Source organism: Ustilaginoidea virens, chromosome 5 (genome assembly GCF_000687475.1).
Source record: "Ustilaginoidea virens chromosome 5, complete sequence".
Taxonomy (NCBI): domain Eukaryota; kingdom Fungi; phylum Ascomycota; class Sordariomycetes; order Hypocreales; family Clavicipitaceae; genus Ustilaginoidea; species Ustilaginoidea virens.
The window spans coordinates 561981-1099425 of record NC_057320.1 but is presented as its reverse complement, the minus strand read 5'-3'; the positions used below and the strand labels follow the sequence as shown (position 1 = coordinate 1099425).

The window sequence follows — 537445 nt, the reverse complement described above, 5'->3', positions numbered from 1 at the left end:
CGCACCCGCGCGCGCTACAAGCTGTTACTTGGGAACCGACCGACTAACACGCCGAATGCACACAAGGGGGTTATACCGCACTCGCGACCAAGGGCGTCTCTTCCATGTTATCCTCCACCCTATGGATGGCGTTTGCGACTCCGGTAACGTATGTGCTCCTCGTTATTCTTCTCGGTACGGCCATCATGCAGGTTCGCTACGTCAACCGGGCTCTTCAATGGTTTGACTCGACCCAAGTCATTCCTGTGCAGTTTGTCCTCTTCACGCTCTGCGTTATCCTTGGGAGCGCCATACTGTATCGGGACTTTGAAAAGACCACGCCCAACCAGGCAGCATGTTTTGTGGGCGGATGCCTGCTCACGTTCTTTGGCGTTTTCCTCATCACTAGCGGCCGTCGGCAAAAGGAGCAAGATGGCCAAGATGCACTGTCAGAGATCCACGGAATTGAGGAGACTATCGGCTTGGCCAGCAACGGAGAAGGACTCGGTGCCCCGGCATTACGGTGCCATGAAACCCCAATGCCCAAATCTCGTCGATCTAGCATATTGTCGAGGGTCAGTTTTGCTGACACGGCCGGAGACGAACTCGGAGACAAGCTCGATGCTGCTGCTGCTACTACTACTGCCTTGCCGCAACAAGCTGGGTCGGCCGGTGCTCCTCCACCCCTGATTGCAATAGGATCAGATGGCCTGGTGCCTGAGAATCCTTGGCGAGAGTCATGGTCTAGCAATGCCTCTCCTCGTAGTGACTGTGGAGCAGTCTCGGCTGACTCGGTGGCAACGAGCTCCGCCTTAATTCCAAACCCAGGCAATTGGACAGTCACTCCATCTACGGGCGATGCGGCTACTCCTCCTTGGTACCCAACAGACCAGGCTGTCACGGCCCGGCATAGCTTAGGATCTGCCTACCGTGCCGGCAGCCATCACGGTCCCGAAACCTTCATCTCGCCGTCACCACTTTCCTCGACGGTCACGACAGTGGTGAAGGACGCGTTTCTGCGAGAGAATGCCAGTTTGGCAGCACGGCAGTCCTCGCCGCGACGAATAAGGTCCAGCATCCGAGCCAGCCTCTTCTTCAAGGACGGGGACGCAGAACCGTCGCGGCCGTCGGAACCTCGTTTCGCCACATGCCAAAGGGGCGCTGAAGACGGAAGCGCCGATGCAGACGCCGCAACGCGAAGACGGGCCCGAAGCCTCAGCGATGCCATAGGGGACTTCTTCCGCTCGAGGCGGAAATAAAAAGTTGGACTGCTGTTTTGCCGGACAGGACAGTCTGGGGGGTGGTGACTGCCCAGCCGCGGAGCAGGACTGCAGCTGCGTGCGGCTGGCGATTGAACGGGCCGAACGGGCAAAGGATGTAACTTTGCCGAGATAGCAAGAGTCGATGTGGATAAATGCGTTGCGTTTTGTTCTGCCAACCGTATTGGAGGCCGGGTTGGGGTTTACTCTCTATTCTTACTCATCGTCATGAAGAGCTCTTGAGCGTGGCGCAGCCGTGTTATTTTTTCCCCCCCTTCGATACTAACGTAATACCAGCACGCCGCTTCGCATGGCATTAGAGGTCAAATACCTAATTGGATTCTTGTTCTTGCTTGGTTTCTGCTCGCGCGTTATGTGGGGGGGGGGTGCTCCGGCTTGACGTGACGTGTGAACTCCGCAGCCGCGGGCATGGTATTATTATTGCCTCGCGTCATCGCGTGGATGCGCATTCAGCAGTCCTTATCGCGTATGCAGGTTGGATGCGCAGCGCAGACTCTCTTTCCTTTGCACACCGTCGCAGTTGAGCTGAGCTGAGCTGCTCAGCAGTCAGCAGCACAAGACGCGTGCGTGCCACATGTACATATCTCGGAGACACATGTCATCAGCGTGCTGCAAAGTTTGTGCTGCAAAGTTACCCCGTAACGTAGGGGAGTAGATAGATGGGGGGATGCGTGAAGACAGGGGGGGGGAAATGTGCAGTATGTTGTTTGCCCCGCAAGCCGCTGACCCCGTGCGCCTTTTCCAGCAGCCCGTCCCGTCCCTCCCTACCAGACCAGACCAGACCAGACCCTTATGGGGAAAGCAGAGCGAACTTTCAGACCCTGGAAGCAGCGAGTACGAATGGAGTACGGCGGGGCTGGCCACTGACCCAGGCCACTGCCCCCCCCCGCAAGCCTTCAATGCCACATGCAGCAAGCAGTTGACATGTTGACCCAATCAGCTCATTCAGTATCCAGCCATGCAAAATTTTCGCCCGCCTCCTTGCAGATTCCTACTGATTGTTACCCAGCATCACATGTTGTCCCTCCCAATGCCGCATCATCACAACACCGACCGGGGGTAGGCACCTCATCCCCACCTTCCTCGTGTCAGCGGAAGCCCGCTTCGCTGCCTAACGTATGTATCTTGTTTTGGACAGAAAAAAGAAACCCTGGCAACTAACTACCTAATGTAATAACCGAGCGGGGCGAAAGAAGGGAGGGGGCATGGGAGACGCCGTCTTACGAGGCGATCCGAACCGCGTTTCACGCCAAACATCCGAGCGTCCTTTGCACGGCGAAAGCAGAACCAAGCTCTGATAGGCAAGGAGACGACAGCATCGGACGGCAGATGTTTCACAAGACGGCGAAATGACAACGAGCGTGCGTCGAGGATGTGCCCGTTCGGTCCGGGGCTCCGCCTCGTCGGGGGGGGGGAGGAAACAGCCGGCGCTTGTCATGTCATGTCATGTCGTCGTGTGCAGGCTGCTCGCGGGTGCGGGCATCAAATCAACAACTGACTAGGCTACCAGTAGATCGCGCCCCGTACGGCTACGGGGTAGATTCCGGCCGGGGAATCTGGAAGCCATGGCGGATTGTCAGCCGCGACGCCAGAGCCCGTGGGCCCCGAGGAAAAGCGAGGCCAGGGCCATCTGCATCGTGCAGTGCAGTGCAGTGCGGGCGGCGCGGCAGCAGCAAGCAGCAGCAGCAGCAGCAGCAGCAGCTAAACCCGGGATGCCTCGAGCCCCTGGAAGGCTGGACGAGGCGGATGCATCCCCCGCTGGTGAGATGCGGTGCATGAATTTGCCTCGCTTCGCTTCTTGACCGCAACTCGCGACAGCGCAGCTTGGCAGCCCGGCGCGCCTTGCTGTCGCCGCCTGCTGGGTTTGCTTTTGACGCCATGCAGCAAGTAATACGGGAGAGCAAGGCTCCAGTATGCATCAACTGCTGCTGTACCATTCGTCATGGCATCCATCATATCCTTGGCGGCACGGTGCCTAGCTGATACGACGGATCGGCCCTTTGGGGGACCCTCAGGACACATCTTCTTCTTTCAGGACGATGCAGTCGTCGCATTTGCCCAGATGACTCTGCAAATGCCCAGAGTCCGATACAGAGGGCCTCCCTACAAAAGCATATGGAAGTTGGGGGGGGGGAGGAGCGTGGGAAAAGTCGCGACACCGCGTAGGTTACACTGATGAAAGCGGCGGCAGGCTTCCTCATGCTGTAATGGACGGTTGGGGCCAGAACCTGTGGAAAGACGTGGAATCATTGGATTCAGGTGGGCGGGCGGGTGCCCGATTGCCTGCTGCGCGTATAGTAAGCTTTTCTGGCACGGGGGAAAGCGATGATCTTTGACCGTGATTTCGTGGTTTCGTGATTTCGTGATTTCGTGATTTCGCAAGGCTCCGAGCAGCCCAGGCGGGAAACTGGCTATACGCATGCAGCCCTACGTACTATTCTCACGAGAGCAAGCGTTGCAGCGGGAAACAAGGCGTCAATGACAGTCACGTTGGCAAACAGCGACCAGCGACTTGGATGTATTGCCGGATTGCCGGACAAATCAAGTCGTTGTTGATCGCCTAGGTGCAGATGTAGCCCCCAGCAGCCCCCAGCAGCCCCCAGCAGCCCAGGTTATCTTTTCGGCAGTGCTCCCACATCACATCCCCTTTGATTCCAAGTTTTCAACCCGCCGCCGGGGTGAAGGCCCCTGGCTACTCTAGTCATGTGGCGACGTCGCTCTGCTGCAGAGGGCAACCCCAAACGCCCTCCTTGCACAGCTTTCGTGCCAACACTGGGCCCAGAACTGATTTGCAGCTGGCCATGCCAATCGCCAGGTCGTTACTTGACCCTGGGTTCAGAGGCCGGGGGAGGCTTTTCGTCATTCGTCGGAAACACGATTCAACTTTGGATGGGGTGAGTGGCCCCGTGTGTGTGTCTGTCCCATCACTAGGTAGGTGCTTGCCCACAACCTGGACCTGGAATCCGCAGGGGTTGAGTGAGGCAAAAGGCTATTGATTGACGCCAATCCTGGACGCAAAGGCGGGAGCTCCCGTGCGACGAATCCATCGTATAGTAGAGCCCATTGCTCTGGGTAATCCACGCCGACTCGGAGTCCCAAGAGGGCCCAGTTGCATCAGGTAGTCAGTCAAGCGTCATTGCTGGTCGGTAGACGGTGGCTAACAGCATGTCAGCCAATGTACTCCGACGAACGTCGGTATGCTTGCAGGGTTTGGTTATTCCCAGAAAGAATCCCCAGCCATGACTTGCTACATACATGGCGAAAGGCCTTGGCATCGGCTTGTTTTGATGCAAGGGAAAGACTTTGTCGAGGCCTTGCCCCGTCCCCAAAGCGAACCCCGGCTGAGCGCTCGCTCTGTAGCCCCGAGGGCCCAGATTCGCCGCTACGAGTTCGTCGCGGCCGCGGCGGCCGTGCAAGAATCGGAGCCCCTGTATCCCAGCGCCGCCGCGCGGCTTGCCGTCAAGAGGAGATGTCGTCCGTGGGGCCGAGAAGAGCGCGTTGGCAGCTAACGAAATAGTACAGAGTGTCTGGTGCTTCCGTACCAGGTGTATAGGGGTAGGTAGTCTTGCGCGGGAAAGGATCAACAGGCCTACGTGATGCGTCCATCCACTGCATCTTGTACAGAGGGGTAGAGTACTGTACTATGCGGCCTGGATACGCCTGGCTCCTTCCACCAGACCTTTAGGGCACTCGCCCGAACAATCCGGTTGACGTACGGGCTCTTGTCACTTGAGCAGCAAGCGCTGGCCTAAAACAATTGTACCAAGGTAGTTAGGTACCTTAGTTTTCCCTAGAATTTCCCGGCGGGCAGTGTTGAGCGACGCGCCCGCTCTTTAATTCCTTCTTATCTCTATGTACCTACATACATACCTCCTATCACAATAGCACACTGTGGCATTTTGTACCAGCAGTAACATATCACAGCATCAGGTAGCGTAAAGTTTTAAACCAGACTTGTACAGAGTACTGGTATACATCTAGATCCGGGGACGCTCGTCGGTTCGTCTCAACCATAGAAACAGGTCATAATTATGAAACGCCGGTTAGCTATGTGATTGATGCTTAGTCTGCCTTGTGAAAGCTCTTCCGAGCCCGTGACTGTCTTGAGTCTCAACTCTCCGGGATTCTGGTTGGCTCGGGATGATATAATGGGCAAATAGTTTCGCACGTCAACAAGGCCACCCTGCCGAGAGTCTAGCAACAGTCAAACACCCACCACCACCACCAACCTCTGCGTGCAAAGGAAATAACTGATAGACAGCAGACTTATCCTCTCCCGGCAACAACCCTGGGGTTTAACCCCCTGGACGCTGGACGGTGTAAGTGGGCAAAAAAAAAAAAAAAAATAAGAAGTGGAGATTCGGTGGGGCTATGGCCCAAGGCCTTTCTGAGCCTTGAGCCTTGAGGTACCTGACTAGAGGCCTGGTGGTACCTTGGGTAAGGCCCAACAACTGTCTGTCAGGGCAGTGCCTTGTCGCCAAGTCGAAGCGTATGAACAACTTTCAAGCCGATGCCGCGCATCATGTGTTGATGGCGCATATTCTATTTGTATTCTAGAGGTAAGCCATGTTCTCGTACGTGAGTACTCTACTGTATTCCATCCGCCTGGGCGCATATTGCTCCAATGTACGGAGTACAGGCTCCCAGCTTGGCATGTATAAGGTTTGGCGGTCATCATGTCCCAGGGAGTTGACCTGTGCCGTACTTGGCTCTTGCACAAAGGATTGTACCTACTGTCTGGTAGTACATAGTACCTGCATTGGGGGCTTGGGGCCTTGGGACTGACTCTGAGCCTGTTTGGTTTCGAGACGTTTCGGCAAGAGTCAGCCATGAGCCCGTGATGCTCTCGAGTGGCCCTGTGTGACCTGTGAATGCAGGCCAGAGAGGCCATCACTGATTGATAAACGGCAGTAGGGCATATGGCTTCAAACAGCCAAGCTGGCAGCTTTTTCGACTTCACCCAGGACCGCCAGTCGGCGGGCACGGGCTTGGAAAATGACGGCGGCGATGGGTAAAACGCCTCTTGTCTTAGTACAATTTATGGGAGACTTGGCCACACAGGTTATCCCCCCCCTCCCCCCCACTTTTCTTTTTTCTTATTCATTCATTCATTTATTGTTCTTATTGTATTTTTGTTTTTTTCCCTGCACTTTGATGACTAATTTTACGACAACGACCCAAGGCCAAGATTGACGCGGGCATGGGTTAGAAGGCTATTTTGATTGTATATCGCGACGTACGTGGTGTCATGTCGCCTGCGCGAGGCCATTCGCTCATTACGTGAGGCGATGACAGCGTGTCACGTCGTTTACTTGTCGTTTACTTTGTTCGAGGCGAGTTGAACGAGCCGACGGGTCGGTGGCCGTAGGGCGATGCGACGCAGCATGCAACGCAGCATGCCTGGCTCAACCCGTCCAAGCAGAAGCAGCCCTGATTGGCCGACAGGCAGCCTGCGGCCCCCCTCCCCCTACTTATCCCCCCAACCCCTCCCGCATCCAAGCTTCAAATCCCATGAATCCAGAGATGAATCCATTGAATGCCTTCGCAGCACCAAGGCTACCGCCAGCCACCCGCCCCCCCCCCCCCCCCCCCCTTCCCTTCCCCCCACTTGCTCCTGGCCAAGGTCCTGGACTTCTTGGTTGCATCAAATTGATCCTTGCCTCGCGAGCCTTCACCACACCCCCCGTTTAATATCAAGCCGGCTCCAGCCAGACCCAAATTGACGCAAAGCCCTCTGCAAAGTCCCTTCCGTCGACCGAGCTCCTATATCAGCTCCGGGCTTGTCACCCAACCCCCACAAATCTCCAAAGTCTGCCTCTGCAAAGGAATTGCTGCCTTCTGCCTTCGTTGACTCCATGGGACCTGGCTTCTCATCTTTTACACTTCCTCCCCCCCCCCCCCCCCTCCCCGGGCGCGCCCATGGCTTATAGTGCAAAGCCAGGTTCATAGCCGGAGCTCTATCTGCATCTCCTTTCGTGGGTACGAGACGTCATTTGTCATTTGACAAGGCCGAGGACCACGCACGACCTGTCGCTGAAAAAGCCAAACATGTTTAGTCTTGGAGCAATTGGTCTGTACGCCAGGTCCCACGATGCCATACCTGCCCAGGCCTCGAAAAAAGACATCAAGATGACAAGACCGTCGACTTCTTCTTCAAAACATCAGTCTCCCGACGATTCTCTACCCATGGACCGGCTTTCGACGGCAAGCATTCCCGACTTCTTGGCTCCTGCTCTAGACAGACCCCCTTCTTCCCAGAAACTGAGGCAACTCAGCAAGCAGATGAAGCGGGCGTCACACTTGCAACGTCATTTCGGCCACAAGGCTGCTTCGTCCGAATCGTCCTCCGTCTCGTCCATGGCCGCTTCTGATCGACTGCCTTGGGATTTGGATCTGGACAACCTAACCCTCGTCCGCAAATCCTCCGTTCGATCCACTGAGAGCAGTGTCCCATCTCGGAGTCGCCCGGAAAGCCAGCACTTTGCAAAGGGACTCTTCCATCGCCGGGGAAAGTCGAAACGCGACAGCAGCGCTCAAAGCTCCTCCGGGAGTTCCATCTACTCTGTAGATGTCTCGACTGAGAAAACCCCCGTGGCTGGACTGAAGGACGGCATCATGCCCCTCCTGTTCTCGAGGAGAAAGCCACGTCGCGATCATCTTGAACAGAAGCGTCTCCAGATCTCCAGTCCTTTCAACTTTCAACATGTTACTCATACGCAAAGGGGCCCTCCGATCGATGAGACATCACCGCCGAATCAGTTGCAGCCAATGGATGGCTGGTCAAGCTTCGACTTGGTCGACAAGTCACAGCGTCAAACGTCCAGTGTCGTTCCAGCCGCCGCCATGGCCGACGTCAAGGACCATCATTTCGCCCGGCACCACGATGGCTACCCCGATGTACCTAGCCACACGCCTCCAGTGCCGGGAACCCGACGGCTTTTCAAGCATGCATGGTCGCAAGAGCAGACACAAAAGGATGCTTCCTCACAGCCTCCTCCCCGCCCTCCCAGATCCCCAACGCAGGCCAACTATTTCTTCCCTTTAGCTCCCGACCCCGCTTGCCGCATCTCCAGTCCTCTAGTTAGAGGCCAGGACAATGCAGATAGGGTCGTTGATTCATGTGCCATCAGGGAGCATACCACAGACGAAGCCCTCGTGCAGGATCGTGGTCGCTTCTCCCCGCAGCAGCGCCCTCTGTCTCAGGAGAAGCGCTACTCTCGGTTCGTGTCGAACGCTCGCGATTCAACGCGGTCACTGGCGATTTTATCGCCGCCGACATGTGACACAGCTTTACCGGATGTACCAGAAGAGGAAGAGCACCATGGAGTATCCAGGCAATCTAGACTCAGCCTCTCCAGCATTACCTCTTCTCTACGTGGCAGCCAGTCGGTCCCAATGTTGCGATCTCTGGCCGAATCTCAGAGACCCACCAGCTGTACATCGGAAACGTTGGGTGGTCTGGGAATCACGGGATCGAATCCCGCCGCCCACCAAGACACTCACAGCCCTATCCATGCCGGAATGCCGGCCAGAGAAAGCTGGGAAGACCTGATCGACTACTGCTATGAGCACGAAGCCGAAGCCGATTGCGATTATCAATGGGAGCGACCATCACAAGAGATGGCCCGTGATAGTATGACGCTGCCTGTGAATGGTCTGGCCCTTTGCGATGGTCTTCAACCTGACTCTGACGCAACATTGCGCCCCGGCCAAACCCCGGTTCCTTCACTCGGACTAGACGTTCCATCGCTCAGCCCAGCCAGCCAAGGCTCGTCCAGGGCAGTTTCCGAGGCCACGACTCCCAACTCTGCTTTTCCGGACAACTTTTCGCTGCCTAGGAACGACGGAAGGAGCCTGCAGCCTTTGAACCTCCTAGGCGCAAGCCGGGCTTCGGCAATTTCGAGGATATCGCAAGATTTCGTCTTCACGCCTTCCCTCCTGCTTCCCTGCGACTACCAAAAGCAGACACTTGTACGGGACAACGAGTGGCACGGTGAGGCGGATAAGGAATTTATGTTTGGATATTGCCATCAGTCTGCCTTTCACGATGACGTGATGCTGTCTGTGGCCCATAGCAAGGACCCTCTGCGGACGGATCATCGTTTCAGCACCTCCACAACCGATACCAACTCAACCTCACGATCAAACTCTACAGGACGACGGGTTCAATCTACAAACTCGTCCCGGACGACGCTCACCTGCCATACCACCAGCAGCACTTCGCTGAACAAGATGGCTGGAGCATCGGCCGCCGAGAAACTGCCCGAGACAGGCTCCGACGACGGCGAGTGGTCTTGTCGAACCCTTGTGGTTCCGGACCTGGCACCAGACAAGAAGATGCCTTTGCCGCAACCAACGGGACTGAATCGATATCATCACAGGAGCCATGCAAGCGAAAACCAAGTCCGCGACAAAGCGGCACTATCCTTCCCGATGGAAAGTGCGAGGCCACTGAGACCACGAGCCAGGACAACGAGCATGAGCACGCAACCTCCCCCACCAGTTGGACAGTACGCTTCGTTTTCACGAAGGCAACAAGTCCCGATGAACGGAGGCCAAATCTAGGACCCGTTTTGCTGCCTGGCAAAAGTATTTTCTCCAGGGAAAGTTGGGTGTTTTGTTTTAAAATCCTTTCGTGATGGTCCTCGACCTGAGCGGGGGGGGGGGGTTGTTGTTTTTCATGCCAGATTATGACTTGTGTTTTTTTCTAGAGCTTCTTTCGTCACATCCCTCTTGTCTTTTGTTGACGCCGATTTAGAAGATTGCGCCACGCTGGATCTTTTTTATTTCTGTGTCGAGGCCGTGGAAAGGATACGGAGGCGTATGTTGACGCATTTCCAGTCGACCAAGATGTGGCGTAGGCCTAAATGTATGAACCGGGGGGGGGGGGCTTTTCTGCTTCAGCCGCATGTGCTCTCTCTCTCCCTTCTCTCTTGGTGTTTCTTTTCTATTCTTTTTTTCGTTTTGCGTTACAGCCGGTATATATGCATGCATACGAGGGCTTGCCAAAAAGTTTTCCTTGTAAGTTGGGTGTGCTTGGGGCACCGAGATGAAAAGAAAAGCTAAAAAAAACTAAAACTGCAATTATAAATACACACTCATAGACATATTTCACCACGTTGCCCTTTTCCCGTCACCAGAATCAGACATGGCACGGCGCATGGCACCCAGCGTACGGGGTGGTCGTCTTGTTGGACTTGTTGGACGACCCCTCGGCATTTGATGCTTGCCTTGTGCTGAATAGTCCGTCACTGCACTGCAGCGCTCCTGTCCGGGGAACTACGTAAAGCAAGACTCGACACGTATAAAGAAACAAACAAACGCCAGCAATGATGGTGGTAGATGGACAGACAGAAGCCAGGATACACCTGTGTGATCTTTTCCCCCCGCCGTTCCCTTTCTTCAACTTTTCTTTTTTTAGCTTTTCGACCTTTTTTTTTTCCCCCCCCCAAACCCGAAGGGGGCCAGCAGCTCGACGACGCGTCGACGCAGAAACAGAAGAATCACTGGGAAAACAAGAAACACGGCGGAGATTTTCAGCCAGTCTTTTTCTTCTTCTTCGGCCTCCCTTCGTCTTCGTCTTCGTCTTCCTTTTCGTCCTCGTCGTCCTCGTCGTCGACGCCGCTCTCTGCGTCGCTGTCGCTCCCCGAGCCCGAGCTGTCGTGCGCGCTGTCGTACTCTTCGGCCACGTCGCTGTCGCTGTCGGCGTGGAAATCCTCGTCGACGCTCTCCTCGTCCTCGTCGGCCGAGCCACGGTCGGCCTTGCCGGCCACGATCTCGTCATCCGACTCGTCCATGTCCTGCTCCCGCAGGGCGGCGGCGAGCATGTTGGCGTCCTCGTCAATCTCGTTCTTGACGCGCAGGCCCTTGAGCTTGAAGAAGGCCTCGAGGGCTTTGAGGTCCTCGCGGTTGATGTTGCTGAACTGCGACGAGCCGGCGCCGCCCTTCATCAGGACGGTGATGTCGAAGGTGGAGAGCGTCGAGACGGCTCCGCCGACGCGCGAGAATGTGACGGATTGGGTCTGCTCGTACGCAATGTAGGTGGCGGGCTTGGGGACGAACATGAATGCCTTTTCCAGGCAGTACAGGAAGCCTTCGCTGGCCTTGATGGAGCACTTGATGCCGTACTGGCTTCGGTGGCTGGTGGGCGGGGAAGAGAGAGAAAGAAAGAGAGAGAGAGAGAGAGAGAGAGGAGTTAGTGACTCTGCGACAATGTAATGTATCAAAAACAAGGTGGGCGAGGAATGCCAACTTCCACGTACGTGATAAAGTCCTTGGCGGGCGAGGAGATTTTCTTGTTTGCCAGGCCGCGGAAGATCTTGGCCACGACGTGATGCAGCGGCTCTTCGTAGTGCGGTTCTAATCTGTCCTTGTACTTGGTCTGGAGCTCGGATACCTCGAGGTTCAGGTCGATGGTGACCTCCTCGTCCTTCTTGAACTGCATCACCACGAACGGGTATCTGGTCTGGCCTTGGCGCAGGGGGGGATCCAGGCCGATACACAGCATGCAGTGCATCTCGTCTGGTTTGGGGAGAACCATGAACTTTTTGATGGCGTCGTATTGGATCTTGTAGTCGTACGTCTTTCCGCGGAGTCGGAAAGATGCCTCGTACATGTCGATGTCGAAACGGCCCCTGTGTCGAGGTTTTTTGGGACACAAAAAGAGGTTAGCATAAAAGCTGCGCGCCGTGCGTGCGTGCGTGCATCGGGGAAAACGGGGGGGGGGAAACGCGGCGGCGGCGCCCTTCGTACCTCGGGGTGAGATGGAGCACATCGAGAAATGTGGCAATGGTGTCGCCGGCCGTCTCCCCAATCTCGGCCTTTTCGATGAGCGTCTCGTAAAACAGGGTGGCGGCATTCTTCTCGGCCCCCTCCTCATCCTCGGCGTCGTCGCCGCCGCCGCCGTCGCCCTCGCCCTCGCGCCTCAGGGTGGTGGTGCCCGGGATGTAGAAGCGCATCTCGACCAGCTGGTCCCTGCCGGCGCCGGCCTTCCTGCCCTTGCCGCGGGCGCCGCCGAGCCGGTCCTCGGCGCCGGTGTCGCTGGCGTCCTGGGCGAGCGACATCTCGACGGCGACTTCGTTGCGGCCGGCCAGGTTGGTGTTGCCGATCTCCGAGTAGGGCAGCTCAAAGGCCGGCTTGTTCTGCACGCTGAAGGTGAGCTCGGCCTTGGCGAGCTCGGCCTTGCCCCAGTTCCAGCCGCGCAGGGCGTGCTCCTTGTTCTCCAGCGCGGTGCTGTACCAGTTCTTGAAGACCTTGCTGAGGCGGTCGTAGTCCTCGTGCTGGAAGCCGTCGAGCTGGATGATGCCCGAGTTGCGCTGCAGGATGCGGATCTCGTAGCCCTTGGCGGCGCGGCTCCATTGCGCGCCGCCGATGTTGCTCTGGTCGAGGGTGAAGGTGTCGCCGCCGTTGGACGGCTTCCACCCGAAGCCCGTCTCGGCGAACCTGCACTTGCCGCTCTCCTTGGAGAGGTCGAGGTATATGCTGTCGAAGCTCTCACTGCGAAAACAAAGGAAAGCCGTGGCGTGGCGACTGTCAGCTTTTTGCAGTTGGCCGTTTTTGCACCCGACATCTTGCCTGAGGAATGCGCGACGGTTCTGCGACGGCCTGCGACGACCAAGTCCGATTGATTCGTCTGGCCTGCTGGAGCAAAAGAACTGGCAGTGGCGGAGAGTACTCACATGGCAGTCATCTTGACAACATGTGCGCGAAGAAGAAGAAGAAGAAGGAAAAGGGAGGGGATGGGAGGGGGGGATATGGATCGAGAGGCAATCCGGGCGACCGCGATAGGTTTATGCCTCGTGCTGTTTTGGCTCGTCAAGGCTTTTGCTTGCTTGCTGGTTTTTGCGAAGCTTACAATACAATGTACGCGACCTGACGACGGCACGGGGCTGCCCGGATTGGCTGGCCAGACGACGCGCACTGGCACCTGCCGCCTGCTGCCTGCCGCCTGCTGCCTGCCGCCTGCTGCCTGCCGCCTGCTACCTGCTATGTACCTATGTACCGGAACATGCACCTTGGAAAATGAAAAAGTTGGGAAGACGCCCGGCGCGCCAGCCGACCTGACCTGCTAGGGCCATCTCTTGCTTGTCGGGGTCAACGGGTGGGAAAATGCAAAAACTTTGCTCCTATTCTGAACTTCTGGCACGAATTTACTACTGCAGCTTTTGGTTCTCGTCGCGCGCGCTCAGGAGAGCAAATTCGTTGTCCCTGGAACACCTCGCCTGCTGAGCTCGCGTAGCGTACAGAGTATGGAGTACGGAGTATACAAAGCCAGATTATATGAACCTATTAGGTACAAAGCAACTGAGGAGGCACTTGTACTGGACATCCCCCCCCCTGTTGCACAACAGCAGCCGCTTGTTTGCACTGTGCACTTCGCGTTTGTCGTAAAGTAAGGTAAGTAGAAGTACTCGGTACGTTTGCTGGCCGTGATTTTACCCGCGTATTGCATTTGAGAGGGGTGTCAATCCCACCACTAGACCCCTTCCCCTCCCCGGCTGGCTGGGTCTCACGTGCCAAGAAGGGTGGACCTGGCCCACAGCGAGGTCACCGAGGCTTCTTCTGCCAGAAAGTGCTGGCAGCTGCCCCAACAAGTTGCAGCTGTTGGTTGCTGTGACGCGTTCAATATGATGAGTACAGGTACCTGCTGCCAGCGGTCCCCCCAAGGCCCTGTGTGTGGTGTCTGGTGGAACTCGGGTACCTACATCAACATGTAGCCTTCATCTGCCGACCACGACAGGGTCCACAGTGACAACATCGCCGTTCCAACCTCGCTCAAGTTGCCACTCACTCGTTCCATCTGCTTCTCCGACTTCAACTCCGACTTCAACTCCGCGCCCCGGCCTATCTGATGACTGATATCTAGCCCGCATCCATTTCTCGAGCGCTGGCTGTTCTTGGGTGTAGTAAACTTGCAGCATTAGAGAGACAGACGCCCGCGCATGGTTCTGACATCCTTGGGGCCTGTACACACCGGCCTGTTATCATGGGGTTCGCTCTGAAACCTCCCGCCTCCGCCAGCAGGGCCACCTCGGCCTCGCTTCTATCCTCTATTGCTGTTGCCGCTCTGGCGTACGCGGCTCGGGCTGCAGCTGCGCATCATCAAGGAGCCGCGGTAGGACAAGACGTCCTACTTCCCCCCACAATCATCATTCCGCCGGTCCCGGAACCGCCGCAACCGGCAGACCACACCTTTACTCTCCGCCATATTTATCATCACGGCACCGACCGGCATCCCCGACTACACCGACGCCTCGACATTGAGCAGCCTTCGTCCTCGCGTGTCTTTCTCGCTGCCGAGGAGGGCCACGGTGAACATGAGCTGCCGCATCTCAAAGCCAGAAGCCGCGCGACAAAGATTCAGCGCCTCGTCGATCGCCGTCCCAGCACGGTAGATCCTCTCGTTGCTCGTGCTCGTCAGCAAGGCCTCGTCGCCGTTCTCGATGCGTCGGCTTGGGCCATCCAGGACGTCCCCTCGCCGGAAATCACCGACAAGGGGACAGTTCTCAGCTTGGCCTACATGTCGGCCGACGCCTACGTCGAATTGGGCTCGAGTCCCGACTGGCTCGAGGTCGGCGATCCCTTTGATCCAAGCGCCGACTTCGGCTGGCAGAGCGATGGATTGCGGGGCCACATCTGGGCTGACGACGATAATTCCACCGTAGTCATCGGGCTCAAGGGGACGTCCCCGGCTGTCTTTGACGGCGACGGCACAACAACAAACGACAAGGTTAACGATAATTTGTTCTTTAGCTGTTGCTGCGCCCAGCAAGGGCAGTGGACTTGGCATCAGGTTTGCGACTGTGCCACAGGGACGTACTCGTGCAACAACACCTGCGTCACCGAAGCGTTGAGGGAGGAGAATCGATATTACGGTGCTGCCCGAGAGCTGTACTCAAACGTGACCGAACGGTATCCCGACTCCACCATCTGGGTGGTCGGGCACTCGCTGGGTGGCGCTGTCAGCTCCTTGCTGGGCCTTACGTACGGCCTGCCAGTGGTGACCTTTGAGGCTGTTCCGGAAGCTCTTGCCGCCACCCGCCTGGGTCTACCCATCCCTCCCGGGTCTGATGCCCAGGCCCCTCAGACGAGAGAGAACACTGGCGCTTTCCACTTTGGCCACACGGCTGACCCCATCTACATCGGTTCCTGCAACGGCGCCACCGCGTCTTGTTCCTTTGCCGGCTATGCTCTAGAGACGTCGTGCCACACGGGCCGCGAATGTGTCTACGATGTCGTTGCTGACAAGGGCTGGCGTGTGGGAATCGGGACGCACAAAATCCGGGCCGTCATAGCCGACGTCATACTCAAATATGACCAGGTGCCCGAGTGTATGGCGACGCCGGAATGCCGCGACTGCGCGCTATGGAAGATGTACGAGAGCAACGGCACGGACACGACAACGACGTCAGCATCGTCAACATCGACTCGTACACGAACACGCACCACGACCTGCGAAACCCCAGGCTGGTGGGGCTGCCTCGACCCGACGACGACGACGACGACGACGACGACAGCTGTTTCCGCCACCTCTACCGACTCTCTCCCCACCACCACTTCCACGTCGGTTTCCACGACTTGTCACACACCGGGCTGGTTTGGGTGCAAAGACAAGACGACCACGGCCGCTGAATCAACATCAACTACGAGCTGGAGCAGCCTGCCGACGGCAACCACGTGCGAGACGCCAGGCTGGTTTGGGTGTAAAGATGCGACAAGCACGACCTGGAGCAGCGCCCCCCCGGCAACGACCACCTGCCAGACGCCAGGCTGGTTTGGGGGCTGTCGGGATGATGAGACAAGCACGATGAGCTCAAGCACCCGCCAAGCACCTCCAGCAAGCGTCGGACGGCCTACGCTCACAAGCACCCCTACTTCGACGGCTTCGACGGCTTCGACGGCTTCGACGGCTTCGACGGCGCCGACGGCGCCTCCCACGACGGTTCCGTCGAGGGGCAAATGTCTGCAACGCAACTGGATCGGGCTGTGCAAAGGGTGGGAAGGCGATGAATCAGACAGTGATTTCGTTTACGAAGAAATGTAGCTTTTTTTTCAAACGCTCGTGTATCTGGCTGTGGCTTCTTGGCTATCGCACTGGAGGGTCGAGGAGATTATGGTCTTTGTTTATTCGAGGCTGGTGGCGGTGCGCGCATTCTGGATGCAAATCAACATTGCGATAGCGGAAGCGCCCGAGGATGGAGAAGACTGGACATGACGACGGGCAGCAAGCTACTCTGCTGCCGGCGGAGTTGCTGCTCTCTGTCGACGGCGCCTGCGCGTGTTGATGTTTCCGGGTCTGGCCAGCGCATGAAACCAGCGTCTTTTGTTTTCTGATTTTAGGTTGTTTCTTCCTCCAGAATTTTCAGTATGGCAATTGTTTTTTTTTATTTTTTTATTTTTTTTTTTTACCCCTTTTTCGTGTTTCTCTTTTTCTGGCTAGCGAAAGGCGTTGATCACAGGGCACATGCGCTATCTTTTTTCTGCATTCATAGGATTCTCCATAGTTGCCATGGCATTCGCCAGATATTTACAAGTTACCACTGAGGCTGCTGCTTCTTGCATCATGTGCTTCCGGGACACCGTCGACGCACCCAAGACATGGGAGACGGGAGCTTTATAGATGCACCATGATGTCGGGTGTTGCGCATCATGGCATGACTGTCGCGGTCGGTCGGTCGGTCGGTCATTGGTTGCCTCGAGTCCCCACTGCGCACCACAGTACCACTCATACTGTGCAACCCCGTCCATCTCGCCTGGCTCCTTCGAGTCAAAGTCATCATCAATCGCCAACAAATCAACCCAACCGCCGCCAAACACATGAATCCTCGTCTGGCCCCCAGGACCGACGCGTCATGGAGGCCGACCTGAAAACGTCAGACCGCGACACCTCGCAGCTGTCCGACCCCCCCAGCGACCTTGACAGCTCCTCGGACGGCGCCTCCCCGGCCCAGCAGACGGAATGGCTCGCCACGACGCGCACGCGCCGCTCGACTGCCGGCAACCGCATGAAGTCGATGCTCGCCAGCCAAGACCCCGACTCTGACCTGGAGCTGCTGTTTGCCGAGGACGAAAACGACCAGGGCTTCTCTGACGCCGGCTCCGACGGCTCCGACGTGCAGATGGAATCTTCGTCGGACGACGACGCCGACGCCGACGCCGACGCCGACGACCTCGACGGCGAAAAGGAGCTGGAGCGGCAGGCCCGAGAGCAGCGGGCTGCGCGACGCAAGAGAAGCGCGCGCGAAGCCATCCCCGCCCGGTTCAGGAAACGCCCCGCGCAGGCCGGCCCGGCGACGGCGGCGACGGCGGCGGCGGAGGCGGCGCCAGCACCGGCCCCGCGGCCCAAGAAGAAGAAGAAGAAGAAGAAGAAGTCGGAGCGGACGTCGTGGCTGCCGTCGCCGGCGGACCTGCCCACGCGCGCGTCGGCGCGGAAGACGACGCGCATCTCCAAGGAGCAGCTGCACCAGCAGATGGCGGAGCGCGAGGCCCGCAGGCTGCGGCAGCTGGCGCAGATGGCCAAGAAGGCGGCGCGGCTCGAGGCCACGAGGAAGCCGCCCATGACGCAGGAGCAGCGGCTGGCCGAGGCGGCCGTCGTGGAGACGCGCAACAGCAGGAGCCTCAACCGGTGGGAGGAGGCGGAGAAGCAGCGCGAGGAGGAGCGGAGGGCCCGGCTGGCCGCGCTGAGCCGGCGCACCCTCAGGGGGCCCGTCATCACGTTCTGGAGCGGCAGGGGCCGGTGGGCCGACGCGGACCTGCGCGCGCTGCGCCCGTTTGCGACGGAGGTGGAGGAGCGGCCCAGGAAGAAGCGCGACAAGGCGGCCGACAGGGGGGCCGCCAAGGGCGCAAAACAAGCCAAGCTTGTATCGGGGGCCGGCGGGAACCAGGCCAAGGACGACGACGCGGCAGCGGCGGCGGGCCGAGGCGGTGCCGGTTGCACAGAAGAGAACCCGTCGCTTCTCGTCCCGGCGCAAGGAAGCGTTCCTTTGGGGGCCACGGCGTCGACGGGCCCGTCGTCACGCAGCAGAGAATCGTCAGACGGCGACGGTGGAGCAGCAAGAGAGAGGAAGGCTGTCGAGGCGGCGAAAGCACGTCCAGCCCCCGAGCGCGACGCGGACGCGGACTCGGACTCGGACCCGGACCCGGACCCGGACTCTTGGACGGCAACCTCGCCGCCGCCGCCGCCGCCGCCGCGCGAACCAGCCGCCCGGGTGCTCGCTCCGCCGCGCGGGATCGCAACCAACGCCGCCTCCTCCTCCTCCTGGCCGCCTGCGCCGACGCCCATGTCGAGCATCCTGGCCCCGCCCCCCATCAGCATCAGCATCAGCACCACCATCAGCCTGGCAGACGCGACGCCCTCGCAGCCAAGCGCCTCTCCTCCGCCCGCAGCCCCCACGCCAGTAGACCTCGACCGAAACCCGGCCTCCACGCACCAGCAGCACCAGCAGCCCGTTGCGGCCGAGCCGACCAGCCCGCCCCGGCCCAGCCAAGCCGGCACCCACGCGCCCGAACCCGACGCCCAGGCCACCCGCAACGCCGTCATCCTGCACAACTTCAACGACGCCGCGCTGCGCGACAAGACCGTCCAGACGCAGATCCTGTTTGGGCGCAAAATGGCAAAACTACCCAGTAAGCAAAGCCACCAATAAAACCCCACCCCCCCCCTTCTGATCCAAAAGCCCCGGGGTGTCCGGGGGAGCTGACTCGGTCGGCGCGGTTGCTTTCCAGAGCCAGCCCCGGCGCCCGTCTGCGTCATCACAAACCACCCCGCGCGGTACCGGGACCCGCGAACCGGCCTCCCGTTCTACAACATGCACGCCTACAAGGAGCTGCAGCGCCTGCGGCGCGGCGAGTACAGCTGGAGCGGGCTGCTGGGCGCCTGGGTCGGCGACACGACGCAAGCTGCGCGGGGGGTGCCCGAGCGGTTTGCTGCCAGCCACCCCCGGGGTTAAGCAGACCAGCTGGGGGCGCGAGGGCGTGACGAGGCGCACGCGAGAAGCTGCGGAGCAAGGAGAGAGCAAGAAGAGAGCTAGGGGAGATCAAGGAGAGAGCAAGGGGAGAGCCAGGGGAGAGCAGCAGCACACCACACCCCCCCCTGTGCGGCATGTCGTCCCGGTCGGGGCCTGGCATGCCGGAAGACGACGTCATCCAGACGGAAACTTTAGTACATTCACCATCCGGATGCGCCAGCCAAGACGCAACTATCCAGATGCCGCCGAGGCACATTCGCCGGCGTGCGCGTGGTGACTAGGACAATGATGTATCGACTGTCTTGCCCTATGCGAATACATATAGATGGCTCCCTCCATGCCGGGCGTACCCCGGCAGGCTTGAAATGAAATGTACGATAGAGAAAGCATTTGTTGACCACAGCCCAACTCGCTGTATAAAAAGAACTTTGCTCTTTTCTTTTCCCTTTAGAGCCCGTTTGTCTGAAAATAGGGGGTATCACAAGGCGCCCATGACCGACGTGCGGCCAATACCAACGCCGAAATGAGAAGAAACCGACGAAAAGAAAAAATAAAAGCACCCGGCAACTCCTGCAACACTGTAGATGAAACCACCACATTGTCCAACCTATCAAATTTCAAACTTCACAAAAAAGAAAAAAAAAGGGGGGGGGGGGGCATTGGCGTTTAGTGCATCTCGCTCCCAATAAGCTTCACCATCAAGCCGAGTTCGCTGGCAAAATCGTCTAGACCATTGTCAATGGGCCCTCCGAGAAAACCTGAGCCACCCGTCGTTGCGGGGTCGCATCCACTGACAAGCAATGCTGTGTCCAGGTCGTTCAGCCGACGACCGGCAGAGCCCGGGGTTTTGTCCGCCTCGTTGTGGCGCGGCAGACTGTAACCTCTGAATGGTCCCGCTGTCGGCTGCTCCAGCTTGGAGTAGTAGGGCACGCGGTCGCTCTCGGTATTTGATAGCATGTCGTCATCGTCGTTTGAATCGTACAAGGAACATAGCCCTTCTGTTAGGGACTGCGGAGACGTCGAGGTGGTGAATGTGCTCGTGGACATTGCTGGAGACCACTCGCAAGGCCCAGTATCCATGACCGTGGAACTGAGAGGCTGGCGTAGTTGCTCTTGTTCGCACAATCTAGCCCTCTCCTCAACTTTGGCCCTGCTGTGCTGGATTGTCGACATTGAGGAGCTGATGTCGGAAGCAGCGGCAGGTACTTCTGAAGGTATGCCAAGTGAGGGTTGAAGTGGAGGCGAAGAGGGGCGAGTTTCGGAAATCTGAGCTTCTGAGGCGGCAGATGCGGCGGATGCGGCGGATGCGGCGAGGTTTTCCTCTTGTAGTCTTCCAGCAACTTCGGCCGCCGAGTTTGGAGGTGGGAGCTGCGTCATAAAGGGGTCCGGCGGCAGAGGTGCCTCGTCCTCCCGGAATCCTCGCAGCGGTTCGGGCGAGACGTCTCTTGTACCTCGACGCTCCGCCGGAGACGGCGGCCCGCTATTGCGCAACGGCCATGCAAAGAGCGACGCAAAAGCGTCCACGTCGCGCCAACGCGTGGCCGATTTCTCCGACTCCCTGCTCACTGCCGCCTTTCTGCGGGACAGTCGTTTCCAACCCCATCCTGCGGATCCGGAGCGGCCAGAGAGGAGGCATGAAGCAGATCCCGGACGTCCAGGTGCACCATTGGCAAAGCGGGCTGGTTTCGGTATCGGGGTGACGTAGCGAGCTTCGGGGTCCAACGTCATGAACGATTCCTTGTGGAGGGAGCTGACTGAAGCGCTGCGGTTCCTCCAAGTCTGCTCGACGGGTACATCCAAGGTGTTTACAGTCTGGCCGGGCAGATAGGGGCATGCATTGGTAGAGGGCTGAGCGGGATCGTATATCTCTGTTGAACCATCTACTTCATACTTGGGAGGCAAAAAGATCAGCATACGAAGCATGCACGTGGATAAGCTCATATGCAAAGTATAAAGCCGTATCAAGGTCAAGATGAAGACCCCAAAAAGTCTTACATAGTAGTAGTATGTGCCGCCCATCGTCAGGCCACCATGTCTGGCGGGTTGGTGAGAAGAAGACTGGTTGAGGGGGGTAGTGCATTTAAGAGAATGACAGCCTCTCCATTGACCTCGCCCGCGTCGCGTGTCCGGCTTCATGCTGTACCATGTGGAAAAGTTATCCCACGAGCCAATCAGCTGGACCGACCTGACGGCTGGATCTGTTTCACTGTGGAAGCATGTCAGCGCTATTTGGCTTCCAAAGTGGTCCGATGCAGGATTGATTCGGCCAGGCCAAGAAATCGAGGGATTTTCAGCCAAAGTCGACTTGGCGAACTCGGGCAATGCATCAATAGCCACACGCCTGGTCACGAATGAGGCAGACGATAGTCTAATAAGATCCCAAGATAAAGAAGTGGTACTTACAGCAAAAAGGTAACTAGAGTCGTTGAGGGGTCCATGATAAAGAAGCTACATGCGTCGCCGACGACTTGGGTTGGATGGATTTATGCAGGGCCGAGCCCAGCATGTAAGTATTGTTTTGCTGGTGTGCTGGTGTGCTGGTGTGCTGGTGTGCTGGTGTGCTGGTGTGCTGGTGTGCTGGTGTGCTGGTGTGCTGGTTGTGCCTACGGCTATCGGAATAAGGATTCTTGGCTACGTCCCAGCTTCCCTTACTTCCCACGAAGAGTCCGAGAATACTGAAACGAGGGGCGACGGTTGCATGATTGATGGCTCCAAAGGGCGCTGAACCACCCCAAGGGGCCTCGTACCTGGCGTGTGGAAGGAAAGACGTCGGTTTCGAGACGGTATACGGAGTACCAAGCAAGCAGGCAAGCAAGCAAGCAGAGGAGGACGCGTGGGCGGTATCAAATAATGAATGGGCTAATCTTGGCGGACGACGGCCTTGATGAGCAAGGGTGTTTTGCGGAGGTGTTTTTGGCGCGGGCGTTTGAGAAAATCCGGGACCAGGACGTTCTAGGCGCTGTGAGGCTTGAGCTGAATCAGAGGTCCAATGTCGGCCAAAGCGGAGGCACAGCGCAATAGTCGCCGCACGGAAACCAACCACACTTCCTAGTCTCGCGGGGTCTCGAAGGTGAATGCAGCCGAGTCAACGGTCAACGGTCAACGGGCGGCGGAAAACCCGTCTTGCGACGGGGCCAGCAAGGTTGCTCTTGCCAGGCAAAAATTCAAGGCGGCGCTCGGTGTACGGAACCCAGGTGAAGTCGGCAAGACGAGTGGAATGGAATATCTCTCGTCCAGGTCATCCGTTTCAGCGCCGCCGATGGAGAGAAATGCACAGGACAACTGGCTGGATGGGGGCTCGGGGACCTGAGGGTGGTCCAGCCGACCGAGACGGGCCCAGGAAGTGGGCGGGTTCGTGGCGGGATTCAAATAAGCCCCGTCTCATGAGAGTGCTCTGCGCCGGCCAACCCAACAATCAACATGCATGCTGCGAGCGCTGATAAGGCGGTGGTGGTATGTATGTATGTATGTATTGTGGTATTGTTGCGAGCCTACTCCGTAGTCAACTGGGTATCCCATCAGTGTGACGCCACATGGCTGCAGAGTAGCACTGACTGACTCCCGTGCTTCCAGTGCTTCCGGGCTGAAGAGCGTGTACGCTACGCGGCAGGGCGTATGCACTTCGTACAGTACCTGTGCAGCAGATCAAGCTGCGTGCAACCAAAACCAAAACCAAAACCAAAACCAAACCAGGGCGCGGATGCGGACGCGAGCTGAAAGCTGACGGTGAAGACTGACGTTGGAAGACTGACGTTGAAAAACTGGCGTTGAAAACTGACGGTGAAAACGGACCGTAAAAACGGACCGCAAAAACGAGCTTTGTCACCGCATTTGGCCAACCCGCGTCGTCTTGTCAAGCAAAAACTTGACGGATTACAGATCCCGGAAGGCAGGTGCAGCCCGCGTTGCGGGAAGGAGCGCTGCAGCTGGCAGGAGTCAGTCAACCTGGATTACGGAGTACTCCGCACATAACCTTCCTTGGCGCGCTAGGACACCCCCCGTCACCCGTCCAGCCAATCAAGCTGGCCCCCAGTGGCCCCTGGGGACGTTGGATTTCGCGGCACTCTGCTAGTACTTCCGAAACGGGAAACGGCTTGCGCCACCTCGTCGCCACCAATAATCTATAACGTCAACAATAACCTGCGGCCTCCTGCCCCACCCACCCCCTACCCCCTACCCCCTACCCCCCTACTTACTAGCTCCCAAGTTTCGACCCGAGGGTGGCGGAATCGGAACCGCTGGTTGGTCAGAGAGGCTAGAGTCCCACTCGCTTAGGGGACGCCGCCGCAGAAACAGCAGGAGACGTGCGTCCCGTGCCTTGCGTCAGTGGCCCGTCATTCCAGACTGAAGACTTGTGATGAGAAATGAGCGTGATGCTGAGCTGGGACGGGCCAACCAGGGGCGGCAGCAATTGAGCCAACAAGATTGTTTGTGCCAGTTGCGAGGCCGTGGGAAAATTGGCAACGGCTCGGCTCAGCTCAGCTCAGCTCAGCTCAGCTTTGAACATGTATATGGCTAGGAACAAACTCCCTAGGTACCAAGGCATGAAATGGTTGGCCCCGCACAGCCTGCCGTGAGCCTTGCTTGCGTTGAAACCAATTTATACTATCCGCAATCGCCAATGCGCACGTCGTACGGCATTACTACTCCGTACAGGGTATGGAGTAACGTGGTATTGCCATCAGGACTCTGTGATTTCTCAAATGGAACCCGAGCCGCTCTGTGACTTGCGCACGATGCAAGAGGGGATGTACTCCGTAAAAGGGCTTGATTAAGCTAAGCAAAGTGTGTAACCTCCTATGTAGCTAGCATCATGTGACACCCTCCTCCTATGTGTGTCCATTCTTCTCACGAAACTCACATGCAGGCAGGCTGTACCAGGACGTGGTGCAAGCTGAAAACTGCAGCGAGCCACTTCAGAAATACATAGCACCACCTCCCAAACGCCTCTCACTCGCGCCCTACCTAACCCTACCCAAGCAGAGCGAGTGGCCATTTGCCGTGTCATTGTCCCAAATACCATGACCAAAATTCGGTCAACGCATCATCAAAACTCCCAAGTTGGTCGCCAAGAGACGCTCCATCGCCGCCGCTCGACGGGGAAGCTGTGCCACCCGCAAAATGCCGACGACCTGTGCCCAACACCGCGGGTTGCGACATGGCTTTTGCTGGACGACCTGCCGCAGACTCGATGGCGTCGGTGAAACGAGCGAGCCATGTTCCCCCCCCCCCCCCTCCCCCCCCCCCCCCCGCAAGGGATTCGATCCGCATAGCATTGTGCCCTTGGCAGCGCTTTGCACAAGGATGGATTCTGACACCACGCTGCGATGGGGGTTTCTGCAACAGCAGCCTGACCCGTGAGACATGGGCATGCGTGACAAAGGCAGGATGCAGTGCCATTGTCGGCATCAGTCCCCGGTTGCGAAAGCTTCCCATGACGGGGGCGAGTTGTAACTCGTAAGCGGCGGCCTATTCGAGGCACACGGGGTTCAACAAGTTCAAGATGGAAAAGGACATTCAGTTTCAGTCTCATTCTCCTTCGTCTTCCTCGGACAAGTCCCTGCGAGGACCACTCCAACACTGCTCCCCCCACCCTAATTCACCAATCTCTGGTTCCCTTGGTCCCGCGCAGTTGTCGGCTAATCGTACAGAAACATTCCATTACTCAAGTACATCAATCGTGCTGACTGACCAAAGTACAATGGTAAGCTAGTGGGACGAATACTGCAGGATCACAGACAACCATCCATGCTGTGCTTTGTAGGACGACACTGTTTTGTTTGCCAAACATTTGACCCTGCCACACGGGGAAGCGGGAGCGAGTATCCCCAGTGGCTCTCCCGTCCACACATGAAGCATGAAGCGTGCGTGGAGAGCTGCACAAGACCTGGCCACACGGGTCCATCCAGTACACCCCGGCGGCCCTGCATGGAAACCGCAAAGTCCATCGTGAGCGAGGGTGAGCGAGACGACGCCTATCCCTCATGACCACAACACAGCCCCCCTCTCTTCTCCTCTGGCATCCTTGCTGCACGTCAAGCCACTAAAAGATATGGATAAAGATGGGACTAAAATGGAAAAAGATAAAAAGATGCGTGGGGGAGGGGGGGGGGGAGTCCCAGAGCTCCTTATCGGTGGAGAATGCTGCCCAAGTTGAAGCAAGCTCGCTCCCAGTCTCCTTGTCACCCCGGCGACAGCGACATGATGTCGTCTAGGTCTTCTTCTTCATCGTGCGTTTCTTATCAGCGAGTCTGTCGGCCCTGGGGCCCTTGTACATTGTGCCTAAAATAGAATCCCAAAAGGTGAAAAATGGCTGGGAGAAGTTGGATTTGATGCCCCAATGTTGGTGGTGGATGTCGTGGTATGCGGCATTGTTGGAAGTAATGAGCTGCAGAGGATCGAGTGGGAAGGCGTAACCGCAGTGATCGTCTACCGTCTTGATAGTCGAAAAGGTGAAGAAGCAGGTGCCTTGTCGTACTGTCATGCCAGTCAACTTGAACGCAATGCTGGCGCCGAGCGTATCTAGCACAAAGCCTTCCAACGGGTGGTTGAACAAAGAACCGTAAGCGTACGGCACGTAGAGCCGGTGATGGCGCGAGTGAAAAGTAGCTTTTGAACGACGGGTGTCAGCTCAAGTTTGCACGAGTAAAGCCGATTGAATGTCACATGACGGGACCAGGTGATTTTTTTTTTCCCTGAAAAGAAAGGGGGGAAAAAAAGAGAGAAAAGAAGAAAATGAAAAGAAAATAAAAAAGAATAAAAAGAAGAAGACTCACTGTACAGCCATCGGTTCATATGCATCATGCGATGCAGGAAATACTGCCATGAATCAAGGAAGAAGGCGGCGGCGAAAAACTGAAGGCTGGGAACAAGAAAGTGGTAGATTGTCTTGGCAATTGTCAGCTCCCAGGGAGCAAAGGACGGCCCTGCAGACTCGGTACCGGAGAGAGACGGGTAGTAGCCTCCAGCAAAAGCACCGGCTAGCAAGGGGTGTGACGTCGACAAGTTTTCCGAAATAACCGCGGCGTTGAGGCCGACCAAGTTCAGCAAACCTGGGAGTGCTCGTTGCGCAAGACGAAGCCTTGTCGCCCACACAGCCACGTCGTGCTCGGCTTTTCCAACCATTTCGGGAGGTTCGGACAGGGTGAACAAGGCACCTGTAGCCATCTGGAGGATTTGTTGCAAGACGACGTCCCGGGCAACCTCTAACCGAGAGGCGTGGTTTCGTTTGAGGATCTCGTCGGGGGTATGGAGTCGATACTGGGGGAAGAGGTCGAGAACGTCAATGAGGTGGAAGAAGAGCGAAAAGATCCAGTAGACGACGACGGGTAGGATGAGGGACAGCGCGACGTCCGAGATCCAGGGAAACATGTCGTCCCTGGGCTGGAGGGTATGAGACGGCAGAGCGGGCAGGGTCGCGTCGAAGGCGTTGTCGGCCATGGCGAACAGCTTGGGCGTGTTGGTACCGTTGACCATGACGGCCATCTCCTTTGCTCTGCTGAGCAACGGCGGGTTTGCGGATTTCAAAACTGGCAACGACGGGTGCCAGGTGCCGACAGCAACAGCAACAGCAGCAGCAGCAGCAGCAGCAACAGTCGCGCGTGAGGCAAGATGGCAAAAGCGGCAGTCCCGGCGAGTCTGCCGCTTTTTTACATAATATGGTTGGAGCAGGGGTTAGTCGACGATGGAAGGGGGGGGGGGGGGGGGGGAGGTTGGTGGTGGTTGGCAATCGAAAGGAGAGCACGGGTGCCGGCTGCCTATTTGTGTAGGCCTATTTGTGTAGGCCTATTTGTGTAGGAGGATGTCTTGCAGTCTCGTGGCAAAGTGCAGCCTGGCACATATGTATATATAGGTACAGATGTAATTGATGTAAAGTCGCGAAGCGGTGGCCTGATGTGCGAGAAAAGGAGCGATGGGCCAAAGGGGCGAGGACGAGGACGAGGACGAGGACGAGCGAGGACGGGACAAGGGTTGAAGGTTAGTTTTGCTCGTTAGGTTGGAGGCATAAAAGCGTAGAGTACGGAGTACGGAGTACATGTACGGACGTAAGCAGCCAGCCAACCTTTGGCTTGTGTCTGTCTGGGTGCAAACGCGACATGGAGTGGAGACTTGGCAAATGGCTGGGGGCGTCGACGACTTGAGCCTTGAGCCTTGAGCCTTGAGCCTTGAGCCTTGAGCCGTGGCCGCACGCAGGCCACCACCACGGCTTTAGCAGTGCGGGAGTACAATAATGCACGGTGCTGGATCCGGCTGCGGCCTGGTAGGCTGGTAGGTAGCCTGGAGCCAGGGGCCAGTAGCCGTGCATACATACTATTACTGAGTTTGGCGCATGGTCTGTCAGGCGAGGACTCTGCGTGCGTTGAGTCAAGGGTTTGATTGAGGTTTCCAAGTGGCCGGCATAGATGCACCTGTCGCTGGGTGTCGGGGCGTCCAGAAACATTTTATTGCCGGGATGTGTGGTGTTGTTCACCGCCGAGGCGGAAGCGAGACGGTTTCATTGACGCGCCCTCCAGCATAATGAATTGCTGTATTTTACTTTGGCTTGGCCGTGCGTTTGTTCCGAATGCAGGGACGGGTCGAGATGGGCGTTGAATGCGCACGCGCACGCGCACGCGGACGACAATCGACTTTCTCCAGGCGTATGTATGTACATATGTATGCATGACTGGGCCAGGAGCATCATCATGAGAAACAGTGGGGTCGGTCACTTTGGCAGCTTCAACTGTGCCTCTGCAGCCTACGGCCTTGCAGGCTACGGGCCTTGTAGGCTACGGGCCTTGCTGGCTACGGCCTGCTGGCTACGCGGGGCCTACGGGTATATAAATCCTGAAAATGCCTGGCAGAAGTCGGCCCTCCATCAATGTCAGAACGCCGTCTCCGGGGCCGTACGCTGTGACTTGCGGTACAGGGAAGGAAAATAGGCCAAGGGGGACGCCGGCCCAAAAAAAAAAAAGGAAAAAAAAAAGGAGAGGGGAAAAAAAGATGAAAAAAAAGAGGGAAAAAAAAGAGATGGAAAAAAAGAGGGAAAAAAAAAAAGAGGAAAAACCCCGCAAGGCCAAAGCCTAATCCACCCCGCCAACTACAGCGTAGCCTGGCTCCCCCAAAGGCATCAGACAGCAAGCAACATGAACATACAGTAGTCAAAACTGCCCCTCTTCTCTCCCTCCCTTCATATTGACGTTACTCTAACATCTCCACTTCCGGTTTCCCGACCTTTTTTTTTTTTTTTTTTTTTTTTCCCCGTCTCTCTTGTCGTTCGATTTCCTTCACGCTTCATCAAATCTGTCGCAGGCATCGAAACCTTGAATACGCGCCGTCATCATGCTTATTTTCAAGGTTCGCTCGTTTTCCCCTTTCTTCGCCCTGCCATCTCGGGCATCAAACTTTCCAGCCTTATTTCCTCCCTACCCCGCCATTTCCCCTTCCATCCCACCACCAATCCTTCGCGCCGCCACCGCAATCCGTTGTGCTAACCCTGTGAAATCGCACAGGATATCCTCACCGATGACGAGATCATCTCCGACTCCTACGACCTGAAGGAGGTCGACGGCATCGTCTACGAAGCAGACTGTGCCATGATCACCGAGGAGGCCGTCAATGTCGGTACGTACGTTGGCCAACTGACTCCTGGGCCGTCCCTCCCCCTCCTCGTCCCTCGTTATGCATGCCAATGCCGCTGCCGAGGTGTAACCCTCCGCACCCTCAAACTCGAACTCCCTCATCCTGAGCGACCGTTCGCCGGCGGCTTGTGAGGGATTTTGGCTCCCACGAGCCTGAGACTCGTCAAACCACTGGTGATACCGACCAAGCCGTCGGTGTCGCGCCCCACGCATTCTAGCTTTGAAACACCCGCGCCTTTAGTTTCCTGCGCTGTGAGCATAATTGAAACAATCTCAATCTGACCGACTTGTTCTGAAAGACACCGGTGCCAACGCTTCCGCCGAAGAGGCTGGCGAGTCTCTCGAGGACACCGCCATCAAGGTCAACAACATTGTCCACTCCTTCCGTCTCCAGTCCACCTCATTCGACAAGAAGGGTTATCTCACCTACCTGAAAGGTACGTGTCCCCCCAAGAGCATAGCAACAGACTTGGATGGGGCTCAGTGTAGGGTTTGGCTTTTTTTTTTCCCCGACTGACTTTGCTTTCTTCTTCTATATTTCCAGGTTATATGAAGGCTGTTAAAGCTGCCCTCCAGGAGCAAGGTGCCCCTGCGGAAACCATCACCGCCTTCGAGAAGGGTGCTCAGACCTATGTCAAAGAAAAGCTCCTGCCCAATTTCAAGGACTTGGAGTTCTATACTGGCGAATCCATGAATCCCGATGGCATGTACGTGTCTGGTTGTTGAACGGCTCCCCTCTCGCCCTCAACACCCCTCCCCCCCCCCCCCCCCCCTTTTTTTTTTCCGTGTCTGCTTCCATGGTCTCGGCTGACGTGCGTCTGGCCAGCGTCGTTCTCCTCAACTACCGCGAGGATGGTACTACTCCCTACGTCATTGTTTGGAAGCACGGCCTCAAGGAAATGAAGGTTTGAGCGAGTTGAATCTGATGATAATCTGCATACGAGACATTGGTGTATGAAGGCAATGATGTACGGAAGAGGAAGATTTAAAGAAAAAAAAAAGACAACGACAAAGAGTATCGCGTGTTCCTTTTAGCGACTGCCGTACTTGGCCATTTCCGAGGCAGGCATCACTGATGACTCCTCCTCGTATAGCTTATATGTGCAACTCAAGCGAATTCTCTTTCATACCTTGATATGTAGCCACATTCCTACTTCGTCAATGGGAAACGCCGTCTATGATGCTCGCAAGAAACAAGAAGAACCGTCAAACCCTGCGAGCGCGGGTCATCTTGTCCCTCAAAAGGCCGGCCTCGTCGATAGTGGCACGGGTGGAGGCTCATCTCCGTGTGACGGTAGAGGGTGCTTCAGAGGAGCGGTGGAAAGACCTGGCTTCTTTTTGGGGGGCGGAGGAGGTCGTTTCTTTCCCGTCTGCTCCAACGCCGCAGCTGTGGTGTCGCTGTTTACATGGTCAGTGCATGGCCGCACTGTGCCTTGCGAAGGCGGCGGCGACGATGACGATTGAAATTGTGGTTTGGGTTTTGGTTTCGGCGAGCTGTTGTTGTAGGCTCCGGTCTCGTCCATGACACCATATCTCTGCTTCAAGCCATTGGCCATTTTGATCCCTGAAGCAACCTGGTCTCCGTGACGCTGTCGAAAGTTGTTGGCAGTGCTAGCTGCGAGCTTAGCGTCTGCCAAGGATAAGGACGACGGATCTTTGTGAAAATCGGACGCGGTTTTGAGAGCTGCCCGTTTCTGTGCCCAGCTTGTGCCCTCGGCAGGCGGTTTAGCGTCCGTGGAGCTTGCTGACGGAGTGCCCATTCCTGCGTATCTTGCTTGCAGCTGGTTGACCTGGGCTCCCAGGCTCGCAGAGCCAGAGGAAGGCTGCGCTGGTGCAGAGGGGCTAGGGATGCCGTGGTTGTTTGTGGAGCCCTCACGACCGATGCCCAAAGCCGGGACATTCACACCCGCGGCGCCAAGGCCACTGACGGCGTTCTGGTTCAGCCAAGTCTGACCTGCAGCCCTGTCTGAGTCGCTCCTGGCATTTGCGCACGGGGAACTGGCGGCGGTGGTGAAGGTGTTGCCCCTGGGCGGTAATCGCGGAGGCAGGCTGGGCGGGAGGGCCGTTGCCGCGGGAGGGTTCCGGATCGCCTCATCGCAGGGTGGGGCCGGGCTCCTCCCATCAGCTCCGTCCCTCCTGCCCGGCGGCTTTGGCAGATTACGCGTCGCCGAAGAGCCGGTAGTGCTTCCGCTGCACGGCCTCGGCGACGACCTTGATTCCTCGCCGTGGGCCGGCGGCTCGGCGGCAGGCTCGGCGCGGGGGTCCAGGTATTTCGAGGGGCTGGTGACCACCTGGCGCTTCGTCGACACGGGAGGAGGAGCAGGCGCGAGGCCAGAGCCGGTACGCTTCGGGGGCGGGGCGAAGGTTGCCGGGTCTTTGAGCTGGGAGAGAGGGCGGGCGACGCGGCTGGGCGTCTCTGACGAGGAAGGCGAGTCTTTGTTGCGACCCATCAGCCCTGACTGGAACGCTTTGTTAAAAGCCGCAGCCGCACAGGATGTGATGTCCCGCGTCTTTTTTCCGCAGGAGGAGAAGAGGACGAGAGGGGGGGGGGAGGAGGAGGAGGAGGAGCCACGGAAGCCGGGAAAGGGTGTTACCCACGACTGAGCCTCTGATGGAGGAGCCTGACTTTTCGGGGTGCCATCCGTTCTTGACGATGTCCTTGAACCCGGACATGGCGGTGACGGCGATGGCGCGCGGATGCGAGCAGGGAAAGCGTGCGGGGGCTTGCGTAAACTTGTAGACGTCGACTTGTCTGGAGGGGTGACAGGCATGTATGTTGGTTTGCCTGCCGGCTGCCCGCCTCGCGATGGAGGAGAGAAAAGCGGCTGGTGGGGCAGGCAGGGCCTCGGTCCTTGGCTTGGCAGCAAGAAGCAGAAGAGGGGCAGGGGCCCTTGCTCGCCCATGCCCGTACGTAGTACAAGGTACCTAGGTACCTAGGCACCTAAGGCACCCACCAGGCACCCCACCTAGGTACCTAAGGTGGCAGGTACGCCACAGTGCGCAGTGCGCACAGTGATGGATGGTTCCTGGTGCAAGTCCCCCAACATGCTTATGCTCCCTTCAGCAAACCATTGCCACACATACGTCTGTCTATACGAAAGAAACCCATCTGTCCCAGGGGGCCACGATGCACCCCCTGTTGATTTACAAACATCACAAGCCAACCTGACTGACTGCTCGTCCACCCAGCCGACCAGCGTGCGCGACGCGTCCAAGCCGCTCGCGACGTCATGGCTACTACCCCCCCCGCGGTATCAGACTATGAGCTCCTCACCGAGCACTTTGGCTACTCCCCGGTGGTAAGTCATGCCTCTCGCTCCCCTCCCCCTCGAACCGCACGCAAGGCGCTTGCTCTTAGACCCTGGCCTGACCTTTCCCTCCAGGCTCTCCTCGACGACATTATCAACACGGTAAACGTGCTCGCCGACCGCGCCCTCGACTCCGTCGAGCGCCTCCTGCTCTCCATCCCGCCCTCCAACCTGGGCTTCAAACCCCCCAAGACCAGCGGCGGCGACGACGACGACGACGCCGCCGCCGCTGCTGCTTCTGCCGCCGCCGCCGCCGCCAGGCACGAGATCGAGCACGGCACGCACCAGCTCGAAACGCTCCTCAACGCCGCCATCGACAAGAACTTTGACATTTTCGAGCTCTACACCATGCAGAACATCCTGACCGTCAAGGCCGCCGACGAGCCCTTCATCCGGCTGTCCCACTACGACGGACTGGACCTGTCCGCGCAGCCCGCCCTGGACAAGGTGGCAGACCTGCGGGGCCGGCTGCGCGCCAGCCAGAAGCTGCACGTGGCGCTGGAGGCGGAGAGGGCGCGCAACGACGCCCTGCTGGGCAGGCTGAAGGCGGCCCTGCTGGCGCGAGCCGGCGACGACGAGGAGCCTGGCGCCGGGGGCGCCCAGCACGCCGGCCCGCTGGCCTTCTTGCGCGACAGCGGAAGCCTGGCGCAGGGGGGCGCCGACGCGCCCATCACCACGACCGCCGAGTTCGCCCTGTCGCAGCTGCAGCCTCTGCGGGAGCTGTCCTCGGCGCTGCGGACGCTGCTGCCCGAGCTGGCGGCCGAGACGGATCCCCAGGCGGACCACGGGTCGTGGCGGCGACAAAGATCAGAGTACGTCGAGAGCGCGACGCGCAAGTACCTCGAGCGGACGGGCGGCCTGGACCTCGGGCCTTCTGGCGAGGTGCGCGACGGGGAGTGGCAGGGCGGAGGGCCGTCTCTGACCAGGAGCGACGTCGAAAGCTTGGAGAAGGCTGCCTCGATGCTCCAGTCCAGCACGGCCAAGGGGCCAGGGCCACAAGGGCCCGCGGACGACGGAGAACAAGGTCGTGCGTCCACGACCCCGTGAGCGCATGTACGAGCGCCATGGAGCTGCCCGCCGTCGATGTCGAGTGCTCGCTACTGCCTCTCATCAGTTTTAGGGTAAATAAGGGGCTGCTCCCATGATTTATCTGGTACGCATCCCCGAGTGGCAAGGGGCCTGGACACGCCGGGCCACGAAAACAAGAACGGATTGTAATGCAATGCAATCAATGCACGCTCCCACGACTTTGCTTTAGAAGACGCAAACATGCGGCTAGAACTATCAACCCCCCCCCCCCCCCCCAACAACCCATAGAAACAAACGTAGCCTCTTGTCCCCTCTTGCCATGCTGGCCTGCCTGCACTGCGTTGCGATACAACATTGCGACAATTTTTTTTTTTTTTAACAAAACCCCCCCTTCTGCTCACTACGAACAGTCACCACCCCCCCCCCCCCCCCCAAATCAGGACCGCAGTCCCTGCAACCTGGCTCGTAGCGCGGGCGGCGCCTTTTCCCGCTCAACCAGGCCATTCTCCAGGGCCAGGAACCAGAAGTGGTGGCGCCAGTACCGAGCATCCGGCGCAAGCACCTCTGGTTCCGTCACCGCCATGTCCAGCTTGTGGCTCAGCACCACGCCCACCACGTGCCTCGCGTCCGCGACGGCCTTGGCGTCCCCGCGGGCGAGGAGTGCCTCGACGAGGTCCGTCAGGCAGGGGAGCGAGGTGACGGTTCGCCCGGCGCGGGCCAGCTGGTCAAAGACGTCCATGGCGGCGGCGACGTCGCCGGTGACGGCGTGGGCGCTCATGACGCGCTCCCACAGCGTCTGGTCGCCCTGGCCGATGCTGGTCAGGTTGTGGCGGCGGAGGAGGTCGCGTATGGCGGCGCCTGCGTCGGGCGCGGCTGGGCCGGCAGGGCCGACAGGGCCGAGGCCCCGGCCCCGGCCCCGGCCCCGTGCGAGAGCCCGCTCGACCAGGATGGTGACCATGTGCGGCGTGGCCGACAGCCCGGCCGCCTGCATGTGCTGCTGCACCGCGAGGACGGCCTCTTCGGCTCCGCCGTCGGGAAGCGACGCCACTGCGTAGAGCATCTTGCCGTACGTCTCGAGGTTGGCCCGCAGCCCGGCCTTTTCCATGTCCGACAGCAGCTGCTCCACCGCCTGGACCTGCTCCGCCGCCGAGGCGTCTTCCATGCCGCCCAGGACTTGCTGCAGGATGATGGTGAAGGTGGCCTCGTTGGGCTCCACCTTTTGCTTCTTCATGGTTTCCAGCAGAGCTGCGGTTTGCTCCGACGACGTCGCGCACCGCAGGCTCTCTCCCAGCATGATGTTGAACGTGCGGATGTTGGGCTCGATCCCCTCGCGGCTGGCCCAGGCGAGCACTTCCATGGCTGCGCGGCGGTCCAGCGCGATGAGGCCCTTGACGGCGGCGTTGACCACCTCGACGGTGGGCTGCACCGCTGCCGCCCCCGCCCCCGCCGCCCCCGCCGCCGCGGCGTCGCCTTCCGAAAGGACGGCCTTTTTCCACAAGGCTTGCATTTCGGCGAGCGCTTGGATCCCCGCCCGCGGTCTGTTGGCCTCGATGAGACCCGAGATGCGTTCGGTCCAGATGACCGAGTCGAGCTTCAACCCCGACTCCACCAGCTTGTCCCAGAGGGCTTCGATGCGCCCGCCATCCTTGCATGTTTTCCAGCCGTGTATCATGCTCGTGTAGGATCGGACCGTGAGCTGGACGCCGATTTGCTTCATGACATCGAGCGTCTCCTGCAGTCTGCCGGGTCGGCGCACGGCACACCAGACGAAGATGCAATAGTCGAGAAACTCGGGTTCCTCGCGCATTTGCCGGCCCAGGTCCGGGTTCTCGGCCAGGTTCATCCTGAGATGCTGCCAGACGGACTCGGCGCCGGCCGTGTCGCGGGATCGGTACGCGGCGCGGAGCTTCCTGTCAAAGACGGACAGGCTGGACGGCGTGTTCGGCACGGGGGAGAGCGAGCTCTGCGGCAGGGCATGGCCCGGGTACCAGCTTGGTCTTTTCTTGAGGACCATGGCCGATGCCTGCGGCCACTGCGCCGCGACGTATGACTGCAGCTCGTCTAATTTGGAAGGAGGGAATCGGATGTTGTTGGTGAAGATGCGCTTGGTGAAGACGTGGTCGACGAAAGTCGGCTCCACGGGGTGCTGCTCAAAGACGTGGCGAACTAGATTCAGCAGGGGCGCGGCATCGATCTTGTTGCCCTCGCGCGTTAAACGAGGGTCGGAAAGCACGGCCAGGGTGGCCACGAGGCCGGGAATAAGCCAGAAAGCCTGCCCCAACGGGTACTGGATGAAAATGCTCGCCAGAGCTTGGCTGGCCAACTGCATGGTTAGGGACGGGTCGCTAACCGGTGCGCCATATGCATGCATCTTTGCCAGAATCTCCAGATTCTCCGTGCCCATATTGATTTCGTCGGCCGAGGGCAGCACGAAGCGAAGACCTTGCTGATGCGCTTGGCTCCCGCGTTTCAGCTGAGAAAGGTGCTTCCACATATCCACAAGCTCCTTCATCAGCGCGTTGCGCGCCGCCGCCGAGCGCCTTTGGCTGATTAGAATATGGCACAGGTTCAGAACAAGCTCGTTTCTTATGTCGAGATCCCACTTGCCAATCGTGGCACACATCTTCGAAAGGGCCAAGCTCGTACCGGCAAGGCCCTGCTCGGCGACGGAGTCGCAGGTCTCGAAGAGAAACTTGGTGGACGACATGTAGAGATGCTTGGGGACGCGGCCGCGGACGCTCTTGACAAACGGCCAGACCTCGTCTTGAAACCGCCGCAGCTTCTCCTGCGGGCCCGAGGGACTTTTCGAGATTTCCTGCGTCTTGGCAACCATCTCCCATTCCTTCGACGTAATCGGCCACGGGTTCTCGCCAGGAGGAGCGGAAAATGCGGCCCCGGGTCCTGCCCCTTGGACCACGTCGTCGGAGCGAGCCTCGCCAGACCACCGCGGCGAGGGGCTTCCCCGCCGGCTCTTGGACGCAATGGCGGCAAGGAGAGCCTTCGATCCACCAGTAGGCTGCTGCTGTTCGTGGTCACTGGACTCTAGATTTCGTCCCCTTTTGGAGCTGCTGCCGGATGGGGATGCCGAGTCGGGGATCGAGGCGATCGGGTGCGCAGCTTCGTCTGAAGCAGCGGACGAAAACCAGGCCACAGCCCCGTGCCTTGGTGATGGCGCCAACGCCGAGCGCATGCGCGAGGCACATTGCAGACAGCTGGGTCTCGACCTCGATGAGTACATGACATGAGGCAAGTCCTAGGTGGCGGCTACACGTGTGTGCGCACAGTGGCTCGTAAAGCGCATGGGATGGATATCCGCCGTCGGGAGCCAACGTTTTGATTTCTCGAGAAGTGACTTGAAGGAGTAAATGGAAGTTTCAGCAGGTAGGAGTGGGCTGCACAGTGTGGACAGTGTGGACATAGTTCGGGGGTGGTGTCCGGGACTTGGCCAATCATCGGGCGCGGGCCCTGTTGGACATGGACGACGAGAAGAAATTCGTTTTCCGTGTCAAGAAGGTAAGGACTTGTCTCACAGAACTTCCATCTCATCTAATAGGACTACGGACTCTCGTACAACACCTCCAACCAGGCAATCGCCTTTCCTTCCCCCTTTATGCGATTATAGAGGCGAGACCATCCTTTTCATCAGCATAGCTTCTTGAAGCGTCGCGCAAGGCACCATCATGTCCAGTCCTCTTGTCGCCAGAGCCCAGATCCTAGGACGCGTGGCCTCTACAGGGAAGACTCGTACTTTCCGTCGATAGCCTCGACCTTTTCCACACTCCTCCTGTATCCAGGCTCGGCCTCCAGAAGCTCCACATACTCCCTCACCCTGGGAAACTCGTTGCGCCAGGACCCGTCCTTCCACGTCCCCAGCTCGTCGAACCTCGCCGAGCCAGCAATCAAGGGGAAACTCATCAGGATGTCCGCGGCGCTGAGCTTGTCCCCGCACAGGTACTTGCCCCCCGAGGTGGCAAGCTGGCCGTCGATGAAGGCCAGGTGCTTCTTGACGTTTGGGTAGACGAACATGGCCGTGATGCGATTCGCAATGACGGAGGTGATGGGACGCACCAGGAAGGGAACCTGGGGAGATTTCAGGCCTGCAGTAGTGTCCGCGCTCCCGTTCTTAGTGACTTTCGGAAGCGAGCAGTGGGGGAGGGGAACTGGCAGAGACGACAAATCAGTCATCATGCTGCGTCACTTACGCGAAACCACCAGGGCAAAGACCAGGTACGGCATCAGGCTCCCCTCGGCGTAGTGCATGTAGTATGCGTGCCGCAGCCAGGCCTCCGTTTCGCCGCCAACGGTGTTCTCCTTGCCGTCCTGCCACCGCTCCGGGACCAGCTTCTTCCCCTCGGGGAAATGATCCACGAGGTACTGCGTAATGAAGCCGCTTTCGGCGAGAATGACGGGTTTTGCAACGCCAGCGTCGCCGGGATGCGTGATGGAGATGACGGGAGACTTGCCGAGGGGATGGATATCCTCGAGCTCCCGAGGGGCGAGGAGGGTTTCCTTGTCGCGGTGGTACACTTGAATGTCGTAGGGGACGTTGAGCTCTTCAAGGAGCCAGACGATGCGTTGGGAGCGGGACTGGTTCAGCCTGTTGACGGGATGGATGAGCTTGGGGGGGGGGAGGGAAGGGGGGAGATGACACGGCAACGGTAGGATTGCCGATTTTGAGCATCAGAAATGGAGAGTGAAGGAGTGAAAAACGTACCAGTGCAGCTTTATCTGTGCTTGCTGCGCGGAAGGCATGTTGGCCGATTGTGCTCGGGGATTTGCCAAAGGAAATGTATCAAGCAACAACCAGTTGGGTTGTTGGCCTTTGCCTACCGCAGGACCAAGGACGGGACCAGATGAGCTTGAGCTTTGATGCAGGACCAAGGACGCGGATTAGAAGAGCTTGAGCTTTGAAGCAGAACCAAGGACGCAGACCAGATGAGCTTGAGTTTTGAAGCAGAACCAAGGACGCAGACTAGAAGAGCTTGAGCTTTGAAGCAGAACCAAGGACGCAGACCAGATGAGCTTGAGCTTTAAAGCACAACCAAGGACGCAGACCAGAAACCTCCCTCCACCGCGAACCTTGGATGCGATGCGCAAGCGAACCGACAAGTCTCGGAACTCTGTAAACCTAATTTGAAGCTTCCAGCCTTTCTTTGCCTCGTCGGCTTGCGAATGACGTAGGCAGGCAGCAGCAGGGCGGTCAGTGCGTAGTGGGTACAGTACGTACATGTAGGCTTCATTGGTCCTCGGTTTAGTTTGGGCCTCGGTTGATCAAATAGGCCAGACTTCTACGGAGTACGGAGTACGGAGGACGGAGTACCGAGTAGGTACCTTATGGCGCAAGTACATTTTGCCATGCCCCCAGATCCAGATCCTGACCCTCTCTAATCGAGGCGGCGTCATTATCCTGCCCTGCTTCTCCTTCTCTAACCCAACCCACAATATCTGCCTCTATTCGGCCAAGTGCGCACATCTCTTCCCAAAACACCAGACTCATTCTATGCATCCTTTTTTATATTCCCCATGAATAACTTGTGCGTCAAGCGCCCGACTCCGCCCTTCTTTCGCCTGTGTAAAGTCTCCCCACCGCTTGTCCACCGCCGAAAGGAGGGAAAAAAAAGAAAGGAAAAAAAAAGAAGGAGAGAGAGAGAGAAAGAGAGAGAGGGAGGGAAAAAAAGGGCCGACAGAAGATAAATAAAAAGGGAAAATCCTTCAACGCCATGTATACCTTCACCATTATAGCTCGCATCTCCCCGGGTCTCCTTGTTGAGCTGGGTATCCCCGTCCTTCTCAACCAGCCAAGAGCTGCCATTTTGTAAGACGCATGATACCTTTAACCTCGTCGTCGGGTTTTCGGTGCTCCACGGCTGGATGCATCGGCGTCTGCTTCTGCCTCTCGTTTCTTGGTTTGCTTCCTGACCCTGGGCGGCGGTGGGGGCTTGGAGTGCAAATGACCCAAGTCTTCCAGAGCCATCGTATTCACCCACTGTTGGCAACGATAACTCGGCGGTTCTGGCGTCTTGTCCCGAATTCGCGAGCTACTCCGCTTCATCGTGTGCTCATCCGTCTTGTCCTTGTCTTGGCCCTTGTCAAGATACGCCTTTCTGTTCTCCATGTGTTGCGCGATGCGGTCCTTGTAATTGACCAGTTCTTTCCGCAGCTTCGTCTCGTTACAGCCTCGATGATCCAGCCACTTGATTAGCGCAATCACATCCTCGGGTTCCGAGATGTAGCCCCATTGTCTGGCTGTGAAGACGCTTGTTCCGTTTTCTTCCTTGGCCTTGCGCTCCGCGACTGTCATTTGAAACTTTGCCTTGAATTCGTTCTGCAGGCTCGCCGGACCGTCAATGTAGCCTTCGCGCTCCATATCGTCGGGTCCCTGAACCCAAATGCAGCCATTGGCGTACTCGGCGAATGCTGTCGAGCTGGTAGGAAGGCCGCCATAAGGCATGCCGTTCCTCTCGAACCAGTAGTATCGGTTCCAGAACCGGTCCTTGCCCAGAACCCTGGTCCGTGGACAATCGGCCTCGCGCAAATCGTTCTCGATTATAGCCACCTCCTCCTCGCATTCTTTGATAATGTCTTCTTGCTTTTGAATTTCCTTGAGAATTTTGTTGTACTGCTTTTGTAGCTGGGGTGTCAGTTTCACAGCTTCCCTTCGCGGTTTCTGCTTATCCTTGTCGACTGCCTTCTGCTCTTTCCCTACTTCTGCATCCTTCCTTTTCTTTTCTAGCGGCGGCCGGCCTCTCCTTTTGCCCTTTGTTCGACTCGCTTCATTCTCGCTGCCATTCTCGCCGTCTCCTCGGTCAATTTGAGATTCATTCATGTCCAGCATTTCAACATTTTCTTCTTTGTGGATAGTTGCATCGGCATCCTCGGCTGGTTCTGGATCCGGAACCAGCTCCCGACGTTGCTCATGCAACTGACGTAGTTCCTCTGTTCTGTTGACAAAATCATAATCAGTCGGCGCTCCTCATATTTTCTCGGATCAAACTTTTCTTTTTTTTTATTCTTTTTTCTTTTTTTATCTCCTCGGCTACGGCTCGGGTGCCAGACTTACGCTTGCTTCTTCTGCCGTTGCCACTCAATTCTGTCCTTGCGATACTTTGTCATTGTCTCACTGCAATCTTCCATGTAGCCGCGGACCGCTCTGGTCTGCATCGTCAGTAAACATATGATCTGTAGCGCCTTGACTCGGTGGTCGACGTCAAGCTCGGCATAGTTGCGCTGAGCAGCTTCTCTTGTAGGTTCCGTGTCGGGAGGCACAAGGTGTTCAAGTAGCTCCTCGCAAGCGTCTTTCTGTCGGTCGTCTTTCGAAAGCTGATGAATCAAACCAATCATTATACGCTCCCACCCGCCGTTGGAAAAGTCTCGCTTGCGGAGGTGATCTATCCAGTCAAACTCTCTCATCAACTCTTCGGCCCGACTACGGGATTCCTGCTCGGCGCGGATTTCTTCTTCCTCGGCAGCAGCCACAGCTGCAGCTAGCCTTTCAGCCTCAAGCTTAGCTAGGCTGCTTCGTGTAGCACGACCCTTTGGCTTCTCCTCTGGCTCAGGAGATTGTTCTTCTTCATGCTCCTTCTCCTCATCGCCGTCACCTTGCCCGTCGTCTTCGTCTTCATCGCTTTCCTCGTCTTCCAACTCTGGCAGTGTGATGCGCACTTTCCCCCCGTCCTTCTCAGAGTCGACTAAAACCTTGAGTACTGAACAATGAATTTCGTCGAATAGTTGGACGGGCACACGCTCAGAAGCCACGGCCATGGCTTCCACAAAGTCGTCAAACGTGAAAGAATCGAGCTTGAAAATCTCGCAGTATACGTTCAAGGTATCCCAGGTCTCTAGAAAGGCGCCCACGGTTGCCATGTCGATTCTGTCGCGGAAAGGTTGGGATTCGTCAACGATTCCTTCAGCCTCCACGGGAGGATTTCGGCACATGAATTTTAAGCGAGGGCGGAAACTTCCTTCTCTTGGTGGCAAGGCCAAGTCTTCGATGGGATACTTTGTTGGAGGCGGAGGCGGAGGCGGAGTTGGCTCACGCGCTGGCTGCTCATGTGTTCCTGACCCGTGCACGCCATTTACTGATTCAACAAGAGGCCATTTGAGTTCCTTGCAAAGTTGCGCCTGTTTTGCCTTGGGAATCTTGGTGGCTGGCTTCAGCTCCGGCAGGCGCAATAGGCCGCAGTTTGCGAGTCCGGTCGGTTCATGAAAGTGTCCTCGTTTTTGAGCCTGGAGCTGCTTCCTCTCGAGCAACTTTGTGTCGTAGCGAAGATGAGGTGGGACTCTTGTGTCGATATGGTACATATTGGCGTAGTCATGCTTCACGAGCCACGGCGCTCCTGTCCATGCTTCTCGGGTGACGGTCTTTTTAATAAAGGAGCGAAGCATGGCCTTGGTGAAGACGCCTCGGTCCCGACAGATGCGCTGGTCCGTCACCATTGTCTCCTCATCAGTATCTTTAATATTGACCAAGTATCGAGTGACTGGTAAAGTTCGTGACCCATCTGGTAAATTTCTTGGTCCAAAGGTGGTCTTGTCCCTGACCAGGCCATGAATCCGATCTGCTCCGTCTATCGAAACTGTCACCTCCTCACCCGGATAATAATCAAGCCTGAACTCGTCAAATATTGAATCGACAAGATTATCCAAACGGGAGATGGTCTGAAACTGAACTCTGCGGAGAATAGGCCCTTTGAGGGCTTCTGGAAATGAGGCTTCAACTTCGCGACCTCCAGTAAGCTGTGCGAGATGAGAAATCGTGAGCGGCAACTCTTTTTTCAGGTCAAGAGGAAAGAGGCAAGGGTTGATCCACACCTCGCTTTTGAAGGCTTCAAAGAAGCTAAGCCCCGAGTGTCCAGTGATTTGGTCATTGAAACGACGCTGGAGTCATAGCTGTGAGTAATCGCGAACAACTTCTGAGAACAAACACATGCATTGTGCCTGATTACCTGCTTGTAAAATTCCATGCTTTGAAACATATCAAAGTCAGCATGTCCTGCTTGCCATTCGTTGCGGTCTGGCCTGGTCTGGCCTGATACCAAGGCAGGGGAGTGCCAGTCAGCGTGAAGAGGCGGGAAGAACAAACTCACCGACTCAAGTAATCCTCGTATGTGGCAAATATCTCTCCTGTCTGGGGTATATGCCACACCTGAAAAAGCTCCAAGTCAGTTTCGGAACGGTTGAGATGGTTCTGGCCAGATCCAGGGTGGGAGAAAAAAAAAGACAAAAAGGAAAAAAAAAAAAAAAAAAGGAAGAGAGTCATGTGTCGCATACCTCGTCATTCTCGTCTTGTATTTCTGCCGGTGGCAGGAACTGCACCGGTTTCCGTTTGTAAAGAACCTGCAAAAAAAAAAAAAGTCTCAGTATGGGGACTACCTCTGGCAAGGCAGCGCCAACAGTTCCAAGAGGGAGTCTTGGGGCGGCAAATTTACCATGGTGAGAGTATAAAGGGAGAGCCGGGGTCAGGCGGTCGGTACTGATTTGGACACCAGAGCAAAGGCTACCAAGCAAGACGCTTCCTGCTACAGGTCATAATCAAGATGAAGCAATACGGAAGGGACCATTGAGTTATTGAAGCAACTGTTGACGTGGGCGCGCAGGTCCTGTGTTAAAAACGATGCAATCGAGAGGCTGGCGGCAAAAGCCTACTCTGCGCTGCAAAGGGGTGGAAGCGAGGCAATCGGCGAAGTTGTCGTCGACTTACACGACAAAGCGGTGGCGGGCGCGCCCAAGGATGGGATTATACAAGTCAATGGGAAATAAAATGATATCGATCAAGAAGCCGAGGGGATGGCGCGTATCAAGGTTGGGTTGGGCGGCGGGCGATAACCCATGAGTCCAGAAGGGAGAAGAGGGAGGAGGAAGAAGAAGAGGAGGAGGAGGAGGAGGAGGAGGAGGAGGACGGCTGCAAAAGAAAAGCGCGCGAGCTTGTTGACGTGCAACGCAGGAGGAAGGGAAAAAGCGTTAAGTGAGCAAAGAGCCGGCGGGAGGTGAATGGAGCCAAGGAGGAACAGGGTTCAGGCAAACTGTGGGGAGCGGGTAGAAGAGGAATAAAGTCACACATGCAGTCTTGCATTGAAGTTTCTTGCAGCCGCGCAGCCGTGCAGCCGTGCAGCAGCCGTCAATGCTGGCGGCCAACTGAACGAAACGAGCGAGCACCAGACTGACTGATTGACGGTTTCAAGGAAATAAGAACCGGTACCTACCTTAGGTACCTACCTCCTAGCCAAGTGCAGGGCAGGGCAGGGCAAGGTCTGGCCGGTACTTTGCGTACATATGTACAACACGTTGCTGCTCGGATGAAGGAAGGGGACCAGCATAAACATTGATTGAAGCTTTGGGCGACACCAAGAAAACACTAGCGCGGTGACGGCCAGAGCAAGTACACCGCGCGGAGGGCGCAGATGCGGACAAGGTCCCTTCCCGGGTGCGCCCACAGCACAGCGGTACCTGGACGTGGATTGGGGCACACCGCGGGGGTACCTGCGCTGCCCGAACCTCCCCGACGCTACGGCAAGCAGGAACCAGGGTGCACACATCACACACCTTATTACATGTACTTACCTACCTACCTCTTACCTACCTACCCACTCACTGCACTGCACGACTGCAGGCGTGATGCGCCGGATTGTCCACTCAGCGTCGTCACTGATCACGACCGCCCATCTTTGCAAATCGAGCTCAGCAACAAGAGACACAATGCCCGCATGTCTCTTGCGGACGGGCAGGGGCCGCGCATCATCATCATCATCATCATCACCATCATCATCATCATCACGCTCCAGCGTCAACCCTCGGCGGGGAAGCTGTTCCCGACTTTACCTCTACCTAACGGAGTACGTATACGTCGGCCCCCCGATCCATCTCGCGCAGCAGCCGCGCTTACGCGCTTACACGCTCTGCATCCCGTCAATGTCTTGCTGCCTCTCGCGTGGTAGACAAGACCATGAGAATGGGGCTATTGTTATTGTGCCTGGCATCTCCATCTCTTTCTCAGGAGCAAGATGGGAGGCACGCCCACCCGTAGAGGAACAGTACAAGTGAAGGTCGGGACTTGGGTCTGCTTCCTTCCACTCAGAGTCGCCGGAAGGGGCCGCCACCTGCGCCTGCCTTCAGTCCTCAGTCGCGCAAAGCACCCAGGTTCCCCGTGCCCACTCCCTTCGCTGCCAGCTGCTAGCTGCCTGCTGCCAGCTGCCTGCTCAACACGCACGCCACTTCACACGCCCCGGGTCGCAGCCCGGCGTTGTAACTTTTGGTCCAGAGTCTCCTCCCCTCCTCGCCTCCTCCTCGGTCCGGCAGCCACTCGATCGCCTTGAAATCATTACAAGTAAATCACCGCGTCGCTCTCCTGTCCATGCCACCCACTTTGTCGGGCTCATTTTGCTCGTCTGCTGCATGCGAATCGATTGGATCCGTGAAAGCCGTAGGTAGGGCTGAACATGCGCAAGCCCTTCCGAAATGAAGCGGCGGCGCGACTCGCCAGGCTTTCAAGAGGGGGTTTGCCTCGTTCGGAAATTCCCAAGTCGCATCCCCGAGGTCCTGACAATCTTCCCGTGGGTTGCTGTGGATTTTGCCCACGTTTGCCCTCCACGCTTACAAACTTGTAGCTATGTAGCTACCATAAAAATAAAATCAGGGCTAGAGACGGGGTATTCTCGCAGCATTTTTTTTTCGCTTCCATACTGTTGAAATTCATGTCGTTAGATTTATAAATTGTACGCCCCTACCGGTAGGCTCCGATTGAAACAACCTCTTGCCATGCATTCACCTGATGCCGGGCGGCAGACACCCTGCATCAACCGGCTCGGCCCCCATAACCCAGGTATATCTGCTGTCTTCGAGATCCCACGTTCGTCTTTTTTTTATAACATCAGCATGTTGTTTTCTGTGAGCCTCCTGCCATCTCGTGGCGGACAACCGGTCGACGACTGGAACGTTTGTTGGGCTTCCATCCACAAAGCCAACGCAAGTCGTCTCAAGAAAGCAGGTACCTACTAATGTGCCTCAGGTACCTAATCTGAGCCCAAGAGGTACGGAGTACGTACTCCCTCCGGAGTGCTCCGCATGTGGACCCGAAGTACAGTAGTTCAACTGGTTGGTTCCACATAAACCTCTCGCTCAGTGCTTTGGGCCTCTGACCCAAACTTTGTGACGCCAGACTGCCTCGTAGGAAAGGAAAAACATCGAGGATAGGGAGGCTGGTAAGAGACAGTTAAAGTGATTTTTGGTACTTTTTTTTTTTTGTGTTTTTCATTCTTGGCTTCTTCCGCGCACGATGTCGGGCTTTGCATGGCTCTTGCCAGTCACTCACACGGCATCAACATACGCACGTCAATGTACCCAGGCGTCAAACGTTCGGGCTGATGGGCACAATCATCATGACATTTCAAAGGTCAAAGACTTTTTTTTGTCTTTTAGAAACGTTGCCATCCCTAGGCATTTTGTTGAAGCTTCGCTGCTGCATGCCGGTCATCAACTCCGCTTCTTTTGCTTCCTCATGAAGTACAGTACACAACCATGTATCCCACCCAGCTGCCGACGACTCCTATCGCGGCATAGGAGCTGGTCAACATCAGTGGCAGAAACTCGTACGTCTTTCCAAAAGCAATGTGATGAAGCAGAGCCGTGTATACGATCAGCGGAAGGCTCACCGCGATGTACGCCGTGCTGAACCGGTCCAGCAAGAACACCCTTGGTTTGGTGGATGCCGGCGCCAGCCTGTCAAAGGCCATGAGGAACAAAACCAGCCAGAATACTGTATATATGGTTTTTACGGGGAATTCCGCCGGGGTGAAAAGCAAGGGGAACAGGGACACATGGCCTGCGACCGCCAACGGTCGAAAGCTGCCCAGATGTCGCCGGTCCCGCAAGGCGATCAAGCTAAAGGGTACGATGACCAGTAAGACGGCTTTTTCATGCACATGCCAACCGAATAGGAATGAGGCGTATCCGCAGAGAGTGGCAGCCCCGATAAAGCCTTCCCATGTCGGGGGAGAAGAGGAGAAGAAGAGCTTCAGGAGCGGTATAGCCTGGAAGACGAGGGTCAAGATGAAACATGTCTTGGGCGAGATTTCCGGCAGCACTGCAAAGCTAGTATCGCCCACAAGCCCTCTGGTGACACTTTGCAGGGCTTCGGGCTTGACCGTCAATCGCAACACCGGGGCAACTAGCACAAATCACCCACGTTAGTTGGCTAGCTACCTACCACCAGACCAGAGTCTTGCACACGTGCCGCGACCAACTCACAATGGATCAAAACCCGATCGGCCAGCGAGTAGAGTGCCCACACATTGGGTGCCCAGTAGGCATGGCACAGCCCGCGAGAGAAGGGGAAAAGTCGACGCAGAAGCTGCGGAAGCTGTCCCATAAGAGCAAAGGGGCCGAATGCTGCGGCAAAAACGGAGACTATTCCCAAGCCCAGCTTGACGCAGTTCCAGTACCTGAGCTGGAAGATCGACCTTGGCGAGAGACAGTAGGTTCGCAGGAGGAAAACGAAATAGGCGGGGGCGAGGTAAAGGTGAATGTGCTTGAAGCATAAAAGAGCCGCAAACACCAAGCCGCTGGGCAGCAGCGTGGATTTGCCTCGAGCCAGCACAAGAGACCAAACCAGTATGCCGTACATGAAGCCATTGTACTGGAAGTGAACGTGGTCGATGATGAGCAGTCCGGGGGAGAGGAATGCGGACAGTGCAGCGACCTGAGCAGCTCGCTTCGACGGCGCCGGGGCCGAGTCGACGAAAAGTTGGAGGGCATATGCCAAGACCAGCTCCGATAGCATGACAGTCGCTCGCTGGAAGTATACGGTTCGCCAGCTCTCGTAGTTGAGATTGTGCAGCCTGACCATGGCAGGGTCGACCAGTCGTGCCAAATGGGCGAGTGCCCATTCGAAATAGGCAAAGAAGGGAGGGTAGTCCAGAGTCCACTCTGAGGTCGTTTCGTAATACCACTGCGATACTGGCAGACTGTGGGTGATGGCGAGCCAATTGCGATGAACCTCGAAATCTGTCGATTTACTGCAGGCTGATGATTAGTTTTCGCCTCGTCCGAAGCAGCAATGAAGCAAGCAGTCAAACGAACGGGGAGATGGGTGCTGGCGAATGGTGACGAGGCAGACGCAACATACTACGCGGGAAACAAGAGAACTTTGAACGCGGTTGCGACGATGGCGCACTGCGTCAAAGTTGGGTACGACTCTGCCATGGTGCCAAGGGGCGAGGAGGGAAGAGTGCGGGATGCTTGAGGTGACTTGGCGGCGACTTCATGGCAGTCAAGATGGCATGCGATCTTTTCGTCCGGCGGACGCTCTCGCGCTCTCGTCTTCTCGTGCTCTCGTGTCGTTCCTCTGCGCGTCCTGGTGGATTGGCAATGGCAACGCGACCGTGACGGCCGAAAGACCTTGAGCTGGGAAGAATTGGTCGTCATCAAGCAAGCCGAAGCCCGACGGATGAAGTTGTGGATCGCTGTGGAGCTGGTAAGCCACGGGCTGCCAATGGCCGCGAGTAAGAGGTCCTGTATCCGTACTCCGTACTCCGTACCTTGGGTGCCTTCGTGTGTCGGTACGAGAAGATGCAACACCTGTACGGAGTACTTGGCAGCGCTGAGCACGGCACCCAGACTTGCAGGTACCTGACCTGATCTGCTGCCGTACTTGCCGGTTCGGGTAAGGTTTCCACCAGGTACCAAGCTCACTTGGCTGCGGATTGATTGATTGGGACTAGAAGCTCGGATCTTAAAGTTACCAGACACGACCAGACACCAGCTGTATGTGTGGCATGCATGTATGTACTGTAGTAGCGTTGACCAGGGCCACCAGGCCAGGCAGACACAGAGTTTGACACCAAAAAGCTCAGTGCCGCACCCACCCACTGCAGGCCCCTGAGGCGGCTTGCCCACTGCCCACTGCCCACTGCCTGCCCCATTGCCTGCCCATTGCCCCAAGTTCGTTTGCAACCCAGCCGTCAATGCCATCTGTCCAGACTCCAGACTCCAGACTCCAGACTCGAGACTTGCGATGCCTGTTTTGCCGAGTGTCATTTTCTCGCTTGCCGCCATCCGCGGTTCCTTCTAGACAGTGCTTGGGTGGTTTTATGCTTCTCGCGGAAAAGCAGGTGAGCACCAATTTCCCCCCCATCTACAGACTCTTGCATCCGAGTAACTTCCCTCCTCCCCGTTGCGTGCTTCTCCTTTTGCTCCAGTCCTCCCTCTCCCGCCGATGCCCTGAACCGGGCGGGCCATCAACCAGGCCACCAGGCTATTTGCAGCGTGGCAAGCCCGTCTGTCTGGTCCTAGGGAAAATACCAGACATGTACCAGACCAAACACCACCCCGTGACGACCCGCCACTCCAGCAGGGTCTCCGAAATAGCTAACCGTTTCCCCCATCGTTGCACCAGTCGTCTTTCCAGCCGAGCAGAGCTGTTCGTTCCTCTTGGACCGTCCGGGTAGCCCCTGTTGCGCACCAAAAACCATCATGCGGCTGTCCAGGAGCTCGCTGGTCTTGGCCACCAGCCTGCTAGCCTGCAGCTTCTGCAATGCCGACCAGGTCCTGATCAGCGAGCAGAGCTTCGGCCATTCGGGGAGGTATGTCTGTCATCATCGCTCTCGCCGCCGGAGAAAAAAAGGGAACCTTGGAACCCCCTCCCCCGCCCCCGACTAACAAGAGGGAATATAAACCACCGGCCAAATCAACCCACCCGTACTTGCTAGGCTCAGTCTATCCGATGGACGCATTCCACACTTTACCATCTCCGGCCAGCCGCAGCAGCCCGAGATCCTGTCCAACAAGATCATCCTGACGCCGATGGCTCCGGGAAACCAGCGGTCGTCGGTCTGGGCGGATTCTCCCCTCACCCGCTCGACCTGGCTGGCAGACGTGGACTTCCGCGCCAGCGGGCCAGAGCGCGCCGGTGGCAACTTGAACATATGGTTCGTCCGGCAGGGCAAGGAGCAGGTCGGGACAAACAGTGTCTACACGGCCGGCAAGTTCGAGGGCTTCGTCCTCGTGGTCGACTCGCACGGTGGCTCCGGCGGCATGATTCGCGGCTTCTTGAACGACGGCACCGTCGACTTCGTGTCGCAGCCCAATGTCGACAAGCGCTCCTTTGGCGGGTGCAACTACTTCTACCGAAACCTCGGTCGGCCCTCTCAGATCAAGCTGAGCCAAACCCTATCCACCTTCAAGGTCGAAGTCGACGGCCATCTGTGCTTCGAAACCACAAAGGTCTCCTTGCCGCCCGGCTACTACTTTGGCCTGACCGCAGCTACCCCCGACCACCCCGACTCGTTCGAAATCTTCAAATTCGTCGTCACGTCCGACTCCATCGTTTCCGGCTCCGGCTCCGGCAACGGCAACGGCAACGGCAACCAGCCCATCCAGGAATACCGCTCCAGGCCGCAGCAGCCAGACTCGTCCAACCCAGGGCAGCAGGCCCCCAACGACAACGACTTTGCCAAGCCCATTCCTGACCAGTCGGCAGACATCTTCAAGACATCCAAGGAGCAGTTCCAGGATCTGCACAATCGGCTGCAGGTTGTTGCTCACCAAGTCTCCGCCGTCTACGCCGCCGTCTCCAAGCACCATCAGATGGACGAGCAGCGCAACGACGAGATGAAAAAGGCCATCGACTCGCTGCGCCACGACCTCGCCGCCCTGCGTCAAATCAGCGACATCAGCTCCAAGGTCAGGGAGCTCGAGGGCGAGATGCGCAGCATGCATCAAGACATGAGGCAAAAGATTGCTTCTCACGGAGAGACCATCGAGTTCAACCTGCGCAACCACCATCGCTCGCTGGCCCAAGCCATGTCCGACAGTGTTCCTGGCCACGGCAAGCTCATGTTCCTCTTTGTCGGCACGCAAATCGTCCTCGTCGCGGGTTACATCACATACAAGCGCCGCCGAGCCAGCAGCTCAAAGAAGTACTTGTGATGCTCGCTTGCGCTTTTCGCCCGACGAATCGAATCTGGAAAGGGAGAGGCAAATCCGGTGGACAAGCTTTGGGGGGGGTGTGGGGGGGGGCTACATCACTAGATTTCGACCGTAGGTAGGGTTATGATGGAAATATCAGTCGAGCGGAGAGCAGCCTGTTGGACACAAAATCGCGTATCAATAGAAACCTAGATACCGTGCGCGCAAATGCGCTGCCTGCCAGCACTTGATTTCGCTCAGTGTGCTAGTAAAAGGAGGTCAATTTTCTTCTTTTTCTTTTTTCTTCTTTTGGGAAAAAAAAAACCGTCTTTCTGGGGGAAATGGGAAAAAAAAAGGCGGTCGAGGAGCGGTGAGCATGATTCAAGTATATCAACGTATTATAGCTCGTCAACTACATGGCATATCCAAAACGCGTTCTGTCTTGTTATACCCTAGCGTAATCCGCCAACGTGAAACGAACCACGCGGTCGAAGGACTGAAAAACCACAAAAAGTGGGAGCATCATCTCACCTCCGGCCTTTGTTGATGACGTCCAACAGCTCGTCACCTTTGGGGGCCGCCGTCAAGTTCTCATGGCCGTCCTCAGTGACAAGAATGCAGTCCTCGATGCGTACGCCGCCTACTTCGTAGTAGCCCTCGAGAATGTCCCAGTCGATGAAGCGACAGTGAGTTGGGTCCATGCGGAAGTAGCCCTCCAGGTACTCACGGCAAAAGTAGCTGTCATTTTTCGTTAGCGACTGACTGGAGATTCGGTTCATGTCTTCCAACCAAAACTCAACCCGTTTCATATAGATGCGCGGTCAAAGTAGGAAAGTTGGAGGTAAAACAGGGAAACAAAAGGACGCGATTCGGAACTGGTTTCCTCGTGTGGGGGAAAAACAAGGGCTTAAATGGGAAAAGAAGAAAGTAAAAGGATTCACTTGCATTCCAGGTTCAACAGTGACAACCATATTAGTCTCGAGATGCTGTCTTTTTCTCTCTTGTGGCCCAAGTAAAACACCTTGACTTTGCTCTTGCATCATCTCGACATACATGGCTGGAGTGACCATGGTCCGCTTCCCGTAGTCGAGCTGAAGACCAGCTTGTGCTACGGCAAGAGGTAAAGTGCTGGATACGTCATGCACGTCAAGACCGACGTGGTGGCCTAGGCCGTGCGGGAAGAAAGCAGCGACAGTGCCAGCGCGAGCAATTTCGTCACGATGGCCCTTGAGAATGCCCAAGTTGAGCAAGCCGTCCAGGCCAATGGATGCAGCGAGCAGATGGATCTCGCGCCACAATTTGCCGGGCCGGACCTCACGGATGCACTCGTCTTGCATGCGTTGCACAATGGCATGAATGGCGCCGGCTCTGGGAGTGAAGGATCCCGAAAGCGGTAGTGTGCGGGTGATGTCGCTGGCGTAGCATTCCCATTCGCAACCTGCGTCAATGACGACGGACTGCTTCCCCTCGAGGGGGGCATTGTTGGCGGTGTAGTGGAGCGTGGATGCGTTCCGTCCAGATCCCGCTATGATAGGATACGCCTGGGAGCGGGCGCCGTTGGCGATGCACACGGCTTGGATGATGGCCTCAATCTGACGCTCGTTGGAGAGGCGCAACATGTTCTCGGCGACTCTGCGATGAGCGGCGCTGGAGATGTCGTTGGCGCGGCGTATCAGGGCGACTTCGTGGTCCGTCTTGATGAGGCGGGAGCGGTCCATGGCTGGTTTGAGAAGGGCATGGTCAAGGTGCAGCATGTGTGACTTGGTCATGTCACCTCCATTGCCAAGGTCTGGGGCTTGATCTGGATGCAGGATGTAGACGGTAGGCGATGACTTTGGCGAAGCGGCATAAGCCTTGAGGAACTTGCTGAGCTGCGTCGTGTATCTCACTTGGTCGACATCGTAGCGGCGCAGGCACTCGCAGGCGCTGGGCTTAGATCCGAACCATAGAATCTGCCGGGGCTCAACGTATGGAATCCAAAGCGTCAGTTTGTCGGGTGCGATCTCATATGTGACGACGCAGTCTTCAAAGTTGGCGCCGGACAGGTAAAAGAAGCTACGAAAACGTGTGAGTGTGAGGAAAAAGCTGGGCCTTGGATGGGGGCCAAGGAGGGCGGGTGGGTTGGACAAGGTTGGGACGAACTATCGTCGCTGCCGAAAGAGCTGCGGCTGATCCGAATCCTCGAGCAGGCGTTCGGGTTGCCCGGGGAGGTAGATGAGGCCGTCCCGGACGCCAAGTTGCTTCACGACCTTGCGAGCGTGCTGTTTAGCTGGTGACGGACAAGTTTGATTAGATGATTGGTGCCTTTTGCCATTGGGACCTTAAGAGAGATGCCCATGATGGTTTGTAGTTTTACTGACCGGGATACTTGGTCACGTCCCTGACGTTGATTCTGCTGCGAGCGCATCGCGGGTCAGGCCATGGATCGTTGGTTAAACGACGGGGTAGAGGAGCGGGTGTTCATTGTGGACAGCTTCAGAGGTCAAAGATGCACTCACAGAGCGTCGAACTCGTCGTCCAGGGTCAGATCATGGTCCATCCTGGCAGGCACCTGGGTATGCATGTACCTCGGAGGTGGGTAGTGGGTACCCCGGAGGACAGGTAGAAGTCGCGACTCGTCCAAGGTGGTCGGTCTGTTGCTCGCACTTTCCTCCGTTGCGCTTTCCCAGCTTGTGTCAGTCGCGCTTTCCGAGCTGGTCAGTCCTTCCTGCTCAGAGAGGTGATGAGGAGGTATGTATACCAGCGAACGGGAGAGTCGGCGAGTGTGCGAGTGGGGAAGTGCTGGTGACAAGCTAACAGCCGGAGCCGGGTTCATGCGCGAGCTCGAGCGACGGATGGCTTGACATGCCTGCCTCGCGGGGATATAAGCATTCCGGCTCCAAGTGCAACTGGATGCTTGCAAAGATCCCTGCTTGAGCAAGGTGGTCACGAGAACAAGACCTCGCCGACACGGATTTTCCCAATTGCCTGTCTACGGATTAGTTTCGTGCTTTGCAAAAAAATGCCTTGTAGGCGCCGATCTGACCAGCCGCTGGGCAGCCACTTGTACATAAAACCTTGGGCACCTCCAGGTACCAGGGAGGAGGTACATGACAGTACAGCAGGTACCTTAGGTTAGGTACATACCTCCTAGCCCCGACAAGTTCCCGGCCCGTTGCTTTCCAATGTCTGGTTCGTCGGAGCTTGATGCGTCGCTCCATCTCTCGCGGCGTGGTTAATCAATCAGGCACTCCGCTCTTCATGTTGATGGCTCTGAAGTTTTGCATCAATTGCTCTAGTCGGCCGTCATTTACGCCTCGCCTTTTAGCCATCTATATACACACCAGAGTTCTGCACCACCCTTCGTCTACAAAAGATCCACTAGGGCATTATAAACCAACCCCATGCGATAATTGACATCGTCTTCCGGCATCTTAATCCGCTCGCCACTCAGGCTCGCCTGCGATTGTCGCTAAGAGGCGAAAACGAAAAAAAAAAAAAAAAAAAAGAAACCCTCACAATCCCAACTGGGCAGTATATGCTTTGTATCTGCTGTCCCACGGGATCCCGTTGCACATGTGCGCCGTTTCTGCTAACCTCCTAGTTGATTATATATCCAATAGTCCCGTGACAACGCCGATGAACCTATCTCGATAGAAAGGTTGTATGATGTGGACAGATTGACACAAATGAGAGAAAGAGAGAAGAAGAAAACTGGCCACCGCCGTGCTGCGCCATGCAAGTAGCTATGCAAAGACAAAAAAAAAACTGTAATGAAGTCCAAGTCTGGTACAGATTGAGTTGCATGACAGACGTCATTTGGTGCGGTTTCTGTATCCCAAGATTGAAAAAAAAAAAAAAAAAAAAAAAAAAAGGGGGGGGGGGGGGTAGGGTAGTATCTGTCGTTCTCATCGCTCACATTCCTTGGAAGCCACCTCTTCCAGAGCCAAAAAAACTTCCCCAGTCGGGCTGCATGCCTTGCTGCGTGAACATTTGCTCAATTTTCCGCTCTTGCTGTCGGTCCGCACGAGCGCGACGGAAACTCGAAAAGAACCCTCCATTTGGCTGCTGCTGTTGCTGCTGTTGCTGCTGTTGCTGCTGCTGCGGCGCCTGTTGCTGTTGCATGCCTTGTTGCCGCATTCGCGCGATTTGCTGCGGCTGTTGTTGCTGGACGGCGTGTAATGACAGCAAGTGTTGAGGATCGTACAATCCCCCCATCATATTTAGGCCCTGCCCTGTTTGCTGCTGCGTAATATACGGCGGAGGCTGCCCCAGAATCTGGTCACCCATTTCTTCAAACGAGCCCGTAAAGAAGAAGGATGCGTTCGGGGCTGCCATTGCAATGCCTGGTGCATCATCAGCATTCGGTTGAAAGCCAAGCTCCATCATCGGTTGGTTGGGATAAGCAAACGGATCCTCAGAAGGGAACATGAGGGAGTCCAGTTTGTTCACTGGGTTGTGCACAACGTGAGTGAGCGGTGGCGAACCGAAAACATGCGGATGGGTACTGCTGGCAGTGCTGGTCGAGTCAGGCGTAGCCCGAGACGAAAGGTCCAAAGGCAGCATGTCATGTATGGTGCCGGCAAATGGAGCTTCCAAGAAACCATGTTCAGCAGGCTGGACCATGCTACTGTTTGCAGATCCTCGCGAATTCGGCGTTTGAAAAGTTCCGGGAATGCTGCGGGCGTGACCCAGCATAAAATCGTCGGGTCTCGATTTCGCCCCTACTTGGCCGATTGTTGCTTCAGTCATGGGTACAGGCCCAATCTTGGAGGCTGCTGCGGAACGTTTTCGAGAAGTGACTGCCGGCCGTGACAAACGAGCCTCTTCCAGTCTTTCGGGGAGTTGATCAAAGAGTGTCTACGAGTCATGGAAAAAAAAAAAACAGGTCAGTAACCCAGCACTAGCCCGAAAGACAACCGTGACTCGGTGTGCACTAGCCTTTAAAGCCTTGGTGATCTTATCCGCCGAGAGACTTTTATCTGCAAGATCCGCTATCATTTGACGTCCGGCATGGGCGTCGACGAGAACTTCGTGAGAACCAGGCTTGTCAGGATTTTCAATGGCATAGAAGACCAAAGACAGGACGGCAAAGAATTCTGTGTAAAGCATGAACCAGTAGGGCCCACTGAGAACTCGTTGCTTCCGAATCTCCAGACCAATGTGCACGATGTTACGTGACACACTGACTGCGGCAGCGGCGCAAGCATAAGACAGTTCGTCAACTTTGTTTCCTTGGCTATGCCGTGGCGAAATGTAGTGAAGAAAAGGCCGATACAAGACAAGCTGAACGTGAGCATATGCAAATCGTAACAGATGCCGCACACTCCAAGGGCGACAAGTCAGTACAAAACTCATTGGATCGTGTCCGAGAATCAACGTTCTCGGGAGGGTTGGGGGGCCAGGTCCTCTTACCGAACGACTTCAATAGGCCCATCGGGGCTCGGTCGCCACATTTCCGGCAGTCTTTCGAACCAAGTCTGGAGCTCTGCTTCTATTTCTTTGATGCGACCATAGCTGATCAAGCAAGACGTCCTGCCTGCGTCTCCTTTACTGGACGGCTGGCCTTGGACGTGCATGGGATACACAGACTTGGCAATCTTGCCGAGCACCTCCATGAGACGAGTGTGTGCATTGAAGGCTTCGAAGAAAGAGGGCGTGCCAAGGGGAGGGGGCATGATGCCCGAGGTGGTGATGAACTCGTCGTCAACCTCGGACGGAAATGGCTGGTCGACATCATCGATACTCAGCAACAGCGGAAACCCTAGCATGGTAGATACGTAAATGTCCATCTGTCGGATGACATAAAAGACACGCTTCCGGACTTCTTGTTCGATTATGCCTATTTTTTCGTGTTCTAGATGTCGATGCAATCCAATCCTCAAAGCCGACCGTAGAGCGATGCCCACAAAGGAATAGCAGGCACTCAGGTTGGAGGTGGCTTGCAAAAAGAGAATCATAAACAACAAAGCCTGCAGAGAAACAATGTCGCGGCAGTCAGCAGGATCAGGCAGAAGCGATTTTGCGGCACGGTAATATTGTAGACTGAACGTCGGTAAAGGGTTAGTATTCTTGCTGACCACCTTGAGACAACTTTACAATGAAGGGTCCTCATCTTACCCTTGTTCGATTGCAGCCTTGTAACCTCCCGAGGTGGGATTGGAGTCTTCCAGTGTGTTGTACATACAGCCCAAAGCAATCACAGCATGAACGAGTCCTAGGAAATGCGTGTCCTCCTGGTTCAGGCTCCCCACTGGCCTATCGTAGACTCGTTCGAACTGCTCGTAAAACGTAGGCAGGTGGATGATGCGGACGAGGCAGGTAGCGCAGCTCAAGGAATAGTAGCAAAGCTTTCGTGCTACGTCCTTCGAGGGCAGTTCGGGATACGTAGACATGGGCAGGAACGGAGATGCGCAGTTGGGAGGGGACGGCGTATCGAGCTCACCGAGGCCAGAAGAACGCTCGGCTCGCGGCAGAAAGGGGGCCTTGGTGGCCGGTCCGAGTAGCCCACGAAATTGCTCCTTCATTCGCTTCAGGAAGACGGCACCTGAAGATGTACCATGAAAATCCCACCCCCCCTTGTCATCCAAATCCAATTGGCCAATGGAGTCAATCATAGTCATCAGCTTGGCATCCCCAATTTCAGTCTCGCTTGCGATACCTGGTCGCATTCTGAAGCCGTTGGTGCGGGCTTGTTCTCTGCTGTGAAACTCCTGCTGGATGGCCGGATCTAGATTTGGGTCTGCCAAATCGACGTCAGGCATGAATTTGCGAAGGAGCGTCTCTGCGCGGTGCAACCGATTCTCTAGTGCTTCAATATACTGGGGAGCAGGATTTCGCCGACGATTAGAGGGTTTGTCGTATGTACATTCTAAAAGGCAGTAAGTATAGGTTATTGCTCCAGCACGCACGAGGTTCGACAAGTATTCAGTCGTGATGTAACAGGCATGCGTATCTGCAATGTAACAATTTTCAACCCATAGTTGGCATACCATAGCTATACACTGAGCAATGGGTACATGGCTGTTTCCCGTCGCACTTGATTTTCTTGCGACGACACTCGTCGCAAGCGCGGGTGACCCTCCGTCGCTTTTGGATGGGCTGTGTCTGCGCATTCGGGTCCGCAGCGGCCTTGTCGTCAACCTCCGTATTTGATTTTGAGCTGTCAGCAGGAGATGGGACATCGGGAATGTGCCATTCACTGGAGGACAGCGCCCCGACGTCGTCCTCGGACATTTCGGTCGCCATGGTAAATTTCGCTGTCATGGGATGGCCCGAGGGGGGCCGCTTGGGAAGAAACGGGTGGCCGTCGGAGGGTTGATGGGATGGTGGGGGTATCTAGTAGCCCATGCGCATGAAAAGAAAGTCAAAGTTAGAGCAGCAACTGGCCGAGGACAACCGGCCGAGGACAACCGAAACAGGAGACTGAAGTGTGGCGATATCTAAACGTTGAATATTGCAGTTGAGGAGGCCGAGGCCGTGTGTGCCACAGACGACGGGTCGGTGAAGCAGGGCTCAATTTGAGGGGTGAGCGACGAAGTTAAAGGTCGGGGTCGCGAAGCCAAAGGCAGCGCATGTCCCAATTGGCCCGAAGTCCGGTAATCTAGGCCATCGGCGAGCGCAACGAGTCCCTGCATTCGGTGCTCGAGTTTGATGACTTGGATGATGACGATGAAAGAGGCGGCGGCGGCGGCGGCGGCGGCGGCGGGATGTGTGATGTGTGATGTGTGATGTGTGATGTACGCTGTACGCTGTACGCTGTTCGCTGTACGGAGTGGTCAATAGATGTTTGTTTGCTCGAGTTGCGCTGAGGCGCTCGAAAACAGGGAAAGAATCAATCAGTAAGCCCTGGTAGTTAGGGGAGGAGGGGGCGGGGGCCGTGAATAAAATCAACGCACCGTAGCGCAGCGCCACCGCAACCAGACGAGTGCTAGCGGCAAGGACAAGGGGAAAAGGGACAGGGTAGGGGCCCAAGGATGCAGTGTGGGCGAAGGGCAATGGGCTGGCTGGAGCGGGAAAGGAAGGAGCGGTTGAAAGTCCCTCCAGCCACAGGAAGGAACAAAAACTTATCAGGTACGGTACCCCGGGGTTATACGGATGTATGTGGGAGCAACAAAGTTCTGCGACCAGTCACAGTTCGTTCCGCCCAGGACGACTCCCCCACCCCTCTTCCCTTCGACACGAGGTCTCCTGCCAAGGAAAACCCTCAGTTGGGGCTGCATTGTTGCTTGGCGCACGTGATTTCGCAGGGTGGTGGGACGGAGGACTTGGGTTATGTCTCCTTAGCATCTGGGACTGCGGGGACTGAGCAGCGCCAGATGCCTCGACATCGACAAGCTCACTGGTTAACTCGGCGAGGACTGTTGGAGTGAGACACGTGGACGACCTGAATGAGTCTTCTGACAGACTATGCCCTTTCTTTTCTTTTCTTTTCTTTTCTTTTCTTTTCTTTTCTTTTCTTTGCTGGATCCAAGTCACGGCACGATATTGAAATTTCATTTAGTTCGCCGAGCAAGCAACCCCATACAATTCCCTACTGCGCTAATCCGGGAGCTACCTAGGTAGGTACCTGGTAGGTAGCTAATTTACGGCTTGTCGTTGGTGCATGAACGCTTTGATGCCATATATATATATATAACCTTGAAATATAGTGAGACCTGGCTTATACCACCGTCGGATCAGGAATCGACCTCTTGTGGATGAGAACTAAAGACTTTCTGATCTTTCTAATTCTTGGCAAGGATGAGTTCCAGCCAGCAAAGGCAGCCTGTACCTACCCTGTACCGACATCGTCCCCAGATGGGAGGTACCTACCTCCTAGGTACCTGTTCTCCATGCTAGCCGCATATTGACAATTCTTCCCTGGAAGTCTGTCTTGAATTATGACTTTATCGGCAGCCCCTTCTTCTCTCGCTCACACACATACACACTCTCACTCTTTCCTTTTTTTTTTTCTCTCTACACTTATATTTACTGCTATATTTATTCTTGGTGTTTAGAATGCGGCTAATTGCAATACCTTATTCGAATTCCCCTGAGAAAAGTGGGTTCCTATGGATAAGTTCAAGCACAAGCTTGGAACCCCGCCATGACGAACCGACCCACCTTTGCTTCACCACCTTACCATGCATGGAGCCATGATGAACCTCAAATGACAAACTCACCTCTCGCATCTTGTATCTCTGCGTGATCCAAGCTCCAGCCCTCCAGCATCGTGTTGCACGAAAAAAAATCAAAAAAAATCCGCGCGAGAGCTTCAGATTCATGACGTTACAATATCACCGACGTTCTGACTTCCCTAGTCATGGCAGCTGCAGATCCCATCCTTGGCTTCATGAACAGGATGAGCAATTTAGGGGGCGTTGTCGTGCCAGGTAAAGGATTCAGATCTCGATTGACTGGCTTTTTTCCCGAGAACGAAAAAGCTGACCTTTTTGCTCGCCAAAAATAAATAAAAAACCAGACCAGCCAAAGCTTGACCTTGACCTCTATCTACAAAACTATGTTGGTACGAACTGTCGGGCGCTCCGTGCTTGCGCAAGCACCTGCAGGTTGCATGCTTACGTCTCCCCAGGCCGTACTCGATTCGATCGCCTCTTGTTGATTGGAAAGTCCTCGGTTTCGCTATGCGTCGACGCCCTCAAGGCTGCTGTTGTCGAAGCCAAAAGAGGAAAGGACGTCTCCCAATATCGTGAATCTTGGGAATGTTTGAGACTGGTGGCTCCGGCCGAGCCAGAGGCGCAAAGAGACGATGCTTGGATCGAAAGAACAGAGTCGGAGAACAAAATGGAAACCTCAAGACTCGAGAGCGAATTGAAAGGCTATAGAAACAACCTTATCAAAGAGAGCATCAGGGTTCGTCAGCTCACACGCCTCTTCGGCTCTGGCTTTCCGACTAACCTTCTCCATTATTCAGATGGGTAATGAGGACTTGGGGAAGCATTTTGAGAGCATAGGCAAGCTTACAGAAGCCTCCGAGGCATATACTAGAATGCGTCAGGATGTCAGCACCACCAAGCACATCATCGATTGCGGCATGCATCTTGCCAATGTTTCTCTCCACCGCCGCGATTTTGCAATGGTTCTGAACAACATTGCCAAGATCAACACAGTGTTACAAGACGATGATGATGACGATGACGAGGACAAGGTACTCCAAGCTTATACTAGAATCGCCTCCGGTATCGCACTGCTGGGCTTGGAACGCTTCGAGGAGGCAGCAAAAGCCTTCTTGTCCATTGATTTCGGTATATCTCCCACAGAGTATAATCATATCGCCAGCCCCAACGACATTGCCGTCTACGGGGGTCTTCTTGCTCTCGCCACGATGAACCGGGTCGAACTCCAGCAGCAGGTCTTGGACAACCAATTGTTTCGCACTTTTCTCGAGCACGAACCTCGTATCCGCAAGGCAATCAGCTCGTTCGTCAACGGCCGATACTCCAATTGCCTGTCGATTCTGGAGGCTTCGCGCGCCGATTACCTTCTGGACATTTACATGCAAAGCCATGTTGCTTCTATCTACTCCAAAATACGCAGCAAGTGTATCGTTCAGTATTTCGTTCCGTTTTCGTGCGTCACTCTCAAGAGCCTAGACGCAGCTTTTGCTCAACCAGGAACCTCTATCGAACCAGAGCTGATTGAGATGATCAAGTCTCGTGCACTGGAAGCACGTTTCGATTCCAAAAACAAGGTAAGAAAGGGAAAATAGCCGTCGGACAAAAAAAAAGAAGGAGGAGGAAGAAAAGAGAGAACATTAAGGCAAGAGGCTGATCCAAAGTATACAGCTCCTAGTGGCCGTGCGGCCCCATGCCCGAGCCGTGATGCAGAAGGAAGCACTTCAAGTAGCAGTCAAGTATGAGCGTGAGGCCAGAGAGCGACTTCGACGCATCAGTATCGTGGCCGCTGGACTTGATGTTGTAGGTGCAAGAAAAGATTCCGGAGGCGGCCCGGCCGCCGGATCCAGCCATGACGAAGCCTGGTATGAGGACAGTCGAATCTCATCTTATCGTGAGGAAATGTTGACCTGAACTTTTGCGGAATGGTAAAGAACACAATCCAGAGTCCCCAATAATACGCTCATGCTACATCTGGACTGGCCTACATTCATGCCAGGCCAGATGGATCAAGATTGTGCAAGTTTTTGGTTTAGAAGTCCGTAGTCTTTGCCCTCATTGCTTCTCATGTTATGTATGGGCCTGCTTGGCCCCGGCAGTGGCAGAAGAGCAAATCAAGCCAGGCAACGGTTAGGAGTTTAGGACGGCAACATGGGACGCAGCGCGGCATATCATTGCAGGGAAGTAAGACTAGCGACTCGGCTATTTGATTTATTTCTTCACTTGCTCTCCAATCTTCATTATATACCTACGGATGAATCTGGCCACTCGAGTTTGCGATAATTTTTCCTTCTATGCCGACATGTCATCTATCGCAGGTCTATTCACAGGAGCTGAAGCTTCCCCTTCTAGACTCACTTAATGAGGCATCATTACAGGTAGACAATGGCAAAACACACCATGCTTTCCATGTCAATAACATTGTTCTTCCCAGGGGTATCATTTCTCGTACATGCCATGTGCCCGGTGGTGTTCCATCACCATCGTCATCATACAAACTTTGCTACTGCGCTGTCTCTACCAAGTACTCGGATGACCTTTTCGTTTCGGCGTTACCAGGCGTACTGGAATCAAAAACAGGGTGGTTTTTGAACCGGGGTTTTCCCCCAGCATACCTCCTTTCTCCCTCAAATTCAGCCCATCAATTGTCGAAAATCTGTCGGCGGCCACCGGACCTGGGCAAAGGTAAGACACCGCTTGATGCTCTGCAAAAACTTGCGCGTGACCTCATCGCCCATGACGTGGCCTTTGGCTCCGCCATGCAGCTTTTCGCGAGCGCTTCTCTCGTGAATGCCAACCATGGTTACGCCAATGGGCCATGCGGCTTTGCCGATGCTGAGGCGGAGGTAGTCGTCATTGGCATCGACGTAGCGCCTCTCTTGGAGAGCCTTGACGATTTGTACGATGGGTTCGATGAGCGAGTCATCCAAGTCGCCGGATTCAAATTTTCGAAAGAGCTGCCATATGTTAGGAAACTGCCACCACGATTATAAAGGGAGGAAAAACAGGAATATAGAGTAATGTTTCTCTTCTTCTTGCATTCATTTTTGACAAGGGTCGAAATAAAGAGGATGGGAGAAGAAGCAAGGGAGGGGGCGAGGATTTTTTTTTTTGTGTTTTTCAGAAAGGAAAGAAGAAAAAGTTGGCCACTTGTCCCTGGGGGTGAAAAAGCATACCGGCTTCATATTCTCCCGAGTCTGCACCATGGCATTATACGCCATCTTGCTGGCGTTTGTGTTGCTCCTCTCCTCCTCCATGGTCTTTTCATACGCCGCCATGACCATGGTGAAGTAGCTCGCCAGCTGTCTGAAGAGCCATTTTTTGCCTTCCTGGTCCCGGGGGATCGTACCGTCGACCCTCATGTCCTTCTCGTCGATGAGCTCCAGCGTCGTCGGTATGGGGCCTTTGCTCACCACCGTCGTCAACTTCCTGTACCGCCGTAGCCTGGCGGCGTGAGACTCGCCGAAAAGGCAAACCGGGTGCCCCAGCTCTCTGAGCCTGGCTCGCAGTTCCTCCTCGGGGACGTCGTCTCTGTCGGCGCCGTTCTGGCCCTCTGCCCCGTCCCCATCGTCCCTTTCCACCGCTTCCGGGAGACCCAGGCGCTTCCTTCGCTCGCGCTCTTCGTCCTTCTCGGCCTGCAGCCTCAGCTTGCGCGACTCCTCTGCGAGGACGCGCCGCTTTTCCTCCCGCGCGGCGTCCTCGGCGGCGATTTCGTCCTCGCGCTTCCGCTTGGCTGCGGCCTTGGCTTGGCGCTGTTCCTCGAGCGCCCTTTGTTCCGCCAAGTAGGCTGCTTTTCGTTTTTCCTCGACTTCCGACCGCCTGAGGTAACTTTTATCGGGGTCGCTCGTGGCTTTCGCTTTGGACAGCTCCTTGCTCATGAGGGACGCGAAGTCCATGATGGGGGGATGTTTCTATTTTCAACTGTGTCTGGCCTGCGCAAGCAAGGTATGTGTGAAGTTTCAGGTTCCGGGAATAGGAGAATTTCGGCCGAGTCGGCAATGTAGCGCTACGACTCTTTTCTCTCGCTCTTTTCTTTTTTTTTTCTGCAACAGTGCCTGGATCTGAGGAGACGGGTTGGAGATGATGAGTCGAGCGAGGTTAACGTCTCGAGGCTTCGTATCGATTGTGGCGGGTATTTGCCGGATATTTGCGCCATCGCGATTACTTGATCGATAGCCAACAGCATCAATTGCTCCTCGACTGACCAACTACAGTCCCTGGGCAACGCGGCTGCCATATGAAAACCTCAGATTAACTAACGCATATGACTATTGCACGATATCCTCAATGTCGGATAGCGGGGACCACGATCTCCCAGCGCCGTTTCTAGTCCAGCTGTTCTATCGCACTGGTAGCTTCTACAGGTAAAATGTCTTATAAAAGCCCAAAGGATCTGCCACGGACTCTCCATGTCGTATCCAGCTCGGAAATATCACCAAAGACTCATGCCTGCCATAGACCAGAAGACTTCGCGTCCCACCCATTACCGCCTCACGTTTACGTCTACACCTGGCCGAGTTGTACGCTCAGTGACCTAGCTTTGGAGCTCGCAGCGGCGACGCCCACTTCCTTTCCACACCCTGCTATAGGCGCGAGGCTGTCTTTCCAGTTGGTGTGTCCAGATTTGCGGAGCGTTAGCGCCGTCAGTAACGCGCCGCCTCGCTATGCTGTCAAGGACCTGGGCAGCGTAGTAATCGGCCAACACGCCCATGGAGCAGCCACGAATGAGTCGCTAGAGCTGGGAGGCTCGACACGAAGCGGGCCGGGTTCTGGGAAGAAGACACTGAACGACGCTCGTTTCGTCGTGGGAGACTACATTTCTTGCGCGATCCTGCCTCCTCTGGCCGATGGGTCTGTGGCTCCAGCTTCTGCTGCCAGGAGAGAGTCAAACCTAGGTTACAGAGATGGCAGAGGGCGCAGAGGAGGCAGCGGCGGATTTTTCAGTCATGAAAATGGCTTCAGTTGGTCTAGTAGCCGTGAGAGTAGAGGAGGGATGAGGGGAAGTGGAACTCACGCCAGCGTACCATTGGGAGAATGGAGGAGGGGGGAAAGGGTGCCTTATGCGGCCTCGTCAAGGCATCGTGGTGGTGGTGTTGGTGGTGGTGCCGGCGATGGAAGATGGCAAGTATGAAGGATGTATCACATGAATCATGTCATCATTTCAGTATGACAAGCACGACAGGACCTTTGGGAGAAGTCGCTCCTCGCCGAATTTAAGGCTCGGTCAATCGATGTGCAGTGTCCCTACTGATTGAAAATATTATTCGATTCGAAAACGCGATATATACAGAGTTTGACCCAACACCCAACAACACATCATCGCTCGTAAATGGTGTCTCCTCTTCTCTTGGCGCGTAAGTTGTACAGGCCCTATATCTACTTGTTAGACTTTTCCCGCCATCTTCCGTTCCGTTGGGGAGGGGTTCTTGGACAGATTGGGGGCGTACGTCGGTCTGATAAGCGACATATCCGAACAGGGCGGGTACGGCAACCACGTAGATGAACGTGAGCCTGGCAGCACGGGGAGTCCATCTGAAAAAGTGGTGCCGGCTCTTTTGCATAGCTGTTCGCCATATTGAGAGTTAATCCTTCATCTGATCGTGAGCCTCAGAGCCTGGACGTACCCTGCAGCTTGAGGAAGGCCGGATCCGGTTTGACATCTGCGACAAGAATCTGTCAGTTTGTATCTTGATCAGAAGTCTTTGGTAATGTACACACTCAGATGCGCCATTTTTTCGATTAACTAGGCAGCGCCGTTCGTAGGGTTTTGGTGAGTTGAGACTGTCGTGATCCGTCGGTTTGCAAGACTTCGTCGGTCGATTGAATTGGGGGAGTTGCGTATTAGGTAATGCACCGCACGGCCTTTGATTGGCTGACCTGTTTTGCGGGCAAACTTCACTTTGGGCGATTGGTGAGTTTGTGATGATGGGTCTCGTGGGCCTTGAGCTTCAGGAGGAAATCATATCTGTATTGAGAGAAAAACCGCTGTAGCGACGTACTTGCAGAGGAAGTAATGGGTTGCAGAATTTACTCATCTGCTTTTATTCCTTCTGCAATCGTTATTCGATTACCAAGCTGGGGACTTGCACAATCACGTGACCTGATATGTGCCCCACTTTTCTGTAGAGCGTCGTTCAAATGGGCCAGAAAATTGTCGTGACGCAGGCAAAGGCGGCGATCTTAAGAGTTCCATCAAACGCGGTTGTGGTCGCCATCTTGCCACCTTGCGAAAACGGCTGCACAACTCCATCGAAGACGCGCCCTTGACTCTACAAAAAGGCGCTCGTCGACTTCGACTCTTTACTCACACGCATCAGCGTGTAGTGTAGCCTTGACTGGCAAATTTCACCACTTCGTCGCGCAGTACTGGGTCATCGCGATATTACAAAGTCATCATGTCGGGCATGCCCCCGCCGCCTTCGCCTGGCTGGGGATCTGGCCCTCCACCCCCTTCTTCAAGCTGGGGATCTACGCCTCCTCCTCCTCCTCCTCCTCCTCCTCCGCCTCCTCCTCCGCCTCCATCGTTGCTACCATCTCCTCCTTCAACTCCCGCGCCGCCGCCGCCGCCACCACCCCCTGGCTTTCACCCTCCCTCTGATCCTCGGATCGCGAAGTTTGCGCAGAAAAAAAGAGAATGGCTGACCGACCGCCGAAGAAGATTCGGAGAAAAGCGAAAGGCCGGCTTCGTTCAAACTCAGAAGACTGACATGCCTCCGGAGCACCTCAGAAAAATCGTCAAAGACATCGGAGACGTCTCTCAGAAAAAATACACAAACGATAAACGGAGCTATCTCGGCGCGCTGAAGTTCATGCCACACGCAGTCTTGAAGCTGCTTGAGAATATGCCCATGCCCTGGGAATCAGCTCGTGAAGTCAAAGTTCTCTACCACGTCAACGGATGTTTGACGTTGGTCAATGAAACTCCGCGTGTCATTGAGCCTGTCTTCTTCGCACAGTGGGCCATGATGTGGACGTTCATGAGGAAAGAGAAGGCTGATAGAAGGCTGTTCAAGCGTATGCGATTTCCGCCGTTCGACGATGAGGAACCACCTTTATCCTGGTCAGAAAACATCGAAGACGTTGAGCCTCTGGAGCCTATTCAGATGGAGCTGAATGAAGATGAAGATGAAGCTATATATGAATGGTTCTATGACCACCGCCCGCTTCTGGATACGTCGCATGTCAATGGACCAAGCTACAAGACTTGGAATCTGTCGCTGCCGCAAATGGCTGCACTATTTCGCCTCAGTCGGCCTTTGATTTCCGACGTCGTGGACAAGAACTACTTTAATCTCTTCGACCTCAAAAGCTTCTTAACTGCCAAGGCTCTCAATGTTGCACTACCAGGTGGGCCTCGCTTCGAGCCGCTGTACAAAGACATCGACCCAAACGAAGAGGACTTTGGCGAGTTTAATGCTATCGATCGCATCATCTTCCGCACTCCAATTCGAACCGAATTTCGCGTCGCCTACCCCTTTTTATATAATTCACTGCCGAGAAGTGTGCACCTCACCTGGCACTCGTATCCCCAGATTGTGTTCAATCGTGCAGACGACCCCGATCTTCCAACTTTCCTCTTTGACCGAAGAATCAACCCCATCTCTTCTCGAACTGTTGCACCAAAGAACGTCGAGGTCACGTTAGAAGATGACCTATTTGGTCCTGGAGGAGACGAAGAGCCCGAAGATGAAGCCTTTGAATTACCAGCTGGCGTGGAACCCTTCCTGGCTAATGAGGAGCTCGAAAACGAGTACACATCGTCTGCTATCGACCTGTGGTGGGCACCTTTTCCCTTTAATAGGAGATCCGGAAAGATGGTTCGTGCTCAAGATGTAACACTGATTAAGCAGTGGTACCTCGAGCATCCTCCTTCAGATAAACCACCTGTCAAAGTCCGAGTATCATATCAAAAGCTGCTCAAGAACTTCGTCCTCAATGAGCTGCATAAGAAGAAGCCTGATGCACACAACAACCAGAACTTGTTGCGGTCTCTTAAGCAAACCAAATTCTTTCAACAAACGACAATCGACTGGGTTGAAGCTGGCCTTCAAGTTTGTCGACAAGGCTTCAATATGCTCAACCTTTTGATTCATCGAAAGAACCTGACATATCTGCACTTGGATTACAACTTCAACTTGAAGCCTGTGAAAACTCTTACCACCAAAGAGCGAAAGAAATCGCGATTTGGCAATGCCTTTCACCTTATGCGTGAAATTCTCAGATTGACGAAGCTTATTGTGGACGCCCAAGTCCAATACCGCCTAGGCAACATTGACGCCTTCCAGCTCGCCGACGGCATTCACTACGCATTCAACCACGTTGGGCAATTGACCGGAATGTATCGGTACAAGTACAAGCTTATGCATCAGATTCGAACATGCAAGGACTTGAAACACTTGATTTATTACCGCTTCAATTCCGGTCCAGTTGGCAAGGGTCCCGGCTGCGGTTTCTGGGGCCCATCTTGGAGGGTCTGGCTCTTCTTCATGAGGGGGATCATTCCCTTGCTTGAAAGATGGCTGGGAAATCTCTTGTCTCGCCAGTTCGAGGGTCGACACAGCAAGGGTGTTGCCAAGACCGTGACCAAACAACGAGTCGAATCTCACTTCGACCTCGAGTTGCGTGCATCCGTCATGGCCGATCTCATGGACATGATGCCAGAAGGCATCAAGCAAAACAAGGTCAATACCGTGCTCCAGCACCTATCCGAAGCTTGGCGTTGCTGGAAGAGCAACATTCCCTGGAAAGTCCCAGGGTTACCGGCACCTGTTGAGAACATTATTCTTCGTTACGTGAAATCCAAGGCTGACTGGTGGATTTCCGTCGCCCACTACAACCGAGAACGCATCCGTCGCGGGGCTACCGTCGACAAAACGGTCGCAAAGAAAAACGTTGGTCGGTTAACTCGACTGTGGCTCAAAGCCGAGCAAGAGCGACAGCACAATCACATGAAGGATGGACCCTATGTTTCGTCCGAAGAAGCTGTTGCCATCTATACAACCACTGTGCACTGGCTAGAATCTCGCAAATTTTCACCCATTCCATTTCCCAGCGTTTCTTACAAGCATGACACAAAGATCCTGATCTTGGCTTTGGAGCGACTGCGGGAGGCATATTCCGTTAAGGGCCGGTTGAACCAGAGTCAGCGCGAAGAACTTGCACTGATTGAGCAGGCCTATGATAGTCCAGGCACAACACTGGAGCGAATCAAACGTTTCCTTTTGACCCAGCGAGCTTTCAAAGAGGTCAACATTGACATGAACGACAATTACAGCACCATCAACCCCGTCTACGACATCGAACCCATTGAAAAAATCAGCGATGCATACTTGGATCAATACCTGTGGTATCAAGCGGATCAGCGCCACTTGTTCCCTGCTTGGATCAAGCCATCAGATTCCGAAGTTCCCCCACTGCTGGTGTACAAGTGGGCTCAGGGAATCAACAACCTGAGTCAAGTTTGGGAGACGTCAGACGGTGAATGCAACGTGATGGTGGAGACGGAGCTCTCCAAAGTTTATGAGAAGATGGAACTGACCCTGCTCAATTCCCTCCTCAGACTCATCATGGATCACAACCTCGCGGATTATATCACAGCAAAGAACAATGTTCAGCTGACATATAAGGATATGAACCACGTGAATAGCTACGGAATGATACGTGGTCTCCAATTCTCGGCATTCGTGTTCCAATACTATGGTCTGGTCTTGGATTTGCTGTTGCTAGGTCCCCAGCGAGCCAGTGAGATCGCCGGTCCTCCTCAGAGCCCCAATGACTTTCTCCAGTTTCGGGATAGAGAAACAGAAACTAGACACCCGATCAGGCTGTACAGCCGTTACATTGACAAGATCTGGATCTTCTTGCGTTTCACTGCGGAGGAATCCAGGGATCTCATTCAGCGATTTCTTACCGAGCAACCTGATCCCAACTTTGAGAACGTCATTGGGTACAAGAGCAAGAAGTGCTGGCCAAGGGATTCCCGAATGCGCCTGATGAGGCACGATGTGAACTTGGGCCGAGCCGTCTTCTGGGACTTGAAAAACCGTCTACCGCGATCTGTTACAACGATTGACTGGGACGATAGTTTTGTCAGTGTCTACAGTCGAGATAACCCGAACTTGCTCTTCTCCATGTGTGGCTTCGAAGTGCGAATTCTACCCAAGATCAGGAACCAGAATGACGAATTTGCTGTCAAAGACAGTGTTTGGTCTCTGGTCGACAACACCACCAAGGAGAGGACGGCACATGCCTTTTTGCAAGTTACTCAAGAAGACATTCAAAAGTTCAACAATCGAATTCGGCAGATCCTCATGTCCTCGGGCTCGACAACATTCACCAAGATTGCAAACAAATGGAACACGGCTCTTATTGCTCTCTTCACCTATTACCGCGAGGCCGCCGTCTCGACCGTGGACCTGCTTGATACCATTGTCAAGTGCGAGACCAAAATACAAACTCGTGTCAAGATTGGTCTCAACTCCAAGATGCCCTCCAGGTTTCCCCCTGCCGTCTTTTATACCCCGAAGGAACTTGGAGGATTGGGCATGATTTCAGGCTCGCACATTCTCATTCCTGCCAGCGACAAGCGGTGGTCCAAGCAAACAGATACCGGAGTCACCCACTATCGCTCTGGTATGACACACGATGAGGAGACTTTAATTCCCAACATCTTTCGCTACATTATCCCCTGGGAGGCTGAGTTTATAGACTCTCAACGTGTTTGGACCGAATACTCGCAGAAGCGTCTTGAAGCCAACCAGCAGAACCGTCGCTTGACGTTGGAGGACCTGGAAGATAGCTGGGACAGGGGTTTGCCCAGAATCAACACCCTGTTCCAGAAGGACCGCAGCACCCTCAGCTTTGATAAAGGGTTCCGTGCCAGATCCGAGTTCAAGATTTATCAGTTGATGAAGAGCAATCCATTCTGGTGGACAAGTCAGCGACACGACGGCAAGCTCTGGAACCTGAACGCTTACAGAACCGATGTCATTCAGGCCCTCGGAGGTGTCGAGACGATTCTGGAACACACGCTGTTCAAGGCCACCGGATTCCCGTCTTGGGAGGGACTCTTTTGGGAAAAAGCGAGCGGCTTTGAAGATTCGATGAAATTCAAGAAGTTGACCAATGCCCAGAGATCTGGTCTGAATCAAATTCCCAACCGTCGCTTCACGTTGTGGTGGTCGCCAACCATCAACCGTGCAAACGTGTACGTTGGGTTCCAAGTGCAACTCGATCTGACGGGTATTTTCTTGCACGGAAAGATTCCCACCCTCAAGATATCGCTGATTCAGATCTTCCGCGCCCACTTGTGGCAGAAAATCCACGAGTCTGTAGTCATGGACCTTTGTCAGGTGTTTGACCAGGAACTCGAGTCTCTTGGTATCGAGACGGTGCAGAAGGAGACAATCCACCCTCGAAAGTCGTACAAGATGAACAGCTCTTGTGCCGACATTCTCCTCTTTGCGAGCCATAAATGGAACGTCACGCGCCCTTCTGTTCTGTTTGACACGAAAGATGTCATCGAGCCCACCACAACCAACAAGTTTTGGATTGATGTGCAGCTTCGGTATGGCGACTACGATTCCCATGATATTGAGAGATATACGCGTGCCAAGTACCTGGACTACACCACAGACAGTTCCAGCATCTACCCTTCAGCAACCGGATTGATGATTGGCATCGACTTGGCGTACAACCTGTACTCTGCTTACGGCATGTATTTCCCGGGCTTGAAGGTGCTCATTCAGCAGGCCATGGCCAAGATCATGAAGGCCAATCCGGCGCTGTATGTCCTGCGTGAGCGTATCCGAAAGGGCCTGCAGCTCTATGCCTCTGAGAGCAATCAGGAGTTCCTCAACTCTCAGAATTACTCTGAACTGTTCAGCAACCAGACGCAGCTTTTCATCGACGACACCAATGTGTACCGCGTGACAATTCACAAGACTTTTGAGGGCAATCTGACAACCAAGCCCATCAACGGTGCCATTTTCATCTTCAATCCCCGAACCGGGCAGCTGTTCCTCAAGATCATCCACACCAGTGTTTGGGCCGGGCAAAAGCGTCTCGGGCAGTTGGCCAAATGGAAGACGGCCGAAGAAGTCGCGGCTTTGATCCGATCGCTACCAGTGGAGGAACAGCCCAAGCAGCTCATTGTTACGAGGAAGGGCCTGCTGGATCCTCTTGAAGTCCAGCTGGTTGACTTCCCCAACATTTCCATCCGCGCCTCTGAGCTGCAGCTCCCATTCCAAGCTGCGATGAAGGTGGAGAAGCTGGGCGACATGATTCTGAGAGCGACCGAACCTCAGATGGTGCTGTTCAACCTTTACGACGAGTGGCTGAAGAGCATTTCGTCCTACACTGCATTCTCGCGTCTGATTTTGATCTTGCGTGCTCTTCATGTCAACCCTGACAAGACGAAGCTGATCCTGCGACCGGACAAGACGGTCATTACGCACGAGCATCACATTTGGCCGTCGCTGCCCGACGAAGGGTGGATCAAGATTGAGACGCAGCTCCGCGACTTGATCTTGAACGATTACGGCAAGAAGAACAACGTCAACGTGTCCAGCTTGACGAGCAGCGAGGTTCGCGACATCATTTTGGGCATGGAAATCTCGGCACCCTCGATGCAGAGGCAGCAGGCCGCGCAGATTGAGAAGCAGCAGCAAGAGCAGGCACAGCTCACCGCCGTCACGACCAAGACGCAGAACGTGCACGGCGAGGAAATCATTGTCACGACGACATCGCAGTTTGAGCAGCAGACGTTTGCTTCAAAGACGGAGTGGCGCACGCGAGCCATTGCGACGTCCAACCTACGCACTCGATCCAAGAACATGTACGTGTCGTCTGTGGACAATGACGTGGACGACGTCACGTACGTGATGCCCAACAACATCCTCAAGCGCTTCATCACCATTGCGGATCTTCGCGTCCAGGTGGCGGGGTACCTGTACGGCTCATCCCCCCCGGACAACGGCCAAGTCAAGGAGGTCAAGTGCATCGTCATGATTCCTCAGATTGGCGGCCTGCGCAACGTGCAGCTTCCGCAGCAGCTGCCCCGCAGCGACTTTCTCGAGGGGATGGAGCCGCTCGGCATCATCCACACCATGTCTGGCAGCGAGCTTCCGTACATGTCGGCCGCCGACGTGACGGAGCACGCAAAGCTCCTCGACGCGCATGACGAATGGGACAAGACAAACACGGTGACGGTGTCGGTGTCCTTCACGCCTGGCAGCGTTTCCCTGGCGGCCTGGGGCCTGACCCCCCAGGGGTACAAATGGGGGGCCGAGAACAGGGACCTGCAAAGCGACCAGCCTCAGGGATTCACGACGACAATGGGGGAAAAGCGGAAACTGCTGCTGTCCCCGAGATTCAGGGGCTTCTTCCTGGTGCCCGACGACGGGCGATGGAACTACAGCTTCATGGGGAGCACGTTTGCGGGCATGGAAAAGAAGGCCGTCCACGTCAAGCTGGACACGCCCTTGCCGTTCTACAGCGACCAGCACCGGCCTATTCACTTTCACAGCTTTGCCGAGCTGGAGGACATTTGGGTGGATCGCAACGACAACTTTGAATAGGGAGGGCAGAAGGGAGTCACGGGTTATTTTGTACTTTTCTTTTCTTTTCTTTTCTTTTTTTCTTTTTTTTTTTTTTTTTTTTTTGGCACGAGTCTATCTATCTATCGCCTTGTCGTGGACCTTGGGTCTTTTCGAGTTTTTTTCTTCTTTTCTTTTTCTTTTTTTCTTCCCTTCTTGTTTCTATCGCACTTTTTTCACGTCGACAGTGTAACAACTACACTACCTAGGTACCTAGCTAGGATGGAATTTGACAAGATGAAGCTTCATCAATCATGACAGGGAGCAAGACAGGGCGCCATTCCACTGCACCTGGCTGGTTGACAGGCGGCAGCGGCCCAACCATGAACCAAACGATTCAGACACGCAACACGCAGCCGCGCATGGCCCCTGTCAGCCAGTCTCACAGTCATGCAGGTACCAGTAAACCACACCGACTCGTACGTACCCCTGACCCAAGATGCGTCGGCCCCCGCGCACGAGTGGGTTGCGAGGATGATTTTGACGAGGAACGTAACGGTAACGACCTTTGCCTTGCAGGATACTGGAGACTCGTGGATACGGAGAGTCCTCCTTCCTACCCAGGAATGAGCTTGCGTCAGGGCAAGAGAATGGACAGCGTGTACGCCAATCATTGATGGATTCTCGATGCTCACGATGGGCCACGGGGGCCTGCCAGGGGGATTGAGCAATTTTTTTCTTTGCAATTTCTATCTTGCCCTCCCCCCGTCCCCCCCGGTGCTTCTGCCAAGCGACATGCACGTGATGGTGGGTGCTGGGTGCTGGCTCGCCCCATTCGCCATGTGGCTCGGTTCCTGCAAGCAGGGCATGATGTGAATCATTTCAATCAAGGTTCGGAACAGGGCGAGTCCTTGGCGGGACACGCCAACGTATTGTCGCCTGTTAAGTTTTTTTTTTTTTAGTTTTTTTTTCATTTTTTTTTATTTTGGGGGTGTCTTTTGAAAATGACATTTTTATTCGGGGTGATGCCGTGTGCATGTTTCCGAATCCACGGCGTTGGGGGCGTTTGCAGATTGTTGTCGGGCGGCACGTCGTGTGATTGGTCGGACTGCTGCAGTCAGCATGCAGTCCGCTGGTGAGCAAGGCCTGCAAGGCCTGCAAGGCCTGGGCGAATAGGGCATTTTTTTTTATCAAGACATGGCCAGGCAGTGTAAGAAGCGGAGTAGCGACATTGAGCAATGAGGAGGACCCCCCTACATTACGATGGCAAAAGCAGAGCCGGGTCCCGGCTGCTACTTTTCTAAGCCTCACTTGTGGTTTTTTTTCTTTTCTTTTTCCTGGGCCGCGACTAGGTCTGGGTTGCAGGGGATCCAAACTATTTCCGTTGTCCCCGGCCAGACAAAGCCATATTCCATACGGAGCAGAGAAACTGGACCTCCACGATGTCAAACATACAATGCCCCGACCTTGCGTGGCCGAGAAGCCCGTAGACACATGACAGTCAGGCGATGCTTGTAACGTTGTATGCCGGGTGACGTTTCCTGGGGTATGCCATGTAGGTATGCAGCGGCGTTGACGAGTCTTGTTGGAGACGCCGATACTCCTTTCCGCTTTCGAAACGATGCATATTCGAGACCAACAAAACGCATCTAGAAAGTAATCATAAATAGCCCCGACTCCTTATTGCCCCGTAGGCGCAGAGGATGTGGCTGAAAAAGGCCAGGTCCAGGCTTGTTCGAATCACCGTCCCGTCCGTGTGATTGCGGGGTTCTTTGCCTTTCGAGAGTGAGAGCGGGCGAGGACGAGGGCGAGGGCGAGGGCGGCGAGGGCGGGGAGAAAGAATGCATTGCCAACTTGGGCAGGCTGGCAAAGTGGCAGCTGCCGTTCCATTCCGGGCCGTGCGGGCAGGTAACTATGTTTGCGCCAAGTGGAGGGATAGCCGTCATGCCCAGTATCACCACGCTAGGCTGTGCAGTAGTAGCTGGATGCATGCCATGGCATCATCACCGTCGGTAGATCAGTCACACCAAATTGCAATGTGCGGAGACTGGGGGAAAAAAAAACGTTCAATCGCAGAACCTCAGCCATCACCCCGGCGTGCAAGCGAAGCAGGATGGTAATCCATGACGATCCAAGGCAGTGCGTCCGTCGAGTGAGATTTTTCAGGCATTGGTGGGAGCCGATCGATCATATAGTCCAGGTCCTCAGTTGGCAGGCTCCTCGGCCGGTGTCTAATTATCAAACCGAGGTGCCGAGCGCCAAACATTGCCGCAATGCCTTGTCACGATTGAGGCTGGAAGAAACAAAAGGCTAGGCGGAGATCATGTAAGCGACCGGACCGGACATGAGGATGAGGCAATTCCAACTGCCAATCTCGATCCATTTCCGCCATCGAGGCAAGGAGATGGAAGGGTCAAGAATCAAAAACGACGTCAGGTCCATGCCAAGAGCCTGGTGGCGCTTCAAATATGCCCCAAAAAGGGGCGGGCCTCCTGTAGAATTACCTTGCGCGCTGGGCAACAATCCAAAGTCCCGATTGTGACAAGGCATCAAGGCGTAATGGGATAACAGATGGACAAAACTCGGCTTGTTCGAGAGGGTTGGAGAGGCATCTTTGCACAGTTCTGCAGAGAAGCCAAGCCATTGTTGTTCCCAAGTGAGCGCGTATTGAGAAGTGATGCAAGGGGTGGGGCACCAGGCGTTCCATCTGGGAAGGAGCGGGGCATCCAACCCGCGGGCGGCGAAGCTGCAGCACCCACCTGAGTTGGCAGACACGGAAGGTGCATGTGCTTCTGTGGCTGGCATCGACATAAAGTACATACTTGTTGCATGTCAACACCAACCTCTCGTAATCGATCATCGCCCTGTGTCCTGCGGACGCCTCGAATCGCTTTGCTTACCCCGAGGGAGAAAGCCTGCACTCAGCCACCCTGCAGAATTGGCTCCACCACCAAGCCGCATAAACCCTTTTTACCCCGTGCCTCTCGCGGGTTGACGGGTTCATGTTCAGTGTGCAGCGATTTCTGCCTTGGTTCAAGGTTGTGAGACGGACTCGTCTTTCTGGTCTCTGAAGGAGCACGGCAGCACGGCAGCATGGCAGTGTGGCAGTGTGGCAAAAGGCCTTCTTCTCGGCCTTCCCCCCCCCCCACCCTCTCTCTCTCTCTCTCCTTGATTTCTTCTGGCCCTAGATCCAATCTTGCCTCTGCAAGCTTTCGTCGAGACCTTGGTGCCATTTTTGAAACGGTCGCGGCATATCCAGAAAACGGAATGTTCCTCATCAACCCTTGTTGCAGAGGATGGACCAAACGACAAGGGGCCCTGGAGTGTTGCTCATTCAAACCAAACCAGGTCACGCATAACCCACCTTATAAGGCAGCCAACCAGATTACGGATCCTTGTGGGCACCTAAGGCTTTTCGGCCGTTTTCATGTCATCCAAGCTTGGCTTTGTCTCGGCAGAGATTTTCTTCCTCGTCGTCTCGTCGAGACCCTAGAAGCAACAACTGCCAGGAAAGTCGAGGAAACAGAGCATAACCCACCAGACATTTTTGGAGCCTCGGCTTTTCGCGCAGTTTCTGGCTTAGGGCTGTTTTCATTCGCTTGGTTCGACCAAAGATGAAACCGTCTATTCTAACCCGTCCATGAGTCGTGTCTTCATCTCGCTCCCAAATCTCGCTCCGGCTCATGTTGGCTGGTCGGCGTACTTTCAAAGCCGAGAAGCTTGGTGAGCAGCCTGCCGTTCTGCCGCTGGTCCACTTTCAAATTTGTTGCTCAACCCGCTTTTGATCAAGACGATGACCATAGCCGCTGTCTAACATAATAGCCCCCCATGGTGGTGTTATACACACCCCCCTTTCCCCCTCATACTCCGCCATTGTTACTCCCAAGTCCCTAGCTTCCAAGGCTAATAACTGTGGCCTCCACAGATTTGGACAATTAGTTGCTAGCCGCCTAGCGTGTCTCCCAGCCTCCCGCGCCCCGGTCTGCGCGTCACACTAGTTATTCTATCGTGAGTTATATGTGGCCGGGGGCTTGCAGTTCAGAGTCTCCATATCCGACCAAGCTTGTCAGTTAATCATCAAGACTATATCCCTGTCCATGGAAGTTGCCGGTTCATGTATCTGATAGTGCCCACTAACGGAGATTGACTGCGGTTTTTGCTAATAGGTTGACAAGAAGATGAGGGACCAAATGCGAGAGCAACATGAGCCTGGGAGTGCCGATTCCTTTGTCAAGGTATTCTCCGACGTACGCCATCCCGATGGAGCCATTTCCACAAAGGACATGAGCTTAACGGGCCTGTTGTCTAATTTCATGCTGCTCTTCTGAGCATATATCTACTTGCAATATAAAGAGAACCCTTTGGCGGTGAGGTCCACAACGGCGGACTTACCCATGGGTTATAGTGCTTGCGCCCACTGCCCGTTTAAATATCAACCTGGGTCCTAATAAAGCCCTTCGGAATCAAGAAAAAGTTTGTCAATATCTGATAACGACTGGAAAGTCAACTGCAGGCCGTCTCTATGATTTTCGTCGAAAGTTACCACATGATGAGGCCGCTCTGATCTACATCCTGACGAGGACCTCTTTGACACTATTCACCACGGCAGCCGTCAATTGTCACCATACTCTAACTAACCCTAGCCATTTCCACTCAAAGTCGAACCGGAGAAGATCTCCCAACGGCCCCGCGGGAAGCTTGGTAGTCAAACTCTGCCCTTTTGAACAGAACCGGCTTCCTCTTCCGCCTCGGGGAAGTTTTCTATCTAGCCAAACCTGGCCCCGCGTGTTATTTGTACCCATGTTGTAGTCCAGATTCACCAAACTGATTTGGTTGTTGGCGTTGGATGTACACGAGCTCGCAGAATCCTTTCCTCAAGTCCCTCGCCTCCGCCCCCGGTTGTCTTTGGTGTCAGAGGCTGTGGGGGTAATTTTGCTTCACCCGAACGGTTTGTCCGAAGGTGAGGACGCCGTTCAGAGCAAACTGCTCTGGCGGAACGTATGCACCAGAGACACGCTGGCGGACGCGTACAGAGCTGGGGGCTACAGCGTGGGCTTGCCTGCTAGCCATGGACTCCAAGCTGGTGACCTAGCCCAAAGTCAACAATCATATCCCTCTTCAGTCCAGCAAAATCATTTCCAAGCCTTGGAGCAATACCAACTCGGCACCCAGGCACAGCCTAGAACCACCCTGTTTCACCATTCTGGAGTAGGCGAAAGCAGCACAGAGGAGAGTACATCCCTGGACTCCTCACATGAGCAATATTCGTCTAGAACTGGACTGCCTGGGCAACGACAATCAAACGAGCACACATCAAGAATGCAGATAGACACGACGCAGTTGGACAGTCATCAGCGACTTGGGAACCCGTATGGTTCGGCAACATCAGTCACAACGCCAATGTATGCTGCAACGGCGTCTCCCAGCCCGGGGCATGCTTCCTTCATTGCCAATAATGTCAAAAGAGTTCGAGATGTCGACTTTGATATGCCCGTGGGTGGCCTTTCCACCTTGGGGCAACCCAGTTTCGGAAACATGCCGCCAAGCTCTATCAGAGCTGCTTATGGACAGGCAGCAGCAGCGGCGGCGGCGGCGGCAGCGGCGGCGACGGCAGCGACGGCGGCAACAGCAGCTTCTTCAGCAAGCGTCTCGTCCGATGTCTCCAGTCCCCGTCTACCTCAACATACGCAAGGATTGCCACAACTTCACCATCATCACCACCTCCCAGACCTAGAACATTTCGGCAGGTCGATGCATCACGAAGACGGTAGTGGAGCTCCTAGTATGGTTGGGCAAGCTGGCATGCCACCGCCGGCTCCAAGACCACGGGGCCCAAAGCTCAAGTTTACAGCTGACGACGACCAGCTACTCATTGAGCTCAAAGAGAAGAAAAACTTGAGCTGGAAACAGATTGCAGACTTTTTCCCGGGTCGATCCTCAGGGACGTTGCAAGTCCGCTACTGTACGAAACTGAAGGTGAAGACGACTCAGTGGACTGATGAGATGGTACGATATTTTTCTTCTCGATTAGTTTTCTTTTTTGAAGAAACTTTTTTTTGGGATGCTACCTGCCGCTAAATGCTCCACCTGCTTCTCTACTGTTGCGTCAAAACAGAAGCTAACTCGTTCACTTTTTTTTTTTTATTTTATTTTACTTTTTGTAGGACTTTAAACTTCGTGCGGCTCTCGAGGACTATGAAAATGAAAAATGGCGTATCATAGCGCAGAAAGTCGGGTCTGGATTTACACCTACAGCTTGCCGCGAGCGTGTTCTGCAGTTCACGGGGGAAGATGATACCGGTACGACATGGCAATCACCATCCACGAGATCAGGGTCAGGAGCCGAGGAATCCGAAACAACAGAACTGCCTCAGATACATAGGCCATGGCTTGATCGAACAGAACGAAAATGGTCCTTCACTGGGCTGGAGTAGTGAAGACAGTTGTTTTTCGGGGGCAATGATGCAAGCTTTGAAACATGTGCTTTCTATACGAATATGATAAGTCAGGAATATTATAATAAAATGGGGGCAAAAAGGGGGACTTTTACAGTCAAGACTGACGTTGAGACGACTCTGTTATAGTCTTTAGTAGGGCAGGACGCATGTTGCGTCATATGACATGGATGACAAGTTATAGCGAACATGAAATCGGAGAGGAGACGAAGAGAAGAAGGAAAACGACTGTTATGTACGACTAGCTTTACTCCGGCCAAAAAAAAAAAAAAAGGATATCCGTAAAGAAATGTTCTTGGCGTCAATCAAGAGGACGGAATTGAAAGGAAGAAAGGACGACGAGGTTTATGCCATGTCGTTGTTGCCGGTAGGGGGGGGGGAGGGGGGGGACACCAAATTCTTATAGAAGTCGACTAGCTAGCTCGGCTTTGTCCAGGACGAGCGACTTTTCTACTAATTGTATCAAAACCTGATGGGCTGTCACATCCAAGCGACCATCCAAGGTGCTTGCCATGTCGACAATCCAGCCGTTGAGGTCTCTGATCTCGGTGATCTTGGCAGCTTCCACATCTTGAAGCATGGAGCTGCGGTTTTGGCCAACTTTTTCACCAAAGGAATACAACTTGCGTTTCAGACTTTCCGGGGAGAATTCCATGGTCAGCTCGCGTTGCAACGAGGCGACTTTACCAGGGTCGGGGTCGGGCTGGTTGTCCTCTGCAAAAGGTTCTTGGGCTTGATGGGCATATGTGGCGAGTACAGGGGCGCTGCTGGGGTGATTTATGAGCATCTGGAAAACGGCACTCTCTTGGGCCAGCAACCTGTCAATCACTCGCACCAGGGGATCGTTTGGATCGTGAGTTACGAAGAGATGACCGTTTCTGCATCGCAGCAAAGCCGTCAAAGGGTTGATGATGGCGTTGAAGGCGAGCTTTTCCAGCTGCAGGACCCAGAGACGGCCGGGGGAGACGGATCTGGTGTTGAGCAGGGGCGCAGCGGTGATGCGGCTGATGAGAGGGTCGCAGTCCGGGGGAGGGGGACCGGTGACATGGCCGATGACGGCATCGGCCGGGGCGACGTGGAGACTCTGGAAGGGGCCGGCAGACAGGACGCCGTGGTTGACCACGCAGGCCGAGAAGCTGGGCACACGGCTTGGGGGATAGCGATCGGCGAGGTAGGCCGGCCCGTGGGGGGGCCACAGCCTGGAGACGCCGTTCTGGGCGAAGACGACGGTGGAGGAGCCGTCGAGGTAGCGACGGAGGCGATCGACCTCGGCCAGGGCAACGGAGGTCTTGGTCGAGATGAGGAGGCTGCGGAGCTTCTGGCCGCCGGCCACTTCGCGGATGGGGCCTCGCAGCGGGGGCGCGTCGGTCCACCACTCGAGGCGGAAACGCTTGTTCTTGGTGGTGACGCCGTCGCGGGTGAGCTCGACGCCGTCGCTGCGCGCCCACTGGGACAAGAGGTCCTGTTTGTGGACGACGAGAGTGATGGGCGGGTGGTCGTCGGGGGGTTGGGCCAGGCCGCTTGCGAAGAGCCTGCCGATGTTGCCTGCGCCGAGGATGTGTATCGGGGGTTGGGGGTGAGGCTTGGGCGGAGGTTCGCGGCGGGTTGCTCGGGCGGCTGGCGAGCAGGCCGGGTCGAAAACGTTGGCGAGGGTCCAGGCGTATAGTCGGGGGGGGAGTGGTCGGACAGGCATGTCGACGGGGGCTGTCGACGGAGGATGCGCTTACGCGGGGCGGGGCATCCGTCTCGACAAAAAGTTCTTCGGAGAGCTTGTCGTGATCTGCAGGCGCTGTTGGCCAGGGGTGCTGTGGTGGTCCGGCTAGATGAGGATGAGGGTGATGAGCCTTGAGGGACGACGATCGATGATGGAGAGCGGAGCGGAGCAGAGCAGAACAGCTGGCATGGCAGCTGGCAGCTGGCAGCTGGAGGATGGAGACGATGGACTGACTGGGCAAGTGGGGAAGGCGCCTCGCCGGTCGTAACTTCCCAACTTCCCAGCTTCCCAGCTTCCCAGCTTCCCAGCTTCCCAGCTTCCCAGCTTCCCAACTTCTTCCCAATTCCCAGCCTGCAAAAACTCTAGACGCCATTTAAAAGATGTAACTGGCAACATACATCATGCCGTCACACGTCAGGATTGACGACGGCTTGTCGACATGCATGCCCAGCCTGTTGGGCGGGGTTGCGCAACACCAACACCAACAGCCTCAGTGACCCTGACCGACTAATGCCTCATGACATTCACCATCGTCCCATCCAGGTGCCTGCCCTCCCCCTTGGGATTCCAAACAACAAACAAACAAACACACCTGCAACACACCAGCAACTCGCTGCCGCAATGCTGCCGCCTCAACGCTGGGCCTTCCAAGCAGTGCCGGGCATCTTCGCCAACCACGCCGACTTGGCACGCCGCAATCCAGACGGCAAATTCACCACGCAGCCAAGGCTGGGCCTCCTGCCGCGCGCCTACCCGACCGATCCCCAGGGCGCCGCCAAAGCCACCGACTGGCAGCGGTTTCTCGGCTACCTGGCCGCTCTCAACAGCGACGCCGGCCCCCGCGTCTCCTACAAAGTCGTGTGCCTCACCCGCCACGGCCTCGGATACCACAACCAAAAGCACGCGCAAGTGGGCACCGATGCGTGGGATGTGAGTCCTCGTCACGCACCCACGCACGCGCCCACGAGCTTGCAGGTTAATTTCTAACCCGGCCCCCCTTCCTCCTTGTTTCTCTCCCCAAGACCTACTGGTCCTTGCTCGACGGCGACGGCCAAACTACCTGGTTTGACGCCCACCTCACCGACCTCGGCGTCCAGCAGGCCAAGCAGCTGGGCCGGTTCTGGTTCAGCGCCGTGGCCCACGACGGCGTGCCGCTCCCGCGGACCATCTACACCAGCCCGCTGGCGCGGTGTCTGCAAACGACGGAATACGTCTTCTCTCCCCTAGCCGACGAGCACCAGAAGCCCTTCCGACCCATTATCAAGGAGAACCTCCGCGAGAGGCGGACCCTCCACACGTGTGACTTGAGAAGAGGCCGCTCGTGGATCCAGACCAACTACCCGGGTTACGTGCTGGAGAACAGTGTCGCGGAGGAGGACCCCTTCTCAGGCCAGACGCGACCGGAAACCGCGCGCGAACACCGTGCCAGGAAGCAGCGGGTGCTGGAGGAGATATTCTCGTCTGACGAGAACCAAGTCGTCGCGCTGACGGTTCACTCGTATGCCATTGCGGCTATTCTGGAGGTCTGCGGTGGCGACAGGGTCAGGGTCAAAGAAGGGACGTGTCTTGCCTTGCTGGTGCGAGGCGAGAGGATGGAGCAGGGGCCGGTTTGAAGGGCCCGACGGCTTCGATGGAGGGTGCAAAGCGCCTTGCATCTCCACTACGTACGGCCGCGCTGCCGCCAGTAAAGCCCGGGATCCCGTCAATTTGTTTTATATAAAACTCGGGAAAGCGCGGCTCATTAAGCTCCATACCCGTTTTACAGAAGACCAGTTAGTCCCCGGTACCGTCTTCTGTCCTCCGTCCGCTAGGCCGGTAGCCAATGCTGCGCAACCAGCTAGGTTGCCTGGGCGCCAAACAAAATACTCCCCGGTACGGTGCATGTCAAATTTAGTACAAGACACAATCGTACGTCGAGGACGCCAATTGTGGCCGTTCGGGGGACTGTAAGCCGGTCTCGAGCTTGAGTTCGCCATCTACTTCATCCATCTCTATACGAGTGTACTCCTGACCATGTTTATCGTTTGTGGTGGTTAACCAATTCACCATTCACATCGACCAAACTTATACGCCTCAAACACCGGTCAAATCTGTTCAAGAGTCCTGGTGAAAGGTGCCCCTCTCGGATAAGTCTAGCGGGACAAAGACGCCATGGAAAACGCGGGAGAAATGTCTCGATAGATGAAAAAGGTCAAGGTGTGTTTGAGTGGTCAAAGTCAAGAGACGCCATCGTAGAGCCTGGAGCGAAAGAATGGGGGCAGTAAGTCTATCGAATCACTAAAGCTGCATGCGTCTATCTAACCTTTTTGAACAGGTACACTTAGGTCTTGGAGATGCATAGTAAACAAACTTGGCTCCTGTTATATCAAGTCCCTGCCCACTGCCGCATGGGCGTCGGGCCCATTCCTCGAGTATCACAGTCACCTCAGCGAAACTCGAAGCTTTTCCCGGACCCCAGAACTGGAAGACGCTGTATCCTGAGCCCGATACGGACGTCGAGTACGCGCCATTGGCACGAAGGAGGAAGTTGATCCTACTTTCGACGTCGGTTCTAACTGCGGCACCGTACTACTTGTAGCAGACCTTGCAACCAGGCCATGACCTTGTTCGGTTCGAGGTGATGCCGAACACTTGGCTAGATGGCGCTTTGCTTCGGCCGGAGCTCTTTGTGGCCGCGCTTTCAACAAGGCCGATTGGGGTGTTTCGCAAAGGCTAGATTGAGCTATATTTTACGGCGCGCGGGAGAGACGAACCGATAGCAATGGCCTATGGGAAAATTAAAGAAAAAATCTTGCACGAAGAGCCAGAGTGCCGCAGGACCAACTACTCTTGCTCTCGGGCGGCGTCAAACTGTTGACAAGTGTCAAACGGCAGAGATTCTGGATTGCATCATCAGCACCAAGGCCAAGTTACGATGAGATGGATACTTGCTACCTGGAAAAGGACTTGGGGATCGGGGTTTAAGAAGGGGCCAGCGCGTGGGGATGGTTCACAGCGCTCGGCCCGAGTTTGGCGGACAACGGGGGCATCAAAGAGCGTCTTCCGACTTCAGGCTCCCTGTAATGAAGCGCTCATAGGTCCGCCCATCCTAGTTCCAGTATCGTACGAGTGTAGGCATGCCCGCCCCCCTGGATCGGCATTGAGCGCGGGATAAGTGGTGTCGATGAAGAACGGTTTCGAAAAGGTTCCCATTCGCCACGTGGTTGAAGGTGCTTGTCTACCCACTGCGGCCGGGTTGGCATTCGCAAAGGCATGGCACGACGCGATGATGCCATTGGACATGTAGAGGAAGGAGATGAAGAAGAAGAAAGGGGAGGAGGAGAAAGGCGGCCGCTTCTGGCACCGAGAAGCAACACGTTCGGCCAGCCCCGAAAGCCCCCTACTTGCGGGCCTTGAGGGCGTTCACCCCGTTGGCGCTGAACCACACGCTGTCCGACACCCTCGCCGGCAGCTTCCTGCCCTTCAGGCGCTGGTCGATGAGCCACATGCCCACGACGAACTCCTGCCTGGTGAGCATGCCCGCCCCGGCTCGATCGACCAGGTCCCAAACCTCCATGAGCTCGTCCTCTGGCAGCCGCGATCTCTTCCAAATCTCCCTGGCCACCACGTTGGCCACGCACTCGGACCTCAGCCCGTCGTCGTCGTCGTCGTCATCATCGTCGTCATCACCATCATCATCAGCTTGCAGGAGATGGCCGCGGTTCGAGGCCCACACGGCTTCGTAGCGCCTCCTCTCCCGCTGCGTGATCTGGTCCCGCCAGCGGTTCCTGGCTCCCTCGTGGTGCGCGTGCTTGTTGCTGGAGAGCTTGTGCCGGTGGGCGATCCGGAGCCGTTCCGGGTCCTCGTCCGGCCCGGTGTGCGGCTGCCGCAGCGTCTGCAGCAGCCGCGGGGACCGCTGGGGCTTGACGGCACGGGAGGCGGGGGGAGCGGAGGAGCCTGAGTTGTGCGGCGTCAGCCGCCAGGAGGCGACGGAGCCGGCCATGACGGCGTCGGTGAGGGGGTTCAGCAGAAGGTGGCCGCTGAGCGAGTCGGTTCGGCGGGAGCGGTGCGATGGGGGCGGCGTGGGCTGCAGGACGGGCGATGTCGGGGCACTGGCAACGGATGTCCGTCTTCTCGGGAGGGGCGGCGGCCTCTTGCTGCTGTTGCTGCTCCTCTCCCGACGCTGCGCCGGACACGGCCCGGCGACAATGGGCAAGCCGAATTCCGTGAGGGGACTCGCTGCAGGCCCGCTGTCGTGCATGGCGTCCAGGACGCCGGGCCCTCGGCGTCGCACCCCGCTCGCACGTGGGCCCGCCGCGGCCCGTCTTTGGCTACCTCGAGGCTCGGGGGGTGCCGGGGGGCCCCGCGTCTCTGCATCCGAGCTGCGCCTCCCCAGGTCGGGGGAGGACGGGGGCGAGACGCAAGTCAGGCCAGGCCGCGCGGGGCCCGGGTTTCCGGCGGGGCTCGCCAGCACAGGCTTCTTGGCCGGCCTCACGGGCTTCGGCGACAGCACATGGGGTGCGGAGCGGCTGACCATGACCGAAGGAGGGCTGGGGGTGCGAGCCTGCCGGCCGGGAGGTTGCTTTTCCGGAGGAGGCTTCGCAGCGACGCCCTTCGAAGGGCTCGGCGACGCGGACGGCCTGGTCCCGGCCGGCGTCGCTTTCCCGCCTGGCGGGTGTTGGCTCGGGGCGCGAGTCTCGTCAAGCTTGGCCGCGTGGGCGTGGGCGTGACCAGCGGGGTTGGGGGTCGGAGACGGAGACGGAGCCGGAGCCGGAGCCGGAGCCGGAGCCGGAGCCGGAGCCGGAGCCGGAGCCAGGGCTTGCAGCAGCAGCTTCGGCTTGGGCATGGGCATGGCCGAGATTTTCTCGGAGCTCCTGCTGCTCTTCGGAGCCGGCGGCCGGTGGTTCCCGGCAGGGGCAGGCATGGCGGGCGCGCCGCCAGACGGTTGCGGCAGCGAGGCCGACGCGCCAGCGCGCTCTGCCCCGTCGCGGGCCCGCTCAAACATGGATATCAAGCTGCCCGTGGGGGCGATGCTCTCCGAGTCGACGGCCTCGCCGGCGCTCGCTTTCCGCCCAGCCGCCCGAGCCGCCGCAATCAAGCTCGCGCTGCTCCGATCCAGCTGCGCCAGAGGGCCGGCGAGCGGGCTCAGCAGCCGGCCGGCCGAGCTGGCGGCCGTGAGAGCCTCGGCCGAATCCTCCTTTTGGCGCTGGCCGCAATCGCCGGGCGGCGAGGCGCGCTGAAACGCCAGCGACGCTCCCTTCAGAGCAGCGGCGGCGGCGGCGGGCGAGCCGGGGCGGTGGAAGGGTGCGGCATGGTTCATCGCCGGGAGGGGAACGGGGCCCGCTACGACATTTGGCGGGGGGTTTATTTTTTCTTCCTTTTTTTTTTTTTTTCTCCCCCGATCGGTACGGTTTTTTGTTGGGTGATGGATGGATGGGCTTGGGTTGGGATTTCCGGGTTCGGTCGAGTCGGCAAGACGCACGTGGGTGCAAGCGAAGGACGAGCCCAGGAGACGGAGGCTTGGGGGGCGACGTGGCCAAAGTTGCTTTGGAAAGGGGCAGACGAGGGAAGGCGAGGGTTAAGACGAGGGTAAGACGAGCAAACACAGGCCAGACGAGTTAAAAGACAAAGCAAGACCAGCGAAAACGAGGGGTCGCGAATCGTGCGCGCGTTGCAAAACCCACGGGCCGCTCGGGACGCGCGGAGTCACGTCATGTCGTACAGTGCGCGCGGGCATCGCACAGACACGTGCCAGGGGCGGCCCCCGGTAGCCAATCAGGCCGCCGCCGGACCTCGCCAAGGCACCACCAGTGACTGACCGGCGACCCGACAACGGACACTTGGGAGGTCGCCGTCACACGGCACGTGACGGACGCTGCATACTGGGCTCTGTACTGACTGCACTGTGCATTTTTTGCATTTTTGCACCGTGGCAGTAGCGGACGCGACGCCGCGCCGTGCCAGCTGGCCCGTACACCGCCACTGTGCAAGGCACACAGTAGAGACCTGCTAGATACGCCGTGTTTGCTGTCTGCTTCTTCACGGAGCAAGTAAGTGCTCATCTTCACTGACGCCGCAGCGTCAAGAGTCCAGAGTCCAGCGTCAGGAGAGAACTCGACGATCCGCCGCTTCCGCTCAGTTGCCCGACCTAGCGTGCTAGCCCGATACAAATACACAAAAATGTCAGCCACGAGACGCCGGCTTCCCAATGCACCCAACCCGCCCCCTGCAGCACTAACAAACCAACCACCACGCTCCCCCTTTCTTCCATCCGTTTCCCCCCCGTTATTTTACCAAGACGAAAATGACGACGGAATAAAAAAAAAAATAAAAAAGGGGACCACAAAGACGGACCCCTTACTCGACATGGCCACCTAAAGCTTTGCGGTGGTCTAATGATGGCTTTCGCGGGCCTCCGCTCTTCCCAATGCCACCCTCGTTATCTTTGCAGAGCGCAGACTCCGGCCCGACAAACATGGGCAAGGGGCCGGCAAGCAAAAGCTCCTTGTTGGATACGACGTGCGTCATGTGCTGTTGAGATATGCAGCCGATGCTCCTGGCGCTCACTAAAGATGGATACGCCGAAAGTGAAGAGGCGGCAAGGACACCCTGTTGTTTCAGGACAGCAAGCAGCCTTGTAGACCCGGGGGCCCCGGTTTGCCTCGTAAAAACCAACAGAGAGCCAAGGCAGAAAGCGCCAAAAAAACAAAAAAAAGGGAAGAAAAAAGATCAAGAGTCGAAAAATGACTGGCGTCATGCGTAAATCTCGTCAAGCTGTCCCCATGGTGAGCATATACAACATCAGACAAATGCAACACGTCGCCATGCCGTCAGTCATCCGGTGGGGGAAGACAAAAAAAAAAAAAAAACCACGCGCACGTAACAGCAATGCGCCCGACTTTCAAAACACGTCTTCGTCGGTCCACTCGCTGCCCGAAACGATTCGGTTCCCCTCGTGATCAACCGCGACAGGCCCCCCCGCATAAGGTGTCCGGGATATCCCCCTCAGCCGTTTGGCCTGGCCGCTAGGGACGTGGCCCTGCTCGGGCTCATACCTCTTGCTGCGCGCGGCTCGAAGCTTGGCATAGTAGTCTTCCGACGCGTCCGGTTCCGGCTCGCTATTGTCATCATACGTCTCCCAGTTCTCGGACCCGGAGATGGCTGTTGAGGTGTGGGAGGTGTTGGATGTCTGCCTTGGCGGAAGGGCCTGCGGGCATCGGGAGCGAGGCACCCGGATAGTTGCGTAGCCATCACCGTACCGGTCATCATGTCCCTCACCGTACGTGTCCTCGTTGTACCGGTGCTGGACAAGGTTGGACTGACTGGACTGGTTGGACCGATTCGACTGGTTCGAGTTGGATCGAATGACCCTTGATGTTTGGGCCCCGTCGTCGTACACGTCTTCCGGGTCCACTTGTCGGACGATGCTCGACTCGATGCCGGCACCCCTGTACGGATTCTTGGGCGTTTGCAGTTCGGGAACCACCTTCAGGTCCCGCATTTTGGGCGGAGGAGCGCGGACAGGCGCACCGTTGCGGAGAGTCTCGCCTCTGGATTCCGGACGAGGCCGCTCGGGAGAGTTGCTGCCGTGCTTCAAGTTTGACAGGGGCACGCGAGCAGGTATTCTCGACGGGCTCCCTGCGCCGTCCCCTGCCTTGTTGGTCTTGCCGGGGGACTGCAGCTTCCTTGCCACGGCGCGGCTCGTCGCCGTCGGCGTCTTGGTCATGGAGCGGGGCGGCACGGCCCTCGCGCTGTTGGCCCTTGCCAGGAGTCCCGCCGACTTGGGTGCCTTTGCCGTTGACGGCGGCGGCCCTGCTGGCGTCTTGGATCGCGAAGTCGGGCCAGCCTTCCTCGGGTCCTCGGGTTCCAGCTCATCCAGGTATCGCTCACCAAACACCAGGAACGGGCGTCCGTATTCGTCCTCCCACCGTTCGAGCGTCTTGCGGACTTCGGCCGACACCTTGGGCAGCTCCTTGGCGATGCGCTTGCGCATCTTTTCCTCCCTGAGCAGCTTCCCCGGGTCTCTCTTCTCACCCTTTTGGCCGCGCATCATCAGCCGAGACGCGTCCTGGCTCGAAGCGGCCAGGTCATCCCTATCCTTTATGAGGCTCTTGTGCCGGTCCACGATGGCGAGCATGGGCGCCCGCTGCTCCTTGAGTGCTTCCAGCCGTGCCACCTCGCGCTCGTGAGCCTCCAGCAACGCGTCGCTGTAGACGTCGGAGAATGCCGGCGTAAACTCGAGCATCTCGTCTTCGGAAAAGTATAGCGAGTCCCACAGTTCCTGGAGCTTGAGCCTGGCGTCCTCGACAAAGAGGTGGAGGTTCTCCCTCTTCAGCTCGTTCAAGCGCGACAGCTCGTCTTCAAACTCGTTGATCTGGCGCAGGCCGCAACCCCGGTTCCGGTTGACAAAGGCCTTGGTCTCCCCCTCGTCGATGCCCAGCTTCAGCCACAAGGCCTCGACAGAGGCTCTGAGGTCGCGTAGTCGCTTCTCTCGATTCCTCTTTTGCTCCGCTAGCCCATCCCGCTTTTGCTGGAGGCGATCGAGGTCTTCCTGGTGCAAGCCCAGCTGTTCCGGAGCGTCCCTATAGTACTTGACGATTGCGCCGTCTTGTTGAGCCTGCGGAGTGCCAAGCTCCGCCCAAAGCTGAATGACCTGGTTGGACAAGGCCTGCACCGACGCGATGCGGCGGGCATACTCGTCATAGACCCGGGTGAATTCAGCATCCAGTCGGTCGACATAGGAGTTGGAGATGTCAAACGTGGGCGGCATCGATTGGATTGGTCCAGTTGGAGGCAGGGCAATCTGAACAAAGGTTGGCTCGAGATGTAACGAGTAAGACTCGAGTGCCTCGACGAGTTCTGTGCAGCCAGCAGGGGTTAGCAAAACGGGGGGCTCCTTGCACGTAGCAAAGCTGAGCTGACAGGACAGATGGATGGATTACTTTTGACTTGCTCGAACCGTTCTCTATGAAGACGGCTTATTTGCGCATGTTTTTCTTGGAGCGCTTGCAAGCAACGATTCAGAGGATAGGTGATTTTGAATTCGTCGTCGTCTTGAAGCTCGGCTCGCCGAGAGTTGGAGCCATCGAGCGAAGCCTCCATTTGGCGGATGGTGGTGATGATCTTCTTGGCCTCGTCGACCATTTCCTTTTTTTCTGCCGTGACAAGACGCACTTGGCTGCTAAGAGCCTCTGAAAGCGCTGTGAAGAGCTGAGGTTGGAGGAAGGAAGGGCGGGGGGTTTGACGCCATCATGTCAGCTTCGACGCAGCACGACGAGTGGTTGCCCGGCGATTGCCAGGCCAGAGCCTTGGTTCCTCACCTCTGTCTCCCGGGCCTCGCGTTCATGGTCCGGAACGCCAATTTCATCAAACAGGCCGTGCAGCTGAGCTATGCTGCTGCTGACCTGCTTGGCCAGATAGCTGGTATCCATAATCTTTGTCGCCGTGCCACGCGCGAAAACAAACGGGCAGTGAAGTTCAGACCCTTGTGATTCTGAATGCCGCCCCGCAGCCGTCAGCGGAGGTGACTGTGGGTGACTGTGCGTGCAGAACCAAGTATGACGCGGATTGGTGCTTTCTTTGGTGCTCCTGACCCGGCTGGAATGATGCGTCGCCTACTATGCGGCCCGGGGGTTCTCTTCTCTAGGCGTCTACGGCTGCTGCGGTCTGCGCGCTTCAGCCAAGGTGGTGTTGACTTTGTGGCGGGCTGCTATTGGTTCCTCTGCCTCGTCGATGCTCTGTTCCTGGACTTTGGTCGAGGCGAAGAGTCATGAATCATGATACACGTAACATGTAATGCTGAGGTTTCCGGCGCTCAAAAAAATGAAGCCCATCCGCGGGGGGGGGGGGGGGGGGGGGAAGGGGGACGGGGCGCCTTGCAAACCGGACACGATATGTATGGCCCGCAAGCAAGAGGGACAGAAAAGACTACTGAGGCGAGAGCCGGAGACAAGAGGAGAGAGAATGACGCTGGCGACGAGGGCGCGGATATGCTCCACTGCCACTGTTTAGTCTGAGCGACGAGCGAGAGCGACAAAAGCGAGGGAAGCGAGGCGTTGAATCCCCCGTCGTGATAGGCCGAAGCATGGTTGTCACGACAACCGGCCGGGCCCCACAGGCCCGATCGGGGGAACGACAACAACAATTACGGACGGACGGGTTTCAGATTCGAGGCTGCCTGCCGCTTGGCACTTGCCAATGGCGGCATGGCGCTGGCTCATGCACTGAGGAGCGTGCACTAGCTACACGTGACTTGCGGTCCAACGATTTCCGGCTCTTGCCCGTCATGTCGTGGATGGAAACATTGGATACGTGATGTCAAGTGCTGGCCTGCATTTGTTCTGCATTTGTTCTGCATTTGTTCTGCATTTGTGCTGCATTCGTGCTGCAACAACAGGATTTGCTATACGATTCCGGCAACCGATTGGCTTGTGGATGGCGGTCTGTCTTGCATCATGCAGTCTTGAAGCAGAATGGGCCATGCAAGCAACGAAGGGCCAAGTCTGTCGGCCAGCAATGCACGACATGCATGACATGACAAGACATGACAATTGACAGTCAGCCAGCAGCAAGCAACACCATAGGGCGTTTAGGCATGGGGAGGAAGGGGCAAAAAAGAACAGCTACACATACAACACCGGGTATTCGCTGGTCGTCACCGACCCAACTACTAATCCAGCGCTCGCCAGGTTATCGTGGGAGATCGGACGGGATCCTGATGTCTGCTGGCGGCTGTGGTCGTATGTGCTTGTGCCGAGGCGCAGGTTACGCTTATGTTTGCTCTGCATGCAGTCCAGGACAATAAACCGCACGGCTGGGTCGTGAACCTTGTATGCTTTCTAGGTTTTCCCACCGCAGTCCTGCGGCATGGGCTTGGGGCACGCGGCACCAACCAGCATTATCCAGCATTATCAAGCATCATACAGCATCATACAGCATTGCCCGACGGGCCCAGAAGTGCTGAGGGGCAGCAGCGCCGTGGCGTCCCGGCAGCAACATGTTGAACAGAGCTGCCGCCAGCTTGTCCCTTGTTGAACCACACAGCAAGCCAGTCTGGATGGATTCCGGAATCTGTCAGAAGATGACTGATGACGAGCCGAGTTGGCGCGGGTACGGAGTACTGGGTATTCCTACTTGCTCTGCTATCATGGAGGTCACATGACAAGGGGCAGGCAGGTGACTAATCCAAGCCTCCAAGCTTGACCAGCCCAATCCCGAGCCGGTCTGACTTTGTACAGATTAGGTAAGGTAGGCTATGTACGGACTACTTGTGTACGGAGTGCCATGTGCACTATCGATGGTCTAGACGGTGCCACGATGCCACGATGCCACCAGAGGAAGAGTGGCCACCCTGGCTTCCTACCAGACTCTCTCCGTCGTCGTCTCCTTGGACCATCCGTGCATGGTTCGTTAGGGTCAGACTACCCATCCAAAAGGCCCGACGTAGCATTGCCGCTGTGCCGAACTCGTGGCGGTGGCAGACGCCATTGATATATCTTTCCCCACCTTCCATCCCCACCTTCCATCCCCACCTTCCATCCCCACCTTCCAACCCCCAACCTCGATCATCCAACGATTGATTTACGACGTGCGACAAGACAAGCGGAGCAGCATCCGCGTCCGCATCTGGCTTGGCTGTCTGGTGCGTTTTCTCCGTCTTCACGTCACTCGCGGCCCTGATCCTGATCCGACCGATGACGACTACGCCGCCGCCCACCTGGCCACGTGGCCACGGCACCGCGGCTCACGCTGACGGGTCTGACTCAGCCCGTGATGCGTGATGCCTGATGCGTGCATGACGGCAGTACTCCGTCCTTTCCTGCTTTCCTGGGAGGGAGGTGTAGTATATATGCGCACGCATGTCTTTGTGCGGCTGCCGCTCACCCAGACACGACACCAATCAACCCCCTCTGGCGAGACCAACGACAGACAGTCTCGCGCGCCATCATGCCGGCTTTCTGCAACTTGACCGCCCTCCTCCTCTCCCTGGCAATCACCAAGGCTCAGGGCGGCTCGGCCGGATGCGGCAAAACCCACGACTTTGTCGGCCATACCAGAGAGTTCAGCATTCAGAGCAGCGGTGGCCTGCGAACGTATCGGATCCATCTCCCGCTCAGCTACGACTCGAAGACGGCCAAGCCGTTGCTGATTGCCTACCACGGCCACGGCAACAACCCCGACAAATTCGAATTGCAGACCAACTTCTCCAACGAGACCGTCAACCCTGACATGATTGTCGTGTACCCCGCGGGTCTCGATGTAAGAAATCCCACCCCCCCCCCCCCCCCCCCCCCATACCCAAACTCCCCACGGATGCAACAACGTCTTGCACCCCTCCTCGTCCTCCTTTTGCCAGGTCAGTCACGCTGAACGGACGGCAGAAAGCATGGCAGGGCCCCAGCTACGCCAGAAAAGGCGTCAGCGACAAGGTCTTCACCACCGACCTCGTCAATCACATCAAGAGCGACTACTGCGTCAAAGAATCCCGAGTCTACGCCACCGGGCACTCCAACGGCGGCGGCTTTGTCGGCACCCTGGCCTGCTCTCCCGACCACGGCGGCCAGTTTGCCGCCTTTGCCCCCATCTCGGGCGCCTTCTACACCGACGTCAAAGGGAACCAGGACTGCCACCCCGCTCGGTCGCCGCTCCCCATGTTCGAGGTCCACGGCACTGGCGACAAGACCATCCCGTACGCCCCGACCAAGGACGGCAGTGGTGGTCCTCTGCCCTCCGTCGCCGACTGGGTCCGCAGGTGGTCTCTGCGGAACAAGTGTGACGCCCCGCAGGAGAAAGACCTGGGCAATGGCGTTCATGATGTCCGGTACAAGTGCCAGGGCGTAGCTGATGGCTTGGAACACATCAAAGTCGACGGCATGGGCCACCCGTGGCCCGGTCCCGATTCCCAGCTTCCCGATGTGTCGTTGAGGGTGGTGGGCTTTTTGAACAAGCACACCAAGCCATGAGAGAGGGGGGAAAAAGTCTCGAGGTTGATGAGTATGCATGTAAAAAGTGGGTAGATGGACTCCTTCGAGTGCTCACTTTTGGCGGCTGTCCCAGGCGGAAAGTTTGCGACGACGCCACAGGGGAAAAGCCAAAATCCATGCTCTTCTCTCGATAGTATAAATCCTGCAACGGCTACACCATGCGTGTCTGTCCAGCCAAATCGGCCCCCCCCCCCCCCCTCCCTCCATGCCACTCGCACACACACCATATTTTTTTGCCTTGAAGAGGCGCTTTTCCATCCTGGCCCTCGCAACAGCGGCCGCGGCTTCTGCATATGAGGCTGTCTGCATCCATCGCCGACCCAACGGCTTCTGGGACCACATCGTCAGGGGAGCCGAGGTGCTCAACCCCGACGGACAGCCCGGTGCGCACTATAAAAGCGGGCAAAACACGCTTGAATTGAAAAGTACCAACTGAGGGTGCGCACGAATGACCCATCCGAGCTGGAGTTTCGGAACGCGGTTTTCACCAGACTGCTGGGAAGAAAGCCTGGCGAACATGAAACACAAAAAAATTAAAAAAAAAAAAAAAAAAAGTTAAACCAACACCAGGGTTCTTCGAGTCGAGAAGCGACCCGTCCAAGGACCCCGTGTAGGGGGAGTCCAGGGCCGTCTGTTTCCGGTCGTGAGGGAGATGGCAGATGGCAGATGGCAGATGGCAGATGGCATCAAGTTTGGTTCGGATGGCGTGGCGGAATAAAAGACGCGTCCATGTGCATGGCAAGTTGGCGGCACGGTGTTGTGCAAGGGCAGGGCAGGGCAGGGCAGGGCAGGGCATTGCCAGCAGCTGGCAGATGGGCAGTTGGCGGCTGGCAGCCCGGCCTCCCAGTCACCTTGCGTTCATTCCCCTGGGCCGAGGATCAGGGCAGGGCCCGCCTGCCAATCAGATGAGCCCGGGGCTTTGCTGACTTGACAGGCACTCCACCCCCCCCCCCCCCCAACCTGGTCCTCGGACCTCCGCGCCCCTCCGCCTCCGCCTCCGCCTCCGCCTCCTCTCCCAAGCTCAACATCATCATGTGTGTACACGACCTCTTCTTCCCGGCCGCCTCAGTCTTGCCCAACCCCGCCGAAATCAACCCCTTCCCCATCCGCCCAGCACCCCGCCGTCCCCATTCATGACACAAAACGGCCATGCCGCGTCGCCGGCGCCTGGTCGCGCCCTCCCCGACATCTGCTTCACCCTGCGCCGCAAAATCGCCGCCCTGCTCGAGCACCCCGACAAAGCCCTCGCCAGCCTGCAGAAGCAGATCCGCGCCTCCGTCGCCCTCGTAGACGACGCCTTGCGCCGCTACGCGTACGTGTTGCACCGCCCTCAATCCCCTCGCCCCGTCGGCCCCCCCCCCCCTTACCTCATACGCGAAAGGGGGCCCGCCAAAAAAATAAAAAAAACATATAAGCCCTCGAAAGACTCACCGTCGCTAGCCCCGACGAGCTCTCGCTCTCCTACAACGGCGGCAAGGACTGCCTCGTCCTGCTCATCCTCATCCTCGCCTGCCTGCCCGCGACGCGCGCACCCGCCGCCGCCGCCGCCGCCGCCGCCGTTGACCCCCGTCCCGCCACCATACAGGCCATCTACATCGCCCCGCCGGATCCCTTCCCCGAGGTCGAGGACTTTGTCGCCTCCACCACCGCCGAGTACCGCCTCGACCTGGCGCGCTACGCCCTCCCCATGCGCCAGGCCCTCGAGGCCTACCGCGCCGACAAGCCCTCCGTGCGGGCCATCTTCATGGGCACGCGGCGCACCGATCCCCACAGCGAGTCCCTGGCCGGCTTCGCCCCGACCGACGCCTCCTGGCCGCAGTACATGCGGGTCAACCCCATCCTCGACTGGCGCTACGCCGACATTTGGGCCTTCATCCTGCGCCTCGACATTCCCTTCTGCAGCCTCTACCAGCAAGGGTACTCGTCCCTGGGCGGCGTGGGAAACACCAGGCCCAACCCTGCGCTTGCCGTCGATGCCGAGGGGACCCGGTTCAAGCCCGCGTACGAGCTGCTGAGGGACGACGAGGAACGGCTGGGCCGTGACGTGTGATTGTGCGGGGGAGGTGGGGGGCGTATTTGCGAGAAAATGCGGCTGGTGGCGAACCTCTGACTCTGGAACGACCGTCACATATGGAGCGTGGAGTGTGTTGTATTCGCGACTGGTGACGAACCTCTGACTTTGGAACGACCGTCACATATGGAGTGTGGAGTGTGCTGTATTCGCGACTGGTGACGAACCTCTGACTTTGGAACGACCGTCACATATGGAGCGTGGAGTGTGTTGTATTCGCGACTGGTGACGAGCCTCTGACTCTGGAACGACCGTCACATATGGAGCGTGGAGTGTGTTGTATTCGCGCCTGGTAACGAACCTCATGACTCTGAATCTGGAACGACCGTCATATATGGAGCCCTGGAGTGTGTTGTGGGAGGGGAAGGGGCTATCCAGAGAAACTACATTATACACAGGGGAGGAAAGCCTTTTATCCTGTGTTCTTTTTACATCTTTACATCACGCCTCTCTCTCGAGGCCCTTCTCCTCCCTTTTTTACTTTTTTTTTTTTTTTTTTTTTTTTTTTTTTTTTTTTTTTTAATTTACTTCTTACTTTTCCTTTTCCTTTCTTTTCTCTTATTTTCCTATTTTTTTCTTTTATTTTTCTTTTTTTTTCCTGCTGGATAAGGTATATTGGCACGGCATATACTTCCAAGCTACGTACCATAGAGCATAGAGCCGTCAGAGTTCATCGCTTTAAAGACGCTTTGTTTGCATCGTGGGCTGGTCTGCAAGCGTGCAGCACCAGGGCCCTGAATGCCTTCAGCAGCTTCGCATGGAAGCGTGCGAAAGGAGCACCTTGCTGCCAGTTGGCCGCCCCCAATCGGCTTTGGGAAGGTCGATTCATCGTCGCTACACGACATGCCACGGAATCACACAAAGTACGCAGGCAACCCATGGTAAAAGAAGATTCTATTTACCGTATGACATGTACACATCAGGTATAAGGCAGTATGCTTTTCTACATTTCACTGGGCAACTTCGTTTCAGCTTGCACTCGGCCGCTTCGTCAGTGTCTGCTCGCCCGTCTCATCTGGCAAAGCGAGGACGGGCACGTCGCGATCGAGCGCGTACATGGCTTCCTCCTGGGCATCGTAGTGCCGGAAAAGAAAGTAGAACAGGCAGCCAGTGATCAAGGCAGAGATTCCTACCCCGGTGTACATCCACAAGAAGTCGGGATCCTTGGACACCGGCACCAAGCCCTCGGCTATGGCAGAGCCAAAGGCGTTGGTGAATAGGAAGAGACTCTGCACAAACGACTTCATGCTGGGAGGGGCTTTGGTGTAGGCGTACTCCAGACCGGTGACGGAGATGAATATCTCGGAAAGGCCGATGAAGAGGTAGGCCGGTGTTTGGACAGCGACGTGAACATTGTTGGGGAGGGTCGTCTGGTCGGCTACCTGGGCGGCGGCGCACTTGAGAGGGGCGTCGTAGCAGGGACCGGCACTGTATATGAGCTTCTGAACGACGGCGGCGTAAGCCAGGCAGAGGGCAGCGAGCCAGAATCCAATGGTGATGCGAGCGATGGGACGCAGCTCGTAGCCACGTTTGCGGAGCATGGGATAGACAATCTTCTCCAGGATGGGAGTGAAGACGAGGATGGAAATGGGATCAAAGTTCTGCATGAAGTCGTTGGGCATGCCGCCCACGTTCATCTGGTGGGCTTGGGTGACAAAGTTGCTGGAGAACTGGCCGTAGCAAACCCAGAAGACGGGGTAAAAGACAAAGACCTTGCAAGCCATGAGGGCCCGCTTTAGCTCGTCGACAAAGTGGTCGTCCCAGGCGACACTCGTCGACTTGCCGTTCTGGGCGCGCCAAGACGCTTTTGCGCCGTCGAGGGAGCGAGTGGTAATCATCATGCCGATGGCTTTGAAGGCATCCGTGATGATCTGGCCCTGAGGTGGCCGGACAACGTACGACTTGCGCCGCAGGATGAGGATGGCAATGCCAACGTTGAACATGCAGAAGCACATGAGGAAGGCGGTCCAGAATCCCTCGTACATCTCCATGAAAGGCGTGGCCATGAGGGAGAGCGACCCCAGGTTGATGCACCAGTAAAACACCATGTAGATGCGCTGGTACGTGATGGCGGGATCGATAATGACGCGTTCGCCGCTGGCCTCGGTTTTGACGGCCATGACTCGCCGCTGGTACTGATCTGCGATCAGGGGGGCAATGTTGGACTTGATGCCGCCAGTGCCGAAACCAATGACAATCAGGGCCGTGATGTATCCGCCAAGACCGGCCCCGTTTTCTATAGACACAGGGAGGGAGGTTGTCCAGAGAATGGCGAGGCCGACCCAGTATATGCCGCAGAAAATCAGGATGGTCTTGTACTTTCCGAGGTACTGATCCGAGACGATGGCGCCAACAATGGGGGTGACGTAGCAGAACCATTGGAAAAACAGGTTCAGGCCGGTGGCGGCCTGGTTGCCGAGACCCAGACCCTTGGAGCCGTCACTGCCGTCGGGATGGTTGCTGATGTAGTTCTGGAACAGACCCTGCGCGCCATAGTAGGTGAATCGCTCAGTCAGCTCGACTATGGCGATGAGGAAGGCGGAAGCGGGCAAGTTCTCGCCAACGCGGCGCAAAGTTCTTTTTTCGTGGTCGCTGGGCTCGTCGCCATCGGGGGTGGGACCAGACTCGGCATCAGCGACGGCAGCAGCATCTCGCTTCTCGTCCAGAGAAGGTTTCTCGACCGATGCATCGGTAAGATGGGCGCCTGGGTTTAGGACGCGCTCGTTGAAATCACTGTGAAGCCTGTGAAGCCAAGCGTGACCCATCAGTCAGTAACAGCGTCTTTCTCGTCAAGATCATGCCGGCTTCCTCCTTGAGGAGGCCAAGCCTCCCGTGGTGGTGGGTGGCAGAACAGGGAAGGGAAGGGGGATGACGACGTACTCAGCGGCCACGTCCTCGTGGTTTTGCGCCATTGGCATCAATCACTCTTTTACGGAGGGGCCTTTAGCAAAACACCCTTTTCTCGAGAAAGTAGCACGCACTACGAGGGAACCGCGAAACCGCAGACCAGAGGGAGCAGATGTACAGAGAGCAGGGAGGATGTGCCATGGCTTAAAAGGGACAAGAAAAGAAGCGGGAAATCGAGGAAAAAGAAAATCCCGGCTTCGTGAACCGCGGGAACATTTGACAGTCTCTGTCTCGGAAGGCCGTGGGGGGGGGGGGGGGGTGGGGGGGGGGGCAAACAACACGGAAGGAAGGTGCGACTGCGACTAGAGGGGCCCGATGCAACGAGCCTCAATACCACCAACACGACGCAGGCAAGCCACGATGGAAGTTACTGAAAGGCAACGTGTGCATGGCCAAGCACCAGGCACGCGTTGGGGCAAATGCCCGACTTTGCTCCCAGGTGTTGATAATCAGATAAATCCCGTGGGGCGGTCTGGTTGGTGTTTACGGCTGTCAAGGTAAAGGTCAGGTCGGTCGACTGAGAGAACCTTGTCAGAACTTGTCAGGGATGCGCCTCGGGGGGGGGTGCAGACCTTGTCACCTGTCCGTCAGGGCTGCCGGGTGGGCCTGGCAAGCTGCAGCGCCAAGCTCAAGAGGCAGGAGCAAATGCGCAAGTGGATGGTTACCTTGCCGAGTTGCCGTCTGGGCGTCGTTGTAACAGGCACGGAGGAGAGGGTGGAGCACGGAGCACGCCACACGGAGTACGGAGTATGTCCGTAGATACCCCATTGGGAAATGACCAGCAAGAATCCCATTGGCCCAGCAGCAGCCCTGCCAAGCCGTATCTTGATAAAACTCTCCAGTCGGGGGCGACACTTCTTGGCTGGGCTTTTGCTTTTTCTTTACGGGGGGGGGGGGGGGGGGGGGGGCGCTATGAAAAGTGGAGAATTTTGTTAAACGAGCTAGAAGAATTTCAACCTCCTACAAACCCACTATTTTGGCACCGTGGTCGGTAGAATTGACACCCGACGGCGGAAAACAGTGGCCTTGCGAAAACAAACAAATGATCAAGGACACTAGCCCGTCTGCGTCGGCCGCTCGTCAGCTTTTAGAAAGGATCTTTTGCCATGGCCGGGACTCACCCCACCACGTCGTCAAAAGTAAAGTACCTCATTGGCCGTGCAAGTAATGTATCGAGTCTCTGCTGTATTTATAATCAATCACCTATAAAGTGAAGGATACTACTCAGTAGTCCATAGTGTAGCCCTTTACAAGTAAAGTAATTTTACGTTGCCCACTCGCGGTTGACGGGGATAAGGCAAGGCGGGGCAGGGCTTCCCCGCACTGTAATCTATGTACCAGTAGACTTGGGGGCGATGGGTTTAGGTTAGCCTTGGGCAGGTACCTAGTCGGGCCTCGGGCGCTGCAATCGCCACTGAACCACTCTGCTCTGCACTGTGCAGATTCTTGCCGACCAGACGCCGACCAGACGCCCACGTGCTTACGTCAGCTTGGGGTTTGGTACACCGGCCCATTTGCCGAGTCGCGCGATTAAAATACCAGCAATTTGACGCCAGCCAGCCGGCACCACTCCATTCGACAAGCTTGCTGTGCCAGCATCTCTGCTCTCCACAGCCGCCCGCCCCCGATTCATCTGGAGTCCGTCATGCCACAGCCGGGAGGCCGCGCCCGCCGATGAGTCTTCCCCTGGACAGAGGAGAATTTTTGATTGCAAAAGCAGGTAAATTTGGCTTCCCGAATCGAACCGAGCCCCCCCCATCCCCATCCCCAGATCCACATCCGCGTCCCTGTGTTGCTGCACGCTGCACGCTGCACGCTGCACGCTGCGCCCCGGCGGTGCGGCGTCACAACCGAGGGGCGTTTTTCGAAAGCGCCGCTCGCCCCGGGACCCCCTTGTGCTCAGACGCCGCGCGGCCGGCGTGATACCGGGCACGGGCCGAGCCGCCGACCGGCCGACGGGATGCGCCCGGCCACGTGGGAAAACGGGGCCGTCCGCTACCGACCGGTTCTCGCGTCGCTTGGCACTACGGTGACTGGAGCGGTGAGAGGATTGCCCACTGATGATGGATAGATAGATAGATACCTGGACATACCTGGACCTGACGCACAAGCCGTCGCCCTAGGCCCTGATCATCCGACTCGCAACGTCAGCCGGCTGTTGCACGAGGGCGCGCCATCACGTACCGCCCGAATACCGAACAGAAAGAAAGGCCGAGTCTGAGCCGCCTGGTGGTCGGGTTCCTCGGCATTCGTAGCCCGTAGACCAGAGTCGCCCGAGCCGTCATGAACCACCGACTCGGGCCGTGCTCGTCAAGTCATGGCACCGCGATATGCGGAGCCATTCTTCTTGCCCTGATTCTCGTCAGTGAGCGCTGGGGAATCCCCGGAAACTCCCCCCAATCCCCCCCTAATTTCCTCCCCGGGCCTATGCATTTGCTGAAGAAACGTTCCAGGCAACCGTCGCCGTTTATCGACTGAGACTCCACAGGCTGGCACCATATCCGGGTCCGCTGCTCTCCCGCCTCACGTCCATTCCAAACTGGTATCACGCTCGCAAAGGCGACAGGCACGAATGGTTATGCAGATTGCATTCCGAATATGGTCCGCAACCATTCTGCATCCCCCATGCTTCCCCCGCCGGCTGCTGCCAAGTCTAACAACCCCCTTTGCAGGTCCCACCGTCCGCTTCTCTCACAACTCCCTCTCCTTCACCACCACTCCAGCCTTGGACGCCATTTACAGATCCAAAGCCCACATCATCAAATCAGACTGGTACCAGTGCGTGCGCGACTCGGCCGGCGGTTTCGAGAGCACCTTTACCGCCAGGCAAAAGTCCCGTCATGCCATAAAGCGGAGGCTCCTCTCTCACGCCTTCTCTGAGCGGGCTCTGAGAGACTACGAGCCTCGCATACGCGCCCACGTCGACTGCTGGATCGAAAGGCTTGCCCTGGAGGCGAAAAGCTGCCCGATAGGATTCGATCTCGGGGATTGGTGTAGTTACCTGATTTTTGATATCCTTGGCGACTTGGCATATGGATCGTCCTTTGGACTTGTTGCCGGTACAGGGGATCGGGGTGTTGCTGCTCTGGTGCCCAAGGCGACCGGTGGTTGGTATTCTGTGAGTGTTCGCCCGAAAGAAGGAAAGGCAAGGAGAGCAAGGCACACGCTGACGTGTATGCAGCTGGGCTACCATCCCATTACAAAACTGGTTCGTTATATCCTCTTCAGCACGCGTCTTGGCCCCCTTCTCGGCGGCCGCTCGTTCCATGACAACGTGCAGTTTCGCAACTTCTGTCTAGGAAAGCTCAAGCAACGTCGTCAAGAGGCCGCCAAACTCGCACAAGAGGGGCGGAATCAGGACATGTTTGCGCACCTCCTCAACGGCCAAGATCCCGAAACAGGAGAAGGTTACTCAACCGGGGATCTCGCCTGCGAGAGCGTGCTGCTCATGGTTGCGGGGTCCCAATCTACAGCCGGCGGTCTCGCAGCGACTTTCTTCTACTTGGCACAGAACCCTTCCAAGCTGGAGCGCTTGAGACGCGAGATACACGGAGCGTTTGACGAGGAGCCAGATATTCGGTACGACGCAGCGAATTGCAAACTTGCAAGCTTGCCGTATCTGCGGGCGTGTATAAACGAGTCTCTACGCCTGTCGCCGCCCACGCCGGGCCACTTGCCGAGGGAGGTTGTCGGCGAGGACTTGCCTATTGAGGGTCGCCATGTGCCCGTCGGCACGACTGTCGGCGTCAGTCCGTATGTGATGCATCGCAGTGAAACGTACTTTGCCGAGCCCCTGACGTATTTGCCGGAGCGATGGACGGAACAAGGTACGCATGTGGCTCACAAGACAATGCCAGGCTTTGCGCCGTTTGGCGCAGGGCCCACCGGGTGCATCGGGCAGCAGCTTGCCCTGATGGAGCTGTCTTTGGGGGTTGCGAAGCTTCTGTGGCGGTTCAATCTCGTCGCAGACAAAGGAGCGCAAGAAGGCTCAGCTGTGGAATACAAGATGCGGGACAGGTTTGTCGGGCAGGCCGAGGGGCCTTTTGTACGGCTTGTCCAGTCTTTGCCGGAGCCGTAGTTGCCCTAACTCGATGGTGAGATATCTCAAGATGCCGAGGACGTGACATGCCGTGTGCGGGCCATTGAAGCATCGTGTAATTCCCGTGTTCACTCCCAACTCGGCCACTGCCTGCACACAGAAAAAGGGTCATCTGCTCAAGGACCCTGCCTCGCTGTCGACCCATTCCCCTTTCCAAAGGCCTCATCCATCGGCGCCCTGATTAGTTCTTGCGTGCTCGGTAGACAGGCATCGGGCCACGTTACTTGGAGGGGCGCTGCATTTCGTCACGGAAGCTTTTTCACGAGCTCTGATCAGGCTCAAAGAAGTATATGAATGAAAGATGGGTGTTGCGTAGCGTTGCACACTACGGAGGCTCTCGGAGCACTGCGCAGCACTTGGGGCTGAGAGCTGATGCGAGATCATCTCGAAGAGCGGTGCGGTCACTGCCGCGTAGCAGTGCCTGCAAATGTATCCGCGAACAGATCTGTCGCCATGCGTAATTCCGTGTTTGTGATTAGAACAAGCAAAAAGAGGAAGAAGAAGAAGAAGAAGAAGAAGAAGAACAAGGAGAAGAAGGAGAAAAGGTGAAAATCTGCGTCCTGACCTTGGTGGAACAGTGGAACCTCATCCCTGACCAGGGTACTCCGTCTCCGTACGCCATCTACCGATCGCTTTAATACCGACACCTGCGACATGCAGCATCTGCGCGACAGGACATGACATGACATGGCATTGCATGGCATGACGTTGCATAGCATGACGTTGCATGGCATGACGTTGCATGGCATGGCATGACCCGGCGACCAGCAATACATATCGGGCAACCCTGCATTGGGTTGGTTCCACGTTCGGGTTTTTTACTTGCCAGTGAACCAAACCCTTGCTGCTCTCATATACATGGTACGCAGCGAAATAATCAAGTGTGCTCGTTCTGGTGGAAATCAAATGTTTCCAGACAAGTGGATTGTATTCTCCGAGTACGGAGCACAGCTAAGGGGGGAACCTTTTACATGCACTCTATACTCCGTCCTCCGTACTCATCTGGGAAATCGAATTTCCCCTGTCGCAGTGGGTGACAGCGCCCGGCCCATAAAAACCCATGCTTGAGGCCGCCACTGCTGCAAAGTCCAGACCACGAGAGAGAACGAGTTGGAACCATGTGCTGCATCGGTTACATCCTCCTTTCACCCGCGAGGGGATTTTTTTTTTCACTTCAGAAATGCAGAGCTTTCTTTGTGCAGGGCAAGTCTTTGTATTCGTCGTGGTCGTCAAGTGCCATCGATGGAATCAGACATCGGGGTTACGCAGGGAGACTGACTCCTTTGGCCTGGAGGTGTCTCGAAGAGCAAGGGTATCGCCCAAACTCACTGGTCCGTCAGAATCAGCAGCTCCTGCTTCCCTTTCTGGAGGTTCTGAGGAAAGATTGTCCCGAGACTTCCACGGGAGCCGTATCTTGATGAACCCGTAGCCGACATGCGTCAACACCGCTGGTCTTGATACTGGCAATGTCACGGGTCGTGGAGAAGCTGCAGCGCAAACGCTGGTGTTGGAGGCAAGCAGAGCAAAGGGGGCGCTTTTGAACTGCGGCTTGATCCGGCCAAACTTGCAGAGCTGAGACACCAAACATCGCAAACCCAGGACAGCGCCGATTTGGGCTAGATGGAACACGGCGAAGAGCGAGAGACGGACGCTTGAAGCCGCGGGATACATATAAGCTCCCGTCATCGATTACTGACGCTGGCAGAATCGTGACTTGCCCAGTAACGTGAACGTGTTTGTGTGGCCTCGTTTAAGCCAGTTCAAGCCATGGATTTCGCGTTGCGCTGCAAGTGGTTGGGGTCGTGCACCGTTGTTTTCGAGGTAGGCAGGTCATCTGCATACTTCGCCTGGCCATGACCTTTTTTTTTTTTTTTGCCCAGCTTGACGATGGCTCAGGATCAACTTTTCCTCTCCAGCTTCAGCGCCCGTGCGAGAAACGTGCCCAGTGCCGACCTGAGGTAGTGTGCGTGGAGATGTCACCAAGAACCTCGCGTTGAGCCACGATTTCGTAGATCATCGATTGCGTCGTTTCGTGCAGCAATGGGGAGGCCCTCCGTAGATGGGTAAGATACCAAATGGTTTTGCGGTGTGTCGCGAGCCCCCCATGCTTGCTGTCACTCGCCCAGCTGCGAAGAACGGAAACGCTGTGCTGTCCTTCTTTCTCTGTGCGGAGACAAGAGTTTGATCCCGCCTGAAGCGCTACTTCACGCAAAGGTCTGGTGTCTGGTCTGATCAGCATCACCTGCCAGGCTTCAAGTGCCAGGTGCCGAGCGCCGAGGACCGAGCGCCAGGTGCCAAGGTGCAAGGTGCCAGGTGCGGCCACATGCTACGAGACAATGGCATCAATTGAAGGCATCCAACATGTCTTGGGAAGAACTCACTTTCTCTTTTTTTTTTTTCCCTCTCCCGTTTGACCCACGAATGCTACAGTTTCCCTGCCCTACTCTTCATCCTCTTCATTTCAGCATCCAGTGCAGCCAGAAAATCGCTTCCTACCGACCCCTTGTCCTTAGCGTCCCTCAGCCACAGTTCTCTTCGTCTCTTGGGTCCTTCCGTCCACCGCCGGCACTCGTCCGCTAACCAGTCGGCAACATGAGCCGCCACCGTCTTCAGACTCTCGTCGAATACCATGGTATGCTCACCGCCTTCGATGACGACCTGCCTGACGGCGCCTAGCTTCACTCCGCCGTTGCCTCCGACTCCCGTTCCCGTTCGACGCAGCCTCTCCTCGCGGGTCGCTGGGTGCCCGAAGAACGGCGACTTGGCTCCATTGACGTACAAGACGCATGGTCTCATGCTGGGCAGCATATTCCATGCTAGCCGCAGCTCGTGTCGGTAAAAGGGGCCTATGTTGAAGGCCAGAGGATCGCTGTCGGGCACCACTTCCCGCTCCGCCATGGTGACGCCCTTGGTCCCGTTGGGCCCGAGACCCACGCGCCCAGGGTTGAAGCGGCTCACCAGAGCTGCGATCTGATGCTTTGGCGTGACGGGGCGCCAGACGCTCCTTGCCCCGTCCTTGTCCCTTGCCTGACGGACCGAGTAGTGCTTCAGGCGCGACAGAGCTCTGGGGTCCCAGGACGCAGCATTGTTGAGCTTGACGACGGCGTCTTCGGCTTCGGCCCTGGTTGGGAACGAGTCCCTCTGCCGCAGTGCCTGCAAGGCCCAGGGAATGGTGATTCCCCTGCCATAGCGGGCGTCGATGCCCGGCTCGACAAAGGCGAAGGAATGGAATAGGCTTGGGTGCCAGCACGAAAGACAGAGCAGCTGGTTACACCCAAAGGAGTGGCCGAGACCAACGATGGGCTTGACCATGAGGTCGGAAAAGCGGCTGATCAGGCTCCACAGGTCCCGAGAGTGGTCTATCCACGCCGGGTCGCAGCCTAGATTGTCCTGGTTCAGGAGCGCGCTCTGCCCGACGTTGAACATGTCCGCCATCCATATTGACCGAATAAGCACCCCCGAGGACTGCGCGCACCTGAGCAGCTCCTCGAATAGCGGCTCGTAGGATTCCTTGGCGATGCCCAAGGCTCCCGCGGCGATGATGGTGATGGGCTCTGTTCGGAGGGCCTCATTGGTGCGATGTTTGTCGTCCCGAGGGATATACTGCTTGACGGAAAGCCTCAGGCCCCTGCTTTCGTCGACGACTGCAGTTGGGTATTCCCGGAACGGGGTGACGGGCACATCATGTGAGATGATGTCGAATGGGAAGTCCTCTTGGAGTGGGACAAGGCGGGCCATGGCCGAGTCGGAAAGCGTCTGTCTGGTCTTTGCCAATATTGGAGGGGGAAAAAAAAAGATGCAAGGGATGGGTTGGTTTGTCTCTGAGTCGCGGGGAGGGAGGGGCGGCCGAATTACAATTCGCCGACACGGGACACGAGGTCGCTTTCGAGAACTCGGGAGGATGGATATTGGTGGCCAAGGCGGCTTACTTTCGTGTTTTTTTTTTTTTTTTTTTTCCTTTTTTTCGTCCGTGAACTTGCTTTTTTGCCTTTCTGGCCCCTCGGAGTCGGCCATCTCCACCAATGTCCTGGAGTCATGGCTTACACACCGCCGGGCCTGGACTGAGACGAAACCAATGTTTCTTCTAGACATGCAGATTTAGGATTTCCCAACCGGAAGCTACTTTATTCCCCTCTCGTTGCCATGTCCGCAGCGAGCGCTGTGCTGGAGCAGTGTTGGTGCCCAAGTGGCCGCCACGCCGACCAGCTACGAGCCACCACGATCCTCTCACAGACTCACACCCCCCTCTTCCCTCCATCCGAAAAGCCGTGTTTCCACACGCACACGTTTTCCCGTCGTCTCGCCTCGCCTCGCCCCCCCCTCCCTTGCAATTGCTGTCATCTCTGCATGTTGTCACGTTGTCACGTTGTGCGGATATGCCTGCCGGTTTCTCCCAAGCGGGCAACCGAACGAGAAACAAACACCCCTCCCCTTCCCTTCCACCCTCCGTTGCTTTTCCGCCCCCGGGGAAAATCCAAGAAACAAAAATCCCCCACGAATCAGAAAAAAAAATAAAAATAAAAAATAAAAAAAAAAAGAGTCGAGACCAAGGCGGAGAAGAGCAAAAAATTTAAAAAAAAAAATAAAAAATAAAAAATAAAAAATCCACGCAGCACAGACACGACGACGAAGGCGGACAGACAGGCAGACAGGCAGACAGACAGAACAGACAGAGAGAACAGACAGACAGAACAGACAGGACAGAACAGACGGGTTCAACCATGGCTGCCGCCGCGCTTGCCGCCAGCGCAGCAGCAACAGTAGAGACGATTGCGGTCCAGCGCGTGACGGTGGACGTGGACGCACCGTACGCCGCGGTGGTTGAGAGATTCCGCCGGCTGGTGCCGCCTGTGCGGCTGGCAGAGCTGGCGGGGACGACTAGCGCCGAGGGCGTCGCGCAGGTTGTGGGAGCGACGGGGACGGCGACGGGCTTTGTGCTGTTTGCCGAGTTCAACCACGGGCGGTGGATGGGGCATTTCGCGCGTGGCCTGGGTGCCACCGATGTGGGGGGGACGGATGATGGTCATGGGGGTGGTGGTGGTGGTGGTGGTGATGATGGAGGAGGAGGAGGAGAGAACGGTGGTGGTGGTGATGATGGAAGAGCAGGAGGAGATAGTGATGCAGGAGGAGGATCAGCAGCAGCAGCAGCAGCAGCAGCACCCGCACCTCGCGCGGCACATCGGTTCGTGTTTGGCAATCCCCTCGTGGCCTGGGACATGGTGCGGCAGGATATCGAGGCTGTACTGCATGTTCCGCTGGACTGCGCGTTCGTCGAGAAACCGGACGGGTCGGCACGCATGATTCTGCTCCTTCGAGACGGCCTGGTAGCCGGGCATGCGGCCATGGCTGCCAATCAGAGCATGCACTCGGCGGCACAGCAGATCGACGACAAGGTTTATCGTCTCATAGAGCGTCTTGCACAATCTTGATGTATCTAGTGGTCCTTCTCTTCCCCCTTTTTTTCCTATTTTGGTACACCATTCTGTCTGTTTGCGGTGTCCAAATATACAGTTGCCGTCTCCCCTAGACATCTATATATCTTTCCGTTTCTTCTTCTTCTCCTTTTTTTTTTTTTTTTTTTTTTTTTTTTTTTTGTGTGTGTGTGTGTGTGTGTGTGTGTGTGTTCAGAACTTCCCCGTCAGAAAAGTCGCCCCCCTCATCTTATACTCGGGGCTGGGGCTGACACCTCCGCGATACCACAAGGCCCGACGACACGCATCCGCCTTTTGCTCATCCTGATACAAGCCCAGCTTCCTGTCCTTTTCCGCATCGCCTTCCACCCACTGGCATTGGCGGAAGGCAATCTGAAGATCCTCGTATCGGAACCGACCTCGCCCATGGTAGTGGTTGCCTAGCATAGGAATGATGGCCTGGCTCGCCTGGCGAGTGTAGTAGTGGGGGATGGACGAAAAGAGGTGATGAGTGACGTGATCCGACGAGATGTGATGCAGAAAGTGCGTGCCGATGAAACCAAAGTCGCGGTCCATGGTGGCAGTGGCGCCGCGAACAAAAGTCCAGGATTCTGGAGTGTATTTTGGCAAGTCGGGATGAGTGTGGTGGAGATAGGTAATCATGACTTGACGGAACAAAATGTTAGCCTAGGAAACAGGTGGATAGGGAGAGACCTTGAGGGGGAGGGGCCAATAAACAAGGCAAGAAGGAGAGATCCCACCTATCCAATGATTGACCCAGGTCCAAGGAACAATGTAGACCCAAAACAGGGTCTCAAACGAGCCAAATACTTGATACAACTGATACAAGACATAGGCTGTGCCCAGGCATCCCAAATCAGACAAGAGAATGGCCGAAACCTCGGATTCTCTAAACAGGGCTCCCCAGGGGTCGAAATGGCTATGTCGCCAGGCCGACATGCCCTTCTTGACGACGGCAGTAGGCGGACAGGTAATGTTGGAGAGAATGTACCAGTTCCATCCGATGGCCTGCTGAAGCAAGATTCTCAGCAGCAGGACCAGGGGCGAATCCTGGCCTACGTGCTCCAGAGTGTCGACGGCCTGGCCAATCTTGGAGGCGTACTCGGGTCGGTTGGGCGGCACATAATTCAGGTCCTTTTCAATGTGGTTGGCGTAGATGTGGTGACGGCGATGGGTCGACTTCCAGGAAAAGTACGGCGCCAGGAGGCTGGAGTGAAGGACGAAGCCGACCACATCGTTGAGCAAGGCCGAGTTGGAAAAGGCGCTGTGCCCGCAGTCGTGGGCAATGACCCAGAGCCCGGTCCAGACGATGCCCTGGCAGAAGCCGTAGGTGGTGACGACGAGGTAGTACAGCGCCGGCGACTTGGCCACCAGCCCCGTGTGCAGGAGGTGATGCAGCGCGGCCAGCAGGACGGCGGAGTAAGCCAGATCGCGAAGCAGGTAGAGGGCGGACCAGAGCAGCGAGGGCTGGAAGCAATGCGGCGGGATGCTGTTTCTCAGCTCGCGAATGCTCACTTTCTGGTTGACGTGCTGCAGCGGCCAAAAAAGGCAAAATGTCAGCGCCAGCCTCTTTTCTCGTTTGCAGCGGGGGGGGGGGGGGGGAGGTTTTGGGTTTTTTTTTTTTTTTTTTTTTTTTTTTTTGGTGGTGGTGGTGGGGGGAGCACCGAGAAGGCCACCGCCACCACCACCACCGCACGGGACTCTACACAAGGGAAGGAGCGAGCAACGCAAGGAAGGAGCGAGCAGCGCAAGGAAGGAGCGAGGAGGACGTACACCGCCCTCGACCAATTCGGCCGGATGGGGTTCGTTGCGGGTTTGAAACCCAGTGCGTTCCTGTTCCGTCTCCATCGAAGTGGCCAAAAGTCTCCTCGGTCGTCAAAGTGTGGACGGAGAGGTCGACCAGACATGTGGGATGCGGGGGGTTTACTTGTTTACTATTTATTTCATTAGTGCCGGCCGTATTGCTTGCTGTACGGAGCGTACGATGTTGTCTCGTTTCTTGTTGCTTGGTGGCGGGGGTTTGAGATGGGGTCTGGTATAATTTTCCGCCCCCGTTATTGATAGCTAGCTTTTCTGGGTAGGAATGTCGGAGCCTTCCGGATTACTTTGCCACTTGTTTAGCCTCGGACGGTTGATACGCCGACTCCCTGAGCGACATGCCCCGAATGTTCTACAAACTGACATCTCGGCTGCATGAAGGAGTGGGTAAGCCCTGCATTAGGTTCGCGCCGGCCCTTGCTCTGGGACGAGAAGAGGAGAGGTTGGTGGGGTTGGGAATCCTTGAGGCGCCGCCGCCGCCGCCGCCGGAAAATACAACATTCTCCATGTGCATCGCCGGGGGGTTGGAAGCTCCGACTGCATCGCGTTTAGCCACACGGCTCTGTCTCTTGATTTTCTTTTCTTTTTCGTTTCTTTTCTTTTTCTTCATTCTCTCTCTTTCTGGCTGCTTCTTTTTTTATCATGTCTTTTAGGACTTTGTTTGCTTGTTCCCCCCCCCCCCCCCCGGGCACCCCAAACTCTCTCGACGCCCCGACGCCCGAAAGCAGCCGTGACCCGCCGAGACTAGCCGGAAGCGGCCGGAAACGACCAAGACGGGGGCGCCGTTGCAGCTGGCGGGAATTGCCTGGCCTCGTGGCTAGAGAGGCGGGGTAGGCCGCTCGTCGCTGAGGGGACCACTAGGCCCTATAGAGCAAGTCGAACCGTCTCCAGACCCAACGTCGCTGCCCCACGTGCAGGGGTGCAGGGGTGCAGGGGTGCATGGATGATGGATGATGGACGATCAACGATGGACATAGGGCTTGCTGCCCCACTCCACGACCTCGAGGGCCCCCACCCCAGACTCCCACAAGTTTCCTCCTCCCCTCGGATCCTCTCGCTTAGCCCGGCACGACCTCACCCTCGCCCAAGCAACAACGCTCGCCCCAAGCACCAGACAACCTCTCCCACGCATCCACGCCACCCCCTCCAGCCCGTCGCCCCTCCGCTCTCTCTTCTCACCGTTGCGTTTGCCGTCTTCCGCAGCCCCCCTCCCCGCCCCCAGCTAATGTTCTCTTGTTTAAAGTTGGGCTGCTGCGCTAAAAAGGTTCCACGGAACTCCAGCCCTCCGGGACTCGTTGCGGCCCCCGGCTTTGCATTTTCCACCATTCATGTCGTCATCGGCCGGCTCGGTTGACAACTTTGATACCTTCCCTAGTCAGCTTTTCGGCGTGTCAGAGTCAGACAAAGCTTTTTTTGCGGGCATCGAGGACGACGGGCGAACCGGCAACGTTTGATTCAGTTTCGTCTCTGCCCCCGCAACTCTTGCTCGCCCTCCTGCTTCCCTTTTCCTTTTCCTTTTCCTTTTCCTTTATTTTATTTTATTATTATTATTTTTTTTAGCCTTCCTCGCTTTTATTTATTTATTTATTTTATTTATCTACTTCTTCAGCATCAATCGACCGGCTGGTTTCGAATCCGCGCAAAAGCGCCCTCCGTCGTCCCCCGCCAGCCCGAGCGTCTCCGGCAAAAAAACCCCCGTGAGTGCAGAGCCCTGGATAGCCAAGCGAGGCTCCCTTTCGGCCATGTCGGCACTTGTGAGCCCTGAGCATAGCCAGGCCCGGCCTGCCAATGAGATTCGCCAAACTATGCTCGAGGCCCTGGAGCTTCGGAAACGCTCGTCGCCGACCGGCGTCTTCGCAAAGCTGCCCGCCTCGCCGTCCTCATACGCTAGCGGTTTCTGCCTCGTCACCAACTTGCAGCTTTGGAAAGCCGTCAACCATCTGGCATGGTGGATCCAAGACACCCTGGGCACGAGTCACGACCATCAAACCATTGCTTACCTTGGGCCCGGGGATCTGCGCTACTCGATCCTCCTGCTCGCAGCCATCATGACTGGCTACAAGGTGCGTTGTCCGAGTCTGCTGCAAACGGCCGGGTCGGGCAGCCCGTCTCATCCGAGTCCACTCGACAGGTCTTCTTCCCATCGCCGCGCAACAGCAAGGTTGCCTTTGAATCGCTCCTCGAGCGGTTGAGCTGCAAAATCCTGGTGACGACATGTCCGGAGCCCGCTGCCGCGGCGGTCCTGTCGTCCTGCGGCATCTCGCGCAAAGTCCACATTCAGTCCTTGCCGGACCTGCTCAGCCTGGAGCATGTGTCTGAGTACCCGTATGAGAAGACGTATGAGCAGGCAAAGCATGATCCTGTGTGCGTTTTGCATACATCGGGCTCGACAGGTGTGTGAAGCGCATTGAGCAGGACACAGGAAGAAACTGCCATCAGAAAAATATAACCCTGATGACCATGATGACCACCATGATAATAACAATGATGGCGATTGAAAAAGGTATCCCTAAGCCTCTCATATACACCAACGAGTTCATTGCTGCCGTGGCCTCCAACACGTCCATCGAGCCCCCAGAAGGCTTTGATAGTCCAAACCGGCTATTAACTCAGGCTTCGTCGCTTATCACGCTGCCTGTTTTTCATGTATGTCCCTGCCCACCTCTCCCAGCCAACCCCCCCCCCCCCCCCCCTTCGGGCCCTTGATTTACTAAGTCAGTTTCTTTCTTTTTTTTTTCCCGGGATCCGCAGATGGCCGGATTGGCCTTTACGCTTTTTTCGCCCATGTTTCACTCAAGCATCCCCGTTTATCCCTTGCCCGGCCCTCCTCCCGCCCTTCACAGTATCGTCGAGGCCGTCAGCAACACGTCGGTTGACTGGGTGCTTGTGGCTCCTATAATGCTGCAGTCCATGGCTCAGGACAGCCAGGCTCTGGCCGCCGTGTCGACCAGGGTGCAACATCTCGTGTACATAGGCGGAGCCGCGCCGCAAGAAGCCGCCGATCTGGTCGCGTCCAAGTTGCCCCTGTACCAGGTCTTTGGCTCAAGTGAGTTTGGGTCGTTCCCCCTGGTCTACCGTGAACCCCTGTCCCAGGGCACCGATTGGCAGTCGGTCGAGTTTCACCCACAAGCGCACGCTCAGCTGCGGCATCGCTTCGGCAACTTGCACGAGCTCGTGCTGGTCAACAACCTCGTGCACGGGCGTCCCAACCCTGTCTTCGCCGTGTACCCCCATCTGCGGGAATACGAAACCGGCGACTTGTTTGCGCCGCATCCAGACAGGCCAAACGCCTGGGTGTATGAGAGTCGCGCCGACGACCTGATTGTGTATCTGACGGGGGAAAAGACCAACCCGGCAGAGTTTGAGCGCATCGTCGGCAGCCACGCCGAAGTCCGGGACGTGCTCATGCTGGGAGACGCGCGGTTCGAGTCTGCTCTTCTCATCGAGCCGTGCAACAGCGCCAGCCTCTCGCGCCAAGAGACCAGACAAGTCATTGATCGTATCTGGCCGCTTGTCCGGCATGCCAACAGCTTGTACCCCGGATATGCCCACGTCTCCCCGTCCAAGATACTGCTTACCGAAGCGTCGAGGCCCATGGCGCGATCGGCAAAGGGAACCGTGCAGAGAAAGGCCACGCTTGAGCTGTACAAGCAAGACATCTCCGCAATGTACAACGAGCTAGAGGACGCGATAGCCCTTGAGCCTCGAGAGAACCTGGACGTCACAAGCAGAGAGTCTGTCTCGCAAGTGGTTCAGGACCTCATCCACCACCTGACGGGCTGGAACGAGGTGCAGCCGGATGCTGACTTTTTCAGCTTGGGCATGGACTCGCTCATTGTCCACAGGCTGAGTCGCCATCTGCAGCTGCATCTGCATCTCGCCTGGATTGAGCCCAAGACCATCTACTCAAACCCTTCGGTCGAGTCCCTGTCGCAGGTCATTGTGGAATCCTCCGGCCGCCGCGATGCCGACGTGGTAGCGTCGTCGGCCAGCAGCCCGGCGAACCGTGGTCGTCTTGCGCGCATGACGGAAATCCTCCACGCGCAAAAGGCCGCATTGTCGGCGCTCTGCCGAGAAGCAAAGCGCACGGGCTTGCCGCCGCATCCTCCGAAGCCCGAGAGGCACGTCGTGCTGCTGACCGGATCAACTGGAAACGTGGGGTCGTTCGTGCTCGACAAGCTTGTCGGCGATGAATCCATCAGCCACGTCTACTGTCTGAATAGGTCCCAAGACTCGGAGCAAGCCCAAATCAGGTCCAACGCGCGGCGAGGTCTCGCCACAGCTTTGCCGTCGTCCAAAGTCACCTTCCTCACAGCGGACCTCGGGCGCTCTGACCTGGGAATCTCACCACCCATCTTGGACACGATCAAGTCCAGCATCACGACCATTGTCCACAACGCGTGGCCGGTCGACTTCAACCTTTCCGTCTCATCCTTCAAGCCCAGCCTGCAGGGGCTTGTCAACCTGCTCTCCCTCGCCGCTCACTCGGCTCACGCACCCTCCCTCATATTCCTCTCAAGCATCAGCGCCACGGCGAACTACCACCAGACCCCGCAAGCTGAGCCCGCAGTTCCCGAGACCATACTGCGGGACATGGAATCTCCGGCCGTGACAGGGTACGGCGAGAGCAAGTTCATCAGCGAGCTGCTGCTCCAGTATGCCTCGCAGGAATTCAACCTCAGGACGGGAATCGTTCGCATCGGGCAGATTACCGGGTCGGTAGACTCGCTCCGCGGCTGGAACAGGAATGAGTGGTTCCCCATTCTCATCCGAAGCTCAAAGCACATCGGGTCGCTCCCAGAGACGCTTGGTTCTGCAGACGAGCACCACCCCAACGGCTACATGGGCGACATTGACTGGATCCCGGTCGACCGCCTGAACGGCCTGATTGTGGACTTTGTCAAGGTTCTGGCCGGGGCCGGGGCCGAGGCCGGGAGCGATCCTCTTGTCGTTCACGCCGTGAACCCTCTGAGCACATCGTGGGCTGACGTTTTGCCCGACGTTCGATCCACCCTGTCGGCCATCGGGGGTGGCGCCTCGGAAGAAAAGGACGTGAGCGTGACGCCCTACGCGGCATGGGTGTCGGCGCTGGCTGCTGGGAGCTCTGCATCCGACGGCTCGGAGACGCGCCTGCGCAACCCGGGATACAAGCTGCTCGACTTTTACAGCCAAATGTCCGGCCCCGGTGGTGCTATTGCCAAGCTCGGCACGTCTAAAACGCGGAGTCTTCTTCCAGCCATCCTGTTGCTGGAACCGCTGCGGGCGGAATGGATGGCTGGGTGGATCAGAGATTGGTTCTCTGCAGACTGATTGATTGGATCGGCCATTGACGTCTTGGCTCAGCAGCATGGTTCCGAGTCTCGTGTGTTTTTGGTGGAGACGGTCGTCGATGGGAGGACAATCTACGCCCCCAATCAGCCTTGAAATAAATCCGTCTCGAGCTGATTCTCTCGTCAGCCCGGGGTGCGTGTTTGGCGTCGTTTGTGGACGCCAAGCTTGCCTCTTCCGTCATTTCATCACCGTGAAGTCAACTGCGTGTCTGCCCACCGCCCCTCGTGCACATCGTAGGCAATGCCAGATCCAGGCCCTAGCTGCCAATGACAAAAGCGGGCTTCCAGTACAGAATGATTCGCGACTGGGCTTGCAGCATCGCCGACAAAGTTCATGGCCGTTGCCCAGATGGCCGGCCAGCCTACTCCCTCCCCAACGGCCGGCTGGAATTATGCATGCGGTTTCCCCCCCTTTTCTTGTTCCCAAGGGAACCCGGAATCAGAGCAAGCCGGGTTTGACTATCGACGTGTGTTCATTTCCGGGACCCCATGCCATCCGTGAACTACGCCTTGGCCGACACGAGTAAGATGGTCAAATTGCGATTTGCAATTTGCAATCCCACTGTGGCCTGGCCATCCATCCCGAGCCCACCCCGTATGCCAAAGTGGCCCACAGCTCCGTCGACGAGTTGCTGCTGCCTGTAGGAATGGTCGTTGCACCGCATCCCGGCCCGTGTAGCTTTGCTGCCGCTCTTTAGGTGGTATGTATCCGTACATGCATTGGTAGAGAGGCGCTTGTGAATCGCGGCGGGGGGGCTGTACCGGCGGCTGCGCGTCCATTCCACGGTCCATAGGATCGAGATGGGTGAGTACAGATGCTGGCTGCTCTTGCAATCTTACCACTACGGCGGCCGCCTGCGGAAATGCCGTGCTTGCCAGCGTTTTCAGTAGAAGAAAGTCAAAAAAAAAAAATGAATGCACGGGCAAGCCTAATTCTAGTCGAAACGGTCGTTCTTCCGCTCGACATGCGCATGGTAGACGGGGACCGGCGGATCGGCAATCTGCACACTCTTGCAGGCTACTCTTTACGGACTCAAGGTTCGGCTGGCAAGACCGGGCAGTCAGCCACAGGTGCCTTATGAGCCAAAGCCGCGATGGCCCGGACGCGCAAAGCGAGCGGCGGCCCATCCGCGGACCGAGCCATCTTGCTTTCACCGCGGCGAGCAAGAATTGCTCGGTAGTCTCCCGGCTGCGGGAGACGCGGCTTCTCTCTACGACGGCCATTGGATACTTGCCCGCACACGGAACGAGCTGCGGGAGACTCCCTGTCTCGACATACGTCCAAGCGAGCTGGGGCCGTGGCGTTGTCTTCTGCGTGCTTCCGAGTCGTGCCATGTTGGCCATGGGTTGTTGACAAGGGTCCGACCAGGCGAGGCTTTCAGATACTTGGTTCATCTGGCCTTGTTGCTCGATCCAAGAACTAAAGTCGCCTCGGACAGATAGCTGCGCGGCAAGCGCTCATATGGCGACAGGTCCCCTATGCAGTCCCTCATATAGCCCCAGTCCATGATTGAGACACAGAGTCGTCCATGTCTTCGATGGAAACGGATCCGCCCATTTCCATGATTCCATACATGTCCCAGGAGAGAAAGTTTTGCAAGTCATCCAGGTCCAGCGCGTCGCACATTGGCTGCGACGATGGCGCTTTGCCAAGCGGATGCTGGGATACGGGCCGCTCGTGCTGCAGGCTGGATCTGACGGATGCCTCTTGGCTGAGCCCGACAAGCTGATGAGCCGCGGCGCTTGTCCCGTCCCGGGATGCGGCCCCTCCGGCATGAGGGTTTTGGGTGCTGAAGCTCTCGGTTCGGGAGGCTGCATCCCCTTCTGCGCCGGCCGGCTCCCCGGCTCCGGAACAGGCCAGGGAATTAAGCGACAGCGGAGAAAGGACATTCTCTGGACATCTCGGGCCATGCCTTTGGTTGGTTTCGTTGGACCTGCTTACTTCCAAGTTGGCCCAGCGCGTCCCCCCTCAGCTGTTTGTGGCTGACTGCATCAAGAAACGAGAGGGGAAGAAAATGAAGACAATAATAACTCACATTGCTGGCCGATGAGGCTGGGCCTGTTCGTCAGATTCCAGACTTTTCAACAACTCGTCACGGCCTCTTGTTTGTTGTACCTTGGACAACCATCTCTCAATCGTGGCAGACTTAACGCGGAGCCCGATTCTCAGCATCTCTCTCTCTCTCTCGCGTGCGCGCTTGCAACGGATAGTTGGGTCGAGGCTTACCAATGGCTGAGCAATGGGAAATAGTGCAGACATCATGCAAAGGATCTTGCTGTTGCTCTCCACTGCTTTGACTGCATCTCTCATTTTGGCCTCTGCGTCGGGTCGGGTCGGGTCGAGCAACCGAGCCACGTAGTACAGCATGACTCGGCTGCTGTCGTAGACAAACAAGGGGAGCAAGCTGTCGGACAGCAGACGAGAGCCGTGCTCCGCGGCTTCGGCCAGGATATCCGCGATTTGCTGGGCGTGATAGTAGCAGTTTGCGTGCGCGGACTGAAGAAACTCTTGGTGCTCGGGAGAAAAGGTGAAGGGCTTGGGGGGTTTGAAGAGATTAGGCATAGTGAGCTTGTACAGCTCCAGGTAGTTGTGATGGTATGTGCAGTGGATCAGGACCAGCGCCCCGAACTGGTTCGAGTCCAGGCGGGCGTAGATTGTCTCGGTCGAGTATTCGACAAAGTCGGGCAGTTCGCGGCGCCACAGGTGCAGGTCCGCGTCTAGGGCTGCAAAGAGAGAATCTGGCTGCCAGGGAGGCGGGCCCGCGTGCAAATGATTGACGTACCGGACGATCCTCTTCCAGAGTGTGACGACCCGGATGTAGTACGCCATGATGCCCATGTTGGCGGCGGGTCGTCGAGGCACAATGGCCGGGGGGAGGAACTGCAGGACGTGACCAACACCAAGGGTCTCGGTGACGGATGGGATCCGTAAGCCAAAGTTGCGCTCGTTGGACGGAAGCTGAATCTTGATGTCGTTCTCTCGGAGCAGCGTCAAATGATCAACCCCGTTTCCAGCCCAAGCATCGAGGACGTAGCAGGCCCACATTAGGCGTCGCCGGCTTTCCCTCGACGCGACAGATGGAGCGTCGCCGCCTTCTTCTGTGCAAAGGATATCCGAGTTGTACTCGGTGTTGATTTTCAAGGCGTGGGCCATGCGCACAGCCAGGCCGCTAAGCATGAGCGCCTGACCGTACTCGCCCAGGCGAAAACGAAAGTCGTGGAGGAGGATAGCGGTCTACTTGCACAATCAGCACATGACACAATTGCAAAGATTTCCTACCATCACTTTTTTTTCTTCTTCTTCTTTCTTCTTCTTCTTTGGAACTATACCATGAGTCTTTGTATTGAAATCTTTCCGAAATTTGCCAGCATGAGGTGCTCGGCCCGTTTTGCCCACTGATTGCCTGCTTGTTTAAGCAACGATGGAGGAGCTGTGACATCGACCGAGGCGAGTGCGAGGAATCTGAAACGGTCGATTAGTAGCCACGCTCGCTGTTTGATAACCCATGGAAAGTGAGTGCTGCAGGAGCGTGACCTACTTGGCACCATGTGCACAGATTATGTGCAGTAGCGCAGACTCGTCGTCGGACGTGAAGCCTTTGTCCAACTGTCTCATAAAGGACGGCTTATGCACAAAGGCAAAGCAACGCAGGGGGTGGACGTTTGAAAAGTACTGTTCTACCACCCGGCGCAGGTTTCTCGGCGCGGGTAAAGCAGGTGACAGCAACCTTTTTAAAAAAAAAAACATATACACGTCAAAAATTTACCCATTTACACATCAGCAAGAGGCGTTTCGGGATGGCACACACTTACCACGATAACGGATGCGAAGCCAGCTGATCCGTCGAGCTGGTTTGAGAAGCTGCGCAAGTCACCGGGGCATCAGCAGTGGCTGCGGACAAGACAAAAGACTTGTCGTTCGACTCATCGGCACGCCGGAGAGACGCCGCTCGGACAGAGCCAGCATCGTCAACCTCACTCGGCGCAACGGCTACCGACACACTTTCAGCTCCGTCCTGCTCGACCGGGCTGCTGCTGCTTGCATCCTCGTCGACAGAGGCCGTTTGCAACCTGCTTAAATTGCGCGTCCATCTCGGTGCGGCACCCCCGTCGTAAACGCACTGGATCAGCTTGGCGGCGCATCTGGCGCATCTCGGGCGGTCGCCATTACACTTTGTCTTCGACAAGCGGCAGCTCTGGCAAGATCGATACGTGCGAATCTTCCTCAGGTACATTGGCGACGAGGAAGAACGGTTCCCGCCTAGCGTCGAGCCGTCGTCGGCAACGCATTCCAGCTGCAGGCGCTCGCAGTTGCGGCAGCCGTCGGGTCGGTCGTCGCATTTGACCTGTTTTTGTGGTTGCGCCGGGAATCAGTAACTCGGCAGCACACGCGAGAGATGTGCACCTGGGGTTTTTTTGGATGAAACTCGGGGTTGATGGGTTTCTCTTCTTGCAAGGCCCAGCCAGCTCTCCCCTGCGTACCTTGCGAGCGCGACACACTCGACAACCCATGGCTGGAAAGCTCCCAGAATTGCAGCTTGCAACCCACGATTGCAAAACCCGGAAACGGTACCGCGAACGCAGGATCGGAAAAAAACTCACTCAGTAAACACGGAAAAGAAACACAGGCCCAAGCGGCCACACGGAATTAGGAATGTCTTGCGCTCCCCGAGCGGAGAGCAGGCCAGAGCAACTTCCCGACCAGCAGCTATATGGGAAGCCGCCGAGGAGCCGGGCTTCCATTTAGATTTGCTACCTGTATGACTTGACGTTACGTTAGCGACGGTCCTGGTGACGTGATCGGCTGCGGGTAAGGCGTCTTCTCCGTCACGGGTGGCGTGCTCTGTGCATGAGATACATGAATCGACTCGGCTGGCCGTCCCTCACCTGGATCCGACTGTTGCCGTGAGAGGGCGGCGATGGTGTACTGCGCAGAGTGAGTTGCAGATGCTCTGGCTTGGAAATATCGAGATTTCATTCTAGGCATATGGAGAAAGGGAGAACAATCACCGACCGACCGACCGACCGACCGACCGACCGACTGACTGCTCAGGGACTCGAGCGTGCTTTTTATCAGCGCTTATCTTATCAATGGCCGCCAGGTGTCGCCTTGGCCGACGCTCCGGCGATTGCCCCGTTGCCAGCTGGAAGCCCCCAGCGCCCGTCTTGCTAAATAAGTAAAACCTGGGAAAACCCGAGAAACCGGGAAACAGAGAAACAGAGAAACTGCACTGCACTGCACTGCACAAGACATGACCCATCAACGGCGCACCAGTCTTGCGCGCACATTGCCTCCAGCCTCCTCCATTTGGCATCTGTGCGACGAAGCGACAATGCGACAATGCGACAATGTGCAGGTGTACTCGGTATTCTGAACGACGCCGATACTTGACCGTGTGCGACTCCGAAGGACCTGACGACCGACACGAAATGTGACTCTCTAGCGTCTTGCCCCAAGAGAGACAGCTTCTCGGTTAGCAGGTTGCTGCTGCAGTCAACTCGATCCCGGCTCGGTTGCCGACAATGGGCGCACTGACTGACACGGGCGTCTCTAGGTTTCGGCGGCGTCGATGCGCGACGGCCCCATCGCCTCTGCCCTGACACGGACCGACGCCTCTGCAATATGCCGGCTCTCCATGGCTGCCATGTATCCCACCTGCGGCGGCGCTTGTCCGATAACCACACCAGCCCGCTGCCCGTCCATGTTGGTTCGACATGCCAGCAGCTACACGTCCGTCCCCAAGCCCCCTAGCCCACGCCAAACTCGGCCAGCGACCAAGCCGAGCCCAACCTCCCGCGAGCAGATAGGGGTCTTTGTTCCGGAACAGCCCATCAGATAACGGTGCAGCCAAGCCGTCTGTGATTCGCCGCGCTGCGTAGACGGGCAGTAACCATCGGTTGCACGGAGTACGATGGCTGCAGTCATCGGATGCGTCTCGGTGGGCTAACATACATACAATACAGTCTATGGCCGCGGGACACCGAAATGCCGTGCAGTCAGTCGGTAGAGTGGTAGAATCGCTATCGAGCACCTACACCACCTTCACCTTGTCCAGTCCCGTGTCAGAACCGCATCATGGCGACTCGGGCTCATGTCGACCCTGGCTGTTCAAGAATCGACTGTTCCTCATGTGAAGCGAATTCTCGTAGCGACTTGCCGGTGCCGCCCCCGACGCAAGCAACAAGAGCAGAAGTGGTCCAGGGTGGTAGGGTATCTCGCCGCAAACCTATTCTTGAGGCCGAAGACTACCAGGAGCTTTACCAGCGGTTGTTTATGTAGAGACGACGGCTACATCAAGGCCCAAGTACACATCAGCCCAAATCAAGTTTTCCCAACGCTGCCCTGGCGCCTGTCCCTGGCCCGATTCCCGCAAACGTGCCAGGCGGTAATGCTGGCCAAAGGTCGGGCGCTCTCGATGGACTTGCCGCGCCCACGCACCGCCATGGCAGGATGGAAGTTGGTGTCCTTCTTGGTCCATACCTACTCGATACCTACCTGGTAAGCTAGTTCCATTGGTACATGTACCTTGGCTACCCAGTTCGGTACCTGAACTGTCTGCCGCCCAACCGTACAGGTCCGTCGCAATATCGATGCTTCCATGAGTCATTGCGCAGATCTTCTCCCTGTGGGGTTTCTTGTCCGCGAATGCCTTTCTGCCTCGTTATCGCCTGCCTGTCATGGCAAATGCTCGACGAACTCCAACGACCGGGGGCAGGACAAGGCGGTTGGTCCATGGGGGGGAATTCAATCCCATCATGACAATCTTAGCTGCGCGTAGCTTGCGGCAGAAGACATGAGCGGCAAATTGCTGCATGACGAGCTGCGTCGTATTTGCCCATCTCGGCGTCTTTGGCTCGTAGAGCATAACACCGCGATCTACTGCAGTGTCTCGTGGTGTTGTTGATACCCCCCAAGGGAAGAAAAATCGACGGCAAAAAAAAAAAAAAAAAAAAAGGAAAACAAAAAGATCCAAAGACCGCAGAATCAGGACTTTTCTCCTAGTAACTGTCACATTAATTCATTGTTATCCGCTTAACAGATATCCGTTTCTTAAAGACAAAATGGGCAGCCAGAGCCCCCGGACACTCAAAGGGTGTTTTCCTACCGCGCGTCATGTAAAGCCAAGGCTCAACAGAGCCCGCCCGCTCTTTATGCGGCGGTCACATCGTAGTGCCACAAAAGAAGCAATTGAGCGCGGGCAACTGCACGACAACACGATACACATCTACTTTTTGGGTGGTTTGCCCGCAAGTCAGCAGCAGAGTGATGCAGCCAAAATGCAAAGGTGGGCTTTCCTCAGCCGCGCGCCCAACTGCATCAGTTCTCGCTTTTGCTGGCATACAGGCAAAACACCAAATTTATCGAGATATCGTCGGCAGTTGACCCGGGTTGTAATATTTTTTTTACTGACAAGCTGCTATACTATACCTCTCAGTAGGAATCTCTATAGTGCTGGCTCCACGCCATGTTCAACACGTGAGGGACTTGCGTTTACAGCGCTCCCTTGGCAACGCATATATTCATCGGGTACAAACGATTTGAGCCATTGGCTGCGATGTGCATGATGTGCGTCCCTATCAATGATCACTGTGCGTGATACTTGTCTTGCGACGATTCGCTCACCAGCACAACTATCGGGTAGCCTTGCATCACTAAACAAAACCCTTTGGTGCCTAGTCTGGTCTCCGTCGTCATCCCCCGGATACCCTCACAATTCGATGAGTGAGGCAAGCTCTCATATCGGGGGAAACAAGACTGCAAGCAAAACTGGTTCTAATTGAAAAGAGGTATAGGTATCCTGAAACGTCCTAAAGGCTAACTAAATGCTAGACCGCTTATTCCAAAGCCCACCAACAACGCCCACGCCCTGCCATGTCTGAAAAAACAAGTAAACATGGATATATATTGCTGAGCAAAGAAGCTACAAGCGTCCTTCCCAGTGGACGGAAAAGAAGAAAAGAAGCCCCGGGTTAACAATTACATACAAAACATCAGTAATGAGACAACCCCGGTAGAGGAAACAAAGATCGTTAGTCAACGTGACATGGCACCGACCAGCGGCCAGGTGATGAGCGAGACGGTGTTCTGCGTATCGCCTGACTGCTGCATGCTGTCCAGAATGCCGTCTCGCACTTGTACCAGAGAAAGAAAAAAAGAGACAGACATGCGGAAAATGTTGCCGCTGAGCGTATTTTACTTGTATTGTGACTTCGAAGAGGTTGCCGTGCCACGGTATCCATCGTGATGTTGTTTCCCAAGTTGGAGTATTGACTTGTTGCCAATGTCAACTCAACAATCCCTAATTCCAAGCGTGCAAGCGCAAGATATCATATCCGACAAACTTGCGGCAAAAGCCTGCCGAAACAGCGACACAGGACGCTGTCCGCCTTCCAGATCGGGCTGGCTATGGCAATTCACCTGTTGCTGGTGTGGGTCCGCTCATGGTTCTTTTGACACAGGTGCCTTGCAGGATGAAGAAAGCCCGAAAACTATGACGAGGTGGGGGGGGGGGGGGACTATGACATCGGACGCAATGCTGTGTGTAGCAAGACCCCGTTCTGAAAATGAAATTTGGGCCCCTAAAAAAAAAGACCTCGGACCGAGGATTGATGATGCCTCCGTCTCGTGGTTCGTTTGCCGCGCCCGGTTCGGCGCGGCAGAGCTTCTTCAAGCTTCGATAGCAGTTCTGTCAGCCGAGTTGTTTCACGTGTCTCAAATACGACTGGCATCAGGCTCCTTCCTCATTTGTACGGATTCATTTTATAGACTCGTGTTCAATGGGCCCATTGGTCCGGCTCCGTGCAGTCGCTGTTGTAGAACCTTGTCGGCGTCCGCTGTCACTTGCCGCAAAGGAACAAAGTAGTTTTGCCCTCTCCATCCGACCGAAGGCCTTGCATTTCTAGAACCTTGCGGATTTGAGCCAGTGCTCACTGCCCAGCCCGTAATGACATGTCGCCGACATCGCAGCAAACCAAATTTAGTACGTCACAGGGATCCACCTGATTGGGACACCGTTGGAGCCGACCTCGTAGGGTTTGACGGATGCTCGGCGAGGCGGTAGCACCCAACGAGCGCGACCTGGTTTTTGATTGTCAAGTTTGCCGCGTCGTCGCATCGCCATTTCCATCACAGCGATGCGAATGAAATCCGGGTTCTCTCGCATCTCTCGTTGCCGCATGCCAGGGACAGATTCAGTGTGCTGGCTTGTCTTGATGGCGTGGTGACCGTTGACAGGGGAGGGAGGCCGCGAGGCATTGCCAACACCTGACGGCGTGCGTGGCGACGGGGGAGCAGATCGGGAGCGATGAACCTTGTAGGTCTGCATCTGGATGGAGGCGGAGAAAGTGCCGGGAGCTCTTGGCTTCGGCCGAGAATCCAGGTGACTGCTCGTGGTAGGGTTGAGATAGCGACGCAACTCAGCCGAGGGCATCTCTCCAGTAACCGGTGGTCGCCGCTCATCCATGTATGGGACGTTCGGATCAATGGTCAAGATGGAGCGCGTCAAGAAGTCGTCTGCTGCAATGGATGGAAAATTCAGGTTTGAGAAGGATTTAGCTGCTAGCCGCAAGGCTCGTAAAGAAGCGGTCAAGTTGGACTTGAATGCAGATCGAAGTGGCTTGAAGGGCTGGAGAAGCGGATACGACGAGTTGTCCTCGTCCGACCGCTCAGCCGGAGGAAGCACAAGCTCCTCAATCTCGAGGCTCTCCATGGCGGCAAGAGGGTGCTCCTTGGTGGCGTCAGGTGGTGAGCGAACAGGCTCCAAGGACTTGCGCATCAAACTATGTCGCCGCTTCGCAGAAGAACTAATACTTCTCGGTGTCTCGAGGGAAGAAGCCATGTCTGTAGAGAGGGATTCCCCGCCCAACGACGGGACAGAATCCGCAGATGTCGTCCTTGCCAACACTGAACCAATATTGCCTTCTAGAGCGCTGAAATCATCATCTGGCAAATCCTCCGGTGGCGACAAGAGCAAATCCAAGGGCCCGCGCCCGAGGGATAAGCTGAATGCCTTCTCCGACACATGCTGGTCACTGACGATTTCCTCGAGGGTGAAGGACCTGTCAACCCGACGACGTCGCCGCTGGGGCCTAGGAATGTCAGTGAGGGCTAGGAGTGCGGCAACAGAAGGCGAGATCGAATCCGTAGAGTGAATTTGTTTCCGCTGCCGGCGGTGATGCGAGAAATCCTTCTTCAAATGGTACTTCTCGTCGCCAAGACTTCGCCTGGGTATTTGGACTGGGCTCGTTGGAGTTGTTGGCCTGGAATGTCCGGTGGTGGTACTGGAGGGACTCGACGTAGCCGGACTCTCGCTTGTGTGCCGTTTTGTTTTGTTACGTATTGACATTGCTGCATGAAATGCGGAAGACGTTGAGCTGACAGAGGAGCAACTGGAAGAGGGCGATTCCACCGGTGTGACTCTGACTGTGACTGCGATGTCGTCGTGGGCGTCGTCTTGGGCGTCTTCGTCGTCGGATGCACCAAGTGCATACTTTGATGCAAGGCTGCAGCAATGATGAGGAGGATCAGTCACTCCAAATGTATCGCAGCAAAGTACGGGTCTTGTCAATGTCGTAGGCCGCCTACGAAGAGGGCATGATGAAGGTGAAAGCGAAAGAGAAGGACTAGTCGAGGTGGGCTGTCTCGGATAACTCAGGAAAATGGTAGATCTCATCTTGCGAGAAAGGGAGTCGACATAACTGGCGACTGGGGCATACTTGCATCCCAACCTGGTCGGGATGGGCCACTGCAAATGCAAAAAGTGCCTCGTCGAGAAGGGAAGTCGGGTGCGCGTCACCAAGAGGTTACAGTGGGTGGATATGCTTCAGGGGACCACGGTCCTGGTCCTGGAACGGGATGTGCGTCAATCGTCAAACCCTGTCTGTCGTAGTAGTACTAGTGGCACGACGTCCGACGTCCCGTCGTCTGGCAGAGACTGCGGGGGAAATGATTCCCTGTCCTTGTGAAGACGAGGGTCGCGTGCCGGCGAGGCATCTAGTGGGTAAGCAAGAATAAACGTCGTGCACTGGATCCACCAAATTGAAACCCAAGAGCGGCAGGTCGCCGCGGTTTACTGCAGGTATATCACTCGGACGGAGCCTCGGACTGTGTGATCGCCTGGCAGAGTAGAAGCAGGGCTGGGAGCAGTTCTGGAAGATGAAATAAGGTGACTGAGTAGGTTGGCTTGCAGCGGAAGCAGGGTTCCGGCCTGTGCGTTGGGCGACGACGAGGGTGAGGAAAGTTGGTAGGGATGAAGGAGACGGGGGTTTCAAGATAAGAACGGCTCTAGGCGATGGAGATGAGCCAGAGACGGAAAGAGCGGCCGACAAGAACAAGGTGACGTGTTTGCCCGTCTGTAATTGCACCGATAAGGAATGGCCCGGTGGCAGAGCAGGCCAGGCCCAGTGGCAGAGCCCAGTGGCAGAGCCTAGTCAAAGATGTCCGCAGGGTCTGGTTGGTTCTAATTACTAACAATTCTTCGTGTTGGGGGCGTCGACCGGTAGCTGATACCGTTGGACCCGCTATCAGCGAGTCAAGCACTTTGACTTGCCTAAGGTTGGGTGCCAGGTGTCCAGGCCTAGCGCCGTGGTAGCTGATTAAGGCAAAGCGGCAAAACGCCTGTCTCCGTAGTCCGGGGTCCCGTCCCTACCGTGCAGAGGCCGTGAGGAAGCAATTGCTGAGTCGCTCCGAGGAAGCTGCCACGAGACTAGCAAAGACCCTCACCCGACACACCATGAGGGATTGGATGGATGGTGCGACGGGGGACCCGTCAGTAAGGGCATGTGGCGAGGAGAGGTCAGGCAATAATATTATATGACGCATCGATAAGGGCATGCAAATTGAGCTTCTTCAAATCCATCTGTTGATCCAATCAGGTGCGCCGGGGCCCTTTCCAGGTGCTGGCGACAGCCCGACAAGGAAGGCACCATGGAGTCATGTACCAACAAACCCCCTTACTCCGTACTCTGAGATTGTATAACCGCTTAAGCCCACCACGTAGGGCAGGAACGCATTGATCAAAGGCTTTCGGAAGCAACCGCGGTGTAACTGCCAACCTAGGAACCAGAGAGCAGGTAGGCTTCGTTGGCAACACAAGAAGTCTGGTGGTCGTTACATCAGAATGGCCTCTGCGTCGTCTGGGTGGCCCCCTTGTCGACCCATCATCAACAAGTCATGGCCTATCAGGCACAAGATTTGTAATCCCGTCTAGACTTGTGGCCTTGTGGCCTTGTGGCCACCACCAGCTTATCAACCTCGACGCGCGTTTGGGCACTAGCCAAGCGGAGGAATGGGATGTGACGCTAATAAGCCCGTGGCATAAATGGCTGCCCACTCATGATTGTGTCCTGTGATGACCCAGCAGCCAATAGACCGTGCGGCCACCAAAACGTTACATCCACCCATTTCACATCCGCGACATGTCCATACTAGATGTAAAAAGGCTCATTTAAAAAGCCCTGTGAGGTATTATTGTCGAAGAGTCGCGCAACAGCTTAGGATAATTCTTTCGGCGTCACAATCCAGGACGAACGCGTCCGTCCATGGCATTCAATGCTTGGTTTGTGTCCTTGGCGGGTCGTCGGCACCGGGAAAAAGAAACATTGATGAGTCAGTAGTGCCGACACCAAGTATTCGTTCCCTCGACCAGCAAAAAACTGAATGCCATGTTATCAACCGCGACGGCTTTATTTAGGTACTAAGTCGTCGTTCTCTCGCACCGACCTTGCGAGCGTCGGGCAGTCGGATCGCCATGTCACTTACCTATGTACCTCTAGGCACAGCTCTTGCGCTCCTCCTGTTGACCTTTGGTTTTCGCGCATGCTGCACCTTCGGCATCGACAGCTTTGCTCAACGGATGCACTGCGATAACGATTAGGGATCGAATGACGCAGCATAAAAGTCACCGTCACGGTACTCCGTATTGTAACCGCATTGCATTTCTGATTCCCTCAACTGTTGATCTTATCAACTTGGTGCTGTCCGTTGCATGAACGACGGCTTGGCATCCCAGACGATGGCTATCTAGATGAAATCGTGACGACAATCAATCCTTGGCGAGAACATGCAGAGCCGTCCTCCCCTATCCCGATCCAGAATACGGAGTACAAAGTCACGGAAACTCGATCGATCTGCGCACAACTCGCCCCTACTTCCGTCCCTCTGTGCTCGATCATGGTGGCATCACTGTATCAGTGTATCGCAAAGTTCGTTCCCACCAACACTTTATCCAATACAGCCAACACACGTCGCAAAACCAGCCTCTTGATTATTGAGTAAAGATGCCGGCTTCAATTCCCCTTTTTCGTTAATTCGGGATGATTGATTGGAATCACGGCCATTGGACCAGCCCAAACAACGTTTTTGACAACAATTCTGCTTATCAGCGAAATTCCATTTGTCAGGCGCCTGCATCCTGTCGTCACACCCACCGAAATGCGGGGGGGGGGGGGGGGGCGGGGGGGTCACCTCTTCCCAGGGTCTGGGGTGGAGTAAAAGGCAAGGCGGCTTAATCTGCGGATGGCAAGTCATCTGGGCAGGCACGATGATGGGGGTGGCATTAGGCCTTGCATCAAGGACGTGAAGTGTACTGGTCTATATTGGGAGCAAGCTCCTGCCACCGTGTCCGAGATATGCATAATTCAGCTACTGCTTGGAATCGCCCATTGATTTCTTTGGACTTTTGGTGATAAAAGTCGGAAAGATGAGTTAAAATTACCTTGTCGCTTGGCAAATTACTCTTGGGCGGGGATTGCCCGCTCTGTACCCCGTAATTCGTAGCGTTCAGCCAAGTTATCCGTCGAATTAAATAAAACATAAAAACATAAAAATAGCCCGGCTACGGATAATCTTTAGCGCAAGTTTCGACACAGCTACAATGGCAGGCCTCAATGCCATCTGTCTGAGTACCTTCATCCAAGCTTTCTCCTGATATAGCCAAGCTGTTGAACTAAAACACCTTAGAATCCTTCAACATCACAAGTCCAAGTTAGAAGGATTAAAGCCTCAAAATTTGGCAATCAAATATTCCTGAGGTTGTTCACAGTAGGATCTTTCCCAGTGTTGAAAAGTGGCGAAGAAATGTTGCCTGACGACAAGACGTTTCTTCGCCTGAGGCCACAAATCACTTGTGAGGCCACAAAGCTCTGACCTCTAAGATTATTGTTTTCGGGTCAAGTGAGAGGACATTCACATTCGCAGAGACAGATTGCAATGAATTACCGCCGACTCACACAACAAACGCCGTCATTGTACGCGTCGACGCGGGAGACCTGCTTGCGTGGGTGATTTTCACCGTTGACCTTCGGAGCAATGACCACACAGGTTAATGTCCAATAGAGTTGGCTCGCGTGATGGCGCTCACAATAGCAATGCGTTTGCATCTGGAGAGATTCACCTCCAGATGCCGAATAGGGCAAGAATTAGAACGCACAGCTTCTTGATGAATCTAAGGGCCAAGTATCTACTACGGCAAATGACAACTCACCATCGATCACTAAGCGAGCTGAACCAACGATGTCGGCCATCCTCGCCTGCCTTGTAAGATCAAACTGGACCAAATTGCAACGAATTCGAGGTTCTATAAAACGCAACCCTTTTTTGTGAACTTGGAGGCAAAACATACAGTATCGTCGAAACGACATCTAACGTTAATCGATCAATTGGCAAATCCTACTGCTATGTCACTATCTCCTGTGAGCAACTTACAAAGCATGTTGGGCCAGAAACTGTGGCAGGTATCTCGAACGGGCAAGGATCCAAGGCTATATTGGATGAGCCAAGAATGCCATGCAGTCTGTTCTCAAAAGGTTCTTTTTGCTCCTGAGGCACGTCGCCGTCATGTTTACATTCATTGACGGGCTCAAACAGCTGCCCAGGCTCCAGGACTGTGTCTTGCAAACGCGAAATTCTGCGTTTGAATCACAGCTTACGCTGGTCAAGGCTTTTCCCAGGCCTATAGCCTTTTCAGAGGTTGAGGAAGTCTCAGATTTAAAACAGACTGCCGCCCAAAACATCCCAAGATCATAGACAAATCTCCGTCGTTAATCAGTGTTGCGGGAAAAAAAATTGCAAAAATGGAAAATTCTAAAGAAGAAATCTTTAATATGTTGTTTGAGCATCTTGTACTCCCACCCAAGTTACCAGGAGAACTATCTGATGTCGCCGACCTTAACAAGCAGCTGACAACGCGCTTGCAGGGTGCTTGCAAAACTGTCTTTGATGCTGAAGTTGGCACTACCTTTGATGCGATTAGCAAATCTTTAGACCTTGCTAACAAGATGAACGGGAGTCTTCTCAAGAAAGAGCACTTACTTGAGGGGCTCCGTCTGCTGGGTTCAGAGAGTGCTGCTGAATGGCTCATTTTTCACATCAGCGAACAAAATTGCGGCCTTCTTATACACCGGAATCAAATGTTAGTTAAATGACACGATAAGAAACACAGTTCTTGTGCTGATAAACGTTAGTATGGATGAAGTCATTTTTGAATCATTTGAAGCTTCAGCATCGGCTGGTTCTGTACTCGGGACGAAGCAGGCTCTGTGCTGGAACTTTCCTGGGCGAACTGTTGCTGTTCCTCTCAACGAGCTTAAAGCTGAATCTTTTAATGACACCCTTGCCAGTTTTCTGGAACAAGCCAATGAATTCAGTTTTGATCAATTTGCAGCTCGCGCATTAAAGAAAGGCAAAAGGGTGGTGGAGACTCGCGACACTCCTAATCCCGCCCTGATCAGCGAAATGCTAATGTCTTTGCTTGAGGCGGTTGGGAGACCAGTCCAAGTCCCCAGCGTTCAGAAACGTATCAGGGATGATGTCGTTCTCTCGGCCTTGCATCCTTGGAGACGATCTCCTTTCTGGCTCATTCTCCGAGTAGCCGTGCAACGCATGCTTTCAAACATATGCGAAGATGGCAACGATTCTGCACGAATCCACTTCAAAGTTATTATGTGCGTGGTTTTTGCACAGTTTCTTAAGGAGTCAAGTGACGTGTTGCATCCTGAAAAAGTCTTAATGGTGCGATCCAAACTTTGCCGCCGGCTTGCAAAACTTGAGACCGAACGATCCATCGCATCAGCAGGTCTTCGTCCCATCTATGATAGATACATAACCAAACTTGGCGATTATTTCGAATCAACTGTCGAAATAGTGAGTAAGAATATTGAAGTCAAATGGGAGGATCACAGAAGGAAGACCAAGCGATTCATACCACGACTGGCGAAGCGTGTACCAGTCCGAGACTTAGTCTTGACCTTGCCGAACAGTCTAGAAGAACTTCAGAAGCTTCTGCACACAAAAATAGACGTGTCTGATAGTTTTTCACCTGGTACACAGATCTCGAAAGAGGGAGCGGTCTCCAAAATTGATAGCCTCGCAAGCCACTGCTTAACTCTGCTAGATAATGCTGCTCTCGCTATGTCGACCATCAAGCCTTCCTCACCCTCCAACAAGGGTCAGAAAATCTCAGAAGCTATTGCAAACTATATTGCAGCTGTGGGGAACACGTACCATCATGAACCACAACTCATGAGTCAGTTCCTACTTAACTTGTTCGAGCTCTGGGTTGCGTTGGACGTTGCAGCCACGAAAAGTTGTCCTCTTCTGCGCACATACCATCCAGTGTTTGTTCCGGAGGCATTGGATATGCTTTGCCTGCCTACCAAAAGCCAGATGGAGCGCCTCACCACCGTTCAGCAGTACTTGGTCAACCGAATCAAGGCTTGTAAGCCAAATCGAGGGTCTATTTTTAGCGATCCCCATGAATCTACGTCTTTTGCCACATTATATGTTCAGCAAGATCCTGATTTGACTGCTCTTTGCTCGAAAATTGATATTGCTTCCGAAAAGAGTCGGGCTGAAAAAAAATCTGAACTGGAAAGTCTTATGAATCAGTACGAGAATTTGACCAGAGAGATTGATCATATGACTTGTCTTTGCAGTTTCAACAAAGATGGAAGCCGCAACGTTCGCGGTTGCACCAGGTGCTGGAAATGGCGTAGTAGAAAAAATCTCACGATCGGACTTCACGAGGACTTCCTTCCAGATATTAAGCACAACTCACATCGGGCTGCTATCATCTTTGAGCTAGGAGGCCCGGAGTATCTGATGAATTATCGAGAAGCGACTTGGAGCCTTATCATGATGGGCAGAAAGGATTTAGAAGGCAGCAAGCCTGAGCTTCTACTCTCGGAATATCCTCCTCTAAGAAGGTTTTGGAAAAGAAGTACAACAGACAGCTCGTTGACTTTGGCATCGAAAATAAAGTCATTTTGCCGAACGCATTACAAATCAGTGCGCCTTCCCAAAGACCTCAATGAAGTCATTGTATCATTTGGGCCTCAATTCCGCCTCTACGATGCAAAAGCTGCTGCCTGGGTTGAGGATCCTAGCAGCCCCCCATGGTACCATCGTTTGCTAGGGACTTGGCTGCCTGAAAAGATATCAGATCCATTTTGCCATTATTCCTCGTACATGAAGGCGAGGGAAAACCCGAGCTCGTATCAGATTGCAGCAAACCAGACAAATTACCCTGCGACTATGTCTGTTCATGAATTTACGGCTCATCAGCGCGCCATCAGCGGTATCAGTAGGCGTTGGCTGGTTCTTGTGACGGAATTGGCATCTACAAATCTGAACTTTAGTAGTCAGGACACTGTCAGCCTTTTTGACCGCTTGGCCCTGCAGGCTGGACCGCCTTGCCGGAATAGAACTGGAAACATCCTACGCGAGGTTCATCTAGTGTTCCAAGACGTTGACTTTTGCGAAAAGTTGCACGAGCAATTACATCTACGACAGAGCGCTTTGGCCTCAGGCTGTCGCGAGATAAATTGCATGAGCATTCTCGTGACCCTTTGTTTGCGTCTATTCTACCTCTGTCCAGGAGAATTCCGGGAACGCGCAGTAGCGCTGCTTCGCAAATCAAGACGAATGATTTCGGATTGGATCATTCAGCTTCGCGATGAGAGAATGTCTACTGACGACAGCAATCTAGTAGGCAGATTGACAAGCCTTGGCCTTCAAGCTTCGCTGTTATGCCGTCAGACATTCGAGATCTACTCGGAGGAAGTCGACGTTGTTTTCGGAGACGAAGAGGCTTCCATTTTCTTTCGTGCTTCTATTGCGCTCTCTGAAAATTTAGTCGATGACCTAGATAAGCTGAGTCCCGGACTCCAGCGTCTTATGGTCCGAGACCTGTCCACAGTAGGCTCGATGCGTGAAACTATCAAGAATTGGACCAGAGAACATTGTTCTGCCTTTGAAGGCGTCATTAACGAAGCATGGAATAATACAGGAGGACCTCTGGGTTCCCGGTGTTTCTCAGAATGGCAGCTACTCCCAGATACTTTCTGGTTCATGGCAAGAACAACCGCGACAAAGCTAGCGGCGTCTCAGACAGTCCATTACCACGCCATACAAGGACATTTGTTGATCGAAGGAAAACCTCTCGGAAGGTTGCCTTTGCAAATGAGAGAAGATGCAAGTATTCGCGAGCTTTTCCCAGGACAATACCTGTTCACGCGGTCGTCGAGTCTCCGCGGCATGGAATATCAACTTGCTACACAATTCGAGCATCATGACATACATTTTGGACATCGAGAAGGAAAGGTTATTATTCGAGCTGAGTCTGGTGGTTGCCTCTTTGAGCATGTGCCTCGCACGATCTTTGGCCAGGGCTCGAGTTTGGATTTGCCGTCTGGATTGATTGACGACTGTGTGCATTGGCTGAACCTGAATACCGGTACTGTCGAAATATGTCGAAAGCCGGATATCTGGAAAAGTAAGAGGGGAAATTGGATCCTTGATATTCAAACTCGAAGGGCCACTCGTAATCAAGGTAAAGGTAACAAGAACGGCGCAAATGGGAGGGTCAAACATGGAACCTGCTTAGTTGATCCCAACTCGTCCGCTGCAAAGAATATCATCGAAATTTTCCGGAACTTCGAAACTCCGGGTAACTTGACAATTTATCAGTCGCTGGCTCCTAATGGCGTACTTTATGTGGAAATAAAGCGACTGGAACTGAGATTTGAGGTCAACAATAACGGAAGACTTCATTCTCGCCAGTTGCTATCAGAAATTGATCCTGTGCAGGACGTTGGTGCGCTTTATGGTCTGGAAAGCATGCTTGTGCTTCGAAAAACCTCAAACCGCAGAAGCAGAAGCATTATCATTCCTACCGGAGCCTTTTCTTGGATGAAGAAAGGAATGCATGTCTCTGTGAGGATTAAGAACGAGGGAGCGTATGTCCGTTTCTTTGTTGACGATGTCCTTGGCAGGCTTGTTTGCGCACCAGAGCCGTGGCTCCTTTACTTAAAAGCCCTGATTCACGCATCGACGTCATTTCCCCTTCCCGATCGTCTCACTGGTCGTAATGGGACTGAAGAAGCCCATCACTGCCTGGTGTCGGCGAATTGTCAACCATGGACCGTGTTGAATGACGCTGCAAAAGGATTATTGTCTCGCATAGCTAGTCTCAGCCCAGAACGAAGCTTTTATCCTTCCGATAAGAGGGTTTGCCAGAAAGTGATATGGGACGACAATCTAACAGCCACCATTCAGCACGAACAGCTGGCCAATCTCGCCAATAGCATCCTACAACAATCGCATCTGCTAGAGAGCTTTGACACGGCTGGCGATGCAAAGACATCCGCATTCAGTGGCAACATGGCCGCGGAAAGTCTCACTGTTCCCGGAACCATCCGCCGGCAAATATATGAACGTGCCAAATGCCCATCCGATGTTGCACTTGTTCGCGACCCATTAAATGACACAATTTACCCATCTAGAGATCGCGGATCGGAATCTGAAGGCAGTTGTCGAGTGTATAAAGTAGTGCGGAACCTACTCAAAAAGGTCGATAAACCGCCCAAACTTGCTGATTTGGGCCCTATTATGGAAGCCTGGCAGAACATTGCAGGGTTTGACAACTTGTCGATGGCGCTAGATATCCATAAGCTGTTGACGGCCGAGTTACCAACCATTTGGGGGCCTTTCGTTGGGTTACTTAGATTGTCTGATGCTCCCAATGACGATTACAATATACGGTTCAGGCTTGCGCTGCTCGCTTTTGGTAAGAATTGCAAGGCGGACATTATTGATTGGCTTGTTGCTATGGCTCAATACAAAGCGGTTCGAGATGTTGAGCCTCCACAACACGACACATTCACCGGCTTTCGACATTTCCAAAAGCCCGAAAAATTACGGCTGAGAGAAATGATCAAGGAGAATCAGAAGCGCGACATTTCCCTTCTAGCTGGTACTCGAAATAATAAGAAATCTGGTAGCACTCGCTCATTGGATCGAGATCGCTACGAAACTCTGCTTTCGAGGGATGCTGATTGCCTTGCGGATGCGCTCATAGCCCAATGGCCGAACCTGCTGGAATCAAGCAGCGACCTCGAAGAGTTATGTAAGGACTTGGTTCTCGTGTACATTGATGCCGATACTTCCTGGACCCGTCTCGGCCCAGAGTTGGAAAGATTGGCATGCAATCTCAGTCTCTCCAATTACCTTTCCAGCCTCGAACAAGCAGTGGACTGTTTGCAGAAAGGGTTTGGTAAAGAACAAGCTTCACTTCGCGAACCAAAATGTCATACAAATTCTGATAACCCAATGCCATGCTTGGCTCCTGAAACTTTTAGCACCACCCGGAGCTCGTATCAAGCCAAAAGTCTTTCAGGAGACCTGATCTCGACTAATCTTGACATGGGTAAATACATGACACCAGGTCAAGAGACAGGGACAGCTCGGCTGACGAAGCCAGCAAGGGTTGCACGACGTGACAGTTTGGAATGTTTGGAAAAGTCTGATGCACTTTCAAGACTCCCAGAACAGTTTTCAATCCTTTATTCAATCATCAAGCCACTCCTATCTCACGAAGACATATCTCGGCGACAGTACGGCGAAGATCTCGAAAGTTCTCTCAAAGCACTGATTGGATGCCGCACAAGCCCGGAGTTGAATGTGGCACCTTCAGTTACTGGAGATGGTGGGCATGAAATAGCTGCAGCTAAGCAAGCTTTGGACGAGTGCTTGGATCTTATCCGTACCTCCTGTCATTCGAGGGACATCACCTACAGATGGCTCAGCCTAGCGGGAATGTGGCCATGTGTTGGACTTGTCGATATGCTGGAGCAACTCCGAAAAGACCAAGAAACGCATCTCGGCAGTGGAATGAAAGAAGCCCTTGTCCAATGCGGTGTTCTTGTTACAAGATTACAGCGCCTCATTCGCCTCGAAGATGCGACGTTGCGCCGTGATGGAAACCGGATAGCGGAGGAGAAGAGCAATGAGGGACACACGAATTGGAGTCCTCTGCAGTATCCAGAATGGCTTCTTTTCGAAATCGATAGCGGTATCCTCATTCGTCCGGTTCAAGTAGATGTAGCAAAGGCCATCATCGCACCGACATCGAAGAAAAACAGTGTCCTGCAAATGAACATGGGGCAAGGTGAGCAGCATCTCCAGTGATTTCTCTCTATTCATTCGCATTCGCACCGACTAATTTCTTTTTCTCTCTTCCGCGACTCTGCAGGCAAAACATCCTGCGTCACGCCTATGGCAGCGATCCTTCTTGCCGATAAGAACAAGCTCTGCAGGCTTATGGTGCCTAAGCCGCTACTACTTCAGACGGCTCAGGTCATGCAGGCTCGCATTGGTGGACTTGTCGGGCGCAAGGTTTGCCATATTCCCTTCGCCAGGCGATCACCTTGCTCTGCCGAGGTGCTGGACCAGTTTTGGAGTCTGCACAAAACCGCCCAAGGCAATGGTGACATCATGCTTTGTGTGCCGACCCATATCCTCTCGTTCAAACTAAGCGGGCTGCAGCGGCTGGCAGATGAGAAAATGCCAACAGGCAAGCTTATGGTGGAAATTCAGAAATGGCTGGATCGCTCGTGCCGCGACATATTGGACGAGTCTGACCTGACCCTCTCGGTCCAGACACAGCTCATCTATCCCAGTGGACCTATGAACCTGGTGGACGGCCATCCATATCGATGGTACGTAGTGGAAGAGGTTTTGTCATTGGTCGAGAAACACATCGCGGGTTTGCAAGATTCCTTCCAGGGCAAGGTGGAAGTAGATCGCAGGCATGAAGGATTTCCCACGATTTATTTCTTAGATGCCGAGTCTGAAAATGCACTTAACGACCTGCTGCTCTCCGAGATCTGTCGTGGTGCTCTCCCACAGTTACAGTTTACAGAGCCGAGCTCTTCGGCCGCTCGCGAAGACGTCAGAGACATCATCGCCGGCTGTCAGGTGTCGGTGGACGTTTGGGAGAGGGCCACCAAGTCTCTTGTAGATGATAACTTAGGGCCGGGGATTCTATATCTCCTTCGTGGTCTGATATCGGAACGAATCGTACTTCTCTGCTTGAAGAAGCGATGGAATGTTCAATACGGCCTTCATCCAGAGCGACCACCAATTGCCGTGCCGTACGAGGCAAAAGGCGTCCCTTCAGAGACAGCTGAATACGGCCACCCAGAAACGGCTCTGCTTCTCACCTGCCTGGCTTTCTACCAAACTGGGTTATCAAGGACGCAAATCAAGCAGAGCCTGGAATCTGTTATTCAATCTGATGACCCAGCCGCCCAGTACGACCGGTGGGTCTGTGGATGTGACCAGCTGCCGCCGTCGCTTCAGTACTGGAATCTGATCGATCCGGACAATGAGACGCAAGTCAAAGAGCTGTGGGGACTTCTCAGATATGACAGGACTGCTGTAAACCACTATATGAACACATTTGTTTTTCCTGTGCATGCGAAGCAATTCAGCGTCAAGCTGCAGGCCTCGGGCTGGGACATTCCGTTGGTCGCCGTTGACGGCTCAATTAGCGATGGAAGCTTAACAACAGGGTTCAGTGGCACCAATGACAACAAAAGAATGCTTCCCAAGACGATCGAGCAGGATGATCTCCCTGAGCTGATTGGCACCAATGCCGAGGTGCTCTGCCATCTGCTGGAAGCGCGCAACCGAAACTGCCACCATGCTGTGAATGAGAAATCCTCACGGTTAACGGAAATTGAAACTCTGGAACTACTTCAAAAAAAAGAAATCCGTATTCTCATCGATGCTGGTGCTCATATCCTGGAAATGGAGAACTCGGACGTTGCGGAGGCTTGGCTGAAGATTGAGCATGCCGCTGAAGGCGCGGTGTATTTTGGTTCTGACAACCAGGTTATGGTCCGTTCTCGGTTTAAAAAAGGGGCCATACCACTGGTTGCGAGCTCCTTTGTAGGTAATCTCGAAAAGTGTGTCGTGTACTTTGACGAAGGTCACACTCGGGGCACAGATCTACAACTTCCGACCAACGCGAGAGGCGCTGTCACTCTGGGGCTGGGCCAAACCAAAGATCATACAGTTCAAGGTAAGTCAATCCAAAATCAGGCCGAGAAACATGTTTCTTTAGCTGAGGCGTGGGCAGCGGCCATGAGACTGCGAAAACTAGGATCGACCCAATCGGTGGCGTTCATAGCGACACCAGAAGTTCACCAGAGCATCCTGGACGTGCGGAAATCCCAGACGGGGACTTTGCCGGAGTCCGCGACGGCCGGAAAGCCCCCGACAGTGACATCCATCGACGTTGTCCGTTGGCTGCTGGACCAAAGCTGCAAAGCCAATGAGCAAATGATGTCCCTATACCGATCACAATGTCAAGACTTTTGCCGTCGCACCAACAGTTGGTGGAAACACCCGAAATACCACGTTGACAGACGTGATTTGAAAAACGTGCTCCAGGTGATAATGCAGAAAGAAAGCCAGACCCTGGAGCAGCTTTACGGGCCAAGGGGAACGGACTCGCAGCTTTCCGCAGCGCAGCTGGATTATCCCCAGCTCCAAGCCTACGTTTCCGACTTGCCCGAGGTCACACGTGCCAAGACGTTCTCGGCATCTGCGCTGATGGAGGTCGAGCAGGAAAGAGAGGTGGTCTTTGAGGTGGAGCAGGTTCGAGAGCAGCAGCCGCGCCAACAGTACGAGCCCCTCTTGTTCCCCCGGCTTCACCCAGCAATCTCGGAGTTTGCCAAGTCGGGAAGTCTAGACGCTGCAAAGGTGAGCACGATTGGGCCCCTGATACAAGCGTTCGACTACGTGGGCAAGACGAAGCTGGGGCGCAAGTACCGGGTGCGTGCGACAGCCTCGAGCCTCTTTGTGTCTGAGGAGTTTTCCAGGACAGTAGTGCCGGATCGGTCGCGAGTCGAGCGAGACATTTTGGTAAGTCGAGCCTTTGCCCTCTTGTTTTGTTTTCCGACCCCAACTCGAAGCGGTGCTGATGCCAAGCCCAGCGGCCGGTCGAGTGGGTGCTATGGAGCCCGTCTGCGGGGGCCGCTCTGGTCATCATCCCGGAAGAGGCCGACCTCCTGATACCCCTGCTGCGGGAAGTTGAACGGCCCAAGACGTGGCTCCTCAGCTATGCGGCGCCCGTGACAAAGGCGATGCTGGCCCTCAACAAGCTCACGTACCTGACGGTGCCGGGCTGGCCCCGAGACGGCAAACTGCCCGGCTGGCTGGCCATCGAGCTGGGCGTGCTGAGCGGACGGCTGTACTTTGAGTACGCCGAGTACAAGAACATTCTCGCCTGGTTGGGACTCTCGGACGAAGCGGAAGCGGAAGCGGAAGTGGAAGCGGAAGCAGGATCGGAAGCGGGACCGGGGCCGTGGTCTAGGCCATCCGCCGGATTGCCAATCAAGAAGCCTCTCAAGTTTCTGCAAGAGTGGGTTTCTCTGAAGCGCCAGACGCAGGATATATCCTACACGCCTGTCGGCTTCCTCTGCCAGCGCAAGGAGCTGCACGCGGACCACTTTTTCTTCACGTCTGCCGAGCGGCACGAGCACGACGCATCCGCGGCGAGACGGGCGGGGGGCGGAATTCAGCGCGGCCGGGATGCGGAGAGCGAGGATGATGAGGATGAGGACGAGGACGAGGACGAGGATGGGGATGAAGTTGAGGACGAGGACGGGGATGGGGATGAAGTTGAGGATGAGGACGGGGATGGGGATGAAGTTGAGGACGAGGACGAGAATGGGAATGGGAATGAAATCGAGAGTGAGGATGATTTGTACGACAGGTAGCGTGGACGGCCCGTCTCAGCATCAATGACTTGCGATTGGCGCAAGAAGCCATTCGGAAAGGGGGCATGTGATGGGCTGCCCCAATGTCATTGTCACTGCAAAGGCGCGAAAGCGTAATGTTTGCGCACAGCAGATGCAGCGAGAGGGAGTCATGCTGACTGGCGGTTTTGCGAGCGATTGGCAGCGCGTTTGGGATTGATTTAGCAATAGCGTTAGCCTTGACAGATAGTATCTGGGGTTTGATTCAGCATCGGCATCAGCGTAGCATCACCTTCAGTTTCATAATTAGTCTAAAATATAGCATTCGGGTTCAGGATTCAGCATCAGCATCAGCATAGTATCAGCATAGCATCACATAGCCTCAGCTTCAGTTTTATCATTAGTCTACAATATAGCATTCAAGCTCAGTATCCAGCATCAGCATCAGCATCAGCATCAGCATTAGTTAACATCTACTATTCAACCAGCACCAGCACCAGCACCAGCACCAGACCAGCACCAGACCAGCACCAGCACCAGCTCCAGCTCCAGCTCCAGCTCCGCCCTTTCATCAGTATCCAACCTCCATCACCCGCTCCCCAAGGTCCTCCACCCCCAGCGAGGCATCCCCTCCGACGTCGCAGGCCGTCCAGACACCACGTCAGCCGAGACCACACTCGCTGCTCGGCCGTACGGAACGCACCCGACTCTGGCACTGCTCGGCGGCCAGCACACAAAGTAGCCCGCTGTGCGGATGCTGATCCGACCAGACGACAGACCGGCCGGCAAGCCCCGCGAGCAGGAAGCCTGAAGCTGAAGCCTCGACATGACCGCAACGCACCCCCCGACGCGGAAATACACAATACAAAGCAAAGGGAAAGAGAACAAAAAAAAAAACAAAGTTCAAAAGGGACAAAAAGCCGCCCGTTTTTGTGTAGCCCCCGCTGGCTATGGCCTTCCCTCTCTTTCTCGGAATATTCAGCGGTGTGAAAATGACGCAAACGCCTCCGTCTGGCAAATGTACAAATGGATGGGTAGTGAGCCCAGGTGGATTGCAGAGCCAAAAAAAAAAGGGGGAAAAAGGGAAAAAGAAAGTGACAGAAAGGGAGAGAGGGAGAAAAAAAAAAAAGAGGCAATGGACGGACCGCCGCCTCAGCCAGTCTTGGTGCGTCCCTGGGTCCAGCTCAGCAGCTTGCCGCGGGCTATGGCCGCTCCGTCTTTGATGCTCTCGGTGTCCTCGGCTGCGGCCGCGTCCGGCTCGTCGCCCTGCAAGCCGCTGCTCTCGCGTTTGCGGCCCGCAAAGACGCTGAGCCTGTCCCGTAGGCCTCCGCCGCCCGTCCTCCGCCGATCGAGGCCAAGCTCGGGACCGCCGGCCCCGGCCCCGGCCCCGGCCCCGGCCCCGGCGCTGCTGCTGGCCGGCCGCCGGGCGTCCCCTTGGCCCATGCCGACGTTTCGCAGCGCGCGGCGGTTGTACATGCCGTAGCTGGCCAAGCTGCCCGCGCTCGAGCTAGGCCGCAGCGCGTCGTGGCCCGGCCCGGCCTCTTCGCTCCGGCTCTGCACCGGCGAGGGGGGCGTCGTCATGGCCAGGAAGGCGGGCGCGCCGTGGCCGTTGAGCGACGAGCCCCCGGTCCGGTACGACCGGCCGCTGGCGATGCTGCTGCTGCGGCTGCCCGCCGCCTGGGGCGCCGGGATGCTGCTGCGCGTGCTTCCGCGCGTCGACGGCGGCGGCGAGCGCGAGTAGTCGACCGGCGACGTCTCGCACAAGCTCGACGAGTCGTCGCCGCTGTCGTTGATGATGCTGCCGGCGTACATGTGCTGCGACGAGCTCGACGGCGTGATGAGGACGGAGCTGTTGGCCATCTCGCGCAGCTTGCTGCGCTGCTCGGCGTTGGGCCGGTGCTTGGAGAACTTGTTGCCGATGATGGCGCCCGTGTGCGAGATCAGGGCCTTGACCACGGCCTTCTTGAGCGCCAGCGCCAGGTCCAGGTTGGACCACGTCTTGTTCTGCCACTCAATCGTCGGGAGCCTAAACACGAAATCGTGCACGTCCTCAAAGTTGCGCTGGTCCCGGCCCTTGTAGCTTAGGCAGAGCACCACCGACGGCATCCTGATGTGCGCAAACGTCATGTAGCTGCTGGCTCGGTCAATCATTTTCGTCAGGTCGTCCGACTGCTGCTTGTTCTTGCCGCCCGCGCGGGACCTGCCGCCTCGCCACCGGGAAGACTTCTTGGAGGAGGGTTCCGCAGCGTCCTTGTCCTTGCTGTCCCTGGACGAGAAGCCGGTTGATGAGCGCGCGATTCCGCCCGGCCGCGAGGTGACGGCGCTTCGCAGCGATTCATGCGAAGCCTTCTTCAGGAACGTCTTTCCCGTGTTGCCCGAGCGGAAGAGCCTAAACGAGTGGCCGCTCTCCCCCCCAACGTTGACGCTGAGAGCCTTCTTCGTCGGGCTGCGATCGTGGCCGACGTTGGAAGTCAGGGTCGGACGCAGACGCTGTTCCAGCGATCCTGGCATGGTGGTGCTAAGCCCGGAAGGGTTGTCTTTGTCGCGGGCCGACGACCCGGGCCGGCTTGTCCAAGTATTCACAGACCCTTCTTCGTCCTCGTCCTCGTCCTCTTCTCCTTCTTCTTCTTCTTCGTCCCCGTCATCCTCCGGGCTCGACAAGCGGCGCCTAGCGGCGACCTCTCGAGAATCGTCCTTGGCCCCCTTGTCCCTGTCCATGCCCGGGAAGATGTACTCGAAAAGGCGCTTGCCGGCTTCACGTTCCAGCTGGACCTTGATGGGAACAAGATTGACCTCGAAGCGATCCATGACGGGGATGCCCGCAATGGCTTCCAACATGTGCCAGTAAACGCGAATCATGTCCAGCTCCTCGTCTGGCGAGCCGTTGCTCTTCTCCGCGTCTTGGTAGGGAGCGATAATGGCCGGATAGGTCGCATCGGGCAAGAGGTTGAGTCCCAAGACTTTGCCGACGCGAATCAGGTTCATGTGAGAGCCGTCCGAGTTGTCGGTGCGATCGTACTCGACGTCCTTGAGCTGCAGCTCCACAAGGGGCTCGGAGCTGTCCTGGATCAGGTGCCAGACAATGTCCCGAGCCGAGATGCTCCACTTCAGCAGCGCGCTCGTGTCGCTCTCGGTTTCGTACTTGCGCTGCGACGTGGTGATGGCCTTCATCATGAAGAACAGCTCATCTTCGCAGGCGGCCAAATCCCGTTCCAGAGCCAAGCGGTCTTCCCAGCCCTTGGTGTCGAGGTACTGCGAGTACACCTGGAAGTGGCCCTTGATCTCCTCCAGTTGCCTGATCCGCTCCTGGAGCTTCTGGACCATTCGCGGCGTGCCGCTGAGATCGCTAAAGTCGGACGCAAGTATAATCTTTTCCAGCCGCTCGCTGCGAGTCTTTTCCAAAGGCTCGCTGTACATCAGGAGATCCAAAACAATGACGTACATGGCATAGTACTGCGAACTGTTGCAGAGAGCTCGTGCTTGAGGAAACTCGACCCACAAGTTGTCCGACCTGCATTCAGCATTCTCGGCCGAGTCAGCATTGTCGTCACCGTCGCCGTCACCGTCACCGTCACCGTCACCGTCACCGTCACCGTCACCTTCATCGTCGCCGTCGCCTCCCACCTCGTCGTTGTACTTCAGGCGCAAGTTGTTGTACTTGTCGTAACGGAGCATGGCCGACGTCTTTTGAACGACGCGCTTGAAGCCAAACGGATCGGTCTGGAAGTTGAACATGACTTCCATGGGAACCCACGGAGGCCATGAGGAACCGTTGGGAGCTCCGTACTTGCTTCCGGCGTACATGGAGACTAGGCTGGTCAGGAACCACTTTTGGTGCGTCACGAAAAACTGCGTGCTGTCCATGTTGACCAGGAAGCGACGCTGCACAAGGCCGCTGACAGTATCAGAGATTCTTTCCTTGTCCATGATCTCCAGCACCTTGAGCTCCATGCCCTTGGCCGTGACCATGACGACATGTTTCTTGTTCTTCTCGCTCTGGAGCTGTATCTGAGGAGCAATCAGCCGCACGTGGTAGCTGCTCTGGGGGCTAAACTCCTTCGAGATGCCGGCGGCCAAGTCCTCGATTGATCCGCAGGTCACGTCGCCGTTGGCGTCGAAGCTCGTGTTGGTGAAGCGGTTCCCGTCTCCGAGGATGCTCTTAATACGGTCCTCTAGGTCCGTCGCGCTGTCCTTTCCTCGCACGCTGGGGTTGGGCGACGAAGCGCTACCGGTGGCGGCCGTGGAGGACGATGCGTTGTTGCCCTTGGCGGCCTTTTTGCTGCTTTTCGCTTTGGCCTGCTCCTCAACAATGTCCATGATGAACTTGACAGCCGGTCTGGAGAGATAGTAGACAAACCCGCGCCTTTGGCTGTTTTGATGGATGTACCGGAGAACAATGTTTCGGAGCAGGTTGTTCCATTTGAGCTGCAGGTTGTGAATGACGAACCGGTTTTTGAACTCGCTTTCAAATTCCGAGGTTGGAGGCATCTCGACGTGCTCGTCAGAACTGGATAAAGAGGGCTCCGATGGTCTCCTGCCCTGACTGCTCGTGGTTCGCGACGATTTGCTCTGCATCTGGTCCAGCATGGTCTTCAGAAACAACTCCTTGTCCTTGAGGACGTTGGTGTGCTTCTTCAGCGCGTCAAGGTTTTCCACTGCTTCGGGATCCTTCGAGTTGGTCTGGATGACTTTTAGCTCTGCTTCACCAACGCTCCGCGAGTGCGTCTCCATTTGCGACGCCAGCTGATCCAGCCGTTCTTGGATGAGTCGGCTCTGAACCCGCTTGGGGTCGTCGTCTCCCATGGTGCAAAAGTGCGTCGGTTCGTTGCCAAACGGGCTGGTTCTCGTCGGATCGCCTGCGATCACGCCCCCAATGTCGGTTTGCCGAAAGTACGTCAGGCGAGGCGCAAAGGCCAGGGGCAGTATCTTAGTGTCCGGGTGCGGCTCCGTCGGCAGGATCCAGTCAAGCTCAACAAAGTCATCCATGTCGATCCAGCTAAAATCGTCGTCGGGGATGGTGAAGCGCGAGAGGTCCGGCTTGTCATCTTGCTCGGTGATGAGCGAGGTTATGGACCCCTTCTTGATTGCTTCGGTCGTGGTGCCCTTTAGGCTGGCCGAAACAGCCCGCACGTCGGCATTGGCGAGATCGAGTTGGCAGGCATGGATCTTGATGCCAGAAGTCCGGCTCTGCGTGGTCTTTCCCTTGGCAAGGGTGTTGAACTCCTCACGTCGCTGGTGCAGGTCCAGCATGAAGCTGTCAAAGCGCACCTTCAGGCCGGTGGCGGAAACTGCATTCTCGGCATAGTCCTCGGCATCCTTGTGTTTGTAGATGTGGCTGAGGAACAAGGGAGCGAGGAGCAAGCTGTACTTGACTGTGGCGAGGTGCCTGCCAAACTTCTTGCTGTTCTTCTCGCGTCCTGGCCACAGGTTGCCTTGTCGAATGGGAAGCGACGTCGGCTGGCCGAAGAGGCCCCACCACTGGAAGAAATGGGTGAAGAATCGGGGCGTCAGGTGGACCGTGTTGTAGCTTCTCGAGGGCTCCGGACTTTCCGACATCCAGTCGCGATCCACCGGGGCACGGACCGCAATGGAGAGATGGATATGCCGGCTTCTGAAACCTCTCATGGCGTCGTAGGGCAGGCCGTCCTCGGTAGGTTTGGCGTAGATGGGGTTCTTGAGCACGACGTCGTAGTGAGGCTTGAAGGAGAAGCTCCTCTCTCCATTCTCAATGGCGCGTTCAAAGGACAGCCCTGCCATCCACTGGACTTTTCCTGACAGTTTCATAACCACCTTCTTGAAGTGGGCGCCGTTTTTCAAGGAGCCCTCCGCCGAGTGACCGTCATTGAGCTCGCGGCGGCGAGCAGACATGCGGACCTCGTGGCTGTAGTCAGGAATGGCAAGAACGTACTCGCCACTGTCCACGGTCATGAATCGCTTGGGGTCGTCCTCGGCGTTGATGTCCCATCTGACGTCGTTGCGCCAGCACATGAGAAATCCGGCACCGTTGCCCGTCACCTGGTACGGATCGCGGGTGCCTTTGAGCGCCAAAAGCATATCACCGTCTCCCTTCCAGGCTATGTGAACACGGGAGTGGGTGTTGAGACGCAGCTTGTCCCAGAAGCCGACACGGTCAGATGGATCCACCTGCGGTTTCGTGAACGACTCGACGACCATCATCATATCTTGAACGGCCGGCTGATAGCAGGGACCCCAGGTGATGCGTGTCGGCAGGGCCGTGTTGATGTCCATCCAGACTTCTGAAAACGACTTGACCGGACCAATGGTGCGCCGCACTTCGATCGCAAAGCCGCCCTCGTTTGACGACGTGGGGTCGCTGTTGCGAGGCGGCACAACGCTGACGCGAACTTTTCGAGTCGACTCGTGGCCCCTAAACTCCTCGGCAAGGACAAAGTTTGCCCTCAAGGAAACAGCTTGTATCCTGGAGGACTGTCCCGTTTTGAGCCTCGGTATGTGCAGCAGAGGCAAGGGGTAGTCTCGCAGAGTCATGCGGGCTTCTCCCATCTGAATGGCGACGTGCACGGGAACGAGAAGGCCGTATTGCGTATCCCTTGGCATACCTTTGCCCACCTTGTGTATAAAGTCGGGCAGATCCTTCATGGCAAAGGTTGGCTTGTCGATCATGACCTGCAGGTCCGATATCATGGCCGACATGAGAGCGGGCCGTTGAGGCACTTCCAGAATGTTTTCAGTCTCCTCAACATCGTCTGGTAGGTGATTCGAGCCCCAGAACATGTGCCGCGATTCCCACATGGTGGTTCGCGACGTCTTATACGCTCGATCAACCCGTTTCTTCCACGACTGCGCGTTGAACTTATCCAGGGCGGCCCGAGCCTCGGTTTCGGTGACTCTGGCGTGCCCATGTATGCCGACATGCTCTCGCTCTGGGTCATATCTCGGCATTGTGCCGCCCTGAATCTTATGCCCAGAGTCATCAGCCTTGTATGCGTCGGCGCTCCTGCTCCGGAACCACCGTGACGGCTGGTTCTCTCCGCGGCCCCTGGGGAGTGATGATCTGGCTCGAACCGTGCCCCCGCCTCTTCGCGACTCCTCGTCGCGAACCTTTTTTGCCTTGATACGGAAGGCTTCCTCGCGGGCAAGCCGTTGCGCCTGCTCCTCCCGACCTGAACGGTAAATTATGCCGAGTTTCCATTCAAACGCGCCGTCTTCCAGCTCGAACAAAAAGTTGCGAGAGCGGACAGAGATCTTTGGAACATGCTTGGGTCCCTCTGGTTTCTTCTCTAGGATATACTCGTTTGTGCCGGTTTTGAATCGGTGATGCAACTGCTGCACCGACTTGATCACGTTGATAAAGTTGTCGGTTATCCTCGCCACGATGACCTCGTGTGGAACAGCAATGCGCATCGCCTCGGTAGCCACATCAATCATCTTTTCTGTCACGTACCCACCTTGAGGGGATTTATGTTTCGCCTCTCGCAGGTCGACGCGGCCGTTCTTGATTCCAACCATCCTGGACCAGATATTGCGCATTCGGGGCGTTTCAACGTAGAGCCGAATGACCTTGGAAGCAAAGTACGGATTGGACCATCGGAGACGTCCAGTCTCCAACCCGTAAACTCGCAGCATCATCAGAGGCTCATGAGGCATTTCTGCTTTGATCTGCACCAGTGAGGCCTTGACATCAACGGTGATCAGCTCGGAGGGCATTGTAGAGCTGCCATCCGTATCAGGGAGCCCAGGGCTGTCCGGAAGGCGGAGATGGTCCTTGTCGTAGGATCCTTGCTGCCGAGGGCGCGGGACGACGTCTCGATTCGTGCGCACGAAAGCCTTCCGCAAAGTGAGGACGGCAACCCCTACTGCGTAGTGCCGGTATAGTGAGTACTGAAGCATGATGGTCTTGATGGTTGACTGGATATGAAACATTGGTCCGTGGCTGTCGCTCGACGCTGAAACGGCCAGTTCAAGGCGTGGGATGCTGACGAACGGCTCAACTTCGACGTGGTCTGCAGCATCCACAATATGCGCTTCGATCCCTTTTGCGTGCAGCGCGAGTCGACGTCCGTCCCCGCTGATCTGTGGCTTCCTCTTGAATCGTGGGGAGGCGGGGGGCGGTGTCAGGTCCGAGTCGGACTGTGTGATGGACCTGCTGTGAGTTCGCCGCCTGCCTTGCCGTCTCTGCAAGCCGTCCAGACGATGAGCCTGATACTCTGCTGCGAAAGAGTCTAGATGCACGCATACTCCTCTGGTGTCGCCTGAGATATCTTCATCTATGCCGGCGACCTCCATGTTAAAATCCGTGGCTTCAAGCTGATACCTAACGAGCCATTCGGGCATGGATCGCAAGAAGTTGGTGCTTCTGGCAGTCTTGGACCTGCCTCGCTTCTCTGGTTCCACGTCTATCCTGAGTTGTCGGACAATCTGGCGGAGCCCGTCCGTGATTTCCGGTCGCACCATGCTGACTCCAAAGGATTGAATATTGCCGGTCAGTTCGACATTGACGTCTGGCCTAGCGGCCAGATGTGCCTTCAGATCACAAGACTCCGTGGTGATGAGGTTGAACCGTTCCCCAGCGCAGGTTTGATAGTAAAGGTGATGCGACTGAAGCCTCATGGCGCCGTCCAAAAAGTAGTGGGTGTCCTCCACGGAGGAGTGAGAAGACTCCACGTCTAACGATATGGACGAAATTGATGAGATGATGAGGTCAAAGTCATCAGGATCTTCCGCATCTTGCAGCGGCTTGAGCTTCATACGAACTACTGGCTCATGCATGGAGAACTTGATGTTGGCTTTGGGGAGAAGCCGAGAAAGGACGCTGCGGTTGCCCTCGCGGGAGGCCATCGGGGGTTCGGGCTTGGGCTGCATCATAGCAATCAGGAGCGGAAGGTGCGTAGGGTCGAGGTCTATAGAAAGGGAGGTGATGACTGAGTTGGCGAACATGATGTTGGCGTTCTTTTCTCCGATGGCTCCGCCCTGAGCCAACTGGATGGTTTTCGAAGGCAGCGTCGTCCTGACGGTGGTGGTGGCCATGGGTATGTACAAAAGCCGGTCAGGGCTGCCGCGTCCATCGTCAATGCCGACCGAAATGGAGAGTGCTGCCGCAAGAGCTTCATGGGCAATGTCCTTTGACGAGAAGTACATGCGGTGAGCGGCCGACCTGGAATCTAGTCGGTGTAAATCGACACCGATTTCCTTCATGGATGCATTCAGCAGCATGGGGGATCCGTCGGGATTTACAGACGTGACCTTCTTGGTCATGCCGAGATAGCTGACAGCAAACTGAACCTCCTTGATGCCGCGGAGGATAGAAGCAACAAATTCCCCAGAGTCTGTAACGGTCTCCGTCAGGGTTTCGGCATCGGCACCATTCTCTTCGGCTTCCTCGGGTACTCTTGCGAGTACAATATCCACCGGCTCGTCGTCCGTGACCGACACCAGGGTTTCCCTTTGGCGTTGTTTATACCGCATGGCGCAGAGATGCATGTCGTCATACGGCACGTGAACCCGTCCCAGCTTTAGAGAAATGGTCGCGTCTTGAAGCCCCCGTCTCGACTCGGACAGAAATCCGTGAACGTTGACCAGACAATGGTCTAGAACTTCGAGGGAATCGTGGCCCTTGGCGGTGAACAGGACGCTGCGCAGAGAAATGATCCACTCGGCTTGCCGCTGCTGCTTTTTCCCCGAGTGGGATTTGAAGAGTCGAGCATGGTCGACCAGCTTTTGTCTTGTGTCAACTGCGACGGTGAAGTTGCCGACTTGAATGCTACCGATGCCCACCACGTTCACAGTCGAGTTGGTGGCGACGACATCGATCATCCTGAGCCATCGAATACTCGTATGGAGCTTCTTTATCCTCTCTTTAAGCTTGGACAGCTTCTCCCAGGTTTCGCTTCGGTACTGCGTGCGAGGAGTTTGACGTGGCGATGGCATCCCACGGGGCGAGACGGATTCTTGGGGCGAGGCTCTGGCTCCCGGGCCTTTATCGTCACCGTCTTCCTTGGCGGCTGAAGGCTTTTGCGCACCGAGCTCGCCCATGTCCAAGGTGACCACCAATTCGCCAAGCACAAGACTGACCCATGTTGGCTGGGCAAAAGTCGGACGGTGTATGTTGATGCCCAGTCCCCGAATCTCCACCCTGCATCCATCTCGGGGGGTATATGCTAGTCGCCGTAGAGATAGGTATCCGATTCGTTGGATGGATACACCGGTGAGGATTCGAATAACGGCAAACAAGACAAAGGACGAGAGATAGAGCAGGACAAGCACTCCGAAGAGGAAGGTCGGGCTCGGAAGGGCCATGGTGCGCGTGCGTGTCCGACGATGCTCGGCCCAGTGTTATGTCTGATAATTCGAACTGAAAATGCGGTGCTACCGTCTATCTTGTCAGCCCCTGGCACACGAGTCTTGGATTGCGATTGTCACCGACAGACAGATCTTACAAGGCCTTTCCAGGAGAGAAGTCATCTCCGGTTAAAGACATTGGCTGGCGCAAAAGCGACCCGCCATTGCAGGTAAGCTCGCAAGCAAGGCAGCGAAGAAGGAGAGGCGCAAAATAGCAGCGTTCGTACGGGTGTTTGGGTACGATGACCGGTAGAAGCAGCTACCTGCGACGCCGGCTGCTTGCGAGTGATGCTGTTTGGTGTCCGAGCTTTGCCAGGGTTGAGTTGGAGCTCCGGGACTCTGAGAGCGTTGCGCGACGAGAATCCCACGGACCGAGTTGGAGGTGCCAGGAGCGGCGTGGCGCAACAGTCGCACTCTTCCAAGGGCTCGGTTTCGGGCTCGAGCGGACAAGGCAAACGGAAAACAGGTCTGCAAGGTTTAGGAAATGTCCCAGGCCGGAATGTTATTCACACATCAGTGAGAAAAAGGGAGGTAAGAAATTCGTACTTGACCCGGTGAATAGGGCCAACACGTGCCGTGCTCAGGAGCTTGCTTATCGTGAGTCTGGGACGGTACCGAGTACCCCTATTAGCAGATGTCAGGCGCTGACTGTACTTGACGTAATCCTTTGCAACGAGCAAGTCTGGTCAACTGGTAGGTACTTGCCTGGTTGGCGGGGAGCCAGCCTGAAGTATCCCGGTACTTTGGGCAGTAAGCTTAGATTAGCATTGCCACATGTAGCTACCTCCTCCAGTCTGGTCCGTCCTATGCCAAGAATGCGGCTGGGAACGTGGGTGAGGTGTTATAAGGGCAAATGCCGCTATGAAAACGTACTCGGTACATACCTTACGTACCTATGTAGAGCAGAGCAGACTACCTCCTCAGACTACCTCCTAGACGGCAGCGTCACAGCGTCGTCCCATGGCGGGGATGCGACTCCGGATTCGACTCGGCCTACTTTGCTTTTTCTCCAATCTTCTCCCATGCCAGCAAAAGCTGCTCTGCGTCTGCGGCAAGAGGAGGCCCAGTGGTCGGGGTCGCTCATCTGGGGTGCTAACCTGCGTGATTGCCTCCAGCGCACCTCAAATTGACCCCAAATGATGAGCCCCACCAGCTACGATCCGCCAAGTTGAGCGCCACAACAATTGACCTTACCCCACACATACCTAAGGTACCTACCTCCTAGTAGGTACCTGGTAGCTGATGATGTCCTTCTCCGTGTCGCTGTGCAGCCACGTCAACCACAAGCGCCCGAGAAAGTCCGAATGCGGGAAAGGGAATAAAAAACAAAAGGAAAGAAAGAAAGGGGGAAAAAAAAAAAACAATAACAATAACAAAAGCCACGAAGCAATTGGCCCGGGGAGCCCACACGAGGAATCCATCTTTGTCTCTTTCTCGCCAATCTTTATACTTCTTCACTTGCTTGGGCTGTCGTGGATCATATCGAGTCTGGTAACAACATGGAGAAGCTGCACGCCCACCAGTGCACCTGAAGGTCCGGCGCACAGGGCAGGGCAGGGCAGGTGCCAGGGGGGGACCCCCCGCTGTACTCCGTAAAACACCAGCGCATCAAGATCGATTGATGCTGCTGGGGAAGCGGGTGAAGATTGTTGCAGCACGGCTTGCAACAGGGCTTGGCGAGCCGCGTCACGCCCGCATCATGGATTCCAGGCGTCGCTGGCACTACTCATTCACTGCAGGTAGCCATCCAATCCAGCCCCGTTTGGTCGTCTTCGGTTGCAGATTGCCGCTTCGTGACGGAAGCGGCAATCTGCAACTAGCCTTTTGGGCTGCTTGATCCAGGGGGAAAGGAGTTCCCATCTCCAGGCCAAAGGGATGCTGTCAGGCAGAGGACTTGAAGAGAACCGTCGACGCTTGTTGGGGAAATGGACGTTGCCAGTAATTTATAATCGTTTGCTGATTATTCTTCAATGTTCGTTACCCCGTCGAAAAAAATGGCTGTTCACATCATACAGACAACCAACCCTCCAGAGGGAACAGCGCAATAGCCTGGCGCCGGGACTTGCTCGTGGGACTTGCTCGTCATCACCATCTTGCTTCGCCTTCTTTTGCCACCTTTAGATACCCGACGTGCCCATCACCTCGATGCGTTGACCCTGCTGCCCTGCTCCTTGCCCTCCTCAGCAGCTCTCAACTCGGCAATGCGATCATCTATCAGGGCAATGTCTACTTCCACCCTCAAAATCTTGTCATTCATCATGTCAATATACTCATCATCCGTCAGCTTCTTCAAAGGGCTCAATCTTGAAAGCCAGCCACTGGCATTGTCCTTGCTGTTACCCGCCTGAGCTGAGGACGACCTGTCAGCGACGGCTTGTCCGCCGGCGCCTAACAGGCCGCATAGAACAATTGCTGGCAAGAGTTTTGTAGGACCACCTGTGCAGACGTATGAGCCGCGCGAGCCGCCTAGTTAGACCCGGGAAACAAGACCAAAATGAAGCGAACAAACTCGTAAAAGAAAGAGAAGAAGAAGGAGAGGCAATAATGCTTACGGACAAGGCCGGCTATCGCACCGGCTGCTGAGCCAGCGACGCCGCTTACCACGACTTTGTCTACTGGCCGCATATTGTTCTCTCCGCCATACGCTGCGATGCCAACAGACCTAGAGACTGGCAAGGACACGCCGTCAGCACCATGGGGAGACGGAGACGGGTGGACGCTGTGAAACATACACCAGTAACTGCTGCCGAGCATAAACCATTGCACACCGGAGGAAAAGCCGCTGGCGACGGGACTAGCGTCCCGAGCAATGGCTCCTCCTACTCCAGCCAAGACTCCAAATGTGCCTATTTCGAAGCTGTTAGAAAGAGACGTCTCTCTGCATCTATTGAGGCTCAGTGGCAAGCGGGAGCCGTGGAGGGCGTGGCCGTGGACGGCATGGCATAGGCATGGCATACCGGCATAGGCTCCGACTTTGAGCGGTGGTGCGACCAGCTCGACAAACAGAGGAGGCAAGAACCCAGGTCGTTGCCGGCGCACAGGACTACCGTTTGACGCGTCGGCGCCGCCTGATGCCATCATATACTCGGGGGATGAGGGACGTCGGGCGTCGAGACGCCTTGAAAGGGGACGGGTGCCCGCCCTGGTGCGAAGAGATGGATTGACTTGGGTGTCGTAGAGGCAACGTGCGTCGACGAAGCGGGCAAGGTCGATGTCCTTGAATCTAGTTCCTCCTGGCGTGACTTTGGAGCCAAGCGTACAATGTGTGCAACGTCTTTCCGTACACAATATGGATATCTTCAGCCAAGACCAACAATTCTGTAGGCGCAAAAGCTCCGAACGGGTCTGTACCACGTACATAGTACGACGCGGAGTACTCCGCACTATGCCAGTGACCTAAGGTACCTAAGGTATAGGTCGAAGTGGGTCTTTCTGGCTTGCTGCTGGCACTGCGGAGTATTTGGGTCTCTCACGGACAAGGCTAGGCAGGCACCTTTCACTGTTCAGATTTGTCTTGGTTCTCGTGGGTACTTCCGCAAGTGCAGGGTGCAAGAGCGCAAGAAAACGATTATCCGCGCAGCACAGCATCTTGGCCAGAAGTCATCTATGAATGAGCCTGGAGCGGGACTTTGCGAAACCCCGTTGCCAGAGCGCACTGTATGATGTAGCTGCGCTGTTGGTCGCTAGTTCCAGACGTCTGGTCCCTCCCGCCGGCGTTTTAATTGGCCTGTACGCCCTGTAAGGAACCAGGAAACCGGCGGAACCTGCGAGAAGTCTTTGCACCAGACGATGGTCTTTGCTCTACCTCTTTAAAAAAAAGTAAGGAAACAGAAGGAAAAAAAAGAATAAAAAAAAATAGCACATGGACCAACCAACCCATCCATTCTCAGGTGGTCCCCCCTCGGCCCACGTCAAGCCGCAGGTCCGTACCATATCGCTAGCCCTAATCGGGACTAGCGCCTCACACTCCCTGGCCCTGCGAAAATTGAGGCAGCCCTCACAGATACTCCAGCAATTTTTCCACGCTCGTGCAAATTTCGTCTCGAAAACAACCCCAGACACGGCAAGGTTCGTCGGGGTCTATCTCAACCATCGCGATCGCTTCCGTCTCCCGCCCATCCCGGCTTTCCACCTTGACTCTTTCCATTCTCTCACGCCAGAGGGAAGCGACTCTCGCCGCTCGCCTTTCGTCGTTCCTCTTCGCATCCCCCCCCCCCCCCCCCCCCCCCCGCCTCCTCGAGGAAAGAGCTGCCTGGTCCGGCTCTTGGCCTCTCAAGCTTTTTTCGTCGTTGCGCGCATCGGTCATCGACTCGGTTGCGCGTAGCCACCCAAGCCCGCAATCATGGGTATGCTGTGCACCGGGATGCAAACCGCAGAGATCCGGTAAAATGCACGATATATATGGCTGACGGCTTCATTCCTTTTCAGCTCCCAAGAAGAAGGAACAGCAGAAAATGTCCCTGGGGGACTTTCTGACTGATGGTGGTGCGTCCAACACTCCGCGGGGCTATCCTTAACCCCGCCACGAACCCTTCTCGTCTTGACCCGTTTCGTTGATGATGATATGATATGGATTTACTGAATGTCGTGTGTATAGGGTTTGGTGGAGGTTCTTGGGCTGATGAAGTGGAAGAAACTTATGGTAAGTTGCTGTTACAGCCTCGCAAGACGGCCGCCCACAACTCCATTGCTGACCCATTGCCTCACAGTTACGGGTATGAAAATCAAGTCGACCCGCACTTTTACCACATGGCAGCATTCGCGGTCAAATGAGCCTTTTTTTTTTCTTCTCTTTCCTTGTTAACCAGCACGCCAACAGGTACTCAGCCACTCCCTGCTAGCGACCGCCCTCGCTTCACCAGTGGTAACTCTGGCATGTCGTCGTGGCAAGATAGAGGTGAGTTACTCAATGTATTGCCCAGGCTGTTTGAAGCATCGCTCATCTCTTGGCTGATTTTTTTTGCCTCTCGTCACTCTTCTTTCAGGTTACTCTGTCCGTGAGAATATTCCCCAAAAGTTTCCCGAGAAGCCTCCCTTCACGGCTCACCTTGGCAATCTGTCTTACGACGCGACTACCGAGACGGTCACCGAATTCTTCGACGGCTGTGAGATTGTTAGTGTCCGCATCATCGAGGATCGCGAAATGCAGCGTCCCAAGGGTTTTGGATATGTCGAGTTTACCAATGCCGAAGCTCTTAAAAAGGCCTTGACCCTTGATGGGGAGTCCTTCCAAGGGCGAATGATCAAGATCAAGATTGCCGATCCGCGTAAGTAGATTGCAGTTTGGAAATGACGGCATGCCCTTTGGGGGTTTTTTGATATCTTGTAACACTAACGATGGTGGGGGGAATTAGCTCGTGGTGGTGATAGTCGCGGCGACTCGTCGCGTGATCTTAGCGATTGGACGCGGAAGGGTCCTCTGCCTGACTTGCCTGGCCGAAGCGGTGGTGGCCGTCCCGGTTCTGATTTCGGGAGTGAACGCGAGCGCCGCTCTCCTCGCGACCCTGCGGCCGAGAGCCGTGCCCCGCGTGAGATGACATGGGAGCGACGAGGACCTCTTGCTCCGCTGCCACCTCAGGAAGGTGGCCCTCGAGATGGTAGCCGACCTCGCCCTGGACCCGACAGCCTCGGAGAGCGGGGCGGGTCTCATCGTGGAAGTCGTCAGGAACCGGCTTCTTGGGGAGAGGGTCGACAGGAGACGGCTCGTCCTCCTCGACGGGAGCAGCCTGAGCGTGCCCCTACCGCGGCCGAGAAGGACTTTCAGTGGCGCAGCAGCATGCGGCCTGATGCTGCTGCTGTCAAGCCGGCGGCGCAGGACAATACCTCCGAGTCTCCGGCAGCTCCGGCGGCGGCATCTCCCCCCCCGACAGCTCCCGCTGCCCCCGCCAGCCGCCCCCGTCTCAATCTACAGAAGCGCACCGTGTCTGACGCCCCCGACGCCGTGGTGACCGCCAGCGGCGACGCCAAGGCCAGCCCGTTTGGAGCGGCAAGACCGATCAACACTGCCGCCCGAGAGCAGGAGATTGAGCAGAGGCGTCAACTAGCCATTCGCGAGAAAAAGGAAGCGGAGGACAAGGCCAAGGAGGAGCGCCGACTGGCCAAACAAGCGGCCGCGGACAAGGAGGAGGCGGGAGGAGCTGGCGCCGCAGCTGACAAGGAGGAGGGTGCCAAGGAGGAGGAAAGCCAGCCCGGGACGGAAACCAAGAATGGCGATGCTGGTGAGAAGCAAGACGAGGAGGCTGCTTCGTCGAGCGAACAAAAAGAGGGCCCGAGAACTCGGGAGCACAAAGAAGGCAACGATTCCAAGTCCAAGGCTGCCGAGGTGTCCAACTGGAGATCGGCTCCCAACGACCAGCGTGGTCCCCGTGGACCGGCGGGTCACGGCCGCGGTGGCCGAGGCGGCGCCCAGCGAGGAGGTGCGCGCAACGACGGCCGAGGGCCCCGTGCCAACGGAAACACGGCACAGCACAGCCCTGGGCAGGGGGGGAGCGAGGGAGAGGGTGCCGCGGTGGATGAGGAGGGGTGGACGACTGTGCCGAACAAGAAGGGACGTCCGGGACGTCCCCTGGCGTCTTAGGGAGAAGAAAAGCAATGAGATTGTACATTTCTAGTACCCAGCACCCATGCATGATCGATGCGTGTCTTTTTTTTTCACATTTCTTCTCTTCTTCATCTGCTTCTTCTGCTTTTACTTCTTCTTCTTCTTCTTTTCCTTGCTGTCTACTAATTTTTTCCCCTGTTCTCTTCTGCTATACATTTGGTTCCATCTTTGTGTGTTTTTTTTAATCTTTAACGACTATAGATGCCGTCGCGAGATAGGCCCATGGATTCCGGTCCTTGCTTCGTGTGCCCTTGCGAGCCTGCCTCTCTCGTGGCTTACCCACGCAGGCGACGAATGGATGCCGTTGCCGCCGAGACGTCTGCCAGAAAGAGGCGTCGAGCGTCATGGATGCTTGCGAAATTGGTGGATGTAAGCACCACCGCGTGCTTGACGACACGCCTAGCCTGCACACTGTAACGCGCACTGTGAGCGACGCCACCCGCCGCGCGCGCCTGGCCCACAGCGAAGCCGCGAGCACAGTGCGCATGCCGCCCTCGTCTCGTCCCCCATCACCAACCACCACCTTGGCTTTCCGTCCTGCATCACCAATCAACATTCCCGTCACCACCTACCATCACCATCATCATCATCACCATCACCACCATCCTCATCACCACCACCACCATCACCCATCATCACCCATGGACACCCGCACGCAGCAGCACCTCGCCGTCATCCCCCTCCGAGAGCCCCTCCGCGACGCCGCCCCCCAGGCCCTCCTGCTCCGCCGCTCCGCCACATCCGCCTGGGAACCCCCCGGCGGGCCCGTGTCCCCCAACGACGCCTCCACGCCAGCCTGCGCGGCGCGCCACCTCGCCCGCCTGACCGGCCTACGCGTCAGCAGCGTCGTCCACAGCGTCAGCAGCCCCGGGGAGGAGGCGGCACCCCCGGCCGCCGTGGCAGTCGTCGTCGCCGTCGCGGAGGAGGAGGAGGAGGAGGAGGGGCACGACGCCCCGGTGCGGGTGCGGCTGCGGCCGGAGGAGCACGACCGGTGGGCCTGGCTGACGGAGGAGCAGGTGCGCGCGGGGAGGGGCGCCGACGGCCAGCCGGTCGAGCTTGCGGGCCGGGCGCGGGGGCTCGTGCTGCAGGCGTTTGCGGCGAGGGGCGAGCGCGCGCGGCGGCTGATGGCGAGGGCGGGGTGCAAGGCCATCAGGGGGGTGGAAGGGGGTTGATGGGGCCGAGAGGTCCATGGAGGAATCTCGCGGATGGACTGCTAACTATGGCATTGGACGGAGTCGTCGATTCGGGGGTTGCTTGGGGAGAAACGACGCGCCCTAGAGATCATCATCTGTTTGTTGACGAGTAGTCACTACGGCCTGGGAAAGCCGGCGCCCTAGAAACCATGTTGTTGTAAAGATAGCACACGCACCAAGTACCGAGTCGTGGTCAGCCCGTCGCGGCAACTTGGCGGCAACTTGGCGGCACCGTTAAACAACAGCTCGCACATGTGGTTCTATTCGAGGCAATCCACGGCACCTCCGTCGAGGCCCCGCCGCTCTGACCATGCACACATATACACATACAGACGAAGCAATGACCCCGGCCGAGCAGACGCACGGGACAACAAGCGAGAACCCATCGAGCAACGAGCACTAAATTACCAAAAAACGCCTTGGATGATCAGCCATGCCCCCCCTCACAGCCGCTTCGCGCCCATCTCCTCGGCGCCGTAGTCGTCCCAGCCGTCGTCGCACCCCCGCGACAGCTTGCGCCCCAGCCAGATGCCCACGCCCGTCAGCAGGCTCCCCAGCAGGAACCACGTCTCGAACCAGCGGTCGACAAACTCGGGGCTCAGGGCGCCCTGCAGGACGCCGGCGACGGCGCCGCCCGCCCGCGCGGGCAGCTGGCTGCGCAGCAGGAGCGAGGCGGCGATGACGTAGGCGGCGGTGATCTGGCCGACGGCCAGGGCCAGGGCCAGGCCGGCCTGGGCGTGGCGCAGCAGGCCCGGGGTCCAGCGGGCGAAGAGGTGCAGCGTCTGCACGACGCTGTTGGCGCTGGCGAGCAGGATGACGCCGCTGAGGGCGAAGCTGATGGTGCGGGCCCAGGCCAGCTGGTCGAGCGCGGGGTCCCAGTGGCGGGCGACGAGCCCCAGGAAGCGGTTGACGGGGTCGGCGTTGGCGAAGCTGGCCGCCGATGATGACGGTGATGATGGTGATGATGATGATGATGACGACGACGACGACGACGACGACGACGAGGGCGAGCGGACGCGGCGGACCGAGGCGAGGGCCGTGGCGGCCACGCGGTACACGCAGTAGGCGGCGAAGGCGAGGGACGGCAGCAGCGTCGCGCGGCCCCGGGCGGTGGAGGCCCGGGCGGCGGCCGCGCGGTGGCTCTGCAGCAGGGCCAGGTCCGACGCCAGGCTGGCCTCGACGGTTTCCAGGCCGGCAATGTCGACGCGCAGCGCGCGCATCTCGGCCTCGTCGCCCGCCGCCCCGCCGCCGCCGCCGCCGACGCCGCGAAAGGTGCCCATCATCTTGCCGACGAGCCCGCCCGACGTCTTGGCCGCCGCCGCCGCCGCCGACGCCGACGCCGACGCCGCCTGGTGGTCCGACGACACCTTGCGCTCCAGCTGCTGGAGCTGGTGGCGCTTGGCGGCGAGCATGTCGCCGGCGGCCTCCAGCCCCGTCTGCTTCCTCGCCACGTCGGCCTCGGTGACGGGCCGCCTTCTCCGGGCCGGGCCCTCGACCAGGACCTGCCACGGCGTCGACACGGACGCGAATCCGGCCAGCAGCGCCATGAGGCAGATGCCCACCACGCCCACGCGCTCCAGGCAGTCCCGCGTCAGCGTCTCCGCGAGACGGTGGTGGCGGTGGCGGTGGCGGCTCGTCGGCCCCCGCTCATGCAGGTCCCGGTCGGCGGCGGCGGCGGCGGCGGCGGCGGCGGCCACCCCCCCAGCCTCCCCCGGCACGGTGTTGCCAATGGTCCAGAAGACAAAGAGCCAGGCGCCAAAGAGCGCAAACTGCAGGAACCAGGCGGCCTTGGGGACGGACCCCCCGGAGGTGCGGTGGAAGCTCCACCCGGCGCTGGTGAGCACGGCGCGGCACTGCAGCCAGGGGACCAGGCCGACCACGAGGAACAGCAGCGACGGGACCGTGACGCGCAGCGCCAGGTTCTTGGCCGCCGGGTCGACGACCTCGAGGATCTCGCCCAGGATGAGCAGGCCCAGCGTCACGGCCAGCGAGACGGTGGCGCCAAAGGCCCAGGCGGCGCCGCGCCGCTTCCAGCTCCCCACGACGCCGTGCTCGGATCGCGCCTGTCGCGGGATGTGGTGGTGGTGATGGTGGTTGTGGAGGTGGTGGAGGTGGCGATCCTGGCCGTCGCGGTGCTCGCGGTGGGCGCGGCGGCTGAGCCGGGGGAACACGTGCCGCACGACGACGGCGTTGACGACGACAAAGGCGGCCGCGAAGGGCAGCAGCGCAATCATGGCCTGCGAGTCGAGCTGATCGGGGGATCGGGCGGTGCGGGCGGTGCGAGCGGTGCAAGCGTCGTCGGAGCCGTCGCAGGTTGGCGACGGCCACATGGTGATGATGGCGATGATGATGATGCTGCTGCTGCTGCCTGCGAAGACCTTCTCTGCATCGGGAGAGAGAGGGCAGGGGGAGGGGGGGGGGAAGAGGTGTGATGAACCGGTGGTCGTGCGAGGAGGGCCTGGTGCGTGGCCGGCCCGGGGGAATCAATCGTCAAGTCGAGGGGCGCGGCGCAAACCTTGGAACAGGGCCTGGGTGGCGCCGAGGCGGCACATTAGGGACGACGAGGGCGACGAGGACGACGAGGGCGACGAGGACGATGCAATACTAGCAGGAGATGGCAAGGCGGCAGCGAGCGAGGGAGCGAGGGAGCGAGGGAGCGAGGGAGCGAGGGAGCGAGGGAGCGAGGGAGCATCACGACTCGAGACCAGACGAGCTTGAAGGGGTCAATGGTGAATCTGGTCGCTGGCGATGGGGGGCGCCAGGGTACTTTGTGTTCAGTGCATCATGGACTGGAAGTCAGGTACCCAAGTACGTACGTACATGTACATGTATGTATGTGTCGAGGTGGAGCAGCCCCAGCCAGCCGTCAAAACATAGCAGCGACATGACGTGCCAGCTGTTGCACCAAAAGCGGTGACGCCACATATACTGCAATACCAGCATGTGCCGCCTCTCAAGCCTCCTTGCATCAGGTAGGTACCTACCTGTAAAGGACAAAGTCGCCCTCCTGCTGGTTGCCACCGAGGTCGATTGAAGCTGCACCGCACGCATCATTGATGCTGGGAATCTTGCAACCCAGACCCCGTTGGCGCAATGCGAGGGGGCCGAGCGTAGATAGAAGCTCCCGCAGGCTGAAGCCATCTACGCGGCAGGGCAGACTTGCCGTCACAGCTGGGGCTCGATCCCACATCGTGGGCCGCGACATCGTGGGCCGCGGCATCGTGGGGTCATGCCGTGGTAGACGACGACTTGGACGCGATAATCAAAAAGCTAAAGGCCGACACCAGTTCTCCAGGGACCAGAGTAGGCTAGGCAACTCCTAGGAGACGATGGGAGTGCCTAGCACCGCGCTAAACTCGCACCACATCATGCATCCGCCCTGGGTTCGTTGAGGCATCGGCAACACCAACAGCAAGCAACGCAACTGCGCCCTTCAAATCGCTTGGATTGCAAATCTGCATCCGCTTCCTAAGACGCCCGCTCATCCCTGCAGCATTCCTGCAGCAGCAAACAGATAAAACTACCTCGTATCAAAATGGCAAACGTCAAACGTCAAACGTCTCCTCCGCTCCAGCAGCAGCAATAGAGTTTGCAGAAGCCCCTCCAGCAGCCCCGCCGTCGACTCCAGAATCGCCAGCCAGCTCTCAACCGTCGTCTCTGGCCCCCAGAGCCCCCGTCCCTCTGTCCGTCCCTCTGTCCGTCCTTTGGCCCGTCCTTTGAGCCGTCCTTTTGCCCCTCCATCTGTCCATCCTGCGTCGCGGGCTCCGCAGACCCCTCTCCTCCATTGCCTGCCTCAGTGCTGCTGCTGCTCGCCAAAGACCCACGACCGTGGTTCCCTTCGTCTGCTTCCCCGGCTCCTGCCGCTTCGTTTGCCGAGGAACCTGCCGTCTCGCCAGCAAGACTACCTTCCATTGCAGCTTGCGCTGCAAAGTCCCTGGAGATGACGCCGTGTTCCAAGAGTTCCCTCTGCTTCTCGGCAACATCTGCTTCCCGCTCCTCGTGGCGGAATTCCCTGCCTAAAAGTGCCAAAAATAATCGATTCAGACGCAGTCTGGCTTCGATAGGGTCCTCATCCCCGTCGAGAAAACAATACGGCACATCGACGCGCAGACATGTGGGCGCAGAGTACGGCCGCTCGAGGGTACCAAAAGTTTCCTCCATGGGTAGGGGTAGGGGATCTGATGTTCGCGACGCCACAGACCTTGACGTACCTGCCTCGCCCCAATCCGGCTGAGGAACCCTAACCATGTTGATGCGCAAATTCTTGAACGGCTCCAAGTCGATATGCGTCAGGTCCATGGGGGCGATTATCCCTTTCAAATCACCATCCCGTGCGCCATCTTTTTTGCCAGCTTCAGTTTCGGCAACAGTGAGAGGAGCCGCGGGCTGTGAGGCCTGTGAGGGCTGTGAGAGCTGTGAGAATTCCGAGGCGCTTTTGTCTGTCCCGTCGTCGCCGCCGCTCATTGTCCCCTCCTTCTGCCCATCCAAGCTAGTCGATCGCGCGGTGCAAGGGTGAATCGATTCGCCGCGACCGACCGTATCGAGAACCGGCGTCTTCTATGGCGCCTCTTTTGATTCATGGGCCTCATCCGATTCTTCCTCGTCATCATCCACGCCCTTCTTAAGTGCCGCGGCTTCTCCGACTTCCATCTTGTGAAGTTGTTCCAGTTTCTGTTGCTGGTTTAGAGCAAGTCTCCCGTCCATGACGTCGAATTCCTCCTCCTCCTCTTCCTCCTCGTCTTCTTCTGTATCACCCCCGGGACTTCCCGGTGACCGATGATGTTCATTCTGCTCGGGCGTGTCGATGACGGCGAGACTAGGACTGGGCGTGGGCGACTGGGGACGCAGGCTGTCTCGTAATGGTTTGATGGTGGGGTCAAAAGCCGCAGGCAGCCCCAGAACTTTGGCCACCTGATGAGCCTCCTCGTCTGGTGAGTTTTGCGTCTCGAGCTCGTACGAGCTGCTCGTCTCGCTGTCGGCTTCGTGGAGGCCATTGTTGCGTGCAAGCATGGTCAAGTACGTCTGCCGAGTCGCATCGTTGGCGCGCTTCACCTTCTTTTTGATCCGTTTCTCCGTCGGTCGAACGACGACGACCGGAATGGGCGAATACTGCAGGCAGTATTTGGAGAAGGAGTTTCGAGAATTGACCAGTCCTTGAATGCCGCCCAAGGAGCGACCTCTAGTGCCCACAATGAGCATTGCTGGCTGGTACATTTGGATCTAGAGCAAAGGCGGGGGGAGGGAGAGAAGAAGAAAATGTCAGCATGCGGTTTGCGCATCCCCATGGAAATGAATGCATGCTTACCAGTTTTTGAAACGTGGCATGCAGCTTGCCAACAGTGTACTCGAGGATGAAGCTGATAGCTCGATTGGCTCCATTCTTGGACAAAATATTGCGCATGACATTCTGCGCATCCTCCTGATATTGCTTGTCGTTGAAACGAGTGTCCTTTTCGATTACTCGGACGCAGACAATCTCGTCGCCGTCGTCTACCAGCTCATCCAGCAACCACTGGATAGCATAGTCAGAGTAGGAGTGCTCGTCGACTCCAACCATGAAGCAGCGCGATCTTCGCCCGGCATTGTAGCCTTTGTGTCGGACGTTGAGCGTGAACGAGAGAGTGTTGTTCTTGGTAGCCTCGCCACTCGGTACATTGTCGAAACCAACGTGGTACTGAAACCTGTCGTCGATTGCCTGTGTCAGCGTCGCCATTATGAGCCAGTGGTACAGGCCCAGTCAGGATATGAAAAAGAAAGGAGGGGGAAAAAAAATTATAATGATACAGCCAGGATCGAACAGTCGGGCGGAAATCAAGAGGAAACATGAAAGAGACGAGAGGCTGAGGGAGGGAACCAATGTGGGTGGATCGACAATGCAAGATTCGGCCTCTGCAAACGACGCCTCCACAGCTAGGCTGGTTCGTAGCACTACTATGGAGTCGGCGGCACAATAGGTCTTGGGTTCAGCCAAACGGCAAAGGATCCCTGCGCGCGGGCATGTGTCATACACAGGCCGACTGCCACTTCTCCTCCCCTTCGCGTCCATGGCTGGTCCAGACAACCCGCCTCCCGTCATGGCGGCGGGCAGTGGACACGGAAACGGGCTTCTGGACTCTGGACACTGGACTGGTGGGGTACAACAGTACAACAGGCCACGATGTTGGGGTGGAGGCAGTGAGTTGTTTAGGCAAAATGTGGCAGAAGAAAGGTTTTGAGGTGGGGGGACTTGGCATGCCAAGGGAAATCGAGGCCTCGGCCTTGTTGAGCACTCGAGCATTGAAGCACTGGTGGTGCAATGGTGCTCCTCATGGCGTATGCCCGGCGCGATAATGACTGAGTGAGCGGTCTTCAGTTGAGAAAAGAGACGATGGAGACGCCTCGGTTGAGTGTATATTCAGCGAGGATCACGCCAATGTCGCCGAGTTGCGTGGCTTTGCTTCAACATGCTCCGTCGCATGATCCACCGTGAGATGTCATTCGGTAGATCTAAACTACGCATTTGGGTTTGCGGGATCCGCCGTAGGTTGCTGCTTCTGAAAACATGTCCATTTGCTCAAGCGACGACCAGCGCTTTCATCCATGGCTTGGCTCCACCCAGCCGTCACCGTCGCCGAGTGACACCGACCGACATGACATGTGGACCTCGACGATGGGAGATTCGGGGCGACGGCTCAGGTTCAAATCTGATCTGATCTGCTGATGGGACGAGAAGCTCTGGAGACGTGACGAAAGAAAAATCGACCGGCACATTGTTTGGATGCAGAGGCCGGAAACAGATGCCGAACTGGTGTGCACAAGACACACGAGACCTGAGCATTAAAGTTGTGCAGGCGGCGGGGCGGGTTTGAAACGGGGGCGGGGGCTGGGGACGAAAGAAGGTGGGAGTTGGGCGGGGGGGGGGGGGGGGGGGGGGAAGGGAGGTTTGGGGGGGCGGGGCAACATGCACGACCATGTAAACCATTCGAGGAAAAATTGCACCACCTCGGGCAGCCCAGCGTTGGGTTTCAGAACCACGGTGGCACCATGTTGCATCGCAGTTTCTCTGCTTGAATCTTGAATGGTGCCATGGATGCAAGCGAGAGGTTCAAGACGCACCGACGGCTAGGCGTGCCGAGGGACCAACGGCCGAGACGCGACCAAAAAAACATGACCAAAACATGAAGGAAATGCAACATCTTACCTCTGGGGTGGTGGAGATGCGGCGCGAATGCGTGATCCCGAGGTCGTCTGCTTGGGCCGGCTAGGAGCCACCGAGGGATTCCTCGATCTTCGAAACGAGATGGAGGATACCGAAGACTTGCGACCAAACGAACTTTCCGACACTGCATCGACGGGTGTTGGCGTGGCGGATGAATGATCGGCCTTGGGCAGTTCCTCGGGAAAGGAAATACTAGACTTTCTCGGCTCCGTCGGCGAAGCATCGGCGCTTGGGGGACAGCCCTGTTGGTAAAACGTGATGGCGGGTGCCGAAACCGCCACGCCGGCCTTTATGTCAGCAACGGCTTCGGCTTTGGCTGACGGTGGCAGGCAACCGGTATCGAGCTTGTCTTGCTTGATGCCTTCCTTGACTGGTGGTAGCGACTGTGGCGACGACGTGGGTGACACGTCCAAAGCAGGACTGTAGGCTGGTCGCGACGAATGCATCATCAACGACAACTTTTTCAATCTCGATCTTGCTCCTTGGCTCTCAACCTGTTCCAAGTCAGAAGTGCTGGTACCAGTTCGATGCCTACCAAACACGGTTGATTTCGGGCGTCCGGCAAAAGTAAGCATTTGCGGCGAGGGAACGAGACAATTGATGAGGGGAAAAAAAAAAAAGTCGGTCGAAAGAAGTTTGTGTTTGATGGTTTGTCTGGGAAGAGTCAAGGGCAGACTGTTTGCAACGCACGCTTTGTGTCTTGCTCTTGTTCTCGGTTGAAGCTTGCTGTCGTTCTTCTACTTTTGGACCTTTTTTCCCTTTTCTCTTCCTTTGTTTTTTTTTTTTTTTTTTTTTTTTTTTTTTTTGTTTTTGTTTTTCCCTTGTCGAGTTTCCCGAGAGTAATACTGATAATGGTTCGCCCAAAACCGGAGCGCGCACTTGGCTTCGTCGGCTTAGCCTAGCTCTTTAACCTGGGTGGACCATCCAGGGGCAAAAAAGTTAAAAAGGATTGATGCTTTTCAGTCGCTGGGTTGTAATGGATAACCTGAGACAGGCGAATCTGCAGCGAGACGACTCTGAATCAGTGTTCGGCACAGATGTGCCGAAAGAGGATACACGAGAGGCACAAGCGGGAAGGTGCAGTGGGTTTCCTGCCCTTGACTTGCTCCGTCGCCCTGCCCAACGCTCAGTCGCTCCCGGTCCTGGTGTCGGTAATTGGTCCAGTCGTTTCAAGGACCAGCTGCCAACGCTCTCAACAGGTGGTTCGTCGCTTGCCCTTGCCTCGCGATGCGAGTTTGGAGGTGGCCGAATGCTTAATTTTGCGTCACTTTGCTTTGCTTTGCCTCGCTTTGCCTTGTTTTGCCTTGCTTTGCCTTGCTTTGCCTTGCCTAGCCTTGCTTTGCTTTCAAAGCTTTGCGTGTGCAACAGCCGACAGGGAAGCCAAACGAGGCACCTGGCAAACCCTGATCTGGTTCGCTTTGCCGTCTGCCCGCTTCGGTTGCGTTGGTTGGGTGGCAGTGGGATGATCCCGGATTCCAAGGCGCCAAATGACAACTGCGGTTCGGTTCACGGACGGCGCAAATCCTCGGCCGAATTGGTCAACCGCGCCGTGCGTGCAGGTGTGTACTATGCAGTCCGTCCCAGTCTGGAGTGTGACGCTGACGCAGGGGCAGTTGTTTTGTCTGCGTCGCGTAGGTATGTATGTACGCTGTACGGACTCACTCCGGAGCATGTATCCTGTCCCTTCCGACTTGCCTGGCCCCGGGATTCTCTTTGTCTCTTCCCCGTCACCAATACCGCGCGGGCGAATTGCAGCGGAGTGCAGCCAAGCAAAGTGAGATTTTCGAGAGTAGAGAGTCAAGGACTTGGCTGGCTGAGACACACGGTGACTATTCCGAACCAGGGGGGTAGGAGAGAGGGGGGGGGGGGGGGATCAGCAAGGACGGACGGTCGGGCCTGAGAGGGGATCGGCAGGTGTAGCGCAAAACCACGGGTATCCTGAGGGCTTGACGTCGACGACCTCGACTGCACCAAAGTCGTCAATGCTGTCTTGCGGTCGGAGTGCGCAGGGCCGGGAATGCTAATCCTCCAACTTGGGAGCTTGGGCCCCTTTACCAGCCAGGCAGAGCAACAACGGCCTTGGACAGACACCAGACTCTCCTTCTGTCAACTCGATGTCTTTTCAATGAAGAGGAGAGGAAGGAGGAGAGAAATAAGCTGGAATCAAGGGGTTGTTGGCAGTTTGTTGGCCCGTCCTGCTGCGCGATGTCCAGAGTCGCAATGATCAGTATTCCCCCGAGTACAGACACGGGCGCGACTTTGGTCTTTCGCACGTTGTCGTTCCGAACAAGCTCCAGGAGCGCTTCACATTAATCAACCAATACCCGAGGCTTTTATCGGCTCTGATCGGTATGGCAACGTGGGAGGCAAACGTTGACGGCTTGGATGGCAGCAATGAAATTGACGGTACGGAGTAGTACTTCTGACTGGAAGCGTTTGCTGCGCCCTGGTGCGGTAGCAATGAAACAAAACACCACGCCCGTCTGGAGCTTACCTAATACCGAACGCAATCGTCCCCAGAATGAAGAGAAGAAAAGGAAGAAGGAAACAGGAACCCAGCTCGACTCGTCTTTGCAAGGTCACCTTGACCGTCTTTATTTTGAAAGACGCAAGTTTGTTTGCTTTCCCCCCCCCCCCGGACGCAAAGAAATGTTCACCTCCACTTGGGCGTGCGTGGGCGTGGGTATGGCTGAGCTAGAATCTTGGGGACTGTGGCCAAGTGCCAGGTATCGTATCCTGGTCGTTTCAGTGTTCCAGTCTTTTGCCCTGGTAGATTTCAATGTTGCCCTTGTGGTAGACTTGCCCGGGTGTTCTCCGTGCACTGTTGTATGTACGTACTGCGTACTATGTAAGGCAGACGTCACGCTGCGCTTGGGCAACAGCAACAAGTGACGAGGGGTCAAGCACCAAAACACACCATGACTGATAAACTAACCGTGCAGGAGGCAAGCTTTTCACCAAGAGGATGGGGATGCCAGATGATATAAAAGAGTTTTTAACCACGCCGCGGCAAAATCAAGTGAAACCAGGGGAAAAAAAAAAAAAATAGGACAACAAAAGAGGGGGAAACAAAAATGAAGGAAAATGCAGAAAATTAAATCAAAGTTAAAAAAAAAAAAAAAAAAAAAAAAAAAAAAAAAAAAGTTAAAACGGGCTTGCGCCGAAAGCAGCTACCACCAGGCGACTGGACATATCTGGATCCATTGAAGCAAGCTGGAAATAGCTTGCGCGCGCCCCGGCTGCGCCAAGTCCAACCAGCAACAGGCTTTGCTTGGCGTGCAGTGGGGCGCCGCACCCAAAGGCAGCGAGCGTGTGGCAGCCACCAATCACCTGACGCCTGAAAGTCGAACGCGCGGGTGCGCAGGGCCAACCAGGCCCTGGGTGCCCTGGGTGCCCTGGGTGCTGAGGGAGGCAGATTTTCAAAAGATTCAATAGTGGGAAGCCGCTAGCCCGGGGAGGTGGCGCAACCTTGGGGCGGAAGGCTGGGGGTTCAATTAACTCTGTTTTGAGCTTCAGTCAAGTCTGGGTGCTTGTGGCTGCGGGCTGCGGGATGCGGGATGCGGGATGCAGGATGCGGGATGCGCGGGCGTGTTGTGTTGTGTTGTGTTGTGTTGTGTTGTGTTGTGTTGTGTTGGACACACTGGAGAGGGAGAAGATATCGGCACCATTGACGTCTCCGAGCAGGATGAAAGTCGGATGATGCCGGGGGGACTCTTTTGGGACGCGAGGGGGCTCTGTCTGTCTGGTCGTCTTTGTCGGTTTTGCGTCCGCGGAAAGCAGGGCGATGTCGGGCTCGGCGGCATCTATGACGGATTGAAGCATCCCGAGGAGGAGCAAGCAAGCCGGTCTGCAGATATCGTCAAACTAAGCCTCCCGACGGTGCCTCCCCGAGCACGAGTAAATTATGCTTTTCCAATACTTGCTCCGTCCCCCCCCCAGCCAATGTTGGTGTGGCTAAGGGGAAGGCCTTGTTGTGTGGGGGCCCCGCCCATGATGCCCATGATGCTCATGATGCTTCATGATATTTCCCCCCCCCCTGCCACTTCGGAAATGCTTTTGTGTGTAGCACAAAAGCCCCCAGCCCTTTCCTGCCCAGGCTTGCCTTGCCGGTGGGTTGGGGGAAGCACCCCCCGTGGCCAGGAAGCATTGAAGGCGTCGGTCGGTCGGTCGGTCGGTCGTCTCAAGAAGGCTGTGAAGACGAAAGTCCCCGGCGAGACGAGAACAGGCTGGCCTTTCAGGGATCGGAGCAGCAGCCCGTCAAAGAAAGCAAGCATGACTGACGCCTTGGGGCTCTGCTCTGCTGCCTGGTCCCGTTTCGACGCCCGCGGCGGGCGCGCGTCAACCTGTCTCATGGTATCTTGTATCGTGCAGAATGGCGGTGCGTGACGCGATGCGCCCAATCTTGGCGCCCAATCCCGGTTGGTTGGTTTCCTGGGCAAGCAAGCAGGCAGCCAGGCAGGCAGCCAGGCAGGCACTGACTGGCCTCGGAAAATCCGCGTCAAGACCAGGCACAGGCATAACTCTCGGTTCCATCATGTCGATTCAATTCTATCCGACTGCGTCTGGATCCGTGCGGCGCCAGAGGTTGGCCTCGCGGAAGGGCGCTAACAGGCCTGGCCCGGCCCTTTTTCGTCCCGTCCGCCCGGGCAGCACAGCACAGCACTCGACGCCAGCGACGAACGACCCAGCTGGGCTGGTGGTCTGGTCAACCAGACGACATACATAATCAATGTCTGGTCAACTTCAAAATAAAAGGCTCGAGGCCCCCGAGTCCCGCCCTGGTGAGTCCCAGCGCCGCCCGAGGGGCCAGGGCTGGCTGGGCCTCGCCAGTCAACGACGACATGCGCACCCCCCGATTGAACCCGTCGCCCATCGTCCTGCCCTCCATCCACCCATCACCCATCCAGCCCTGATGGGAAATGAAGAAGAAGCAGGCGGCAGCAACAGCAGCACATGACAGACGCGAAAAGGCAGGTGGCCGTCGTTTTGCCCGGCGATTCAATGGAGGCAAGGGGGAGAGGGCTGATTGATTGATTGATTGATTGATTCCTCGTGGGGGCGGCGGCCGTCGCCAAGACGTCCCAACTCAAATTCACTCTGCGACATTGACCTCTAGTTTCTTTTTTTTTTTTTTTTTTTGCAGACTTGTTGATCGTCCGTCCGTGGCCTGAGCTCGGCAAATCCCTGACCGCTCCCGCAAAAGTTTCGCTCTCGCAGACAACAACTGCATGTGGTGTCTCGCAGTGTGGCCGAGGAAAACTTGACACTACGATAGCTTGTGCCTGCCTCGGGGTTTTTTTTTTTTTTTTTTTTTTTTTTTTTTTGGTTCACTTCTTGGCATGTTGGCTGGCTCCTTGACCCCAGACGTTGGGTTCTTGCGACCGCCAGCAGGGCCAAGGACAGGACAGGACAGGACTGGACTGGACTGGACTGGATGGACTGATCGGGCCTTGGACTCGGGCCTCGGTGTTGCTGTCGTGCAGCAGCACATCCCACGGGCAGAGATGAAAGTCGTCGCCAGCCATGTTTCTTGTTTCCTTTGGTTTTCCGCCAAGGGAACTGCTGCAAAACACCATGCAGCCTCCAGCAAGTAAAAGGAGAAAATGCTGGCACCCTCACCCACATGCAGCTTTTAGCCATACAGGACAAAAAAAAAAACAAAAATTGTTTGTCAATGCCAAAAACGCATGCAACCGGACTTGCTGCTCAGGGGGGGGGGGCATTGCACCGCCGCGGCTGCGGCCCATTTCGCGACTTGCCAAGTACCCGTGTTGGTACTCCGTACGCGTGCAGGGTTAGGTCTGGTACCTGGTTGGGGGAGGAAGGGGGGGGGGGGGAAGCTTGGGTGTTCAGTTGGGGTGCGGGGGCGACATGGGCGAAACCCGAGTGATGAATCAGCACGACCCTTTCCTCCTCCTTGTCTCGTGGGCCATGATTTTTCTTTGTTTCTTTTTGAAGTGGTTTTTTTTTTCTTTCCCTTTTTTCTTGTTACTTCACCAGGCACCACTAGCCTGGGCTTGATCCTTCCGCCGCATCTGCGTTGCGGAATCCGACCGACCGGCAGCGGCGGGTGTCCTATGAGCCCCCCCCCCCCCCCCCCCCCCCCTTCCCCCTCTTTAACCGGTAAAACACGAAGAAACGAAAAAAAAAAAAAGGAAAATGAAAAAAAAAAAAAAAAAAAAAAAAAAAAAAAAAAAGAAAGAACCCCTGAAGAGAAGGGGAAGGGATGGGGAAGGGGAAGGGGATGGGGAAGGGGAAGGGGGGGGGCCACGCGCCGCTCGGAAACGCAATTCATGCATGATAGCAGACCGAATGGTCAAGTCTGGCGTAGGCATGGGTAGATCCGCGTTGGTAGATTGGGTTTTTTAAGCTCTTGGCGTCCCTGGGGTCCGCGCAAGGCAAGGCAAGGCAAGGCAGGGCACGGCAAGGCAAGGCAAGGCAAAGGCAGAGGCAGCACATGGATGGGCGGTCCGTTGGGGGCCAGAAGTCGCAGCTCGTAACCACCAGCAATAAGCACTGACTGGCATGATGGCATGATGGCATGATGGCATGATGGCATGATGGCATGATGGCTTGATGGCTTGATGGCTTGATGGCACGGTGGTGGCACGGTGGCACGGTGGCGCTGGCATCCATGATCATGGCATCCCCCCTCGTGCCGGTTTCTCTGTTCAATTTGAATTCGCTGACGCCGGGCCAGACCCCGCCCCCCCCCCGGGCAGAAGTCTGGTCCGTGCCCTCTCCCTCCAGGGCTGGAGCCCAGCTCCTCCGACTTGTTTAGTGCTAAACACCACCACTAGCCATCATGACCAGCCATCATGTGACTTTGCCAAGGGCAGGTCTGGTCTGGTAACTCCGTACCGCGTACAATGTATCGTCTCGACCCCAGTGCCTTTATGCGAGGCTTCATGACCAACAAACAGGCGCACCCCCGCAGGTGCCAGGTCCCCCCCCCAGGTGCTCCGAAAAGCACTGCGGTGCGTGGAAATTGCCCCCAAGTTCGCCACCCACACAGTACATACATACTCCGTACGCGCAGGGCAACTGATGAGATGATGCTGGGCTTCTGCTGACCCAGACCAGACCAGGCCAGACCAGACCCACGTCACTCCGTACTTCTTATCCAGCTCAGCTTGCTAGTACGGACTCCCGAGTACGCCCCGGATGCATCCCGGTGCCGTAACTCCCCCCCCCCGCGAGCTGGGATATTGGCGCCGCCCGTGGATGCCCGGGGTGCAGGCGAGACCATGCAACCACCGGCGAAGCGTGCAAAGAAATCCGGTCGGGTTGATCCCGCAGCTCGCGACTAGACTGCCGCCGGTGCTGGGCGGCGCAGAGCGTCTTTACCCGCTGACGGGCGACGTTGGGAGCTGTCGCGACCTGGACGGGAGAACAAGCCCGCTGCGTCTTATCGACTCCCCGGAGCACGGCACGGCTTTAAGCTTCACCAGGCATGTCATGTCATGTCGCGTCACGTCGCGTCACGTCACGACCAGATAGATGATCATGCTGACAGAGGCGCTGCAGTGTGCGTGCTCTGCACCAACCTCGGCAAAGGGTTCGACGCTTCTCGAGATCGCATCCGGAAACGCTGCCCTGCAGGCCCAAGTAGAAAGCAAGCAAACATAATGCATCCGTAATGCACCTAAAACTAGAAGAGGATGCAACGTCCCATTGTCCACAGCCGCGTCGACTCGATGCAGCACCTCGTGCTGACTTGTCCCCGCCTTTCATGTTTTTTTTTTCGTTCTTTCGTTCTTTCGTTCTTTCCCGCACAAGAGATGAATCCCCTAACTCCGTGACGCCAAATGCCATGCAGTCGGCCGCATGGCCTTCCCTGCGTACATCACACATACCCAGGGGCGGTCGCCGCAAACAACATTGAACTCTCCCGTCAGCCTGCCGTCCCTGGACAACGCAACCCGCTGCTTGGCTGGCAGCCGCGCGTGCCGCACTGTCTGTCCGGCCTTTCCGTCACTGGCCCTCATTCATCTTCTCCCCTTTTCACGTCCGCGTCCTTGTTTGTCCTGAGCTTGTTATAGTTTTTTTTTTTTTTTTCGCACCGCGTAGCAGCCGACTTAATTGTATGTACGAGCCAGGTTTCGGAGGTACCAGTCTACCAACTTGCGGCCAACCTTGGCCTCGGAGATGTGGATTAGATCCTGAAAGAAAACTTGTCAGCTGCGGCGATTTCTTTCTCGTCCTTTTTTTTTTTCTTTTTCCCCATCTTGGGGGAATCCCCCGGGGCAAAAAGCAAAGGGCGGGGACTTACACCCTGGAGTGCGTAGTCGAGGTCGCTGACATTGACTAGCTCGCCATCTAGCAGGCCCTGGTCTTGATATCGCAGCTGCTTCGTACGCTGCTTCGTCACCAGAAGCCACGAGCGCAATTCCTCAGGCTTGACTTCGAGGAACCCGGCAAGCTTGTTCAGATCCATGGTGGTGTAGAGCCGGAGGTAGGACTTGATTGTTGGACTCCACATGTTGGTCTTGACCTCGTCCATGAAAACAGCCAGGTGGTGCTCGACAGGGTCAATGTTGGACTCGGGGTTGTCGAAGTCTGGGGGAACCGGCGTGATGAACTTGGGGCACGCGGCCCGGAAGAGCTCCTCAAAGATGGGGAGTGACTCGGGCCCGCCGCGTTGCAGCTTGAGCAGCTGGTCACCGTACTTCTCACGGAGCGCGCTGTGGATGGTGTCGTCCAACCGCGTGGGGTGGAATGCCACGCAAATCGCAATCAGGGCGTACATCTGCTCGTTCTTCTTGGTGATGGAGTCGTACTGCGCGTTCTTCTGGAAGTTCTTGGTCCTCGACACATAGATGAGGATGTGGCTGAACATGCGGATGGCATCGGCGTAGCGGTGCATCATCATGTAGGAGAAGCCCACGTAGTAGTAGGTGGTGAAGTGCGCGGCCATGACCCGGGCAAACATGGCCTTTTTGTTCAGCTCAATGTCGTCGAGCGTCTTGAGGGCCAGGCTGAAGTCTCCGAGCAGGCAGTGGACACGGAGGAGGCCAATGATGGAAAAGTACCCCAGCATCTTATACAGGTTCTTTGAGCCATATTCGCCAGCAACGGCCGCGGGGTCCTCGTTGCGCTTCATGGCCGCGAGCTGCTCGGTAATCTGCGATCTCTGAATCAGAGAATACAGGACGTTGAGGACGCTGTAAGAACCCCACGTGTTGGGGTTTTCCCGCAGGATCTGAATCTCCTCCTCGTTGGAGGCTTGGCGCGCGATCCGCGATCGGTACGACGAGAAGGAGTTGAACTGGTAAATAAACTCGTCGATGACATCCCAAGCCCAGTAATACTATACAGTCCCGTCGACACATTTATTTTTTGCAACACATTAGCCGCCACAAAGCCCAACGAAACCCCCAAAATCTCGGAAGCTACATAAATTCAGCGGGGAGATTCATAACGAACCGAAGGGGGCTCCAAGTCGACAGGTCCCTCAGAGTTCAAGATGAAATGGAACAAGCTGCAGTAGGAGTCGTAGCTCTGAAACTTGACTTCCAAAGGCGCTGAGAAGTCGAGAGGTTGGGCAGCTTGGATAAGGCGCGCTTGAATGTCGTCGGTCTGTTGCGCCATGTTCAAAGAGGTGGTCTGGCTGAGTTCGTCACCGTCCTCATATTGGACCTGCTCTTTGTACTCGGCTACCAGAGCTTCCTCCTCGACGTCGCTGTCATCATCAATCGCGCGGGCTGGAGCCACGCCGTTCTGGTACGTCGACATGATCTGCCTTTTTTTTTTTTAATCCGGTCCTTCGTCGCCGCCGCCGTCGTCTTCGTCTCGTCCAGTATCCCAACGTTTCAGAACTTCGGGGGGGGATTGAGGGGCCAGCGCACTGAAGTTTTGCTCTTCGCCTGAGGAAGGGGGGGGGGTCTCGCCTCCACGCTCTCGCGGAATTTTCGTATTTTAGGGTTTGTGGTTGCTGATATGCGTCTATCGCGACGGCTTTGTGCGGGCTGGTTGCATATCGCTTGCAGGTACCGAGAAAATTCATGGTGGGGGAAGTACCTCATCCACTCAACGAAGTGGGGCAAACACAAGGGGGGGGGCGAGTTGTCGCAGACTTCAATTGTAACGAGCACCGGAGCGGGCAATAACTAGAGACATTTAATTAGTGAGATGAGTTCCCGAGAATTCATGCCTCTGTGGATGCCAATTTTTTTTCCCCGTATTTTTATTTTATTTTATTTTATTTTATTTTTTTTTTTTACCTTAGGCTGTCTTGTGCGTCGACTCATCGTGTGCCAGGTTAGACTTATTTGCTGTCATAGTGGAGCACTTTTCCGTTTTTTTTTCCAAAGGAGTCATACGCCATGATCCAATCAGACAAGACGTGGAGCAGCACCACTACAGAAAGCAAAAGAGACAAAATCGCGGCCCCAGAATCCCGCAACATCTTGTAGGAGCTAAAATAGCCGAAGCTGTTCATAAGGAACGACAGACCTTGATGTTTTCGGCTGCCCAGGTCATCAGCGCTTTTTCTTTCTCTCCGTTGCTCGGCGTCGCTTCGAAGCTAAAAAAGATATCAGAGCTATCATCCGATAATCTCACCCGCCATGCCTGTTGTGGCTCCGCAGAAGCTGGCAAGCCTACAAAGGCAAGCCGCGAACATTAGAAATGTAGGATCGAACGTGCAGCGATATTGAGCGAAAATAGAAAAGAAAGAAGAATGAGAAGAAGGCCTTGTGTTCTGACGGGAAGAGCTTCAGATTTGCATCATGGCTCACGTCGACCATGGCAAAACGTCACTCACAGATACGCTGCTCGCCACAAACGGCATCATCTCACCAAAACTTGCTGGAAAGATACGATACCTCGACTCTCGACCAGACGAGCAACTCAGAGGCATCACGATGGAATCCTCAGCTATATCGCTATACTTCTCCATGCTGAGACGATCCGCCCCGGGAGCGGCAGCCGAGCCGGAAGAGTATCTCATCAACCTGATTGACTCCCCAGGACACATCGACTTCAGCAGCGAGGTGTCCACGGCGTCGAGGCTCTGCGACGGCGCCGTCGTGCTAGTGGACGCCGTGGAGGGTGTGTGCAGTCAAACTGTGACAGTTTTGCGCCAGTCGTGGACGGAGAAGCTGAAGCCGCTGCTCGTTATCAACAAGATGGATCGGCTCATCACCGAGCTGAAGATGACTCCTACAGAAGCTTACGTGCACCTGAGCAAGCTCCTCGAGCAAGTCAACGCCGTCTTGGGCAGCTTTTTCCAGGGCGAACGCATGGAAGAAGATCTCAACTGGAGGGAGAAGATGGAGGAGCGGGTGAATGCCGCTTCCAAGGCGAGGCAACTTTCACAGGATGAGGAGATTTCAGACGCAGGGGAAGTACAGTTCGAGGAGCGGGACGATGAGGACATATACTTTGCACCGGAAAAGAACAACGTGATATTCAGCAGCGCCATTGACGGATGGGCGTTTACATGTCGACAGTTTGCCTGCCTGTACGAAAAGAAGCTCGGATTCAAGCGCGGCGTGATGGAGAAGGTGCTCTGGGGCAACTATTATCTGGATCCCAAGAGCAAAAAGGTTTTGGGGCCGAAGCACTTGAGGGGGCGGAATCTGAAACCCATGTTTGTTCAGCTCGTTTTGGAGCCCGTATGGACCGTCTACCAGGCTGCTTGCGGTGGTGACGTCGGCAAAGGTGACCCCGTCATGATGGAAAAGGTTACCAAGTCGCTGAACCTTGCGATACCACCGCACATTGTCCGAGCTCGGGACCCGCGACTGTTGTTGACAACAGTCTTTGCCTCGTGGCTGCCCCTTTCGACGGCTCTCCTGGTATCCGTAGTGGAATCTCTTCCATCGCCAGCAGCAGCCCAGGCTGAACGAATTCCCGATCTTATCGAACAGTCGCCGGGGTCGGATGCCGTTGACGAGGCTATCAAGCAGGCTATGACGTCCTTCAAATGCGAGAAACCGCATCCCGTGGTTGCCTACGTCAGCAAAATGGTGTCAATACCTGAGAGCGAATTACCCGAGAACAGGAGGCAGCCTGGTAAGATGAGCGGCGAAGAGGCTCGAGAACTGGCACGCAAGAAGCGAGCCGAGGCAGCGAAGGCGGCACAGGAAGCCGCCAATGAGCGTCCCATCACCGACCTTGCGCAAACCTTGCGCAGCTCTTGCATCGACGACGCCGGCGCACCGGAGCAGGAGGAGCAAAAGATTGACCCTGAGCATCTGATTGGGTTTGCGAGAATCTACTCGGGCACGCTTACCGTTGGCGACAGGCTCTACGTCATCCCGCCAAAGTGGTCACCCGCGGCTCCCGATGCCGAACCAGAGCCGCAGCAAGTCACGGTCACAGCTCTGTACATGCTGATGGGAAGGAATCTGGAATCCCTGGACTCGGTCCCTGCCGGTGTGGTTTTCGGCATTGGCGGTCTGGAAGGGAAGATCCTCAAGTCTGGCACCCTCTGCAGCCAGCTCGAGGGAGCTGTCAATCTTGCGGGTGTGAGAATGGCCGGCAAACCAATCGTGCGAGTTGCCCTGGAGCCCGTGAACCCCGCGGACCTGGACAAGATGATTCGAGGTTTGGGGCTCCTGGTGCAGAGCGACCCGTGTGCAGAGTATGAGCAGTTTGAAAGCGGAGAGCACGTGCTCCTGACGGCAGGGGAGCTGCACCTAGAAAGATGCCTGACGGATCTGAAGGAAAGATTTGCGCGATGCGACGTCCAGGCCGGCGCGCCCATTGTTCCGTACAGGGAGACCATTGTACGGGCGGACGAGATGCGTCCGCCCGTGAACAAGGAGCTCGGCAGGGGGGGCGTCATCGAATCAACGACCTCGAAACAAGTTACAATACGCCTACGCGTCAGGCCCCTTCCGTCAGAAGTCACCGATTTTCTGCTCCGGAATGCCGATGCCATCAAGCGGCTTTGCTCTGAGAGCAAGCCAGCAGAGAGCGGCGAGGAACTAGCGCAAGAGGGTGGCGATGAGGGTCGTGCTGCCGATGTCAACGCAGCAGTCAGGACGGCGCCGAGCTCGCTATCCGTGGAGGAACTGAAAACTCAGCTCCAGAAGCAGCTGGAGAGCGGCAAGGGACGAGATGTCTGGAAGAACAGGGCGGACCGCATCGCTGCTTTTGGGCCGAGGCGCACCGGCCCCAACTTATTAATCGATGCGACCAAATACGGCATCTTGCGCAAGGTGTTTGGATCCCACGAGGACAAGGAGGTCGCCCTGCCACGGGCTGGCGAAGCGCTGCATCCGAGCCATCTTTCCGACAAAATCACGCACGCTTTCCAGCTCGCCACGGCACAGGGGCCGCTCTGCAGCGAGCCCTTGCAGGGGGTTGCCGTCTTGGTGGAAGACGTCTCGCTAGATCTTCCCGAGGACGAGCTCTCCGCGCGAGACAAGCTCAGTCGACTGACGAGCGAAATCATCAAGACGCTGCAAGCCTGCGTGCGGTCCGCCTTCCTCGACTGGTCTCCCCGTCTCATGCTGGCCATGTACATGGTGGAAATCCAAGCATCCACCGAAGTCCTCGGCCGCGTGTACGACGTTCTCACCCGGCGCCGCGGCCGCGTCATGGCCGAGACCATGAAGGAAGGCACTCCGTTCTTCACCATCCAGGCGGTGCTCCCCGTGGCTGAAAGCTTCGGGTTCGCAGACGAGATGCGCAAGAGGACCAGTGGCGCCGCGCAACCGCAGCTGGTCTTTGCTGGGTTCGAAATTCTGGACCAAGATCCTTTCTGGGTGCCTTTCACAGAGGATGACTTGGAGGATCTCGGTGAGCTGGCGGACAGGGAAAACGTCGCCAAAAGGTACATGGACAGCGTGAGGAGGAAGAAAGGGCTGCTGGTTGAAGGCAGAAACGTGGCTACCGATGCCGAAAAACAGAGAACGCTCAAGAGATAGAACGAAAATGAGTTTTTGTGTGCCAAGAATTTCCCACTGCCGTCACACAGGTGAGGCGCAAAGCTTCTGAGTGCAGAACGGCTACCATTTCCCCTACGTACAAGTAGTACATTGCCGTTCAGCATTGCCAGTCTTTCCGTCCAGCAGTCATGCCGTGTGCTCCGTATCCAGCAACGAGACAAATGCTCAACAAACAGCCGCCAAGATGAAGAAGAAGGGTGGTGGTTGTTCTGTTTCCGTGTTTCCGGGTTGGGAATCCGCACGAGATTCATTGGCTAATTGCACCAACCGCCATGCAATTTGGCGCAAACGTCCGGATCCGGACCCAACGAGCTATGAATAGCTATGAATGCCATTGGAAATTTCGCAAACAGACCGTGTTGGCCTGTTTGCAGTTGAAAGTTGGGTCACACAGCGTGATGCGGCACAAACGCGCAAGTCCGTTATGAAAGACCAGTTCCCGGCCGGGCAATTGCTTTTTTTTTCACCGGAGTTGGGAGATGTGCATCTGGAGATGCAAATCTGCATAGCCGTCATTCCTTTGCGGAGCTTGGTGCCGACAAAACAAGTCGAGTGCTTTTCACACGTACGACATCAGCGGACGCGAAGCACGCAATCTTGTTCCCATTACCCTCGTGCGGCAGCTCCCGGTCGAGCCCAGGCGGTGGCGGTGGGGGTCTCTTCAAGGGCAGTGGTAGTAGCACAAGGTATGTCGTCTGGCGGCTCGGGCTTTCGGCATTTCAGAGGGCGTCATGATTTGAGCTACGGCAAGCATTTCCAGGCCGAGGCAGCAGGCGTGCCGAGTGACACCTCACTGGCTTCTTCACCGGTTGTTCCTGGGAGGGTACAGCGATCAATGTATGATGAGATTGAAAGGGGTAGGGGGGTAGCCGATTCCCCCCCCCCCCCCCCCCCCCCCCCCCCCCCCCCTTTTTTTTTTTTTTTTTTCATCTTTCCAAATATGCGCTGTCTGCGAGGTGGCAAGCATCGAATCAGGCACCAGTCACGGCAAGATCAGGGCCCTTGAGAGGGTTCATCGGACTGATTCTACCCTGGTTCGACGTCGAGCTAGGCACGGCAAGGTCTTGAAAAGGTGTCAAACCATCCAGACAGAGTCGATGGTCATGTGAAGGCGTGGTGTTCTCGGTAAACCGTGGTCAATCCTCGCCAGAGCCGGCAAGTTACCCCGAAGGGTTGTCGCCATTGCCAATAATAGCCTTGTGCGGCTGTGCGTCTCCTTGCCGGTTGTTTGAAACGCACGCACGCACGCACGCACGGATTCCTGCCGTATTTCCATTGCTAACTTTGAACGCGCCTGATTGGATCGACTTGGCTTGCTGGCGGAACAAAAAAAAAACAGCCCGAAGACCAGTGCGAGGCGTGAAGGAGGCACGGCAGGTCCAAGTCCAAGCTCGGCATGAATGGCGGCGCCGTCGACCAACGCGGCTGTGGCTCGAGGCACGCATGCAGCTGCGGACGGCGACTTGCACGTCTGGGTTGTTTGATTTACTCGTCAACTTTGGTTCGGCGTGTCGCCGTAGCGGAGCCGGTGTTGTGCACGGCACCAGACGTTGATTTGAGTAGGGCAGAATGAAATATGGGGTAAAAAGGAAAGGGGGGAGGATGTTGAAATTACGAGAGAACGAGCACTGATTGACAGTTATTATTCGTTCCACTTGCTGCATTAGGTAAACTGCCCCCGACGCCCCTGGTTGGTCGGGCCAAATGCGGGGGAGACGTCAACCGCCAGGGTGCTCTAATCAAGGAAGGAACGAGATCAACGTTACTTCTGTTGCCATGGAATGCTCTTGACTAGGGCTAGCTGTCGAGCTGCTTTACCAGTGACCTCGAGTGCCGACATGACGAGACAGCCCGACATGGCCTCCCTATTCAGTGCGTCTCCTTGGTTGGCGACACCCGGCTTGGGCTTCTCTCACAACTAACCAATCTGGATCCAAACCGTGTTCCACAGTACGTACTCGGTTACCCGTGCGTGCGGTATCTGGTGCCCATGGGTCGATAGCTTCAGCCCATCTCCTGGCCAGCATCCCTGTTTCACGGGCTGCCAGAGACAGGGGAGGCTCCTTGCCAATGGAGCTTGGCATCAAGGTCAGTGCTTTTCGCTCCCCCATAGTTCCATCTGCGGAATTCCAGACAAAGGCGATTTCAACACGACCTGACCTGACCTTGCGCGACCAAGTAGATATAGCCAGCGCCTCTTGTTCCTCTTGCCTTGCTCCCACTCCACGGCATTGCCCTAGCCATTGCTTCCCACGCCTTTTTCGACCGATACGCACTTGAGCCACGCTCGTTCTTTTCCTTGTCCTTGCCAGCCACGGTTCTCCTTGACTTGGCTCCTGGCCTGCATGTCCTCCCCCAGCTCTACCAGGCTCAGCCACCGGCCTTGACCGACGCCGATAGTCTCGCGCACTCTCCGCAGAGAAGCCGCTCTTTCCAAAACCACGACCGCGCACTCACGCAAACGCGCGAATCTCGCCTCCCTCAACAGCTCCTTGGGCTTCTCAGACCATGCCGTTTGCCAAAGCCCGGGCCTCGGCTCCCGCAAAACCCGCATCGAGAGAACCGTCTTGTCGGCGCCCGTCTCTTGCGACCGATCCACCACGCCTCGGCGGCATCTTTCCCAGCGTGCGCGCCAACGACAGCCAAGGCACACTGGTCGGCTCCCTCGACGCCGACGACTTCAGCCAGTATGGCGTCGACCAGCAGCTACGAGGCTCGCTGCCGGATCCGACGACGCCTGCTCGGCAGTACTCCCCGCGCTGCGGGACGGCGCTCAGGGATGCCGGCTCCATCGAGCTGCGCGTGGATTATTTCGTCAGCGAGGATGATGACTGCGCTCTCCGCCATGGCAATTACACCGGCGTGTGGGCGGGGGACAGCGGTGCGTCGATACCTCTGACGAGAAGTCACTACTTTGCCGACCACGTCCACCAGAGTGTCTACTACTATCTGCCGGACAAATCATAGCGCGTCACCATCTCTCGACCTGCTTGCTTTTTTTTTTCTTTTTTTTCTTTTCGTCCCTTGAGAAAGTATATATACCTGACCTGTGTTCATGCAGTCCAAGAGTGCGGGTAGAGTGGGAGGCTCGGGCGCAATGGCTACGGGGGTTATAACCTGCGGCAGTCTGGCTTCGGCTTTGTTTTGTTTCTTTTTTTGCCCTTTGGTCAAGTTGCTTTCGAGACGGGGGGTGGGGAAGAGGGACCGGGTCTTTTTATTCTTTCCTTCTTTCGGCATCAAAGCACGGCGCTGGGCACGGCTACTTGAATTATACTCGACGGTTTTTAAAACTCCAGGGCCTGGTGGTGCTTGTGTGGTGCGCGCCGCCGTGCCATTGTGCATCGGCTACTTGAGTAACGTCTCGTCCGTCCTGGCGCGTTCCGCTGTCGGCTCCTTTTTGTCCCTGCAGCTCTCGGTGACAGATTCGGGGGCTGCATGCAGCGCGCGACGGACTCGGATGCTGCCGTCTGGTCTGGTCTGGTCTGGTCTGTCCTTGGTGCTCATGCGCTTCGCTGCAAAGGCCGGAGCACCAAAGCAGCGTCGACATGGGTCACGATACAGTTATCGTCGGAGCCGAGCCCAACTTTTTACGTACGGTATGGTACGGTACGGTACGGTACGTGGGTTGGCGAGCGCCCTCGAAACCGACGGGATATGCACTCTAGCTTTTTTTCTTTCTCTTCTCTTCTTTTTTTCTTTCCATCTTTTTTTTGTGGTAATTTATAGAGTAGACTGGACGCTTCCAGCTTTGATGCATCTTTATTTACAGAAAGAAAAAAAAAAGAAAAAAAAAAAGGAATCACTTGGTCATCTTGCGGCTTTGACTCATGTCAAGTATTCTTCTTCACCTTTGTCCACTTTGCATCATGTACTCCGTCCCCCCACCACAGTTCAATGTTCAAAGTTTGCCAATTCGCCATTCGCCCAGGCGGCGGTACGGGATCGATCACCTGGAGCCCAGGCGTCTTGGAAGTCTCCAAAGGGGCCCAGAGCCGCCCACTGGCCATGTGAAGGCCTCATTGGGCAAGTCTTCAATTTCTGCCAAACCATGTCGCCTCCCATCTGTTCTCCCCTTTTTTTCCTTTATTTCTCTTTTTTTCGGGCGCCCCCCCTCCCCTTCCCCTTCTTCTTTCGCCCCCCGTCACGACTTGGCCTGGTCTCGACTGGTGCCGTAACTATGTACCAGCCCACACAACTGCCACCCTTCCTTTCTCGGCATTCCTTACCCTTCTTTTTTCCTTTCTTGTCTCTGCTCTCCCGCCATCAGGTAACTGTCGGTGCTTCGTAATCCCATTCAGCCCCACGCTTTCCCGCCGCTGTCGCAGTCGCAGTCGCGGTCGCTGGTCGTCCGCAGACGAGGCTAAGGCTCACCAGACACACACACTAAAACCGAACCGACGTGGCCGGAGCGCCACGTCTCCAAACACCTTTCCTCGAAGAGCAAAAAAAAAAAATTATCCATCCTAGACTACGCAACTCGTGCACCCCGACCCCGACATTTAAGGCACACCCTTTCTTCTTCTTAGTTTTTTTTTTTCTTTTTTTTTTTTTTGCCCTTTCTGTCGCCATGCCTCTCCTTGGCGGCAAGGGTAACAAGTTCAAGGTTGGTCCACCGAGGATTCGGATAGAAAAGGTCGTCGTGGAACGAGCCCCGACGCCGAGCAAGCCGAAATTAAAGTCGCGTCCCGGCCCAGCGTCCACCGCAGCCGCCTCGTCACGATCCTCACCCGCTATCCGTCCATCGCCCAAGCCTTCTGTCGTCCGTCACAAGAGTTATTCGCCATGCCCCTCGTCGGTCGATGACAACGTTTCGGAGCGGAAGCGGAAATCGGGTGGCTCGTCTTCCGCAAAGCCATCGCCAGGGACAGAACGGATTGCTTTCGACAAAGACAGCGATGCTGAAGACGATGGCTGGATGGACCTAGACGCTCGGAAAAGGCAGTGCAGAAGCGCGTCAGAAGATAAACACCTGGACTCGAAACGAAAATTCAGGCACGCAAGAGCCTTCGACGGACGAAACGATAGGCTCAACTTCATTCACGCCGTCGAGGTGGCGTCGCTGGAAGCCAAGTGTGTGCCCGTAATGGGAGCGCAGAAGGAAGACGTTGCCATAGAGTTGCAATATCCCAGCCTGCAGCCCAGAGAAAAGTGCGTACGCCAACTATTGGCTTTATACTTGCTTTTGATGTCTCCCTACACACACTAATCTAGAAGACTGACCTCATTTTTCTTCTTGGTTTTTTTTATTTTATTTTTTTTATTTATTTTTATTTATTTTTTTTTCATTCTGGCTGATGATTTTTCAGGTTCGAACTAGTCTGGGGCAAGGACAAGATCGACGCAGTCGAGGCCAGCATACGGATTGTCCGCCACGTCGCGGAAACATATCTTACCGACGACGAAGCGGAGCCTTTCACCAACCATAATACTGGGCTCATTCGACGACTCGAAAAAGCCTCTAACCGAAATATTCAGGATCTGGCAGGGTTCAAAGCAGCCTTGCACGAGTACAACGAAACGCTCTTGGGTTTGGTGGAAGACGGAATCATTGCGAAGAATCTTGACCGCTTGCACGAGCTCCCCCGGCACCTCGTGGCTTTCATCCTGGATCAAGTCTATGACAGAACCGTCGCGCCCAGGGTGGAACTGTTATCCAAGTACGAAAACGGTACCGACTTTGTCTACGGGGAGCTGCTCCATCCCTTCATCTCGAAACTTCTCGTCGAACAAACCAAGATGACCTCGGATCAAGTATTTGTCGACTTGGGATCTGGGGTCGGTAACGTCTGTTTACAAGCTGCGCTCGAAATCGGCTGCGAGAGCTGGGGTTGCGAAATGATGGAAAACGCCTGCAACCTAGCCGAAGCCCAGATCAAGGAATTCGAGGCGAGGTGCATGCTCTGGGGCATCAGGCCGGGCAGGGTTCATCTCGAGCGGGGAGACTTTCGTAAGAATCTCGTTATTCACGAGGCACTCAAACGAGCTGATGTTGTACTCGTCAACAACAAAGCGTTTACATCGCAATTAAACGATGACTTGGTCCGCATGTTCTTGGACTTGAAAGCAGGCTGCAGAATCATCTCCCTGAGATCCTTCGTGGCAGACCTAAAGAGCACCCATAACATCAACGACGTGGGTAGCACCATCCTTGATGTGCAAGAATGCACGTATCCCGAAGGCTTTGTGAGCTGGACCAATGCTGGAGGGCCATATTTCATCTCCGCCCGTAAATAGCAGGAGTCGGCCAAATTGTGCTTGTTGCCAGAGTATGGGTTGTTCGAGGTTTTCGAGGTTGGATATTCGTGACGAATTCATGGTTTGGTGCAGAGGAGCATTGGCATATATGGTACATACCCCAATACACCAGGCATAAAGATGCGCAGCGCTTTCGTCGTAGGTTGAAGCCTTCCCTCCCCCATCGATGGCCGAGGCGGAGGGACTGGGGATACGATTGCAATGGTGGCAAGCTTATTTGTCGAATAATGGTTCGTTGGCGAGATTCATGGCGTCAGCTTCCTGTGCCATGCGCTTCATCCATCGGTCGACCAATTCCTTGTTTTCCTTCTTCACTCTGTCTCTCTCTTTCTCGGCCATTGACACTTGAAGGTTCAGAGTAATCATTTCATCTTGTACTTGCTAGCATTGTCATTAGCCCTCAACCGCTGGCTTCTAAGCCAACAAAAAACCTGACGGCTTCGTGAACCTACCTCGAGCAACTTTCGTTTCTCCCGAAGCTCGTGCTCTCGGTCTTTGAGCCTGGTTCTGAGCGTGTTTCTCTCCGTGGTCATCTCCTTGATTGAACGATAGTCATCCTTGGACTTGGACTGCAGTTTGGCAAGCTCCTCTTCCGCTACGCGCAACCGATTTTCCGCGACGCCCTTGGACCGGAGAGATTCTGCCAGGTCTAGACGTAGTTGCGTCACTCCGGGATCATCAGCTGCTGGCGAAGCCCCGGGTTTTGAGCCCATGCTGATGTCACCAGAGTTGGACTTTGAGAGACGAGTTTCCAAGAATGCCTTTTCCGCCTCCAATGCAGATAATCGATCAGCCATTTGTGAACCTTGGGGAGGAAAGTTTGGTTAGCCAGATGCCCCCCCATCACTTGACTTGACAATAACGGGAGGGGCAAGCCAAGCTTCGGATGCGAACAAACACGTCTGCATAAGTTCCATATTCACGGGGTTGTGAAGCTCGACATCGTTGAGAGATGTCAGGTATTCGTCTCTCCAGTCCGGCATGTCGTGGTTAAGGGCGGGGGGTACATGTATTAAACAACTACAGATGAAGCTTGATGGTACGAGTTGATTATGCCATGCACGTTTGATACGAGGGAGGATAATGAGGCCCAGGGCGGGACTGACGGCCCTGCCCTTGGTCCTAATTAGCCGAGGAATAACCCGACCATCGGGAGCCAAGGAGGCCAAGGTTTGCGATGTGTGGCGCAAGCTTGGCCGCGACTACCGACAGTGGGTGCACCTACATATATTGGCATGGCAAGCTTCGGTTGGCCCAGTTGATGAGAGCTCCTGATCGTCGTTGCGCCTCAACTTCTTTCCCCTCCCGCCTTGCGTCAAGTGTGCTTGCTTGCCGACCGGTCCCAGATGAAGCATTGCAGGATGAACTTCAAATCATGATGGACATTTTACATGCCAGAGCAGACTGGGAGAGCGTGGGAGACAAGTGGTTTCGCAAAACGCAACAGTACACCGAGGTGTTCGACCAAGACTTGGACCTGGACAGTTATCTTGTTGTTGGGGCCCCTTACGCTGGTGCATTAGGTATGCCATGATCTCCGTACAATCACTACAGTGGCCTCTCTGTTTGCAAGAACTTGTTTCGCTACGCCCGGGCAAAGCGACAGGTATCGTCAACACATTGACAGCGTGTACTTGCCGGCCCTTGCGGTTCATGTTTCTCTCATCTGACTTGACAGACACATCATCTTTTCTAACTTTTGTCGACAGCTCTCTGGCAGGACGATTCAAAGCTGCAGGCTCACCAACCAGGTCGCTCGTCCAAGCCCAGTATTGACATTTACAGCTTGGCGGGAAAGAAGCTCCGAGCCATCCCCTGGGACAAAGGCCACATCAAGAGCTTAGGCTGGTCAGAAGATGAGTCTCTGTTGGTGGTAACAGCCGACGGAAACGTTCGCTGCTACAACTTGCAAGGAGACTTTAGCAACTTCACCCTCGGCCACGGGGCAGACAACTATGGGGTCGAGTCTTGTCGGTAAGGGCGTTCAAATGTACACCTTTTCTCGCAAAGGCTATTGACATGGATTCGTTAGTTTCTATGACAGCGGCATGGTGGCTCTCTTGGGAAACAACACTCTGGTCACGGTTTCGTCGTATTCGGAACCGCGACCGCGACTCTTGGCAACCATACCAGAGGGTGAGATCCATTCCTGGGCCATCATCTCACCCAACAACACGCTGTCTCGGTCTGTCGAAGTTCTTATCAGTATTGGAACAACGGTCTATGTCGTCGATGCCACGGACTGTGAAGACAAGTTTCTGGATAGTGGCCCGTTCAGCCACATCAGCGTTTCGCCGGATGGTCGGTACATCAACTTGTATGCGAATGTTGGCATTGCTCACATCATCTCGAGTGATTTTCAAGAGAAACTGTTCGAGCACAATTCCGACTCGCAAACCCCACCAAAGTATGTCGAATGGTGCGCAAGTGATGCGCTAATTGCGTGGGAAGACGAGGTGCACATAATCGGTCCCGGGGATGTGTCTTCGTCTTATATTTACGACAGCACAAGGGTCCACGTCATTTCCGGTATGCTTGAACTCGGCACTCACTTGGTGGGGACATGAGCTAACACATGATGCTGCTGCTTCTTAAAGAGTATGATGGGGCCAGACTGATTACAAATGATTTCTGCGAGTTTCTAGAGCGAGTTCCGACAGACACCCTGGACGTGTTTGGCCACGCCTCCCAGTCATCGCCGGCATCCATTCTCTTGGATGCTATCGGGCAGTTGGAGTTGGAATCGCCAAAGGCAGATGACTACATCCAGTTGATTCGTGCCAACCTCACCGAGGCCGTCGACACGTGCGTCAACGCTGCGGGACGAGAGTTTGAGACGAAATGGCAAAAGCGACTTTTGAAGGCCGCCTCATTGGGCAAGTCTGTCCTTGACATTTACAATAGCGACGACTTTGTCGACATGTGCGACACATTGCGTGTCTTGAACGCCGTCCGTGATTTCAAAATAGGCATGCCTCTGTCGTTTGAGCAATATCATCGCCTGACCCCGGAGAGGCTGATACAGCGACTGCTGCAACGACATGAGTATCTCCTTGCTTTGAAGATTGCTAGATACCTGAAGCTTCCCTCGGATGGAATATATGTACACTGGGCATGCGCCAAGGTGCGCATTGGCGCGGACGACGACGACACGATTTGCCGTCTAGTAGTGGAGAGACTATCCGGGAAACCTGGCATCTCATTTGAAGAAATCGCGCGCGCTGCCTACCACGAGGGTCGCAGTCGGCTGGCAACCGAGCTGCTCAATCACGAGCCCCGCGGAGGACGACAAGTGCCTCTTCTTCTGGACATGGAAGAAGATGAACTTGCCTTGGACAAGGCGATTGAGAGTGGAGACAGCGACCTGATACTGTCTGTCCTGCTGAAGCTCAAGAAGAAGTTACCTTTGGCATCGTTTTTCCGGGTCATCAATTCTCGTCCGACAGCTACGGCTATTATAGAGTCAGCAGCCATTGCCGAGGGTGATAACGCGCTGCTCAAGGACCTTTACTACCAGGATGACCGAAGAGTGGACGGCGCGAACGTGTTCATTCGGGAATCCCTTCAGCAACCGAATGCTCGTACCTCAGCTGACAAGCTGGCGCTAGCAGCGAAGCTGCTTTCTGACTCGAAAGAAAATATCACGGAGCTCTACGCTCTCAAGGAGACCACAACCCTGCTTCGAATACAAGAATCCTTGGACCGAGATTTGACCGATTCATTTACCGGCCTCAGCGTTCACGAAACCATGTTTAAGCTTATACGTCTTGGCTATCATGGTCGGGCAAAGAAAATCCAAGGCGAGTTCAAGGTTCCAGAAAAGGTGGCATGGTGGATCCGGTAGGTTACTCCTCTCCTAGCGTTGATGGTGGCATAGCATTTTGCAAAGACATTACACAAAGGCTTCAATTCTGACTTTACACGCGTAAAGACTTCGCGCTCTCGTTGCAAAACGAGATTGGAATGAAATCGAGGAGATTTCAAAGAGTAACAAAAGCGCTATTGGTTGGGAGGTACGTATGACAAGCGTGGTAGTTGCTCTTCTGCCGGACGAAGGATCTGCAAGAGGATAAAGCTGATGGCGTTTTTGGTGTGTAGCCTTTTTACAACCTCACCTTGCAAGCTGGCAACCCACGCCTTGCCGCTGTATTTGTCTCAAAGTGCACTGGTTTAGAACGCGGCGAGAGAATCAGCATGTACGAAAAATGCGGCATGCGTGTTAGAGCCGCCGAGGAGGCCGTTCGTCTCAAAAACATGGAGGCATGGGAAAGACTGTTGGAGGCTGCTGGGCGAGGATCGCAGGAGGGTCGTGAGATTGAACGACTCGGAAATGCCGTGTTTAGGAGGTGACCTTGGCGCAGCAACAGAGTCTAACGACGCGTGCAGCCGAGGATCCAGAGTATGCTCTTGCACAAAGAACACGGGCGCCCTTTTGCCATTGCGTATAAGAGTTGTTGGGTGTGGCAGGCTTCGGAGACGTGAGACGTAAGAATATGGGACCAGACGGAAGCGTGCAGCGCACACATGTTCAACAATACAAGACTATCGACGCCGAGGATGTGGACAAGTTTCATGGTGCTCGGCAATCCAGCATCTCCGTTCCGTGGTGTCCCGTCAAGGCTATGAACGAGGCATGCATCTATCTGGCCTCGAGAAGATTCGAGACTTGCGCGAGAGAATGTCCTGGCAACGGGACCGACCGAAGATGCTCCTCCTCCTCCTCCTCCTCCTCCTCCGCCTCCTTCTTCTTCTTCTTTTTTTCCCCCCCTTTTTCACACGTGGAACGAGGTCCGACAAACAGTCATCACGTTCCAATCTACAGGCCGCCCAGGCGTTGAAATCGTTGTTGCATCGTGTGGTGCGCTCAAATCCGTCGCAGATCTGCAAAATGCTCAGTTCTCCTTGGAGGGTGTTGCCCCGTCAACTCATTCGTCACGTGCATACAAACAACGAAACGCTTCATAGGTACCTGGCAGCCAAAGTGGATCACTGAAAAGGGCTTTTATCTTGTTCTTATTTTCGTCACTTTTCCTTCATCTTTATTCCAGTCACAAATGTCGTAATGGACATGGAGCTATCCGACCTCAAGCATGCCTGCCAGGCTGCCACCATGCCATGCATGCCTTACTAGAAGGTGCAGTCGCCCCACTTTCATCAGGGACGGGCGGGGGCACAAAGCTCTTAAAATTCTAGAGCATTCTGAGCTTCGCAGTATTTGACTTCTTCCCTCCTTCCGCGTTGCATCATTCATCACCCGTTTCGCTTGAGCTGCATCTTCATATCTCACAACTCAGCTATTCTCACCCTTCAGTCCGTCGCCATACTGTAAGTCGAGCTCTCTCCTCAGCTCAGCCCTTACCCTGTCCCAGTTCTACATGATGAGACACCAGCTGGCACCAGTCATAGAGTGACTTGTACTCCCTTCATTGATGACCAAACATTGCTGTGGTCTACGACCAATTCTGATTCGCAAACTGTGGAAACTTTTTCATCTCCTTCATCTGCCCGCCCACGCGGCATCATCCTGCGGGAGAGCGTAACGCTAACATATTCACCCTTCTCAGCATCCTCTGTCCGGTAGATTCCTCAACGCCAGCGGCTCCTCGCCATGGTTCTGCACAACCCCAACAACTGGCATTGGGTGAACAAGGACGTTTCCCAGTGGGCATTGCAATGGTTCGAGCAGAACCTAACAAGTATTGAAGCCAAGGATGGCGACGTAGAAGCCAAGATCAGCAAAGTCCAGAGTATGGATGGCGACGTCGACGTCAGTCAAAGAAAAGGCAAAGTCATCACCATCTTCGACGTCAAGCTCGTCCTGGAGTACTCTGGTAAGGCCGCCGCGTGAATTCTCAGTAGTTTTGTAACAGAGTATTAGCTTAGGCTTACCCATCGTAGGATCTGCACCGGACGCGGATGAGGTTACTGGAACCATCACCATACCCGAGGTCGCACATGATACCGATGAGGACGACTACGTGGTACGTCTCCGTTCGTCTTTCTGCGACGTTTTGGACGTTTGCGCAATGCCTTGTTCACCGAGCCCAACGCTCATACGCTTTTTCAGTTTGAGGTCGACATCTTTTCCGATGCCAAGGAAAAACAGCCGGTGAAAGACCTTGTCCGCTCCAAGCTCGTGCCCCAGTTGCGCAAGCAGTTCCCAAAACTCGCCCCGGCCCTCATTGAGGAACATGGAAAAGACATCCAGCATGCCGCCGGCTCTAACCCTTCGAGCGGCTTCTCGACTCCTAAGCTTCACCCTCAGTCTTCGACCCCCAACCCCTCGCATTCTACAAAGGCCTCGATTAGCACTTCTGGCATCATTAACACGAAGACGGTGACGGACAATGAAGAGTTTCGAACCACGGCCGATGAGTTGTACCAAACCTTTGTTGACCCTCAACGCTTGGCTGCTTTCACCCGCTCGCCCCCAAAGGTCTTTGAGGGCGCAAAAACGGGCGGCAAGTTTGAGCTTTTCGGCGGCAATGTTTCCGGAGAATACCTTGAGCTTGAACCAGGCAAAAAGGTTGTGCAGAGCTGGCGTCTGAGTCAGTGGCCGGCTGGCCATTTTTCCAAGCTTCAGATAGAGTTTGACCAGAACGATGTCGATCACGTTACTGTCATGCGCGTCACCTGGGACGGCGTGCCCGTTGGCCAGGAAGAGGTCACCAAGCGGAACTGGTTGGAGTATTACGTGAAGAGTATCAAGCAGACTTTTGGGTGAGCAGAAGAATCGGGCGCTTGAAGCCTTGACGTGCAAGTCACTAACTGTGGGCCAACAGATTCGGCACTATATTGTAACAAGGTGCTTGGGGCGAAAAAGTTATTCCAAGAGATGGATATGTAAACAACCACACATGCCCACGATGCGCTCTAGAAGGGGGCAAGGGACATGGGGAGGGAAGTTGTCGTCCCTGCCATGGCGGCGGATGGACGGCGGCTGGACGGCGGCTGGACGGCTGGCTATTATTGGTGCTGTCTTGAGAGAGGTCTATTCAAGATCTAGATAGATGCGTGGGGGTTATGACGATGCACATGAGCAACGCCGAGAAGAATTACACACATTATACGATTACATGCCGATATTGGAAAGGCCTTCATGTTTGTATAACTGTTACCTTGGAACTGGTTTGGAGGCTTCACTCGCTGCGTAGAGTCTGATGTACCATTTCTATGTCGCTGTACACACGACAAGCCTGCCTGCCCTCTTTTATTCTTTTCTTTCCTTTTCTTTTCTTTCTTTTTCTTTTTTTATAACTTTTCCGTTTTTGCCGCATCGGTCCCAAGATTGCGCAGACTCGTATCCTGGAACGGTGTTGGATGGATGCTTCGAGTGCTTCTTTCAGCGGCAGCAGCAGCATTTTCTTGATGCATTGCTGCTCCAAATGCGTAGTCCTTGATAAAGATGTCCGCCAAGTTATCGCACAGTCCCAGGTCGTACAGATTTTCAACATGCTTCAAACTCCACACTCGCTCCCAGTCGCCGTCTCCAGCAAGCCGGAGGCTCGCTGCTGGAGGATTGCCATCGTTGGTGGCGGCCAGAGCCATCGCTGGTGTTGCGGGCCATCGTGCGCACAAAGGCTCCTGGATCAGGTCCCTGTGCCTCGCGAGGGACATGCTTCGACGGAAGACATAGCCATCGCCAATGTCGTCCCTGATGACGGCCCACTTGAGCGATTCGTTTGTGGTCGTGCCACAGTACGCAAGGTACAGGGTGTACGCCAGAAGGCCCCAGACCAGGGGGGCCGTCAACCCGGCCAGCAGGGCCGTAGCGCCCAGCCCGATGTTTGCTTGCATGCCCCAGCCCCAGATGACGAGGTACATGCTCCAGCCGTGCCTGGCGGGGTGCCAGGGCGACCAGTCGACGAAGTGCTCCCTGATGGGGGCGGAGAGCAAGCAGGCGCCGAGGACGCCTCCGTAGGTGCACAGGACGGCCGTCGAGGCCAGGAGCATGATGAACCAGCGCTGGTTGGCGTACCCGACGCACGAGTTGATGAAGATGCAGTGGTGGTCGGCCTTGGCCACGCAGCGCTTGCACACGCTGCAGTGCTTGGAGCGCGGGGGCTTGAGGAAGCCGCAGGTCGTGCATTCGGCGCCGGGGTGGAAGAGGGCGTGGTCGTAGGGGTAGAGCGACATGTGGTACGGGTGGTTTTCGCGCGTGATGTACCCGGGGTCAGCGGCGCACGAGAGATAGAGGAACAGGTAGGGGAGGCAGACGGCGAGGGCGACGGTCGACTTGGTGAGGAGGCTGAGGCGATGCCAGACGGGGGGGATGTAGAGGTACTCGCCGCCGGCCATGAGGACAAGGAAGAATATCTATGTGCAGAACAAATCGGGAAAAGGTCAGACAGTCGTCTGTGAGCGGGGGAAAATAAGATACAATAAAGAAATATATCCATATATATATATAAGCCGGGTGCCGAAAACGTACAACAACAGTGGGATGACGATCGTGCGCCAGGAAATGGCCGAATCTGGAGAATGACTTTGATATCCTCTTCGACGCGACCCTGTCGTCGACGGCCAGGAGCACACTGGGTATGTGGATCCATAGGAGGCGATGCAAAAGCCCGATGGGTGTCCGCCTACGGTGTGGTTTGGAGATTAGCAACGTCGTGCAAAGGCCGGAGGGGGAAAATCGCGACGCGACTTTGCGAAAGGTTTTGGGTTTGGAGTAGTACCTCAGCGCGGGCAGGCGTCCGAAAAAGGTCACAAAGACGGCAAAGCTGACGGCGAGGATGGCTGCGAGTGCCCAGCGCAGAGAGATCATGGCGTTGCCGATGGGGGTGGTCGGTGACTTGGTGAGATTCTGGACTTTGCTATGTAAGCAGCGAGGCAGTTCTGCTCGGTCCTGCCTGTTGGTTAGCCCTCGCCTGGGCCAGCGGGATCGACTCTATGCGACAGATGCAGCCTATCGAGAGAAGTTCAGCAAGGCGATCTGGTTGCGTATATAAAAATCATAACGAGGAAAAAAAAAGGCACCTCGGTCACAGTGCCATGTTGTTCGTTGCGAATGGGGCCACGCTGACGCCCGCGAGACAAAGCTCTTGTTTACGTTATGGGATCTACTGCTTTCCCTTTTTTACCGTCGCTTTTCCCATGGACAAACGGAGTACAAAGGCCAGAGGCTGGAGAAGAAGTCTCGAGAAATCCTGAAAACCAAACTTGAGCGGTTGAAGCTGATGGACGGGGTACGTTGTCCGGATGGATACTTATCCGCGACTTCTTGGAATGCCCTCTTGCCAGCGCCTCCGTAGGTACTCCCGCCGGTACTCCGTGCTTGGCGTACTTGGCTTGCAAGTGATTGGCCCTTGCCCGAGGCCCACCCTTTTACTCCCCCAAATGGCTGCCACGTGATTGCGTGAACTGCATCACGCGTCCATCGTGGCAGGTGAGGCGAGGCTTTCCTGAGACAAAGTCTGTTGAAATGCGCGTTGTCCGCATTTCTTTCCGCCAGCTGCAATCTTGCCCACGAGTGGCTCAGTGACCGGCTCAATCATATGCCGCCTGCTACAACAGTCGTTCCAAATAGTCTAACACGCCATGGCGGGAGGCATCGCCTACAATGGCGTCGGAAGCTCGTCGGGAGGGACCATTTTCAAGGACATGGTCTTTTGGGTCGCGCTAAAAGTGCCTAGGAGGAATGACATTATCAACCTCATCAAGGTACTGTCCATGATTCGAGATTCTGACCTCGTCGCAATCTAACTCCTAACTCGGATGCGCAGAGTAACGGAGGCGCCGTCGCGCGCTTGGAGAAGGACGCACACATGCTCATTGCGGACCACGCCAGAAGAGACGCTCCCCCGGACTCGTATTCTTGGACGTACATTGCGGATTCAGTAAGGAACGGCACCGCCCAGCTAACCGATCGCTATCGCATTCTGGGCCGCCCGGCAACTTCAGGATCCCGAGGGAGCGGAAGGACATCTGCTCCGTTGAAATCAACAAGGACCCCGTTCTCAGCTGCTGATGACGCGGCTCTGGCGAACTGGGTCTTGTCCCATGGTAGCAACCGCTCTGGTATCCAAATCTACCAGGATTTCGCGGAAACTGTACGGTTTCTCTCTGAACCCGGTGTCTTTTTTTTTTCCCCTTCCCTTATTGCATGCAGTACTGACCTGGTAGCATCCGCGGCATACTTGGCAGTCCTGGCGAACAAGATACGTCAAACAACTCTCTGGTCTCTCCAACGCTGATCTGAGGAAGCTAGCCTTGTCGGCAGCAGACATTGCCAGGCAAACTTCTAGCTCGTCTTGTCCTTCGACCTGTAATCGAGACAAGCCGGAGAAGGCACAGGCTCGCGACCCCGGAGAGGCGGGAGCTACGCGGGCTTCGTCAACCGACCAACAGACTCGCAGCCCTGAGCGGGCCGCGGCTTGCCCACCACCTACCTCGTCAGCTGTTGCTGGAACCAGGCCTCCCTCTCCATCATTACCCAGGAATCCGCAAAAGCAGGTAGAAGCAGTCCCCCGTCTTGCCGCTCAGAGCGATGGCGGTCAAGGGGAGGCGGAATCGGACATGAGAGGCGAATTTTATGACGACCTTTGTGCTTTCATCGAGGCCACAGGAGCGAATGTCCAGCTCGAGCCTAGGATCGAAGACCAGGCTGTCGATTTATACCGTCTCGGTCGAGCTGTGAATTCGCAAAAGGCGTTTGCACAAGAAGTGGAGTGGGAAAAGGTCGCGCAAGATGTCGGCTTCGACTGGCCGAATAACCAGCATGTACTAACCGAGCTGCAAGCGTGCTTCGAGCACAACCTGGCCGACTTTTTCGAGGCATCATCCGCCTTTTTCGCCGCGAGCGATGCCGAATCGGCTCGCGACGGAGATGCTGATACGGAGTCGTCGCAGGACGTGGTTCCCATATCATCTCCAGCTGCACGCGATCAGAAGAGGCTTTTGGAGGAGCCCGAAATACTGCCCTCGATGCGGAGCCCGCAGAACCAGCAGAACCCCTCGAAACGAAGGCGCTTGAGTCACGCGGCTGTGATTCCTTCCACTCCCGAAGACAGGTTGGCCCTGCCTAGGTCTGAATCCCCGTGCGGTCAGACAGCGGCACTGCAAATGAACCGACCACGTAGTGCCGATCCCAGCCAAGTCGCGCCCTCGGTAGAGGTGCCTGCTGCCATTGAGGAGAACCGGGGAGACGGCTCGGAAGACGCCGTGTCAGAGACCTCCCCCAAGCCCCCGCCACGCCTCAAGATTCCCGCCAGATTGTCCGACGGCAGCCCGCCACCACCAAAGCTTCTTTCCGAGGCCATCAACACCAGCCCAATCCCTCTCAACTTGAACAGACCTCGCAGGGCGGAACCTGGCCAACAGCGGGGTTTTTCCGGCGGCACGCCCAAGCCTTCGCAACCAAGCAGGCCGAGCCTACGAGGAAGCGACCGAGGCGCAAAGCGCTCGCTGCCCGCCTCGTTCAGGCCTCGCAGCAAATCGCCGTCTCCGAATCAAGCCGCCGCCAAGCATACCCACGATGCCGTCGCCCTGCTGCGTCAGTACTTGGCAGCCCGTCCCAACGCGCATCCCCGCACGAGGTCCTCTTCTACTTTCGAGCTTTCGAGAGACCGTGATGGTTAGTGCGGGGGGGGGGGGGGGGGAGGGCCTGTTCGTGTTCGCCCCGCCCGCCGCTTCTTCGTGGACTGCATCTTATTGTGGTGGCTGTTGGCGTCGGCGCGCGTGTCTGGCTGATGACGGTCACTCGCGCGGCCCGCACCCAGGCGAGTTTGTCCTGCTTTTTGCTTCCGCCACGCACAGCTTGCCTCGCTTACACGGACAAAGCGCCCGACTCGAACTCAGCCTCCCCCCCCAACGTGCCTGTCCCAGCCTGGGCGGCTACTTGGATTCCAGGTAGAATGGCATCCTGATGAGCAGCAAGCCGACTTGACCTGCTCGTCTGCAGGGCACCCTCGACGATGGCGGACCGCAACACCGCCCCCTCCGGCGAATCAACTTCGACTTTGGTCTCTCGACACCACTGCTACTACCAGCGACGGAGGCCTCTGGCAGCGTATCAAAGGTTGGCTGGGCGGTCGCAAGGCTAGATGGCTGCCCCTGAAGTCGGCGTGTGGCAATCCAGGGCCTAAGTAAGCTGGGGACATCAACGCCGCTGATGCGAACCGCGTTGCCGGCGCGCACTTTGTCATCAGAGAAACTTGTTTTGACTTGTTTTGACTTGTTTTGGAAGCTACTTGAAGTCGGTCTAAAAATAAAATAAAATGGCTCGGCTCGGCTCGGCTCGGCTCGGCCTCCCAGCCTGCTTGCTTCTCAGATAAACCCCCAAGATGCGTGCAAAGCACCCCGTCAGAACTCTGGTGGCAAAGGCCCACCATCCAATGAGATGGGAAAAAAAAAGGAAAAAAAACCCCCCGTCAACTCCGAACCTGGCCCCCGTATAGTTGTGTTTTTCACGCTCGTTTCCTTTCCAGCAGCAAAATTTTCGTGTTGCGTCGCCGGCGGCCGTTGCCAGGGTTCGGACGTCTGTGTAGATAATAATGATGATGATGATGATGACGACGATGGTGATATGTATGGCTCAGATGTCATTAATCCTCGTTGCGTTTCGCCGACTGACGCCCCTCTGCAAAACGCCCCGCTGGCATGCATGTTGTCCACGTTTCGCTCTTGTGCGTCTTCATCGACGCCACGTAATAGCCGGCCGCCTCGCCTGCAAAAGCTCGTTCAGCGTGGAACCAGAAACGGACGCGAGGATGTGCTTCCTTCTTACCAATGCTCAGAAGCAGCAGGTTCCGCGTCATGGACGGCGGCAGCCCGTATGAGCCGAGAACAAGAGACGCTGTCGGGCAGACAATGTACGGAACCCAGCTGGTCCAACCGAGCTGGACCAAGGGCATCTGAAGAGCGCTGACCGATGACGTGGCCGTTTCCAGCGAGCCCAGTATCTCAAACGTCCTGTTTTGCGTCGACTCCATCAACAGCTCGTGAGACCTTTGCTTTTCCGTAATCCGATCCGCTAGGTTGCTGAGCTTCCCCATCGTCTTGGGCAAAGGTCAGCGGCGAGCAGGGCAGAGCAGGGCAGGGAAATGGGCAGGCATACCTGAAGTACTTGCTCTTGTCTCCGGCTGACCGAATGCATTTGGTCCTCGTGCTTTGCCTTCAACAACTGTCAGGATGGTCCGTTGGATGGTGGTGGTGTCCTCTTACTGACGAGCTGGGTTTGGAGGACGGTGGCGGACGCTGCCAGCCCCTGGAAAACCTGCATGACTGCTTTGGCATCGCCAACCGCCTGCGCCTTGACTTCATCTAGAGAAGATGCGTAGATGGCGGCTATTGTCTTCTCTCTGACTGCCATTTCATGAAATGCTCGTTGCATTAGCCGCTGGAGGGACCTTACCCCTTGCATGCCGTCATGGAGAGCCAGCTCGGTTTCCTTGCAAACATGTCAGCGCCGATGCACTTGGCCAAAAAGATATAGAAGGGCACTATATCTAAAACCATGACTACAGATAGTAATGACGTAGTGAAAGGAGTCGTCGGTACCTTGGACTTTGATTGAAGCATGTTGGATACGAGTTGGTCAACTTGCGAGACGCGCTCGGCCAGCCTGTCCGTCTGCTGCGTCAAGGATTGCGCCTTTTCTGCCGACTGCCGCAGCAGACTGTCGAAATGCTCAGCCCGAGCGCGGGACTCAGTCTCGGCCTGGCTTGTAAGCCGTTCCAAGATCTGGGCGAGTTTCTTATGGAGCCGAATGTGTTGATCTGCGTTGGGCATGTAAGCTGGTCATTCGTAGGCAAGCTCCAGCCTTTTCTCTCTCCTACCTTTTTCGTTATCCGCTCTAGACGCTTCGCAAAATCTGAGCGCCTTGTGGCGGTAACTCACCCAGGTGCTCCATGCCGAATCGGATCTCGCCAGGCCTTCGAGACAGCTGTCGATTTCACTCGTCATGACGTGCAGCTGCGGCTTCAGCGGGGCTGGCAGCGTTGCCAGCACGCCTTCGCGGAACTTGGAGCAAGATGCTGGTATTGGGAAGCTTGCTCTTTCGAGATCGCAAATCGCCAAACTGGCCGCAAATGAATCTACAAAGTCCCTTGCTGCTCGGCCCGTGTCCGTCATGACGGTCGCGTCATTCCGTCCATCTAGCAGCTGGCAGTTTGTCACCAGCAGTCGAGCGGCAACCCTGTGGCAGAGAGGCTCCAACTCTAGCTCCTGGAGCTCGACGAGCGCCGTTGCGTAGACGTTGGAATTTGAGGGGCGCAGATGGAGAGAGGCTGTTGATAATGGCGATTCCCCATCCGCGAGCCCGTTCACTTTGGGATATCCGTTAGACTCGAGGTGCAATCTCGCCGGATCGGAACGTTGTGGGGTTTGAATATATCCTACCAGGAAGCGGCCTAGCATTCGGCCACCTGAGAGCTTCTAGGGGATGAGAAAAGAACAGAACAGCCCCGAGGGAAGCAGTCGCAAAGCCTTTCATTTTTTTTAACAACCCTTTTTTTGTTCCCCTCCTTCCGAATCTTTGTTTCGTGGGCCTTGTCTGGGCGAATCAGATGCGGATTGTGTCTCACCACCTCGGACGTGGCATACTGCGATCATGGAAATTGCGGCGGGGGTTCTATCTTGAAAGGGAACCTGGAAGAAGCAAAAGAGCAAGACGAAAAGTGGCAAGCAAGGCGAAACAAGGCAATTTACAAGTGTTCGAAGAGCCGACGCGCGGCGATATGGAAGGAAGGAAGGAAGGAGGGAAGGAGCAAAAGGTTTCGAGTTGCTCGCAGCTGCCAGTGCCGGCTGCCGAACAAAACAACCGCCCTGCGGCCGACCCAGGCATGGCTATTGTTCGCCCGGACATTGGCATCGCAGCATGGGGATGAAGCGGACAAGCAGTCAAATGTTTTCTTCCCGATGGCCGATGGGCCGGCATGCTGATTGACTGCCTGGTCCGTTTGCTGCTGGGCGTAGCCATGAGGCATGCGCAACAGAGCTGCCGCTCCGGGCGAATCGTCATGGTCCAAAGTATGGCAAGCATATGGAGGCATATGGAGGCATATGGAAGCATACATGTAGGGAGCCCGGTAGAGCCAGAGCCGCATTTGGTGTGGCGTCACCAGACAGTTTGGCGCAGCACAAGGTCAAGCCGCCACCCGCTTTTGCCAGGCGCCACAGCGCTGTTTCCTGCATGTGGGATTGGGATTGTGAGGAGTGCGGAGTTAAAGCATTGACGTACTCCGTACTGCAGTCACCGGTGGGAGGGCGACGACAAAAAGAGCCAGCCATTCAAGCATCATCGTTGGCCGGAAACAATGGGGAAATCCATGGGTCAACTCGGAGTCTCGGACCAGACTCGTTGCGGGGGCGCCTTTTTTGGTTTTCCACTTGCCATGCCAGCGCAGCCCCAGCCAGCCCCAGCCAGCCCCAGCCAGTTCCCCCCTTCCCACCCCCCACCTTGCACCGCGTGCCAATTGCCGGCGGTTTTGCTTTTTGCCTTTTTGCCTTTTTGCCTTTTTTTGCCTTTTTTTTTTTTTTCCCTTTTTAACCCAGTCAACCCCCCCCAACATGAAACCGAGTACTCCGTACGGATGCTGCCGACTGGAAAGCCTGAGCCGTCCTGCGCATCGCATCGCATCGCATCGCATCGCATCGCATCGCATCACTCACTCGCCCGCCACCCTCCCACACACACCCTCACGCTGCCCGCTTGGAAATAAAGCTGCAAAGGCTTGTACCGAGCCCTTAGCTGAATCAAGCTGACAAGATATATCCAAGCACTTCCCGTCTCGGACGCTGCGTTTATGGTCCAGGCTTCGCCCCGCTAATTAAGGGCTGCGCTATATCCGTGCCCCATCTTGCATCCACCCGACATAGGGCTTCAAGGCTCAATCCTCCCCTACTTGAACCAGAACTGGTCAAGCTGGTTGTTGCCCCACAGCTCCTCACGACCAAAAAAAAAAAAAAAAAAAAAAACAGCCCCATCACAGCGCCATGAAGGGGATCGCGATGACCCGCATATGGTGAGACACGACAGACACGACGCACACGACAGAACGCAACAAGGCGCAACAAGACACGAGACACGAGACACAGGACACAGCAGACCGCAACAGGGGCGGCACCCCAATGCGGCCTGTGGAAATAAAAATCCCCTGGCGGCGCGACCTTGCCAACGACGCGGCGTTGCCGCTCCGCCCATGAGCCCTTACGACTTTCAACTTCTTCCTCTCGAGGCTGCTGTCCCGCTGGGCTTCGGCACGCCCACCTTCTTCTCCTGGCAGAAACCTCTTTGCCGGCAGCTTCTGGAGACGCGCATCTGTAGAGCTGCTGCCAGGGCGCTTCCTCATGCTGCCTCTCTGTTATTAGACAGTGGCAATCGAGGCATGATTTTCTCCGTGCGCTTTGATTACACGGACATGCGAGGCATTCGGGGGGGGAAAAGGGTGGGGGGGAAACACCTGCTCAACATTTCCCGTGCTGCGTCGACGGCTCGACACCTTTTCGCAAGACCCGCGACTTGGCCCACGATACTCCGTACAAGAGGCTGGCATCTAGTACCCACGAAGTTCGCATGACTGCACCCTCAACCTGCCAAGGCAGCAGTCCTTTTTTAAACCCTCTCTCACCACACAGCAACCGAGACGAGGCACCGCCGGATCAGAGTCATCAGACCAGGGGGGGCAAAGAGGGAAAACAAAAAAAAAAAAAAAAGACAGTAAAAGACAGAAAAAGACAGAAAAAGACAGAAAAACGCCAGTGTGGCTCGCGGGCGGACCATCTGCCTGTCGGGAGCATAGATATGTGCACGCAGGTGGACAAGAGATGGGCGTGTGGGCACATCGGATACTATCGAATCAAGTGGTGTGACCAGATGTTTAAAGACTGCAAGGGGACCTCTGCGGAGCACGAGGTGATTGATGAAGCTAAAGTATGCGGTGACTGCCTGCGCCGGCAGACCCTACCGAAGCCTCACATTGCCAAGTAAGGTGGCTGGATGTCGTCGGGTTGCGGGAGGAGCGAGCTCAGGTATTGTGCCCTTGCCCAGGTTGGAATTTGCTCGTCATACATGGTTACAGCTGCTGTGCGGCCGCGGGCTTTTCTGTATCAATTCCTGGCTCACCATGTTATTCTTGTTGGGTCCCGCTGGAAGCGTCAGGTCCTGCCTGGTCAGGTCCGGCCGGGTATGCAGTCCTTGTGTTTCTAGAATCTTTTGCGCGGGGTTGAATCGGGGGATATATTTTCAGGCAGAAGCATTTGATACTGGGCCATGATGGTGGGATGAGCAGTTGGCCCTTGCGTATGTCCAACATGGGGCGAATATAAAATGGCAAACCTCTACCGAAAGCGGCCGCAGCCGACCATTCCCCCAGAGTTCTGTCCGCAGTCGGTAACAGGTATTAACCAGCGTGCTTGTCCACGTTGGCACCAACAACCATAACCCATTGGAGTCATTGTCTACCCTTGACGGACAATGCTCGCGCAATGCAAAGGACCACGACGCCACGAAGACGCGAGTGTCGGATGCGAGGACACATATTTGTTGCCGACGTTGCGTGCAGCAACAGTCGCAAGCTTATCGATGCTGCAATACGGCGGGCCACGGTCTAGTACAAGGGTGTCGTCGACCTTGCCTCGACACGTTTTTGCCTCCGAGATGGCTTGGGAAGCGATTCCAGCGCCTTCGCTCCGGCATCGTGTGTGCTCGCATCCTGGACGTGGACAGGCGGCCCGCGCATGACTCGGCATCTTCCGCCGGGGAAAACAGATGGGTTATGCCGGAGGAGCGCATCGTGCCCGTCGCCACTGTTCAAGATGGGCTTGGTTGCGGAGCGAGCTTTGCCATGACCCATGCCCATGCCCATGCAAGCTACAGGGCAGGTTGTCGATAGATAGGTTTCGGGGGCCGTTTGGCAGTCGAAGACTCGAAGCTCCAGCTATGTACTAGGTATGTATGTACGGAGTAGAGCCTTTTCGGTACTCGTTGGCCGACAGGGGCGGGAGCCAATCACACCGCGCCGCCAGCAAGCTTACTGTAATTTCGTTGGTTTCGACCTGCTCGAGCTGGTTCAACAAGACTTCAGCTGAGGGCTAAAACCCGTACACCTGGGGAGGAATTGTCTTTTGCACTTGCCTGATGTCGCAGAGAAACGTAGGGGTCTAATGCCTTTTTTGATCGTCGCGTAGCCGCGTCCGATTTTGGTGCAAGGACCTCGAGTTAGGTTCTTTGGGCCGCTAGAAGTTGGATGCCTGGCGCTTCGGCTACGGACATGGGGGTTGCAAGAGTGTTATTCCCCTAGATGGCGCTAGCCATCTCCTTGTCTACCTAATGTATCTGTATCTTAGGTAGCCAGGGGTTTGACAGGTAGGTCATGATTGCAATAATTAAGAGGCTTGAGGACTGTTGAACGCCAACAGACTGATGTGGCCATTTCAAAGGGGAAAAAAAAATAAACAAGTAAAAAGGAAAAAAAAAAAAAAAAAAAAAAAAAAAAAAGAGGGGTACTGCCAGGAGGTGCATAGGAAAGTGTCCTGCTGTGACGGTAAAAGACTGCTACAAGTCACAAAGGCAGCGCCGCAGCACCTTGGCTGGATTTGAACTCCATGGTTTACGGTCTACCAATGCCCGCCCGAGTCAGCGGCTGTCACAACGGCTGTCACAACGGCTGTCACGACGGCTGCTACCAGACAACGGGGCAGTCACGTCACAGGAGTGGGGGTATGTGGCGCGCCAACCTGAGGCATCTAGGAGGTACCAGACCCAAGAGTATTGCATTCCCTAGCTCTCCTAGCCCGTGGAAAGGCCTTTTATACTTGCATCAAACGTGAGCATGTTTATGCCGCTTACATCACTGGCTACTCCGCACAGCCATGCCGGCCTTTGGAGCACGCCAACTTGCTGCATCAATGCTGAGCTGGAGGCATCGGCTGCCAGTGACGCGCGCGACAGACGGCCACACGGACAGGCCCCACCAAAGTGGCGGGGTTTGACGCGGCTGCCGGCCAAATCGTACGATCTGCCAGGGCGGGACAGAAGAGGTGGGGTGACTATTATACGGGCGGGCTGCAGGTGCCAGCATCGTCGGCGGGGTCCTCGAAAGTCAGGCCACTTCTCGCAAACGGGCCTGCATGATGGGCTACGGGGTAGTCCGTACATCGGCGTCCACCCAGAGGGCTTCTCATCAATTCATCCTGTTTTCGATGGCTTCGTACATGTACTCAGTATCAGTAACTATCAGTCACTCGCACTTGCACCCTGACTCAAACGAATCAAAAGATGGCGCTGGATACGCTGTTGCTGGGTTTTATCACTTTCCGTAACCGTCCTCTGCTATCCTCTAACCTACCTAACCTACCTACCTACCTTACCTACCTAGTACCCAGTCGCCCAGTCCGGCCCGAGCTGAACTTTTTTCCTTTGCCCCTTATTTTCTCATTTTCTCATTTTCTCATATTCTCATATTCTTTTTTTTCTTCTCTTCTTCTCTTTTCCATTTGCTGTTTATCTGCTGCTTGATGCGGTGGGTGGCCTAGCACGGGCACGGCCCATTGGGCATACCACCACATACATGCAGAACCCGTTGACGACATACGGCATACCCAGGGTACCTGTACCGTCAGCGCGGATAGTGGGACCCAGCACAGATCATTGAATCCCATTGGAAATGGTGGTGAGGTCAATGGTGGCATTCGGAGTTGACCCTTTCCAATTGTTCCTGTGCCAGCTGCGGGACGGGCAGGACCGGAGTCGAACAGCTGGCTGGCTGCTGGAGAGTCCTGTGACTCGACTCCTGCCAGTCAAGGCGCCGCCGAAGCGAAAACGAAAGACCAGACGCATTGAAAGCAGCCAGGCTTCTATCAGTCTCTGACCTGTCGCTCGCAGCTCCATGGCGTCGGCTGCTTTTCTTCTCGTGCATCACCACTGCCTACCTACCTTAGGTCTGGTACTTAGGTATTGTTGGTGCTCTCCTTGCTCGATTCTGCCCAAGATTTGCACTCGCGGCCTCCCTGACCCCTTTGCCAGAGGGACATCTGCCGTCTGCATCCAGAAACCAGTTCCCCGTTTGGATCTTCGACCCATCTTGTAGCTTGTTGAGCTCATGGTAGGGTATCAAGTGGGCTTTTCGTCATCACACCTTCTAAATTGTCACCAACACCACCAAGCGCAAACCTCGCCCTCAGCGGTGGCACCATTCTTCTGGAGAGACATCTTGTCCGGGAATATCCGAGTCTTGGCAGGTTGCTTCTTGCGCGTATAATTGCCATCGTCAGCATTCGACTTTGCGATCCCCCAACCTCTGTGCCCCAGCTGATATAGTTGGGGTGGGCTTTGACAAGTGATATCTCTTCCCGCCTCGTTTTCTGTTGCAGCCATGTATGAGCCTGCCATGGGAGCGCATCCGGACACCATAATGAATCAACAAGACACGTCATCAGCAAGACAAACGGTACAAGACGCGCCGGCTTGGTCTGGGGCATCTGCGAGCTTGAACCATTTTGACTTCGCCTCCGCTCCGTCCAGTGTTTCAATGCCATCCTTCGATCCCGCAATCAATGCACTTGCCGATCTATCATTCACACAACCGCCGGCGACTTCCATGCCCGAAGAGCAGCCAGGCGTCTTTCAACCCAGGGATTTACACGACAAGAAGAGAATAAAGGTTGAGCCGGATATACCCGCATTGGACTCTATAGATTATTGGCTCTCGTTCGACGATGATCTTGACAACATGGGCAGCTTTGAGATTGACTACTCCAAGCGGCTGGAATCTCTCCCACAAAATAGGTTGGCAGCCAAGAACATGCTTTTCCTTCGAAAACCTCACCATCCTTTTGGGCTCTCGGGACTAACGCAGATCCTTGCAGATCCGGCCTGATGACGGAAATTATGCCTGGCCTTGGCACCGGACTGTATACTACAGCTCCCGCGCCTTTCAGAGAGGAGGATTTCTTCGACGATAGTGCCTTCGAGCAAGCCCTCTCCGAGGACGAGGAAATGTTTGAGACAACAGACGAGGTCGATGACGGATCGACGCAGCCTGGCGAGACATTGGCGTCTCGGCAGTATATCGAAAACGACCCCGCCGGCTTCAAAACCCCCCCAACTCTAAACAAATCGCAGCCTGGCCTGCTCCCTACCTCCAGCACGGCGACAGATGACCCGAGGCATGTGGGGAAGAATGCCTGCGCTCAGAGCTCCGATGCCCATGAGCAGCGGCGAATGCTTGAGGAAGCTCTGAACTCGGGGAGGATACCTGGAGCATTGCTCCCACCAAACGGATTTGGGATCGGCTTCGGCGCGGGCATGGGGTGCAGACCATCGCAAGAACGGGGAAAACGGCCAGCGAGTCAGCATGTCCAACCTGCGAAAAGCCAACCAAGGCCAATACGCGCCAAAGATGGCAATGAATCCGATGAAGCCGACTCCAAAAAGCAGACGAGGCCAGCCGCCACAGCCAGAGCGAGCTCGTCCAAGAGAGCCGGACCCTCGGGGCAGCCCAAACCCAGGCCTGCCGACAGAATAGCCCACAATGATGTCGAGCGGAAATATCGCACCAACCTGAAGGACAAGATTTCCGAGTTGCGCGCTGCCGTCCCAGCCTTGCAAGCCTCCAGCCGCGACGGGGAACCAGAAGGCGGCTCCGCAGGAGGCCAGCGAAGCGGTGTCAAGATAAGCAAGGTGGGTGTAAAGCTTTATATCTCCTTTGTATGTAGTGCCAAGCACTTTCAGAAAAAACAACGCGGCAGCAGACGCCACGCAAGTCTCGGACGTAACCCCACGTTAGATCAGTTCCGGTTTCTCTCTCACCATCGGCAAAGCGAGAAATATCACAAAGCTTATTTTTTTTCATCTCTCTCTATCTCATAGGGCACCGTCTTGACGACGGCAACTGAATATATTCATCATCTCGAGGCTAGGAATAGGGCCATTGCCCAGGAACATCAGCAACTCGCGCGGAGACTGCAAGCTTTGGAGACGCTCCTCAAAGGCGTGGGTCGACCAGGCGACAAGATGATGCCGAATTACAGCATGACGCTCTTCGACCCGCGGGGATTCTGTTGAGGCAGATTTCGGGGCCATGGGAAGAAAACGCCCTTCCTTCTCTCACTCGCAGTATACCCAAGTCACGAGCCAAAACAAGAAGAGAAAAAGAGAAGAAGCGGCAAAAAAGAAGAATACATGCTAGGATGTGGGATCGTAAAACCCTCGACATGCAAAGAGACGCCAGCGTGGAATGGAGTTTGGGACAGCTCTGGCATTCCCTGTGAGGTAGGTAGTATTGCGGCGCAAGCGTTGGCATGAAGGGCGTTTTGGCTTTTTTTTTTCTTCTCCATCCCTGCCTTGTCTGCGAAATGAATCCAATGATGGTGTATTTTCAACAGGGGACTTTGGCAGATGGAGGGCAAACGTGGATATACAGCGATACTATCATGTGGTAGCGGAGCGTGGCACTACGGACGTGGGGAAAAGAATACGACCCGGGAATGATTTGTAGATTTGTACTATTTCCCTTTCTTTTTCTTTTTTTTTTTGTGTTTTAGGAGACCGATGAATCACCGCTCACAACTCGAGTCCTTCCAGCCCAGCCGTCCGCAAACAGCTCATATATCCAGTTCAGCGTGCGCTCACTGCCGCAGGGCCTCAATATCGTCCACCTCTTTGACAGCCTCTGTGGTGAGAATAAACGGCGAGTCTTGGTCGACACAGATGCTGTCTTCGATGCGGATACCCATGCCGTGGAAGTGCTTCGGCCACTGGTCGTCGCGGGGGACGTAAACCCCAGGCTCGATGGTCACGCAGTGCCCCCGCCGCAGCGTCTCCCTGCGGCTGTATCCCGGACAGTCGTGCACATCCAGCCCGATGTAGTGGCCGACATGGTGGGGGAACAGCCGGCCAATGCTGCGCGAGTCGACGTCGAAGCCGAGGGCCTGCAGCTGGTCCGCAAGCCCGCGGGCCGTGGCGCCGTGGATGTCCTCGAGCGACATGGCGGCGCTCTCCCGGCACAGCGCGACGCTTGAGCGCTGGACCCGGAGCACGGCCTCGTACAGATCGCGCTGCGCGGCGCTGAACTTGCCCGAGACGGGCCACGTCCTCGATATGTCGGTGATGTAGGCGCCGTACTCGCCGCCGGCATCCACGAGGACCAGCTCGCCGTCCTCGAGCGTGTTGTTGTTGACGGTGTAGTGGATGCAGTTGGCGCGGTCGCCGCCCGCGACGACGGGGATGTAGGCGGGGCCGTCGCAGCCGTTCAGGACGAACTGGTGGTCCAGGAAGGCGTGCAGGTGCTTCTCCCTCATCCAGCCGCGCCGCATGGCCTCGGTGACGGCTCGGCCGGACATTTGGCCCGCCTTGCGCATGTTGGCCACCTCGGCCGCGCTCTTGACCACCCGCAGCTTGTTCAGCAGCGGATGCAGCGGCAATCGCGCCGGCTGGCCCGGCTCCTTGCCGGACAAGAGGCTCCACGGCAGGTTCTTGCGGGGGTCTTGGGCGGGCTGGCTGTCGGTGTACACCAGACGAGCGGATTGGAGCAGGTCTCGCAGAACACGATCCACGCAGTCTACTGAGTAGGCTTCATCGGCGTTGAAGACGTCGGCGGCGGCTTCAACCCCGTTGCGGTACCCGTTCCACTGCTCATCTTTGGGGTCCTTGCGCTTGACAAACATGTGCAACGTGTAATCACCCCAGTTGGGACCCGTCTTTTCAATGACGGCGACAGCGTCATCCTCATTCCAACCAGTCAGCCAGAGGAAATTCGACTCTTGTCTGTAGGGGTGGAAAACTGCGCCGGACTTGTACTGGACTGGAGCGGCATGGAGTACCGCCACGCTGCCCTCCGACATGGACTTGGCAAGAGCTGCCCTGCGGTCGGCATACTCGTGCGCAGTGATACCGGGCGTGACTGGGATGCAAAAAGATGATCAGTCATACGGAGCATTTGGCAGTCTTGTCGTTGTTGTTGTTGCAAAGTCAAGGGGAAGAAGGAAAAAAAAAAACAGTCGCAGGCGCAGACCATCCGAGTGATGAAACAATCGGCATAGGCAAAAAGATCGAGTCATGAAGAGAGAGGGTGATGGATATCCTTACGTTCTCCGGCTTTGAGAATATGAGGGTGAGTCTCGTAAACGGGTTGGCCAAACTTGAGGTCTGCAGCAGACACGACGGCACCCCCAGAATAGCATCTATACCGAGGGCAAGAATACACTGCAGAAGGGCTGTTTATTGAAGGCTCTCTCGTCGGTCGCGGAGCCCTGCTCGGCCTGGTGGTGCGTGGAACTGACCAGCTCCGAGTTGGGAGTCGTGGGAACCTCATTTCATAGGTGTGAGTGTGAGGTGATCTTGTTCGGGGATCACGAGGGGCGGCATCTGCATACTCTGCAGAACGAATGGTGCGCTACCGAGTACGCGAGGAGCTCGTCAAGTTGACTCGGTAGAGGCTGCGGCCAGCCCTCGCATGCGATGCTGGATTCAACGGCTTTCGAGATGCTTTGGCGTGGTGAGCGCGGCGTTCTGTTGTGTCGGCAAAACCGACCGGTCAACACTGTGCTCAGCAGGTCTTGAGGGTAAGCCAAGAGGGACGCAAGTGTCCTGCAGACAAGACCATGGCTTGAAGAGACGGGAGCGTGACGACGTCAACTCCATTCAAGACGGGGAGGAAAAAGGAGCAGCGCTGGCTGCTGTGTGCAACGGAGAAGGCGATGAATGGATTCTGCCGAGTTTGTGGGGAGACTTGACCACTGGCCGGCCGCTGACCGGCCGCTGACCGACCGCTGACCGCCCACCGTCCGACCTACACACGTGACCACTGCGGAGGCGAGGCACAGGCAGGCAAGGCCAAGGCAAGGCAAGGCAAGTCAGGGCTGGCCCATCCGTTGCTGGTGCGGCGGGTTGGCCCGTGCGTGTTTTTTGGAGCCTCGCCCAACTGGGCATAGCGCTGTTATGTCAAGCGCGAAGGGCTCCATCAACACCACAACCACAGCTCGACCCAGCACGACTTTCCTTCCCTTTCCTCAACCCACCAGGTTCCCTCGACGTCCAACCACCAACCACAGCTCAAGCTGTCGATAGAGGTCCCCCGTTACCCCTCCCGTGAGGCATCTCTTGACTTTTCCAATGCTCTCCTAGCATTCATTACGTCTCGTCCCAAGAGTTTGCTGTTCTCGACGTGTACCCGCCCGCCAACACGTCGCGTGCTCGCCACGGACCCAGCCCTCACTAGCCCTCTCTGCTCGGCTCGCCCGTGCTCTTGGCGTGACCCAGCCCGCAACAACTTCTCGACGACAGTCTCCGGGTCACGCTCTGGTCGGTTCACTTCCAGAGGCATGCCCGGCGGAGGATTTTATGGCCACTATATCTCTATCTGCTACGCCTGCCCCAATCGCGGCCATGGCCTCACGGCGGGTGCCGCTGGCAAGTAACCCCAATGTTGCAAACTCGCCTTTGAGAGGCCACGCATCTCTCCACGCCTATGCAAAGCAGAAGCGGTCCTTTGCCAATATCCAACGCGAAGAAGCCTACGGCCAACCCCCGCCAGTCAAGAAGCAGGCTCTCGAGAATGGGGCCCAGCGTGCTGTCCGCTCACCATCCAAGGCCGCCCGTCACCCACCAGTGTTGGTGCAGCGTTCCGCCGCCCGCCCAGCCCTGAAGGACCGATCCAGCAAGTCGTCGACACAGCCTGCTTCACGTCCAGTGCAGCATGTCGACACCGAGAGGGAGGCTTGGAAAAAGCATCACCGGACCAAGTTTCCTAAAATGGTGTTTTACTTTGAGAGCATACCTGATGATGTCCGAGCAAAGTTGACCAAGCGAGTCACCTACCTGGGCGCTGTAAGTTTAACCTTTTTTTTTTTTTTTTCGTTCCCGTTTTCCTTGCCTGTTCTTTTTGTTTCCGTTTTCCTTGTCCGTTCTTTTTTCTTTTTTATTTTTCTTTGCATTCTTAAAGGCCTGAGTACCTTGCTGACGCGTGGTTTGTTTAATCGCAGCGCCAAGAGCCCTTCTTCTCCATTGACGTTACTCATGTTGTAACAACCCGTGCGATACCTCCCGAGAAGCCTGAAATCGGTCACGAAGAGAACCCGGAGCCTGAGCATCAAGGAGCTGGAGAGCAGCCTCAAACCATCAACCCCTCTCTGCTGGATCGAAACAAGGTTGCCGCTCGGCGTAAGCTTCTTTTTGACTTTCGGCAGACGCTTACGCCATCGCACCAGAATGATGACCCTGCTCGACGGACAAGAGGAGCCCGCAACAATGACGTTCTCCACAAGGCTAGAGAGATGGGCAAGAAAATCTGGTCCCTGGACAAGTTCCAGAACATGCTGTCGGTGCTGTTGGAGTCGGAACAACCTGGTAACTTGTCCATCAAGGCAAGCTGTTCCCGAAGTCATTACGGAATCACAAAGGGGCCACATGAACCGAATCTACTTCAACTGCTGCATAATGAGCGAATCAATGGGCCGTCGGACCGCGACCCTACCGCCATCAACCGTGAGCTGGTCTACTTCAAGGGGCCTTATATCTACGTCTGGGACATGGACGAGAAGTACAAGCCCATCATGGTTCGGGAGTATGCCAAAGTCGTCCACAAGATGGATGGTGAATGGCCTCAATTCCGCAGTGTGGGCAACGGACGGTGCCCGTTTGTGGAAGAAGTTGAGCTGCCCGACAAGGAGCAAGGCCACACTCGCGAGCGAGAGAAGGCTCGTGTTGTCAAGCGAGACGACGCAGTTCCTACGCTGAAACCGCCGGAGGTTCCCATGCCAAAGCCCGTTACCGGAAAGCGAACCTTGACAGAGATGGAAGACGGCCACAATCGTGTCGGACCAGCCGCTGCGGCAGACGTTTTCAACCCGGCCAAGGCTGCTCTTTCAAAGCAGATGGAACTGAGGCCCCAGAACGCCTTCACCAGCCGTGCGGAAAGCGCTAGGCTGCTTGCTGGCGAACCTGTTGCTTCGGGTATGCAGCCGTCCAACGTGACGTCGGCCATTCGCTCCCAGATGATTTCCTCCACTTCTGGCATCAATGGTGGCAAGGCTGGAACAAGCAAAGAGGTCCATGGCCTGCAAAGGAAGGTGCTGCAAAAGACGAATGCTGGGTCCCACGATGTCAGTTCTCGCCGCCTTGCTGAAGTCTCCATAGACGTTGCATCTAGTCGATCGACAAACATGGGCCGCCCCACGTCTAGACCTGTTCAACCTCTCGAGGACGAATCCCAAAGAACGGATGGAAGGGACAAGAGGTCATCCGCCCCACCGCTCAAAAGCAAGCGGGATCTAAAACCAGGCTATTGTGAAAACTGCCAGGACAAGTTTAGAGACTTTGACGAGGTATGTGAGATTCGAAGCTTGTACGATTGTGAGCTGTTGTCACACTAACACTTTGCCCAGCACATCATGTCGCGAAAGCATCGCAAATTTGCTGACAATGACGAGAACTGGGCCGAGCTCGATCACCTACTCGACCAGCTCAAGCGTATGCCCAAGTATGGTCCGGGTGACTCTGACGACGACGATGGTTGGTGAAGCCGAAATACACCTTTGTCAAGTCATGGGAGCCCATAGCATTGCCATTGCCATCTATACAAAGCGCTCTTGACAGTTGCCCAAACCCAACATGACCCAGCTCACAGTCGAAATCCCTCGCCACATGTCCCTTGATATTCAGCCTCTTTGTGTCTCACTCGGACGCGGGTTGCCTGCGACTTGCATTCCTCTTTTTTGTTTTTCCTACCCTCCCGCTTTCAACTTGGATGACGACATCTCGATCCAACGTCGGACTGGATCTGATCTGTCCGACATGAGATGTCCTTCTGATTGAACGACTTTTGTGGATCATATTATTTCCTTATTTTTTACCTACCTGCTCTACATCATGAATTGCATGCAAGTCGGCGCAAGCGTCATGGCTAGTCATTATTATCATGTGCTTTTTTCTTCTTTTCAGACCGTCACATCATGGCACGGCGTTTTTTTTTCTTTTTAAATTCTTTCATTAACATACTTTTACCTTTTTTTTTTTTTTTTTTTTTTTTTTTTTTTCACTCTTCATTTCTTGAAAATAACAAGGTATCGTTTAAGTACTAGAGGCTGTATCAAGTTTCGGAGAATTGTGACGTGGGACAGGACACGACGGATGAAGGGACGGGTTTGCGGAGATGCAAGACAGTACAAACGAAACAGATGACTTTGGGTGAAATAGCAGTGTCTGTCTGGGCATATACTTGCGACTTGATGTATATACATACATTTTGCATGTAACAGTAACGAAATAACATTACTGACATGTGGTGGCTCTCAACCCTGATTGATAATGTATGGCATCATCTGGTATGGAGCGTTGGGGCGGGTATGATACAGTGTCTGCATGGTGCCACACTGTCTCCACTCAGACGTCGGCCGTCGGCGTCTTGAGGAGCCTCAGTCTTTAACACTTTGCAGCCGTATTCAGTCTGTGAACCAGCCCGTCAGTTCCAGCCCCGTCGTTTCCGGCCCAAGCGAAAAAAATGGAAAACAACCAAACTTCCTCATCGCCCAACCTCGCTGAACGCGGACAAGGACACGGACACGGACGCGGGCCCAGCCCCAGCCGCCCCTCAGCACCGTCGCCTGGACTGGCGTCGCCTGCCCCGGAAGACGACGACGTCTCGGACAGAGCCTCCCCCAAGCTCCCGCTCACCATGAGCGCCTCCGTCATGCTCGCCGACCTACCCAGGGACGCGGCGGCCGCGCTGCAGAGCGTCGGCGGCTTCGCGCCAGACAAGGTGGTGGTCAGGCTCAAGCCGGTGGGGTCGGCGCCGCGGCTGGCGCAGGACGTGTGCAAGATCAGCGCGGCGAGGCGGTTCGAGGAGGTGGTGCGGTATCTGCGGAGGAAGCTGCGGTGCAGGGAGACGGACAGCGTGTTTCTGTACGTGAACAGCGCGTTTGCGCCGAGCTTGGACGAGGTGGTTGGGAATTTGCACCAGGTGAGTGGGGGGGAGAGGGGGCAGAGGGCGTGGCTGGCTGTGAGGATAATGCTGGCTCGGAGGGGTGAGGATGCTGGCTGCGGTGGTGGTTTGGGGAATGGCTCGAGCGAGCAGGGCGAGCAGAGCAGTTGCGGCACGGAGAGTCGTGGTCCGGCTTCGCTGACGTGGCGTGACTATAGTGCTTCAAGAACGCGCAGGATCAGCTTGTGGTTGCGTACTCTATTACGCCGGCCTTTGGCTAATAAAGGCGGTGTTGCGTATCTATCTATGGTGGATCTATTATACCCAGGCTTTATTCGACATGCGAGCCGCCCTTGACGACGCCGACGATGCAGTGCAATGCGGCAGAACAAGACAGAATGCAACGAGGAAGAAGAAAAATGCGCCGAAAAAAAAAAAGACGCGAATGAAGGAAGAAAATAAAAAAACCACCCCCAATCATGTCCGTTGCCCCGACTCCCCATGTAGCTTTCGGCCCGTCATATCTCTTTGACAGCCTTCTCAAACGCATCAAACTCGTCCTGCGGCATCGGATAGGTGTGTTCTGGGGCAGGATAGGCCCGGTTCTTGACGTCTTCCCGGTACGCCTCAATGGCCTTTATTGCCTCGCCCCAGACGTCGCCGTACTTCTTGACAAACTTGGGCAGGTACCTCCCGGGGGGGAAGTTGCCCGTCATGTCCGTCTGGACGAGGACTTGCCCCGAGCAGCCGGCGCCGGCGCCGATCCCGATGGTGGGAACGGACAGCTTGTCCGTCAGCAAAGCAGCCACCCCGGCGGGGACGGCCTCGATGACGACGGCGAAGCAGCCGGCTTCCTGCACAGCCAAGGCGTCTTGGAGGACCGCCACGGCGTCACGGCAAGTCTTGCCCTGCACGCGGAATCCGCCCAGGGCATTCTGCCGCTGAGGAGTGAGGCCGACGTGGCCGAGGACAGGAATGCCTGCGGCGGTGATCTTGCGGATGGTAGGTGCCATGTCCCGGCCACCCTCCAGCTTGACGCCCTGGACACGGCCCTCCTTGACGAAGCGAATGGCCGTGGCGAGTCCTTGCTCCGGAGCAATCTCGTACGAGCCCATGGGAAGATCGCCGACCTGGATGAAAGAAATTGATGCGGGTTAGCGGGAAAAAAAAAAAAAAAAAAAAAAAAAAAAAAAAAGAGGCCTTCCCCCTTGATGTTGCGTCGACGCGGGGGACCGACGATGGCAGAGGGGGAGGCCGAAAAAAAGGACGTCGGAAACTTGCAGTGAAAGCGCTCTTGGTCGCCCTCGCCACCGACCGGCAGTGCAGCAGCATCTCCTCGACCAAGACCTCGCTGGTGTCTTCCATGCCCAAGGCGACCATGGCTAAGCTATCGCCGACGAGGACGACGTCGACGCCGGCGTGGTCGGCAACGTGGGCGCTGGGGAAGTCGTGCGCGGTAATCACGGTGATGGGCTCGCCCTTGCTGTAGAGACTGGCCAACGTGCCCAGGGTGACCTTCTTTCGGCGATTGGCTGGCGCGGCGCCCATGGGCGAGTGGGAGCTTCGCCTGGCGAGGCAGACGGGGAGGCCAGCAGCCCATGTCGAGGGCGGGCGGGAACCGGCGGGAAGCGAAGATGCAAGCGAGGCGCGATGATGCAGGGACAGCCTGGCCGAGGGGCTGGTTCGCGATAGCCAGGCAGAGCGAGCGCACGACCGTGCAAAGGGAGCGATGCACGACATGGGGGGGGTTGATTCGGGGGGGGTTTGATCCGGGGGAGAGGTTCGGAATTTTTTTTATGAGCGATGCGATGCGCAAGCGCGAGTCGAAGCAAGGTGGGTGGGTGCAGAGGTATGTAGGTTGGCGGGTAGGTACCTGCAGCGCCGGACGGGATACCTGTCTGGACACGGAGACGCAGCCGACGCGACAAGTAAAGGACAAGTACCCAAGCACGCACCCGATGCGATCGGCCCTGGCCCTGTGTTGTCGAGGCCCTCTTGTGTCGAGCTCTGTGTCGAGGCGAGGCGAAATTTATTTCACGCGGAAGCAGCAGATGCGAGGATTTCCGTCGCGCGACTGGCGAAACAAACAGGTTGAAGGGAGGAGAATGCGCGGCCCTCGAATTGGGCGGAAGCCAGCGGATTTTTCTACTACATTGGCCATGATGGTTTTTACGTTGTAGAATTGAGTCTCTACGGCGATTTTTTTTTTTTTTTTCCCTTTTTCCCTCTCTTGGGAAGAAGGGGGGGGGGGGGGCCCCCGTAATAGATGCCAATCCCGGTTGGCCCGTTCGGCCGGGGCGAGCGAGCGGCCCCACAGCAGGGTGGGTGTAAGTAAGTGTTGCGCTGGGCTGTGCTGTGCTGTGGTGAGCTGGGCCGGGCTGGGCCGGGCTGGGCTGGGCTGGGCTGGGCTGTGCTGTGCTGAATATTGTGGACAGGCGCATGGCGGATCCGTGCTTTGCGCAAGTGAGCTCAGGGCAGGTGAGCCGCCGACGACCAGATGGACAGATTGACGGAACGCCTTGGCATCTGGAGAGAAGGGAGCAAACGGGTGGTCGGTCTGGCGTGCCCGGGAAAGGCGAGGGCCAGGTCGCGGCGGGCGGCGGGCGGCGGGCGGCGGGCGGCGGGAGAGCAAAAGTGCCGAGGCAACGTCAATCTGCGTGGTGCTGCGTGGTGCTGCGTGCATCTGCTGCGTGCGTGGTGCGGCTGCGTGTGGCGGGTGCCGAGGCTGTCGGTGCCGACCAGCGAGAGGCAAGGTGGGGCCGGCGCGGCGTTACGTGCTCCCGATGGGGCCGAGTCTGTGCTGCATCAGTCACCAGTGCATAATGTCAATTCAATTCCCTTGTGCTTCATTTGTTCGCAGCGCAGCAGCAGCAGCAGCAGCAGCAGCAGCAGCAGCAGCAAGCAAGACCAGCCGTCAACTGCTTTTCCGAGCCGCGGCCCACACCCCACTTCATCAAGACCATCGAGACAACTCGTTCTGCACGCTACAGTACGGACGTACATACCCAGCCATCCACGTCTCCATTCCTGTCGGCTGTTGCATCTGGTCATGGTACCACTTACGTACGGTCTGGTACTACCACCCCCACCCCACCCCACCTTGGCCCTCGTCCCGCCGTCCCACCCTTTTGGTTCATGGCCTCACGCCTTCTCCCCAAGTCGACTGCCTCACCTTGCCCAACCAACAACCCTTGCCTCCCGTCGACAACTTTGTACCCGACTTTCCAAGCACGCTGCTCCATCTCCCGTCCGTCCGCTATTCTTCGTTCCATCGCCGTCTTCCGCGAGACAACTTCATCCCCCCGCTTGTTCAAGATAGATAATTCCAGCTTGCTGCTTGCTGCTTGCCGACGTTGGCCGTCGCCCCCGGTCCGCGGAGTCTTTTTCTGAGCTCGATTTCTGCTACGCGCGCAAGCATCCTGCCAACCATGAGTAGCCCACGCCGCAGAATCGAAACAGATGTAAGCCAGACCGAGCCTGTCTTGTTTTGCCGTCATCGCGTAGCCGCTGGCCCTCGGGTTGCTGATTTCTCTCCGACGCAGGTCATGAAGTACGCCGCCGCGTTGCCGAATGCACGCTCTTGCAGCCGTTCTGTTCGTGACGAGACATGAGACATATGTACTGACTTGACTCTCCAGGATGTACGATGGTTCCTCTGGCTTGTCTGTGCGGCTTGAACGGGGACGATGCTGACCGTGCCAAGGCTCATGAGCGACTACGAGGTAACTCTGGTCAACGACAACAGTGCGTTGACGCACCCGCCGCGTTGGATTCTCATTTCATGCCTGCTGACGTGGCCTAGTGTGAGAACCGATCCGATCCGAGCCGAACCGAACCGAACTGAACTGAACCGCGCCGTGGCTCAATCATCAACTTGCGATCCTTGGTGAACCCCCTTCTGATTTTAATTGTACAGGCAAGAGTTCTTTGTCCGGTTCAAGGGCCCAGCCGAGAGTGAGTGATTGTTCTTGTCCGCTGCCCACACCATTTCTCGTCGAGCAGGCTTAGTAACCATCTCCTCCCGACAACGCAGCTCCCTTCGAGGGCGGCCTCTGGAAAGTGCACGTCGAGTTGCCAGACACCTACCCATACAAGTCTCCCAGCATCGGTTTCGTCAACCGCATCTTTCACCCAAACATCGATGAGCTGTGAGTGGACACCTGGCGGATGCCGCAAGGAGGATTCAAAGAGGCGGGGGGGGAAACACAGAGCCATCTTCATCGGGATTACTGAGACGACGCCAACCGCGATAGGTCCGGATCTGTCTGCTTGGACGTCATCAATCAAACCTGGTCACCGATGTTCGATATGATCAACATCTTTGAAGTCTTCCTCCCACAACTTTTGCGCTACCCGAATCCCACCGATCCACTCAACGGAGAAGCTGCCGCATTGTTGATAAGAGAACCCAAGAGTTATGACGCCAAGGTAAAGGGTAAGTGGCGCGCGGCCCCCCCCCACGGTCCTGCCCGTCAGTGACAACTGGCAACTAACGCCTGCCGTGATGTAGAATATGTCTTGAAATACGCTACCAAGGATGCTGCCGACGAGGCGGGGGCTGAGAGCGAGGACGATGACGACATGTCATCTGTTGCCAGCTTTGGCGACGATGACGACGACGACGACGACGACGACGAACCCGCCGGGCAGATGGACGACGTATAAATAGACTCTCACTCATTCCAACGACATGATGGGGGTTTTTTCTTTTCTATCCTGCAGGCTTTTCTATGCATTTCCAGCTTCGCGGGCTACCTGTCTCTTTTTTTTCTTTCTGCTTTTTTCTGAATGGCGTCGACCGGGATTTTGAATGAACAACACACAGGGAACGTCGGGATCATGTATGAGGGTGGAGTTGCATCAGGCCTATAAATCATGGCCTTGCGACTTGTTTCCTTTGTTTCAACCCTTGTCCTTGGACTGTGACTACTTGATTCAAGCTCACATGTCCGGTCCACTCTCTCTTGAACGGCTGCCGTGCTGGAAGCGTCTTGTCCAGCTCCTTTGCCAGAACCGCCAGGGAGAGGCGTGCCCGCGATGTTGAGATGTTTCGTTTGTAGTACGGCTCCGCGGGTATGTTGGATTAGAGCCATGGTTTATATATAAGCGAATTAAAGACGGATCGCAATGGCTGCGAGGGGCTTCCAGAGCTGGTAGTTGCGTGCGAGGCGCTCTGCCCAGGTAATGGAGGCTGGCCAAGCCAAGGCGGACGATTCGAGACGCAGAGTCTGGGTCGCTGACTGGTATTTCCAGGCAGGTTTGAGAACGAGCAAGCGGGCAGGCAGTAAAAGGATGGCGTCTACGGCGCGGATGAGATGACGGATCGCAGTCTCCAGTCCAGCTTGTCGGGCTATTCCAGCTTGTCCAGCTTGTCAAGCTTGTCCAGCTTGTCCAGCTTGTCGAGTGGGGGACTGCCATTCGCCAGCCTTGTGCAGCCGGATATCAAGGTCTACGTGGCTGGCTATGTTTATATATATATATATATATATATATATACATATTGCTGAAATCCATCAGCAAGATGGGCGGTTGTGATGAAGCCTACTAGAGCCTTGGTGTGGCGTCGCAGAGGTGGCTGGGGAGGCCCCACCATGCGCCTTCATTATTCAGCAGGGCCCCAGTTGGGTCACAGAGCTTCTCCATGCATCGAGCCATCATCAAACCTCTCGAATAACAACCTGGCCTGCACATACATAAATCACTCCTTCTCCCACCACCCACCTTGACCCCTTCCACCATCGGCTTGCAACTTGCCTCGCCATGCAGGGCTTCAACATGGGACGCTACGTCCCGCCCGACGTCGAAGGAACCACCTCCGCCAACAAGCTGCACAGGAAGCACGCCCTCGGGCAGCGAGCCTCCAAGCTGGCCTCCCACGGCACCCTCACCGTCCGCTTCGAAATGCCCTTCCCCGTCTGGTGCGCGTCCTGCCCCCAGCCCACCGTCATCGGCCAGGGCGTCCGGTTCAACGCGGAGAAGAAAAAGGTCGGCAGCTACTACACCACGCCGGTATGGAGCTTCCGCTTCCGCCACGCCCAGTGCGGCGGCGCCATCGAGATGTGCACCGACCCCAAGAACACGGCCTACGTGGTCGTGCAGGGCGCCACCCGGCGCGACGTCGGCGAGGCCGCCCGCGACGGGGACGAGGCGCTGGTCGTCCTGACGGACCGGGAGCGCGAGGCGCTGCGCAGAAACGCCTTTGCCAGCCTGGAGCGGACGATCGAGGACCGGGAGCGCGCCACGGCGTCGGGGAGGAGGATCGACGAGCTGGTCGACGCGCAGGCCCGGCTGTGGGAGGACGCCTACGCCATGAACCAGAAGCTGAGGCGGGCCTTCCGCGTGGGCAGGGAGGAGAGGGAGAGGGAGGCCGCCCGGACGGAGGCGCTCAAGGACCGCATGGGCTTGGCCGTGGAGCTGCTCCCGGCGACGGAGGAGGATGCGAGGCGGGCGGCCCTGGTGGACTTTGGGCTCGGCGAGGAGGGCGACGACGATGACGACGACGACAACAACAACAACGGCGGCGGCGGCGGCGGCGGGAGCGCGGTCAACAAGGCGCTGGCGAGGCCGTTGTTCGGCACGGCCCCTGCCGCCGCGGACGCGCCCCCGAGGCGCAAGGCCGACTTTGCCTCGGCCGTCGTGAGCAACACGCGCGCCGCCCAGGACCCCTTCCTGCAGAGGCGGCCGGGCGCAAAGGCGGCCAAGATCCCGGGCGTCAAGAGGAAGCGCTCCGACCCGGACCGGGCCGCGGCCGCAGGAGCGCATCCCCGCAAAGCGCCAGCCTGTTCGCGGGGACACAGCCGCCCAACGGGACTGGTCGAATACGACTCCGACTGACGGGCGCGCACTCTGGCTTTTTGCTCCTTCCTTCTCGACTGTGTGTTATCCGCACATCGGCTGTGTGTTTTCCCCGCACGACGGCCGAGACAGGCGCGCCGCGACACGGTCATGGCCCCAGCCTTTCCTTCAGCTCACCCCGCCAAAGTCGTCCACCATAACCGGCGCGGCCGGGATGCCCAGGCTGCGAAGTCTGCCGCCCAAGAGCGTCGAGAAATATATATTGCGGGCTTTACTGGTTCTCCCGGGACAGCCAGCCGAAGCACTGCAACGCAACCGGGGGGAACGCGTCGACAAAAGCACCGGCTGTGCTGCTTTTCTCCGCATAGTCGAAGCGCTGCAGCTTGGGAAACGCGTTGAGAAGCCGCACTTGAAGCACCGGCTGTGCTGGTTCTATTTCATCTTATTTTATTTTATTTTATTTTATTTTGTTTTATTTTTTTTTCGGGCGGAAGCGAAGCGGCTTTCCCTCTTGCCGGGTCGCCCGGCATGGGGACGGCATGCGCTGCCGCCTCGGCCAGCGGAGGATGCCCCAAGGACGATGTGTCGGAACGCACAGCTTGGCTGCCGGGCCGGGGGCATCTCATAGCAAAGAGGCCGGACAGGGCGCAAACCACTGCAGCGGGGGGCGGGCCGAAGGGCCCCCCAATCGATGGGACGAGCAGCGCTGTAAGAAGTGTAATGGAGAAGATTCGTTCGAGCAGAGGCTTCTGCCCCCATTCCCAGGGGATGGTTGACTCGCACGCCTTCAAAATACATAGCTAAACACAGGAGGCTTTTGCTTCTACTGTCTCGAGGGTTAGTTGATTCACGCCTTCAAAATACATAGCTAAGCACAGGAGGCTTTTGTCTCTATTGTCTTGAGGGTTAGTTGATTCACGCCTTCAAAATATATAGCTAAGCACAGGAGGCTTTTGTCTCTATTGTCTTGAGGGTTAGTTGATTCACGCCTTCAAAATACATAGCTAAACACAGGAGGCTTTTGCCTCCATTGTCTCAAGGGCTGGTTGAATGCCTTCAAAATACATAGCTAAGCATAGGAGGCTTTTGTCTCTATTGTCTTGAGGGTTAGTTGATTCACGCCTTCAAAATACATAGCTAAATACAAGAGGCTTCTGCCTCTATTATCTCAAGGGTTGGTTGAATGCCTTCAAAATACATAGCTAAGCACAGGAGGCTTTTGCCTCTATTGTCTTGAGGGTTGGTTGATTCACGCCTTCAAAATACATAGCTAAGCATAGGAGGCTTTTGTCTCTATTATCTCAAGGGTTGGTTGATTCACGCCTTCAAAATACATAGCTAAACACAGGAGGCTTTTGCCTCTATTATCTCAAGGGCTGGTTGAATGCCTTCAAAATACATAGCTAAACACATGAGGCTTTTGCCTCCATTGTCTCAAGGGCTGGTTGATTCACGCCTTCAAAATATATAGCTAAGCATAAAAAAAGCCTTTTTGCCCTTATTTCTTATAACTAGGAGGCTTCCTATTTAAACCATGTCTTTTTAATCAATAAACTATCAAGGAAGCCCCCTAAACACAAGTATACTTCTTGGAGCTGTAGGTAGCGTGACCGCACTCTAGCCGCCATGCTAATGCTATATTAGATGCTCGGGACGATGGTCTTGGTGGCCAAGGATAGAAGTGCGCTTGAGCTGCGAGATGAGACGAAAAATGGCCACATACAAGAGAGGCTTGTTTGCCCCCATTCTCTCAAGGGATGGTTGATTCACACGCCTTAAAAATAAATAGCTACATACAAGAGAAGCTTGTTTGCTCCCCTTCTCTCAAGGGATGGTTGAGTCAAACGCCCCCAAGAAAATCCCGCCAATACAACCATGGTGTCCAACATCATCCTGTCCAGCTGGGGGGCCGATCGCCCGGCTTCGTCCCCCAGTCCGACTCGGTCTTGCCCAGCGTCAGCTCCAGCGTCCAGCCCTCGGTGAAGAAGTCGTGCCCGATCCACGACTTGGTCCACGGCTTGCCGTTCACCGTCGCCTTTTGCACATAGACGCTCTCGTAGGCGGCGTCGAACCCGACGTTGCGGACGGTCGCGGTCCGCCCCGTCACCGGGTGCCTGATGCTGACCTGCTCGAAGAAGGGCGGGCTGATGAGGTAGACATCCTGCCCGGCGACGGGGAACAGCCCCAGGGCGGAGAAGAAGAGGAAGGCGCCCATGGAGCCCGAGTCGTCGTTGCCGGGGAGCCCGCCGTGGGTGCTGTTGAACGACGAGGGGATGTAGGTGTGGGCGCGTTTGGTGGACAGGCCGGGCCGGCCGGCGTAGTGGTACAGGTAGACGGTGAGGAAGACGGGCTCGTTGGAGATGTCCGCCAGGCCGCTTTTGTGGAAGAAGTCGAGGCGGGAGACGAAGGCCTCGTCGCCGCCCACGAGCGATATGAGTGACGCGGTGGCGTGGGGGACGAAGCTGGGGAAGCGTTAAGCAAAGGGCGTCAGCAAAGATGCGGGTAGAAGAAGAAGAAGAAGAAGAAGAAGCAGAAGTAGGAGGAGGAGGGAGAGGTCAAGCTACTCACAATATATATTGCCAGACGCTCGCTTCAAACGTCTCGCTTGGATTCGACGTCAGCGAGCAAAAGCCCGCCAGGGCTGAGCATGCGATGGGATCCTGGAACCCCCAGGTGCCGTTCATGTACCTTGGCTGCAAGAAGCCCTTGAAGCCGCTGTCTTTGCCGTTGATGACGGAGACCTGATCCTCCTTCCACAGATTCCGCCAGTTCATGCTGCGGCGCAGATACTTTGCCTGCTCTGGGGCCTTTCCCAAGCCGCCGGCCAGGGTCGCCAGGCAGAAGTCGTCGTAGGCGTACTCGAGGGTGCGCGAGATGCTGCGCGAGTTGGTGCCGAACCCGGCAGGGTCAAAGTCCAGGTAGGGGATGTAGTGGTACTTGCGCCAGCTCTGCAGGCCGCCGCGCCCGTGGTACGACCACTCCAGGGGCTCCCTTTCGGCGTCGGTGACGATGGCCTCGAGCGCAAGCTCCCAGTCGATGGTGGAGCTGAGATTCTTGACGTAGGCGTCGACCAGCACCACGTCGGCGTTGGAACCTCCCTGCGTCCAGCCTTTGCACATGGACATGTGGCAGTCGGGCAGCCAGCCTTCGTGCTTGTACATGTCCAGCAACGACTGGACCATCTGCGTCTGGGCTTGCGGATCGATAATGGTCAGGAGCGGGTGTTGCGCCCGAAAACTGTCCCAGATGCTGCAAGGAAAGCGGCGGGATAAAGCGGCGGAACGACGCGGCGTTTTTTGTCAGCAAAGCAAGATGTTGGCCGTGGGCGTCCATGAGACAGAATGCGCAAAGAAAAGAAGAAGAAGAAGAAAGAGCAGAAAAGAGAGGGAAAGAAAGAAGAGACGTGCCAATAGAAAGAGTCAAAGTAGGGCACGCCGGTGTCCCAGTGCGGGTTTTCGCCAGTATAATTCTGCGGGGATACCATGCTTCGATACGCACCGCTATAGAAACTGGTCAAGAGGCCTTGGTCTGCTCCGCCAGGCTGGACGGAAATAGGGTCGAGCTTCTTCCGCCACTCATGCTGGGCTGCGACGGCAAGGTCGTTGAAACTTCCCAGAGGCTCTGGTATTTCCTCCTGAGCGTTGCTGCACGCCTGGCGAGAACTCTTGAAGCTGAGCCCGACCCGGGCCGTTATGGTGTTGTCGGGGCCGGGGACGAACCTGGCAAAGCCGCCGGCCTCGAGGTAAAACAGGTTGAACCCGCGCGTGACGAAGAGCTCCTTGGGCTCCGTCCCGGCGCGGTTGTTGACCCACACGCCGCTGTCGTGAACGCGGCCCCCAGAGTAATCGACGCAAAAGTGAAGCTGGTAGGACCCGGCGCCGAAGCTGGGGAGAAAGGTTCCGTTGCCCACCATGCGACCCGTCTTTTCGTCCACGGCAATGGAGGCATTCTGGCGGCTCTTCCAAAGATCGGTGAGGTCGAGCAGGATCAGCGGATGGCTGCCGTCGGAGCTGGGGAAGCTGAACCTGTACAGGGCGGCGCGGCGCGAAACGGTGGCGTTGACGTGGATGCCGGAGGCGAGCCGGATGCTAAAGTGCCCGGGCTTGGCGACGACCGAGTCCATCCGATAGGGGACTTTGCGGTCGCCGATGCGAAACATGCACTTGTCCAGCTCGTCGCCGCGGCAGACCTGCGGAAACAGCGGGAAGTTGCCTAGGCTGGGGTTTCCGCCGGTTCCGCTGTCGTGGATGCTGGAAAAGCCGGTGACGTTGCTGCCGTCCATGCTGAAGCCGCCGGTGTTTTGGCCGTCCACGTCGGCCACAGCCTTGGCCAAGCCATATGGCAAGGTGGCGCCCGGGAACACGTTGCCTCCATTGACACTGCCTATCAACGGGTCGACGTAGGATAACAGGTCAGGGTTGTGAGGCGAAGGAGACGCCGAGGCAAGGAGCAGAAGCAGCGTCTGCAGGAGGGCCGAGGTCGGACGACGCATCGCAATGCCTGTTGGCTCGTCTGCTACCTCTGGTCGACGACGGCCGTTGGAAGGAAGAGGGAGGTGAGGACGGCACAGAATGGTGGCAGCCTGTCCTGTCCTGTTGGAAAGCGGGCAATTCGTCGGGCACCCAGCGTCAAGCCCGTCAGGAGCGACAATGACGGCGACGGCGAGAGGTGCGGAGGAAGACTGGATGATGTGCGGAGTCTGGTATGGGTACGGAGTATGGCATCAAAATACCCTCCGACGGCCGCATGGTCACAAGAAGAAGGCAGTGCTACCAGGCCCAAGTGAGTGACTTGCAGCAGCGTTGACTGGCCGGCGGCATTTACGGATGCGTACTACCTCGTGGGGACGCACCCAGGCCAATGCAGGGGAACCTGACATTGTCACCGGCTCAGTTCGGCAGTCTCTGGGAACGATGGCAAATAGAAGAGGGGGAAAACACTGAAGAATATCGGAAGATGTTGGAAAATATCGGGAAAAAACACCATGTCCTTAGCAGCACGGACAGGCTCCAGAGTCCGGTCTTGCCATTGCCGCAAAGGTGACGAGGACGTTGTGTCGGGCACGTCTTGGTCCGAGATTGAAGCTCGCAGGTTGCCTGCCTGCCATCCGAGTCAACAATGATGGAGTTGAGTTTTGCTGTGGGTTCCAGCTGCGGCGCGCCTGCTGCCTAGACAGCACCGTCTCAAGACTTGACAAGAAGCGCTGATGGCGACAATAAAGGTGATGATTGTATGAGAACATCAGCAGGATATTCAGCAGTCCCTCGTCTGTGCAAATGGAACATTGAATTGGACCTTGTTCAGCCGGAACCTGGAAACTGGAAACTCGGCGAGTTTACGCCGCAAGGCAAGAGCACAGCGACCCCCGATGCATGCATGCCCTCCCTACCTGCCTTGCGCCTTCCCGTGCCTTTACATTGACTCTTGCCACCGTGCCATCTTCAACCAGCTTCAACCAGCTTCGACCAGCTTCGACCAGCTTCGACCAGCTTCAACCAGCTTCAACCAGCTTCAACCAGCTTCAACCAGCTTCGACCAGCTTCAACCAGCTTCGACCAGCTTCGACCAGCTTCAACCAGCTTCAACCAGCTTCAACCAGCTTCAACCAGCTTCAACCAGCTTCAACCAGCTTCGACCAGCTTCGACCAGCTTCGACCAGCTTCAACCAGCTTCGACCAGCTTCAACCAGCTTCATTCAACCAGCTTCAACCAGCTTCGACCAGCTTCAACCAGCTTCAACCAGCTTCAACCAGCTTCAACCAGCTTCAACCAGCTTCAACCAGCTTCAACCAGCTTCAACCAGCTTCAACCAGCTTCAACCAGCTTCAACCAGCTTCAACCAGCTTCAACCAGCTTCAACCAGCTTCAACCAGCTTCAACCAGCTTCAACCAGCTTTAACCAGCTTGCCCCCGTTGAGCCCCTTTGCATTAAACGTCGCCTCTCAAACTCGCATCGCTCGAAAAGAAAATAAAATAGCAGCCCAAGTCTTACCACCTGCGCTTGAATCCACATCCATCATGCATCATGCACACCCCAAAACATTCACGACACCCCCCCCAAAAGGTTACGATGCCGGGTCCCCATAGTCCGAAAGCTTGCCAATGACGGGTTCTAGCAATCGAGGCAGACACTTAGCCGCGTCTTGTCCAAAGGCAAAGTCCCCCGGGTGCAGCTTGCGCAATTCCGCCTCATCCTCGGCTTCCGGGTTGATGTTGACGATACGAGCTCCGTGCAGCTTTGCTCTCGATATGAAGCCAGCCGCAGGATACACTTGGGCTGACGTGCCAACCACCAACATCAAGTCCTACGTCCGCGATGCATTAGCTTCACCCGGCAACGCAAAAAAAAAAGAAGAAAGAAAGAAAAAGAAAGAGAGAAAAAAAAAAAGAACGATTGGAAACGACAATGCTCGTCGAGCAGCGTCGCTTTGGCAAGGTCAAGGCTTACGACTCGTTCTTGAGCGATCCAATCATTGATGCGCTCGAGCATGGCCTTGTCGAGCTCCTCGCCGAACCACACTACACCGGGCCTTTGCAGGCCAGTCTTGCATTTCGGGCACCTCGGTAGTTCCTCTTCGGTAACGTGCTTGATACGATGATATGGATTCAGAAGAGGCAGAGGTTTCCCCGACGCCGGGTCCTCTGAAGCTGGGGCCAGTGCTGGGCAAAAGGGATCGTCAAAATTGCCCCGTTGAATCCACCCACACCCGTCAGTGGTGCATTTGATGTCAAACAAGGAACCGTGCAAGGTACAAAGCTGCTCTGGTGGATGGCCTGCACGCTGGGATAGGTCTGTCGCACAAAGCAATAGAGGTTAGACAAGCCTCACACTCCCACTTATCAAGACATTGGAGAGGATCGGGATCTGAAGACGTGTTGTGGGGCCGGTAGCTCGAAAGAGTAAAGCCCAAGCTGAGAGGGATTTCGCGACTTGCCGCCCGCCGGCCAAGGTGGTCAAACTCACTGTCAACATTCTGGGTCAGACACAGGACATTGGAGCTCTTGTTGGCCAAGGCAGCCAATGCTCGATGGCCCGCGTTGGGCTTGGCTTGCAGCGCCAGGTGCCTCCGGTAACCGTAAAAGAGCCATACGAGACCCGGATCGGTCATGAAGGCTCGCATGGTGGCTAGCTTGGCGGCATCATGGCTTCTCCAGTAGCCGCCGGCGCCTCGGAAGGTGGGTAGTCCCGACGACGCGGACAAGCCGGCCCCACAAAGAGCCAGAATGCGGCGGCTGGAACGAAGGACCTCGTGAAAGGCCTCTACATCATTGTGGGAAGGCATCGGTGGTGGCAAGGCCCCAGGAGCGGGGGGGGGAACGCTTCTCTCTCTCTCTCTCTCTCTCTCTCTCTCTCTCTCTCTCTCTCTCTCTTTTCCTCTCTTCCTCTCTTTTTTTTTATTTCTTCTTTTATTTATTTTTTTTTCCCTTTTGTGTTTTGGCGGGGCAGGGCAGAAAGGCCCTTCCTTGGTCGAGTGTGTGGGCGACGGCCGACGCCAGCGGAGATGGATGTCCGATGGGGAAGGGCCCGCGGCCACCCAAGACGGAGAGACGCGACCAAGGCCGGCAAAGCAGCCGCAGCGGTGGGGGGAGGAGGGGGAGGGGTCGGATTTTGAAAAGCACGAAGGATACGGAGTAAATTGTCCTGACTTTGACCAAGGGCTGGAGCGAGTTGAAGAAGGAGAGGGAGAGAAACGAGAGTGGCTGAGCAGCAGCGTGCGTGGAGCGGGTGAGGCCAATGTGCTGCGGCGAGTGCTGCAACAACCGTTTGCAACGTGCCCAAGTGGGCAGTGTAACGTAGTGCACCGCAAGTTGACCTGTTCTTTGCTCTGGTTTTAAGTACGGAGTACGGAGTACCAGACAGACCACGACCGACCACGACAGACCACGACCGACCACGACAGACCACGAAAGACCATGAAAGACCACACCAGTCAGAGAAGGGGAAGCCGGCTAAAGGAGACTGGAGGGCGAGACAAGACCTGCCGGTTCGGCCAGGTACTCGGTACAAGGGGCAGCTGGGCGGACTGGCAAAGCGCACGTCAACTTGCTCCCGCCCCAAGCTGAACCCCATCTCGGACCAAGAAGCTACCAGGACGGACTCGCGAGCTACCTGGCTTGGACAATCGACCAGATGCTACACGGCGCACTCGAGTGGCTCGACACGCGGCGCGAGCTCAAGCGTGCCAAGGGCCATCACGGCCATCCGTACGTAAACGCCCTCCAAGCCTCCAAGCAGCACTGAGAGGCTATACTCCCACAGCACTGAACAAGCTACATCAACAAGCTACAGCAAGCCGTGGACGCGCGTCACCGAAAGGAACAATGCAATTGTTCCCGGGTGAGCCCCGGCCCCGCAGGATCCGAGATATATATACATACACCCGAAGCACTGGCCGTTGATTTCGAGGGTACAGGTCAACCGACCTGTGTTCCCCCCTTGTCATCCGACCCCCCCATAATAACTTAACTGACCTGACCATTGCTGTGGGCTATACTCTTAATATAATTGGTTTATTAGGGAATAGTGGGTCAGGTCACTTTATATAGAAAACTATATGGAGAAGTACTTTCTCTGATATTTTACTAGGTTCTTAGGTAGGGGTACCTAGTAAAAGAAATTAAAGAAGTCACTTTCTTTAGAAAAATATAGGGAGAAGTACTTTCTCTGCTGTTTTATTAGGTTCTTACGTAAGGGTACCTAGTAAGAATATTAAAGAAGTCACTTTCGAAAGAAATATATATATAAAGGTACCTCTTTTTCTATCCCTAGTACCTAGATACTAGGTACCTAGGTACTTAGTAGAAATATAAGAAGTCACTTTATATAGAAAAATATATATAAAGGTACTTTTTCTACGTATAGTACCTAAGGACCTAGGTACCTACCTAATAAAAGAAAGGAAGTCACTTTCGATATAAAAGTCTATATAAAGGTACTTTATCTACTTTTAATATTAGGTTCTTAGGTAGGGATACCTAGTAAAAATATAAGGGAAGTCACTCACTATAGAAAAATATATATAAAGATACTTATAGTCTAGTGGCTACTATAGATTAAGGGATCTACTACTATTTATTAGCGTATCTCTATATTAGGAAAGAGCATTGGTTAGGTCTGTTAAGTTATTATGGGGGGGTCGAATGACTAGGGGGGGGCATAGGTCGGTTGATATGTAGTCTCGTTGATTTCTATTAAGATGCGGGCCAGCGAAGTGCCCGTGCAGGGGGCGGGGTGCTGCTCCTGCCAGGCTGCCAATCGGTCCGGTGGCAGGGAGGCAAAGCAACGGGGGGCCGGCCCCTCGGCGTTTTTGGGATGGGCGCAGATCATGGACGGGGAGGAACGAGTAGCCCTGGGCAAAAGGCGTGCGAATGGCTGCGGGAAGCCGGCAAGTCAACTTTGACATTGATGTGTGCAAACGACGGAGGCCCTCGCAGCAGGCCAGGCTGGAAGTAATAAGAGGCAGGCACTGGGGTACACAAGCCGGTTAATTATCAGTCGCGGGGACCGGGGGGGGGAACCTGAGCGCCAAGTCTGAACGCCAATTTTGAGCCGTCGCGCTAATTAATGACCAATCTGTCATGAGATCGATTGGCCGTGGTGGGCAAGGTTGGCTTGGATGCTGCGCCATCAGCGAATATTGCCAGAATACGGCCGACGCAAACGCCACTGTCCATGCACAATGGCCGGATGGATGGCGGACGCCCAGCTGAGCGAGAAGGGGGCTATGCAAGCAAGCTTCCGTCGAGCTGGGCTGGACGGCACCATCAATTGTCAAGAGCGGCAATACGACCAGTCAGTCACCCTGGTAGGTTGACGCGGTTAACAAGATGCAGATGCCAACACCCGTCCGTCACCCAGCTCCCAAGGAGGAGCCAGCGTGAGGTGAGCTTGGGACAGTCGACTATCCAAGGCTCGAGAGCACCGCGGGTGTTTTTGCAGCAGTTTTGTACAGATTCCGCCAACGTGCCCGTTTTTGACATGAAACATGCATCGAAATCGGCTGGCACACCTCTCCATTCTTGCTCGTGGGCAAAGTAACACAAGTGTCGCGCGATAAATAGAGCGGGTGCTTGCTTACTGGTAAAACGAGTTACCTTATCAATTTAAACACGTGCTGGGATCACATAACCCAAGCCAGGTGCAGGAGAGCTTCCGTAGCTCAGTTGGTTAGAGCTTCGTACTAATAAAACGTTAGTGATGCGGAGGCCGCAGGTTCAAGCCCTGCCGGGAGCAAGTCGTTCCACGATGCTTTCCAGCACTGGTTACTTTTTTTTTTTAAGTATCTGACTGAGCATAGAGTGTCGTCTGTCTATCTATCTCCTGATTGTTGATGAACCAAGTTGAATAATTATTACCGTGGCCTAGCTAGCTAGCTAGGCATGGAGAATTGTTTTTTTTTCCCCTATCACCTTTTTGTCCACGATAATGCCCTCGAATGGCGTCGGCCGGCCACCTAGGGCATCATCATCCGCTATCCTGCCACGTCACCTAACCACAATGTCATGTCATTGCAAGACTGATTTCGCAACAGTCAGCCAGCCATCTGGTAACAGCTGCGGGAAGGAAATGTCTCGGCCATCGCAACTTGCCATTTTGGCACCGATGCCGGCACGAAGCGGCGATGGATAGATAGATCCTGTGATGCGCATACCTGCCACGGCGCAGGGCCCCTTGCACAAACAGGTGCCGTCAGCTGCGGCGGCAGGATTTCATGTGCTGTGCTGCATGTCGCCTCCGCAGACTGCCGAGCATTGCCGGTCATGGCCAGCGCCGAGCAGCAAAAAAATCTGACCCGTCACGTCGCTCCTTCCTTTCTGACCGTTGGCATGCGGATTCCGCCAACCTCCTCCTCCAAAGGCCCCCCCTCTTGCCACCCCCTTGCCACGGGAAGCCAAAGCCATTGCCTACGGAGGACATGGAGAGATCTGGTGATTTGGGCGGCAATCATTGTGGCCCAGTCTTCTTCTGCCCGAACTAGTGAGTGGCTTTGCATCCAGAGCCTGCCGTCGCCAAGCGGTCGGTCGCGTCCCGTCAGGTATGTACATACTTGGCCACTAGGACCGCCGCTGCCTTGATCTCCCCAGCTCCAGAAGGTGAAAGAGGAGAACCAAAAAAAAAAGGAATCCCCGTGTCTCATCTCATCTCATCTCCTCCGTCTGCCTACCAACCGCCAGCAAAGCACAAGCCATCCACATCCATGTCTGTGGATTGGGACCGCGTGCGAGACGTGGTCAGTGCCCATGTCGACCAGCAGTCGCCCGAGCTGCGCCGCATCAGCCAGGCCCTCCACGCCAACCCGGAGCTGGCCTACCAAGAGTCCTTCGCGCACGACGCCATCTCCGACTTTCTGCAGAAGCAGGGCTTTGCCGTCGGCCGCAGAGCTCACGGCCTCGACACCAGCTTCGAGGCGACCGCCGGGTCGGGGCGAGGCCGTCTGGTGATTGTCTGCGCCGAGTACGACGCTCTCCCCAGCATCGGCCACGCCTGCGGCCACAACCTCATCGCCGCCTCGTCCCTGGGCGCCTTCCTGGGCGCCGCCCACGCCATGCGGACGCTGGGCATCGGGGGCCGTGTCCGCATCCTCGGCACGCCCGCCGAGGAGGGCGGCGGCGGCAAGGTCAAGCTCCTCCAGGCCGGCGCGTTCAGCCCGCCCGAGGGCGTGGCCGCGTGCATCATGGCCCATCCCATCCCGGCCCACGCCCTCGGCGGCTTGGATGGCCTTGCCGCCCTGGACATCCTGGCCAGCCACAAGTTCCGCGTCGAGTTCCGCGGGAGAGCCGCCCACGCGGCGGCGGAGCCGTGGATCGGCGCCAACGCCCTGGACGCCGCCGTCGGCGCGTACACCAACGTCAGCATGCTGAGGCAGCACATCAGGCCCGAGGAGCGCGTCCACGGCGTGGTCGAGGTCGGCGGCACCGTGCCCAACGTGATCCCGGACTACACCAGGATGAACTGGTACGTGAGGGCGCCGACGACGGCCGAGGGCGGGAAGCTGGAGGCGCGGGTGCGGGCGTGCATCGATGCTGCCGCCGCGGCTGCCGGCTGCACCAACAACTACATCCCGTGAGTTGGCCCGCGTTTTTTCTTCCTTCCTGCCTCTGCCAATCTTTTTCATAAGTTAGAATTTACGCATCTATGATCGCCATGAGCCCCGGCCCACCAGGAGAGCCAAACCGGAAAAGAAAAAAAAAAAAAAAGCAAAGAGGGCTTTTTGCTGATTGATGCCGCCCTGCGCCCGCCCTTGCTGCTAGCTCCGAGACCTACAAACACGTCATCAACAATCCGGGCCTCTGCGAAGCCTACGTTGGGGACATGGCCAAGCTCGGCGGAAACGTCGTCTGCAAAGGCCCGAGGCTGGTCGTGGGGTCAACCGACATGGGCAACGTGTCTCACGAGGTTCCGGGCTTCCACGGCGCCTTTGGCATCCCCGCAGACCCCGGCGCGGCTTTGCACAGCATCGACTTCGCCTCGGCCGCGGGCAAGCCTGAAGCGCACGAGTGCGCCATGAAGAGTGCAAAGGGCATGGCCATGCTGGCGCTCAGGGTCATTGCTGACCATGAGCTGGCGGCCCGCGTCCGACTAGACTTTGAGGAGGGCAACGCGTTGTAAGTTCCCAGAATCGAGGGATAGTGCGTCACGGTCACGGGTGAGATGGGGAAAGGGCAAAGCCACTGGCCAGCCTCAGGCAATTCAGGGGGCAGCCGGGGAGCCGCCTTGGAGCATTGAAGCTTGCACAAGGCTAGTCTTTTCGCTGTCGGGCCAGGGTTGGAAATTGCCAGATGCAAGAAGCAAAGTATGGCTTGCTGCTGCAGTAGTCTTGTTCTTTCCCCCCCCAGCGGAACAGGAGTGCGGCACAAGTCGGGCCCAGCAAACTCGAGGCTTCGGCCGGCCTTTTGTTCTATTCCGGATTGGACTGGACTATTTCAAAGAGCAAGCAAACAGACAGAGCACATTCATTGATGGAGATGACGTAGTTCATCATGAGCGTCGGGGTCAATCCAGGTCTAGCCACCACCAGCTTTAACCTTTATTTACCCCTGCTCCCCCGGTGGACAGACTGCCGAGTGCACAGTGACAGATTACCGGCATCCAATTCAAAACGCACACACAATAGGAGGAAATGGCGCCTGGGCGGCTCTCATCCCGCCAGGATCCCCAGAATACGCATGCTCGTGATGGGGGGACCCTGGATGCGTAAATTTAGAAACAAGCCATCTATCCATCCATCCATCATCCATCACAGGCCGACTGGCCCCAGCCGTGATGTCATGGCTGGTTTAGCGGGCAGGCCAAGAGTCACAGCCTCACGAGCTATTGACTGACTGACAGCAAGCAGGCAATGAGGCTCTGCGGCGTGCACTATACCCGCCGGGGCAACGGGGCGGCCGAGCTGCTCGCCTCGGGAGCCGCGATCACAAGGTACTTACTTGCTTACTACTGTGACTAACTGACGTCTTGAATACACGAATGACGCAAGGTGACTTGCAGGACAGAAAAACAATCGAAAGCAGATAAGAGGGGTGGGAAAAGAAGCCTCTGATCGATTCTGAAACAAAAGGGTCCACGTGTCGGGCTTTTTGGAATACGAAGGCCGACCCTAGGGCCAAAGGTAGCGCGGATTCCGCGAATATCGACCAAGGGGGGCAACAAGTGCTGGCCAGTCAGCAGCAGCCCGTCAGGCGACCAACGAACCAACTGGGCCACTGTCCCCCCCCCCCCAAAAAAACCCGGCTTGGGTGGCGTCGTCGCTGGCTCGGGGTCTCGTGCCGGGTAAAGCGCGGCAAAGCGGCGTCCGGGGAAGTCTGCGAAAAGGAAGGCGGCTGGGCGCTCGCTCTGGCGCTGAGGCAGGGCACGGCAGATATAGTCCGCATGAAACGTTTCACGCGCCTAGCGGCACCACGCAGGAACCGAAAACCCCCAACCTGCAGACAGACGCGAGCAAGCGTCACCGTCGTGAGCGCGCGAGTGCTGGGTCGGGCGTGTCGTGATGAACTTGCCTTGCCTTGCCTTGCCTTGCCTTGCCTTGCCTTGCCTTGCCGTTGGCTGCGGATGTTGACGCAAGCTGCGTTGCACCGAGTTGGCCAACGCCCAACATGGCAGGTGCGCACGGCACGGCTTGGGCTCTGCAGGGGAAGGTGCGCCGCGACTCACAGGGGGCTGCGCTTGGCGGACCGCCATGCCAAGCCACGGCCAGCCAGCCAGCCTTTGGCGCCAGCCAGGGTCGTCGTCGTCGTCGTCGTCGTCGTCTACGTCGGCCATCCACCAGCCAAGCCAGCCCGGTCCGCACCGTGGCCAGACAGCGACGTCCAGCGCGCGCTGCACCGTGCGAATCTGCGCCTGCCTGCCTGCCTTGCTGCCTGCCTTGCTGCCTCGCTCGAAACTCGACGATTTCTTTCTCCTGTTCAGATTTCCCGTATTCCCTCCCCGTGCGTGCTCTGCCGCGCGATGCGCAGGGGCTGGGGCCTGCATCCATGCATTCCCGCCCCGGGACCTGCTTTTTTCCGTCTCCTCTCGTTCTCTTTTCCTTGCCACATTCGCGCACTCGGCAGAGTCATCGCCAACCGCCAACCGCCAACCCCCTCCACCCCCACCAGGCAAGCAAAGACGGACCAGAGAGCGCCGGGCCAACTCCATCCAGCCTTTGGACATTTTTGTTCACCAGATTATCCGCGCCCCCTTTTTTGCTCTTTTGACGGACAGCCCGCCCGTGACGGCGCCGATCAGAAGCCGACAGACAGACAGACAGACAGTCAGTCAGTCAGTTAGTCAGTCAGTCAGTCTTGGATCTGCACCCCCGTTTGGCCCGACGAAAAATGTAAGAGTGCCCCGGCAAAGCCGATCAACGCTTGTCGTACGTCTCCTTGCCAGAGTCCAGAGTCCAGTGTCCAGAGGCACGCGCAGGCGGAAGCGACGCACTCGGCCCCCGCATTAGCATGGTTCAACTTGACTGGACGTTGCTTCGTACCTCGACGGATCCATCGAGTTGGTGCGTGAGGGTGGCTGGGGCCTAGCGCCCCCTCCTCGACGTTGGCCCCGACTCAGCCTTGGCTTGGATTTGTGCCGATTGTCTCAGGACTGGGCGCTAGCCCCGGGGCAAGGCAAAGGCACATCAGCGATCAGGCACGTCGGCCTAATGCGGCACCCTAGCCGGCCTGGTTGGCTGGCCATGGGGGGCTTCCGCGAGCAGCCAAGCGCATGGGCATGGGACCCCTGGAGGCTGGAGGCTGGAGGCTGGAGGCTGGAGGCTGGAGGCTGGACCAGGAGTCGAGTCTTCTCTGCCCAGTTGTCTGCACAGTACAGAGTACCAGACGGAGACCAACATCGTCTTGTTGGCCGCCCCCGGCAAAGTACTGTAATATAACACCCCCGTCTCACCCGCCGTCTCCTGCGGCATGCCCTTGCTGCTCTCTCTTTCATTGTCCTGCGTGTACTTTTGATTTCCTTGTCAAATACCCCTTCCGTCTCTCGCTAATCAGGTCTTTCTTCTTTCTGACTTGTTGCTGTTGTTGCTGTTGCTGCTACACATACATCTTCTTTATATCTAGATAATTTTTTTCTCCTGTTAATTCTCCTCTTCAGAGCTGCTCCTTCTTCCGCCAACCTCCCCCGGAACCTCAGGCTCTCCTCACCATCGTTCGACGACATACGCACACGAGACCAAAAACGAGGAAAGAAAAAATGTTCTCAAAGGCCCTCTCTGCTGCCGCGGTGGCACTCACCGCTTCCAGTCTGGTCTCTGCCCAAACCTTTACACAGTGCAACCCCCTCAAGAAGACTTGCCCTGCTGATCCCGCCTTTGGCACGACTGTCAACTGCGACTTCACCCAGGGGCTGTGTGATGCCTTCAAGCAGGCGGATGGCACCAACCTGGACAAAGGCGACAAGGGTGTTGTCTTCAGCATCAAGTCCGAGTCAAACGCCCCCACCATTTCCACTGGCAAGTACATCTTCTTCGGCAAGGTCGAGGTAGTTCTTCAAGCCGCTCCCGGTAACGGCATCGTTACCTCGTCCGTCTTGCAGTCGGACGACCTAGATGAGGTATGGCCAGCCAACCTGTTCCCGGAGACCCGGATGCCCCTCACCCCCCCCCCCCCCCCCCCCCCCCCGACAGTCTTGGTCCGGCTAACTGACTGACCCTTTCGCGACAGATCGACTGGGAGGTTATTGGAAGCGACACCACCCAAGTCCAGTCCAACTACTTCAGCAAAGGTGACACCTCCACCTACAACCGCGGTGGCTTCCACCCCGTCAGCAACCCTGCCTCCTCCTTCCACACCTACACCATCGAGTGGACCTCCAAGGCTGTCAACTGGATGATTGACGGCAAGGTTGTTCGCACCCTTTCCGCCGACGCCGTCAAGGACAAGTACCCCCAGAGCCCCATGCAGGTCAAGCTGGGTACCTGGTGCGCCGGCGGCAAGAACTCTCCCCAGGGCACTCGCGAGTGGGCTGGCGGCTACACCGACTTCTCCCAGGCTCCCTTCAACGCCTACTACAAGAGCATCAGCATCGTCGACTACGCGGGCAAGGACAGCCCTGCCAACGGCGGCGTCAAGGAGTACATTTACGGCGACAACTCTGGCAGCTGGCAGAGCATCAAGGTCGTCGGCGGCTCCGGCAGCTCTGCTTCCTCGTCTGCCGCCGCCTCGTCTTCTGCTCCTGCTGCCTCGTCTTCTTCTGCCGCCGCCTCGTCTTCTGCTGCTGCTGCCTCGTCGTCTGCTGCCTCCGCTTCTTCTTCTGCTGCCGCTTCTTCTTCTTCTGCCGCCGCTTCTTCTTCTTCTTCTTCTGCCGCTGCCGCCTCCTCCGCCTCCTCCGCCTCCGGCAAGGGTACCACCGCCAGCGCCTCTGCCGGCGGCGTCAGCACCACCCTGACGCCCGTCGTCACCTCGAGCGCTCCCGCCGATGCTTCCACCACCGCCAGCGCCACCGGGAAGCCCACCGCCAGCGTCGTCCCCGGCGCTGCTTCTCGGGGTTCTGTCGCCGCGGCCGGAGTCTTGATGGCCGCCGGCGCCCTGGCTCTGGCCCAGCTCCTGTAACGGAATCTTTGCAAATCACGACGCCATTTGTTCTGCACGTATCCTTGACCAGTCATGAAAATGTACGCGAGACCACGACTGTGAAATCACACACGCTCACCCCGCGCGAGGCGGGGGTTTACATAGTATAATTTTAGACCCGATTTTCTGCGTCTTTACCCCGAATTTTTTTCTGTCTTTTTTTTTTTTTTTTTTTTTTTTTTTGCTGGCTTTTTCGTCCTTTTTCTTTCTTATATTTTTTCTTTTTTTTGTCCTGTTCTTTTTTCCCCCGTCTTCTCGCTTTTCTTGTTTTTTGTTTTTTTTTTTCCGTTTCTTTCTGTTTTCCTTTTTCTCTCTTCTCTCTGCCCCCCCCATCCCCCGTCCCCTTTCTGGGCTTCCAATCCCCCCGATGTAGACACATGCGGCCGGAGCACGAGCAAACCAGGCGGACAGCATATCCCCCGGGCGGCGGACGAGGTGTTTAGCGCACGATTGCTCTTTTTGGCCCCGGCGATTCCCGAGTTGTATAGCTAGCGACTGCATCTAGACGGCCCCCGCATAAATCCAAGCAAGTCCTTGTCATTATATGTATGTATGTATGCACATGTAGCCTCCCGCCCGTCGCGCAGCATCCCGTGCTCCGTGCGCTTTAGCACGCGACGTCCGTCCTGCAGTGCCTCGTACCCCATGCGCATCACGTGACCCCAGCCCATACCATGCCGGCAAAGTACCCGTCCGCACATGTGCACACTGTAGAATCTCCCTCACCGCTGACAATGCCCGGCGGCAACTCAAAACGCCGCCGACCGCGCGCGTCGCCGGCGCGGCGGCGGCGGTTCGGCAAAAGCAGGGCAGATGCAGGGCATGGTTCAACTTGGCATCAGCGAAGCAATTCATCTGGACGTCAATCAACGACGTGAATGCTTTCATCAAGGCATCAGTCAGCACTACGAAGCAATTCATCTGGACATCAATCAAGGACAACGCGAATATTCCTGGACATCATCAAGACGGCAAATTCATCTGACATCAACGACACGAAGCGGATTCTTAGGTTCGTAGGAAGCTACAACTGCAAGGTCGACGCCAACAGCAACGCCAACAGCAACGCCAACTGCGACGCCATCGCCCTCACCACGGGTTGCACCATTTGCGGCTCTTCTAGACCCTCTGGGTCACGCCAACGTCGGTCCACGCCTTGCGCACAATCTTGGCCGCGTCGGCACCAAACTCCTCCTGGGCGCAGTCCACAGTCACATCCGCAAACTGCCTAAAGGAGCACCGAGCGGCAATCTTGCCGCTCTTCATCGTCTTCCACCAGATTTGTCCCGCCTTCTCCCAAGAGTAGCCGCCAAATGCAACCGCTGCCAGGTAGAAGGCCTTGTTGGGGATGCCCGAGTAGATGTGGACGCCGCCATTGTCCTCGTAGCTCTTTTCATATCCCGACATGTTTTCAACCTGTGGATCCTTGCCCTGGCTGATTGTTAGTCGTCCGTCGCCCCAGCATCCCACTCCACTCCCCCGAGGCAGGGCAGGGCAGGCACTCACGAAACGTGCATCGTCATAGGCAGTTCCGGGGGCTTTCATGCTCCGGAGAGCCACGCCCTCGACGTCAGGCAAAAGACAGCCCTCGCCCACGAGCCAGTCTGCCTCCTGCGCCGTTTTATTCTCCGTCTTCTGCTTTATCATGATGCCAAAAACGTCCGAAACGTGCTCGTTCAAGGCTCCTGCCTGGTCCCGGTATTCAAGAGGGCTGGTGTGCTCGGTGATGGCGTGCGTCAGTTCATGCCCGATGACATCAATGCAGTTGGTAAAGTTGTTGAGAAACTCTCCTCCGTCACCAAAGACCATCTGCAGGTGCTCCGGATCCCAGACTAAGGTTTGCGTGTTAGTTTCCGTTTCTTTTCTACATGTGCGCAAGGGAGCACTCGGCTGCAACTAACATGCATTCTCATACTCCTCGCCAAAGTGGACGGACGAGATGACGTCGCAGTTTTCGTTGTCAATGGAGCTCCATTTGAACTTGTCCCTGTAAAAGTCTAGCACCGCTCCAACGTGGTCGTAGGCTTCGTTGACAGCCTTGTCGTTGGCCTTTGGCTGGCCCTCGGATCTTTCCAGCTTCCCGGGTAGATCACTCTGATCCTGAGAGTGTTGAGCGTCATAGACACTTCGATGAGCATTGCTCTTTTTTCCTTGGTCCACGTTCAAGCTTGACTGGTCCTGTGGCCGATGCTCATCTGCTTATTCGAACAAGTCAGATGGTGGTCATCCTCTTTACCATTCTTTTCTTTTTTTAAAAATATCGAGGGCTTAACCTTTTGCAGTCATTAGCTGCTGCGCATGGGCCAAATCCTTTTTAGCCTGCTCCCGAATCCTCTCGTCTACGCCTTCAGCTGTTGACAGCTGCTGCAGCAGCACCTGTGGGACAAAAGGCGAGGGTCGGAAGCGAGAACCCCATCTTGCCGTGCCGGTGGAGTGAGTGGAAGCAGCTAGGCGCTCGCGACGACTATCAATGACTTGTTCATGGAATTCAAGGCACTTGCGGGCGGATTGGCGAACTCCTTCGCTGTTTTGCGGCGACTGCGCAATTCCCTTGAGGAGGTGAGGTGGAACGATGAAGCAGTTGCAAGGCATGGTAAATAAAGGTGAGGAGGTACTGAGATACTGATGAATAGTGAATACAGGCAGGCAGGTGGCAGAACGCTGACTTGTAAAAAGTTAAGAAAGCTAAAGAAACCGAGTATATGTTTCTCCAGCCTTGAGGATGATAGTTTTTGCCTTTTGGGTCTGGGGGCTTGCTTTCCTCACTGAAGCAAAAGCAGGAAGGAGCGGTCCGTCTGCGCGCTTTCCTCTGCGGCCACTCTACGACCAGACGGACGGTTCTTGCCAAGACGAAGATGCGCCATTTCGCAGCCTTTGCTTCACTGATGGAAACACTTGTCACATCTACAGGTGAATGAAAGAAAGGGTCGAGTTATCTGGTGCAATCCCTTTACGGTCTGTAAACCTGCGTCTTGCCGTGAACCGCGTCGAGAGGCATCCGCCACATGTCTCTGCTGTTGAAACTGTTTCAAGAAAGTACATACTTTACGTGTTGCGCCTGCCAGTGACAGCGCACTTTCCTTCAGATGTTGATTCACTGGTAGCACTTGCCAAACTTGGCCTCCTTAGCCGTCTCGCCCGTCACCACTCAGACCACGGGTGGATTTCCTGTCCATTGGGCCTTGGCGAGCTACCAGCATGAACCAGACATGGACCTACTAGAAAGTTCTCTACCACTTAAGCTCGGCTGGTGATGACTTCAATGTTGTTTCTTGAAAAACTCTCCTGCCCCCCTCTTCCTCCTGCAAAGAAAGTCGCAGCAAAAGCAACTGTGAAGAATCAGGTGTCGTCGGGGACCGCAAAAATGTCCATCAACGAATCCGACTTGCGCACTATCCAGTTGCGTTATAAGCTTTCTCCCGCCACCATGAAGGTTTTGGGCAGCTTGCCCACAGGCCCAAGTCGACAACAAGTGCTGCACAAATCTTGTCTCGCGAGCGAGTTTCGGTCCTTCCCGCTCAAACTAGCCGAAAAGGATTTCTTCCGCGAAATCAACGATCATACCGCTATCCCATACACGGTCAAGGAAGCGATAACTCAGCCGTGGCACAAGATCTACTTGCTGGTGCAAGCGGACCTCTTGCGAACACCGTGGCCAAACAAAATATCCGTGAACGCTAGGAAGGAGCTTTATCAAGAGCGGAAAAGGATTTACGGACTGTTGGACCGGGTACTGCGGTGTCTGGCTGACGCAGTCGCGTTGCGCGGCGATGGCAAGGGCGTCAACGTTTGCCTAGACGTTCTACGAAGCGTGAATTCTGGGGTTTGGGAAGGGGAGGGCAAGGAGCTGCTGCTGGTGGAAGGCATCGGCCAGGCAAAGGCGGAGAGACTGCGGAAGGCCGGGATTACGACGATAAAGCAGCTGGGCCAGCTCGACTTTTGCCACATTGAGAGGCTGCTGAGCCGCAACCCCCCGTTTGGACACCGCATGCTCGAGCAGCTTGCTGGATTCCCGAGGCTGGCGTGCCAGTTCCAGGTCTTTGAGAGCCCGACCTTGTTACCAGGCCCTGGGGCTCGGACAAGCGCCGAGGCCTGCGGCGGCAAGAAGCTCTGGGTTTGTCGGGTGGTTTTGAGCTACGACAACGAGCAGCTCCCGCACTGGAAAAAGGGAAACCCTTGGGTGACTCTGGTCATACAGGGGGGTGACGGCAGGCTTTTGTGGTTCTGGCGCGGCCACGTGAAGAAGCTCAGCGGAGCAAAGGATCTGGTGGTGGGCATGGAGTGCAGGAGCAAGGAAAGGATTGACATGCGGGTGGCTTGCGAGGACATTGTGGGGACGGCTGTTGACACGTCCCATCAGATGTCTTGATGCCTTTGACGGAGAAGGATGAGGACAGGTAGTTGTTTTGCGCGCGATGGCTGGGACGGTGGAGGCACCCAGAACTTTTGTCTCACGTAATGGAGATGGGTTTTGCTTCAGACTAGTGGGAGTCGTGCACGCTGCGAGTCAGGGGGGAGGGTTATCTGCCCGTCTTCAAACGCCACGTACATACCATGCAGAGACGGGTCAACAAGTGTTGCGTACATATGAAGCTGAAGCTCGTTGCTCAGCCAAACGTGTTCCGAAGGCGGCGCTGGTGCCAACGCCAAACTGCCCACGCAGCCTTTTCCCCATCCGGCACGCGCGGCTTGCCATTTTCACACGTTTGTCTTTTGTCCTTGGCGCAGCCCACCCAGCCCTTGGCAGTACCCTACGAGTACATATAACAAGCCGGGCAGCAGGCCGCCGCCGCCGCCGCCGCCGGCCCCAATCCACGCCCCCCCCGCAACCCCCTTGCATCAGCACAGTTTCTCTCTCCGAAAACCTCTTCCGCTGTCGCCCGATTCCCACGCTCCAGAGAGTTCCCGATGCACGCCGCCGCCCTCGCCGCCGCCCTCGCCGCCGGGCTCGCCGCCGGGCTCGCCTCGGCCGCCCAGATGGCGCCCTTCCACGCCGAGCACGCCGCGCGCCTGGGGCCCCGCGGCCCGGCCGCCTGCGGCAGCGGCAACAGCACCAGCAGCCACACCAGCATCAGCATCAGCATCAGCAGCGGCAACGGCGGCAGCAGCAGCAGCAGCAGCAGCAGCAGTAGCAGCAGCAGTAGCGGCGGCGGCGGCAGCGCGTGCGGGCTGAGCTGCCTCGGCGCCGGCAGCACGTGCTGCGACGCCGAGCGCGGGTACTTCTGCCGGGCGGGGTGGACGTGCCGCGCCGAGGGGTGCTGCCCCGCGGGGAGGGAGTGCGCCGGCGGGCCCCGGGGCAGCTGCGACGGGGGGCTGGTGGCGTGCGGCCGGGCGTGCGTGCCCGCCGGCGCGGCGTGCTGCTCCCAGGCGAGCGGGGCGTGGTGCGACCCGGGCACCCGGTGCGCGAGGGGCGGGCAGTGCGTCGTCGGCGCGGGGGGGGGCAACAGCACCTCCGCCGGGGGGGATGGCGACGCCGACGGGGACGGGGACGGGGACGGGGACGGGGACGGGGACGCCACGGACACCGCCGGCAGCAGCCTGCCCACCGCGACGACGGCCACGGGCGCCGCCACTGGTGCTGCTGCTGCTGCTGCTGCCGCGTCCGCCAGCGCCAGCGCCAGCGCCAGCAAGAGCAGCGCCGCCGCAGCCGCCGCCGCCACGGCCACGGCCACGGCCAAGAGCGCAGGCGTCGGCCGGGCTCCTCCCGGCGCCGTCCTGGCCCTCGGTCTGCTGGCCGTCGCGCACCTCGTGCTGTAGGTGATGCGAGCAGCGAGCAGCATTGCAGGAACCGGCTGCAGGGCCGCGGCTGGCCTGCTTGCCTCTGAAGTCATGGAGCATACATGTGTAATAGGGGGGTTGCATCGATGCTACGTCGGGGTTTCAGAATCAAGCCAGGGCATAATAATAACCACCAAGGCTCCCACTGGCGTTGCAGATATGTATGTATGTATCAAGCAGAGCCTCAACTACGAGCGCACCAGAGCTCAGAGCTTACCTTGCATGTTGCGCTGGGTTCCCAACCAAATCAGCACCGCCGTCTCCACGACATGTGCAAAGTGTGTGCTGCCACATTCAAGTGAACTTCTAATCACAGCTATAACCGTGACGGTTTTGCATTGCTTCAAGCTGCATGCAGCCCGAGCTCCGGGGCCCCAATGCCTCCCAGCCTCCATGCATGCACCGCTTTAGGCACCAGACCCAGGCTTGCCCCCTGCCTCACCACCGGTTGGCGAGATTCGGCGGCGGAATTTCCGCGGGGCTTCGCAAATCCCCTCGGCGCGCGTACCCGTCCGTGCATGTCGGCAGGTCGTTGTCGTCGCTTGCCCTGCGTGTGTGCGTGCGTGGGAGCTGCTGACCTTGGTCTGGTGCTGCTGGACGGGACGTGAAGAGGGTTGGGGTGTGTGCAAGCACGCCGACGTGAATCCTTGCATTGCGGAAACAGACCTAGAATGCAGATACAGTCTACAGACGCAGAACGCAGACTCCAGACTCCAGATTGTAGACACAGAATGCAGACACAAGAGCATCACCGTCCGTCCCGGCCCTCAAGCCGCAGCAAGCCTTGATTCTGCCACGATACTATACAATTGCAAACGGGAGGCCCGGACCCCGAGACCCCGAGCCCCCAGCCGAGTAGTGTTACATGCGTTCTTCATTCTTCCTCCCGCTCGCCATCCAGCTTGCGGACCGTGCTGCCGCGGATAGAGTAGTGTGTGTGTGTGTGTGTGTATGTCCGCGCGCGTCAGTCTTTTACGCCCTCGTCAAGCTCGTCAATGGGCGATATTTTACTCGCCTTTTTTTTTTAACCTCGCCCTTGGAGAATAAAAAAAAGAAGGGGGGGGGGGGGGGGGGGGCAAAAGGGAAACCAGTCTTGGGGTCCGACTTCTCCTCTGCCCTAGCGTTTCGCAGCCGTCCAGCATGGAATCCCGCACTTCAGGCCTCCTTGCTGACCCCCGTCGCCGCCCCCGTCGCCGCCGCTGCTTCCTGACGGGCGCTCCCGTTTGCCTTGCTTCTCGCGCTCTCCCTCGCCGCAGCCGCAGGGTCCACGACCGCCCGGCCCGTCGCTTTGCCCTGCGCTTCTCCGACTTTGCCGTAGACGCCCAGCGCCGTGGCAACCATGCCGCCAATGTCGCCCACGTTGCCGGGCACCACCACCGCGGTCCCCTCCTTGGCCAGACGATCAAACGCCTCAATGTACTTCTCCGCGACCCGCAGGCCCATGGCGCCCGCGGCGCCCTCGCGCCCCTCGAGGACCGCCCTGGACACGGTGTCGATGCTCTCCGCCGTGGCGCGAGCCTTGAGCAAGGTGGCCTCGGCCTCGCCGTCGGCCTCGTTGACCCGCTGGACGCGCATGGCTTCCGAGGCGAGGATCACGCTCTGCTTGCGGCCCTCGGCGACGTTGATGGCGCTCTGGCGCTGGCCCTCCGAGTCGAGTATGTCGGCGCGTTTGCACCGCTCCGCCGTCACCTGCCGGTGCATGGCGTCCACCACGGCGGCGGGCGCGTGGATGTCCCGGATCTCGTACCTCAGGCATGTGACGCCCCACGCCTGGGCGGCGTCGTTGATGGCGGCCGTGATGTTGGTGTTGAGGGCGGCGCGCTCCTTCAAGACGTGGTCAAGGGTCAGCTGGCCAATCTCGGAGCGCATCGTCGTCTGCGCCAGTTGCGAAATGGCGTAATCTGCGTCCTCGACGCCGTAGCTAGACAGATGGAAAGGCTTTGGTTTAATGTTGGGCAGCGCCAAAAAAGGATTTTTTTTTTTAAAAAAAAAAAAAAAAAGAAAAAAAAAAAAGGGGGGGGGGGGGGGGGGGGGGGGGGCGGGGGGCCCAGGGGAGGAGAGGAACATTTTGTATTCAAGACAAAAAAAGACAGCCCGGGGAAAGCAGGCTCACCTTGCTTTGTAGGCATCAAACACCTGAGTGAACAGCACGCCGTCCAGATCGAGCGTCACGTTATCGGCCGTGATGGCGCTCTGGCTGGGAATCTCAATGGCCACCTCCTTGAGACTCTGGACGTAGGCGACCCGGTCAAGAAAGGGGATCAGGAGAGCCAGGCCCGGCTCCAGGATGCGGCTGAATTTGCCCATGCGCTCGACAATCCATGCCGTCTGCTGCGGAACAAAGCGGACGACCGTGTTGGCCGGACGCCGCTTCGGCTTCGAAAAGTAGGTCGGCAGAGGCCCTTCGGAGCCGGCTGGAAGGAGGGTTCGAGCCGACGCGGTGAACAGGCGGGCCGGCGGCGGCGAAGGAAGCGCAGCTCGCAGAGCAGCCCTGGTAGCGGCCCTGGCAGCGGCCCTGGCAGCGGCCCTCGTCAACGATGAGGCCACCATGACGGGCTTCCTTTTCTCTGCGTACGCACGTCGAGACCAGGCGGTGGTTTCGTTGGGGAGGGGGAGGGGAAGGGGTGAGGGAAGATGCGCGGCGTCAAAGAAACGAGTTCTGCCACGGCTTCAGCTTCATGTGTGTACGGAGTATACATGCAATAATATCCTGAAAAGGCCGGGCAAACTGCAACAAGGCCTTTTGAGCGGTGTAATCCCAAGCACCCGGACCGAGGTTTACCCGCCCACCAACGGCCTGCCGACGGTTCGATACATGGCAGAAGGAGCCACCCTGGTCGTCGTTTGCCCCAATTTGAAGCTTGCATGTGCCATAAAAGTTACAGGTTGCCCCTCACTGAAACCCCCCCCCCCCCACACAGTTCACAGGCCAGTTCACGGTCAGTTCTGCCAGCCACCACCATACCATAATCCATCGACGTTATCGCCGACCGCCGGTTCCATCCATCTTGGCAAGCCTCTGGCAAACAACCGATCCCATCCGCCACGTCGCTGCTTCGTCAACCAGGCCGCCGGCAGCTTGTGCACAGCCAACAGCCGCATCCCGCCATGACTGCCAAGATCCCGCGCAACTTTCGCCTGCTGGAAGAGCTCGAGAAGGGCGAGAAGGGCCTCGGGGCGGAAGCCTGCAGCTACGGCCTCGAAGACGGCGAGGATCTCCTCATGAGCAACTGGAACGGGACCATCCTCGGGCCTCCTCATGTACGTGAATTCCGTGAATTCCCCCGGGGCCCCTTCCCACCAGGACACGCACACACGCGCGGGGGGAAGGGGGGGGGGGGCCACCCTACGCGTCGTGTCGCATGGCACCAGGACAACGAGGAGCTTGGCTCGGGCACAACAAACGACGTCCGCGCGTCGCCCAAGTGTTTTCGCCCTGGCGTCTCTGCTCCAACTAACCCGATTTTTTTTTTTTTCAACAGTCTGTCCATGAAAATCGCATATACAGTCTCAAGATGCACTGCGGCGACAGCTACCCAGACGAGCCGCCGACGATCCAGTTCGTCAGCCAGGTCAACCTGCCCTGCGTGGATCACCGCAACGGCACCGTCGACCCGAAGCAGCTCCCGTGCCTCGCGCAGTGGAAACGCGACAACACCATGGAGACGGTCCTGATCGAGCTGAGAAGGTAACCTACGGCCTGGCCCATCCGTTCCCGTCGCCAGACCGCACCGCATCATTCGCATCCTCGGGTGTCGTGGTGTCGTGGTGTCGTCCTTCCCGTCCGTGTCCGTGTCCGTGCCGTACCTCGCTGACGCAACTTGTTTCCAGATACATGGCCGCGCCGATGAACAAGAAAATCCCCCAACCACCTGAAGGTTCGACTTACTCGTGAATAGATAGGATTCGTCCTTAGAGCGGGCAGTTTTGATTCTGGAAAAGAATCTCACGGGGAGCAAGGAAGATGCCGGAGGAGAAAGTCTCACGAATAACGAGCCCCGATACATGATTAAAAAAAGAGTTTCAAGCCTATAACTGACTAGCTGCGCGAATGGTGCTTTTTGAACTTTTTTGAACTTTTCCCCCTTTGCAATGAATCCGTCCCTTGCTTGTATTTTACCCTGCCGAGATACCTTTCTCCCGCTCACTTGCGTGCAGTTGCGTGCACTTGCATGCACTTGCACCGTTGTTATCCCATTCATCTGCAAGTACACAAGGCTAGGTAAAGATGCGTCAGCATTGCAAAATCTTACGAGCCCACGCAACCCTGTAGTGAGGGCTCTTCATTATCCCGACTGTACCATTGGCCAAGACATCAAGTAGCCCCATCACCAAGAGGTAGGTAAGTGATGTAAATGACACGGCTTTTGAATTGCTTTCGGATACTGCCAGTAAGGAACGTCTGCAAAACTTTTCCAACGAGAAAAAAAAAAAAAAAGGACGCTTAAATAGTAACAGGGCTAGCGAATCAGAAAGCGAAAGAAACATGAACCAGACATGGTGTTTTAAAACAACATAGAGAATCAATGCTGGACAAGACAGGTGTATGTAATCGGCACATGGTGTTTAAAACAACATAAAGAATCAATGCTGGACAAGACAGGTGCATGTATGCATTACAGCACATGCAGTTGTCCCGATGCCAATGCTCTCTGCCATGCCGATGCGCGGCAAAGGACGGGTCGGGATAGTGCTATGCAACGAAAGATGCAGCGATTAAAGAAAAGAGCTACCGACGTCGTCCAAGGTTTGTGTGAATATCGTGACAGCCGTTCATGCATCGAAATCAGTCATCATCGCCCCACCATCCGAGCCTGCCGTTACGGCTCGGGGTGCCCGGTCCGACGGCGCTCAAGCGCGCCATGCTGATGCCGCCGGTTCGCCCGGTCTGCGCGGCCTCGATTGCGACGGGGGAAACGGGGCTGTCGGGACGAGGCGTGTCGTCCTCCTCCAACCGAGGGCTTTGCTCCTCTCCTCGGATCCTGGTCCGCTTCGGAAGATGGGACCAGGCGCTGCTGTGGGGGTGCAGGCTTGCCGGCGAGTCGGGATGAGCCGCCGACTCGGACCCCTTGCTGATGCGCCTCGCCGCACCGTGCGCCTGCCAGGTCGTGGCAGGAGAGGAACCCCGGCTCGCAGGCCCCAGGACCGGCGACGTTGCCGACTCCCAGTGTCGGATGTCGTCCATGTCCGGGCTGGGCTCCTCATCGTCCAAGTAAAGGGGCACATCTTGCTGCGTGCCGACAGCATCGCGGCTCGGCCTTTTCCTGGGCTTCTTGAGCTTCGGCAGTGCTGGCAGAGATAGTGTCGGCGGCGGTCCAGCCGGGCTCAGGGAAGCAACGTCTCTCCCAGGGGCTATTCCCTTGGTTTGGATGGGAGCCACGGCCGCTTTGCAGGGACCAGTCTCAACCTGCTTGTATTGCTCGTCGCGGGGATGGTGGGGTGACGGTGTGATTGGGAAGTCATCGTCAAACGTGGAGCCCGTCATGGTTGTCTGCGAGCCTTTTGAACGGTGGCCTTTGCCGTCCCCATAGTCTGAGCACGAGTCTCTGGAGCCGGCCGAAGTGCGTGATGCTGCTGAAAGGCGCGTGCCGTTTTCTCGCCCTACCCCGTCCTCCACAAACTTCTCAACCTTGTCCTCTTTCTCCGAAATCTGGGGCATGGAGGGCCTGCGCATCGCTTGCTGCCTGTGCCGCAAGGCAGACAGGAGCATTTCTTCTTCATGCGTAACCGCCATCAGTCTGCAGTCGCTGCCGGGTCCGTCAACCGAAGAACGCGCCGAGCGAATGTGAAAGTTGACAGAGTTTGGACTGAGCGGTGGTGTCAGTTGGTCAGCCGATGATGCCCGGTGTCGCGCTAGTCTGCTCGAGGCATTGTCGATGGCTGTGGAGGGTTCATTGTCCCTGCCCTGGATATTGACATCAGCGGGGCGGGAGGTGGGCAGCATGGTGACAGCTCGGGCTTCGCGAATGTCGTATTCGAGATCCTCCAGCCAAGGAGTCCCCGAGCTGGTTGAGTAATCAGACGTGACTGAGCTCCTACAGGAGTTTGCGGCCTGGCGCTGATTGGCCCTCGAGCCCCCGGATCTCTGTCCGGCACCTGCCCCCGGATTCACTTGGTCTCCCCGAGGATTAGGATTGGCCATGTGCGTGCTTGGCGGTGTTGCAAAAATGGTGCATTTGGTTAGCTTGCTAGGTCGACTTGCTGTTTGATCGCTGGCTTTTGAGAATCCAACTTGTTTAAAACGAATGCTTCCATGTGCAGGTCCCGGGCTCCGCACATGTGACGGAGATGTTGTTTTTGTTGTTTTTGTTTTCGTTGTTGCCGCTGGCATGGGTGCAGGGCGTTGAGGGCCAAGAGCGGCCGCCTCGGCATCGTCATCTTCGGAATCCGAAGAGAGCATCAACACGCTTGTTTGAAGAAGGTCAGAGCTCCTCAAGGATCTGTGTGTGCTTTTTGAGGCTTTTGAAGTCGTCGTATAAGGGCTGGAGACGCTCCTTGCGTGATCCCCGGGAGACGATGTCCCTTCATCAGGCTTCATCATGGCCGCCCTCATGGGAGTCTTTGCAACGGCGCACCTCAAATCGTCGCCTCGGCCTTGTTCTCCTGCGTCGTCCTCGTACGCAGCTTCTGTAACGTTTGATAATAAGCTGGCTCCCTCTCTGTCCATTCGCAAAGTTGGGGTTGAGCTTTGCCTCATGACCTGTCTCATCGCCATCTGCTCATAATGATCATACAGCGACGGCAAATCCCGGGAGCATTCTTCTCCCGAATTCATTCTTCCACTCAGACCGTGTTGACATGGTTCGACAGCGGAAAGACCTCCTTTGGTGCGTCGTTTTTGAAGCTTGCGCGACTCGTGAGATGAGGCTGAAAATCGCGAGGCAAGGGAGGTTGTGGAAGGACATGTCAACATGTAGTCGAGCCCTGAGACTATACTGGGACTCTGTCCCAGGGCATCTTCGCGAGACAGCTCTGGCCTGGCTGGCTTCCTCCTACTTTCTGAAGCGTCTTGTTGAGCCGAAGATACTTCCAAAGGCACGCGAGGAGGTTGGCCTCGAGCCGTAGCAGATGAGCAAGTCTGCAGGGACAGGACGGGTTTCGGTTTGCTGTACCACGATCGAATTGTCGAGGATGAGCGACTTTTCCTTAGCGGATTCGTCATATCGGTACGCACCACCGTTGACGGACTTGTTGAATCGAGCTCATCAAGTGGTAATGCTTGCGGGGTGGTATACGATACCTCACGCCAGCGTTCCTGGTGACTCGCAAACGCTTCCGGGGACTTGCAATCATGGGTTCGCAGCCCCGGCTTGGCATGAGTCGCCGCAATGCTAGCTGATGCATCGTCATCAGAAATGGGGGAGGACGGCGCGCGTTGCCAACCACCAGCAACGTCAATACTAAGCGGCGCTGAGCCCAAGACTTTGTGCGCCTTGCTCATTCGTTGTGCGAAAATTTGTGGCGTGAAATCATCCTGTTTTCTACGGCTCGGCCTTGAAAGCGAAAAACGAGCCATGCTTCTAGCACCCACCTCCCTCGACCGAGACGCAGCTGCCCAAATATACTGCTGATTCTAACCCAAGGCGGAGGGGTTTTTCAAGGTACGCATGCGTGAAAGCCGTAGAGACAGTTTTCTCGCCCATTCAACTTGACGCGAGACTCGGTGTCAGTTCACTTCGGAGCATTGCTTTATCTGATATTCACCCAGGACGTGATGGCTCCTAAGTTGTGGTGTGGCAGGCAACCGTTAAGCGTCAAACGTTAACGGTCGATCGAGCCAAAGGGCGATGAGGGACAGGATATCCCCCTCACGATGGGGTCGAGGGGCGAGATCAGGTGGCGTTATTTCTCTGGCCTCGGAGCTTATATAAAAAGCGCTATGGCATGTTATGGCCAAGGATGAGTATGGACCAACAACCAAGCACGGGCTGGATACGATTAGATACGAGCCGTGCTCGACTTGGGGGGAGGAAAAAAAGTCGAATTACCGATTTGCATGCACCCCCTGTCTGAGAAGGCAATTCTGGAAAGAGGCCCCCCCCAACCCTTGAAAGCAAGCTGGTCAAGTTGATCCTCACCAGGGATGCTGAAAAAAAAGAGGGTCAGGCAAGCTTCTCGCAGACACAGATAGCCACCAACGGCGCGGGTTGAAAGGGGACGAGAGTCGAAAGGCTGTTCGTGTCGGCGTGGAAAATGCCTTCTGTTACTTATCGACGGTGGGCCGACGGTGGTGGAGTTGTAGAGAACTGACGGTGGTCCGCAGATGGTTGACTTGTAGGCCAGGTGGTAATCACGGATCTGGGCATGACTCTTTGGCTTCGATTCGCCAGCAAGCACCAAGAATGACGAAGGGGGGTTCCGCTCGCACTAGCTCGATCGACGTGGGCCATGCTCGGGCCTTGGAGTCGTGGATGGGCTCTTTGGCCCTCGATCAGGCTGTCTGGCTGTCGGGCAAGTGGCTGTGCTGCCGTCTCCAGAAGTCCGGAGTCCGGAGCCCGTACAAGTGGGGGAACCCTGCGGTGTTTGCCATTTGGTGTTTGCCGTCTGCCCCGGGGGGGGGGTGGTCGCTCATTCATTCAATCATTTGGACACATTTGGTGAAGCGGGCATTCCGAATGGCCCGTTGACATGGCTGTTTGGAACAAAGACAACCTTGGACAGGGCCCAGCCTGCTGCCGGGTGCGCAGTGTCCGGCATGCACTGTGTACGTATCACACTGCAGTCGAGGCCACACACCAGTCACCCTAGGGGATGATGACTCAGCCCCTACTTCACTACTCCAAGAACACGACTGGAGCTGCCTGGCTGGTCCCCGACTTCCCACATCATCTGGCACTTGCTCCCACGTCAACTCCGCATCCGCACTACAGAGGGCATCGCGATGAAACAAGGCCAAGGTTCAGGCGCGACGAGGCGCGACAAGGCGCGACAAGGCGCTAACCAAGCTTTTTGCTCAGTGGGGTCGCCAGCACCACTCCTGAGTCAGAGCCGAGTAGTTGGCTCCGAAACTTTGCGGATTTAACAGGTCTGGGCCATGCTGCCATGTGTCTTCTCTGCCACAGGTGCCAGGTGGGCCAAGCCAACGAGAGGTGCCGAGTACTCCGTGGCGACCCGTACTGTGCGGGCTGCTTCACATGTCTGGTGTAACGGGGCTCGGGAGTCAGGGGTCGCTTGGCCAAGTGCTCGGTGCTCCCGTAGGAGGAGCGCAAAATTACGAAAACTCGAGCACGCCGGGCAAGGCAGAGGCGTGCTGCTTCGATGGATGTCAAAACATCAAAAGCATCCCCCAAGGGCCCCACATTCCACGATCCCAAACCAACATCGAAGACGCCAGGCACACCAGGCACATCCACATCCACATCCACATCCCACAACCCAGCATGATGCGCAGGAGTGGGGACCGGGAGATGATAGAAAGGGATGATAGAAAGGGCGATAAATTGCCCTTCTGGTGATCCCTGCTTCCGGTGAGCATTTAGCTTCATTATTCTTTTCTTTTGTTTTCTCTTCTTTCCTTTTTCTTGCTTCATTGCTTTTTCTTTTTTATCCAACGATCTACCTAGGCTTCCGGGCAGGCAAACAGAACAGGTGAGGTGAGGTAAATGCAGCCTGGAACTCCATGCCCACGGCAACCACTACTGTAGCACGGCTATTCCCCGCTCGAACCAGACAGCTGCAGAGGTCTGGTATGTACTAGGCTATAGTTAGCTTAGGCCGACCATCTACATTACATGTAGGGTAATTATTCATCATCAACTATGCCTCCATTCGTTGTGTGTTGCTCCAGGTCCTCAATTTCTTTACTTTTCCCCTTTGCCCTTTGCCCTTTGCCCTTTGCCCTTTGCCCTTTGCGTGTCTCGCATGCCTCGATCAACCACCTAGCAACATTCATCCATCATTCATTCTTTCATTCATTCATTCAGCTTTCCATTGCCAACCGGAAGCCCCGCTTGCTCCGCCGTGCGATTTGCTCTGACTGATGGCCAGCCAGTCCAATGTCACCGTGCAGTAATTCGTGACAAGCCGAAGCCGTCTTCTGCAATGATGCCCACGTGCCAGATACAAGGCCGTCCACATCAACCTGCCAAGCTGATGATGATTCATCTACGGACGTACCCAACGACGCATTTGGTATCGTCAATATCTCCGAAAACCAAAGACCGCCGCAGCCCGGAGGGCAGGAAAAAGAGACGAAGAAAAAAGAAAAAAAACATGCCACGCCCCCCTCCCCACCCTTGAACATCCACCATGAATGAGCCTTTGACACCAAAGCTTCCAGTCTCCCTCCAGTGCTTTCCCTGCTCAGCTGGTTACGCTCGACCCGACAGCTTGGATTAGGGGACGGTCGTGACCGTTCCCACCGCTGCTCGCACGACGCATGGTCCTGCGGCCGGATAAGCTGACCTTGATTGCTTCCCCGCTGCAAGCTTGCGCGGCTTGTGCGGCTTGTGCGGCTTGTGCGGCTTGTGCGGCCTGTGCGGCCTGTGCAACTTAATTTGCCTTTTGCCATTTCGGGGATTTGTGTTACCCCAAACGCCAAAAGAACCTGAAATGAGATGGCCGAAAGGGGAAGAAAGCAGCAATGGTTGGTTGTGTTGTTTGCTTCGGGACCGAAGTGCCGGCTGTCGTGTCGGCCCCGGTACCAAGTTAAAAGCGTTTTGCGTGAGAATCCCCCCGTCGCGCATGTCGCAGACGAGAGCTACGGAACGCTGCCGAGTAGACGCAAAGAACGGACCGGACGTTCTTCTCGTCTGCCAAACGCCCTGCGGGGAGATGGATGGGATCGCTCGCAGAGTCCTGGCGGCATTTTCCTGGACCCGGACAGCGCTCAGCGGAACCCGGGATGCCGTCTGGTAAGCTGGTCCAACTCTCCCGCTCCGTTGCGCTGTGCACTGAACTGCTCCCATCGCAAAACAAAGTACACATGTGCCACAAACAAAGAAATCATTACGACTATTTCTGCTTCGCAGCTCAGTCTGCCGTCGAGAAAAACTCTAAATGGGAAGGGGGGGTGCCCGGGGGGGAAAAGGGGGCGGTGATTGTCCCGTCTAACCAATTGGTCACAAGTACCGTGTCTGAAGCCATTCTTCGTTCCTCATGCGCAAGTCCAACCCGTATTTTGCCCACCACTTCCTTGCCTTGTTCTGATCCTGGTCACCAATGCTGTCCTCCAGCGCTTCTTCGATGTTGCACGTGCGGAACTCGACGGGTTGCTTTCTCCCTTCCATGCCTTCCAGCTCGCCGTGTGCAAACTTGCGCCACCACTCTAGCACGTCTACGTGCTGGTGAATCGTGGAGCTGAGTAGGACCTCTGGGTCAAAGACAAGCTTGCTGTCGCCCTTGAACCGGCGCCAGGTTTCGAGGACTTGAACCTGTCCCCAGCGCGAGGCGACTTTGGCGACGGCATCGCCGTGTGCGACGGGAATGCCCGAGGCACCCCACCATTCGAGCACGGCCGCCTGGCCGTGTTGGGTGGCCCATAGAAGGGAGCGGCCGGGTCGGAGGACGACTTCTTCATCCTGCGCGGCGGCATCACGCCACCACTCCAGCACGAGCAAGTGCCCACGACCACTGGCCTGTTCCAGGGCTGCTTCTGTATACCGCAGAGGCAGACCGGATCGTCTCCACCACCAGTCGAGGACGCGAACGTGGCCGTTTTTGGACGCTCCGTCCACAGCTTCTGCGTCGTATATCAGGTCCTCGCGGAACCATTTGCTTTGCTTCCAGAAATCGAGAACATCGGTTCGGGGATAGTAAGCCGAGGCGTTTGTTGGCAGGGTGGTGCCGTCAAAGGCCTTGAACAAGTCGGGTCGGTTAGCCTCCATGTAAGCGAGTACATCTATCAGCCCGAAGCGTATGATGAGTTTGACCACCAGGGCGGGAACGTCTCGGAAGGCAGGGGGCGATTGGGACAGCTTCTTGCAGATGGCAGCAGAGTTGCCCGTGAGTACGGTCCATTCCAAATCGTGCTCGTACACCTTGAGGGGGTCGGCGGGGTCTCTAGGTTCGAGGGACCATGCCGACGGCATGGGCAGATTGGTGTACATCCCGAGAGCCTTGGCCAGTTCCCAGTCGCCTGCATGATCCAGCACCATTGTCCAGATTTCGGGAGGAAGTTTGGAGCGGATCTTGACATCCGAGTCGGGCACGACAACTGTGCCAGTGGCAATTTCCACGTCCCGCCCCAAGCCCAGCAGGTCGGCTTGATTCTTGATGATGCCAAGCACCTCATTGAAACCGTTCCAATTGGGCACGCGCTTGGGGTTGGGCTGGCCCTCGAAATGCCACAGTATGGGAGTCATGACACGGATCCAATTCCACTTTCTGTGTATTTTGCTGAGATGGCGCTTGGTCATTGGGTGAGACCACATGTGCGTGCTCATCCCGGGGACAAGTACAATGCTTTTGTGCATATTCCATCCCCGCAACACCTCCCCCAGAAACGTGTCTGCGACGCCGGCAAGCATCTTGGCGATGCCGTCCGCATCCAGGGGAACGCAGACTAACAGATCGGCCCATTCCACCAATTCGAACGCCTGCTGTCGGAAGAACTCGACATCGTCTACCCGCTCGCCGTGCCCTGAAGCCAGGCTTCGGTTTTCCATGACGATGATGGTCTGGGTGAGCCGGGGGACGACATCGTCAACAAGGGCACGCATCTCAATTTGGGGGTTTTTCGACAGTCGAACGACCAGCGCTTGGGCCCAAGAGGTGTCGCGAGGCCCTGCGGCAGCGACGAGCAGTCGAAGCCTGCGATGTTTGAGTTTCGCGTCATGCAAAGATGAACATGGAGAAGCCGACATCAGGCGCGGCGGGATAGACGGGTAGTTCGCCATGGTGATGTTGTTTTTGAATCGGGGGACATGATGACCGCCCGAGCTGGGTTCTCGACAGCTTTCTTTAACTGAAGCGGTGTGGGAGGGAAAAGGATGAAAAGGCAGGAAAAGCGGCGTGCCGCAGCTTTGGGCACCCAGCGGAACCTCCGCGAATGACAATCAGATCGTCCTCGGTACGGAGGCCAGGTGCAGGAAATGGAGACGAACTTGGCAGATGAAGCGGCCAGGGGTGTTTGATTGGTTCCTTTTTCGACTATCGTTGACGAGAGAGTGATGTGGCCGGATCTGTGGGTTTGGCTGGATGGACGCCCGATGGATGGAAATGGCGAGAGGAAGGTTCTTGAATGAAGCCAGAGGATAGGCCCGGGGGGGGGGGGGGGGGGGGGGGTATAGTGAGTGCCAAGTGAGTGGCACGACTCACTCAACTTGATGTTGTCGGCCCACAGGCACCTCCAGGCCAAGCACCCAGGCTGGGGCCACTGTGTAATTCGTCAAAGCCAGTTGACATGAGCCCAGCCTGGCACCAGACGGCACCAGAGCAGCGCAGCAGCACAGCAGCGCAGCAGCACAGCAGCACACTGTAGCACTTCCAAGCGGCATGCTCGTCCCACCCAAGCTGCGCAACTGTGCTGCATGCACCAGAGCATACAGGCTTGTTTTTAAATCACGGTAGCCTTTTTTCCCCATGCTTTCCGAAGCATGCGGCACAAGGAAAAAAGTATAAAAAAAATAGAAACAAAATTGCGCGTTTCTGCTTCGTTTACTTCACGCCCGGGAGAGACGGAGGCTAAAGCATCCAGCAATCACCCAAACATGCCTAACCGTGCTGTGGGCATCACATGACCCCGGGAAGGGAAGAAACCGGCATCCGGTTGGGGCTTGCAATTGGACATGGACACCCACTCAAGTGGTCTTTCAACGTCTACGGTCCGAGAACTTCCAGTCCCTTTGGTTATCTTGCTGCCTTGTGATTGCCGCCGCCGTCGCTTGGATATTGCAAGCTCGGAACCTGTCAACGTCGCCTTTCATTCGCCTTGCCCTGCCCTGCCCTGCCTTGCCTCGCTTTGCCTTGCCTTACCTTGCCTTGCCTTGCCTTGCCTTGCCTTGCCGCCTGCCGCCTGCCGCCTTCCGCCTTGCCGCCTTCCGGCAAGCACCAGACCCGTCACGCCGGCCTGCTGTAGCCCGCCGTTGCCCCAGGCCAATTCTGAGGCGTCTCATTCGCCCGTCCGACACGTCGTCCTGCAGCAAGACCTGCAAGACCTGCGTCTAAACAACTTTGCGCGCTAAAATTTTCTCTTCGTCGCATTTCCCAATCCTTCGTCTCGCCAATCCTTCCACCACAATGTTGGACCAAATGGCGAACGAAATCAAGCTCATCTCGGGGAGCTCTCACCCGAACCTCAGCATCCAGGTCGCAAGTCGGTATGTTCTTGTTGTGCTCTCAGTGCCCAGCAACCTCGAGACACCTTCTTACACACGCATCCTACCTACCTACCCATCCGCTTGTAACCCCGCTAGCAGCCTATTGCTACCGATAGGTAGACCCGGGCGTCGCTTTGTCTATGCACGTGTTACGCATATGGTACCGAGAAAGTAAAAGAGGGAAAAGAAAAAGAAGAGGAGGGAAAAAAGACAGAAAAAAAAAATCTTGCAGTCAAACTGATTCCGCTTCAAGACTAGGCATCGAGGTTGCCAACACGATGAGCCTCAACTATTCAAATCAAGAGACTAGTGTTTCTATTGGTGAATCGGTGCGAGATGAAGACGTCTTCATCCTTCAATCCACTGCCCCGGGAGACGTTAATGACGGGCTTATGGAGCTTCTCATCATGATTCATGCCTGCCGTACAGCGTCTGCTCGTCGCATCACCGCTGTCATTCCCAACTTTCCTTATGCTAGGCAGGATAAAAAGGACAAGTCTCGTGCGCCAATAAGTGCCAAACTTATCGCCAATATGCTGCAAGTTTCTGGCTGCGTAAGCTGTCCTCTCCCTCAAACAAATGCCTTCCCCCCTGGACCTGGACCCTTTTGCTTCTTGGCTGATCGTCGTCCAACAGAACCATGTCATCACCATGGATTTGCATGCTTCCCAGATTCAGGGTTTCTTCAACGTGCCCGTGGACAACTTGTATGCGGAACCTTCGGTCCTGCGTTGGATACGCGAAAATCTAGAGTCGGAAAATTGCGTCATTGTCTCTCCTGATGCCGGTGGTGCCAAGAGAGCCACTGCCATTGCCGACCGGTTGAATGTGGGATTTGCTCTCATCCACAAGGAGCGCCCCCGGCCCAATGTTGTTGGTCGTATGGTTCTTGTAGGAGATGTTCAAGATAAAGTTGCCATCTTGGTTGATGACATGGCCGACACTTGCGGAACAGTAGGCGTCCTGGTCCCTTTCAGACCAAACACTCGCGCCCGCATCCTCACCACGTTGTCATGCACTAACCCGGGTCACAGCTAGTTAAAGCGGCCGAAACCGTCAACCAGCATGGCGCCAAAGAGGTTTATGCCATAGTCACTCACGGAATCCTAAGCGGCAAAGCTATTGAGAATATCAACGCTTCTTGCCTCGCTGGCTTAGTGGTAACCAATAGTACGCGCCTTCCAACTCACTCTACTTCTTCGTCTTCCTAACCCAGAGGCACAGCTGTTCCGCTTGGGGACAAGACTGAGAGATGTCCGAAACTCAAGGTAATTGACGTATCCGCGACGTTGGCAGAGGTACGTGCACCGTTGCTCCCACTTCCACAGCTCGCCATCTGCTCTTCATTCACAATTAATACACTACAGGCAATTCGTCGTACACATAATGGCGAATCTGTCTCCTACCTCTTTACCAACGCCCCTGTTTGAACCACAACTTGCCAATCGTTCCAAATCAAGTCTTTACGGCGTTGTTATGCTGTCTAACCGGAAAAATGGAGTCGAGGATTTAACCAGTCAGAGCTATGATTGAACTTGAAACTTTCTATTGCGTCCACCATTTCCTGTCTAAAGTTGGCCATTTAACTCGAGTTGTCACCTTTCTTTACCTTCTTTTTTTTTTCTCCTGCAATTTTTTCGCTCTTTGGGTTAACTCGGGTTTTCCGAGACTCGACGTGACGAACAGCAGTGCATGGTTTCTGCACTGGGCTTATCAGAGAGATGAGTCTCGGAAGCTGCGTCCCCCAGGATGTAGAATGTAGAAGCAACGTTGCCCCATGAGAGACGCATCTTTGAATCCATCAATCGCCGCAACTTGAGAAGAAATGGGCGTCAAAGCATTACTTGACGTCGCAGCAAGGACACAGTGGTCAGCTAGCGAGGCGAGCTGCAAGGCCAAAGAAATTTAGCTACTGTAGCTACTCATGCAGAGGGCAGTGACTTGAAGGAGATAGACGTGACTCCTGACTCGAGGAAAACAGATTCAACGACGGTTATAAAATGAAGCTAGCCCTGATTGCATCTTAGCATCTTTGATATTCTTGGCGTTTGTGCTCAGCCTCATAGAAAGACGATCCAAGACCCCTGGGGGGTTCGAGCAACGGATATCTTGCTGCTATTGGTGACCAGCAACCATTGACTTATTGGTGGATGCGTACTGTACCTGGAACATAAAGGTACGGACGTACAGATAGTAGGTACCTACCGCCTTACCTGTTATTGGCCACCCAAACAGCTGTGCCACGCCAGAAGCAGGCGGTAGGTGGGGCATTGGGGTTGTGCCACGTTCCCTCTGCTCTTTGCTCGCATATGCAAGTGCTTGCGCGCGTTGTGACGCGATCATGTTTCAACTGCCTACCGAGAAGAAACAAACTCACTCAGCTTTCTAGGATACGTCTTTCTCCGCGTGCAGTGAGCTGCACGAATGATATACGAGCCTACATGCGCGCGAACGTCTGGTTCTTGGGGCTGGACTGTCCAATATGACGACTCAGCTACTGGCCAACGAGTTGGCGAACCTGATCCAGGAGAGCAAGAGGAAACATAACGACTTGAGACAGGTAGGCAACTGCAAAGCCTATGGGTCTCTTGGGCTTCGCCGGTTCCCCTTTGACGACTTGTCCGTTGACAGTAATGGCAGGCAGCTGAAAAGTCTCTAGAAGAGCTCAAACATCTGGGCAATGTGTCCGAGCAGGCAGCCCCCGAATGTATGAACTGCGTCGCATGTCAAATAGCTTCCTCGGCAGGCAGCAAGCCGCCAGTCATAGTCGGGCAGTCACCTAACCGATTCTTCTGCAGTAATCTCCCAAATTCCAAACTTCGTCAACCCTTTCATCATAGCATGCGGTACCAAAAATGCAAAATTCACGGGCATCGCCATCGTTTGCCTCCAACGCCTCATCGTCGCCCGTGCCTTGCCAAGAGCCAAGCTCAGTCAAGTGCTAGAGGCGTTGATGCAGGCAGCATCGGCCGGTTTGGACGTGCAGCTCAAAATTCTACAGGCTTTGCCATCGCTACTGCAGAACTACTCGTCAGACTTGCAGGGAGATTTGTTGGTGACGACACTGAACGTCTGCTTCACGTTGCAAAGCAGCAAGAATGCAATTGTCAACAACACAAGCGCCGCTACATTGCAGCAACTGGTTGTCTCCGTCTTTGACAAAGTTGTTTCAGAAGATAGTTCGTGTCATTGCCTACACGATTGGGTCCAGAAGCGATCCGATGCTGACCAATTTCCCCAGAGAACGGCCCGGTCAGTTCCGTAGCTGGAGAGGCACCTTCTGCAGATGGACCGGTTCAGCTTGGAGCAGCTGCCCTGGATGCATACAGGGTGAGTCTACACGCTTGGGGCACATGCCGAATGTACCATCGACTAATGAGGCGAGGCAGATATTCAACGACTTGTGCCTCATGACGGAAAACCAACGACCTGAATTCCTTAGATTTTCGAATTTGCCCCAAACGTTCGGCTTGGAACTCATAGAATCAGTCATAACGAACCACGCCTCCGTATTCACCACGCATCATGAACAAGCTCAGATCCTCCGTGCTACCGTTTTGCCACTTATTGTGAGCGCCCTGAAAGACGAACCCTCGTTTGCCACAACCGTAAGACTTGTGCGTATTTTGTACACGGTGCTTCGACGGCATATCGATATTCTACCAAAAGAGTGCGGGGATGCTCTTGACATCCTCACTCCCCTGCTGGACCAGGACTCAGTGTTGTGGAAGAGAGCGTTGTGCATGGAGGTCTTTAGGGGCATTTTCGGTGACTATGCGTTGGTTCGGAGGATTTATTCGCTCTTTGATGCCCAGAAAGGCGAGAAAGATGTCATAAAATCGTTGGCGGCAACCTTTGTTCGCCTTAGTACTGAGAAACCGACCGTGATTGGGCTCGGCCATCAGTCGACCGTGCCCATGAGCTTCTCGTCCAGCGGTTCTGGTACGTCAACCGATACGGCAATTCTCGAAGCGGGCATGAGTGGCATCATCAGCGGCGCAATGGGCTCCGAGGCTTCTCAAACCGGCATCAGCATGCAGTGGAGCTCCATTCGCGTGCCCTGCATTGATCAACTCGACAAGACTGATCCGCCGCCTATCCCTGAATCCTACGTTTACAGTTTAGTTCTGTCTTGTCTATCGTCACTCTCCGATGGCCTGGCGAAATTCATTTTGCCGTTGACAGTCCCGAGTGAAAGCCGCAATCGCCGCAAAGATGCCAAGTGGGAAAATGGCCAGGGAGCTTCAGCATCTGCAGGAAAGAAGCAAGGCAGTCTGGAACGATCTGCTTCTTTTAAGAAGAACCCAGCTCCTGTAAACCCACTCCAGCTGCACGATCACTCCATGTACGAAGACGTCAAGATATGTGCGGCCATTGTCGATGACTGCTGGCCTGCCATTCTTGCCACTTTTTCGACGTTCTTATATGCCGCGTTAGATTCAGAGTATTACCATAATTTGGTCCGAGCTTTCCAAAGATTCGCGCACGTATCGGGTCTTTTGCAACTCGCTACCCCCAGAGATGCCTTCTTGACGACCCTTGGCAAATCGGCGGTGCCTCCTAACCTTCTCACGGCTTGCCTCAACTCTGGACAGGCCCGTCCAACAACGCCAAGTACACCATCCGACGCCGCAAACACACTCTTCAATAATGCTCGTGGTCTATTGAGTGCGGAGGCGCTGACTCCAGCTTCCCCTTCGACCGAGAAGCAATGGCACGCTTCTTCGTTTGACGCCGGTGCTGGGAACTTGAACACGCGGAACCTTTTATGCTTGCGGGCGCTTCTCAACCTCGGAATCGCATTAGGCCCGACCTTAGGCCCGGCCTGGGGCATCATCTTTGAGACTCTTCAGCAGGCAGACTTCGTCTTATTCGCTACAGGCAGCATGCCAGGTCGAACCCCGTCCATCAGTCGTGGTGTCGAACAAGCAAGCGATGCCGATGCGTTGATGCACAACTTCAGCCACGAGATAAAGTCAGTGGAGACTGCTGCCACTAGGTTGATTGGAAGCACAGTCGACTTTCCCAACGAACCATTCATTGAAGTTGTCCAGGCGATATGTACCCTTCTCAACGGATCAGGCCCGGAGAAGTCAGAGGCAACGGATTCAACCTCTCCGACGACTGCCGAGCAGCAAAGACCGTCGAGTCACGGTCACCGTCGTGTCTTGAGCTTCTCAGCCACTGCGCCTACATCTGCAAGCCAGGAGTCTCTATTCGCGCTGGCCAAACTGGGCGAAGTTGCCACGGTAAACCTGGAGAGATTGCTCATGGACGCGCCGGAAAGATCTGGGTGGAACATTCTCATGCAGGGAATCGTGGATACCGTTGCTTCCCCAATATTAGGTGCGCCGGTCAGAATCAGAGCGGCAGAGACGTTGTCGAAGCTTGCTTTGAAGGCAGCAACAGTGACACCTTCGATGGCCGGTGCAGAAATAGGAGCAGTCCAACTTCGCTTGCTGTCAGCGTTGCGGGATGCCGTTGCAACCCTCAACAAGTCAGCGCGAGCCGCATCGATTTCTAGCTTCGCAACTGACATTGATGTTCACCGAATTCTTCTCGAGGGCCTCAGAAGCATAATCGAGGGTTGTGGTCAAAGCCTTGTCAGCGGCTGGGACATCACCTTTGACATAATTGGCAGCGGATTTATCACCCCGACTGTCACTCAGGAGCACCGAAAGGACGTTGGAAGTGGCTTACTTTCCACGCGTTCTCCGAAGCTGACTCGCTCTGCATTTGGATCCCTGCAACTTGTTTGTTCCGACTTTTTGTCGTCCCTCCCAAACTCTTGTTTTCTTATACTGGTTGAAACTCTGTACAAGTTTTGCTCTCAGGATGACGACCTCAATATCGCACTTACGGTAAGCTTCGGGAGAAGAGAAGTTGGGGGGGGAGAGTTGCCCCTGGTGGCATTGCAGTAGGTGCTAACAAAAAGGTAGACTGTCACCTTTTTCTGGATCTTGTCCGACTTTCTATCCGCCAAGGCAAATACGTTGGAGATTACCGCAAATCTTGCGGGCGCGGCTGGCGGATTTGAGCTGGAGAAGAAGGCAGCCGATCGTACCCATAAGGAATCCGACGCGGCGCTGTGGATGCTACTCCTTCTACGACTAGCGGCAGTAACGTCGGATGAGAGACTGGACTTGCGGAACTCGGCCATACAAACCCTTTTACGAATATTTGACGCGTACGGTGACCGCTTAAGCCCAGAGGCTTGGTCAACATGCGTCAAATCGGTCATTTTCAAACTATTTGCGTCTCTTGAGAAAGAGCTCCAAGCTGCCGCAGATGACGAGGTCGACGAGCGAGACCGAGCGGATTGGCACGGTACTGCCGTTGTGATGATAGGCGGTATCGCAAGGTTACTTGCCAATCACATCGACAGTCTCACCTCCTTTGCCGACTTCAACCACCTATGGCGCGAGCTGCTAGGACACTTTGAAACTTTGCTTGACTTGGAGGTTGCCGAGATTAACACGGCTGTGTTTCAGGCATTGAGCCACGTCCTCTCACAGGACAAGGACAGTAGGGAGCCACTATTCAACAAAACCACAATCGGGGCTGCTTGGGAACTGTGGGCGAGAGGGGTTCCCACCTCGAAGCCAAGAGACGATGACAATCAAAAGTGCCTGGTAGCATATGTTGCTGCTCTGAGAGCAATCTACAAGCTCATGCAAGCTGATCTCACCGCTGATACCGTCGAACGCATGTTGGCTCTGCTGCGTCAAACCACGGAAGAGGCATCCGTCGGTTCGTACGTCCAGGACACAGAACATGCTACAGCTCTACAGACTCAGATATTGGCAGCTGTGGAAATGGTCAGGACAGATGTAGACGGCGTCCCGTCGGCCTTGATTGCTCGCGTTTCAGAGTTGATCGCGCTGGCATATGATCGGGACCTTTTCACGTCAGGATCCAAACGCACCTTTGTGGCCATGTCCAAAGCGAGCATGAGACTTGTGGAAACTCTAATTCTTCATCATGCATCCGACAAGGGCATCTACAGCAGTGGGGCCTTTTCAAAGGCAATATCGGCTCTCCGGATGCCAATCGATCTGAAGTACGGCTACCCCATAATTACCAAATCAGTACAGCCCTGGAAAGTGGCAACGTCGTCGGTCCTCTCTATTTTGAAGGCTACCCTTCCACATATCGGTTCCGTAGAGATGCCTCGACCAACCGTGCAGGATATTTGGATGAGTGTGGTTGCCTTGGCAGACGGCATCCTCAGTGCAGAGTGCGATGATGACGCCGCTCCCGCGGGAGTGGTGATGGAAGAAGATGAACGTTTCGACATGTCGTCGTTCCGCGAGCTGCGAGACCTGCTCATTCCCTCCCTGGGGGCAGAATGCGTCCCCAAACAGGCGCGAAAGGCCTATGCTCAAAGCCTCTTTAAGAACTCTGTCATCCACGATTTCTCACCGGCGGAGAGTGACATGTCTGCCAGAGTGGGTGAGCTCAGCCTATCCTCGTTGTACACGCCGCGACGGGGTCGCACGGTTGCCGTGCTTCCCACACGGCGCAGGGCCGTGGCTTATGCTGCCTTCGAGGAGCTGTTCTCCTTGGTGTCTGCAAACCAAGAGCACGAGGACAGACAACCCACGTCAAAAGGCGGTCGATCAAGGTCAAAGGACGAGCAATCGGGCCAGGACGCGATTGCTCTTCTCAACCGTATCGCCAGCACCGCAGCCCCTTTCCTGATGATTCGGTGTGCGCTCCCCCTCGGAGCTTACGTCGCCGATCAGCCGTTGCGAGGGCGGATGCCTCAGCCTCTGAGCCAGCGCAAGGAGCTGATTTGGACGCTGACGAGGCTGGTGCGACTGGAAAGTCGTGGGGAAGCCATTCCATCCCTGGACAAGGCTGGGGGCGAGCGCAAGAAGCATCTGTTGCGGCTGTACCCGTTGCTGGTGAAGGCAGTGGGCGTGGGCGTGGGTGTGGGCGGGGACGAGGTGGTGTCGAGATTGCTTGGGGAAGCCTTGGAAGCCATTGGAGGAGAGCTGGGGATTGTGTGATGCTGCAACGCGGCGAAGGATGGGTTTTTTGCCGTTGTTTGCCGTTGTTTGCTGTTGGTTAGTAGTCGAGACTCGACTACGTCAAAAGTTTGAAACCTTTGTTGGAGAAGATGGATGACATTGTGCTCAAAGGTCAAGAGAGCGGGCACTGCTAGATGCTACTGTGATGGTGCCGCTGGATCCGGCGGGCCATCGGAGGTAAAGCCCAGGCCGCTTTCTCGGATCCTCTCGAAGCCAGCCAGCGTCATCTTTGCCGCTGGATCTTGGTGTCGGGATCAAGTGGAGCTGCCACGAGCCCCGTGACAATGAGGTTGTCTGACATGGGACTGCAAGTTCCCGCCCAGGCCACGTGACCGCAGGCGTAGCATAGAGACTTAAACACAGGTAGATAGATACCTTGGGAGGCAGTCAGGCAGGTAGGTACTGTTACAATGCACGATGCAAAAGTGTGACGAAGGACATCATGCTTCAAGTGATTGAGCTAAGCGACTGTCTGTGATAGCAAGAGTCCACATAGCTAGAATCACGTGACAGGTTCTTAAGCTATCCCATGGATGCACTCAATCAAGCCTAGGGCATCTAGTCGCCCCACTAAAAAATGTCCGAGTTTGACGACGAGCCTCGGGGTTCCGTCAAAGGATGCTTCTTGCTACCCTCCTCATCCCGTTACCTCGATCCGCCCGTTTCTTCGTCAAAGACCACCAAACATGGGCAAGTCATCCAAAGATAAGCGCGACGCGTACTATCGCCTGGCCAAGGAGCAGGGCTGGAGGGCCAGAAGCGCCTTCAAACTGCTGCAACTCGACGAAGGTGCGTTTTCGACCCCGCCGCAGGACCGGCACGGCACGCACACGGGTGCATGATGACGGATTTGTCTTTGGTCGGGGGGGGGATCATCACACGCCCTCTCGCTCCGCAGACAAGAGCTAAGGCCGTGTGCATCATCGCCGCAGAGTTCGACTTGTTCGCCAACGTCTCGCGCGTGGTGGACCTCTGCGCCGCCCCGGGCTCGTGGTCGCAGGTCCTCTCGCGCGTGCTCATCAAGAACGAGACGCTGGGCCGCAAGCAGTGGCAGGACCAGGAGGCGCGCCTCCGCCGACGCATGCTCGCCATGTTTCCCGACGCCGCCGCGCCGGCGCAGCAGGAGCGCGAGCGCGAGCGCGAGCACGAGCGCACGCCCCGGCCGCCGGGCGAGGACGTCAAAATCGTCGCGGTGGACCTGCAGCCCATCGCGCCGCTGGCGGGCATCACGACGCTCCGCGCGGACATTACGCACCCCGCCACGGTGCCCCTGCTGCTGAGCGCGCTGGACCCGGGGCGCGACGGGGCGGCGGGGGGCTCGGCGTCGCCGGCGTCGCGCCCCGTGGACCTGGTGCTGAGCGACGGGGCGCCCGACGTGACGGGCCTGCACGACCTGGACATTTACGTGCAGAGCCAGCTGCTGTTTGCGGCGCTGAACCTGGCCCTGTGCGTGCTCAAGCCGGGCGGCAAGTTCGTGGCCAAGATCTTCCGAGGGCGCAACGTGGACGTGCTGTACGCGCAGCTCAGGATCTTTTTCGAGCGCGTCGTGGTGGCGAAGCCGAGGAGCTCGCGGGCCAGCAGCATGGAGGCCTTTATCGTGTGCCTGGGCTTCAGGCCGCCGGCGGGGTTCCGGGCCAGCTTGGAGGAGCCGCTCGGCGTGGGACGCAGGCTCGACGACATGGTCAAGGCGAGGCACGGGCAGCTGCCTCTGACGGCGCAGACCATCCTGCAGAACGCGGAGACGGGCGCGTGGGATGGCGAGCCGGAGCCGCGGCCGGGGATGAAGACGGGGACGGGGAAGCTGGCTGCTGCTGCTGGCATTACGGAATACGAAGTCTACGACGAGACGGACGGCGGCGGCAACAGCGGCGACAGCGGCGACAGCGGCGACAGCGGCGACAGAAGCACGCGATGGATTGCGCCTTTTATTTCCTGCGGAGATCTCTCGGCCTTTGACTCGGACGCGTCGTATCTCCTGCCCGAAGACCATGTCTCTCTCGACCCCGTGCAACCGCCTATTGCGCCACCATACAAACGCGCGGTGGAGCTGCGCGCTGCCCAGTCGTCCAAGGCCGCGAGGGAATAAGGAACAGGCAAAGAAGAACAAAATTCCAAAAAACCTTTGCCTCCCTTTTTTGCTCTCTCTCTCTCTTTTTCTAAACAAAGGTTAAAAAAAAAAAAAAAAAAAAAAAAAAGAGCTGATACAAGAAAGACAAAGGCTCAAGCCATGCCAAGGAATCATTCGTCGTCATCGACATCGTCGTCGTCGTCAGCCCCATGCCGGCCGTTGATGCGCCTACATACTGACGTGTGCTAATGTTGCGGGACGTCCTTCTGGCCCCTGCCGCCCATCTCCAAGACGACCAAGCCTGCCGAAGGACCTTTGTCAAAGTCGACGGCGCCAAGGGTCCGCTGGTACATGCGCGCGGCAGCCCGGTCGTGGGTCATGAGCATGAGCCCGCGGAGATTGGGCCATTCGTCGACCAGCTCCTTGAGAGCGCACATCATCCAAGAGGCGAGCCCGCGCCGCTGAAACTCCTCCATGATGAAGACGTCGGTGAGGTATGCGATGGTGACGTAGTCGGTGACGATGCGAGCCAGACCAATCATTTTGCAGTTGGGGCCAGTCATGCTGCTGGGCACGCCGCCGTTGCCTGCACACGCGGGGGGGGGGGGCGGCCGAGCAATCCATTAGCCTTTTGCCTTTTTGCCTTGATGATTCTACCATGTCATCGGTTCGGCAGAGGTGGTCGGGTGGGCGGGTCAACAAGGGGAAGGGGGGGGCGCCTACTCTTCATCTCCTCAGCGGTATCCGGCACGTGGAAGAGGGCCAGGGTGAGGCAGTTGTCGAGCATCTTGCGCATCTGGTTCATCTCGAGCGGGTCGTTCCACCACATGAGGTCCGAGTCGAAGACGGCGTTGACGACCTTTGCGTCGAGGTGCGTCTTGTCAGTGGTGAGGAAGAAGCGGTCTCGGCACCAGGACCGGGGTTTTCCCTCTGGTTGAAGGACGCAGCCTCGGGAGCCCATTGCTGGCGATGCGTGTGCGTGTGCGGATGCGTCTACCGAGTCGTGCCTGCAGGCCAAGGGAATGATTCCTTTTTTTTTTTTTTTTTTTTCCTCCGTCGAGGACGTGGCGCAGAAGGGGGATTGCTGGGACGCGGCTTCGCCTCTCTAGACGGGGGCGGTCGGGCTGTGGGAGTAGCAGGACAAATCAAACACGCGGCAGGTCAACGGGGCAGACGAGAGCATTGTCCAGAAGGATGCGATTCTGTGCTGCCACGGCGTTGACGGAGTGTATACGGCGCTTTGGGGGTGCTGCCGAGAGAGGAGTCGAAGCGCAGGATTTGGGGGGCGGGCGGACAGGAAAGGGAGCCAATCTACGCCTGGGGGCCCAAACCCAGAGACTTTAATAACAAAACATCAATACCTACATACCTCCTGCCTACCTACCTACCTAACCTAACCTACCAAGAGGGGGTTCGTTTGTCCAGGTGGCTTTTCGCCTGGGTCCGTCTGGGGAAGCCGCCATCGTGGGCTGGCGCACCCTCGCCGGCGCACGGCCACGGCCCACGGCCCACGGCTCCTGCACCAAGGCAAGGCAAGGCAAGGCAAGGCAAGGCAAGGCAAGGCAAGGCAAGGCAAGGCAAGGCCAGGTTAGGCCAGGCCAGGCCAGGCCAGGCAAAAGAGCCCCAGCGCCCGCCTTTGCGCGCCGGCTACCCACGGCGCCTGGTGCGCGCCCTCGCACCCCGTGACCCGAGCCACCTGCGCTACGGCCTTGGACCTTGGACCCCCCCCACTCACTTCCCAAGCGGAAAAAAACCCCCCGCGCCGCCCCGGGGGTCCGCCCCACCAAAGGCCCCGGGCCCGAGTCGCCGCGTACCTTGGCCTGGCCGAAAGCGGAAGGTGGCCGTAGAAAAAAAAAAAAAAAAAAAAAAAAAAAACACAGGAGCGGGGGGGGGGCATGGGGCATGGGGGCATCGCACGCGCCGCGATGTTTTTTGTTTTTCATTTTGCAGCTGGGGGTTTTTTTTCTTTTTTTTTTTTTTTTTTGGGGGGGGGCGGCGCGCGGTGGGATATGTAGATTTCTGCTTTTGCATTCCGACGCGGAGCGGCGATGTGTGCGTGCAAGTCGCTGGGTCCCCCTGACGCGTTCGTTGGTTGTATGTTGGTTGCATTTGCGTTGGCGTGCTGCTGCTGCCTTGCGATTGCGGTGCGGTGCTTGCTTGTGCCCCTGAGCGGTGTGGCTGGGCGGTTTGCCTAGTGCGGCCGTCGACAGAAAACTTCAATCCTCTCATTCCCCCTGTCGATATATATGCCGCTGGCCTTTCCATCTCCAACACGCATCGACATCGACATCGACATCGACATCGACGTCGACGCCAGCGCTAAACCGCATCGGCCACGCAGCTGGCAAGAAAAAAAGGCACCCACCCCGCCGGAGCGTCAAGGGAACGCCCGGCTCTGGAGTGCTGCGCGGGCGTGCAGCGCGCGCGCCGCCATCAACATCAAATTTTATCAATGGCTGGCCGGCTGGCTGCACGTGCTTCTCCGCGTCGGGCGGCGCTGCTGCATCCATCGATCGCCCAAGCTGCTCGCTCGGTCGGCCGCGCCGCCTTGGTCTACGTACGGGTACGACGGGTACGGGCGCAGCACGCAGACGGACGTGAATCCAGGGCATGATGATGATCCGGCAATGCGCTGCGCTGCGCCTCCAGCAGCAAACGAACGGTCCTCGGATGCAGCGCAAGGGGCCCAATCGTGGCGGTCAACAAGGGCGACTGGGCCCCGCCGTCGAGCGCGCGGCCGCGGAGGATGCGGTGACGTGGTCGGTAGAGATGGCCATTCCTGCGGCGGGAATGCTGCGTGGCATCGTCTCGGCAGGACCAATTGCCAAGTCAAGACCTTTTACACGTTGAGAGTCGCAATGGGAGGTCACCGAGGCAGGCTGCATTGCGTGAATTACCAAGCCGCGGCGCGAAATCGTGTAAAAAAATAGATAGTACTATCCCATTCCCCCCACCACAACTAGAATACAACCCGAGTACACGAGCAGGAGCCGTCTTGCCCAGAATTTCCCCCAACGTCACACTGGCAAAAGGAAAATGTACAAAAGGAAACGAACAGCAACAAAAAAGAAAAGAAAAAAAAGAAGATAACAACCCGAAGAGAGGCACAGTGGACGAGGCAGTGGACAAGGAAAAAATGAAAAAAAAACGAGCAAAACTTTTCAGTGCGAGCAGCCAGTGTGCGACAGAGCCATCTTCTTCCAGTGGTCACGCTCAGCCTCCAGCGCCGCGATGCGCTCCTCGAGCTCTTCCAAACGCTGCGCCTTGCGCTCACGCGACTTTCGAGCGGCCAGGGTGTTGCGCGCTCGCTTCATGGCGACGCTGTCGTTGGGATCATCAATGACAATGGGCGGCAACGGCTTGTCTCGCTTGCGCGAGCTGACGCCGGCAACCGAAGAGTGGCGGCCACCGCTGGCCGGCGAGTTGCCCGCCTTGCTGCGGCTGCCGCTGCCGCCGCCAGAGCCGGTTCCCACAGAGTCCACGTCATCGCACTTGGTGCCCGGCGAATCCTCCGCGTCCGTCGCCTCACGGCCGCTAGCGGCAGGCTCCTGAGGAAACAGCGGATACCATGGATCGCCCGACCCGTCAAACTCGGCACTTCCAAAGTTCGGCGAGACATCAAATCCGTCCACGTCCGGAGACTCGTTGTAAATGGACGGAGAGGTCAAGGCCGTCAAAGCCGCAGAGTTGGGCGCCGACATGAAGGGGTCTTGCATGAAAAGATCATGTGGCGAGACAGTGCCCAGAGTGGAAGTAGAGCTCGACATGTTGCCATGGAAGTCTAGAACAGGAGCAACCGCTGGAGAGCAGAAACCCGTCGAGTCGCCACCTCCAAAGGCGGGAAAGTCGCCCAGGTCAACATCTGAGAAATATTAGCGACGTACAATCAAAGACGTTAGACATGGCAAAAGACCGCAGGTTGATAAGGTCAAAAGAGGGGGTGGGGGGGCACAAACCCGCAGCGTTCATCATCTTGGCGGATGTTGGAGTACTACCCGCTCTCTGGTCAAACAAGGGTACAGGAGGTCGAGTGATGCGAGGTCTCTGATGTTGCTTCAGAGAAACAGAAGACGATGGAGCCGACGAAGCGTAAAACTGGTTGGCGAAACCGGTTGCTGGAACAGAAGACGAGGATGAATGCCCAATGGCCTGGAGTATTTGGGCCACTCGCGAATTATGGACAGCTGCGGAAACTAGCTTGTCTTTGCGATTGCGATGCGAGTGACTGCGCTGGCAGGACAGTGAAGCCGAACAACGATTAGGGGCTTGACGAGGCTGCGGATTGTCGAACAAGACAAAATCCTGCTGGTTCTCGACAGGGCTCTGGCAAGGATGCGCGGACGGTGCCGGCAGGCTGGATGGGGAGTTGGGAAGCCATGTTGATTGGGGATCCGTGGTGAAGACTGAAGAGTCCTGGGCCAAAATGTTGGCGGTAGCAGGAGAACTCGAGCGGTTGCTGAAAGCAGTGCTGAAGTCCAGATCAACCAAGTGGTGAGCTGGATTGGGGTTGTGCAGAGTGGAGAGTATGCTGTTGAAGTCTTGGGACGGAATTTTGACTGGTCAAAAGGGGGAAACGCGCTAAAAGAACGAAGTTTACAGCATCTTGAGGACTGCCTGAGGCGCTGTTCTGGCTTGACTAGAGGGAAGTTGAAGTGATGGGGGAGGGTGAAGGACGAGGAGACGAGGAGACGAGAGGAGAGGTGGTGAGAAGCTCGGCATGTTTTGTATTTTTCTCAGGCAGCAAGGAGTTGAGGACACCATGGATTCGCGGCCCCTGGGGCCAGTGGCAGAGAAGAGCAGCTGGGGGCGCCCCACCTGGCCGTTGCTAACACGCTTCCTCACGGCTCGCGTACTGGCCAGTTAAGGGCTTATGTGCCGACGCCCTGCCAGTAGGTAGCGGGTGGGTCCGGTCTGTGACTCACACTTTTCCGCGTTAACCGCATCGGGGACTGTGGGGCAGCCAATCCAGCCAGCTTGCAGCATGGCGCAGCGAAGCGCAGCGCAGCGAAGCGCGCAGCCCTGGGATCCACCAAAAAGTTGTTTTGATGAAAAGTTCCCATTGTCGTGAAAACTCTCCCCCTTGGCTTTCATGTCATTTCCACACAAGAATGAAGAATGAATTGACTTTTCCCCATCCTTGCCAGGCAACATGCCGGACCTCCGCGCCAGTGACCCGTCCATTGCTCCGCTGCAGTTCCCTAGTGCTCGTGCTTGTCCTCGGACTTGTGCTGCTTCCCACCCACCCCTTCATCCCCACCCACCACCCACCACCACCGAGTGCAATACCTGGAACTCGGTTGCAGCGGTGGACCGTGGGAGATTACTTGCTGACGCCGAACCAACAGCCAATTGGTCGTGTTAGTAATGCATCCAATCGAGACCCATTCAGCACGTACTTCGAGAGCAGCCACAGAGTGAAACCGAGAAATGTGCCTGGTTACGAGTCAAGAATAAGGACATTTGGAAGTAGATGATAGGCTTTGCTTTGGTCGCTTCGCAGGCAGCAAGCGGACAGCAGACCCAAGAACGGTAGTGCAGCCATGACGCTCGTCAACCGAGTATGTGGCCAACAATGCATCGTCACCAACAAGGCAGTCAGAGGAATTTTTCATTGACCAGCCAGTCCCACGGTGTGCATCCATCATTCGTCCTCCCAAGTCCGCAGTCCGTACGACATGGCTTCCGCCGCCTCAACACCCGCGCCGCAACACAGCAAGTCGCCGGTGCCGGTCGTCCTCATCGCCCATCCTCGCCTTCCGCCAGTTTGTCCAGGAAGTTGTCAGCCTGGCGCCGAGCCCTACGCGCTCCCATGTCTTTCCGCCGCTGTTCAATCTCCCGACGTCGGGCCTCCTTCAAATCAAGTCGGGATTTGCGCTCCTGTTCCGTCCGCTGTCGCTCGTTTGCCAAGTCTCCCATTTCCTGCTCGCGTGTCGCTGCATCCTGGCTAAACTTGTAAAAGCCTGTTCCCTTGGTGCGGATTTCGCTGTCGGCGTCGTAATGCTTCTGCTCCGGTGGTGTCGCACTGCGGTCCCGTTTTCGAGCGAGCTCCTCCATCTTCTCGGGATCCTCCGGGTTGAACGCCATGGCCTGCACTGCATCCCCGTAGATGAGGTTCGTCGGCGCCGCTGGCCGCGCAGACATGCGCTCCAGCTCTTCCGCACCTAGCCATCCTCTCCTCGCCCGTCGTTCCATGCGCTCCTTTTCAGCCTTGGACCCTTTCCTCAACCGCCCGAACTCATCCTCGTATTCAATCACTTGGTCCGCATCCCCGTCGTCGTCGTCCTCCTCCTCCTCCTCGGCCTCATCCGAGCTGGAACTCGCGTAGTCTTTGTTCCCTTCCACCGTCTCTGCCCATTTCCGATCAAAGTCCACCAGCGGAGCCGTCTCGTTGTCTTTGGGCACGTAGTCTCCTCTCTTCATTGCTGCATAGATTCGTGCCTTGTCCTCCATTTTCCGCCTGGAACGTGCTAGTTGCTGGGATTCTTCTTCTGTACCAGAAACGTCCTTGATTTTCAGTTTGTTGTCCTCATGCTGCGGTTTGGGTTCCTTTGGGTTGTTACTGCGAGCAAGGTCCACCTTGTGCTCCTTTGATGGTCTTTTCCGCCCCGGCTGGGGACCAGTCGACTTGGCATTCGACATGAGCGATGTCAACTGTGCTGTGAAATCAAGAGACGACGCAAGGGCCGTGGATTTTTTTTGCTTCTTGGCGGGCCGTTGGCCGTAGAGGTCCGGGTCTTGAGGCATGTCGCTTGTTCTTGTTCCAGCAGCAAGATGAAAATGCTGCGTGATGGAAACTGTAGGCAAGACCAGGTCGGTGATGATGAACAGAGCCCTGTTTGGCAGGCAGTAGTCCCTTTCCCCTTTGTACCGAACAAAGACGGTAAATACACAGCAGCCTCTGCCGGTGGATGTCTCGTCGTAATATCCGCTCCTTGTTAGAACTTCCCTTACATCAGCGTCAAGTAAGTCATCTGTTCACCTTGTGTATGCAGTTGCATTCCACCAAGCATCCTGCTGAAGAAAGGCAAGGAGCTATCTCCGCCACATCCAGCCACAGTTTCTGCTCGTCAGCCACACCAGCCACCCTGCAAACCCCTCCCAAGTCCCCTCCCCCGCTGTCGGACAGAGAAGGTATCTTCTTTCTCCCAGCCAACTACAATACGCTTTCTCTTGGGGTCGACAATGGCAAATGCAAACTCCATCTATATTGCTGTTATTGGTGGGTAATCAACTACCTTCTCTGTGCCTCGACCTCATTTCGGCGCTAATCGCCACATGAATATAGGTGCCGGCGGAGTGGGCCAATGCTTCCTATCCCAGCTACGAGACTTGGCCGTAAGACGACCTTCCCCGAAGCTCAACCTCTGCTACATCGCTACCAGTCGAAAAGCTCTCTACAATGACGATTACTCGCCCCTCAATCTGGGTCAGGCCATAGAGACATTGCGCAAATCCGCCAAGTCCTCCACTGGTCTCGCTGAGCTTGTCGCCTATCTTACCAAGGCTCCGGGGAAAGCCATTGTTGTCGACAACACCAGTTCCCAGGATGTTGCCGAAGCGTATCCTATGCTCCTCGACGCTGGTATCAGCGTCGTCACGCCAAACAAGAAAGCCTTTTCTGGATCGTACAAATTGTGGCAAGATATTTTCATGGCTGCCAATGCTTCGGGTGCCAAGGTCTACCACGAGTCCTCCGTCGGTGCCGGACTACCAGTGATTTCGACGTTGAAGGATCTTGTAGAGACTGGCGACCAAGTGACCAAGATTGAAGGAGTGTTCAGTGGCACCATGTCGTTCCTATTCAACTCCTTCGCCCCGGTCGGTGGGGGTGGTGGTAAGTGGTCGGACGAGGTCAAGAAGGCAAAAGCTCTCGGCTACACCGAACCTGATCCGCGGGATGATCTCAACGGCCTTGACGTTGCCCGTAAACTGACTATTTTGGCCCGGTTGATTGGCCTGCCGGTTGAGTCGCCGACCTCGTTCCCTGTCGAGAGCTTGATTCCACAAGAACTGGAATCCTGCGCAACGGGCGATGAATTCCTGGAGAAACTGCCGGCTTTTGATGAGCGTATGGATGAGAAGAAGAATGTCGGTGGTGGCAAAGTCATTCGTCTTGTTGGAAGCATCGACGTGGCATCAAAGAGTGTCAAGGTTGGCCTCGAGATTTTTGACCCTTCCCACCCAATTGCCGCCTTGAAGGGAAGCGACAACATAATTTCTTTCTACACAAAGCGATACGGGGACAAGCCGCTCATTGTCCAAGGCGCTGGCGCCGGAGGCGATGTGACCGCTATGGGAGTGACTGCGGATCTGATCAAGGTTATTGCCCAGATTACCTGAAGCCGACATGACCTTATCAAACACCTGCACAGACATCAAGACGGACAACTCGAGGCCTTTTTTTTTAAACCCAAAATCTGGGATGCTCTATTTTTCTTTGCGATTCTTGGCTTTTATTGGCTTTACTGCATCAGCCGATGGGCTAGTAGCAGTTGTTCGTTCGGTTGAGCTGGACCATGTCTGGACGTCGCTGGGCCTAGAGATATGTCTCCATAGCCACAAAGCTATATCGATGATGAGAAAAAATACAAGCGGTAGAATAAAGATGGTTCCAATGAATGCCTATCAATCATGCAGGGTATTAGAGTTGGTCCGATAAGAGGAAGACAAAGTTTCTAGGCATACGGATAGAGCGGAGATTGATCGGACGATGAACGAGGCTGACTGAGGCAAGACAAAGCCGTTAAAATTCCATAAACTCGGCTGAATGATGTCGGACATATTGAACCGACAAGTAAGCCAGCATGGGAATTTTTATGGATACGGACGAACGAATTTGAACCTTTTAATGCAAGATGCGGCTGAATGGAGTGTTATTAGCTTCGGTGAAAGGGTGACGGACTTTTGAAGCTGACTTTCAAAGTTCCAAACCCCTGACCAAACCCGTCACCCGTGGGGAGACCCAGTGGCAGCCCTCACCGCCTGCTCTATTCGAATAGTTTCACTCCCAAGGTCTCTGCGGGAGAAAAGTGGCTTACCAGCAACAAACGACTTCTACTTGCTGCCTCGTTTAAGCAATTGTTGTCAAAGCTCCTTAAGATGCCCGGAGCCGCAAATAAACGGGCGAACCGTGAGCGATTCAGCCACAGCAAGGATGAAGATGGAATTGCCAGGTTGCCCCGGAAGCGCTTCTACCGTCAACGGGCTCACGCCAACCCGTTCTCGGATCATATGCTCGAATAGTATGTCCACTGCGACCTTGGCTGGTATTCCACTGGCATAAACTTATCAGAATATAGCCCTGAATCGCCGGATGCGATGGACTGGTGCGCGCATTATCCGATGTACGCAATCCGAGACGAATCGGGGGGCTCTGGCCAGTCTGCAAAAATGAGCAGAAGCGTAGAAGTCGTCGATATTGGGTGCGGCTTTGGTGGCCTGCTCGTTGCATTAGCTCCTCTCTTTCCAGATACTCTCATGCTGGGTACGTCGAGTGACCTTTTACTGGAGACGGGACAAGAGAAGCAGCATCGGTTACTGATGGGCGATTTCTAGGATTGGAAATTAGAACCAGTGTCACCCAGTTCGTCCAGGAAAGGATATGGGCGCTGCGAGAACAAGGCGACGGCAACGACTTCCAGAACGCCGCTTGCATACGCGCGAACACCATGAAGTTCCTTCCCAACTTTTTCAGGAAGGCTCAACTAAGCAAGATATTTATCTGCTTTCCCGATCCGCATTTCAAGTCCAGGAAGCACAAGGCTAGAATCGTGTCGACAACGCTGAACTCCGAGTACGCGTACGCTCTGCGACCAGGAGGCATCGTCTACACCATCACCGACGTGGAGGCTCTCCATCTGTGGATGGTGCAGCACTTGGATGCTCACCCTTCTTTTGAAAGAGTTGCTGACGACGAGGTGGAGCGCGATCAATGTGTTGAAGTCATGCGGAATGAGACAGAAGAGGGCAAGAAAGTGACGAGGAATAATGGCCAGAAATTTGTTGCTCTGTTCAGGAGGGTAGAAGATCCACCGTGGGAATAAGATGATTGTCCGTGTGGAAAAAGAACAGATCGTAAATTAAACGCCTCATCTACGACTCCCCGTGCTTTCCCCAGAGTTTCTCAACAAATGTTGAAGATGAGAGATACCTTGGAAACCTGTGTGCTAGGCGAACAAACCGGAGACGAGACTTGGTGAAAGTGTGCCATCTGAGATTTACAGTACCTGTAACCGCGGTCCAAGGACATGCATGGTCTATTACGACACGATGTCGCCGAATCATGTAGATAAAACCTTTCAACTTGAGTGAGTATGTACCCTGGAGTTTTGCAAGTTGAGGCTTCCTGCATGGCAGACCCATCCATGTGGAGCATTCCTCGTTGGTACGCACGTTTACCGCAGCTCCTTCAGCCTGTTGGTACGACAGCTAGGTGCCTTTTTGGTTCTTCGATGCCTGTCCCTTGGTGATGCAGTACATCACAGATACCCACACCCTGGTTACAGGGTAGCTCAAGAATGTTGCATGTATCGATAAAGCTGTCACCAGACAGCTGCCGAGCATGCGACCTCCCTGCAACTAACTCCCAGGGCAGGAGGCAGCTAACCAACCTTAGGTCGCTCGAGCCCAGCCCCCCCCCCCCCCCCCCCCCCCCCTGCTGCGATGATGCTAACCTCCCACCTTGACTGTCTACTCTACATATCCGTCAATTGGATGATGCAGTCTCGTCGACACAGGCCACGGCTATGGACCTGAGGCGCAGAGATGCCGCTATCGCTGCCGCAGCAGCCTTCACATCTTGGGCCTACGCAGCCAGCTGGTTTCCCGTGCTCCGCTGGACTGGTTACGCGTTCATCAGTGGTGTCCTTGCTGCCGGCCTTGGACTTGTCGCTATCCTGCTATTGACGTCGCAAAGGCCGAATCGTGAGCGACCGATGGCCCCCAGGGTTTCCTTCATTCACGCGAGCCGCTGGGACCAGGAGATTACCGCCTTGAAAAAGCGCCAAACCTACGAGAAGCAGTCTCTTCTTGACCTAGGAGCTTCACCGCAAACTGCAAATGCCGTCGACGGCCTGCTCGATTTGATAGTCCGTGACTTTGTCACTATCTGGTACTCTCATATCAGCCCCAATCCCGTCTTTTCGGACGAGGTCGACAGGGCGATCCGAACAGCAGTAGCTAGTCTAATAGAGTCGCTGCGATACAAGGATTTGGCAGAGGTTGTGACGAGCCGCTTGACTCCCATTCTGACGTCGCATTTTCGAGACTTCTACGATGCCGAAAAGTCAGTGCGAGGAAGGAAGCTGAACCGATCCGTGACAGAGTCGGAGGAACTGGACTTGGCTATTGCCTCAAAATACAACGATGGGCGCCTACATCCGGCGGCGTCTTTATCCTTTCCCGATACCAAGATGGTTCAGCAAGATTATCTGCGGTCACTCTCGGAGCGAATCTTGCCCAGAATTCTGCCCGAAAATATGCTTGCGAGTCGATCTGTTTCCATCATCATTCGAGAAATCGTCAGCTGCGCCGTCTTGTTCCCAGTCCTTCAACTGCTATCGGATCCCGACACCTGGAACCAAGTCATGGAAAACTACGGCCGCTCCATGCTGCAAGACAGATCAACAGTCCGGAGGCTCAGAGCCGCACTCGATCAACATGCCTCGCCAACACCCCAGACCATGAGGTTGACGGTGGCACCGCGCCTCGCGGCCGGAGATCCCGAGCGCAAATTTGAAAAGTTCATCCGCGGCATCCGAAAAGTCAACAATCTGTCCGATGCACGTCGTTTCCGCAGCGAAGTTGCCAGTCAGCTGAAACGCGATTCGCTCCAAGAGAAGCAAGATCCCGTCTACCTGCGACGCCTTGAAATGGGCAAACGAATTCTAGACCAAAAGGTCCATCAGTTGGCGGCCGGGGCTAGTCGTCAGCTGGCCACTCTCGGCACGGAAGCCATGCCGAGCGCCACAACATCGCGGCTGGAAAATGTCTCCCTTGTTGACCTTTTGAAAGATGCATCCGGGCTCTCGTATTTCATGGAATACATGGACCGCCAGCATTTGATGTCCTTGGTTCAGTTTTGGCTCGTGGTAGATGGTTTCCGCAACCCGCTGGAAGATGACGGCCAGGAAGATGACATTGACCCCTCCAATCTGCTAATGTGGTCCGAAGCGGACAGGCATGATCTGCAACAAATCAACCAAGCTTACTTGTCGAGGCCCGAGTTGCATGTGCCCGAAACTTCGAAAAGACTAGTGCGGCAGTTTCTCGAGGCTGGCAAGTCTGCCACTCCCCTCCAGTATCACAACGCTAGAAAGTCAATTTTGAGGGCCCAGAGCACAGTGTTGGAAGAGATGCAGTCTCAGCATTATCATGGCTTCAAGAGATCCGATCTATACTACAAGTGTCTGGCATCGCAGGAAACGTCTACAGCAGCCATGGCACCAGCTCCGATGGCACCGGCTTTGCCCCCCATCAACCGAACCTCGCAGCCCTCTCATCCCAAGCCTAAACCGGTGTCCCGGTTGGCAACTTCGGCCTCTAGTCAAGTACCCAGAAGAAGCGGTTCTGCTGCTGACCTCCAAAGAGTTGACGGAAGCGCAATTGTTCCAGATTCGATAAACAACCCGCGTCGGTCACTAGATGCGCCCGCATCAACGCCGTTGTTTGACGATGACGAAATAGAAACTGATGGCCCAACGGATTCTGTTCACAGCCTGGAGCAGGAACAGGCACCACACCTAGCTCCAGATACGCAAGTCGTCCAAGCTGTTGAAGCAGCCCTCAACAACATCATGGGCGACGAAAGACCGCAAACAGCAGAAGCCCTGCGGGCCTCTTTGTTCGGAGATGCGGATTACAAAGAGGCTCATCTCCTGTCGAACAACGATCGCGAGTCAAATCGAGGGTCTGTGGATTTGGGGCGGCCACCTGTTGCGAGTGCCAAAGACCACGAGAAGCCCAGTTTATCTTCTTTGGGCCTGGTGAGCGCCGCGTCGAGGATTGGTGTGTTTGTCGACGACGATTTATTTGGTGACGAGGACAAGTATCTCGTCGACGAAGACGAAGACGATGGCGCTAGCGCTATGGAAAGGACCGAGGAGGATGAGGTACATGAAGCCGCACCGGGTGATCTCGGCCTTGCCGAAGCTATCACGGCTCTCACCAATGATATAGATCGTCTGGTCGCCCAGGAAGCCATCATCAACTCGTTGACCCGTAAAGCCGAGCTGACCAACAACACGTCAGAATTGCGCATTTTGCGCAAATCCAAGGCAAGTTTGCAGAGAGAAATCCGACGAAAGGAACTTCAGCGCCAGCAGTACGTGGTTCAGGAAAGCGACAACAGTCTCTATGGTCGCTCCACAATCAAGATCAAGTCGATCCAGGTGGGCAGGGAGGGAGACGGCCGTGAGTTTGCCATGTACGTCGTCGAAGTGCAACGCAACGCAGGGGAGCAAATGCCTGCGGCATCCTGGATCGTCACGCGACGATACAGTGAGTTTCATGAGCTCAACCAGCGCCTACGATCCAGCTATGCCTCTGTGAGGAATCTAGACTTTCCTCGGCGAAGAGTGGTTATGAAGTTTCAAAGCGAATTTCTGCGCAAGAGAAGAGAGGCTCTAGAGAAGTACCTTCAGGAGCTCCTCCTTCTGCCGGAAGTCTGTCGAAGTCGGGATCTGCGAGCCTTTTTATCGCAGAGCATCATCACGCCCGGCCAAGACATTGTGGATCGTGAGGACAAGAAGGATATTGTCACGCGGCTGTACGATTCTGTAGCAGACGGGATGGAAGACATTCTGGGCAACATTCCCGTCCTGGACCAAATCTCCGTTGCCGGCCAGAATCTCATTGCAGCAGCCACCAATCAACTCAACCCAGTGCCGCTCAATGCCAGTGAGGATACCTTTCCCGCCGCCGAGGCAGAAGCCGAACTGAACGCCTTTGAGAACAAGGAACTGGAGCCTTTTATCAAGCCCATCTGCGATATATTTCTGGAGGTCTTTGAACTCAACAGAGGGAACAACTGGCTTCGCGGACGCGCCGTTGTGGTGGTCCTGCAGCAACTCCTAGGAGGTACGATAGAGAGAAAAGTGCGCGACAACGTGAAAGCGCTACTGCAGGACGAGTCTATTCTACGATACGTCGCCATGATACAAGACATCATGTGGCCAAACGGAGTTTTGCAACGGGCGCGAACACCCCGATCCGCAGCGCAGAAAAAAAAGACGCGCACGGAGGCAAGCCTCATGCTGGCCACGCTGGTTCCCGATCTGGCTGGCAATGTAGTCGGGAGGGTGAATGCGCAAGCTGCGAGCCGTCGCATTTTTGCTACCTTGAACAATTCGCGGCTCAAGTACGAAATCCCTCCCCCCTTGCCACCCGGTTGGCTCTGCACGATGGTTTCTGACGATGCTGACACATGATGTTGCTAGCTCTCACTTGGCTTTCACTATGCTCGATGAAGTAATATCCATCATGTTTGACGATCTGTAGGCAAAATGACGGACCAAAAGCCAACCGGGTCGGCTTGCTATTCAGGGAAGTCCTTTGCCCTCGACGGACGAAGCGATAGACGAAGACGAGTTGGCTGGCCTTTGGAAACTGGGAAATATGTTGACTCTTGTTGAGCACACGGTATGGCGTTTCGTGGGGACATTTTGATCTTTTGATCCGGAGTCAAGGGGCCAGGGTTTAGAGTATACCCAAGTGTGATTCGGCGACGGCGTGGAGTTACATGAGCAACAAACACTGCCTCCTTGACTACCTCTTGACTGTTCATGGTTACATACACATACATCCACACTGATCAATCAAGTCAATCAGACATGACAGAGGGACATGCAGGCAAGTAAGTCATGCTGGACCTCGTGTGCTTTGCCGACGCGTTGCAGCACAGGAACCCACGAGTACTTGGGTACTCCGTTCCTCTTATTATGTATGACAGTCTCGTGGCCTGGGCGCATTCCCCGGCTAGAGTTACCTGGGTGATGGCTTTGGGGGAAAGCCGTCCAAGTCACCAATGAGACAAGCTTTTTACACGTCTTGTTGATCCAGGTTTGATTGCGCTTTCTGGCTCAAAGGTAGGTGTAGGTGTCTCATGTCAACTCTGTCAACTCTCGTCACCGGAGACATACGTGGTAGATGGGGCCCGCAGGACATGATTGGTTGGCTGTGCAGGGCAAAAAGGTGGGTCCCAACGAGGTCAAGCCGTTTTGCCAGCTTCCACCGCTCGCCTCAGCCTCTCAGTGTCGCATCCAGGTCACGTTGAGCTTTTCCCTTGGCTTCTCCTCACCTCTTGTCGCCCTTGAACCACGACGACGTCTTACCCGCTCCCCTGGGCTTTCCCAGACCACCTTTTGGATTTTGTCTTTCGCATCCCTTCCTGGCCGTCACCGCGCGCTAGCCTTTGCCACAGCATATATCCAGGACTCAACGAAAGCTCGTTTTCCCGCCGCCATGACTGAGGTCTCGGCTACCAGGCTCTATCTGGGCAACCTCCCACGCAATGGTCCTTAAAACCCATAGCCATCTTTCATCTCTACTTGGCCCCTTTGGATTCCAACTGACTCGCTTTCCCGGCAGCTACCAAGGCCGATATTGAGGCTCACTTTGCAACTCATGGCACCGGAGAAATCACCGAGGTGAAGCTGATGAACGGCTTTGGCTTCATCGAGTACAAGGACCCAATGGATGCCCGCGACGTTGTTCCGGGTTAGTCGACTCTTTTTCTTCTTCTTATTTCCTCTGAGCGCGGAAAAGGCGTCGGCTGTGAGGGACCTTATCTTGCCCGAACTCTGCTAACTGGGATGGCTTTGGTTGATCGCAATATCATAGCTTTTCGTACGTGGAACACACAAAAAAAAAAGAAACAATTCTCTCCCCTGGCCTTGTTGCACTGCGGGCAATCGCAGCGTCCGCTCGACAATTGGCCGTTGGTTAGCGTTTTTTTCACTAATATGGCTTTGTAGACGGATCTGACTTCATGGGGGAGCGCCTTACCGTTCAATTTGCCCGTGGACCCCGAAACAGGGAGGGTGGCTTTCCTGCCCATGAGCGTGCACCGCCTCGACCTCGACGAACGCCTCACAGGATGCAGATTACCGGTCTTCCGAACGAAACCAGTTGGCAGGTCTGTCTCCATCTCCCCGCTCTTTATCGCTGGACTCCTTGGACATGATCTGCCTTGCCTGTGTGATTTGGATCTTTTCTGCGCGCTGTCATGCTCTGGCGGGATTCGACGCTTTTCAAGACCACTCTGCTCCTCTTTACTTTGTCTGGATCGGCGACAAATCAGCCTTTGACACCCTTTGAGTCGAATCCTGGGTACCGGCTATTTGTTTCCTCATCCTGGCATATGGTGCTTTGAACTCGTAGCTGTTTCGCAACAGGATGCTGGAAGGGATCTACCTTGTCTATTTCTCCCTCTGTCTCTTGGCGTCACGCAGATCAACACCGGGCACTCCTAGGTACAAGGACTTACTTGGACTCTGATGGCAGGATCTGAAAGACTTTGCACGTCAACCCGGTCTTGACGTCGTATATTCCGAAACGGGGCGAGACTCGAATGGAAGAGGGTAAGTTCTTGCCAAGCCATCAAGCTGCTCGATAAAGAGATAAGAGGCTACGCTAACACGTCCTTTTCTTTTCTTTCTTTTTTTTTTTTTTCCTTGGTTCATCACAGTTTTGTTGAATACGAAACCGCTGCCGACTTGAGGACCGCTGTTGAGAAGCTCGATGGTCGCGACTTTAAAGGGAATCGTGTTCAATGCGTAGCCGATGTAAGCCTGCCCTCCTTTTCTCCCCGTTGAAGAAACATTGCTGAGCATGCTGGGGCGCGCAGACACAACCTGATATGCCACAACGGGATGGACGCGGCCGTTCTCGCTCGCCCGGTGGTGGCGCCGGCGGTGGTGCCGGCGGTGGCCGACGTCCGTATGCGCCCCCTCGATTCGATGACTACGATCGAAGAGGCCCGCAAGGCCGTGGTTACAGTCCCCGCCGAGATCCGGGGCCCTATGGCTACCGTGACCGGAGCCCAAGGCGCGAATATTACGACGACAGAGCGCGCTATCGCTCTCCACCGCGTGGGCCGCCTCCAATGGAAGACTATCCGCCGCCTCGCGGCCGCTATGACGATCCGTATCGACGGGATTATGCTCCCCCTCCCACCGACCCTTACACCAACGGTCGCCAATATGACCGACCGCCTCGTGATTTCGCCCCTCGCGAGCCTGCTTATCCGCCTCGCGATGGTTATTCTCGCGAATATGATCGCGGCGGACGGTACTGGTAAGTACCGTAACCCCCCCTTTCGTGTGGCTTCTGTTTGGTTTTCTTGGAGCCTACTCCTCCGGGTGGCAAAGAATTGGATGAGGAATGTGACCTTGGCTAATGGCTGCAGATGATTGGCCGTTGAATAATCCCGCAAGCGAGTTGTTTGTCGTGCAGCGAATATGGATAGGGCTGGGAGGACAACGTTTCGGTGCGTTTGCAGCAAGTAGGTTTTTCCGAAATGAGGTTCATCATGATGACACTTTGAGTGGACGTCTGGATTGGGCAAGAAGGAACAATTCGAGAAAATGCCCGACTTTGATGATGTTGCCATGAGACTTGAGGGGGGGAGAGGGTACGCTGGGAAGGGGAGCGCAGGGGGACATGTCACTGACGAGGCGACGAACCATGACTTGAGGGAAAATTGCGTTTCGACGTGGGCTGATCAGGAAAGGGTTCCGGCTTGCCGGTGGGTGGGAAGGGCCCTGCAGGGAATGGCCATGAGACTGTACGATTATCAGAATGTATGCCATGTTCTACTTTGCCTGGGAGGCGCTCCTGCGAGCTGTCTGGTGTTTGTCAAGTTTGGGATGCCTCTTGTCGAGACTGTCGCGGCAGACGACAACGACAAGGCTGGCTGTCCTGACTCTGCCGATTTTGCCTATTTTCCCTTTGCGTCCGTCCGTTTGGGGGCTACTGGGGATGGTCTCGCAAGCACGGATGACCGTGGTCAGTTTGAAGCTAAATTTGTTCTCGAATACTATACAGCTGCGCTTTCAGGTTTCCACTCTGCAACGCCCCAGTCCAGCAGCTGGCACCATTTCCAGAGCAGGCCGTCGGCTGTCGGCTGTGATGGAAAGGGCAGCGACAGGTTCAAAGGCCGGGGATGATGTGTCTTGACGAAGCTTGCGGTGGCCATGATGGGCACTAGATGGGCTCAGCGGCACCGCGTGCCTCCTCCTCGTCGTTATCCCAGTCTCTCACTTTCGCACTTGCCGTCGTCGGTGCGGAGGAACCCACGTCCTATGGAGGATCGCGACTCGTCGCAAGTCGGGCTGCGCGCGGCTGGTTTCTTCCCCTACGCAGTCTTCTTCCACTGGTTGTAGACGCCGATCAGACTGCTCAGCGTGCCGGCGAGACCGACAAAGCCGTCGTCAAAGCCGACCCAGCCGAGGGCGGCCACGGGAACGGTGAGATCGCAGAGGTCGGACACAAGCTGCAGGTGGCTAGCACGTCGCTCTCTGTAAAGGCGAAAACGCATCGGCCGGTCAGCATCTCTCTCTCTCTCTCACACACACACACACGAAAAACGGCAGGCCCCCCCCCCCGGGATGCTTGCTATGCCAAACTCACAGAGCGATGCGCTTGCTCTCGACGACGCCCTCGCCGTCCTTGCGGTCGATGCGCGCCTCGCGCTGCGCCAGGCGCCGCTGCGTGTACAGCTGGGCGGCGATGCTGAAGACCAGGCCGGCGGCCCAGCAGCGGTACGCGTGGGCCTGGGCCGTCCTGGCGCCCGCCCAGGCGCGGATGCCGGCCGCGTCGGGCAGCGCGGCGGCGTCAAGGGTCAGGTAGCCCGCGTAGCCGAGCTGGCGGCCGACGGCGGCGTAGCGCAGGAAGCCGTCGGGCGAGCGGGGCTTGGCGTCGGCGACGGCGGCGGCGGCGGCGCGCAGGTGCTCGACGTTCTTGCCGACGCGGAGCATCTTGCGCGTCAGGCCGAGCTGCTTCTTGGCGGCGTCCCAGGGCCGGATGCCGGCCTGGGCGGCGTTGGTGCGCAGCAGGTACCAGGCGTAGAAGCGGGCAAAGTACTGCACGGTGCGGAGGAGCTTGTCGCGGCCGACGGTGGTGGCGACGAAGCGCAGGTAGTGCGCGACCGAGGGGTGGTAGGCGAGCGCGTCGGCGACCATGGCGGGCGATGCTCTGCGTGCGGGGTTTTGCGTGCGGGGTTTTGCGTGCGGGGTTTTGCGTGCGGGTTTGCGTGTCGGCCGGCGTCGTGGTCGGCGTCGTGGTCAACAAAGCTGGGTTTTGCCCGTCGGCTTATGGACGTTTTGTGCTGGGTTGGTTGGTGTTGTTGGTGTTGTGCTTCGGATTTGCCGAGGTCCGGGGGACAAAGGCGCGGCCCTTTGCAGCAGCCACATGCAAGCTGGTCGGGCTGAGCCACCACGCCGCTGCCACGTGACTTGACTCTGCCGGGGAAGCTTTCTTCCTTTCTCCTTGCCATCGTAGGTTTTTGCCCCTTTGCTCTTCTTCATCGGGGGTCCGTCGGAGAGACCCAGGGAACCCCCCCCCCCTCCCCCGCGAGCCTTGCCCGCTGCTTTCCGAAGCGCGCGTGACCCGAGCACGAAACGCAGCAGCGTCGTCTTTGCATGTGCGCAAGAACTCAAGTGCGAAACGAAACCCCGCGCTGCCCCTCCGCCGAGGTTAGCTAGCGCCAGAAGCTGGGCTGGGCTGGGCTGGGCTGGGCTGGGCTGCCCCCCGGTTTTCCAGGCAAAAAACCACCCCCCCCCCCCATCATCACGAGGACGTCACCACCAGCAAAGCGAACAAACCACCAATTCCAACTCGACAGCGTGCTTCTCCGGCAGCCCCATCTCGCTCGCGCGCAAAAAAAAAAAAAGAAAAAAAGAAAACACAGAGAAGACGCCCCGGCATCATGGAAGACCGTGGAAATGGCGAAAAGGTCAACACCAGCATCGTCACGCTGACTCGCTTCCTGAACGAGGAGCAGACCAAGCACAAGGAAGCCAGCGGTGACTTTACGTACGTCTTATGGTGATGGTGGTGGTGATGAAGCAGAAGAAGAAGAAGAAGAAGGAGGAGAAAAAGGAGAAAAAGGAGATACAGGCTGACCGTCTCGCAGCCTGCTCTGCCACGCCCTCCAGTTCTCCTTCAAGTCCATCGCCTACTACATCCGCCGCGCCACCCTCGTCAACCTCACCGGCCTGGCCGGCTCGTCCAACACCACCGGCGACGAGCAGAAGAAGCTCGACGTCATCTCCAACGACCTCTTCATCGAGGCCATGCGCTCGTCCGGCAAGTGCGCCCTGCTCGTGTCCGAGGAGGAGGACGACGTCATCTTCTTCGGCGGCGACGCCGGGGCCCGCTACGCCGTCGCGTGCGACCCCATCGACGGCTCGTCCAACCTCGACGCCGGCGTGTCGGTCGGCACCATCTTCGCCGTCCACAAGCTGCCCGAGGGCTCCGCCGGCCGCCGCGAGGACATGCTCAAGCCGGGCACCGAGCTGGTGGCCGCCGGCTTCACCATGTACGGCGCCTCGGCCCAGCTCGTGCTGACCATGCAGGACAGCTCCGTCAACGGCTTCACCCTCGACAACGGCATCGGCGAGTTCATCCTGACGCACCCGGACATGCGCATCCCCCGCTCCCGGGCCATCTACTCGGTCAACGAGGGCAACTCGCTGTACTGGGAGGACAGCACCGTCGGCTACTTTGCCTCGCTGAAGCAGGCCCAGGCCGACGGGAAGCCCTACTCGTCGCGGTACATTGGGTCCATGGTGGCCGACGCCTACCGCACCCTGCTGTACGGCGGCATCTTTGCCTACCCGGCCGACAAGAAGAGCCCCAAGGGCAAGCTGCGCATCCTGTACGAGTGCGCGCCCATGGCCATGGTGTTTGAAAACGGTGAGTCCCTGCTCTGCCCTGCCATGCACTGCTATGCTATTACGGTTCTGTCGCAGACGCTTATTTTTTTTTTTTTTTTTTGCGCAGCTGGCGGCCAGGCTGTGGACAGCAACATGAGGCGCATGATGGAGGTTGTGCCCGAGCACATCCACGACCGCTCCGGCATCTTTATGGGGAGCTTTGACGAGGTGGAAAAGGTCAAGTCGTTCCACAAGTAGTGGTGGAAACACTAAATAGGGGTTTTTTTTTTTTTCCCCCTTTTCCCTGCATCATCACCAACTAAAGTAATGGTACATGAAAATCCCCGATATGCCAGTAGTCCAGTCATTGCTCCGTGATGCCCCTCCCCCCTGGCTACCACAGCCTCGGCACCAGCCTCGGCGTATTCGCCTTCCACTCGTGATAGTCGGCATTGTCGCGGAAGCGCTCGTCGTGGCGCGCCTCGGTCAGCGGGATGCCCGACACCTTGAGTAGCAACAAGGCCGAAAAGGCCGGCGCGGTGAAGGCGAGCGCCGTGGTGGCCAGCACGCCCGCCGGGCCGGCCAGCCCCAGCGCCGCCTGGACCGGGCCACGGGCCAGCACGCCCGCCGCGACGGTAGCCAGCCCGGTCCACAGGGAGATTTCGCCAAAGTAGTGCGGGAAGCGGCTGCCCGGGGGGTTGTCAGCGTCAGTGCACGATAGTTATATTCCAAATACACATATACATATACATATATATATATATCATCTTTCGTCTTGATACCTCCCCCCCCCCCACCCCCGGGCCACGTACGTACCAGATGGAGAACAAGCCGCCGCGGAAAAAGTGCTCGTCGTGCTGCTTGGCCCGCTTGCGCGCCAGCCAGCGCGCCTTTTGCGCGTCGGCGACGGCCTCGACGGCCATGCCGGCGGCCCACAGCGCCAGGCCGACGGCGTCGGTGGCCACGACGCGCGGGACGGCGGCAAAGGCCGCGGCGGGGACGGCGTTGACGGCCAGCACGGGCATGAGCATGAGCGACACCCACGCGGCCTGCATGGCGAACGAGGCGGCGAAGCGGAGCGGCTGCGTGCGGAGGCGCTCGAAGCGCGCGTCGTGGCCGTCGCGCGTGATGCGGTCGAACAGGTAGATGCCGACTGTTTGTCGCGGCGGCGGCGGCGGCGGCGGCGGCGCGTCAGCCTTTCTGGCTTTGGTTTTCTCCTTGTCGCGTTTGCCTCGGTGGTTTTTTGTTGGCAAAGACTTACGGCGCGCGGTCCAGGCGGTGGCCATGGCCGTGAGGGCCACCTGCCGCCAGGAGGGGAGGGCGGCGCCGGCGCCGGCGGCGGCCCGCAGGCGCGGCAGGCCCAGGCTCAGGGCGCCGACGGCCAGAAAGGTCAGCGAGCCGGAGAGGTCGAAGAAGCGCTCGGAGCGGGCGAGCACGCTGGGCAGGGCGGCGGCGGCCTGGAGGGCCAGGGCGGCGGCGACGCAGGGGGCGATGGCGCGCGCGAGGGGGGACCGGAAGTTGGTGATGTGGAGGAGGTGGGCGAACATGGCGGACGGAGGAGGGGGTAGCAGCAGTCGAGGAGAGGTCGAGGGGGGAAGGTTTGCGTTGCGGATGGTTAGATGGATGGATGGATGGATGGATGGATGGGTGGATGGGTGGGATGCTGGCCTTTAAGGCGCCTGCCGGCTGCGAGAGGTGGCCCGGCGGCGACGACGAGGAGCCAGGCCAGGCCAGGCCGTGCCGTGCCGTGCCGGGCGAGCAGAGTTGGAGAGTGACGCCATGCATCGAGGGGCGGGGCGAGCTTTGCGATCGGGCCATGGTGGAGCCGCTCCCGCCATCGTCGGGCAGCGCAGATCAATCCATGACATGTCGTCTTTGCTGGCTAGTGGCCAGTGCCAGGGTCTACCGTCTAGCAATTGATCTGCTGTCCTGCTGTCTGCCGTCTGCTGTCTAGCAATCGATCTGCTGCCTATGTAGTATCTGCTGCCTAGTATCTGCTGCCCATCGATCAACGTAGGTGAGTCGTAACCATCGAGCGTCGTAGGAAACCACCAGATATGCACATGTCGCACATGTCGAGAATACATTCCCGGCAGAAACACCGTCCAACCGATAATCTACATTACACCATCCCGCACAGCAGCCGCTTCCACCACGCGCGCCGCGGCCCCTGCCCACCCATGGCCTGCCGAGCCTTGAAATCCTCGTCGTCGTCGTCGTCGACCTCGTCCTCGTCCTGGGCCCGGGCCTGCTCCTGCTCCTGCTCCTGCTCCTGCTCCTGCTCCTGCTCCTGCTCCTGCTCCTGCTCCTGCTCCTGCTCCTGCTGCCCCTCGCCATGCGGAACATGCCTCCAAGCCGAGATGGAAAAGAGGTTCAGCGCAAAGTCCCCCTGCTGCTGCCCAAAGAAGCTGCGCACCTTAGAGCAGCTCACATCACGGCCGGGCCCAAAATAAAAAGAAAAGAAAGGAAAAGAGAAAAAAGAAAAAAGAGACGCACCTTCGCATCATCAGGCCGACCCGCTTCACGCTCGCCAGGTTCAGCTCCCGCGCGCCCGGCTGCCCCCTCCCCCGGTAGGTAGGCTTGAACCGGTCCCACGGCAGCTTGACGTCGCCCGGCCCCGCGGCCACAAAGTCGGCCTCCCAGGTGAGGGAGCTCTGCTGGCGGCCGTCGCCCCTCGGCGGGGGCAGCTCGTCCTTGAGCGTGAGGGCGTAGCGCTTGCCGTCGGCGGGCTCGGGGCCCCTGATGGACACGACGATGCCGTCGTAGGCGCCGAGGTCGAGGCGCAGCTCGCCCCGGGAGTGCTGCGAGGCGAAGCCGGCGCCGCCGAGGGCCGTGGTGTCGAGGTGGCCGTGGAAGCGGGCGTGCCGGGGGCCCAGCACCGTGAGGTGGGAGGTGCTGGCGCCGCCGCGGACGCGGTCGTCCGACGTGGCCCACGCGTCAGGGGTCCATGGTCTGCGAGGCCAAGGAAGCAAGGGGGTTAGCCCAGCAGGATGGATGGACGAAAGGACGGTAGCAACGGGGGGGGGGGGCGCGGCGGCGTACTTGTCTCCTCCGTACAGAAAGAGAATCTCGTCAGGCATGGCTGGCGAGGGGCTGCAAGCGTGCAAAAGGGCTGGGCCGTGGCCGGGCGCGGGTTGATGGCGATGCTCGGGCGGGCACACAAAGCGGCGCGATTGTGTCTCAGGAACGGACGACGGGGTTTCGGCTGCCGTCGCATTCGCTCAAGCGGGCGGTAGACAGTGGAGGGTGGAGGGTGGAGGGTGGAGGGTGGAGGGTGGACAAGCGGACGGAGGACAAGCGGATAGGTGGACGGACGGTGGGCGGTAGGTACAGTAGGACACGGTTTGGTTGGTGGCTGGGGTTTGGGTGGCGCCGGCAGGGAACTAGCCAGACCCCGCTTAAGCAGCGTCGCCCGCCTACAGCATCACCCGCCTACAGCGTCACCCGCCTACAGCGTCACCCGCCTACGTGCATAGCAGCCATGCCGCATCTGGATTTCTGTCTGGATTCTGAATTCTGGATTCTGGATCCTTCGGATTCGCGTTTGGCCGCAGCCCCTGACCGCCAGCCCTTGACGTCGCATCGCAGTCCCAGACAAACTCCCAGCGTGGCTCGGGCGGGTTTCCATCGCTCCCACGCTGAACACGGCCTGTCAAATCCTCGACTTATCTGGTCGATACTCAAGAGTTCGCCCACGCACCCCCTTCCCCTGCCCCCCCCCCCCGGTCACCACCCCGGCATGGTCCTCCGTTTCTAGTGCGCGGACGCTACAGATGGCTAACCACCCTCACACCCCCCCCCCCTCCCCCCCCGAAACCCCTGCCAACCCAAAATCTGCCGAAGCGCACGAGATGCCCTTGAGAATGTCTGGGATGGACGAGGACGACGGACCGCTGGGATGCAGGGCCCAGTCCGGATTCCACAACGAGGAAGCACTCCCTGCCAGCGTGCGTGGCCAAGGAGCCCGGCATGCAACAGCTCTGCCTGATCCCGTACGGCCTACCCACGGGCTCAACCGCTTCGTCGTCAGCCTGGAACCAGTCTGGAACCTGCGACTTCCCCCCCCGTGATTCGTGAAACGGCTGGCCCTTTTCGCTTTGGGGGCCAGGATTCCGCCTGGGATACAAGGCCCGCCAATGGCACGACGGGGAAACCCCCTTGTTCCTTATTTAGTGGAAAGGCGGTGCTGGCCGCAGCCACGTGGGCAGATCGACTGGTTCTTGGTCCGGGGCCATCTCGCTCGATCCGCTCGATCCGCTCGATCCGCCTCTGCTCCCCCGAGGTCGAGCCAGCAGCGACGTCTGTTTGCCTCTTTTGGCCATGGCACTTGCAGGCAATGTGTTATGGGGCCGTGTGTTCCGTATGTTACATGCATGCCTGCCACCTTGGTCTTTCTTGTCTTCTTGCTGGCTATGTGCCCTGCCATGCCCCTGCAGCCGGCCATTTTCAACGTACAGTACGGAGTACGGTATTTCCTTTGCTCTCATACACCTAGCCAGCAGTGCCAGCAGTCAACAGGCCCCCCGGGTTCAGGTCCCAGCGCGACGGATAGCGGGCCGTCCGATTGATTGATTGCCAGGCCGTGCTCGAGCGTACAAAGCTGGCAGGGCTTTTGCGCATGGGCTTGGCTGCTGCTCAACCTTGCACATCGCGTCGTCTCGCGTCGACTGCGGCAACAGCGCATCATGACGTGAATCCGCCCTGTATGTGCTGCTGCATGCCCCGAGCAACTCGGTATGTTTGTGGCCCGTTTGACCTCGAGTCAGGTCAACCTTGCGGCGAACCAAGACGTGCACGGCACTGAGAGTCCCGCACCCCTCCACTCGACGTCCCAAGTTCCATCCATCACGTCCTAATCACATTCACCTGCTCACTGCTACGCTGTGTCTTGGCGTGGCAGGGCGAGGCGGGCGAGTCAGCCTGAGATTGCCGTCCGAAAAGGCAGTCTGGTCCGCCTTTGTCCCTCCCCCGTCGTTGGGGACAAAACATGGATTCCTGCAAACCCTACCCCCAGCGACCCAGCGACCCAGCGACCCGACCCTACAGCGGGTGTGGGTGGGTGTGGATGGGATGGGGCTCGCTTCGCTGGCCAACGGGATGAGACCATATCATGCACATGCAGCCTTGTTCCTGATGATTGCCGTCTGGAGCCTGGAGCCTGGACTGCGACAGTGTGACGTGCGCGTCGAATCTATCGAGTCTATCGGTGTCTATCGAGTCCGTCGAGTCCGTCGAGTCCGTCTTCTCACACCCCCCTCGTTTATCATCCGCCCACAACTTAGAGTTTGATCGGCGGAGACTTGGCAGTTCGTTCAGCGACCGTCTGCGACTCTGCGCCGCCGCCGAGCCTTTGGGTTTCGGACTTGCGGCCTGCGACTCACTCTGCCGTCGGCATACTCGACCCGGAGCCGACCAGACGAGCTGCCCTGGCGTTGCACCGGACTGCCATGCGTTTATGACTACCGTTCGTTCATGCCGCCTTTTTTTCTTTGGCCGCCTGAATCAATCCGCAGGGTGCTAGGCCTCGACTCCAGCTTCACGACGCCGTTGCCCGTTGTTTATTCCAACATTGCCGTTCCGTTTCATCCATTGCATTACCGGTGTTGCTATTTTTTTTTTTTTTTTTGGTTTAAAAATCCTTGTTTCCGCCACGACTTGCGCCGCAACAAACAGCAAAAAAAGAAAAAAAAAGAGGGGGGGGGGGGGCCTTTTAACAGCCAGTGACGCGGCGTTTATACCGAGCGCCCCCCTGCCCCTGCCCCTGCCACTGCCACTGCCCCTGCCCATGCCCATGCCCATGCCCATGCCCATGCCAAATGTCATGCGCGCGCGCAGGGCGGCGGCGATCGCAGACTTGACTTTTCCGCCGGCGAACAAGGATAAGCATAAAAGGCCGTCTGATTCGTGCAAAGTCCGAGGGCGGCCAGGCCAGCCCATGCATTGCGCTTCTTTTTTTTTTTTTTGGGCCTTGCCGTGCGTGGCTGGCCCGCTTGCAACCCTGGACTCGTTCCGCGTCGAATGACGGCCCAGCCTTGTGGTCTGTTGTGTTGCTGTTGTTCCCTTTTTCGGGGAAGCAGCACAAAAAAAAAAAAAAAAAAAAAAAAAAAAAAAAAACCAGAAAGAAAGAAGGGGGGGCGCCGTCGTCGTCGTCGTCGTGTTTCAAGCTGTCTCCCTGCACATGCGGTCCTGTCCGGTAGGTAGTGGCAGGGACGTCGACGTCCATGGTGGGCGGGCGGTGGAAAGGGCGGAGGAAGAACGCCAGGCGGTTGTTTCTCTCTGCGATTGATATTGATGTCTGGTATTTGCGATGCGCACACCCCCGGGGGTGGGCTCTGCAGCGCTCAGCAGCACCAGCAGCACCGGCAGCACCAGCATCACCAAGCATCAGCACCAGCACCAGCACCAGCACCAACCAGACACCAGACAACATGGCACCAGCACGGGTGGTGCGGGGGCCAAAAGAACCAGACTGCATCGCCCCCATGGGCATGGATCTTTTTCATCTTGATGTCACCGGCGTTTATTTTTACTCCTCCCGCGTCGACTTGGCCGCAGCGCTGCCTAAACAAGAGGCAGCGGGTGGGGGAAAGAATGAAGAAGAAGAAGACTGGAAGAAGACGACCAAAAAAAAGAAAGGCCGACAGGTAAAGTTCAACGTTGCAATCCCGACGGCATCCCGGCCCCTTGCCCACGCCAGGCAGAAAGAAGCAGAAGCAGAAGCAGAAGCAGAAGCAGCGCCCGCACGCATCGTCCAGGGGCCCCACGACGTGCTCTGCTGGGCAGCCAATATTCGCCGCAGGTTCCAGACGTTCCAGCCTGTTCGCGCTCACCGAGACAACCAACAGCCACCGCTTTCGCTGCCTGCCTAGACGGATGCAGGGCCAACCGCGCGGGAAACCTTCCGGGCGGGAGAGAAGGGGGGGGGGGGGGGGGGGGGGGGGCGTGCAAAACGACCAGTGCTTACCTCGGGAGGATGTCATTTATCTTTTCACTGTTTCGAGATGCGAGATGGAACAATGACGCGTGTTTTCACTCGCATGTCGAGGCTGAGTCGCTGGGAGTCGCTGGGAAGAGGGGTTTTCTATTTTTTTTTCTTTTTTTTTTTCTTGAGAGAGAGGTGGTCGGGACAAGGCCAAGGCTCCATTCCTGGCTGCTCTGGCATCATCATCATCATCATCATCATCATCGTGTTGATGTCTCCGCTAAACTAGGGAATGCTGGCTGGCTCCCACGGCGCCCAAAACAAAGGAGTCATTCATGCAATAAGGTGCCTCGTCAAATCGTAGCTATTTTTTTTTTCTTTTTTTCCGTCTTGTTTCTTGAAAGAAAGGGAAAGAAAACAAGAGGATTGATGCAAGCGGGGAGGAGAAACGCGTGCAGGGGCATCATGATCCAAATACCCAAAAGTCTAGCCCGGTCCGCCCCCGAGGCCATGCGCCGTATTCTTTATCGCGCCCACCGTCCTATCCTGTCATGTCCTGTCCTGTCCTGTCCTGTCCTGTCCTGTCCTGCGCCGCGGCTGTGTGCGCCCGAAACAAAAAGAAGCAGAGAAAAAAGAGACCGAACCCGTCTTGACTCGAGCTGAATCATCCCTCCCCGTTGCGGGCCCTCTAGCAAAACCCTCAAGGGGCTCCGTCCTGCCCGGTCGTCCTTTCGACTCTGGCAAGCCGCCCTTTTGACGGCGGCGCCGTGGTGGGCCGGCCCGGCTTCCATTCAAATCAATGGGGGAAAGGAGATGATGCACCGCGCAAGGGACGGGGGGCTCGCAGCGCAAGCAAGCGCACGCCGCTGCCCTTGGCCCCCGTGCTCGGCCTCCTCTGCGGGGCGAACCGGGACCGGGGCACAGCAAGCTTTTGTCTCCCTGGATGCCCTCTTTTTTTTTTTGATCAAATTTTGGTTCTTCTCGGCCCCCCCCCCCCCCCCCCACCCAAATACCTGGTCTTTTGGCGTGTTCAGCGTCCCCGGGGTGAGAGGGACGGCAACCGCTACACCATGCCGGGCGAGCCGGGCATGGAGAGCGGCGTGGCCGGGTACTCGCAGCCGGTGTCTGAGCACGACGCCGACGTGTTGTAGGAGCGGCAGAGCGAAGGGGGCGTCTGGGGCCGGCGTGTCAGCAAAAGCGCAACGGGCGGCTGCTGGGGGTCTTTGCAACTCACGTGCGGCACGTACGGCTCGTAGTGCGCGTGCAGGCCGACGTCGACGCCCGGCACGAAGCCGTAGCTGAGGAAGGGGTTGATGCCGCCGCCGCCGCCGCCGTCGCAGGGCTTGCCGCAGTCGGCGGTGGTGAACATGGTCATGGCGGGCAGCGTGGCCGACATGGTCGTCGCGGCGGCCAGGTAGTGCGGGTAGGCGTCGGCGGGCGGCACCGCCGGGTACGGCTGGGCCGACGCGTACGGGTCCATGTCCATGGCCAGCTCGTCCGGGGCGGCGGAGGCGTACGTCGCGTAGGAGAACAGGGACGGCGGCGGCGTGGCGGAGCGCTCCCTCGCCTCGGGGGGGGCCAGGTACACGTCGTCGACGCTGTCCAGGGGCGGCGTGAACTGGCCGGCGTGGGGGGCTCGCTTGGCCGCCGACGCGGGCGCGGGCGCGGGCGCGGGCGCGGGCGCGGGCGACGGCGTCTTGGGCGCCCTGCTGCTCCTGCTGCTGCTGCTGTTGTTGTTGTTGCTGCTGCTGCTGTTGTTGCTGTTGCTGTTGCTGTTGCTGTTGCTGTTGCTGTTGCTGTTGCTGTTGCTGTTGCTGTTGCTGTTGCTACCGGCGGACGGGCGCTTCGGCTTGGCCGGCTGCTGCGGCGGCTTGCGCTCCGCCTCGCCGTCGTCGGAGGAGCCGGCGCGGCGCTCGAGATCTTCCAGCCGGCGCTTGAGCTTCTTGCCTGCAAGGGGGGGGTCAAGTCAGCTAAAGGGACGGGCGGTCGGCAGGAAAAAAGATGGAGATCAAGACAAAAGACAAAGGACAGAACCCACGGTAGTTGCGCTGGGCGATGCGGTTCTGTATCCTCCTGCGCTCGGCGAGGTCCGAGATCTTGGTCCAGTCCTCGTCGGGGAGGGCGGAGCTGCTGAAGGCGCTGCTGGTGCCGTGGGCGGCGTACTGTCTGGCCGGGGGGGCGGGCGCGCCGTACACGTACGCGTTTTGCGGCACGGCGAACATGGGCACGGCGGAGAGGGAGGCGGAGAGGGAGGCGGGAGAGCGCATGGCGGAAGAGGGCGCCTTGCGCCTTGCGTCTTCTCGACGGGGGAGAGTTTTTTCGTCCCTGGCGACGAGCCCGTCAGGAGGGACGGAGGGATTGGGGGGGGGGGGGGGGGGGGGGCACAAGACGGGGGCCGTCGCTCGCTCTGATTATGACATCATGACGAAGCAGGACGGGTGGGTGTCTGGTGCGACGCGATCGAGGGTCTCGTCACGTGTTGGAAGCAAAGCTGCACGCGGGCGCAAATCGACAAGCAACAGCTAGCTAGCAGTGGGGAAAGGGGGAAAAAGAAGGGAAAAGAAAAAGAAAAGAAAAAGAAAAGAGAAAAGAAAGAGAAAAGACAGAGAAAAAAGGAAAAAAAAGGAAAAAAAAAAAAAAAAAAGAAAAGGAAGATGCAAAAGCTGCAGATCAGCAGGCATATCAGATCGATAGTAACAATAACAGCTCGTGCAATGAATGGTAGGTAGACTCGTCCGCCTTTGCCTGGCGGCAACGTGGATCGGTTTGTGGGCGGACGCTGCTGCAATCGTGGCGTGCCTTTAGTGGGGCGTTGGGGAGCTGTGCCTGCCAGCAGGAATCCAACGGCACTGACAAGGCGCGGAAACCGTCTGGTCGACGGCCTGGGCCTGGGCCTGGGCCTGGGCCTGGAGGACGCGGGAGGCGGCAGGCAGAGCGAGGTTCCTCGAACGAGAGTGGGGGAGGCGGGCAACCATGGTGCCACCACCGGCCATGTATCCACACGGGTGTTGCTGGTGCTGGTGGTGCTGGTGGTGCTGGTGGTGCTGGTGGTGCTGGTGGTGCTGGTGGTGCTGGTGGTGCTGGTGGTGCTGGTGCTGGTGGTGCATGCTGGTGGTGCTAGTGGTGCGTGCTGGTGGTGCTAGTGGTGCGTGCTGGTAGTGCTGCTGGTTGCTGGTGCTGGCCCTCAACAAACAAACAATGCTCCAATCGACTTCCAGCTGGCGCGCGGCATGTGGCGCCGAGTGGGGCGGCCCACCATTCCATCCACGGCTCGGGGACGCGCAACAGGGTCAACTACATATGGCTCGGTGGCTTGCTGGGCGCTCGGCAACCGACGAGCACCAAGAGCCAGCGGCCTCGTCAGCGGGCCTCGTCGGCCTGCTTTGCTTTTTTGCTGGGCTGGTCCCGTCCGACTCTTGACTTTTTCCCAGACTCTCAGACTCCCAAGCGTCTTGAATTGCTGGCCCCTGTTGTTTTGTTTTTGTTCTTGTTCTTGTTTTTGATTTTTTTGATTTTTTCCCCCTTTTTCCTTTCCCCGGGGCATCACGCCGCGTTGACCAACACAACAAACCTCGCTGTAGACTTCCGAGACGCTGCAAAACAGCGCAGAAGCCACCTTCTTCTTCCTTGCACGGGGCGGCCAACGCTGCACCAAATCGGGCGGGACGTAGAGTTGGCCACTGCCTCGCTCACTAAACACGCACACAAGGAAAAAAAAACCCCCCTCTCGAGTAAAGGAATGGCGAAAAGCTCGGGCATTCTGGGGGACATGCATGTCCCAGTAGAATACCATGCCCCGTGCTCGGCTGCCTGCCCGGTTCGGTTCTCGAGGCAAAAAAAAAAAAAAAAAAAAAAAAAAAAACAAAGCCGTGGCCGGAGAGGGTCCCCGTGCGGGGGTTCGCGAGGAGGAGCATGGCTCGCTTGAATCAATCACCGAGGGCCCGCCGCGCTACGCCCCAATCAGGCAGAGTTGTGCGATCGTGCATGCCAGCTTTGGTTCGAGGCAAAATCAGCCGACGCGGTGGATCCTTTATTCCCAGGTTAAACCCAGGGAGAAAACAGGCTAGCCGTGGAGTGGAGCAGCAAGCCGTGGAGCAACAAGCCGTGGGGCAGCCGCCCGGAGGACTCGAGGGAAGAAAAGAGAAAACGCACCAAAGCCGGCAGGCAGGCAGCAGAGGCGGGCTCTCGCCCACGCCCGCCTTTCTCTGCCCGCCATGGTGGCTGCTCCCTCGAGACGTGCAGCTGCAAAGCGCAGCGACAAGGGCACGCCTCCAACCCTTTTAGAGGCCGACTCTTTGCAGAGCAAAGGAACCACCCCATCCTCTGGCAAACCGCGAGGGGTCAGCGGCGTCTCTCTCTCTCTCTCTCTTACTCTCCCTCTTTCTCTTTTTTTCTTTATTTTTTTATTAATTCTTCCAACGCTGGCCTTGATCCCTGATGCCTGCAGCCAGTTGAGCCAGCGCGTCCAAGGTGGTGGTGGTGTGCTGGTGGCTGGCTGCCAAGCTCGCCGCCCGCCGCCAAACGAGCCCTTCCTCGACCCGCGAGCCGGGAGTCGGCCCTCGGTGCCGACCAGCAAATCTGCAACCCACACTCTGCACCCTGTCCAACCCGAGACGTAGGCAATCGACCATGCTTTCCAGAACGCTTCTGGAAGGTCGTCCGGCCCGTCTGGCAGAACAATACGACGGCTTTTTTTTTTTTTTTTTTTTTTTTTTTTTTTCGGCACCGGGGCCAGGACTGCGTATGGGACCCCCCGCAGAGCGCGACCAGAGCGACGAGGCGGGCAGCGGCCGAACTCTTGCAGTGCCTGGCTTTTTTTCCCCCCCCGGGGCTCCCCTAAAACGCCCGTCCCATGTTATGTTAGACGCGGATTTGGCTACCCGGGCTTTTCACGACGGGCCTGGTACCCGGAGCCCGCTGCACGTGGGGCCAGGGCACAGCGCTAGGCTAGCGGGGCGGGTGGGGGCGCAGCCGGCGGGGCTTTTTGCATGGGGTGGTGCGGATCGGGGGCCCAGAGTCACGTGGCAGGGGGGGGGGGGGCAGCGAAAGTAACAACCCCCCCCCCCTTCCCCCCGCCGCAAGCTGGGGCTGCTCGGTGACTCAACAGGCGAAAACAGGCGAAGACGCTGAAATTCCTTCCATCGGCCAACTTTCGACTCGACGTGCTGGCTGCCATCAGCCAAAAGCCGGCGGGCATCCTTGGAAGCGCGCATCGGTCTCGGGCGCCCCGAGCGAAAGCCCCCCCCCCCCCCCACCCCCGGGGGGCAAGGGAAGGGGGGCCACGCAGCAGCCGTGTCATGCTGGCTTTTTTCCGGCAACGCACGCGCTGGCAGCTTCCTTTTTCTCACGGCCGCCAAAGGGGGGCTGCTGGGCAGAGGAGCCAGGAGCCAGGACGACGCGGTATCTGAAACCGTAGGGCTGAGCGGGAGGGCGTGCGCAGCAGCAGCTGCCCTTGCCCTACCTTGCCTGGCAGCCATGCCGTGCCATGCCATGCCGTGCCGTCCTTATCCGTTTCCGTTTTCCACCGTCGCGCACGCAAGGGGGCGTGCGCGAGGGCAGCCCGGGTGGGTGGGGAGGGGGGTGCAGGAATCAGCAGCGGGAGGTTGGTTGCTCCCGCTGCGTGGGCTGTCTCGGGCCGGGGGTGGGGGGGGGGGGGGGGGGCAGCTTTGGAGCATCGCCATTGACGGGAATTACGAGCAAGCACCGGCTGACTAACCCTCTGGTCTCCGCCATGTTGGGTTGGCCTTTAACTTATCCCCTACTTGTCTCTTCCTCTTTGTTTCTTCTGACAATTCCGCGCGGGCGGCCTTTTGCTGTAGCGGGGGGAAAAAAAATTAAAAAAAAAATCGCCTTTTCCTGTTTTTTTTTCCTGGGCTTGATGTTCCGAGGCTTTGAGGCTCCAAGTTCCTAGGCTTGAGCTTTGGGAAAACTGTACCTTTCCTGACGCGGTAGGTCAGGCATGCCAGCTTGACGCATAACCAGCCCCTCGCGCGTGCAACGGCCCCGTCCCGACAAAGTGCAGACTTGGCGTCACACTGGGGAAGGGGGTTCCTTCTTTTCTTTTCTTTTCTCTTTTTTTGTTCCGGCAAAAAAAAAAAAAAAAGCCAGCAGGACGGTGGACCTGCACAGCGCACGCGTGACGCCCCCCCTTCCGCAAGTCCTGGTCGCACCCAACAACTGGCGGGGTTGGTCGAAGCCGCCACTTCTGGCTGGGGCTCCTCCTTCTTTGCTGGCGAAGAAGCGGGCGGCATGGCAGATGGGCGCGCGGAGCCACGAGCCGCATGACCTTGGACTGGCGGAGCGGAGCAGGGCGGGCAGCGTTGTGCAAGGGGGGTGCGCCGGCCGCATGGGGCGTTTTTCAGTCTCGCCGACTCGGCCCCTTCCAGGCTGCATCATCCACGGCCCCAATGCGGCCCCCCCCCCCCCCTTCCTTCTTCTTCCAAAAGACAACAGTTACCTCGACGTCGAGGCCGTCGTTCGTGGGGACCCGAGTCCAAGTCATGGCGTTGTGCGTTAGCTTCCCTGCACCCAGTCGCCGCCGGGGTGCGTCACCAAAACACCTGCTCAACAGGACAAAACTTGATCACCTGCAGAGAAGGGAGAGAGCAAAAAAAAAAAAAAAAAAAAAAAAAAAAAAGAACCCAAAATAAGAGGGCAAGCTTAAAGCAAGGCGCAGAGGAAAAGGGGAACCCAGCACAAGAGTCCGGCTCGCCAGCGTGCCAAACCGGCCGCGGTGCCGCCAACCACCAGCTAGGTAGCTAGCGCCCTGGTCTTTTTGCGACGCTCCTCGTGTTTCCGTGTCTCCGTGTCTCCGTGTCTCCGTCTCTGCGCAAATCTTGTTGTTGATGGATGCCTGGGCCGAGTGGAAATCCCCACTGCAGCCTACACCCGCGGGCCTGCTTTGTTGTCCTGATACATACCTGCATCCCAGCTCCAGGCAGCGAGGAGCAGCCTACACCTGCGGCCTGCTTTGTTGTCCTGATACATGCCTGCATCCCAGCTCCAGGCAGCGAGGAGCAGCCTGTTCCGAACCCCCTGAAGGCCGAGGCTGAGCCTCAATCTCAAGTACATTGTACCCGTTCCTCGTCCTGCTCGACTCTGGCGTCCGCCGCAGAGATTTTGGTCGTCGTTGCCCCTTCTTGCCCGGCACAGGGGACGTGTTAGTATGTGTCCTGTGTTGAGTTCGTCTCGTCCAGCCTCACCAATGCTGCCTTTCCTTTCCTTTCACCCCTGGGTGGATGAGCCTTGCCCATGTAAGCAAGTCCGCTTCTACATGCCGAGTGCCAGGCTTCTCTTCATCGCAGTGCATGCGTGCACGCGCGCACGCGCTCACGCACTCACTTGTGCTCCGTATAGTTTCTGCCGAATTCTGGAACCTGGCATCTGTGGTTTCTGGCTCGACAATCTGGGACAGAGAAAACCTGCTGCGCATCTGCCTTTCCTTTGCCCTTTTGCCTTTTGCTACTGGCCGGAAACATGCCACCCGGACGGAAGTCGCGCATTACACTGCCGCCTCCCTTCTTTGCTGAAAAGAGCCGGGGACGTTTGACACACAGCCCCCAAGGGGCATCGGTGACGCGCAGAGGGCGTTCAGTTCAGCAGGCGAGACAAGCCTCTGCGACCAACTGCCAGAGAGCCAGCCAGAGAGCCAGCCAGAGAGCCAGCCAGCCAGACTCGTCCAACTCGCTCGCCCCCCTCGGGCACGGAGGCTGGAGCAGTGAGGAATCCCCGCAGCCGCAAATCTACACACGCCCTCCCCGGGTTCTCCAGTTTTCGCTGGGTCCATGTCATCTCGGATCTCGCTGGCCTGGCCTTCCGGATATGGGATGCAGCTTAATTCGCATATTAGTTGCCCAGCCGGGGGCCGCGAGTCCAGGGACCAGGACTTGCTGAACCGAGTCTCCGCGGGCCTACTTTACCTGCCCATTGTCGATGCTTCAATTACCCGGTTTGCCAGGCCAGCTTTCTACGCTGCAAGTACCTGTTCTCCAAGTACCCAACCCGTTCAGGGCCACAGCGTTATCATGCCTCGGTCATGTCCGTGTGTTATGCCGACAACGTCCTCTGACAAGTACCGGCTGTGGGGTCTGATGAGAAGCATGTTTGGGGAAGCCCAGCCAACGCAGTCAAGCAGACACTTTACCAAAAGCGCCGAGAGAGAATCCCCAAAGCTGGCATTGCCAGAAAGGCGGACAGGTCGTCTCGCCATAGACTTGGCCCGGGCACATGTTGTCGGAAGCCTTCTCCCCCCCCCCCCCCCCCCCCCCCCCCCCGCCGCCCCCCAATTGCGATTCTTCCTGGCGGCAACCGACACCTCTTGTGGTTGAGTTGCCTTCCGTAGCCTTGATCGTTTAAGACTAGAGTTCCCTGGTCAAGTGGCTCACAGCCCGCCCCGACGCCGACTATCCCCGACAGGTGGATCTTTCCCGCTACTCCTCAATGCTCCCCAGCTTGCATTGCGGTCGTGAAGCATGACCTTTTGTACGCCTTGTGCTCAGGAGTGGGAGTCAGGATGGCTTAGCAACGGTAGCTAGAACGGCGGCTAGACAAGAAAGGGCAAAAGTCTGCCGCTTCAAAGTCACCTTGACGCACAAGTCACGCATGCCCATGGTCAAAAATCTAGACTTATAGACCGCCCTCGGCTGACGTGGCAGAGACTGTTGTTTCAAACTTCGGCTAGGGGATTGATTTTGGCAATTCACCCCGGCGCCATGCAAGCGATGCGGTGCAACCCTGGCCACGTTTCGCCACGTTTCGACGCACAATGGGTCTGTAAACTTCGACCGATTCCCAGTCCAGGTCGCTCAACTTGTCGGTCCCGAAGCTTGGAGCCCACGCTGCGTGTAGGGTTAGTTTGCATCAAGGCTGTGAGACGGAACCAGTGCGGCATCCTGGTCCTCCACAAGGCCTCACGTCTCGTCACACGCCATGCCATGGGGGAAAGACACACAAGAATTTAGGATGAAAATAGAAATTTCATGGATTAAGAAAAGCAACGGCGCTTTGTTTTTTTTTTTTTTTGATTCGTCAAGAGACTGCCCGAGTTGCGGCAGACTTTTGACTTCTCGTATACTCGCATGGGTTGCCTGTTCGCCTGTTCGCAAGGGGCACATCCATGTCGAGGTCGCGTCTGGGCCAATCAGTGCCCATCTCTGCTCGAGGCAGATCGCCGACGCTTGTTCTTGTGGAGTCGTTTAAATTTTTTGCCTTTCTTGGTGGTGGCATCCCCGGGCTGTTCCATCATGGGCTTTGGCGGAAGCATGCTACATTGCTATCTGTTTAGCGTAGCGGCCTTGTCTTGGCGCCGTTTGGCGGAGATAAAAGTGCCTGCTTTATTGCCAAGAACCCAGCCGTGATTGGCCACGGTCCCTGGAATCTACCGGCTTGCAAGGATGTGATTTGATGACTTTGGGGACACCAAAGTAGATTGCGCGAGTCGGTCGTCGATGCAGTCGGCAGGCGGGCAGAGAGAGAGAGAGAGAGAGAAGAGACCTTGCCGCGAAAATGCGACTTGCGAGGAGGGGCTCATGCTGCAGATTCCCAGATAAAGGAGCACTTGAACGAGGCTTTTTGCATCAGGGCGTGCAGGTCCGCGACGGAGTTTGGGGGCTGCGGAGTCTGAAGACAAGATGATGAGTGGTGGCGTCGACGAGAGCCCCCCCCCCCCCTTAAACGACTGGACTGGAATCGACGAGGTGCGAAAGAATGCATGGCATAGCTGCGGCCCCGAGTTCGCAGACCCTGTTGTCATGACGAAGTGAACGTATGTAACCACCAGACTCTGATGAGGGAGTCTGCGAGTCTGCTGGCTCGTCAAGTCCTTGCTCCGTGCCATTGTGAGCGAGGAGGGCAAGCAGGGCAAGCAGGGCAAGCAGGCAAGGCAAGGCAAGACAAGACAAGACAAGACAAGACAAGACAACCCACCCCCCTCCACCACGGCATTCCGCCTAGGAAGGATTCGTCGCGGTTTGTTAAGCTTAACGGGCCGTGCTGGATGTGCGCCTGTAGGATTTCGGTCTGATGCAAGATGATTCGAAGGGGAGGATTTGGTCATGATGGCGGTTGACCATGATTGGTCCGTCCGATTTTGCCCCAGGAATGCAACTTCAACTTGGCGTCGCAAGGGAAAAGGAAAGGCACGCGGCAACCCTGATTACAAATCCGCTGCCATCCAGCACAACGCCCAAGTCCAAGTCGCCCATTCTCTCTCGTTGGCGCTTGGCCCAAGCAAGACGGGCCAAAGGGGAAGCTTTCCCGGTGAGACGCACGCGGCTTGTTCAACTTTGCTCACCAACCAACTCTGAGCTGCTCCTGTGCCGCCTCATAGCCTCATGCAGCCACATTGGCCTCGATCCTTCAGCCAGTCACTTCCGCCGGTCGATTCCGCCAGTCGAGTGGCAACGACAGCCAGGGCTTAGGCTCCGGATATCGCCCGCCGTCCCCCATTCTCTCGCCAGAGCAAACATCATCCCGTCAACGACCCCAGGTCTACAGGTTCCACCGAGTGAATCGCCAGCCATCAGCGTGGCTCGCTCGTCCCGTACCTCCTTGTCCCCCTTTGACGGGCCCGGCTGATGAATGACCAGGAGCCACGAACAAGCGGCTAGTCGCCGGGCTTACATCGCCGCCCAGCCTGGTCGGGCCTGGCGTGATGCTTCTCCCCGGCCTGGATGCCCTGTTTTGCTGGCTCGCCTGCTCTTCGCAAGGCCCGTCCAACTGCTACGTCTTGCAGAGCTGCCGCCCAGACGCGCCTGGTTTCTGCTGCCTCGCTCCTGTCCAGGGGGGGGGGAAGGGGAGGGGGGGATGCCGGGCGCCCGCCCACGCTTCGGTGTCGCGCGGCTTTCGCGCCTCACGATACTCCTCCGCACCACTCACCATTGGCAGGCATCACAAAGAGACCCTGTCTGCGTAGCCTAGCCTGAGTACATAGTCTGCAAAAGGCCCCCTTCCCCCGGTCTCCACGTCCAGCCCTTTGGTTTCACGATTTCCGTCGTGCTTCCTCCCCGCTTGATCCGCTTCGCTGGATGGGGATACACCAACCGTTTGCCTCTCTGTTCAGCTCCTCCATCAGCGACAGCCGTGAGCGTGAACGAGCGAGACCCAGCTTACCCCCTATTTATATACCCTTGCTTCGAGGCCTTGCCTCCACATGGCAGGGTAAAAAGCAAGGCAGAGAGGGCCAGAACCCCCCCCCCTCTGCCAACCTTTGCCACGGTACAGTACCGCACATGTGCAAGCATGGCATGATTCATCATGGTCGCCTTGCTGCAGCATAATTGCCGCTTTGAGAACGCCCAGCGTACCTTTTTGCTGACGACGCTTTCCCGCCCTCCCAACCACGTGGGTAGGCACTGCCCCCGGCTGCCAGGCGAGCAACCCTCCCGAAGAGTTGGAGGACGCACACGGCACGGAGTGCGGCGTCCAAGGCGTCAACATTGGCCAGACTCCAGATGACGCATACGGCAGGAGTACAGCGCCCAAGACGTCAACATTGGCCACACTCCAGAGCATCCAAAAAGGGGCCCTGACTCACCGCTGCAAAAACCCCCAACGGCCCATCATGCTGATGGGAGAGTATCGCACCTGATGGAAGACTGGCCTAGCAGAACGTGTTCAAGTACGCATCCACGCCCATGCCGCGTCCTGGACGGGCTGGCAGCGCCGAGGTGCAGGTCCAGTCCCTTGCCAGCCGTGCCATGCCAGGCCAAGCCTTTGTTCGTGCTGCCAGGAGCAGCGGCTGCTACGCTATCCATCGTTGCGTGTGCGAGACGGATGCTGCACCATCCCAGGGGTTCTTTGTCGTCGGGCCCAGGCGAGGCAAGTACAGCGTTGCCTGTGATGAAGCTCTTGACAATCATCCGTCAAGAGGCCCTACAGCTTATAGTTGTGATGTTCTACTTCCTTACGACAATCATCCGTCAAGCAACCCTGTCTCTAGTGTATAGTTTTCATATTCTACTTCCTTACGACAATCATCCGTCAAGCAACCCTGTCTCTAGTCTACAGTGTTCATATTCTACTTCCTTATCAAAATCATCCGTCACGAGGCCCCCTAATTTATCGTTTTGATATTCCATTTCCCATCTTGAACATCATCCGCCAGAAGGCCCCCTTTCCGCAGCCGCCAGTCTCTCTGTCCTGCCTGTCCGACCGACAAAACACCCGGAACCACGAAAGCACAAGAAACCACTTGGAACGCAACCTACAGTAAATACACGTGCACATGAAGCCCACAATATACACCTGATGCATCCTCCCGCCCTCCTTCTTTCCCTCGCCAAGCCAGCCTGCCCGCAGAACTCGACGTCTCTCAAAGCCCATGCCGCAAAATGAAAAAAAAAACCAGCCACCAAGATAAGATGCCCCCAAACTCCCCCCTTCCTGCGAGGAAAAGGTGAAAAAAAAAAGATGGGAAAAAAATAAAAAAGGCGCCGAAACTCCGCCCCTGCCTATCCCCCCCCCCCCCCCCCTCCTTTCTTTTTTTTTCGGCTCTCCCCCTTCTGCGCCCTGTTGGCCCTGCAGACTCGCGCGCGGACCCGTTCCTTGTTCCCGCTTGCGCAATGCTACGCCTAGGCACCTGCCGTGTGGCGATGAAAAGACAAGCAAAGGGTTTGCTTCGCCGGGACTTGCTAACTTTTTCGGGCTCGTGTCGAGTCACCCATGCAAAGTGCTCTGCACGTGCCTCTTCTCGAGGGATCAATCAGGCCGACGAAACGGAGCAAGACGGGTCGGGGTTGACTCCCTTGCTGCTGGAGTCGCGGCGCAGGTAAAGCGTGCCTGTCGGTCAGCTCCCGCATAGGTTCAAAATCAAATGACTCCAAAGTTACCGAGGAAGATAGTGCGCAGAGCTGCAAGTCGCTCGGGGCCTGACGGGGGAGAAAAAAGAAGAAAAAGAGAAGGAGAAACGAGTTGAGCCCCAGCATGTTCAGAAGGTTTCAGAAAAGAAACAGGGCCCTTTTTCCAAACATGAAAAGAAAGGCTGTTCCCCTGGGCCTTCGGAAATCAATGACTGGCAGCTACTGGGTATCAGTCCATGACAAGCAAACGCTTTTTTCTTCCCCGTGTCCGGTCCGGTTGGCCGCTTCATTCCGTGTCTATGCACGCCGATGCCTCTCGTTTCCTTTGGCAACCACTCCGTCCAGCCAAAAGAAAGTGCTCCAAAGAGGCGAGAACAAGAACGCGCGGGTGATTTCCTTTATTTTATTTTATTTTTCTTTCTGGGCTCATGGTACGTGCGAGTTGGGTTCTTTTTGGTGTTGCAGATGGCACACGACTCCAGAAAGCCACGTCATTCGGCTCGCGGATTTCTCGTCGGGCTTCCAGCTCACATGTTGGAAACACCTTGCGAGTGTTGGTCGACTACATTATCCGAGAGATTGATGAGGAGTTGGGCAAGACATCTTTTAGTCGCGGCGTCATCTCTCAAGACTGAAGAAAAGGTGGCGTCTCGGAGAGGCTCGGGAAGACATTGGCGCAGGGCCTCTCGTGCGCGAGCATTATCGCTAAGTCTAGACGTGGGGGGGGGGGGGGGGGGGGGATGGAACGCGGTTAGCAATCACGGGACGGTTCGCGTGGTCCGGCGGCGACGAGCGCCGAGAGATGAGCTCACCGAAGGAAGCATCTGACAACATGCTTCAGCAGCCGAGCGGTTTGCGATTCGACTAGCTGAGCGACCATATTGCTCAGGACAGTGCCCACGGCGTAGAAGCGCTCATAGGTTGCGCAAATGTAGTTCAAGCCGTTGTCGTCCAGCAGGATTTTCTGCACGATGAAGATGGCCACAGTCTTGCTAAGCTCCGAGCCCGTCTCCATTATCCGGAGGCACAGAGGGATGATTTCCGTCGTGAGCAGAAAGTTGATGACGTCTGACGAATCGTTCTTGACCAAGGCGCCAATGACGCCGAGGCTCGTGAGCCGCAAGTACTCAAACGGCCGTGACCTCGATGTCGTGTTGAGAAACGGATACAGAAACAACGGGATATGTGCTGCGAGGCGGCACCTGGTTTCAGCATCCCCTTGAAGAGAAAGAAGAAGAGAAGAGAGAGGCGAGATGATGGCCATGGAGCCATTTTGGACGTACCGTTCAGGAAGAGGGTTCGAGTGTCGCTGTGTGACGCGACGCACTGCAACAGCGCCAGAGCGTTGCAGACTCGGTTTGACGCGGCAGCCGTCAGTTGCGAGGGATTCAGCAGCGTGTAAACGGAGATGATCTCCTGAAGAAGCGACGTCATGACGCCTAGGGAAACCCACTGCAGTTAGCACCACGGGCTGCCTCGGCAAAGCGGTATTCCCCTCCCCCCCCCCCGACCTACCAAACGAGTGCCACAGGATGAGAGCCAACTCCGGCACCTGCTCCCGCTTCTTGCTCAGCTCCAGCAAGGCGGCCTCTCTTGTATTCTCATTCAACAGGTCGGCGATGTAGGCCATGGTGCGTCGATTGTCCTCCGAGATGTTGTCGTGGCCAGAGTCCTGCGCATGGTTGCCGCCCATGTTTCCGCCAGGCCCAGCAGCAGAATGGTTGCCGCCCATGTTTCCGCCAGGCCCAGCGGCAGAATGGTTGCCAGCCATGCGGTTAAAGTGCTGCTGCTGCTGGGCTTGTTGTTGTTGTTGTTGTTGTTGTTGTTGCTGCTGTTGCTGCTGCTGCTGCTGCTGCTGCTGCTGCTGCTGCTGGGCCACGGACACATGGCCCTGCTGATGGTGTGCTTGCTGATGCATCCAGCCGGAATCCCCTTGGGGATTGTACTGGTGATGCCCGTAGGCATGCGCAGACGGCATCATTTTGACGAGCAACGCAGCGTGTCCGCGTTGAAAACTGGCCAAAAGCAATCAACGACGGGGGTTTCCGGTCGCAGCGCCAGCTCTGGTTTAGATTGTCGCGCTTTATTTGCCCCCCAGGCTCGAGGACTCGTCGTTTGCACGGTCGTCGCGCCGGTCAGAGCAAGGTCGTGAGAAGCGGGGGAGGCCGGCCTGCGATAACGACAAGAGCGTTGGGCGGGCTCGATTTGATCGACGGCGACGGGGCACGTGGTTTGCATTCGTGGGGAGGTTGGTGTGTTTGTTTCCTGCTGGGGGGTTTCGCATCCGGTATACTGACAATGCTCGCCCGCTCTCTTGCCTGCCGCCTTTGATGACTTCTGAGCTTGTTCGCGACGCCTCCGCCTTGTGTTTTGCTTGTGGGCCGAAACCAAAGTCCAGTCCAGGCTTCCCTGCCTTTTGCCAAGTTTTTGGCTTGCCTGCCTTCTTTCCTTGGGCGGTGCACGGGTCACGGATCAGGAAGAACAAACTAGCGCGCCAACCAATCAGCCGTGGACCTGACGCAGCCCTGTGGGGCCTGGACGGCGCCGGCAGTTGCACAAATGCAAATAAAGGTCAGAAGGGCGCGTTATCTTCTCTTCACGCCGCCGTCACACATCATGTCCGTCTTGATTATACCTGGCTTGTCTTGCTCCGCGGCCGCAGGCTTCCATGACATCAAAGTAAGAATCTAGGCTCTATCTGATCGGTGATAGCAGGCTCAATTGCCCGTCTTCAGGCGGCCCAAAGCGCACGGTTTACACTTTATAGTGATGCGCGAGGATTGCCACCATCCTAACCGAGCTTGCCGATGCACCATCCATCACACATTATTTCACCGATGTTTTATCTGACTCATCATATATATACACCTCCCAAATCAACAAACAAAGCCTCGGTTCAGAAAATAATAGCTAACCATCAGGCCGCCATGTCTCGCTCCATCTGCCTGCTGCTTCAATGCTCGGAAAACCCCATCATCAGGAATGAAGAAGAAGAAGAAGAAAAGGGGTCGAAAGGAAAAGTAAGGATAAGGAAAACGGGGAAAAAACCGGCAACGCTGAACACGCCCTATTCAAACATGATGCTCGCCTTGCGTTTAACCGACTGCCCTCCACGCTCCAGCATGCCTTGTTGAACCCTTGCATCTCAGCCTACATGCTGCAAACCCCATACAGCGACAGTTTGGCTCGTCCACCTCCCCTGTCCCGCCACTCCCACCATGGCCACTGTAGACGGCATCTTCCGTTGTTGTGCTCGGCGAAGAATAAAAAAAGAAAAAGAAAAACGAAAAAGAAAAAGAAAGCATCGGACATTATGCACCGCCGCTCGTCTGCTCGAGCGACAACCGTGTCAGGCGAGATGAAAATGTCGTGGCCGCCGCGACTAAAGCCGCAGATCCCGTAGAATCTGGTCTGCCATATTCTTGAACTGCCACGTGTTGCCGGTCATGCGCTTAAACTGGATTCCGTGTAGCGACAGCAGGGGTACCTTGACGATGAAGATCTCGAACTCTAGAACCATGCTTTCGCCCAGGTCGCTTTGCACTTGTGTGCTCGTCTCCCCGGGCACTCGTCTCGCAGCACCCCCGTTTCGGCGGGGGATGCTATCCACCGACGTTTCCGAGTTTGAGAAGCTGCGGTCTCGATCAGAGCGATCACGTTCGAATCGGCCGGGAGTGCGAGGTGTAGGAGGTTGGCGCGGATCCCGATCGAGCTCTCGGACGTCGTCTCGATCATCGTTACGCATCAGACCGCCAAAACTAAAACGACGTCGATGATGTACGGGAGTGTGCCCTGGGCTCATGGGGGGGTCCTGGACTTTGTTCAGGTCAATGCTCGGCGTGTGTCGGCAGCAAAACCCTCCCTTGATCTCCGTAAAATCGACATTGAGCTGTCTGAGCACTCTCTTGATATCTGCGCGGATGGCAGGTACGGATTTGCCCGACGTTGTCGACACGCTAAACAGGCCTTTCAGGAAGACGGGCTTGGCCAACTCTGCGCTGCCAAGCCGGTCCGTTGATCTTCCGCTGTGCTCTGGCTCAAAATCCGTCTCCTCGGGTACATCTGCTTCTTGAAGACCCTCACGCTTCAAGCGACGCCGTTGAATGCTCTCTCTGCGGGCGTGACCGAGGGATTTCGTTCTCATCGAAGCAGAGCGCGAGTGGCCGTGTGATTTCTGGGAAGATTCCATTTGATCGTTGGAGACGGACTGGTCGGAGCCACTAGTGGCAACGTTTTCCTTTGGCAGCCTGCCCCCCTCCCGGCGGCGCATTTCGGCCGAGTTGACGCTGGTAGACCTGCCCAACCCCGACTTCCGCGAATCTCTTGCGCCTCGCGCTGACATTGGTGGACCAAGCAGCGTGCTATGATGAGGCTGGCTGCTACCTGACCGAGCAGATGGAACCGGTGGTTCTTCCCTGTCCCGTCTGCCGCGCCGAATGCTGAAGCTCTTCTTTGGAGTGGCTGGGTCGGACGGGGAATGGACTTGGACCACGGGAGGGTGAGATCTGTCCTTGTCCAGACGCTCTGGCTCGCGTCGCTTACGGGTGCTGAACCTTCGAAGTAGCCCAGCAGCGGTGCCCTCTTTTTTCTGCAACTGTTCGACCTTGGTTTCCGGAGCGGCCGACGGTGCATGGCTACGTGATTTTGCTGATTCGGGAGCATCATCCTCGCCATGTGTGCGAGCGCGGGGTCGTGACCGTCCACCAGTCGGTTTCTCTCCCGGCATTTCAAAGGCAGCTGCATTGGTGTGAGCTGCCTGGGGAGGTGCTAGGTCTGGTTCGCTCTCGGGAATCTTTTCGCGACCCAGATGCTCTTGATCACGATCACGTTCCCGATCTCTCTCCCGTTCTCTCTCGCGATCACGCGTCTTGTCCTTTTCACGAGGGGGGTTCGCCGATGCTGGTGGCGTCTGAGCAGGCTCTCGCTCTTGCTTTTCCTGAACAAGGTAATATATGGAGAGTAACGGGCTGAAGGCGTGTAGAGGATCGTGTCCCAGCTGCAACGTGTCAGTGCTCGGTCCGGTAAGCGTGTCTCTGCTATTGGAAGAGTTGCGTCTCTTGTAAAAGTCGAATCCGAAGCCCCTCTTCTTCTCTGCATCCTTATTAGCGACAGGAAGCTCGCGTTCTCGCTGATACATCTTGACAGCCTGCTGATACTCTTCAGACTCGATGATCTTTGTGAGCTGCGCTCTGATGGTTTCGGGGGTTCCAAAGTTGAACCCTTGCATGGCATGTATGACCTCTGGGTCCAAGGGGTACGTCACGGGTTCGCGAATGGGCAAATAGTTGTCAGGGGGTCCATTAAAGCCCTTGGTAATCCACGGATGGTTCATGACCTCCTGCATGGTGGCGCGCTGTTTGGGATCAGTGACCAGCATTCTGGACATGAGATGCTTGCACTCTGCGTAGTGCTGTTAGTGTATCGTGCATCCTTGAAGAAGCGGTGGTGGGAAGACGCCATTCCGGAATTGCGCCCATGAAAAATGCCACTTACCGCTTGACAGCCAACTAGGGTAATCAACCAGCCCTTTCTTAATCTTGGCGTGGAGGACCGGCATGCTCTGGTCATCGAAAGGCACCTTACCACAAACGAGGACGTAGAGAACAATACCAAAACTCCACACGTCAACCTCGGGGCCGGTATAAGCTCTGGCTTGCAAAAGCTCCGGAGCAGCAAAATAAAGGCTACCACAGAAGGTCTTGAGGTGGCCACGGGGTGAAAACAGGTTGCTCAGACCAAAGTCGATGATCTTGATGTCACCAGTCTTGCTAATCAGAATGTTTTCAATCTTCAAATCTCGGTGAACGATGCTATTTCGGTGGCAGTAATCCAGCGCGCTGGCAATTTGGCGACTGAATTTTCGAGCCTGTTTCTCCTTGAGTTTGCCGTGAGAGATGATGTAGTCCAGCATTTGGCCGCCATTGACATATTCAAAGAGCATATACCAGTGATAGTTGGTACGGACGACATCTCGCATTCCGCAAATGTGAGGATGATTGAGCAAAGTGACAATGGCGGCCTCGCGAGCGGTGCGAATCTCCTTGGATTGATCAGCCCGTTCTTTGTCGGCGCGAGACTGATGCTCTTCGGTTGAACCACGAGGGACGATTTTGCAAGCAACCTAAGAGCGGATTAGGACAATCTATTAAAAGAAGGCAAGAAACATGACGTCTTGAAAACTCCCGCAGACGAGGGGCTGCAATACGAAGCGCGAAGAAAGACGGGGAGAAGGGGGAGGCAAGAGGGCGGGCGAAAGGCGACAGGCGTTAAAAGGGCCAGAGGGAAAGCATGAGAAGCAAAGAAAGGACAGGATTCAACAAGACGAACCTGTTCGCTGCCGTCCTCTTTCCGAGCAAGTTTCACTTTGCCCATGCTTCCCGCGCCAATTGTCTTTCCGAGAATCCATTTGCCAGACTGGGTAGGAATGGTGGTTCGTGATCTCGTTTGCTTGACAACGGAGTTGGTCCCATGGTGAGCATCGGAGGCGGTGCCGTGAGCGGAGTGAGGATCAGGAGGGCTGCCGGCGACAGAGGCTACGGCTGAGGGACTCATGTCGCTCGGATGGCGTTTCTGGTTATGATGCCGTCGAGAGGACGATTGGGAGCTGCTTCGACGTTGGGTCGACGGGGAGGCAGACGAAGGGGCAGACGAAGGGGCAGGCAGGGAGTCGGTGGCGGTGGGGGCGACGGCGCCCCTTGTCGGGATTGACGAGGAACGATTCCTGCGGGAGCTGCGCTTTGAATGAGGAGAGGATGTTACAGTGGGGATTCCGTAATCATGTTGCGGAAGGATATGCTTGATGGCGCGTGAGGAGGGAGGCGCCGATGCAGTAGTTGATTCGGGGGCGTGGCGGTGATGATGACGCTGTTGCTGGAGATGGTGGTGGTAGCAGTGGTGGTGTTGCTTCTGCAGTGGGCGATGGGAGCGGGTGCTGGCGTTGGGAGACGATGGGCTGGTGGAGTCGGGAGGAGCTGGAGGGTGAGTGTGGCAGCGAGCCGAGCGACGACGAGCAGAACCGCTAGTGCCGGCGGTATCATTCACCTCCAGGCCAGGGTTAGCAGCGCTAGCGGCGGCGGCAGCAGCGGCAGTGGCAGCAGCGGCAGAGGCAGCAGCAGCAGAGGCAGCAGCAGCGCGAGCAGAGACAGCGGCCCCAGGAGCAACAGCTGGGACGCCCGAGGCCGACGAAAAGGGGCGACAGGAGCGAGGCGTGGCAAGCGATGTTGAGGATGCATACGGCGTCTGCCGCGACCGTGGAGACGTGGGCTGGACAGGCCGGGAGCGTGAATGCGACGGCGTCTGTCGCGAGGACCAGGTCGGAGTCGGCGGGGAGAAGGGCACATCCGAGGCTGATGAAGCGTCGCGGTGACTTGAGCAGTAATTGCCGGGACTGTCGTAGTCGCGATTGTGGTCTTGCCGGTGGGGGGGGGGCTATCATGGTGGTAGCGACTAGGCTGGAGCCTGCTTGTCCGCAACCAGGCACTGACTGATGACTGCCCAGCCAGCCAGCAGTCTGGTAGGGAGCTGACCCGTTGACGTTGACCCAGCCAGCTATTGTCTGGGGGGATGGATTGACGGCAATTAGGCTGGGGGCAGCTGGCGTCTGGAGCTGAGGGTCAGGTCTGGTTGCTGCGGGACTGCTGGGGAGCCCAATTGACTTTTTTCCAGAAGCCCTGCCTGTGCTGTGCTGTGCTGTGCTGTGCTGTGCAGTCAATGAACAATTTAATTAGGTATAATGTTGTACCGTAACCTCGAGGTTTTCGCACACGGCAACGTGACAGCGAGCAAGCAAGAGAAAAAAGGCAAACCGGAAGCGCGGCCTCCCAAAGAGAAATAGAATCCAGAGCAAAATTTTTTTTTTTTTGCAGCGTCCAAAGTGCCCGGAGCCGGGGGGAAAGGAGACTCAGCATCAACAAAAGAGAGAGCCAGATCGGCGTGCAGCCCGGCCCGTCTTTGTCTTCTGGTTCGCGACGCTTGGCTGCTGCCCCCTTTGTTATGTGTGCCTCGATTTTTCTTGCAAGACGCCGCCTGGCCGCCTGGCTGGCTGGCTGGCTGGCTGGCTGGCTGGCTGGCTGCATGTGGCTTGCTTGCGTGCCGAAAGAATGCTGGATGGCTGGCTTGGGCTTGCCGAGCTCAACCCAACCACTCACAAACAGCTTGGGCACTTGGGCCGCCGAGCCAAAGACGTCAAAAGTTGGTGGCGCGCATCAGTTGGCCAAGCCAGATTCGGCCGCTTCCTTTCCTAGCCTTCTTCACTTGCATCTCTTTTTTTTTTTTTTTTTTTTTTTTTTTTTTTTTCGCAGCTTGTTTGACGGGTCATGGGTACGGAGTGTGCATCATCATGCATCAATGATAACTGCATGAGTGGCTGGCGCGGCATCTGAGACGACTGGCCGAGATCCCTACTGGCAAAGCGGAGAGGCTGCTGCTGGGCGGCCGAGTTGCGCGTTGCGCATCCTCTGGCGACTCGGTCTGGTGAAGGCGGGATTGGGATTGGGCATGGGCATGGGCATGGCATGGCATGGGCATGGCATGGCATGGGCATGGCATGGGCAATGGGGAATAGAAGAGTCTGGTCCATCTAAAGAGCATGGCAGAGAGATGCCAGTTGCACGGTTGCAGGCAATCTCATCTGTACCTGCACGGCGTAACATTCCACTGCCTCCTGCGTCAGGTGCCGGTACTCGGTGCTCGAAAAAGGAGTGCACTCACTGTACAGTACGCGACGTGGCGTCACCAAGTGCCAAGGAGACAACATTGAACATTGAATACTCCGGGTGGAGCGCTCCGTGTAGGGTAACGAAGGAGCAAGGACTAGTTCTTTGCTGCCCTCAGTCCCCTCAGTCCTCACCGTACTGTACCTAATGTAGCAAACAGTCAACTGGGCGGCTTCAACAACAAATGCCGCACAACGGCAAAGGGATCTCTTGCTGCTCCGCACCACTCCGTGCTCCAGGGCCTCGTACAGCTCAACTGAGGGTTTGCCCCTGGTCAGCAGTCCCGTCGTCGGCTGGTCGTGCAGTCTTTTTAACTTTTCCTGGCGCAAGACGCCACTGCCACTGCCACTGCCACTGCAGGGAGGGCAACTGCGGGGCACCAATTGGCCCACGCAGCTCCGCATGTGGCCAAGTTGCGCCCGAAGCAATCAATTGATTCGCTGCCTACACGTATAATAACGCGGTGGCCCAATGTTGCAGCGTGCACTCCCTCCAGAGGTAGGTAGGCGGCAGCCGGCAAATAACGCGCCAGCTGTCTGTCGGCTGCTGCTCAGTGCTGAGGTATTAAATTGCCTCGCGCCCTCCCACGCTCGGGGGTATCAATTCCTTCTACATACCAGACGGCACGTTGACCTCATCTTGTTTTCCCCTTCCGAGCACGGCTTCCTACACCTTTCTGCTAGACTTTTGGTGTTTATCCTTGTCGCCACAGTATCCTTTTGGACATCAAGACCAAGGGAAACGTCTATCCTTGCCTTGAAGGGTTAGAAGCCTTACTCAGACTAGTGTGGTCCATGGTCCACTGGACAGACATTGTCAAGTAAACAAAAACCGCGGGAAGTCTAGGAGAGAGGTTGTAGAGAGGCTCTGGAGAAAAAGGTTGGATGAGGTCAGGTGTTTTCTTCCCCGTAGTGGCGTACATGTAGCCTTCCAACTGAAGCATCCGGCCGGATGAATGACACAGCGGCACTGCTAGGCGCATGCCGCGATGTTCAGTCGATTGACAGTGACCGGCGGTCTAGCTGCCGTTGCTGGTAGCCTCAATTCTACTGATTACAGAACTTGGCTGAAATCTCACCGCCGTTTGCCCGTGCATGAGTCCTTTCAACACGCGACAGTACATCGTGGCGTCGCAACACATCACGATGCATTGGCAAATCATCAACAAATGCCGGGATGGAATCGACAAGACCTGATGGGGGATCGGGCCGATTGCAGAGGAAGACAGAGAGCTGGCTCTACAGGACGGCCTCGCTGCTTGATTGTTCAGCGCAAAGCTGCGCTTCTCCCTGCTTGCCTCGGCCATGCTCGATACATACATTGATGAAATGATGAAATCAATGTCTCGCGCAGTCCTGACAAGCGAGGAAAAAGGGGAAAAGCCACCCAAACTAATCAATTGATTTCTGCTTGCGTCAATTAAATGGGACCCAGCGCCAAGCCAGCGGCTGATGACCAGCAGGTAGGTACCTATGTAGGTACCCAAGGCACCAAGCTTCGTGTACGGAGTAAGGAGTACCTAGCTGGTACAACGGGACATCCCCTCGACCATTGACGCCATCGAGCGGCACCTGAAAGCAAAAGGGCAAAGGTGCCTGGCATCGCAAGAGGCAGCAGAGCAGGACAGGCAGATGTGTGTGTGTGTGTGTGTGTGTGTGTGTGTTTTTTTTTTTTTGTTTTTTCTCTCTTTCAACATCTACCACCGTGTGTTTCAGGCGAACCTGCATCTGCGTGGTCGAGAGTCGAGGCATTGGATTCTGGATGCATCCTCATCACCACGGTGCATGTGCATGTCTGATGGGAGCCTCGAGTCTCTTTCCAGCAGGCTCAATAGTGCAAGTTCCAGGCACGAGCAAGGAAAGAACGCGCCCGTGCCGCGTGCCTGCTACGCCGTGGAAGCTTTGTTCCGGACCCTTTGGTAATGCCGTCCCAGCAGACCAATCGTGTCCAGATTCCCCCAGCCTTGTTGGTACGTACTTGATGCGGCAGTCTGGAGCCTGCATCAGTTGGGGGCAACGTGGGACGGATCAAGACGAACCGTCGTGGCATTGCCGCGAGCCATGAAGCTTGTAAACACCGACGCGCGCCATTTGGAGCATGAAATTGCTGGGCGACGCAAGCAAGCAAGCAAGCAAGCATGACAGCAGCCAACGCTTCGTGCATACCGAGGGCAGAAGAAGATCATGTCGTTCGTTCGTTCCTTGTCCCCGAGTCTCTGACGCAAACTCGAGGCGGATTCCGTTATCGATAACGACTCCCAAAGCCCCATCTTGGCTCCGCCGCCAACCAACCTGGAGCCCCATCAAACCAAACACCAGGTCGGTTCGCCAAGGCAGTCGGCCTGAAGCTATCGCGACTGACGGGAGGCCATCGCCATGTCCTACAAGAGGTCCAGGTCGACCTTTGAAGCAGACACCCACGCTCCGTACGCTCTTTTTGGCTCGCCGTTACCCGACGAGAACGACGCGCGCGACCACGGCGCATACCTCCCCCTGTGGAAGCAAGACGTCAGAGACGACAAGGGCCGGAGGCGGCTTCACGGGGCTTTTACAGGCGGATGGAGCGCAGGGTAAAGTCTTGCTTCTTCAACATTCCCCCTTCCCTCCCCCAGGCACAGCGGCAGGATTGCAGCTTCGAACAGGAGAGAAACGACCCCCGGCTGACTCCCCGACTCTCCGGCGCAGCTACTTCAACACGGTAGGCTCAAAGGAAGGATGGACGCCCTCCGCGTTTGTGTCGAGCAGGAACAACCGGCGCAAAGACGATGCCGCGCCCAGCACGATCCAGCAGCGGGCGGAGGAGTACATGGATGACGAGGACCTGGCGGACGCGGCCGAGGCGCAGACGCTGCATACCTCGGGAGCGTTCGCCGGGCTGGGGCTGTCCACCCAAGAGGAGGTGCGCGCCGGCGGCATACTCGGCCTGTTCAGGCCGTCCGGGGACACCAAGGGCCTCCAGCTGCTCCGGAGGATGGGCTGGAAGGACGGCCAGGGCATCGGGCCCAAGGTCCGGCGAAGCGCGCGCCTGGGCGTCTCCACCGGCGCCTCGGTGCCCGACGACCAGCTGCAGCTGCATCTGTTTGCGCCGGACGACGCGCCCACGGTGGACTTTGTCCGCAAGACGGACAAGATGGGCCTCGGGTACAAGGCAGGCGCAAGGCTGGGCGACCCGGACAAGGACCGCGGCTCCCCCGAACAGGAGCACTCGGAAGGCGAGGACCACCCGCTCCGCAAGGCGGGCGGATTCTCCCTGCTTGGCCCTGCCAGGAAAAAGGCGGCCCCTGCCCGGGGCGCCTTTGGGGTCGGGGTCCTCAACGACACGGGATCCGACGACGAGGATCCGTACGAGATGGGGCCCAAGATCAGATACAACCGGACGTTGGGAGGACCCAAGACGCAGAAGCAGAAGCAGAAGAAGAAGAACAAGGCCGTCGCGCCCGCGAACCCCGCCTTCCAAAACGCCCCGGTGTTCGTGTCCAAGACGGCCAGGGCTGGCCTCGGCCTTGGACGCTGCCACGACGGCCGTCTGCCCCTCGACGGATTCGTCCTGGGCAAGGCCGTCGAGGAAGACTGGAACGCCCTCATCGCCAAGCACGCGCCGCCCACCGTCCCCGACGGCTGGAAGTCGTCCAGAGACCACCCGTCCTCGGGCGCCGCGGCGGCCCGCCACACGTCGACGGCCGATGCAGCCAGAGCGGCGGCCCCCCTAGACTCCAGGTCGAGAGCTGCCCTCCTGGGCGAGAAGCAGCTTCCCGGCAAGTCGGTCTTCGACTTCATCTCGCCCTCGGCCAGGGACAAGCTGGCCGCCGCGTCTGGGAACGCGAGCCTACCGCCCGGCCTCGGCGAAGCCCCCCGGGGCCACGCCCCGTCCTCAGAGGATGAGCGCGGACGGGCGCTCTGGCAGCAGGTCCCGCGGCTGGATCAGCCCACCGCGGCGGCAGCCCTGTCCCGCAGCGAGGGCGGGCCCTACGCAGACGACGAGGCGAAGCGAGGCCGATACAGAAAGTACCTCATCTCGCAGGCGAATCCCGGCCAGCCGCTGCCGGACAAGGCTGCCGGCGCAGCGGACGGGGACTACGTGCGGGAGATGAACGAGTTCTACGACTGCGCCAGGATATTCAAGCCCATGACGGGGTTTATGGCCTCCCGGTTCACGACTTCCAAGAGCGTGCTCAACCCACCATCTGCTGGTGACGGTGGCGGTGACGGTGGCGCCCCCACGGCCGACCCGCTCGCGAGGCCAGCGTCCAAGGCGGCAGACCCGGCAGAAGAAGCTGCCAGGATGGGCATGTTTGGCGCCATGACGCGCTCCGTGGACGACTTTTACCCGACGCGCCTGCTGTGCAAGAGGTTCAACGTCCGGCCGCCGCCGCAGCATCCGCGCCCGGACCACGACGCCGCCGCGGAGGCGCCCAGCAATAACCAGAGGCCAGCCCCGTGGCCCGCTGCCGAAAACGCCGCCCGGGCCTTGCCGCCCGCCCCTCCCCACTGCGAGCAGGCCGTGTCCTCGAGATCGGCGCCGCAGCCGCCGCCGCCCGCGGACGTGGACCCAGACAAGAACGATGCGCTGGAGGGGCATGCCGCCAATGCCGAGCTGCTCAAGGCCATTTTTGGCGACAGCGACGACGGCGAATAGGTTGCTTGCTCCCGCCCGACGAAGCTCTCGCCCAGAGGCCACCACCTCTCGCCGCCGCCTTCCACCCTCCCACTCACTTTCCTCTCTCGCTTCCACGGGAAAGAGGAACGGGCTTTCTGTCTTGTTCCTCCCCCTGGGCAAGGTGTGTTCACGGCTTGGGCGGTCCGGGCGACCGGTGGTGGTTGCGCCCGGCGTTGTCTGGGGACCCGCGTTTTTTTTTTTTTTTTTTTTTTTTTTTTGGGCTCATTGACCTTGCGCTGCGAGCGGCGAAAAGATGCCTGGTTGCGGGCAGTGAAATTCGGGGCTTGGACGCATGTGGGACATGGCAAGAGGCCGTCGTCACTCACTTGCCGACCCGTTTCGAATCAATCTACCAACTGTTTGCGTGCTATTCAGTGCGCTGCCGTGCAAAATCCAGGCCAGGACAGGCTCGCATTGGTTCGCCCGGACAGCCGCTCACCGCTTGCTGCCTAAAAGCCGCCGTTGGAGTTTCTCAAGGCTCGTGGGCATCGTCGTCCGCGGCTTGGCGTTCCACCAATTATCTTATTCCCCATCCACGAGTGAGTAACAACCAGGTACCAGCCTATAAATGCTATTACTATGTCTAGGTTGCCTTGTGGCGTGCACAAGTAGCAAGTAGTTGCGCCCTATGTAGGTGTAGGCAGCCAATTCGGAAAACAAGAGACTTTTGCGATCCCCGTCCTCCCCCATCTCTGCGCAAGCGGGCGTGAAGAAACACGCCCGTTCGTCCTCTTATTGAACCTTCTTCTTGGGCACGCGGTGATAGACAACCACGTTGGTGCCATCCTCCAGGGGCTCGTTCCGCGGCTCCAGAGTGTATCCACCCAGTTTGGGCCCGACAACCCGCCAGAGAAACCAGTACAGGAAGGACACAAACAAGACGGCAAGGCCGACGACGCAGTACAGCCAGTACGGAAGAGGCGGCGTGTCTCCCTTGCCCCCTGGCGGGCGCAGGAACGGCGCGGTAATCTGGAAGGCCTGGCCTACCATGAAGAAGGCGGCAATGGGCAGCCACACCTTGAAGGGCCGGGCGGCCTTGGGCTTGGTCCAACGGAGGTAGAAGAGACCGGCGACCACGAGGAAGTTGATGACGGACATTGGGTAGCCCTCGAGGTCCATGAGAAAGTTGTAGGCGTTTCCAAAGGGAACCGCGAGGATGACCAGGATCGACGGGACGTAGTGCAGGATGAGACCTGCAGAGGGCGAGCCAAAGGGCCACGACGACGCCCAGAAGCGAGGAAAAGGCACCACACCCTCCTTGGCCAGCTCCTGGTTCACGCGCGACTGGGAAAAGGTGATGGACATGACGCTCCCAAAAGCGGAGAAGGCGACAAACACGCTCAGGGCCCTCTCGGCCGCGGAGCCAAAGACCTTGCCCATGAAGTATGCGGCGACTGTTGTGCCGCTCGAGGCAACCTCGTCTGGTGTGGCGGCGGAAAAGTAGGCTATGTTGGCAAAGACGTAGAGAAATCCGCAGACTGTCAGCCCGAGCGGGCCAGCAATCATGATGGTGCGCACGGGGTTCTTGACCTCGTTGAGGACGTACATGGCATTGGACCAGCTATGTGTATCAACCAGGTTTATAGTCAGTTCCTGCCGCGCCTCCAAGACGAGAGACCAGAAACGGAAGACGGGAGATGGGAGACGGGAGACGTCTCACGGATATGAATGCTCACCCGAGGTACGAATTGATGACTTTGAACAGAGCAGTGGCGTAGTGGTTGCTAGAGTTGCTGGTGTGAGCAAACGCGTTTCGGAAACTGGCGTGAGGGTCTTTGACGCTGGAGACGCCGCCGCCCAAGACGACCCAGCCGGTCACGACGATAAACACCAGAAGAGCCACCTTGAGAACCGTAAAGAAGTTCATGCCGTGGACGCCGACCTTGGGAAAGAAGATGTGAACCACGGTGATGAAGGACATGACGGCCATGGCGATTCCGCGTTGCTGCCATTCGGTGGCAGTGTGACCCGATGCCACTATGATATTGGAAGCGAAAACAATGCAACCGGACGCTGAGAGCAAGTTGATCAGTCTTGGTCACCCATCCCATTGAAGCCTTTTCCGCCTGTTCCTGTCCCCGATCCCGATCCCGATCCTTTTTTTCTGTTTTTGATGGGCAAAGCCGGTCGACAGAGAGCGTAGTATGGGGGCCCGGCACTCACCTGTGAAGCCTAGAATAATAGCCTGAATGGCATACAGAGTGGTGACGAGCAGCTTTGGCTTCTTGTACACGGCCTCGAGATAGACCTTCTCACCACCACTCCGGGGAATCATGCAGGCGAACTCGAGCCATACGCAAAGCCCTGCCATGGACAGCAAAAGACCCAGGACCCAGACGAGCAGCGACGCTCCCACACTTCCCAGGCCATGGACAATGGAAGACGGCGTCGAAAAGATTCCCGTACCAATTATGCGCCCGACGCTGTTTGCCGGGACCGTCAGTTTGGCTGCGAAGGCCCAGAAACTTGACGAGAAAAGGGCGAAGAGGAAGAAGAAGCATATATGTGTATGTATGAGTGAGTGAGAAAGAGAGAGACGTACACGAGCGAAGTGGTACTGAACACGCCCAGATGGCGACCCAGGCCTCCTGCGGTGTAATCCTCAAAATCCAAGGCGCCGACCTCGTCCTTCAGCTCTTCCCCCTCCATCGGTCGCGCTTGAGGCTCCTGGCTGTCGCCATTGCTGGAATCAAAAAAGGCCACGCTCTTGGCCGCGAGGCGATCGGAGGCCGCGTCGGTCATGTTTGCTTGGCAGACGTGCGGCGCGAAGCATCCAACCCAGGTTTGAGGTCCTGCAGATTTGGGGGGAATCGCTACCGCTTACATGAACCTACATGCCAGAGAGGAAGCGAGATTAAAGCAGGAAGTAAAGAAGCAGCCACAATCCCGCCGTTCATTATAATTAATATACTAGGCTCCGGGATCAGAAAAAACGAAGGAACGGAAGAAGGGGAAAAAAAAAAAAGAGTCTTGCGCGCGCGCGGGCTTGACTTGCGCCATGGCAGGCACCCATGCACCCTGGATGATTGCGTGCTGAGCGACAGGGACGCGCTGTTGAGCCCTGGGAGCCTGACAGGACGAAGGAAACAGCGGTTGTCAAACAGAGTTTGGGAATGAAACCTTGGGATTTCCCTTCCTGACTGTGTCGATTATTGCCGCAAGGGAGTGGAGTCCAACTTTGACAAGCGCGAAGACGTCGTACAACCCGTAGATGCGATGACTGGTTGCAAGGCGTTTAGATGTTGATGCGATGGCTACTGCTGGCATCTGCGCCAAGGCCGAGACTTGACGCCTGTCATGAGTGAGGGATTACAGACGAGCATCCGCCGTGTGCGTAAGTAAAGCTTGCCGCGTCGCGGGAATTGGCAGTCACCGGTTTGAGTGAGTAGCCGACCTGTGGAGGGATTTCCTCATCAAGAGTACCACCGAAAGCTCCGATGCGGGTTGCCTCGCGCGCGACAACTTTTGGGATCACGAGCCGGCTGTCTCTAGGCTTGTCTTCGAAAACCGCATCGCCATTGAAGTTAATGTCGGTCACCTTCTTTTCCTGTCAAGGCAGTGGTCTCGTCTTCGCGCGGTACAATGGCGATGGCTCGTTCCCCCGAGGGCTTGTATCTCTGGGCAGGTTGGCGGTTCCTTTCTTCTTTCTTCTGTCTGTTTTCTTCCTTTTTCTCTTTTTTTCCTTGTTCCTTTTTATAGACGCCCATGCTGTTTCAAGATGTCCATTTATTGGGCGCATCTCGACCGGAGGAGCAGCAGCAGCAGCTCCTCAACCAATCTCCACCACCATGCTTCTTCAGGGGCGTGGCCGCGCAGCCGCCGGCTCTGGCTCCGGCCACAGCCTAAATAAAGATGGTACTGTCGCGGCAAGTCCATGCAGATAGTGTCACCGATGCCGTGGGTCTTGCATGCATGGAAGTCGTTCGATACCGGATGTCCGGATGCGGAGAGCATTAGCCGTCAGGTACGAGCTTGTGCCGATCGCCGCTGCGCCAAGATCCATGGATCGTTTACTGGTTCATGTCGCTTTCTGCCGTGTCGCTGGCCGGCCATTAGCAAGGAGCAGACCCGCTGGCACCCGGGCACCCGGGCTTCCGTAGCGACATGGAGCTTTAATCAAGGATTGATCCCCATTTTAGCACACCGGACGGGCCTGGGATTCCAAGCAGCATGTGGTTTTCCACATGTTTCCGCTTGTCAGACCAGCTGACGTGATGACCAAGCGGGGGGGCCATGAGCAGGGCATCACTGAACCGCAGCAGGTCGCGCCTGCCGGCTGCGTGCTGCCGCCCCAGGCGCAGCTTGCAAGGAAGGTGCACTGCAATTCCTTGCATGTGGTTCTCACCTTCTGTAAAACTCCCATCTTAGCGTTTTCCGGGCTCAACCACAAACCACAAACCACAAACCCAACATGTCGTTCAAGCACCCGCATTCAAATCTACGCGTACCTGTAATATCCAGGCCTAATGGGTGTAGTATATTCGCATATCGACGGAGATACAAAAGATCCTAATCACTAATCACCGACCATCTGGGCTTAGCCCGCAAGAGTCGGCAAGACCCACAAGCCACCCGCTTGCTGTGACGCAATCCATCTCTGCTTGACGATTTCAGCTTGATCAGTTTAATTGACTTGTGGTGCCAAGTGCCATCCATCTTCAATCGTTGCTGGCCGAAGCAGGACTTTCCGTAAAAACCGTCTTTCCGATTTTAATCGTCAAGTTAGTCGTCTTGTCCAACTCGGTCATGAGTCATGACTGATAATGCCATGATGGCATTGGTGGCCCGCTCAGCCTCGCTTGTTCTTCTTGCGTCGGTGCTTTGCGGAGTTTTGGCTGCCAACGACAATTGCTCCAACACCTTGTCCTTGGACTATCCCGCTCCAGTTGCGGCCAAGGGATGGTCATATCGTGTCGTTGCAAATGGGTTTGCTCGACCACGAGGGCTCGTCTTCGATCAAAACCATGGCCTCCTCGTTATCGACTCGGGCGTAGGGCTGACGCACCTCACCCTCCGGGATAATGGTGGCACATGCTTGTCTGTCACCAACAACAAGACTCTGGTCAGGAGCAAGGAAGTGAGCCATGATCGCCCACGTTGACACTCCCGCCCTCATGCATTCCTACTTGTATCTCTTGGCAGTAAAAAGGAAAAAGGAAGAAGACGAAAAGGACGAAGACGGTAGTGCACCAATTCAACCCCATGGGTTTCGCTAACTCAACGACAGCTCAACCATGGCATTGCCCTCTCCCTAGACGGAAAGACGCTCTATGCCTCAACGTCCGAAAGCGTCTTTTCCTGGGCCTACGACGCAGAGGCAATCAGTGTCAGTGATTCCAACAGAACCCTCGTCACCAACATGAACAATTCCGATCATACCAGTCGTACCCTGCTTCTCTCCAGAGCGAAACCCGGCACCTTGCTTGTGTCTAGGGGAAGCAACTCCAACGTGGACCCAGACGCCCGTGACGTCCAGTCGGGCCATTCGCAGCTGCGAAGTTTCGACCTGTCCAGGCTCACCAATGGCGATGGGCCATTCGACTTTCTGAATGGTACCCTCTTGGGCTGGGGTCTCCGCAACTCAGTCGGCATAGCTGAGCACCCTTCAACATCTGAAATCTGGTCCGTGGAAAATTCTGTCGATCAGCTGCGCCGAGATGGTGTTGATATCCACAATGACAACCCGGCGGAAGAACTCAATCACCATGGCACCCTTGAAGAGCCCAACGGCGGCAACTACGGTTATCCTGTGTGCTACGGTATCTGGAAAGCCCAGGGCTTTCCGAATATCGGTTCCCTAACCACGGGCGACCAATTCCCGATTGACGGCGCTCCAGAGGCAGTAAATGACAGTTCGTGCAACACGCAATTTGTTCCGCCTCGTCTGGTCTTCCAAGCACATACGGCCCCGCTGGACCTCGAATTCAACAAAGACGGTACCACGGCATATGTCTCGTTCCACGGTAGCTGTACGTTGCGTCACCTCTCAACTCTTCCCCAACAACACCTCTCCAACAACAACATCTGGGAAGGGCAAGTAATGGAGCTGGTGACTAACGAACGTGGACAGGGAATCGAGACGATCCGACTGGTTACCGTATCGCCAGCATTTCATTTCGAAATGGTCAACCCGATGACTCACGAAACAGCACAGTTGCTGCCACTGACATCCTGACCAATCCTGACCTGAAAAACTGCCCAGACCGATGTTTCCGCCCAGTTGGCTTGGCCTGGGATTCCAAGGGTCGCCTATGGTTCACCTCTGACAGGACTGGAGAGATATTTGTCCTCGAGTATAATGATGGCCCTGCAAACGGGTCAGGTAACGCTACGGGCGGCAGCGGCAGCTACGGTGATCGTTTGTCTAGTGCATACTCTGCTATTTTGGCAGGCCTGCTGGCTAGTGTAATAGCTGCATTACATTTAGCATAGCCGGGGTGCTTTAGCTGACGGTGTTAAGCTCCAGCGGGTCATGGCGAAGATGGAACGAATAATGAAGTATGAAGAGAGAAACTGACATGGCTCAAGCCAGGTTATTGCGAGGATATTGGAAAATTCGGCGCCATTATACTATGTACGTTTGCTGGGACCAGGGCTGAGCTGCTGCCCCATGAAATCATACGGTGCAGTAGAAAGCTGGCTTTCAAGAAATGGGCGAAACGTATCAGCGAAACGCGGAGCCCAACACTTTCCTCCTGACCAGACACGTTGTGCCAAAGCGCTACAGACTGGCGACAACTTCAACACCCGAGGCCCAAGGTCAGGTCAGATAGTGACTGGAGTGAGCTGACGACGCAGTTGTTTACGTGACCAGCCCGTCGGCAGTTGAGGCCTAACGGCCCAGAAACCAAAACCTTCTGTCCCTGGGCAGCCGCCACCCACAGGAGTGCCGCTTCCTCCAATCACACGCCCCGCAGCTGTGGGTTTACCTGGTCACCACCCGTCCGCCCCTCTCAGCCCAGGCCCCACACCCAACCCACCAACCAACCAACCAACCAATCAACCAACCTACTGCATGAATGGCCATTGCCTCCATCCTGCCCGGCCCACCGCCGTGTTCAGACATCATCAATCTTGCCCAAGACGTTGCACCACGGCGTTTCTATTTCACGTTTTCACGTTACCACAAGTCGATAATCACGTCTTCTGACAGCACCATCACCCCTCCAGCGCATACGTCTCTAGATTCCATGATAGATTCGCATAGACAGCCGAACAGTTTATGCTGTCGTCCAATTTGACGTTGCTCTTCTGGTTTACCCTTGGACCATCCCCTGGATCGAACAAGCCCAACCAGAGCCTTTCATTGAACCAAAAACCATATTTGGACAAAGTTTGAGCAAATACTCTCAGCGCTCGGGAAATTCCTGCTGCCGCTTTCACACACCCGCCATCGGCCATTGACCCGCCGTATTGTTGAGCTCAAGAAACGCAGCAGCTGGGCCGTCAGTGTCCCCCAGGTTGGAGACAGCCGAGGCAATCGCCATTTGCGAGCACGCGCAGCTCAACGACCAAGCACAGGAAAACAACCGCACCGCCGCAGTCGCCACGGATAACGAGGCAGAGCCGTCGCCGCCACCCCAGTATCCCGCCTCCGAGGCGTCCTCTTCCTCCCGTCCTCCGCCCTTTTCATCTCTCTTCGCGCCCCTTGACGACCCCGTCGGAGAATCGTCTGGCAGGCTCGCCGCCGATTCTGCAGCCACAGAACCTTGTGCGTCGGCAGCTGTAGCTGCGCCAGCCTACTCTAGCAGTCCCTCACCGGAGCCAGCGCCGTTTCAACCGTACCGAGCTTCCTCGAGAGTATTCTACGATCCAGTCGGTGAGACCAAACGCGCCCTCCCTCGAGATACCAAGGGAGGATCGAGTCGCAAGGACGAAGAAGCCGAACCACCACCAGCATACTCGGAAGGCGACAGCCCGCTCGAGACATTCACATACGTCATGTCTGCCGCAGGTGGTGCCGCGAGTATCATCACGCAGGTCCAACAAGGAGGACCGCCTGTTAACTCGATTGGAGGCACGCAAACCCCCCCCCCCCCGCGTCCGTCTCTTTCGAGAGAAAAGTCTCTCGAGGGGTGTAAGCGCTAACATGTTGGCTTGTAGATGTCGGGGCCGATGAGACGATATCCATGGACCTTCGGTAAGATTACATTCCGCAGTCCGCAGTCCGCAGCTCCCTTTAGCGGCAACTGAAAGGCTTTCTATTCCTGACAAATGGCTCTACCTCAGTGGCACCCGATTTGTCCTCTCGCGAGACGAGCTCTTGACGCTACCCGAATTTGTGCTTCTTTCTCTGTTTCCCAACGGATTGTTTCCAGACGGTCGCGCCAACGGCTTCGGTGATGACTGCGCCGTGCAAGTCGATGTAAGTTGCTGTCGGCAGCATGGTTGGTGCATGCCTTCACGATGAGCCGTTCTAATCCCGGATTGCAAAAACCAGTACGATCCAGCGTCTCTTCAGTACATGCTAGACTTCTTCCGAAACGTGGCCCAGTCGATACCCACGGAGTCGTCGCCGGGTACATCGCAGGATGGCGACGCCATGTCTGTCGAACCATTGGTATCGCGAGATGACTCGTCCAAACGAGCAGGCATCATCGTCTTGAGAGAAGATTTGGATTTCTACGTGATCCCGCCGCGCGCAGACATTAGTCAGCCCGACATGATTGAGGTGAAGCGTGCTGCCGCGAGCGCGCTGCAGCAACAAGGCGGGATATTCTCGGGCTTGAAACGTAGCGATGAGCCTGGCACGACCGAGGCGCATCTCATCGAGATGTTGACAGCCGGGTAGGTCACACACACAAAGACAGACACACAGACGCACAGACAGACTCCTACACACACATTGCGCGTACTGGGCGAGCGACGGCTAACACAAAAGCTTGGGGCTTCCAGCGGGTTCAACCATGACGACACTTGGGGTCACCGAGCTGGAGAACCAAACAAGGCCGTCATCTGCAGCTTGGCCTTGGCCCGCTTGCGCAGCGACATCAGAGGCAACGACATGGGCACGAGTGCCGTGGGCATGGCGCAGAAGCTTCTTTTGTTCTGGAGAAAACCTGCGAGGAGATGCTGGTGGGAGGGGGTTGAGCTGGACCATGTCGAAGGAGTCGAGGGCAAGCTCAAGGTATGGATCCGGAGAGTATGGACGCTGGAGATGAGTGTCATTGGACTGCGCTAGGGCAGGTCGGGAATGGCCAGCACGAAGCAGAGCGCCTGGGTGTTGCCTGACGGAAACAAGGGACAGTGTTGAAGAGGGCGTCATCTTCACAGTAGGGGGGGGGGGGGGGGGGGGGGTTGGTGCGGCGTCGTAGTCGAGCGTTTCTTGCGTTGGTCATGATGTTTTTTTCATCTTCTTTTTTTTTCTCTCCCCATTATTTTTTTTCTCCCCTTTGTTTTTTTTTTTTCTTTGCCTTTTTTCTTTTTTTCGTTGCGTTTACCCGACCTTGCCTGCACACCTTGCCTGCACACCCTGCTGTTATTTTTGGCAGGAAATAATACTCTACGCGCATTGGATCTGGGTTTTTCTTTCTTTTCTTCCGTTCTTTCTTTCTTTTTTTCTCTTCTCATGTCCATTTTTTCCATGTCCATTTTCTCACGGCATGTTTCATGGGTCGGGGGAGAGGCGCAGTTTCCGTTCAGGCTTGTCAATCAATGCCGTTTGTCCTGTTCTCAACCCCTGGGGCAAGGCAAGAGCAGAGCGTACATGGCCTTGGCACGGAATGCAATCCAACATGATGGAACGGGCTTGGAGTACGGTGATGAAGACGAGATGTCGGCACCGGCTACGTGTCTCACGGGACGGGACGCAGGGGCGTTGAAGCCGCAGTGTACTCGGGGCAGCTGACGTTTTCCCCTGCCGACATGCAATTCGATTCGATTCGTCTCGGGGGCCTTTTCAACCAACGGAAAACCTTTTCTGCCCTCCGAAGAAAATAAGATTAAAAAACAAAACAAAACAAAACAAAAAAAGGCGCCTTGCAAAACACGTCACACAAAGGTTTATTTGCTCAACGTAACCCCCCTTCTCCCGCGTCGACAGGCCGTCGCGTGCTGCTTGCTACTCCTCCATCGACTTGACGCACTCCCACTCGCCGCGCAGGCTCTCCTTCCACAGCGAGACCTTGTTGTCGGCGCCGCTGACGGCCAGGACGTTGCCGCTCAGGGACCAGCTGACGCGCCAGACGGCGGCGTCGAAGCCGAGCACCTTGGGCTCCCAGTGGCCGTTGGTGGACGGGTCCGAGGTCCAGATGCGCACCGTCTTGTCCTGGGACGCCGAGGCAATGTACGACTTTTGCAGCACGGTCGGCGACCAGGCCACGTCGCGGACCCAGTCGGCGTGGCCGGCCAGCGGCTCGCCCTCCTGCTTGTACGACTGCGAGGCCGGGTCAAAGGCCCAGATCTTGACGAGGTTGTCGGAGCCGCCGGTGACGAAGCGCCGGTTGCCCACGGACCCGGGGCCGGGGGCGCTGCTGACGATGCTGCCGGGCGTGGTGGCGGGCGCCCACGAGACCGAGTTGACGCCAAGCCCGTGGGCCGGGAACGTGACGTGGTCGACGGCCGCGTCCTTGAACTCGAGCACGCCGACGCTGCCGTCGGACGAGGCCGTGGCGAGCAGGCAGCCGGCCTCGTGGGGGGACCACGCCACCACGTTGACCGACGCCTTGTGCCCGGGGAAGTCGTAGATGCGCTGCCACTGGTTGTTCTGGCCCTGCTCCTTCCAGATGAAGACCTTGCCGTCGTAGCCGGCCGACGCGAGGATGTTGCCGTACTTGGGGTGAGCCCAGGACACGCTCCACACGGCTCCTTCGTGGCTGCGTGGGGGTTTTGTTGGTTTTTTTGTTATTTTCCAGTCTCTCGTTTCCCGGCACTTTGCCTCTCGTTCGGCGGGCGCGACGCGGCGTGGCGTGGCGTGGCGTGGCGTGCCTTTTTTTTTTTTTTTTTTTTTTTTTTGTGCAAAAAACGAGCAACAAAAAGAGTCGGCACTTACCCTTTCAGCGTCTCCGTCAGTCTGTGCGACTCGCCGTCCACCTCGAAGATCTTGATGGTCCGGTCGCTCGAGCAGGTCGCGAGCTTGCGCCCGTAGTAGTCGAGGACGGCGTCGTGCTGCAGGGGTTGCCGTCGTTGCCCCGTCTGCTGTCAGCCTTTCCAAGCACACAACCATTGACCCCGCGGGGGGAGGGGGGGGGGGCCTTCTTGCGCGGTGACAACCAGGGTCGTTTTTTGCACGGGCGGCCGTCGAAACCGACGCAGCGAGCAGAACGTACAATCATGTCATCGTGACTAGAGTTGGCAATGACTTGCGCGGCCTGGAGGGAGCAAAGCCGAGCTGTCAGCACAACGGCGCCTCCCCAACGTGGCGATGCTTTCCTGGACCAAGGGCGGGCGTTGGGCTGGCCGGCCCCGGGGGGTGTTGCCGTACCATCTTTCGGTGCGGATGTATGTTCGGCGTCGAGAGCTGGGGCACGTGCGTGCGTGCGTACGGCGGAAAGAGGGGGGTTGAAGAGGCGAAGGCGCGCGGGTAGGCGGACAGCGGGATGTGGTGCGCTGCAAAGGACACGATGTTGGGGATGCCTTCGTCAAGCTCGCAGGCAGCTTGGCGATGATGGCCGTGGCCGTGGCCGTGGTTGTGGCTGGTGGCTTGACCTGCCGCCGTGCCTGGGACGTGCACGGCCACAGCGGGAAGCACGTGACTGGGACGCCACGCCCCGGGACGGAGTGCGCTGCGGCGTGTTGAACCTCGGCACAAGTACGGCATCGCACAACCTTTGGCTACTACTCCTTCAGCTTCAGCTTCAACTTCAGCTTCAACTTCAGCTTCAACTTCAGCTTCAACTTCAGCTCCAACTTCAGCTCCAACTTCGACTGCCAACTTAGCACGCGGGGCGCACTCACAGTCCCAGACTCTCCTCTCGCCTACAGCGGCCGCATCCCATCCAGCCACGTCGTTTCCCCAGATTTACAGTCCTCCCTCATCGCAGCAACGTCACCAGAACCCGATCCCCAAGCGCCTTTGCTTGCCGGCCTCGCTCTCACCAGCCGACGTTTGCTGATCCGCCTGCTCCCTGCGGCCATGGCAGACGCCTCATGCAGCGGCCCGTCGCCGTTCAAACGCCTCGTCGACCATCACTCTCGCGACGTCAGCCATCATCAAGACCACCTCGTTGACCCATCTGCAGGTCGAGCTCACAGTGTACGTCTCCATCACCACGGCTACATCTCTCTCGCCCCCCCTCTTCCTGCTGATTTTTGCCTTTCTTTCTTTCTTTCTTTCTTTTCTTCCATCTCCCACGAACGCGGCTGACCTTGGTGGGACCCCCCAACTCGCAGTCTTTCCGATCCCCTCGACAACAGACGCAGGACCACGACAGCTTTGCCGCCTTTGTCGACGCGGCACCGTCCGTCTTCCCGGGAGCGCCTCACGATGCCGCAAACCGCCTTGCTGCGCACGCGGCTGCCCTGCAACAACAACAGCACCAACGACATCAACAACAGCCCGTCCCTGCCCGGCTGTCGCAGCAGGCGAGAGCCTCGCCAGCCCCAGACATCGGCAACTGGGCCGCCGACTTTGCGCGCTTCTCCCACCAGCAAGCGCGGCCCGGCCCCGCCGCGCAGATGCATCAACAGCCCGCGCCGATGGGCCTGCAGCCGGCCCTCGGCCAGGCTTTCGGGCGGCCCGTGCTGCGGGCCACCGGGCCGGCTGGGTTCATGAGCCCCCAGGCCATGCCGGCCGCTGCGGAATCCGACTTTGACAGGGACATGTCGCAATGGGTGTCCAGCCACGGCGGGGGGGGGGACATGTCGCGCGTCGACGCCGCGATGGAGCAGATGGCGCGAGAGCTGGAGCTCAACGGGGCCTCGCTCCCGGCGGCGGCCGAGACGACGGATGCGGCGGCCGCAGAGGAAACCGCGCGCGACACCGACGCCCTTCCGTCCCCGCCGTACACGGATCTCGACACCCCCGAAATCGGCAGCCTCTCTCTGCAGGAGAGGCAGGGACGCGAGCAAGGCCCGGCGGATCGCGACGCGGCCCCCAAGGCCAAGTCGGCCGTGTCCCAAGCCGCCGAGCGCCTGCTGGAATCCGTGCAGCACGAAGACGGGGACAAGTGGCAAAACTCCGTCTTCCTCTCGCTGATGCGGGATTTCCGAGACGGCCGAAAGGACATTGTGGACAACGAGATCCGCGCCACGGCAGGCGACGGCGCGCACGAGCAGCATCCGCAGCCGACGACGTGAAGGCCTTTTGCGGGCGGACAGAGAGAAGGGGGCGGGCCGGGGAACCCGCTGCGTCGGACTGGGCGCCATCCCCCCGCCGGATGAGCCCGTCGTTTGGGCGCAACGGCGAGGTACCGAGCCAGCGGTGGTGGCGACGCCTACATAGGGGGGGGGGGGGGGGGGTCAAAGGGCGGCGACGATTTTAAACATGCTGAGAACTGCCGATGCGTGCGGAATCTGTGTAGTCTGGCCCCGTCAAGGCCTGGCCGGCAAGGGTTGTTGCACCAACACCGAGCGCGGTAGCATGACGGATGCCAAGTCTGGCAATATAGCTGTCAGCACCAAGTGAAGTGTAGCATGGTCGATACCAAGTGTGGAAGGATGCTCGTCCGTCACTGACTGAGGTAGTACATATCACGGATACCAAGTGCGGCAGAATATAACTGTCGACACCAAAAGTGACGCAGTTGATACCAAGTGAGGTAGTATCACTCATATGTACCAAGCGGCAATACAACGGTCAACCAAGTGTCATTGACGTGTTTCATACCGAGTGTAAGAGGGCGGTAGTATTTTCACTACACGTCAGCTCCCTAGCCCGGCACTATATATAACTGGCTGCTTCACTCCCCTCGCAACATATACTCTCCCAGCCGCCAAAAAAGACCCCAGGCAAACATTATCATGGCGACCATCAAGACGCAAAACATTTCCACCGTACAAACGCCACATATGCAAAGCCTACCCCCCGCGCAAATAATTCCCAAAGGATGAATTCAATGCTTCCTTGCTTTTCCATGTAATTCCGAGACCAGACGGTCAAAAAAGAAAAAATAACGACAACAGCAACAACAGGAAAAGCGGGGGAAAACAAGAAATACCAGGGCAAAACAGCAAATAAACGCCCGAATCTCAAGTGGGACTGCCCCGAAACGCTTACACAGACCAGGAGAATGAGACGCATCCGCAAGGCGTCAGCTCCACGTCTCTGTCTTGCAGGGACGAAAGGAGCCCGGCGCCCGGGTTGACTTGGCGTCGCGTGACGGCATCTTTGGAGCTCTGGCCGACTTCGCTGATCTTGATGACGACGGGACGCCCGTTGTCGTCGAGAATAGGGACCTTGTCCTGGCCGTTGTTGACGATTTGATACTGAGTGCACGTCGCGGGCGCGGAGGCGGCGAGGCCGTCCGGTCGACGCTCGACGAATTTCACCAGCTTGGGGTAGGGCTCCTTCCTGGGCGGAGACGGCCCGTCTGTTGATGACGGTGAGCCTGTGGCTACGGATCCAGACGCCGAGCTGGTTCTGGGCGGGGTGAAGGTCTGGTTGGGATAGATGAAGACCTGGAGCTTGATCCTCGGCCAGGTGCAGATCCAGGGTTTGTCCCCGTCGGCGGCTGCGAAGCCCTTCCTGAGATAGCGGGATTTGTCGAATCCCGGGACCGGGCTGCTGAGCGCCTCCCAGTTCCTCTTGGAGGCTCCAGTGCTGGCAGGCTTGAGCTGGCCTTCCCGCACCATGACGGTCTTGTTGTAGTCGACCTCGAGGTACCAGGCTGGCCCGCGGTTTGCTTCTTCCATGTCCTTGACAAGACGGAGGGTTTTGAATTCGGGAATCTCGGGTGGCTGCGAGCCCCAGATAAACTTGGACACTCTGGCGTCGAACGGGGCCAGTTTCAGGGCATAGTTGGAAAAGTCTGGCTGGTTGTCCTGGTTGCTGACATTCATCGAATACCAGCGGAACGGCATGTCGCAACTCCAAGCCGGTGTTTGGGAAGAGTCCTTGATGCAAGCTTTGGGTACCTGGTATTTTTCCAAGGGAGGCAAGGCGTAGCAACCAGTGGCCAAAGCCGGGAGGTCTGGAGGCTTGCTGGCCAAGAATTCAACACTGTTTGTGACGGGTGGTTTTGCGAATGATCTGTCAAGGTTAGCTCCCAAGCAACAGGACCGACTAGATTGTGCATGTTTTTTTTTTTTTTTTTTTTTTTTTTTTTTCTTTTTTTCCCGTCTTTTATTTCGGGGGAGGTCGAGCAAGAAGCCCGATGATTCCACTTACCGGTCACTGGGGGTTGGCGAACCACTGTGTCTCGTGACCATGGTCCCGATGACGGTTCCCATGACGACTCCCAGAATAACAATGCCAGACAGCAGCAAACATATCACCCAGTACGGCACGATTCCGCACAGCCTCTTCCGCGCCCTTCGCTGCCACTTGCTCTGTGTGGGTTTTTCAGCAAAGTCCCGGGCTGCGCCATTGATGTCATGCTGGCTTCCGTCGGAAGTTGCACTGCGAATGGAACTAGCCCTGAGAGGCAGGCTCGCCAAATCCTCCGTGGAGGAAAATTCAGGATTCCGCGTGGCGAGGCCGATGCCTCCGGCGCCAGGAATCGGGTCAGTGGGCGATATACGATCCGCTCCCGGAGCTGCAGTTGAGTTTCTGTCAGTGACTGTCGACACCGTGAGGTGGTCGATTGGTTCGGTCGTCGGCTTGTCGGCGAATGCTTCTTGGGGGTATCTTGTGTACGGTGGAAGTTCTTCCATGTGACCGAGGGGTCCTATCAAGTCTCCGGCTTCCTCGCCGTCGGGTCCGAGTTGTCTGCGGTACCCATCCCCCATGCCGTTGAACCCGACGAGCATGGGCTGCCGGCTTGGGTCTCGGTGGGAAGCGGTGTCCTGGGCGTACATTGCGTACGGGTGGGCAGGTTCCCGTCGTCCGCTGTAGGCATCCTCGCTAGTCAAACGTTCCGTCGAGGACGTGGCGTTGCTACACGTCCTCTGAGGATACATCTGATAAGGATGAGATGGATGAACAGAGCCATGGTACGGAGCATCACTTTGCATTGAGCTGCTCGAAGAGGAGCATGGCTCGCTGGGCCGAGACTGAACCAAGCCGTCATTCCGTAGAGTCAGGGAGTCGTGGTGACGTGGAGGTTTCGACATGCTTGATGGCCGATGATCAAACGTTTTCAGAGGAGACGGGCCGACAGGCGGCGGCGAACGAGGAAGACCTGGATATTGAAATCGCGGGACCTGTGACGAGGGGGTTGAAATCGACGCAGCACCGTTAGCATCGTCGGCACCATCGGCACCATCGACACCAGCGCCATTCGAGGCCGTTGGACGAAACCCGTCCGAGACGGCATGAGCCGTCAAATCGTAGTCGTCGTCCTCCAGCAGGCGTATGGACCCTCCGGCGGAACGCCTGCTCCCAGACCTTGCATTTCCATCCCCAGAGCGCATGGCGGCGTGGTTAGGGCGCAATCCGTCGACTGCGTATCCGTTTCGTCGGGACTCGGTTGCCCGGAATCGAGCAGGGCCAGCGGCACTCAGCCGCTTGTCGTCGGATGGTGACGCGAGCCCCACGAGAAGGTCGTTGGGGATATCGAGAGCAGAATATTTTTGAAACAGCCTTGGATCGAGGGATTTGAAGAGTACTCGTCGCGTGAAAAATGTCGACAGGATCGGCGTCGGTCGGGAACAAGCAGACGGGGATTTCCGGATCCAGCCACGGTTAACGGTCGAGGGAGGCGTTGAGATGAGGTCCGACCGACTGGCAATGGAGGCGAGGGATTGATTGAATCGAACGGAGGCAATCGAAGCCCAGGCGTCGAAACTCGTCGACTTGGGGTCGCAGAGTAGGGCTTGTGTTGTGAAGGAGTTCCCCCAGTGAGCGATTTGGTGGAATGAGTGGCACGGAGCATGGCGGCTGGCCGGTTTGTTTTGCTGGGCTTAGTCTGACGGGCGGACCAGACCTTGTGCCAAAGCACTGGCTGGCAAATGGAGTCCATCGGACCAGCTGGCGAGTGAGCAAGTGGGGCGAGTTGGTGAGTTGGAAGTGGTTGCATGGGTTTCGGGATCCTGGCAAGAAAAGTGGGCCAGGGAATGGGGAGCAAGGGGTGGACGGAGAGGGATGAGCCTGCAGAGACAAGAGCAGCTTGCAAACAACCGACCGTGAGGGAGGGCACTTGGACTGGCTCTGCCGGCAAAGTACCTAGCCCATCGGGGGATGGCAAAAATCGCAAGTCGACCGCTGTCTGGGGCTGAAGGAACATGGAACGTTGTCGGTCGCCAACGGATGGGCCCTGTACGGAGAGAGGCGTGCGAGCCAGTGCTACGTACAGGGTAGTATCCGTGGCTGGACTGGCAGACCAGGTCCATTGACTTCCCCCCGGAGCCCCTCTCCCGCTCACACCCCCCTCCCCCCGGGGGCCCCACCAACCCCCTTCCTTCAGAGTCCGCACAGTCCACTAATCACACACATGCAGTAGTCACCCAGTCGTCACGCCGCCGTGCGTTGTTCCTTGCCCTAGACCACCAAGTCAAGTCCTCTTTGCTCTTGTCGAGTCCGCCGCGCCGCCTTGTCCAAGCTATGGTCCATGGACGCCGTTGCGCAGAAACCTTATCCTTCTCACCCGCGCAAGGGCTGGAGGAATCCTCGGTACTTGGCTCGCGAGGTGTCTTGGCACGAGGCTGAACGAGGCTCATGTGTGCCCGAAGAAAGCGGAGTAAATCCCGCAAGCTGGTTCGCGACGACAAGGCGACTTGTTTTTCTTCCAAGACAGCTTGCGGGCGCGTCGGCACAAGCTGACGATGTTGGACGCGGCAGGCACTCCTCCGACCGGCTGATCTGATCAAGGTCTGGTTCCGTTTCTGCCCGGCTTGTTGGCGACGAGCACAAGAAGACAGAATGCTTGGCGGACGTTTTCGGTCCAGGCTCCCGAGATGTTTTGGATCAGGGGAGTTCAATGTTGGTTCAATGTTGTCTAGCACGCAGCCAGAGTCGCTGTGCCGAGCACAGCAGTGGCTGGGTGCTACCAGACAGTACCAGACATGCGCCGCACGGCGTGGCAGGCTTGGCACAAATACGTTGCATACTCCGTACATGTACTCCAAACATAGGTACCTACCTCCTGCCTCGGGACATCAGGTATAATGCAAGCATCACGTCCACGCAGCTGTTGCTCTGCTCCCCTGGGGAGGGGCGGCAAGGCGCGAGCCGCCTGGTCGCGAATCATCAAGCACGTGCCGAGTACATGGAGTGTACGGAGAACAGAACCCGCGCCAGGACGCTGCTTTTTTTATTGTCTTCTTCCCAGGTGCCTTTTTGGGCGCCATCTCGCGTCACGAATGGCTTATCGCTGCTTGAGCAAGGGCCTGCAATCCCCAGCCGCCAGCTCGGCCAATGGGCCTCCGATCCACCCACTGATTCACTGCCTGGCCCCTGGGTCAAAGTACCTATGGCAAGCGCACGACTGCACGCTCAGAAGAGTCGGAACAAGCACACGCTCGGCAAAAGCAAAGCTAAAAATAGTCTCGAGTCTCGCAGCAGCTTCCGCAAACAGCACCGGCCACCGCCCACTGCCCACTGCCGCTGCCCACTGCCCACTGCCGAATGAGCTGAGGCCTACCAGAACATCTCTGCTTCATCCCTTGCGCGGCACAGGACCCAAGATGATGACTGTCTGGTGCTCCGCCAGCCGAGGCCACGCCCTTTGAACTACTCTGCTCCGCGAGTCCGACGCCTGAAGCCGCCACAAGAACTTTTTACGCTCTCGGGTAGGTGGCCAATCAACGGCCGAGGCGAGCAAGTGCTATACGTATCCTCCCTTCCTTCCACACCGTGGAGTCGACTTGTCGCCCCGGGCCTTGCTTGCCCTTGTTAGTTTTGCCGTTTACCCGTTTACCCCGTGCCTTTTGCGCGGTGTCATCGCGCTGTCGCCCCTTGCCTGGATCGTTTATCTGTTGAGGATATGATACCCGTCCAAAGACACGGAGACACGGCACGTTTCAGGTTCGACACTGATCGGTGCGGGGGATGATGTGCGGTTTTGTTACGTCGGCAGTATGTCGGCATCAGGTCGTGGGTTTATCATTATCATCAGTGTGGGCAGGTTGCCGACAACCCCCCCCCCCCCCCCCCCCCCCCGGTGGTGTCTCACTGTAGGAAGGACCTTTTGGTTTGCGGAGACGGCAGCGGGCTGGGAGGTGCCTGGAACTGACTGTCTGGCCTGGTGCGCCAGATGACCAATGCATCAGTAAGGGCGGAGTACTTCCTGTCGGGTGGCAAGGTAGGTACCGGGTACCGCACATATCCACATGTTTGCTTCGAGTTGCAAAGAACTTACAAAGTACACCGTACGAGGTCGCATCATCGCCGGAACCACACCCAGACGTCCTTTGCCGCATTTCCTGACTTTGAGATTGCCAAAGCTTAAACTTGCACCAAAAACCATTTCGGGAATCCTGACCGCACAGCTCTGGCAATGTGGCACCAAGGGAAGAAAAAGGCCCCCCCTTGGATACCTAACGGAGCACGCGAGAGCGGCGAGACCCTTCTGGTAAGCGGTGTGCCATCATCGTCTGCTTGCTGCCTTTCGCCGGGCCTGGGGTCCTGGGAAGCAGCCAAGAAAAACGGGAAAGAATCCAACAAGAAGATAGACGTTGCGGCAGAACCCTGACTTCTGCAGCGCCAGGCTGTTTACCCGCTGCTTGCTTGCTTAACTGCATGTGGATTGCGCTCGAGAGCTGGGAGGCAGCCAAGCTGCTGAAACGGCCTGCTGGTAGAGCCCAGCGACCGCATCCCCCCCCCCATCACGAGTGAATCCAGGTACATACCTGTACCTTTACGTGCCACAGTTCGTGGCGTGGCTTCGAAGAACGGGACTGGACCTTTACAGACTATACGTCTGCCCTCGGCATGCGCTGTGGATTGCCAGATGCGGTTCCGGGTCCCCACCGTACGACCCCGACCTCTTACGTGTCATGTTCTCCCGCAACGGACGAATGAATGGCTAATGGGACCTCGCTCGCCTACCCTCGAGCACAGGTACCACTATCTCACATGCTGGACTCGTGCCCAGCCGTTTTCAAGTGTGTCGAGTGCTCCCGTCTTTGGAGACGGGACGTCATGCTGTCAAGAGTCATCTCAGTGCCTCCCGAGTCATGGACAGACAAGGTGGATAATGCACCGGGTACGCCCACATGCCGTCGTTTTGCCGCTTGTAGAAAGAATGCGACGTCCGCGTTGGAGGCAGGCAGTTTAATCAGGCTGAACTCGGGCGGAAAGCAAGCAGAGCACATCTTGGTTGGCGATGCAGACTTCAGCCCTGTTGGCATGGACCAGTGGAAAATGTTGCGGCCCTCCAGCATACAAACCTACTTAGCATACGGGATCCTTCGTTTGCCTCGTGCCCATTTCACACAGAACAAAAGGAGAAAGAGTTGTGGTGGGAATGTAACATCTACAGAGGGTGGGTTGCGTAAGATGTAGTCTACTGCCCGGCAAACATTCGGGGATTGCAATGATAATCACGGAAAGACGAGAGCCAGCCGGATACAAAGAAGAATCAGCTGGATCCGAGACTGCACCACCCGCGGTACTGAAGCCGCGAGCTGTCGCGCGGGATGGCGAGGGAAACCGCATTCTTTCCCCCTTCACTTGCATTTGCTTGCATGCTTGCTTGCTTGGCTTGGCTTGGCCTGTCCTGCTCTTCTCGCCTGAGTAGACATCGCAAGGCGTCCCATGCGATGGATGACATGGCCGAGCCTGGTAGCCTCAGCCGTGACACATGGCCACACGTCTTACACCAGCGCCTGGTGCGATATCCTTTTCTGGACGGTGCGCATCGACAGACCAGGGCGCGTCGGGTCCGCCAGTTTAACGTCAGGCGTAGGAGAGTCAAGCCCTTTCCATCATCTGTCGACTTCCTCGCCTGTTTCATCAACTGTGTCACTGGAGTCCGCAGCGTGTCGCTTGCGACGTGGGCTGCCACGATGAAGTGCCGTCCAGGTTTCGTGCTCCGCGATATCGGGTAGCAACCGCTCCCTCCTTGTTTTGGCATCGTCTGACCATGGCAGTCTGCCCCCCGGGCAAGCACTTGGTAGAAATAACCAGAATCCGTCTCTCTGTCCTCTTTTTCTTTTTGCCCAGACTTGCCATCAGATTCTCCGCGTCCATGGCAAACCGGATATCACTTTCTCGGGAGCAATACCCCAAGTCAACATAGGCGTGTCGCGGAAAGCACATGCCGGACGGCATTCATGACATCGACATCTTCTTCGACGTCGTCCTCCTCGCGAAGAACCGTTCCTCTTCTACTCCCAGTCAAGCGAATCAGGACGGAAGAGTATTTGGTCTCAATTTGCAGAATCCGACCGCACGTCAGCCTACTGATGTGCTTCATGTCCTATGCGACGGGCTGTCCACCCAATGGGAGGTACTTGGTGGCAAGATACCCAAGGTGCCGCAAACATCCGTCTTGCTATGGATATAAGCCTGACAAAGTCCTGTACGACGTGCAAAGGGTGGAGCTGTTTTGGATGACGAGGAAAGCTGTCGACGATTTGATTCAACATACGCAAGAGTGGAATGCCGCTGCTCAAGAGCAACCTCGGAGCAGTCGTGGGTCACCTGTCGACGAGACTGCTAGTACTCATCAGTCAGTTTCAGGGGGTCACCAGAACGAGAAAGTCGCAGAGGGTGAGGGCAAGGAGGGACAAACATCAAGAACCAACGAGAGTCCGAGCTAGGAATTTCCAAATTTGAGCCATGGGCACGGTATAGGGAAACCTGGGTTCAATGTCGCGGTTGCGTTGACCACACCGCGCCGGAGTTTTGGTGAGGGGGCTTAAGGGGGATCCCACGTTGGATAGATGCCGGGCATCTATATCTATGCAGACTCGCTGTGGATATGATCCGTCTTCATTCCTGACATGAGCGTCCTGGCGTGGCTTAGCTGCCGGTGTCATGTCAGCAGCTCAGTTTGCAGGACAGAGCAACAGGCTCCTAGATGACATCATTTTTCAGGCACCACCTGGGGCCTAACCACCATTTGTTTGCTTCACCGCGATGATGCACGGTACATGTCTGGTACTCACCAGGCCCCAAGCCACCAAATAAAGGCGGTCTGTCACAACAACCAGACCTTGCCAACCTGCCTAGGAGTTACGCACCTGGGTCCTGAGTAAGGCAGCTGGCGTTTTCTATACCTGACCAGCGATGTAGGACAGTGCTAGAAAGTATGCAGTACCTAGGTGGTTGATAAGGCATAATCCAGGTTGGAGAGCATGCTGGTTGAAACGTCATTGTGACAAGAGTTTCACGCAGGGAATCGAGCATCAGGCAGACTCAATGCAGAGTTTTGAGGGCAGACCGACCGAGACAGGAGGTTAGGAGGAGGAGCGATGAGTCAATGGCGAACCGTGAGGCCCGCGTGCCCAAGGAAACGGCACTACATGGTACGTTGAAGTAAATGGATGGCTGGCCTCGAGAGTATTGACCTTTAGCGTCATTTCCGACGTTGATACGTATCTGTGTGTGCCAGGACTTAGGAGGTAGGCACCGAGGTACCTATGGCCGGCACCTGCCTGAGGGGAGAATTCTTGGCGGCAGGAGCAAGGATGCAACCCTGATAGCTCCTTCCCCGACTCAAGTCGCCTTGCAAGTTTGCGCTACCACCCAAAATAAATCAAAAACAAAACAAAAACAAAAAGAAAAACAAGTAAAAGGTCAATTTTACACTGGAGAGTTGGAGAGCCAAGAAAATACACATGGCATATGTGATGTCTCGCATGGCCCAATTGCGTTCGTGGGAACGAAGAAAGTCGGGATTTTAGGTGGGCAGTCACGACCGACGAGGGCTGGGCTGGGCTGTGCGGGCCAAGGCTGAGCCTCAAGTCGCCACCCCGCTATTGACAGTCCCCACAACGAAAGAGTCGAGTCATCATGCCGACCCATCAACACCGCAGTCAGCACGATGCTGATGCTGATGCTGATGCAGCTTTGTTCGTGTGCCCAACCAACCAGTTGACAGCTGCAGTCTGGTACGTCTTGAACTTGCATTCTGATTGCCATGTTTGCTACGAATCTGGGCAGCGAAGCCTTCGATCTGAGGCATCGCCTCGCCCATGCCCGTCCAGGTATAAAGGAGGCTTTCAATCATTGACCCCCTCCTGGACTCAAACACCATCTGGCACATGTACTTTTCCTTCTTCGCCACTGCTGAGACAGGCTTCAAGATCCTCGCCGCGTTTTGCCTGTCTCGCCGCCAGTTCTTCGTCGGCATCTTTTCCCACCCGTAAATCAAACTGCCTCCGCAAACGCATCGCATCACCATCCGTTCGTCATGGATTTCTTCAGGCAGCCCCTGGAGCAACCGCCCTCGACGCCACCTGCGGAAACGGGCATTCCAGGTTCACCGTCTCCTCAATTCGCCCTCCTCAACTACTTCTTCCCTGGCTATTCCATGGTCACGTCGACAGTGAATGCATACATGGGCGCCGACATCAACTCCTACATGCCCATCCTTCTAGCCATGGTAGCCGTCTCGGTGTCGTGGAACTACATCAAAGACCGAATATGGATATTCTTGAATGATTACTGGATCTCAAGTGTCACCATCAGGGCTGACGATGAAATTTACGACATGGTCATGTTTTGGCTCTCGCGGCAAAAGTTTGCCCACAACTCTCGACACTTCGTCGCCAACGTCAGTATCAGCTCGCGCAGCAGGTCCTTGCTCGGCTACCCGGATAGCGACGGCGAAGATGATGAAGAGGTGGATGACCACATCAATGCCATAACCGGGGAGTCAAACAATAACAAGCAGGCCTTGCATTATACGCCGTCCTTCGGAACCCACGTCTTCTGGTACAAGAGGCGGCCACTCACCCTTGAACGTGTCCAGAACCGCGATGTACACACGGGCAGGACCGTGTGCGAGAAGGAAGAGCTCCGTATGTCGTGTCTTGGTAGAAGTCCCCGGATCCTGAAGGAGCTGCTGCTGGAGGCCCGTCAGATGAACATGAAGAAGGACGACCGAAAGACGGTTATCTACCGCGCTAATCTCGCCGAAGTCTACTGGCAACGGTGCATGTCGCGCCTGAATCGCCCATTCTCCACCGTGATCCTCAGTGAAGAAATCAAGCAGGACCTGATCGACGATGCCGCCGATTACTTGAATCCCGTTACCCGTCGATGGTATGCCAACCGTGGTATCCCATACCGACGAGGATACCTGCTGTATGGCCCCCCCGGAACCGGCAAGAGCTCCCTGAGTCTTGCCCTCGCCGGACACTTTCGCATGAAGATCTACATCATGAGCCTCAGCTCCAGCGCTGCAACCGAGGAAAACTTGACGTCGCTGTTTCACGAGCTGCCCACTCGCTGTGTCGTCCTGCTGGAAGACATTGACAGCGCCGGTTTGACGCACACTCGGGACGATCCTCCCGCTCCCCCAGCCGCCCCCGAGCCTCCCCCTCCCCCCGCGGGGTCCAAAGAGACGAATGGAACCAGGGCTTCGCCCGCCGGCCGCGTCTCTTTGTCTGGCCTTCTCAACATCCTCGACGGTGTCGCCTCGCAAGAGGGCCGCATCCTCATCATGACAACCAATCACATGGAGCAACTGGACAAGGCGCTCATTCGCCCCGGCCGTATCGACATGGTCATCCCCTTTGGGCTCGCAGACTCTAGCATGACGGCATCCATCTTTCGCGCCATATACACCCCATACGATAACGAAGCGGCGTCCAAGGAGGATGCAAGCAAACCTGATGCAGAAGCGGTCGAGGCAAGGCTCGCCAAAAAGCGCGCTCAAATCAGCCAGCGCGTCGATGAATTGGCCAAGGTGTTTTCTGACAAGATGCCTGATCTGGAGTTCAGCCCTGCCGAGATACAGGGGCTCTTGCTGAGGCATAAGCTTGACCCGGACGGCGCTGTCGCCTCGGTAGAGGCCTGGGTTTCGCAGATGCGCCAGGAGAGGAAGGAGAGGGCGGCGGAGGAGGAGGAGAAACGAAGAAAGGAAAAAGAGGAAGAGGGCAAGAAAAAGAAGCAAGATGAGGACAATGAGAAGAATAAGCAAGCGGAAGAGAGGGCAAGCAGGAAACACAAGGCCGAGGAGGGCGACAACGAGGAGAACTGGAAAGGAGAGCCTAAAAGAAAAGGCAGCGCAGGAGATGCATCTTGTCGTGGTCCCAAGACGGGGAAGCCCAAAAAGAGCGCATCAGATTCCGGCTACGAGACGTCATGATTTCACGCATTGAATGAGCGATTTGTTTTGTTCTGTTTTGATTGGAGGGCTGGCAGATTCATGCTCTACGGTGATTACATACCTGATTACCCGGTGAAGATGGGTTGTCTGAATCGTCCGCAGAGAACCTCGGCGTTCTTTCTCTTGCTGTAACAATAGAGTACTTTGATACCATTACCTTGATAATGCAGCACGCAGCAACAAGGTGGCAGTTCTTCCCAATCAACAGCAGGTAATACAATACCAAACTACTAATCAGCCTTAGTGACGGGGGAGATGGAGCCTTCTTCCCGCACGACGACCTAAGAAAGCTTTGCTTGCGGAGGGCTGACCGGTAAGAGAACCCCCAGGGACCCCCGTCCCCCCCCCCCCGTTGCCGGGCATCTGGCTTTCTCCCGCGGGAGCGTTGAATCGCAGGAGTCCGTGCGCGCGCGGCAGATTGACAAGGTGCCGGGGTCGGGGCCGGGGCCGGGGCCGGGGCCGCTGTCTGCGCCCGCAGCCGATGGCCGCCTGCCGACATGCAACGGCGAGCTTGCGGACACGGGCGCCTGCAAATCAGGCAGAACCTTTTCTTGCCATCAACCGCTGCCCGACGGTGGTTGTTGAACCGGCTTCCCGCTTTTACCTGCTTGCTCGGAGTCCGTTCTGTCATGCTCAAAACTTAACTATATGCGGATTCCTTGCCGCAGCTTTCCTGTCATGTGTATTTTTGAGGCCGCATGCTGCGCATTGCAAAAAAAAAAAAAAAAAAAAAAAAAAAAAAAAAAAAAAACACTCGACGTTGCTGGGAACACAATATATATATTAATATATATATAGATATATGTATTAATAATATTAATATATATATAGATATATGTATTAATAAATTGTGTGTGCATATATATTAGTGTACTGTGTGTGTATATATATTAATATCTTGTCTGTGTATATATACAGTCAGTCCTTCGTGCTACGGTGCCTTTGATCAAAACCCTCAGGGTGGTCCTTTGCTTCTCCCCTTCCCCGGCATCTTTGCAACCCAACATCTTCCCGCTGCTCCGCTTGCTGCTCGTGGCGGCCTTTCTGGGTCTCGCGCACGGCATCGGCATCGGCATCAAGCCCGCACCTGTCGCCCCGCGCCACGCAGCAAGTGGCGGTTCGCTGCGTCGCCCCGACTTCCGCGTGGACCTCTCTCGCGACGAGTTCCTCGCAGAAGTAAGCCGCCGGCGAGAGCAAGCGAGTCCCGGTCGGTCGGTCCACAAGCGCGTGCCTCTGGAAGAGGAGCACCGAAATAGCGACCTGATCAACAGCATGATCGAGGAGCTGCACAATCATTGCCGTACGGATGTTTCAGTCTTCCACCGTGCCGTGGGCGGAAAATGCCTTGACAGTAGCAACGTTAGACTCTTCGGATGCGATATGAGACGGTTTGACGACAGCAACCAGCTCAAGCTGCTCCCGTGTCCCGAGGGCCAGGAATGCAAGTATTTTTACGGATACAACTACAGAGGCGCACTAGTCTCCTGGCCGTTTTGCGAGACCAGAGCGATGGTCGACAGGCCGGCGGCAAGGAACAGCGCAGTCGGAAACACCGGGTACGGCGGGACGTACTATGTCCAAAGCATGGCGCAGACAACTGTAAGCTACCATGTACAAATGGAATCGTATCACCAAGGTGGCCCTGCTCCAAACGGCTACTTCCAGGACACGGCTGGCCACAAGGGCTGGGCGCGGGCCTGGTCGTGTTTCGATTGCCCGCCTGGGCCGGTGAAGATTTATGCTAGACAGCTCGCGCTAGCATTTGGGTTTTCGGCGTCTGGTGGCTTGTGATGATGCATTCGAACCGCCACAGTCCAAGCTGGGAGGCGTTGGATGCCAGGCAGAGACAGAGACTGGGTGGTTGTGGAAAGATGCTCGTCTGGTCCCACGCTAGCCGGCCTTTTTCTTTTCTTTTCTTTTCTTTTCTTTTCTTTTCTTTTCTTTTCTTTTCTTTTCTTTTTTTTTTCTTTTTTTTTCTCCATCGACATGCTGGGCGCAGGGAAAGGCGGCATGGGGGTGCTCGAGATAGCTCACGAGTTGAAGTAATATTTTTATTGAACCAAGAAAAGAAAAAACGCAGGGGCGGTAGGATTCCTGGCAAAGTAAAACATGGCGGTATATCGCGGTTTTCATGACTGATGGCCGACCGAATCGGGACTTGAAACCAGCCATGTCGAGGCTGATTATAGCGTCGCCGCAGCATAGCCTCACTGTCAGTGAAAGCAACTAATTTAATTGTTGGTTGGGTTCGTTGGAAAGACGGAAAGAGGGGAGCGCGGGAAGCTACGCTCCTCCTGCTTGCCTCCGCTCGCTCGCCGATTTCCCTGGTGATCTGGTCCAGACCGGGGCTGAAGGCTTTCCTACAACCCGAGAATGACGTCATCATGGCATGTTTGTTCTTGTACGGAGTCATCCGCAGAGTCAGTCTGTGGTCCTTTTTCCGGGGCCGCCAAAGGGGGAAGGGAGAATCGGCAGCTCGAGCTTTTTAGGCGACCAAGACAAGACGGGCGCGTATAGCACGCTACAAGGAGAACTTGGAGAAGAAGGGGGGGGGGGGGAAGAAAAAGAAAAAGAAAAAGAAAAAGAAAAAGAAAAAGAAAAAGAAAAAGAAAAAGAAAAAGAAAAAGAAAAAGAAGAAAAAGAAAAAGCACAGAGCTGCGTTCCTGATCAACGAGCCGGCGGAGACGTCCTGCCGCACCCGCTGCGCAATGCGTGCCCGAGCATTTGGCGTAATCGCCGCTCTTTCTCAGCGCTGCTCAGCCTCTGGACCACGCTGCCTGTCGATGGCACGGCCCGACTGTCGCAGGCACGTAGCGCGCGTGCTTGCGGCGACGTTGTCCATCGGCAGTCTAGACTGCGGACTGATTCGTGAGACGGGCAACCCGCAAACTGTAAACTGATGTGCCTCGCCAGCAGGGGGGGGAGGGTCCGATGGACATGCCATGTCATCAGACGGCGTGCTGCTTATTGTAATTGTTATTATTGTCTTGGACCCTGGAAAAAACATGCAGCGTATGGTATGCACCACGGACGGGGTGGCCCGCAACGCCCAAAGCAAGCCAGTTGATGGCTGGGACAATATTTAAGTATGATGTATATTTCGCAAGCTGCCAGGCCCCAGCGAGTTTGACTGGACTGGGAGCTAAGATGATGGATGCACGGGGGGCGGCGCCAAATCCGGCCAAGGCGGGGCGGGGCGCGTCGCTGTCTGCTGTGAGTGGACAGTGGAAAAGCTACGGAGTACACAGCTCGGATTAATAAAGACTGAGGAGTCAGTCATTGACGGGAATCCGAATCCCGTGCCATTCATTGCAAAAGCTGGTGGGGTGGGGTTTAGGGTGGGGTTTGCATAAAGGGGTCTGCATAAAGGGGTCAACCTTTACGTCCGCAAATTGCCAGCTGCGGGCTGCGGGCTGCGAACTCGGCTAGCAAGCTCCATGTCTCTCTCAGTGCTAGTCTCGGCCACGAACCCAGAGGCCAGCAGCATCCAACCCCCCCCCCCACTGTGCCTGAGGGTACAGGTCAACCGACCTGTGTCCCCCCCTTGTCATCCGACCCCCCCGTAATAACTTAACTGACCTGACCATTGCTGTGGGCTATACTCTTAATATAATTGGTTTATTAGGGAGTAGTGGGTCAGGTCACTTTATATAGAAAACTATATAGAGAAGTACTTTCTTTGATATTTTACTAGGTTCTTAGATAGGGGTACCTAGTAAATGAAATTAAAGAAGTTACTTTCTTTAGAAAATATAGGGAGAAGTACTTTCTCTGCTGTTTTATTAGGTTCTTACGTAAGTGTCGGAATCGCTGTCGCAAGGTGCCCAATTGGGCACATTGCGACGGATGTGCCGCGCACACTGCTGCGCACGATGTGGCCACTTTTGCCCCTTTACCCCTAAGCCCGGTAGGGCATGCGGGCAGCCCGGCCCGACTGCGCCGATGCACGTGACAATAGCACACGCACAAAAAGGCCACATCGTGTAATTACCCTCTTTTGCTTCCTTTCTTTCCTCTTAGTTAGTCAGTCATAATCAAAGAAGTAATTATACCTTTGACCGGTGACCTTACGGTACTTAATACCACGCGCGCGACCCTACGTATAACTGGGTACCCCGAGTTTATATCAACACTGATTAGTAGTGATAACCACCACTCACAGGATTATATCCCGCAAAGAATGGTGCATTATAGATCAGTAAGATTACTCTCGAAGAGACGATTTCTATTGCAAATCGTGCTAATTAGGAAGGCAGATAACCTATTCCATTGAATGGTTATGCTGCTAACTAATTAGAAGAACGATGTAGACCTCTTCTACCTCTATCTATTACGAAGGAAGAAAATATACTAACTATTACGATCTTTGAAGATACCTTTAGTATATATAGGAGGCGGCTGACCTATTCTGTTGAACGGTCACCTGCTTACTATAGGAGGCAAATAACTTATTCCGTTGAACGGTTATCTTGCTAACTAACCCCTTTATTTCTTCCTTTTATCCCTATAGATACCCCTACGGATAAAAGCCCTCTTGCACTCTTTGCAATATATCCCCCCCTCCTCTTAATACTATAGCACGATTACGATCATTAATATTATAACCGGTACTGCCCGAAAGGTTATAGCGATTTGCCCCCTTACTCGATGACAATTGGGCCACTGCGATAGAGCCAATTACCCCTGATGCCACCACTGTGGCATTATATAACCGCCTGGCCTTCTTAATCTATACTTATGAGAAAGATTATATAATTGATGATGACCTATAGGAACTGTTTTATAAAGACTGTAGTGAATGGGATGAATAGCTATTCAACCGCGTTAACCCTCTATTCCTACGCGAATTCCACATATACCTATGGGACCATAGCGTGTATATTGGAGCATTAGGCTCTATTACAATACCTACCTTAATAGAATGCCTTCAATAATAATAAAACCCTAAATGGCCTTAAGAAGAGATCGACCGTCAGCTAGGCCGTAAGATATTCCGATTACGACTCAACCCTTATAGGGAAGCATTAGTACCTATCGGCAATTTCGACGAGGAAGTTATAGGCTTACGGAATTCATCACGAGTACCTACCACAGTAAGGCCCTTAAGAAAATCATTATAAGCCTCAATAAGGGACTTCACAATACTAATAGTAGCCCGATCATAGTTATAATAACCTATTATTCCCCCCTCTATATCGAAAAAGCCTTTTACCCCTGCCCCTACCGAAGAAGAAAAGGGCCGGTCCTAATAACCTAAAGGGAAGACGCCTATTTATAATAGGCCGCTATTCGAAACAGGGGAAAGCTCCCGGTATCATTAATAATAATATATAATAGCCGACGAAGACTATAGCCCGATTGATTAAATATTACACCCTAGAGGTTATACCTTTAGCCGGGCTAGCCGAGGCGGCTATTTTAATGCCCCTTGAGGTTATAGTATACCTAATAGAGCTTGGGTTATAGGCCCCGATAATATGCTTCCTTTAATAGAGGACCCCAATAATAATACCCACTAAGCCAACGCCGCCGCCCGTAATACCAAATATCAGGCCTAAATGCCTTATCCGACAATGCCAAAAATAGGCACGGCACCTGGCCCTTCCCATTAATATCGGCCTACTTAGGCCGATGAATAGACGGCTTTAATAGGAGTATCGATAAACCCGGACTGACCCAGGTTATAGGATAACCTAGCTAGAGATCCCGCTAGCCTACCGTAAGGCAACCGATAAGCCGTTTTAGAATACCCTCCGGAATACCCCTAAGATCACACCCGAAAAGCCTACGCAAAGGCCAGGTTTAACTAAGAAGATTATTCCTAAACCGGATTTAATAATATATCGAAGAAGATATCTGACCTCTTATATAGCTATCGTATAGAGGATAGATATAGCGGCAAAATAGATGACTTTATCGTACTAAAAGTTATCTCTTTTAAGAGCAAATATCGCCTGCTAGGATTACCCGATTATATATTCGCTAGAGCTTTCCAAATCATACTAATCGGCGATACTAAGACCTATTACTTTAATAATATTAAATGCATTCGCGATACCCTCACTTTTAACGATATAGTCCGTAAAGTTAAGAGCCATTTCGAAAATAAGAGTATAAAGCAATTCTATTTACACTATTAGAATAGAATAACACTCTAATCAATTATCGCGAAATATCCCAATAAGTTAAAGCTAGAATGCCTTAATATCCTATTGGAAGAACTTTAATGCCTATATCGTAGTCTTTTTCCCCCCTTTATAGCTGATATAGAACTTTACCGATAAGTCCTTAACGCTATAAGGGATACCCTTAAGTATAGCCAGGCGCTATATCGATATGCCCCTATATTCGAAGGCCTCGCCGCTAACCTATGGCAATCCCTTTCTATCTATAAGACTACCTATATAACTCAATAGTATTATTTCCTTTAACAACAGCCTTAGCAATATCAGGATATTAAAGATATTGATATCGCTAATAATATGGCGTTATTTACAGATCGTAGATACAGTTAATCCCACAACCGGTATTAATGCCCCTAACGATACGGACCCCCTTAACGCCGATTTAGCCTATATTAATAGTATTAATAATAGAATCTATTGCAATTCTCAAGGTCACTATAAAAGCAGAGCCTTACTAGCTAGCTAGATGGCACAAGACTGTCTGCGACCTGTGAACTAATCTTAGTATAAATACTAGATTTTTCACCAAATCCTAAGACTATACAAGTGCTATAAAGCAGGGCAAGTGTAAAGGCAAGGCAAATATAAGATAACCAGAAACGCAGGGAAGGTGGGAGTTAAGAGGCATATAGTGCATTAACAGACTCGATTGTGCTGCCCTTCTACTATCTAGAAAGAAGGGGAAAAGCTATCCTATATATACACGAAGGAGGGGTTGGCCCAGGCATCCAAGGTAGCCAGTAAGAAGGCTCCCCGTAATACTCGCTATGCCACGTATATAATACGTCAGCAGCCCCACTATATCCAGCCTTTCCAACCACCCTAACCACCGCACTAATAACTAGTCACCACACTAGTAACTAGCCACCACGCTAGTGGACTAGCCACCACGCTAGTAGGCTACCACGCTAATTTAGCAATGCCACACCACACTAGTAGGCCGCCACCACGCTAGTAGGCAATCACGCTAATTTAGCAATGCCACACCTTTTCAACAAGGCCTACCTTACTTGATATACAGTAAATAATCCACTGAAAATCCTTAAGGTAAAAGGCAAAGGCCTAAGGTAATACTACCATAAGTCCAAGAGGCGGTATAAGGGCCAGAAGGTTAGTAGGCCAGTAGGGCATAAGGCCAGTAGCCTAGTAGGCTACTATAGGATTTTAACACCCCCTCTGATTAGCTACTGTAGTAGCAAGCTAATCGTGTAAAGGATAGGGAAAGAAAATGCAGTAAAAAGTGCTAAGGAAAAACATAGGAAAAACCTTAGTAAAAATATGTTAGTATAAGTTAGCAGGCCCTAAGACCTAGTAACTCGCGGAACCTAGTAAATTTAGGGCCCGGCAGTGGCTTCGTAAGACCGTTAGCAGGCATACTATTAGTAGGTAAATAGGTAATTTTAACCAAGCCCAGCTGGGCTTGCTCCCTAATATACCGGAATTTTAATAGCGTATGCTTAGTGCGAGCGTGCTGATTAGGGTCGTTAGAATTTGAAATGGAGCCCTGGTTATCGCAGTATAGCGGTATAGGGCGTAAAATATCAATTTCTAGCTCCTTACAAAGGTTAGAAAGCCACTGTACCTCGCGGATAGTCTCAAGTAATGCATCAGATTCAGCTTCTAAAGTAGATAGCACTACTAAAGAGGCTCGCTTAGAACGCCAGCTAATAGGACCACTATTAATAGTAGTTAGGAAGCCTCTAGTAGATTTAGAGGTTTCTTTACAGCCAGCAAAGTCGCTATCAGAATAAGCGGCTATAATAGGCTGTTGGTTGCTTTTAGTAGCACTAAAGCAAATAGCTAGGTTCTCAGTGCCTTTAAGGTAACTAAAGCTGCCTTTTGCAGCATTTAGATGCACATTAGTTGCTTTCGATATAAACCGAGAAAGGTATTGGATAGGAAATGCTAGGTCGGGCCTAGTCATCATTATAAGCCATATTATAGTGCTAGTAAGGCTCTGATAAAGGCTCTGATCAGTAGGGCTAAGGTCTTTTCCACTAGATTCATTTAGAATCCCTGGTTGAAGTGGAATTAGCTGAGGTTTAGTATCCTGTAGACCGAATTTAGCTAGGACCTCTATTATAAATTGGGCTTGGTGTAGCCATAATAGACCTTCCTTCCTATTTTGTATAATCTATACGCCTAGGAAGAAGGAAGCCGGACCGCGGTCTTCTATAGCATAGACCTTATGGAATTTCCTTTTTAGCTGGTTAATATAAGTTATATTTGGACTAACTAATAGGCAATCGTTAACATAAGTGACGATAAAGGTGCTGGTTTGCTTATTATAAAAGACGGCAGTATTAGAGGCTAAAGGTAAGAAGCCTTTACTAGAAATCAGGTCTTTTAGCCGGTGTTGCTATTCGCGGGGTGCTTGTTTTAGCCCGTATAGGGCCTTCTTTAGTAAAATAGCTTGCTTAACAGAGGGATTAAAGCCGGCTTCTTTAAGTAAAGTTAGTAACCGTTGGCGCTGTATATTAGACCAAAGCTTATTATTAGTAAGTAATAAGCTCTCTGTAAATTTAAGAAATCCATTAGGGATATCCATATAAATAGTTTCGGAAAGCTTGCTATTTAGAAAGGCACCTATAAAGTCAATTTGCTCTATTTCCTAGTTATTACTAGCAGCTAAAGCCAGTATAACCCTCTAGGTAGGTGGGATAGAGGTAGAAGTATAGGTATACTGGAAGTCCTTTCCTTCGACTTGCATAAAGCCCTTAACAACTAATCTAGCCTTATATTTTATAGGCTGATTATTAGCATCCTTTTTAACCCGAAAAACAGGCCTATTGCGTATAATTTTCCTATCAATAGGAACGCTAGACTTAGGAATAAATTGGAAGACTTTAGTATCTAATAGCTGCTTGAATTCCTTAAATAGTGCCTTTATCCAAAGGTCTTTTTCTTTTTTAGGGCATCGTAGCATATCCTTCTAGCTATTAGGCGTACCATTAGGGGCCTTTTTAGCTAGCTTACGCTTAGCTGTATAGCAGGAATCCCATATTAGGTGGCATAAATCCTGATTAGGGAATAAGTCAGTAAGGCCAGTAGAGTCGGTAGGGCCCGTAGGATTAGTCGGGGCAGTAGGGCTAGTAGGGCCAGTAGGGCCAGCAGGGCCGGTAGGGTCAGCAATATCGGTAGGATTAAGGCTGGTTAGGATATCTATAAGGTTATCCTTTGTAGTAGCCGGGGACTGTATTATAGGACGGTTATCCAAGATGGCATTAGTGTTAGTAATATCATCTGGGGTAGCATTAGTAATGCTATTAAAATTGGTAGGGTCCGGTATGCTTTCTAGGTCATCCGGTATAGCATTAGTGTTAGTAATGCTAGTAAGGTTAGCAGAGTTAGTAGGGTTAGGAATGCTTTCTAGGTCATCTAGTAAAATAGCAGGTTCTTTACTATTAGATACCCCCTTTGAACCTGTATTTTGCCCTCTATGAAAGTCTTCTTTGAGGCCACTAGAAATAGGGCCTATACCTTCATTTTGGTGGATAAAGGTGATAAAAGTTGTTTTAGTAACAACCTTCTTCTTTAGAAGGTAGACTAGGTAGGTATTATTACCTAGAGTGGTAAGGAGCCTACCAGGCTCGGTACGGGGCGCTAATTTGCGGCTTTTTACACGCTTTTTGTGTGGTATAAGCACTTTAATAGCTGCTCCAATAGCCCTAAGGTTAATAAGGTCAGGGTAATGCTCCGGTGTTATCTGGTTGTAATCTTTTAATAGCTCCTGATAGGGGCTAGAAGGTCTGTTAGTAATAGCTGTTATATTTACTAGCATAACAACGCCAGTAATTACAGCAGACCAGAGGTTAGATGGTAGCCTTGACCAGGCTATAGTAGCACGTAGCCTATTAGCTATGACCCTAATGGAGCGCTTAGCTAGGCCGTTTTGTTCGTGAATATAGGGGCAAGAGGTATTAAAAGCTATACCCTGTTCAATAAGCCAATCACTGAGCATTTTGTTGATTTCATTTCCACCATCATAGTGGAATTCAACAGGCGTTTTACCATATCTGACCTGTAGGCTCTGTATAAAGCTCTGTAATGCTTTAAAAATAATAGTGCCTTCCCTATTAGGCAGCAAGTAAAGCCAGCGGAATCGGGATTTTCTGTCCACTAATATAAGAACAACAGGTCGTTTGTTATATGGCATAGGTGATATAGCAAAAGTATCACCTTCTATAATATCCAGGCATTTAGCTGGATTAGGTATCGCATCCTTAGAAGGTCTTCTAACCTTTTTAGCCTGGATATAGGCTAGGCAGCGAAAATCAGCATCTTTAACCTTATTAAGGTTAGGCAGACCAGGGGTATTAGCACAGGTCTTTTTAAGTAGCTGAATACCTATATGCCCTAGCCGTATATGCCAAATGCCGGCTAATTGTAATAGCTTTTGATATTCTGTATCAGCAGCTATAGGGGCAGGAGTAGGGTTAGTAACCTCTATAGGGTCTTCGCTAGTCGTAATAGCGGAAGGTTGGGCGGTAGGGCTAGTAGCCTCTATAGGTTCTTTATTAGTCGCAGTAGTAGGAACGGGGGTAATAGTGGTTTCCTCAGGATCACTATAATCAGTAGGGTTAGTAGGGCTGGGGACCTCTACTACTATACTATTAGTATAGTGGCTGCAAGGTTGATGCAGTAGTGGTGTGTCTATTCCTTTCTGTGGAAGGAAAAAGCCGTATTTTTCGAAGTTAAAAATGCCGATGCATTTACGGCTTGCTGACCAAAGCTGATTTTTAATTAGTACCCCTTTAGCGGCATAGTGCTTTACACCGCTAATGATGTTAATATCCAAGGCAGGAATATATAGTGCATTCTTGAGCTCTATAATACCCCATTTGGTAGGATTAACGCCCTGTAGCACAGTAAATCGTGCTGTGCCCTAACCAGTAGGGGAAATAGGGCCACTACTAGTAGTAATTACCGGCTTATCATCCTTCTCAAAATGGTGAAAAGTGGTGAAATGCTTCTTATCATTAACAATATGACAAGTGGAGCCTGTATCATAAAGGAGGGCATCCTTAGGGGTCCTGCCGCCTGATTTAGCACTATAGCTTATATTAGTGGATGTAGTGGAAGAAGAATAAGATATATTAGTATCCTGGGTATTATAGTTGCCTATAATAAAGGCCTTAACGTCTTGCTGATTGCTGCTAGAGTCCTGTTTCTTCTTTTGTTGCTGCTTCTTTTTCCTATTATTAGTAGAATTATTCTTGCTATTATTAGTAGAAGCGGTATTAGTAGACCCTTTATTCTTAGAGTCTTTGGAAGCCTTAAGCTGCTTAGGGTTATTATTAGCAGCTACTTTATTAGACCCTTTAGAATGCTGTTCTTCTAGTAGGTCAACTATAAAATACTGGAGGTTAAATTTGCTGCTGTTAATAATACCTTGGGCGCTATAAGCCCTAATTATAGAGCGTTGGCGTTTAGTCCAGCGGGTAAATACCCCCTCTACAGCCTAAAGATACTGGTTAACTTGGTCGAAAGAGTCGATCTTGGAACCTAGGATTCTGAGGCGAGAAATATAGCTATTAAATTCGCTATTAAAAGCCTCTAAGGTGCCCTTATAACCGGTAAATGTAAGGGTGTGAAAGGTAGGGTATAAGTATGCCCGCTGTACTTCTGGTGAGTGGCAATACTAGGCCACTAGTAAAAGGTAGGCTTCCTCTGGGTCGTTACACTAGTCTATAGCCTCTGTAGCTTCTTCACTATAGCTATTCTTTAGCATTAGTAGTAGAAGTGCCTGCTCAGACTTATTAAAGTGCCTTGCTATAGAAGGGTCGTTGATAAAATTAGCTATTTTAAAGGCCTGAAGTTGTATAGTAAGGGCCTGCTTCTACTGGTCGAAATTATAAGGGCTTTTTAGCTTCTGGGACTCTTTAAAGCGGTTGGCAGTCTTAGCTAATTCCTTAATAGCCCCATCACTAATTTGGTTGGTGATAGTTGTTGGTGGCGTTGTATAAATAGGCTCTTTACCCTTATATTTTATAGGGGTAGAAGGTTGGTCGATTTCTATAACGTCAGCTTTACTATCATTATCTTTAGTGGTAGTCTTAGTGGAAGGTCTAGCTTTAGTGGCTTTAGTAGGCTTCTTATTAGTAGCCTGGGTAGCCTGGGTATCGTTATTTTGCCTACTAACTAGGCCCTATATAAGGTCAGTTAGTATATTTATCTGGGATTTCATATCGTCTATATCTAGCTGTAGCTGTACATTAGTATTAACTTTAGTATCGGATTCAGGGACCTTATAGGATCCTGACTCTGCTATAGTGGGCAAAAAGGGTTTAAAAATCCGTTGAAAAATGGTGCCGATAGTTGTAAAAATAGAGGAATAACTAGCTGAATAGCTAGCAAAATAGTCGAATAATTGGTAAAATAGCCGAGTAACTAGCTAGACAGCTAGTAAATATAGTGGCTAGTAGCCTACTATAAAAGGTAACCGCAGAATATAGCGGCAGGTCTCAATATAAAAGCACAGATGCCGTAGGCGTTGTGCAAGTCCGTACTTATAACGTTAGTATTTTAAGGTGCTTATATGGTGCCGTAATATAAAGGTGCCGTAAGTGCCGTAGGTGCCGTAGGTGCCGTGGGTGCTATAGGTACCGTAATATAAGAGGTGCCGTAAGTGCCGTACCAAAAGTGCTATAAGTGGAAGAGTATAACAGGTGCCGTATAGTGCAGTGGGTGTCGTACACTAGGTGTAAAAGTGTTATACAGTGGTATAATGTGGTAGATATCACACTATAAAATCCGTAGGTGCCGTAGGTTACGCCGAAAATAATGTAAGGTTACGCTAAAAGTGCTGTGAGGTTATGCCGTAAGTTGCCGTTAGGTACGCCGTTGATTGCCGTAGGGTAATACCGTAGGTAATAAGGGTAAGCCAAAGGTGATAATAGGTAAGCCGAAGTTAATAAGGGTAAGCCGAAGATACCAAAGGATAGCTATATTAGTAGTACTAATAAGCAAAAGAGACCAAGGGGTGAATATAAAAAGGTAGGGTTAAAACAAAGAAGTAAAACCCGGGCTCATAACCTATTGCAATTCTTAAGGTCACTATAAAAGCAGAGCCTTACTAGCTAGCTAGATGGCATAAGACTGTCTGCGACCTGTGAACTAATCTTAGTATAAATACTAGATTTTTCACCAAATCCTAAGACTATATAAGTGCTATAAAGCAGGGCAAGTGTAAAGGCAAGGCAAATATAAGATAACCAGAAACGCAGGGAAGGTGGGAGTTAAGAGGCATATAGTGCATTAACAGACTCGATTGTGCTGCCCTTCTACTATCTAGAAAGAAGGGGAAAAGCTATCCTATATATACACGAAGGAGGGGTTGGCCCAGGCATCCAAGGTAGCCAGTAAGAAGGCTCCCCGTAATACTCGCTATGCCACGTATATAATACGTCAGCAGCCCCACTATATCCAGCCTTTCCAACCACCCTAACCACCGCACTAATAACTAGTCACCACACTAGTAACTAGCCACCACGCTAGTGGACTAGCCACCACGCTAGTAGGCCACCACGCTAATTTAGCAATGCCACACCACACTAGTAGGCCGCCACCACGCTAGTAGGCAATCACGCTAATTTAGCAATGCCACACCTTTTCAACAAGGCCTACCTTACTTGATATACAGTAAATAATCCACTGAAAATCCTTAAGGTAAAAGGCAAAGGCCTAAGGTAATACTACCATAAGTCCAAGAGGCGGTATAAGGGCCAGAAGGTTAGTAGGCCAGTAGGGCATAAGGCCAGTAGCCTAGTAGGCTACTATAGGATTTTAACAGAATCGTACCCTTTCAGATAGGCCCCATTAAAGATATTGCTTCGTTTGCAATAAATCAGGGTATTAGTTATCTAACCACTCTGCTAAAGAGCAATAAGAATTAAAGGACCGATAGATAAAGAACCGATCCTACCGCACTACCCCTAATAATAAGAAATTCCGTATTTTCTTATAGGAATATAAAGAGCCCGGCCCCTAAGGCCTCAAAGAAGAAATAAAGGCCGACTTTAATGATATTATCGGTAATATCGAGGCAATAATAGCAGGGGATGCATAATAGGATGCAGAAAAGGCTGCTACACTATAAATTACAGCTATACAATATTTCCTAGCCCCTACGCAATCAGAACCGTTACCTTTATCTATTGAGACGTTGCAAGCCCTATAGGATGAATTATGCCGATATGCCTTCCTATAGATTAACCCCTTCCGAATGCCTTTACTATTAGACTATAATTCTGCTTTTCTAGAAGAAGAACGGTACGGTAACTATACCTTCCGCAGAATCCTACCGGATACCGGCGCTTCTGGCCTATTAATAGTAAGCCTAGGTTAAGCAAAGGCCCTAATGAGGTTGATAAAGACCCTAACTATCGAGGCGACTAATAAAAAGCATATAGTAAACTTTAGCGCTAGCTCTACTATATCTTCCGGCATATTAAATATTCCGACGATATTCGGCAATATCCCCTTCTACATCTTTAATAGCGGCACCCCCTTCTTATATTCTATTACGGATATAGATAGGATAGGCATAAAGCTTAATAATATTAACAACCTATTAATCTAAAGGGATATTAAGGTCCCAATTATTAGGAAATAGGGATATCTATAGTAGACTCTTAATGCCATGGATACTATAGCCTTCTATCTATCGTTATAGGAAATCCGTTAGCTATATTATCGATTCGGGCACCCTTCTATCAATAGGCTTACTAAATTGCTTTAGCGGGCTGGTTATAATAATATTAACCGCAGTATCATCGAAAGTATTACCTATATATGCTATTAATGCCAAATGAACGTAAAGGCACCCAGCCGATTTAAATTCACACTTAAGGATAATAATACTAGCCAATTTAACTACGAAATTATTATTAATATCCTTTATATTAATAATCGGCCGGTATTATATATTGTAGATGCTGCGATAAGCTTCTAGGCAGCTAGATTCCTTAATCTATAAAAATAGAAGGCCCAAGACGTTTAGAATGCTCTTAAAGAATGCTAGATTAATACTTACTTTAGCCTACCAGATTAGATAGTCTATAATACCAGTCTAAATTTCGCTTCCGCTGAATTTCGTTATAATGCCTAGCTTCTATCTATTAATATGGATGAAATTCCTATAGAAGCCCACTATAGCATTAGTAAAGTCGAGAGATACTACGCCCTATTACGCAAAGCCTATACTATCATCAATAAAGAAGTAGGCGACCTATTAATAAGGGAATAGAAACTATAGCTAGCTATTAAAGCCGTTAATGATTCTGCTGGGCCTAATAGCCTCGTACCTATATTATTAGTCTTTAGAGCGTATCCCCGACTTACGGATGACTTACCCTTTAGCCTATTAGTATTATAATATGCTTTAATATTACGAAAGGCTACTGACGAAGCTAAGAAATGCCTCGCTAAGCGATAGATTCGCGATACCCTCGCCTAATAGAACGGCCTGAATATATAGCCTATCTACCGACTACCCCTATAGTCTAACGTATAGGTATAGAGAGAAAAGGGTGGATAGCATAGGCCGTACCGGCTAATCAGCCTTAATGGTAAGACCTGCATCGTATAGATGCCATATAGCCTGGTTAAGTTCCGGTCTACGGTTGTTAAGCTATATAACTACGATCCCGACTATAATACTAATCCCGGTATAGACGATCCCGAAGATATTATCTATACCGAAAGCCCGGCCCGCCCTGGCAGGTTGGAAGTCAGGATACCGGCTGCAGCCGCACCTCCAGCTGCGATAATACTTATAGCCAAGATATTATCGACGATACCTACAGTCGCGATATATCTATCGCTAGCCACTAGCCCTAATCAAATCAGGCCAGTATTACTATTACTACCGCTAGCACGTATAATATCCGATATTATAATTAATGAGGACCAAAAAGAGGCTTTTGTTAATACTATCGCTTCTAATACCGTCATTAATATCTTTTTCCTAACCGTAAAAGAGTAAGCCGACCTATAGCTTGCTAGTTAATTATACTGGGAAAAGAAGATAATAACCTTAGGAGCCCCCTTCGAATAGTCTGACTGTATAGAGATAGAAGTATTATAGGCCCGCGATATGTTCCGATTTATTACTTTTAATATCGGTAAATATAGCGCCTAACGCCTCTTTAACTTATATATAGTACGAGAGATTAAGGGCAAAAGTATGGATACGCTATACGAGAAGTCTAGGCTTGTGATATAAGGTTATAGTAATAACAAGAAGTAATTAATATTGACTCAATCCCCTATAATTTAACGGGCGAGTTAAAGGCTACTAATATCAATAGCTCTATCACTATAACGTTCTTACGGCCTATTCCTTTAGATACATAATATCATATAGGCTTACATGCAGTTATCTACTACCCTTAATAGATCGATTATCGCCAAGCTACCTAAGCAGATAGCGCATTAATACCCCGATAATACGATTATAGAAGTAGTAAAGCTACTATACGGAATAGCTAAAGCAGGCACCTACTAGTGGGCGATATACTTCCGGCACTATCGTGAGAAGTTAGGCATAACTACTTTAACCTATAACCCCTATTTATTAATATCTACCGCTAATGACGATACTGATGTTCCTAACTGCACTGGCGATACTGACCATACTGACGTTCCTGACCGTACTAGCGATACCAACGATACTAGCATATGCTTCAGTATTGTAGGTATATAGACTGATGATACCCTCGGACTAAGTAACGATACCTTCTTCTAACTGGAAGAATTAGAGCTTACTAAGGCAGGCTTTAACGCTAAGCCTAAGACGAAGCTATCACTAACCGTGCCCCTGATATTCAACGGATGCATACTGATGGCCACTTCTAATGGCATAATGACGTTATGCCAGAAAGGTTAAAGTAAGAAGATCGCGACTATCGATAAGAATGCGCCTATAGTATAGCGTAATTATATCGAATAACACGCTCGCGGCGCTTATATGGCTACGGTCTGCCAGCCCGAGGCGTCTTTTAACCTATCTGTCGCAGCATAATACTAGCAACCTGACCCTAAGGATATCGCGAGATTGAATAAGCGCCTTTAATAGCAACGTAATAACCAGGATCGTGGCTTGCGGTATATCAATCTGGCCCTTACTATAGCCAAGCTCTTTGTATTTATTGATGGATCCTTTACTAATAATAAAGATTTGAGCTCCTAGATTGGATATATTATTATGCTAGGGAATAAAGAAGAGGATAACCCTACGGATAATGCCTTCCTACTAACCGGTAATATCGTTACTTACAGCTCTATAAAAAGTAAGCGTATAATACGCAGCGCACTTGCTTCGGAGCTATATAGTATAGTATAAGGGGTTGATATCGCATATACAATAGGCACAACCCTTAATATAATTACCAGTAGGCTAGGATTACCGAAGATCCCTACAGTTGTATGTATGGATTTGTTTTCGTTATACGAATGCCTTATTAAGCTAGATACTACTAAGGAAAAGAGGCTTATGATAGATATTATAGCCCTGCGACAGTCATACGAGCGCCAGGAGATATATAAGATCCGTTGGATTAACAGGAATGATAATCTCGCCGATGTAATGACTAAGGAAACGCCTAATAAAGCCCTTAAGACCTTCGTCGACCAAAATAGGGCTATTATACGTGTGGAAGGGTGGGTAAAGAGGCCGGTTAATATCTGACTGCGTTTGGGAGGTATTGGTGATATTATGGGTGGCAAGTGTGTGGATTTTCCTATGTTTAATGTTGTGATTGTTTTACTGCGTTTACTGCTGCCCCTTATTGCCCCTTTGTTTTGGCTGCGATATTCAACATACCGGCTGCTGTACGGTATGAGGCTGTACAAGCCGGCCGCGCGGCGCGACGGCATTATCGGCGGCACAACCTGCCGAGACCACGCCGCACTTTCTTTTCTATATGTGCGCCTTACATCCTAGCGATTCCGATGTTTGCTTCTATAAAAAGAGAAGCTGCCAGTGTCGGAATCGCTGTCGCAAGGTGCCCAATTGGGCACATTGCGATGGATGTGCCGCGCATACTGCTGCGCACGATGTGGCCACTTTTGCCCCTTTACCCCTGAGCCCGGTAGGGCATGCGGGCAGCCCGGCCCGATTGCGCCGATGTACGTGACAACAGCACACGCACAAAAAGGCCACATCGTGTAATTACCCTCTTTTGCTTCCTTTCTTTCCTCTTAGTTAGTCAGTTATAATCAAAGAAGTAATCATACCTTTGACCGGTGACCTCACGGTACTTGATACCACGCGCGCGACCCTACGTATAACTGGGTACCCCGAGTTTATATCAACAGTAAGGGTACCTAGTAAGAATATTAAAGAAGTCACATTCTATAAAAAAGTCTATGTAAAGGTACTTTATCTACTTTTAATATTAGGTTCTTAGGTAGGGATACCTAGTAAAAATATAAGGGAAGTCACTCACTATAGAAAAATACATATAAAGATACTTATAGTCTAGTGGCTATTATAGATTAAAGGATCTGCTACTATTTATTAGTGTATCTCTATATTAGGAAAGAGCATTGGTCAGGTCTGTTAAGTTATTATGGGGGGGTCGAATGACTAGGGGGGGGCATAGGTCGGTTGATATGTAGTCTCACTGTGCCTGGCGGCATGATTAGCGTCGCTCGGGCTCTCCTGCTCCGGCCAATGAGAAAAAGGGCGGTGAATCCCGCGGGGAAGCCAAAGCCCTGACTCTCTCCCTCTCCCTGACCCCGAGGGGGATGGGCCTGGGGCGAGCCCCTAATAAAGCCCCATGTCGTCGGCGGGACGCCTGGTTCGGCCATACAGAGCCTCTCGTTGCGCGGTTTGGTGGGGCCAGACTTTTGCTGCATGTCTGGTGGACTCTTCGCCGTTGTGCACCGCAGAGCATCGTGTTTTAGCACCGGTTGACCCTCTTTTCAAGCACCTGCTTCTGGCTTCCCGACAAAACCCCTCTCCCGCTCACCCACGATTGCTCCCTCGCATCCTCCTCCTCCCGTCTATTTTGTCTGTACAAACGGTGCTCACACCAGCTCGCTTGCTGTCTCGCAACATGGCCATGGCCCCGCGTCCCCAGAACATTGGCATCAAGGCCATTGAAATCTACTTCCCCAGTCAGGTATGTTGATCGGCTTGGACCGCCCCCCCTCGCCTCTATCGCTCCCAGGGGCAACCGACTGCCATGGGCATAGGAAAAAAAAAAAAAAAAAGCAAACAAGACAAAAAAGAGAGACAGGTGTCTTGCTGGCTCTACGCTGACGTGGGCTAACTCCTTGACCGTGCCGTGTGCCGAGTAGTATGTCGAGCAATGCGAGCTGGAAAAGTTTGACGGCGTCGCCGCCGGCAAATACACCATCGGCCTCGGCCAAACCAAGATGGGCTTCTGTGACGATCGCGAAGGCAAGTCGTGACCTTCTACTACGCGTCGAGCTTCCCTCCCCGTGCCAATGGCTGGCACGCCGTCGCCTCGCTCCCATCAAGCAGCGCAAACTAACCGTACCCGCCATGCAGACATCTACTCCCTTGCTCTCACGGTTGTCTCAAACCTCCTCAGCAAGTACAAGATCGACCCCAACTCCATCGGCCGCGTCGAGGTCGGCACCGAGACCATCCTGGACAAGTCAAAGTCGGTCAAGTCGGTTCTCATGCAGCTGTTCGGGGACAACACCAACATCGAAGGCGTCGATACCGTCAATGCCTGCTACGGCGGCACCAATGCCCTGTTCAACAGCGTCAACTGGGTCGAGTCCTCCGCATGGGACGGGCGAGACGCCATTGTCGTCGCCGGCGACATTGCGCTGTACGCCAAGGGCAACGCTCGTCCCACCGGAGGCGCCGGCGCCGTGGCCATGCTCATCGGCCCCGACGCCCCCGTCGTCATGGAGCCGGGCCTGCGAGGCACCTACATGCAGCACGTCTACGACTTTTACAAGCCCGACCTGACCAGCGAGTATCCGTACGTCGACGGCCACTACTCCATCAACTGCTACACAAAGGCCCTGGACGCCGCCTACCGCGACTACTGCAAGCGCGAGGCCAAGATGGCCAACGGCCACGTCAACGGCCACGCCAACGGTACCGATCCCAGCAAGACGCCTCTCGACCGCTTTGATTACCTTGCTTTCCACGCCCCCACCTGCAAGCTCGTGCAAAAGTCGTACGCCAGGTTGCTATACCACGACTACCTGTCCAATGCCGACGCCCCCGCCTTTGCCGAGGTGGCTCCCGAGCTGCGCGACATGGACTACGAAAAGTCCCTGACTGACAAGCTCGTCGAGAAGACCTTCATGGGCCTTAGCAAGAAGAAGTTCCAGGAACGCGTCAGCCCCGCCACCCAGGTCGCCGCCATGTGCGGCAACATGTACTGCGCCAGCGTTTGGGGTGGCGTTGCCAGTCTGCTGTCCTTTGCCGAGCCCAAGGCCCTCGAGGGCAAGCGCATCGGTGTCTTCTCGTACGGCTCTGGCCTGGCTTCCAGCTTCATGTCCTTCCGGGTCAACGGCAGCGTCGAAACCATTGCCAAGACGCTCAACATTCCCGCTCGCCTCGAGGCTCGCCGCGCCGTGCCCCCCGAGGCCTTTGATGCTGTACGTTTTTTTCTTTCTTCACCACCATTACCCCACCGAAAAAAATGTTTTTTTGGCAGATCTCCTTCAACCCAGGATGCCAATCGGTGACAAAGATGGATTCTGCTGACAAGCTGTCCCTGAAGATGTGCGAGCTCCGCCACCAAGCCCACCTCAAGAAGGATTACACCCCCAAGGGTGAGCCTTCCACCATCGCCCCCGGCACATACTACCTCGAAAAGGTCGACGGCATGTTCAAGCGCGAGTACAAAGTCCAGGCATAGGCTTTGTTTCGGCAAGACCAAAAGGAAGATGCACCAGGACACTTGGATGGTTGCTTTGCGTGACGTTTTAGGACCGGCGCCCACTTTGCACACTCTGGCATCTCGGACCATTGCATAAATGTCTGACACGGGCAGCCGGTCAGTCTGACCCTTCATGATGGAAGTAGATGCAGCATGGAAGCGTTGGGCATGGGCTTTGGGGAACGGGAATCATCAACCTCTGGCGCAGAGCGCAGGCTAACCAATGGGGAAAGCTCCTTCTAATTGAGCCATGAGGGGAGACGTGGCTTGTGTACATAAAGCTCGAGGAAGATGGGCAGAATACCATCCGTATCTGGTCAAGATGGCTCACGCAGCATAAAGGACAAGATGCCAAGTCACTAGAAGGGGGAGGATGGACTAATAAAACGAAATGTTTCAACAAAGAAGCGCATGACCCGTGCTTCCGCGGCTGACCCAGAGCTGCAGGGCATAATTTGCGCAGCGTGTTGCGGTGCTACATATACATATACATGTATTTATATTTATATGTAACGCTGACTGGTCTATATTAGAGCCCCTAACTGGGCCAGTATCTAGTGCTTCATCACTACATAGGAAACCCGAGTCCCGGGGAAAAACCCCATGTGCGATCGTTGGGCCAATGGTGTTTGAGGCGCCAGCAACAGAGGGAATCTTATAAGATGGTTTAGTTGGGGTCTTGGGGGGGCTCACAACGAGTGTTGCTACTAGGAGTTGCATCTGAGAAGCCTGGGCTGAAAATGAAGGAATAGCGGAGATCTGCCGCCCATCTAGGACAGCTAGCACGATTTCCCCTCCAAGAAGTAAATCATGGTATCTAATGGATGAAGTAAATGACCCACCAATGACTGCTTTAGCAAAGGGTGGCGCAGGGGGACTCCTTCCGCGGCTAACTCCCGGAGCTCTGTAATTTGAGCATGCATCGGCGGTGCCATTAACGGAAGGAAATCTGCTATACCCTTGGGGTCTTGGCGGGCTTCGTTGAGGGTTCAGAAGGCTTACAGGGGGTGTTGCCACCAAGGAGTAGGATTTCAAGAGCGTCAGCGCGAGAGGGAAGGGAGCGTAGAGAAGCTGGGAGGTGTTGGGATGTGCTCGCTGTTTGGCTTGCCGCGGGCAGAGCGCCGCGGACAGTGCCTCCTGAGCTGTATTCATGGCGCTGCGACGCTTGCTCGTGTTTGCGTGCCTCGGGGCTGAAGCACATGACGCACATGAAGCTCGGGGCGCCGCAACTCTGTCGCGTGCGTCTGCTGTTTGTGCCGATGAGACGCGGGCTCGGCGGCAGAGGCGCTGGGGGTTGGAGCAGCTGCCTCGCACGTATACACGTAGATATCTATTTCGACTGGATAGGAGGTAGGCAGTCATGGCCAAGCCTTGATCTAACTGTACGCACAGGTTGGCGCTGTACGTTGGAGCGGTTGCCCTGACCTATGTACGGGTGATTTCCATTTTATGCACAGAGATGCACGGCATCTTGTCTAGCGTCACACACCGACTGCTCGGCGAGGTCCTGCGGGCCCTTCCCCTGCTCAGTCTTCGCCCTTGTACTTCCACTGCGCGCGGCGGTGCAGGAGGTAGTCCTTGCTCTTGATGGACTGCCAGATGCCGTGCAGCCCGCCGACGGGCCACCTTCTCTTGAGCGCGCGCCTCCGCCCGCACCCCGCCGCGGCGTCGGCGGGTTCGATGCGCACCTTTTCGTGGACGGTGGGCAGCGTGGCGGCGTGGTACTTGGCGCGCAGGGCGTCGTACCAGCCGGTCGCGCCGCCGTCGTAGACGCCCCAGAACTCCGCCTCGTCGTAGTAGGTGTGCGCGTACAGCCACTTCCTGCCGCCGAGCTTGGCGAGCGCGTGCTCGAGCGCGCGGTTCCTGGCGACGAAGTCGACGGGGTCGGCGGGGCCCCACCCCCAGAGGCCGACGTTGACCATGTCGCTGGGGACGGGGCGGCCGTCCGGGCCCGGCTCCGGCTCCGTCTCGCCCGTGCAGGGGTGGAAGGTGGGCGGCGGGGTCTGGCGCAGGGGGCACAGCCAGAGCGGCCAGATGCCGAAGCCGTCGGCGGCGTAGTCGACCAGCGCCTCGGCCTGGGCGTAGGGCACGGCCATGTCCTGGACGACGAAGCGGGCCGACTCGCCGGACGCGTGGAGCGCGCGGTACAGCATGCGCGTGTGGACAAAGTCGTCGAGCAGCCAGCGCGTCAGGCGGTTGAAGGGCACGTACTTGAAGTAGGTCCAGCCCTGGGCGGCGACCCAGAAGCCGGCGCGGTCGTAGCGGAAGAGGTACTCGGCCAGGGGGATATGGTCGACCGGCGGCGACGACGACGACGACGACGACGACGACGACGACGACGACGACGACGGGCGGGCGGCGGCGGTCCTGTCCCGCACGTGGAGGTAGAACCACGGGTCGCGGGCGCGGCTGAACGTCTGGACCTTGCCGCCGGGCGGGGGCCCGTCGTCGGTCATTGTGCCCGTGACGACGACGCCGTGGTCCTTGGAGAAGAGGATGCCGTCGACGTAGTCGTTTTCGGGGTTGCGCGTCTCGCGGCGCAGCCGGTCGAGGGCCTCGGCCACGCTCCCCGCGCGGTGGTACGTGGTGCGCACGAACCGGCGGGCCTGGACCAGCCGCAGCTCCAGCAGGGTGGTGATGCCGAGCGTGCCGACGGCGCCCGCCGCCCCGGCGAACAGGTCCGGGCGCTCGTCGCGCGACGCCGTGACCACGTCGCCGTTGCCCAGGACCATCTCGACCGAGTCGACCGTGTCGCTGAAGAAGCCGTGGCGGAAGGAGCTGCTCTCGCCGGCCGTGCCGGCGTAGCCGCCGCCGGCCGTGATGCCGGGGAACTCCATCACCACGGGGGGCACCAGGCCGTGCCGCAGGGTCGTCTCGACCAGCCGGTCCATGGGGACGTTGGGCTCGACCAGGGCGGTGCGCCGGGCCCCGTCGACGCCCACCACGTGCGACAGGGCGCTGATGTCGACGACGCGCGCGCCGGGGCCCGGCCGCGGCCGCGTGCTGTTGGTGGAGCCGTGGAAGATGCGGTACGGCTCGCGCTTGTCGAAGAAGCCGCGCACGGCGGTGGCGATCTTGGCGACCGCTTGCGCGTGGCGGTCCATGGGGGGGGGGGGGGGGGCGGGTGAGTCTAGTGTTTGCGCGTCTCACTTGTGCGCGTTTTGCGTATGCGTGTTTCAGTGGTGATGCTGCGGAGGCAGGTGGTTTCAAGACGGGGGGGGGGGGGGGGGGGGGTGGATGTCGGGTCGGCGAGCTGGGGCTTCCTGCGACTTGCTTCAGCAGATGAAAGGGGGACGCCTCGGGGCGTCGTCCGTTATTGTTGCTCTCGCGGCGCCGGGTCGAAGCCCATCATCGTGGTGTGCATTTGCAAGTCGCTGCGCAGCGTCAGTCGACTGCAGAGCATTTGCCAACCAGCCGCACCTGTTCCAGGTCAACAGTTCCAGCTGGCAGGCGGGCTGGTTACGTAATCAGCCGGCTGGTCGAGGACCCGAGGTGGGACTCCGTAGTGCAGCTGCAGCCAGCCGGGGCTGTTCCGCGGCCCACTGTGGAGCCCAGCTCGCGGGATTTGGATTTTCTCCCGAGCAAAACGGGTCCGTACCTGGCGTGAGTCAGGAGCCAGGTGGGTCCAGCCAAGATTTCCAGCCCTTTTTGTCCCACGATTGCTCCGGTCCTCGCATCGCCATCACTCGTCACCCTCGGGAGCGACTTGGCTCAACGGTCAAAGCAACATAGCTCAGTGGAAGAGCGACGGGCTCATAACCCGTAGGTCCCTGGATCGACACCAGGTGTTGCTAGTTGTTTTTGCCTTGCGGCTCGGGTGCCGCGTCGTCTGCGTGGTGTGGAGGGTACCACTGAAACCTGCCTGCCTGCCTGCCTGGCCCAGTTCTTTTTCGGACATTTTTTTTTTTTTTTTGTTTTCACTTCTCGCTCTCTCACTCCCCTTTTTCTTTCTTTCTTTTTTTTTTTTTCGTGTGCCTTGCCTTGCCTGGCATGCCGCCTTGTCGCCTTTTAGCCTCGTAGCTTTGCTTCCCGAGCACTCTGCCGCGGGCAGAGCATCAGCATCAGCATCAGCATCTCGCGGTTGAGCAACGCGTAGGAATACTATGTTATGTGACAATTTGCCTGCTGGCAGCCAGGATCCGATCGCAGCAACCCATGTGGCCCATGTGGTTTCTTGTTTCAAGTTTGGCGGCACCAGCTTGGCCTAGCTCGCGGGACGGCAGCCCAGCTCCGTTTCGCTGCGCGCCCATTCATGCACGGCATTGGACATGTCAGCGACTTGCAGCTTGTCTTGTCAGCGCGCATGGCCAGTTTCACTTCACGCATTGACTTTGACCAGGGAAAGGGAATTGCCTGGGTTAGCCCCATCACCACCCATCACCCATCACCCATCACCCATCACCCTCTGAACCAAAGGGGGCAAAAAGGAAGAAACATCAAGTGGCTTTGCGCTGGGCCAGACGTCGGGCGCCACAACGAGCTGCCTGACAGCTGGTGGTCAGTCTGACTGCATTCGTTTCACTCGCACACACCACATTGGGCCTTGGCCATTGACACCACCACCACCAACACACCAACACACACCAACACACACCAACACACACCAACACACACCAACACACACCGACACGCCGCGCTACCATCATCATTGTTACGCAATCAGCCGTGGCCCCTCACTGGCCGTGTCTCACGTCGACCAAGACATTCCCCAAGGCGGGCGAGAGCTGCCGCCTGCCGCCCGACCCCCGACCCGTCGTCTCGCCTGTGCCTTGCTCCCCCAACATACTTTACCCGCGAACCGCCAAGATGCTGCCTCTGCTCCCCTTCCCCCCGATCCTGCTGCCAGTCACATCGCCACGCCAGAGAGAAGCTCCCCTGCGTTTCTTCCCTTTTCCCGCTTCATCCCAGTCCTCGAGATGCTGAACCCAGGTGTCGTGTACATGGCTGTAAGTCCCGGCCCCAGCTGCCCAAACCACCAACCAAGCAACTGACGACCCCATCCATCGCCTCGCCAGGCCTGCAGCCTCCTCTTCGCAGTTGCAGTGTAAGCAAAGCTCTTGACCGGATGCTTCGCAACATCGCAACACCCCTCCGCTAAGCCAGGCCGCAGCGTCGTCCACTTCCACGCCGACCACCTCTCGCTGCCCGTCTCGTCCGTCATCACCATCCTCGTCGTCGTCCTCCCCATCGCCGCCTTCCTCAATGCCTACATCTATCCGAACCTGCTCCGCTCCTCGCACAGCTTTGCCGCCCGCTCCGCCGCCTCGCGCCTCGCTCCCGTCATTCTCCAGAGCGCCCAAGCCCTCGTGACCGCCGTCCTGGCTACCCTTTTGCTCGAGGCCGTCGTGCCTTCCCCCGCCCTCCATTTCCTCCTCGAATACGAGTGGGATAAGCTGTACCGGGCCGAGGACTCCAACCACCTCATGTACATCCAGGACACGTACAACTGCTGTGGCCTCGACTCGGTGGACGACAGGGCGTACCCCTTTGTCCATGCTCCCGGCGGCTCCTGTGCCGAGATGCACGGGAGGACCACGCCGTGCAGGCGGCCTTGGAAAATCGCCTTGCAGTTCTTTGCCGGGACCGACTTTGCCATTGTGGTGATTGTCGCGCTGATGCAGGTGAGCGGTGGACTGCGACCTCCTTCCCCCCCCCCCCCCCCCCCCCCCCCGGCCGCCCATCGGATCCGCATCTGCGGCGTTTAAGCTGCAGACTTTTGTTCTCTCTCTTCTTTTCCTCTCATCAGACTGGTGCTAATGCCGGCCTGATAGATTTTTGGCCTGTTGATCATGAAAGAACGGACGGCGTGGTGGACGGCTCTCCGGACCGAGGATTGGAAACCCGCCGAAACGGACGACGAAAGCAACCGGCTGTGCACGGTGCCCGAAGAGTCGGAAGCATCTTCGGACCACGTCGATTCCTCCGCCATAGGATACGGAGCCATTCCGCAGAGCGAAGCTCGGCCTTCAACTTCGACCACGTCCGCACCGAAAGCTCCTGCTTCAACTGATCGGTAATGCAATGCTATCCGTGGATGGCCAGCAGAATGCAAGAGAGAGAGAGAGAGAGACCCGTCTTGCTGTGTACAATGGCAGGCGTGCTTTTGACATGGAAGATTGTCACACGTGGCGTCAATACACCATCAACATCACTCACAATAATAACCTGCTTCAGGATATTTCTGGCTGGTCTTTTCTTTTACCGTGTGTTTCTTGTTCTATTCTCATCAGATGCCGACTGCCCGCTCATGTACTTTTCACTTCTTTCTTCTCAACTCCAATGCTTCGTTACCAAGCCTAGTCAATGCACTCTCGTATTCTTGTATCCGGTCCTCGCCCATCTCGTCTATCCGAGTTCTCTCCACTTGTTGCGCGCGCCGTATGCCCTTGTTCTTGGCGATCCTGCCCCAGAACCAGCCGCTCTCGTCATCAGACACCAGCGTCCAAGCGCAGCCCGCCCGCGCCGCACGGGCGGTTCGCCCCACGCGATGCACGTAGCCCGCCACGCTGGCCGGCAGGTCGTAGTTGATGACGTGCCCAAGCTTGAGGATGTCGACGCCGCGAGCAATGAGGTCCGAGGCAACAATGACGCGGACGGGGGACGACGGCGTGGTGAACGCCCGCAGGACCTTGCGGCGGACGTGGGTGGGCGTCGTCGAGGTCAGCGTGCTGATCTGCGAGGCGAGAGACGGGTCCAGCAAGGCGAGCAGGCGGGACAGCCGAAGGGCGGATTCGTTTGACCTGGTGAAGACGAGGCAGATGGGGACTCGGGACTCGGGCGACGACCGCGCCCCCGGCGCTGGTGCGATTGCGCCGTCGGCGCTGCCGTCAGAGCCGGCGCTCGTGCCCGACGAGCCTGAGCTGCTGCTGCTGCTGCTGCTGCTGCTGCTGCTGCTGCTGCTGCTGCTGCTGCTGCTGCTGCTGTCGGCATCGTCGGATGACGTGTCGGAATCGCCGCTGTCGGAATCGTGGCCCTCGCTGGTCTCAGGCGCGGTCGGAGCGGGGTTCTCGTCTGCGCGGTCGGACTTCATGTGAGGCCCCCTCAGCAGCTCGACCAGGTACAGCGGCTTGAGATTCGCTTCGTGCACCCGCACCGCGTACTCCCGCAGCGACGCGGGCAGCGTGTGCTCGGAAGCCGGGCCGCCCGAGTCGTCGTTTTCCAGCACGATGAGCTGCGGCCGCCGCAGAGCCAGCTGGTTCAGGAGGCTCAGGTCTCGGGTCAGGGTGGCACTGAGAATCACCTTGCGGACTCCAGAGCACGCCGTGTCCGGGGCGTCGCGTGCGCCAAAGGGCGCGCTTCGAAACTTGCCCAGAACCAGGCCCAGCCAGCCTTGGAAGCTCTGCGCGAGGAGCTTGTCGGCCTCGTCGACCACGAGCCATCGCACGTGGTCGAGGCTGAAGCCCAGCGTCTGCTCAATGTGCTCCACCAGTCGACCAGGCGTGCAGATCAGCACGTCGACCTTGGACGCCGAGTCCAGGACCTCGCCGTTCCAACGCCCGAGCCGGCCGTCGCAGCCGGTCGCGTCGGCTGCGCGCGCTGGACACGACCCATCTGCTTCCTGTTGTAGCCGCGCGCCCCCGTCTCGTAGCCTTTGGTACGCGTCGGGGTCGTATCGCGAGCCCGTCTCAACAAGGGCCCCCTGCTCAGCCTTGAGGGACTGGCTGCCAATGGCCACGCCGACGCGGACTCGCTTGCCGTCTTGCCCCTCGTACGCCCTGGCGCAGACCTCGAAGACTTGCTGCGCCTGCCTGACCAGTTCCCGCGTCGGGAGGACGACAAGCGCTCTCAGTCTGGTGACGCGCCCGCGGCTGATGTCGCGGACAATGGGCAAAACATACGCGAGCGTCTTGCCTGACCCTGTGGCGGCGGACACCAGCAAGTCGCCGTGCCGTTGCTTGCTCGTTGGCATCAGCAGCGGAATCGCGGCGGTTTGAACTGCAAAGGCCTCGGCGAAACCCTTTTCGGCCAAGATGCGCGAAGTTCGTGGCGAAACACCGAGGTCCGTGAAGGGCATGCGGGTATCCTGGGATACGCGCAGAGGAGCTGCTAACCAGCCGGGGAGGGTGTCGTATGCTGGTCTGCTTTCGGCATCGGGTGCGATGGCGGGCTGGGGCAACGGCTCCAAGCCATGCGATTGCACCGACTCCTCGTCTGCCTGTTCTCCTTCTTCTTCTTTGCCCGCGAGGGCAGTTTCGGCTGCCAGCTTGATGGATTTCGATTTCCGCGCGAGCACAGCTTTGTGGCGTGCAGCATCCTCTTGGTCGACTTCCTCGTCCTCTTTTTGGCTCGCCATGTCGCTGGATTTCTTCTTCTTTTTCTTCTCCTTCTTCTCCTTCTTCTCCTTCTTCTCCTCTCGTTTCGGCTTTCTCTCCTTTGTTTGCGTAACCGGCTCTGCCGCAGCTATAGTTGCAGCGGGCTCTTGGTCCGTTTCGGCGCCACTTTCCGACTTCTCGGCCCCGTTGGCAACCACCGGGGCCCCTCCTAGGTCAGCTGTCCGTCTTTGCACCGCTGGCGGAACGTCGACAGCGTTCCGTGCCGGGGTCTCGGATGGAGTCTGCTCCTTGGTCTGGTCATCCTCGGAGGCATCCTCGGAGGCATCATCAGAGGAGTCTTCGGCCGCCCTCGTTCGCTGTTTCCGCTTCCGCCGATTCTTCTTTTTCTTGCCGCTCTTCTGGCCCACCGGCACGGCATCTTCTCGAGCGGACGCGCGGTGAGATTCCGAGTCGGGCTCGGCTCTCCTCTGCTTTTTGCTGCGCGATTCTCGAGGCTCGGCAGCAACGTCGCGCTTTCGTTTGGCGCCGGCCGGACTCGGTTCGTCGTCAAAGTAGTGTATTGCCTTTGGCTCGGTTGCAGCAGCGACGGCGGCCGTTGCGGGCTTTGAGGCCGGCACGTATCGGGCGTAGCTGAATCCCTCGACGAGCTTCGGCGTGGCGGCACCTGGTTTCGGGGCAGGCGACGGTCGTGCTTCGGGGGGGGGGCCTGCTGCAGATGACGGAGCAAGCACTGCAGCCTTCGGGCTCTTGGAGGCAGGTACGTATCTTGCGTACATGGTGAAGGGGCGGCCTCTCGTCCGGAATCCGAACCGGGCGTCGGGGTTTTCTCCAGCGAACGAACCGTGTTGGTCAAGGACACGCTTAAACGATTCAATATTCCTTTTGCTTCCCTGATCCAAAACTTTTGGGCGGGCCGTGATGGCCTTGTCGTGATTCTGCCGCGACCCACCGCCAAGCGTATCCGCCAAGCCGCAACCGCAGCCAACAAGTTGCAGGAGCTCCTCCGTTCCAGGTCGGTTGGTGAACTATGTACATATGTAACTTGCCATCAACTCAAGCCAACCCATCCAGAATCTACATATTCCCCATCATCCGGGCCCCGCCAGGCGTCATCTCATGCTCATAACCGGGCCTTGGAGAAACGGGCCAAGAGGTCACTCGCATCTTTCACTCCACCCCCAAGGCGGCCGACGGGAACCTAGGTCATGTTGTTGCAACGCGTAGGAACGAACCGCTCCGCCGTCTCACCACCACCACCACCGCCACCCTTGGGCAACCCGCCGACATGACGCGCCGCCGGTACAACATCGCCATGGTCAGCGACTTCTTCTTCCCGCAGCCCGGAGGCATCGAATCGCACATCTACCAGCTCTCCAGCAAGCTGATTGACCGGGGACACAAAGTCATCATCATCACGCATTCGCACCACGACCGCAAGGGCGTCCGCCATCTCACCAACGGGCTCAAGGTCTACCACGTGCCCTTCTTCGTCATCTACCGCCAAGCCACCTTCCCCACCGTCTTCTCCTTCTTCCCCATCCTCAGATACATCTTCATTCGGGAGCGGATAGAAATCGTCCACGGCCACGGGAGCCTGAGCTGCCTGTGCCACGAGGGCATTCTCCACGCGAGAACCATGGGGCTGCGGACCGTCTTTACCGATCATTCGCTCTTTGGGTTCGCTGACGCCGCGAGCATCCTGACCAACAAGCTGCTCAAGTTTATCCTCAGCGACGTAGATCACAGCATCTGCGTGAGCCACACATGGTACGTTGCAGCATCGTTGAAAGCGTTGTTGGCCTACCTTTTATGTTTGTATATGTATATATATATAATGTATATATGCATATATTCTGGTCCTCTTTTCTTACCGTGTCGCGTGCTGCAGCAAGGAAAACACAGTGCTCCGCGCCTCGCTCGATCCGCTCATGGTCTCGGTCATCCCCAACGCGGTTGTGGCGGAGAATTTCCGTCCGCGCGACTATCCCTCCTCGCCAGACGCCGGGTTTGCGCCGGCTCCGTCCCCTCAGCGCCTCGGCCCCAACGACATGATCACCATTGTCGTCATCTCTCGCCTATTCTATAACAAGGGCACGGATCTGCTCACCGCCGCCATCCCCCGCATCCTGGAGAACCACCCAAACACGCGATTCATCATTGCCGGCTCCGGCCCCAAAGCCATCGACCTGGAGCAAATGATTGAGCAAAACGTCCTCCAAGACCGGGTCGAGATGCTCGGCCCCGTTCGGCACGAGGACGTGCGCGACGTCATGATCCGGGGCCACATCTACCTCCATCCCTCGCTCACAGAAGCCTTTGGCACCGTCATTGTCGAGGCGGCCAGCTGCGGACTGTACGTCGTCTGCACCCAGGTCGGCGGCATCCCCGAAGTCCTCCCCTCCCACATGACGACGTTTGCCAAGCCCGAGGAAGACGACCTGGTGCTCGTCACGAGCAAGGCCATCGAAGCCGTCCGCGCGGGCAAGGTCCGCACCGAAAAGTTCCACGAGCAGGTCAAGAAGATGTACTCGTGGTCCAACGTCGCCATGCGCACGGAGCGCGTCTACGACGGCATCGCCGGCACCATCAGCGAGGAGGAGTTTTACGGCTTCGACATGGGCGGCTACAACGGCAGCAGGACGCGCAACTTTGCCCTGATTGACCGCCTCAAGCGCTACTACGGCTGCGGCATATGGGCCGGGAAACTCTTCTGCCTGTGCGTCGTCATAGACTACCTCTTCTTCCTGCTCCTCGAGTGGTGGTACCCGCGGGAGAACATTGACACTTGTCCGGACTGGCCGCGCAAAGTTCTGCAAGAGACTGGAAAGAAGGAAGGGGCGGAGTAATCGATCCAGCACGTCCCAAAAAGGCGGAAAGCTAGACGTTGATGTTTGACTTTTTTCTTTTTGTTTTGTTTCTTCTCTTTATCATCTTCTTGCTTTTTTTGGTTCCCTCCTTCTCTCCTGGGCTAGATTTGTCACGCCACGGCGTTTAAAAGGGGTTCCGCGAACACGCGAGGTCGCGGCAAGATGTAGTTTATGCCACGGCCTTTATCTATACCCTAGCCGCATGTTCACATGTCATCCAAGCCCCGTCGTGGGAAAACAAGTCAAGATGCCTATTGCTCAAGCAGGCCCGCCCCCAGACCGGATTCACAAGCCATGGGGGGTGATGGCATCATAAATTCCATCTATCACGCGCTAATCCTCCCTCGAAGGTTGAGAAATACGGGCGCCGAAAAGGAAAAAAAAAAAAAAAAAAAAAAAGTCAAAAATCTCAGAAGTCACAGCAACGCTCCAGCATCGTACGTCCCGACGCGCGCTTCAACACCCGCATCGCAGCTTTTGCCCCCCTCTAGCCATGCACGTAAAACTCGCGTAATTTTTTTCGCCTCGGGAACCGAACAACCCCCCACACCACCCCCTTTCCAACCCCAAGGTCCCGAGAGATACAGCTCACCAGCGACGGGCATTCGCCAAGAAGCCCTAGTTTCTCGTCGACACGCGCCTCCGCTTGACGACGCTGACGGTCGTGCTGCCGTCGCCCGCCAGCTCGTCCTCCTCCTCGGCCGTGTCGTCTGCAGGCGTGGCGGCGCCGGCCTGCCGGACGGCCGCGGGGGGCGGCGGCGCGCCGCGCTGCTTCTCGGCGCTGCGCAGGTCGCCCAGCAGCTTCTCGACCTCGACAAACATGCTGCGGGTGTTCTTGACGACGCCGTTCTCGTCGACGCGGTACCCGACCACCTCCTCCTCCTCGTCCTGGCTGCGCTTGATGAAGGCGGTGCCGGGCCCGCGGTGCGGGTCCGGGTTGTACATGATGGCGTTGCAGAACATGTGGACGAGCTCGCGCTCCAGCTGGGCCGAGTTGACGATGCCCCGCGGGGGGACGAGGTCTTCCGACAGGGGCAGCCAGACGCTGGCGGTGCCGGGGTCGCCGCCGGGGAGGTTGGCCGCCGCCTGGAGGGCCGCCTTGTTGCCCTGCTTGATGGCAGCGCGGATGGACGTGATGTCCCGGGGCTGCAGGACGATCTGGCGGTAGTTCGGGGCGTCTCGCTCGCGGACGCCGGTGGCGAACATGTTGGCGTCGCGGTGGCTCGAGATCTGGTCCAGCGCCGAGGAGGAGACCTTGGTGAAGCCGCGGGTCCACAGGACCTGCGACGAGGGCGCGCAAGAAGACGGCGCCGGCGGGGGCGTGTCTTGTCGCTTCCGCTTCGCGAGCCGCGGGACGCTGCTCGGCGTGGCCGCGTTGTTGCTCCGCCCGGGGAAGCTTTCGTCCGCGGTGGTGTCGCCGGTTTCCTCGGCTCGGCGCGGCGTGAGAACCTCGTGCTTGATCTTGGTTACCATAGGCGGGGGGGGGTGGTCCATGGAGAGCTCGTCGGCCTGCGACATCACCGATTGGCTGCGCCTTGTTCCGCTCACGGACGGGGTCGCGCTCACCCGACGGGCTCGATGGAGAGGCGGCCGACCAGGTCGACCCCTCGGCTTTGGCGCCGCGACTTCCTTCTTGGCCGGGCCCGTCGCATCTCTCCTTGCCCCCGACTTGGGCGTGTCCGAGACGATTGACGCGTCGCGAGGCGGTGGGCTGACGGGCTCGTAAGCCGGGCTCTCTGGCTCGGCTGCAACGGGACGCGGAGTGGAGGGAGTAGAGTGAGATGCCCATTTGGTGCCGAAGCCGCGTGTCAGGGCGATCGGAGTCGTTGCTCCCGGAGTCTGGGAAACAGCCGCCGTGACCGGGCTGATTTTTCTGGAGCCGGGAGTAGAGTTTGCCGCCGCCGCCGCCGCCGCCGCCGTTGCCGCTGCTTGGCGAATGATGTGTTCCGGTATAGCTGGTCTTGGTGGTTGAGAGTTGTAGGGCGAAGAGTATGGCTTTTCCCTGTGAGAAGTCGAGGGTGAGGCAGAGGGGGTCTGTCGCTGGTGCGCCTGTTGTGCGAGTGTCTGAGCCGGTGTCCGCCTCTGGGTTGGTGCGGCAGGCCCCGAGGCGACTTTCTGCGGAGTTTTCTGAGCGGCTACGGTTGAGCGCGGCACAAGCTTGTTTGGCAAGGGTTGCTGTGGCTGGATAGGTCGTCCTGGAGGAGCAATAGGAGTGGAGGAGATGGTTCGAGGCTGCTGCTGCTGCTGCTGCGGCCCTGGAGACGCGGCGTTCCCGGCAGGTCGTGGCGGAGCTGCCTGTAGGGGAGTAGAGAGCTGACCGGCATTCTGGGGGGCCACCAGAACGGGGTTTCCTGCAGTCGGCCGGGCCTGGCCCGCCGAGTTTGATGCCTGGCCGGCGTGCTGCGGTTTCTGCGGGTTCGGCTGCAGTGCCGCGGCCTTTGGGGGGACAGCCCCGAGATTCGCCGCGGCAACAGGCTGAGGCTGAGGCTGAGGCTGCGCCGGCCCGGGCCCCGACACCACCCCGGGTCCTTGGGTCGGCGGTGGTTGATAAGGTTTCTCCCACTTCAGGTTCCCGCTCGTGCTGGGCAGCGGTGGTGCGGTCGCGACGTCCTTTGGTTTGATGGCGACAGCAGGATCAGGATGAGACGCGACTGCCGGCTTCGACGACTGCGCAGGCGGCTGCAGAACCTTGGAAGCCGGCTCGGGCATACCCGCCGGCGGTTGAAGGACAGAACCCGAGGCTGCTTTTTGCGCCTTGTGCGCCTTTGGCGACGCAGGCGGGTTCGCAAACGACGGCCCGGGCACCAGGTGAGCCGGGGCAGTGACGGGCGAGGGCGCCGCGGCGGCGGCGGCGGCTACCGGCGGTCTCGGCGGCGGATAAACCGGCGTGGGCGCCGTCGGAGGTCCTCTCCTAACGGGACCAACTTGCTCTGCAGCCGGGACTCGGATCGGAGTCGGCGACTGACCGACAGCATTTCCCGTCAAGCCCGGCCTGGCGTCCGGAGCAAGCAACGGCGAGCCGTTTTGACCCTGGCCAGCCGCCGCCGCCGCCGCCGCCGCCGCAGCAGCAGCAGCAGCAGCAGCCTTGTTGGCCAGCCGGTCCCGCTCGACCTTTTCCAGCAACTGAATCTCCTTCTGCAACGTGGCGAACCGCCGCTCATCCTCCCTGATCTGCCTGACAACCGTGTCCCGATACCGCGCGTAGAGCCGATCCACCAAAAGGGGGACCTTGTCGACGTGCTCGTGGGCATCTCTGAGCGACGGCGGCGGCGGGCTCGCCAGCTTCCTCTTTCGCGACACCGGCACCGGGGTGGTCGGCCCGTCCGTCGAGGGAGCGCCGACGCCTGCTGCCGCTGCCGCTGCCGCTGCCGCGTTGACCCTGGCCGCAGGCGGACTCGGGTTCGGACTCGGGCTCGGGTTCGGACTCGGGCTCGGGTTCGGATTCGGATTCCCAGGCTCTGCTTCGCTCCTGGCCACGTCCCGCAGCAGCAGCAGGAACAGCTCCTGCAACGCGTCCGGTGCTAGGCGCGCCGGGTCAAACGACTTGTCGCTCTTGACGAGCGCATTGCCCCTGAGGGACTCTGAGATGCGAGCAAACGCATCTGCGTCGACGCCGTGCGTCAGTAACGACTGGAATAGGAAGAGCGACTCGAGGGGCGTGTAGGCGGCTGGGTGATTCATGCCCCACGGTCCGCCTCGCCAGTGACCGAGGGGACCTTTACGTGTCGCAATGAGCTGAATCGGCGCCAGGATCTAGTTTGATGTTGGTTTCCAAGGTTAGCTTGTCTGTCGCGAATCTCTTCATTGCACACTGCAGTGCAGCCCTCCAGAGGGGGGGCCCCCCGGGGGGGGGGGGGGGGGTGGTGGTGATTGCCGGCCACCTCCTGTGTCACGTGTACGGGGGCCCGGTTTGCTCACGAACGCGTACCGGCAGCTTTGGTGGCGAGACTCAAGGCCTTTAGATGTAGTTTTTCAGCATACTCATCGGATGTCGCGATTACTGAGACCGACTTTCGACGCGCCCTTCCCTGTCTCTTCGCTGGTGGTTGGTTTCTCCTCTTCGCGATCGTCTGGCCAGATGTCACGTGATGATTGAGTGCCGTCAAGTGCAGAGTTGTGAATAGCAGAGCGGATGGGCGGAAAAATACGGAAAAGAAAACTTTCCAAGGCACATTGGAAAGACGCCAAGCTAAAAGGCACCGTCACGTGACACCCTTGCGCTTGCCGTTATTTTGCTGACCTGCTAATTCCGTACTGAATTGCTCAGCGAGGTCAGAGAGGCCATGGAAAACAGTTGACAGCTTCTTTCTTTCTTTCTGCACTTCACGCTGTCATGCATCATGCACAGTCCAAGAGGGCGGAGCAGAGCTACGATATTTAACTGCTGGGATTAGTCTAACCCTAGCTCATGAAATGCTAAGCCCAACAACGCCATTCCCAATGGTATCATATTGCAAAAACCATGATCGCGCGCGGGAGGAACATCATGACGCCCCCTTCACACATACGCAAAAGCCAGCCGTTTCTCGCGCATCCCACCCCTGAGGCCCTGAGGAGGAAGGGAGAAAAAACCAAGATACCCAAAACGCCAAGGTTTCATGCCCGATTGACAGAAGCACAATAGTGGTTGCTTCCTTCTAATGCTACATCCATCCCGGTCAAATAACTTGCTAGTAAGACAAGGAGCTGAATTGAATTTGAACTGAATTGAATTGAATTGAATTTTTAGGGAGACGAGGAGCTTGACGTGCCGTCCGCGCTGCGAGGACGATTATCGATCTGCATCTCGATTTCCCTGTGTCGCGGTAGATGGCTGGTGAGACGCAATTTTTCGTCCAACAATGTAACCAGTCTTTCCGAGTACTGGTCCAACAATCCACTGAGGACCGTTTCGTTCATAGCTTTGCTTCTTATCGCGCGATCACCAAGCGCTGCGGCGGTGAGACGCAATTCCTGGTCCAGTTCGGCCAGGCCTTCGGCAGTGATGGGCTCGGCAGAAGAAAGCTTCTTCCTGTACGCTCGCAGGGTGCGGCAAGCTTGTTCCGTGGCCATATTCAAGGAGCCAAATCCTCTGAGGTTTGGAGACGAGTTTTTCTTCTTCGCGACGGCAGGCAGAGCTGGCATGGAGGGAGTTCTACTGACTCTCGACTTTGGGCTCGCAGGTGGACTGTCGCCTCTATTGGGCTCCGATGGTCTTCGTCGCGACGGCGTATCCTCATTGATGGCACTCTCACTTGAGCTCGTCGCCAGGTTCCCTGTCGGGGTCCGCTGAGCGGTAGAGGCCGCCCCGAGCGTCAGACGAGATGTTCGCCGACGCAAGGTTCGAGGGGGTGAGCGGCGACCCGCCGGGGAGATTGACGGGCGCTGGAACTCAGCCAACTCCGCCTTGGAAAGCACCTTTCGAAGAGTTGGTCGTGCGTAGTTGGACATCTCCTTCACAGGCGACGGATCCCTAATCATCGAACTCGGTGAAGGATCGTTCAGATCAAGCGCCCAAATCATGATGGTTCCATCAGATCCAACGCTAACAACTTTCCTGCTGCCATCGTCATCCTCGAGCAAGGTCACCCCGTTGATTGCTTCTGTATGGCCCCATTCCCTGTCCAGGAACGTGCCAGAGTTTGCATCGTAAACCCGCACAGACTTGTCCGTGTTGGACGAGCCAAGCAAGAAGTCCATGTCTTTAAGAGGCCACTGGCCGACGTATAGCGATTCAAGAACTGCAGATTCCGCTCCGCCTTCGTCCGTGCATTTGAAGGAATACGTTTGCCTGCCTGTCAGTAGATCATACTGGCAGACAGACCGATCCAACAGGGACACGAAAATACTTCCGTTGCCGGGAGCCACGGCCATGGACGTTGGTGATGCTTTCAACGAAATAACCTTGTTTGGAATAGCCGCAATGATGTCTGATTCTCCCTCCCGAGATACAATATCGTGAATCTGCAAGGTGCGATCTAGAGAGCAAGTGAGTATCCTGTTGTCTGTTGGGATGAGAACCTGAACTACTTTGGCTGCAAACTCCAAAGTCTGAAAGTGCTCGATTTTGCCGCTAGAGTTGCGGTGGAACAACTGGGCTGTACGGTCTCTGCCACAGCACGCCATCAGAAAACTGGACTCTTCTTCGAATATGCTGATGCATAGGCATTCAGAAGAGTGTGCTTTGGTGTCCATTACACAAGTATTGGAGTCTACATCGAGGACGCGGACGATTCCTTGACGGTCGGCTGCGACGAGCAACTTTGCGCTCTTCGTTGCTCGAGCGCAGGTAAGCTGATTGATCAACACCAGCTCATTCTCGGGCTCCATATTCTCCATGGGCACGTCAAATGACAACTTGATCCGTCCATCCAAGTCCCAAAATGTAACATTCCCCGAGGCTGACCACGTCAAAAACGAGGCGTTTACCTTGTTCGGTCGATGCAAGGCATGCACGCCCATGATGGGTTCTCCATGCCCGGGAATTGGAATATGGGCCAGCGCGTCTGCTTGCTGTCCAGGGAGATAGTCGGAATTCCAAATATCAATAGACTGGTTCGAGTCTATCGTCACAAGGTTTTCGGCCAAGAAGCCAAGAGCGACAACGCCAGCTGAGGCTTGATTAATCGTAAGCAAACTGGTCGCACACCCGCCCATGACGCCTTCGACATCCAACGTTGCAAACTGGCCGTCTCTTCCCCCGACGTAGGCCGTGTTTCCACGAATCGTGATGGCCGTGATGCAAAACTCCAGGTTCATCACCCTTGTTAACCTCATCTGCCTATCGTCGTCGTCGAGGATACAAACGTCTCCAGATTCCGTGCATAGTATAAGTCTGTTGCCATCAACGGCCGCGCAACTGAAAGTCGCTTCCAGCAAGTGACCCAGAAGCATGTTCCTTCCAGGCAAAGGTTTCAAGGAGGTGGGCGAAGAAGACGTCGCATCGGCCCATAGCTTGGGTTTCGTGGGAGATGTACTAGACCCATCCTCAATCTTCCACACCTTGACGTGCCTTACGCCTAGTGTTATCAAACTGCTGCCCATCCAGACCATGTCCTTGACATATGACGTACACCTGTTTTGCTGGAAGAGTTTTGCGGCTCCGGTTTTTGCATCAATTTTCCAAACAAAGAGAAATCCATCGTTGGCAGCGCCCAAGGATGCGAGATATTTGGAATCGTCTGACCAGGCAACGGCCGTAACGCCAAAGGCGTGCTCGCTGATTGACACGAGCGGTATATCAGATGAAGCATCCAACAGACTGAAGATTAGAACCCGAGGCGCATAGCCAGTCTCGCCTACTGCCAGATAGCGTCCATCACGGCTCAAGGCCAGACACGTAGCAGCCTTGATCCTCTCCCGACTTGTCCAGGTTCTGGAACCACTTGGCGAGTCGGTCCACTCCAGGGGGCTATAAGGCGAGTCGCGATAGTTGGCGGCGACTCGATTCCGACTGTCGTTGGCCTTTGGTGTCGCTGCCATTGGCGTCGAGGGGGCATTCTGAGTAGTTGATACAGAGTACGCAGGCACAGCGGTTGGCCGAGCCCTATAGAATCGCTGAGAGTATAGTTGGTCTTGCACGTCAACCACGACAACGGCGCCGCCTGCAAGATAGGCAAAGGAGGAGTTTACTGTGCCGAGTCCAGTTGGTGAACGGCAGGTGGTACCGACGACTCGTTTCAACGAGAGCCGGGATTCATGCATGGCCCGGCCGCGCATTGGGGATCTGGGCGGGCGGGATAGAAACGGTGAGTTGGAGGGTGTAAGCTTCAGCCGGTTGTGGGAGGGAGTAACAGTCGCAGCCATCTCTTCGCCATTGACTCCTCAAAGAGTCACCCGCACACGCACAGCTGGACGTTTTGTAATAGCAGGGTTCAGGGGTCTCATCGAAAGAACCGGCGACGGCACGATGTCTGGCGGGCTCGAACTCGGGCAAACGAGGGGGGGGAACAAGGAATTGTGCGGGACCAGCACGGACGACTCGCGATCAAAAGGAAGCTCGACAGAAAAATGCTCTGTACTGATTAATGCTGGTAAGGAGAGATATCATTACAGGCCGCAGCCTCGGTTTACGAGTCTGCAGAAGGACGATGTATAAGAAGAAAAACCGGCGAGACCACCAGAGACGAGAAGGGATTCCTGCAACAGTGTGTGGTTCCTCGGGTTAGTTTGTTTCAAGGTGATGACGACCAAAACAGCAATAAATCCAACTTACAAATGACTGTGGGAGCCGCGACGGCGAGATGACGTGATGACAGCGAATGAAAGAAAGAGGTAGAGTGCAGTCTGACTTTTGCAGAAAAAACAGAGGGGAAAGAGAGAGGGAGCGAGAGAGAGGGAAGGGGAGAGAAAAAAGCGAGGCACCTCAAGACGCAGAGTTCGTTGACCTGCAGCAGACCTGCAGCAGGTTCGGCTCGATTTGTTTTGGTCACAGCCCAAGTAAGATTGATACGACGGCTGGATTAGTGCTGCTGCTGCTGCTGGCTGCTGCTGCTGGCTGCTGCTGCTGGCTGCTGCTGCTGGCTGCATGTACCCGAGGGCTTCCCTGCAGTGCGCCGCAGCCACGGTTTGATAGCAGATGATCCCTCCGTCCAAGGGTCCGGCCGCGTTCCCGCACCAGAATTCCCAGGAGGCAAAGAAGGGGGGGGGGGGGGGGGGGGGACGGAGGGTGAAGGGCACTGTGCCTGGAGCCGTTTTGCTGCTTGCAGACTCCAGAGCTCCTTCCGCGGGGGGGGGGGGAAAAAACCGACGTGCAGGAGGAAGGCGACGTGGGGGGAGAATAGGGGAACTTGCCCAACTGGAAACTGGAACTGGAACTGGAGACTCGACCCGTCGGGCCCAGCGCAGACGCTCAACAGCTCGCAAAAGCTCCAGTCTCCTCCAGTCTCTCTGCCGACCAGAACCAGTCCAGTTACTAAAATTACAAGGTGGGCGGACATGAGCAGGCGTTCGCAGGCGCGCGCCGTTGGTTGGGTCCAGCCCCAGCAGTCTGGTGCTTGCTGTGCTGTGCTGTGCTGCTGTTGCCCCTGTTGCTGGGTTACCAGCCGTAATTGGCCCAAGTGGGGCTGACATGGACTTTGTTTGTTGGTCGCCACGCCACATTGTGCCAGCTTGTCTGCTTCAATCGAGCTCAACAGTCCACCTGCTCCGTCGCCCCGCACTCCGTACCTGCAAGCCCTCCGTGTCCGCCGTCCTCCGTAGTCCGTAGTCTGTCCTCTTGTGCTCTGCAGATATGAGCATGCAATAAAATAAAAACCGGCGAGGTCCGGGTGGCAGCGGGCACCGTTGGGCGGGCGCGACATTCGCCCCGTCAACTTCCAATTAGCTTTACGCTAAAAGTTGAGTTGACACGCACCCAGCCACAATATAATGTCCCTGGGGCCTTGACATTTCCACCCAACCATCGTGAGCGTACCGAGTACCCCGGAGCCCGTGCAGCTTGGAAAGGACTGCGCACTCCGTAGCTCCGAGACAACGTCCAGCGGCCCAGGACTTGTAGGGCCCGGTCCCCGGCTGGGGGCTGCCGACAAGAAACCCCAAAGGAGACGAGCCAGGAGGCGAGGCAGGAGGCGAGGCAGCTTAGACGCTGCTCTACGGAGTAGCGCTCCGTAGCGCCTCTCAGTCCAGTCCGTTCCATCCACCGGAGCGCGCACTGCACCGCTCACAGCATCACGTAACGATGAGTTGCGGTCTCGCTCGTGCTCCTACTGAGGCTCAAATGATCATCATTTACAAGTGCATGGAGTACATGGAGCACGTCAACCTTTCTTCCCTGCCAAGGGGACCCCCCCCAATCATTATGCTGGGCCATGAATCCCACCAAGCACTCCTCGAGACGAGTATCCCCAAGCATAACCACCGCTCTCGCTGCCGACGCCGTCTGCGTCTGCGTCTGCGTCTGCGTCTGCGTTGATGGCTCTCAGACCAAGGACCGGCCCTGTGATCCAGAGCGCCAAGTTTCCGCGACGCCGAAGTGCTAAACGATTGAGCGAGCATGCAACCAACCCACGTCATGCGGCATCGCCTAGCCTGGCACGCATGCATGTATTGTGCCCACCACCCACCATCTCTTCCACGCCAAAACACCCGCTATCCAAAGACGTGAGAATGATGAGAGGTGCTACATGGCCACGGCCACCCATCTACACCGGCAGTCCCTCTTCCGAAGCCTCGTCTCTTTCCAACCTCTCCAATCCGTTGCCTACCGCACCATAGACGCGCAGCGGCACCGACACGTCAAAACTCTCGCAGGCCAGCGTCTCCATGGCCACGAGCACGAGCCCGCCTTTCTCGTCTTCCGAGATTTGCTCCAGCAGTGGGTGCGGGACCGGCAAATCGCCGCTTTTGGAACTGCCGGAGCCCTGGTAGGGAACCACAAACTCGACGCGTATCTTCCACTCGAGGTGGACTCCGCTCGTGACGAACTCGGGAGTGGCGGAAATAGGAATCGTCGGCGTGAAGACGATTCGGCGCGAGAACATGGTGGCCTCGGAGGACGTGACGTAGACTTTCCTCGTGACGCGCTGCAGGCTCGTCTCCGACCTCACCGCCAATGAGGCGTCCACCTTCTCCGTCGTCTCTAGAGTCGCATGCACCGCGTAGCAAGGAATGTCTGCGCCGGTAAAGTCGACAGCCATGGTCACCACCTCCCCCAGCCTAAAAGCAGGCCGAGTAAGCATTACCACGCCGACGCGCTGCCCGTTCCGGGCAATCTCAAACCGGTTGGCGCTTTGCTGTCCGTCGCCGGCCACGTTGCTTCTCATAATGGCTAAATGTACCGCTTCTTTCGCTGTTGTGGCAGCCTCCTCGTAACTGGATGGTCTCCTCGACGAGTCCGGCTCTGTTGGCGACAGCAACGCGGCACCCGGGGAGCTGCGAGGTCTCGTCGCGAGGTCATCAACGTAGCTCAGAAACTCATTCATGGTCGTCGGTGGGCCAAAAGACGCCTTTGATCTGTGTGCCTTCTTGGGCTTCCCTAGGCTCTTGACTTCCGCCATATCCCGCAGCATAACATATGGGTTCATGAGGTCATGTCCGAGGATATCGCCATGACTGTTCACGCTCCCCAAGACCCTAAAGGGTATGTCGACAGAACGAACTTGTTGCTCCTTGGCGCCACCAGCTCGCTGCGTGCCGATGATGAGGCTGTACGAAATCTTGATGGTCTTCCCTTTATGGGTTGGAGGTAGCCCCTTTGGCAGGCGAAAGGTGTATTCGTAAGATCGACTTTCGCCGGCCGCCAACTGCAGGTCCACAAAGAGAATAGACTGCGGCGTGCTAAGCAAGGGAATGGATTTCGAACTGGCCGCACTGCGTATCTCCTTGATCGTGCTCAGCTCTCCACCGCCGAGTAAGTCTCCCAGAGAGTAGCCGATTTTCCCCCAGCCCAACCCTCTTAGTAGACCAGTGTCCCGCTTGGCGGGTTTGACACCAATGACGCCACCTCCTCGGCCGCTCACGACAGCCTTCTTCTTGACCTGCTCAAAAGGTCCCAAGCTGACCAACGAACCATCCAGGGTGAAGGATCCCTGAATCTGAGCATAGCCCATCATCAACGATTCTGGAGTGTTCTTTTGCGGCGCAAAGGCCATGCCGGAACTACGCCTCAGGTGAGGTGGCCCTCCATTGCTCCGCATCAACGGCTGAGCTACATACTCGGACACGAGGGTTTCGGACGAGTTGTTACTTATGGAGTAAAACTCCCCGCTGCTTCGTGGTGTGCCCCCGGGTGCCGTATTGCTAGCCAGGATTCGAGGTGCAGGCCGCTCGGTTAAGCTTGACGACTGTTCTTTCGATCGCACGTTGAGATTATGGTTATCGGCAGTACTTTCCCTCCTAGGGTTGGGGAGCCCATCAGTTTGACTCGAGCCCAAGTTGTTGTACACTTGTTCGGCTTCGGCTACGTCGGAAGCTAGAAAACTAAAGTCCAGCAGTTGAGGGCTCGGTGGCGACTTGGGCAACCTTCTCTGACCCTCAAGTCCTGGTGTGTTTGGTACAGTCGAGGCGCCCGCGTGACGGCCAAATCTGTTGGGCGGGTATGATTCGTTGAACAGGGGGGTGCTTGTTTGCCGAGCAAAGAACGGCGCTGTCTCGGTCTTAGCGATCTGTTGTGCCAAGATGAAAGGCGCGAGGGGAGTCGTGCACATACCTGATCGGGGTCCTGGACTAGGCGAAGATGCGCCCTGTGGTGGGATCTGCAAGCTTGCCGCACGATTATGGCCTCTATTTGGTCGGGGCGGCCTCGACGTGGTGTCGCTGCGCGGACCATGTTCCTCCAGAGTCTTGGTCGATCCGATGGATACGATGGATAGTGATCGTTGATGTCGATGAGCCGGTTTCCAATCGCCTCCAGTACCGACTTTCTGGGGCCATTGAACCGATCCAGAGCGGCTGTGCGAGCTTGTCGTAGAAACACTGAGGGATAAGGCCGACCTGTGATGACCCCTTGTAGGCGTTGGTGACGGGAGCGAAGTCAATCCGACGTTGCCTTTTTTGGCCCGAGATTGCAGGGGCACCGTCAACCGCTGACGCTCGCCATGGAGCTTCTGCTGGAGCTGCGATTGTTGTTGCGTTTGCTGACTTGGGGACGGCGCGATGTTTTTGAAGGTTACCGTACACTTTAGTTCCTCGCCAGCGAAGACAGTCTGGTCGCGCCATTGAACAAAGACGCGGACATTGTCGAGGTTTTCGGGAGGCATGTTTGAGCTGGGAAAGCGGGATAAGCCCTCAAGGAGGGATGGGGACGTTCAGAAGACGGGGTGATGCTGGGCACAGCATCTCTGCACTGGATACCGGCTGGAGGTTGAAGTGACATAGGGGTTGCTGGGGGCCCGGGGGTGCAAGGCTGGACGTCATCACGGCCCCGAGTTTTCCACCTGTCACATGATGGGGCCATGAGCCGGGCGTTGGCCTCTTGAGAGAGCCGCGCTGCTGTCACGTGACCACTACCGCAGCTTGAGACTGGCATCGATGCTTCAACGCCAAAGTATTTGGAATATCTGGGCGCGGTTTCTGTCCAGATCTCGATAGAGCACAGTGCGGCCTCAATACGGATGACACATTATTGCCAGTTGTTTTTACGCAAGAAGAGCTTACAAATTTATCGCTCCGGAAAGACGCGGCGCTCCCTGGCGGCATGACCATAGTCATCTGCAGGGCCTGCAGGGCTATGCTTCTTGGCATTGCATTCAGCAATCAATAATTACTATCATCACCCGGCGCTGTATCGATAGAGTCCTAGACTGATCAACGGCGGCCGAGAGCAGCTACTTCCTGGTAAAGCAGCGTATGCTGATGGGCGATTAAGCAAGCTAACCCATGAGCGGAGCTTACATGAGCCTCGACATGGTGTTCTGGGTTGGAGTATCAAAGGAAGAATGAAAATCCGCCTGATACATACGGTGGTGTCTGGCGGTCGCTACTTTGCCTGAAGTTTAGGCCGAAGGAACGAGTGCATCGCCACACATAGACCAGACTTGTTTGAGGGCAGCAGGAGTATTCGGCTTGATACTAATTCTGTACGAGGCATTTTGCTGAGAAGATATATATAGCGTCTCCTTTGTGCGTTTCGCGAGCCACTAAGCAGGTATTGAAGAATTCCGTGACGGCTGACCAATCGACATGTGCTCCGTAACTTGAATAGGCATGGCCTGCGACGGCTTCTTTCAAACCAACTTGACGACATGTGCGGCGGTTCAGACGTCCAAGCTTGCCCGACGGGCATGGATTGCACTTTGCCTTTCTTCGTCCAACAACGGCGGGGGTACTATGGGGACATGGCCCGAGGGATGGCGAATTGATCCGCTCGAGTCAAGATGTCAAGATGTCAAGATTCACAACGCCAAGTCTCGTGGTGCAAGGAAAAGGGAGGCCAGGTTCGTGCAACAGGCATGAAACAAATGCGCGGCAAGCGTCAACTGGTGTTCCCGGAGCGACTAATCCGTAGAGCCGAGCCTTGCCGTCCAAGAAGCGTTGGTTGCACCGCAGTACATACAGTACCATACGGACATGGATGATGGGACGAGGCAGTATTGGCCCCAGGACCACTTTATTGCTTTGCTGCAGGCAAACAGCCCCCTCGGAGAGACGTGGGTGTGTGTCCCGACTTCAGAATCCACCTGTCGTCCCGTCAAGACTCGGTCAGGACTTTGCTCGTTGCGGGGACCGACGGAGGAGAATGCATGACGGCTTCAAAGTGCGCTCGCGGCACGCTGCTCGCTGCTCGCTGCTCGCTGCATTGGGTATTGGGTGCGGACTGGAGGTGGAGAGAGTCTCCGTGCGGGGTCATCGTGTTAAATTAAATTCAATCTTTGTCAATCACACACTGTTAATCCCTGCTGATGACTGTCAATCGCGCCGTCATTGCCACCAGACCAGCTCTGTCTGGTCCCAGCCTCCCAGCCGTCACGGGAAGCTGGCGCCACCCCACCACGCCACATTGTCAGTTGACCAGACCACAGCGGGCGGAGCGGTTGGAGATGCTAGGCCCGGGTGGCCATATGCCATATGGGGGGGTCCAGTCGTCACCCCGCACTGAACTCGCCGAACGTGGCAGGTACAGTACATACATACATAGCTGGGCCGCGCTATTTCTAGTTGACGACTGGAGTTCCCTTCCCTCGCCTCGCTCTCCTACGACCAGCCCAATCCAGTCCCTCCCTCCCACACTCCGAACCGAACGGCTTCTTTCCTCGTCCTCGTCCGCGTCCTCGTCCTCGTCCATTCCCCTGAAAAAATCAAGGCCGGTTGCGCTGCTCGAAAACATCCGCCATGGGCTTAACCGTCGAGCTCAAGACCCCCCTCACGGGTGCCTACCAACAACCCATTGGCCTGTGAGTTTGTTGACTTTGGCAAGACCGTGGTTTCCACGAGACGTCAGAGGACTTGCGCGGAAGGCTTACCGCCCCTCGCATGACAGCTTCATCAACAACGAGTGGGTTGAGGGTGTCGACAAGAAAAAGTTCGAGGTTGTCAATCCAACCACCGAGGAGGTCATCACCTCTGTCTGCGAAGCCACCGAGAAAGATGTCGACGTCGCTGTCGCCGCAGCTCGCAAGGCCTTTGAAACCACGTGGAAGGACGTCACGCCCCAGCAGAGGGGCAACATGATGATCAAGCTCGCCGACCTCGTGGAAAAGAACCTCGACCTCCTCGCCGCCGTCGAGTCGCTCGACAATGGCAAGTCCATCACCATGGCCAAGGGTGACGTTGGCGCCGTCGCTGCCTGCATCCGATACTACGGCGGCTGGGCCGACAAGATTGAGGGCAAGACCATTGACATTGCCCCCGACATGTTCCATTATACCCGCCCGGAGCCGGTGAGCGTTCCCCCCCGCCCCCGAGTGTGTCCCGAGACGGCTGGAATTGCCCGCCAAGACAAGACGTACGTTGTTGGGGGCCGCAGAAAACTGACCGTGTGGAAATGGCTCTTGGAAACGGCCCCTGTAGCTTGGTGTTTGCGGCCAAATCATTCCCTGGAACTTCCCCCTCCTCATGCTTGCCTGGAAGGTTGGTCCCGCCCTGGCCACGGGCAACACCATCGTCATGAAGACTGCGGAGCAGACGCCGCTCTCGGCTCTGGTCTTTGCCACCCTGGTCAAGGAAGCCGGCTTCCCTGCCGGAGTCTTCAACCTACTGTCCGGTTTCGGCAGAGTCGCCGGCGCCGCCATCGCCTCCCACATGGACGTTGACAAGATTGCCTTTACCGGCTCCACCCTTGTCGGGCGCACCATCATGAAGGCTGCCGCGTCCTCCAACCTGAAAAAGGTGACCCTGGAGCTGGGCGGCAAGTCGCCCAACATTGTCTTCAACGACGCCGACATCGAGCAGGCCATCTCGTGGGTCAACTTTGGCATCTACTTCAACCACGGCCAGTGCTGCTGCGCCGGCTCCCGCATCTTTGTCCAGGAGGGCATCTACGACAAGTTCCTCGAGGCCTTCAAGAAGCGCGCCCTGCAGAACAAGGTCGGCGACCCGTTCGCCCAGGACACCTTCCAGGGGCCCCAGATCAGCCAGGTGCAGTACGACCGCATCATGGGCTACATCAAGTCCGGCAAGGAGGAGGGCGCCACGGTCGAAGTCGGCGGCGGGCGCCACGGCGACAAGGGCTACTTTATCCAGCCCACCGTCTTCTCCAACGTGCGCCCAGACATGAAGATTATGCAGGAGGAGATTTTCGGCCCCGTCTGCGCCATTGCCAAGTTCAAGGACGAGGCCGAGGTCATCAAGCTGGGCAACCAGTCAAACTACGGCCTCGCGGCCGCCATCCACACCAGAGACCTCAACACGAGCATTCGCGTGAGCCGCGCCCTAAAGGCCGGGACAGTCTGGGTCAACTGTGAGTTTGCTGACGCCGCGTGACGATGATTTCATTTCTTGCCATTCCTCTTTCCATCCTACCCTCCCTCTGCTCTGCTCTGCTCTGCTCTGCTCTGCTCTGCTCTGCTCCTTTTTTCATTCTTTCCCCCGCTTTCCTCCGTATCAAATATCAAACGCGAGGCTCTACTAACGCATTTCTCCCCCCCCCCCCCCTCCTCGTCCAAAAAGGCTACAACCTGCTCTCACACCAACTGTAAGTTTTGGAACACTCCTCATCCCGGGACCAAAAGGCACCAGGCATGCAAAAAGGCTGGAAGCTACGCAACCGCCCCCCCCCCCCCCTCCCCATTTGGCAACAGCGCTAACCGGCTCTTGCACCGACAGACCCTTTGGCGGCTACAAGGAGTCTGGTATTGGCCGCGAGCTCGGCGAGGCTGCTCTGGCCAACTACACCCAGAACAAGAGCATCGCCGTACGGCTAGGCGGGCCTATATTTGGCTAAAGAGCCCTCGCCTGCCAGACGACGAATCCGAACGAGCGGACGGCGCGGAGGCGGGAAAAAGGTGGGAAGAGTAGTCGGTTGGGCGAGATGTTATCTTGACGGTGTTTATATAGGCCCGGCTATTTCATGCCTTTTTTTTTTTTCGTTTCTGTTTCTTTTTTTCTTTTTCCTTTTCACTTTCCCCATCGCCATGTTCTTCCCATGCCAAAGCCTAGACACCGCGGGCGGGAGTACCGCGTCCAGCCTCCCGTCTCCATCCGTCCCAGACTACATGGGCTTCCTGCCCTCCTCCGTAGACGCACTCAATCGCATCCCGCGTCGTCATTTCCACCCTTCCATCACGCCATGACACCAACCCTCCAGCCAGCCAGGGTTACGGCCCCAAAACCCAGGCCCCTCGCCACGCCGTCACTGCTCGCCAGATCAAAACCCCCTCAACGCACGCCTCGGCAGAAAACCCCGCCGGAGTTGCGGGCACCTCCCGGCCAAACCGACCCCCTCGCGATGAGCCCCGGACGGGAGCTGGACAGTGCGTACCGTCAGGCGACGTCTTTCCGCGGGCAGTCGGGCGTCGCGGCTGTGTTGTCGTCGCGCTGGGGGTGAGGTTCTGGGGGGGGGGGCGTGCTCCCGCTGCCGTGGCCGCTGCCGTGCCTGAGGGCGCACGAGGATGAGAAAAATATCGTCAGGCGACGGGGAAGGAAAGGGAGGAGGGGGGGGTTTGCCTACGTGGTCTCGGGTCTATTCGAGTGCCGGTGGTACAGCCAAGGCTGTTGAGTACCCGTGGCCAGCGCATCCGGGTGCAACTGCGGCGAGGAGCTTTAATTGTTCACCGACCGAGAGCCGGAGGACTTGCGCGGCAGGGCGTATCAGTAGCAGGAGAGGATGCTCCATAACAGCATGCATGGCAACAAGTCGAGCGCTAGAAATAAAATTGAAGTGTGGATATCTGACGCATTCATCTGATGCGAGACGAAAAGAAAAAAAACAAGGAGAACAAGAAAAGAAAAACAAGATGCTGGCAATGCTGGCAATGCTGGCAAGGATGCTGGCTGTCACGACGCCAAAAATGCCATCAACAAGGAATGCTCGCCGTCACGACTCCCCAAGAGGCCGTCAGCTAGAATGCTCGCCGTCGCGAAATGCCACCGTCGCGAAATGCCACCGTCGCGAGATGCCACCGTCGCGAGATGCCACCGTCGCGAAATGCCACCGTGCATGTTGATGCGTCATGCGTCCAAAACCAAGAAGCCACCGTTCGGAACCCGGAAAACACTAGGCTTATTCATGGCCTTCTTTTCCACCAGCTCCTGATCCAGAGCCCATTCCAGGGTGCGAGCCGTGTCTGCCGCGCGGGACAGGCGCATGAAGATGCCGGTATAGTTGAGCATCGAGTGGTTGGACAGCACCCAGTAGTCGACCCCCCCGAGTTTCCGATACAGCTGCAGGCCGCCCTTGGCCCCAAAGCTGGTCTGCTTGCCGCCGACGTGGCTTTCTTTCAAGCCGTGCAGCATGGCCAGCTTGCGAGTCTTGGGCTCCGCGTCCAGGAAGGCCTGCAGCGGCCCCTGGTCCAAGAGAGTGCCGTGGGGTGTGCTGAGGATGGCTTCATGCACCTCGACCCCGGGGCTCTCCCAGTGGGTCCAGACCATGGCCAGGCAAAAGTTGATCTCGCGGTGACCGGCGAGGCGGAGCACCGTCAGCCACGACGGGAGGGGAGGGCCGGGATGCAGCTCGGGGGCGCGCCATGACGTGGCCGCCGGGCCGAGATCCCCCACAATGGTGATGTAGCTGAAGTGATTCCACGGCTTGACAATGCTGGCCGCCTCGCGCGTTGCCAGCACCGGGACTTTGCGGCCAAACTCGCGCAAGGTGGCCTCGTGCACGTGGTCGTAGTAGTGGAATCCCAGGAGAATGGCGTCGATGTGGCTGGCCGGGTTGAAGACTTCGTTGGACAGGCGCCTGCTCAGCACATACTCCGAGGCCAAGTCCTCGATCTGACGCGCCGCTGCTTCCACGGCGTCGGCAGTGGGCATGGCCGCGGCCACGGGCAGGTCGACGCGGATGAACCAGGAACCCACGAGCTCGGTAGGCCCGACCAGCCATGGGTCTAAGACGATATGGAAGTAAGCCCTCCCCGTCTGCTTCTGATCAGCCCATGGACGTGGGAAGGACAGCAGCCACGAGTTATGTCCGTTGAGGGACACCATGAGCGGTCTCAGCGGACCCGGGGAGGAGATGAAATAATCTTCAAGACATAGCAGATGAGCGTCTTCCATTGAGGTGAAAACAGCAATCCGGAGAATGTCCAATGGGCTGTCCAAGGGGCTGTCCAAGGGGATGTCCAAGGCGAGGCAGTGTGAAGATGCTAGATGTGGCAGTTGTTGAGGTTGGCAGGTTGCAGATGCAAATGGTAATTAATTGCGGGAAGGAGCGACGGACGGGACAGTTGCTATGTTGGCAGTTTGTCGGGGGACGACGATGGGGAGGGGGGGGGGGGGCGGCCGGGGGGTTGGGGGCTTGAAGAGGGGGGGGGGGGGGGAAGGGGGAGGACTTGAAGGTTATATTGATCACTGACCTGTGGACTTGCAAATTACATGTACAAACCTACAATTCATCAGGGTCGGCGCTAACAACGGCTTGCCAAGTTTACCTGCCAGCCGCCCTGTCGGCCACGCACTTTTCGGCCGGGGATAACGATGGTGAGATGGCATGGTGTCCCTTGGCAGTGGTACTGTAGCCAGGCTCCGGCCGATGCCGCCACCGCCGTGTCGCATTGGCCATTGGCCTGATAAGACACGATCGGAACCTGCTCGACGCTTGCAGCATTCCCTTCGGAATCTTGTTGGCAAGCGTGCAGCCTGCAGCTCACTAACTAGACTTGCCAGGCGGAGGACCCTTGGATGCCTGCCTGCCTGCCTGCCTGCCTGCCTGCTGAGCCGACGCGGATGAGCAGGCCGAGGCCAGCTCATTAGCGCAGCCAAGGGTTCGTCGACGGAAGCCAGGGGTCCAAGTGTTGACTTGCCGCGATGATGTGATATCCGGACGACGAGAGGGTGGCGCCCCGCCTCCAGTCACCTGAGTTGCCCGAGCATATCTTATCCTTGCACAAGCGAATGTATGCCCGAGATCTGTCCAGACTCCAGGTCCCAGACTGCAGACTCAAAGATGGGATGCAAATCCAATGGATCAAGCCGTTCGGCTCGCCCGTTATTTGCATGGATGGATGGCTCTTCGCGGGGTTCGTCTGATAATGGCCAAACCAATAACTTGCTTGCAACGGCTTTGCGAGCCACCTCTGTCGAGCAATCCACCCGTCGATTTACTACTACCTGCCGGCGACGGTGAGCTCAACGAGCCGCTTGCCCGAGGCCGTGCCGCAAGTGCAGTCACACAGTGTCTTGGACAACCCGAGCACGACCCAATGGGAACACTGCGCCAAGCAGTTCTATTTGCTTCCAATGCAACACCAACGCGGAGCTGGAAGGACTAGAGACATGATGGCCACTTGGGGTGCCGCCGCGCTGTCAGCAATTCATCACCTCGTGTGGTCACCATGAGCTGGTCACTGGGGACTGGCCATTGGGGACTGTGGTCAAACTAGGCCCCGGCAGCCATCCGATCGCGGACGCAGACTGCCCAGGGGATCAAATGTCTTGCGCGCCCTGCGAGGCATCGAGGCAAACGCCGTCCATCTTGTCCATGTCCCGGAGGTCTGTGAAAGATGGCCAGGCATCTGCCCCACGCTATCTTTGTCGTTATTGGTACTGATTGATTGATTCAACGACGTCAACGACGTCTACGACGGTGGCTAAGTGACAGCCGTGCTTCTAGTTGTTCCATCGAATGTGGCTTCGAAAGGACTGGGTCGTATTCGCGTAGTTTTGGGGCTGAACCTTGTTGGCTCAACGTCCCTGGTCACCCTCGTGCAAATACATAATAACCACCATCCCAGTGGCTGTCGTGTCGGCGCTGACTTGCCCCTGGAACGCGGGAATGACTAATTCGAATTCGCAGGATGAAGACTTCGCATCACGTGAGTTGTCGGGTGGGATGGTGCGATCGGTAGTCGGTACGGAGCACTCGGTCAGGATTCTGGACCGTAAACCGTGGACCGTAAACCGTGGAACGTGGCCGTGGTGGTTGAGTCATACCTCATGCTGCAGTTTGATGCATCTGTAGTTCTTGGCTGGAAAGAGTGGCATTGAGCTAGCCTCGTACTTCCATCATGCCAGGAGCTCCTTCCGGAAGAGGCTGTGAAGGCTGCCGTAAGCGTAAGAAGAAGGTATGTGCACTCGATCCCGGCTTCCTCAGGAAGGGGGCAAGGAGGAGGGGTCCATCTTTGTAGCTGTACCATCCATCGGGTATCTACCTACCTCCTTATTTGTCTGCCAATCTCGGCTGCTACTTGGACGTTGAACTTGGGACTTGGGGACTTGGGGGACTCGGGACTCGCCAGTTGGGAACATCGAGCATCGAGCATCGAGCATCGAGCATCGAGCATCGAGCATCGAGCATCTCGTAGGTACCTCGACCGCCGGCTAACTGGGGACGGCAGTGCGACCTCGTGCAACCGTCCTGCTCCAGGTGCTTACGCTATGGCATCCGCTGCATTGGCTCTGGGCAGCGCGTCTTCAGGTTCAAGAACGCTACCATCACCGAAAGCACTCCCGTCTCTCGCACGGCTCGGCCTCGAGCCCAGCCACCCGTCCACGCCCACCCAAGACCTCAGCGTCCTCTCGGAAACGAGCTTACGTCCACGGCCGGGGCTTTCATATCCACCTTGCAGATATCCGATCGCAAGTTCTCCATCCAGGGCTTCGGCCCGTTCCTCATGGACGTCCCTCGCCGGCTGGGCAGGAGCGCGATTTTGAGCGCGTCGGCCAAGGCCTTTTCCAGCGCCGTCACCGCCGTGTACACCGGAAAGACTGTTTTCCAAGCGCTCAAGGACTACGGCGCAGCGCTCACCTGCATGAGAAACGCTTTCGCCAGCGACCCCGGCCAAGCTGCCAAGGCAGACACTCTTTGCGGAATATACCTCCTGCTGCTTTCCCAGGTACGTAACCAACCGGTCGCTGAGACTTGAATGCTCCATGGCGCATCATGCATGCATGAACAAGGTGCTGACGTCGGCTTACATAGAACTTCATTCGCGGTCACAACGATGATACCTTGGTCCACATGCAAGGACTGTTGCATGTTTTAAACAACATGTCTCCTCGAGACCGAAGTGACCCTTTTGCCTCACAAATCATCGATCTGATCACCCTCGTCGCCGTGAGACTTCCCTAGCGGTGCCACCCCTTCCCTTCCTCGAATTTCGTCTGTTTTAGAGCGCATTGACTCATGCCCTGGTAGATTACTGAGAGCATCATCGACCCCCGAGTCATCATTAGTGATCTCAAGTTAGATTTGAAGCAAACAAACTTCTATGGACCGGTAAACGACTACTCCGTCGTGGACATTCGATCGACGAACCTGACGGTAGCAAATCTGATTGTTTTGCCAACCTACTTGCGCGAACCAGAACATCACCTTGGTCGGCTCAGGGCTTCGTACGATCTAATGAGGCTGGAATCCAAGAAACTAGTTTCGATCACTGTGCAGTTGCATGCGGCGTGTGAAGCCAGCAATGACTGGGCATACTACAAGGGTTACGTAATTTGCGAGTCAACTGTAAGTGTCTTGCATTGCTTAATGGCTCTCATTCGACGCACCCTCGAGATATTTCACCCTCAGGATGCCGTTTTGCAGGAACATGCCGACCATGCGGCCAACGAGGTTCTGGCGGCTGGCAGGAGAGCCTGGAGTTTTCGTCCTCTGGGCACAACGTACATGCCCAAGACGCTATGCCTTATGTGGGCCACGGTTGACAATCCAAATACAAAAGCCAGGCTGGAGAATATGATTGACAGCTATCGCGAAAATTTCAGAGGAAACTCCTGGACAAAACTGGTCCACTTCTTCGAGCAGCGATTCGAGGCTATGCGCCGGCGGGCACAGTCCAGGATACCTTATCGTTTCCGCCTCGACACGGCGAGTCCTGGCTCGACCAACGCGGGAAGCGAAGAGAGTGTGTAGCAGGGTGGGAAATGCCGGGGACATGTCGAATACACCGCAAAAGAGAGTCAAGGAGAAATAACCGCAATGAATCAGTCCATGAAATCACCGGGTCATGATGAAGTTGGAGAGCCGTTTATCTTGGGTTTTCTGTAACATGTCTCGATTGCTGAGTGAGATTCGTGGGAATGTATGTATCCGCACATTGAAAGAAATGAATTGATTGATCCCTGGCATAAATGTACATACAGCACAGCAGAAATGAATGTTGAACAGCGGTGGAGATGCAAGACCTCGCGCTGCGGGTTACAGGCGCAAGAGTTGTCAAGACGGCAGTATCACACAGTGACAACAAAAAGGTTTGCGAGCCGTAGGGATCGAACCTACGCGGGCGATGCCCATTGCGGTTCAAGCATTACTCTTCGATGGAGTACCTAAACACAACGCCTTAACCACTCGGCCAGACTCGCGCACGTCAGGTGACTGGCTTGAGAAGGCATAGGCGAATCTTATTATATAAGCCGTGCGCATCTTTGCCCTGGACACCTTTGACAGAACGTACGGACCCGGGCCGCAGAAAAAGACAGCGGCTCAGCTTGCACAGACCGTCACGTCACGTTGGAGCCGTCAAAGCAAATTTCCGGCAGATCCATCCATCCATTCGCAGCCATCCGTTATCGCGCTGCAGAGCGCAAAACTTTTTCTTTTTTTTTTTTTTTTTGGGGCAGCGTTGCATTTTACCCGAGTGAAGAGGATGACTCGCAACTTAATTTGGATTCGTACTTGCTACTGACAAGCCCTTTGCTCTTTTTGGGACCATCCCACACCAACATATCCGTACATCGCCTGCGCACATCGCCACCGCTTCTCGGTTTGCTTACCTCGCGCCAACTACTTCCCTCCGCGCCGCTCGGACCAATATCGGAGCAAAAATGCCCTTTGACGATGACGACAACCCCACGGTGGAACCTGCTCCGGCGCAGAGCGGCGCAGAGGACGGCCCGACCGCTGAAGAGGCTTTGGAAGACGGCGTCCCCGACTACAAGCTCTTCGCCTCCATGTTCAGCAAAAAAGGAGTGTCTGGAAAGGTGATCCGCAAGGGCGAGAAGGACTTTGAATCGCACGGGACCAGGGCGCAAGACGACGCCCTCGAGGCCAGCCGCAGAGCGCTGGAGGAGGTGCTGAGCTACACCCGGATCCATCGGGCAGATTCCTGGCTGCGGGCGTGGTACTTCCCGGACTGGTGGGCCGCGCAGGCGGCCGAGGGCGGGCCGGAGGATGATGGCCTGCTGCGCGACCGGGTCGTGGTCATGGAGCACGAGCGCGGGAGCTGGATGCGGGACATTGGGCGAGCCGTGTCCGGGAGCAGAGACCGGCTGGGCGTGGGCAGGCTGTGGCTGCTGCCGGAGGAGGCGCTGTACCTGGTCGAGCGAGGCACGGTCGACATGTGGTGGCCGGACAAGAGCTTCGGCGAGCTGCTGCCGCGGGTGGTGGCCGAGGGCGGGGCGCCCGCGCGGAACGCGTTTGGGCCGGACGACTACGACGCTGGGCTGCCGCTCAGCCTGGAAGCGGCGTACACGTTCCTGGTGGGCTTCGAGGGGCAGCGCGGCAAGACGACGCTGCCCAAGTTCCAGGTGTACTCGCACCTGAAGCGAGCCGGATTCCACGTCATGCGCGCCCCGCCGCCGCCGCCGCGCGGATCCCCAAATGACGACGACGACGACGACGACGACGAAGAAGGAGAAGTAGCAGCGGAGGAGGAGGCATCGTCACAGCCGCTCTGGCGGTGGCTCTTCTCCCTCGTCGCGCGGGGGTTGCGGCGGCAGCAGCAGCAGCAGCAGCAGCAGCCGCGGCGAGAGCCGTTCGGCCCCCTCGTCTCCCCGGGCGTCTACCGGGCCTACCGGCCCATCTACCAGCAGCTGGCCGTGCTGCCGCGCCACCAGCCCCGCGCGACGCCGCCGCCGGCGCCGCAGCCCGCCGCGCGCGAGCCGTTCCGCGTGCACTACCACGTGTGGAGGCCCGGCGGCGCGCCCTTCTCCAAGAAGAACCCGCCGGCGCCCGACTTCCGCGTCGCCGTCGCCGACACGGCCGGCTCGGGCGTGCCCACCTTGGAGCAGATTGGGGCGCTGCTCGGCAGCACGCCGCTGGACGCGCCGGACCCGGCCTGGCAGGGGCCCGGCAGGCTGTACCAGCGGCTCAAGCACGGGCACCGAAACGTGCTGGTGGCCGTGGTGGACGGCGGCCTGGTCAACTTTATGAGGTTCGGCGAGGCGGCGTTTGGCCAGGAACAGCTGTTTGAGAGGTTCGACAGCCGGGGCGGCGGGGGCAGGGGCAGGGGCGGCAAGAGAGGCGGGCGCGGGCGCGGGCGCGGGCGCGGTCGGGGCAGGGGCGGACGCTGAGCAGGCCGGATTTGCCGGTGGGCAAAGGGCGTTGCAGCGTGGGGAGGGTGGGCGAACGGCATCTGCGACATGGTGGTAAGGGCGGGCGAGCGGCATCCTAGTAGAGTCTGGACGACGGCAGGCCAAGGCGGCCAAACAGCATCTTGATGGAAATCCAATGGAAAGACGAGTCCGGTCAGGTTGCTGGCAGCATCCGCTCGTCGGTACAAACGCCCCATCCTCCTCCATGCTCTCGGTAGTCCTGCGCAAGGAGAGCAGGATTCCCATCCAGATCGAATGCGGAGTCGCGGCGGCATGGCGGGATGGGAGGGCGCCGTCACGCCTGTTCTGCTGGGGATGGGATGGAGGAGGATAGGTGGCGGCGTGGAGGGTGGAGGGTCGGCGCTTGCGTGTCTGCCTGCAGAGGACTCGGCACTTGGTCCTGATTGCGCGGTCGACGGCCCGGTCGACGGCCCGGCCGATTCCCCGGTCCAACAACTCGCGACGGACCAGACTGCTCCGAGTCTTTGGCCATCCCTCCCCGGAGCCTCCATGCGGTGACTGCCATGCGGTGACTTGGGTTCAGTTCTGGAATCCGGCATGTGTCCATCCGCCCATCCTTGCTTTCCTTTGCCTCCATCTTGCCCTTTTTGCCGTCACGGACAATGTGGTGCCGCGAAGAAGGCCCGGCCCGATTCTCGGACAACCCCCCGGCCGCAGCCAACCACGTCCAGACTTTGTCGTTGGTAGGATCCAATCCAACATGACAGGTGACATTCGGGGCGGTCAGCGCGGGCTGGCCCCAGGCCCCCTGGGCGGACAAAGGGCCAGCCGAGGTGCTGCCGCGCCGTCTTCAACCTGTCTGGACTGATGTCTGGTCTGTTGTCGCGACGGAACCTGTCACCTGCTTGTAGCAGGGGGGGGGGGGGGGGGGGGGCGCCTGTCATGGACAATGAAGTTGGTTGATGACTGGTCTGGTCTGGTCTGGTCTGGTCTGGTCTGGTCTGGTCAATGGGTTGCTGTCTCGGCCAGTAAGGGCCAGCGTGCCAGCCACAATAACAGGCTGCGCGCAGCGGCCTCAGCGGCCTCGGCCTGCTACATGCCTACGTACCTAGGTACCTACCTGGTAGGTACTGTACTGTACTGTACTGTACTGTACCAGACACGTACCCGGGCCGCTCCAGGCCAAGCAGCGGCATCGCCAAGTCAACCAGCTGCTTCCCTGCTCAAAAGTCAACGGATCTGGTCGGATTCTTTCCAGTCCCCTTACTCCGTTACACGCAAGACTTCAATGGCAGCTTCAGTCTTCAGTCCGCCGCTGACACGCCCGCGCTGAGAAAGTCGCCTCTTGAGCTACCAGACATATGCAGCAACCTCCAAGTCGCAGTCGACATTGATGACGTCTCCGTGGACGAGATCCGCGCATTCTTGAAGAAACGAGGTTTGCAGGAAGCCGACTCGGCTGGGAAACTTTGGGAAGAAAGGGGGGGGGGGCAGGGCCTTTTTGCCCGGGGAAAAGCTCCGACAGGCAAGCAACGTCGGTCCCTCTGTGTCATTCGGCAATCAAGTCCCTGAGTTGCCGTGATGCATCATCATCCATCGCATCCATCGCATCCATCACACCAATCACATCCATCACAGGCCCAGCGCCAGCCACGCTCGCAGCCCCGCCGACGCGACGAGCAGGCGCCTAGTTGACGGTCAAGGCTGCTGGGACGTGGACGTGGACGAGGACGATGGCTTCTGCTTGGGCGGCAGGCAGGTCGATGCCAGGCCCTTTTCGGTCTGTGATGTCGTCTTGCGCTTCTGGCTTGCATGTGCGGCCTGGCCGAACCCTGCTGCGGCTTTGCGTTGACAAGGCAGAAGATGAAACTTTGTCTCGCAGCCTGCAGGCTGGGCTAGGCTGGGCTGGGCTGGGCTGTGCTGTGCGGATTTGCCTTTGAGCCACCAAAACTTCAATGGTGCGAGTTGGCATGGGACCAGACGGACGGACGCCTGCTCACTCACACTCACTCACTACCCACCACCACCGAGCCACCCCTGCCTCCCTCGTCTGCTTCGTCACATTTGATCAACTCTTTCCAGACGACGGCCGGATGCGTCCTTGTCGTTGCATGCCCGGCCCTGTTGCTTTCGTTTCCGCATTGTGGCGTTGCCTCTGGGACGGTGGACCAAACTCGGTTGCGCCAGCCGCCTTGGCCATCACGACCCAACAGAGTCTTCCACTTCCAGTACGAAGTACTCCGTACGCCTCGCGACAAAGCAAGTCTTGCGAGCCTTGTCCAGGCAGGCCCTTTGCCCCTTTGCCTCGAGTCGTTCGTTGCAATGCAAAGAAAGAAAAGCAAGTTACTCCCGTAGGGAGAAGAGATCAGACGCCGAGCAGACGTCGAGCAGACGGTCGGGCTAGCTAGCCCTGGGTTCCCAACCCGTGTATCGGCATCCAGACAGACTCCAGACAGACTCCAGACAGACTCCAGACAGACATGCGCATGCACGTCTACATCCCACCGCCCAGCACTCTTTCCCATTCCCCTTCCTTTCCTGGCTCGGCGATTGGCAGACCCGAGACCCGATAACTGCTCGCCATGCCCGTCTCTGCGTCCGTCTCGCCAGCAACTCTTTTGGTCTGCAGCCGCTCCGCCGTTTCCCTCGTCGACCCGGCTCAAGTTGTTGACCTCCATCTCCAGACCCCGACATTCATTGCTGGCTGGGCTTTTGTCGCAATACACTGGCCAACCCCAAGCCCTACTATCCCTAGACGCACACCCCTTTGCTTGCTCAGGCCTTTTTTTTTTTTTTTTTCCCCTTTTTTTCACTTTTTTGCCGTCACCAGCCATAGCCAGCTGCAACTCTCGACGCTCGCTCCCCCAACCACCCCTTCCTTTCCTTTTTTTTTCCTGTTCAGTTTCTTTCCTTTACCCCCCGGCTAACCCGATCCTGGGTCGGGTCTCTACCCAAAGAACGATACGCCAAGAGACAGACGGAATAATACAACAAGACTGGGGACTGGGCTGGCTTCAACAAACAAGCCGCCAAGCCATCCGCCTGCTACATGCTACATACCTCTACATACCTCTACATACCACATACTACATACTGCATACTGCATACGCCTCCTCGCCTTGCTACTCTACTTGCTGCAACAGCTTGCCGTGTTGGTTTCCGTCCTCTCCCTCCGGGCTTGGGCTTGTCTCTTTTCTTGACCTCAGCTTGTCCTTTTTCCCACTTCGATTCGATTCGTCCTGGCCCTGGCCCTGGTTTTGTTTCTGTTTGTTTCTGTTTGTTTCTGTTTGTTTCTGTTTATTTCTGTTTGTTCTGTTTGTTCTGTTTGTTTTCGGCTTGTTTCCTTGGTCCCCTTTTAGCTTCCTGTTCCCCTTGTTTCTGGCCCGCCCATCTCGTACATCAACAGCCGTATAACTCCATACACTGCACGCACACAGCCCTTTCCTTTTCCCACATCGCCATTGTTGATTCGAAGCCAGAGACCCAGGAAATCGGCACCCGTGGACGTTGGCCCCCCGGCATGGAGGAGCCTCGCGCAAAGAGCACCGCCTCTCCGCCGACCGAGCTTAAATCGCAGTCTCCGGCATCCAACACCACCGACCTCTCGTCGACTTCGCGAGCAGGCACGGCACCATCAACGGCAACCCAGCCCATAACTTCGGCGGCATCGCCGGCCAGATGCGACAGCAGCGTTTCCTGCAAAACCGAAGCCTCCAGCAAGCACGGCGCATCTGCGAAAGGGGGCGCAGCCTACGGCGAGCACACATCGTCTGCGTGAGTGGGCAAACCTGTTTTTTTTTTTTTTTTTTTTTTTTCCCGACCCTGTTCTTCTTCTTTCTTCCCCTGTCTGTCCTTTCTCGCCTGTGGGGTTTGGGATCTGGGATCTATCTGGGCAGCACTCTGGCAAGTCGCCGGTCCCCGCCTTGCCTTCCATCGGACACCCGGCCATGTCGAAGGCGCCGTGTGTTGTTCACTGCATCCATCCTCGGATCCCCCACCAGACGGGCTTCTGCTCGCCTTGCAGCCTCCGACACTAACTAGCTGGTGGCTTCCCCAAGCATCATGGCCAAGGAGACGCCAGAAGTCTGGGTTGGCACTTGGCTGCCTCCGCCCCGCCTCCAATCACGCCCTCGGTGCCATGCTAGAGATAATAACTCGAGGCAATCCTGTTTCCAGTCATTTACACCACCTTGGGCCTGGCAGCTTGGTAGCTAGCGTGCATCGGCCCTGGTCAGAGGACATCAGCTAGCTGCCCACAGCTGGTCGCTGCCTGCCTTCATGTTTCGTAACAGCCGGCAGCAGCTCAAGCCACCCCACAGCCACAACGCAGCTGCTACATACCCAGGTCGTTCCTTCCCGTCCCTCTCTGGTTGATCCATTCTTGGTCGTCGCGCCTTCCTGTCCTGCCTGTCCTGTCGCATTTCGCCATGTCGGGTCTGGCTGGTCCTCCGTCACCAGGAAAGGGTGCAGAATCCAGATGGCCAAGCTCTTGTTTCCCCGAATCCCACCCACAAGCAACCAGACATCGTCACCCCCCCCTTCCCCCTTGGGTACGAATCATCAATACATGTATGAATCATGACCACCAGCCCTACCAGCATGTTGCGCGCTGGATCTGTCCAGCAAATGCAAAAGACTCCACGCTCGGCTAGCTTTGCATGTGCAACTCTCCGACGTCTGCCTACATGGATCGAGCCTAGCCTGCGGGTCTCCCTCCCTCCACGACTTGACTTGGGGTGCGGTTTGGTGCACACAAGTTGCGACAACAACCTGGACAAGTCATTTCTGGTCCTCCAGAGTCGAGACTCGGCACTCAGCGCATCCCCCTGTCCGCGCATCAATGGGCAAGCAGCCGTTTGATTTCATATGAACTCCCGCTACCGAAATGCAGGGTTTCTCCATTCTCGGAGAGGTTTTCAGAGAGGTTTTTAGAGAAAAGAAAGTCCACCATGCCATTTTTGAGCTTCATCAGGCCTGGCCTGTCTGGACCGGGCCGCCGTGTCACTGTATCCCACGTCATTTGACAATCCAACCACGGCCTTTTTTTCTTTTTTGCCTTTCTTTTCTTTTTTCTTTTTTCTTTCTTTTGCCCTGCGAATAATGGGACTGCCGGAGGACAATTCTCCAGCTCAGCATGTCTAGCCCGTCTAGTTCAGTGGCCCAGGAGGTTGTCCGCGCATCAAGGCTGCCGGCCTGTGGTGAGCTGGTCGCACAATGACAAGCCGGGGAGGGGGGTGTTTCTTCCCTGATTGATGCATCACAACTTGAACAAATGCGTCCCGTTTCTTTCTTTTTTCCCTTCTGCATTATTCTTTTGGTCGTGCTTTGTTCTTTCCCGTTTGACTGTTCACGCCACCCTTTCCTTGACCCGCAACCAGACATCAACATCAGTGCCTATGAGAACGCTGCAGATTCCAAACTCGCGACTTCTGCTGCAAAAGGTAGACGCCGATACAGCAATATAAACTAACATGATGGTTAGACGCTTAAACGGGGCCACGCACCGTACCGAGGAAAATGAAGGCGAGAGCGAGCTGAGCGATCCAGACAGCAACGTAGGAGCCAACGACCTTGAGGACGAGATTGTGGTGAGTGATTGTGGGACCCGACGTTCCTGCGGCGGAGAAGCATCAGAGTGGAACGACGACGAGATATTGGGCGATGCCCCCGAAGAAGCAAGCGCTTCTCATTATCCCAAACGAAAGCCTACTTCGATTTCCACCAACGAGAGCGAGACCAAGCTGGAGAGCCCACGTGCTACAGCTCTCGAGACAACCCCTACGTCACCCGCAAGCTCAAGCAAATTCAAGCCTAATCGCCAGAGTCTCGGCGGCTTGGGGGTCAAGGGAGCTCTGCTCGGCACGTGGAGGGACTCGAACGTCCCCGACCAAGACAAGAGGCACGCTGTCATTGGCTTCATTGACGTCAGAGACCGTCTCCGAACCCGTGTTCAGCCAACCACCAAAGATGGCATCTCCCTTGCCGAGCATTATCCTTTGCCTCCTGGCCCCGGCGGAAGTTGGGTCACGTTTGATCGTATAGTCTTTTCAGATCATCTCGTTGGCCTGGATCATTTCCAGATAAAGGAGTACACCCGCATCCGGTCCGACGTGGCGCCAGAGGATAGTGAAGAGGAGCGCATGGCTGCCGAGGCCGCTGCCGTGCACGAGGCTGTCCGTCGAGTCGCGGAGGATCTGACCCTGGAAAATCGAACCCAGCCGCCTGCCATTGCGTACGGCGCGGACTTGCCAGAGCATCTTCAAGCGCCGTTCCGTCCGGACCTCAAGCGCAAGAGGTTTGGCGGCGCCTTCGCGGCCATCATCAACCCGGCGGCTCCTGAGCTTGGCGTTGAGCCTCCCTCGCTGCCCACGCCCCAGCACTCGCTGGCGTCCCATCAGGGCCGCTTCTCCATCGATCCCCTCCCTGGCACTCGACCAACACGCATTCTCATTGGATACTGGAAACCCTCCAGCGAAATCGATCCCTGGGATCGCCATGCCGTCTACGGCATTCTCGGCCAAAACGACATGTTTAGGGTCAAGGTCGTGCGTGAGACTAGGGACGGGCGGTTCGTCGACGGCAACTTTCCATCCGGAGCTGGGGCTCTGTGGATCCCGTACGAGGAGGTCGAGTTTGAGCCCCACCTGAAGGCGCTGAACAGACAGGAGATCAAGGAGTACTGCCGAGTTCGACAGTATCAGCTGGATCGTGGCGAGACCTCTGCCGAACGGGTAGGCAATGAAACCAAGGCCGTGTGTGAAGCGCAGACGCGAGCTGGCACCATGCCCTACAAGCAGCCTCACAACGCCACTGTGCCGACCTTTACGGCCTCTCCGCAGGGCGACGACGAACGCATCAACGGCCGACATGGCTACGGGAGCCACGAGCTCCGGCACTCGCGCCGAGCCGAACTCCGACCTATCCGGGCTTCTCTCGGCGAACGGGAGCTCCGCACCGGCCGTCAGCACGGCGGCGAGGACGCTGAGCGAACCAGCGCCCTTGCCCGCCGCGAGATTGCGCGGGCCGAAGCTGCCCAAGGTCGGGCCGACCGTCACGTCGTCCAGAGAGAGAGAGCCGCGGCCGCCGCAGCTGCCGATGCCGCGGCTGCCGCTGCCGCAGCCGCAGCAGCAGCAGCTTCCAACACGCCCATTGACGACGAGCCACGCAACGGAACCGGCGGGATGCTCTACCACGAGTCCGAGGACATGCAGCGGTTGAACAGGGTGTGGGCTCGGCAAGAAAGCCTGAGAATCAAAGGCGGTCCTGACGACGCCAAGATGTACGACGGCATCAAGTACGAGCGGAAGGCGAACGGGCCGTTCATGGGCAAGCTCGTGTCGCAGGGGACAATCATCAACATAGAAGGCGAAGATTACGTCGAGTACCGAGTCCTGACGAAGCCGTCCTTCTTCTAAGGCTGCAGATTGACGCGACTGAGAATCGGCCAGCGCCCAAAGGGTGCTTTTTGCCCCCATGACCGTCCGTCCCTGTCTTACAAGTACATGATCCTCTCATGCATCTTTCGCTCTCTCTCGAAAGAAACAGCTGCGACGCGAAAGTCCACGGAAAAAGCGAGGGCGGTAGCGCCAGGAGCGCTCGAGCCAAGATCAAATCGATTGGAGGTCGATCATTGCCCATTCCAGCGAATGCAGATGGCGCGGAGGCGGATTGCGACTGAAACGCGGGCCGAGCCTGCGTGGGGTTGCGTTGATGCCCGGTTCCTGCGCCATTGGGTGGTCTGTACATGCGCTCTGGAGCGTTTTCAGGCCGATGTCGACGGGCGGACGGCAATGCCGGATGTCGTTGAGCGACGCCCGGCCTTCGATTATGCTGATGGCATGGCGGTGTGTGGCATAGAAGATGGAAGAATGTATGCCCTCTCCAGGGGGCTGCTTTTCTTCATGCATGGCGGTGCCGGACGTGGAGAGTGCCTCGGACTCGTTGAATTGACGTATGTCGGTATGACACGCACCGGTATGGAGTCAATGCCCGTCCGGGACTTGATCGACGGCAGTACGGCACGGACAATGCAAGGAGTCAAGGCCCCGGACTTTATCGATCCACGCATGTCGGTACGAACGCACCATGTGTCAAAACAAGCCGTCCCGCTCTATTCGCGACACGCGCAATGCCGTGAACCAGTCTTTTCAACCAGTCACGAAGACAAGAGCCAGTCACCAAGACAAGAGCCGCTGCAAAAGGGCGGCGTCGCCTTCACAGACGCAGCAGCAACGCGGCACAAGTCGCGACACAACGCCGCCGCTCCGCCTCGCTTCTACTCCCCAGGCCGCAACCACCTTCACCCGAGCGACTGTTGCGTTGGCCTTGTTCTTGTTGCTTGGGGGTGGGTAGGGGGGTGGGGCTTGGAGGCGAGGAGTCTTGTGTAGGGTGGCAGGTTAGCAGCTATTTGGTCCTGGGTGGACATGGGATTCTGGGTTGACGGCAGGTGGTACTGGTCGTGGTTGGACATGACGAGTCTGGATTGACATGTGTCTACTCGTGCTTATGGGAAGCAGATAGTCGGGTTGATGGCTTGCCGTTGGGTCAGGGATGATCGGCGGCATTATGCTTTGGTGCGGGGTCGGGAGTGAACGGTATTCACGGGTGAACAGTTGCTCGTGCACTTGAAGTGATGCAAACCGTCCGGCCGTCCTTTTTGCAAAGAGGCAATCTTAGTTACAGGTGCTCTCGCTCTGCTGCAGCAGCAGCTTGCTCGCCCTCTTGGTACCCCTCGACCTTCATGTCCTTGAGGCCGAGCTCCTCCTCCTCCTCGTCGGTCCGCGTGTACTTGAGCCGCGTGATGCTGGCGTCGTCGCTCGGCGGGTCCGCGAGCGGCTGCACGAAGCTGCTGGCAAACGGGTCCGTCAGGACGAGGGTGAACGCCCGCTCGCCCCGGATGGCCGCGTCGAGCCCGTCGAAGAACGAGCGCCACTGCGTCCGCTCCGCCGGGTCGAGCGAGTCGCCGCCGCCGCCGCCGTTGCCGTTGCCGTTGCCGTTGCCGTTGCCGGCCGCGCCCGCCTCGAAGATCTGGCCGTGCAGGTCGTCGCGGACCTGGGTGAGGAGGCCCTCGACCGTGGTGAAGCGGCCGCCCAGGGTGCCCGGGTTGACGTGCAGCTGCAGCTCGGGGCACTCGAGCGCGCACGTCTCGCTCTTGAGGATGTCGCGCGCGAGGTCGGCGGCGTCGCGGACCGCCAGGGTGATCTTGTCGCCCTGCGCGGGGATCTCGCCGCCCGTCTTGACGTCGTTGGAGCGGTAGCCGCAGTCGTCGCAGACGGTGGACATGAGCACCACCTGCTTGAAGTGCGGAATGTCCACCATCTTCATGTGCGTGGTGCAGGGGTGCATGCAGCCGGGGCAGCTGGCCGGGAAGCTGTACACCTCGTCGGGGGCGGCAGCTTCGCCGTCTGCCGCGAGGCCGGGATCGGGCGGGCAGGCGGCGGCGGCGGCGCCGTCGCTCAGGCCGAGGGCGGCGTTCTGCTCCGGGCTGCGTACGTACTCCCTCTTTTCCCACTTGCCCACGCCGTCCTTGAGGTCGGGCGCGATGAACGAGTTGCCCGCGGGGTCGTCGACGTACAGGCGGAAGGGAAACGCGTCGCCGGCGAGCATCGATCGGCCCCTGGCGATGACGTCGGCAATCCTGCCGTGCACCTCTGGCGCTTGCTCCTTGCGCGCCGCTTGGCCCATGTCCAGGTCGTCGACCACGGTCGTCAGGAGGCCCTCGACGTTGGTGAGCTGGCCGCGGCCCGGGGGGATCTCGAGGTCCATCTCGATGAACTTGGTGCTGGCCGTGTCCGACTTGACGACCTGCCGGCTGAGGTCCTCGAGGGAGGTCAGGCGGAGCTCGTAGTGCGTGCCTTTTGGCTGGACCGTGCCGGCCGCTTGGATCTCGTTGTTTTGCGTGTGGCAGTGCTCGCAGGAAAAGGACATGATGACTACTTCGCGGAAGTAGGGGATGGCCGTGAGGAGGAGCCGCGTTACGCCCTGTCAAAGAAGGCGCGCAGGTCAGCACGGGGGGTGGCGGTCTCGCGCTGAAAGCCCAGCGTGGCGTGCACTCACGTTCTCGCCGCAGTTCATGCACAGCGACTCGATTTCCTCGACGGGCCGGTACTCTTGGTCTTGCTTGATGGCGTCGTCATGATCCGCGGCAGAAAGGCCTTGGACCTTGTTGCCGATGGACTCGAAGAACTCGGCTGGGTTCTGGGCGGCCGGTGCGTGTGCGTCATTTAAATCTGCTGACATTTCTTCTCCTTCTTCCTCGTCGTCGTCGTCGTCGTAGTCGTCGTCGTCGTCTTCTTCTTCGTAGACTTGTCCCGTCGCTTTGATCCCTTGAGCTGCCACAAAAGGCAGATGCAGGATGGGTCGATGGAGGGGCAGGGCAGGGCAGTTCGAAAAAGGTTGGAGGGGTAAAATGGCAGCCGCGCCAGAGAGAGAGGCCTGGTCGTGCGTTGGAATTGTAATCAATCAATTGTCTGGTGCTGTCATCTGGGTGGCATCAGGTTGTTCAGCCCGGTTCAGTAGGGCAGAAAACTCTGCGCCCCGACTGGTGTCTTCAGCGGCAGCACGCGCTGGAAGCTTCGCTGGAGCCCGCTGAGTCACCGGGCAACAACCGACCACTCCACTGCGTTTGGGGCATCCATCGAGTCGAGTCCCCCCAGCTGCTCGATTGACGTCAACCACACAGACTGACCGGTCGCCTACGCCATGAAATCGGCCAGCGACAGTGAGCTGGTCGATTTCTGTTGCTGTCCAGCGAGCAGCGCCTGCAAGCCTCCTTTTCGACTCCTGGCGCGCTTCTTGGTGCTTGCGTTGGCCGTCATCTTGCGGTCCGATGGTCCGGCCTTGTTTGCCGGCGTCGACGATGGCCGGCCAGCTTTGCGACGCACCACTGGTTCGGGCGCTGGCAACTCGGTCCGCGTAACCCGCGTGCAAAGACCGCACGTTATGACTTGGGTTGGCCCGCCTCTTTCGGCCGACCCATCTTGCTCCTTGTTCGTCGCCGCCTCCTTTCCGCCGCGGCGCGACTTGCGAGCTTCCAGCTTGAGGGATGTCGTTGATGTTCCCAGCCCGGGAATCATGATGTGTCCGCAGGCACCGCAGACGTGTTGTCGCTGCACGGGGTGTTGGGCGAGGCCGTTGCGCAGCATCAAGTCGTTGCGCTGCTTCATCAGATGAGCAGACGTCTCCGGGGCTGTTTGATACAGAAGATGTGCGGCGTCGGTAAGGTACGCTATGCCGGCAGAGATGTGCTGGGACGCCATCATGCGCCAGGTGGACTTGGCAGCTGTACAGAGCAGAAGCTGTCAATGGAAACCCAGCAAGTCGCAAGCAGTTCAAGTGCCGACGTGGGTTGGTAGAAAAAAGAAAAAAAAAAAAAGGAGACAGAGAGAGGATTTTGGGTCTGGCCAAGGTTGGTTGGCTGGTACGGGGTAGGGAGCGGCGTAGAAGGGGTGATTGCAGCAGGTACGTACGTACGTACGGTGGGGTGCGTATAGCGTCAACCTTTTTCCATCGGCGGGTCATAGTCATGGTCATGGTCATGGTCATGACGTGACGTGACACGCATGGCCAAAATCAAGGGAAACGTCAGTCACTCATTCCTACATGCATCGACCGTCTAGGCTCTGCGAATCTCCCAACTGATGTCCTTGATGCTGACTTCCTCTCCCGCCTTCTCGTCATAGTCAAACCACTCGCCATCCGTTAGCTCAATGCCGCTGAACTTTGTGCCCGAGTCGATGCCCTCGGCAAGCCATTCTCCCTGATTTGCATTTTACCTGTCAACATCTTCTCGCACCATGGCTACGGAGTGGCATCAAACTGTACTGTACCTCGGGTCTAAACTCGGTAAACTCGAGTCCGCGGCAATCGAATTCAATCACCTTGTGCGCCTTGGGCGGTTCGGATTGCCCATACGCTACGGGCCCGGATTTGATGGACGCAGAAGATTCTCGCTAGTCGACTCTGTGAGCTCAGAGGTAGCTGAACAGTTCTTGAGAGAAGCATGGTTGAATACCTTGCAATTCTTGCATCTCCAGACAAAGTTGGCCTCTCCTCGGCTACCGCTCATTTCGTTGGCTTCCTAATCCATGTCTGATGTCAACAACTGCATCCATCGGCTGGCCGGTCTCTGTACAGGCCAGGTAGCGCGTTTGAGCTTACAAAGCGGTTAACTCCAACAAAGTTGTCGTGGGTTTCCCTGCATGAGGTGCATTGGACCTTGAACATGTACCAGAACGGGTTGTCCTGTGTGTCATCTGGTCGCAGGTTTGTCACTCTTTTGGACCCAAATTGTCAGTGATGGCCCGATTGCCCGTCTCGGTCGCTGTGGTCTTTGTGCCAACATGGAGAAATCGCCAACATACCCACTTTGCTCAGCCTTGATGATCAAAGTAAACATGTTCAAGATGGGATTCCTCGGCCGCTACGGAGTATTGCTTGTCGTAACCGCGACACAATTGCTGTGCAAAAGGAAAACTGATGAAGCCAGGAAGAAGGATACATTTCACGTGACCCGGCAGCTATCTAGCAAGCCCTTTTGTTCCCTCCCGAACCAAAGAGCCGAGCCGCCAACCAATAGCAGCCAACATTGAATTGAAACCAAGCCCCAGCCAATGCAGGGCTCAATAAAGGCCCCCAACTTCTCGTCACCCCCCTCGGAGAAGTAAAATACACACACCGCGTCCGGCATGCCGTGATGCAATCGCTCTGGTCTCGGGCCGGCCAGGCTAGTCGCTGCGGCTGCAGGTTTTGCAGCACCACTGTGGGAGCTGTCAGGCAACGAGCTGCTGGCACTCGTGGGCGACGAAATGCGACAATTGCGGAAATATTCGCGGCTTGCTACAGCTCCGTCTTCGCAACCGCTACCTTGATCGACGCTGTACGCAAAGATGGTCGGAGAAGGGAACTGGACCGGCAGCTGGACGAGGCCAGAAGGGAACTGCACGACTTGCACCACGCGTCGCCTCGTCAGCCCGCCCCGGAAACGAAACCTTCCGACCTCTCGATACACCAGATGCGTTCTCTCTGGGAAGTAATGAAGACGATCTACCGAAACCGCCCGTTCATGAAGGAGATTCACAAGCCGCCAACCGTCGGCGCTTCCGAACTGATCAAGTGCTTGAAAGAACAATGTTACAACGCGCCGGGAGAAGGCTCTCTGCGAGCGATGCGACAGACGGATTACGAGCAGTTGGAAAACTTGGCAATGGCAGATGAGCTGAACGGCCAGATCGGATTTCGAGAGGCCCAAAACCAGGTACAACTACTTCGCGAGTCGTCGAGTGTGGAGAAACTCGTTCATAAATTGCTTGACCGAGCGGAAATACAAGATGAAAACTCACCTGCGGCCGCATCTTTCGACGAGGCCCGACACCTAGCTACCAATGGCTTCCCAAAGTTCACGTTTCGGTCGATGGATCCGGATCGAGCTAGAACCAATACATTAGCACTGAATCAACACATACGAGCCCTAATCGGCTCGAAAAACATGACCCTCAAGGAGATGATTGGCAGAGTTTGCTACAACTTGCTAGTCTCTGTTCACCCCCCCGACATGCACACATACAACACCCTCATCGTAGCGTTCGACAAGGCCGGCCGACACGGCTTCTCCGATGCCATAGTTCATTCCTTCTTCCACCAGCGGCTGCTGAAGCCCACTCCGTCAACGTTTACCGCAATCCTCAATCACTTCAAGGCCACGAATAACCACGGCAGGTTCCTCCGCGCCATAGCGTGCATCACAGGTGTCGACCAACTAACCGGCGGCAAAGTTCGCAGACGGCACATGAGCGACATTGAACGAAACGCAACCCTTCAGAGCTGGGCTGCCGACACGACGCTTCGCACGCACACTGGGCACTGGGTGTGGGAGCACGTTCCGCTCGACCTGCACCTCGTGGAAGCCGTTCTCGGCGGTCTTCTCCACTTCAAGCTATTTGACGACGCCGCCACCTTCTTCGTCACTTGCATGCGCACCGGCGTGGCCTTGAGCAGCCGTCTCATCAAGCAAGTCTTTGATGAATGCCTTGCTGCCCTTGACTGGAGAGCCGCAGTAGGGTTAGTTCGGGGCTTGGCAGATGGCCAAGACATGTGGCAGGCTCTTCTTGCCAGGGAAGATGACACCACCGTTGCGTACCTGGCCGAAAAGGCACTCGCCTTGGTCGATTTATGTGGTCTCAATGACTTTAGCCAAGAACCGAGCAGACGGGCCTTGGCTGGTTTGGACATTTCTGGACCAAATCTTCAGCAATTGTCGGAGTCGTTGGCCAAGTTTAACCACGCCCTTCCTGCCGCGTCCTCCCACAGATTCCCAGGACCCAACAGCAGGCAAGGTGCCGATGCTGTATCAAAATCCAAGAGCCGACTGTTACAACTTGAGAGCCTGTGGAAGGAATGCGATCTTGTCATAAAGACTACAATGTCTATCGAGAGTAAACTTTTATATGCCGACTTTTCACCTTCCTTTCGATCATCCATGGCACAGCTCATTGCTACCAAGGCTCTCGATAGATCCATGGAGTTGGCCCATGAATGCAGAGTAGCCCTGTCATCGGGCGGAAATCTACCACCATCGACTGCATCTTGTATCATCATGGGAATATGAACAACGGGAGGCTTTGTCGCAAAGGATACGGAGTCGTGCCGCCGCGAGAACTTGCAGCTGACTCGAGGATTGTGTTGGGACTGCGCGACGCAGGACGGCCAAGTAGCCGCAAGAGGAAGCACCGTTATGGAAGCGTTTTTTCCGTGGTCGCGGCTGGCCAAAACTTTACAATGTATCATGGGGTCATGGCTTCTCTGGCTCCAATGTATGAGGATATCGTTGTCGAGAATGACGGGATATCCCGCGAGTGTATATTAACGTCGCATGTCTGGCGGAGCTGCTGCCTGTGCACCACGAACGTGCAAAAGCATTGTTTTGGGCGACTGTCATTTGACGCCACTGTTTTGGTGACACTGCATTCTGTCTACGGCTGCGAGCAATCGGACTCGGTAAGACATGGCGGCTCTTCCATGCCAGTATAGGGCGCGTTTGTCGCTCGCAACACGCGTCAACGTAGCTTGGTTGTGTCGAAACCAACGGGTTGCCAGTGGACAAAGATATGGTGCGCCACTGGCTACTAGCAATAAGCTAGTAGTTAAAATAAAGGTGAAATTTGTTCCCTCGATACCAGAACAATTAATAATACGAGGCCCGATACCGGTAGCCTCGGCCGTCCAGCCACAGTGCCAGTTGGCACGCTGGGTGCTTTGACATAGGCAGTTATTCCCGTGAGCGTGATACAGGTATCTTGCTGAGATGTGAGCCAATGACGACAAATTCGGATAGACGGTGGACTTGTCAATATTATTTTTGACTGAAAGCATAGTATACGGAGCCATTCCATTTTTTCTGGGAGTAAATCGCCCGCTTTACGGATACAGACGCACTCTGTGTCATACAACCCCATTGTGACTGCTTACACTGTGCAAGGTACGGGCCCGTGGGGTACGTACGGATACTCGGCCAGCAAAAGTGTCTGAAAAGACGGGGCCTGCAACCTTTTTGCTCCTGCAGGGTTAAAGCAAGAATTAGAGATGGTGGGCAGTGGGCAGTGGGCACGCTTCCCGACCTGGAATCGTCTGCGGACGAGTTGGAAGAGAGAGTCGAGAGTCGAGACTGGAGGTTTGCTGATGATGAGCGCACTTCCAGGCGTGCGCCGCGAGGCCCCATGTGGTTAGCATTCAAGGACCTTATCTCCTCCAGTCAGAACGCGGACCTGATCCACGGTCACCAATCGGGAGCCGGAACTGGCTGGCGGACAACGGCGTATCCGTTGGAGTCGGCTAGACTCACGCCCCACGCTCCTGTCAAATTTCCTGGCTCTTTTATTTCTCGGGCGTTCCTTCCCGTAGGGGTCCGCGGTCCCTGGTTATGGCGTGCTGGTGGTACTGGTCCGAAAAAGTCCGCGACGGTTTTTGCTGCTGCGGTCGAGGAGGTCAAAGGCGGTGAGTAAATGATTGATGTCGATGGTTTCTCTGCTTTGCTTCCCAGCCGTCGTCATTGCAACACACTATGGAGCGCACGCACACCCAGCATCCCACGCGCTCAATGTCATGCCAAAACCCCGTTTCGGGATGCTGGTCAAACCTCACTCCATTCGACCCGTCGACTCGAGCCCGGAAAAGGGATGACCAAAAGTTCCCCACATAGGCCAGGCCAGAACCTGGCTGGGCCCTATTTCCTCGCTTAGCGACTGACTGATGGACGAGGGCCAGGCCAGCGACTTCCTCCATTGCCATTAATCAATCCCTTGAAACGAAAACAAAAAAACGACGGGGGCTCGGGACTGGGGAAGTCAATCCAAGCCAGCAGACCCACGGGGGCACGCGCTCGAGGCACTCGAGGGAATTGGTCCAAAGCTGCATCTGCATTGGGCTCGTGCGCACTCTGACGTACGTGGAAGGGATCCCGACGTCTTTCGTTGCATTCCCGGCTGCAGCCCGCTTTTACACCCGTCCTTGAGCTGCCAACCGAACCAGACGGTTAGTTATGAGGTAAGGTCTGGTGGGATGTCAGTGTTGCTTGGCACTCCGTACTCCCGTACTGTTCGCGTCTCACGAAAACCTCAAAAGCCATGTGGAAGCCGTGCCTGGGCTAATGCCGGCTAGACAGCAGGGTGGAATCCTCGGCACTGGGGACCATCACGCGACCATTTCGAGTCCACAACGGTCGGTTGGAACTCGGGAATCCGTCGTGTATGTGCTGCTTTTTCCTTCTCTTCTTTTTCTTCGTGGTCTCCCCCCCCCCCCCCCCCCCCCCCTTAACCTATCTTTCAGGTGCGGGAGTCGTGTGCTCGTTTCTGACTTTGTGTGCTCTCAGGTTTCAATCCTGTGTCTTGCCCGCGCATGTGTTCTGTCTCTCGACTTTGCGCCGATTGCATCGAGCTTTAACCGTTGCTGTAAAGGGGCCACAACTGTCCTCGCGGTCCAGCACATAGCCGCTATACTCAAGTCCCTCTCATTCGCTCCTCCCATCTTTTATTATATTATACTTCATTTAATTTCTTCGTTTGTTCCTTCTTTCCGCCCTATAGAGCCAGCCATTGGCGGGACTTGCAAATCACCAGGAGAGAAAAGAGGTGGAATTGGTACTCTTTTAAAGCCAAGCATTATGAAGTTTGGACGGAAGTGAGTTTTCCTCTGGAATGCCCTTCTTAATCCCCTTCTTCATGCCTGCAACCCGAGTCTGGAGGAGTACAGTCACTGAGCCGGGAGACGTTTCTACTCCGCCGTGTAAAGCCTGCCGCGGAACCAGGTTCCGGAGTGGGCGGCTTCGTATATCAACTACAAGGGGCTCAAGAAACTCGTCAAAGCCCTGGCCGAGAAAGCGAAAAACGGGGAAATAGTAGATCCAGCAGGTGGGCTCCTTTGCCGCAAACCGCACCATCCGCAAACGACAAGAACGCATTCGGGGTCCTAGATCCCCCGGGTCCTCTAACTCACGGGCTTGCAGAACTCTTCTTCGCTCTCGACCGAAATCTGGAAGACGTCGATTCCTTTTACAACAAAAAGTTTACCGAGGCATGTCGGCGGCTGAATAACCTTCACAATCGCTATGGCCGTGTGCCTGACGTCGTGGCCACTCTCGACCAGGATGAGGTCGAGGAGGTTATGGGGGCCTTGCTGGAGTTGCGAGCGCAGCTGAGAAATCTGCAGTGGTTTGGCGAGATCAACCGCAGAGGGTTTGTCAAGATTACCAAGAAGCTCGACAAAAAGGTTCCGCAAATATCCTATCAGCATAGATACATGTCCACCAAGGTCGACCCCAAGCAGTTCGCAAAGGACGGCAGCATCACTAGGCTATTGTCCGAAATCAATCGTTGGCTTTCCGTTTTGAGCGACGCTCAGCAGGTTGACGATTCCATGTCGGATCGCTCTACTCGGTCCCTGGGTCGCGCTTCAGCCAAGGCGATGCTCATTCTACCCCAAGCTCAACTCGACATCATGGACCAAGCGGTTAGGAACGACGACATCTCTTCGTTGAAATGGGGACTCACAGACGCCAACGTTGGTTCCGAGACTTGCTCGCAAGCCATGCTTCTTAACTTGCTGCAGCGATCCATATCGGCCCGCTCAAGGACCTGCATTGCCTTTCTTCTCTCCCAGATCAAGGACCTGGACGAGCCCGACGACATCAATGGTCGCAGCTGCATACACCGGCTGGTTATTCACATTGGCCGAACCAAGTCCGCGTCGCCCGACGACGATGCCCACGTCTACCCGGTACCAGCCGGGACGCAATTCACCAACCGGCACCTTCAGCCTGCTGTGTCGTCTACCGTGCATCCCAAAGCCATCAACACCAAGGAAGACAATCTGCTGGGCAAGGATGACGAGGCGGTGCAGCTCCTCATCTATCTGCTGGAGCAGCTCTCGGAAAGCCAACGAACCGCCCTCCAGGGCCGTGACTCGTTTGGGCGCATGCCCTTGCATTACGCCGCGCAGTTCGGTTTCGTCGTTGTCTGTCAGATCATCATGAAGTACATGCAGGACTGGGGCCAGTTTGATGCCAAGGACGGTATCGACGCACCGGAATGGCACGACAAGGATGGCTATGCGCCGCTTCACCTCAGCGTGATGGGAGGCCATCCCCTCACCACGCAGGCTCTGCTGCAGGGCGAAAACTGGCAGGGAAGCAGCGAAGCCAAGGTTCAGATTCGGAAAACGATCCCCAAGTCGGGCGCTTCCCTTGCGCTGGCGACCAAGTCAAACTATGAACCGATCGTGGAAATGCTTGTTGGTGCCGGTGTCGACATCAACTGGACGGACAAGACGGGTGAGACGGCGCTCCACATTGCCGCCACGTTCGGCCACGAAGGGTGCGCGCGCATTATTCTCGGCGGCAGCGATTCCCAAAAGGCCGACATTGAGATTGCGGAGAACTCTTACTCTTGGACTCCTCTTCACGTGGCGGCAGTCGACGGATCCCTTTCCGTCGTACGGCTCCTCGTCGAGGCCGGAGCAGATGTCTCCAAACCAGATGCATCGGGCTGGACTGCAAAGGAGCACGCGACTCTGCGTGGTCACATGGATATCGCGCGGTTCCTTGCTTCCCACACCGACGAAGAGGAGGCGGCGGCACGGATCGCACGGGGTCTCACGCAGCAGCCCAACCCGCCAGAGAACTCGTCCATCGACGGAAGACGCTCCAACGTGGCAAACGGCAACCCTTGCCGCCCTGCCGAACCCGTCAAGACGTTTGGTCACCGCTACCTCACCAACGAGAGCTTGGTGCTGGTCAGCCTGGGGACCATGGACATTCGCAAGTCGACGGAAGCCGTGCACCTTGACAGCGTGCCTCTGACCGAGGCGCACAGCACGCAGCTCGACACGGCTCTCTCGGTGGTGGTGAGTGCAGCAGGAGCCGTCGGCGACCCAACAACCATTGATCTTCCCGTCCACGACGGCATCTCCACGGAACCCATACTGTTCAAGACCACGGACGCCACCAAAGTCAAGCTCATGTTTGACATAATCCCCACCTACTCTGGGAGCGAGAAGAACAAGATTGGGCGCGCCGTCGCGCTGCTCTCGACCGTCAAGCCGACGATTGGTTCACGGCGGATGAACCTGCAAGGGGACGTCTGCGTACCCATCATGTCGAGCAACCTCGAGGTGATTGGAACCGTCAACTTTAACTTTCTCGTCATCACGCCGTTTTACCACGCCAACATGGAGATTACGTCGCGGCAGACGTACTGGAGAAAGATGTCCTCCACCATGCTCATCGGCCATCGAGGGTTGGGAAAGAACCTCACATCCAACAAGTCGCTGCAGCTGGGCGAAAACACGCTACCGTCCTTTATCGCCGCGGCCAACCTCGGGGCGCAGTACGTCGAGTTTGACGTGCAACTAACCAAGGACCACGTGCCCGTGATTTACCACGACTTCCTGGTCAGCGAGACGGGCATTGACGCGCCGGTGCACACGCTGACGTTGGAGCAATTCCTCCACATCAACCCCGACAAGGGCAGGGAGCGGTCCAACGGGAACGGGCAGGCCAGAGACGGGCTCGTCGAACTGGCCAACCGGCCGCGCAGCAGCAGCAGCTTTGCGCCGCCCAAGCGATCTCTGTCGATGGGCTACGCGGGATCCGGCCACGCCGAGATGGAGGAGCGGATGAAGCACACGAGAGATTTCAAGGAGAAGGGATACAAGGCCAATTCCCGCGGCAACTTTATCCAGGCCCCGTTTGCCACGCTCGAGGACCTGTTCCGCAAACTGCCCGAGGAGATTGGGTTCAACATGGAGCTCAAGTACCCCATGCTTCACGAGAGCGAGGAGCACGAGATGGACACGTATGCCGTGGAGCTAAACTCGTTTTGCGACACGGTCCTGGCAAAGGTGTACGACCTGGCCGGCAGCCGCCACATCATCTTCAGCTCGTTCAACCCGGACATATGCCTGTGCCTGAGCTTCAAGCAGCCGTCCATACCGATCCTGTTCCTGACGGACGCGGGATGCAGCCCCGTGGGGGACATACGCGCATCGTCATTACAAGAGGCCATCCGGTTCGCCAGCCGGTGGAACCTGCTCGGCATCGTGTCGGCCGCGGAGCCTCTGATCAACAGCCCCCGACTGGTCAAGGTGGTCAAGGAAAACGGACTGGTGTGCGTCAGCTACGGGGTGCTGAACAACGACCCCATCATGGTCCAGGTACGTCTGCCCGCCCTGAAAGGATAAGAGCACGGATGAGCGAGGCTTGCTCGTATCGTGGAGGTGGCTAACGCGGGGTTTCCCTCGTGCGTCGCAGCGCCAAGTAAAGGAAGGCATCGACGCCGTCATTGTTGACAGCGTGCTGGCGATTCGAAAGGGTCTGACCAGCGGCGAATCAAGCGCGCTCCAGTTACGGGGTTGACCTGCAGAAGCAGAGGGCGGGGTTTCCATGTCGAAGCGTTGAATGAGTCTTTTTTTTTTTTTTCCCAAAGCGGCACGTCCCGCGTCGCACAGCTGAAGAGTTTTGCAGAGTCTTGGAGGGTGCTTCCTTTTTTTTTTTTTTTTTACACGATTGGTTGAGGATGACGAGATTTTGCTCAACCGATCCGGTTCGATGGATGCGGAACACGGCATGCATGATGGAAGCAGCATCAATTGACGTGTGGGCAGGCAATATGGGTCACGCACGATGGGCTGGCTATTGCAATGCGCTCTGCGCCGTGTCTCTCTTTTTTTTTTTTTTTCCTGGCAATGCTTCCACCGGGCCAAGCTGGCGTGTGTTTGTGTGCTTAGGTTCACCCTGTACAAAATCGCGCTACCGTGTAGTCTCGACAGTATAATTCTGCAAACTATCATTATCCTCGAGGGGCTGGCTTTCCAAGGGATCATGCGGCAAGGGGACGACGACGACGACGACGACGACGACATTCCTCGGCACGTCAGCGTCGCAGCACGTCCCCCTTTTTTTTTTTGCCCCCTTTTTTGGCCTCTGGTGACACTCCCTGCCGTCACCAAGCTACGCTACCCGTCGCGCGGGTCCATGAAATCACGACGCGACGGCGACAAAGGGGCCCCCAAACCGCCCCCTACGACACCCCCCACTCGACGCTCAGCCCTCCGGCACCACTGCCAGCACCCCGGCGCGGGACTATTTCCTCTTCCATGAGGCAGGCGCTTGGTGGCATTGCCGCCGACGGCGGGGTGCGCGCGCCCGGAGGGGCCGCGTGTTTTTTTTTTTTGCTTTTTTTTTTTTGCTTTTTTTGGGGGCCCCTTTTTACCCCGGGGCCGGCTGTCGGGGAGGGGGGGGGGAGGCTGGTGCGGAAAGAGTCCCGTCGCGCCTCCAAAAGGGGGGGAGAGGGGGGCGAAGAAAGAAAACTAGGGAAAAAGGAAGCAAGCAAGAGCGGAAAAGCTTGCGCGGCAAAAGTAAAAAAAGAAAAGAAAAGAAAACACGAGACGAGAAGGGACGAGGCGAGAAAGGACAGCAAAGGACAGGAAAAGGCGCGCCACACCTAGCTTCCGGGCTCGCGGCCGACCAGACCCGTACGCCGCGTCGCACAGAAGGGAGGGTCGTACGTTGGCCCGGCCCGTTCACGGCGTGACGGGCTGGCGCGACGGGTTGGCGCGACGGGTTGCGGAGGCGCGAGGTCGCAAGGTCGGCGGGCCAAAGGGCCGGGCCTGGCTGCGCGGGCGGGCGGGCGAAGAAGCTCTTGGAGGCCGTGAGCAAAGCGGGCAGGCGTGGCATCGTGGAGGCGTGGCCGTGTCACTCACGGACAGGTCGTCACAGAGCACCGTCGAGGGTTTGAGCGAGAGGGCTGTGGTGGACTCTTTTGCCACGTTGCGTTGCGTGTCGGCATAGAGCGGAAGGCGTGAGGAATAATACTGTAGGCGAATAACAGACACCCTTACCCCCCCCCCCCCCCCCCCCCCAGCAGCGGCTTGATATGCCTCACCCGGCGGTCGCGTCAAAGTGTCCTTTGCTTGGTGAATCATGTGTGCATGTGCTCGGCGCCAAGGGGGCCCAAGGCGACCAAGGAAGGAAGAAGAAGCAAAGCACTCGCAACAACACGCCACTACTCCGTACACACGGCATTGCCGCCAAAGCGGCCGGGACAAAAGGAAGACACGGGGGCAACGGCAGCTCGAGGGACGCCACACAGTCGCAACGCGGGAGGCAGCTCGGTCGGCGGGCAACATGTGCAAACTGTCCGTCTCAAGCCGGGGCGGAAGCAGCAACCCGCCTGCTGCTACATGCAACCTTGTTCCTGTCTCCCCGAAGTCCGAGTCCTGACACTCGTGCGAATGATATGATATGCACACGTCATGTGAGGGGGCGAAGCAGTTGCCGGGGGGGCCAAAAAAAAAAAAAAAAAAACTCTGTGTCTGTACGAGATTTCCCTGGTGCCCCAGACTCAGCCTCAATTGAGTTCCATCCATCGCGCACGGTAAGGGTTCCTGGTCCACGATGCCCCCCCCCCCCCCCCCAGCCCTTGTTCCTGTGGATGGGGTTGAAGGCCCGCCCTGATGTTCCGACTGGGCCGCCAGCCGGGGCCGCATATCGGATTTGGCGTCGAGTCACTTGGCGCTCCTGCAGCTAGAGAGCAGCGGTTCCAGCCGCCAAAAGCGTTCAGCCGCCAGGGGGGGGGGCTCTTCGGGGCTCTTCAAGTGCGACGGGGGGCAAAGCCTCGGAGAGCATGTGCGAAAACAGTCGTGTCACTGCCATCTGTCCCTGGTTCTTCGTCGAGCCAGTCCCGGCAAAAGGCGCGGCGGGACTGAAACACGGCATATTGCTGTCGACAGAGATGCATGCGCAAGCAAGTCGCAGAGACAATGCTGGGAAAGGGCATGCGGCGGCAGTGATGTGTATCACGTTTTGATATGGAAGGCTGCGCTGCGTGAGCGCCGGGGAAGGGATCACGGCAGCCGTTGCTGCTCTGACTCGCGCCGGCCATGCCTGATTTGTCCTCGGGAAGACTCTGCCCAGCTGATGCTTTTGCCTGCAGTGGATTCCGCTGAAATCCTGCGTCGTAAACTGTAATAACGGCGGGCCCTGGGGAAGGGCTACGTCTCGTTGGATGGGCGTCGTGTTCCCGACGTGACAAGGCCCACTTGGGCAGTTAGTTTGTCCGTGTCCGTGTCCGGGCATGCCGTTGCCTTTCTTCCAAGTTCTTCCCAAGGAAAGACGGAATGGTGAGCTGCTTGCTCTTGCTCTTCTCTTGTTCTTCAGGTGGACTCCAGGTGGACTCCATTTGGCGCGATCCGTCATCGTAAGAATGGGGCTCCTGATCCCTCCTGACCTCTTGTGGGGCCATTTCCATCTGTGCGGGAATCCGGAGCGGTTAGGGGTCCCTACAGGTACTATAGTCAGTCCTATGTACGGATCCCACAGCAAAGGCAGTTGGCCCCAGGCGTGGCCCGTCTTGGGCTTATCATGGCGGACGAGGGTTTGATGTTGCGGCCCTTGTTGTCTTTGGTATCCTCTCTGCGAGCTAGCCCGTGAAGGCCGCATCCCCGTCACAGTCGACACGGAGATGCAATTCCCAAGGCTCGTCCAGACTACCCCAGTAGCAACGAGCCGTATAGACACCTTGGGACCATCACGCCCTTTGTGGGCCTCCAGGCCTTGCAGTATAGAGTTCCCCGAACGGGCGGCAAAGCCCGTTCACCACGACAAGGCCCATGTCTCCGAGGAGGCTGCACCATACGTCCGCTCAAGCTGCACTGGATCCCGGAGTTAGCGGGTCGGGTTGACGGCAAAGAGGGTAATCCAGGCGAGAGCAGGCGTTGAACTAGTAGCTCGTCCGGCATCAGAAGCAGGGCTAGGATTGTCCTTTATTAGGTAAATGTGACAGCTAGGCTGCGGGGCGACAAGGTCTTGTCGCTTGTCGACAAGTTGTACGTTAGGGAGCTCTGATAAGCCTCGGTGGAGTCGTATATTTTTAAACAGCAAGATGCCAGCTTGAAGATACCCCAAGAGTGGGCGTGTAATTGGTACTAGAGCGCGCAAGAGTGTTTCAGCGTTGGCCTAATCTCGCCTTCCCTGCCAAGGCATCGCATCACGGGTGGTGGATGGTCTCGTTGCTCAAAGATCGGGAGACATTTCCACGTGGTGCTGCCGTCTCCGTTGTGCGAGGTTTTCTTGGCCGCAACACCCCTTCCTTCCCGAGGATGAAAGCATCAGCACCAGGGCGCCTAAAGGCAGCTTTCTCGCGCAACTTACCTCAATGAGCATCGGTTCAACGGAAATCGAGACGTTGTTCCACGACCCCCAGATTCCCTCATTCCCGCGGGGTGGTTTCAAGACTCTCAGAGCCTCACTTGCTGCGGGCGTGGGTCTGGAGCGGCAAATGCGATTGGCCAAGACGTATGATTGGCCAGCCGCGCCAAGTTGGGAGCGGGACAATTCCTCCCTAGATCCCTGGCCTTGGCTGCAAACATCACTTCTTTCAAGCGATCGGATCCTTGCTAGGACGCTTGTCGTGCCTGCAGTAGCGTATCCCGCCTCAACCGCGCCTATTACATGCTCCCGCCTTCTAGCGGCGTTCGTCTTTGGCATCTCTGCGTGCCTCTGAAAAGAAACGCCTTGTCACATGGCTGATGAGCGATGCAGCTCGGTCGTGTCAAAAAAAAAAAAAAAGAAAGAAAGAAAGGAAGAAAGAATAAGAAGAAAGAATAAAAAAATCTCGAGACAACACGGTGGAGTGCTGGGAAAAGACAAGCATCAGTCATCCTTGTCACGAGCATCGGGCTTGTCAAGGATAGCTCCTTCATTGTCAACGGAATGGGTACGTTGCATGTACTTGATCGCGCGCAACTTTGTTCTCTAATGTGTCAAAGCAATCAGGCCTAGCCTCCGCCATAGACCAGACACGAAGAATACCTGTTCTTGCTCCTCGCCGCACCCATTGTCGGTATAGCTCCGGTAGCCTCGACGTATGTCTGGGCAAGGACTACATACCGAGTCGGCGCGTTATCAACAAGTCAGTTGGCAGGCAAGTACCCCATGTTATGGGTGTGCTGGAGTTGACAGACAAGGGGGGTCGTTGGCCGACGCGTAAACTCATACCTAAAGCTACCAGGGAGTCATGGAGACATGGATTATGGACGACACCCCTCTGTGGGGCCTAGATCAGAGATCGAGAACAAAGATTGGAGGAAAGGAGCTCCTATTGTCTGAGGATTCTGGCGTCATTTGTCTTCGAAAGCAGCATCCAATTATCGGCCAAGTCCTTGTCTATCGAAAAGACTTGTAAGTTGCGACATATCATCAAGTGAGTCGTCTGCAATAAGCCGTTCCAGAGCTGCTGTTTACCTCTTCCTCGCTTCGCCCCCCCAATCTCTCTCGCGACTCACCTGCTGATTGACTCTGTTGTTTTAGCTTTCTTTTTTCTGGTCCTCTTTTTTTCCGGCGGCCCAGAAACCGAGTGGGTGAAATTAGTATCCATCTTGATATGCCTTTTGGAAGTTACGTAATAGATTACAAATATATCAAGTGTGGGAGTGCGAGTCCAAAGTCCGACGCGACTGGATTCAGTGGAGATGCGATCCATGCAATTCAAGACGCTGCGGAAATAAGCCAGGATTACAATTTACTGACCAAACGAGCTAGGCCCATTGATCGATAGCTGGAAATGCCAAAGTGCCTATGCCGGTTACGTCTGAGACAATAGAGCATGTTTGAGCTCCGAGACACAACGTTGAACGGGCTAGAAGAAATATTTTACCAACCAGACTGATTGATCCTCTTTTGGTTCGTGTATCAAACACGCCCGTCCAATCACGCGACGAACGGTTGGGCCGTGCTTTAGCTTCACATCTACATATAACTGGGTACAAGGGCCACGGTATGTACCATGTACGGGCCATTGCCTTGGATAGTGCTATTAATCACTTTATCGAGAATGGCTGTCTGTTCAGCGCATCATGCAAGCTGTTTGGATGCTGCAGTTGGCGACTCCTGGACAAAACCATGTGCCAAAACGCTTCCTCGGTTCGATAGGTGCTTCGCAGTACGGATTACGGATTGCAGCAGTCAGGTTTTCTGATGTGTGACGGAAACAAACAAGCTTGGTATGGGCTAAAGCGCAGCCTTGTCACGGATCGCCGCCAGACGACAATCTAGACTTTTCTTCAAATTGAGGGCGCAGGGGCCCAAAAAGGCAACATCACCCAGCCAGTCCCGACAACCGAAAGGGGCATCTACATTGGAGTGGATAAGTGCTAACCCAGCTGGGCGATGGTTTTTAGTAAGCTGTTACCAATACCCGGGGGTGCACCCCAGCCCTGTCGACAAGTTGGGCTGCACCGTCGACGACGGATTGGCATCCAGATTGTGCCAAGAGCCGAGCGTTGGGGTTACATGTTCACATTTGTAGCGCAACCCGTTTTGAAGCGGCATTTCCAGCCATCATTAAGAGCGGCAAACCGTGTCTCGAAGTCCTTCGATCCTGATACGCACCAACCAACCACGTGGCAGCCATCACACATCACAGCACAGCGGGAATCTTGTGATTCAGGATCAGACACGAGACACTTCCCCCCCCCCCCAGTCCGGTGGCCCCCATCCCCCAAACTGCTCTGCTGCGTCTGCTCCATGTCTCGGCATTTGGCCACTGCGGGCATTCTTCTTCCTGACTAAGCCTCCGTTACATCCGAGACGGTTTCGAAATTCTCCCGCCCCGTGCCAATGGCATGTCATCCTTGCCGGTATACTACAGAGTCCAAGACTCCAGACTCCATACTGATTTGTCGTTGACGGAAGGCAAAATCAACATTCACTTTCGTTGGTTAGTCTCGGGGTTTCGCTACGTAGCAAGTTGCTACTTGCAACGACACGCGACGGAGGCGGGCGTTGGAAGAAGTGACGTGACGTATGGGCCGACATGTGGCAGATGCCGGGCCTAGACAGCAGTTAGTGCAATCTGCTCTTCTCGGCTTGGTAGCAACACGAGGGAAGCCAACGGAACTCGCTGCAGGCTCCTCGGCGATACGATGCTTGCACGGAACTCGCCAAGCCTTTGTCCCGAGCCTTTGTCAAGTCTAGCAGCGGCCGGTCGTTAGTGACAGGTAGGTGCAAATGGTCCACGCTGTTTTTATTGGATATCCTTTTGATAGACTAACCCGTCTTTTGCATTCCTGCGTATATCCCTGGCGGCGGCAGGCAAAGAAAAATGCTAGCATGGCGATGATGGCAAGTCCATCCTGGCTTTGATGAGTGCATGGAGACCTGGATACCCCAAGTTGCCTCCCAAATAGTTGCTGAAACTAGTGATGGGCGCATCCCTACCTCACCACGGCAGACACCAGGGCAAGGCAAAAAAAACCTGCTGCACCAGACTGGTAAAAGGACGGCGGCCCTGTTTGGAAATGGCCAAGGACCGGGGCAAGCGGGGACCAGCAAATGCCGCGCCACTGAGAAGCGAGGACGAATGCACGCCAGCATCGCTGGGCCGCCCGCCACTGAAACGCCAGGCCAGGGGCCGCGCCGTACGCACATACTGTGCTACATGGAGTACGGACTACGAGCACGGCTGGGACTTGCGACTACCGGAGTACGTACAGTGCTGCCGTGACGGTGGGAGACGATCCGTGACGATCAAGACCTGGGGGTAGTGTCGGCCGAGTGCTCATCAGTCGTCACCATCTGAGTCAGCGGATGCAACCCATCTCGGCGAGTGATTTTCAACACGATACGGCACGGCGCAGAGCATTCTTGCCAAGGGTCCAAGCAGGCTCCAGCGGGCAGTGGCCCGCGAAGAAGGAACAGCTCGGCGCTTATTCGCAGGGGTCCTGAGCAGCAGCCCTACGCTACAGAACACGCGTCGAAAGCGCCACCTCGTTCTTCTCCGGCAGGGCTACTCCGTTACACCGGCACCAGACATTTACCTTTTCGAGGGCCGACCTGGTATATCCACGGTGGACAGTTTGCAGAGAATTTGCCCGGTCCGCAACTCCGCAACTCCGCCGCACACGGATCATCACAAAGCACGCATGCGAATGCGAATCCGAAGCTCTGGGACATCTGGGCCAGACTTTAAACGGCAAGTGGGCCTCTCCGAGCTCAGGAGTCAGACCTGCAAGGAAGGTGGAGCCACGGCACGGCGAGACGGGCACCCCAGAGGGTCCAGAAGGCAGTCGAAACAGGCAGGGGACGAAGCGAGTAAAGTGACACAGAGAGAGTCGAAGCGTCGCAGCGTCGCAGCGTCGCAAACAGCCGCGGTTGCGAAGCTAGTTGACGCCAATGTCATACTGTACGTCAAGTCTGGTCGCCGTCCCCACTGGCGGTGGTGGGCTGTAGCGGCCTGCATAGTGCCATAGTACATACCACCACGGTCGTGGTTCTCACCGAAAAAACTCGGCATATGCGTGGGACATGGTCGAGTCTGATGCTTCAACTTGGCCCATGAATTACGCATCTGCTTTTCAAAGGCATCGGTCGCGTGGTCCTAGGCATGTATCGCCTCGCCTGTAGATAATTTGGGCCAAGGCTTGCGTCATATTTACGATGCAATGCACACGAATGGGCGCGATGGAACGTCTTCATCCCCGTGGGCGGGGGGAAGCATGTTGACCGCGTTTTGTGCGCAACACATAACCGGGCTAAACCGAAAGAAGCTTGGGGGTATGCTCTGCTCATTCCTCCGTTACAGCGCTGCAGGTAAATCGTACCCACGATCCGGAGACGCACGCCGGACGATGCTCATGGCTCCCCAGCGTCGAATAGGGGACGTGATGGCGTCGGCTTGATGCCAGAATGGCTGGGCGGGCAAGAGGCGTCGTTCTGGCTCCAGCACTCCGGGCCCAGCTACTCCGTACGCCTAAGTCTTGCCTCGAAAACGAAGAGTCAAGCATTCCGCGGCCAGGTAGACTGGCTGACTATCGAATGCGGTGCCAACATCCATCACAGGTGGCATCCTGGTCCTGGGGGGGGGAGTTTTTGGTTGAGTTCGTCCCATTGGCCTTGGCATGCCTGGCTGCTGGTGAGCTGAAACAGGTCATGAATAACTGATCGGGACAAGGCTCGTCCAGAGACACCACGTCCGGTGAATGGCGAATAAAGCGCAGCTGTGGTTGACGGACTGGTGTCGTGGCTGGGATACCAAGCCATGAAACAAGATCCTGGACATGGGAGGTGAGAGGGAAGCCGTCTTTGCCTGCATGTCATGACAGGCCGGCCGCGCGGCAGACGACGTAGCCCATGGCGAAAGAAAAAAAAAAAAAAAAAAAAAAAAAAAAAAAGAAGTTGCTGGCCTCGCCGGTCCCCCTCCCCTCTGCTTCTCCCCTTGGTCTATGAAGGACCATGGTCCACGTCAACGTCCTTCATTTGCTCTCTGTTCCGCAGAGCGGAATCAGGGGACGCCGTCCGCTGCGCTAGGCTACGAAGCCGAGTTCCGCTAGTTTCGCCACAACTCGGCTTGCCGAGCCGCTGCCAAGGCGAAGGCGGCGGCGGCGGCGGCGGCGGCAGCTAGTTGGTTCAGCCTTTTCTGAAGCACGAATCAGGTAGGTGCCACGAACGAACCAGACCTTTTTGGCGTCAACTCGTCCAAGGGTACCCCAGGCCTGCTGCTCGGCTACTGCTGCTTGGCTACCCTAGACCAGCGTTCTTCCTCCAGCTACGGAGTAGGACAGCTGGACATTGCTTCGAAACTACGGAGTACTGCGTAGTGCATAACAGCACAGCACACACAGCACAGCGCAGCGCAGCACAGCACGCAAGTCCCTCCGCTCTTTCAACCCCGACTCAGCCAGACGGGCGTGTTAGAGACAGCGGGCAGCGCCCAAAGCAGCACCGCGTGCTGAAGCCGTTCACACCGGATCAGCTCATGATGCGTCGAGGAAGGGTGATTGCTTGATACGGCAAGGGGGGCCGCGTCGCAGGTGCAGATGCAATGTATCGCCGAGGCAAGTCATGACCTGGTCATGCTGCTTGGATGGACGGGACGGCGGGCAGGCAGGAGGCAAGCGACAAAAAGCACAAGGTGATGAGCAGCCACCTTGCTCTTGCGCCCCACGCCGTCGCAGAAAAAGACGTTTGGCGCAGTTGGCCGACTGTGCTCCGTACCCTGGACAGGGATCGGTCGGCCGAGCTGGAAATTGCAACGCTAGGAATATACTGGGAACCTGGAGGGCCGTCGATCAAGGCCTGGACAGGGTGGCCAAGTGCCGCGCAGGCATTTCCTGTCGGGAGATGGCTCGCGCCTTGCACCTTGCGATGCAGATCCAAGGGTCAGCTCGACCACCAGCCCACCCAACAGTCAGTACATGGCCTCAATGCCTGGTAGGTTACAGCTTACCAGCGTGCAGCTTAGCTGCCTCATCAACAGGGCCACCAGAAACGGGGGGGGGGGGGAAGCGACGATGAGTCGACAACCTGTGGGGATAACTTGGCCCTGGCCCGACCTGGCCCCGACCTGGCTTAGTTGGGCCAATTGGCCTGACCGCCTTCCCTGCTGCAGCCTTGGAACGATTTCCCCACTCATCGGCAGTTGCCAAGGGCAAGGGCTCTCAACACGCCCGTCCCTCCAAGCCAACCCAACCAATAATCGACGCACAAAGTGGGCGACTCCTCCTGGAACTTCCCCACCAGCCGTTGCGCAACGAGCCAGACATCTCTGCTCTGGCCTGGCTCTGCCGCATGCAGGGCAAAAAAAGAGATAAAAAAAGGAGAAGAAAAAAAAAGAAGAAGAAGAAGGAAAAGCAGACGACGGTTACTCAGCCGAGAAGCAACGCGAAAAAACACAACAGCAGACGCGCGACTCGGACTCAATTTTCCGTGGCAGACCCCACCCAAAGGCATCATCCCCTGCGCTGCGTCACGTGGTACAAATGCAACGCGTTCCGTGCTTGGGGGTCGATTTCCATTCCTTGCCCCGTGGGTGGGCCGGGGGGTTTTCCCTCGTCGTCCGCGAGGGGCTATGGTTTCCATCGCCGGGGTTTTTGCTGCCATCTTGCGTCCTCTGCCCAATCGCCGTGCACGGCGGTGCCTTGAAGTAAAAGTGCCTCGATGGGCGGGCGCGCAACAGAGCTGGCGATGCCGCAGCTGCAGTAGTAAGTAGCCTCGTCCCTTGTCCCTTGTCCCTTGTCCCTTGTCGTGCAAGCGTCAACAAGCGTCGACCAGCGTCAACAAGCGTCGACCAGCGTCAACAAGCGTCGACCAGCGTCAACAAGCGTCGACCAGCGTCAACAAGCGTCAACAAGCGTCGACCAGCGTCGACCAGCGTCAACGGCCGGACAGAACGGGCAAAAGAGCAGGCGCCGGCGCTCAAACCCGTTGGTCACTGTCGCCTCCCGGTCCGCACCGTGGCAGGCCATATCTCGGTATTCCCAGTGCTCACTGCTGGGGAATGAGGCACGGCAACTTGTCTGAATCTGACAAACGTCTTTCCCCCCTCCCCTTTCTTTTCCCTTTGCCCTTTTTTCTTTTTCGCCCGGCTTGCTCTCCCCTGCTCCCATTGCTGCGACGGCCGGACAGCCAACTTGACTGTGCCACCTCTTCGGCTGCAAGCCCGTCCCCCGGTGAGTTCACCATTGGGCTCCGGCAAGGTCTGGTGACTCAGGATCTGTCTGGTACCTGGCAAGGTTTGACGCCGACAGGCCCCACAATGTTAAACCGGCGGACTGGGGGTCCTCCTAGATGATGGATTCGCCTCATCGACGATCCTCAAGTTGGCCGAGCAGAGCCAGCCTGTTGTCCTCTGTCGCATCGCGCCTCCCAGCCAGGGAGCCAGCTCCGAGTCCGTGACCCCCCTCCCCCCCCCCCCCCCCCCCAAAAAAAAAAAAGAGACACGACAACACAGACGGTCTCGCTTCCAAAATCCAGCAAGCAAGCAGAGCTGTGGTATTCGCTCTTTATCTTTTATCCGGTACTATTCCCTTGTCTGCCGGTAAACGAGGCCCTGCAAGGCCGCGCACATGGGGCCATGCCATGCTGTTCCACGCCCATTTGTCGCTGATGGTCATATCATATGCCAGATCGCCACCTTTGGAACTTGGCAACCATCTGAGAAAGAGCATGTTTCTAGTTTGAGCAAGATACGCACGTTGCTATGTACGCACGGATGAGATCTTCCGCGTCGGTATCAGAACCGAAATTTCACGGGGGCACCCCATTCCTCCCCCTCCCCCAAGCCCGCATCGGCTGCCACGTGCGACTTTTTTTTTTCCAGTGTCCGGATTCTGGCCTGCAATTTCGTGGTTGTGCTGCGTGTGCATCATCTGCTAAGATTGCCGTGTTTTTCACAAGGTGAGGATTGGAAATGCCTTGGCCGAAATGCGCGCAAGACATTTTGCCACGGCGGCCCCTGATGCACGTGGCTACTTGCAGGCGTGTTTTGCAGGACATGGTGCACTGGGCGTGGGCTGAGCATTGCCCCCCCCCAAGCCATCTTTAATTCTGCTTTATTCCGTGTCCAAGGAGAGGGACAACAACGGGCAGCGGCACATCAACTTTGGCCATGACAGCATGTGAAATTCCCCGCACCTCCATCGCGACCCGACAGACGGGGTTATCAAACATCAGCATAAAAAAAAAAAAAAAAGGTACCGAGTACCTGAGGTGCGATCAAAGTCGTGCAGGTGGGCCTACGAGCAAGCAAGCAAGCAAGCAGAGTGATTAAAGTGGGGTGACTCGAAATTGGAGCCCCCCCTGCCGTGCCTACTAAATGGATAAACTGCCATTGGGCTGGTGGAATGAGACAGGCGGTGCATATAGCCTCGGTTGCGATGCCTGGTTGCACACTGCTCAACTCGTAAAGGTTGAGCAGAGGAAATCTTGTCCTCGTTTGGGGCGCCCGGGGGTCGGAAGGGATTCGAATTCGACGAGCCCGCAACACCTGGCCGCGATACCTGGAACATGAAAGCTGCGAGCGGCACCCCGGTTTGCATAACGTAAACCGACGTCGGGACTCGGTGAAGGGCATCGCGCGTTGAGCGGTTGCGCCACACCCTCCACCACGGGTCTGTGGTGTGTTGTTGTGTGGCTGTTGGCGATTTTAACGCGCAGGACGGGATATTCCGTGCTCTGTACCGAGCACGGAGCAGAGCGTGCCGGACCCGGGGGGGCGGCCCACCCAGCCTCCCGGGTAATTGTGGTCCTCGACCGGAATGAACTTGTCGAGCAAGCCCTGTCGCTCTCTCTTTCCGTCTGTCTGTCTCCCTCTCTCTTTTTCTCCCTTTTTTCTTTCTTTCCTTCTTCTTCTTCTTGGACGCAATCGAGAGCGGCCGGTCTTGCAGGATAAACCCTGGTTTTGCCGCCTGCAGGACCTGCAGGACGAGACGGGCAATCAGCAGCCCCCCCAGTGGGTGGTGCAGTTTCAACGCCGCGCCTGCAGCGTGCCCCAGACTCTGCCGGGCCCGCAACCGCCCCGCCGAGGACCGCAGCCGCGCCCCTGGGCGCAGAATCGCAGCGGCAGCCGGCCGCGCAGTGCAGTGCAGTGCAGTCGTGCTTCTTCCTACATACCTTTGTCCTTGCAGGCTGCATGCGGGGGTGCTGTCGCGGGAGAAAACTTCTGATCAAGCGACTCGCGGGGGGCTTGGGCACGGCACCATGCGGTCACGGGCATTGGCTTGGGCGGTCCGTCCCTGCCCGGGCTTTTCCCGACAGGACGTGGAACCACACATACCGAGCCCGCACGTACGCCACTTGGCACTGGGGCCTGGGGGGCAAAACGGCGCTGCCGTGCTGGAGCTGGAGAACGAACGTCTTGTTGCGTGTGGCCCCGGCCGACGAGGCGATTGGGTTTCGGCCGACGCGAGGCGAGGTGTGCCTGGGACGCCAACTCTGTCCCAGCTCGACCGGTACACATGGCTGCTGTTTTTTTTTTCCCGCTTTTTTTTTTCCTGTTTTTTTTTTTTTTTTTTTGGGGGGTTTTTCTTTCTTTTTTAGTTTTTCTTTGCCAAGAATTAAAAGGAAAGAATGGCAGCAAAGTAGAAAGATGAATCAAATTCATTTTTTAAACAGAGCAAGCAGCGCCGGGGAAAAGCCCCAAGACCAAAAAAAAAAAAAAAAAAAAAAAAAAAAAAAAAAAAAAAACCACAAGCATCCCCGCGGCGGTGTACAGGCCGGCAAACCAAGCCAGCCCCTTGCACGGCTGCTGCAGCACCAAGGTGGCAGGGCAGGCAGGTCTGGCATTGCAGCTGCCAGCTGCCAGCTGGTTGGTTGGTTGGTTGGTTGGTCCCCCCCCCCCCAGTCTCGGCTTTTTACAAGCAGGCTGGCCGCCTGTGAGGGAGAACAGCATTGGCGGCGGGCCGTGGAGCCGTGGAAGCCCTCCGGATATGGGAGGCGGCTGGGGATACGGGACATTGACCGCCGGCCGGGTTTCGGGGCATGGGGCTCAGCCGGGACGGGCAAAAAGCGCAGCAGCTTCAGTGTCGAGCAAAAAACGACGAGGGTCCAGGTCCAGCGGGCCGCGAGGTGCGACGACCGTGGGCAACCCGTGCCAAAGTCCGCCAAACAGAAGAGGGAGGGGGGGGGGGGGGATCGACTTGTCGAGCGAAGAACGCGTCTGGTGCGATGCATGTATTGTATTGACGCTGACGCCATCCCGCTGGGCGGGCTGATGGCCCGGTGCAAACGCGCGAGTCAGACCTTTTTTTTTTTTTTTTTTTTTTTTTTTTTCCTTTTTTTTGTGTCTGCGTGGTCGCTTACCTACCAAGCAAGACGGCCGTACATACATACGTACTTACATACACACACACACGGCGGCAGACAGCAATGCAAGCATGATGGGACGCATGTCTCTGCTGCCGACACCGTCGTTTGGAAATGAGCAGCCCGCCGCGACGACTGCCAAGGCCGGCATAGCACGAGCGATGGTGCAAGACGTGTCTGGTGCGTGCAATGTCTCTCTGTCTCTCTCTCTTTCTATCCTCCCCCCTCCCCCCTTTTTTCATTTATTTTCAATTTTTTTTTGTGGGCACTTTGTTTCTATCCGTCTTCGCACCATGGCCCCCCCTTCATTTTCAAGGAAGGGCCCTTGCCGATGAAATGGCGTGCCCTCGTTTTTGAAGCAGCATCAAGGGCTAAAAAGACTGACTGCCTCTGGCCTCTTGCAGCTCTCCCAAACGCTACGCCCCCCTCCCCCCCCGTGAGCACGGGCGAGGTTCGTCACTGCCGACGAGCAATTCTCCCGATAAAGGAATGTAAACGACGTGCAGCGATCAAGGTCTCAGGCGAGCATCCCCTCAGGGATTTCATGCTTCATCGCTGCTGGAGCGCCAGGCGGAGAGAGAGGGCTGGCTGGGTCTGGGGTCTCATCTGGTCTGGTTCAAATTGATAACGACCAGGACAGGGCAGTGGACGTGATGCTGCCTGGCTGCTGCGGCGCTGCCACCCCCGCTGCAGGCGCCAAACTCTAGCGCTCTGCTCTGCGGTTCCCAGGCTAGAAGCTTTCATGGGCACAATCTTGTTAGATTGCGGGTGGGTGGGGGGGGCGAGGTGCCCTGCGTGCTTTCTGCTGCTGCTGCTGCTGCTGTGACCCCTTGTGGAGCACCAGTGTCCAGTGTCCACTGTCAAGTGCCCCCAACGCTGGCCGGGCTGTGCCTTGCGGACGGTGTGCAGGTTGCTTGCTGCATGTGTGGTGCGGTGCCGGCTTCGACAGCAGGTCGGGAGGCTACATCGGTCAAAACGTCAAATGTCAGCCAAACGCAAAAGGAAAAAAAAAAAAATGAAAAAATGTGGAGAAAAAAAAAGGAGGGAGAGAGACAGGACCGTCTCGTCCGCTCCACGTCTGTCTGACCAGAGGCCCAGTCGTCCCCAGGCGGGCTGCAGCTACCTGGCGACGCCCGAAGATGCCAAGCCAGGGTGAACTTGACGACGATCCAGCCTGCCGTGCTCCGTACCCGTACGCGTGGTGTAGCGTGGTGTAGCGTGGTGTAGCAGCCCGCAAACCGCAAATCCGACAAAGGCCGTGGTTCGCAAGTTCGCAACCCAACAAGCCTAAGCCTCATCGTGGACATGCTTGGGGCCGGGGGAGGGCCTGCACCATGTCTGCAGGTGTCCGTCGCTGCCTGCTGCAGCAGCGGGCCAGCCATCCTTCCCTGGGGACTGGGCCTGGGCCTGGGCCTGGGCCTGGGCCTGAGGCAATCTCGACTTGCGATCGCCGGAAAGGGGTGGGCATGTGGGATGGATGCATGATGGATGCAGGATTGCACCCATCTGCCTGGGCTGCTGCCGACCCCGGTGAGGTCTGGTGGATTCTGCGGAATGTTGTGCGGGGTTCGCGTTTGGAGTTCTGGAGGTGGAGGCAGCAGGCGGGGGGTGCCGACCAACTCCGTACGCGGCTGGGTACAAGAGGTACTCCGTACAGGCACCAGAGAGGGGTACCCTGTACTCCGTAGGGCCGTCTTTGCCTCGCAGCAAAAACCTCCTTCTCACCTCATCCTTGCCAACTGGGCGGATCATGTGCCTGCCCCCTGGAGTCCAATGCCTTGGCCAAAAAGAACCATTTGAATCGTTGCCGGCAGCTTCACGTTGGGTGCCTGGCCTGGTCTGGTAGGGTACATGTATGTAGTTTTTGGTGCCGACTCCCCCAGCATGCTGGTCTAACCCTCCGGCGAGACAGGACCCCCCCCCCCCCCAAGGGCCAAGATGCAGCAATCCCTGCGTCTCGTGTCTTTTGGGTTCTTGCCACTCGGCCAGGGCTCGCAGTGCACTAATTTGCAGGCCCAAGGCGGAAATTGCCTGCGAAGGAAGTACGGAGTAGGTTCAAGTCGTTTTGCCAGCATAAAAAGAAAAAAAAAAAAAAAAAAAAAAAAAAAAAAGGCCGCGACTGCCTGCAATTTGGTATTCTGCGGATAAATGGGCCTTGCCACGGCTACGATACGATACACGATACGATACACGATACTCACTTCACTTCACGTCGCATAGGCGCTGGCTTGCTTTAGTGCGGCTTCTTTGTCGGCACCCCTCGGAGATTAAGGACGTTTGCTCGACTTGTTCTCTACATGTATTGAACGGCGGCCTCTGGCCTAGGGCGCCGACTATGCCCAATGTCATCTTGCTGGGCGACGACTAGCCCGCAGGCCTCTCTCTGCCGGGTGGAAAACACGCCTGGTCACCTGGTGCTTGTTTAGTTAGCACGCGCAACCTGGGACAAGCCGGGACAGCCACAAAATCCCCTTGGGAGCAGATTGCGAAATTGGCGGGCGGGAAACTCGTGCGGATGAAGGGATGAATGAATGAATGAATGAATGAATGAATTGGTTGAATCTTGTGTGAAATTTTGCAGAACCCACCCGCTTTGGGTGGTTTATCGACGCTGGGCTTCTGGAGCAAGCCGTCCCCCGCCGGCGGGCCAATCAATCCGGCAACGGGCAGGGAAATGGCACGCTATCATACCTCCTGGAGCTTGGGGCGATTGACCGTACGCACGTGGTGCGCGAGGAAGCAAGAGCGTTTGCGGTGTGAGTCGCGCGCTTCGAGGGGCAAGGAAGCTAAAGCAGCCCGGCGTATCGATAGCCTGGTCCCGTCCCCCCAACAGCCTGCGCTCAAGTCACTTGTACAGACAGCCATGTTGTCTGGCTTGCAGAAACTCCGACGAGTCGGCACCTGGATAAGCTCGACATGAACGGGGAGTTTCGATACCTTCCGCGTCCACGCTGCCCAGGAACAGCTCGACCCTACGCTCCGTAATCATGGAACCAGAGCGTCAACGCTTTGGTCCTGCAACTCGCGCTGCACTCCGCAGGCCAAAGGACTCGTGGGAGAGACCCCGGCCCTGCCTCCGTTCTTTCCGGTTCTTCGGTACCTCCAGCGCTGCAACAGAGAAGCGTACCTGCCTCCTCCCCCTCTCCTGCCTTCTTTGTTGCTCCTCGCTCGATGCCTTGCGCTGGCGGAGGCCCTGGATCGGGCAAGACCACCACCTCCTCCCACCCTGGCTGGCTCTTTCCCCTTGTCAGCGGCGAAATGGGCCAACAACAACAAGCATCCTCCATCACGTCGACTTCATCGTATCCTCCTCAGCGTCCTCACACAAGCATGCCCCAGGAAACGTCGCGCTTTAGCTGCTTGTTGCTGGGCTAGCCTCTGCGGCCACACGACCAAAAAAACCAATTGCCGGTCAGGGGGGAAAGACTTCTGCCCAGTGTTCCACCTGTGGCCACGCGTCTGTGCCATGCCTCTCTGTATTGACAAGATGCCTCCGCGGGTTTGTTGCTCTTTCATTTCCCGGCACGTGCGTATGTGTGATGCTGTGTCTTTGGATGCGTTTTTGGATGCTTTTTTTTTGGATGCGTGCTTGTGTGCGTGTTTGTATGCGTGCTTGCATGGTGTTTGGATGGCGTTTGTATCCGTGTCCGCTTCGATTGAGTGTGTCACCACCCAATGTAATGTGCGATGGTGATGGTGACTTTGGAGAAGCCTCGGTCGTTCTACTTGGTTTTGAGCCGTTGAATACCCTCTTCATTCTCATCCTTTACCGAGGGGATGGCCTTTTGCAGCCATGAAGCTACAGCTTATTTAGGTCACAGCTGGCCGTCCGTTCCTCCCCCCCTCAACCACCTTCTAGGCAGGCCATGACGTCCACCGACTGGACCGATCCAGATTCTCATACTCAGCTGCCAATACCCAGCCTATCTTGGGAGAAAGACGCCTAAGCCATTGACTTCTCCGTCTTGGCCGCAATAATGCCCATGAGCCACTCCTTCGTTCTCTCGTGACCGCCGCGGTTGCTAGACACGGCCAACTTGGGCTGTAAAAACCACTCTCGGAAGCGACTTTACTTTCAGAAACCGGGCCAAATGACAGGAGAAGTCGCGCATGAAAAAGGCTGGGCATTTGTTCCCCAGGGACATGGACGCAACTGGCTCTCGCCTCAGAACAAGCACAAGGAGTGTATACAGCACGACCGACCCATTCCACACGCTGGAGCACCTGTGCAATCCCCGAGTAGACAGACTGACCGGCTCTACACGGAACCCCAACCGCAAACACCTTTTTCTTTTTTCCCTTCTTTTTTTCTTTTCCTTCTCTTCAGATGTTTTCCCAGAGACACGCTCTCCGCTCCCCGCTCTCCCCTGGCTTATCCCCGTGGAGATCGCCAGGCCCCTTCGTTGCAGCGTCCATATTTACGGTCGATTTGCCGAATGCGTGCCGGATCCCAGCAACCTCAAGCCCAAGCGCCTCTCGTGTATCACAGACCGCAGAGCTCTAATCCATAGCTCCTCTAGACTTCAGGGTCTTGGAGTCTTGTCTCAATCAACGCGGAAGACCACGAGAGACGCTTGACTGTCAGAAGCCACAAGGTACCCCCCGTCTCTGACCTTGACGCAACTCACCCCCTACCACACGCCCCCCTCCCCGTCTCACCCATCCATCCTTGCTACTTAGTCTCCGATCGTATATAACGTCTGCATTGTCTCCTAATAATCCTCAACATCATTTAAAGTTTCCAAATGCCCTTCTCTCGCGTTTTCGACGTTGATGAAGGAGAACATCTGCCTCTGCCCCTCTCCCCGCCCATATTTTTCCTGCTCTCCTCATCTTCACCGACATAATTCCAACTCGGCCCATTCTTCTTCTCTACCCCTGGTTGCATTCACTCGATGCAAAGTAGCCGGGATTGGCCTCTCCTCGATCCGTTCCCCTTACTCAACTCCCCATCTACTTGGACCTAGGTAACTGGACGTTGCACGACGAGAGAAAACCATAGCCGCGCCGTACAAGAGCGTTCAAAAGCCAAGAAACAAAAAAAAGAGCCGACAATTGGAAAGAACGGGAAGATCCCGCAGCGACCTCTGCTAGCATCTACTTTTACTGGGCTATTCTCCTCGCCACTGCCGTCCGCGTCTTGGTTGCAAAAGACGGGTGGGCAACAGCCAAGGCATCCTACCAAGGGGGGCCAGGTCTGTACTACGTTCTACGGACGCAATCCAGAGGACGTTGATATTAGTCAACACAAGCGACATTGCCCTTGCTGAACTGGAACGCGTGGGTGTTTTGAAATGGAACTGCTCGAGCTCGTCGAATACGAGCCCACCACTCGGCCGTTTCAGTGTGATTGGGAGTCGTGCAACAAGGTGCGATGTTCCCGTTGATGATAACTACCAAGACGGACTCCAATGTGCTAACAGGACGCCTCAAGAGCTTTAACCGCAAGTCTGACTTACAACGACACTATCGAATACATACAAATGAACGGCCCTACACCTGCACCACTCCTGGCTGTGGCAAGAGCTTTATCCAAAGAAGTGCATTAACCGTTCATATCCGGACCCACACCGGTGAGAAGCCTCACCAGTGCCAACACATTGGATGTGGGAAGCGCTTTTCCGACGTGGGTGCATTCCGTACACACTCTTCTCTCTGAGCGCCAGCTTACATTGCATCTAGTCGTCTTCCCTTGCTCGGCACAGACGGATTCATACCGGCAAACGCCCGTACAAGTGTGCACACGATGGATGCCTTAAAAGGTACGTTGTGTGTGTGTGTGTGTGTGTTTGTGTGTGTGTGTGTGTGGCTGGACTCGCTAAAAGGAAAAAAAAGATGTGAAAGAAAAGAAAGATGGGAAAGCAAGTGGCTGACTCGGCGTACCAGTTTCTGTCGAAAGACCACAATGGTCAAGCACCAGCGAAGATCTCACCAGCGAGGGCTTCACCCTAATGATATGTTGGACGACTGCAGTTCGGAATCAGACATTGGCGAATCTCCACCGACGCCGAATCAAACAACCATGTCTTGGCCAGAGCAAGGAAGCATGGCTAACCAGGCCATGCCTCACGGGCACCCGATGCACCGAGCTGCTTCCTTTGCCGATTTTGGGCAGCAGATGAATCCCTACAGCCTGGACCACCAGATGCCTCAGCGACACAGCGTCTCTGCCGAGGCTCACGAGTACCACGGCCAGGGCCATGCTTTGCAAATGGTCCAACGCACCGCCAGCATGCCTCAACAGGCCTTCTACGTCATGGATCACAACGCCGGAATTGCCACGATGAGCTCCAACGTGGCCCCCGGCTATCACATCCCACGACAACATGTTGAACGCCCGACCCTCGACATCCCCTACAGCACGGGAGGCATGCCTTCGCTCAGCAGCAGCCCGGCAAGCTTTTCTCCCGCCTCGGGACACAGTCCTGCCCTCCAAGACGGCCTCTATACACACCAAACCCCCGCGTCTGGTACCTATGGCCTGCAAGACGCTCCGGCGGTTGAACAGCATGGCAGCTTGGTTCCCTACACTCAACACATGCAGCAACCACACGGTTCTCAACCGGAACACGAGTGGGGATATCACTACCAGCCTTCCGTCGAGGTTACAACGATTGGGCAGATTCCTGCCTTTGGCTCTGGGGTATACGACCTGTACTCTGGGCCTAAAATCGAGTACGACGACCCATCCATGCAACTTCCCAGCTCTCGAGTCGAGACAATGTGAAGTGAAAACCACGGAATGGACGATTCTTGCCAAACATGTGGCTGGTCTTATTTTCCGCAAAATATCATCTGTACAAATACTCAAAAAAACGGTGGGGGTTTTTTTTTTTTTTTTTTTTTTTTTTTTTTGTTGCAAGTAACGGTGTGCACAATAGTTGGGCGGATATACCACGTAGTCCTTTGACAGGGGCTAGGATTAGGATGCCTTGATTTCGTTTCTACCAATCTCCATCCGGTAGGGGGCTTTTCATGTTTTGTGTGAATTTGGCATTTCATCGTGGGACCAACGCGAGGTCGTTGCGGTGGCTACACTCGCGCCTTTTGCTTTTTCCTCTGGTCGCAATGTTTTTTTTTTTTTTTCTTTTTCTTCAGAAGCGTGCTTCAACGCGGAAGACGGAAACGTGTCATGACCAAGACAGAGAGGGAGGTTCAGACCGGTTGGGGCATCAGAAGGAAGGATTGGTTAGCACATTAATTAAAAGACAGGAGTTGCAGTTCCACGCAAAGTGCTGCTCAGCATGGTGTCTGGGATAAAAGCTGAAACGGGGAACAGCCCTATGGCGAGGGTGCTGCACGGTAGCCCGTCGAGTTGGAGTCGCTTGACCTGCGGTCACAGAGCCTGCGGCCACAGGGTCACAGACGGAGCGGTCACAGACGGAGCGGTCACAGACGGAGCGTGTGCCGCCGTCCGGAGTGCGTGCTGTCCATCACGATGCTGCGGTTGGATGGGTTTCATGGCGGAGGCGGTAGAGCTGCACTTGGTGTGGCGTCTCATGCGGAATCGGAATCCTGGGTTGCAGAATCTCTCGTGTCCATCAATCAGGTGACGGCCGGAATCGGATCATTCACCCCTCCAGCCCGGCTGACTAACAAAGGGCGTGCGCACCGCAACGGCGGAAAAATAAAAAACCTGGACCCACCGTCGCCCACGCATCCCGTATGTACCCACGGCCCACGACCAAAAACCTGCCGCTTGGGATCCGCCGTGAAGCAAAGTGGCAAGCGGGAAGACGGACGACAAGCTACCCATCCCTCGGAGCGGAACCGCCTTCGTCGTCCGGCACGGAAACGACTCACCACCACTCTCTCGCAGGGGGACATGAGCCGCCAGGTCTGCCGTGTCGAAGCCTTCCCTGTCGCATCTCCCCCCGTCTTCTGCCCAGGCGTCTCCTGCGTCGGGGACTCTCCCCAGACCCGCCCAGCCGTTTCGTCGTGGGCGCAGCAGCATCAATCACCATTGTGGCCCGAGAGCGAGCGCGCGAGAGTGAAGGGGCCCTCTGAGCCGAAGCGGTCTACACGTCGGTTCACCTGACGACAGGCGGCGCGACCGTGTCCTTGATAAAACCCCCTCACGCGTCGCTGCGTTTCACCGCAACACCTTCCTTCTCAGAGCGTTCCCCCCCCCCCCCCCCCCCCCCCTTTTTTTTTTTGGTGCATTGCTTTGCGGTGTAGGTTGAGCCTGTTGATGGCTTTGTACGGCGTTCCGGTAAGCATCGGTTGTTTCTTTCGAATCTGCTGCCACCGCTGCCTCTGCGCTAGCTGACTCGATTTGCAACTAGAGGATGGCATCGAAAGCGTGGCCGTCGCTTGCGGCTTCTCCAGCGTTACCTTGGAGGACCTCGGTCCCGGCAAGGAAAGCAAGTTTCAACGCCGCCGCCCATGGCCTCCAGGCAGCAGCTGTCTCGCCGCGTTCCGCTCTCCCCGCCATGCCGACGCTTTCCAGGGCGCTGTATACTCGGAATGGGGCGACGTGGCTGACGCGTGTCGGCCTGCGTGCCAGCAGCGACCCTGCTTTCTGCTACCCTCAGTTTCGATGGCTGGGCTCCTCGGTGGCAAACGGGCCGTGGACATCATCCGGCGCAACCGGCGTGGGGGCAAGAAGGCCCGTGGCCGTGACGCCGACGCAGAGAAGAGGGTTTGGCAGAGGGTTTGGCTGGCTCGGCGGCGTTTCGCGCAATCAGCTGGCGACGGCGGAGCAGTCGGCAAACCGCAACCCCGGCAACGCAAACGCGCAAAACGTCTTTTACCAACTCCTCTTGAGAGCCAACATGCCCGGGATACTGGTCGAGCGTTATCAATCCGGCAGGTTCGCCGCCAACGCCGCCACGCAGCACGTCTACGGCAAAGCCATGGCCGCGTTGAATGTTCAAACGAATGCAGCCGCCGGCAACGCGTCCACCTCGGCCGAACCGGCCAAGGGAAAAGATGACGCTGCTGCTGCTGCTTCTGGCGGCGACGGCTCGTCCAAGGGCGGCAAGAGCGAACCGATCCACGTCATTGTCCGGGAATCCACCCGGCTCGTCGTCTTCCGCTGGGTCAAGTTCTTCGCCTCGTTCCTCCTCTTCACCTATCTTTGCTTCGTCGTGGTCGCGCTGCTGGTCGAGGCGCTGAGCGCCATTCGGCGCCCTGCCGGCGCCAAGGCCGATTCCGAGGTCAAGGCCGAGAAGCAGAAGACGCGGTTCGGCGACGTTCACGGATGCGACGAGGCCAAGGAAGAGCTGCAGGAGGTGGTCGAGTTCCTGCGGAACCCCGAGAACTTTTCCGACCTGGGGGCCAAGCTGCCCAAGGGCGTGCTGCTGGTTGGACCGCCCGGCACCGGCAAGACGTTGCTGGCGCGCGCCGTCGCCGGCGAGGCTGGCGTGCCCTTCTTCTACATGTCCGGCAGCGAGTTTGACGAGGTGTTTGTCGGCGTGGGAGCCAAGCGGGTGCGCGAGCTGTTTGCCGCCGCCAAGGCCAAGTCGCCCGCCATCATCTTCATAGACGAGCTGGACGCCGTCGGTGGCAAGCGCAACTCCCGAGACCATGCCTACGCCAAGCAGACGCTGAACCAGCTGCTCACCGAGCTGGACGGGTTCGACCAGGACACCAAGATCATCATCATGGCCGCCACCAACCTGCCCAACCTGCTCGACAAGGCCCTGACCCGGCCGGGCCGCTTCGACCGCCACATCACCGTGGATCTGCCCGACGTCCGCGGCCGCCTGGCCATCCTGAAGCACCACGCAAAGAAGATCAAGGTCGCCCCCAGCGTGGACCTGGGCGCCGTCGCCGCCCGGTCGCCCGGTCGATCCGGCGCCGAGCTGGAAAACATGCTCAACCTGGCCGCCCTGAGAGCCAGTAGGGCCAGGGCCACGGTGGTGACCAAGGAGGACATGGAGTGGGCGTTTGACAGGGTCACCATGGGCGCGGAGAGGAGGTCCATGGTTGTGACGGAGAAGGAGAAGGAGATGACGGCCTACCACGAAGCCGGGCACGCCCTGGTCCAGCTCTACGAGAGGGAGAGCTCCAGCAGGCTGTACAAGGTGACCATCCTGCCCAAGGGCCCGTCCCTAGGCCACACCGCCCACGTGCCGCAGATGGACAAGTACTCGTACACGGCGGCCGAGTACATGGCGAATATCCGAGTCTTGCTGGGCGGGAAGATGGCCGAGGAGATGAGATATGGCGACGACAAGGTCACCTCTGGCGTGTCCAATGTGAGTTGCAGTCAACCACCCCCCTCCCCCCCCCTTTTGTCACGCCTCCTTTCGTTCTGACCCCACCCCGATGCTAGGACTTGGAAAAGGCTACGGATCTGAGCTTCATGATGATCACCAACTTTGGCATGTCCAACGCCCTCGGCCCCGTGGAATACAGCCGGAGATACGAAAACCTCAGCTCCGAGACCCGCTCGCTCATCGAGCGAGAAGTGCAGCGCACGCTGAAGAAGTCGTACGAGGACGTCCGGCAGCTCCTGACGGAGAAGCGCAAGGAGCTGGACCTCCTGGCCCAGGCGCTGGTCATGTACGAGACGCTGGACAAGAGGGAGGTCGAGATGGTGATTCGGGGGGAGAAGCTGCCCGGCCGGGCCATCGTGTCCCGGGGGCCCTTGGTGCTGCCCATGCCGACCGAGGCGCCGCAGCCCCCGGGGCTGGGGACCGTTCCGCACCCTCGGCCGCCGCAGCCGGAGGCGCCGCCTCCGGCCCGAGCAGCTTCCCGTGTGGCAGACAGCTGAGAGCGCCGCCCCGGGCCTTCCCTCCCTTCCGTGCGCTGGGGCTGCCTGCCGCTGGGGGTGAGGAGATTTGAAGCGACACTCACCAGAGGCAGTCAAGCTTTGGCGGGGGCAAGACGGCCGGGCCCACGGCCAAGGGAGCAGGACTCGCCGCCGAGGTCCTGGGAAACATGGCCAGGCGCAGGGTGTTGTTTGGTGGTGGTGCTGTTGTTGTTGTTATTGTAGTTGTTGGCGGTGGTGTGGTGGTGTGGTGGTGGTGCTGCTCCTGCTGCTGCTCCTGCTGCCGCTGTTTCTTTTCTTTCCCTTTTGTCTAGTTCAGTCTTCTCCGGGGCGCTCTTTGCCCCCACGCAGCAGCGGCGGGCCAACACCCCAGCTGCTCCCGCCGAGCTTGCGCCCATCCGACGCGCGGAAGACCGGACGAGGCGGTCCGCGGCGCCTCTTGTACATTCATCACGTCCGCCTGGCTAAATACCACGATGCGACTGCTTTCCCTCTGTGACACGAGCACCAGGCCGTGCTGTGCCGTTCTGTGCCGTGCTGTGCCCGTCGTGACGCACGTTTCTCAATGCCCCCTTGACGGGGAAGCTGACGGGGGGGCGTGCGCGGTCCGTGACCTAGGTATTCTGCCGGGGTGGCGGATGGCCGTGCCGGCGTTTTTAAACAGGTGTGCGCTGCGGGCGTGGACAAGGTCGACGCGGTGCCGCCTGATGAGGAGCACAGCACGGCACGGCGAGGGACGAGGACGCAGCGGCTGGGAGGCGGGCGGGCGGACGGACGGTGGGCTGGCATCATGCGACGCAGGCTTTGACGGAGCCAGCTACGGAGAGGGGAGGGTTGCTTTGCGTCACAAGGACTGGCTTGACCAAACACCCAAGTACGTATATTGATAAAACAACCATGACTTGTGCGCCGCTGCCGTCCCTCGCTACGCCGTTCCTTTGGAAATCAAACGAAAAAAAGGACAAAAAAAGAAAAGAAAAGAAAAGAAAAGAAAAAGAAGAAGAGAAAAAAAAGAAACAAAACCAGAAATCGTGTCCATAGTCTTGACAGTCGTACATGTCCGTGTCTCATAGTCGCATTTGACCCGTTGGGCCAAGGTGCCATGCCATGCCAGGTGGCCGTCCATGGCAGATGGCATCATCTCGTAAAGGGATAATACACCCCTCCCAGTCGCTCCAGGTCCCTTTCATCCAGCAGAGGCCGCTTCTCTCTCCGAGGCGCCTCGCCGAAAGATGGGCTGCCCAGGGCTACGCCAATCTCCTCGGGCCGTAGATGGGCCATTTCCCTCTCGGCAGGCGGCGACAACGGGTTGACCTGCCAGGATTTCAGGGGAGGCGAAGGAAGTGCTCGGGTGGGCGGCGGCCCTGGGCTTGCCAGCCCCATGACTTCTCGGGGGATGCTGGGAGTCGTCGGCGGCGAGGCCAGAGACCTGGCCGAGTGGTTCGCGGAGCACGCCGACGATGATGCTGGTCCTTGGGCCCGAGGGCGCCAGGCTCGAGACTCGGCAAAGTGCTGGGCGAGTCTGTTTCCAAACGGGTGACCTGGCGGTTTGCAGACGTGCCGCAACGAAGCAGCGTACCTTGGCTTCTCCGGCGTGCAGGCGGGGGGCGGCGACAAGCTAGACGGCTTGCCCCACCTCGTGTGCGAAGGCTTGCTCCGAATCGAGCCATCGCTCTGGGTCGCTTGGTGGTGGTATCGTCTCTCCAGCAATCTTGGCGGCGGGGTCAGAGTCCCGACGACGTCGGAAGCGGACCTGGCATGCGAGGCCATTGCAGACGACGCCGCAAACGAGCGCGAGGAGAGCGGCAATGACGCCAGAGGGGAATCGGTCGCGCTCCCCGTCGTCTTCTCTGCGCCGTCGTCTGTGCCGGCGCGAGGGGGTGGGCTGCTGCGCCGCCTGAAGCGAAGATAGGTCAAGAGGACGGCCACGCCAATGGTGGCAAGACCAGCTACGGTGGCGAGGGCAATGGTTGCTATTATAGCACGGGGAACCTGGCTCGCTTCATTCGAAGCAGCTTCTGCCGCGGCTTGATTCTGCGCCTGGATAGAAACAGCTCCGAGAGATGGGTCTTGGATGAGCGTGCAGGCCGGGCCACGGGAACGGGAAGCGAGCGGCGGTGACGACGACGACGACGACGACGACGACGACGACGCTATCCCTCGCGCCAGCTGTGCTGTCGGTGTCAGGTAAGTGGAGCATGTCGACTTTATGTCCGGTGAAACCGTGTCGGCAATGGTTGCGGAAAGCAATCGTTTCATCAGAGCGCTTGGGTCGGGCCGCACTGACGTTCCGGTGGGCGAGGAGGCACCGCTCCCACCATTGTTTCTGCCACGTCCACGCCCACGCCCACGCCCATGGCCCCCGCGTCGTCGACAGCCAAGCACGGCAGATGCAGTTGTGCCTGGCCAACTCGGGGGTTCGGGTTGGAGGTTTGGGGCTTTTGGTCTGTCGCAGTTTCCGGGGCCTTGGTTCTGGGCGCCGGGGTCCTGATGCTCGATCCTTTTCCACATGTCCACGTTAGCTCGCTTGCAGTTGGACAAACGGCCCGTCGTCTGGGGATGGCCAAAAAAAAAAAAAAAAGGAAAAAAAAAAAAAGGACTATACTTGGGACGAGACTGGGGACTAACGTGTCGACTCGAGCTTTCGCCCTCTCATCCATGTCATCAACCAAGGCCGTGGGCATCAAGCTTGATGCTGATGCGCGGCGGACATTGTCGTCATGGCTGCATTTGTACCTGCATGTAGCTCTGCGCCTATTGTTGACGGTGGCGACGTCGAGATCTCTCAGGTCGGACATGATCTGCGGCTTCGGCCCCTCTGCCTGCAGACGATATGCGTTATCACCTACCCTGCCGCTACGTCGTGGCGGCCCAGCATTCGGCTGTGAACCCTGGTTTCCGTCTTGGGCCCGGCCTACGCTGGAGCCTGAAGCACCTTTGACTTTGCGCAGTACGGTAGCAGTGCATTTTCCGCCCTGGTCGTTTTCCCCAGCATTGGCAGTCCAAGGCGTCGCAGAGATGGCTGAGACGGACAGTCCGGTGTTGGTCGTTGTTGTCGGCGCCATGCCACCACCACCACCTTCGACTGTGCTACACCCACATGGGCATGGCTCCGTCCGATTCTTGCATCTGATGCCCACATTCGAGATCAATGGCGCATAGCCATCGTCCGTGGAAACCTCGTCGTGTGAGCTGCTCTGGGCATGAACTTTGCCTTGCTCTGTCCCCTTTGGCGTTGGCTGGTCTGAGCTCCCAGCGAGAGACATCTTGGTGGAACTCATTGGCAAGTGAAGTGTGTCAGAGTGAAACCGCCTCAGGACTTGTCGACTCCGTGTTTCCAAGCCGAAACCAGGAGCATGACAGAAACGATGAAAATAAGTCGGAAGTTGGAACTCAGGGAAGAAGCAACCCGTAGTCGAGGCCTTTTTTTTTTCTCTTCTGCCTTGGACTCCCGCCCCCCCCCCCCGTTCCTTTGTCGGATCCAAGAATGACAACAAATTTCTCATTTAAACCTCGTCGCTAGCATTTGCTTGGGACTTGTGAAATCCCGACATGAGATTAGCTACCCCCTTGACTTCGGGAACCTTCATTTGCAGACGCAAGACCAAATCGGGTCAGGATGGCTGTAAGCCCAATATAGGGCCTTTTTTGCACCCTGGTTTGGGCCACGGTGAAAGAGGCCGCCACGATATCCGACCTTGCAATCAATAAGTTGTGCCGGCGGAGATTCTTTCACGACGAGAAGCCGTGTTGGAAACACATCGACTGTCACTTATATGAACCAGACTTCTACCCATGTACATCTGAACGAAAAGCTCTCATTGACCGTAGCACAACAAGCTGCAGAGAGCCGTTTCCGACGTCAATAGTCTCGTAATGCAAGTCTTACCGCAGACCTGAGAGTGTGTTACCTAGGCTCGGCAAGACATGATTCGTATTCACTCTTGCATTAAGCTTATTCCATATGAGAAACGCGGCAGACACCAATGCATATGGGCCGGGCAGTTTGGTTGTGAGGCCTCTACTTGCATGGCAGCCCGAAGTCAACTGCAGGCAGGTCAGCCTTATATCAACTGCAATCGATCGCGCACGCTACTGACTATTCTCTTTGTTACCCCCATATATGGAGTACGTTGTTGACGTTGCTCCATGGTGAACGGGGGCAAAAAGCATGATGCTGCATGATTATGAATATTTCATCAGGTGACGACGGGCATGTCAGAATAGGATCCGGATCCCGACGTGAACAAGGTGGCTTTTCCGTCATCCCGATGTGACTCCGCATACGCAGCGGGCGGCGCTTCCAAGTCCGTGATGGACTTGACTTCAATCTTCAGCATGACTAGGAATCTTGATCCTCGGCAGATGCGGTCAGCGAGCGCCACTTTGGCACGAAAAGAGCGTGAGCAGCCAGACGGCCAGAGGAGCGAATGCGCAACGGGTCCAAGTTTTTGGAAGGTTGACTTTGAGCGCCTCTTTGAGCGCCTCTTTGAGCGCCGGGCCGGGGATCCTCACCGCGGTCGAAGAATGAACAAGGGCAAACGTGGATACGGCGTTACTCTGAAGTCTACTCCGTACCATGAGCCAACTGACACCAACTGCAGTCGTGGATGGCTGCGTCGCCAATTGAGAAGCTTGTTTCGCAAGTAAGACGCGGCATTCTCACGTCCGTAATCTCACCGACAGGCCGCAGGTTGCGCAAAGCAAATTAGCCATGGCGAGCTGAACTATACGGCATTGGCCAATGATGAAGGACGATTTGGCAGTGATATGCAGCTCTTGGTCACCTTGTCACATTGCCAATCGGGAGCCTGTTTTCAACGTCGGCGGAATTCAGGCACGGAGGTTTTGCGGTCCACAGCAATGGATGGAATGTGGATGCCCTGGAGGGGAGGGGTTGCCCGTTGTTACCCGTTGCATCATAGCATCTGCATTGCATGCCCAAGGCTGGAGTTACAGGTAGAGTCCCTGGTTTAGCCATCCCTGGCGATGCATGTACAAGACGTGTTTCCTAGGGATCATGGTCATGGTGGGCATCATGGCATCATGGCATCAGGAGCAAGTCGAGATGCTCGACGGCTTCACTTATGCTTGCCACGCTGGTAACCGTGGCTCCATCCTGGAACGCGCCTGCCCATTGCTGTCAGAAGGCAACCGCCCCGAATCGTTCCTTCCTTTACTGTATGTTTTGTGTCGAACCGGAAAGCACAAACTCCCTCACCCTCTTTGTCCTTTTTCTTGGATGCTGGATTTTTTGACGCACTTGACTTGACGCTAGGACATTTTTGTCTGTCGCCGCCGAGTTCCAGACTCGAATGATTGCCATCGGAAACGGCACATACGGCGTGATGATACCACCACGTAGGTTCATTGGGTGATGAAGGGGTGTTTGCACTGTGCAAGAAGAGGCTTTCAGCGTGGGGTGTGGGGCTTGGGGCCGACCTATCTCAGTTGCCTCCGCGGGAATTGCAGGAACCTCGGCTCCAGATGCCGCTATGTACCTTAGGTCTAGGTAGCTAAGGTACGTTGGGTCCTCTTTGAACCAATGCCCAGAGCCGGATCAGCATCTTACATAGTTCCCCAGCAACAGAGAGTCGTCGACGATTTAGTTGACGCAACTTACTTGCCCTCCTCCGTGATTGAAAGATTCAAAAGTGACATACAATCTGCAACGAATCGCCTCGCGCTCTCGGCTTGGCAGCTCAACTTCGCCCAGGGATATTGTCGCTTCGTTTTGCGACATGTCAGATCGGGCCCAAGGACGAATCGAAGCCCTACGGCAGCAGCTCCAAAGCTCAAGCTCACGCACTAGCCTGCCGCCCATTACGAGAATAGCCGGTAATTCTAGCGGCCCGCGTGTCCAGGGCAAGGTCGTCATCATCACAGGTGTGTTTGCGCTGATGACGCTCGAAAACACAGGGCTACGTGCTGATCAAGGTCCAGGTGCGAATTCCGCGTTGGGCATAGGACGTGCATCCGCCCATCAGTTTGCAGAGAACGGCGCCAGAGCCATCTACATCTGCGACGAGTCCGGATCAAACCTTGCCGCGCACAAGAAGGAGATCAATGCAGCCTATCCAGGCGTCGATGTACACTGCTGGCGGTTCGACGCTGCGGATGAGGCGCAAGTCAAAGCCGTGGTCGACGATGCCTTGAACCGCTATGGTCGCCTGGATGTATTCTTTGCCAATGCCGGCATCACGGGCTCCAATGTCGCCTTTACGGACTTTACAGACGCCGAATTCATGGACGTGTTGCGGATTAACACACTGAGGTATGTTTTTCTTTTCCGGGAGTCAAAACTGGCGGGCGGATACTGTCGCGAATCGCTACCAGTTTCGAGGCGACACCACGATGAGAAACGACAAAAGAGACGTGCAAAACGTCCGTCACAGACTAATCATGATCTGAAATGCAGCGTTTTCCTAGCAGCCAAGTACGCCGCGCCGGCAATGATGAAGACATGCTCCGAGAAGCCACGGTCATGCGGCTCCATCATCGGGACCGCCTCCGTTGCCGGCCTCCGATCCAATGCCGGCTCAACACCATACTCGGCTTCCAAGGCTGCCGTTGTGTCTCTCGCTCAGACCATTGCCTACCAGCTGGCGGGCTCCAATGTCCGCGTCAATGCCATATGCCCCGGTCTCATCGAAACCGGCATGACGGCTCCGATTTACGAAGCCGCTCGGGCTCGGGGCAGCGACAGGAAGATTGGGCAGCTGAATCCCCTGAGGAGAGGTGGCCAGGCCGACGAGATTGCGCGAGTGGCCCTGTTTCTGGGCAGCGACGAGAGCAGCTATGTGAATGGACAGGCTTGGGCGGTTTGTGGTGGTTTGAGTGCAGGACATCCACATGTCCCTGGAAACTTGGCTTAGATTTGACCCTTTCTTTCTTTTTTCTCCCCCCCCCCCCCAGGACTCGGCTTGGCACACGACGGGATTCCCCGCGAGATATGTAGGGGGAAAAAAAGGAACCACAGCAAACCAAGCTGTCTCGGCTCGGGGAGAGTCGATGCTGGCCCGGCGCCAGGTAAAAAGCAGACGCACAGCCAAAGCAAATCAAACCATGTTGCTTCTATGGTCACGAACAGAGAAGCAGCGAAAATACCAGGCCTGCCAACCGTGCCCATTCTCGTGACGCCATTGCGCCTGAAGAAGGGAGCTGCCGTCCCATCCGTGAGCCTGGTTCCACTATCGCGCCCCATCGGATACCGGCTACAGCATGTGCTCAAGGTGACAGTCAATGATGGCCGAGGAAGAAAAGAGTAATGTTCTTTTCCTCCTCCTCGGCCATCATTCGCTCGTTGCCAGTTGCGAGGGTCGGACAAACCGCTTCGTATCTGGGGGAGCAGCGTCCAACCGTTGGAGCGGCATTGTTCCACGCGAGGAGGGGGGAGGGGAACACGTTGAAAAAAATTGCCCGAAAGGAAAATCGGGTTGAGGAGCACGGTACGTAGGCTTTTACGAACAAGGTTGGCCGCATGGGTCTTGCTTGGGGGGCGAGGTGCGTCAACGTCACCGCGCCTTCTCTATTGTGTGACGGATGATGGTGGCGATGGTGAACGACGGTGACGGCGGGGATGGCAGCACCTTTCACGTCTGCCTTGAAGCGCCCACCTCCGCTGCCGGCTGAGCCGCAATCCCCTGCGCTATTTTATTCAGCATCGCCTCGCGCCACGCCGCGTAATCAGCCCTCTTGGCGTCGCTCAGAAACTCGTATCGTTCCTGGAGCATGGAATCGGCACGTCGCGTCGACCGCGGCGCCTCCACGTCGTCCTGCCCGCCTGCCGAGCCTGCTTCCGCCCTGGCCGTAGTAGGGCGCATCACGTCGACAATGCCGTCGTACCAGTCCCCGCGCAGCCAGTTGTTCTCCGTGACCTTTGCGACGGCGGCGTCGAAATCGCGCGACCTGACGGTCTTCCAGCCCTCCAGCGCGTCCGCGCCCGCGCCCGCGCCCCCGGGCGCGGCAACCTTGTCCCCAGCCTCGGCGAGCAGAGCCAGGATCTCCTTCCGAAGCGGCATGTAGCCCTGGCGGTCGATCTCGGCGCCGGAACCAATGTGCCGGGCCCGCATGACGACGAAGAAGTACACGGCGGCAAGCAGATCCGGCACATGGCCGAGGACCCACGCGTCCTCTCCTCCTCCGGCCGGGCGACCCTCCGGCCGCACGAGGTGCTCCACGCCGGCGGCGACCGTGGGCGCGAGCTTCGTGTGCCCGGACGCCGCGCACATGTGCCGGATGACGGGGTGGACCCACGGGCGCAGCGCGCGGGCGCTCGACGCGTCCGCCTGGCTCCTCTTGGCCCTGGCGGAAGCCGTGGCCGGGGTGCGGAACGCGGCGAGGCTCGCCTCCTTGGTCGGCGTGCCCCTCGACGGCAGGGGCCGCGATGGGGATTCCGTCGGCGGCGGACCGGCGCGCAGCCTGCCGGGCCGGGGCGTGCAGTCCGGGTTGGGGAGGATGTTGTCGAGGTGCGCGTACAGGCGCTTGTAGATGCGGGGCGGGATGGGCGGCCGCGGTTCGATGGGAGGCAGGTTCAGCGACGTCTTGAGGCTGGATGGGCGGCGCAAGGGGTTAGCGAGCGAGCGAGCGAGCCGAGGGGGGGGGGGGCGCAGCGTTCGAGAGGAGGGGGGAACACCAGATTCTGACCGGTCGCAGGCTATATTGGCGCAGGCGTACTGACGGGCGATTTCCTCCTCGGCCTTGAGGGTGCTCGCTCTGTGGCGGGACTGGGCCAGCAGCGAGTTTGCCAGCTCGACGAGCGAGGGGGGCAGATGGGAGCCGTGGGTGGGCATCAGGGAGAGCAGCGCCTGCTCGAGTTGCCTGGTCATGATGGTGGGGGGCGGTGCTGACGATGGCTCTATGTGTCGCTCCTTGAAATGAAAAGGCGTTTCTGTCGTTTTTTTCCTTTCCTTCTTTTATTCCCTTGTCTTGGGAAACACGAGGTGAAGTGGCGACGAGAGGTGCAGGTTGGAGACAACGAAACGGCTGGAGCTACTAGCCTCGCTTATCGATAACACGGCCGCCCCACCCTGCACCCGCTCGGATCTCGGTCGCTCGGATGTCGCCCGCGCCCGTGATTAGTCCCGCCGTCGACTTCTGCCCCAAAACCTCCTCAACCTGCCATCCCGCCCTGCAAACATTCTCCCCCAACCAACCAACCATGTCCGTCACCCTCCACACATCCCTAGGCGACATCAAAATCGAACTCTTTTGCGAGAGCGTCCCCAAAACCGCCCAAGTAAAACCCTCCCTCTTTTCAAACCCCGCCCCCCCCCCCCCCCCACAACTAACACCCTCCCACCAAACTAACCACCATGCTGGCGGCCGTCCCGCCCATGCCTTAGAACTTCCTCGCCCTCTGCGCTTCCGGCTACTACGACGCGTCCCCCTTCCACCGCCTCATCCCGCGGTTTATGGTGCAGACCGGCGCGCCGGCCACCCCCGCCGCCGCCGCCGCCGACCACCCCAAGGGCGGCCAGTCCATCTGGGGCGGCTGCTTCGACGACGAGATCCGCCCGGCGCTGCGCCACTCCCACCGCGGCGTGGTCAGCATGGCCAACCGCGGCCCCGGCACCAACGGCTCGCAGTTCTTCATCACCTTCGACAAGGCGCCCCACCTGGATGGGCTCAACACCGTCTTCGGCAGGGTCATTGGCGACGACGGCCTGGCCGTGCTGGCCGCCATGGAGGCCGTCGACGTGGACAAGAAGAATCGCCCGAGGGAGCCGCTGCGCATCGAGAGGGTGACTGTCCATGCGAACCCGCTGGCTGGCTGATGAGACGTGCAGACCGGGGGCCGGTTCGGGAACCGGTTCAAAGGGCGACGTTGGTTTCACGTGGCGCCCCTTGCTGGGCTTTCGACGGGCATGCGTTATTACTTGTACGCTCGGGTGCAAGGGTGTCCGAGTATCCGAGTTGTCGTGGCAGTTCCCAAGGCTCGTGTTGGAGCTGGGGCTTGTCACAGACATTCGGCAAAAGCTACGTTGATCAAGATAAGCTCAATTTCATCTGGCCGGCCGAAATCCCTCTGAACCCGTCCACGCCGGAAGAAGCAAAAAAAAGGGACAAAATCGCCACTAGTCAAACTTGGCCGTCCTTCCGCCGATGGCCGCTAGCTAACTTGCTTCCCTCGCAAAAATCAGCTGGGCTGCCTCAATCCTCTTTTCCTTCGGCGGCCACAGACCCAAGTCCCACTTGCATTCCACTGTGGGCGTTTAATCCGTATCCCGCGCCGCGCCATATGTACAAGAAATTTTATGCCCCAGTATTTGAACATCGTTTGGCATCACGCTACTTTCCTCCTTTTGCTGCTCAGCACGCCATCGTCATCGAGGTCCTCTCTTCTAATCTCCTCAGTGCCTGAAGGACTAGGTTTACCGTTTATACCAATATCGACACCCAGTGGATCGGCGCCGGCTGCGGCATCCTCGTCGATGCTAAAGTTGAAATCGTTGCCGTCGGCCCCAAAGTTTGCGTCGCTGAGAAACGCGTTGCTGTCAAAGTACTGGTCGAGGTCGACGTTCGGCGGATCAAAGTAGCCCTCCTGTCCGTCCCCCAAGCCTGGAATGCGGCCGGATGGACTGAGGGGCCCTAGCATTTCGCTCAGTTCGTGAATCTTGGCGTCTTGTTCGCTCTGGAGCCGTTGGAGCTGGTCAAGATCCATCTGGTTCGTGTTGATCTGGCTCAGGGACGGCGGCGCCATTTGCGGTGATTTCATTATCGGCGACATGGACGGCATCGAGGCGTAATCGGTCGGTGCTGGAGAAAGTCCAGACTTGGTGGCCGCCGGCGCGGCCGCACCATTGGCAGCAGCAGACCCAACGGCAGACTGCGGTGCTGTCGTCGATGAGGAGCCCGAGGAGAGCGACGTAGACTGTGTGGCGATGAAATCCGCCAGCGTGCTCCTTTGCTCCCTGTTTAGTGCGCTGGGGGCGTTTGCCACCAGCTTCGCTGCTTCGGGCAAGTCCATTCCAGACTTGTTTGTCGCGTTGTGGTCGTTGATGATTTTCATCATTCGCTCATGCGGATTCTTCTCGAGCTCATGGCGGAGGTTGGGATTAGATGGCGTGTCCACGCCGTCCACCAGCTCGGTGACGTGGCCCATTTCGGGATTTTGGTTGCCGACGGGGTAATACGGGGTAGACGGTGCCGGTGATTGAGCAGGGTTGGATACGTCGGCTCGGTTGGGTATCGGCGGCAACAGACCGCGGGCTTTCTTAGGAGCGCTGCCAGGGGGCGTCGTCGCCGAACCGTCCATGTCCGAGTGGAACAGGTCCCCCAGGTCAAATACACTGCCTTGATGGGGCTGCTGCTGCCCTTGGTTGGTGATCATGCTGGAGATGATGTCGCTGACGCTTTGCATGTTGCCATGGTCCTCCAGCGTTTTCCTAAACACGTTGGCCAAGAACTTGAGGATGGCATTGATGGAGTTTTGGTGGCGATCATGTTGACTCTGAAACATGAGGGCCTGGTTGTACAGGTCGTTGTTGTTGTGCTGAAGCTGGTTTATGGCCCTGAGGATTTTCCCCTGCTGTTCTCGAACTCTGTGCAACTCCTCCCGTATCAGGGTCAACTCCTTCTTCGGCAGCGTGTGGGGGTCGGATGGGGCGGCAGGAAGCGAGCGGCCCGCGGGGGTGTTGGAGGCCGCTCCGGTCTGCGTCACCATGTCTTCGTTGATCTGCTCGTCGTCGCTATCGCCTTCGGCTTCGTTGCCCTTGGACTTGCTGTTGGCGGACTTGGGCTTCCCCTTGGGCTTGTTGATCAGCCACAGCAGGTTGGGGTGCCCGCGGCGGAAGAACGGGTTGTGATACTCGCTGGGGCTCTTGTTCTTGCGCTCGCTGGCTCTCATCGAGTTGTCCGACAGGCCAACCCGCTTGTGGAAGCCGTACATGTTGAGCTGTCGGACGAATGACGCGTAGTTGTTGTGCTTGAAGAGTTCGGGAATGAGGGTTTTTGCAAATTCGTCTTCGTCCATGACAATGAAGGAATCCCCTTTTTCCGACCAGCGTATAAGGTCTTCATTCTTCCGTTCCTCCAAGAAACTGCGGCGGGGGAGGGGGGCGCGCGGGAGTGCCAATGTTAGTCACCGAGGGATGCAGTTCATTCCGCCAATCCATCACTTTGCCCGGAGGAATGCCTACCTGCTGAGTTTTTGTACAAAGGGCGGTATCGATTTCCGCTTGTTTTGCGCCTCGCGCTTCGCCTTCTGGGACATCTCTTCGAGTGCGTCAATGTTGTCCTGCTCAGCCGCCCCCCCCTCATCATTGCGCTGGAGAAGAGCGTTGTCGCCGCCAAAACTCGTCCAAGGCTCGATGGAAGTGTCGAAATTTCGGCCGTGGGCTGGCACCAGGGCTTGGTTCATGTCTCGTCGCGTCAAACTGTTGGAAGGGCTGGGGACCGGGCTGCATTCCGGCTTGGGGGGCATCAAGCCGAGCGAGCTGGCAGGATGCGCGGATGCATTGACCAGGTCATCGCCGTCGGCGTTCCACATCAAAGGGTCTGCAACCCCATTCAGAGTTTCAGCGGCAAACGGCTGCGGCGTACGTTGCTGATACGGAACCATTGGCGACGCATCCGGTGCTGCCCGTTTTCTCGGGTTTGGCGCAGACATGTGTGAGCGAGCCGACAGCCGGGGAAAGGAAGGCCAGTACGACGAGATGGCCCCGTGCGATATTGATGAATTTTTTGGGCTACGGGCTCAGTTTAGGCAGAGTGGCCAAGCCTCCAGCGTCGACGGGCAGCAACAGACGTGACGATTCCCGGCAAACGGGGAAACAGGTGCGGCGCCAAAAGAATAAGAAGAAGAAAAAAAAAAGTCGTCGATGGTGATGTAGGTTCGCCGTATCAAGGGATACCTATGATGTCAAAATTACGAGTTTCCCAAGAAGACGTGTGGCCGCTTCCGCGGGGTGGGGGATCAAAAGGAATCGAGAGCAGGCAGGATTCGGAAAGGCAGCCGAGGACGGCACTGCACAAGCACGCCTTCTCGAATGCCGTTCCGTCGGACGGGGCGGTCTGGCTTGGGGTGAAGCCTCGTCGGATTTCTGATTTCTGCACGTCTGTCTCTCGATGAATGGGCCGCTCGACGACGAAGCCTTTGCCTGGGGTAATCCGTGTTTCTTGTTGCCAGGTCGGAGCACCGGCAGGTGCGTATTTGAGTCGCGAGGGGGGTTTCACGGTCGATAAGGAGGTTCGGTACATCCAGTCGCGGTATTTCTGGGTTGGCCAAGATATCGGACGCCGATGAGCAAGCATGAGTCGCGGTGCTTGAAATTTGAAAACGACCAAGACATAAAATCATGAAGCATTGAGGTTGACCAACTAATGACAGGTGTGGGTCGGCCTCTAAATCCGGGTGGGTCCCCCCCAGACCAGTCTCCAGGCTGGGGGCTCGTTGCCTCTAACTGCACAGCTGCACAGCCTACTGTCCACTGCCTTGTACGTAGCCATGAGCCCATGACTGAACCAGTTAGAGTCTGGTTTGTGCTGCCCAGCCGGGAATAGCGCAGCCGCTAACATCTGGACGCATAAGCGGATCGGCGTCTTCTCGACGCATGTGCATGTCCGCTTGCCTTGGCTCAACTCCGTCTCTGAGCTCACAAGGCAAGTTGAGAAGTCGCCTGCCCTTGGGCATGCATATACGCACACGACATGCTTCTGCCTTGGTGGTATGCGTCGTAGATGTTGCATGTGGCATCAACCTACGAGGCCTCTAGGGTAAACCGGTGCGCTAGGCTGCCCCCTGGGCGAGATACATACCATTGCCTATACAACCACGCAGTCCTGGCCAGGTCAAGCAGTGCGTCGTAAATACTTCAATTCATCTTGCTAGACACATGGTGTACCAGGCTTGCATCCATGTAGCCTCTTACGTGCGAAATCCGACTCAAGACACCATCTGCTGCCGTTCCTAAAGCACAAATGAGAGTGCGTCTCAGCAGCAAACACGTATCGCGCCGACATCACTTTGCACCCCTTCCGGCAGAGGCAGACCTTGCTAGTTTCGCATTCCGCGCTTGATTCCTTGCTTGTTCCCATGCCCTTGACCCTCCTGCCCTGCTATCCCTGTCGGCCCGTTTGTTCTCTTGAAGAGAATAGGCCTTTTCCCGAGGGTCGATGACGACTAACTCCTCCTCGGCTTTCCTCCGATTGCTAAGGTCTTTGCCCATCTTATCCGCGGCAAACGAGAGCGAGTGTGACATCCATCCCTCGTCGTCGCTTTCTTCCTTGTCCTGCTTGTCCCAAGCGGTGCAGCTTTGGCAGTGGGCGATGAAATGCAAGTCACAGAGCTCAGCTTCCCCGTCGGCCCCAGCAACGCTGTGGCGGCTCTGGTCATCCTCCCGGGCTGTTTCACTCGCCCCCTTTTCCTGGGGAGCTTTCCCCAATCGTGATTGAAACGCCCGTAGCACGTTGAGCGCTTCTTGATCCTCACTCGCGCTTGTGTTGTTCCCCCCCGGTCGTCTCTTCCTCGCCCTCATTGACGTCTCCGGGATGAAGGCTTCGAGAGCAGATTTCTCCCTTGTCTCTTGGACATTCCTTTCGGAATGAATAGTCCGCCTCATCGATGCCTTCAACGCCGCAATTTCCTCGTTGGCTTTCTCGAGGGCCGTCTTCTTTGGTGCTTCAGACTCGCCGGGTAGGTCTTTTAGTTCTGATTCAGGGTCTGCTCGTGCTTGTTGTTGGGCTGTTGGCGGAGACTGGTCATCCAATCGCTTTGGCGTCTCTTTCCTTGCTTCTTCCGCAGACGGCTGTTTAGACATGCCGGTCTGCGAGACCTCGCTCCTCTTGGCCCTTTTGGCATTGTTCTTGGGAAGAGCTTCCTCTGAGTTGTCCTCTTCTGCAATTAGCCTGGTGTCGAATTTGGTCTTTTTGAAAACCGGCTCCTCTTCTCCACCTTCTTCGTCGCCAAAGCTGAGCAGCTGCTTTCCTCCCTTTCTTTTCTTCTTCTTCGCCTGAACAGCCGACTTTGACTTGTCAGCTTCTCGCGTCGCCACTCTTGATCTCTTTTTCATGTCCTGAAAGGGATTGACCAGAATCTCCACCCGTTCAATCTTGACTGGAAACAGAGGTCTTTCCATCTCGTCCACCTCGGACTCCCCAATCTTTGCCAGGTTGTATATGGTGTCACCTGCGACTCGGCCAAAGAGTGTGTTTCTCCCATTGAGCTCCTCGGCCTTGTCCAAGGTGAAGAAGAACTGGCTGCTGTTTGTATCTGCCCGGCTTTCGTTGGCCATTCCCAAAAGTCCTCGCCGGTTGAACTTTAACCGAGAATGAAATTCATCCTTGAAGTTGATGCCCGTCGGCCCTGCGTTTGCGCCTCGTCTTTCGTCCATGGGCCAGGGATCCAGGTCGCCGCTGAAGGCTCCGCCGTCATAGATGGACTCTCCGCCATTACCGGTTCCTGTCGGGTCGCCCCCCTGCAGAATGAAGTTGGGGACCAATCTGTGGAAAATGGTGCCATCGTAGTAACCGTCAAGGCTGTGTTGTAGGAAATTGCGACAGGCTAGAGGCGTCTGCTTGGCGAAGAGTTCGACCAAGATTTCTCCAAGCGTGGTATGGATGACGGCCGACGCTGTTGGCTGTGGTTCGAGATTGTAAATCGAAGACATGTTGTCTGAAGTGACGGGTGATTGCAAAGCAACCAGCTGGCTCTGCTTGGCAACGCTTTTTTGGCCCTCGGTAAGCTTCCAAGTTGTCAGCTTGGCGCGTCCCAGGTAGGTTGGATCCAGGTTCGATCGATCCACATATTCTTATCGATTAGGATGCATGCATTGCTATACTGTCCCAATTCTCAAAGCCCCCGCCTACCGCCGGCCATCAATCGGCTGTTTTCCTCAACCAGAGAGCCTGCCTTATCGCAGCCGCAACTAACTCATGCTAAAGTGCACGTCAAGCTGGTCGGTCAGGCTCGTCCAATCCGAATCAGCCCTCAGCATCTCCTTCTGATGTCACCATGATAAGGAACCGGTGGAGACGGAGCCTCTTGACGCGTTTACTTTTTTTTTTTCTTTTTTTTTTTCCTTTTCTTGGCCGCCGTGAGCTGTTGCTTCCCCAGATACGGCTGAGCGGATTGGCGTACTACGCAACCCGGCCTGCGCGCATTATCAATCGTCTTTTGACCTTGGCTGCCTAGCGGGTGAAGAGCATTCCGATCTGTTTGCCGCATCCGCAACCCGGGGGCGGGTTTAAACTCAATTCGCGGTTCTTGCACGTTATCTGCGGGTCAGGTTCTGCCCAGACACCCCCAGACACCACACCCCACCAACTCTTTAGGTGGGCGACCAAGTGCCTAGGAGGTAGGTTTAATGTTCTTTTCCGCAGCCGCCAGCATTGGTAGGTACATGCATGTACCTGGCTGAAGTCTGGTCCTAGTTGGTGCATGTGGCTGTTGTCTGGTTGCACTACCCCACCCCCTCTGGGCCATCACGACCCATCCGTCGCCAGTTTGACCTCCACGACTTTGTTTGTTGTCGCCAGTGAGGCTGACACTGACCACGACCCACGCGCATCGTTTTGCCTCCATTCCATGACGGGCTCCCGGCTGCTCGCGACGCGCTGGGCTGCACTATAGACACGAACCCTCGTCCTCTCTTGCCGCTCTTGCCGCTCTTGCCGTTCCTGCCGCTCCGGCCGCCGCCAGCTTGTCCGCGCCGGCGGGAGCAAGATGGCCTCTGCGCCGGCAAACGTGAGAGTCTCGGGCCCTCCAAACAGCAGCTTTCTCGTGGGCTATCCCGGCATCTCGGCGACATTGGTACGTCTCGGGCTGTCCCGTAGCATTCATGCCATGCTAGACACCAAGCCCAGTCGACAAACAGTTGCAATGCGTTGGGCATCTCACTGACCAGGGTTTGTCACCAGCCGCGAATCGAGGGAAAGGTCGAGATTCGGCCCGGCCATGGGTTCTCCATGCCCGTCCCAATATCACTAGTAAGGATATGCTTACAAAGGCGCGAAACGATCCACCCCGATGCCGATAGCCTAACGAAGCGTCATCTTGGTACCCCCCGAAAAGAGACGACAGATGTAGTCGGCAAGGAGGTGCTGCTGTTCCGCTGCGCGACTGGGAAGGAGGCCGAGAGCGTCATGGCCATGGATCTGCCGTTTGTGCTGTTTATCCCCTTTGGGCGCGGAGGAGAAGAGACGAACAGGAGGATACCGCCCGCCTCCCTCCAACTTCCTAGCCGGACGGCGGAGACGTTTTACGAGCTTGTGGTTACAGTACAGCAAGGCCACAGCAGCCAATACAAGTACGGCTTCCCGGTGCCCCTGCAGCGCTACGACACCCTGTCTACCTTTGGCATGTACAACAAGCCCGAAACGAAGCTCGTCACGTCGGACAATGTCATTCACCTGGGCATCAACCTCCCTCGATGGAGCTACGGCCCAGGAGACCCCATAACCATCTACATCAAGCTGTCGCCCAACCCCGACTGGCTAAGCAAGGCCAAAAGAGTGAGCATAGAAAAGATCAACCTGACGATTGAGGAGGAAGTCACGTACAACCCCGAAGGAGACGAGCCTGTCAAAAAGGTCAACAAGTTGTCGAAACAGGTTCAGGTGGTCAAGATGAAAATACCCGAGGCCGGCTACGCCACAAACATCGGGCTCGTGTTTCCTTCAAAAGACCTGAGAGATGCCGATGGTGTGGTAAAGAGAGGCAAGCCGGCATTTCCCATGTACGAGGTGTCATCGTTTACGACCACGTCCTCGCTCTACAAGATTGAGTTTTACCTGAATATCAAGGTAACGAAAGTCCCCCCCCTCTAATCCCCCAAGCCCCCTGCCCCGGGGAGACCCCTTGTATGCAAATGCTCATGATTGTTTTGCGTTGACACAGGTACAATTAAGCGGTGCTCGCGATGTTGCCTTGCGCCAGCCGGTTGTCATATGTCCTCTTGATCAGCAAGCATGCAAGGAAGAAATGGACGCGATAGAGCAAGCTGCCAAGGACGCATCTCGCGTCGACCCCAACAACCCCATGTTACCTGCCAGAACCATCATTTTGGCCAACGACCGAGACGCTCTTCGCGTACTGGGGCTGTGTACGGTGGGGGGTCATAAGAAGCCGTTTATCGACTAGCCAGGCTCCTTTTTGGGCCGGACCCCGAGATCCACGTCGGATGGTTTTTTTTTTTCCCCTCTCGAAAACGAGGAGAATGGAGCGTGGAATCTGGACATGGGGCGCCGTTGGGCCCCGCCAAGGCCAGGTCTGCCTTATTGCTGAGTGCGAGATTGGAGTATCCCCAGCGCCGAGGGTCGGGCCTTTTTTTTTTCACGATGGGAAATGGGCAGCACCACACGCTGTAATCAACCGTGTGGGGATTCGCGGCTGGTTGAAGCAAGCAGGAAATCCGGGATAGGTGGATTGGCACGAAGGCATCTGTCGGGCAAAGGTGTACCAGTATCCACCCATGGTTGAGGCGTTGATTTGCTTTTTTCGTGGACTCGGGAACTTGTATCAGGGCGTGGCGAAAGGTAGGGAGGGGGTAATGGTCTGTTTCCGGAAAGGCATCGTCAACAGGCGTTTGGGCAGGGCCAAAGATACCTCTTTTTTTTTTTTTTTTTTCCCTTTGGCCATGATGCCGTGAATGACTCACATGAGTCGTCGGCATGAGTTGATTTCTGGTTCATGTGCTCTCTGAAGAACCGAACCCGAGAGCATCGTAGTCGACGCTCTGCAGTTCCAAATGGCAACACTGTTGTTGCAGCAGCAATCCTGTTTTGTGGAAAGAAGCGAAGCGCAGCGCAGCGCAGCTTGACGGAATCATGGACGGACCTGAAGATGAGAGGTGAGGTACTCCGTAGGTGAGGAGCTACTCCGAGTTGGCTGAAATGGGCCCGTCCAGCACATCTTGAGTCATCAAACGTGCCGGAAGCCTTCAAGATGTCGACGTGGTCCAAGCGTCCCGTCGCCGAGACCATGCCAAAAGGGGGCGGGGCTTCCAGCTCGGCAGCCACCAACTACTCCGTACATTGTAGCACCAGAACTGTTCTAGTCTCCTTGCCCCAGGCTGGTCTGCTCGCTGCTCAGCGCCTCGCTGCCGGGCGTACAGCGGCCCCTAGCTGATGTCATTTGAACCTAGCTCGCGGTACTCCGTACCCGACGGCTCCAGACCGCGCCGCAGCCGTCCGTCAACCGCCAGCCCCTGGGTCATTGAGTCCATCTTCGACGTCGATTGTGCACACGCACGCATGCATGTGCCGCGCCGTTGACATCGACGCCGACTGCCTCCACGCCGACTGCCATCCCCCCTTTCCCCTTCCCAAGGCAAAGCAAGCATTGAACTCTTTCGACATACATACACCCGCAACTGTGCCGCGACCATGCGCCCCAACCTGTTGCTCCCTGTCGCCCTCCCGGCGCTGGCCGTCGCCCACGGCAGCCACGGGCAGAAACCCATCGTCAACCAAGATGCCACATGGATGGAGAAGCACATGGCCGGTACCGTTCTCACCCCAGCTGACAGATGCCCGTCGTTTCCAGACCCCCCACCCCCCCCGCCCTTCGCAAGCCGCTTGTCTCGCTGCGGAGAAGCTGCATATGAAAAAAGAAAAGAAAAGAAAAGAAAAGAAAAGAAAAGAAAAGAAAAGAAAAGAAAAGAAAAGAAAAGAAAAGAAAAGAAAAGAAAAGAAAAGAAAAGAAAAGAAAAGAAAAGAAAAGAAAAGAAAAGAAAAGAAAAGAAAAGAAAAGAAAAGAAAAGATAGAACGAAAGAACGAAAGAAAGATAGAACGAAAGAAAAAAAGAAAAACAAAGAAGAAGAAAAAAACCAAGTGTCGGCGGCTAACTTTGCCTTGTTTGTTTCTTTGCTCGCGCAACTCTAGAGGAGCACCACATCGACTCGTGGGACGCGGGCGCCTTCTTCGCCCTGCACGACTACAACTCGGACGGCGAGTGGCAAGGCGACGAGATGATGCGCACGTACGGCCTCATGGACCCCTCCAACAAGCACCTGCCGCGGGAGAGGAAGCTCGAGCTGCTGCAGCGCCTGCTGGGGCTTCTGGACCAGGACCACGACGGCGTGGTCACGCACGCCGAGTTCACCGACTTCATCGGCCGGGGCGGGACGCTGCCGGACCTGGGGACCGGGCCGGGCCACCACGGCGACGACGAGTACGAGTACGAGATCCACCACTGGGAAAAGTACCACGACGAGAACACCAAGCTGGAGGACCTGACGCACCCGGAGGACATTGAGCATTTCAAGCACCACGACGAGATGGAGAAGCTGCAGGAGGAGCAGGACCGGATGGATCAGAAGCCGGTCATTGAGGACAACATCCCGGCCAAGTTCAAGAGGCAATGAGGGCGATAACCTCGGGGGAAGACGCGGAGCGCGTGCCGGGCGATTGTTGCCCTGATATCTGCCTGCGCGCCATCGGAGCGCGACGGCAAGCAGCCCCCGTTTTACGGATCGCACATGATGGATGGCAAAAGGCAAAGGGGGCAAACGGTCGGCCCGCATGCTTGTAACGCAATGGCAGCACCGTGCAAAATGCCATTCTGCCCTTGTTTTTTTTTCCTTTTTTTTTTTTTTTTTTTTGTACTGCGTCTTGTCAAACCTCGCGCGTGACATGGACGTCAAACACGCAGTGCCACACCCCCGGCGCGTACGTCTTGACCTTTTCCACGGCGAGCACGCGGATCGCCCTGCCTGGGCCCGGCACGGCGTCGTCGGCGTCGTCGGCGTCGTAGCCCCTCAGCAGAGCTTCCACCTCGTCGCGCCGCCGCCGCGTCTCGCCGTCCCCCACGTTCTCATGAAGATGCAGCCAGGCCTGGCCGCCGCGCGCCGCCGCCGTCGTCGTCCGCGTCAGGGACAGCGCGCACCTCCACGTGGGCCGGCTCGTCGGCAACAGCCCGCAGTTGACGTGGCGCACGCAGCGCAACCAGCCGCCGCCGCTCCTCCTCAGCTCGTCGGCCCGCCAGCCCGCCGCGCGGTTGTCCTCCCACAGGACGACGATGCGCGCCGAGCTGCTCGCCACGTCCTCGGACGGCAGCCCCCGCCCCGGGCGGCCAAACACCCCCACGGTCCAGCGGTTGAGCCGCGCCCCCCGGCGGAGAGCCTCCACGCTCCACGGGTTGAGCTCCCAGCAGAGCACCCTCATGCCCAGCCTCGCGTAGCAAAAGGCAAAGTAGCCTATGCCGGCGTACAGGTCCACCGCCCACACCCCGCCGTCGCCGTCGCCGTCGCCGCCGCCGCCGCCGTTGCTGTCGCCCTCCCCGGCGGGCGGGAACCCCAGCAGCCGCGCCTTCTCCTTGACGTTGCCCCTGCTGAACATGGTCCAGCGCGGCGCCCACGTCTGCCAGATGCCGTTCTGCCGCGTGGACACCCAGAAGGCGCGCTGGAAGTCGCGCTCGGACGGCGGGTCGTCGCACGCGGCGGGGCCGAAGTCGCCGCGGAGCAGGCGCAGGCCGCCGCCGGGGCTGCGGGTGACGTTCTCGCCGGCGCCGTCGGGCGTGCGGGCCGGGATGCCCTCGCTGACGGCTAGGTGCGTCGCGCGGGCGGCCGGCCCGCCGACGCGCGACAGGTGCTCCAGGATCAGGGCCCAGAGCGAGTCGGCGGCGGCGGCGTCGTGGCGGCCCAGCTCCTCCGTCCACGCGGGGTGGGCGAAGCTGCCGGGCGGGAGGAGGGCCATGGGCTCGTATATCGTGAAGCGTTTCGGCGCATGGTCGCGGAGCTTCTGCTTCCAGGCTGCTGGGTCGGCGTGGTCGGGAGGCGCGACGGCCGAGAGCCAGCTGGAGACGGCGGCTTGGATGGGGTTGCTTTGCGGTTGGGGCTTTGGCATGGTTTGCCTCGGGGCGGAGAGGGGGGGGGGCAAGGGGGAAGGGGGGATATCTCGGGCGTCTCGTTTCGTCGTTTCGCAAGCGGCCGTGAGCAATGCGAATGGGGCGCGGCCCGCGGGAGGGCGAGGGCTGCGTGATGCTGACGGGCCACTGAGCGAGGGTGGGTTGCGAGGGTTGCTTGGTGTCTGGTTAGCAGCGCCCGTGGAGCCGATCAGGGTTGCAAGTTTGCCTTCTGCCTGGCTCCAGTCGGCTTGGGCTGAAAATAAGGCCCACACCATCACCACCACCAACACAACCAACACGGCACGTAGGGTAGGAATGCCAGGCAAAAAAAAACTCGTGCCTGAGAGAATTGCATCATACTTCCCAAGCAATCATAATCTCATCTCACAGCCGTGGATATCTCAACCGCATGCTAATGTACATCTAATGCCCTTTGTCCCAAATACCAGGTAGTTCAAAAAATCCCGCACAGTGTCGCGTGTCATGTGTCGCGTGTCGTGTGTCGTGTGTCGTGTGTCGTGTGTCGTGTGTCATGTGCGATGCATTACAGGAAATAATCGCTTGGCGCCCTCCTGCTAACAGGGACATGCCTCTGATCTTCAGCCACGGCCGAGAATATGCTAAATCGCGTGTTCAAGTCCTTGTCTACCGTCATGATGGAAGCAACGTTGCCGCATCGGTAGCAGTAGTTTGGCGCGGACCAAACCGTTACAACTGACGCTTCGGCAAAGTGATACTGTTTTTTTTTTTTGTTTCTCCGAATTAGCTTCGCATGCGCGCAGTCTTGTCGGGCTGCTCATGGGCCACGCCAGGGTCGTACCTTGTAACCTTCATTCACAAGCTGGTGAGCTCGCGCAATGAGTTTCAGGCCATTCACGTGGTTAAACTCGTTGGCGACCTTGTCGCCAAAGAGCCAGCCAGCTCCGCGCGGGCTGATTGCCCAGGTTGCAATGTCTTCGGGATCCGACCACACCAGATCGCAAAACGCTCCCTCATGGGGAATCTCCTGGGCACGGGCAACGACGCGGATTTGGTCAATGGTTCTGATTTCGGGACTTAGGCCGCCGTGCACACAGAGCACTTCTCCGTCCACAATGGCTGCCAGAACGAGAAAGTCAAAGACGTGGCAGCAGGCCTTCCAGACGGACGCGTTGCCATATTTTTGCTGGCACTCTTCGTAGAAGCCGTAGACTTGCGTGATTTGCCGAGATTCGTGGTTGCCGCGGACCAGAATGATGCGGTCAGGGTATCTGGTTGTTTGGTGGTGTCAGTTTTGGCTTCACAAGCAGAACCGTTCTCGGCAGTCTCGGGGTCCCCACGCACTTTGCTTTCAGGCACATGAGCAAGGTAAAGGTTTCTAGGCTGAAATATCCTCTGTCGACAAAATCCCCCAGGAAAATGAACCTCGTCTCCGCACTCTGAACCGAGGTGACGTTGGGGCCCGACAGCGACGACCCAGGGCGAGATCCGGCAGGGAGACATGTGTCGGCTTCCTCGTCAGCGCTGCCGGTGCCGCCGGTGCCGCCTATGGGGGACCTGAGCTTCTTTTTGAGTCTGGGGTTCGTGATCTCGGTGGGCGGCTCAATGTCGTCGGACGTGATGACTGTCGTGGCCGTTTTCGGAGCTTCCACACGGCTCTCCCCCGGCATGCCGCCAGCGATTCGAAACAACTCTAAAAGGTCGTAGAACTGGCCGTGGATGTCTCCGCACACGGTGACGGGCGTGCAGACGGGTTGAATGTTTGACTCTTGAAGGGCGCGCATGGTCAGTTTCGGTGGGCACTCCGAGAGTAAAAATGCCGCCCAGAGTCGGTGGACTCGGCTTCTCACCTTCCATGAGGATCTCCTTTACCTTCTCGCAAAGCTCCTTCATCGCCCGCTCGGGCAGGTAGTGGCACTGCTTGGCCTCTTCGAGCCACTGATCCAAGCCGGCATTGGCACCCAAATTGGCGGGGCCAGGTCGAGGGATGGGTGCGGGCTCCATGGTTTGCATTCAGCAGGTGGGCGAAGGGACTATCGCAACCCGCCACACGAGAAGCGGCGGAAAGGTGGTGACCCCGTGGATGGATGGATGGACCTGACGGGCGTGAATGGTCCACAGTCCAGGCTTTGGGTGTCGGGCGTCTGTTGTGGTTGGAGATTGGAGTCTGGTGTTGAGAAGTCAGGTCGTCAACGAAAGTCGGATCTTCTTCGGTCACTAGGGGAAGCGCCTGGCCCTGCCACCCACCTAGCATCAAGCGTCTGGCGTATGGGCGTATGGGCGTATGGGCGTATGGAGTAGCGGTTACTATCAGGTCGTTGGCTCCAGCCACGTCTTTCTCCCCACATTCACCCACCAGCCTCAATTGATAAGTCCCCAGGCGTTGATGCCGTCGGGAAAGAGACTGGACATGAGGAGACATTGGCCTCTGGAGTAAACGTAAACCCCCGGTTAGAATAGCAAAGCCCTTGCGTTCCAGCGGGATGGTGGGGGAGGATAGCAGTGCCATGTACAGCAAGTGAGGAGATGTGGCAGCCAGCCATGCCAATGGATACATACATACCGGTTGACTTGACGCTCCAGCTGCTGGTGAGACAGAGCCAAATCGTTCTGGTCTTAGTCCAGCGCCAGCAAACTCGATGTTTATAGGCGGCAGCACAGCACATGCCTGGCAGCTTTTCTCAATACTGCCATGCACAGTCTGGTAGATCTGTCTGGTCGGCTGGCCTGTGCTGGCACCACAGGGGAAGTGTAGGTCTTGGGTCGTTACATTGTCCCGTCACGTTTGGACTTTTTGGGCACACGAATATGAATTTTGCGCAGGAATACTATCGCATAGCTACCAGGAGTTACTGGATGGCAATGTCTATGTAGAGCATGATTAAGACTGGCCGGTTACTGATGCACGAACGGAACGGACATGCTGGAAGATGCTTGGTAGTATTGACTGTATTGAGTGGTTGACAATTGACGTTGTGGCGCATCACGTTGCTGGCTTCAGGCTGGGGCCAGTGCCAGACCCAGACCAGCCCTCCGTAGCGATTACGATTACTGGCTGGATTGCCTTAAAGGCCCACCATTCGGTGGAGCCCCTCCCGGTCCCATTGAACTCATCACTTCACTTGCAGCATCAGGAAGCTTCTTTCCATCTTGCATCAGAGGCTGATTTGACCTCGCCATTCTGAAGCAAACTTCTCTCCCTCCAGCGACACAACATGCGCCATGTCTACAAAGGCGCCGCAAGTCCTGTTGCGCAAGGCAAATGGAACCGCAAACGGGGCCGCTGGCCAAGGGTCCGACCAAATTAACGCCAGACACAGGGTAAGAATCGCAGCTCCATCGTGACTCGGCCCTGAACGGCTTTTTTTCTCTTCTTTTTTTTCCTTTTCTTTTCTTTTCTTTCTTTTCTTTTTTTTTTTTTTTTTTTTTTTTTTTTTACACGCCGCAGTGCTCCACACATTCAACCATCTGACACCCCATATGTAGAGAAACGCTGGCAATGAGGATTCTGGCAGTACGGCAAAAGGCAGAAAAGGGAATGCTTCGCTAGACAAACGAAGCTCAACCAAGGTAAGTCTTGTTCCGAGGTTTTCTCGACGCCACGAGTTCTCTCAGCGCAACTTTTCCCGTCGAGTCATGTCTGATTCTGTCCAGAACGTAACAGAAGGTGAAGCGCGGTCCCTGCCAAAACACCCCAGAGCTAGAGCGCACAATGAAGGCGAAAAGATGGTCGTCCGCCGCTTGCCACCAGGCATGACGGAGCAAGAATGTGTTTCCGTTCTGGGGCCTGAGTGGCAGCTTTCCAACGGCAAGGTTGACTGGTTTTCGTATGTCCCGGGAAAACTTTCGCTCGAGTATGTAATACCCAAGAATCACCGAGCTTTGCCTGCCATAGCTGTTGACAATGACCGCGCCAAGTCCTTCGGAACCGTCTCGGCCTGGTCGGGCTTATCTTCACTTGATGCGGAAAGATGACATCATGCCCCTCGCGGACCATGTCAGGAACGCAACCTGGGAAGATGCAAAGTCAACGTTCAGAAACCCAGCATTGGTGGGACCGCCTGCGCTGGAGTTTTCCGTCTACAAAAAGATTCCCGGACCCAAGAAACGAACAGACGCTCGGCAGGGCACTATTGACCAAGATCCCGAATTCATGGCTTTCCTGGAAGACCTCGCAAACCCTGCCCCCATGAGAGAGAGCATTGACATTGAGCATTCTGATGAAGCCGCAAAGGCAGAAACCAAGATGACTACGACACCGCTGATCGAGTACCTGAAGGAGAAAAAGGCCAACAAGGGCAAGGATGGTGGCTCGGGCAAGAATTCCAAATCTGGCGGAAAGGGCAAGGGCGGACCAAGGGATGCCGAGTCTTCCGGCAAGAAGAAGAGCAAGGAATCGAACAAAACCGACAAATCGGAAAAGGGGCCCAAAGAAACGATCAAGATTCTGACCAAGAAAGCTGCGGCCGAGCAAGCAGCGGAAACCGCAAACGCCGACGCCAATGGGAACGCTGCTGGCGTTGGCGTTTCCGCCGCCCCCGGTGCCGCGACGGCTGCGACGGCTGCGACGGCTGCGACGGCTGCGGACGCGTCCAAGAGTCGACGGGCTGGCATCGCCGCCGCCGCGAGGATTTTGCAGCGAGATCTGGGCCTGAGCCCCGGAAGCGCCCATAGGCGGGCTCGGCATGATGCGGCCAAGGCCGAGGCTGATGCCAAGCCAGCTGGCACACCCAACAAGCCCGCCCGCAACGCGACGCCTGATGCTCCTGCCGACGCGGCAGCCCCGGCAGCAGAACCACCAGCGGCAGCACAGTCGTCCAAAGGCAGACCGGAGAGCCCTGCCCCTGCCTCCACAAAGCCGCAGCCGGGACGCCGAACCCGTGGCGGCAAGACTGCCGAAAAAGCCAAGGGAGCCGCGAGTAACGCAGCACCTGCGGCAGCCGACCAGTCGACAGCAAGCAACCCTCCCGTAATTCTAAGGAAGAGGACCGAAGCCGACACGGGCCAAAAGGCCGCCGGACCTCAGCACGCTGGCCCAACTCACAACTCCAACCCGGCCAAGGGCGATAAACAAGCAGCCGCGAAAGACAAGGCGGGAGGCGGCAAGCAATTGTCGCAAAAGAAGACACCCAACGCCGACGCGAATGCTACCAGCGCATTTGTCAAGCCTGTCAGTGCTTCCCAGGGCGTCAATGACGCCTCCCTCCGAGAAGCTCTCGGGGTATTCGGCACCATCGCACTGGTGGAAATCGACAAGCGCAAGGGCTTTGCGTACGTCGACTTTTCCGAACCCGACGCCCTCGCCAAAGCCAAGGCAGCTAGCCCGGTGCAGATTGGGCAGGCGTCTGTCCAAGTTGTCGAGCGCAAGGATAAGAAGCCTGGCAAGGATGCCGCGCCCCCGAGCCGAGAGAGGGAGAAGCCGTCGAGCGGCCGCGGCCGAAGGGGCCGCGGTGGCGGTAAGGCTGGCGGCACCGCGGTAAATGGCCAGACCGCCACTGCTGCCAAGGAGGCACCCGCCACGAGCACGGGCGGATGAGAAGGGACGCGGGGATGCTGGAAGAGTATTTCGAAGGTTCAAAGGATGCACGTATCATCTACGACACTCAAGCGACAGATTTGGTCTGAGCATGACACTTTTTTTTTTTGGTCCATTCTTTTTATTTTTCCCTTTCCCTTTCCTTTTCCCCTTTCCTTATATTTTTCTTTCTTTGTCATCATGTCAACAGTCTTTTCCCCATTTTCCTCACATGCTGGATTCTTTTCCTTTTCATGTCGACTTTCATGCTCACCGTCGAGAGTTCCACGTCTCAGCTTCTTCCCACTCTGCCCAACGCAGAGGACCAAAAAGAGAGAGACAGCCGCTCAGTTCACCAAAGCCTTGGCGAGATCCAGCACGGCAAACAGCAAAACCCCCGCGAGGAAGCCAACGCCGAGGGCTTCCTTGTCAGCCGCCACCCTCTTGGCCCACGCGGCCAGATCGGCCAGCCACAGCCTCTGGCCCGCGTCCCTCCTGCCGGCCTTGAGGCCGGGCAGCCCGTCGATGCTGGCGCTGTTGTTCTCCCTCTGGTACTTTTGGATGGCGTTGCCGTCGGCCATCCTGCCGGCCCAGTGGTCCAGCGTCGGCCGGGTCTCAAAGACGCACCGCTCGTCCAGGTCGCCGCCCCCGTCGGCGGTGCCAAACGGCCCCGCGCGCAGGATGCGCTCCACGTCGCGCGCGGCGCCGTCCTCACCCCCCCGGTCGTCGCCGGGCTTGTACAGGGCCCTCTTGACGCGGGGCACCCCGTAGCCGCAGCTGGTCTGGACCTCGAAGATGTCGGCGACGATGACGGCCCTGGCGCCCTGGAAGGCCTCGGGCCGGCCGGCCGCGATCTGCCCGACCAGCCGGGGGAAGCGGGCGTCGTCGTACTCGACCACGCTGGCCCGGCAGAACAGCCTCATGATGCGGGGCGCCTCGCCAAACGACACGAACAGGAGGGACAGGCGGCCGTTCTCGTAGGCGTGCGCGACCGTCTCGCACCCCGAGCCGGTGCGGTCGACGTAGGCGCACCGCGTGGGCGACAGCACGGCAAAGTGCGTGTCGGCCATGCCCTTGGGCGAGACGTTGACGTGGCGCGCGTGCTTGCCGGCCGACGCGGTGAAGAAGATGGGCTGGCGCTGGGCCCACGCCGCGAGGTCGTCGGGCAGGCAGGGCAGGAGCTTCATTTGCGGTCTTTTGCTTTCCTTCCAAGTAGTATCGTGTTTTTCTTTCTTTTCTTTCTTTCTTTCTTTCTTTCTTTCTTTCTTTCTTTCTTTCTTTCTTTCTTTCTTTCTTTCCTCCTCTTTTCTTTTTTCTTCTTTTCTCTTCTCTTTTGGTACAATGGCCCGGTCGCTCGGCGAGTAGTCGCAAGACAGGTCGAGTTGAATCCTGGGCACGAGGCAGGCGGCGTCTCGTGGCGGTGTGTGACACCTACCTCGGCTGCAGGTGGTGAGCCACGAGAATCAAGTCACTTTTTTTTTTTTTGTCAAAGAAACGACTCGCACCGCATGCCCTTTGCAAAGCGGCGTAACCACAACGTCGGGCATGAACTTGAGAGCCAAGGAGCGGGCGTCAACTTTTCCATAGGCAAAAGAGGCAAATCGGCTAGAATACATGACGCGTCTCATTCTCCCGTTTCCCCCCCACCCATTGTCCAGTCCAGTTGGCCCCCATATCAAGCATACGCATGGCAGCGGGCGGTATCGGACCCAGCCTCGTCACGTCACCGTTGCTGCACGCTGCACAGTCACAGTCATCGTTTGTGCTCCGCACTCCCTGGACAACCGTTTCGCTTGACCCTGTGCCAAAAGGCCGGTCCGAGATCGCGCGGACCCACTTGCTTGCAGGTGCCAATCCAGCTTCCCCGCCGAAACAAACGCCCTCCGTTTTGGGTGTGGCGCGTGCGTGACGTAGCCTTTTTGTGCTGACGGGGAATTGGAGCCTCCCCATCTCACGATTGGTCTGGCCCGATGGCTCCGATGTGCGAAACCACACGGAAACCTTTGTTAAACCCCCCCCCCCCAAAAAAAAAAAAAAGGGCATGCCCTGGACCTCTCATTCGGTGCTTGGCGCGGCCCCAAGTCCACAGAGAGCCGGTTGATCCCGCCAAAGGTTACTGAGTGGGTTGTTGCGCCGGAACGGCAACATCGTCAGAGAACCTTGCTCTGTAGACGCTGCAAAGATCCGGGACCACGAGAGCCGGCGACGTGACTTCTCGTAGGACAGCTTCTCAAGAGGCGCCAAATGCCAGCTAGTTGCTAGCAGTCGCTTGCCAAAACGCTCCATAGCAGAGGAGTTACCGAAAAAGCAAGGCAACGCGTGCCTCAGCATCCCAGTGGTGTAAAGGTACAAATACACCGCTTCAACATTCCAAACGGTACATGTTGGAGAGTGCATGACTAGTCTCGGTTGGCCATGTTTTGGCATCATCATCGTGGAACCGGAAAAGGGTGGTAGTTGCCATCGTCGCAGTCGTAGTCTGGATACACCGCCCCGGTGTTGTACGAGCTCGCCACCAACGGCATAGCTGTCCTTGGGACAGACGAATAGGACACAGCGTGTAGTGTCGTTGCAGCAACTTGGCTGTGGCTGCCCGGCATAAGCGATTGCGGCCTTGCTCCGGGACCCCACGGCTCGATGAAGCTCTGCCGGCGTCCCCTAGAGGAAGCGGACGAGTTGGACGTTGTTGTTGACGAGGGGATGCGTTCCTCGAAGCGGTTCTTGAGGCGCTCCTTTTCGGTCTGGTACTCTTTTTCCTTTTTCTCTTTTTCTTTCTTCTCTTTTTCCTTTTTGCGGTCACGATCACGGTCACGGTCACGGTCCCGGTCACGGTCCCGGTCACGGTCCCGGTCTCGGTCCCGGTCTCGGTCGCGCTCCTTGTCTCTCTTGCTCGATTTCGTTCGATCAGAGTGAGCGATGGGTACGCTGGGCGATGGAGCAGCAGGTGGAACGCCGGCGCCGGCGCCCGTGTTACTCAGGGCGAGGGACTGAAAGCGGGCTTCCAACGTAGCGTGTTTCTGCCCGAGCGCTTCGTTTTGCCGCGCCAAGGCGTCATTCTCGTGCTTGTAATTCTGCAGGGCGATTTTCAAAACCTTGACTTCATTCTTGAGCGCGTCGAGCTGCGACTTCAGATCCCTGTTGGCTTGGTGCGTCTCGGACAGCTTCTTGGTTGCTTCCTCATAGTGGCCTTGGTATCTGTCGCGCTCAGCGTAGGCCTTGTTGATTTCGGTGTTGTAGAATGTTTTTCGGCTCGTCTCGTCGTAGTCGTAGTCGTGGTCTGCGTGAGGAAGACGTTGGTCAGTTGGAACGTTTCCATCAAGGCTTTGCGCCAGGGGTTTGGTTGGTGGTGGTTGACGGACCTCCCCCCCCACCATTGGTGGTGTTGTGAGTCCTGCGACCAATGTTGGCCGAGGCTCGTTGTGCGGAAGGCATGGCCGTTTGTTTGGCCCCTCTTTTCTTTTTCTTTTTGTGGTGCGTTCCCACGCCCAAGGACCAGTCCGGTTCTGCGTCTTGCGAACGAGCGAGGAAGAGCAACTTTCTTTTTCTTTTTTAGATTTGCTTTTTTTTTCTTTGCCTGTGTCGAAGGGCAGAAAAGAAATGAAGATGGACAAGGTAAAAAAAAAATAAAAGAAACCAATAGAGGCTATGCAGCTCGGCGGTGGCAATTAAATCGTTTCAGAGGTTAGGCCGTCAGGCAATACCTGAGTCACAGGCGCGAAGAAATCGCGCTGAATCCGAGTAAAAAAAAAACTTTCTCGGTCGAAAGTGGCACCAAAGGGCAATTTGCAGGTCAGTGCGGTAGGAGTAATTTTATGACAGGGGACGGGGCTGACGTTGGGAATAGACCAGGGTTGTAATCCTAATCCTGTCAACGTATATGTGAGCAAGGGAAGGAGTCGCCGGCGGGACGGGAACTTGGAGCTGCGGCAGGCTTACAGGCTTTGGTGAGGAAAGACGCAGAAGGGAGAAGAAGTGTAAAAAGGTCTGGTGTGTCTTGCAGCGAGTATACCACAGCAAGAGATGCAAGTATACACAGACGTCTTGGTCGGCTATATAAGATGAAAAGAAGAAAGGGGGCATTCGGCACAAGCAAGCGACAAGTGCAACATATTTATCTCTTCTTCAGCAGCCAAGGCAGGCAGCAGGCAGGCAGCAGGCAGGCAACCATTCACACAGAGGTGGGCGGCAGTGCCGTCGTGGGATGGGCACAGGGAGGGTGTGGTGAAGGGCCGCCGGCCTGGCATCCCCCCCCTGTGGTGGCCCTTGGTCCTTGGGCTGGTTGCCTTGAATTGGCTCTGTCTTGCAGGTTGCAGCCTTGATGCTTGGGCCTAAGACGAACCGAACCGTTAGCCAAGTCAAGCAAGCATGGACTGGACGTATGTACTTGTGCAGCGACCTCGTAACTTCCCAGCACTTGGGTTGCTACGGCTCAGCCATGGCAAAGTTCAAGGGTCCGAAACCCATACGCACCCCCATCCTTGCACGTACCATCAACGTGAAATCTGGACGCCAGGTTCTGGAAGGTAGGACTTGTGGCAAGGATAACCTGAGTTCCGCTTATATTGACTGCTCTTGGGACTCGGGAGCCCAAAGGTCTGTCAGGTTCGCCGTCCCTGGTCCGCACACACGGTACATCCGGATATGAAGAGGAAAACCGCAAAAAAAAAAAAAAAGAGAGGAAAAGAGAACAAGTCGAAAAAGGATGGGTCCCGTCATTCGTGCATGCCGAGTATCTCCTTGGCCAGTCGAGGATCGACGTGCGAACCTTTGGCCAATGGAAGTGAGGCGACAGAGCTCGAGCAGGCAATCAACGAGGTCCTGGTGGCTACCTACATAGTTGCCTTGCGGTTGACCTGGCCAACTTGAATGGCCTCGCTAGCTCTGTGTGGATCCCTGCCTCTCTCCCTCTCTTCCCTCTTTTTTTTTCGTGTGCCCCAGGGCCAAGGCTTTCCCCTTCTGCGCGACACTATTATGGTTATGTGCAGTAGTGGAGTTGCTATTCTCTTTGCAGCCTGCGTCAGCGCCAGCAAAACACCCAAACATGACCCTCTGCTGCAGAAGTGACTCATAGTTGCCTTGCCAGTAGACCAGAGCCCCGGTGCCGGACCCGTGACTGTTTTCCATTCGCCTCGATTCGCCTCGACTTGGACCCAGCGTGTCAGGGATTCGGGAAGGGGGGGTGTCTCGAGAACGAAAGTCTCCCGTGGTCCATTCCGTCGTCACCATCCAAGCCTATCTTGTCGATGCGGCTACTATTACCCACACGCATCATCTCAAATACAATCCAGTAGAGATGCATGTTTCTGCAGGTGCGGTGAGTGCTGCAAGGACGAGATTCGTCAGGCAACACTGTGGTTGGCCGTCAAGACTCAACTCGGAAACATGGCTTTATCTGTGCGTCTGCTTTGCTCTGCTGGCTCTTATTCGGGCAAGCGAGCATGAACATGTTCGCTGCCGCATCCCACCATTGTTTCTGCCGATCGATATGTCTATTCACCGGGTAGGGCTGGTGCCCTCTCCTTGTTCCATTCCGAGCCTGGTAGCGCGGGTGTGCGTCGTATGAGATGAGTTGTAGTAGAGTGATGGAGAAGAGGGATACGGAGTCCGAAGAAAAAGAAGAAGAAAAAAGCCCGCAAACACACGATGGTCCAGGAACACGGAGTACGGATCAGAGACTGACGAGTTGGGGATTGCCTGGGCTGGTGCGAATTCGTCTGGAATTGTTCAAGACGGTCCACGAGTCCCCATCGTCTGTGGCGTCGTGAGCAAGGACAGCAAGAACGGCCCATCCCGCTCCTGCCTTGTTTGGCTCCTGTATGTACTGTCCGTCTGGCCCTTGCTTGATCTGGCGGGCGCAAAACCCCTCGACGGGCGCTCCATCAAGCCGCGCCGCGCCGCGCCGCGCCCTATAGGCGGGGTTGTCAGTCCTGCACACTGCGCAGCACGTCCATCGTGACTCATCAGCGCTGCGAAGGAAGGGCAAGAGCAGGCAAGAGCAGGCAAGGGCAAGAGCTCCCGGCGCAGCCCAGGTCTCTCGTAAAGGCAACCACTTGGAGACCTCGCAAGCTGCTGCAAGCTCCACGTCCCTTGACCGTCGCAAGTCATCCTTTTCCCGTTTCGCCAGCTGACCGCCATACGCATATTGAACATGTACAAACCAGCCTTTTCTTTTCCGCCTCCATCCCACCAGCCGCGCGCCCTGGTGACGTCTGCTTGGACTTTGCGCACCCGTCGCCGCCATGCAGCCCGCCTGAGCAACCGACCAGGACGCAAGTGCTTCCCGAGCAGAGAGCTTTGATGTTTCCAACGTCCACATCTACCTATGTATTGAGCTGGCCACCATCCATCAACACCCACCCACCCCCCCCCCATCCTTTTTTTTCTTTTCTTTTTTTGGTTCTTCACCTTCTTGCCTTCGCCCCCTTCCGGGCTTCAACCTTGCTGGGACACGGCCGTCGCAGAGGTTGGGGGCGTCAGCAAACCACCTGCCAGCGACCAAAAAAGCAGCACAAATGGCGAACCTGGGGGGCCCCTTGTATTTCGCATCGCTTTGTCTTCCTGACAAACCCGGACTGAAACTTGGGCCAAGGCTGAGTCGGGATGGCGAAGATGCAAGAAAAATCCTTTGTTGGACAAGGTGGAGCTGCAACTGTGCGAAGAAGCATGAGGTTTCTTGCATGGGCCACATGATGGAAGCCCACCTGTCAAAGTACACCTGAGCCTGCGCTACGTCACAAGACCGCTTTGTGGCACCTCGAGATAAAGGTTCGTGTTTATCGTGCTTTCCAAAAAAAAAAAAAAAATAGTGCTATTTAGTAAAAAGAGCTGAAGAAAAGGCGTAGGACCAACACAGCTAGATGTGCCAAGAACCAGCCATGATGCTCTGAAAAAGACTTGCAGTTGAGAGCAAACACCTCGGTGTTTGCGCCAATATCGGAGTCAACAAAAGGAATAATTCCAAGGTACACCAGACAATACTGGTGTTGTAGTGGCAACATGGGCGGGGCTTGAGGCGCCATCCCCAGTCTCCAAGTTGCGAGAACATGAACCGAAAAAAAAAAAAAATAAAGGCAAGAAGAAGAAGAAGAAGGGAAAAAGAAGAAGGAGGTCGAGGAGGAGGAAAAGGGAAAGGAAGAAAAAGGGGAAGAGATGCGGCAAATAGGGGAAAAAGGGCCCGTTGTGAAATGCATGCTGAATTATAGACGCCTCTCAACAGGAACAGATAGACGATGCAAAGCTGGGCTCATACTTTGAGTATCTGTCTCCGTCTCAAAATCTCCTCGTATGCTTTCATCTTTTCCGTTCTGACATCAAGCGTGTCGCTAATAACATTTTGCACCGCCTTGCTGTCCTCGTATTTCCGCTTCCAGTATCTATATTGATCCCGCCAGTACTCAATCTCGCGGAAAAGGTCCGACGCTTTTCGCCCGCAGCCCTGCTCAACTTGCCGTTGGAGATGCTTGATCTTGTCCTTGAGGCTGCAGTTCTCATCCTTGAGCTCCTTCTTTTCCTTCTCTAGCTTCTCTGCAGCATGCTTAAGCTTTTCCTCGTCGCGACAATGCTTTCCCTCGTTGTGGGAAGCGTTTTCCAGGGACTTTCGGAGAGCGTCGTTGTCGGCAGCGAGAAGATTGACCTGCTTCTGTAGCTGGGGGACAACGACGTGGCAGAGACGGTGGGCTTCAGCTTGCGAAGTGGCCAAGCTTGATTTCAAGGCGGCGACTTGGGCGGCGAGACTCCTGTTTGTGTCCTCGAGGCAACGCTCCCGCTCTTTTGTGCGGTTCCACTCGTCAACGCTGACTCTGTAGTAGTCCTTTTTGACGTGAGCATGGCGATGATGGCGATGACGGTGGCCATGAGAGCGGGAGCGTTTGGCGGAGACGAATTGCGGTCTCCCAGTCGCCGACGCTTCGATGTAGACGCGTCTAGACATGCGTGTCTTGGCGTTTGGCCTTGATTTTGGGCTGCTCTGTTGCGCACCCACCTTGGCGGAGTTAGTTTAGGTGAATGTTTGGTGTCTTGGTGGTCGGAGGCAGGCCGCGCCCGAGTGCTTCACGGCCGATTGGCAATTTGAAAAGAAAGCCGCTCAAACGGAACCATGAACATTGATGATGGGCAGTGGAAAGCGGGGGACTGAGAAAGAACGAACCCCCCCCCGTCTTAAGTAGTTTTTCCTTTTGGAACTACGAGAAACAACACCGTAGACTCAAAGAATGACTTGCCCAGGTGATGGTGGACGGGACAGCAAGCGGGCGAGGACGGGTTTAGGTCATGGATAAGGGAGGCGTAATGGAGGGCATTCGGCCTCTGCAGGTGATGGGATCAACGGCAAGAATGATATACAAGTAGCCAGCGGCTTTGCGAGGTCATGACAAAGACTTCGCCTTGCGTGTGCGTGTGCGCGCGCGTGTGCTTGCGAAAGGTGTGCGAGCCGGGGCCCCCGTCTTTGCAAAGGCAGCCTGGAGCGCTCTCGAGTCTGCCATTGTGCCCTGCCTTTGATACATACAGGGCCTTTGACACGAGGCTCACATGAAAGGCAGCAAGAGAAACGGGTGTGGCACTGGCACGCGGGCGGTAACAGACGGATGCCAAGTATAGGGCGGATAGAGGTGTGCTGGTGATGGTGTTGTCACTTGCGCCCTGTGGCTGATTGCGTCGTCGAGGCACGTCCAGCTTCAACTCTGAGCCATGACCGAACGTCGCGTCGCGTCGCCTTGGCGGCTGGTTCGACCCCAAACGCCGCGGGAGATGGCTCATAAGACTGCTCGCTGGCTGTGCAGAGGTCAGCAGCCCGAAAGCTTACGTGTGCTTTGTTTTTTTTTTTTTTTTGTTTCTGGCTTTTTTTTGGTTTTTGTTTTTGTTTTGGTTCTTTCGTTACTTTACTTTGCATCGCGACACAAGGCTCTGGAGAGGTGAAGAAGTCGGACGGGGGCGGGAGAGGCAGCAAGTTGGAACAGAACACGAGGCTGTAAGGGTCATCCCATCCCATGTGTGCGTCTGTCCCCCCAGCGGATCCGATCAGATGGCTTTGTCTGGAGGCCGCCGCCTTTGCATCCGACTGCGAGCGACGTAAGCAAACCTTGTCCCTTTTCATGCGACAAAGTGGTGGCAGGGTCGGAAAACCAGCAGCCGCAAAATGAAACCATCCATTTCATGGAGCGATGCGATGCGATGCGATGCGATGCGATGCGATGCGGCGTCACCAAGGTCGCAAAAGCGCAAAATCGGCTTCGTGGTTGGACTTGCGAAAACGGTAAACGCAGAACAAGCGCAGAACAAACGCAGCGACGCGCGACCCCGTCCGGCGCACTCCGTACGGCGAGCCCCATCCGATCATTCCGATGTAACAGCTAACAGCAGGGGGGATGCAAGGGGCATGCACGGATGATGATGCGAGATGCCCGTCGGCGTTACAACTATTAAGGTTCAGAGGCAGCAGGCAGGCAGCAGGCAGCAGGCGGCAGGCGGCAGGCGGCAGGCGGCAGGCGGCAGGCGGCAGGCAGCATAGTGCATAACTCACCCGCACTGTGGTGCTGCCTCGAGGCTTCAATTTGTTCTCTCTTTACCCCCCGCCCTCTCTACCCCTCTCACCCCTCCGCCCCTCCACCCCCACGTGCCAGAGACAAAGAAGGCTGGCTTCCCCCCCATTCAATATCCTTTTTGCATCTGACACGACACGACGGCCCTCAGTGACATCAGCCCCAACCCCACAGCCGCAGCCACGAATGCCACGTTCCTGGACCTCCATCCTTTGAGCAAGCTCGGTTTCGCTGTCATCACAAGGGAAAGAAAGCCTTGTTCGGGACGGGTTTGCCTAGAAACTTGCAGAGTGGCTCCCATCCATCCTCGGGGCTCCATTGCAACAAGGTACGCGCAGGAACGCTGCCCCGAACGAGGGCGCAATGCTCGTCAAGGATCCATCCATCGAGCTGCGTGCTGAAAATCACCCCGGAAAAAGCCCCCAAGGGCAGCGCGTCAAGTTCTCCTTCTCCTGCATCCCGGAACAGCTCGCTGCAGAACAAGGTTCAGACCCAGAGAATCCAGTTTTGCCTGCTTCGCGGAATGGTGCTCTGCTCTCGGCGGCTCTTGAACCCGGCTTCATGGTCTTTCCGAAAGCTGAGAATACCCTTGGCGTCCAGATAGGCAATAATAAGGGCTCAACCGACGGAAGGCTTGCGTGCCACCACCACCCGGCCTGCCCCGACCTCGTCGTCTCTTCCCGTAGATCCCCCCCCCCATCCTTTGTCGTCTGAGGGAAGGAGCGCAATGTCGTAGCTGTGGTGGGTGTGATTACACCCGAGCTCGATGAGGGCCGCCATCGCTCGCAACGGTACTGTTCGATTTCTTTGCGATGACGCGAGGGGGGTATATGATTTCCCTGAGGGGATCCAAGAGGCTACACAGCCACGAGTTGGCTACGAGTTTGCCATGTCGAAAAGAACCCTTGCGGTGTGGCCTCGACTGGTTGCTTGTCGACGAATAAGCGCGAAAAGCGATGCCATCGATCAGACTGGTATCGTATCAATGCATCAATGGGATGGGTCAAGAGGCAGCTTGCCTCGTTTTGCCACTGGATTGCGGCCAAGGATAATATCTCGGTTTGGGCCTTCTCGGTCAGCTGGTATGCCTTGTATGCCGCCGGACTATTACTCGAAAAAGCCATGCCGTTGGAGTCAACCCGGGCTCGTTGAAACTCGACCACAAACGGCTGGAGAAGAAGCCAGAGCACATGCTGCAGGTTGGGCTGGTGTTGGCAGGTCGGCAACGGGCGGCAACAGGGCGGCACCGGCCGACGGCTGCTGGCTACTGAAATGCCGGATTCTTGCCTTGATGTCTGGTGGACTCGCAACTCACAATCCATCAATTGCTGCTAATGCCAGCCTCCCCCATGTTGCTGCAATTTCTTGCACTCGTCGATCCGCGTTGACTACCTCACCAACAGAGGGGAAGGGCGTGCATTGGGGAATAAGAAGCCGCACCTACGCCTGCAATCGCACACCATCATCTGGGTCTTGCTGGCCATAAGCACGGAGAAAGCTGCCGAGAGACAACGGCATCGCCCTCTGAGGATGCCCAAAGCAACTGCTCGAGCCGGCAAGCCGTCCTTGTCTCGAAGCATTGCCCTCGTCCTGGCACCCTGGAGCCTCCTCCTGAATGCAGCTCAGACACCCCTTCAGACACCCGGGATCCATCTGTTCGCCCGTGGCAAGGTCTGGCCATGAGCCGCTTGTGTGATTGTTCTGCCCGCCATTGGCCGAGACCTGCTGATCCCCTCTGGCCGCCTGCAGCGCGTCCTCTCGTCGACCTCGCTTGGACATGCTTGAGCGCTACCGCTCTGGGGCCGACTAGCAGACATTTGTGGGCGGCGTCTCGTTTTCCGGATGGGCGTGGCGCGCATCAGCCTATCGTGCTTGCCAAGTCCCTTTGCTTCTGAACAAGTGTCCTTCATCGTAATCAGGGGCACGCCAAGGCCTCGGGCGACGCGGGCGTCGTCTTTGCGCTGTGACGCCGGGGCAAGCCCAGAGATATGCCACGTCTGCTTACTCGGCCGGGTTTCCCCTGGGCAATGTCTCGGGGGATGACCTCGGCCGCATCATTGCTCAGTCCGTCGGCTGGAAGTCTCTGGCGAAGCTGTCAGGGTTCAAGCCGAGGATGTACTGTGCCGCGCCCAAAGCCATCAATTTCATGTTTTGGGGCGGCCTTGAACAACTTGCTCATCTTTGCGACGTACTTTTACCAGGACACCAGGACCACCAGGACCACCAGGGACTGAGCAGAATGCAGACCACCTTGAGACCCCCCCCCCCGCAGCAGCATCACTGGTGCTCTTACCGTTGCCCTGGCCTCCCAAACCCTGAGCCATGTTTCTGGGCATGTTGTGGCGTCGTGGTGGACGGTCTGGTCTGTTTGACAATGGCCTGCCTTCTTCGCATCGCCAAGCCCGCCTCTCCCCTCTCGCCCTCGGACACAAGTTGCTGTGCACGCTGATTTCCCGCCTGGCACCGACACCTTGCCTCCTTGACAGCCGTGAATATTGCCGTGGCGGACGGTTATTAGAGCTGCCGACTGGTTCAGCTTTGCCCTGGGGGTCACATCCATTGCAGTGCCAGCTTGCGCTTTCAGGGGTGTCGGCCGGCGTGGCAATTGTAAGCTGTTGGGATGATGTTGCTCGGCGGCCAGAACTGATCAGCAGCATCCCAGGCTCTAACGCTCCCGATTCTCCCGCAGCTCCGGCGTCCCGGGCTGACGGCAGGCGGCGACTTGGCAGCCCACACCACCGACAATGTCACGGGGGCAGCGTGTTGCACAGCCAGGGCCGAGGCGATCAACAGAACAACGCAAGACTGCTCGGGGGCTGCGTCGACGATTTCGCACACAGCTTGCATGCACCCTGATGAAAGCTTTTGGTGAGTTCTGGTACCGGTTTTCTGGAGACAGGCGGCGTGGCAGATGCCCAGCTCGGTACCCAGCTTACTGACTGACACTCTTTCAAATACTGGCGCGGGATAATTCTACTGCTCGACATTCTTCTTTGCGATCGAAGCAAAAAATACGCAGCGAGCAGCAAGCAACGTCTGCACAAAGCCTGCTGTCAAGCTTTTATGTATAGAGGCATTTGCTGGACTAGGATCCACTCGCTTCCTCTGGCGATGACGCGAAGACTTTTCTCAACAGTGCTGGTGCCGGGTGGTATTTTTCCTCCCAACTTGGGCTGGGCTGCGCCATGTACGTCTCGGCAAGGTCGTTGCAGAAGATCGGGCAGGTTGGGAAATCGTACAGGCAATTAGTCAGGGAGAAACGGGCCGGTCGAGATTTGGAGGAGATGGAGATTCAGGGGGGAAGAGAGAGGAGGCTTTCTATTGTAGATAAGCGCAGAGTGTTACACACAGCTCCCCTTTGCTCAGAACGAGGGGCACGGCTCGATCAGGATCACCTGGAGCGCCCATCAAATCCTCCTATTCAGTCTCTCCTGGCGAGACTAATAGAATGTGGCTAGGGAGTCTAATGCCAGCGGCTTTGTGTTATGCGAGTCGGTCCCGCGGGCTGGCTGCGAAGAAGCGCAATGCTGCTTAATCGTGCTTATGGACGTGTAGGTTCTCCTGGGTCTCAGAAGGAGGTGAAGCTTGTATTCTGAATACATATTCCACTAGAGTGTTAAAGCTCTTGTCTTGGTTCCGCAGCCTTGGTTTGACTGGCCGATACTGTGTATGGAATAGTGCCTGATCTGGATCTTGTATAGGTACGTATGATGCAAGAAATGAAAAAAAGGTTGAGTGTAGTACTCAGCAGTCTAGGCGTACAGAGATTATCTTTTAAAGCGAGTGCGACTTATATGTGGCAAGAGTCTGGACAAGAGATATAACGTCGGGGCAGGATAGTGATGAAGAGAAGAAGAGCCGGCTCAGAAACTGGTAGTTGAGCTAGAAGCTAGTATGGTCAGTTAATAACTTTATTTTTCCAGCACTTATTTTCCCCCATTAAAGGCTTCTTTTTTCTTCCCTAACTTTATCTCAGATTGCCCTCGCGAGGATACACTTTCAAAAGAAGCATGCAATGCAAGTTTCGACGCCTTTGGACATGTCAAACCAGGTAGCTTGTCTGCCCCGTCGCTGGGAACTGACTGGGCTGGGCCCTGGGGTTCCGTCACGTCATTGCGTGAGTGTTGAAAGGCACAGGCTTGTTTTTTGCGCTGCTGTTGCCGCTGTCAAGTATTGTGAACAAACAAGTTCTACACAGTTACGTATAGCGGCATGGATCTCGTGGCGCACGCCTAGCGCCCCCCCCCCCCCCCTGCTGGACATGGTAAGCGCAGCTCGGCCAGGGCCTCGTGATTATTGTCGACCGTTATCTGGAGGGCCTCGATTCGACTCTGGCCTCGCGGAGCTGCTCTTGGCAGCATTCAGACGCTCCTGGAGCGGTCCGGTTGCTTGTCCCCGGATCGGGGTCCCTCCTAGCCACGTCTCCAGGCCTTGGCTTTTTCATAGGTCGCGGGAAACGGCCCCGAAAGCTTCTCCAGAAGCCACAGAAAACGGCGGTAGAGCCTTGTGAGGCCTTCCGGGGAAAGGAAACGCGCCAAGCGAAATCATGGGATGCGGCGGATCCATGGTCTCGCAGATTCACACCTGTGGGGGGGGGGGGGCACGGTCTGTGAGGATCGCCCCTGCCTGCTATACGGAGTAGTGCTACCCATAAAGTCTAGCTCTTCGTGGCTCTTTGTACCACACCACCCTTTAGTAATACAGCAATTAACCTCTGCATTCCGGCCGTGAGGGATAGGAGGCGATTGGCGATTGGCAATTGCGGCCCCAACAGGAAGGGTCAGCTCGATTCTCAAACCTTGGCCTCGGCAAATTTGCCAAGGAAAACAGCAAACTGTTCGCGGATATTTCTGATAGGCTCGCGCGTCCTGGAACAACGTAGTCCCGGGTCCGCGTGCCATGTCCCTTGGTTGTGCTAAAGGTGGACCCACCTCTTGCTGAATACCTACCTAGGTACCTAAGTACCCTACCTACTGGGTACTGAGTACCTCCTTGGCAACCGGCCTGGCTGCCAAAATTTCATCCCTAACATCCTCATACCAGGAATTCCGGCATTTCTAATAGAGTTGATAAGTGATATCTCAAGCCTTAACACTAGAGATGATGTATGTAATATTTTGTCTGCTTTAAGTACTGCTAAACCAAGCAGCCTAATATAGTGGTAATAGCCTTATAGCGCCCCATATGCTGTGCCCTACAGGTGCGTAAAAGTGCGATGCACCTCAACACACAGTCAAAGGGATGCGGCTGTGCAGCCTCGTTCGTTCGTCAAGCTGATCCAAGGTTTGTGTTTTCCCCTTTGCGTTCCGACAGTGTGGTGGCCAGTTCCAGGAAGTAGCCCAGTACCTGGGCATTTCGCAAGCACCTGAGCCCCAACCCGGTTGCGGCTTTGCCTCTGCCTCGAGGCCCCTTGGGAGTGCTGGGTCGGAGTGCTGGGTCTGAAACCAGACGTCGACTCCGGAACCAGAGGCGCAGCCGCTCAGCCGCTCAGCCACTCCTTTGTCCGACTGCATCCCCCGAGGTTCCGTTGCAATTCACGGAACGGGGCTTCTTTCCAAGACGTAGCTGGCAAAAGACCAACGACCAGGTACGGAGTACGCAAGCAGGCAAGGTTCAAGGCGGTTGTTTCGAGGAAAAAGCACATAACAAAGTCGACAAGATTGCCAACGAGGCGCAGCGGCTTGGCCACAATAAGTCTGCGTGGGCCTAGCTGGCTGTCACCGCCCCAGCAGAACTGCACGCCACGCTTTGCTCCAGCTGGTGAGTCCAGGCGCTGCCAGGGATGCGCGCGGCACAAGCCTCGAAGCACGAAAGCAACATGTGCGTGTGTGCCTCTGCGGCAGGCGCGGTCGCATGCGGCTAGTCTATTGGGACCTAGCTCAGGCTCTAGCCCACGGCAGCTCTGGCAAAGTTTACCTGGGCCAACCAACCACAAGCCCAGTGCGCAGGTCCCGCACTGCACAGGGCCAGCCCACTCCAGGCTAGTTGCCACCTTGGGGCAGTGCTTGCGGCGGGCCCCCCGCATCACGATTCCTGTAGCAAGTCGACTTCCTTATCGCCTCTGCTTCTGTTTCCTCCTCGCGTGTTTATCTTCTCTTCCCTAGCATTGCTCCACGCCAGCCGATCGATGTATTAAAGCCCGCGTCACACCTCTCCTCGTCATTACCGCCATTCTGTTGGAACAAAAAAAAAAAAAAGACAGCCGACTCAAGCCGTCCTCCAAACCGCTACCAGCTGAGCTGCCAGCATCCCAACAAAACGTCTGGAAAACCCAACATCTCGCCGCCGCACAATCACGTTGTCTGGACCTCGGGCATCCGTCAACCTATATCACCGTTTCCCCCCCCCCCCCCCCCCCCCACCCCATCATGGACTCTTGTCCTCGCTCCTCGAGGTCGTCCTCGACCTCGCGCAAGTCCAATCTGACTCTGGATCTTTCCAACCTACCGCCTTTGGTGCAGCCCACGCCGCCCTCCAACACCCTCCTCTTCACCGGCCTCAACAACCTCGACATCTTCAGACCAGACAACCTTGAGCGAATTCGGGGCTTGGTCGCGCAGATTGCAACCATTCACGCGTTTGCGCCCCTCAAGTCGTTCCGCCGCATCGTCATCTCCTTCTTCGATGTGGACTCTGCCATCGCGGTTCGCCAGACATGGGACGGCGAATCCATCATCGGCGATCGCTGCCGAGTCTACTTTGGCCAGCCGACAAGCACCGAGGCAAAGAACGAGCACCTGACGCTGCCCGACGCCGGCAAGCTGTTCTTCATCTCTCCGCCTCCCAGCCCCCCCCACGGCTGGGAAGTGCGCCTCGAGGACGCGCCAAACAAGCTCGTCCACGCCGAGGACCTGGCCGAGGCCTTGGCCAGGCTGCACACCAACAAGGCCCAAGGCCCCGACTCTCCCGTCAGCCCGGTGGATGGGTCGATCCCTGCCGGCCGCACCAGGAGCTCCAGCTCGACGCTCATCTACCGGCCCGAGGAGCACGGTTCCAGCCCAGACCTACCAGCCGTCTTTGTGGAAGACATGACGGGTGAGCCAGACGAGATGAGCCCCGTTGAGAGCACAAGCAGCAGACCCATCATGGCGCACACGTCGCGGCCGCCTGTCGAGCTCATGCACGACGCATAGATTACCTTGTGGCACAGCCCGCCGGACCGAGAGAAGCAAAAAAAAATCAAATAAAAGAAAAAAAAAAAAAGTTCGATGCAAGGCATTGGCGTTGATGGTGTTTTTTTTATGCATGTTTTGCCAAGGACGCGGTTGAAACCCGTCTATGCGAGGCGTTTTGGCTTGGCTGGGGGCATGACCCCGAGGTCTTTTACCTGTCTGATACTCTTGGAGCTGTTTGGGGGAGTTTTTGGTTTTGCCCTTTTGCGCTGGCACAAGGCATGGCTTGCGCATGGACCACGGTGCTTTAGAAATGTACCCGGTACCGCTCGCGAGGGAAAACTTCGACATAAAGGAAGCTGCTGAATTTCAAATCATCTGCCGTGTCGGCTCGCTACGTTTGCTGTCTAGTTCTGTCGTCTCGTGCTGGTATGCCTCGAACATCTCCATCCATGTACTGCGCACGGCCCAGGCCAACAGCCAGCCAACAGCCAGCCAGCCAATTGCGACCAGGCGGCAGACCCACACGTGCAGCCCCCTTACTCCAAAGCCATTCGCTTGTTTCGGCCCCAGCCCAGGTCCCGGGCCAGCTTTTTCTCCGCTCCGCACAGTTTCCAACCCCATCACCCACCCCTTCACCAGCTCACCTGCAGAAAAAGGGTCAGCGACAGAGCCCACCAGGCCGAGGACGGCTCCTCTGCCAAAGAAGGAAAAAGAAAAAGAAAAAGAAAAAACACCATGACTTGCGCGTGCCGCCGTGCCCCGTGGAAGATGTTTGTGCGTGCGGTAGCGCAAGTTCACAACCTGTCCCCCGCCGGAGCCGTGCGGGCGACCTGGACAGCAGCGCCGGCTGCTGCCCGTCCGCCTTTCGCCGTGGCTGCCGTCCGGCGGTTTGGCACCACGCCGACGCAGAGGCACGAGGCGGCTTCTCCCGCCGCCGCCGGGAACTCCCAGACGGGCCGAGACTTCGCGGAGCACAAGGACGATGACGCGTCTTCCGCCCAGCAAGCCGCGCCGGCAGTCCGGGCGGACGAGCAACCAGCACCCCCAAGACGGCCTCGCAAAACCAACAATGCCGACGACAACGACGGCCACGACCACGACCACGACGTCTTCGTAGGGGCCACCGGCAGCAGCAGCAGCGCACCCTGCAAGAAGACGGCCGCGCCCGCCGCACCGGCTGCGTCGACGAAGCGCGGCACCAGGCCCGTCGAGTCGGGCCCAGACGACGGCCTTTCGTCCCCGCGTCCGCAGGCGAAGCCGGCAGCCAGGAAGGACTGGCAGGCGCAGAAGGAGGCCTGGAAGGTGCAGAAGGAGGCGCTGAAGCAAAAGTTCCCCGAGGGCTGGCGCCCGCGGAAGCGCCTGTCGCCGGATGCTCTGGCCGGCATTCGCGCGCTCAACGCGCAGTTCCCGGAGGTGTACACGACGCAGGCGCTCGCGGACAAGTTCGAGGTGTCGCCAGAGGTGATTCGGCGGATTTTGAAGAGCAAGTGGACGCCGTCGGCTGAGGAGGAGCAGGACAGGCAGGAGAGGTGGTTCCGCCGGGGGAAGCAGGTGTGGACGATGAAGGCGGCCCTGGGCGTGAAGCCGCCGCGGAGATGGAGGCTGGAAGGCGTGGCGAGGGACGTGGAGTGGCACGAGAGAAGGGAGCGGGCGGTGGAGAGAGAGAGGCAGAGGGACGAGGACGAGAAGAGGGCGGAGAGGGAGAGGAGGGCGAGCGGGAAAACCAGGGGGTGGTAGGCAGGTTGGGCTGCGGCCTGGGATCGTCGTGTATGATACGGGGGGTGGGGGGGAACTCTCTACATGGTGGGATAATAAACGGAATACAACCGAGCTCGGGGTTGCCCAGGATTCATGCGCGTAGCCGGCTGGGCGAAGACGGCATCGGTAAGAGGGTATGGGGGGCGAGTGTTTTCGATGAAGTGTTTTAGATGGGAAACATGCTCGACATGTCCCGACATGTGGGAAGAATCAAGTGGTCCGGAGCTCCAAAACCTCACCGAGAAAGGGCCATGGGCAGGCTCGAGGTAGGCAGCGCAGCATCGACACGACACGTTGGTTACGTATGTAGAGCAACTCCGCTGTCCGTTCGCTGGCCAGACGCCGCCATTGTGGCTCGAGACTTGCGCCCCACCGGCGCAGCCAGCCGGTCCCAATCCCGTTCCGACGCCACCAAAGCGACAGGCTCGCAGCTTCAGCTTCACATGTCGAAAATCCTTTGTCAACCTTTTCTTTTTTTCCCACCCGCCTTCCTCCCCCCCCCCAGCGTCTTGCTTCCCTCCCATCCCTTCCGACACCAAAATCGACCGAGCCCAGAAAAAAACCAAACCAATGCTCATCTTGCTTTGATTGCGCCCCGACATGCCTTTCGACAACCACCCGCGGCCGCCGCGGCGCGACTCGTGGTTCGCGCCGCTCTCGGTCGACCTCCTCGTCAAGGTGCTCGAGGCCACTCTCCTGCACCCCTTTGTGTGCTGGATGATTCCGCTGTGCCTGCGGGCGCGGGCGATGCGGTGGGACGCGCCGCCCATGGTCGCGTGGGCGGCGTGGGCGGCGCTGGTGACGCTGGCGTGGGCGGCGGGCGCGGCCAACCGGCGCGTCGCGTACGGCCCGCCGCGCGAGGTGGACCTGGGCGAGGAGGTGATTGTGGTGACGGGCGGCGCGAGCGGCCTGGGCTTGCTGGTGGCCGAGGTGTACGGCATGAGGGGGGCCAGCGTGGCGGTCCTCGACGTCGAGGACATGGAGAACGGGGAGGCGAGGGGCGTGACGTACTACCGGTGCGACGTGGGCGACAAGCAGGCTGTTGCGAGGGTGGCGGCCGAGATTGAGCGAGACGTGAGTTTTTTTTGATTCTTTTGTGTTTCCGCAAGTCTGTTTACGAAAGCGAGGAAGTGGATAAGAAGGAAGGAAGGAAAGAAAGGAACAGAGGATGGATGGTCATGTTTGGCTGACTTTTTTTTTTTTTTTTTGTTCACAGCTGGGACCGCCCACGGTGCTCGTCAACAACGCCGCCGTCGTCGTCGGCAAGACCCTCCTCAACCTCACCCTGGACGAGATCGACGCCAGCCTGTCCACCAACCTCCTCGGCCCGTTCTACTGCCTCAAGGCCTTCCTGCCGGCCATGATCCGCGGCGGCCGCGGCGGCACCATTGTCAACGTGTCCTCCGTCATCGGGCACCTCGGCGCCGCGCAGCTGACCGACTACGCGGCCGCCAAGGCCGGGCTGACGGCCCTGCACCGCTCCCTGACGGCCGAGCTGCGGCAGACGCACCCGGGGATCCGCACGGTGCTCGTCACGCCGGGGCAGCTGAGCACGCCCCTGTTCCACGGGGTGCAGACGCCGAGCCGCTTCCTCGCGCCGGTGGTGGAGCCCGTCGACGTGGCCAGGGACCTCATCGCCGCCATCGACGGCGGCCAGGGCGCCGCGGTCGGCATGCCCCTGTACGCGCGGTGGGTGGACTGGTACAACGTCTTGCCGGCGGGCGTGCAGGTCATGGCGAGGGCGGTGTCGGGCGTGGACGAGGGGATGAGGACGTTTATCGGGAGGCGGGGGATGGAGGCGGATGCCAAGGGCAAGCGGACGTGACGTGACGGGGGGGGGGGGGGCTGGCTGGCCGGGCTGGGCGCGCTGGACGGGGGATGAACGGCTTGGGGGGGGGGGGGGGACATGAGCGACCCCTCGTGGAGGACGCAAGGCCATCTGGTTGATGAGGTGGCCAGCATCCGGTTCCGGCGCGGCCAAGGACGACGCTACGATGGGTCGCGTCACATGGTGCTCCGATTGCGATAGCTGGGCGGTAGTTTGGCGTCGATGCTGGCACGTTGAACCAGACGGGCTTGTTTCCCCGAGCCGGAACCGGCGTCACCATCGACACCCGCATCATCAGGGTTGCACCGGCAGCGGCTACCCGGGCTATCCGCAGGCAGCAACGCTCTTGGTCAGGTAGCAGCAGCACGACCGGGGGGGGGGGGGGGGGGGGGGACGTGGTCCCGGCGCGATTTTTGTAGAGACTAGAGACGCCGGCCGCGACGCAGATGCCTCGGCGGACGCGGCACACGGGAACTAAGCTTCTAAATATTGTTTCGCACCGCCCAGCAGGCGGGCGTCAGCAGCCCCCCGACCCCTATTGCGCTGCGCTGCGCTGCGCTGCGCTGCGTCGCGTTGCGTTGCCAAGGAGAAAGGAGCTGACGGCGGTCGGTCTGCCGGGCACGGACGACGTGGCTGCTGCCGTTGTTTCGAGGATATTTTTTTTTTTTTTTCGCGTTACCCGCCTCGGCGCAGGTTATCCCGGGAAACGGTGCGACGCCACGGCAGGGCGGGCCCAGAACTGGTTGATTCATTCGAGGGCAGGGGGGGGAGCTTGGTGGCTTGTCGGAGCCGGCAACGGGCAGCAGGTCAGACAACATTGAAACCACCGACAATCACCGACAGCCACCGACAGCCACCCACCAGGCTGGACGCAGCCAGGATACGGGCTGCGGGCTGCGGGCTGCGGGCTGCGGAGCGCTCGGCAGGATGCTGAACTGCTGATGACATCATGCATCGTTATCAGTACGTCAGTGCATGCTGAACATCAATTTGTTCACCACCTGCACCGGCCTGGCCTGGCCTGGCCTGGCCTGGCTGGGGGAAGGGGGGGGGGGCGCTTCTAATCTCGCATGGCCGCGCCGCGCGCCGCCTGTGCGCACGCTGCCCTGCATTCCCCAAGACCGCGAGCACCGCCTGGCACCTGCCTGGTCCTTGGCTTCGCGCCAAGCCGTGCGGAATACCCAAAGCAAACATGACCAAGCAAACCAAGCAAACCTGGAGGGATCCGCTACAAGACGCCGTGCATCCAGAGTCTGGTCTGGTCTGGTCTGGTCTGTTCGCGGGCCAAGGCTGAACGAATTGCCGAGGGCCAGGCACTTTCCGCCGCCCGCGAGCACTGTGCGGCACCCCGTAGCGTACGTAGCGTCTGGTCGGCTCCGCGCCGTGGGCAGCGGCATCCTCGTCCTCCTCGTCGTCAAAAGTTGACTCGACAACACGTCAGCATGAACAATCTGGCTTGGGTCCCAGGCTCGCACGGCCAGGGCCTGCCGACTCTTTCCTACCCCGTGCTCCGTGCAGCGTACAAGGCAGTTGACCCCCCTGTCCGTCCCGCCGCGTGGCGCTGCGCAGGCGGCTTCTCGAATCTCACATTGCTTCCTCGCAACGGGGAGGCCGAACGTGCATGGATGCACGGACCCGGCTCCATCTGGGTTTCCGGGGCAGGATCTCAGGAGGGAAGGGGGGAGGGGGAGGCCCTGGGCGATCGCCTGTGGCGGCTTTCCGTATCCAAACATGCTGCCTGGCGCGATTGGTTCCATCCGGGCATTCTCCCAACCAGACACACCAGACACACCAGACACACCAGACACACCAGACAGGATTGCTGACAGGAAGCATAGACTCAATGGCACGGCACGGCACGCTGGGACTCGGGGACCTGGCGAGTAAAAGGTCTGCTGCGGCGCCTGGTCTCGGTGCTCTCGTTGCTGCCGTCTGCCGTCTGCCGTCTGCCGTCTGCCGTCTGCCGTCTGGTCCATCGTCGAGTCAATCTGGGTCTCTGGTCTGGTCAACTGTCTGGTCAACTGGTCTGGCCTGCAATCCGCTCTGGAATCAATCAGCCAGCCAGATCCCTCCCCTTGGGCGTTCCAGCGCCGCGCAGGGCCCAGAAGACGCCCCCAGGCCGCCACATGCACCTTGCTGGGCCAGACCCCTGGCGCCGCCGACGCCTCCAATTGCTGCTGGGCTGCAGGGGCCAGCGCGCAAACTGCACGGCCTGGCCTGGCCTGGCGCCAGCAATCGTTCTACAGTAGGTACCTGTTGACCTTGGAAGGTAGGTATGTACCTACCCAGTCAAGGTACCTAGGTAGGTACCTATGTAGCCATCTTCCCGCCAGATTGGCACCAAGCACCGCGCCAAACACCGCCAACACTCGCTCCATCACGCCTGTCGCAACGTCCATCCTCCTCGCTGCCTTCCTCCTCCTCCTCCTCTCTCGTGCCCACCTCGCTCTCGAGTCTGCTGCGTCCTTTAGGGGCTCTCTGCATTCTTCCGTCTCCGTCTCCCCCTTCTGGAATCGACTCGAATTGCTCGCCCGACTCTTTTTCTCGAGCCCGACTCTTTTTCTCGAGCCCGGCAGACCCTTCTCCTCGCTCATTGCCGGCTCCGCAATTGCCTCGTGATCGGCTGCCCGCCCGCCCGGCTACGGCCCCGTCTTTCCAGGAATCATTTCTGCACCCATTGAATACGGACCGCTTTTTTTTCATGCTGGCCAACTCGGCTTTGTCCTCGAGACAAACACCCCACGCCCCTCCGACGACCAGATCATTGGCACAGTCGACGGAACTTTGAACTTTTGACGTTGGAAGAGACGCCAAGACAGTTGCGTTGCATCACCGACCGTGCACCATTCGACGAGGATTATCTTTTGCTTTCTTTTCGTCAGAAATCGAAAAGAAAAAGGGAGAAAAAGGGAGAAAAAAAGGAGAAAAAAGAAGCAACCCAACCCATCCTTGCCAAGTCGCCACGCAGCCCACCAGGCGTGGTTAACCAGCATGCTTCTTGGCTCCCGACAACACTAAACTTTGCCCGTCTTCTTTCGCCCTCTTCAACTCGGCCATCATCATGGGAAACGGCCAAGGGAAGCCCGTTGACCTCAGTGGCGAAGGTATGCCATTCTCACCACCACCACCACCACCCCTCCCTTTTTTTTTTTTTTTTTTTTTTTTTTTTTTTTTTTTGCCCCCATCTCTTCATCTTTTCAGGCCTCCTGGTTGTCGCTTGCCGAGTCACTGTTGATGCAGGCGGCCATTCGTTCCCGTCGCCACGTCGACGACAAGAGACGGCTTTGATTGCTGACGTCAGACTCGGCAGTGAATCTTAACCATTTCCGCCTGCTGCGAGTCGTCGGTCGAGGCGCGTTTGGCAAAGTGCGAATCGTCGAGCGCAAAGACACTAATCTCGCCTTTGCCTTGAAATACATACGAAAAGATGAAGGTACGTGGGCATGCTAGACTAAGCCCGTTGCCAGCAGTGTCTGCTATATACTTTGGCCTCGCCTGGGCTGCTCTTTTGTACAATTCATGTCCCGCTGTTGCCCGTCTGACCGTTACTTGTCCTCTTAGTTGTCAAATCCGAAAGCGTGCGAAACATTGTCCGCGAGAGGAGAATGCTGGAGCACGTGAACCATCCTTTCATCTGCAACTTGCGGTACAGCTTTCAGGACATTGAATACATGTGCGCGACGCTCCCAGGACCCTTGCCCCCCCCCCCCCCCTGGCACCTGGTTTGCAAATTCCACCTGGCTAACCTTGAGGGGAGGGCAGATACCTGGTGGTGGACTTGATGAGTGGCGGCGATTTGCGATTTCACATTTCGAGAAAGACGTTTACCGAAGAGGCGGTTCGTTTCTGGATAGCCGAGCTGGGATGTGCCCTGAGGTACATTCACGGCCAAAACATCATTCATCGAGACGTCAAGCCCGACAACGTCTTGCTGGACTCTGACGGACATGTACACTTGACGGATTTCGTAGGTTTCCGCTCGCGCAGGCTGTCTGTCGTCAAGGAGCCCTCGGCTAATGGGAGGCGCAGAATGTGGCATCAGACGTGGTGTCCGGACGAACGCTGATTAGCAAATCCGGCACATTGGCCTACCTGGCGCCAGAGGTTTACTCGGGCAAGGGATATACCGTGTGCGCCGATTGGTGGTCGCTAGGAGTGTTATTTTACGAATGCATCTACAACAAGGTGCGTCTGGTCCTGGCGCAGTGGCCCGTGTTTTTTTTTTCCCTCCTTCTTCTCTTTCTTCACTTTTTTTTTGCACTCCCCCCCCCCCCCCTCTCCCCCTTGGCCGAATCTGACCCAGAATCATCAACGACTAGCGACCGTTTGAAGGCAATAGCGAGTCTACTCTCAGCCAGCAAATCCAAAACTCAAGCCCGAGATACCCCGTCACTCAACCGCCCGTTGCTCTGTCCTGTTTATACGCCATCCGCGCTGCTCTCAATCCCGACCCGCAAACACGCATGGGAGCGACGTGGGAAAGCTTCATCTACAACGACTTTTTCCGAACCATCGACTTTGATCTGCTCGAACAAAAGAGGATAGAGCCGATCTTCATCCCTTCGTCGGACAAGACCAATTTCGACGCAACGTATGATTTGGAAGAATTGCTGCTCGAGGAGGCTCCTCTGGAGGCGCGAGCCCGGCGGCAGAAGCCCCGGGAGAAGTTGAAGGAGGATGCTACGGATCAGGAGATCCGGGAGGAGGAGCTGTATCGCATGATTGAGAAGGATTTTCAGTCGTTTGACTACACCGTCGCAGCCTATAAAAAGTACGTCATCCCTGTCGTGAGCCCCGGTATTTTCTCTTCTTCTCCCCTTTTCTGCAATCTCGTTCCTTTTCAAGATGCCCCGGCCCTGACCTGGTTTGCCAGAATCACTGAAGAAGCGTCTCGCAATGTCGACTCACTCCCTCGGCACGACATGACACCCTACGGCGGGCCACAAGCACTCACCACAGACGAAGCCACGCCTTTCCCCCCGCCTGCGTCATCACTTCATCAGCCATTCCAGCCCGGCCCATCACAAGTCCCCTCGCCGTTCGATTCCCGACAAGGTCGTCCCACGCGTCCTGCCCCGCCTCCGCCTCTATTCCCGTGCGAACACCTCTCTCCACCCCTTGCTCACGCGAGCAACCGTGTGGCCAGCCGAACAGGCGGACTGCAAGTCACACTGGACGGAGGCGGCAGCTGGTCCGACTTGGCCCGCCAGGACGCAACCTTGCCCACGGACGCCAACGTGCCGTCAGACGCCAAGCCCGAAGGCTCGAGCGGCATGTTTGGCTTCCTCAAGGGCAAAAGAGGGAGGAACAACAGCCCGAGGCCCAAAGAGAGGGGTGTGTTGGGCAAGGAAGGCGCGAGAGTTGTGATTAGTTGACGCGGTGGGCAGCTTTCAGCGCCCAGCACCACCTCTGTTCCAGCCAGAGCACATTCACGGAGCATAGTCGCCGGCAGACTTGGTGTCTCAAGTCGATGAGGAAACAGGGGCCTCTGAATCCCCCTGGTGTTTATTGATCATGTTGAATGAATTTTCTTCTTCTTTTTTTTTTCCCCTCGTTGTCCCGGGCTTGAAATCCACCCCGTTGTGTGGTGACGTCCTTGGCCACCATGATGGCCTCGGCCCGAGTCCCGGCGCAACAACCGAGCCGGCACGCAAAGAGACGGACGTTGATGGTGGGAGGGGGGGTACCCGGCGAGGGCCGGAGCAGACGCGGCGCGGGAAATCTCGGCCCTCCCGACGACGCGCGTCGGCCGTTTGGACAAGGCGCCCCGATCTCTGGTTGAACCCCGATTCTGTCTCGCGACGAGGCTTTTCTTTTTTTTCTCGGGCGGCCCCCCCGCCTCGGCTGGTTGTTGCCGCGTCTTTCTCGCACTACTCGCGCCCGTTTTCCGTCGGCGAATTTCGGGTGTGTGGTGTGTTTTTTCCTTTTGGGGGGGTGGGGGGCGCGGCGTTGGCTGGGTTTTTTCGCATTTGAATGGCTTGTCGGGCACCGTGGCCTGGGTTTCTGGTGATGCATCGATCGCATAGGTGGGCAGCGCATGTAGAGTCATGAGCGGAGCTTGGCACATGGCATGGAGTAAGCAGCAGCATGTTTAGAGAGCGAGCAGCATGGACACGTCCAGAGTCAGCAAGCGTCACGTCTTGAGCGAGCAGCGACAGATCAGAGTGAGCAGCGCCCCAGGAGTGAATACAACACATCAGAGCCGATGAGCAACACCCAAGCAAGAGTGCGCAGCAACACATGCCAGCGTCGATAGGCGACGCAAGTTCAGAGTGAGAAGCAGCATATGCGGAGATGATGGATACTATATCCAGAGACGGAGTAGAGTAGTGAATAGCAGCATGTCCGAGCCAATGAGCAACGCGTCTCGAGAGAGCCCGTATATCCAGAGATGATAAACTTGTCCAGAGATGAAACATGTCCAGAGATGAGACATGCCCAGAGATACATGCCCAGAGATACATGCCCAGAGATACATGCCCAGAGATACATGCCCAGAGATAAAACACGTCCAGAGAGTGAGCGCACACATGTAGAGACAGCAAAACATGTCCAGAGAGTGAGTAGCAAAACCCCACCAATGAATAGCAACGCCCAAGTGAATACGTCCCGTCAGCCTGTTTACTGGTACACTCTGATCCCCTCTGGTTCCCTCTGCCATTGCCCCCCCGGGCGGCTGGCCACCGCGTCTTTGCGCGTGCCACCTGCCGTGCCGTGCCGTCAATCAAGCCAAGCCAAGCCAAGCCAGGCCAGGCCAGGCCTTATCCGCGCCGAGTCCCACCCGAATACAAACCCACGTCGCGCGGCTGCCCAAAAAACAGGGAGGGGATCAAACGGAATCTTGTCCCCCTACGGCAGTGTCGCCGCTCCGTTGGGCGTTTCTTGCTTGACTGCCGCGTCGCTGCCCACGTACTTGTGGAGGATGGAGTCAAAGTCGTGCGTGCCGACGACGGGCCCGCTGCCGGAGCACTTTGCCTTTTTGGCGAGCTCGGCGCACAGGCCGTCCAGGTCGAAGTCGCTGTTCTGCGCCACGGGGCAGCCTCGCAGCTTCTCCCTGGGCGGGTGTTAGCAGCACGGACGGGGTGGCTGTTGCCGAGGGGGGGGTGTGGGGGGGATGGCTTCGTAGCCACGTACAATATTTGCGTGCAGCTCACGTTTGGCGCGGCGGCCAGATGCTGTTCCGTGGCCCTTTGCTGGGCGTCAATCTCGGCGTCAATCTCGGCGATGAGGCTCTTCTTGGGCGCGGGCGCGGGCGCGGTCGCGGTGTTGAAGGGCGTGAAGAAGTCGGCGTCGAGCCCGTCGCTGAGCAAAAAGTCGTCAAAGGAAGGGTTGCCGGCGAGGACGCTTTCCTGCGATTCTCGGTAGTCGCCGAACAGCTGGGGGTCGAAGCTGCCGCCGCCGTTGTGCTGCACGAGCCAGTCGAAGCTGGGGCTCGCCATGTCGGCCGCGTTGGCAAAGTGCGCAAACGGCTGGTCGTGCGGCGCGGAGCTGGGCTGCTCTTCGCCAATGGTGGTCAGCGTCTCGAGGGGCTTGAAGCCCAGCGGGGATTGCGTAAACGGCTCGGGGGACGTCCCGCATGACGAGGTGGACCCTCCGGTGAGGGAGTTGGACGATGCCGACGGAGAGCTGGTGGCGGCGGCGGCGGCGGCGGCGGCGGCAGCACCAGCACCAGCACCAGCACTAAAGGGGACCGAGTCGAGGCTGGTGCGAGAGCCGGCGCGGGTTGAGCCTGAGCCGCTCCTGGAGGGCGCGGAGGCGCCAGCAGGCTTCGGGGCCGAGTCGTTTCGGCTTGGCGGAAGCGGATTTGACGGCAGCGACTGGCTGCCTTTGCCGCCCAGGCCGGGGCCGGGACCGGGACTGTCCTTCTGCCCATTCGGAAGGGGACTAAAGGGCCGAGGCCCGGGGAGGGCGCCGAACCTGGGAAATTCAAACTGAAAGTTGACATCGCCGAGGTTGACCAGAGCGGCGTTGCCGAGGGACGGCTTCTCTTTAAAGGGAGGCTTGGTTTGCGTCGCAACGGCCAGGCGCTGTTTGTACTGGTTCAGCTCAGCCGTGATAAGGTCCACCTGGACCCGCAGCTTTGTATTCTCATGGTTGGCAGCCTCCGAGGCCTTTTCCAGCTCCTCGACCTTGGTCTCCAGGTCCTTGAGATGCTTCTCCTTGCGTTCTCTAAACGCCCGTTGGGCGGCTCTGTTCTGTGCCTTGCGCTTCTACATACGAGCGGCAAATCAGCGGACTTTCGGAATTGGCCGGCTGGCAGGCAAACGGCAAGTTTGCAGTCTCTCGCAAAACTTGCAAACGAACAGGAAGGGAAAGGAAAAGATAAAATGAGAAATAACAAAAAAGAAATAAAAAAAAGAAAAGAAAAGAAATGAGAAGAGGTGAAAAAAAAAAAAAAATTGGGCGCTTACAGTTGTGGGCTCTGACGTGAGCGGCTTACGGCCGGGCTTTTTGGCAATCTTTTCCGCGCTCTCCCGTCTCTTGGAGTCATTGCCCGGGCTGCTGTCGTCGTCCTCGCCGTCGGGGTGGCTTCTCTTCTCGTGCGACTCGTTTTCGGTGGATTCGGACTGGGCTGCTTCAGGAGCATCAGGAGCATCAGGCGCATCCCCGGCCGGATTCAGAGGATCGCCTGGGCTGGCATGGGGGAAGTCGAAGCCGGAAGCGCCAAAGCCGTAGTCGTAGTCGTACTCATCCAGAAACGGGCCGTCCTGGAAGCCAGCTCCTCCGGCGGTCTGCAGCGGGGAAGCCTGAGATGAATGGCGAGGCAGCGGCATGCTCTTGGCCGCCGCCGCGGGAGCGATGGGCTGCTTGTTGGCATTGAGCGCGGCAAAGAGCAAGCTCTGCTGGTGCGGGGTGAGGAAGAAGTTGGGTGGCAAAGAGCCGGCCCCGTTGCCGCTGGAAGCCATCGCGAGCTGCGCACGATGGATGGGCGGCGGAGGACCGAGTGGTGTTGATGGCAAAGGCAGAATTCAAAAGTGGACAGGTGGTAAGAGGGACAAGGTCTGGGGAAGAGTGGGCTGAGGCTTGGAGCCGACGGCAAGTCAGGACGTCGACTGGCCGACTGTGTGAACTGTGAAGAGTCAGAGACGAGGGCCAAGCCGCGGGCCAGTCTGGTTGCCAGAGTCGCTCAAGGGAGGGTGGTGCCGGGGGACCATGTTCTGGTCGAGTCGGCCTCGACAACCGAAGAACGGGGTGGCCCAAGTTGCTGACGACAAAAAAAAAGTCGGGGACGGACGCGGATGCAGGTGCAGATGCAGATGCAGATGCAAAAGCGGTTGCTGATGCGGATGTGGATGCGGATGCGGATGCGCACGGTGCATGGCGAATAGTTACATCCCAAGTGTCACATGTCACTCACGTGACCCTCACGTGACAACGTCCATATATATATACATATAGCTTAGCTCCCCGTAGATATTAGCTAGAGAGAGAAACCAAGCCTATTATAATACACACTCTAACCTCATTAATCGTAATAATTAGTAGCAATTGCATATTACTAGAACCAGAACCAGAACTAAGAGTATTTTTTATTTTTCTATACTAATAATACCGTAGAGCCCCCCCGCCGTTTTCCTGCGATATTCCTCCCTGCAACTATCTAGATAGACGAAATAGATAAGTCTTTAAACCCCCCTTAGTTTTTAAAGCTATTCACGAGAAAGGCAGTATCACCCTAAAACTATTCACGAAAAGAGCAGTATTATCTATCTTATATGTCTTTATATTCCCCTAGTAAAGACTTGATTTTAGATTCGCAGCGTCTCTACGTCTTCTGCAAGACAAGTTATCCATAGTCGATATAACTTACTTAACGTTAACGAGATACTACTTTACATTTAGCAGAAAATTTTTCGCTATTTAATGTGGATACTGTTTATCCCGTTGAATAGGTTAAGTTATACTATTCCTTTACTTTTTTCCTAAAAAGGTAGACTAAAAAGGCCTAGCAATTTGCCCTAACGATAAGTGACGTTATCGATACCTAACCTCCTTCCCTAACTTTAGGTATTAATACTCTAGTCGATAACCTTATTAATATATTAAGTAATCTATCTATCGAAAAATCAGACCACTCCCTTAATAAGTCAGACTATTTATATAACTTATATAGAACTTTTAATATCGATAAGTTAGTTTATTTTATTTACCTACTAAAAAGAGAAAAAGCTAGATTACTCTCTATTATTATATAGTTAATTAAAAGGTCTCTATTGATTACTCCCTAATAGTCCCTATTGATAGAGTAAAACCTATCTGAATAGTCTAAATAATCTTAGGAACTACTTTAATTAACTATATTATCTAATGCTTTTTAATCTTAATAGCCTTTAGTAGTACCTTAAGATTTAATAGCTGCCCTCTTTCGTTTAGCCGAATAGATAGTAAGATAAAATAAGTAGATTGCCTATTAGAATAATAGCTTAATAACTCTATTTAACCGATAGGCTATTACCCCTATCCCTTTTAGCTTAAATAGTACCTCTAATACTAATATTACTAATAACTCTATTAAAATCCTATAGTAGCCATCAAAAAACTTTTCGCGATTTCGCCCGCACCTCAGTACCGGCGCGAATATACCCCTAAAACAGTCAAAAAGTTAATAAATCAATCCCTTACCTCGTCTTACCCCGTCTGCCGATAGCGTATTAGCACCGGGAGGAAAACGCGGTCAAAGCGGCGGAAATTATAGATTTAGATAGAGGAAACAGGGGTAGACTCGAGTCGAGCCACTATAACCACTATATCACTATCGCCAACGATAATTACAGACGAATTAGCAGCAATATCGCATAAACTAATATAGGAACCTAAGAAGAAACCGAATTGCTTAAATAGTATTACTAAAAGATCGTAGACTATATCCCGGTAGCTATACTGGGAAATATATAGAATGCTATTACTAGCCTAGTCGATAGTATTAAATGTATTAACCGAACTAATCCCGCTCTAAACCTAAATTCGAACCTTATTACGACTAATAATCTAGAAAAAATAGTAGAAAGCGCTATAAATAAAGCTTTTGCCTTAAAGACCCCCTCTAGAACGACCTAGGCTAGTATTGCTACTAAAAGTATACTAACGACTATACTACCTAGACCGACCACCTTACCTATACCGCCGAGAATCTACTATAAAATAATAATTAAAGGAGATAGTATTGCTAAGAACCTACAATAGAGAACCCTTATTGAGATTATAAAAGCGGTAAATACTACTACTAGAGGTATTAATGCTATTACCGCTCGCTAACTCTATAGCGGAGATATAGTTATTACCTTTGCAGAAGCTGTATCCCATTTTACTATAGAAACCACCTAAATCCCCCTTATATTCGGTATAAGAGCTATACTAAATATCCGCACCTTTAGTATTATTATTAAAGGATTCCCTATTCGATTCTCTAAGAATATCCCTATTAAAGATATTAAACTAAATTTAGCCTAAGCTAATAGCCTTAATATTAGTAGAGTTGCTATAAGGAAACCTTACGAAGAAGTAATAAGAGCCCCCCTAATTATTAGAGTAATTAATATAAAAGTAGTAAACCAATTCTATAAGACTAGAGTTATCTACTAAATAGAAATCTTTAAGGCTAAACTATACAATGAAACTATCTACCTAAAATAGTACTACTAATACTTTAAATTTAGATATATTGCGAATTACTATATAGAGACCCCTCGATATAGATAGTATAGTGCGGAGAGACACCCTAATAGAGATAAAGATTGCCTTAATATTATTAGCAATAAAAGAGAGTATTGCCTTAATTGCTAGGGACCTTATCCGGCCTAGTCTCGATTCTACCTTATAGCGAATAGGCAATAGGATATCATAAGATAGGCTTATAGTATTAGACTAATATAGTTTATAACTATTGGCACTTTATTAATACCTCCCCCTTTTATCCTAGAGGATAAAGGCTATAAATACCTTACTAGTAACTCCCTAAGGGAGGACTCCCTAAGAAAACGAATTAGTAGATTATATAAAGAAAGCTCTATTACCCCTAAAAGGACTAATAGCAGTAGTAATATTGCCGCATTCTTTTAACCTAATTTATCCGAGCCTACTGCTACTAATATACCGAGAGCCCTAACCCCTTAGCCCTAATATTAATAATAGAGGTACTATACTAGAATATATAAAAGAAATTACTGCTAGCGTATTTTGCCTTTAACTATAAATCCGAACCGGATATTATCGCCCTCTAGGAATTTATAGCCCTAGATAGACTCCCCTTATACTCTAGCCTTAGTAGATACTAAATAGCCGCCTATAGCAGACGCATAGCGATCTATATCTATAAAAGATACGCTCCCGGCTTTTAGGTAATAGACTTAGGTCTAGATTAGTACTATATTATACTTTAAAATACCGATATCTACTCTATTTACTCTTTAATCCCTTCCCTAAATTAATCTACCCCCCTTTAGGAATTCGCTTAAACTACCCCTCGCCCCTACAGCATCTTTACTAGTAATTTTAATATCTACTACCCTATATAGGACCGCTCTTATAGAACCTCTTTAGGCTATAATACCCTCTTCGAACTTATATTAAAATAGAAGCTAACCCTTGTTAAACGGGCTTCGCCTGCTAAGATAATGCAGTATGCGAAGGATAAAGGCAGTGGAATGGTAAAATCGCAGTAAGGTAAAGTAACGGCACAGATAAGATACGAGACTAAGGCGTAGGGACAATCTGATGTGCATTAATTCTGCATACTTGCTTGCGTGCATCCCTCCATCCTTCCTTCCCACTATTTGGGTAGGAATATCTAGGGATTTAAATACATAATATTCCAACATAGAACATCCCTAGTGAAATCAATCTGACGTAAATATCGTAACCATACTGTGATATCATAGATATGTGGCGAAATGTGCATTTATAATGCATCGAGATTTGCGACGATAAAGTGGTGTGATCAATTTGTGATGCATCATACATTTGCGCGTAAGGGAATGTGTGTAAGTACTAGGTACTCAACTTTACTAGTAGCCGTCATATAAATATAAGTACTGAATACTTAATACCTTTTTCAATCTGATGATGCGGCGATGCGTAGGAATTATCGGCGATAGATATCTAAAAATAATAAAATAAAATAACAATAAATAATTTCATTCTGACATACCCCCCTAGATAGGCTAGAATATAGCTCTATCTAGCTAGTCGGTATCACTCTCGTTATCTTCTGTTTTTCGTACTAGGTCCTTAATATCTACTAGGCCTAGTTGGTTACAGAAGGTAGTAAATCGTTGACCTATAAGAGCCTTTGTGAGCCCATCCGCTACTATATTATTAGTAGGGATATAAGTCAGGTCGAATAAATCCTGCTGATAAGCCTGTCGCAGCCAGCTGTTGTGGATATCAACATGCTTTAATGCAGTGTTAATACGGGGCATTATTGTTGTTACTAGGCGTATAGCTTGTAGGTTATCGCACTCAATAGTGACCTTATGATCAAGCTTAAGTCCTAGTTGTTCCATAAGACGGGTTACAGATATAGTGGTCTTAGCAGTTGACGATAGTGCTAGTAGCTCTGCTTCGGTAGAAGATGTGGTAACGGTGTGTTGTTTAGTGGCTTCCCAACTAATAGGTCCGCCAAATAGGCTAAAGAAAGAGCCTTGAGTAGACTTCCGGGTCTCTTTATCATCGGCAAAAGCAGCATTAGAAGATATTAATAGTTCTTGCTGGATATCATCACTTAGTTATTGTTGTATGGCAGTATATTGAATAGCTAAGTAACGTGTGATATAGAGGTATATTGTGACCCCTATGGCTAGTAGGTAATGGTAAGGGGAAGGGTTGTGTAGATGTTCTGAAAGGCGGGAGACTGCTATAGCAGTATCAGGTCGGGTTATAGTGGTTGGGTAATTTATAGAGCCCATAAGCTTTTGGTACTGGTATATCTCATGTGCCGTAGCAATACCAGTATATTTATCAAGAGGCTGTTCTGGAATTGGATAGTTTTTATGTGTAATATTTCTTCCTTTTAAGAAGTCGTACGCAAGCTTTTCCATATAAGAGTCTTGCAATAGCTAGGTCTTAGTAGGCCGATGCTGTATAATTCGGATACCTAGGAACCATTTCAGAGTACTAAGGTCCTTCATTTTATAGGCTACTTTTAATTTATTGACGAGGGATTCTGCTTTGGGACGATTCTTTGGTTGAAATAGTACTACTATATTATCCACAAAATAAAAGACTACTACAGTGGTAGTAATCATAATGTAAGGGTCTTCTGTAATAAGAGTAAGGTTGAGGGATTTAAGGGTTGATAAAAGCTCTTGTTGCCATAGGTAAGGGGACCTGCGAAGACTATATAAGGCGCGCTATAATAATAATGCCTATCTAGGTCTTTTAAATCCATCTGGATATTCGATATAGACGACTTCGTCCTGTAGGCTATTGGTAAATGCCGATACAGCATCCATTTGTATAGTGTCAAGGTCGAACTTCGTCATAATAGCAACTAAGATTCGGAAGGATTTGGCAGCTAGTGTAGCGGCATAGGTCTCTTTATCACTATAAGGTTGAAGATCACCACGTACACAAATTCGGGCTTTAAATTTAGTGAGAAAGCCGTGTTTATCACACTTGTATTTAAACACCTACGTAAGTGGTATAGGCTTGTAATTATTTGGAAGGTCTGATAGTTGTATAGGCTTGAAGGTTCCTTTATTCTAGTTATCGCAGAATTCGCTTTTTACGGCCTCTTTAAATTCTGGTTCGAAACGGTGACCTTTTAGGTCTTTCCAAAACCTAGGTTCAGGCAGTAGGGATAATCGGTGTAGGCGTTCCTTAGTGCCTAGAAAAAAACTGCTAATAAAAGCCGTACTAGAAGCATTCTTACTAGCCAGCCTAGCTGACCTTCGTAGTATAGGACTGCTACTAGTCTTAGTACTTGCTTCGGAAGGATATATATTAGAAGGATGTGTGGAAGCTAGGGTAGGTAGTTGGACTATAAGATGTTGTTATTTACTAGGAACAGCTTGTTCACTAGTGGGTATAGAAGTTGAAGATAAGGTTGGGCTAGGTATAGAAGGCTGGGTTGGGCTAGGTATAGAAGGCTGGGTAGTAGGAACAGGTATAACAGTAGTAGAAGGGTGAGATATATAGAGCTCGTCTATATCCTCATACTCAGATGCGTTGTCGATATGTTGTGGTAATTGTATTTCAAGTCGTTATAGTATAGCGGCGGATTTACTACTATAGTAACTATTTTCATTAAAGGTAATATCGCGAATTCGTCGTACTTCATAAGGGTCGGGAATCCACATACGATAGATATTAGTAGAATCATAACCTACTAAATATCCTATCTTAGCGTATAGTGCTAGCTTTAATTCTCATCGATCAGTGCCTTTTAATGCTATTGTTGTCAATAGATAGGCCTTACAACCGTAAGCCTTAAGGAATGATATAGAAGGCCTAGGGTCGGTACGATATTGAGTATCCCTAGCATTATTAGCTAGCCAGGAATGAAGCCGTTGATGTGGTGTAATCCACTGAAGGCCTTATTGTGGTATGCGATTATATAAGAAGGTTGCGGCTTTCTATAGCTCCGGCCATAGGTCTTCAGGTAGGTTAGCAGCTAGTCGTAAGGTCCTAGCTTTAGTCCCTATAATACCCCCCGAGCGTTCAGCTGGGCCGTTTTGGGCTGAGGTATAAGGCGCTGTGACTTCATCCTCTATACCTAAGGATGTCTTCCAATTATGGTATTATTGCTGGAAAGCAGGATCGTTATCGCGATGAACAACAGAAATAGCAAGGTTCCACTGGCGCTGTAAATAGTTGTTAAGGTCTGCTAGCTTTCCTAGGATTTCCGACTGGGTCCTAGAATATAAAGGATAACAGAAGATAAATTTAGTATCGTCATCCCGTAGTAATAGTACTGCAATAGCACCATTATAAGCTTGGTCCAGTATAAATATATCAATATATACTCGCCAGAAAGGTCTTGGGCTAGGTAAATAGGGCTGCCGGCTGATAATCCTAGTGGCCTTAGATAGTAAGCACTGCTCACAATCAATAGTAAGTAATCCCTTAATTTTAGCGCCGGTAGTCGACTAGACTATCCTTTCCAAGGCTTCCTTATTAGGGTGGCCTAGTCTCTTATGCCATATCATAGCCGTAGCTTCCGAGGCAGACGCATTATGGGTATCCTTCGAGATAGCCACTGCTATAGCAGGCGCTATAGTAGGTTAAGTGGGATGAAATGGTATGGATTGTGTAGCCGCAGAATTGTTGATTGACGGAGACATATTTTTATCTAGTATAGTAGGGTCTTCCCTACTAATAATAGATGAAGGCGGCGTAGTATCCTTAGAGGTACTAGATGTGGAAGGGCAAGATACCGTAGTTTCATCAGAGGGGTAAGATACCGTAGTATCCTCAGTTGGGTAAGATACCATAGTATCCCCAGTAGTGGTAGTAATGGCAGTAGCAACAGCGACTTCGCTATACTCAATAACCTGCTGGCCAAACATCCGGTTGGTATAAAATAAACGGTCCTTATTGTGTGTAATCCAGCCAGTCTGTGAGTTCCAGTGGTAATTTACACGCATAAATCGCTCCAAACTGGCCACATTAGTGTGAAATATCGGTATATATGCTACGTGTAGTAGCTCGAAGATGCCTTTATTAGTATTTAATCGCACTCTTCCATATCCTAGTATAGAAGGATTAGATTCGCCTACAAATACTATTTCCGGCTCGATATTTAGTACATAATCTAGCAACCGGTCCTTATTGTTGGTGATGTGGGTGTTGGAACCACTATCCAGTATCTAGGAATCTTTAAGTGGATAGGGTGTGGTTGAGAGAGATGCCTATGGGCTGGTAATAGGAAGGGATGCCTGTGGGCTGGTAATAGATAGGGATGCCTATAGGCTTATAATAGATAGGGATGCCTGTGGGCTTGCCTATAGGCTGATAATAGTCGTTGACGATATAATCGGTTCGGGTTGCATAACGTTGTATAACGTATTACTATCCTTGCTAGCAAACGCAATTCCAAGTGATATAGAAGGATAGGGTGGTTATAACACAATAGGATTAATCGTGATTCCTTTCGCTTGCAATGCTTTGATAACTATATCCTTAAAGCGCTAATCAGATGAAAACTTAGATTGAATTTTGTTAAGTATAGTGGTATTAGGCTTCCAATCCTTAGGCGCCTTTTGCTGGTTTAAAACATAACAATCTTCCCAGCGATATAAAAGGCCACAAATGCATAGTTGTTTTGGCTTGGTAATGTCAGTTGTTTTTTGTTGATTTTTATTAGTATCCATATCCTGGAAAGAGGCAAAGGCACCTTGTGCTCTTTGTTGTTGTGAGGCAAACTCTTGCTCGAATAAATCACTAATATAATAACCGTCGGGTATCTTCTTCTCCCATCCTTCTTTGTTATTGCGTTGCTTTTCCTTAATTCTGTTCTTCTAATAATTAGAAAAGGCTGGTATAATAGATTCCACAGCGTCGATAAAATCCTAGGTTGGTCGGAGTCCTTATGTATCTGGTAGGTTGATATTAATAGCTTCTGCAAGGACTTTCTTGTAGGAAGTAATCCAGCTGGATATTTTAGTCCTATTGGGACTTCGCAGCACAGCTATATAGCGCTAGCGGATATCTTTTTCATAATCCCAAGTGGTAGGCTGCAAGCGTTATTTTAATAAGTATAGCTATGCGGCAACATCATTCTCCTAGCTTATAGTATCGTAGTAGTTGCCTATTGTTGCGATAATCCAGCGTTAGATATTAACGAGAGCCTTTTTCTTATCCTTATAATCCTATAGGGCAGTCCTATAGACATTCATCATATACTGCAACCTAGTAAAATCAGAATCGTCGAGGTCAAGGATAGAGGAAGCATAAGGCTTGATAGTAAAAGCAGTAGGCTCAACGGGCTGTTATAAGGTAGGCCTATCTTGCACAGAAGGGTTGATATAGGCCCAGATATTTTCGTTGACAGCGAACTTCTCAATAATCGAGATCCATTTAAACCAGTCCTTACTGCCTAGCAGTTAGAAGTTTGCCGGGTTCCCCAGGTCGGTATTAGTAGCCATAGTGGAATAGGTAGGAAAGGCAGGATAGGTAAGATAGGTAAGGTAGGATAGGTAGGATAGGTAGGAAAGAATAACAATAGGAAAGAATAACAACCTAGCCTTAGTCAAAGAAAATCCAACGGATAAAGGTCCAAGTAAATCCAAAGGGCAAAATAGTCCCAGTAAATAGTCCTAGGCAAAAGGGATCAATCCAGGTGGTCAATCCAGTCACAATATACCACACTTATGGTCTTCCGGCCTTAGTAGTCAAAAATCGCTTGCCGGCTTCCTAAGTCAGAAGAAATGTTTCGCGCAGGCAAATGTGTCGGCACTGCTGCGTTCTTTTAGGCTATGCCTTACACTAGCAATTTGTATGGCAGCACGGGTGCCCTAGCAGAACTTTTGCCCGAGGCTGATTTCTTCGTCAGAAAGAATATTTAATCGTAGAAAATCGTCTGGCAAGATAGCGACGATATAATAGAAGGTGCGCAGGTAAGCAGTCGGTATGCCTATTGCGCGGCACGCGGCGAAGGTCGGATTAAGGTGACAGAATTGCAATATATAAACGCGTGATATACGGTCCTAGTAATAATATTAGCACAGAGGTATAAGAAATATAGCAGCAAGAAAAGATTGATATTGCATAGAATGCGTAATTGCACTCTTGCAACCAAGGCACAGCTGCGTGCAGCTGGCTAAAGTCAGTATGCAGCTATTTGCTTGCACGATAAAAAAAGGGGGAAGCAGCTGGTAATCCATCGGACCAGCTGGTAATTTGTCGGCGTACAGCTGGCAATAAATGCACGCGAATAATAGTCGGAGAGAAATCGATAGGATAAAATAGATAGAATAAAACGATTTACCGGGTGCAAACCGGGCTCATAACTGTCAAACGGGCTTCGCCTGCTAAGATAATGCAGTATGCGAAGGATAAAGGCAGTAGAATGGTAAAATCGCAGTAAGGTAAAGTAACGGCACAGATAAGATACGAGACTAAGGCGTAGGGACAATCTGATGTGCATTAATTCTGCATACTTACTTGCGTGCATCCCTCCATCCTTCCTTCCCACTATTTAGGTAGGAATATCTAGGGATTTAAATACATAATATTCCAACATAGAACATCCCTAGTGAAATCAATCTGACGTAAATATCGTAACCATACTGTGATATCATAGATATGTGGCGAAATGTGCATTTATAATGCATCGAGATTTGCGACGATAAAGTGGTGTGATCAATTTGTGATGCATCATACATTTGCGCGTAAGGGAATGTGTGTAAGTACTGGGTACTCAACTTTACTAGCAGCCGTCATATAAATATAAGTACTGAATACTTAATACCTTTTTCAATCTGATGATGCGGCGATGCGTAGGAATTATCGGCGATAGATATCTAAAAATAATAAAATAAAATAACAATAAATAATTTCATTCTGACAACCCTTATAATACTATAGGGAGAAATAATTAGATAAGCCTTAGGCAAATATAATAGTACTATCGACTATATATAGAGTATAGGAGACCTTAATATAGAGTTTATAGGGGCGGTAGATATTATTAGATCTAACTATATCCCTTAGGTAATCTAGGTAGAAATAGGACTAAATGAGTTTTATAAACTACTGCCGATATACTAATAGAAGAAACTTAATAAAATCCTCGCTTAAGCTAAAGCCGAAATTAAGATAGCTATCCTATATACTTCGTACCTACCTTAATCCCCTATAGAGATCGATGCTTTTGCCTAATAGCTTACGACCTAACTATAGGCTATTGCTAATATCGCTATGCCTAAAAGAGGAACTAAACCGCTAGGAAGGGCCCTATAGTAGACCTAGGAAGTATAGTCGGCTATAATAGTAGCCCGTAAGGCTATAAGGAATTAGAGAAAAGACTATATTAGCCTTAACTAGTTAATAGTATAAAGAGTAGAGATAAACTAAACTAAGGTTATCTAATAGGAAAGGCGCTAGATATAGAGAGAAGCCGTTAATAAGGCTATAACGAAAAATATAGACCTATAGTCCCTAGAGAAATAGGCCTAAATATATAGCAGACTCCCCCTAGAATTAAAAGAAATCCCTATATTTCTCCGAGGCGAAAAAGCCTAAATATAGGAAGCAAAAATATATTCTTTTAAAACAGAAGTATTAGCAGAAAGATTCTTCCCGATATTAATAGCCACCTTTAATAATATCCTAGACCTATAATTCCTCTGCTTTACCGATGCGGTATTCGCCCCTAAAGACGAATTCTCTAAAGTAGATATCTATAATACCCTCCGATATATAGCTAGCTAGAAAGCATTAGGCCCTAATAGTATATTAGCGGGATTCCTTAAAGCCTATAGAGAACTAGTTCTTAGAGCCCTAATAATACTCCTTAATGCTATATGCAAAATTAGTTACTACCTAATATAGTTCTAAGAAGCTAAAGTTATAATATTGAGAAAACCTAGTAAAATACCTAAGGAATATTAAAGAGTAGGAGCCTAGCGCTTAATATCCCTCTTAAACCTCTTTAGTAAAATCCTTAAAGCTATAGTAGTAAAGAGACTAATAATAATCGTAAAAGAATGGAAATTACTATCGGATATATAAATAGGCAATAGAGTAAATAGATTAATAGATATAGCACTATATACCCTAGTAGAAGCAGTTTAGGCTACCTAATAGTATAAAGGAATAGTATTGCTACTATAACTAGATATCTCTATAGCATTCGATACCGTTAACTATATTAGATTTATGTACCTCCTCCTCTAAAATAGCGCCCCCCGATAGATAGCAGCCTAAGTCTAAGGCTTTACTATATTATATTTAGCTAAAATCTTCTTTGAAGGCTAACCTACCTAAAGATTCCTAATTATAATAAGAGTACCCTAAGGCTCCTTAATCTCCCTAGTCTTTTTCCTCTTCTATATTATACCCCTATACTATAGATTTAAAATAGTAGATAATTTACTAACCCTAGGATTCGCAGATGATACTAATATAATCACATACGGCAAAATAATACAGGATATAGTCGTAACCCTCTTGAAAGTATAAAAGATCTACAAAAAATAGTTAGTAAAAGCCGGACTAAAATTCAACCTAATAAAAAACGAGCTAATATACTTTACTAAATAGCACTAACTAGATACTATAATAATACGATTCGGCAATACGACTATCTAGCCTATATAATATACCTGATTCTTTAGAGTAGAGATTAACCGCAAACTCAATTGGACTAATTATAGGGCCTAAATAGTAAAGAAGCTAAAAAGGCAGAAGCTCGCCTTTATCGCTTTAGCAGCCTCTATATAGGGATATTAGTTCCGTAAAGCCCGACTACTATATATATAAGTTATTAGAATTATAATCGCCTTTAGCGCTAGAATCTAGTATACTCCTATTAAGCCGGGAGAAATAGTAAGAGGCATTATATATAGTTTAGCCGCTAAATAGTTAAAGTGCCTCTGTATAATTATAGGAGCCTACCGAGTAATACCTAATATAATCGTAGAAACTAAAGTAATAGTCCCCCTACTCGACCTCTACCTTAATCTAGCCCGATAATGATTCCTTATTAGAACCTAAGAAAGTAGTATAGCCGATCTTATCTCTAATATATATACTATTATCTAGACTCGGCTATAATAAAGACCTACCTATAGATAAAGGCGACCGACCGAGAATAAAATACTAAATTATATAGCCCTTAAAGATTCGATTTTACTTTAAGACAATAAACTATCCCCTGCTTACTCTTTAGCTTTTAAATAGATAAAGAGATAGTAATTAAAGTAATAACTCGCCTGAATATAATACCCGCTAAAAAACCACCCTACTGCCGAATATACCCCTAATTTTACTTCTATAAAGAAGATACTAGATCTTTATGAAAACCTCTATAAATATAAGTCCTCCCTCCTTACCTAACTTAAAATAGAAAAAATAGGCCTTAATAAGTTCCTATATAAGATAAAGGTCTTATCTATCTATTACCTATATTGCCGATGCGGTCCTAATATAGAAAATATCGAATATATAATCCTAGAATATAATAATTATCTTAAAAACCCTCCCCTCTGCATTTAAGACCGCCCTATACTAGATAAGTATAGTATTACTTAAGCACTCGAAAATAAAGATTTAGCTAAATAGGTTATTAAATAGGTCTTTAATATCTACCGGCTCGAATAGTTTACCCTAGCTATTATATTTACTGCCTATATAGACTTTAGCTCTAATAGCAACCTGATACGATTATACCCTAACCCTAGACTATATATATATATATATAGATAATTATAGATAAAGATACGATTGACTATATAGATAGGGGAAGAACGTCCTTTTTATATAAGCTATTTATATGGTTAATAGATTTAGACCCCTAATCTTTTTAGTACCCCTAACCCCCTAGACCCCTATTTACTCTATACCACCCTCTCTATTACTATAGCTATTATTAAGGGCTACTTTTACTTTCCTTTTTCCCTTCCTTTTCCCCCCTAGGGAAGGGGAGACTATAGATCTTAAATATATCTTTCGTTTAATTTTAGCGGCTAAACCTAATATTCCTTTCGTAGGCGACTCTATTATCTTTAACCCCTCCTTCTTCCTCTTAAAGGGGGAAAAGGCGGGGATATTAATATAAGGATAAAGAGAAGATAGCAATAGAACTACTAATTTAGCTTACTTAGGCTATATTAATTAAATAGTAGGTAGGGGAGGCTTCGACGGCGGTATAGTTAGCGCTCTAGAGGCAGATACTACTAGCTAAAACTCCACTTAGGACTTTATAAACTTTAAAAATGTAATTACTTATTGCAACTTACTAGAAGATGGCATTATAGGAGTCTTAGACTATATTGGCGAGACCTCCTCGCTGCGAGGTAGTTCCTCTATAGTAGTAGGCCTAAGAGCAGGCTTGTCATCGATATCTAATATAATAATAGAACTAGTAGGGCTTCTATTGCTAGTAGTAGTGGTAGGAGGCTGAGTTCCTTCGACCGATAAGAGAGGCTAGGGCTCGCCGCTATAAACGTACTCTAAAGCTAAAACCCCTTTTTTAATAAGCCTAAAGAAGTCGGCTAGTAGCGAGATTAAGACTATAGGCACTATTATTCGTATTATAATAGCAAAGTCGTCTTAACCCTTTCGAGGCACTAAGGTAACTAGCGCAATAGACCGATATATAGCCTGCTAGGCCTTATAGTAATTATCTTCGTCTACCTACTAAGGTTAACTATAAAGCTAAGGGATACCGGCAAACTAATATACTTACTTCCTACTCGTAAGTATAAGCCTTCTGCAATATAAGCATACTCTCTACTAGTTCGCGGTTTATAGTATTATGCACTAGGATATAATAAGGCTTCCGCTTTAAAGTATAAGCGAAATAGGCACCCCCGAGCCCTACCTACTATTAGAAAAAGACAGATAACAATTAAAAGAGAACCTCTTACCTTATTAGTCACAATAATAAGCGGCTATATCGGTACTATAGTGTACGTAGGGACGATACGGCCATTTTTAAGCCAGGCTAGGACCTAACTCTAGAACGGTAGGCATATCGAAAAATAAAAGATATATAAAAACTATTATAGTATAATCGAGGCGGAGAAGTAAAGGAAAATTCTTAGTAATTTTTAATAAGGAATAAAAAGGGAAGAGGAAAGGAATCAAAAAGGTAGGGCAGGTAAGGGAGACTTTATACCGCTACATGCCCGCACTAGATCACTCGACCGTCCGCTAGCTGCCCCAACCTATATTAGATGAAGCTAATAATAATAAAAACGCGACTTACCGCAATACCGCCGCCTACCCGATACTAATATTACCGCCGCCTCCTATACCCAATAATATTAACTATATCGGTTCCGATTCATACCCACCCTAGAGCCTGACTAATGCCTAATAACTAATAACCAATGACCACTAAGGCAAATCACCGCGCCTATCGAGGCGCGCCCACTATCCATATTTTCCCAGCCCTGCCGCTAGACCTAGTCTCGCGCGATAGGACACCTCCTCGTAATGCATAGTAAACCTTTTTCGATTCCGAAGGGATACTATCGACTATGGATAGTATATAGGTTTTCCTCTTAGCACTCGGGTTTCCTATATAGATTAGGCATAGAGGTACTAGCACTAGGCTAGATAGGGGCTTATCCCCCCCCCTAGATAGCTTAGCTAGTGTAATATATATATATATATATCCTATAGTAGCCTACTAGGCTGCTGGCCTAATGCCCTATTGGCTTACTAACCTTCTAGTCCTTATACCGCCTCTTGGACTTACAGTAGTCTTACCAACCTTAGGCCTTTGCCTTTTACCTTAGGATTTTCAGTGGATTATTTACTGTATATCAAGTAAGGTAGGCCTTATTAAAAAAGGTATGGCATTGCTAAATTAGCGTGGTGGGCCTACTAGTGTGGTGGCGGCCTACTAGTGTGGTGGCTAGTCCACTAGTGTGGTGGGTAGTTACTAGCGTGGTGGTTAGTCACTAGCGTGGTGGCTAATTACTAGTGTGGTGGTTAGGGTGGTTGGAAAGGCTGGATATAGTGGGGCTGCTGACGTATTATATACGTGGCATAGCGAGCATTACGGGGAGCTTTCTTACTGGCTACCTTGGATGCCTGGGCCCACCCCTCCTTTGTGTATATATAGGATAGCTTTTCCCCTTCTTTCTAGATAGTAAAAGGGCAGCACAATCGAGTCTATTAATACACTATATGCCTCTTAATTTCTACCTTCCCTGCGTTTCTGGTTATCTTATATTTGCCTTGCCTTTACACTTGCCTTGCTTTATAGCACTTGTATAGTCTTAGGACTTGGTGAAAAATCTAGTATTTATACTAAGATTAGTTCATAGGTCGCAGACAGTCTTGTGCCATCTAGCTAGCTAGTAAGGCTCTACTTTTATATTGACCTTAAGAATTGCAATAGGTTATAAGCCCGGGTTTTACTTCTTTGTTTTTACCCTACCTCTTTTGTGTTCACCCTTTAGTCTCTCTTGCTTATTAGTACTACTAATATAGCTATCCTTTGGTATCTTTGGCTTACCCTTATTACCTTTGGCTTACCCTTTGTTACCTACGGTATTACCCTACGGCAATCAACGGCGTACCCCTACGGCAACTTACGGCGTAACCTTACGGCACTTTTAGCGTAACCTTACGTTATTTTTGGAGTAACCTACGGCACCTACGGATTTTATAGTGTGATATCTACCACATTATACCACTATATAACACCTTTGCACCTAGTGCACGATACCTACTGCACTATACGGCACCTATTATACTCTTCCACTTATAGCACTTTTGGTACGGCACTTACGGCACCTTTTATATTACGGCACCTATAGTACCTACGGCACCTACGGCACCTACGGCACTTACGGCACCTTTATATTACGGCACCATATAAGCACCTTAAGTACTAACGCTATATTCTAGACTTGCATAATGCCTACGGCATCTGTGCTTTTATACTGAGACCTACCGCTATATTCTGCGGTTACCTTTTATAGTAGGCTATTAGCCACTATATTTACTAGCTGTCCAGCTAGTTACTCGACTATTTTGCCAGCTATTTAGCTGGTTATTTATCTGTTCCTACAGCTATTGGCACTATTTTTAACGACTTTTAACCACTATAATGGCACAGTCTAGGCCTTCCACTTATAAGGCTACTTTGGATTCCAACTCTAAAGCTGATCTTACTGCATGACTACAGCTAGATATAGACTATATAAAGTCCCAGATGAATACCCTAACTACCCTTATATAAGGCTTAGTTAGTAGGCAAAATAGTAACGTTCCTACTATTATAATTAGGAAGGAACTAGTAGAGGCTACTAGCCCTATTATCTCCGGTCCTACTAATATGATCAGTAAGGACCCTATAGAGGCTATTAGCCCTATTATCCAACCTTCTACTATTACAATTAGTAAGGACCCTATAGAGGCTACTAGCCTTACTATTTAACCTTCTGCTATTACGACTAGTAAGGACCCTGTAGAGGCTACTAGCCCTACTACTATTAATGCCGCTTCTATTAATAATAGTAAGAATAATTCTACTAATAATAGGAAAAAGAAGCAGTAAAAGAAAAAGGAATAGGACTCTAATAATAGCAGCAAATAGCAAAATATCAAATCCTTTATTATAGGCAATTATAATACCTAGGATACTAATATATCCTATTCCTCTTCTTCTACCACTATATCTACTAATATAAGCTATAGTGCTAAATCAGGCGGTAGGACCCCTAAGGATGCCCTCCTTTACGATACAGGCTCTACTTATTATATTGTAAATGATAAGAAGTATTTCACCACTTTTCACTATTTTGAGAAGGATGATAAGCCAGTAATTACTACTGGTGGTAGCCCTATTTCCCCTACTAGTTGGGGCACAGCACGATTTACTATACTATAGGGCGTTAATCCCACTAAATGGGGTATTATAGAGCTTAAGAATGCACTATATATTCCTACCTTGGATATTAATATTATTAGCGGTGTAAAGCACTATGCCGCTAAAGGGGTACTAATTAGAAATCAGCTTTGGTTAGTAAGCCGTAAATGCATCGGCATTTTTAATTTTGAAAAATACGGCTTTTTCCTTCTATAGAAAGGAATAGATACATCACTACTACATCAACCTTGCAGCTATTATACTATTACTAATAGTATATTAGTAGAGGTCCCTAGCCCTACTAACCCTGCTGATTATAGTAATCCTGAGGATACTACTATTACCCCCGTTCCTACTACTGCGACTAGTAAGGAACCTGTAGAGGCTACTAGCCCTACTACTAACCAGCCCGCTACCATAACTAGCGAAGACCCTGTAGAGGCTACCAGCCCTACTACTAACTCTCCCGCTATTACAACTAGCGAAAATCCCGCTATTACGACTAGCGAAAATCCCGCTATTACGACTAGCGAAAATCCCGCTATTACGACTAGCGAAAATCCTGTAGTGGCTATTAGCCCTACTCCTGCCCTTATAGCTGCTGATACAGAATATCAGAAGCTATTACAATTAGCCGGCATTTGGCATGTACGGCTAGGGCATATAGGTATTTAGCTACTTAAAAAGACCTATACTAATACCTACCTTGTCTACCTTCTAAAGAAGAAGGTTATTACTAAAATAACCTTTATTACCTTTATCCACCAAAATAAAGGTATAGGCCCTATTTCTAGTGGCCTAGAAGGAGACTTTCATAAAGGGCAAAATACAGGTTTAGAGGGGGTATTTAGCAGTAAAGAACCTGCTATTTTACTGGATGACCTAGAAAGCATTCCTGACCCTACTAACTCTGCTAACCTTACTAGCATTACTAGCACTAATGCTATACCGGATGACCTAGAAAGTATGCCGGACCCTACTAATTTTACTAGTATTACTAATGCTACCCCGGATGATATTACTAATACTAATGCTACCGTGGATTACCTTCCTAAGTCAGAAGACTTTATAGGCGCCTTTCTAAATAGCGAACTTTCTAAGACTATTTATATAGATATTCCTAATGGATTCCTTGAATTTACAGAAAGTTTACTAACTGATAGCAAGCTTTAGTCTAATATATAGCGCTAACGGCTACTAACTTTGCTTAAAGAAGCTAGATTTAACCCTTCTATTAAGCAAGCTATCTTGCTAAAGAAGGCCCTATACGGGCTAAAACAAGCACCCTGCGAATGGCAATACCGGCTAAAAGACCTGATTTTTAGTAAAGGTTTTTTACCTTTAGCTTCTGATGCTGCCGTCTTTTATAATAAGCAAACCAGCACCTTTATCGTCACCTATATTGACGATTGCCTATTAGTTGGTCCAAATATAACTTATATTAACCAGCTAAAAAGGAAATTCTATAAGATCTATGCTATAGAAGACCGCGGTCCGGCTTCCTTCTTCCTAGGCGTATAGATTATACGAAATAGGAAGGAAGGTCTATTATGGCTACACTAAGCCCAATTTATAGTAGAGGTCTTAGCTAAATTCGGCTTATAGGATACTAAACCTCAGCTAATTCCACTTTAACTAGGGATTCTAAATGAATCTAGTGGAAAAGACCTTAGCCCTACTGATTAGAGCCTTTATCAGAGCCTTACTGGCACTATAATGTGGCTTATGATGATGATTAGGCCCGACCTAACATTTCCTACCCAATACCTCTCTCGGTTTATGTCTAAGGCAACTAATGTGCATTTAAATGCTGCGAAAGGCAGCTTTAGCTACCTTAAAGGCACTGAGAACCTAGCTATTTGCTTTATTAAAAGCAATCAACAGCCTATTATAACCGCTTATTCTGATAGCGATTTTGCTAGCTGTAAAAAAACCTCTAAATCCACTAGAGGCTTCCTTACTATTATTAATAGTAGTCCTATTAGCTGGCGTTCTAAGCGAGCCTCTTTAGTAGTACTATCTACTTTAGAAGCTAAATCCGATGCATTACTTGAGACTATCCGTGAAGTATAGTGGCTTTTTAACCTTTGTAAGGAGCTGGAAATTAATATTGTACGCCCTATACCGCTATACTGCGATAACCAGGGCTCTATTTCGAATTCTAACGACCCTAATCAGCATGCTCGCACTAAGCATACGCTATTAAAATTCCGGTATATTAGGGAGCAAGCCCAGCTAGGCTTGGTTAAAATTACCTACTTACCTACTAATAGTATGCCTGCTGACGGCCTTACTAAGCCACTGCCGGGCCCTAAATTTACTAGGTTCCGCGAGTTACTAGGTCTTAGGGCCTGCTAACTTATACTAACATACTTTTACTAAGGTTTTTCTTATGTTTTTCCTTAGCACTTTTTACTGCATTTTCTTTCCCTATCCTTTACACGATTAGCTTGCTACTACAGTAGCTAATCAGAGGGGGTGTTAAAATCCTATAGTAGCCTACTAGGCTGCTGGCCTAATGCCCTACTGGCTTACTGACCTTCTAGTCCTTATACCGCCTCTTGGACTTACGGTAATCTTACCAACCTTAGGCCTTTGCCTTTTACCTTAGGATTTTCAGTGGATTATTTACTGTATATCAAGTAAGGTAGGCCTTATTAAAAAAGGTGTGGCATTGCTAAATTAGCGTAGTGGGCCTACTAGTGTGGTGGCGGCCTACTAGTGTGGTGGCTAGTCCACTAGTGTGGTGGGTAGTCACTAGCGTGGTGGTTAGTCACTAGCGTGGTGGCTAATTACTAGTGTGGTGGTTAGGGTGGTTGGAAAGGCTGGATATAGTGGGGCTGCTGACGTATTATATACGTGGCATAGCGAGCATTACGGGGAGCTTTCTTACTGGCTACCTTGGATGCCTGGGCCTACCCCTCCTTTGTGTATATATAGGATAGCTTTTCCCCTTCTTTCTAGATAGTAGAAGGGCAGCACAATCGAGTCTGTTAATGCACTATATGCCTCTTAACTTCTACCTTCCCTGCGTTTCTGGTTATCTTATATTTGCCTTGCCTTTATACTTGCCTTGCTTTATAGCACTTGTATAGTCTTAGGACTTGGTGAAAAATCTAGTATTTATACTAAGATTAGTTCACAGGTCGCAGACAGTCTTGTGCCATCTAGCTAGCTAGTAAGGCTCTGCTTTTATAGTGACCTTGAGAATTGCAATAAACTCTTATAATACTCTTAGAGTAGTTAATATTAGATATTTCGACCTAGGCCTAGAGGACCCTAAGGGACTTAGGGTTATATCTAACTTAAAGGCAATAACTTATACCTACGTTTTTACTTTTACTTAACGTCTGCAGATTTTAGTATAAGTTGATTCTAAACTCGCTATTAAAAGAATTTAAATAGCCTATCTCTAAGGATATGCCTTTAATTAGTATACTAGACTTACTATAGAAGCCGATAGGCAGCTCTTTAATAATACTTTACTTAACGAGCTGTATTATATACTTACTAAATATTTTAAAAAACCTTAATAGAAGGTATTAGCTTATATTAAAAAAGCTTACTACTTTTTCTATAAGTATATAGTATGAAGGACTGGCCCTAGGGCGACTGCAAATAGGCGTCAATAATATATATTAAATAGACTAAAGAGGAAAGAAAAGGATCCAAATAGGAACCTTCTATCTAGTCTATTTATATCCCGATTATAATATATATCGGAGTCCTAGTATAGTCCCGTGACTCTGTCTATTGCCCTTCTTAGGCTAGATGCAGGCGTAGCCCGAATCCTAGCCACATTATGGCGCAGGCGTAGCCCAAGCCTATAATATACCCCCCTCCTCCTCTTTAGAGTCAAAAGAATAAACCATCCGAAATCATCCCTTTTATATATCGCCCCCCAATTAAGACCTCTTATAGCCCTCGAAAATAACCTCAATTAGATATATAGGATAACAATCGGGCGCATAAATATACTAATATATAACCGATATAAATATAGCGTAGACTAGAGTCGGTATACTTTAGGTAGACGTAATAGAATCTTATTGAAGCCGGTCGTAATACTATTAGCTAGAAGGAACCGTATTATAGCTATCGTAGAGTAGAAAAATTTTATCGCTAGCTATCGGTTAGGAATCTATCTATACTAAGGCTTCTTCCTTTATCTATTTCTCTTTTATACTTCTTCCTCTCTCTCTCCATCCTTATACCTATTATTATTAAGGCTATTATTCCTAATAGTAAATCTACGGTATTACTACTATTATAAGAATCGTCCCTACTAATAGAGTTACGCTATCGAAAGTTCCTAGATTGTTTATATTAGATCCGTATAGTAAATCGTCCGGTACTAATAGATATTTAGGTCCCCCCCCTATTTGCTATTACATTAGATTTATTGCTATATCGTCCGGAGGACTAATAGATAGGAATATACCTATCGCCCGGGGCCCTCTTATAACCCTATTAGGTCTATCCCTAGTATCTACTAGAGACCTTAGAAATGCCAGGCGTAAAAGAGGTTCCTAGCTAGAAATACTATTGCGGCTGCTATAATTTATACCCTCTTTAGGACGATTATATATTTCCCCCCCTAACTTTAAGCTTATTATTATTTCTAATAATAATAAGAGTTCGGCAGAGCCTTTATCGCCTAATATAGGGGCCCTATCGTCCCTTTTATATTCTCCCGCCCCTTTTTATATAAAAGTCTTATCGTCGATAGGGGTAATACTAATAAAAACTTCTTCTTCGATAGCTATTACGCCTAAAATCTTATCTAAAGTACTATTAGCTCCCTCCTCGTTTATACTTACGCCCTAAATACCTTCGCATATAAGGAAAATGCCGCCCTCGCCTACTATTAAATCGTTATATTAGCGGTTATAAAAAAAGCACGCTATAGGAGAGTTCTTTATCTAGAGGGATTTTAAGGGATTAAATACCGATAATATTAAAGAGGTAAAGTATACCTATATCGCCTATATATAATATACTATAGATACCGGAGAATATATCGTCTATATATAGTCTAATCGCTCCTAGGCTTATATTCGATACTATTAGAAATATAAGATATATATCTAGTGCGAGTATATAATATTAATAAACCCCTAATTATAGTAGGTAATAAAGCGTATCGTCCGTATAGCATAAAAGAAATAAAGTATTAAAGAGGCCGCCTATCTAAAGATAAGAGATATCCTAGACCGAAAGGCCTATCTTCGCCTTAAGTTTAATACGCTATATTATTAATAGGATAAACTATAGGCTATAGTATAAAAGCATACTATAACGGCCCTTTCTGCGTATACCTCGGCTGCTAATATTAGTAGGTTAACTCCTACTGCGCCTATAATAATTATTATTCCCTTTACTTTATTTACTAGGTCCTAATAGGTTAGCGGCAACTCTATAGCTCTTATTATATAACTGCTCGCAAAGTAATAATAAAATATACGGATTATAGTAGAGGCGATAACTAGCTTTGCATATTAGGTTACCCTTGCTATGCCTGCGCCCTATACTCTGCCTGCTTCCCCTTAGGTAGCGTCCTCCCTATATGCCAATATAGCCTCGCCTTAGGCCCTTATACCGACGACCGCATTATAAGCCGAGGCCGGTTCTATTACTATTAGCCTAATATTATAAATATATCCCCCCGGACCTATTACGCCCTATTATAAGTACCCGAGCCATACTATGCCTAGTTAGTATCCACTAATTATACCGCTAATACCGCCGCCACTTTTCCTGCTTTATTATCCTATAGTCCCTCCCCTTCCTTTATATGCCCCCCTATTAAATCCTATAGGGAGGTAGGAGAATGCCAATAAAGGTAAGGGTAGTAGGGGCAGTAGGAATTAAGAAATATAGGAGTAGGGCTAAAGTTGCTAAGAAATAAAAGATAAATATTAAAACTTACTAAATTATTTTACTAAAAACGAAAAAGATTAGTTTTTTTTTTTTTTTTTTTTTTTTATATTATTAGACGATATTAAGATTATAGGTCTGAAATCTAATCCTAAGGCTATATAGGTCTATTATATATCTAAATATCCCCCTATTTAGCCTTAAATACCTTTTATACCGCTATCTTTAAGAAGTTCTTTAGGGGTTTTTATATAGGTAAGTTGTATCCTTTCTATTTAATAAGTATATTATAGTTCTGCCCCTAACCTTAGGCATTTTTTATAGTGAAAATCTCTTCTATTTTATATTCCTTATATAGCTAATTAGAGTCCTAAGGTAGTATAAGTAGGGGATTAGATTATATATTAGTTACTTCCTAACTTAATAGTAGGTTGGAAGCCGCTTATTCGACTAAATCAATATAGAAAATTAAGTAAATACCCTATAAGATATCGAGTCGAATATTAAGTAGAGATAGTATAGCTATAACTATATACTTTATTGAGACTTAATCGAGCTTTTTATAAGGCCGGTTTATCTTAATATTGTATAAGATAAACTATACCTAATCCCTAACTTAAAAATATTCCGCTAGATAGCGCGAATAGTTAGTTGCATCCTACTACTATTGCTATATAAAGGCAATAGCGGCCTAGGCTACTTCCTATCCCTTATAGAGAGTAGCTAAAAATAAGGCAGCCTGCCCTTTTAGGGTCGTTAAATTTAGTATTATATTTAGAGGCGATATAACTATTAGAATATTAAATCTATTAAGGAGCCAATTAGGACTAAAACCGGTTATTAATAATATCTAGTTATTTAATACTAATTAGCATACTATAAGGTGTTTTAGCTAGTTATATTAGTTAAAAGAGACTATAATACGTAAGATAGCCTAAACCTTTTAGTTTATCTATTCTATACCGCTATCGGTCTAGGGGTAATATATAGTCGAAAAGAGTTATTTAGTCCCGACTAAATTGCAAAGTATAGTCTAAAATTATCTTACCTAATTAGATTTTTAGTCGCTAATAATTTCATTAGGGAACCTATAGAAATGCTACTAGCACTATTAGAACCATTCTATATAATCTTCCGCTTTTATAAAGTATATTGCCTTAAGCTAGATATACTTCGATAGGCGATTAGTAATAACTATAAGGAATCATAGGTCGGATGCATTATATATAGGAAGATCTATTATAAAGTCGATAGAAATCTGCGATTAAAATCGGTCTAAGATAGGTAATAACTATAGTAGGCCCTAGCGTAATTATCGGCTCTTATATGCCCCATAGTATTAGCAATTCTAGATATATCTCGCTACTGCTAAAGATATATTATTAAAGTAGTAATCTCGATATAATAACTAGAATATAGTATTCTTCCCTAGATAGCCCGCAATAGGTGATTTATAGTATTACTATATAACCGTAGTAGTTAGGGGTTTAAAAAAAGGGAGCTATATCCACCCCTAGTAGAGAAGTATACTATAGGCATTTAAGGTGCAATCTGCAATCTATTCCCTTATTAAAGCCTTAATCGGAAAGTATCTCTCGCCTTTCGCTACTACTACCTAATATACCCTATATGTTTCATCCTCGGCTATAGTATAATCCTAAAGTGCCTAAAGGTAGGAATCGGCAAAAATGCATAAGCTATTAGGTAAGCTAAATCCTAAAGGTATAATTATAAGAACCGGTTCGGTAGTTAAGTCTAGGTAGAGTACTAAGATCGATAGTAATTTTAAGATCTAGCTAATCTTTAGTATCGCATTACTGGCTTCCTATTCTTATTGAGATAGCATATTAGGGCGTTAAGCCTATAACCTTAGCCTATACTAGAGATAGAAATTAAAAAGCACTAGTATTTTAGCCCATTTAGCCTACTATTCTAATATCTTATAGGGTCGAGCAAAGTACTTTAGATTCTTATAGTCTATAAGAATAGTAAATAGGAAGGCTATTAATTAGAGTTCAGCTAACCACGCCTTAAGACAAAAGATAATAGCAAAAAGCTCTTTATTGTAAATTATATAGTTCCGTTCGGCATCTATTAGGCGTATAGAATAGTATATTGTTAAAATCCTATAGTAGCCTACTAGGCTGCTGGCCTTATGCCCTACTGGCCTACTAACCTTCTGGCCCTTATACCGCCTCTTGGACTTACGGTAGTCTTACCAACCTTAGGCCTTTGCCTTTTACCTTAGGATTTTCAGTAGATTATTTACTGTATATCAAGTAAGGTAGGCCTTATTAAAAAAGGTGTGGCATTGCTAAATTAGTATGGTGGCCTACTAGCGTGGTGGCTAGTCCACTAGTGTGGTGGTTAGTTACTAGTGCGGTGACTAATTACTAGTGCGGTGGTTAGGGTGGTTGGAAAGGTCGGATATAGCGGGGTTGCTGACGTATCATAGCGAGCATTATGGGGAGCTTTCTTACTGGCTACCTTGGATGCCTGGGCCCACCCCTCCTTCGTGTATATATAGGATAGCTTTTCCCTTTCTTTCTAGATAGTAGAAGGGTAGCACAATCGAGTCTATTAATGCACTATATGCCTCTTAACTCCCACCTTCCCTGCGTTTCTGGTTATCTTATATTTGCCTTGCCTTTACACTTGCCCTGCTTTATAGCACTTGTATAGTCTTAGGACTTGGTGAAAAATCTAGTATTTATACTAAGATTAGTTCACAGGTCGCAGACAGTCTTGTGCCATCTAGCTAGCTAGTAAGGCTCTGCTTTTATAGTGACCTTGAGAATTGCAATAGGTTATGAGCCCGGGTTTTACTTCTTTGTTTCACCCTACCTTTTTATATTCACCCCTTGGTCTCTTTTGCTTATTAGTACTACTAATATAGCTATCCTTTGGTATCTTTAGTTTACCCTTATTAACTTCGGCTTACCTATTATCACCTTTGGCTTACCCTTATTACCTACGGTATTACCCTGCGGCAATCAACGGCGTACCTAACGGCAACTTACGGCGTAACCTTACGGCACTTTTAGCGTAACCTTACGTTATTTTCGGCGTAACCTATAGCACCTACGGATTTTATAGTGTGATATCTACCATACTATACCACTGTATAATACCTTTGCACCTAGTGTACGATACCTACTGTACTGTACGGCACCTGTTATACTTTTCTACTTATAGCACTTTTGGTACGGCATTTACGGCACCTTTTATATTACGGCACCTATAGCACCTACGGCACCTATGGCACCTACGGCACTTACGGCACCTTGATATTACAGCACCATATAAGCACCTTGAATACCAACGCTATAATACGGACTTGCACAACGCCTACGGCATCCGTGCTTTTTTATATTGAGACCTGCTGCTACATTCTGCGGTTACCTTTTATAGTAGGCTACTAGCCACTATATTTACTAGCTGTCTAGCTAGTTACTCGGCTATTTTACCAGTTATTCGACTATTTTGCTAGCTATTTAGCTAGTTATTCCTCTGTTTTTATAACTATCGGCACTATTTTTCAACGGATTTTTAAACCCTTTTTGCCCACTATAGCAGAGTTAGGATCCTATAAGGTCCCTGAATCCGATACTGAAGTTGATACTAATGCATAGCTATAGCTAGATATAGACGATATGAAATCCCAGATGAATATACTAACTAACCTTATATAGGGCCTAGTTAGTAGGCAAAATAACGATACCTAGGCTACCTAGGCTATTAATAAGAAGCCTACTAAAGCCACTAAAGCTGGACCTTCCACTAGGACGATTACTACTAAAGATAATAATAATAGTGAAGCTGACGTTATAGAAATCGACTAACCTTCTACCCCTATAAAATATAAAGGTAAAGAGCCTATTTATATAATGCCACTAATAATAACTATTACTAACTAAATTAGTGATGAGGCTATTAAAGAATTAGCGAAGACTGCTAACCGCTTTAAGGAATCCCAAAAGCTAAAAAGCCCCTATAATTTCGACCAATGGAAGTAGGCCCTTACTATACAACTTAGGGCCTTTAAAATAGCTAACTTTGTTAACGACCCCTCTATAGTAAGGCACTTTGATGAGTCTGAGCAGGCACTTCTACTACTAATGCTAAAGAATAGCTATGGTGAAGAAGCTGCAGAGGCTATAGACTGGTGTAATGACCCAGAGGAAGCCTATTTTTTGCTAGTGGCTTAGTATTGCCACTCACCAGAAGTATAGCAGGCATACTTATATCCTACCTTTCATACCCTTATATTTACCGGTTATAAGGGCACTTTGGAAGCTTTTAATAGCGAATTTAATAGCTATATTTCTCGCCTTAGAATCCTAGGTTTTAAAATCGACTCTTTCGACTAAGTTAATTAGTATCTTTGGGCTGTAGAGGGGGTATTTACCCGCTGGACTGAATGCTAACGCTCTATGATTAGGGCTTATAGCGCCTAAGGTGTTATTAATAGTAGTAAATTTAACCTCCAGTATTTTATGGTTGACCTACTAGAAGAATAGTGTTCTAAAGGGTCTAATAAGGTGGCTGCTAATAATAACCCTAAGCAGCTTAAGGCTTCTAAGGATCCTAAGAAAGGGTCTATTAATGCCGCTTCTACTAATAATAGTAAGAATAATTCTACTAATAATAGGAAAAAGAAGTAGCAATAGAAGAAGAAATAGGACTCCAGTAGTAATTAGTAAGATGTTGAGGCCTTTATTATAGGCAACTATAATACCTAGGATACTAATATATCTTATTCTTCTTCTACTATATCTACTGATATAAGCTATAGTGCTAAATCAGGCGGTAGGACCCCTAAGGATGCCCTCCTTTACGATATAGGCTCTACTTGTTATATTGTTAATGATAAGAAGCATTTCACTACTTTTTACTACTTTAAGAAGGATGATAAGCCTGTTATTACTACTGGTGGTGGCCCTATTTCCCCTACTGGTTGGGGCATAGCACGATTTACTGTGCTATAGGGCGTTAATCCTACCAAATGGGGTATTATAGAGCTTAAGAATGCATTATATATTCCTGCCTTGGATATTAATATTATTAGCGGTGTAAAGCACTATGCCGCTAAAGGGGTACTAATTAAAAATCAGCTTTGGTCAGTAAGCCGTAAATGCATCGGTATTTTTAACTTCGAAAAATACGGCTTTTTCCTTCCATAGAAAGGAATAGACACACCACTACTGCATTAACCTTGCAGCCACTATACTAATAGTATAGTAGTAGAGGTCCCCAGCCCTATTAACCCTGCTGATTATAGTGATCCTGAGGAAACTACTATTACCCCCGTTCTTACTACTGCGATTAGTAAGGAACCTGTAGAGGCTATTAGCCCTACTACCTAACCTTCCGCTATTACGACTAGCGAAGACCCTGTAGAGGTTACTAACCCTACTCCTGCCCCTATAGCTGCTGATATAGAATATTAGAAGCTATTACAATTAGCTGGCATTTGGCATATACGGCTAGGGCATATAGGTATTTAGCTGCTTAAAAAGACCTGTGCTAATACCCCTGGTCTACCTAACCTTAATAAGGTTAAAGATGCTGATTTTCGCTGTCTAGCCTGTATATAGGCTAAGAAGGTTAGAAGACCTTCTAAAGATGCGATACCTAATCTAGCTAAATGCCTGGATATTATAGAAGGTGATACTTTTGCTATATCACCTATACTATATAATAAACGACCTGTTGCCCTTATATTAGTAGACAGAAAATCCCGATTCTATTGGCTTTACTTACTGCCTAATAGGGAAGGCATTGTTGTTTTTAAAGCATTATAGAGCTTTATACAGAGCCTACAGGTCAGATATGGTAAAACGCCTATTAAATTCCATTATGATGGTAGAAATGAAATCAACAAAATGCTTAGTGATTGGCTTATCGAATAGGGTATAGCTTTTAATACCTCTTACCCTTATATTCACGAATAAAATAGCCTAGCTGAGCGCTCCATTAGGGTTATAGCTGATAGGCTACGTGCTACTATAGCCTGGTTAAGGCTACCATCTAACCTCTGGTCCGCTGTAATTACTGGCGTTGTTATACTAGTAAATATAATAGCAGTTACTAACAGACCTTCTAGCCCCTATCAGGAGCTACTAAAGGATTACGACCAGATAATACCGGAGTACTACCCTGACCTTATTAACCTTAGGGCTATTGGAGCAGCTATTAAAGTGCTTATACCAC

The 537445-nt window shown here is 55.6% G+C and overlaps 154 protein-coding genes across 154 annotated transcripts in view; 76 read left to right on the top strand and 78 right to left on the bottom strand.

Annotated features, from left to right (window-relative positions):
* The window catches only part of UV8b_06300 (uncharacterized protein), a gene marked incomplete at both ends in the record, with an annotated part of 2058 nt that extends 820 nt beyond the window's left edge, over positions 1 to 1238 (top strand). Inside the window, one exon of the mRNA XM_043143797.1 lies at positions 67 to 1238. Within this exon, the coding sequence (XP_042999732.1) occupies positions 67 to 1238 (1172 nt within the window). The remainder of the gene's footprint in view (positions 1 to 66) is intronic.
* A 1586-nt stretch (positions 1239 to 2824) lies between these two features.
* On the top strand, positions 2825 to 3061 carry UV8b_06299 (uncharacterized protein; the record flags this gene model as incomplete). Its single annotated transcript, XM_043143796.1, has 1 exon — positions 2825 to 3061. One exon carries the CDS (start codon positions 2825 to 2827, stop codon positions 3059 to 3061), a length of 237 nt encoding a protein of 78 aa, XP_042999731.1.
* A 4246-nt stretch (positions 3062 to 7307) lies between these two features.
* On the top strand, positions 7308 to 9824 carry UV8b_06298 (uncharacterized protein; the record flags this gene model as incomplete). Its single annotated transcript, XM_043143795.1, has 1 exon — positions 7308 to 9824. The coding sequence occupies one exon, from the start codon at positions 7308 to 7310 to the stop codon at positions 9822 to 9824; it is 2517 nt and encodes an 838-aa protein (XP_042999730.1).
* Positions 9825 to 10795: 971 nt separating this feature from the next.
* On the bottom strand, positions 10796 to 12948 carry UV8b_06297 (uncharacterized protein; the record flags this gene model as incomplete). The annotated part of the gene is made up of 4 exons (XM_043143794.1): positions 10796 to 11399; positions 11522 to 11893; positions 12012 to 12755; positions 12938 to 12948. The coding sequence occupies 4 exons, from the start codon at positions 12946 to 12948 to the stop codon at positions 10796 to 10798; spliced, it is 1731 nt and encodes a 576-aa protein (XP_042999729.1).
* A 1296-nt stretch (positions 12949 to 14244) lies between these two features.
* On the top strand, positions 14245 to 16268 carry UV8b_06296 (uncharacterized protein; the record flags this gene model as incomplete). Its single annotated transcript, XM_043143793.1, has 2 exons — positions 14245 to 15935; positions 16088 to 16268. 2 exons carry the CDS (start codon positions 14245 to 14247, stop codon positions 16266 to 16268), a joined length of 1872 nt encoding a protein of 623 aa, XP_042999728.1.
* Positions 16269 to 17110: 842 nt separating this feature from the next.
* UV8b_06295 (uncharacterized protein) lies at positions 17111 to 19207 on the top strand (the record flags this gene model as incomplete). The annotated part of the gene is made up of 2 exons (XM_043143792.1): positions 17111 to 18884; positions 18984 to 19207. 2 exons carry the CDS (start codon positions 17111 to 17113, stop codon positions 19205 to 19207), a joined length of 1998 nt encoding a protein of 665 aa, XP_042999727.1.
* Positions 19208 to 19891: 684 nt separating this feature from the next.
* UV8b_06294 (uncharacterized protein) lies at positions 19892 to 21663 on the bottom strand (the record flags this gene model as incomplete). The annotated part of the gene is made up of 3 exons (XM_043143791.1): positions 19892 to 21115; positions 21221 to 21431; positions 21629 to 21663. The coding sequence occupies 3 exons, from the start codon at positions 21661 to 21663 to the stop codon at positions 19892 to 19894; spliced, it is 1470 nt and encodes a 489-aa protein (XP_042999726.1).
* A 3773-nt stretch (positions 21664 to 25436) lies between these two features.
* UV8b_06293 (uncharacterized protein) lies at positions 25437 to 26710 on the bottom strand (the record flags this gene model as incomplete). The annotated part of the gene is made up of 2 exons (XM_043143790.1): positions 25437 to 25834; positions 26002 to 26710. The coding sequence occupies 2 exons, from the start codon at positions 26708 to 26710 to the stop codon at positions 25437 to 25439; spliced, it is 1107 nt and encodes a 368-aa protein (XP_042999725.1).
* A 493-nt stretch (positions 26711 to 27203) lies between these two features.
* UV8b_06292 (uncharacterized protein) lies at positions 27204 to 27665 on the bottom strand (the record flags this gene model as incomplete). Its single annotated transcript, XM_043143789.1, has 1 exon — positions 27204 to 27665. The coding sequence occupies one exon, from the start codon at positions 27663 to 27665 to the stop codon at positions 27204 to 27206; it is 462 nt and encodes a 153-aa protein (XP_042999724.1).
* Positions 27666 to 28546: 881 nt separating this feature from the next.
* UV8b_06291 (uncharacterized protein) lies at positions 28547 to 29756 on the top strand (the record flags this gene model as incomplete). The annotated part of the gene is made up of 5 exons (XM_043143788.1): positions 28547 to 28561; positions 28717 to 28828; positions 29145 to 29282; positions 29390 to 29552; positions 29672 to 29756. The coding sequence occupies 5 exons, from the start codon at positions 28547 to 28549 to the stop codon at positions 29754 to 29756; spliced, it is 513 nt and encodes a 170-aa protein (XP_042999723.1).
* A 327-nt stretch (positions 29757 to 30083) lies between these two features.
* On the bottom strand, positions 30084 to 31518 carry UV8b_06290 (uncharacterized protein; the record flags this gene model as incomplete). Its single annotated transcript, XM_043143787.1, has 2 exons — positions 30084 to 31304; positions 31444 to 31518. The coding sequence occupies 2 exons, from the start codon at positions 31516 to 31518 to the stop codon at positions 30084 to 30086; spliced, it is 1296 nt and encodes a 431-aa protein (XP_042999722.1).
* A 557-nt stretch (positions 31519 to 32075) lies between these two features.
* On the top strand, positions 32076 to 33200 carry UV8b_06289 (uncharacterized protein; the record flags this gene model as incomplete). The annotated part of the gene is made up of 2 exons (XM_043143786.1): positions 32076 to 32144; positions 32229 to 33200. 2 exons carry the CDS (start codon positions 32076 to 32078, stop codon positions 33198 to 33200), a joined length of 1041 nt encoding a protein of 346 aa, XP_042999721.1.
* Positions 33201 to 33618: 418 nt separating this feature from the next.
* Positions 33619 to 36372, bottom strand: UV8b_06288 (uncharacterized protein; the record flags this gene model as incomplete). Its single annotated transcript, XM_043143785.1, has 1 exon — positions 33619 to 36372. One exon carries the CDS (start codon positions 36370 to 36372, stop codon positions 33619 to 33621), a length of 2754 nt encoding a protein of 917 aa, XP_042999720.1.
* Positions 36373 to 36911: 539 nt separating this feature from the next.
* On the bottom strand, positions 36912 to 37934 carry UV8b_06287 (uncharacterized protein; the record flags this gene model as incomplete). Its single annotated transcript, XM_043143784.1, has 3 exons — positions 36912 to 37279; positions 37385 to 37779; positions 37897 to 37934. 3 exons carry the CDS (start codon positions 37932 to 37934, stop codon positions 36912 to 36914), a joined length of 801 nt encoding a protein of 266 aa, XP_042999719.1.
* Positions 37935 to 39015: 1081 nt separating this feature from the next.
* UV8b_06286 (uncharacterized protein) lies at positions 39016 to 42613 on the bottom strand (the record flags this gene model as incomplete). Its single annotated transcript, XM_043143783.1, has 7 exons — positions 39016 to 40123; positions 40243 to 41918; positions 41994 to 42059; positions 42128 to 42146; positions 42269 to 42327; positions 42453 to 42518; positions 42611 to 42613. The coding sequence occupies 7 exons, from the start codon at positions 42611 to 42613 to the stop codon at positions 39016 to 39018; spliced, it is 2997 nt and encodes a 998-aa protein (XP_042999718.1).
* Positions 42614 to 45673: 3060 nt separating this feature from the next.
* On the bottom strand, positions 45674 to 47378 carry UV8b_06285 (uncharacterized protein; the record flags this gene model as incomplete). The annotated part of the gene is made up of 3 exons (XM_043143782.1): positions 45674 to 46344; positions 46425 to 47191; positions 47302 to 47378. The coding sequence occupies 3 exons, from the start codon at positions 47376 to 47378 to the stop codon at positions 45674 to 45676; spliced, it is 1515 nt and encodes a 504-aa protein (XP_042999717.1).
* Positions 47379 to 48647: 1269 nt separating this feature from the next.
* Positions 48648 to 50102, top strand: UV8b_06284 (uncharacterized protein; the record flags this gene model as incomplete). The annotated part of the gene is made up of 2 exons (XM_043143781.1): positions 48648 to 48757; positions 48884 to 50102. 2 exons carry the CDS (start codon positions 48648 to 48650, stop codon positions 50100 to 50102), a joined length of 1329 nt encoding a protein of 442 aa, XP_042999716.1.
* Positions 50103 to 50608: 506 nt separating this feature from the next.
* On the bottom strand, positions 50609 to 52896 carry UV8b_06283 (uncharacterized protein; the record flags this gene model as incomplete). The annotated part of the gene is made up of 5 exons (XM_043143780.1): positions 50609 to 50819; positions 51027 to 52136; positions 52224 to 52350; positions 52442 to 52476; positions 52580 to 52896. The coding sequence occupies 5 exons, from the start codon at positions 52894 to 52896 to the stop codon at positions 50609 to 50611; spliced, it is 1800 nt and encodes a 599-aa protein (XP_042999715.1).
* Positions 52897 to 53975: 1079 nt separating this feature from the next.
* Positions 53976 to 57326, bottom strand: UV8b_06282 (uncharacterized protein; the record flags this gene model as incomplete). The annotated part of the gene is made up of 5 exons (XM_043143779.1): positions 53976 to 54920; positions 55002 to 55386; positions 55476 to 56105; positions 56181 to 56931; positions 57053 to 57326. The coding sequence occupies 5 exons, from the start codon at positions 57324 to 57326 to the stop codon at positions 53976 to 53978; spliced, it is 2985 nt and encodes a 994-aa protein (XP_042999714.1).
* A 2038-nt stretch (positions 57327 to 59364) lies between these two features.
* On the top strand, positions 59365 to 61090 carry UV8b_06281 (uncharacterized protein; the record flags this gene model as incomplete). Its single annotated transcript, XM_043143778.1, has 5 exons — positions 59365 to 59434; positions 59524 to 59568; positions 59635 to 59915; positions 59977 to 60753; positions 60848 to 61090. 5 exons carry the CDS (start codon positions 59365 to 59367, stop codon positions 61088 to 61090), a joined length of 1416 nt encoding a protein of 471 aa, XP_042999713.1.
* A 719-nt stretch (positions 61091 to 61809) lies between these two features.
* UV8b_06280 (uncharacterized protein) lies at positions 61810 to 63072 on the bottom strand (the record flags this gene model as incomplete). Its single annotated transcript, XM_043143777.1, has 2 exons — positions 61810 to 62133; positions 62353 to 63072. The coding sequence occupies 2 exons, from the start codon at positions 63070 to 63072 to the stop codon at positions 61810 to 61812; spliced, it is 1044 nt and encodes a 347-aa protein (XP_042999712.1).
* A 391-nt stretch (positions 63073 to 63463) lies between these two features.
* On the top strand, positions 63464 to 64307 carry UV8b_06279 (uncharacterized protein; the record flags this gene model as incomplete). The annotated part of the gene is made up of 2 exons (XM_043143776.1): positions 63464 to 63540; positions 63635 to 64307. 2 exons carry the CDS (start codon positions 63464 to 63466, stop codon positions 64305 to 64307), a joined length of 750 nt encoding a protein of 249 aa, XP_042999711.1.
* Positions 64308 to 64492: 185 nt separating this feature from the next.
* Positions 64493 to 64907, bottom strand: UV8b_06278 (uncharacterized protein; the record flags this gene model as incomplete). The annotated part of the gene is made up of 4 exons (XM_043143775.1): positions 64493 to 64546; positions 64624 to 64739; positions 64801 to 64836; positions 64895 to 64907. 4 exons carry the CDS (start codon positions 64905 to 64907, stop codon positions 64493 to 64495), a joined length of 219 nt encoding a protein of 72 aa, XP_042999710.1.
* Positions 64908 to 65571: 664 nt separating this feature from the next.
* Positions 65572 to 72753, top strand: UV8b_06277 (uncharacterized protein; the record flags this gene model as incomplete). The annotated part of the gene is made up of 1 exon (XM_043143774.1): positions 65572 to 72753. One exon carries the CDS (start codon positions 65572 to 65574, stop codon positions 72751 to 72753), a length of 7182 nt encoding a protein of 2393 aa, XP_042999709.1.
* A 3975-nt stretch (positions 72754 to 76728) lies between these two features.
* UV8b_06276 (uncharacterized protein) lies at positions 76729 to 77039 on the top strand (the record flags this gene model as incomplete). Its single annotated transcript, XM_043143773.1, has 2 exons — positions 76729 to 76776; positions 76878 to 77039. 2 exons carry the CDS (start codon positions 76729 to 76731, stop codon positions 77037 to 77039), a joined length of 210 nt encoding a protein of 69 aa, XP_042999708.1.
* Positions 77040 to 78030: 991 nt separating this feature from the next.
* Positions 78031 to 79145, top strand: UV8b_06275 (uncharacterized protein; the record flags this gene model as incomplete). Its single annotated transcript, XM_043143772.1, has 2 exons — positions 78031 to 78717; positions 78876 to 79145. 2 exons carry the CDS (start codon positions 78031 to 78033, stop codon positions 79143 to 79145), a joined length of 957 nt encoding a protein of 318 aa, XP_042999707.1.
* Positions 79146 to 79566: 421 nt separating this feature from the next.
* On the bottom strand, positions 79567 to 80859 carry UV8b_06274 (uncharacterized protein; the record flags this gene model as incomplete). The annotated part of the gene is made up of 1 exon (XM_043143771.1): positions 79567 to 80859. The coding sequence occupies one exon, from the start codon at positions 80857 to 80859 to the stop codon at positions 79567 to 79569; it is 1293 nt and encodes a 430-aa protein (XP_042999706.1).
* A 642-nt stretch (positions 80860 to 81501) lies between these two features.
* Positions 81502 to 82493, top strand: UV8b_06273 (uncharacterized protein; the record flags this gene model as incomplete). Its single annotated transcript, XM_043143770.1, has 2 exons — positions 81502 to 81810; positions 81903 to 82493. The coding sequence occupies 2 exons, from the start codon at positions 81502 to 81504 to the stop codon at positions 82491 to 82493; spliced, it is 900 nt and encodes a 299-aa protein (XP_042999705.1).
* Positions 82494 to 84259: 1766 nt separating this feature from the next.
* UV8b_06272 (uncharacterized protein) lies at positions 84260 to 86179 on the bottom strand (the record flags this gene model as incomplete). Its single annotated transcript, XM_043143769.1, has 1 exon — positions 84260 to 86179. One exon carries the CDS (start codon positions 86177 to 86179, stop codon positions 84260 to 84262), a length of 1920 nt encoding a protein of 639 aa, XP_042999704.1.
* Positions 86180 to 87760: 1581 nt separating this feature from the next.
* UV8b_06271 (uncharacterized protein) lies at positions 87761 to 90290 on the bottom strand (the record flags this gene model as incomplete). Its single annotated transcript, XM_043143768.1, has 3 exons — positions 87761 to 89718; positions 89802 to 90069; positions 90180 to 90290. The coding sequence occupies 3 exons, from the start codon at positions 90288 to 90290 to the stop codon at positions 87761 to 87763; spliced, it is 2337 nt and encodes a 778-aa protein (XP_042999703.1).
* A 2515-nt stretch (positions 90291 to 92805) lies between these two features.
* On the top strand, positions 92806 to 93821 carry UV8b_06270 (uncharacterized protein; the record flags this gene model as incomplete). Its single annotated transcript, XM_043143767.1, has 2 exons — positions 92806 to 93117; positions 93240 to 93821. The coding sequence occupies 2 exons, from the start codon at positions 92806 to 92808 to the stop codon at positions 93819 to 93821; spliced, it is 894 nt and encodes a 297-aa protein (XP_042999702.1).
* A 1154-nt stretch (positions 93822 to 94975) lies between these two features.
* On the top strand, positions 94976 to 95892 carry UV8b_06269 (uncharacterized protein; the record flags this gene model as incomplete). Its single annotated transcript, XM_043143766.1, has 2 exons — positions 94976 to 95154; positions 95283 to 95892. 2 exons carry the CDS (start codon positions 94976 to 94978, stop codon positions 95890 to 95892), a joined length of 789 nt encoding a protein of 262 aa, XP_042999701.1.
* Positions 95893 to 96881: 989 nt separating this feature from the next.
* Positions 96882 to 98825, bottom strand: UV8b_06268 (uncharacterized protein; the record flags this gene model as incomplete). Its single annotated transcript, XM_043143765.1, has 2 exons — positions 96882 to 98655; positions 98794 to 98825. The coding sequence occupies 2 exons, from the start codon at positions 98823 to 98825 to the stop codon at positions 96882 to 96884; spliced, it is 1806 nt and encodes a 601-aa protein (XP_042999700.1).
* A 2278-nt stretch (positions 98826 to 101103) lies between these two features.
* UV8b_06267 (uncharacterized protein) lies at positions 101104 to 102898 on the top strand (the record flags this gene model as incomplete). The annotated part of the gene is made up of 4 exons (XM_043143764.1): positions 101104 to 101181; positions 101274 to 101421; positions 101493 to 101938; positions 102002 to 102898. 4 exons carry the CDS (start codon positions 101104 to 101106, stop codon positions 102896 to 102898), a joined length of 1569 nt encoding a protein of 522 aa, XP_042999699.1.
* Positions 102899 to 104167: 1269 nt separating this feature from the next.
* Positions 104168 to 104605, bottom strand: UV8b_06266 (uncharacterized protein; the record flags this gene model as incomplete). The annotated part of the gene is made up of 1 exon (XM_043143763.1): positions 104168 to 104605. One exon carries the CDS (start codon positions 104603 to 104605, stop codon positions 104168 to 104170), a length of 438 nt encoding a protein of 145 aa, XP_042999698.1.
* A 738-nt stretch (positions 104606 to 105343) lies between these two features.
* UV8b_06265 (uncharacterized protein) lies at positions 105344 to 106657 on the bottom strand (the record flags this gene model as incomplete). Its single annotated transcript, XM_043143762.1, has 1 exon — positions 105344 to 106657. The coding sequence occupies one exon, from the start codon at positions 106655 to 106657 to the stop codon at positions 105344 to 105346; it is 1314 nt and encodes a 437-aa protein (XP_042999697.1).
* Positions 106658 to 107640: 983 nt separating this feature from the next.
* On the top strand, positions 107641 to 108348 carry UV8b_06264 (uncharacterized protein; the record flags this gene model as incomplete). Its single annotated transcript, XM_043143761.1, has 1 exon — positions 107641 to 108348. The coding sequence occupies one exon, from the start codon at positions 107641 to 107643 to the stop codon at positions 108346 to 108348; it is 708 nt and encodes a 235-aa protein (XP_042999696.1).
* Positions 108349 to 108543: 195 nt separating this feature from the next.
* Positions 108544 to 110199, bottom strand: UV8b_06263 (uncharacterized protein; the record flags this gene model as incomplete). Its single annotated transcript, XM_043143760.1, has 3 exons — positions 108544 to 108995; positions 109092 to 109881; positions 110125 to 110199. The coding sequence occupies 3 exons, from the start codon at positions 110197 to 110199 to the stop codon at positions 108544 to 108546; spliced, it is 1317 nt and encodes a 438-aa protein (XP_042999695.1).
* Positions 110200 to 111911: 1712 nt separating this feature from the next.
* On the top strand, positions 111912 to 115479 carry UV8b_06262 (uncharacterized protein; the record flags this gene model as incomplete). Its single annotated transcript, XM_043143759.1, has 4 exons — positions 111912 to 112232; positions 112301 to 112562; positions 112673 to 112815; positions 112921 to 115479. 4 exons carry the CDS (start codon positions 111912 to 111914, stop codon positions 115477 to 115479), a joined length of 3285 nt encoding a protein of 1094 aa, XP_042999694.1.
* A 1509-nt stretch (positions 115480 to 116988) lies between these two features.
* UV8b_06261 (uncharacterized protein) lies at positions 116989 to 120011 on the bottom strand (the record flags this gene model as incomplete). Its single annotated transcript, XM_043143758.1, has 7 exons — positions 116989 to 117433; positions 117536 to 117645; positions 117727 to 118734; positions 118830 to 118962; positions 119039 to 119227; positions 119313 to 119845; positions 119982 to 120011. 7 exons carry the CDS (start codon positions 120009 to 120011, stop codon positions 116989 to 116991), a joined length of 2448 nt encoding a protein of 815 aa, XP_042999693.1.
* A 3044-nt stretch (positions 120012 to 123055) lies between these two features.
* Positions 123056 to 123745, top strand: UV8b_06260 (uncharacterized protein; the record flags this gene model as incomplete). The annotated part of the gene is made up of 3 exons (XM_043143757.1): positions 123056 to 123089; positions 123178 to 123222; positions 123441 to 123745. 3 exons carry the CDS (start codon positions 123056 to 123058, stop codon positions 123743 to 123745), a joined length of 384 nt encoding a protein of 127 aa, XP_042999692.1.
* Positions 123746 to 124260: 515 nt separating this feature from the next.
* On the bottom strand, positions 124261 to 125845 carry UV8b_06259 (uncharacterized protein; the record flags this gene model as incomplete). The annotated part of the gene is made up of 2 exons (XM_043143756.1): positions 124261 to 124399; positions 124500 to 125845. The coding sequence occupies 2 exons, from the start codon at positions 125843 to 125845 to the stop codon at positions 124261 to 124263; spliced, it is 1485 nt and encodes a 494-aa protein (XP_042999691.1).
* Positions 125846 to 130571: 4726 nt separating this feature from the next.
* On the top strand, positions 130572 to 140561 carry UV8b_06258 (uncharacterized protein; the record flags this gene model as incomplete). The annotated part of the gene is made up of 5 exons (XM_043143755.1): positions 130572 to 130909; positions 130962 to 136942; positions 137027 to 138859; positions 138917 to 139704; positions 139776 to 140561. The coding sequence occupies 5 exons, from the start codon at positions 130572 to 130574 to the stop codon at positions 140559 to 140561; spliced, it is 9726 nt and encodes a 3241-aa protein (XP_042999690.1).
* A 1131-nt stretch (positions 140562 to 141692) lies between these two features.
* Positions 141693 to 150815, bottom strand: UV8b_06257 (uncharacterized protein; the record flags this gene model as incomplete). The annotated part of the gene is made up of 1 exon (XM_043143754.1): positions 141693 to 150815. The coding sequence occupies one exon, from the start codon at positions 150813 to 150815 to the stop codon at positions 141693 to 141695; it is 9123 nt and encodes a 3040-aa protein (XP_042999689.1).
* A 2179-nt stretch (positions 150816 to 152994) lies between these two features.
* Positions 152995 to 153938, bottom strand: UV8b_06256 (uncharacterized protein; the record flags this gene model as incomplete). Its single annotated transcript, XM_043143753.1, has 4 exons — positions 152995 to 153293; positions 153410 to 153526; positions 153590 to 153703; positions 153815 to 153938. 4 exons carry the CDS (start codon positions 153936 to 153938, stop codon positions 152995 to 152997), a joined length of 654 nt encoding a protein of 217 aa, XP_042999688.1.
* Positions 153939 to 155199: 1261 nt separating this feature from the next.
* UV8b_06255 (uncharacterized protein) lies at positions 155200 to 157434 on the top strand (the record flags this gene model as incomplete). Its single annotated transcript, XM_043143752.1, has 7 exons — positions 155200 to 155203; positions 155286 to 155342; positions 155455 to 155499; positions 155567 to 155572; positions 155677 to 155754; positions 155843 to 156124; positions 156212 to 157434. 7 exons carry the CDS (start codon positions 155200 to 155202, stop codon positions 157432 to 157434), a joined length of 1695 nt encoding a protein of 564 aa, XP_042999687.1.
* A 1660-nt stretch (positions 157435 to 159094) lies between these two features.
* UV8b_06254 (uncharacterized protein) lies at positions 159095 to 163115 on the bottom strand (the record flags this gene model as incomplete). The annotated part of the gene is made up of 2 exons (XM_043143751.1): positions 159095 to 161034; positions 162557 to 163115. 2 exons carry the CDS (start codon positions 163113 to 163115, stop codon positions 159095 to 159097), a joined length of 2499 nt encoding a protein of 832 aa, XP_042999686.1.
* A 93-nt stretch (positions 163116 to 163208) lies between these two features.
* UV8b_06253 (uncharacterized protein) lies at positions 163209 to 166424 on the bottom strand (the record flags this gene model as incomplete). Its single annotated transcript, XM_043143750.1, has 3 exons — positions 163209 to 163871; positions 163957 to 164332; positions 165832 to 166424. 3 exons carry the CDS (start codon positions 166422 to 166424, stop codon positions 163209 to 163211), a joined length of 1632 nt encoding a protein of 543 aa, XP_042999685.1.
* Positions 166425 to 173927: 7503 nt separating this feature from the next.
* On the bottom strand, positions 173928 to 175584 carry UV8b_06252 (uncharacterized protein; the record flags this gene model as incomplete). The annotated part of the gene is made up of 3 exons (XM_043143749.1): positions 173928 to 174011; positions 174122 to 175159; positions 175276 to 175584. The coding sequence occupies 3 exons, from the start codon at positions 175582 to 175584 to the stop codon at positions 173928 to 173930; spliced, it is 1431 nt and encodes a 476-aa protein (XP_042999684.1).
* Positions 175585 to 176417: 833 nt separating this feature from the next.
* UV8b_06251 (uncharacterized protein) lies at positions 176418 to 179729 on the top strand (the record flags this gene model as incomplete). Its single annotated transcript, XM_043143748.1, has 2 exons — positions 176418 to 176480; positions 176571 to 179729. 2 exons carry the CDS (start codon positions 176418 to 176420, stop codon positions 179727 to 179729), a joined length of 3222 nt encoding a protein of 1073 aa, XP_042999683.1.
* Positions 179730 to 181531: 1802 nt separating this feature from the next.
* Positions 181532 to 181938, top strand: UV8b_06250 (uncharacterized protein; the record flags this gene model as incomplete). The annotated part of the gene is made up of 3 exons (XM_043143747.1): positions 181532 to 181622; positions 181702 to 181838; positions 181933 to 181938. 3 exons carry the CDS (start codon positions 181532 to 181534, stop codon positions 181936 to 181938), a joined length of 234 nt encoding a protein of 77 aa, XP_042999682.1.
* Positions 181939 to 182258: 320 nt separating this feature from the next.
* On the top strand, positions 182259 to 182717 carry UV8b_06249 (uncharacterized protein; the record flags this gene model as incomplete). The annotated part of the gene is made up of 1 exon (XM_043143746.1): positions 182259 to 182717. The coding sequence occupies one exon, from the start codon at positions 182259 to 182261 to the stop codon at positions 182715 to 182717; it is 459 nt and encodes a 152-aa protein (XP_042999681.1).
* Positions 182718 to 184317: 1600 nt separating this feature from the next.
* On the top strand, positions 184318 to 185984 carry UV8b_06248 (uncharacterized protein; the record flags this gene model as incomplete). Its single annotated transcript, XM_043143745.1, has 2 exons — positions 184318 to 184898; positions 185057 to 185984. 2 exons carry the CDS (start codon positions 184318 to 184320, stop codon positions 185982 to 185984), a joined length of 1509 nt encoding a protein of 502 aa, XP_042999680.1.
* A 234-nt stretch (positions 185985 to 186218) lies between these two features.
* On the bottom strand, positions 186219 to 186988 carry UV8b_06247 (uncharacterized protein; the record flags this gene model as incomplete). The annotated part of the gene is made up of 3 exons (XM_043143744.1): positions 186219 to 186386; positions 186458 to 186810; positions 186904 to 186988. 3 exons carry the CDS (start codon positions 186986 to 186988, stop codon positions 186219 to 186221), a joined length of 606 nt encoding a protein of 201 aa, XP_042999679.1.
* A 395-nt stretch (positions 186989 to 187383) lies between these two features.
* UV8b_06246 (uncharacterized protein) lies at positions 187384 to 190355 on the top strand (the record flags this gene model as incomplete). Its single annotated transcript, XM_043143743.1, has 6 exons — positions 187384 to 187528; positions 187715 to 187979; positions 188038 to 188534; positions 188603 to 189845; positions 189937 to 190018; positions 190104 to 190355. The coding sequence occupies 6 exons, from the start codon at positions 187384 to 187386 to the stop codon at positions 190353 to 190355; spliced, it is 2484 nt and encodes an 827-aa protein (XP_042999678.1).
* A 1258-nt stretch (positions 190356 to 191613) lies between these two features.
* Positions 191614 to 192729, top strand: UV8b_06245 (uncharacterized protein; the record flags this gene model as incomplete). Its single annotated transcript, XM_043143742.1, has 3 exons — positions 191614 to 191836; positions 191904 to 191986; positions 192073 to 192729. 3 exons carry the CDS (start codon positions 191614 to 191616, stop codon positions 192727 to 192729), a joined length of 963 nt encoding a protein of 320 aa, XP_042999677.1.
* A 527-nt stretch (positions 192730 to 193256) lies between these two features.
* Positions 193257 to 194775, bottom strand: UV8b_06244 (uncharacterized protein; the record flags this gene model as incomplete). Its single annotated transcript, XM_043143741.1, has 3 exons — positions 193257 to 194321; positions 194437 to 194590; positions 194687 to 194775. The coding sequence occupies 3 exons, from the start codon at positions 194773 to 194775 to the stop codon at positions 193257 to 193259; spliced, it is 1308 nt and encodes a 435-aa protein (XP_042999676.1).
* Positions 194776 to 195548: 773 nt separating this feature from the next.
* On the top strand, positions 195549 to 197588 carry UV8b_06243 (uncharacterized protein; the record flags this gene model as incomplete). The annotated part of the gene is made up of 3 exons (XM_043143740.1): positions 195549 to 195671; positions 195734 to 196060; positions 196134 to 197588. 3 exons carry the CDS (start codon positions 195549 to 195551, stop codon positions 197586 to 197588), a joined length of 1905 nt encoding a protein of 634 aa, XP_042999675.1.
* Positions 197589 to 198553: 965 nt separating this feature from the next.
* Positions 198554 to 200442, bottom strand: UV8b_06242 (uncharacterized protein; the record flags this gene model as incomplete). The annotated part of the gene is made up of 7 exons (XM_043143739.1): positions 198554 to 198675; positions 198736 to 199006; positions 199066 to 199122; positions 199177 to 199398; positions 199509 to 199726; positions 199787 to 200275; positions 200349 to 200442. The coding sequence occupies 7 exons, from the start codon at positions 200440 to 200442 to the stop codon at positions 198554 to 198556; spliced, it is 1473 nt and encodes a 490-aa protein (XP_042999674.1).
* Positions 200443 to 206323: 5881 nt separating this feature from the next.
* Positions 206324 to 208014, top strand: UV8b_06241 (uncharacterized protein; the record flags this gene model as incomplete). The annotated part of the gene is made up of 3 exons (XM_043143738.1): positions 206324 to 206736; positions 206817 to 207630; positions 207820 to 208014. 3 exons carry the CDS (start codon positions 206324 to 206326, stop codon positions 208012 to 208014), a joined length of 1422 nt encoding a protein of 473 aa, XP_042999673.1.
* A 563-nt stretch (positions 208015 to 208577) lies between these two features.
* Positions 208578 to 210262, bottom strand: UV8b_06240 (uncharacterized protein; the record flags this gene model as incomplete). The annotated part of the gene is made up of 2 exons (XM_043143737.1): positions 208578 to 209851; positions 210037 to 210262. 2 exons carry the CDS (start codon positions 210260 to 210262, stop codon positions 208578 to 208580), a joined length of 1500 nt encoding a protein of 499 aa, XP_042999672.1.
* A 1028-nt stretch (positions 210263 to 211290) lies between these two features.
* Positions 211291 to 213467, top strand: UV8b_06239 (uncharacterized protein; the record flags this gene model as incomplete). The annotated part of the gene is made up of 3 exons (XM_043143736.1): positions 211291 to 211776; positions 211932 to 213272; positions 213333 to 213467. The coding sequence occupies 3 exons, from the start codon at positions 211291 to 211293 to the stop codon at positions 213465 to 213467; spliced, it is 1962 nt and encodes a 653-aa protein (XP_042999671.1).
* A 980-nt stretch (positions 213468 to 214447) lies between these two features.
* Positions 214448 to 215148, top strand: UV8b_06238 (uncharacterized protein; the record flags this gene model as incomplete). Its single annotated transcript, XM_043143735.1, has 2 exons — positions 214448 to 214906; positions 215086 to 215148. The coding sequence occupies 2 exons, from the start codon at positions 214448 to 214450 to the stop codon at positions 215146 to 215148; spliced, it is 522 nt and encodes a 173-aa protein (XP_042999670.1).
* Positions 215149 to 215385: 237 nt separating this feature from the next.
* On the bottom strand, positions 215386 to 216607 carry UV8b_06237 (uncharacterized protein; the record flags this gene model as incomplete). Its single annotated transcript, XM_043143734.1, has 2 exons — positions 215386 to 215997; positions 216149 to 216607. 2 exons carry the CDS (start codon positions 216605 to 216607, stop codon positions 215386 to 215388), a joined length of 1071 nt encoding a protein of 356 aa, XP_042999669.1.
* A 1309-nt stretch (positions 216608 to 217916) lies between these two features.
* Positions 217917 to 218257, top strand: UV8b_06236 (uncharacterized protein; the record flags this gene model as incomplete). The annotated part of the gene is made up of 2 exons (XM_043143733.1): positions 217917 to 217940; positions 218027 to 218257. The coding sequence occupies 2 exons, from the start codon at positions 217917 to 217919 to the stop codon at positions 218255 to 218257; spliced, it is 255 nt and encodes an 84-aa protein (XP_042999668.1).
* Positions 218258 to 218295: 38 nt separating this feature from the next.
* Positions 218296 to 219532, top strand: UV8b_06235 (uncharacterized protein; the record flags this gene model as incomplete). Its single annotated transcript, XM_043143732.1, has 7 exons — positions 218296 to 218328; positions 218410 to 218417; positions 218571 to 218611; positions 218789 to 218821; positions 218901 to 219015; positions 219121 to 219302; positions 219378 to 219532. 7 exons carry the CDS (start codon positions 218296 to 218298, stop codon positions 219530 to 219532), a joined length of 567 nt encoding a protein of 188 aa, XP_042999667.1.
* Positions 219533 to 220627: 1095 nt separating this feature from the next.
* Positions 220628 to 221701, top strand: UV8b_06234 (uncharacterized protein; the record flags this gene model as incomplete). The annotated part of the gene is made up of 1 exon (XM_043143731.1): positions 220628 to 221701. The coding sequence occupies one exon, from the start codon at positions 220628 to 220630 to the stop codon at positions 221699 to 221701; it is 1074 nt and encodes a 357-aa protein (XP_042999666.1).
* A 1849-nt stretch (positions 221702 to 223550) lies between these two features.
* Positions 223551 to 226154, bottom strand: UV8b_06233 (uncharacterized protein; the record flags this gene model as incomplete). The annotated part of the gene is made up of 3 exons (XM_043143730.1): positions 223551 to 224124; positions 224231 to 224855; positions 225161 to 226154. The coding sequence occupies 3 exons, from the start codon at positions 226152 to 226154 to the stop codon at positions 223551 to 223553; spliced, it is 2193 nt and encodes a 730-aa protein (XP_042999665.1).
* Positions 226155 to 227727: 1573 nt separating this feature from the next.
* On the bottom strand, positions 227728 to 228945 carry UV8b_06232 (uncharacterized protein; the record flags this gene model as incomplete). Its single annotated transcript, XM_043143729.1, has 3 exons — positions 227728 to 227967; positions 228111 to 228454; positions 228627 to 228945. 3 exons carry the CDS (start codon positions 228943 to 228945, stop codon positions 227728 to 227730), a joined length of 903 nt encoding a protein of 300 aa, XP_042999664.1.
* A 3915-nt stretch (positions 228946 to 232860) lies between these two features.
* On the top strand, positions 232861 to 234272 carry UV8b_06231 (uncharacterized protein; the record flags this gene model as incomplete). Its single annotated transcript, XM_043143728.1, has 2 exons — positions 232861 to 233726; positions 233915 to 234272. The coding sequence occupies 2 exons, from the start codon at positions 232861 to 232863 to the stop codon at positions 234270 to 234272; spliced, it is 1224 nt and encodes a 407-aa protein (XP_042999663.1).
* Positions 234273 to 235550: 1278 nt separating this feature from the next.
* On the bottom strand, positions 235551 to 236312 carry UV8b_06230 (uncharacterized protein; the record flags this gene model as incomplete). Its single annotated transcript, XM_043143727.1, has 1 exon — positions 235551 to 236312. The coding sequence occupies one exon, from the start codon at positions 236310 to 236312 to the stop codon at positions 235551 to 235553; it is 762 nt and encodes a 253-aa protein (XP_042999662.1).
* Positions 236313 to 237341: 1029 nt separating this feature from the next.
* On the top strand, positions 237342 to 238699 carry UV8b_06229 (uncharacterized protein; the record flags this gene model as incomplete). Its single annotated transcript, XM_043143726.1, has 2 exons — positions 237342 to 237701; positions 237812 to 238699. 2 exons carry the CDS (start codon positions 237342 to 237344, stop codon positions 238697 to 238699), a joined length of 1248 nt encoding a protein of 415 aa, XP_042999661.1.
* Positions 238700 to 239839: 1140 nt separating this feature from the next.
* Positions 239840 to 241312, bottom strand: UV8b_06228 (uncharacterized protein; the record flags this gene model as incomplete). Its single annotated transcript, XM_043143725.1, has 4 exons — positions 239840 to 240151; positions 240227 to 240552; positions 240622 to 240918; positions 240994 to 241312. The coding sequence occupies 4 exons, from the start codon at positions 241310 to 241312 to the stop codon at positions 239840 to 239842; spliced, it is 1254 nt and encodes a 417-aa protein (XP_042999660.1).
* A 772-nt stretch (positions 241313 to 242084) lies between these two features.
* Positions 242085 to 243089, top strand: UV8b_06227 (uncharacterized protein; the record flags this gene model as incomplete). The annotated part of the gene is made up of 1 exon (XM_043143724.1): positions 242085 to 243089. One exon carries the CDS (start codon positions 242085 to 242087, stop codon positions 243087 to 243089), a length of 1005 nt encoding a protein of 334 aa, XP_042999659.1.
* A 2564-nt stretch (positions 243090 to 245653) lies between these two features.
* Positions 245654 to 247048, bottom strand: UV8b_06226 (uncharacterized protein; the record flags this gene model as incomplete). Its single annotated transcript, XM_043143723.1, has 2 exons — positions 245654 to 246419; positions 246612 to 247048. 2 exons carry the CDS (start codon positions 247046 to 247048, stop codon positions 245654 to 245656), a joined length of 1203 nt encoding a protein of 400 aa, XP_042999658.1.
* Positions 247049 to 247606: 558 nt separating this feature from the next.
* Positions 247607 to 248393, top strand: UV8b_06225 (uncharacterized protein; the record flags this gene model as incomplete). The annotated part of the gene is made up of 3 exons (XM_043143722.1): positions 247607 to 247759; positions 247981 to 248186; positions 248330 to 248393. The coding sequence occupies 3 exons, from the start codon at positions 247607 to 247609 to the stop codon at positions 248391 to 248393; spliced, it is 423 nt and encodes a 140-aa protein (XP_042999657.1).
* An 891-nt stretch (positions 248394 to 249284) lies between these two features.
* Positions 249285 to 252014, bottom strand: UV8b_06224 (uncharacterized protein; the record flags this gene model as incomplete). The annotated part of the gene is made up of 1 exon (XM_043143721.1): positions 249285 to 252014. One exon carries the CDS (start codon positions 252012 to 252014, stop codon positions 249285 to 249287), a length of 2730 nt encoding a protein of 909 aa, XP_042999656.1.
* Positions 252015 to 255558: 3544 nt separating this feature from the next.
* On the bottom strand, positions 255559 to 257334 carry UV8b_06223 (uncharacterized protein; the record flags this gene model as incomplete). The annotated part of the gene is made up of 1 exon (XM_043143720.1): positions 255559 to 257334. One exon carries the CDS (start codon positions 257332 to 257334, stop codon positions 255559 to 255561), a length of 1776 nt encoding a protein of 591 aa, XP_042999655.1.
* A 1342-nt stretch (positions 257335 to 258676) lies between these two features.
* On the top strand, positions 258677 to 260186 carry UV8b_06222 (uncharacterized protein; the record flags this gene model as incomplete). The annotated part of the gene is made up of 6 exons (XM_043143719.1): positions 258677 to 258756; positions 259010 to 259310; positions 259393 to 259710; positions 259791 to 259926; positions 259981 to 260054; positions 260124 to 260186. The coding sequence occupies 6 exons, from the start codon at positions 258677 to 258679 to the stop codon at positions 260184 to 260186; spliced, it is 972 nt and encodes a 323-aa protein (XP_042999654.1).
* A 1052-nt stretch (positions 260187 to 261238) lies between these two features.
* Positions 261239 to 266768, top strand: UV8b_06221 (uncharacterized protein; the record flags this gene model as incomplete). The annotated part of the gene is made up of 6 exons (XM_043143718.1): positions 261239 to 261316; positions 261397 to 261463; positions 261555 to 261935; positions 261998 to 262086; positions 262146 to 264617; positions 264696 to 266768. 6 exons carry the CDS (start codon positions 261239 to 261241, stop codon positions 266766 to 266768), a joined length of 5160 nt encoding a protein of 1719 aa, XP_042999653.1.
* Positions 266769 to 267475: 707 nt separating this feature from the next.
* UV8b_06220 (uncharacterized protein) lies at positions 267476 to 268875 on the top strand (the record flags this gene model as incomplete). The annotated part of the gene is made up of 2 exons (XM_043143717.1): positions 267476 to 267578; positions 267722 to 268875. The coding sequence occupies 2 exons, from the start codon at positions 267476 to 267478 to the stop codon at positions 268873 to 268875; spliced, it is 1257 nt and encodes a 418-aa protein (XP_042999652.1).
* Positions 268876 to 269102: 227 nt separating this feature from the next.
* UV8b_06219 (uncharacterized protein) lies at positions 269103 to 269818 on the bottom strand (the record flags this gene model as incomplete). Its single annotated transcript, XM_043143716.1, has 2 exons — positions 269103 to 269443; positions 269581 to 269818. 2 exons carry the CDS (start codon positions 269816 to 269818, stop codon positions 269103 to 269105), a joined length of 579 nt encoding a protein of 192 aa, XP_042999651.1.
* Positions 269819 to 272018: 2200 nt separating this feature from the next.
* Positions 272019 to 273840, bottom strand: UV8b_06218 (uncharacterized protein; the record flags this gene model as incomplete). Its single annotated transcript, XM_043143715.1, has 3 exons — positions 272019 to 272719; positions 272814 to 273413; positions 273780 to 273840. The coding sequence occupies 3 exons, from the start codon at positions 273838 to 273840 to the stop codon at positions 272019 to 272021; spliced, it is 1362 nt and encodes a 453-aa protein (XP_042999650.1).
* Positions 273841 to 274593: 753 nt separating this feature from the next.
* On the bottom strand, positions 274594 to 275601 carry UV8b_06217 (uncharacterized protein; the record flags this gene model as incomplete). Its single annotated transcript, XM_043143714.1, has 1 exon — positions 274594 to 275601. The coding sequence occupies one exon, from the start codon at positions 275599 to 275601 to the stop codon at positions 274594 to 274596; it is 1008 nt and encodes a 335-aa protein (XP_042999649.1).
* A 438-nt stretch (positions 275602 to 276039) lies between these two features.
* On the top strand, positions 276040 to 277197 carry UV8b_06216 (uncharacterized protein; the record flags this gene model as incomplete). Its single annotated transcript, XM_043143713.1, has 2 exons — positions 276040 to 276076; positions 276143 to 277197. The coding sequence occupies 2 exons, from the start codon at positions 276040 to 276042 to the stop codon at positions 277195 to 277197; spliced, it is 1092 nt and encodes a 363-aa protein (XP_042999648.1).
* Positions 277198 to 277284: 87 nt separating this feature from the next.
* UV8b_06215 (uncharacterized protein) lies at positions 277285 to 277638 on the bottom strand (the record flags this gene model as incomplete). Its single annotated transcript, XM_043143712.1, has 2 exons — positions 277285 to 277479; positions 277543 to 277638. The coding sequence occupies 2 exons, from the start codon at positions 277636 to 277638 to the stop codon at positions 277285 to 277287; spliced, it is 291 nt and encodes a 96-aa protein (XP_042999647.1).
* A 318-nt stretch (positions 277639 to 277956) lies between these two features.
* On the top strand, positions 277957 to 278900 carry UV8b_06214 (uncharacterized protein; the record flags this gene model as incomplete). The annotated part of the gene is made up of 3 exons (XM_043143711.1): positions 277957 to 278099; positions 278157 to 278341; positions 278413 to 278900. The coding sequence occupies 3 exons, from the start codon at positions 277957 to 277959 to the stop codon at positions 278898 to 278900; spliced, it is 816 nt and encodes a 271-aa protein (XP_042999646.1).
* Positions 278901 to 279602: 702 nt separating this feature from the next.
* On the top strand, positions 279603 to 283353 carry UV8b_06213 (uncharacterized protein; the record flags this gene model as incomplete). The annotated part of the gene is made up of 2 exons (XM_043143710.1): positions 279603 to 283213; positions 283293 to 283353. 2 exons carry the CDS (start codon positions 279603 to 279605, stop codon positions 283351 to 283353), a joined length of 3672 nt encoding a protein of 1223 aa, XP_042999645.1.
* Positions 283354 to 284316: 963 nt separating this feature from the next.
* Positions 284317 to 286453, top strand: UV8b_06212 (uncharacterized protein; the record flags this gene model as incomplete). Its single annotated transcript, XM_043143709.1, has 10 exons — positions 284317 to 284368; positions 284443 to 284571; positions 284695 to 284700; positions 284829 to 284989; positions 285358 to 285434; positions 285542 to 285638; positions 285701 to 285788; positions 285853 to 286149; positions 286262 to 286342; positions 286425 to 286453. 10 exons carry the CDS (start codon positions 284317 to 284319, stop codon positions 286451 to 286453), a joined length of 1017 nt encoding a protein of 338 aa, XP_042999644.1.
* Positions 286454 to 287209: 756 nt separating this feature from the next.
* UV8b_06211 (uncharacterized protein) lies at positions 287210 to 288035 on the bottom strand (the record flags this gene model as incomplete). The annotated part of the gene is made up of 2 exons (XM_043143708.1): positions 287210 to 287372; positions 287485 to 288035. The coding sequence occupies 2 exons, from the start codon at positions 288033 to 288035 to the stop codon at positions 287210 to 287212; spliced, it is 714 nt and encodes a 237-aa protein (XP_042999643.1).
* Positions 288036 to 288781: 746 nt separating this feature from the next.
* On the top strand, positions 288782 to 289988 carry UV8b_06210 (uncharacterized protein; the record flags this gene model as incomplete). The annotated part of the gene is made up of 3 exons (XM_043143707.1): positions 288782 to 288888; positions 288989 to 289770; positions 289858 to 289988. 3 exons carry the CDS (start codon positions 288782 to 288784, stop codon positions 289986 to 289988), a joined length of 1020 nt encoding a protein of 339 aa, XP_042999642.1.
* Positions 289989 to 290124: 136 nt separating this feature from the next.
* Positions 290125 to 291277, bottom strand: UV8b_06209 (uncharacterized protein; the record flags this gene model as incomplete). The annotated part of the gene is made up of 3 exons (XM_043143706.1): positions 290125 to 290416; positions 290547 to 290883; positions 290992 to 291277. 3 exons carry the CDS (start codon positions 291275 to 291277, stop codon positions 290125 to 290127), a joined length of 915 nt encoding a protein of 304 aa, XP_042999641.1.
* A 575-nt stretch (positions 291278 to 291852) lies between these two features.
* UV8b_06208 (uncharacterized protein) lies at positions 291853 to 292810 on the bottom strand (the record flags this gene model as incomplete). The annotated part of the gene is made up of 3 exons (XM_043143705.1): positions 291853 to 292138; positions 292227 to 292682; positions 292773 to 292810. 3 exons carry the CDS (start codon positions 292808 to 292810, stop codon positions 291853 to 291855), a joined length of 780 nt encoding a protein of 259 aa, XP_042999640.1.
* Positions 292811 to 296158: 3348 nt separating this feature from the next.
* Positions 296159 to 296599, top strand: UV8b_06207 (uncharacterized protein; the record flags this gene model as incomplete). The annotated part of the gene is made up of 1 exon (XM_043143704.1): positions 296159 to 296599. One exon carries the CDS (start codon positions 296159 to 296161, stop codon positions 296597 to 296599), a length of 441 nt encoding a protein of 146 aa, XP_042999639.1.
* Positions 296600 to 297715: 1116 nt separating this feature from the next.
* Positions 297716 to 298919, bottom strand: UV8b_06206 (uncharacterized protein; the record flags this gene model as incomplete). The annotated part of the gene is made up of 3 exons (XM_043143703.1): positions 297716 to 297826; positions 297887 to 298599; positions 298691 to 298919. 3 exons carry the CDS (start codon positions 298917 to 298919, stop codon positions 297716 to 297718), a joined length of 1053 nt encoding a protein of 350 aa, XP_042999638.1.
* A 5209-nt stretch (positions 298920 to 304128) lies between these two features.
* On the top strand, positions 304129 to 304545 carry UV8b_06205 (uncharacterized protein; the record flags this gene model as incomplete). Its single annotated transcript, XM_043143702.1, has 1 exon — positions 304129 to 304545. One exon carries the CDS (start codon positions 304129 to 304131, stop codon positions 304543 to 304545), a length of 417 nt encoding a protein of 138 aa, XP_042999637.1.
* A 3131-nt stretch (positions 304546 to 307676) lies between these two features.
* UV8b_06204 (uncharacterized protein) lies at positions 307677 to 308239 on the top strand (the record flags this gene model as incomplete). Its single annotated transcript, XM_043143701.1, has 2 exons — positions 307677 to 307866; positions 308001 to 308239. 2 exons carry the CDS (start codon positions 307677 to 307679, stop codon positions 308237 to 308239), a joined length of 429 nt encoding a protein of 142 aa, XP_042999636.1.
* A 1737-nt stretch (positions 308240 to 309976) lies between these two features.
* Positions 309977 to 311430, bottom strand: UV8b_06203 (uncharacterized protein; the record flags this gene model as incomplete). Its single annotated transcript, XM_043143700.1, has 4 exons — positions 309977 to 310160; positions 310262 to 310637; positions 310733 to 310888; positions 310965 to 311430. 4 exons carry the CDS (start codon positions 311428 to 311430, stop codon positions 309977 to 309979), a joined length of 1182 nt encoding a protein of 393 aa, XP_042999635.1.
* Positions 311431 to 312831: 1401 nt separating this feature from the next.
* On the bottom strand, positions 312832 to 316001 carry UV8b_06202 (uncharacterized protein; the record flags this gene model as incomplete). The annotated part of the gene is made up of 3 exons (XM_043143699.1): positions 312832 to 314849; positions 314943 to 315570; positions 315777 to 316001. The coding sequence occupies 3 exons, from the start codon at positions 315999 to 316001 to the stop codon at positions 312832 to 312834; spliced, it is 2871 nt and encodes a 956-aa protein (XP_042999634.1).
* Positions 316002 to 320538: 4537 nt separating this feature from the next.
* Positions 320539 to 322798, top strand: UV8b_06201 (uncharacterized protein; the record flags this gene model as incomplete). Its single annotated transcript, XM_043143698.1, has 2 exons — positions 320539 to 320732; positions 320848 to 322798. The coding sequence occupies 2 exons, from the start codon at positions 320539 to 320541 to the stop codon at positions 322796 to 322798; spliced, it is 2145 nt and encodes a 714-aa protein (XP_042999633.1).
* A 753-nt stretch (positions 322799 to 323551) lies between these two features.
* On the bottom strand, positions 323552 to 325561 carry UV8b_06200 (uncharacterized protein; the record flags this gene model as incomplete). The annotated part of the gene is made up of 4 exons (XM_043143697.1): positions 323552 to 324380; positions 324496 to 324832; positions 324983 to 325242; positions 325362 to 325561. The coding sequence occupies 4 exons, from the start codon at positions 325559 to 325561 to the stop codon at positions 323552 to 323554; spliced, it is 1626 nt and encodes a 541-aa protein (XP_042999632.1).
* A 2011-nt stretch (positions 325562 to 327572) lies between these two features.
* UV8b_06199 (uncharacterized protein) lies at positions 327573 to 332000 on the top strand (the record flags this gene model as incomplete). Its single annotated transcript, XM_043143696.1, has 9 exons — positions 327573 to 327896; positions 328047 to 328788; positions 328890 to 329141; positions 329352 to 329393; positions 330291 to 330836; positions 330923 to 330959; positions 331049 to 331184; positions 331260 to 331606; positions 331715 to 332000. The coding sequence occupies 9 exons, from the start codon at positions 327573 to 327575 to the stop codon at positions 331998 to 332000; spliced, it is 2712 nt and encodes a 903-aa protein (XP_042999631.1).
* Positions 332001 to 332879: 879 nt separating this feature from the next.
* On the bottom strand, positions 332880 to 334244 carry UV8b_06198 (uncharacterized protein; the record flags this gene model as incomplete). Its single annotated transcript, XM_043143695.1, has 4 exons — positions 332880 to 333633; positions 333810 to 333925; positions 334087 to 334128; positions 334242 to 334244. The coding sequence occupies 4 exons, from the start codon at positions 334242 to 334244 to the stop codon at positions 332880 to 332882; spliced, it is 915 nt and encodes a 304-aa protein (XP_042999630.1).
* Positions 334245 to 334892: 648 nt separating this feature from the next.
* UV8b_06197 (uncharacterized protein) lies at positions 334893 to 336055 on the top strand (the record flags this gene model as incomplete). The annotated part of the gene is made up of 2 exons (XM_043143694.1): positions 334893 to 335012; positions 335150 to 336055. The coding sequence occupies 2 exons, from the start codon at positions 334893 to 334895 to the stop codon at positions 336053 to 336055; spliced, it is 1026 nt and encodes a 341-aa protein (XP_042999629.1).
* A 915-nt stretch (positions 336056 to 336970) lies between these two features.
* UV8b_06196 (uncharacterized protein) lies at positions 336971 to 340513 on the bottom strand (the record flags this gene model as incomplete). Its single annotated transcript, XM_043143693.1, has 5 exons — positions 336971 to 337946; positions 338085 to 339649; positions 339776 to 339944; positions 340020 to 340110; positions 340288 to 340513. 5 exons carry the CDS (start codon positions 340511 to 340513, stop codon positions 336971 to 336973), a joined length of 3027 nt encoding a protein of 1008 aa, XP_042999628.1.
* A 3921-nt stretch (positions 340514 to 344434) lies between these two features.
* Positions 344435 to 345146, bottom strand: UV8b_06195 (uncharacterized protein; the record flags this gene model as incomplete). Its single annotated transcript, XM_043143692.1, has 4 exons — positions 344435 to 344450; positions 344530 to 344553; positions 344598 to 344763; positions 344981 to 345146. 4 exons carry the CDS (start codon positions 345144 to 345146, stop codon positions 344435 to 344437), a joined length of 372 nt encoding a protein of 123 aa, XP_042999627.1.
* A 1006-nt stretch (positions 345147 to 346152) lies between these two features.
* Positions 346153 to 348054, top strand: UV8b_06194 (uncharacterized protein; the record flags this gene model as incomplete). Its single annotated transcript, XM_043143691.1, has 1 exon — positions 346153 to 348054. The coding sequence occupies one exon, from the start codon at positions 346153 to 346155 to the stop codon at positions 348052 to 348054; it is 1902 nt and encodes a 633-aa protein (XP_042999626.1).
* A 939-nt stretch (positions 348055 to 348993) lies between these two features.
* On the bottom strand, positions 348994 to 349371 carry UV8b_06193 (uncharacterized protein; the record flags this gene model as incomplete). The annotated part of the gene is made up of 1 exon (XM_043143690.1): positions 348994 to 349371. One exon carries the CDS (start codon positions 349369 to 349371, stop codon positions 348994 to 348996), a length of 378 nt encoding a protein of 125 aa, XP_042999625.1.
* A 17950-nt stretch (positions 349372 to 367321) lies between these two features.
* UV8b_06192 (uncharacterized protein) lies at positions 367322 to 369115 on the top strand (the record flags this gene model as incomplete). The annotated part of the gene is made up of 4 exons (XM_043143689.1): positions 367322 to 367387; positions 367566 to 367668; positions 367780 to 368852; positions 368978 to 369115. 4 exons carry the CDS (start codon positions 367322 to 367324, stop codon positions 369113 to 369115), a joined length of 1380 nt encoding a protein of 459 aa, XP_042999624.1.
* Positions 369116 to 370662: 1547 nt separating this feature from the next.
* On the bottom strand, positions 370663 to 372240 carry UV8b_06191 (uncharacterized protein; the record flags this gene model as incomplete). The annotated part of the gene is made up of 1 exon (XM_043143688.1): positions 370663 to 372240. The coding sequence occupies one exon, from the start codon at positions 372238 to 372240 to the stop codon at positions 370663 to 370665; it is 1578 nt and encodes a 525-aa protein (XP_042999623.1).
* Positions 372241 to 374052: 1812 nt separating this feature from the next.
* UV8b_06190 (uncharacterized protein) lies at positions 374053 to 375153 on the top strand (the record flags this gene model as incomplete). The annotated part of the gene is made up of 4 exons (XM_043143687.1): positions 374053 to 374082; positions 374152 to 374180; positions 374247 to 374757; positions 374908 to 375153. The coding sequence occupies 4 exons, from the start codon at positions 374053 to 374055 to the stop codon at positions 375151 to 375153; spliced, it is 816 nt and encodes a 271-aa protein (XP_042999622.1).
* A 239-nt stretch (positions 375154 to 375392) lies between these two features.
* UV8b_06189 (uncharacterized protein) lies at positions 375393 to 378185 on the bottom strand (the record flags this gene model as incomplete). Its single annotated transcript, XM_043143686.1, has 1 exon — positions 375393 to 378185. One exon carries the CDS (start codon positions 378183 to 378185, stop codon positions 375393 to 375395), a length of 2793 nt encoding a protein of 930 aa, XP_042999621.1.
* Positions 378186 to 378694: 509 nt separating this feature from the next.
* Positions 378695 to 380255, top strand: UV8b_06188 (uncharacterized protein; the record flags this gene model as incomplete). Its single annotated transcript, XM_043143685.1, has 2 exons — positions 378695 to 379176; positions 379298 to 380255. 2 exons carry the CDS (start codon positions 378695 to 378697, stop codon positions 380253 to 380255), a joined length of 1440 nt encoding a protein of 479 aa, XP_042999620.1.
* Positions 380256 to 380894: 639 nt separating this feature from the next.
* Positions 380895 to 383957, bottom strand: UV8b_06187 (uncharacterized protein; the record flags this gene model as incomplete). The annotated part of the gene is made up of 1 exon (XM_043143684.1): positions 380895 to 383957. One exon carries the CDS (start codon positions 383955 to 383957, stop codon positions 380895 to 380897), a length of 3063 nt encoding a protein of 1020 aa, XP_042999619.1.
* A 1044-nt stretch (positions 383958 to 385001) lies between these two features.
* Positions 385002 to 388061, bottom strand: UV8b_06186 (uncharacterized protein; the record flags this gene model as incomplete). Its single annotated transcript, XM_043143683.1, has 1 exon — positions 385002 to 388061. The coding sequence occupies one exon, from the start codon at positions 388059 to 388061 to the stop codon at positions 385002 to 385004; it is 3060 nt and encodes a 1019-aa protein (XP_042999618.1).
* Positions 388062 to 390397: 2336 nt separating this feature from the next.
* Positions 390398 to 392953, bottom strand: UV8b_06185 (uncharacterized protein; the record flags this gene model as incomplete). The annotated part of the gene is made up of 2 exons (XM_043143682.1): positions 390398 to 392340; positions 392404 to 392953. 2 exons carry the CDS (start codon positions 392951 to 392953, stop codon positions 390398 to 390400), a joined length of 2493 nt encoding a protein of 830 aa, XP_042999617.1.
* A 2071-nt stretch (positions 392954 to 395024) lies between these two features.
* Positions 395025 to 397074, top strand: UV8b_06184 (uncharacterized protein; the record flags this gene model as incomplete). The annotated part of the gene is made up of 5 exons (XM_043143681.1): positions 395025 to 395086; positions 395173 to 395572; positions 395703 to 396591; positions 396801 to 396825; positions 396957 to 397074. 5 exons carry the CDS (start codon positions 395025 to 395027, stop codon positions 397072 to 397074), a joined length of 1494 nt encoding a protein of 497 aa, XP_042999616.1.
* Positions 397075 to 398300: 1226 nt separating this feature from the next.
* Positions 398301 to 399347, bottom strand: UV8b_06183 (uncharacterized protein; the record flags this gene model as incomplete). The annotated part of the gene is made up of 1 exon (XM_043143680.1): positions 398301 to 399347. The coding sequence occupies one exon, from the start codon at positions 399345 to 399347 to the stop codon at positions 398301 to 398303; it is 1047 nt and encodes a 348-aa protein (XP_042999615.1).
* A 1949-nt stretch (positions 399348 to 401296) lies between these two features.
* UV8b_06182 (uncharacterized protein) lies at positions 401297 to 403149 on the top strand (the record flags this gene model as incomplete). The annotated part of the gene is made up of 4 exons (XM_043143679.1): positions 401297 to 401353; positions 401627 to 402124; positions 402211 to 402345; positions 402427 to 403149. 4 exons carry the CDS (start codon positions 401297 to 401299, stop codon positions 403147 to 403149), a joined length of 1413 nt encoding a protein of 470 aa, XP_042999614.1.
* A 911-nt stretch (positions 403150 to 404060) lies between these two features.
* UV8b_06181 (uncharacterized protein) lies at positions 404061 to 405527 on the top strand (the record flags this gene model as incomplete). Its single annotated transcript, XM_043143678.1, has 1 exon — positions 404061 to 405527. One exon carries the CDS (start codon positions 404061 to 404063, stop codon positions 405525 to 405527), a length of 1467 nt encoding a protein of 488 aa, XP_042999613.1.
* Positions 405528 to 409029: 3502 nt separating this feature from the next.
* On the top strand, positions 409030 to 412924 carry UV8b_06180 (uncharacterized protein; the record flags this gene model as incomplete). The annotated part of the gene is made up of 2 exons (XM_043143677.1): positions 409030 to 409283; positions 410992 to 412924. The coding sequence occupies 2 exons, from the start codon at positions 409030 to 409032 to the stop codon at positions 412922 to 412924; spliced, it is 2187 nt and encodes a 728-aa protein (XP_042999612.1).
* Positions 412925 to 413116: 192 nt separating this feature from the next.
* On the bottom strand, positions 413117 to 413416 carry UV8b_06179 (uncharacterized protein; the record flags this gene model as incomplete). The annotated part of the gene is made up of 1 exon (XM_043143676.1): positions 413117 to 413416. One exon carries the CDS (start codon positions 413414 to 413416, stop codon positions 413117 to 413119), a length of 300 nt encoding a protein of 99 aa, XP_042999611.1.
* A 769-nt stretch (positions 413417 to 414185) lies between these two features.
* On the bottom strand, positions 414186 to 415748 carry UV8b_06178 (uncharacterized protein; the record flags this gene model as incomplete). Its single annotated transcript, XM_043143675.1, has 2 exons — positions 414186 to 415490; positions 415566 to 415748. 2 exons carry the CDS (start codon positions 415746 to 415748, stop codon positions 414186 to 414188), a joined length of 1488 nt encoding a protein of 495 aa, XP_042999610.1.
* Positions 415749 to 416203: 455 nt separating this feature from the next.
* Positions 416204 to 416767, bottom strand: UV8b_06177 (uncharacterized protein; the record flags this gene model as incomplete). The annotated part of the gene is made up of 1 exon (XM_043143674.1): positions 416204 to 416767. The coding sequence occupies one exon, from the start codon at positions 416765 to 416767 to the stop codon at positions 416204 to 416206; it is 564 nt and encodes a 187-aa protein (XP_042999609.1).
* Positions 416768 to 417123: 356 nt separating this feature from the next.
* Positions 417124 to 417906, bottom strand: UV8b_06176 (uncharacterized protein; the record flags this gene model as incomplete). The annotated part of the gene is made up of 5 exons (XM_043143673.1): positions 417124 to 417267; positions 417338 to 417460; positions 417523 to 417588; positions 417669 to 417783; positions 417872 to 417906. The coding sequence occupies 5 exons, from the start codon at positions 417904 to 417906 to the stop codon at positions 417124 to 417126; spliced, it is 483 nt and encodes a 160-aa protein (XP_042999608.1).
* Positions 417907 to 418203: 297 nt separating this feature from the next.
* Positions 418204 to 420114, top strand: UV8b_06175 (uncharacterized protein; the record flags this gene model as incomplete). The annotated part of the gene is made up of 1 exon (XM_043143672.1): positions 418204 to 420114. One exon carries the CDS (start codon positions 418204 to 418206, stop codon positions 420112 to 420114), a length of 1911 nt encoding a protein of 636 aa, XP_042999607.1.
* Positions 420115 to 422664: 2550 nt separating this feature from the next.
* On the top strand, positions 422665 to 426411 carry UV8b_06174 (uncharacterized protein; the record flags this gene model as incomplete). Its single annotated transcript, XM_043143671.1, has 4 exons — positions 422665 to 422681; positions 422793 to 422911; positions 423007 to 426209; positions 426307 to 426411. The coding sequence occupies 4 exons, from the start codon at positions 422665 to 422667 to the stop codon at positions 426409 to 426411; spliced, it is 3444 nt and encodes a 1147-aa protein (XP_042999606.1).
* A 7204-nt stretch (positions 426412 to 433615) lies between these two features.
* UV8b_06173 (uncharacterized protein) lies at positions 433616 to 434007 on the bottom strand (the record flags this gene model as incomplete). The annotated part of the gene is made up of 2 exons (XM_043143670.1): positions 433616 to 433788; positions 433872 to 434007. 2 exons carry the CDS (start codon positions 434005 to 434007, stop codon positions 433616 to 433618), a joined length of 309 nt encoding a protein of 102 aa, XP_042999605.1.
* A 46-nt stretch (positions 434008 to 434053) lies between these two features.
* UV8b_06172 (uncharacterized protein) lies at positions 434054 to 434401 on the bottom strand (the record flags this gene model as incomplete). Its single annotated transcript, XM_043143669.1, has 1 exon — positions 434054 to 434401. The coding sequence occupies one exon, from the start codon at positions 434399 to 434401 to the stop codon at positions 434054 to 434056; it is 348 nt and encodes a 115-aa protein (XP_042999604.1).
* An 11527-nt stretch (positions 434402 to 445928) lies between these two features.
* UV8b_06171 (uncharacterized protein) lies at positions 445929 to 447361 on the top strand (the record flags this gene model as incomplete). Its single annotated transcript, XM_043143668.1, has 4 exons — positions 445929 to 446003; positions 446069 to 446260; positions 446317 to 446396; positions 446521 to 447361. 4 exons carry the CDS (start codon positions 445929 to 445931, stop codon positions 447359 to 447361), a joined length of 1188 nt encoding a protein of 395 aa, XP_042999603.1.
* Positions 447362 to 448072: 711 nt separating this feature from the next.
* Positions 448073 to 448672, top strand: UV8b_06170 (uncharacterized protein; the record flags this gene model as incomplete). Its single annotated transcript, XM_043143667.1, has 1 exon — positions 448073 to 448672. One exon carries the CDS (start codon positions 448073 to 448075, stop codon positions 448670 to 448672), a length of 600 nt encoding a protein of 199 aa, XP_042999602.1.
* A 153-nt stretch (positions 448673 to 448825) lies between these two features.
* On the top strand, positions 448826 to 451354 carry UV8b_06169 (uncharacterized protein; the record flags this gene model as incomplete). The annotated part of the gene is made up of 3 exons (XM_043143666.1): positions 448826 to 448846; positions 448920 to 450836; positions 450914 to 451354. The coding sequence occupies 3 exons, from the start codon at positions 448826 to 448828 to the stop codon at positions 451352 to 451354; spliced, it is 2379 nt and encodes a 792-aa protein (XP_042999601.1).
* A 4335-nt stretch (positions 451355 to 455689) lies between these two features.
* UV8b_06168 (uncharacterized protein) lies at positions 455690 to 455981 on the top strand (the record flags this gene model as incomplete). Its single annotated transcript, XM_043143665.1, has 2 exons — positions 455690 to 455894; positions 455956 to 455981. The coding sequence occupies 2 exons, from the start codon at positions 455690 to 455692 to the stop codon at positions 455979 to 455981; spliced, it is 231 nt and encodes a 76-aa protein (XP_042999600.1).
* A 363-nt stretch (positions 455982 to 456344) lies between these two features.
* Positions 456345 to 458226, top strand: UV8b_06167 (uncharacterized protein; the record flags this gene model as incomplete). Its single annotated transcript, XM_043143664.1, has 5 exons — positions 456345 to 456532; positions 456630 to 456712; positions 456998 to 457237; positions 457295 to 457625; positions 457770 to 458226. 5 exons carry the CDS (start codon positions 456345 to 456347, stop codon positions 458224 to 458226), a joined length of 1299 nt encoding a protein of 432 aa, XP_042999599.1.
* Positions 458227 to 458943: 717 nt separating this feature from the next.
* On the bottom strand, positions 458944 to 460179 carry UV8b_06166 (uncharacterized protein; the record flags this gene model as incomplete). Its single annotated transcript, XM_043143663.1, has 2 exons — positions 458944 to 459901; positions 459998 to 460179. The coding sequence occupies 2 exons, from the start codon at positions 460177 to 460179 to the stop codon at positions 458944 to 458946; spliced, it is 1140 nt and encodes a 379-aa protein (XP_042999598.1).
* Positions 460180 to 460511: 332 nt separating this feature from the next.
* On the top strand, positions 460512 to 461127 carry UV8b_06165 (uncharacterized protein; the record flags this gene model as incomplete). The annotated part of the gene is made up of 2 exons (XM_043143662.1): positions 460512 to 460589; positions 460696 to 461127. The coding sequence occupies 2 exons, from the start codon at positions 460512 to 460514 to the stop codon at positions 461125 to 461127; spliced, it is 510 nt and encodes a 169-aa protein (XP_042999597.1).
* A 509-nt stretch (positions 461128 to 461636) lies between these two features.
* On the bottom strand, positions 461637 to 463961 carry UV8b_06164 (uncharacterized protein; the record flags this gene model as incomplete). The annotated part of the gene is made up of 2 exons (XM_043143661.1): positions 461637 to 463392; positions 463492 to 463961. 2 exons carry the CDS (start codon positions 463959 to 463961, stop codon positions 461637 to 461639), a joined length of 2226 nt encoding a protein of 741 aa, XP_042999596.1.
* A 1351-nt stretch (positions 463962 to 465312) lies between these two features.
* On the bottom strand, positions 465313 to 466959 carry UV8b_06163 (uncharacterized protein; the record flags this gene model as incomplete). Its single annotated transcript, XM_043143660.1, has 1 exon — positions 465313 to 466959. One exon carries the CDS (start codon positions 466957 to 466959, stop codon positions 465313 to 465315), a length of 1647 nt encoding a protein of 548 aa, XP_042999595.1.
* A 1055-nt stretch (positions 466960 to 468014) lies between these two features.
* On the top strand, positions 468015 to 469430 carry UV8b_06162 (uncharacterized protein; the record flags this gene model as incomplete). The annotated part of the gene is made up of 3 exons (XM_043143659.1): positions 468015 to 468101; positions 468209 to 469093; positions 469188 to 469430. The coding sequence occupies 3 exons, from the start codon at positions 468015 to 468017 to the stop codon at positions 469428 to 469430; spliced, it is 1215 nt and encodes a 404-aa protein (XP_042999594.1).
* Positions 469431 to 470674: 1244 nt separating this feature from the next.
* Positions 470675 to 471655, top strand: UV8b_06161 (uncharacterized protein; the record flags this gene model as incomplete). The annotated part of the gene is made up of 2 exons (XM_043143658.1): positions 470675 to 470792; positions 471174 to 471655. The coding sequence occupies 2 exons, from the start codon at positions 470675 to 470677 to the stop codon at positions 471653 to 471655; spliced, it is 600 nt and encodes a 199-aa protein (XP_042999593.1).
* Positions 471656 to 471905: 250 nt separating this feature from the next.
* On the bottom strand, positions 471906 to 473135 carry UV8b_06160 (uncharacterized protein; the record flags this gene model as incomplete). The annotated part of the gene is made up of 1 exon (XM_043143657.1): positions 471906 to 473135. One exon carries the CDS (start codon positions 473133 to 473135, stop codon positions 471906 to 471908), a length of 1230 nt encoding a protein of 409 aa, XP_042999592.1.
* A 545-nt stretch (positions 473136 to 473680) lies between these two features.
* Positions 473681 to 475119, bottom strand: UV8b_06159 (uncharacterized protein; the record flags this gene model as incomplete). The annotated part of the gene is made up of 4 exons (XM_043143656.1): positions 473681 to 473872; positions 473957 to 474386; positions 474460 to 474883; positions 474966 to 475119. 4 exons carry the CDS (start codon positions 475117 to 475119, stop codon positions 473681 to 473683), a joined length of 1200 nt encoding a protein of 399 aa, XP_042999591.1.
* A 1218-nt stretch (positions 475120 to 476337) lies between these two features.
* UV8b_06158 (uncharacterized protein) lies at positions 476338 to 478651 on the top strand (the record flags this gene model as incomplete). Its single annotated transcript, XM_043143655.1, has 4 exons — positions 476338 to 476436; positions 476602 to 476685; positions 476770 to 476969; positions 477034 to 478651. 4 exons carry the CDS (start codon positions 476338 to 476340, stop codon positions 478649 to 478651), a joined length of 2001 nt encoding a protein of 666 aa, XP_042999590.1.
* Positions 478652 to 478977: 326 nt separating this feature from the next.
* On the bottom strand, positions 478978 to 479817 carry UV8b_06157 (uncharacterized protein; the record flags this gene model as incomplete). Its single annotated transcript, XM_043143654.1, has 1 exon — positions 478978 to 479817. One exon carries the CDS (start codon positions 479815 to 479817, stop codon positions 478978 to 478980), a length of 840 nt encoding a protein of 279 aa, XP_042999589.1.
* A 1242-nt stretch (positions 479818 to 481059) lies between these two features.
* On the bottom strand, positions 481060 to 482062 carry UV8b_06156 (uncharacterized protein; the record flags this gene model as incomplete). The annotated part of the gene is made up of 2 exons (XM_043143653.1): positions 481060 to 481907; positions 481990 to 482062. 2 exons carry the CDS (start codon positions 482060 to 482062, stop codon positions 481060 to 481062), a joined length of 921 nt encoding a protein of 306 aa, XP_042999588.1.
* A 2236-nt stretch (positions 482063 to 484298) lies between these two features.
* Positions 484299 to 484946, bottom strand: UV8b_06155 (uncharacterized protein; the record flags this gene model as incomplete). The annotated part of the gene is made up of 1 exon (XM_043143652.1): positions 484299 to 484946. One exon carries the CDS (start codon positions 484944 to 484946, stop codon positions 484299 to 484301), a length of 648 nt encoding a protein of 215 aa, XP_042999587.1.
* Positions 484947 to 485873: 927 nt separating this feature from the next.
* Positions 485874 to 486560, bottom strand: UV8b_06154 (uncharacterized protein; the record flags this gene model as incomplete). The annotated part of the gene is made up of 1 exon (XM_043143651.1): positions 485874 to 486560. The coding sequence occupies one exon, from the start codon at positions 486558 to 486560 to the stop codon at positions 485874 to 485876; it is 687 nt and encodes a 228-aa protein (XP_042999586.1).
* A 3046-nt stretch (positions 486561 to 489606) lies between these two features.
* UV8b_06153 (uncharacterized protein) lies at positions 489607 to 489945 on the bottom strand (the record flags this gene model as incomplete). The annotated part of the gene is made up of 1 exon (XM_043143650.1): positions 489607 to 489945. The coding sequence occupies one exon, from the start codon at positions 489943 to 489945 to the stop codon at positions 489607 to 489609; it is 339 nt and encodes a 112-aa protein (XP_042999585.1).
* Positions 489946 to 490746: 801 nt separating this feature from the next.
* Positions 490747 to 491153, bottom strand: UV8b_06152 (uncharacterized protein; the record flags this gene model as incomplete). Its single annotated transcript, XM_043143649.1, has 2 exons — positions 490747 to 491018; positions 491111 to 491153. The coding sequence occupies 2 exons, from the start codon at positions 491151 to 491153 to the stop codon at positions 490747 to 490749; spliced, it is 315 nt and encodes a 104-aa protein (XP_042999584.1).
* Positions 491154 to 494534: 3381 nt separating this feature from the next.
* Positions 494535 to 495299, top strand: UV8b_06151 (uncharacterized protein; the record flags this gene model as incomplete). The annotated part of the gene is made up of 1 exon (XM_043143648.1): positions 494535 to 495299. The coding sequence occupies one exon, from the start codon at positions 494535 to 494537 to the stop codon at positions 495297 to 495299; it is 765 nt and encodes a 254-aa protein (XP_042999583.1).
* A 717-nt stretch (positions 495300 to 496016) lies between these two features.
* UV8b_06150 (uncharacterized protein) lies at positions 496017 to 497018 on the top strand (the record flags this gene model as incomplete). The annotated part of the gene is made up of 1 exon (XM_043143647.1): positions 496017 to 497018. The coding sequence occupies one exon, from the start codon at positions 496017 to 496019 to the stop codon at positions 497016 to 497018; it is 1002 nt and encodes a 333-aa protein (XP_042999582.1).
* Positions 497019 to 497639: 621 nt separating this feature from the next.
* On the top strand, positions 497640 to 498864 carry UV8b_06149 (uncharacterized protein; the record flags this gene model as incomplete). The annotated part of the gene is made up of 2 exons (XM_043143646.1): positions 497640 to 498113; positions 498256 to 498864. The coding sequence occupies 2 exons, from the start codon at positions 497640 to 497642 to the stop codon at positions 498862 to 498864; spliced, it is 1083 nt and encodes a 360-aa protein (XP_042999581.1).
* A 3064-nt stretch (positions 498865 to 501928) lies between these two features.
* UV8b_06148 (uncharacterized protein) lies at positions 501929 to 504242 on the top strand (the record flags this gene model as incomplete). Its single annotated transcript, XM_043143645.1, has 7 exons — positions 501929 to 501971; positions 502178 to 502300; positions 502429 to 502540; positions 502630 to 502834; positions 502897 to 503052; positions 503187 to 503638; positions 503741 to 504242. The coding sequence occupies 7 exons, from the start codon at positions 501929 to 501931 to the stop codon at positions 504240 to 504242; spliced, it is 1593 nt and encodes a 530-aa protein (XP_042999580.1).
* A 1474-nt stretch (positions 504243 to 505716) lies between these two features.
* Positions 505717 to 507773, bottom strand: UV8b_06147 (uncharacterized protein; the record flags this gene model as incomplete). The annotated part of the gene is made up of 3 exons (XM_043143644.1): positions 505717 to 505921; positions 506002 to 507077; positions 507279 to 507773. 3 exons carry the CDS (start codon positions 507771 to 507773, stop codon positions 505717 to 505719), a joined length of 1776 nt encoding a protein of 591 aa, XP_042999579.1.
* Positions 507774 to 537445: the final 29672 nt, after the last annotated feature.